The 423,702-nt window shown below is 43.5% G+C and overlaps 13 protein-coding genes across 33 annotated transcripts; 8 read left to right on the top strand and 5 right to left on the bottom strand.

Annotated features, from left to right (window-relative positions):
* Nucleotides 1-1,946: 1,946 nt before the first annotated feature.
* LOC128853769 (uncharacterized) lies at nucleotides 1,947-3,700 on the top strand. The gene is made up of 2 exons (XM_054081074.1): nucleotides 1,947-2,334; nucleotides 2,971-3,700. Exons 1-2 carry the CDS (start codon nucleotides 2,176-2,178, stop codon nucleotides 3,481-3,483), a joined length of 672 nt encoding a protein of 223 aa, XP_053937049.1. The 5' UTR covers nucleotides 1,947-2,175; the 3' UTR covers nucleotides 3,484-3,700.
* A 167-nt stretch (nucleotides 3,701-3,867) lies between these two features.
* On the bottom strand, nucleotides 3,868-5,020 carry LOC128853770 (thyroid hormone-inducible hepatic protein-like). The gene is made up of 2 exons (XM_054081085.1): nucleotides 4,493-5,020; nucleotides 3,868-4,216 (listed from the first exon to the last, which is right to left on the bottom strand). Exon 1 carries the CDS (start codon nucleotides 4,910-4,912, stop codon nucleotides 4,511-4,513), a length of 402 nt encoding a protein of 133 aa, XP_053937060.1. The 5' UTR covers nucleotides 4,913-5,020; the 3' UTR covers nucleotides 3,868-4,216; nucleotides 4,493-4,510.
* A 1,535-nt stretch (nucleotides 5,021-6,555) lies between these two features.
* On the top strand, nucleotides 6,556-7,710 carry LOC104064142 (thyroid hormone-inducible hepatic protein). The gene is made up of 2 exons (XM_009566440.2): nucleotides 6,556-7,065; nucleotides 7,342-7,710. The coding sequence occupies exon 1, from the start codon at nucleotides 6,646-6,648 to the stop codon at nucleotides 7,045-7,047; it is 402 nt and encodes a 133-aa protein (XP_009564735.1). The 5' UTR covers nucleotides 6,556-6,645; the 3' UTR covers nucleotides 7,048-7,065; nucleotides 7,342-7,710.
* Nucleotides 7,711-7,857: 147 nt separating this feature from the next.
* LOC128853799 (uncharacterized) lies at nucleotides 7,858-9,611 on the bottom strand. Its single transcript, XM_054081291.1, has 2 exons — nucleotides 9,224-9,611; nucleotides 7,858-8,587 (listed from the first exon to the last, which is right to left on the bottom strand). Exons 1-2 carry the CDS (start codon nucleotides 9,380-9,382, stop codon nucleotides 8,075-8,077), a joined length of 672 nt encoding a protein of 223 aa, XP_053937266.1. The 5' UTR covers nucleotides 9,383-9,611; the 3' UTR covers nucleotides 7,858-8,074.
* Nucleotides 9,612-19,760: 10,149 nt separating this feature from the next.
* On the top strand, nucleotides 19,761-25,187 carry KCTD14 (potassium channel tetramerization domain containing 14). The gene is made up of 2 exons (XM_009566439.2): nucleotides 19,761-20,075; nucleotides 22,728-25,187. The coding sequence occupies exons 1-2, from the start codon at nucleotides 20,016-20,018 to the stop codon at nucleotides 23,397-23,399; spliced, it is 732 nt and encodes a 243-aa protein (XP_009564734.2). The 5' UTR covers nucleotides 19,761-20,015; the 3' UTR covers nucleotides 23,400-25,187.
* Nucleotides 25,188-27,402: 2,215 nt separating this feature from the next.
* Nucleotides 27,403-62,383, top strand: INTS4 (integrator complex subunit 4). Of its 3 annotated transcripts, none has more exons than XM_054082975.1 (23): nucleotides 27,403-27,536; nucleotides 28,991-29,185; nucleotides 29,398-29,515; nucleotides 31,459-31,565; nucleotides 31,770-31,955; nucleotides 33,558-33,608; nucleotides 34,209-34,297; nucleotides 34,563-34,683; nucleotides 35,161-35,232; nucleotides 36,249-36,423; nucleotides 39,042-39,247; nucleotides 41,767-41,909; nucleotides 42,947-43,062; nucleotides 44,866-44,999; nucleotides 45,761-45,918; nucleotides 48,826-48,919; nucleotides 51,039-51,119; nucleotides 53,379-53,509; nucleotides 54,472-54,531; nucleotides 56,781-56,940; nucleotides 57,262-57,405; nucleotides 58,150-58,270; nucleotides 60,540-62,382. In XM_054082975.1, exons 1-23 carry the CDS (start codon nucleotides 27,483-27,485, stop codon nucleotides 60,731-60,733), a joined length of 2,910 nt encoding a protein of 969 aa, XP_053938950.1. In that variant the 5' UTR covers nucleotides 27,403-27,482; the 3' UTR covers nucleotides 60,734-62,382. The 3 variants fall into 3 exon arrangements, with proteins under 3 accessions (XP_053938950.1, XP_053939123.1, XP_009564732.1); XM_009566437.2 differs by having other exon boundaries at nucleotides 27,447-27,536; nucleotides 28,994-29,185; nucleotides 60,540-62,383; XM_054083148.1 differs by lacking the exon at nucleotides 33,558-33,608 and having other exon boundaries at nucleotides 60,540-62,383.
* Nucleotides 62,384-67,674: 5,291 nt separating this feature from the next.
* AAMDC (adipogenesis associated Mth938 domain containing) lies at nucleotides 67,675-78,771 on the bottom strand. Of its 4 annotated transcripts, none has more exons than XM_054083334.1 (4): nucleotides 78,701-78,771; nucleotides 73,289-73,427; nucleotides 70,183-70,278; nucleotides 67,675-69,419 (listed from the first exon to the last, which is right to left on the bottom strand). In XM_054083334.1, the coding sequence occupies exons 2-4, from the start codon at nucleotides 73,418-73,420 to the stop codon at nucleotides 69,279-69,281; spliced, it is 369 nt and encodes a 122-aa protein (XP_053939309.1). In that variant the 5' UTR covers nucleotides 73,421-73,427; nucleotides 78,701-78,771; the 3' UTR covers nucleotides 67,675-69,278. The 4 variants fall into 4 exon arrangements, with proteins under 4 accessions (XP_053939309.1, XP_053939393.1, XP_053939460.1 ...); XM_054083418.1 differs by having other exon boundaries at nucleotides 78,694-78,757; XM_054083485.1 differs by having other exon boundaries at nucleotides 73,289-73,428; nucleotides 78,688-78,752.
* Nucleotides 78,772-78,965: 194 nt separating this feature from the next.
* RSF1 (remodeling and spacing factor 1) lies at nucleotides 78,966-144,084 on the top strand. The gene is given in 23 exon segments (XM_054065130.1): nucleotides 78,966-79,207; nucleotides 104,030-104,121; nucleotides 110,067-110,159; nucleotides 110,836-111,041; nucleotides 112,528-112,685; nucleotides 115,712-117,438; nucleotides 119,623-119,735; nucleotides 119,773-119,854; nucleotides 120,858-120,962; nucleotides 122,065-122,144; nucleotides 124,465-124,519; nucleotides 125,797-125,906; nucleotides 128,828-128,895; nucleotides 130,018-130,225; nucleotides 131,587-131,810; nucleotides 134,057-134,245; nucleotides 136,303-136,373; nucleotides 136,375-136,405; nucleotides 136,408-136,452; nucleotides 136,455-136,700; nucleotides 136,703-136,723; nucleotides 136,726-136,767; nucleotides 136,770-144,084. Coding segments are annotated over 23 exon segments (4,374 nt in total). The 5' UTR covers nucleotides 78,966-79,008; the 3' UTR covers nucleotides 136,979-144,084.
* Nucleotides 144,085-148,386: 4,302 nt separating this feature from the next.
* CLNS1A (chloride nucleotide-sensitive channel 1A) lies at nucleotides 148,387-169,390 on the top strand. Of its 4 annotated transcripts, none has more exons than XM_054056238.1 (7): nucleotides 148,387-148,554; nucleotides 150,747-150,883; nucleotides 153,126-153,233; nucleotides 153,980-154,090; nucleotides 154,528-154,701; nucleotides 156,249-156,333; nucleotides 166,529-169,390. In XM_054056238.1, the coding sequence occupies exons 1-6, from the start codon at nucleotides 148,406-148,408 to the stop codon at nucleotides 156,314-156,316; spliced, it is 747 nt and encodes a 248-aa protein (XP_053912213.1). In that variant the 5' UTR covers nucleotides 148,387-148,405; the 3' UTR covers nucleotides 156,317-156,333; nucleotides 166,529-169,390. The 4 variants fall into 4 exon arrangements, with proteins under 4 accessions (XP_053912213.1, XP_053912214.1, XP_053912211.1 ...); XM_054056239.1 differs by lacking the exon at nucleotides 166,529-169,390 and adding an exon at nucleotides 158,842-159,027 and having other exon boundaries at nucleotides 153,129-153,233; XM_054056236.1 differs by lacking the exon at nucleotides 166,529-169,390 and adding an exon at nucleotides 158,842-159,027.
* On the bottom strand, nucleotides 151,624-176,821 carry AQP11 (aquaporin 11). Of its 3 annotated transcripts, none has more exons than XR_008448161.1 (4): nucleotides 176,006-176,821; nucleotides 169,420-169,536; nucleotides 162,470-163,079; nucleotides 151,624-153,051 (listed from the first exon to the last, which is right to left on the bottom strand). XR_008448161.1 is itself a non-coding variant. In XM_054056235.1 (3 exons), exons 1-3 carry the CDS (start codon nucleotides 176,586-176,588, stop codon nucleotides 163,027-163,029), a joined length of 753 nt encoding a protein of 250 aa, XP_053912210.1. In that variant the 5' UTR covers nucleotides 176,589-176,821; the 3' UTR covers nucleotides 159,170-163,026. The 3 variants fall into 3 exon arrangements, 1 of the variants encoding a protein (XP_053912210.1); XR_008448162.1 differs by lacking the exon at nucleotides 151,624-153,051 and adding an exon at nucleotides 159,170-161,582; XM_054056235.1 differs by lacking the exon at nucleotides 151,624-153,051 and having other exon boundaries at nucleotides 159,170-163,079.
* Nucleotides 176,822-177,626: 805 nt separating this feature from the next.
* PAK1 (p21 (RAC1) activated kinase 1) lies at nucleotides 177,627-274,095 on the top strand. 6 transcript variants are annotated; one of them, XM_054056228.1, is made up of 19 exons: nucleotides 177,627-177,760; nucleotides 177,875-177,999; nucleotides 179,307-179,437; nucleotides 185,312-185,443; nucleotides 186,861-186,975; nucleotides 239,616-239,826; nucleotides 244,847-244,947; nucleotides 246,358-246,505; nucleotides 247,639-247,676; nucleotides 249,628-249,744; nucleotides 250,046-250,220; nucleotides 253,521-253,584; nucleotides 254,501-254,549; nucleotides 257,894-258,006; nucleotides 263,341-263,458; nucleotides 263,930-264,029; nucleotides 265,759-265,955; nucleotides 267,428-267,565; nucleotides 269,014-274,095. In XM_054056228.1, the coding sequence occupies exons 6-19, from the start codon at nucleotides 239,637-239,639 to the stop codon at nucleotides 269,098-269,100; spliced, it is 1,635 nt and encodes a 544-aa protein (XP_053912203.1). In that variant the 5' UTR covers nucleotides 177,627-177,760; nucleotides 177,875-177,999; nucleotides 179,307-179,437; nucleotides 185,312-185,443; nucleotides 186,861-186,975; nucleotides 239,616-239,636; the 3' UTR covers nucleotides 269,101-274,095. The 6 variants fall into 6 exon arrangements, with proteins under 6 accessions (XP_053912203.1, XP_053912205.1, XP_053912207.1 ...); XM_054056230.1 differs by lacking the exons at nucleotides 185,312-185,443; nucleotides 186,861-186,975; XM_054056229.1 differs by lacking the exons at nucleotides 177,627-177,760; nucleotides 177,875-177,999; nucleotides 179,307-179,437; nucleotides 185,312-185,443; nucleotides 186,861-186,975 and adding exons at nucleotides 198,611-198,734; nucleotides 232,023-232,141.
* A 7,927-nt stretch (nucleotides 274,096-282,022) lies between these two features.
* Nucleotides 282,023-318,728, top strand: GDPD4 (glycerophosphodiester phosphodiesterase domain containing 4). Of its 3 annotated transcripts, none has more exons than XR_008450352.1 (16): nucleotides 282,023-282,143; nucleotides 296,665-296,873; nucleotides 297,504-297,607; nucleotides 298,631-298,724; nucleotides 302,879-302,938; nucleotides 305,285-305,383; nucleotides 307,613-307,706; nucleotides 309,298-309,443; nucleotides 309,804-309,886; nucleotides 310,740-310,890; nucleotides 311,447-311,671; nucleotides 312,487-312,644; nucleotides 313,977-314,124; nucleotides 315,048-315,201; nucleotides 316,774-316,856; nucleotides 317,675-317,701. XR_008450352.1 is itself a non-coding variant. In XM_009566517.2 (16 exons), the coding sequence occupies exons 2-16, from the start codon at nucleotides 296,691-296,693 to the stop codon at nucleotides 317,704-317,706; spliced, it is 1,743 nt and encodes a 580-aa protein (XP_009564812.2). In that variant the 5' UTR covers nucleotides 282,023-282,143; nucleotides 296,665-296,690; the 3' UTR covers nucleotides 317,707-318,726. The 3 variants fall into 3 exon arrangements, 2 of the variants coding, with proteins under 2 accessions (XP_009564812.2, XP_053925669.1); XM_009566517.2 differs by having other exon boundaries at nucleotides 315,048-315,130; nucleotides 317,675-318,726; XM_054069694.1 differs by lacking the exon at nucleotides 302,879-302,938 and having other exon boundaries at nucleotides 315,048-315,130; nucleotides 317,675-318,728.
* Nucleotides 318,729-319,886: 1,158 nt separating this feature from the next.
* MYO7A (myosin VIIA) lies at nucleotides 319,887-421,737 on the bottom strand. 4 transcript variants are annotated; one of them, XM_054069644.1, is made up of 51 exons: nucleotides 421,636-421,737; nucleotides 402,903-402,960; nucleotides 384,077-384,190; nucleotides 382,935-383,087; nucleotides 380,010-380,027; nucleotides 376,749-376,933; nucleotides 375,420-375,541; nucleotides 373,441-373,583; nucleotides 373,226-373,339; nucleotides 372,209-372,362; nucleotides 371,492-371,568; nucleotides 370,481-370,600; nucleotides 369,161-369,303; nucleotides 368,556-368,766; nucleotides 367,937-368,072; nucleotides 367,298-367,404; nucleotides 364,081-364,137; nucleotides 358,780-358,917; nucleotides 354,789-354,947; nucleotides 354,337-354,429; nucleotides 352,876-352,970; nucleotides 351,649-351,733; nucleotides 350,554-350,772; nucleotides 350,275-350,382; nucleotides 349,503-349,712; nucleotides 348,760-348,963; nucleotides 347,755-347,931; nucleotides 345,844-346,101; nucleotides 344,620-344,747; nucleotides 343,237-343,363; nucleotides 339,477-339,596; nucleotides 338,595-338,768; nucleotides 336,274-336,501; nucleotides 334,875-335,045; nucleotides 333,770-333,887; nucleotides 333,374-333,500; nucleotides 333,090-333,259; nucleotides 332,793-332,983; nucleotides 332,108-332,232; nucleotides 331,132-331,289; nucleotides 329,853-330,006; nucleotides 329,595-329,750; nucleotides 329,030-329,135; nucleotides 328,382-328,495; nucleotides 327,719-327,806; nucleotides 326,982-327,088; nucleotides 325,904-326,089; nucleotides 325,160-325,276; nucleotides 323,980-324,063; nucleotides 322,978-323,097; nucleotides 319,887-322,245 (listed from the first exon to the last, which is right to left on the bottom strand). In XM_054069644.1, the coding sequence occupies exons 2-51, from the start codon at nucleotides 402,918-402,920 to the stop codon at nucleotides 322,156-322,158; spliced, it is 6,777 nt and encodes a 2,258-aa protein (XP_053925619.1). In that variant the 5' UTR covers nucleotides 402,921-402,960; nucleotides 421,636-421,737; the 3' UTR covers nucleotides 319,887-322,155. The 4 variants fall into 4 exon arrangements, with proteins under 4 accessions (XP_053925619.1, XP_053925630.1, XP_053925641.1 ...); XM_054069655.1 differs by having other exon boundaries at nucleotides 319,888-322,245; nucleotides 346,012-346,101; XM_054069666.1 differs by lacking the exon at nucleotides 364,081-364,137 and having other exon boundaries at nucleotides 319,888-322,245; nucleotides 346,012-346,101.
* Nucleotides 421,738-423,702: the final 1,965 nt, after the last annotated feature.

The following is a 423,702-nucleotide window of genomic DNA, read 5'->3' as shown; positions in this document are numbered from 1 at the left end:
CTCTGGAGCTTGAAGCACTTACAGTTATATTTAAATGTTCATGTCTGGAAAGGGAAAAGAAAACATTGAGACTGCTCCAGTGGTGAATGTTTTTTTTTATCCCACTACCCATCTTCTGTGCTGGTTTTCAGCACCTGCCCTGGCTTTCTCCTGCGCTGTCATATTCCCCAGTACATGACTTTCTGCTCTGTGTAGCATCTGAAAGCACTTTCTTGAGGGCCTCATCCCTGGGGAGGCCTCTTGCTCTGCTCCAGATGCTGTGACCTCCCCCCTGCCTCCAGGTAGGAGTATGCTGAGGTATGGAACACTTGGGTTCCCCTCCCTCACCTCAGCACCATGGCCTGATTCTGCTTCCTGTTGATGTTTCAGCAGAACCTCAGCTGGTGAGAATGGTCATGACAGCAGAGCTCTGTTTGCAGCCAGTGCTGCGGCCGCTGCCTCACCTCACTTTTTGCCTGTTCCTTGTTTGACATCCTTTCTGTAAGAGAGACAGGGATGAGTGTGTGTCCCCACCTCCCAGCATGTCTAGGCTGTGCGTACAGCAGAACCCCACCTTGTGCAGGGAAACTGGGCACCCGCTTTTGCTGCCATTGCTGTCAACGTAAGGAATAATTTTCTTATGGTGATAGATATGAGAAAGTGGAATAGATTGTCCAGAGGTTTGGATGCCCCGTTCCTGGAAGTGGTTATGGCCAGGCTGGAGGAGGCTTTAAAGCAGCTTGCTCTAGTGAAAGATAATTGCTCAAAACAGGTTATGATAACAAGGAAGGTGAATATCTGCTGGATTAAACCATGATGTGGCTCAAGACGGGACAGCAACAGCTGGTTGCCCAGGGCTGTGCCTGGTTGAGTTTTGGGTATCTCCAAGGATGGAGGCTCCACCACCTCCCTGGACAGCCTCTGACAATGTTTGATCATCCTTAGTTTTAGTGAAAAAAGATGTTTTTCTTCCGTTGAGGTCGCATTTCCTGCACTTTAGTCTTTGCCCATTGGCTCTTGTCCTGCCACTGGGCCCCACTGAGAAAAGCCTGGCTCGACTTCTCCACACCCTCCATTAGGTCTTTATGCACACGGGTAAGATTCTGCTGAGCTTCTCTTCTCCAAGCTGAACAGTCCCAGCTCTCTCAGCCCCTCCTCACATGGAAAACGCTCCAGCTCCTTCTTCACCTTCATGGTCTTTCACTGCACTCCCTCCAGTATGTCCATGTCTCTCCTGGACTTGGAAGCCAGACTGGACCCAGCAGCTGGATGTGTCCCATCAGAGATGAGCAGAGGGGAAGGCCCTCCTCCTTCCACCTCCACCCAGAAGGCTGGTGGCCACCTTTGCCCTGAGGATGCCTTGCTGGCTCATGGCCAAGCAGGGACCCAGACCTGGGGCGCACAGGTGTGGATTTGTGGGGTGCTTTTCTCCGGCACCTGCATGCATAGGCAGCAGGCAGCAACGCAAGTACGGCTGAGGCCAGAGGAGCCCTGAACCCAAAGGCAGGGGAGTGCAAGCCAGGGGGTGGTGGGGTTGTGTGGTTAGGACTTCTTTGGGCTGGTTAGAGAAGGGCATTTGGAATTTTATTTAACAATTTGGGTCAAAACTGTGCTTTATCTCTTTTCTTCCTGATACTGAGCCTGCCTGCCCATGTCTCTGATTTCTCTTTAATTCGACGTCATTAAACAGGTAAAAATAAACCTGAAATCCTGATTTGCTTCAACGATATGAACGGACACGTTTATTTCCACGTGGCTGCTGAGAACAGCACCGGTGCCCGGGGAGCCTTTCCAGGGCAGCGTGGAGCCATCCTCCCTCTGCCATGCAGGAGAGAGCCTGATCCGCCCCATCTGCCCTCGTCCTGCCAGGGAGCTGGGCTGGGTTTTTCCAGGACAAAGACCTCTTCTGTGACTCTCTCCTGTCTCTTATCAGACATGTCCAAGTGTGGTGGCCGGCAGCAGGGCACTGCTGAGGCTTGACGCATTCCCAGGGCAGCGTGATGCAATGCGCTGCAATCGGAAAGGGCAGAAGCCTCCTGTGAAACAGCGGGGTCAGGACGGGCTGGCCAGACAGCAGCTCCCAGAGAGGGACCTGAGGATTTTGGGGGATTGCAAGTAGCCCATAACGCACTAGCGTCCTTCCAGTTGTCCAACATCACAGACCTTTTCTGGGAACATCTCGATCCCTTATCAGCCATGTGGAACAGCGGTAGCGAGCACTTGCCTGCGTGTCCCACTACGATACTTCCCTGGGGCATCACCAGCCTCTGCAACTGCCCAGCGCACAGACGGAGCCAGGAGCTGTTGCTGAAGGTGACCACAGGCCTTCCTCGCTGTGACCATCATCTCCTGCAGGTGACATAAGTCCCATTCCTGACCTCCAGCCAGGTAGACCACCAGGAGGACATCACCTCCTCTGTGGTACTCACCTCACAGGGAAACAACTTCCCTCCATGCTTCATGGTTCATTGGAGGCAGAGGATCTCCAAAGGTGGTTTGGAGATCTCATGCCCATCTTCCAGCCTCACTTCTCCCCTAGTCTGGAGTCATCGCACCCCACTGGAGGTGGCATTGCTATGGGGACTGCTTAGGACTCTCCCAGTATCCCCCTCATGTCCTATTTTCTCTGAGTAAGAGAGAAGGCTGCAACCTTGCCAGGGCTGAGGAGTGACACGGGGAGCAGATCTGCTCCTAAGTCCCTACCCTGGCTGGAGAAAATTGTGTTTGCCCACATATCGTGGGACTTGGTCCCTGGCAGCTGCTTGTGTAGAAAACAAGACATTTGGACTCCGGTGCAATAAGGTTCTTGGGTCTCTGCACTCACAGACCTGGTGTTAAGGCAAGCCACCCCCGACCTGCCATCCTTCTACAACCTTGGCTCGGGAAGGGGGGGAAATCTCACCAGATAAGTGTTCCTGAGTATCCCCATGTCATCCTCAGAACCTCCTCAGCACAGCTGTTGTCATCTCGCTGTGTCTCTGCCTCTCCCAGATCTGCCACTACTGTCCTCATCTTTGCTCAGATCTGCGTGGTGCTCTTTCGGGTGTCCAGGTGCTCCAGGTGTGGCCTGCAGCTGCTGAACCCTCCCAGTGGCGTCCCTGCCATCCTTCCTCGAGCTGCAGAGTTGTGAGAGCCACCCACCACAGACCCCACCCCACCACGGGCTACTCAGCCACTGGTGGCAGGAGTCCCTGCACCGCAGGGATCGAGAGTCCAAGCCAAGGCTCTATTGACAAACAGGAGAAAATTCCTGACCAGACGAGAGGAGACAGGAGTCTGCATCATGACCCAGTCCTGGGCACACGGCTGGGGGTGCGGTTACTTCCCGGACGGGCCGAGACCTGCAGCTTTGCTGACCTTCAGCCCACCTTGGTGCAGGTCCAGGACAGAAACGCTGATGGACAAGAGGAAGGCATGCGGGGCTGTGGGGCGCAGGGCAGCACCAGCAGTGGGGGGACAACCCTGGGGAGACTGTTGAAGGGAACTTTTTCCTGTGAGGGCTGATGTCTCTCTCCCTCCCTTCTGCGTGCACAGCAGAGGGGCTCAGGAAGAAATTTTTTTAGGGTGAGGGTGGCAAGGCACAGGAACAGGTTACCCAGAGAAGTTGTGGATGCCCTGTGGTTGGAAAGGGCTTTGAGCTACCTGTTCTAGTGGAAGATGTCCCTGTACATAGCAGGGGATTGGACTGTGTGGTCTCTGAAGGTCCCTTCCAAGCCAAACTATCCGGTCACTCTGTGATTTTTATTCCTTCAAATTCCCCATCACTGAACTGGAAAGTCCCCTCCCAGTGGAGCCGGTGCCCCCCTGCCCCATGCTGGGGCACTCTCTGAGGGCTCCAGCCAGCAGAAAGCACCAGACCAACAATGGCTTCTCAGGGCTTATTTTATTAGCAAAGTGGGGGGAAAACGCCCCTCAGAGTCCAGGTACCAGCTGGAAAAGGGCTCAGCAGTCACAGGGGACCCTCAGAGGTCAGGGCCATCGTGCAAATCTACCGCTTTTGTGCCGCTCTTTGAAAATAAAGAGGAGGGCAAGAGGTGTGCAGCTCTTCTGATGGTCCTCCCAGCACGACCAGATGCTTCTTCCTATGAGGATAAGGGTGGTCGCAACCATTGCTGGTGTTCAGTGCCAGAGCTGGGAGATCAGCTGCTGCGGCGTGAGGTGGGCGAGCAGGGCTGTGGAGGAGCCCACGATGGTCAGCGATGAGGCCGTCCTCTCCTTTGTGCCACCAGCACCCATCCTGCAACGGCAGCTCTCCTTAGACCCAAAGACATCCCCAGGGAGAGACCCGGTCCACCACTCCTGGTCTACAGACCCTGAAGCCCCAGAGCCTCTGCAGGGTGGGATGGGATGAGTCCCTTCCTTCAGCATGGACATCTGCAGCATTGGAGGGGACAGCCCCAGTTTCAAGGCTTTCCCCAGGAGCTTCCCTCCCCTGCAGTGTGGGGGGACGTCCTTGGGACATCAGCCACCCCTTGCCCCACGGCCCCTGGGCTCCTCATCCCCCAGCTCTTACCTGGTGGCTGGGGGACGGTCACCAGCTGGGCTGTCCCTCGCTGGGGCTGATCTGCTCCAGGATCTGGCTGTACCTCCTCGTGAGGGCATTGGTGTCCCTGGTGAGGTGGGTGAGGACCTGCTGCAAGCCAGCCAGGTGGTGGGACAGGCGTTCCTCCAGCTGGGCGTCCATGGTGTCATTGTCCTCCGAGGATGTATCAGTGCCAGCGTTGTCACTGGTCAGGCTCTGGTCGGTGACAGAGGCCAGGCCTTTCTCTACCATGGGCTTGATGGCCTTGAGGAGCTGGTAGCGCTCGTAGAGGTCCGTGTGGCTACCTGCAGCCGGGGCTGCCCCCTCCTGCTGTGGGAAGACCCCCCGGAGCAGGCTGGGGAACATCACCTCCTGCTCCATCTTCTGGGTGGCCGAGAGGTACTGCTCCATGTCCCCACTCCTGCGGCTCTGACAGCGCTGGTCTGGGCCCTTCTCACGATGCTGCCTGCTCCCCGTCCCCTACGAGGGCTTTTTATGCGGGGCTGGGGCACGTCCCTCCTCTGCTCTCCTCTCTGTCCCCTGTGCCAGCCCCGGCTGCGGGGCCAGGCTTGGCTCCATCCCAGCTGGGGCTCAGCCATGCCGCGTCCCTGGCTCCGTGCAATCTGCCTGGGTCCAGCCTCCCCACGGCCTTCACCCGAGCTGGCCGGGGCTCTGGCTGTGTCCCCATGCCGGGAGTGGGGTGGCGAGGAGGTGTCTGGGGCCTCTCCTGTCCCATCCCATGTCCCCCAACACAACGCTTCTGGGGCACCAGGGGAGTGGGGACAGTCCTGTCCTGCTGCGCGCGGGCTGCAGGCAGCGTTGCTGCCGGGGCTCCCACCTCTCCCCTCTTCTTGCTGCCACGTGCTCGGGATGTGGACCCCGCGGGGACATTGAGCAATGTCCTCCTGCAGACGTACAGAAAATCAAACTGGGGATGCTCTGCAACTTGAGGTCACAGGTGAGAGCTGGGGACTCGGAAGCCAGCCGGAGCCCAGCCAGACGGGTCCCCAGAAAGGTCTCCTTCCCTTGGGCTCTTCTCGAGCTGCGCAGGGACAGGGACGGGCGACTGGCACCGTGATGGGACATCGCTGCTGTGGCAAGGAGCCCTTGCTGCCCGCGGGGGAGTGAGACGTTGCCACCCCACTACCCGCCATCCCTGTTCTAGAACAAAGGCCGTGGCTGGGGCAACGGCCGGCACTGCCGTCCCCCTGTGTCCCTGAGCTGTGTGGCAATCAGGGAAGAATGTTCTATTTGAGGAAAGGCCATGGGGTCTCTTGCCCCTTATGCAATCTTTGGTGGTGGCAGCTCTCCTGTCCCCCTGACATATGCCCACACTGCTGCCTGCCTTCTGCACCCTGGCTGTCCCCAACACCCCTCTTGTCCCTTCCTGGTTGTCCCCAGCACTGCTGAGTGCCCTGCTGTGGGGCCCAGCACTGCACAGAGGTGTCTAAGTGCTCCTAACCCCCAACAGGTGGTTGCCGTGTGCTCGGTCACGCCATGCATCTGGACCACCGTGGAGCTGCTGTGAGGGGCATTACAGGGCTCTGGTGGCACAGAGATAAAGGGCACACTCTGACCTCCAGTTTCCTTGTTCCAGCATGGTCATTGTCCTCCTGAGCTGCCACATCACTTAAGGCAGCAGGTCAGGGAGCTGCAGGAGCTCTGCAGCACCAAGTGACTTCCCAGATGTCCCTGGGGCATGGATCATCTCAAAACCCTTAAGGTGTATACAGTCCACCGTGCCCACGCTGGGGGGGATACCATGTACATCCATGTCCACACATTTCCAGGAAGATTTGTACTGGCCCAGATGTCCAAAAGCATGGGTCCAACAGCACTTAGACACCGCTATGCAGTACTGGCCCCACAGCAGGGCACTCAGCAGGGTTTTGGGATGATCCTTCACTGTGGGATTCATGGAGGACACATTGCTCTGCACCCACTAGTAACAGCCATTAACCTCTGCTTGGGGATGTCCTGACCTGCTGCCTTAAGTGATGTGGCAGCTGGCACAGGGGACAGAGAGGAGAGCAGAGGAGGGACGTGCCCCAGCCCCGCATAAAAAGCCCTCGTAGGGGACGGGGAGCAGGCAGCATCGTGAGAAGGGCCCAGACCAGCGCTGTCAGAGCCGCAGGAGTGGGGACATGGAGCAGTACCTCTCGGCCACCCAGAAGATGGAGCAGGAGGTGATGTTCCCCAGCCTGCTCCGGGGGGTCTTCCCACAGCAGGAGGGGGCAGCCCCGGCTGCAGGTAGCCACACGGACCTCTACGAGCGCTACCAGCTCCTCAAGGCCATCAAGCCCATGGTAGAGAAAGGCCTGGCCTCTGTCACCGACCAGAGCCTGACCAGTGACAACGCTGGCACTGATACATCCTCGGAGGACAATGACACCATGGACGCCCAGCTGGAGGAACGCCTGTCCCACCACCTGGCTGGCTTGCAGCAGGTCCTCACCCACCTCACCAGGGACACCAATGCCCTCACGAGGAGGTACAGCCAGATCCTGGAGCAGATCAGCCCCAGCGAGGGACAGCCCAGCTGGTGACCGTGTCCCAGCCACCAGGTAAGAGCTGGGGGATGAGGAGCCCAGGGGCCGTGGGGCAAGGGGTGGCTGATGTCCCAAGGACGTCCCCCCACACTGCAGGGGAGGGAAGCTCCTGGGGAAAGCCTTGAAACTGGGGCTGTCCCCTCCAATGCTGCAGATGTCCATGCTGAAGGAAGGGACTCATCCCATCCCACCCTGCAGAGGCTCTGGGGCTTCAGGGTCTGTAGACCAGGAGTGGTGGACCGGGTCTCTCCCTGGGGATGTCTTTGGGTCTAAGGAGAGCTGCCGTTGCAGGATGGGTGCTGGTGGCACAAAGGAGAGGACGGCCTCATCGCTGACCATCGTGGGCTCCTCCACAGCCCTGCTCGCCCACCTCACGCCGCAGCAGCTGATCTCCCAGCTCTGGCACTGAACACCAGCAATGGTTGCGACCACCCTTATCCTCATAGGAAGAAGCATCTGGTCGTGCTGGGAGGACCATCAGAAGAGCTGCACACCTCTTGCCCTCCTCTTTATTTTCAAAGAGCGGCACAAAAGCGGTAGATTTGCACGATGGCCCTGACCTCTGAGGGTCCCCTGTGACTGCTGAGCCCTTTTCCAGCTGGTACCTGGACTCTGAGGGGCGTTTTCCCCCCACTTTGCTAATAAAATAAGCCCTGAGAAGCCATTGTTGGTCTGGTGCTTTCTGCTGGCTGGAGCCCTCAGAGAGTGCCCCAGCATGGGGCAGGGGGGCACCGGCTCCACTGGGAGGGGACTTTCCAGTTCAGTGATGGGGAATTTGAAGGAATAAAAATCACAGAGTGACCGGATAGTTTGGCTTGGAAGGGACCTTCAGAGACCACACAGTCCAATCCCCTGCTATGTACAGGGACATCTTCCACTAGAACAGGTAGCTCAAAGCCCTTTCCAACCACAGGGCATCCACAACTTCTCTGGGTAACCTGTTCCTGTGCCTTGCCACCCTCACCCTAAAAAAATTTCTTCCTGAGCCCCTCTGCTGTGCACGCAGAAGGGAGGGAGAGAGACATCAGCCCTCACAGGAAAAAGTTCCCTTCAACAGTCTCCCCAGGGTTGTCCCCCCACTGCTGGTGCTGCCCTGCGCCCCACAGCCCCGCATGCCTTCCTCTTGTCCATCAGCGTTTCTGTCCTGGACCTGCACCAAGGTGGGCTGAAGGTCAGCAAAGCTGCAGGTCTCGGCCCGTCCGGGAAGTAACCGCACCCCCAGCCGTGTGCCCAGGACTGGGTCATGATGCAGACTCCTGTCTCCTCTCGTCTGGTCAGGAATTTTCTCCTGTTTGTCAATAGAGCCTTGGCTTGGACTCTCGATCCCTGCGGTGCAGGGACTCCTGCCACCAGTGGCTGAGTAGCCCGTGGTGGGGTGGGGTCTGTGGTGGGTGGCTCTCACAACTCTGCAGCTCGAGGAAGGATGGCAGGGACGCCACTGGGAGGGTTCAGCAGCTGCAGGCCACACCTGGAGCACCTGGACACCCGAAAGAGCACCACGCAGATCTGAGCAAAGATGAGGACAGTAGTGGCAGATCTGGGAGAGGCAGAGACACAGCGAGATGACAACAGCTGTGCTGAGGAGGTTCTGAGGATGACATGGGGATACTCAGGAACACTTATCTGGTGAGATTTCCCCCCCTTCCCGAGCCAAGGTTGTAGAAGGATGGCAGGTCGGGGGTGGCTTGCCTTAACACCAGGTCTGTGAGTGCAGAGACCCAAGAACCTTATTGCACCGGAGTCCAAATGTCTTGTTTTCTACACAAGCAGCTGCCAGGGACCAAGTCCCACGATATGTGGGCAAACACAATTTTCTCCAGCCAGGGTAGGGACTTAGGAGCAGATCTGCTCCCCGTGTCACTCCTCAGCCCTGGCAAGGTTGCAGCCTTCTCTCTTACTCAGAGAAAATAGGACATGAGGGGGATACTGGGAGAGTCCTAAGCAGTCCCCATAGCAATGCCACCTCCAGTGGGGTGCGATGACTCCAGACTAGGGGAGAAGTGAGGCTGGAAGATGGGCATGAGATCTCCAAACCACCTTTGGAGATCCTCTGCCTCCAATGAACCATGAAGCATGGAGGGAAGTTGTTTCCCTGTGAGGTGAGTACCACAGAGGAGGTGATGTCCTCCTGGTGGTCTACCTGGCTGGAGGTCAGGAATGGGACTTATGTCACCTGCAGGAGATGATGGTCACAGCGAGGAAGGCCTGTGGTCACCTTCAGCAACAGCTCCTGGCTCCGTCTGTGCGCTGGGCAGTTGCAGAGGCTGGTGATGCCCCAGGGAAGTATCGTAGTGGGACACGCAGGCAAGTGCTCGCTACCGCTGTTCCACATGGCTGATAAGGGATCGAGATGTTCCCAGAAAAGGTCTGTGATGTTGGACAACTGGAAGGACGCTAGTGCGTTATGGGCTACTTGCAATCCCCCAAAATCCTCAGGTCCCTCTCTGGGAGCTGCTGTCTGGCCAGCCCGTCCTGACCCCGCTGTTTCACAGGAGGCTTCTGCCCTTTCCGATTGCAGCGCATTGCATCACGCTGCCCTGGGAATGCGTCAAGCCTCAGCAGTGCCCTGCTGCCGGCCACCACACTTGGACATGTCTGATAAGAGACAGGAGAGAGTCACAGAAGAGGTCTTTGTCCTGGAAAAACCCAGCCCAGCTCCCTGGCAGGACGAGGGCAGATGGGGCGGATCAGGCTCTCTCCTGCATGGCAGAGGGAGGATGGCTCCACGCTGCCCTGGAAAGGCTCCCCGGGCACCGGTGCTGTTCTCAGCAGCCACGTGGAAATAAACGTGTCCGTTCATATCGTTGAGGCAAATCAGGATTTCAGGTTTATTTTTACCTGTTTAATGACGTCGAATTAAAGAGAAATCAGAGACATGGGCAGGCAGGCTCAGTATCAGGAAGAAAAGAGATAAAGCACAGTTTTGACCCAAATTGTTAAATAAAATTCCAAATGCCCTTCTCTAACCAGCCCAAGAAGTCCTAACCACACAACCCCACCACCCCCTGGCTTGCACTCCCCTGCCTTTGGGTTCAGGGCTCCTCTGGCCTCAGCCGTACTTGCGTTGCTGCCTGCTGCCTATGCATGCAGGTGCCAGAGAAAAGCACCCCACAAATCCACACCTGTGCGCCCCAGGTCTGGGTCCCTGCTTGGCCATGAGCCAGCAAGGCATCCTCAGGGCAAAGGTGGCCACCAGCCTTCTGGGTGGAGGTGGAAGGAGGAGGGCCTTCCCCTCTGCTCAGCTCTGATGGGACACATCCAGCTGCTGGGTCCAGTCTGGCTTCCAAGTCCAGGAGAGACATGGACATACTGGAGGGAGTGCAGTGAAAGGTCATGAAGGTGAAGAAGGAGCTGGAGCGTCTTCCATATGAGGAGGGGCTGAGAGAGCTGGGACTGTTCAGCTTGGAGAAGAGAAGCTCAGCAGGATCTTACCCATGTGCATAAAGACCTAATGGAGGGTGTGGAGAAGTTGAGCCAGGCTTTTCTCAGTGGGGCCCAGTGGCAGGACAAGAGCCAATGGGCAAAGACTAAAGCGCAGGAAATGCCATCTAAATTGAAGAAAAACATTTTTTCCCTAAAACTAAGGGTGGTCAAACACTGTTACAGTCTCCAGACCTGCCTGGAGGTTGGGATGACCACAGGGCTGCTTTTGGCAGTGTCTAACAGGCTATGACCTCTTCCATCTTGCCTCCAAGGTGTCTTTGTCACACTGAGAGCTTTTACACCTCCTTTCAGGTGACACCTTATTTGTTTTAAAAGTCTCTTTTATAATTCCCTGGTCGCTATTTAATCTAGCGGATGATTATCTTCCTCCTTAACACAACCAGCTCTGGGAAAACATTCTTCAGACTGATACCACCTGTTCATTATCACCTACTCCTTCTAGCAGGGGTTGCTATCAAGGCCACTTGCCAAAGGTGGGCTGCATGAGACTCCCAGACCATCCCTGAAGAAGGAGGGTAGCCAGGCATGGCTTATGGGGGAACTCCCGTTCTCCAGGAAAAGGCATCGCTTGCTCTTCTCCCACCCTCTTCAAAACTGCCCAAATCAAGGTTACTTTCCCACGGTGCTGCCTACAGCCTGCCCGCTGCAGGGGAAGGCACTAGAAGATACTGGACCCACTGGTGCCCTGAGAACTGTGGGGATGGTGGAGATGGGACAGGGCAGGAGAGGCCATAGACACCTCCTCATCCGCCCACTCCCAGCATGGGGACACAGCCAGAGCCCCAGCCAGCTCAGGCGAAGGCCATGGGGAGGCTGGGCCAGGACAGATTGCATGGAGCCATGGCCGAGCCCCAGCTGGGCTGGAGGCAAGCCCAGCCCCACGGCCACCCAGCCCAGCCCAGGGCGGGCAGAGAAGACAGCAGAGGAGGGACGTGCCCCAGCCCCACATAAAAAGCCCTCGTAGGGGACGGGGAGCAGGCAGCATCGTGAGAAGAGCCCAGACCAGTGCTGTCAGAGCCGCAGGAGTGGGGACATGGAGCAGTACCTCTCGGCCACCCAGAAGATGGAGCAGGAGGTGATGTTCCCCAGCCTGCTCCGGGGGGTCTTCCCACAGCAGGAGGGGGCAGCCCCGGCTGCAGGTAGCCACACGGACCTCTACGAGCGCTACCAGCTCCTCAAGGCCATCAAGCCCATGGTAGAGAAAGGCCTGGCCTCTGTCACCGACCAGAACCCGAGCAGTGCCAGCACCGATACAGCCTTAGATGAGGGTGCAGATAGCAATCTAGAAGAGTGCCTCTCCCATCACGTCAATGGCTTGCAGCAAGTTCTGACAGAACTCACTAAAAACACAAAAGCCCTCACCCGGAGGTACAGCCAGATCCTGGAGCAGATCAACCTTAGTGAAGATCATTCCAGCTCTTGAGCCTGCACCCCTAGCCTCTGAGGTAAGAGCTTGGGGAGATGCAGTGCCAAGGAGGAGCTGGCTGAGGGGTAACATGCTTTGTCCCTTTGCCCTGTCACCTGATTTGTTTTACAACGTTTGTATGCACTCCCAAATCCCAGGAGTTATGAGTCTGCACTTCATTGCTCAACAGATACCTCCTCCTGGATATTTCTTTCTCAACTGCCTACTGGTGCAGGCTGTGCCATTGAATAAAGGTCATTCTGTGAGCTCCACGTTCATCCCAAGATTCCCCAGCTTGCAGCATACGCAATATCTGGCTGCTGTTGGGCAGACAGAAAAAGATCGCAGGGAGAAAAGGGCCATGTGGTCAAAGGACCCTGAGCTCTGGACTCCAGAAGCTGCCAGACACAAGCACACCAGCTGCTTCTCTTTTCTCTGTGATGGAAACTGCAACAGAGTCATTTTCAGGGAGCAATTTGGCACTTTCAAGTCTCTAAATGTCTAAATTTGACATTTCACCCGCAAACATCTCAGATATCTCAATTCTCCTCTAGCCTGGGTGTGGAAACCTGTTCTCCATGCTGGTGGGACTTTCATCCCTGATAACCCTTGGGGAGACATTCCTGTGCCCCACTAGAGACGGGGTTCATGGCCAAGTTACTTGTAGTGAAATGGAAAGTGTAAAATGGTGACAGCAACAACAGGGAGCATTAACAGGGACTTTGCAATGTTAACTCTTGTTTTGGGGGAAACATGGCCAAGAATGAGGATATTCCAGCCAAACCATGTTGGTTATTCCCACAGGGTGATCCATCATCCACAGACCAGTGGCACTTTTTCTCCTGCACCAAGTCCCACCAAGGAACATCCTTCATGAGCAGTGCAGAGCTTGGCTGTCTGCCCACCAGGCACTGTCTGTATCATATGACTTGTCCTGCAGCTGATCCTGCCAGCAACTTTGCTGCTTCATTTCAACTCTGTGCCAACAGGATTTCTGAAGGGCAGAAATGAGTGTTTCATATTATTGCTTCGTAGAAGGCATCTATAACTTTGAGGTGATGCTTTTTTCTCCATGTGCTTAAACCTCCCGCAAACGATCTCTTTGATAACATAAACAAAATCCAAAGCCTTGTGCAAATGTGTCCTGTATTTCCTACCAGATGTTGCTTCTGTATAGCTGCTGTCCCCCAGCCCATGATGACAGGGGGACATTGGCAGCCGAGGCCATGCTCCTGTGCAGGAGGAGAGCCGAGTTTCTCTAGTGGACAGTGGGAATTGGGTTTGCATTGGGATGGATGTTCCCCAAGCTCTATGGATCTCATGCCTTGCAAAAGCTCAAAGTAATCATCCCACGCTGGGATCCCAACCTGCCCCTGACCCTTCTTCTTCACCTTCCCCAACATCCCCTCCTCTCCTGGACCCCCAGCTTCTCAGCTCAAGACAGAGGGCAGGTGGTAGATGAGGAGGAGAGGATGCTACACTGGAGTGAGAAGGAAGGCAGAGTTTTGCTCGCCTCTGTGGGGACAGCACGGGTAAAGCCCTCACTGGGTAGGCAGGGCCTGCAAGCCCTTTGCAGCGGGGGCTGGGGCCCCGTCAGGACAGGATGGGTCCCAGGTCCAGGTGACTCCTTCCCTCTCAGACACACCTCCTGTGGAAGTCCTAGTGAGATGGGCAGTACAGGGATGTGTCCCCTTGCCTCTTCATGCCAGAGTAAAAGAAATTCAACAGTTCCAGCAGTGCTGCTTTGACTCAACAAACACTGGTTCTCCATCAGCTTTGCACTTTTGATTAAAGAAACTGGATATCTCAGCATCTGTGGTGAGAGGAGGATTGCAACCATGACCCAGGCTGCAGGCTCCCGCTTTCTCAAAATCAGTCATGCTTACACATCTGCACAGTCTCAAAACGACCCCAGAAGCTCTGATGTCCTAAAGTCCATGCACAGAAGGAACCCAGCAGTGGTCTGGGGACACCTGATGCCCTACGTAATTCCTCAGGGGCATGCATTCTCTCTGACATCATGATCATCCCATGCCAAGGCAGAGTTTTGCTACAGATCAAAACAAAACATGAGCTCCTTTATACTGCTTTAATAGGTGAAAAATAATCATGAATGCAATTGTGTTAACACAGATCCTCTTTTCATGTTTAGGAAACAGGCTTGTAGACCCTTGTAACTAAAAGAATTATCTTAAAATATGCTATGCGATCATCTTAAAGCTCAATAATGCAAATAAAAGGGACTCCCATATATACGTGGAGAGGGGACAAAACTATTTGTAAGATACACAAGCACATCTTATACAGAGACATACCCCATGTGCATTGTAATGTGTATATATATATATATATATGCATGCATGTTAATCTTTGTTTCAGACAAAACTTCTCAAAGGAAGGGAGAAGACTCAGAATTTGGAGTGAAAGAATTTAAGACCTAGATATCAGGACCTTTGAACAGTGTATCTTTTGCCCAGCACTCCTTGTGTGATCCTGGTCTACTTTTTTCCACTCTAATACGCAGCTTCCTCTTCTCCTTGCTTAAGAGTTAATGCTCACTCAGAGCTTTGACTTAGGGGGAAGAAACAATGTGCAGAGCAAAGGCAAGTTCTCATCCGTTGCATCCTGTTCCCCCAGGAATTCTTAGAGACGCACCATGAAAGGCCTAGCACTGCCCAAGAACAAATTAAGGTCTCCATATACTCTTGTGCATATTGTGTCCAAGCACCTAATGGGGAAAAAGGGCAAGAGTGGATAGAAACCAGAGCTTATCATTGCACTGAAGGTACCCAAAGGGAGTAAGACATTTCTGCGATGATGTGCATGTTGGGAAATGCCTTTATTCCACTCAGTCTGGGCTGCTGTAATGTGGAAAGTGTGAGCAAAATGTGAATAATGCATGAAATGGTGACTGCATAAACCATCTAATTGCATCAGCAGTCCAAGACAAGGAAGTACGCGCTGGAAAAGATACGCCACAGCCCACGTATCTTTTGGCAGCAGCATCTCACAAAGAGACAGAGATATCCACCACCAATACCCAGAGGAATCCTCAAAAGCATACATCCTTTCTCTAGTTCCCCAGCAGCTTACTTCCACAGCAGATGCCCAAGGATTTCCTCTTGGCCAAAGCTGTGGTCTCACAGGGTCCCAGAGATACACAGTCAAAGTCTGTCTTCTGTTTCATTTCTTAGTTCTGTGCATCTAGGTGGCAGCAAGTGGTCTTATCCCTCAGACTTGCTTTTCCATGACTAGCCCTGCCTGTCCTCTCCTACCATCAGCTTGGGAGAAGTGGGTTGTAACCTCAGCAAAAATACAAGGCATAAACCCACCAGCTGGGTTGCCATCCTTTATAGGCTACATTCAAATAATCCTCTCTGCAGACTGTCCTTTTCCCAGTTAGAGCATCATCATCAGCCTGAACTTGGACTGGAGAAAACCCAGTGTTCCTCAAGATGGAGCAAGCAGATGAATGGACCCATGATGGCACTTCCAATAGGACTGCTGTGTGACAGGGACCTGGGAACAGTGGCACCCAAACACTCAGCACTGCCCCACATCCTCCATGTGGCAGGTCAAGAGTTGGGGGACAGCTTAGGAAGGGAAAGCACATGAGGTGATAGAAAAAGATGGGCAAGAAGACACTGTTGTGTCTAGTCTGGCTTCTTGCTTCAGGAAAGCCTACAACCTAAGCTGAAGATGATATAAACATGGGGAAAAAAGTCAAGTGGCATGAGGATCAGAAGAATAATGTGGTTTCTAAGGAATGTCGGCACTGATGGACATGTTGAATTGTTTAAACCAATGACAATATGAGTGATTAAGTCTGTACCCTGAGGATGCTTCCCATCATTCTTTTACTGAAGATTGCGCATGCATTTGCTTTACCGGGAGGTGGTTTGTTCCCTTGGCTTTTGATGGTGTCCTGGGGCCAGGCCAAAGCCAGCTCAGATCTTGATACAAGCCACCATCCATGCATTCCTTTGGTCCATGGAAGTGGGTGGAGCTGATAAACAGCTGGAAGGCAGCAAATAGAAATGCTAATAGTGTTTGCGTAGTGCATGGCTGTTTGATCTAGGAGTGGCTCCTGGACTGCAGAGCCACCAGCCCAGCTGCAAGGGTGCAGCTCCTGAGCAGCACTAAAGCAAACTGCTGACGGTTTTGCTTTTCAGTTCACCAAAGCAACCTGGCAATTTGCAGGAGTCAGCACATGTGCTTCAAAAGACAACAAAATCTGATTTTTTTTTTCTGTGACTTTTGCAAGAGACGTGGCTTGTCTTAGTGCATACCCTGTGAAATTCCAGAACAGAGATTGGGATGCCCTGCTAAGACTCAAAGCAAAAACTGAAGCAAAAACTGGCAAAATGGGAGCTCAGAAGAGCTGCACCAAGTTTGCTGCCTCTGTTTACTAACCTGTCCACTACTGTTTAAAGCCCTAGCTTTGCACAGGAATCTCCTCCACTGAGACATCTTGTAGTAGATGGGCCCTGGGAATCAGCGTCTTTAGGTGCCCTTTCCATCAGTTTGTCAATACTCTCAGCAGTCATAGAATCACAGAACGATTTGAGTTGGCAGGGACCTTAAAGATCATCTATTTCCAACCCCCCTGCCATGGGCAGAGACACCTCTCACTACATCAGGCTGCTCAAGGCCCCATCCAACCTGGCTTTGAACACTTCCAGGGAGGGGGCAGCCACAGCTTCCCTGGGGAACCTGTGCCAGTGCCTCACCACTCTCATCGCGAAGAAATTTCTCCTTATCTCTAGTTTAAATCTGCCCCTCACCAGTTTATAGCCATTCCCCCTAGTCTTATGACTACAAGCCTTGTCCCTGTCTAGCTTTTTTGTAGCCCCTTCAGGTACTGGAAGGTCGCTATAAGATCTCCTCAGAGCCTTCTCTTCTCCAGGCTGAACAACGTCAACTCTCTCAGCCTGTCCTCACATGGGAGGTGCTCCAGCCCTCTGATCATCCTTGTAGCCCTCATCTGGACCAGTTCCAACAGTTCCATATCCTTCTTATGCTGAGGATTTCAGAGCTAGATAAAATACTCCAGGTGGGGTCATAACACTGAGTGGCTGTAATAAGACCATGAAGAGTGGAGACCAGCTGTGGATTCCCACCTCCACACTACAGGCAAACATACCAGAGCAAAAGGGCTTTATTTCCTCAAGAAACTTAGATAATGGAGAAGAGGGAACAAGAGAAAAAAGGTAAATGGGAGTTGCTCCCAGCTGCTTCTCCACATCCCAACTTCTCATTTCCCTTTCTATTTTAAGCACGTAATTATTTTTTCCTCCTTGGATATATTGCATTTACTTGTACTAGGGCATAAAGCCCAAATCTGAATGTTGTTGACCTAATTCTCTTAAAGAGAAGCTGCCAACCCAATATGTTAAAGAAATAAATCTATTATATATACTTCTATGTATGTGGTGGGTTGATCTCGGCTGGATACCAGGTGACTACCAAGCTGCTTTATCACTCCCCTCCTCAGATGGACAGAGGAGGAGAAAATAAGATTGGAAATAACTCATGAGTCAAGATAAAGGCAGTTTAATAAAGCAAAAGCAAGGCCCACACACACAACCAAAGGAAAACAAAAGATTTGCTCTCTACTTCCCATCAGCAGATGATGTCCAGCCACTTCCCAGAAAGCAGGACTTCAGTCTACAAAAAAATGTTAGGGCCAGTGGCCACCCCAAGCAAAACAAGCAAGAGGCTTGAATCATCACCATGTGCAAGGAGTCAGGCGAGGAATGGAGAACATCAAACTGGTTCTTCTTCCTTGTCTTTGTGGATCTGTGACCCATTTGGGCAGCCAGCCCTTCCAATAGGTCTCAGCAACCTCCTCTTTGAGGACATTACCTTGCTGATCCTGCTTAATCTCCGCAAATTTCCTCAGAGCTCTCTTTCTCTGCTCAACAGCAAGCAGGTGATCAGTCCAATTGGTAACAAACATAAAGCACAACAGTGAACCTGGGTGGAAATTCCAGTTAAATACAAATCAAATCCCAGTTCCCAAAGGCAGAAACCTAGCTAACCTCCCTGAAATCAGATAGTCATGGCCAAGACATCCCTAGGGGGTGAAGCTGCTGGTTGTGGGAGTCCCAGAACCCTGGCCACTTGAAGCTATGGAGATTTCCATGGTCTTGACTTTTTGCTTCCTTCTCATGGGAAGAATGAAACTCAAACTAGCCTCAGCTAGCTGTTACTGGCAGCGTGTACTGCTGAGAATCTTGTCAAAGCCGCCTACCCCACTCTCCCCAAAGCCCAGGATCCCACTTCTGCCTTTCATGGGTTACTCCCCCATCCATTGGTTTACTTGCAAGAGAAACTGTTTCCACTTAGTGCAGGAAGAAGGCTTTGATGCAGAGTTGGATGCTTGCCCAGAAGAGCTGTGACACCAAACAGGTCCTAATAATCCAGGATGCAACCTCTGGTGTGACCACCTTTAAAAAAGGCACCAGATCCCCATGGGCAAGCAGCAATATCAGCTTCTTCCAAAGGCCCCTTTTAAGACCATATTAATTTGATAGTTTACATTAAGCCCTTCTTGAAAAGTGGAATTAAATAAAAGCCCAACTGGGAGTAATTTGTATAGCATCTCTAAGTAAATTATGCATGGGATTAAAAATTCTCAGAAGAAGCACAAATAAGAATGATCAGACTTCTCACATGCATGGTGACTTCCAGTCAAAGTACTTCACAGACTTTCAGGCTAAATCTTTGCCCACAATGTGCTATAAAAAGTGGCCAAGATAAAAGAAAAAAAAGAATAAAAGAGTGAGGGACCCAGACCAGTACGTTCATCAGACTGAAGGGCCAGCTGTGGCTGACCTAGCAGTAGAAAAGAGGAGTGGATGTCAGCTAACCGTTAATCCTCTTGCTCAAGCAGTAAGGATCAGCACTGCAGCACTGAAGGTTTGGCCTCGAACCCCATCAGCCACCCTTCATTCTGGTTTGGGTAAACCTTTCAGCTGAGCTTTTTAACAAAGTAACCTCTTCTACTGCTCTTTGCCCTTCCCTAGTGAGAAGCCTGTGGGAGCAGAGAGGGGACGGTCCAGTTCTGCAGGTGCAGAAGGACAGGTTATCACCTCCAGTATCAAAGTCATGCCAGATAGAAGGAGCATGAACTCCACCTGACAGATCTGTCAGTTACACCCAGGATGTTTTCTGAAGCACTTAAACGAGCCATTCTAAAGAATGGGATCTGCAGGAATCAAAGGCACAGAAGGTACAGATCTGGAGAGGTCATTTAGGCTCACTCTGATTTGAAACCCTGCATTTAAAATACATAATGAACATAGACATCCTTGTGAGTGTCTATGCTATGAGAAAACAGTCCCATTATCAGTAGAACTGTGGCATTCTCTACTTTTGATATTTGGTGGACACAGACTGTTGGAAAACAACATCATATGAAGATACTAATCAAATATTTACGATCAGTTGAAAAGAATAGTTTAGGCTCAAGTAGAGGTTCAGGTTTGGTTTTATTTACCTTGCACAAATAACTCAGTGCCCAGAGATTATATTGACAAGGAAGAAAACGTCACCCCCTTGGACAGATACAGACAACCTCATCTGATACTGATGGGTATGAGAAACAGGAACAATGAGATGGTTTGAGATAAACTGTGCAGATCATGGAGGCCAAGAAATCTTTACTGGTTTTGATATAACCAATTTGAGGTCATGCAGGCACATGTTGTGGGGCTCCTCGGAGGTGCTCTGGGCAGTAGGCCTTCTTTGGAAAGGATTCTTTGGAGCTTAGTCACACACAGATAGTATTACAGGAGGTGTGCACTGGCAGCCAGCCTGAGTCCACCCTGCACCTTGCTGGCTGCCAGAAACTAATGAGCAAACACTTCCGCTTTCCGCTGTTCCCTCCTCTCTCCCTACACCTGCAACCTGTCCCGGGGCTGTGCTAGGAGCCAGCTGGAGGCTCTGGGGAAGTGACTGGGCTGGGAGCTTGGAAAAAAGAAATGATCCAACAAGGAAAAAACAAGTGAAAGAGGAGCAGAAGCCAGTGGGGAGCCATCCTACCTGTGCAGCAGGACCTGAGCACACAGCAGCAGGTTTTCCCATACTGCTCAGCCGTCACCTCCCAGGGAAGATGAGCATTTCGTCAGAGCACAAGCCCCTTGGGAAGCAGGTCACTGGCAGTCTGCATACGGTGAGTAAGGAATGGGCTCAGGGGAACAGTTCCCTCCTGTGGGCTCAGAGAAACCTCTTTGGGCTACATTACAGGGTTTTTTTCCTCCCATCTGTTATTTTGAAGACACCAGGACTTGCCAGATATGTGACCAAGAAGAGGACTCTAGGTAAAAACCTCTGTCTGACTTCAATCTGTTTGCTTGCAGAAGGGCCATGTCCCTTGCAGGCAGGCAAGATCTGGGAACAGCAAATAACTGAAGTGGTTCTGTTTCTTCACAAGAAGAGGAATTAATTTGATGTGTACTTTAATTTGTCAGATCCCTAAATAAATGTCTTTTGTGAGGTCTGGGGGTTTTTCATAGTTCTTGAATCTCTAACAACACAAAAGCTGCCTTGTGTTGTAGACGTGCAGAATCATCAGCTGGAAGCACTAGTTTTTCTAGGTCTAAGGAAAACTATTGGCAATCTCAAGACAAGCAGCATACTACTAGGCAGATATCAGGGACGTGATCAGATGTTTTCCTTTTCCTCTCTGCTCTCTGCTCTCAGTCTATTGCTAATCAGTTTGCTTTCTCTGTTGTAGCCATACAGCCTCTCCCCCCGACATCTCTGTCTTTAACAAATCCACCTTCCTCGCTTTTCAGGTATAGCTTGCAAAATGCTTACCCAAGTAGGTAACTGTTTTGCAGATTAATAAACTGAGGCACAGATAGATGAAATGACTTCCTAAGCATCACCTCACTGACTAGTTGCAGAGTTGGGAATCAGCTGGTGCCAGTACTCCCTGTGCTGGGAACCCGATCAAAACCATTAATCAATATCTGAAAACATATTATTTGGGCTACTATAATAATGAAGAATGTGTTACCCATTTGTATTAGTGACAAATAGCATTAAATATTTGACCTGCCATTGAAAAAGGAGCAAAGGCTCAAAAGCATGAGATCCTCCTGTCAACTAATCACTGCTGGTGAAAGCTGTTGTTAACAATAGGACTAAAGGCAAATTTCCTCACTGAGAGGCTTCACTACAAAAACAGGTTTGGGCTATGTTCTTCAGTGGGTGGAAATCACTGGGCAGTCTTAGACAGAATGATTTTTTATGCCTCCTTGGCCCTACTGTAAATGATTGTCCTCAAGACAAAGCCACCCACACTGGGGCAAAGCAATATTCCAGCTGGGTCTTTGGCCTGACTCTTCTGCTGTCTCCTTGGCTTGCGTAGGCTGTAAGAAAATTTCTGCTAAAGCTGATAGCTTGCTGCTGTTTAAGAGTAAGGTCTGCCCAGCTCCAAGCTGTCTGTTCCTTGTTCCTTCCTTTTGCCAGCTCTGGTGCTCGTTAAATCCTCTGTGAGCCAATTCAGGTCAAGCAGAGCTGGCATGAGCTGAGCTACAGAAGCATGTGGGTAGGTGCAAAGATAGAAAGCGGAGAGGGCAGCAGGAGCTCTCCCTTCTCTTGGTGTGACCTGTACAACTGGCTCACATTACCCCGTGGGCCTGAACCTGTGGGATCCAGTGCAGCACTTAAGTACACGCTTCACTTGAGGCATATGACTAGCAGCACTGAAGTAGTTCCTTGCGTGATCGGATCCAAGAAAAAGCAGGTGAGCTCCTGAAAAAAAAAAGGCTGTTTATTGACTCAGACTTTCCCAATGGCAGGTGTGGTCCTGGCCAGGCATGTGACTTGCATTACAGCAGTGACGGCAGCAGAGAAAATAACTGCCTCCTTTCTTCTTTCTCCTTGTCTTCTACTGAGTACTATAAAAAATGACTGAGGGCAAAGGGAGGCTGTTAAAACACTTCAGCACTGAACTGTAAGGAAGGCGAGGCTAGACACTGGGTCCCAGCTTTGTGGACACTGAGGCCTCCTCCAATGCATTTCAGATGGCAGTAGTGTTAATGCATGATGAGATAAAATAAAACCAAACAAAAATCCAAACTTTAAATTCTTCCTTCTTAAATCCATGTCAGTTGCATAAATGTTTTCCTTTACCTCCTAGCTAAAGCTATCATACATTTATAAAGTACTTTGATAAACAGCTCTCCACTTGTGATGTGCTGGATTTTTGTGTCTTGGTTCAGTATTTACAATTAAGCCCCTAGTTGAGTGAAAACCAATTCTACACATTTCTAAAGTTTCAAAGAGTCTTAGATCCTCCTTTGAAAACACCACTTTGGGTAAGAGAAATGGAGTTGCACAGCTTTGAGCCTGATCCTTGTCCCTTTGCACATGTGAAGGCTAAGAGCCCAGGTTGCTCTCACTGGAAGGACAGGGGCCAGCAGGGACAATGCTTGTGTGGGACTCAGCAGATTGATGTTGAATCCTATAGTTCCTGACAGCTTCCCTAGGCAGAGCACTTCTCGCCCCTCTTTCCCACTGGCAAACCAACACTTTCCTACAACCCAAAGACGTGGTGAAGATGCAGCCATTTAGAAATGTTCCAGACTCTGCTGCTCTGGTTATGAGGGCTGTGTAAACATTCTGCATCTGCTTTTAGCAATAAATGGGGTGGATATTTCCACCTGATCGCCAAGAGATGGCAGCTCACACTCTTCACATCGTCATTCCAATTTCCAGCTGCAGTAGCCTTTTTTCCGGTTTCCTTAACACTTGCTTGTTGACAGCCTCAGATAAGTAACACACATGGCTTTTTGTCCCCTTGTGATACTTGCAGTTGTCACCAATCGTGGAGTTAAATGTTGGCGGGGAGATGTACACAACAACGCTGAGCACCTTAAAGAAACACCCTGGCTCCAAGCTGGCTGAGATGTTCACTGGCCAGCCCAAACTCAGGACTGACTCCGAAGGGAGGTTCTTCATTGACAGGCCAGGCACCTATTTCAAATACATCCTGGAGTACCTGCGCAGTAACCAAGTGCCCACCCAGTGCATCCAAGATGTCTACAAGGAGGCATTGTTCTACAACATTGAGCCCCTAATCAAGCAGCTAGAGGACTCTCCGCAGATCTTTGGGGAGCTCGTGGCGAGAAAGCAGTTTCTGGCCCACGTGCCCAGCTACAGTGAGAACATTGAACTGATGATCCGCATTGCAAGGGCGGAAGCGGTTGCATCCCGACGGTCCAGCGTCATTGTGTGTGTGGTCAGAACTGAGGAGGATGCAGCCAAATGTCAGGATGCCTTGAACAGCTTGGACATGGATAAAAAATCTGTGGTGAAGTTTGGCCCCTGGAAGGCAGCACCAAGTATCTTTGATCTGCTGGACTGCATTCAAATGGATGTTGAAGCCAAAGGGTATAAAATATCCTTTCAGCCCCACGCTGCTGAAAAAGGGTTTCGCTTCAAATCGCATGACTACTTCTACAAGTTCCTGTTCACCTGGTGGTAGCGAAGTGCCACCATCGATGAGGGATGGAAGAAAGCAATTATTAGAACAAATTAACTTGGGCCATGGAGACCAAGCCATGGACTACCAGAGGCATGGGAAGAAAGGATCTCCTTTGGTTGTTTGCCAAATTAAAGAGCACTTAAGAACCACTGTTTACTTAGCCTCAAGGGGATAACTGTGTGATTTAAAAGGTATGGGGTAAAGGAGGAATTTTACTCTTTCAGAGTTGTTGACAATGAGATAAGTTCAGAGCACCAGATCTGAGGATCAAGCCAAACTCACTGAACCTAAGAGAAATGAATAATTCCAAATATGCCTTGTGGATGTGTGGAGCTGGTCTCTCAGTGAAACGGGAACAGGTCACAGGAACACTGTCAGATGCATTAGCACATGCTCAAATTAAATTTGGACCCCCAACAAGAAGGCAAAAACTCTTTTTCTCACTGTTTTCCATAACAGGACTGAGGTAAAAAAGAAAGATTTCAGTGTCACCTTCTCTCCTCTTGTTCCTCCAACAGACAGACCACTCTCTAGCCAATATATTTATTACTGTTATTTATTATTTATTCTGAAGGAAAGACAGAGAACCTCAGCTATGGCCCAGGATCAACAAAAGGTAAAAATACCATCACTGATCTGAGGAGTTTATAATCTAAGCACATGATACCTCAGGCCACGCTAGTTTAATCTTTTTCTCATGACATTTGTTGTAATTATGATACTATTTCTAAATATATAAGCTTTTGGAAAAATAGAGAAAACTTACTGCTATTCGATAGGAAGGAAGCGCTTTCAAACTGGTGGTGTTGGACCTCCATGCAAATTCTCATTTACAGACCACCAGTTGAGTCCTACATTGTATTTTATAAATCTTAGTATTCACAATGGGGTTTTTTTTAATATACTGGGGATGGTCATTAGCTTGGTTTTAAACATGCTGAAAATCATAATGGCTAATTTGATTATGATGATATTTCCTTTATTTCTCAGAACATAGCTTTCTTCCAGTTAAGGACAATAACCTCTGCAATGTTAAATAAATAACTTTAAAAAGCTCTTTGAGTGATACAGAAATGTTTTATTCACTGACGCCTTCACCTCCACTCCGCGACCCAAAATCCCCAAATTCTAAAGACCTAAGATTTATCTATGTGTTACTGGATCTGAATCATTCCTAATTAAGCTTAGTTTCAGATATGCTCATCCTAGCACAGATTTCCCCCCGGTGAAAGTCAGGAGACATACCACCAACCTCAGGACAGCTCTGCTGTAGGTGTGAGGTGACTCTTTGAGACGTCCTGCAGTTCTAACCTTGGTAAGAAGTGATACAATCAGAGTCTGAGAAGGCAAAACCATTTTACAAAATAGGGTCTATGGTCATATCTATGATCATAACCAAGTTGTTGCGGGTGCTTAGCCTGGAAGAAGAGAGATCAAGGTGTCTTCAAATAGACAGAAGGCTTTAAGGACATCAGTTATTCTTTGTATGTACTAAGAGTGGAAGAAGGGGCAACTAGCTTAAGTCACAACAAAGAAAGAAGATTGAAATTAGATATCAGGTAAAAAAAATCTGATTATAGGGTAATTAAAGCCTCCAATCAACCCCCTAAAAATACAGAACTGTTGTCATGAGAAACTTTAATAGTTTTATCAAGGACGGTCTTACAGAATAGCCCAGAATGTAAGGCACCTCAAAGGATCACCTGGTCCAACTTCTGGTGGGAAAGGGAGTCCGGATGAGACTGCCAAGTACCCTGTACCATCACATCCTGAAAACCCACACTGATGTGAACTCCACCACATCCGTGGGGAGGTTGTTCCAACAAATTGTTTGCACTGTAAAAAATTTATTTCTTATATTAAAAAGAAAACTCTCTTGGTGTAACTTGCACCTGCTGGCCCTTGTCTTTTCCACATGGCTTCTTGTGAAAAGAGTGCCACCATCCTCTTCGTGGATGCCCCTGAAGTACAGGAAATGCTGTGCTGAGGTCCTGCCAGGGAAAAGAGACTCAACTCCTTCAATCTCTCCTCACAGGGCAGGTTCCCCAGACCTTTGACAACCTTTGTGGGCCTCCTTTGGACCCTTCAAACTCTTCCCAAATTGCCTTGTCCCCAAGTTCATACAATCACAGAATCATAGAGTGGTTTGGGTAGGAAGGGTCTTTAAAGATCATCCAGTTCCAACTGCACTGCCATGGGCAGGGACACCTTCCGCTAGATCATGTTGCTCAAAGCCTCATCCAGTCAGGGCTTGAACACTTCCAGGGATGGCGCATCCGTGACTTCTCTGGACAACCCATTCCAGTGCCTCACCACCCTCACAGTAAAAAAATTCTTCTTTATGACCAACCTAAACCCACCCTCTTTCCGCTTAAAACCTATCACTGCAGTCCCTGATAAAGAGCCCCTCCCCAGCTTTCCTGTAGGCCCCCTTTCTGTACTGGAAGGCTGCTACAAGGTCTCCCCAGAGCCTTCTCTTCTCCAAGCTAAACAACCCCAACTTTCTCAGCCTGTCCTCGTATGGGAGGTGCTCCAGTCCTCCAATCATCTTCATGAACCTCCTCTAGACTCTCTCTAACAGGTCCATATCTTTCCTGTGCTGAGGACTCCAGAACTGAATGCAATACTCCAGGTGAGGTCTCAGCAGAGCAGAGGGGCAGAATCACCTCCCTCAATGTGCTGGCCATGCTTCTTTTAATGCAGCCCAGGATACATCTATCTTTCTGGGCTGCAAGTGCACATTGGTGGGTCATGCAGTGCTTCTCATCCACCTGCACATCCAAGTCTTTCTCTTCAGAGCTGCTCCAGCAACCAAAGATGCGAACAAACCGTGGCCACTCCTGGCCACTTCCATCCACACAGGACCACAGATGTAAGTGCTGCCTGCGTCTCCTGTCATCTAACTACACATCATTCTGTCATGGGGCTCCTGGGCGCTGGGGCCTCTTTCCTTTCTCCTGGAAGGAGACGTGTTTGATGGCCACACTAAGCTTTCACTAACTTGGGACTAACACAAGCTTGCCTGGAAACATCAAGACAAGTCAGGTATATTTTGGTCTTTATCACAGAATCGTAGAATCACAGAATGGTTTGGGTTAGAATCACACAATGGTTTGGGTTGGAAGGTACCTTAAATACCACTTAGCTCCAACCCCCCCTGCTGATACAAGAAGTAGTTGCTATTACAAGAAGTGGAATATTTTGATTTAAGCTAAAGTAGAGTTAAGTTTCACCTAAGTAATTGTATTTTTTGAAAGTTAGACAGAATGTCCCTCTGTTTTGTTTTTTTTTCCCAAGCACTATTTTTCTTGACACTGTTCATTCTCTGGAGATAATAATGTCTTGTGTGAAGAATGATCTCTGCTGAGCACGTGTCTTCTGTGATCACCTCTGTTTGCAGCCTTTATCTCAAATGCAAGGTCACGCAGAGCTGGCTCCAAAGCTCCAAAGTAGCACAAGATTTGTGACTGTTGTGAAGTTCGTAACAACGTTAAAATTAGTCCTTGGAAAGTAATAGAATAGGCATAAGATTGCTGGGAAAATTTAACCATATGCCTGTAAATGGGAAATATATTGTTCCCAGCTTGCCTCACTGCACAGGATTGATGGAGGTCGCTCCCACTGCTGCCCAGGTCTGATGAAGTGTTCTCGCTCTCTAAAACTCCAGAGCGAGTCCCAGAGGGTTTATCTGTGGTGTTTTCGGTGTCTCCATCACAGGCTGCTGAGAACCACCCAGCCCGGGCACCTCCAGGCGTCCACAACTTCCCTGGGCAACCTGGGCCAGGGCCTCACCACCCCCACGATAAAGCACGTGGTCAAACATCAAATACTGACGAAACTGGGGGGAATTCTGAGGGGAGACCGAAGTGCATTGAAAAACGAGCAGACCAGGCCGCAGCCGCCATGTCAGGCTCACGTTCCCATGGCAACAGGATCGGCCCCCCCCCCCCCCCCGCGCTGTACCATAGAGAGAGTCCTCCGACTTGGAAGAGAGGACGCCTCTTTTGCCACCTCCCTGTAGGCGTCTCTGTGGTTCCTGTTCCGGGTTGCGCGTACGGCGGCCGTGCGGGGTCCGGCAGCGCCATGGCTGCGCACCTGAAGAAGCGAGTGTACGAGGAGTTCACCAAGGTGGTCCAGGTGAGGCAGCGCCGAGCTGTGCGTTGTGGCCCGAGGGAGCCGCCCGCCGCCTTGGGACGGGGTCTTAGGGCCCAGGAGGGGTTGGGGAGGGGCGGCCCCAGGCGTTTCGGGGCTGCCTAGAGAGAAAGGGTCTGCCCCGGAATGTGGCCAGGACAGGGGGAAGACTCCCGTCAGGGCGAGGAGGGAGCCACCCCGGGAGGGCCGGGGCAAGGAAGCGGCTGCCTTCAGCCCAGGATAGGGGAATGGCAGCGAATTCCTGGGGTGAGGGGAGCTGCTGCAGGCTGGGGGCTCTAGGAGAAGCCTGGGCTGGGCGTCTGAGCTTGGAAGGGATGGGGAGAAGCAGTGTTTCCCGGACATCATATACTCATAGAATAGTTTGGGTTGGAACCGACCTTAAAGATCATCTAATTCCAAACTCCCTACCATGGGCAGGGTCATGTCCCACTAGATCAGGCTGCCCAAGGCCCCATCCAACCTGGCCTTGAACACCTGCAGGGATGGGGCATCTACAGCTTCCCTGGGCAACTTGTGCCAGTGCCTCACCACCCTCATTGTGAAGAAGTTTTTCCTCATGTCTAATCTAAATCTGCCCCTCTCCAGTTTATACCCATTCCCCCTCGTCCTATCACCACAAGCCTTTGTGAACAGTCCCTCCCCAGATTTCTTGTAGGCCCCTTTCAGGTACTGGAAGGTTGCTCTAAGATCTCAGAGCCTTCTCTTCTCCAGACTGAACAACCCCAACTCTCTTAGCCTGTCCTCTTATGGGAAGTGCTCCAGTCCTCCAGTCTTCCCATGAACCATCCACCCATCAAATCCATATCTCTCCAATTTAGAGAGAAGGATGTTGTGGGGGATTACATCAAAGGCTTTATGGAAGTCTAGATAGATCACATCTGTTGGTTTACCTGTGTCCACTGCTGCAGTTACCCTATCATAGAAAGCTGCTAAGTTGGTCACGCAGGACTTGCCCCTTGGTGAAGCCATGCTGGCTTCCTCTAATCACCTCCCTGTCCTCCATGTGCTTTAGCATGGCTTCTAGGAGGATCTGTTCCATGGTCTTCCCAGACATAGAGGTGAGGCTGACAGGTCGGTAGTTCCCAGGTTCATCTTTTCTACCCTTTTTAAAAATGGGCACAATGTTACCCTTCTTCAGTCACCAGGGACTTCTCCTCATTAACATGACTTTTCAAATATGGAGGGTGGCTTGACAACCACATTGGCCAACTCCCTCAGGACTCTGGGATGCATCTCATCAGGTCCCATAGACTTATATATATATGTTCAGGTTTCTCAGCTGTTCAGAAACCTGGGGGCTGCCCCAGGGCCCAAGGATGTGTTCTTTCCCAAGACGACTGACTGAGACACCAGTGACTGACATGGGGCCAGTGTTCACTCTGAGAAGGAGTGGGTCAGGATTTGTTAGGTGTTTATGAACTGTGTCTCTCTGCCCACAGCAGCAGCATGAAGACCTGTCCACTAAGAAGCTGCGGCTGACCAAGCCCAGCAAGTCAGCAGCTCTCCATGTCGACCTCTGCAAAGCCACCTCGCCTGCAGATGCCTTGCAGTACCTGCTCCAGTTTACCAGGAAGCCTGTGGAAGTGGAGAGCGTGGAAGGGGTTGTCAGGATCCTGCTGGAGCATTATTACAAGGTGCTGAAGCTGGGAGCCAGCTCTGCTTCCAGAATTGTTTTTTGGGGGTTGGATGTGGAATGGAAAGTCACAGCCTCCTCCTGGTCCTGACTTGGTACTTGACAGTAAAATTCAGACCCATGTGCTGAATTATATATGGATCCTGCCTGTGTTTGGTGTGTTGTGCTCTTCAAACTGGAAAATGAGTGAGCGTTTCTGCCGTTGCCTTCCAGGAGAATGATGCTTCTGTGAGACTGAAGATTGCTTCCTTGCTGGGCTTGTTATCCAAGACTGCAGGATTTTCCCCAGACTGCATTATGGATGATGCCATTAATGCTCTTCAAAATGAGAGTGAGTATCGCTTTTCAGGTGGTCTTTGAGATCATGGCAGAATCATGAGAATCATGTAGTTTTTAAGCGTTTAGGACAGTGGCATGGTCCTTGCATCTGAAGTGTACGTTTGGGAATTGTTGCTCAGAGAACTTATTTTCTGCTTTTGTGAATGGTAACAGGCAATACCATGTTCTGAGGAGGAGCAAAATGTTTCTCAGACATGCCTATTGTATGCTTTTGTTTTAAGGGAGTGAAAAGTTTGCTTTTGCATCTCTGTGTAAGGGTCGTCGCTTCTGAAGCGCTCTGTTTTGTAGGACAGTCTTGCTTTAAGTGGAACTTTCTGTTAAGTATTTTGCTTATACTGTGGGACAGCTCATCAGAGCTAATGCAAGAAGGCATTCGTTCATTAGTGTGGGATCTGTAATGGACAGAAGAATGTAGGTTGCCCTGTTTGTGGCTTTGTTAAAGTCTATACAGTTTGCATGTGCTTTATGTGGTGTGGGTTGATTTTGTTTAAATGTCATTTATAGAGTTAAAGAATGATTTGAGTTGGAAGAGACTTTTAAACATCTAGATCTAGCTCCCCAGCCATGGTCAGGGACACCTTCAGTTAGGGTAGTTGCTCAAAGCCTCATCCAGCCTGGCCTTGAACACTTCCAGGGATGAGACATTCACGACTTCTCTGGGCAACATCTTCCAGTGCCTCACTACCTTCATCATAAAAAAATTTCTTCCTTATGCCCAGTCTAAACCCACCCTCTTTCAGTTTAAAAACCTTGTCCCTTTCCTGACGCTATGGCCCTTTGTAAAAAGTCCCCTCCTTTAAGTACTGGAAGGCCGCAGTGAGGTATCCCTGGAACCTTCTCTTCTCCAGGCTGAACAACCCCAACTCTCTCAGCCTTTCCTTACAGGAGAGGTATTCCAGCCCTCACATAATTTTTGTGGACTCCTCTGGACACACTGCAACAGGTCTATGTCTTTCATGTACTGAAGACTCCAGAGCTGGATGCAGTACTCCAGGTTGGATCTCAGCAGAGAAGAGTAGAGGGGCAGCAACCTGCTGGCCACGCTGCTTTTGATGCAGCCCAGGGTATGGTTGGCTGCCTGGGCTGCAAGTGCACATTGCCTGATCATGTCCAGCTCTTCATCCATGAATACCCCCAGGTCCTTAGAGCTGCTCTCAATCCCTTTATCCTCCAGCCTGTATTGATACCAGAGGTACCCTGCCTCAGGTGCAAAACCTTGTACTTGTTCTTATTGAACTTTGTGAGGTTCATACAGGCCAACTTCTCAAGCCTGTCCAGGTGCCTCCTAGGTCAACCGCACCACTCAGCTTGCTGTCATCTGTGAACTTACTGAGTGTGCACTGAATCCTGCTGTGTCACTGATGAAGGTATTAATGGTGCCAGCGTGGACCCATGTGGGACAGCACTCATTGTTGGTTTCCACTTGGACATTGAGGCATTGACTGTAACTCTTTGGACATGGACGTCCAGCCAATTCCTTATCCAGTGAACAGTGCCTTCATCAAACCCATATCTCTCCAACTTAGAGATGAGAGTGTTATGATGGTGTGGGTGAACAGTGGGCTAAACATGAGTGAGCAGTGAAAATACACTGCATGCTGGGCTGTATCAATGGGAGTGTAGACAGCAGGTCAAGGGAAGAGATTATTCCCCTTTACTCAGCACTGGTTAGACCACATCTGCAATACCACATCTGGTTTTGGGCTCCCCAGTGCCATATAGGTTCTGGTAAGGGTGAGTGAGTTCAGCAGAGAGCTACTGAGCTGGTTGAGGGCTGGAGTATGTAATGTGCAAGGAGAAGCTGGGGGAGCTGGGCTTGTTCTGGCCTTGAAAGGAGAAGGTTTCAGGAGGACTTTCCAATCTGCATGAGTGATTCTGTAGCCAGTGCAGAGCTTGGTAGAGGGGTATGTAACCTTTCACTGTTTTGTTTTGCAGAGTCTCACCAAGTTCTTGCTCAGCTGCTGGACACTCTGTTGGTGATTGGAACAAAACTCACAGAGAATCCGCCTATCAGGATGAGACTGGTAGAGGTAGCCTGCAAGGTAAGGTGGCCTCCCTGGGGCAGAAAACTTTTATTTCTGCCACAGGAAAAGATACGTAGTCAATCTTTAAATTATTTTAATTTTTCTCAACAGACTGTTACCAAACTAACGTTTTTTTAGCTGCTGGGAATCTTAATATGATTTGTTGTTCTGAAGAGAACAATAAGAATCCAGGTACATCTGTTCTTCTCTTCCATTCCACAGCATCTGACGGATTCTTCCCATGGTGTAAGAAATAAGTGTCTTCAGTTAATTGGCTGCCTTGGACCAGTAGAAAAAGGTCTTGCAAAAGAAGGTGAAAGCCAGGCTGCCAAAGATGTCCAGAAGATAATAGGAGATCATTTTAATGACCAGGACCCTCGTGTTAGGACTGCAGCTATAAAAGCCATGGTAAGTGTTGCTGGTACATTGGAATAAGCTATTTGGGGTTACATAAGGAAGCTGGTAGGGGGTTGCAAACTAATCCAAAGAGGTTTAGGCTAGAGATTATTTAATGAACTTAGTAAAGGTCCATTTAGCATATCAAAATTACCTGGTAAAATAAGCTAGGTCTTGAAATGTGAGATCTCAAAGGGCATTTTAGTGATTGATAATAACTTGTGTCAGCTGTGGTTGAAGAGGCTTTTCAATTTGTTGACTTTGTGTAGGCTCTTTCTTCTAGCAACGAATCTGTATTTCTTGGTTTAGCATTCGTTGCCAGAATTACAGTAAGCTACTTATACTCTAGTGTGCAAAAGAGAGCTGCCCATGACAGGAAACCAGTTACCAGTGTGATGAGTCCAGATGGAATTTTGTTTGTTTTAAAACAACATTGATAATTTGCCACATGGTCATGTTAATTAGCATTCTCTAACTGTTTATGAGGTTTACTGGTTTTCATGTGGGCTGGAGTGTGAGGGCATTTTAGGAGCTTTTAGCTTTGTAGAAATGCAAGCAAAGACCATGCACTTGAGAATTCCGCTCAGTGTGAGTTGCCTGTTGAGTATATGGATACACGGAAGTTTTCCTAATGCCCTTAAAGTTTATAACAACATCCCATCTAATGTGATGGTCAACAAGGGTTTTGGAATTACTGATATTAAATTCCAAAGAAAGAATTAGGATGCATTAGGGGAGATCAAATTGCACTTGAATCTGTCTGGGATCTCCCTCTGCTGGAGTTTGCACTCATCCTTCATTTTCATTTCATTCTGTGTTTTGCTGGTACATTTTTATTTTTTTATAAGTCATTTGAGTGACATTTATGGTGGCATTCAACCAAATCCAAAGCAAGATTTATGACCTTGAATTTATAATTGCAGCACAAAGGCAGCTGTCTTCCTGATGTTTGAAGCATGGAAGCATCTTGAACGAATTTGGGGTGACTGACCACTTTTAGGGTTCTTATTAATATTTTTCCTTGCTACTCTGTTTGTGTTTATTTCTGTAATTCTGTCATTGGCTTGTTGTACTTTGAAGGTGCGGGTATAGAACAGCAACTGTTTCTTGCTGACATGTTCAACCAGATGTTATCCCTTTGTTTATAAATTGGATTAATGATACTACCTTATTCCAGATCGAAATGGTGTTTAATAGGACAGGTTTTGCTGTTCCTCTGGTTCAGGCATGAAAATTTATTGGCAGTGCTGGATTTGTGTCCATGTATCAGGAACGGCAGTAAACTATTTATCTTGAAGATTCCTATCTCTGTTTTAATTGTGGTTGAATATGGCTAACACCGAATAACTGTTTGAAGGTCGCAAGAATGGACAGACTGTATTTATATAAATAGTGTTTTCCTTATCTGTGAAGTTTAAAAAGAATATACTGAAGTCACGATTATAATTTAAAATACCTATGGACAAGATAATGAAATATTTTAGCTGTAGCAGCTATCAAGAAATGCAAGCAACTAATTTTTGCTCAAAGCAGAAGAACGGTGGTGAATACTTAGTCTGTGTCACTAAAACCTGTAAGTGCTTTATTGTGGTGTGTTTTTTTTTTTTTTTATAGCTGCAGCTTCATGAAAGAGGATTAAAATTACATCAGGCTATTTACAGTCAGGTAAAACCTTCTGTTAGTTTGTATTTATTACGTACTTGTTCGTAGATGTTGCATTTTAGATTCTGTGAGAATGTCTTTTCAGATGAGGAGGGCGCTGAGTGCAGTATTTTGCACTTGGGCTGCCTATATTCTTTATTGTCCTATGGCAGAGGAAGTAAAAATCTGTTTTGAATCTTGTGCTTAAATGTGTTAAAACTTGTGCTTTGATTGGAATATCAAGATGTTATGTAGTTACTGCTGTCGTCTGGCAGTCTTGAAGTCTTATAGCTTTGTTCACTGACGAGTGCGCATTAAGCCTGTGTTTGTTACGTCAATAAGGTTGCACAGCTGTAGCCTGTATTGAATTAGTTCTAGTATAGATTCACATTTTGTTCTTCCTGCATAGTACAGGTAGTTCTGGAGTTTTGTAGGGTGTGCCAGATTGATTTTATTAGGACTAGTCTACCTAATCAAACTTGGGAGTGCAAGGGAATATAAGGGGAAGGTGAATTTTATAATCTGTCCTAACCGGTTCGTAGTAAGGATACTAATTGCACTATGGGAAGAGAATGCCAGCTCAGGTGAAGATGTTTCAAGTGTATTGCACTGTGAATCTTTCAGGCCTGCAAGCTGTTGGCAGATGATTATGAGCAAGTGCGCAGTGCTGCAGTACAACTGATTTGGGTCCTCAGTCAACTTTACCCTGAAAGGTATGTGCTCTATACAAAGTGAGTCAAAATATTGGCACAGTAATCATCCTGATCCCGAGGATTTTGTGCCAGCAAGTCCCAGCAGTAGCTGTTAGAAAGCTGATGTGTACAAATTGCTCATACCTAATAAGAATGCACTGATCCAGACAAAGCTTTGGTTCCTGACACTTGTACCTCTGTAGGAATTCCCCATAGCTGCTTCCTGCTTAATGCCATCCAGCATGGTATAAGATCAGCATTACTGATTTATGTTTCTCTGTGTTAGCATTGTCCCAATTCCTTCTTCTAATGAAGAAATTCGCTTGGTTGATGATGCATTTGGAAAAATTTGTCATATGGTTAGTGATGGTTCCTGGGTTGTTAGAGTACAAGCTGCTAAATTATTGGTAAGTTATTCTCTATCTGAAAATAATTAATCTTATATTACTTCACTTTTCACGTATATTTTAAAAGGAGTGGGAGGATGTTTAAAAACTGCATGGATAAATTTCTGCCAAAATTCTGAGAAGAAATAAATGAGAGGCTGAGGGAACCCAAAAGTTCCTCAGCTCAACAGTGATTCTTTCCTTGAGAGCAGAGGGTTGGATATCCGAGAAAAAAAACAAGTTCTTGTCATAATTCCCTCCCCGTTTCTCCAGCCCAGGGCATGTAAACCAACTGAACTCAAGAGAAGACTGTGTTAACCTCCTTGGGAAAATAACATGTCCTGACCGTCTTAAGTAAACATCTTTAGACTCTGACATACAATAGCGTCAAGCATTGTGTAAAGCTATTAGAGTGAGTGGATAAGATTGAATGCTGCGTAATATGGTGTAATTTAGGATATTCCTGTTTCCTTCTTCTGATATTTTTTTTTTCCTTAGGGTTCTATGCAACAAGTTAGCTCCCATTTCTTGGAGCAGACCCTTGACAAGAAGCTCATGTCTGATCTGAGGGTATGTAAATGTTTGGATTTATTTTTACTGTGTGTGGAGTACTAAAACCCTACAATGGATATGTTAATGTTGAGTGTGTTTGTTTACCATGTCCTTGCCTCAGGGCTGCTGTGAGTTAATTGATGATGACTGGTTTTCTTTTAGAATAAAGTCAATGAAGCAATTACTAATAGCATGTAATAAACAGCTCTAGGCTATTCAGGTTTTGCAGATCAGAGGGTAAATGTTTGTGGTTTTTCTTAAAACCTTTTTGGCCAAAAGCTTCATTTATTGTGAGTGAAAACATTGCATCCTAGTTCTAAGAGCAAGCTTATGGAAACAACCTGCAAGATCTAACCACTAGACCTATCATTTCTAGAGGTATTGGTAGCTGGAGGTTGAGACTCCTGAGCCCTGTGGGCAAAACTTTTCAGTAAATTCCTTCCTTAAGTAACCTACTCAGGATATTAAGCTCAGTTTTCTCTCTACGAAAGAATAATGAAACTAGATCTGCTAGTTTTTGTTGGCTGCTTTGTACAGTCCATTAAAGAAAGGGATGTACAGATTTCTTTATAGTGTGGGGAGGAAAGGAGATGGACTCATAAGCATGCTGAATGAATATTGCATTTTATGCATTGCTGAATGCTGTGAAGTATCAGTAGTCATTAAAGTATTTGATTGCAGTTTAACAGGTTGAACTGCAAAGTGATAGCATCTGGTTTTGCAGATGAGTTATTAGATACTTAACCAGGTGGGCCTTTGCTTTGACCTTGTTTGGCTCTTCTTATAACAGATGTCTAAGAACGTGTTAATTGAAATATATTAGTTACTCATACTTTTAGGAAAGGATAATTACTGACAATTGGAAATATTTGTAGAAGAGAAGGTATTGTTTGCTTTTCTTAGCATTTGCTTGTGTCTGTCAATGTCTAAGCCTCTAGCTATGTCTGTTTTCAAATTCTATACAGCCAGTTAAAATTTTGTTGGGTCATCTTTAAAGTTTACCATGGTTGTAACTGAAAAACCTGTTTGCACAGAGAAAGCGCACTGCGCATGAACGAGCCAAAGAACTCTACAGTTCTGGGGAATTTTCAAGTGGCAGAAAGTGGGGAGATGATGCTCCCAAAGAAGAAATTGATACAGGTGCTGTAAACCTGATTGAATCAGGAGCCTGTGGGGCTTTTGTTCATGGCCTGGAGGATGAGATGTATGGTAAGTGTTTCCTTGTTATGGAATGTCTAAAGGAAGACGCATGCTAATAAGCTTTGGGGGATTTTTTTTTTTTTGGTCAAAATCAATCACTTGGCTATTGTGCTTGTTTGTTTTTTTTTTAAAGGAATCGTGGATTTCAGAGTGGTGACTTTTTATTCTGTTGTTCTCTGATATGACAATTGTTTCAAAGATACTAGATAGAAACGTTCCACTGAGTAACCAAAACAAGCTTCCTGTAAGTGGTAAAGTGTTAGTAAAATATCTGGTAAGAAGCAGTTGGTTATGTTATGCAGAAACCCACTGGGACTTTTTTTTGTATTGACTTTAAATGTAACAGTTGCGTGTGGCTCTGAATTAGTTGCTGCTGTTTGAAATTGGTGTTTTCCCTACAGGAAGGAAATTCGAAACTTATAGAACTTGTTTAAAACACGACACTGGAAGGAACCTGTGGAGTTCACTAATTATTTTGTAAACATAGCAGCTTCCACCCTAACAAAGGTTAGAACTAGTGGAGACAAACCCATGTATTTGTCAAAATCCTTCAGACTCCGCCAGCTCCAACAAACAGAATTTTTCTTCTAATTTCCAACCCAGTTTTATCCTTAGGCATATTGGTTTTGGCCAGCCATTGGTAGGTTTTGGTTTAAATAGTTGCTGCTTTTCTTGGGGACTGGCTTCCCTAATGAAGTAATATTCAGCTTTCATTTTGCAAGGGGCTAAGCAGACCAGGCTCCTTTTAGTCTCTTGGCCAGCTAGAATGCGTTGTTCCTGGAAACTGTTGACTTGATCTGTATGTTTTCAGGCACTTAAATTTAAGGTGAGATCTTGCTTACATCTGTAGTGATGTTGTTGATAGGTGCTTCCGTTGAATTGTGTTCTAAGATCACTTTTACCTGTTCTGCAGTGCTGTTGTTTGGTCTCTTGAGATCTTGCTGTGGTGGGTTTAGAGGCCATAGGCTCTTTCCAGCAGACTGTTCTGTTCTTCTAAGCAGGGTGAATTATGAATGTCAAACTGGAACACAAACATTCCTGAGCTCCTAGGTTTGGCCATAGTATCAACCATGCTGACAGCCTCAGGAAAGTTTGCGTGCTGCCCTTTCCAGCCAAACTTTTCCGTGAGTAAAGTGAAGGTTTATCTTTCTGAAGGCTATAGAGAGCTGCTGGTATTTGCGTAGAACTGTGAAAATGCCGAGCTATGAATTTGCTTTTAATGTTACTGGAAGGACAAGGCTATATTAGAAAGTACAAAACCAGGATAACAAAAAATATTGCTCTAGATTGTGTTGCAAAATTTGGTTTGTTGTTCCATGACTCCTGGAAATAAAAGTATGTTTTCCTAATGGCTACACTCTCACTGTAGCTTGAAAATGCAACTTTTTTCTTTACCCTAACAGTAAAAAAACTTGTTGGTGGCTCAGTCCATTGGCGTGTGAAACACATGCTCCAGTTTTTTGTGCTGTAGATCTTGTGGTCCTGCCGGGGAACGGTGATGAAGTGGAGAGAGGTGGAATATACACAGATCTTTGAACAATGTAGATCTCTCTCATTTTTTAGTACTGCTGAGTTATCTTCTTCCTTTCTTGCAACACTGCTTCGTTTCTTGAATTCCATGGTGTAACTTAAATCTAAATTGGTGTGTCGGCTTATGAAAGCAATATTGGCAAAATGTTTTTCTCGAATACCTTGGTCTGAATGACTACGGAGACTTTTAGTTGTGACAAAAGCTTCGTTACTGAACAAGCAGGGGTGTGACTGTGTTTGCATTTTTCTACTTAATTACAATCATCAGGACCTGAATATGTTTTTTAAGAACAACAGGCCTAAAAACTACATACGAGTTTAAGTAAATATTTTCAAGATGAGCTAATTTGAAAGAAAAATACGAGTATGTTTGAAACAATAATGTTTGCAGGACATCAGATTAATTCTTAGTTTTATGATCTCAGCACATAAATATTATGGAAGCTAGTGAGGATGGCTATTGGGAAAAGAATCTCCTCTTTAGTTAAGCTTGCTATATTTGGATATTCTTCAAGTTTCTACTCTGTTTTACGGCATGAATGAACTTTGGGCAGATTTTGATTTTTTTTTTCCTTAAATTCTGAGTCATTTTAATAACTAGGTGGCATGTTTTTCCTTTCTTTTGAGGAATCTGAAGTCACAAATCAGAATTTCATTCTGTTTACTCCTGAAGTGCTGATACTCTGAGGCTTTTCAGCAATTCATGAAGCGCTGCATAGCAAGTTAAAAATGCAGGGAAAGCTCTGAGCACTTAAAACGTCAGGAAGAATAAAAGATAGAGCTTAATTATCTAAATCAGTTTTCTCAAGATACCAGGATTATAGCTACACTTGCAAAATGTCATGTGAAATACGTAATATTTATTGCTAGATAGGAGATCTGTTTTTCACCTGCAAGTACTTCTTCAGATGCTTATGACAGCAGCATGTTCTCTATTAGAGGTGGGACTTTTGATTCGAAGACTTGTCTGTGAAAAGGTCCCCAACAGTGTCTCGGTTGTCCTCAGGGTTCCCTTAGCCCATAACTTGAGGAATGTGAAGCTTTGCTGTTGTGTAGTATGTCCATAAACAGTTAATTCCTATCCTCTCTTTTAACAGAGGTTCGAATCGCTGCAGTTGAAGCCCTCTGTATGTTGGCTCAGTCCTCGCCTTCTTTTGCGGAGAAATGCCTGGACTTTTTGGTTGACATGTTTAATGATGAAATTGAGGAGGTGAGATTGCAGTCAATACACACCATGAGAAAAATTTCCAACAACATCACACTGCGGGAAGACCAGCTGGATACTGTTTTAGCTGTCTTGGAGGTAAGGAATTCCTGAGGGAGGGGAAAAATAGCATTCCTGTTTTCTTTGAGGTGTTATAATTTTATAATCCTTATCTGCCCTCTTCCTCTGAGCTGAAATTGTCCACTTTTTTTGGGTTTTTTTTTTTTTTTTCCTCTTCTTTGAACACCCCCAAAGGCTCCGAAGGTCTAGGAGTTTGCAATCTCCAGGACGACAGAGTGCTTTTGAAATAGATGAATTAAAGATAAAAACTCTTCCTTTGACCACTGTGTTGCCTTGTGTGTGTGTTTCCTTCTGCCTTGTTTTGTGGTCCAGTACTCTGCACCACTTCACATTGAATAAAACATAATTTTCTTTGTTTCCTTCATTCACCTGCTTTGGCCACACCTTTGCTTACCAAGCAGAGCCAGGAGATGGGCCTGAGATCTCTCTTCTGACTGTTCAGCGAGTTTGTTAGTATGCTCTGCAATAAAACTTTGGGGTTTTGAAACCAGTATCCTCCCAGTCAGTGCTTAGCCAGGATCCAGAGGACAGTGCAAGTCAGCTGCTTTTCCTAGTTGATAGGTTTGATCTGCGAAGGGGAAGAGATTTTGGCTGGATGAAAAGTGCTGTGCCAAACTGTTTCCCCTCAGACCTGATTTGTTTGCTGAGCTATATAGCCCTTCAGGTGTGGTTCTTTTTTGCTTTTTATTCTGCTGCATGTGGTAGGCAAATCCCCACTTCTTTTGCGTAGTCTCCCAGCACTATGCGGTACTGCAAATCCACTGTTTCTGTCTTTTCGCCTGCTGTTTGCTTTATTCAGGACAACAGTGGCTTCTCCAGGAAGAAGTAAACCAACCAACTTATTTTGGGAATTTTAGATGCCTCAGATTTTTCTGTAGTTGATTTAGATTTGTTCAGGCTGGGGACTTGTGCATCAAGGTATGAAAATGTCCTACTTAGGCTGAGGTCCTGTCTTACGCTTCCATGCTGACTTATCAAGTATGATAAACCATATTATGGTATCATAATTATTATCAGGTATTAAGATACCTAAAGTGTGAGAATGATTGATTGATTGATTGATTGATTAATGTTTTAATGGCTTTGTCTGACTATGAAAGGTGCTTGCTTGCTGTCTGTAAAGTCTGTCTTCCAGTACCAAAACAAAGATTTGGAAAAAGAGCATTAACTTTCGTGCCTAAATTTGTTCTGAAAGTATAAATATGGTGCAGTTGGGGATGAGTTAACTTCTTTTTTTACACTGCCACTTTAACTTTATCTGAATAACTCTTCCAGCCATTCCTTGCTTTTCTGACCAGGCTTTGGATTCAGCTTTCCCTGTTGTCCTTGATCTCAGTTTCTGAGTTGTGTTCCTCTCCATTCCTTTATATTCTTCTGGCTCCCTTGTCTCTGTACTGCTCTTCCAGTGGTCATCTAGCATATTTTATCTTCATGGTTATTTCATTACAGTCCTTAAAATACATCTTCTCTTTTGGTCATAGTCTCCCTTCTGCCACCAAAATAAGGAAAGACAGAGCAGCTCTGCTGTGCTTTTCTCCTTTGAGCATTTCTGTGTTTTGGCTGTCGTTTAAGAGCCTTTACAAGAAGACTGCTCTTTCTTCTTTTGTTTGAGACAGTGATGAATGAGCTGTTGATACTTAGAAAATTGTAATTAAAAAAAAATCCAGCATTGAAACACATCCAGTTCTTTTATCCTGTCAAATTTTCACATTCTGTCCAGCAATGCCACGCAAATGCTGGTAGCAACCATGTATAATACACTGGTATGGAATGGCAAGGTGGTTTTGGCAGAAGGCATGTAATTAATTAAGCTGGAGTTCAGCCACAGCACTTCTAAACGTACTGCTTGGAGATTGCATAAGCTCCTCTTTACAACATTGCCCTGCCCTGAAGAATAAAATGGCACCTTGGAAGTGGCACATTAGGGATTCCATATGGTCATAATGAAGTTCCTGACTGAACTTGTAAGAGTGGTTTGGGTTTTTTTATTGTCCACCTGTGACCTGTAGTTAGGTAAAGTTCTTTCATCTTATGGATGATCACTGTTAATCTGTTCTGTCTGGCCATTGACAAGTCCTCAACACTTACACAGACCCTCTGGAGGCTGCTGAGTGGGTTAAAGTCTTGTGGAATTGAGCAGCAGATTGAAAGGCTTCTCTGAAAGAGGATAAAACAGTCTTTGGTGATTTTTTTTTTTCTAAGTTACACAGCACCATCCTTTTCTGTTATTGCCTACGCTTAAGGGTACAACATCACCCAAATCAAATAGTGATTTTTTTCTCTGTTTAAGAAGGTCAGTGGTGAACCAGTTCACATTTTTTTCCAGTAAATGAAGCATGGGGGCGGATGAGACCAGCGGGTGATCCTGCAACATGTTGCCTGGTCTGTCGCTTCATCTGTGCTTGGCTGTGATAACTAGAAATGTGCGCTGTTTTTCGGATGCCTGTAGTACTAATTCAGCCGAGGAACAAGGAGTGCATACACAGGAACGTCTTCTTTCTTGGCACTCAAAGGTGTCTGCATTTTGGTTTTTTTAGGATTCTTCAAGGGACATTCGGGAAGCGCTTCATGAACTGTTGTGTTGCACCAATGTTTCAACTAAAGAAGGCATCCATCTTGCACTGGTGGAGCTGCTGAAAAACCTAACAAAATATCCCACAGACAGAGAATCCATATGGAAGTGAGTGTGTTCAGTGTCCTTGTGTGTTTACTCATTTTCCTATTCTTTTTATAATAGAGGCACTAGCCAAGTATTGAGCTAGCTAAGAAGGGAGCAGGTATTGCAGGTATGCAGTTCTGTTATTCTGTAAATATTTGAAATAGTTGCTGTGCTAAGCATTTTACTTATTCGTGACTGACGTAGAAACTCTATATTGTTCTTGCTTGTTGATAATTTTTTAATATTTAATTTTTTAATTTTTTTTTTTTATTTTTATCCAGAATTGAGGACCACTCCTGGCAAGAGCCCCTATTACAAGTAGCACTCAAAGTATCCCCAGGAAAGATTAATTCAACCTTCAGTTTAAAATTTAGTTTCTTTTATGCAACTAATTTTTTTTGTGCTTAATTGACACTGCATTAAATAATAATATTTGCCAGCAGCTGATAATATTGATCCTGACAAGTGGATTGGCTGTGTGGAATTGTGCTGTTGGAGGGACTTATGTCTGAATGAAAATAATGAACATCTGTGTGTGGGTTTTTTTGGTTGTTTAATGGAAGCAACAAAGGAAGTGATGCTCTGGCACACACAGTTTGAGATGGAATTCTTGAGTATTATTTGAAATACTTATTTTAGTCATCTTTGTCTTCCGGTGCACTTCTATTTATTTATTTTTGGAGTTCGGTGGAGTTTGGGGTTTTTTGCTTTGATTACTTGGTTGGGTTTTTACCTCCTCATTCCTTTATTTTTGAAGAAAAAAAATACACTTACTTGTTAGAGTTTAGTATAAAGGCTTTTCTTGGGTTATATAGCTGTAGGAGTAAAGTATTTCTTGGACAGTTTAAATAAACAATTTTTAGTACTGCTTGTTTTTTCAAGCTGGCCTCTCAGCATACAGGTATGCAGCCACGAAGAGACAGTAGACTTGGGCAGTAGGATTTTGATGCTGAACAGCACCTCAAAATGCCGCTGCACCATAAAGTAATAATGCTTTAAAATGTTGTATTTTACAGTGTATGTGTTTACTAAGGAAATTTTGATCTGTGTGTTTTCAGGTGCTTGAAGTTCTTGGGAAGCAGGCATCCCACTTTGGTGCTTCCGTTAGTCCCAGAGCTACTGAGCACACATCCATTCTTTGACACTCCAGAACCAGACATGGATGACCCAGCCTGTATCTTTTGAATGAAGCCAGTTGATCATTTTGACTGTAATAGATTTTGTTCATATTTTCCTGATGCTCACATTTGTTAAACCTTTTCAAACCGCAGCAGACAATGCTGTAGCTATTTCCAAATCTCTGCCACTTAGTTTTATTACTCAGCAAGTGGTAGAATACTCGTTATCTGGGACCATCTTCAGAAATACCAACGGGGTGTAATTGGCTTTTTTTTATGCTGTGATGAATAATCTGTTGATCAAACAATTTGTCAAGGTTTAGGCTTTGTAGATGCATCTTTTGATGTGAAAACATTTGTCTAGTTTGCACTAATTTTGAGGATGTTTTAGTTTTTAAATGAGTGATTTTCCTTGCTTTCTAGGTAAAACGCCTACCCTCATTGTTGCACAGTGTGTAGAACAGTCCTGTCTCTTAGTGCAGTAGTGGCTGAATCCCCATAATGCTGTAAATTTATGATCTTTCTGAAATAATTCAAAATCTGAAATCCTTATATTACTGTTAGCACTTCCAGTTCTTTCCAATTTGAACTGTTATTGTTATACCATTACACTTAATGATAGGAAATGTGAAATAATGTTTTTCCACTGTTCATTCTCTTTGCTTCCCTTCTGTGCGATAGCATGCATCAGAAAGAACATTATGTTCTGCAAAGAGATGTTAGACTGGATCAACTTCCTCTGTGAAGTTGCTCCTTATTTCTCTTACCAGTCACAGGCCATCGGGTAGAACTTCTATACAGAGCAAATAGATACCTTGGGAAAATGGAAAAGGGCTGGAATCGGGTTGAGAGAAAGATTAATCCCTAATCATATAGCTGAGTAATAATTTGATAAATTGGAGATAAATTATGTGAAGACAGATCTTAGAGCCAGAAACTACAAAGTAGACCTGAATGGTACATTTCCAGTGTAAACTGCTAATTGAAAACACAGTTTTGTCCTATTTAAAGTACTTAGAAAATTTGAATCGGGTTAGTTGAATAGCCTCAGCTGAAAATTTGGAAGCAGTTTTGGGCGAAGAGGCAAAATCTGTTTGTCAAGTAGGAACCTTTATGCTTGGCAGCCTGTGGATGCAGAGGATTATTCAGGAGGTGAGAGATGTGGGTTCAGACCCTTCTGTGGCTGTATAGGCGAGTGTCCAGACCATCCTAACCTTTGCGCTGGGATCCTTTTATGCTCTCCTGTTAGAGATCTTGTGCTTGGGGTCCACCTTGTTACAGGTGAATGCTCCAGCCTTTGGGCTAACTGATTAAAGCCTTTGACTGCCCTCTGTATATCTCTGGTTTTTGGACTTTTAAGAATGGTATTTCTATTCCAGAATTATCTTCCTGTGTTTGATTCTTTGCTTTGTTTTCAGTCTGTGTAAGAGGACTGTTTTGCAGGAGCTAGCGTCATAGGAAATAAGCAGGTTTTAGAGACTCAGAGGCGTACATTTAATTTTAGATGATGTTTGTGTACCAAACTGGTAAGCTCAGTGTGAGCTTTAATGGAGACTGAAACTCTACCTAATGAGCATGTTCCACATTTCCAGTCCCTGGCTGCTGTCCTATGTGTTGCCTTTGAGCAGTCTCACATTGGCAGTAGCATTCTTCCTCCAACATGGCCCATCATGTATCGCTTATGCTTTGTAGTTTGTTTCCATCTGCTCAGACAGCTTTGCCCAGCCTTCTCGAACTGTACAAAACTTCCTAAAAAATATCCAGCAAAGAAAGGGTTGTTGAGTTGTGGTTTTAACTTGCCATCCCCAAGGAGCTGCTGCTCTTGTTGTTTATTTTTCCTTAACAATCCATTTTGATAGACATTGCTGTCCTCGTTCTGATTTTTAACGCTGCTAAAAGTTGCCCAACAATGCCTGCCTTGTTCTCTGATCATACATTCAGACATTATGCCTATCTTCGGGACAGTCTCTCGCATCTGGTTCCTCCGTTAAAAGTAAGTTGGTTTGCACTTCGCCAGCCTGTTGTGAATATTGCTGGTCTTTTCCACGTCTCTGTGTGTCTCTCACTTTGATTATAAAAGTTGTTTCTCGCAGGCTCCAAGTGAATGAATACTGAAATGTATGTGAAGTAAGGAGAGCCAAATATTCAATTGTTACAATATGGATTTTGTAATATTTGGGGGAGAAAAATGATGTTACTGCGCTCAAGTGAGAATAGCAAATGGTTTGCTGGGAGGACAAGATTCCTGGGAGCTGTCTGTAGCTCTGACTGCATGGCAAAGGGGAGCTTAGCCTTTACAGATCTTCCAACATTTAACTTATCTCCCACCTAAATGATTTATGTGTGGGTGAGATGTGTTCCTTGCTGCTTTGGAGCATGTTTTTTCTGTGTGGAAGTGCAGGAGACACTGCACTTGACTATAAGTCATATTACAGTTCATAAAATGAATTGTGGTTTGTGTGGTCTTAGACATCCTTTGACTTGACAATGTCATAGTTAGTAAATGAGGAGGATGTTTTCCTCAAAGGAATGTTGAAATGTAACCTGAAAATCTCTAGCTGCAAGTGGGCAATAAAATGGAGAGTATTAACTAACAAAGATAAAAGCCTCAGACTTGAAATCCTTTATATAAATTTTGAATTTGAGAAATAAACCAGAGCTCTCAATTAGTAGCCATTAAATAACACAGCAACATCTTGCAGTGTTGTTACTCATGTTAGACTTCTCTGTATGCATGTGTTTCTTCTTGCTTAGTTGCCAGGTAGAAAGCTGGTGTCCTCCCCAGTCTCTCCCACTATTACACCACATGAAGATCCTTCCCAGCAGTTCTTGCATCAGAGCCTGGAGAGAGTTTACAATCTTCAGCACCTCGACCCACAGGGCATACAGGAGCTGCTGGAATTTACCATCCGGTAAGGCTGCAAGCTGACCTGTCCATGGGAAGATTGGTTAGGATTTGCAATTTCTCTGAAGCAGGTGCTTTGCTTCTGGATATCAGTGTTGTACTTTGCCATTGGGTGCTTAATCTGAGCCTTCTCCTAGAGAGCATTTTGATAAGACAGCACTTGTGGACTGTTTGAAACAAGACTGGTGGTTGAGGCTCTGGCTCTGCTCCATTGGTGTCGTTTGGGGGAACATCTTTTCGGAGCATGGGAAGAGCCATAAGGGTGTTTTTCTTGAACTGTTCAGTTACGGTAAAATATACTTTCAGTTTTTATGGATGACAGCCTTGCCTGTCATTCCTATTTCTCTGTCCCTATATGAGTCTCTCATTTTGATAATTTTTAATATACGTGCAGAGGGGTTTTTTTTGTTTGTTTGGGGTTTTTTTTGTGGAAAAAGAAAGGTTGTCCCCTTTGCTCTTCCCATTTCCATGCCTTTCATTCAGCTTGAGAGGACCTGCTTCTGGTGCTTTGTTGGGTTCTTGGCACCAGACCACCAGTCTCACTTATAAAGGACTCTGGCGTTCTTCAGGTGTTTGAAAATCAGAGGGAGATTTTCTTGGAATAGACAATATTACTGAGTGTTGCTCTCTGCTGTTGTATAGGGTAAAGGCTTATGATATGGCTTCAGAATGTGGGTTTTATTCTGCCTCTTCCATTTCATCTCTGGACTGATTTAAACAAATGAAACACTTGAAAATGATCCTTTCAATATGATTCTTCTGCTTGGAAAGAGGAAATGAGCCTTATTTTGAGAGTTAGAAAAACAATCTGAAATGCTTCATTCGGAATATGGAATTCCAAAAAGCTTTATTTTTTTTAACTTCCTCCAAAATAGCTGCCTTTTCTCTATGTGTAGCTGTAAATCGCTTTCACACCCCCCTGCAGTGGGGAATAAATAGTATACTCCTCACTAAAAACCCAATTGTGAAAACAATATGGTTTGTCCTCAGCTGCTCTAAAGCTTTTATACACTGCTTAAAACAGTCTCAAAGCATCTAATTCACTAAATGCTTGATACCAGTAACCTCTTGGCTGAGCATTTGGAATCTTATAGGCACGTGAAGGTCTGGAAACCTTGCAGGCCCTGAATGTTCACTATTTTGAGTGTTAAGAATCGTGTCAGACATGGCAGTAAGCGTAACATATGCAGTAAGGGACAGTTGCTTTGGAGTTGATGGAAATTATTAGCTTGGCTTTTTTGTCCTGCTAGGATCACCACCCAGGAACCATAGTAAATGAGCTGCTGTTTTCCAGCCTTAAGAAAAGGGAGGGTTTAAGACAAAAATAAAAAAGCGATAAAAAAGCAATAAAGGTTATGTAGCAGAGGGCAAGAGTTTCCTGCACCAACAGTTTGGTTACTGAGGGGAGAGGGATAGAAGAAGCTCACAGCAGTAGATTCGGCTGTGAGACATAATTCCTTCCTCCTTTGTCAACATTGTCATTGAGGGAAGTAGAGCAGACCCCATGGAGCTGGTGTCTACTTGGTGCTTGCATATCTAAACTTGTTCAATACTGACACTCTTCCCCCAGGCTCTGCAGCTTAAACTGTGGGTTTTTAGCACATTGGGCTTTGTGGTTTTGTTTCCCCATCTATACAACAGGACTTTTTTTGTCTTGCAGGGATGTTGAAGTCTAAGATTTGTAAGGAAATAGAATTAGTGGAATTGGGATCTGTAGAAGACTGGGGAATGGAATATCTATCTGCTTAGCTGTTAGCTGAGAGACGATGTTCTGTTCTCTGTTAGCATGTTGTGATGCATTAAGTTTGACATGGGAATTAAGCACCCAGCAGTATGTTCTTTTCTCTCTGGGAAAAGATTAAAGGGAGTCATGATGTAGGGCTCGGGCTGGCTTTACTGTTGTTGCACTGAAGGCAGGCACAGCCCCTCTTGTTAGGAGAGGTTTTCTTTGACTGCAAATTATACAGATAACCTCGTGGATTTTTGGAGTGTGTAATTCGGCCACCTTATGGTTTGCCAGAGTCAAAGTTTCAGAATTGCATCAGAAATGCAAAGATAAACCTGAAACAAAAGGAGAGGGTCATCTGAAGAAAAGACATTGTTTTTAATACTGCTGTAGGAAACATGGAAGTAGTGGCAATTGTAGTACACTTCGGATCAAAGCAGAACTTGGAGAACAGAGACGTGTTGAATCCACATCATCCAACCTGTTTTCAATTCTATAACAGAGGATTAGTTTTGTTTCCTTAATACACACTTTTGACTTTAAAACATGTTTAAGAGTAGAGAATCAAAGCCTTTTTGGGTCCTATTAACCATCTCTTTTTTTTTTTCTGTGAAGTTAAAAGCTTCTGTTCTAATGTTGTATGATTTACAACAAACACAACAGCAGCACACAACAGCTATTTGGGCAAATATCAGTACATCGGAATTCAGCTTGTTTTAAAAAGGCAGATTATTTCAAATATGCTTGGTTGCCTGAGCCTGACGTGTTCCAACCAACCTGTTGTAGCCAACATGAATAGTTAGATTTCCCAGCAGTGGAACATAAATGGTTATTAGCTGCTGTAGAAGTCTGGAGTGTCTAAAGTCTGGTTGAATCTGGAACTGCTGTGCCATATGGTTCCCATCGGGCTGGAGGGTAAAGTGGGTTGACAGACACTGCTTCCACTGCTGTGCTCGTGTCAGCCTCCAGGAATAAAGGAGATGCCAAGTCCCAAGGTGCAAACTGGTTTGTAGTGCATGTTTTGCTGCTGTTTCTGGTATTCATTCTAAGGATAAGAAAAAGCAAGATGCAGAAATTTTTGGCTTTGTTGTTGCTGTTGCTGCATTCTGAGTGTATTTAGATTAACTTGCTGTCTCAGTGGGTTTTTTTCCTTCTTTTTTTTTTTCCCCTCCTCCCCACATGCTTCAGTGACCTGCAGAGGCTTGGAGAACTGCAGTCAGAACTGGCAGGGATGGCAGATTTCACTGCAACTTACCTTCGGTGTCAGCTACTCCTCATCAAGGTTTGACTTTATCTGTTTCTTTTAGGCTGTTCTTCAAAAAGGCCCCAAGTCTATCTCAGTGGTGCACTTTCATGCTTTGATGTTCATGCTGAAAACTGGTGTATGATGGAAGAGCAGGTTCCATATATTTCTGATATTCCTGCTTCTCTTATGTGGCAAATAATTTATGCAGTAACTTTGCCAATGAGTATGCCAGAACGGGTCTCTGCTGTTGTACCTGGGGCTTGTGTTGATTCATGTGCATTTTACTAGACCAGAGTTTTTCTGACAGAAATCACAGTAGAGGCAACTACTCCAAAACCTTTCATGTTACAAGAGTAGCTTTTCTTTGCTAGTGGCACCTAGAATGCTTTCTGCTAAACTGCTGCTATAAGTAGAGTTTTTATCGAAAGTGTTTTGTAGTCAGCTTTTTTTGGTACCAATGCTAAAGAAATTCTTTAGACTTGATTGAGCAAATTATCAGTCAGGCTTTCTTTTATGGTGCTGAAATGATCTATTTGGTATTAGCAGGTGAAGAGGTTACTTTGGCACTGTGGCAGCAACCCTTTTCAAAGTCAGCTTCTTGCTGTAAACAGGAGCTAAATTTTCACTTCACTTCTGAAGTTATCAGCTGGAAATAGTTTTTAAGTTAGTCTCCTGGCATTCTTTAGGTGTTTGAATGTAACTTACACACATGTAAAGCAAGAACTAAAGCAAGCAACAAGCAGATTTCCAGAAGGGGGACTCAATAAAATCTGTTATGTAAAATCAAGAAGGAATTTCAGTTTCTTTGTTAAATGTGTTGCATCCAGTTGGCATATCTCATGGCAGCCCTGAAGTCTTTGGAATACATTTATCACTCAGAGAAGTTATTTCAGATGAGTAGTGTTACAGTCCAATAGAGTCCTAGTTGATCCAAAATTTTTGCCAAAGCGTAATTTGTTGTCCAGGCAGAGGACCAGTATTTAGGGGTGGTTCTATTGTCCTTCTCCAGAGTTGGACTGTAGTGAAGCAGGTTTGTGTATCTATCAAAAGTTTGTATATCTGGCAAAGAGGAGTACTCTGTTTGCAAGAAGGGGGTAAATGCTGCACAAGCCATTCTTGGCTCACCTTATAGAACAGTCAGCACATTAGTGATGTGGAGGGGTCAGTAATGTGGCTGAAATGAAAAGTAACTCATGATATCATGCAATTAAAAATTTTGATGTAGCAGAGAGAACCTGAATGTCAGAGCAGCCCTTCCAATTGCTTCTTTCTCTAACAGAACAGAAGCTGTTGGGGACAAAATATCTTCATTTCCCAGCTTCCCAAGGCTCAAAAGGTTCCAGACCTTTAAAGGCTCTGTATACCCTGTGATTTCAGGGAGTGGTTAGCTGGGATGCTGGGACCAGCTTAGGTCAAGGATATAGTCTATATGTTCATGAACTTTGGCTGCAGCCAGTTTTGTGTGTAGCTGTATCTAAGGACAGGCAGCTTCAAAAAAGGCAGTGGTATAAATCACCTAGGCAAGCTTGCTTAGTTTTTTTAACATCCATCAAAAATCAAATAGGGTGTGGTTGGGTGGTGGTTTTGCTTAATACAAGTATTAACAGCTGATTTTTACAGTCAATATTCTTAGCATCTCCAGGATCTTTGATGGAGCAGAGGCTGTGAGCAGGAAAGTTCAGAAATATGACTGCATAGGCAAGTTTCTGGGGGCAGCTGTTTTTGTTTCCACTTTTTGCCTGCAGTCTGAGATTGCTCAGATCTTGCTTTCGGGGAGGTAATAACTCAGTGGGCAATCGTTTTTCTAATAAGCGACTGCATTCTGCATAAAGTTCTCCTTGAGAAGTACAGAGAGCTTGGCTCCGCCAGTCTGTAATCCATGGGTTTGTTAATATTATTCTCCACTTCTGTTTTATTTTTTATAGTTTTATAGGTATCTGTGTGTGTGTATAAAACAAAAATATTTTGGAGGCCTTAATATTCCATGTTGTATCTAAAAGCACAGAACACACCTTTGGCCTGCTTTTTCAACTAACCTGTTGATCTACAGCCAAAGGACAGGGCATCTTCTCTGCTCCGAAGCCTGTCTAGCACAGGTTTATAATGTTCAAACTGAACTAAGTATTTATCATTGTTTCATGGGTTTCTTATGTAGGCCTTGCAGGAGAAGCTGTGGAACATGGCCGCTCCTCTGTACCTGAAACAGAATGCGTTAGCATCTGCTGCAGCAAAACAGGTGAGAGAGAAGCAGTTGGGTCTCTGTGGAGGCAGGGCCTTGGATACAAGCCCTTCTTGGTTATGTAACAATATTATTCTTCTGACCTTCCACTGCCGTAGTCTTAAGTAAATCTTAGTTCCCTGAAATGGAATAATTTCTCTCATCTTCAAAAGATGAATGGTGGGTGGGGGAGGTTCATAACAACCGTAAAAAGGCAAACATAGCACCCATTTTGCAGAAGAGCAAGAAAGATGATTTACAAAAATGTGGGCAGCTTGTCCTCACCTTACTCCTGGGCAAGGTTATGGACTAAATCTTCTTAAAGGTAATTCCTAAACATGTGAAGATCAACAAGGTGATTTGGAACAGCCAAAAAGCATTTCCCAAGGGCTTGACCATTGTCACTGCTCTCTACAATGAGAGAACTGGGGCTGTGAACAAGGGGGAGGGTAGTGGTTGTCATATCTTGACTTTAGCAAAGCCTTTGATACAGTCTCATGTCATTTTGTTTTCACCGAACTAGCAAGATTCTGGCTAAGTAAGTGGATGATAAGGCCCCTCACTGAGGAGCAGGTTAGTACACCTGGGCATGACTACTGTTCAGACTGGTCTGGACAGACTGGGGAATTGGTATGACAAGAACCTTCTGATGTTCCACATAGGGATCCTGGTGCACAAAATACTGAACATAAGTCATTAAAGAAGGCCAGCGTGTCTGGGAAGTGATCGTTCCCTTCTGTTCAGCTCTGGGAAGATCACATCTGGAGGGCTGTGTTGTCTTTTGGGCTCCCAAATAGAAAGAAGATGCTGACGAACTAGGGCAAGTTCAACAGAGGGACAGCAAGGTGGTCAGGGTCTGGAGCACATTTGCTGCAAGGAGAGGCTGAGGGACTTGGGCATGTCCAGTCTGGAGAAGAGACGACTTTGGGGTGTATTTACTGCTGTCTACCACTGCCTCATCATAGGATACAGATGAAAGAGAGCCAGCCTGCTCTGGATAAGAGACAATGGACACAAATTGGAATATGAGAAATTCTGGTTAGATTTAAAAGGGAGAGTGGTTGTGAAATTTATTGTAAGGGTGGTTAAATACTGTAACAGGATGCCCAGAGAGTTGGGAGAGACTCCATCCTTTGAAGCGTTCATAATTTCATGTGGCCCCGAGTAGCTGGATCTAATTAGATGTGCTCTGAGCAGTGGACCAGGCTAGATGACCTCTGAAGGTCCCACCCAACCTGAGTTATCCTGATTCTGTGATGTATAAATGATCTGATCCTGGAAAAATGGAATCTAAGCCCTAAGAAAAGGCAAAGGAGAAGGCAAGCTATTAAATAATCCAGAAACGAATCAAGAGTTAAAAGCAAGTTCACGGATCTGCTGAGAAACTCTGCTGACATTTTGAGTCTTTAATTAATTAAGATGTAATAAGAGGCAGGTATTGCTGTGCATCAAAACCTTCTGTGCTGTTGACCACTGTCCCCAAGGATGAGTAGAAACAAAAGCCTGTCGAGTTTTTGTATCTTCTCTAATTGAACTGTCTGTCTTGGGTTCCCTTCTTAGTAGTATGCAAACCCCCTGGGAAGTGTTATTGGTTGTGATGGTGACTGTAGATCACTTTCTATCAATGCGAGGTGAGGGAATATTTCCTATTAAATAACTAGCGAGTTCTTGGCTTCTATGCAGTCATACTGAACTCCACAGTATTAATTTGAGCACTTCTTTTGTCTACTTAAGCCCATCTCTTTGACAGATAAAGTGCCATGAGTAAAACTGTGCCACGTCCTGTGTAATCTGTAAAAATAAACCAGAATCACACTGTCTTGTGACATTTCCCATCGGCAGCTGTCGTACATGAAGCATTGTTGAATTTATAACTCTTTTCAAGAGAACCTGTCAAATCTAGCTCCAGAAATGTAAACCTGAGCAGGACCACCAGGGTTGCTCTGTTGTGCTGCTCATTTTGTGTTCCATAGTAGCCAGTGGGAGTCAGTGAGTGCTCCACCCCTAGAAATCTAAAATTCTATGTCAAGAGATAGACTGCTGATGGAGGGAGTGCTTGATTTCGGGCCAAGTTTCATGAATTATTTCTTCAATATAGCCAAGATAAACTTTCGGTATTAGGCGCCACTTTACGCCGTAAAGAATTTCACCAAAACAATGAGACTCCTGGATGAATGTATTCCTCAGTATGAAAAATAACAGAATCTGGTGATCATGCTTGTGCAAGAGTTTGCCAGAGTCTGATGGTTTGTTACCCTTGTGGTGTTCACCTAACAGATCTTGGAAGAAACTTATAAAATGGAGTTCATGTACAGCGGAGTGGAAGGTAGACAAGTGGTCATCATTCACCACATGAGACTGCAGGCGAAGGCATTGCAGCTTATAGTGACTGCGCGTACCACTAGAGGGTAAGGATGACCTGGTAACGGGATCTTCTTGGAGTTAACTGTCAGCTTGGTTTCCTCGAGCTTTGTTTAAAAAACTAGCAAGGATAAACTAGGTACATAAAACATCACAGCATGCCAATAACCATTTGCTAAACTAATTCAGAATGAGGAGCCTCTTTTGCCTTTGTTGTAGCTGTGGAGTGACACAACACTAAATTAGATGGCAAAATTATTGGGAAGATATGTTTAGGGCATCGAGTTCTCTCAGCTACAAACATATAAATAGGTTAAAAATGTTGCAGTGTGTCTTAGCATTGATATTTGGGGACTATTTAAAAGGAAAAGTCGATGTATGATAAGTGCACTAATTGTGTTTCATTAAGTATTTCTGAGTTTTTAGCATCAGAAAAGAATTGTCTTTTTGACTAGCGATCTGCTGGTAATCTGTGTGACTTAGGCACAATGCTCATGTGTACACAGGGGTGAGGTAACACGAGAGGCTTTCTGTGGCTCATTTTGGCTGCTGAGATTAATGAAGTTACACAGGGGTTTGGATTGCTGTAGAATTACAAGTTCATTGGTGGACTTAGAAAAAGGTGGTTAGTATCCTAATTTGTTTACTTTTCTTTCAAGTTTGTTGTCATCAATTTACTGTGTTGCTGTGGAGGTCCATAATATATTTGGCTCTTAACCTCTGGTTTTATAGGTGGAAAGCTAGTATTTTGTAACCCTGGCTTTGAGAACTTAATTGATGCTTATGCAAATGACTTTTTTATTTGTGAGCAGGGATAGAGATGTGGGGAGGAATATGGAAATTAATTTTTATTTTTACTCTGGTGAGGCACACCTTTCTGGCCTCAAAATTTTAGGGTCTTGTATTTTTTAGGAGCTTGTTCTGGATTCCAAAGCACCAAAACACTTGTAACCTTAGAGCCAATTTTCTTTATTCAAAACTAAACTGAAAAATGTTATCTTCACTACAGAGTGGAACCCCTTTTTGGGATGTGTGAAAAATTCTTGCAAGAAGTGGATTCCTTTCAGAGGTGAGGAACTCCATTGCTTCTTCACTTTGTTAGAAAATCTCCCTGCTGCTGTCATCAGGGAATATTCCTTTGGTTTTTCATCTCTTTGCATCTCCTTTCCCCTGTTGCTGCCCTACACTGGGGACTGCTATCATGAGATAATGGTAAAGCAAGAAGGAAACTCCGTCCTAAATGTAGAGTCAATGGAAGAGCTTTCCTGGGAGTGGGGACAAAAAAGGAATTTCTTCTTTCCTTATCCCAAATCTCTGAATTGTTAATGAGAGAGCAAGTGAACTTTCTACGTGCTTGAGGTGGGAGTTCTCTCACTCAGGTGTTGACATTTGCTTTGTAAACCACTGCTTATGAAGCAGTTGCCCAGCTCTCCTCTCAATTGAGAGGCGTTTCTTTGATCTTATCCTAATCTAGATGTCTAAAATAGGTCAGATAGGAATGCCCATTTTTTTCCTGTTGACTCGGGAGGGAATTGGACAGCCAGCCCAAAGATGTTAAGTACCCGGAGTCGGCTGAGCAGAATTCCATCTCTAGTTCTAATTAAATTCCTGTTTATTTGTGGTCCATATGCTTGGCAGTTGTGTCTGATGATGAGTGATGAGAAAAAGGAGCCAAATTCACTCATCCCCTAGTGTTTAGCTTATTTGGTACCTAATGACTGGAACTGTTCATTTGCTTTGTTTCTTTTCATAGCACTGAGTCTCAGGATCAGCAAAACTCATCACTTTTTCTCAAGAATGTAACTCCCACAGGCAGTGATGAATTCCACAAACGGGAATCTAGCTGATGCTAGATCTTGTCATTTGGCTATAAGGTCACCTACAAATGCTCAAACACATAAAATCCCCCTGTCTAGTTTTTGCAGCCTCAACATGCCAGATTTTAGCTGCATCCTGTGGCAGAGTAGTTGAAATTTGCTGTCTGTGTAATGGTAGTCGTAGGAACACAAGGATGCGTATCCCTGCTTAGCCCTCTTAGCACGTACAGAGGAGGGCATAATTTTTTCTCCCTTCCCCAAGCTGGTGGTAGAGGTCTCTGTTGATGGATGATGAGCTTCTGTGAGCACCACCAGGATCCTGAAAGAAAATCTCACTTCTAGGGCTTTAGGACCTGAAGCTGTTTTGGGCATGTCTGTTATTCCTGTCCAGGCTTTATAGATTCAGCCATAGGCAGAGGTAGAGTTCAACAGTGGAATTGACAAGCAGGGAGGAGAGCCCGTTGTTCAAGAGGCTGTTCACCTACAGAAAAGGTGCATTTTATTCACCAAGCTGCACAAGTACTTAGTAGGCTTACAAAATTGTCCTGCTAAACACGGCATGAGTGTTGCTGATAATAACAGCAATATGACTGCCTAGCACAGCATCTTCTGCATGGAGGGTAGTTTCCCGATTTTACTTCTGTATAGCAAATAAGAAATAGCAAATGTTCTTCTTTTGAGAGATTGTTCTCCCAAACTATGGAATGAATTCTGTTCTTCACCTCTAGAACAGAGGTTTTTTTTCCCCTACCGATTGTAGTTTACTATTAAAATTTCACTCCTTGGATGTAATAAATAATATTCTGATAAATATTCTTAGAGAAAAAACATTCTGGAAACTTCGCTGCAGCAGAAGGTCAGCCATCTCAGGTATTGGGTGTGTTAGATCCTGTAATGAGTCAGCTATTTAATTAGCTAAATAGAATCATGCAGCATAAAGAATTGGGCACATGCATGTCTTCCCTGAGAAGTGCCAATTTCAAAAGTTTGCAAAAGTAGGAATGGTTCTTTCATGCAGCTGCATCTCTTTGTTGAGACATTGAGATTGAATGCAAAGTACTGGCATTGCCCATAGTCTCATTTAATTAGCGCTCTTACTATCTAAATTGTGTTACAGCTGCATGTGCAGTCTGAGCATAGAAATCCCTACAGTATCTGCTTCTCATTGATGTGATGTTGATGGGCAACTCAGGATCTCTAGCTCCATTTTTATGCGCCTAGATTCCTTTGTCTGCTAGGCTCTGCATTGATGAAGGATCTAAGAAATGAGTCCTCCATAGCCCTTGATGGTTATCAGTTTGAGCACAAGGTACGATCCCTACATAACTAGCCAAAATAATCTTTTTCTTATATACAAGAAATGCATCAGAAGGGGAATCTACATACTTAATTCTGTCATTATAATTAAGTGTAAGGATCAGGTAGCTTGCCTGGAAATAACAATACCTTTTGAAAATGTTTGAAAAAAAAGTATTTGATTCTTAATTTATTCTTTACACAGATGTTTCATCTCTGAGCTCCCCCATATGCAAGGCAGTTTTGTAGATAAATTGCTGGACTTAATGCCCAGACTCGTGACATCCAAGCCGTCAGAAGTGGTCAAGATTCTTCAGACAACGCTGCGACAAAGTACCTTCCTCCACCTGCCTCTTCCAGAGCAGGTCAGTTTAACACAGAGAATTAAAATGCAGTATCTTTGAAGACTGTCTTGGCGTCTAACTAGTTACTAATATACCATGAAGCTTCTAGGATTCGGGTTTTTGGTCAGTCTCAAGTGTTATTTCTTCAAAAGCAGACACCTTCTCACCTAGCATCCTCAGGACTACTACTAGAAATACAGACAACTCAATAATTCCTGGCAATATCTTAGAGATTCCAAAATTGGTGCACAGTTTCTCCATTAAGAACAGTAATGATTGTCTTTTTCTCTTTCCTTCTCCTCCCCCTGCCTTGTTTTTTGCCAACCACTTTGCCCCTAATAGCTCCATAGAGCTACTGCAAATATCATTGAGCCTACTGGCGAATCTGATAACCCTCTGAGGTTTACGTCGGGGTTGGTAGTGGCACTGGATGTTGATGCAACTCTGGAACATGTGCAGGATCCCCAAGGAACCATTAAAGTTCAGGTAAGCAGTTGCTTGACATAAATGCAAACAAGATTGTGTCTTAGGGGGAGTTTGTTTAGGGGTGTCAATACTTCTACATTGAAAATAATTGTATGCTTTCTAAATAACAATGTTGGATTTCTGTGTTTTAGCCACACATTCAGAAAGTGGCCTGTATGCAGTGCACTGAGTGGACTTGCTTACAGTTCCCAAGAGTTTGCTTTGAACACTGTGATGCCGTTCTGTGCTCCCTACAGTGCTTTGACCTGCACTGGGAACGTTACGGACATGAGCACAAATAACTGCTGGTGAACTTGCAGCATCTGTACTGGTAGAAGAAGGAGGAAAAGAAACTCTTCTGAACAGTACAGAGATAGGCAGGCTCTCAGCTCTCTGTGTTTACAATTTAACTTTCTTCCTGCTGCTGAATCACTAATTTCAAGTGCAGCAGAGGAGGGAGGTGTGGTATAATGCCAAATAAAATATGCAAATTCATTCCGTAACAAAGAAATTAAAACCGCTGCTTACAATGCAGAGGAAGAAGCTGATGTCAATGTAGTTTTTCCCCCCTCTTCTCTGTGTCTGAATGGCTAGCCTGTGACCATTAAATCTAGGGCAACTGGACTCCTGGTTCCAAGATAAGGCACACCTTCCTGCCTTCCAAGCTTAAAGAGAAAACACCAAAATAACACAAGCTGTGCAGTTCCCCAGTCTAGTTGTTATTCATTTGTTTCCTTTTTTTTTTTTTTTTTTTTTCTCCTGTAGGTATTGTATCCAGATGGACAAGCACAGCTAATCCACCCTAAACCAGCTGACTTTCGAAATCCTGGTCCAGGAAGGCACAGGCTGATAACTCAGGTTTACCTCTCACACACAGCCTGGACAGGTAATGGTAATGATACAAGTTTGTGGGATTGTGTTCACTTCCCTAAGATAAGAGTGTGTCTTGCTTGATCTCAGTCTCCTGCACGTTAAATGTACGTGCCCACAGTCTTGGGGGCTTTGAGGATCCTGGATCAGCAGCTGCTGATGCTACCCTTAGCGTGGCTCAGATTTCTGTTTGTGCAGTTTTTGAGCAGTTACATCTCCCTGGGTGCCAGGGCACTGCTGCTGCGGAGGGGCCAGAGGGGCTGCTGTCATGGGAGAGAAGACACCACATGCTGGGGGATGCGAAGGCAGTCGGCTGGCACTGGGAACCTTTACACGGGAGTACACATTCAAGGGGAGGTAGCCTGTTTCTCTGTGGAGCAAAATCAATGGCAGGAGTTAGACCTACATCCTGATCTAAAGGCAAGGAGTCACGGTAAACTGACTCACTGTAATTCGTTGTTTTAGAACTGACAGGCATTTGAACAGAGCAAAGAACCTTTGGAACGGTGTGTACTCTACAGTACAATTTCACTCCTAATTAAACTTTTACCCTTTTAATGCCCTGAAAACCACCCTTCAGCTCTGATGAAGTATGCAACTCCAACACTTGCATTCAGTCTTAGTTGGCATTCACACCTCCCCATGAAGGTGCTTTCATAATTTCCCTATGGACTTGAAACAACAAAAGCAGAGTATTTGTTCACAGCTCCCTTTGTCCTGTTTTCTTTTAATCCCTTCACGTTTATTCAGATGTGAGCTTTTTTCTGAGCAGTTATTAATAGGATTTGCTGACATTTTTTTTTTAAACAACAGAGTTTTGTTTAGTGCCATGTTCTTTCAAATGCTCCTGCTTCTATAGCATTTCCAAGGTGTACTTGTTTATCCTGCTATGTTTGTTTTGTTTTGGAGAAGAAATGGTATTATTTCTACAATTGGAACTATTTAGATTTAAAGGTTTGTCCTGTACCAGAGGGAGCTGATTCAGGTCCTTATTTCTGCTTCTGCAGCGTTCCCTGGAAAGGCATTTGAAGCATGGTCTGGAGGGATTCTGTTCCGGTGTCTCCCCTAGCCGTTATTTTAACCATTAACTTTGACTTGGGCAATTAGGACACTGAGCTTAGGAAGGAGGATGCCCAGATACAAAGCATGGATTAACTGATGGGTATATAGCAGGTGTGATAGAGGGGACTGCAAGCCACAAATTAAAGAGTTGACAGTATTGGCAGAAGGTGAGTCTCAGGGAGCTGTTAGATGAACTGTGGGATAACTGTGGAAAAAGGTTATTTCTTGTGTTGTATCTGGCGCTGATGACATCTCAGCTGGAAGTACCACTACTGTTCTGGGCATCGCGTCTTAAAATGGTGTGGGGTTTTGTAGGTTTCATTTAGGTTTCAGTAGTGTGGTCCTGCTGTGGGTTAACCCAGTGTACAGCCAAGCCCCACGACCTGTAGTGCTCACTGGCTGCTCCCCAGTGGGATGCGAAAGAGAACCAGAAGGGTGAAAGTGACAAAACCTGTGGGTCATTGCATTGTTCAGCAGTAGCTAAAGTCTCCCTATATTATCAGCAGTGTTTTAGTCACAAATCTGAAACTAAGCATCATGCAAGCTGCTGTGAAGGAAAGCTAACTTTATCCCAGCCAAACCCAGTACAAGTCCGTATGGAAACCTAAAGGAATCGTGTTTCAGTCTAGAAAAGAAAATTTTGATGGGGATATAGTCCAGCATGCTGCTCAGTCATACTATGTATGTAGACTTGAAAGCCTGTTTTCATTATGACCACTGAGGAAGAACAAAGTGAAATCATGTTCTGGACAGTATTTTGTCTAGCTGCTGAGATGGTGAAAGAGGGGAAAAAGGCTGTCTTAAAGTGTAAAAACCTCCAATAGAAGAGATTTCTTAGAGTAATCTGTGAGTCTTGTCAAACATCATCTACATTTACTTGATCCTGCCATAAAAACAGAGGCAACAAAGCCTGCTAGTTTCGTGGCCTTTGATGATTTTATTCTTATTTAGTTGAAATAACTTTTAGCAGTTACTTTGGGAAGTTGCTGTTGTTACTTTAGCTGCGAGATTGTTTTTTTTTAAGCTATGACAAAGAGGCAGGGGATGTAAAGCGGTGCTGAGTTCTACCACGCCAATTCTAATGACAGTTGTATTTTCAAACACCAGATTGGATTCTGGTCAGCCCAGAAGGGCTCTGTACTTCACCCAGCACACAGTACATAAAATTTCATTCCATGTTGGTTGTTCACTGTGTGATGATAGTCATGTTTTTTTCTCTACAGAGCCATGTCAGATTGAAGTGCGGTTGCTGCTGGCTTTCAATTCCAACAGGAGCAAGGCATCTACTAAAATTCCTAAGTCTGCCTGGAGTGAGAGCTTGGAGGCTCTTCCATCATCTGAAAACGGCATTGAGGGGACCATACCCTTCAGCAAACCTGTCAAAGTTTATATAATGCCCAAACCTGCCAGACGGTGAAGTCTGTTGCTAAAAGAAATATATTTATGGGATTGTTGGGTTACCTGAAAACAACATGTTCTAAGATAGTGAACCAAACCAAAACAGTTCTATAAGAGAAGTTTGCCTTAAAAATAAAGCTGCTGAAGAATGACTGGTCTCCTCTGTTAAGCAGCAGATAGACCAGTACAGGAGTTCTTCAGCTTGTTAACAATAATTTGCAGAAAATGCAAGTTTTTCTATATTCAGTCAACAAAATCAAGACAGTTCTTGGTCAGCATTCCAGAAGTGTCTCATTGGGCCATATCTTCAGCTTTCACTTATCAAAAGTTTGTCTTCAAGGCCTCTAGGTTTCCTGCTACGTATTTACTGAGGTATTTACTATGTAAATGCTTAGGCATATAAGTCAGTGTTATTTTTACAGTACTCTGAAATGAAGCTAAGGAGTTTGGGATTTTTGTTTGGGGTTTTAATGTTTTATTGGTTGGTTGGGTTTTTTTAAGTGTCTAACCTTGTATTTGTGCTCTGGTACCTAAATTGTTAGGAAAAAAATTATTCTGAAGTGTTGTTATTCTTGTGTAGGAACTGCATCTCAAAGTGAAATGCCAGTTGCTGTAGGCCAAATCCTGAGCAATTTTACATCCTGTATTGCAGTACTGAAATCAGTACAGTTTGGAGAAGAGCACAGGTTATTCACGGTGCAGGGTGAGGAGGAACCTGTTGGTGCAAGCAGCAGAACTTTGTTAGCAAGACATGGAATTTAATTGAGTTATAGGAACAAAAAAATAGGTTACTTTTTAAATCCAGCTCTCCTGTTGCACATTTTTATGCCTTTGGGAACAGCGTGATTAAATGCTGTAGGTTGAATAATGATAAACCCCATCCCACTAAGTTTTATGGAATCTGTTTGCGTGGTGAGGCCTGAACCAGTCTTACCAAGATGAGAAAGTCTCTTTAGTTTTTCATTTCAGCGGCAGTTTTGGCAGCCAGAGTCTTTCTGATGGGCTGAAGTAGCTGAACAAGCTCTCGGTTAAGCAGCAGTCAGGCAGCTCGTCAGCGTTCTTGTGAGACCGGAGTGCAGAGGGACAGGAACGTAATAAAATTAACATGATCCTTCTGGCATTCCTGGTGAAAGCGTGTTTGTGCATCGCTCTCATGTGCAAGGCTTGAGCGGACTGAGGAACTGCCTGTGGTCTGTAGCAATCCTTTGGTAGGATTTTCTAGAAGCACTTAATGTGTGAAACTTTGTAGGGCAGCAGCCAAATGCTACCTTGTGTTCATGAATCAATTGTTAAAAAAAAGGGTTTACTTTTAGCACGTAAACAAAGCAGTGAAGAAATACTTTCCAGTTGCACAGAGATGAGTGTAAATAATAACCCCTTTTGTGCTATGTACAATAAACCTGGAAAACTCGTGCTAATACGTTTCCTCTTTATTCATAGAATCCTAGAATGATTTTGGTTGGAAGGGACCTTAAAGATTATCCAGTTCCAAACTCCCTGTGATGGGCAGGGACACCTCCCACTGGATCAGGCTGCCCAAGGCCCCATCCAACCTGGCCTTGAACACCTCCAGGGATGGGGCAGCCACAGCTTCCCTGGGCAACCTGTGCCAGTGCCTCACCACTCTCATGGTGAGGGAATTCTACCTTATGTCTAGCTTAAATCTGCCCCTCTCCAATTGATACCTGTTTCCCCTCATCCTATCACTAGATGAGTGAAGAGTTGTGTCTGCACGGTCCTGGGCTCATAAAGGATTGCTGCAAAGTTTTTGTGATTTTTGTTTTTATTTTTAGCACTGACATATTGTGACCCAAAGACTCATAACCACAAAACTATTCAGCTGCTCGAGATACTCTTGCATTAAATACCCTTTCTTACTGCTACTACAAACGGGGTTTTGGTATTTCACCTTTAGGGCACTGCTTTGAAAACCTGTATGTGTAACAGCTGAGCTGTTACCATCTGACTTCTCTTTGGTGTCCTCACCTCAGTTTCCAGCCGTTAGGGGCTGGTGCACAGGTCTTACAAGGCTGTGACCAGGCAGATACTTGATGAGTTGAGGTAGATCGTTACAGACTTTTTTTCCCCCTTTCAATTTTACCCTTTTTACACTTAATCCTCAATGAAGACTTCTAATTTAAACAGTGTCTGTATGCTTCGGGCCATGACTGATGCTTTGGTAGGCAGAGCAGAGACCAAAAGCTGCTGGTTCAGTCTTGAACGCTGCAGTTCTCATTCAGCACCGAGTAATGTTGATAGGCAGCACAATGAGGCTTTCATGCTTCTCCCAGGCCTGTGTGTAGACCCGCTGGGTTAATCACCTGTCTGGCATAAACTCTGCCTTTCCTCAAGGTAGTTTGGCTGCTCTGTGGTGATTGGTATTTGAGTTATGATTTATCATTTGTTCCCAGACCACAGGTAACCGAACAGCTACTCTGTTCTGGACATACTTTTTTTTCCCATTTTCAGTATCAAAATACTGGCATCTTTCTGTCGTTTTCCAAACACTGGAACAAATTTCTACTATTTTTCTCCCCTTGTGTGCTTGAACTCCTTTTGTGTAACACGCTAGACAAAGGCTGCTTGCCTTCCGTATTGCCACTGAGAGTCGTATACCGAAAGGCTATAGAAAAGTTCATCTGTAATTTCAAGATGCTGAAAACCATTTAAAAATTGAAGACACTTACAAACATTTCCAATCTCCTAATGAAAGTATTCCATAGCTGGTTTCTCTTCTTGATACCATCCTGTTCCTTTTTCTCTGATTCCTAGTTTGAATCAAGGAAGAAAGCACAGGTTCTTCTTTTCTTTTTAGGTTTTATCTAGTCAAGCAGATGACTAACTCATCATCATTTTAGTCAAATTGGAAAAAAGTGTCTGTAACTTTGATTTTAAAATTCAATTTCACGTGCTGTTTCCTTAATGCTGTACTCTTTCCAAGATGCAAATTTACCTTTGATTTCCCTGATGTGTGGGTAAGTAGATGAGTAAACAGAATCACAGAACGATTTGTGTTGGAAAGGACCTTTAGAGGTCATCTGGTCCAACCCCCTGCAGTGAGCAGGGACATCTTCAGCCAGATCAGGTTGCTCAGAGCCCCGTCCGACCTGACCCTGAATGTTTCCAGAGCTGGGGCATCCACCACCTGTCTGGCAACCTGTGCCAGGATTTCACCACCCTCACTATAAAACACTGCTTCACTCTTTCCGTTTAAAACTGTTGCCCTTTGTCCTGTCATTACAGGCCCTGGCAAAACCTCCCCTATTTTTTTTTTTTCCAACAGCCTACCTTGATCTCCTATTTATTTTAGCTTACTTATGCTTTTAAATGTATTTTCCACATTGTGTTCCAACATACAGGAAACCTGAAAGGAAAGTTTTATAGAAGGTATTTCAAGATTTAGTTTGTGTTTAGCTGTTTAGATGTTGACTGTTTCCTTCTGCCCCTGGGTTTGATGTAGAATCATAGAATAGTTAGGGTTGGAAGAGACCTTGAAGACCATCTAGTTCCAACCCCCGTGCCATGGGCAGGGACATCCCACGATCACACTGCCCAAGGCCCCATCCAACCTGGCCTTGAACACCTCCAGGAATGGGGCATCCACACCTTCCCTGGGCAACCTGTGCCAGTGCCTCACCACCCTCAGGGTGAAGAAATTCTTCCTAATGTTTGGTCTAAATCTGCCCCTCTCCAGTTTATACCTGTTCGCCCTCATCCTATCACCACAGGCCTTTATGAGTAGCCCCTCTCCAGCTTTCCTGTAGCCCCTTTCAGGTTCTGGAAGGTCGCTATAAAATCTCCTCTGAACCTTCTCTTCTCCAGGCTGAACAAGCCCAGATCTCTTAGTCTGTCCTCATAGGGAAGGTGCTCCAGCCCTCTGATCATACTTGTAGCCCTCCTCTGAACCCATTCCAACAGCTCTATATCCTTCTTACATTGAGGATTCCAGAACTGGACACAGTATTCCAGATGAGGTCTCACAAGAGAGGAGTAGTGGGGCAGAATCACCTCCCTCGCCCTGCTGGCCATGTTTCTTTTGATGCAGCCCAGGATACGGTTGGCCTTCTGGGCCGGGAGCGCACATTACCGGCTCATGTTGAGGTTCTCATTGACCAGCACCCCCAAGTCCTTCTCTGCAGGGCTGCTCTCAAGCATGTCATCCTCCATCGTGTACGGAAAACGGGGATTGCCCCAACCCAGGTGCAGGACCTTACACTTGGCCTTGTTGAATCTCATGAGCTTCTCACAGCCCCACTTCTCCAGCCCGTAGAGGTCCCTCTGGATGACATCCTGTCCTTCCGGTGTGGCAACTGCACCACTCAGCTTGGTGTCATCTGCAATCTTGCTGAGGGTGCACTCAATCTCACTGTCAACATCATTGATAAAGATATTAAACAGCAATATACTTTCTGCTCTCAAAAATACTAGTGCTGTCTGTGGAGCTCGAGGACTTTGTGTCATCTCAGATGCATCTCTATCCATTCACTGGCTGTCATTTAATTCTGGCTCTGTTGGACTTCTGCGCTGCAATATTGTAAAAGATGATTGAGCTCTGAATGAAAATAAAAACAAAGGACATTTTTCATCTCTGTTGAAGAGGGCACAGAGGCCTTCAGCTCACAGTCACCCAAGGATGAGGAGATTCCATCTCTCAGATGTTTCCAAGTGTAGGAACATGGTGGTATAAAGCTGCAGCCACCGGGACATTGAGCAACTGAGAAGCAAGGGCAAATAATTTGCTAAAAACTAACAATGTTCAAACAGCCCTCCCCTCCGCATTTTACCTCCTAGTTAGATATAAGGGAACAGGGTCAAGAATCTGGCAGAGAGCAGAGAAGGCTGAGCTCACAGGAAAAGGGTGTAGCTTAGGAGTTTGAAAAAGTATTGTCCTGTTTACCATTTATTTCGGGTTTACTTATACATGGCATCTTGCGGGGGAAGTCTGGTTCCGAATGCTTTTAATGGGGAATTTTTAATCAGATCGCTGAAGTCCAATGAAATTTGTTAGACCAACTCTTAGAACTTTGCAAATAAATAATGCAAATATCGAGTCAAGAATTCTGAAACCAATGCATAAATGTATTTGGAACAAAGTTATAGAATCATAGAATGGTTTGGGTTGGAAGGTACTTTAAAGATCATCCAGTTCCAAGCCCCCTGCCGTGGGCAGGGACATTCCACTAGATCAGCCTGCCCAAGGCCCCATCCATCCTGGCCTTGAACACCTCCAGGGATGGGGCATCCTGTTCCACTGTCTCACCACTCTCATCATGAGGAAATTCCTCCTTATGTCTAGTCTAAATCTTCCCCTCTCCACTTTATACCCATTCCCCCTCGTCCTATCACTACAAGGCTTTGTGAACAGTCACTACTCAGCTTTCTTGTAGCCCCTTCAGGTACCAGAAGTCAGGGCTTATGAGACATTACCTCCACCCTGGTGTGGCTCTCATGTATCTTATTTTAAAAGTACAGAACTAAGCAGGTGGGTAAAGTTGCTGCCAAAGTACAAAGCAAGTAAGTCCTTTGGAAGACAAGAGAACAGGGCATGCATTTAAATTGAGACCATATAAAATCATCTTGGGTTCCAGCTCATGGACATGGGTTTCCTCTGGGTTCCTGTCTTGTTTGTCCAACAAGTCAGAAGCACAGTCACTATTTTCACCTTCTCTCACTCGTCTCTCCCAGCAGTAGGTGCTACAACTGCGGGAGCAGCCTGCCTTTGTACTTTACAATTTGCTAATTGCCATGTAACTGAGCCTTCAAATTAAACCTTGAAGGCTCATAGATGGTAGGCTGCGCACAAACGTTGCCTGATGTCCCCTAAAACTGTGTTCAGTGTGTCTGTGAGGCTTTTTACGACCCGGTTCTCCTGGCTGCCAGCTCATGCGAGCTGCTTCACAAAGATAAGAGCTGGGGACCGACCTGCTGGGTGGCAGAGCAGCTGGGGTGGAATCTTCCTGGCACCTGGCCCAGCTGCAGCTCTGCTCTAATGAGAGAGTTCAGTGCCTACTGAGAGATGGTTTTCCTGGTGGAAGGCAGAGAAGGAGTGTATGTGAGGAGAAATCCTGCCCTATGGAAGATCGCTTCTGTGATTTGGGCGATGAGCCTGTGATTTTAACAAATTATTTATGTCTCTAGCTGAAAGCAGCAACTTAATAAAGATACTGTTTTGAGCTCTGGTTGAATTTTTTGATAAATCAGTCCCAGCTGTTCCACCACGCAGCAAAGCCATTTGGGCAACAAGAAGGAAATGGGGCTTTCAGTGACTGGAGCAGCCCAAGCAAAGCAGCTGCATTTGTGGGAAATCCTGGAGCTGCTTCAGGAAGCTGTGATGAGAGCAGCAAGAGAAGACACGGATGGAAAAGACTTGCAGCAGATTGTCTCCCTGTCGACACCATAATTTTGTACTGATGGCAGTGAAAGCCAGCAGTTCACCTTTAAAAAGAGAAATCTGTTCCCTTGCAGCTCCCTGTTTTAGAAGTGGAATCTTCTATATTTCACTGTTTGCCAAATGCAAGGAACAATTAAGAGGCTGCAGCACAAAGGCGGGTAGGGCACACCTCTGACAGTCACCTGGCAATGCCAGATGCGCTGTGCTGCTCTCATGCATTCGGGGAGGACAAAACCCCTCGCACCAGCGTGAGAAGCACACTACATTTTTCTCAAATGCAGGACCTGGGCTGAGCCACTTTGTCGAATGCAGCTTCATCATTATTTTGCACCATTAATATGAAAATATCAAAAAATAAAAAGAAAATAAAACCCACCTGTCTGTAACAGACTGGGTGTTCTCCCAGCTTCTCCTAACAGTGTAACTCTCATCCTGCAGTACTTAAAACACTGGAATTGTCCTCTCAGTAAAAGCCTTACAAAGCCTCTGCAGATTTAAGGGTGCCTTAAGGCCCAAAAGCTCATGAAATAATGCAAATATGTGACCGTGATCGAGAGTCAAACAACCTCTGCTATAAGATAATTACATTTAATGCAAAAAGCATTCACACTCTGCAAATCGGCAGGAGCTGATTCTATTGGCATTCCCTTGGGACGATGACAGTCTTCGAGTCGGGTTCACCACCTACTTCACACCATGCAAGTTATTCCAAAACACGTCCCAGCAGTTCTGATGAGTACCTGGCACCAGCTGCTGAGTCTGAGAACACACGTGTGGCTGGAAAGGCAGTTCGTGCTGGTTTAGGTAAGATGTTGCATCAAACAAAGCTCCACTAACAGAAAATATTGCTGTAATTAAGAGATTGCAAGATAAAGCTTTCAAGTACTCACTTTCCCTTTGCTTTTACATCACAATGTATTTTATCAGATAAAAGGTTTTAAATGACCACTAGAGCAAAAAAAAAGATAAACAGAAAAAGAACATTTTGTGAAGGTTTATTCTTGGGTCTTGGGAAAGTCAGCACATTCTCATACCAGTCTAAGCCTCTCTGCTGCTACTTGGACAGCTCTGAGCGCCTCAGGGCTGCGAGTGCCATCTCTGTGGTTTCATTAATAGACACAAACTCAATATGCACAGATAGAGAATTAAATCCAGCCTGGTAAGGGAAAAAAAAAATCTACAGTAGGTAACTTGTAACTGGTTATACCAGTTATATTGCTAATAGAAACTGGTTCACTGGTAATGGAAGCCCACCAAGAACAGCAGCTAAGACAACTTTTGAAGTTTCCACTGTGACAACGCGCTAGTTGGCACAATGTTTAAATCACCAGATAACAACGACCAGCAAGAATTATCATATCCACTCCCCGCTTGCTAGTAGCAATTTAGACTGATTTCCTAAAGATCAACATTTTATATTGCAAACTCTAGTTTTTGTGACCAATCTGATGATTCTAAGCAAATACGGACTTTTGAATAGATATGTATTGCACAACTCAACCCTCATAATTCACAATTAATAGGGAAACTCTTTGAGGCACAGATTTTATGTTTATTCCTGGTAGACATTTTTTTTCTTTTTCCAGATTCAATGTAAAATTTAAATGTGCTAAATTTTGTGAACCATCACAAATACATCTGTGTTGCCAGCCTTGTGACTGAAGTTGCCAGCAGGAGGCAGAGTTGTATGTTCTGGGTTCACTTTTTCATTTATTTTATTTTTAATTTATTTACACATCGCTGGGGAAGTGCTTCTTTACTTACTGCTTCCTATCTACCGCTTGATTGTACTTGAGATATTTTATGGCTGCATTCCAAAAGCCTATAATGTAGTTTCAGGCCATTTCCTAATACTAGTACTCAAAACCTAGTATCTTAATTTAGGCAACAGGTGAGAAGTTAAGTAACCCGAACATGGACAGTCTTCAGAGGAAGACGAGATAAATCACAAGAACGAATGGAATTGGTTCTGCATTTAAATTATTTCAATAACAGCCCTCTTCTGCGAGCACTAAATTTGTTTAATTCCTGAGCGAATAAATTGTCCTTGCGTTTTAGATTATCAGCACACAAATGCCTTGGCACGGAATCCCACACTCTGTAATTTGATTCAGCAGAGAGGTATGTCTGTGATTTGGCTCTGGCCAAGGAAGGCGGAATGAGCTGTAACACTTCAGCAGGTTGAATGGAAGACCCCCCCTACTTTAACACCCTGAGCAGCCAGGGCATTGTACTCTTCCACAGCCTTTTCAGTTTGCAAGACCAATACATCAATCCCATTTTTCTTCAGGTAGTCCACGGTAGATGGTGGGACCTCAGAAGAGAAAAGGAAATGAAAAGAGCAAGTATTAAATTCTTTCCCTCCCACACTGTAATGCTGGAAAGAAAACAGGTACTGAGGGCATTTGTTAGCAGATGCCCTTAAGTGATTGATAGCAGCCAAACTGATAACATGCTCAGATATTTCTAAGAGCTGTATATTTTTCCTCTTAAATAAAGTAACTTCTATGTGTACACCTCCCATCTCTTCTTAACATGGTTTAAAATACAGTTCTTTCTTACAAAAATAAATATAATTGGAGCTAAAGACAATTAATCTAATAAAGTATTGCCTCACCTCACCAAAAAGCTAAAATACTGTTTCGCATGAAGTGACGCTCAGCACTTCTGAGCTTTCTGTACCTGATTTATCTGCTGAAATGACACCCTGCCAACTCAAGTAGCAAAAATGCCTATTTATCAAAGTATTTAAAGCAGGATAGAGACCTAATTCACCACCTGTTCTAAGAGAGGGGACTAACGACACTGTAAAAAATTCTCCTTGTTTAAATTGTCCTGTAGCAGAACATAAATCTGTTTACAGCTTGACACAGACACTAATACAGAGGAGGACAAATGCTGTATCTTTCAGAAAGCAAGGGCCTCCTGGCAGGAGCTCAGCCATGCTAATGCAGCGTCCTGCATTTTTCCCCCCCTCTTGGTAAAGCATCACAGATCCTTTTTTAGTTTCCCCTAATCAGAGGGAGAGGGAAAACAAACAAGTTCTACTTTATGTTTCTCAGGGAACAAAAACCTACCTGCAAAGCCTCACTCATGCCACGACCAATCACCACAGTTTTAACACCTTTCTTGACAACTTCTTCAAGGTCAGCTGGTTGCACGCCCGGAGAATGCTAAGTGGCAGGGGAAGAAAATAGGAGTCTGTGTACTAATAGCATCAGCGAGGGAAGCTTCCTCTGTACATTCTGACACCGTCCACAGATGAGCAGGGTAAATTAGCAGTACTAAAATGTAATACAACCTGCTTTTCTGTGCACACAGGGCAGATAACACTGGTAATTTTAAAAATTATTTCCTATGCAGATGAAGGATGATAGTTAATTAATTGATGGTAATTAAACAGTTAAAAATAAAAAGAGGCATTACACATTTATAAGATGTTTATGTCTAACAATGAACATTTTATAAATATTAAAAGCTAAAAGTGAAATCTATAAATTGCAACATATTTCTGTTTGTTTACAAATGAACTTTTTGCAATAAATATTGCGGCAAGCCAAAGTTTACTCGCTTTAATTACAAGGAGCTCCTCAAATAATTAAAATTACTAAATTCTTTTCTTCTTCACTTTGCAAATCTCATTGACCAAAGAGGACTGAAAGATACTGGTTAGCTTCATTTCAGTTAACAATTTCAAGTTCTGCACTACTCTTAATTTTGAGAAAGGAATATTTGAAACTAAACTCTTAGAAGAAAACAAAGAGCTTTAACGGCATGTTGATTAAGTTTTTAAACTAAACCATTTACTATCACATGATGAGTACTCCTGATAAACTAAAGCCATGGAACAAAAGGATTTTCTTTGGTTACACAAGACATGCTGATCCAGGTGCTTCCGTGAGTTTTGTGGGAGACTCATGTCATTAAAGGAAACATGTAACATGATGGAATAACTGTATCATTCCTGATTTGATAGCTGGAGGAAAAGAGGAAGGGCAGCAGAATTTGTCTGTTTTGTTCTCTGGTCTATCTTTTCAGGATTCCTGCTTCTTTCTCCCATAAACAGATGGCACTGAAATGCAGCCAGCCAGGGAGGCTGCCTTTCATCCTCACAGGTTAAGGCCTAAAGAACTATTACTGCTTAGTTACAGAACCTTGCAGAGCCAGTTATACCATTTTCCTGATGAAAGAATTTGTACTACACAGCAGTCTGATAGCAGAGAAGGAAAGGAAGAAAGAACGAAGCAACCATGGCAAGGGAGTTGGAATTAGATGATACTTAAGGTCCTTTCCAACTCAAACCATTCTATGATTCCATGAATCTATTTCCAATTAGACTGTGGGATATGGCCAGCACTGCTTCTTTCCCAAGCTTCGGCTCCACCTACCCTAAGGTAAAACACGATCAAAGAAGGCAGACACACTGCAGTCTCTCAGGAGGAAACGTGCAGAAAATGTATCTGGTGAATCCTATGATTTCCAGTGCTGATTAGATTAACTTTTTTACAGTTCTTTCAGCCTAGAAAAGCTTAGTTCTATTCTCACATTTGTCACTTCCTATTCATTTTTAAACCAAATCACCAAACTCCTCATAGATGCAAGGGGGACAGAACTGACCTAAATCAGGAGCTTTACAAATGACCTATATAAGGCAAAACCTAAATAGGAATTTTTTACTTCCTAATGATATAAAAAGGATACCAGAAAACCAAACTCTTCAAATAACCCAACTTTCACTTTTCTCCTCTAATTTTAATTTAACATAGACTGTTTCTTCTTGTTTCAGCCGGAGGACTCCTCTAAGGACTTTTAGGGACTAAAAGCTTTTACCTGTCACCTGAAGATATCCCTTGTTAGAAACTTTAAAAGTAAAGCACAGCTTCCTAAATGCTAGTAGGTGGTTGTAATTTAAAACCAAAGTTTTCAAGCAGCTGGAATGAATATTAAAATGCAATTGAGCAAGGACATAGGTGGGAACTTTTCAGCTACTACATCCCTTCTGCTTCTCTGGTCATATGTGCAGATGAACAAGGAAAACTATTGTCAAACAAACAAAAAGCAACTCTCGCCACACAACCCCCTGGTTTGAATAGCCAGTGAAAACTCTTTTTATAATCAGAATATAAATGAAATACATCTTAAAAGGTTACATACACAGCTACCTTTCTCTCTGGAAGGCATACATACCCTTGCATGACAGCACTACCTTTCTCTTGGCATTATATACTCTCTATAATTACAGATGAAGCTCCAAAACCCAAAGATTCTGCCCTTCCATTGCATCAAAACAAATTCTCAGAGCTGTATCTTCTGTGTGGATACAGCTGTAGGTGCTGGGTCTAAGACCCGATCAGTACATGGTTCTTTGGTGCTTTTAACTTTTGCTTAGAAAGTAAATAATTTTTTTTTCTTGCCAACGCAGCTACCCTAGTGCAAGCCCTAGTATAGGGAGAGTTATCAAGTTCCTAATGCAACAGACATTATGCTGCTTCTAAGTCTGGAACGTCAATACTATTCCACATACTTCTCTACAGTTCTGATAGCATTTACAGATACTATTAAAAAATCATGTGGAGGAACTTAGTATATGACTATCAGGAGAAGCCATTGGGGTTGGCCAGACTGTGAGCTGTTCATGGAGAAACTAGTGCATGTGACACTGTATCTGCATATTTTTCCTCTGAAGTAAAAAAGAGTACAAGAGACCCCAAGAAAAAGGATACAAACTAAACTACATGCATTGTTGCCTTCCAAACACAAGGTCACCTACTGCAGGTTTCTTTTAACTTCCCATAAATCTTTTTCTACCTCAGTCAAGACCACTTTTGCTGACATAGTCTGAAAAAAAAAGGTTGTTACCAGCATCTTATGAGAAGTGCATTCTTAATCAAAGGCAGAGTGCTGATTGAGAGTTCCTAGATTCATGAGAGTGGTGTGCTCAGGCTAGATGTGAGGACTGGTGGCAACAGTTACTTCCAGGACACTGGGTACCCGCAGTCTTCTGACCTCTCCACAGTCACTTCTGAAACACACACTCAGTTCTCCCCAGGAAAAGTCTAACTGTTAGAGGAAAGCAAAAGGCAGACCAGCCTTTTTTTCTGGAACATTCTGCAACAAATGTTCTCTGGACCATTCTGAGTGTCCAGTTTAAAATGCAGAATGGATACTTAACAGCAAACTTACGCCAGTCCCAGTTTCTCGCCAATCCCAGGTTCGGCTTCCTCCCGGCCATACTTTGCAGTCTTTATATGTTGTAGAGCAGCCTTTCACCTTCATCTGACCCCAAGAAAGGGAAGCAATTTCAGGGGAAGACATCCTGAAGCTGAAAGCAAAGTCCAGAGGAAAGGACATTCAACACATAACATCAGGCTAACATATGCAGCACGTTAATAAAAAAAAAGAAAGTTCTGTGCTTGCCCCAAGGAGCTGGGAAGGAAATACTATTACAGACTTTAACCACATGATTTTGCGACAACAGAACTGACCTGGGGAACAGCAGCTTTGTTGAATTTGTTTGCCAGCCCTCTTGAGGATTTTGTGCAGGATTTTGTGCAAATCATTTTAGATGCTAAATCCGTGCAAGTAGTGGGTGCTCAACTCTTAAAACTATCAACAGGGATCAGGTCCCAGAATATCCTCTCATATCTGGGTTTTAATCTTCTCCCTAAAACCTACACTGAAAATGATAACAATTTCCTAAAATATCTGAGACAGACACCGTTTCTTTGGCCCTCTAAACCATATTGGCATCTATGGATTTATTATTTTAAGACAGTAAACAAGGTTAGAAAAAATCCCAAACAAACCAACCCAATAGAAAAGCCACCAACAAAATAATGGCATTGCCATACTGCTCCAGCATTCCAGAATTTCCAAGACCTAGAGGGTCAAGTCTTCTTTCCCAAGGCACTCCTTAGGCCACAGGGAGGCCTCCCTGTGTCTTAGGACCGTTATGCACCCAAGCAATGGCTTCTCTAATGTTGACCTCAATCTTCATTGTTTCAACTTAAATGATTATTTCTAATCCATTCTACTATGGATAAGGAGAACAGCTTAATCTTAGTCTTTTCCACCATTTTTTTATTTTCCCAAGGACTTACCTCTTTTTTTTGTTTGTTTGTTTCCTTTCTTTTAGATTAGACAAACTTTCCTTCAGTCATATTTTCTAAATCCCTGCTTATTTTCCCCTTTTTCCCTGGCAGCCAATGATCGGCATACATCTTTCTCTGACACCTGCTGCCTAAAACTAGACAGAGTGTTCCAGCTAAGGCTTTATCAGCGCTGCTACAGACCAACTGCCTTTTGGTATCGATGGCAGTAATTCTTAGATCTGCTATCACAATCACAGCTGGGCATCAGCAGGGCAGGGACACTGCCTCAGAAAGTACCTCTGCCTCACTCTACCATGAAAGCTTATGTCCTTTTTGCAGTCCTTCACGTTACTGCAATCTGGTTGCTGATGTGATTCTGGCAGCAGGACAAGAGATGAATTGCATGGTGACACCCTGGAAATACATTAGGCTAGCATGGATGTCAACAGATGGGTCTCAAGGGTAGAGTGAACTTTCTGCCTCTCCAGTTCAGAAGGAAAAAGATGGTCTAAAACCCACAGATCAAAGAAAGCTGGTTGTTTCTGCAGTAAAAAGAGCTCTGCTCCTAGCTGATCCAGAAAGCCTCAGTGGCAGATCCTTCCAGATAGGCAGTTTCTCATCCTTTACTTTTTAATTGTTCAAATTCTCCAGCAAAAATTGATCATAGGAATTCCGGTGGCACTGATTAAAGAAAGAGCCCTCACAAAAGAGAAATTTTTGCATTACCAGGCTTCCCATGCTGCTGAAAGCCTCTCTCCCTGACTTGCACATGCTACAGCAAACCACCACAAAGCCAGACAGGACGCACTCCTGGATTGCCAAGAGTGGATGTCAGTATTCTCTTTCAAACATTGCATGAAGTAAAAACTGCATTACTTAGTTTTGGCACAGGACTCCGGCTGCCAGAGCTGCTTCTTCCACAAAGCAATGGGGCAATTATTTCTTCCTTGCTCCATTGTGAAATTAGCAGCACACGTGCCCTGCCAAGTAGGAAGCAGCTATAGGGAGTGAAATTTGCCTGGATTCATATATTATAGATTCTCTCATTGCAAACCCACAATGCAATGGATTCATGGATTCAAATGAAGGTTTATAAGACTTCTTTTCTAAAAATCTGTTTGAAGGGAGATGATAGCAGAAGAAATCACCTGCACTAGTCCCAACAGAATGAAGTCACTCAACTGCCAAAGAGTAAAGGCTGAAAAAGCACCCAGAACCTGGCTCTGAAGAAGGAAAATAATTTCTGCTTGTGCTAGACTTGAGAAACAAAATGGCAGAATGCGATCTGGAGGATAGACAGAGGTAAATGAACAATTAAATCATTAGGAATATCAGATTTCCTAATCCAAATAGTATTATAAGGCTGGGATTGCACAATCAAACAGATACAAACTGCAAAGGGGAGAGCAAGGGCTCCAGACTATTTTTTCCAAACAGCACAAAACTAAGTAAATACCAGAAAAGAAGAACAAAGCCATAAATAAAAAATTGTCATCTAAAACTATTTCCCATAACAATGCCAGAGAGCATCAGTTAGGTCAGGCTATTTGAATTAAATAAGAGTCTCTTAAATGGGAGTTAAGAATGAACTTTTTAATGGGAACTTTGGACATTCTTTACACAGGGCATGGTTGTTAACAGAAATGAGAAAATATGATAAATATATCCATGTAGGACTTATATATTATTGATAGCTGATTGTGATAAATAGAATATTGTATTAAGAATATAATAAGAACAGGTGTTGGAAATTAATCTTTATCACAACTACAAGAATACTGTTCAGTTGTCCCATGTAAAGCCTCAGTCCACCTGAATCAACAGATTGTGTAAGAAATGTCAGGCTTACAATATAGGTATTAGATTTTTATGACCGGAAGAGGAACATGACCCGTTGAAGCATCACTTCTGAAGGAGAACTGAAATGAGGCAGCAGAGATTTATTATCAAACTGAACTTTTGTGGACTTCTGAGTTAATGAAGAATAAAGAACTAGGAGCATATGGAAAAACACAAAGAACTTTTCAAAGAAAATACTCACTGTATAATGCCATATAAATAGCTGATGATTTTGTGGGGGCCTTTGCCATTCACTGAGGTGATGGCCCTACTCTGAGTTGTAGATAAAGCAAGCCCAGAGTTACCCACTATCTGGTGAAAATCCTTTAACAATGGTCCAATCCTCAATCAGCAGAAAAATACTTCCCCAACTACTAAGTTGGTTTTTCGTTTTTTAAATTAATCGACTATGACAAATGTACAATACCAAAATATGCTGCACCGCTTCAGATCAAGAGAGACATGAACTGTGCCTCACAAGTATAATCTAAAATGGCAGTTTCTGGAAATTGTAGTAGCCTAAACAAAATAGACAGGAGGAGAAATGGTTCTGGAATACATAAGCAAAGTTGTGAGAGTTTAAAAACATCAGAAACAAAGGAAGCAGAACAGAATCACAGAATGGTAGCCATTGGAACAGACCTCTGGAGACCATCCAGTCCAGCCCCCCTGCTAAAGCAGGTTCACCTACAGCAGGTTGCACAGGAATGTGTCCAGATGGGTTTTGAATATCTCCAGAGAAGGATTCCACAGCCTCCCTGGGCAGCCTGTTCCACTGCTCCATCATCCCCACAGTAAAGAAGATTTTCCTCATGTTTAGGTGGAACTTCCTGTGCTCCAGATTGTGTGCGTTGCCCCTTGTCCTGTCACTGGGCACCGCTGAGAAGAGCCTGGCCCCTTCTTATTGACACCTGCCCTTTAGATATTTATAACTGCTGATAAGGTTCCCTCTCAGTCTTCTTTTTCCCAGGCTAAACAGCCTGAGCTCACTCAGTCTCTCTTCACAGGAGAGATACTCCAGTCCCGTGATCATCTTCATTGCCCTATGCTGGACTCTCCCCAGTGGTTCCTTGCCTTTCCTGAACTGGGGAGCCCAGAACTAGGCATGGGATGGGTTCTCACTAGGGCAGAGTAGAGGGGTAGGATAACCTTCCTTGATCTGCTTGCTGCACTCTTGTTGATGCATCCCAGGATACCATCAGCCTTCTTGGCCATGAGGGCACATTGCTGGCTCACTGTCAACTTCTTGTCCATCAGGACTCCCTGGTCCTCCTCTGCAGAGCTGCCTTTCAGCTGGTTAACCCTAACCTGTACTTGTGCAGGGGGCTGTTCCTCCCAAGGCGCAGAACTCTGCACTTGCCTTTGCTGAACTTCATTGGGACAGCTTAAGAGGAGGCAAAACACACATTTATACAGAGAGACAATCATACAATGGTTTGGGTTGGAAGGGACCTTAAAGGTCATCTAGTTCCAACCCCTCTACCATGGGGAGGGACACCTCCCACTACACTAGGCTGCCCAAGGCCCCATCCAACCTGGCTTTGAACGCTTCCAAGAATGGGGCATCCACAACTTCCCTGGGCAACCTGTGCCAGTGCCTCACCACTTTCCTTGTGAAGAATTTCTTCCCAATGACTAGCCTAACTCTTTCCCCCTCCAATTTAAAGCCATTCCCCCTCATCCTATCATTCCATGCCCTTGTAAAAAAACCCTCCCTAGCTTTCTTATAGGCCCCCTTCAGGTACTGGAAGGTCGCTATAAAGTCTCCCCGAGCCTTCTCTTTCCAGGCTGAACAAGCCCAACTCTTTCAGCCTGTCCTCATAGCAGAGATGCTCCAGCCCTCAGATCATCTTTGTAGCCTCCTCTGGACTCATTCCAGCAGTTCCATATCATTCTTATGTTGGGCAATACTGACAGACAGTATGAAACTGAGACCAAGAATGGCAGAAGCTAAAACCAGCAGAAAAATAAAAAAAACTCAAGACAGAACCAAAGCTGGACGAGCTACTGGATGGTAGAACTGCCAGGACACCCGCGAAGGGAAACGTTTCAGAGCAGCATCCACCAGCAGCAAACAGGACCAAAGTGGCCAACGCAGCCCTGCGCCAGGGAATGTTTCATGGGGAAGGGCATTTCTTGAAATCCAGGCACAACGCGTGACTGAAGAGGGCAAAGGTGAAGGAGTAAATCGGCCAAGTCCGCCAAGTTCCGAGCTGAGCAGAACCGAACTGAGCCGAGCCTGGCTGAGCTGAAGGGAAATGGTTGAGCCAGGACGAGCCGAGTCGAAGCAGCAGAGCAGAGTCAAAGTGACAGCACCAAACCAAACCAGCCGAACTGATCCGAGCCAAACTGGCACTGAGCCTGGCCGAGCCGACCTAAATTTAACCGAACCGAGCTGAACTGAACCAAGCCAAGCTGAACCCAACTGAGCTGAAGCAAGCCGAGCTGAACCGAACCAAGCCGAGCTGAACTGAATGGAGCTGAAGCGAGCCGAGCTGAAGCGAACCGAGCCGAACCAAGATGAAGTGAGCCGAGCCGGGACGGCGCCAAGCCCCGTCGGGCCGGGCCCGGCCGAGCTGAGCCGGTCCGGTCCGGGCCCAGCCGAGCCGAAGTGGCCCCGGTCCCGGTCCCGGTCCGGTCCCCCGGCCCCGCACTCACCACTCACCGCTGCCCGCGCGCCCCCCGCCCCTCGGGCCACAACGTCCGTCTCGGGGGGCGGGGGCCACACGCCGCCTTCTCATTGGCCAGCGCCCCCTTGGCCCCGCCCCCCACCGCTCCCATTGGCCAGGCCCGCGGCGCCCTGGCCCCGCCCCCGCCTTGTTTTCATTCCCCGCGCCACACGAGGAGGGGCCGCCGCCCCCGCCCCGCCCCTCTCCCCGCGGTGCATTGTGGGACAGCGGCGGAGCGGCCCGGAGGCCCCCCCCCACCCCCCTCCGCCCCCTCCCCAGCTCCTTCTCCATCCTCAGGTCCAAGATGGCGACGGCGGCGGCTCCTCCGGCTCCATCCCCGCCCGCCCCACCGCCGGCGGGGCCCTGCTGCCCGGGCTCCTGGCCCAACTTCGCCGTCGTCTGCTCCTTCCTCGAACGCTACGGGGCCTTGCTGGACCTGCCCGAGCTGCCCTTTCCCGAGCTGGAGCGCGTCCTGCAGCCGCCGCAGGAGCCCGGAGAGCAGGGTGAGCGTCCCGGGCCTCCCCCGAGCCCTCTCTCCCCCCTGGGACCGCCGGGCGGGGGGCGGAGGGCCCGGTGTGTCCCCCCCCCGCCTCCTCCCGGCCCGGGGGTGGAGCGGGCTGAGGGGAGGAGGGGCCTGGGATTCCCGGAGCGGCCTGGGGGGGGGAGCCATTCTCCCCTTGGGCGAGGAGCTGCTTTTTTAGGGGGGAGCAGCTGTTTGAGGGAGGTTGGGGTCTGTCTCCCCCACAGCGGAGCCCGAGAAGGAGAGAGGAACTCCCTCCCTCAGTGCTGGCTGCGACCCCCCCACCTCCCTGGTGTCCCCTCCCTCTTTCTATGGTTTTGCTCCCGAGCCCCGTGCGGGCCGGGCTCCTGCAGAAAGGAGGAGAAGCTGAAATAACTATTTTTGTTTAAGCTGGCGCTGGCAGCGCCTCTTTCCCAGCTCCTCCCTCCCCGCAGCTGGGGGGTCGCTCTGCTGCCCCCCATACCATGTATGTGTCTGGTTTTCCTTCCCTGAAAGAAGGCAGACGCACACACAAAAGACAACGTCCCGATCTGCTTTCATCTCCTTGTGTATGTGGGGTGAGGAATGGCGGGGGCCCAGAGAAGCCCTGAGCCCTCCCCATGGCAGTTGTTGGGGGCCATCCCCCCAGCCATTGTGTGCCATCTCCATCCCTCTCTTCTCCTCCCTTCTTGCAGTTGCGGGGGGGATACTTGCTCCTTCCCCTCAGCCACCTGAGCTGTGTGAGGCGGAGGGATTGCTTATGCACTCCAGTGTTTTCTTTCCAGCTGCTCCTCCTCTCTCCAGTAGCAGATTTGGCTGCCAGACTCTCTTGATTCCTGCTCTGCTCTGTGCAATGGATGTGGGAGGGCCCTGGGCCGAGAGAGCAGCGTCGGGGAGGGAGGGCTGTGTGGAGGCGGCCGTAGGAATATAGAAGAGAAGGTGCTTGTTGCTCTTGGTCTCTTGTCTCTATTATTGGTTTGGTTGTTGCCTCTGCACTCTTGCCACATAGGGAGACTGTGGAACTCATGGCGCATGCTCGGCGAGGCCTCGCAGAAACTTCCTGCTGCTGGAGAAGCCCAGCTCAGGGCTGCTGTTGATCCAACAGCCCCTGCTTCCCCCCTAAAATGTACTCACTCTTGCCTCCTTCCCCGCCAAACCCACCCTGTACGGGGGATGTATGATTAAATCGGTGTGTAGGTGCTTCCTGATATAAAGGAAGTTGCATTTTGCAAAGACCATACGTCCTCTGTGTGAGTTCACAGCAGCCACTGCTGAAATGGAATGAGATAAGATTAAATGTACTATCTCCTCAAATTGTCCCATGCTCGATAGATATGAAAAAGGCATGTGAGATCTGTTAACTTCTAAAGGCAGTGTTAACTGTCTGGAAAATAGGTATTTATATTCAATTCCCTGACGGTCCTGTACTACCTGTGTTATATAAAGGACTCTCTGGAAGAAGCTGTGTTAAACTGTTGCAAAAGTTATTCACAAAAGCTACTAACACAGTTAAAAGTTTAATATTTTAATTAGTCTCTTTACAATGATGTCTGAAAAGGAAAACTAATGATTTTACTGTGTGACACAACGTAAGTGGGTGTGTAAGAGTAATTTTCTTCTGTGAACTGCCGAGTAAATTGAAATATAAGGATGAGATGGTGACCTGTGTTTTAAGTATATGCACTATATGCATTTGATTAAAAAATACTTGCTGATGACTTTAATTGCACAATAGGACCATAACTGTATAACACATTCCTAAAAAAACTTTCAAAGACGTGCATTGTGGAGTTTGTGTTATTGATTGGTTTGATATTTGTCACACTTTTGAACTCTTCTTTGTTTGGCAGGGACAGGTCATTCCTACTGCTTTAGAACAGCCCCCTCAGATGGGAACAGTTTTAGTTTCTGAAAATGTAATTTCTGAATGACTTGGCTTTTTGCTTGTGTCTGCTGTAGAAGATGTATTTGCTTGCTGTTTCTCATCTCTCTAAGCATGAAAGTGTAGAGGTGTGAAAACCAAACTTGAGTGATTCTTGACGCTTTGCTTGATAACTTGTGTGACAGGGGGTTTCTTTTCCTTTGATACAACCGACTCATCAGGCTTGATTTGTGCAGGTAGCTGTTATGTGGTGTGTTTTATGCTTTTGGACAAACAGTTGTAGTGACTAGATTTCTTTACATGATTTTTATTTCAGTTCAGTTGGTCCCCAAAGTGTTGTTTTTAAGGGTACAAGTCGTAAAGTTGCTAAACATTGATTGAAAACTGAAGTAGTCCTTTTTTTTTCTGAACATCTGTTATTTACCAACTGTATGCAGTTTTACTTGGGTTGCAAAAGGGATTTGGATTTCAGTTACATCCAGCTAGGTTCACTTCTTATACCGCGATTGCTTGACAGTTGATTTGCATTGACAGTGAGACATAACAAAATCTAAGCAAATAGCTACAAAGCCTCAAAGTGGTGTTGTTTTGTTTTTGTTTTTTTCTTATTAGAATCTGTACTGAGTTTTAAATCTCAGCTGCCAGGTGACAGCTATTTGGAACTTCTCTCCATATTTGTTTTTCAGTCAAGGCAGGAGATCAATAGTTGGAGGCGGGTGGAGAGTGATTACTTTTAACACTGTTTCGATGCTCAGCAGTTTCAAAAGTGTTTTTGCTGGGTTGGGTTTGTTTTGTTTTTTAAAAAAAAGTGGCCTATATTTTCTTGTCTAAAGAGTTAATTTTAGAAGATGCCAGTCTAAGTTATTTTCTTTGTATCAGGACCCTCAAGGAGAACTTGAAGCTCAAATTTGAACCTAGCCGAGTAGTTGTATAACAGTGGTATTTTCTTTCCTGTTAATAATTAGAACAAAGGACTCTTTCATTATTAAGGAAACAATGTATAACCTTCCCTTACAGGAGGGGATGCTGCAGGGATGCTGCAGATGTCGACAGCTAGGAAGCTATCAAATATTTCTTGGAGGGATTTTAGGTTTTTGTTAATGCACAGGCAGCAGTCGAACTTTGACCTATTACCTCTCCTGTCTGAGAATTTCGAGACAAATAGTAACAGCAGAAGTGCCTGCGCCTGAATAGTTTTCCTTAGCAGCCTAACTAGTTAAGGTATCAAATCAACCTCTATTAGTAGCAGATTAGAAGTTTTAACTGTGTGTACACAGGTGTGGTCTTGTCTTAAAATGTGTAAACCAATTTATAATGTTCTTTAGGATATGGTGGGTAATGTGTAAATCATGCTTGAATAGGATAATAAGAGTGTGCAGTGTTGATTTTGCCTGTCGCTATTGAACAGTGGGATAAACTAGTAGCCCCGGAAATAGTCTGCTGCTTGGGAAGGCTGTACAATAAAATAGCTTAACTTTTCCTGCTGGTGGTTCATTTGGAAGTTGCAACTATTCAGACAAAGTAATGAGACCTGTGGTTATCTGTTGAAGATTTTATTTTATGAAGAATAATCATCTTTCTTTTGGGAATGGTTATTCTTGCTTTATGTGCAGTGTTGTGACTTGAGTTGCAATTATGACAATCTTGCACTTCTTTGGAAAGAATAAAGCTAGGTGTCTGTCAAGATGGTGACAGTAACTCACAAAATTTGCTAGCTGATATGCCTCAAAAAGTAAATAGTTTCTTGTAGGATTTTTTTAAAAGCAACCCAATGTTATTTTAACTGGAACTTCTGAGGGCTGGAAGATGTAATTACTGTACATTATTGTACTTTCAGACACAGAACTAAGGTAACAATACAGATCATCCTACAGTGTGCCGCAGTACCATACCACTTCTGCCTCTGCTTGCTTCCTAAGGCAAAACAGTGCGAACTGGAACAAATCATCACAGGAAAACAGTACTTGTTCTAACAAACACATGCCGTAATGTGTTGCAAAGTTTTATTGCTACGGAAGAGCAGCCGCCAATTTAAAAATTAAATGTATGTGATAAAGGGGAGCAAGAACTATATCTGTATTTAGGGCTGTGTTTAAGGAACCATGATATCAAATCACCACTTCCTTTCTGTTGGTAAATAGCTTGAGAATTGGTATAAATGTTAATTAAGCACTTGGTATCTTGTGAATGAAAATATTAGTAGAACGTTAGCATGCACAACAGAGATCTAATTTTACACATGACTGCGCAAAATGCTTGTTGATTTGCCAGGTTCTCTAGTGTCTGAATGGGAGAACCTCTCCCAGAGGTGCACGGTATCTTCCAGAATGCGTTAGGGTGTGTTAGCTCATCTGTTTTTGTAGGCTTTTCTTAGCAGGATGGGGTTTGACTTGTTCTTGATGTAAATGGGAACAAGTATGCATGCTTTGCCTGTTCTTTCAGCAAAATAGTGAACTTGCATCAAAGTGGTGTTGGTAATGATTGTGCTAAATTGGTCTTGGAAACAGCAAGTGTGTTTTGGTGTGTGGATTTCCAGTCTTGAGGCACTCTTCTGTGTCCTCACCGCAGCTCAGACTTCTTTGTCTCCTTTGACTCTTGACAATCATACTGACAGATTCCTCCAGCCTAGAAGTGTATTGCTTAGTTTCAGTGTGAATGTGTTGCATTTGTCTGGAGTCTGATAATAAAACCACTCTTCCCATGTTTGCTTGGGTTTAAGAGGTATAAAGAAAGACATGGTGAGATGCACATGCCTGGTAGTAGGCCCATTTTTGTAAACATTTTTTCCACTTCTCCCTTTCTGTCTTTATAATCAGAACCTAGGTTAATGACAAGTAGACTGCAGAAAATCTGTAGGTCATTGATAATTCCTTTAATTTCTTTTCAGTAGGGAATACTTGATACTACATTGTAGAACTGAAAATGTATATCGTCTTTGGAGCTACCATGCTTCAAAGAAGTAAGTTATGTTTTATAAACAGCTTTATTTTTCTAAATCTTCTAGTTAACCTAATATCTTTTCTCTTTTCAAATTAATTTGGATACTGAAGTAATTTGTTTCAGTGGGTTATGTTAAATTTTTTGAATTGCTGTCCAGTACCTCTGGAAAGCTTTACAGCATTAAGCTTAAGGGTTCTTACCATTCTCTGAAGAAATTAACAGTTAATATTGACTTGAACTACTGTTGAATATTTGTATGGAAAAACATACCTGAAGGTTTGTTGCTGATTAATACAGTAAGCAAAAGCCAACCATGCCCACTGACAAGGAGTTTGACAGACTTCAAGCTCAGGATTGGATGTTTTCCTCATAAAGAAGGTAGTGAAGCAGTATGTTCTGTTAACGATTGATTGATTTTTCTCCTATTTAATGTTTGATATCAAGCATGTTTCTGTGCTGTTGATCAGAAGTTTAGGGTTTGATGTGACTGTTAGGTAAAATCATGATATGTTGCAGTGACCTATAATAGCTACTATAGACTGTTTAGTATTAAAAGTAAGAGAGATGTGATATGGAAGTACTGTCAGATACTACTTCACTTATATCTCAAAGGCAGTATGAATTATTAGATTTTATTAACTGGTTTCAATGCAGAAAAATTAATTTGTGGTGTCCTCTCATGTAAATGAAAGACTTCTGATATCTAACGTTGGCACTAACTGTAATGCTGGATGAGTAGAGTTTGTTCACACGCTATATAATGCTGAATCTCCTTCATTAAACATACTAAGTGTGTGGATATATTGATATTAGGAGCTCGCTTCTGCTGTAAAGCTGTATCAGCTCATCAGAGGTAACACTTTTCATCTGCTCTGCAGGTCAGTGTTCATATCTTATCACACCCTTTCTTTCATGAGTAAGAAATTTAACTGTTATTCTGGGTATAACTATTGGGTAGTTATCACCTGAATACAGGCTGAACTTGATATGTGCATGTGGAATATAAGTAGATCATCACTGTCCTACTGCTGGAGGCTGAACCAAAATGTTTATGCCAAAGGCATTAATCCACCCCCTGTCAGTATTTATGACTTAGCAACAAACTTCTGGAGAATCAAAGCATATCTGGTAAACATCTTAGACTATGATGGAAGTTCTACACCTTTACTGTTTCTAGCCATCCAGTTAAATCCAGTAGTTGAAATTCTTAAACAGCCTAACAGGGCTAAACTCTGAGAAAGTAGTGGGGGTAGTCATTCTTGTACCGTCTTCGTGGCAAATAAGAGTAAACTCCTCTTGTTTCCTCTTTAGTCACTTGAAATTAATATGACTTTAAGGTGAGCGTTGCTTATCCACATGTGGATTATTCATTTTAGAAGTGTATTATATTTACCTTGGAATTAATTATCTTATAATAGAGTACAGATGCATATCTTTGTTTTAACTCTTCCAATTTTGTTTGTTTTTCCATGACAAGACTTCATATCTTCATGTGTGTCGAGGCGGCACATCAGCTCACCTGCCTGTGCTCAGTTTTAACTAGCCCCTGCATCAGCTTAGAACCCATGTAGAAGAGAGGAAAACGCTATTCTACAGGAGAGACGAGCAGTTTATTTTTCTTACCAGTAACACTGCCCATCTAAAAGAGATGACAAAATGCCACGTGGAATGGAGGGGAAAAAAAAAAAAAGAGGAACTTAGGATTCTGCTCTCCACTCACAGATGAGTGACACCCAAGGCCCCCCTACCAAAGCGTAGCCCTCCTAGGGACTATGCAAAATCTGTTGCACCATGTGCCTCCATTGAGGTGGGGAAGTGTGCTTTTTGTAGGCAGCTTTATTGAATTCCAACACACTTAGGACTGTGTAGAACTGAAGGAAAAACTTGTGGTATTGCCTCCAAGTCACAGTCTTAAGGACAAGTGTCTAGGATCTGGGAATGCTGGTGGGAATTTTTCTGGCCATTGTGAGATGGTGTTTACTTAGAGAAGCCCTACGAGCTGTGTTGTGGTATATTTGTATCGGAGAACTTCATAAACATCTACGTGAGTTGTGTGTGACACCATCATCACATGTAAGCTAGAAAGTATGTTTTGTCAAGCAATCCATCAGTGCTGTACCTCATCTGTGGTGTAATCCGCAGACTTGCTGAGAGTGCACTCGATCTCACTGTCTCTGTCATTGATGAAGATATTAAGCAGCACTGGTGCCAGTACGGACCCCTGAGGGACACCACTTGTCACGGATCTCCATCTGGTCATCAAGCCCTTGACCACTACTCTCTGAATACGACCTTCCAACCAATTTCTTATCCACTGAACCGTCCACCCATCAAATCCATTTCTCTCCAATTTAGAGAGAAGGATGTTGTGGGGGACCGTGTCAACGGCTTTACGAAAGTCCAGATAGATTACATCTGTTGGTTTTCCTGTGTCCAATGCTATGATTACCCCATCATAGAAAACTATTAGGTTGGTCAGACAGGACTTGCCCTTGGTGAAGCCATGCTGGCTGCCTCTAATCACTTCCCCATCCTCCATGTGCTTTAGCATAGCTTCTGGGAGGATCTGTTCCATGATCTTTCCAGGCACAGAGGTGAGGCTGACTGGTCGGTAAGAAGCTGTAAGATTTTCTCAGAATATGCCCTGCGTCCAGTAATTTGTAGCTTTGTGAGTTATCTACGCCTTCCATGAATGCAGATTTTTTTTCTCGTATTTGGAATTACTTCAAGCTAATATTGTCTAGCGTAAGAACAGTTAGCAGATACTTATGTGCAATTGTTAGTACCCACTGCCTGGTACACACACTTCTGAGCCTGTCCCAGAGCTGACATTTGATTTAGCTTGTTTATGGCCTGTACTAAACTCATAAGCTCATGGAAACTGCTAGGAAACTCATGGTGGTGTTGATATAAAGATTAAAGCAGTAACTGTTTCTGGTGTCTGTGTTCTTCAATGTCTAATGAACTGCATCCCTCAAGCAGAAACCTGGTAGATTTGGGGGAGGAAAGAGAACCCACATAGTGACTTGGTAAAATTATCCTCCTAGAGGCAGAAGGCAGTGGCAGAAAAACTTCCTTTGTGTGGGATGAGGAGGAGGACAGGCGCTGCTGACAGACTGAACTGGCAAGAAGGGACAGGTGATAGGAAGATTATGAATTGATCTCCTGCTGAAGAATATTGTGGCTGTGTACTCAGTGTGGCCTCAAAGCCTGTTGTATTGCAGTTCTTTGAAAGAATGCATTTTAACATCAAAATCCTTTCTGGGCTGTGCAACACTTCTTAGCCATGTGGCTAGGTTCCACGAGTTTTGTGGCAGTTGGAGCTGATGGAGGTAAGGTATTCAGCACTCCCGGTGTATCTGCCACAGCTGGGACAAGTGTCCTCTAGGGTATCGCAGCAGTGTTTGTCCTCTGCTGTACTGCTCTGGGGGAATATGCAGGCATACAGCCAGTGAGAGGGCTGAAGTTACATTTCAGGAGCATCTCCTGCTGCAGGCAGCTTGCACTGACAGTGCACAGTGCACTGCAGAGATCACCCATCCCATGGCAGGGGAGGCTGCGTGCCTGGCTGTGGTGGTGCAGAGCACAGTGCCCTTGTGCTGCAGGATCTCTTCATCATTCCCTTCTTGGATACTGGTGCTGGGGCAGAATAATGCAATGGTAGCTTTGGCTGTGGAGTTCAGCAAAATCATCTGGTTGGTTCCAAATGTAAAAATCATTGGGAAGTAATAAAACTCATACAAAAGCGTGTGTATTCTTTTGTTTCCTCCAACCTTGCATAGGGTTTTTTTCCATCTGTGGAATAGCAAGGCTGTTGATAACACTAAGACAATCTTTCCACCCTGTTTCATTACCCTTCCTCCTTTTTGCGCCCAAATCAGTGAACTCTTGTTTGCTGCAGTTGTTCTACAAAGCTCGACAAACATTTTAGCCTTAACAAGTATTTCTTAGTACTCTCTAGCATTTGTTAGTCTCTCATATATGTAGTTTGCCATCAGTTATTTCTCTTCCCTGAGAGCCAAACAGTGCCCTTAAAGCTTAAGTGGCAGAGAATTTCTCAGAACTACAGTAGAATTGTGACCCTGTTGAAGTCTATAATGGTTGAGGAAAACAAACAGTCTCTCAAAGTGAGGGAAGGCCTATTTCTAAAGGTTCGTGTGTTTCAGCAGCTGTGCTTCAGTATTAGATTTGTTTCCATTATGATCATTTAGATCTTGTAGTACCTTGGAGAAAAGCATTGCTTACCCTTGAACTTGATGGCGTGATTGGTATTTGAAGAATGGATAACAAGCAAATTGTACCTTACCAGTCCTAGCCTTGAAAATACCCTTTTCCAAGAAAACAGTGCTCGTCAGAGCAAAGCTCTACAACTTTTATAGTTGTCATATACTGTACTGTTTTTCTGTCCTAATGGTCAGTTCTTGTTGGTGAAGTCCTGAGCCAGTCACATGCTGAATGTAGTTGGTGGTTGTTAACTCGCTCAACTGTTGGGTAACTTTTCCTACTCCACTCAGTATCCCTTTGGTACTGCCCTGGCTATTTTCCAGCTCATCTACAGCTACCTAGCAGCATTAAGTGCCAGGACACATTCATTACTTTTCAGTATTAATGAGTACCACCATTATACTGGTTTCCTCCTGAGAACAAACTGTGGTGGTTCACAAAATCCATATTAATTAGTGGGTGATAGAAGTGTGAAAATCTTAGTTTGATCCCAGAGCTTGTGGTGTGGTGTTCTTGTAGATATGGACAACACATTGCAAGAAAACATCCAAGGTGGAGAGCTGTGTGGCAGGATGCTTCTCTGTTGAGGGTCTACCCAGAAAGTTTCACCTTTATTTGAAGAAAAAAAACCCAGACAAACAAAAACCAAAAATACCAACCAAAACCCAAACAAACTAAACCTAAAAAACCACCCCCTCTGAAAAACAGTGTTTCCTGGAGGTGGTAGTTGAAAGGTAACCAGTCTAACCTGGGCCTGAAGTGACCGTGTGAATGCCTTGCTTTGCAAAAGAATACCTGTAGTAAGTGGCAAAACTATCCCTTGTAATGCATATTTAAGCTTAGACAAATTCTGTAACAGAGAGTATTGGCTGACCTCCTAAATAACACATTAGCATTCTTAACCTTTAGGTTAAGAACAGTCAGCAACAGGGAAGATAAATTGATACAATAGGAAGGGAGCTTTTGGAAACCTAACATTTATAAGGAGGGAGACCAGAAGCACTAGTGGTAAGTCAAGGAATAGAAGCATTGACTGTGTACTAGATGTGGCATGCTTGCAAAGCTAGTAGAGGATTCTGAATGTGTTTGTCTGACAGACGGGAGTAGGGTGGTGAAAATAACTATAAGGGCTAAATGTCCACCTTTTTATGCCGAGTAGAAGTTGTTTGAAAGGTGTACATTTAGCCCTGATGAAGTTCAGGAAGAGGATGTACTCATAAGTCCAAGGTGAATTTGGGGAATGTATGGACAGAGAAGTCTGGTGTAAAAAGCAAAATATCTAGGAAACACAGATGTCTGAAATAATCAGCTACCATACCAGGATTAAAATAAGTAAATTGCTGAGAACTTACCTTCTTTGCATAGGGTGTCATTATTAGGCTCATTTGTGATGTCTTTATTCTAGTTACACTGCCTTTCTGGCAATAAAGATTAAACATGATAAAACTGATGTGTTAGAAAATGATGTGCTGCAACATGCTTGTAATGTGAAAGTGTGCTAAGTTGCCAGGCTTAGACACTCATTCGGCTTTCTGAAAAAGTTAGAAATGCAGCTGGTAAAAATATACAGACCTCAGTGATTAGTGGAGCCAGCATGGCTTAACCAAGGGCAAGTCCTGTCTGACCAACCTAGTGGCTTTCTGTGATGGGGTAACCACAGCTGTGGGTGCAGGAAAACCAATGGGTGTGATCTATCTGGACTTCTGTAAAGCTGTTGACACGGTCCCCCACAACATCCTTCTCTCTAAATTGGAGAGAAATGGATTTGATGGGTGGACAGTTCAGTGGATAAGAAATTGGTTGTAAGGTCGTATTCAGAGAGTAGTGGTCAAGGGCTTGATGTCCAGATGGAGATCCGTGACTAGTGGTGTCCGTCAAGGGTCCATACTGGGACCGAACCAGTGCTGTTTAATATCTTCATCAGTGATACACCCAGCGAAATCGAGTGCACTCTCAGCAAGTTTGCGGATGACACCAAGCTGAGCGGTGCACCTGGCACACTGGAAGGGCGCGATGTCATCCAGAGGGACCTGGACACACTGGAGAAGTGGGCCTGTGTGAACCTCATGAGGTTCAACAAGATCAAGTGCAAGCTCCTGCACCTGGGTCGGGGCAGTCCGCGGTTTCAATACAGGATGGGGGATGATGTGATTGAGAGCAACCCTGCAGAGAAGGACTTGAGGGTGCTGATTGATGAGAAGCTCAACATGAGCCAGCAATGTGTGCTTGCAGCCCAGGAGGCCAACCATATCCTGGGCTGCCTTAAAAGAAGCGTGGCCAGCAGGTTGAGGGAGGTGATTCTGCCCCTCTCTTCCTCTCTTGTGAGACCTCATCTGGAGTACTGTGTCCCATTCTGGAATCCTCAGCATAAGAAGGATATGAAGCTGTTGGAATAGGTCCAGAGGAGGACTACAAAGATGATCAGAGGGCTGGAGCACCTCCCATACAAGGACAGGCTGGGAGAGTTGGGCTTGTTCAGCCCAGAGAAGAGAAGGCTCAGAGGAGACCTTATAGTGACCTTCCAGTACCTGAAGGGCGCCTACAGGAAACCTGGAGGGGGACTGTTTAAAACGGCTTGTAGTGATAGGACTAGGGGCAATGGGTGTAAACTGGCGAGGGGCAGATTTAGACTAGACATAAGGAAGAATTTCTTTACAGTGAGGGTGGTGAGGCACTGGCATAGGTTGCCCGGGGAAGATGTGGATGCCCCATTCCTGGAAGTGTCCGCGGACAGGGTGAATGAGGCTTTGAGCAGGGTGATCTAGTGGGAGGTGTCCCTGCCCTTTGTAGGGAGTTTGGAACTAGATGATCTTTGAGGTCCCTTCCAAGTGAAATCATTCTATGATTCTATTGGAGTACAGGAGTGGCTAACAGCAACTAGTACCTTTTAAAGAGTCTAACAAAGATTTAGGGAATCAAAAGCCAGCAGCTTTACATCTGGTCTTGATAAACTTCATGAGTTGTAATGTCATAGTTCTGATAGTTGTGTTAGTTTTTCTGCAAAACAAAATACTCTGCTGTTTTCTTTTGAAGCACTAATAGATGGATCATGCTTGACACATAACATAGAGTTGCAAAGTCTTTAAAGGAGATCACTAAGTGGTTGATTTGTGTTTCTCAGCAACCTCACCTGATAGGACCAAAATAGTGTCTATCATGCTCAGCCTTTTACTTGACACTATTCTTTCTTGCAGGAGGATTCATTTGAGCCATGAAGTACATTCTACAGCCCAACGTAGTAGCGCAAGCTGATGTCACCAGTGGTCTGAGTTTAGGCTGTCATTTTTAAGTTAGGACTAGCCGAGGAGTGAATTTACTTTATATTCATCCCTGATAACCCAGAGGGTTAGAGGAACAGAGGAACATTGAGGAATACATCACTCAACCATTCCAGCTAAATTAACCCCTCAGTGTGAGTCAGCATTCATAAACTTTAAACTGATTAACCAGTGGAATGCAGGTTAGAAAAAAGATATTATTTTCTTTTAGTCACTGTCGTATAAGTAAAGTGGAATTCTTCAATTATTTTTTTTTAATGGCATGTGTACTTAATGTTATTTGCCAAGAAAACAGGGATGAAATGAGTTGTTTAAAAAAGATCGAGGTCAAAGATGACTAATCTGGGCTAAGAGGAAACACTGCTGTGGATAAAATAATACTGCAAATTGACAACAAAACTGCAAATGAAAGAATTATAAGTATGCGTTAGAACAGAAACTGTTTATGATGAATGCATCCCAGAATATTTAAAATTAGCTATTAGCTCAACAAAATATTCTAGGTCGCATTGTGATAGCTCAGGGGAAAGCACCTCTGTTGAGATGGAGCTGGAGTTTCATGTCCGGAGAAGGGCAACAAAACTGGTGAAGAGGCTGGAGAACAAGTCTTATGAGGAGCGACTGAGGGAAGGGGGGTTGTTTAGCCTTCAGAAGAGGAGGCCGAGGGGAGACCTTATTGCTCTCTACAACTACCTTAAAGGAGGTTGTAGTGGGTGTTGGTCTCTTCTCCCACATAATAAATGATCGGATGAGAGGGCGTGGACTCAAGTTGTGCCAGGGAGGTTCAGATTAGAGATCAGGAGACATTTCTTCACTGAAAGGGTTATCAAGCACTGGCACAGGCTGCCCAGGGAGGCAGTTGAGTCACCATCCCTGGAGGTGTTCAGAAGATGGGTGGATGAAGTGCTCAGGGATATGGTTTAGTAGTGAACATGTACAGTTGGATTCAGTGATCTCAAAGGTCTTTCCCAACCTAGCGATTCTATGGTTTAAAAATAAACCAAATGCTAGATAACATGAAGAATGGGCCAAGAATCATATGTAAAACTTGGAGGATACTTTCTTTTGTGTGTTTTTCTACATCTCATTTAGTCAGTTGCTTGTTTGCCTTCATCTTGATTTTACTGCTCAGTTGTGGCTGTTCCATCCTGAACAATAATGCAGACATATTCGTAGGCTGAGAAGGGCTGAAAGGTTCCGCAAAACCAAAAAGTTTTTAAAAAAGATACTGTTAACTTCAGAGGAGATTTTAAAAAGTATACGGAGCAGGGCTCATAGAGATTTGTGTTCTTTTATATTGTAAAACTAAAAAAATGGTGTATTGAATGAAATGTAAAAGTAATACAAATTTAAATGTCTTTCACATGATCTGTAATTATTCTGTAATTACAGTTGATTGCTGCAAGTTATTACTGAGGCTGGAGCTCAGAAAGATTTGGATGCAAAGCTGTAGTGAAAGTATTTAAAACTAAAACTTAGAACATGAAGTTTCTTGCTCCTGTGTTAAGCCAGGTTGTAGCTAAGAAGACGGTTTAAAGGTAACATGGGAGTAGGTGATATCATGTGTGTGCTGTGAGGTTTTGCTCCCCATGTTCTGAAACAGCACGTGGTGGTCACTGTTAGACCAAGTGCTGGATTATGCCCATTGTCGCTCATCTTTTCCAGACGCTACACATAAGCACATTTTCTGCGGCCGAGGTTGTATCTCCTTTCTGTCCACCTCTTTTGTGCCACACAGGAAGGGAAGGATCTTCTGATGTCACAAGTTTTATATTTTTCAGATACTGTTGTAGTTTTGGGACATCTGTTCAGTGGGAAGACTCAGGTGCCCGGTACATTGTGGCACTTCCACTGGCATCATAGGCTGCCAGGCTCCTTCCCGATCCAGATAGCATCTACACTTGGGTGTGTAGGTTGGAGGGTTTGTATCTCAGTATGATAGCAGTATGCAAGTGGTAGCTAGAAACTCACCATCCCTTCAGGCTACTGCACTCATCTTTCCTTCTAGCTCAGATTAAAACTGAGCCCGTTACGAAGAGGTAACAGCGCTGCCAGCACTTCCAGTCTCACAAAGTAGTCTGGGGCTTTGAGTCTGCCTAGACAGACAGTAGGTAATGTTGACCCCAAAGCGAGCAGCCTTGGCTACCCGGGTGAAGCTGCACAGCCTTCCTCTATATGCATACGGTTATACGGAAGTATAACCATTGCTCGCAATTAAAAGAATTACATTAGCAGGGGTAGGTGTTTTAATAGTGTTAGCAGGTCAAAACATGAGTTTGCTCATAGAAGTCTTTACTTGAATGTTAGGTGTTTCAAGGAATAAAAATTCTGTGAATCCTCCCTTTGTATGAGATTGAAATATCAGTTTCCATAAGGGCATAGGTGGCTTGCTTTTTCTTTAAGTCTTTAATTTAGACCTAAGCTTAAGCAAGTTGGTCAAAAAACACACTGTGGTTTTTCATGTATTACTGGCCCTTTGTCAGGCGATTGTCTTGGACAGTTTTGCTTCTTACATTTCTGTTGTCACTTGCTCCCTGGGTTTCTTGGAAAATAATGGAGAAAAAGTTTCTACTAGCTGTGAAATAATTTAAAAGAAGCCTCAAATTCTGTGCTAATTGGATTAAACTTGTAAAATTTTAGGCTTGTGATCATGATTTCATCTGCAGAATTACTTTAATCCAACTCTGTGACCGATGCCTTTCACAGGACTCTTCAGCAGGTACTAGAAATGTCACTCGCTTTGTGACTGTTTAGCTGAAGTCTCCGAAATGTGGTGCATCATTTTAAGAGTCTGTGGTATTTCTTTAAGATATTTAAATTTTTCATTTGCACTAGTGATAAATTAATTGATCGAACTAGATAAATTAATTGATTGAACTAAATAAATTAATTGAACTGACTACCTTTGTGCAGAACAAGTGTGCAGTAGCTTCTTTCTAATTGATGGGGAAGTGTGTTCTGTATTTCAGAATGACTCGCATTGGCTTCACCTTCAGCATTTGCATATGCTGATCCTTAATGAAAACTCATGCTCACATAACGCTGCTGTTTGCAAAATACTAATTGCTTACTGAGTAATACTCACTTTTTCTATGCCAATTAGTAACTGCTGAATGCTTTGCAAAATGTGAGATGTCTGTTTCTGTAGCATGGTTTCATTCTTGTACTACTTTAGGGCCACTAAACCAAAAATATATTTTTTTTAATTGGGAGGCCCAAGTCTGCAAGACAGGATTTTCAAGAAAAGGTGTTTGTGGTATTTGGCAGTCATAGAGAAACTGCCAAGTAACATTCACCTGTTGATATTATTCAGTAAAATTGTTCTATAAATTAAAGATGAAATTGGAAATCCCAAAGTATAAATAAGACTTATCTGAAATGCAGGTTGGATCACCAGTGACTAGGGAAAAAACATGCTGTTTTTAAAGTTCAACCCAAAAAAGGGCAGAAATACCTCTGTAGTAGACCTCACCTGCTATATGAAAAAGGGTAAGGCTTTCTGTTTTGGTTGGGTTTTTTTTCCACTGAAGACTGAGGAATCTTAATAATGAAACCTCTAATCTTTGTATTGAAACTTGTTTTAGAGAAATTATTCAGCCTGCTCTGATTTTTTTAAAATATTTTTTATTCAAGTAAGAGATGTGAGAGAAGGTGATTTTATAGCATAATCAACATCCTTCTTCTATTAAAGCCAAAGAAAACTCTGAGACAGGACCTAAGAAATATAGCGATACTGGTACCAGAGCGATGTTTCTAGTAATTAAACTAACGAGTTAAAAGCCATTTAGATTTGTCCTTTTTTTATATAATGACCTAACAAAGGACTTGCATTCAACTTATCCTCTAACAGAACACATTAAAAGATTCTTGTCACGTGAATAAAGCTAAATGAAGCCAAAGCCTTCTTAAATACTGTTGTATGCAACTCTATGTTCGTATGTTTAGTCTTGATTTTCACTTATTTCACTGTGCTGATGGTACTATAATTTAGTTTAATGTAACAGAATATATGTTTTTTCTCTTGAAGTTGAATGATGCCATACTTAGAGAATTGGTTTTGTCTGCCAGAAGTGTCTCTGTATGAATAAACCTTTTGAACTAAAGTCAGACCTGAAGTGGTGATTCTGTGTCTAAATGGGAGCTTAAGAGATTAGGTAACTGTTTCAGAATGAGACATACCCCCACACCTGGTAACACACCCGTAGCCCCAAGACTTCTCCCAGGGACTTTATATACATTAGTTTTCAATGGAAATACTTGCCAGACACTCTCCAACAGAATTAATCTCACCAAATGTATTTAGCAGAGCTCAGATGGTTATTGCAGGGTGAGCTGACACTTCCTAGAAGTCTCTTTTTCTCTGTGGGCTATAAATGGGTTATACGGAACTAACTCAGGTGTGAATATCTACATGCGCTTAGATGAATCTTACTGGTTTTCTGCTGCCCTTTCCTAGGTTTCAATGACAAAATACCTAAAATATTACAGGAGCAGGAAATAAATCTTAGCCTTCTTTTTCACAGGCATTAGACTTGCTCTTCCTTTCTTTGTGCTCTTGAATCTTGCATTTCTTTTCTAGCTGCCTGCCTTCAAATTAGGCCTGGGAGTTGTAATTTTGAGCCTTGAGAGAGTGGATGAAGGCACTGAATTTTTACCATATCTTGAACAGCTACACAACTACTTAGTGTTAGATCAAAGGGTAAACATGTCCATCTTAATGTCTTTTGCTTAAATCCTTTTTGGTAGGTGTGAACGGGTCTTCCATTGCTGTTACGGCCAACAGATGCCTCAGTCCAGATGGAAATCTTACTGTAAATCTTCATTTTGCTACTGAAAGGGGTTTCTGGAGAGGAGTTGCATTTTTTGATACTTGCCTTTTCAGCATTTCTTATTGTAGAGTTGAAGAATCCCATCTGATCAACCCACTTTTTTTTTTTTTTTTTAACTAGTGCTTCTAGCTCTTCTTGTGCTTTCTGTAAGACACCTTGGAGCCTAACACAGGCAAAGCAGGGCACCTTAAGTCTTCTTCTGTCTCTGCAGTGTGGGCGTGTTGTGCAGTGTGCTCCAAAGGCTGGCTCCCAGTGCTCAAATGGGGCATGCTGGTGCCATCCACTGCATCTCCTCCCTGCCTGGGTGGTCTTCAAGTGAAAAAAACCAAGCTACTAAAATCTGAGGTGGACTTGTCCCAAGTGTATCGAGAAGCCATGGGGGGTGTACTATGAAAGTGTAATCTTCAAGATTATTTTTCATTTTTGTCATACCTACTCTTTGAGAATTGCAATAACAAAGTTCAGTGCTAAGGAGGGAAATGAGGATGATTTTCTGTTCATCGTCAAAAAGTCTTGGATAATTATTACAGTTACGTTGGAGACTGAGATGCCTCAGCAGGTAAGAGAATGCCAGAGTCGTTTTAGAGGATCTTATTTCCTGGTTTTTACTAGCCAGGATGAAAAACATGTGAGCTGCTGTGTCTTGCTTTTGTAGGCTAGGGGTCTTTCAGAGGTCCTAGCATGCTTGCCTGTACATTAACTAAGGTTCAGCAAGTCAAATGCCCTTGATTTTGAGTAGTTGAAATGCACGGTGTGGTCAAGGCAAGTGATTTAACTATGAACAATGGTGATTTGTTACAATTTCACGTGTTTTCAGTGACTGTTTTTCAGTCCAGTCTGCTTGTTTGCACGTTGCTGCCACAGCCTGATTTTTCTCACTTGCTGTTCGTGTGTCTGAGGTTTGTGGACTTGAGCCCATTTTTATTTAGTACATTTTTGAGGCACTAAACTGGGCTTTTATCTGCTATCTTTCCTTTCCTGGGCTATTTCCAATTTCTAAAATAGACCATGTGCTATTTTTTCCTGCATTGTTTTCAGTGTAATTATCTTTTTTTTCCCTAACTTCTATTTCTTTCTCATTGCGCAGTACAGCATGCTTTTCTTCCTAAATTTTATGCTTTATTCTAACATCAGTCTTGCTTTGGTTAACAACAGAACGGTTACTTTAGATGTTACCTTAAAAAGCTCCCAACATTGCCAGGAACATAATACCCATAATATGAAGCAGAGAGGACTTGTCTTTCAGGTGAAAAATTAAACCATCTTTTAAATGCTGAAGGGCTGCTGACAAATAGCTAAACTTCTGTCTGTGGATATCATTTAGATCAGTGTGTTAAGTTCAGCCTCAAGAGTTATGTTGATGACTATGCATATGATTTTTTTAAATCTCAGTTTAAGGTATAGTGAGGAGGTGACTAATGATAGATAGTGTGAGCATTAGCACAAGCACAGTCAGCTTGATTTGTGGACAGTGGAAGAGAGTAGAATAAAAAAACATGGGAGAGAAGAGTTCTTAATCACAAATAGGTCATAAATTCTAAATATTTGGAAGTAATCTTATAGTCAAAAGTAGGGCTGAATTTTAAGGTCGCATCGCAGTTGCCGCGGGGACTATTGCAGTGAAGTCAGTAAGCAACTCTGATAGCAAAGGCTAGTAGGTTGGTGACACAACTTGCTGAAATAACCGGGATGGAAGAGGGTTTTCAGTCCTGTTTCAAAGACAATCCACTTTGGTCCTTTCATCTGCAGGTGGCAGGCAGTGAGAGACGTGGTGTGTTGCTGTCCTTGCAGTAGGGATGGGTGGGAGGGGGTTTATCAGTGACATAATCTTAGCTTTGTGGGATAATGTTAGAATGGCACGTGCCCTGAACAGTCCAAGCAAACGGAGAGTCTTCGGATAGAAACTTGTACAGGTAAGAGATGGAAAGATACGCAGATATTTGTCTGAAAATGATCTAGCTGCTGAGTATCCAGATTTCGAAGTGCTTTGCTAGGATAACAATGTCATTTAAATGTGAGCGTGGTTTGTTTGTTTTTAATGCCTGCCAAAAGCTTTCTAGGAACAGGATGCTACTTGGTGACTTGTTCTTTCTGTTTTGATCTTCAGTTTAATTACAGCAAATTTGATTGCTCTTTTTATTCACTGGGAGGCAGAATGGTTACATTTTTTGCCCCTTTCTTTCATGTCTTTTTTTTTTTTGCCTTTTCAATAAGCATACAACTTGGTAGGAGGATAATACTGGTCAAGTGACTCAGCTAAGAAATGAGGTCTTCAGATTGTGCTTTGAAACAGGAACTACTGCTTTTTCATGGGAAACACTATAGAGGTCAAATGCCCTAATTTATTTAATTATTTATTGTGCCAATCTTCCTGCTTGAATATGAGGCTCTTTATTATCACAGTTATTTGTCACAGGTTCACTGTAACTTCTTGCTTGGCTCATACTAGAGGTTTTGTCCTATTTATTTATCATGCTAAGTTCGTACCACGGCCATTGCTCTATGGTCTATAAACTTCTTAATAAAAGTTCCCAGCTGTAGGAATCCCTCATTTTCTTTACACTGAGGGTTGGGGTAAGAAACAAGTTAGATAGTTCCTAAAGAAAGAATATTTATGTTATCATAAACCAGTGCTGGTGCTGGAAGAGATATAATTCCCTTTCTTTTCCCAAGTGTTTTGCTAGCTGTTTAATGAAGCAGATGAGGAATTTCTCTTTTGTTGAAAACTAATCAAGAAGACAAGGTGTTGCTGCCTCAGACTGCTCATGGGACTTCAGACTTGCACGTGAAAATAGAGGAAAACATTAAAAGATGTTAGAATGTGGTCAGTTGTCTACTGGGTACTCTTGTGCTCTTCATAAGAGATGCAGCCAAATAGTTTTAAGTAAATTTATGCACAAGGACTTGCCTATGAAGGGAAGTGCGTGGTTAGGGTATGATGGGCTAAGTGGTAAACTGACCACATAAGAGCCCTTCACCAGTGTCAGAGTGGGTCCTTGTGCCTTTGCCTGTGTGGTCTGGTACGGCTCCCTCCAGCACTGACAGTGGAGGGAGCTGAGCATGGGTAAGCTGCCTTGTAATTTGCTTGCCATAAACAATCTGTACAGGTGCAGTGGCCAATTAGCATTATTTTTTCCAGGTTACTGTGAGCTAGCTTGCCTTAGTAGAAAAGAAGTAGTTGGAGGACATTATTGATCCTGTTAATCTCAGCTGTCCACCTGCTTAGTGTGGTGTATTTGATAGTGAAGCTGTAGTATGCCGAGGTAATTTGGTCAAGGCAGAAAGATGAAAAAGAGCAAACTGTTAACGCAAATATTTGTCCTGTGTATCTTCTGAGTCACTTTTTTCTTCCGCTTGCCAAAACAATTTAGCATGGAAAAGGTTTTACTAGCATAACTGAAGACTAGTTTGTGTTCATGAGGCATGAATAACTGCCATTGGCCTTTGCATCCCAAAATATTACTTCTCATTCCCTTCTCCTTAAGTCCCCACAGGACGAGGGGCTCAGTATGCTTCTTCTTATCTCTGGAGGAAGAGACGAGGCACAGGCTTTGTCATCCACATCAATACCAGGGACTCTGCACACATGTGGCTGTGATCTTCCCCTCTGTGTCCAGCACTCCGGATCTGCTCTGATACAGAGGTTTTTATTTGTAGTCATTTCCCAAAGTGACAGGTTCCCCCTATCCTTCCTCCAGATGCAGGGTTTTTCTGTCATCTGCATTTTCTATTTTCTTCCTTTATATCAGTTTTTTCGGGTGACTATTCAGCTGTGCGCATATTCACTTGACGGGGAAGATAAGTAGAGATTAAGTGGGGTGTGGTGATATGGGAAGGTGTTAAGTGGTACCCACAACCAGGTCTTTAAGCCATGGTTGCACAGGTTTTGAAAGTTAGAGCTTCCTAACCAAATGATTGGCGTTTCATGTGTTTGTACTTTTCTTTCTTGCTTCAATTTTCTGTCTTTCTCAAATCTGTTAGAAATGTGTGACTGATGTATCGTGGTTCCCTGAAGTGCTGGCGTAGATAGAGTAGTGTTTAAAGGATATTTGTGAGGCCCTAACAAGAAACCTACCCTCCAAGGGAAGTGCAGGACTTAACACGTTGGCTAAACTCCATCAGAAGCCCTATAATTGTATATGCGGTGACTTATTCTTTCTTATTCGCGGCTTCTTCCTATGAAAATCCTGTATTTTTTAATATCTAGCAGATGGATGCTTGATTCTTTAAAACAGTTTTTTATTTTAAAACAGCACCTTCTCAATTTGTTACCCCTATGCACAGAGTCCTGACGTTTTCCCTGCTCCTTGTATGAATTCGCTCAATGTTTTAGAGAGTTACTCTATTACTTTCCAGAGAAATCGGTTTTACAGAAGTTTGAGAATGTAATTCAGATTGGTGGATTTTTGGTTTTTTGTTTGGGGGTTTGGGTTTTTCTTGTGTCGTTTGGTGGGGTTTTTTTTTATATATTCCATTATCCTATTTTGACCAAAACCTTACAAAGAATGGCTATTATGCAAGAAAGATGCTATGAATTTTTCCTTCCCATATGTGAAACTTTTAAAAAGGCAGAAAATCATTAGGTTATCATAGGAGTTAGTTCCTGAAATTGATGTAGGTCCCCCTGGAGCGGAAATGATATCTCACAAGGGAGATGGTATTTGTTATTTATCTACTGTTGTTATTTAAAAAACTCAAACGCCACCACAGTCCTAAAGTAATGACATCTCGTATTTGTTATCTTTGGCATGTTACAAGTAGCGTTAGCAGAGTGTTTTGCAAATATAACCCTCACTGATGTCCCTCTCAACAAACCTCTTGTCAAGAATTGTCTCTGTATTCTAAGCAAAAGTCAGCTAAAGTTATTCAGGTTCAGTGCACTCTGAGATGAATGAAACATTACTCACCTCTTTGAGTGCAGTTCTACTCCTTGCCAGACAGGCATTCTGGGAAAGGAGGGAATTTCTAACACTCTTTAGCCTTCCTACCAGCCTTCCCTGAGCTGGTATTTCTGGGTAAGTCAGATGTAGACCGCTGCATGTGAACTCTATATTATTTACAGTTAGTTTGGGTTCAATACAAGGTTTGTTTCTCAGGCCCAGTTGCTTTTGTGCCAGCTGTAGCTCAGGCACTCTGGCTACTCAGGGTGCACTTCACACTCCTTAGTTTCTGCCCACAAATTGGACATCAGTTTTCTTCTCAAAACTTCCACCTTGTTCCTTGGAGTGATAGTGTATGATGCCTCTAAGCACTTAGTGGGGAACTAGCCTTTCAATGTGGTCATTGAAATTGTTATGATACTCAACAGAACTAATTTGAAATGTCTTGTGAAGTTTATTTGTAGAAATAACCATATCAATACGTCGTCAAGATCCTAAAAATGCGAAAGCTGAAATGCTGGAACCTCAGAAGAGAAGTGAGGTTTCAATAAGGGCTGACCAAGGGTGGCAAAATTACTTCTCAGTTTTTGAATTTCTAATATTCATAGAATCATAGAACAGTTTGGCTTGGAAGGAACCATGAAGATCATCTAGTTTCAACCCCCCTGCCATGGGCAGAGACATCCCACTAAAGCAGGCTGCCCAAGACCCCATCCAACTTGGCCTTGAACACCTCCAGGGATGGGACATCCACAACTTCCCTGAGCAATCTGTGCCAGTGCTTCACCACTCTCCATTTCTTTTTAAGTCGAACACTCTAGCAAGGACTTTTGAGGTGACTGGAGATTTGATTATTTGAAACCAGTCACCCCTGCTTCTTTATGCTAGGATTCCAGTCAGTATGTACCCACTAGAGAGATCTGATTAAAAACAAACAAACAAACAAAATATATAGAATAGAAGCTTTAATCCAGCAAGATGTTGAATACTCTGGTTAAGTTCCATGTCTCAAACACAAGCTGAGGTTTAATTGTGTGAGTTGACTTTGATAGACTTGTTCATATGTATAAAGCGCTTTGACCTTAACTTTGCTGGTGCTAAGTGCTTAGTGCCTATCAGGATTAAGACCTTTGATCTTGTTCCTTTTAAAAGATATGGTAATTTAAACTTATGAAATTATTGTTATGAAATGCATCGATTTTCAGGAAAACTGAGGAGGAGATGTGTTATTTTTTTTCAGTTTGTAATGATAATGGAAACTATGACTGGAATAAAAAAAAGAAAAGTCAGGGCTAGTTTAGAACTTCTTACGTATTATTTATGTTTAAAGGAGGTCACTCTTGGTCTCTTTATGTGTTTATTGGAGAAGTGAGTTTGTGTATTAAATTTCTGGTTGCGAACCAGCAGAGATGATCTGCTTCTGAAATTACACAAGTATTTCCATCAAATTGATGTTTACCAACTCGCTATGTTCACCTGAAAACAGAGGCATTTGATTGAATAATAGAATCATAGAATGGTTTGGATTGGAAAGGACTTTAAAGATCATCCAGTTCCAACCCCCCTGCTGTGGGCAGGGCTGCCTCCCACTAGATCAGGCTGCCCACAGCCCCATCCAGATTGGCCTTGAAAGACACACATCAGTTAGGTAAATTCAAGTTAAATATTGGAAAGATTCACACAGATACTAAAATGTTGTATAAAGAAATAGCGCCTCAGTCATGTCTAGTTTAGAACAAACATGATTCGTGTCCCAGGTGTTTATCCTCTGTTAAGTAATGCTACTGAACCAGCAGAAAAAAACATAATAATAAATTATGATCATAAGCATTCTTGGGTTGTAAACTTTGACAATGTGTGTGCATAGAGTGATGAAAATGCTTTTGGAAACTAAAATCATATGCAAATATTATAGAAATAAAAATACTTGAAAAGTTGATTTCTTTAAATTTTTTTCTCAACTGATTATAAAAAAGAAAGCTCAGGTCACTGGGCACATAATAGTTGCATGAATAATAATTAGATTTTTTTACAAAGTTTTACTCTAGCTTGTAAAATTGATGTTCTGCAAATTTGCCACTTGGTGGTGCCAGACTGACTTATAAATCACAGTTGTGAGACTAAGGCAAAATGTTGGGAGTTGTTTCTGAGGAGTGTACGGTAAGAAATAAGTGAAATGTGGTGGTTCTCTGACAGCACTGGTGTGGCTGTGGCAGCTCTGGCCCCCATCCTTCAAGCACCAGACCTCGAGTCTCTCTCTGCCCCTCCAGTACCAGAGACAGCAAGTCCATAGCAAAGCTACATCTGTGAGGACAAACTTTCAGGACCATTTCCCCCATACCATGTCCTCAGCCAAAAATAGTTTGCATTCGACAGTGTTCCAGGACGGCTTTGGGGTTTCTGCAGGCAGCTGCAGGTGAGCTGCTTGCAGTAGTATTTTTGTAGGTGTTTGACTGGTGTTGTTCCTGTTGCAGTTGTTCTAATGCTGCCAGGATTTTAACGTTTGGCTCCAAGATCTGTTTCCTCGAATTAAAGAAAGGGCACAGGAAGGACAATGATCATCATAAATGTAAATCTGAACAGAAAGATCCATGTGATTGAATAACCCTCCTCCATCTCTCAGTTGCAGAGCTGCTCTTCAGCAAAGTTTGAGTTACTGTGTTTTATTAAAATTTCTCAATTTCCCACATTGTTTCAGTATTATCGGTGTTTAGCATTGAAGTATATTTGCACCAGACTTCATGACTTGTTTTTTTTTTTTTCCCCCTCTCTCTCTCTCTCTCAATACTGCAGTTCCAAAAGAATTGGTGGAGCTTCACTTGAAACTGATGAGAAAGATTGGGAAATCTGTCACGGCAGACAGATGGGAAAAATATTTGATCAAGGTACGATACGCGTGTTGTATTATTCTGCAATGCTGGAATACGGTTACATGAGCTGTTGTGTCAGCAATCCCTGGAATGAATTATAGTGAGCCTTGGGCTGTGTAGTGGCCAGCAGCAATGCGCGTGCCCAGACTTCAGTTTCGTAAGATCCCAACTTAACTTTCAGTCTGCCTAGGCTTGTGTGAAAAAAATCTCTGAAAAGAGACAGTTGCTTCTGCATGTAAAGGAGCGTACACCTTCATACCTGGGAGTAAAATACTTCTTTGAGCATTAAGACCCTAAATAAAGAAGGTGATTCAGTAGCCTGCAAACAGGCTAAATTGAGCAGAGAAATTTATACAGTGACAACTCATTTGTACATAAATTGTCTGGAGATTATTTAATTATTGTGATTTGGTTGGTATTCATACAGAGACCGACCATGCACAGTTCTAGTAGCCAATGCTAATAACTAATGAAGTATTGCAGTGATTTATATCTGCATGTTCAGAATGGCACAGCTAAGATGAAAGTGTAATTATGCATCAGTAAAAACATAGCATCCTGTTGTCTTACAAAATTCTGTATTGGTATTTTAGTTGTGGCTATGCCATTGTTGGCATCTTACTTGCAAGGAGTTTTTAGTTTAAAAAAATTGCATTGCTTCAGAAAATTAAAATATTCAGATATTCAAAATTGGTAGGTTACCATTGACCCCCTGGGTATGTTGCACGTGTCTTTTAATACAGAAAAATGTCTTTGTATTGTCTATACAGCCATGATCGCATCTTAGAAAGAGAGCATTATGGCAATAGCAGCAAAACAAGTAATGGCATTTGTCAAATCCAATTTGCCCCCTGTGAGTGCTATCTGTAAGCTTTAGAGAGAAAGGAATTGGTCTTAAGGTTTGTGTAGTCTTAAGATGATGATGTTTTTAAGACTGGGAATGTGTAAAAAAATAACCTGCTGAAGGGCCTTAGATGAAATCTAACCTCTTAGCTGATTGTAAAGTATTTATGATGATGTTTTAAAATAAAATGTAATAATTTAAGTAACTTTTGTGTACTTTTTTTATTACCAAGTCCTGTGGTTATTGAATTGTGTTTAATTCCTTAAAACACCAAAAAGTGGTCGCAGCGAGCTGAGAAAAGCCAACTCTGACTAGTGAAATTCTGTACCTTGCTAAAGCCATCTACGCTTGTATAGTGGGTAGAAAGCAGAGGGATAAAACAAGTTTATGAGGGAATAGTTTGGAAAATCTTCCTTCAGCAGGCATTGAAAAGGATAGGCAAGTGGTAAGGACACTTACCGCACACTCCTGTTAAGACCAAGTAAGCAGTAGTAAACCCGACTTCATTTAACAGTCTCCAGAGCTAACTTGAAGCTTTTTTCTAGCCAGTGTTTCAAAGGAACCTTGAGAGCAAAGGAATTTGAATATAATGAATTAGAGAGATATACTAATATTATCCTCATTTCAGAGGGGTATAATTAATTTAGAAAAACAACAAAGAGTATTGGATGCCACAAAAACCAAGAAAAACTGAAAAGGTGTGGAACCATTGAAAGCATTCTTCGGAGATGCCTGCAGTGTCATTTGACATATAGTTGTCGTACACTAAGAGGCAATGTTGACCTGTTTTCCTTTGTTAGAAACTGCTAGTGTGTTGCTTTGATAAAATAGGGTTTTGATACTTTCCAGGTGTGACCTTTTTCTTTCCTTCCTTCTTTCCTTTCTTTCCTTCCTTAGGAGGAAACCTTAAGTGGAGGACATTAAAACTCACATGCTTTTAATATTTATGCACATATATATTATTAATATGTTTTGGTTATAAACTGTTTACAAAATACGGTTTATTTGACAGTCAGGCCTTTAAAGAGTGTCATAATTGTCTTCCAAGCTGCAGCTGGTATTTTAACAGGTGAATATAATTTGGGATAGGAAAGGAATGTGGCAGTAGAGAGTTCTTTCCTTTCCCTTTTCTGATAGTGGTGAAACCACCCAAGTTGGCTCACCGGCATAGACACTAGCCCTGTTTACATGAACATGGCTATAGGGCTCCAGGAAATCTGCCTTTTCTCCTCTATGCAAGAGATGTGTGTGTGACTGAGGTAAAGAATTGCTTATCCTAAAAATTTTAAAACTAGGAGAGTTGAGAAATGCATAGCTGATTTAGTTCAGATTGCACCATCTCGTGACAAAATGCTTTACTTGACCATTGTCAAACATTTTGCATTTTTGTGCAGATAAGATTTCTCTGGACTAGTCCATCTGGAGCTTTCATCCATGAAGTCGGCACGTTCTGGCCCAATTGTTAGGATTCAGGTGCTTGTACTCCCACCCAAGCAGACTTCTCTACTGTGTCTTTCACCTTCCTGTTTTTGTTGTTTAAAATGAACATTTGGAGCATGGTGGTAGTATATGTTGGATGCCATTGTAGTTGTGGAAATATATAAGAGAGATTTGCAGGGTGGGAAGGTGCCGATCACTCTTCACCGTGCAGAAGCCAGCTGCTTGCACAAGCACCAGATATTTGATCGGTGTGAAATGTCCCCCTCTATGAAGGCAGAGGTGGACATTTCAGCAGAGCCTGAATCAGTGAGATCTGTAGTTAAAGGTTGTGACAGTACTTGTCAGGAGAGAGCACGATTATCTGGTTTTTAGATGTCAAAATGTAGTCATTTCAGTTTGAACGGATGCGTCATCAGCTCTGATGTCTCTGAGCTTTTGCTTTGACAATCATGCACTTCTGCAGTACATGAAACTTCTCATTATTGCTTCCATAGTTAATGAGTAAGTAATGAACAGCAACTGGCACATGCCTCTAGAAAGGGGTTTGATATACAGTTTTGCAGCATTCTTCACATTACAAGGTTGAAAATGAGACAGAAAGCAGAGTAACCTTTTTTTGTGAGGCAGCAGTGATTATTTCTCGCTCTGAGTTTTGGCTTTGCATCTGAGGCACCCGTGTAGTGTTTCTTAACCTCTGAGCAGAAAAAACTGCTTTCCCGCAGGATTCATTGTGACCAGAGAGCACTCTTCACCTTTCTCTGTAGGTTGTTGTTTAAAGTCAGAATATGATTTATGGTGTGGCTGAACCAGTCTAATTGCAGGCTTACCCTTGGGTCACTTCAGAGCTGGTGTCAGTACTGGGGATAGCAGACGGTAGGTAGCACAGCTGTGGGGACAGAGGAGGGATCACAGAATCACCAGGTTGGAAAGGACCCACTGGATCATCTAGTCCAACCATTCCTAACACTCCCTAAACCATGTCCCTAAGCACTTCATCTACCCGTTCCTTAAACACTTCCAGGGAAGGCGACTCGACCACCTCCCTGGGCAGCCTGTTCCAGTGCCCAATGACTCTTTCTGTGAAGAATTTTTTTTCTGATATCCAACCTGAACCTCCCCTGGCAGAGCTTCAGGCCATTCCCTCTTGTCCTGTCCCCTGTCACTTGGGAGAAGAGGCCAGCTCCCTCCTCTCCACAACCTCCTTTTAGGTAGTTGTAGAGAGTAATAAGGTCTCCCCTCAGCCTCCTCTTCTCCAGGCTAAACAACCCCAGCTCTCTCAGCCGCTCCTCGTAAGACTTGTTCTCCAGCCCATTCACCAGCTTCGTTGCTCTTCTCTGGACACGCTCCAGAGCCTCAACATCCTTCTTGTGGTGAGGGGCCCAGAACTGAACACAGTATTCGAGATGCGGTCTCACCAGTGCTGAGTACAGAGGGAGAATCACCTCCCTGGACCTGCTGGTGACCCCATTTCTGATACAAGCCAAGATGCCATTGGCCTTCTTGGCCACCTGGGCACACTGCTGGCTCATGTTCAGTCGGCTGTCAACCAACACCCCCAGGTCCTTCTCTTCCGTGCAGCTCTCCAGCCATTCTTCCCCCAGTCTGTAGCACTGCATAGCGTTGTTGTGCCTCAAGTGCAGGACCCAGCATTTGGTCTTGTTAAACCTCATCCCATTGGTCTCGGCCCAGCGGTCCAGCCTGTTCAGATCCCTTTGCAGAGCCTCCCTACCCTCCAGCAGATCCACACTTCCTCCCAGCTTAGTGTCATCTGCAAACTTGCTGAGGGTGCACTCAATGCCTTCATCCAGGTCATTGATAAAGACATTAAACAGAGCTGGACCCAGTACCTTGCCCTGAGGAACTCCACTTGTGACTGGCCTCCAGCTGGAGTTAACTCCATTGACCACCACTCTCTGGGCCCGGCCATCCAACCAGTTTTCAACCCAGGAGAGTGTGCGCCTGTCCAGGCCAGAGGCTGACAGTTTCTGAAGCAGAATGCTGTGAGAAACTGTGTCAAAGGCTTTACTGAAGTCCACACCTCTTTTGGTTATAGCCCATGTGGAGTTTTACGACGCGAATCAGCTGACCTGTACTTCTGGTGGGTGAAATTTAGGGTTATTTTTCATGCCATTTCCAGGGAAAGCTCATTTCAGATGTGATTTACAGCTTTTTAAAAAGCTTTGTGACTGTATCTTGTGTTTAATAATAATGGGGTGATTTGGAGACTACACTGTTGTGATTGAGTCCGTTCAGCAGGGCTTTGCTTCACTGCAGATTGAAGGGCAGCAGTACTTTGTGTGCTTATTTAGGCAGTCATGATTCAACACTGGCACTTGAAAATAGTCTCAACTGGAGATGTAGCTGTGATTAGCTTTTGTGTCCTTCTAACAGGAGTTTCCACTAGAATAGCTTCACTGACTAGAGATCCTGCCGTATGTCCTCAGTTGAATAGCAGTTCTTCTTTGTTCATGAGAGTAGTCTTAAGAATGAATCCTCAGCTTAAGAAGGATATGGAGCTGTTGGAATGGGTGCAGAGAAGGGCTACAAAGATGATCAGAGGGCTGGAGAACCTCCCATACAAGGACAGGCTGCGACAATAGGCTTGTTCAGCCTGGAGAAGTGAAGGCTCCAAGAAGACATCATAGTGACCATCCAGTACCTGAAAAGGCCTACAAGAAAGCTGGGGAGGGGCTTTTTACAAAGGCTTGTAGTGATAGGACTATGAGGAATGGCTATAAATTGGAGAGGGGCAGATTTAGGCTAGACATAAGGAGGAATTTCTTCACAATGAGGGTAGCGAGACTGGAACAGGTTGCCCAGGGAAATTGTGGATGCCCCGTCCTTTGAGGTGTTCAAGTACAGGTTGGATGGGGCCTTGGGCAGCCTGATCAGATGGGAGATGTCCCTGCCTGTTGTAGGGGGATTGGAACTAGATGATCTTTAAGGTCCCTTCCAACCCAAATTATTCTATGATTCTGTATCCAAGTTGTTTAGAAGGTGAGGGAATTCCTTCTCCACTGTTATTATCGGAACTCTCGCTGATCATCTGTTTATGCTTTATTGCCACTTTTTTTGTGTTTGGTTTTTTTCTCCTGTGTTGGTATCATTGAATTCATTTGCTTTAAGTAAATTGAAAAGGCCATACTTGCAATGTTTTAAAATATTTATCAAGCAACTTGAAGCCCCAGTTATTTTCTAAAGAATAATAATTCTAGAGATCAGTGTATCAGTAGCATTTGTTATCTGTAGTGCAGTTGTAGGCCTTGAGGGGGCCCCAGGAGAGCTTGGCAGCTTATGTGCCAAGTGTTGTAAAGACACGTAAGAAGTACTCACGTATACTGGAGAGAAAATATGTTATAAATGAACAAGTCAGAAATAGAAAAATGGGAGAATCCACCCAGCAAAGACAAGAATTTCATCCTAGCTCAGAATTGTGCTGTCTGCTTTCAAAGGTTTAGAGAAGCTGGTGGCGATCAGGGCCTTGATGATACACTTTTCCATGGAGATTTGCCAGTGCTTGCCAACCTACTTCTATTTTTTGGTTTTGTATGAGGTGTTCTGACCTGCGATAATGAAGAGATCATGTATAATTGCTACTGCAGCAAGTCACTATTAGTGTAAAAGGTTAAGTTGCTTTTATCCATTAACCCTAGCAATCTTATTTTGTTTGTGACAGATATGTCAAGAATTCAACAGCACTTGGGCTTGGGAGATGGAAAAAAAAGGATACCTAGAAATGAGTGTTGAATGCAAACTGGGGATTCTGAAGGTACACGCTCATCAACTAAGTTTGTAAATGACTTTTTCTGTATTTGCTTAAGTATCTTGGAGATTTTGCTTTCTCTCACACTTAAGTATGTTGCAAATTTAGCATGACTGAACCATAAGTAGATATATTAAACAGTCGTGATGTTTGTGGTAGTTGCTTGGGCCCGAACGGACTGTAACACTTTGCATATATTCTACACCTTGTATGAAATTCTGCATAAAGATTGTTTTGTCTGTAGCCCTTTGCCTGTTCAGTACGCTTTTGAAAATGTTTGTTAGCTTGCAAATAGATCAGTTTGTCTGAATTCTTAAGGCAAAGATTGGACTTCATCTTTTCAAGTCTTCAGAAAAGTGTGAGGGTTGATTCCAAGTTTATGATTTATTGTGGAGCGAAATCATTTGGACTGAGTAAAAAAAAAAAAAAATCTGGTGAAAAAGAAAAGACAAACCAACAATAACCCCCACAAAACAAAATAAATCACACTAGCAAATAAAAATTGTCTCTCATTCCAAAAAAAACATGGTCTGGAAAAAAGCCTGGTAGCTATAGCTAACTCAACAGATCCAAAAGAGAACTAAAAAGAAATTCCAAATTGCACTGAAAGGAAATGAGATTATTTTCTTGTTTCTGTTTGTATTTTGATATTTGAAGTCTTTCTACTTTCTCACTTTTTCAGTATCTCTGTGAATGTCAGTTTGATGACAATCTAAAGTTCAAGAATATAATTAATGAGGAGGATGCCGATGCCATGCGTCTTCAGCCCATTGGTCGAGACAAGGATGGCCTGATGTATTGGTATCAGCTGGATCAAGAGCATAATGTCAGGATGTACATAGAAGAGCAGGATGACCAGGATGGATCCACATGGAAGTGCATTGTTAGGTATTCCTTTTTTCCTTTTCCCTTTATTTTAGCTATTTGTAACCAGGGTTCAGAAATTTATTATAATAAATCTTTATTTCTCACAGAGTAGAATTCATGGCAGTGGGATTTTCTGACTCCACGTGTATGTTTTGGTGAAAAACAATGTACAGAAATAACTCTGATTTGTTGGTCATAGCCAACCTGTGATTTGTTTCTGCTTAATCAAGCTATAATGGAACGGGTACCGAGAGAAGCCTCTCTTGAGGATGAGGGCTCCATATTGCTCACTGGCCAGCGAGATGCTTTAGGAAATGGAGGACTCTTGCTTCTTTAACTTCTACCCTATTAAGGCAATTACAAGTGGGCAGTTTTGCTCTTGAGGGAATTACATTGTGATTTTAACTTCATGGAACTATGAAGCTGTTGACAGTAGAAATAAACAGGAAAAGTTTTTTGGAATAGAGTTTGTCTCATGAAGATGAGGTGTGTGGTATTGGTGCAGGCTGTCGTGTGTGACTCAGTGCCTCTGGGACTCAGTTGCTGCAGATTAGTCTTATTAATGTTTTAGTGATATTTTAGATTCAGGTTTATGGGGTTTTGTGGTTCTTGTTGCATGTTTCGTTTTTAACTTTCCTACTTTATGCAAAGTATACTTATACTCCACGCCCACAGCAGAAAAACACATTAACGTATTTTAAAATCTGAAATGGTTTTAAACTCATGAAATTGGGTATAAAGAGTTGTTGCACTTCCAGGCTTCCTTTTTTTTCTGTAACCTGGACAAAACAAATTATTGAACATTGACTTTTAAAGAAGTAATGCAAGAGCCTTATTATTCCAGTCTATTACAAAGCAACGATGACTATCTAATCATCGCTCAAATTCATTATACATTAGGGTGTTATTTTTTTTTTAGTTAAATATCCAGGTGAAATAAGGAGTTACAGTGCACGCATGCATAAGAGATGCATAAACATTTTCTCACTATCATGACTTAAGCAGCTGGGAATTTCTAAACTGTTTTGTAGTTTTTGCTGCATCTAGTTAGGATGGGTACTTGCGTAAAGTATCTAAATTACATTATTGCTTTTGAAAATGTCACTTAGATGACATAGTTGCTCCTTTAATGCATGAGCAGAAAACTACAACTTCCTCTCTGCTGAGAGAAAAAAAGAAATTGGAAAGAAAAATCAGTGAGGACTGGTGAGGGGTTAGTAAATAAAAGAGAAATAGTAGCAGCTTGGATCCAGACTCAACAGGACTTGAGTCAAAATAGATAAGGTGCTTCCAAAAAAGTGATTTGTTATTGGTATGGATAAATTGGATGGTTTCTGACTGCGAAGTTGCAGCCACTCTGGTGGGACAGGAATTTGCCTGTGCTTGTATATAGGATTTTCAGGGCAGCGTTCATTTAAAAGCAGATGTTGTTTGTTTATTTTTCATGAATCCCTTTTTGGTGAGTGAGTGGCTTGTCAGACACTATGTTCTTTCTTCTGTAATCTAGAAACCGCAATGAGCTTGCCGAGACCCTTGAGCTCTTGAAAGCACAAATTGATCCTGCCCTGTTGAAACCCAACAATTCTCAGCAGGAGAATTCATCATGTGAAAGCCCAAGCGTAGAAGATGAAGACACCAAAAAGGGTGAAGAAGCATCGACACAAGGTTTTCTGCCTTCTTTTCTCAAATTTTAAATGTTGTGCTGTGGCAATGTTAGAATTTTCAACTTCATGAAAAGTTGCTGTGTTAGATCAGGACTTTTTTTAAAAAAAAAAAAAACACATAAAAATGTTTCTATTCAAAGTAAAGCAAGTAAATTTTGAATACTTTGAAGTTATAAATATTATTGGAAGATTTTTAGTGCATATTTAGGCTGTAAAGTTTACTTCTAAGATGAGAGCTGTGTGTAAATTATTTTCTAAGTTATATTATTTTTGCTGTACGTTTTGTATAATATTGTAAATACTTGTCACTGTATGTTTTTGTGAAGCATTGAACTGTTGCCAAACTTCTCCTGTTCGAGCAGCATTAAAATTTTAAAAAGAAAAAAAATCTGTTTGTGCAATGCCATGATTGAAATCAGTGCAGAATTGGATGTGTTGCTTAATTTTGCTTTTGAGTTTGAATCAAAATATATAGGTTGTTTCCTCAAATGTGTCCTTATCTACGTATTTTTCAAGAAGACTTGGGCTTAAGTTAGAACAATTCAAAATACTAATGTATTTTATAAGGGAAGGGGTTCTTCAGCTGCCTACACTATTCTTATTAACAAAGCACCTTTCTTCCCCCATTACCATTGTGTCATTGCACATATTTAACAACTTACCTCACTTGTTGGTTTGTGCGTTGTTTTACTAACTATCAGTATCGGTTAGCCTATGTAGTTTATGTTATAAGAAACTGATCTTTTTTAGGTCACGAAAAGCTAAAAGCTTGTTATCCCAAGTAATGTTACCACAGAAACAAGATTTAAGGATTCCACTGCATTAGTATCTGTTTCTTCATTGTGATGAATGCCAGTACTGGCTTTCAGTCTAAGGCATTTGCAATACCTAACAGTGCATATAAGTTACCAACACTGCAGAGTTAATTCCCAGTGTTGATCTTACCTTTGTCTCAGTACAAATTGGTCAAGCCAACTTAAATCATCTAATAGAGATCTCCAATTCAAATACAATTGTACTTTACATTGAATTTAAGAGGAGCCATTTGAAAACATTTTAATGAATGTCTCCATTGTAGGTAATTCTGCAAATCTGGGTCAGGACTTGCATTAGGCTGCCTATTGATGCAAAATCACTCCTAGGGACTAGTTCAATATATGTAATGGATAATGAAATTGTTTACATGTGCAGTGATTTAAGTGCAGCCAGTGATTTCAGAGAGTTCTACTTGGATCCCTTTCAGCTGAGAAGCTTTAGTATTCCTTCCTATTAGTCCAAGGACTGCACCCAGAGCTCTTCTAAGGTAGAGTGAAAACATGTCGGACATGATACCTGCTTGCTTTGACCACTTTCCAAATTGCATTAAATTAGTTCGTACAGAAATAAACTGAAGCAGTTTCTATGTTTTTTACTAGTCTGATTGACTCAAATAGTACTAAGACAACCTGTGCGTCTACGGAGTCATTTTGTCTATATGAATGTTTTATGAGCAGTTCAGGGAGTTAAACTATAGAAGAACTGTTGCTTTTCAGTATAGAGAAGTTTGGGGATTCTGATGATCCTTGATGTTGGGAAAAAGCAGTAGGTGATGGGAAGAAATGGATGCGCAAAATTTAAACTGAAAGAAGCAAGGAGAGAGTGGAAGAAAATGAACACAGAAAAAAAATACCTCATTCTCACTGTACAGACAAATGTCTTTGAAGAGACAAATTTTATGTTACAAGAGCTCAGAGAGGGGACCACTTCTATGAAGGGGGAAAACCAGCTTTGAGCCTAAATGTTATTGCTTCTGGTGCCTTAGACATGCACCTTTCACTGCCGTACTCTTTGCTAATGGTTGTTTGGAGACATGCTTTGTATTTGAAATTATTATAAAATTTATGAATCCTTCCTTCCCACCTGCTGCTTTTCTAAAATGCTTTTTTTCTCTACTGTATCTAAGTTAGCTGTCACATACTTTGCTCTATATATTTCTAAGCACTTTGGGAAGCTCTCATTGAGTGGGGAAAAAAAGTACACTAGCCTGGAGGGAGAGGGGTAAGGTAGAAGAAAAACATGCGCTATTTGTTTGGAGTTATGACATGCTTGCAGTAACAACTTCCAGATGGTTAAAGATGCTGTTATAGTATATGTAGTGGTATTATATTTGCTGTATGGCAAAATAAAAAAGCCTGTGGTATTAAGAGACTGCAGTAATGATAAATAATAGGCTTAAGTACATAGTAATAAAATAGATGTATGGTTTCTTCTGAATGCTGGAACTGTATTTTAAGCCCTAATGATCTAAAACTGACTTAGCAAAGTAAGATAACCTAATTCTTTAAGCTCTGCATGTTTTCTGGGACATGCTACTACTGACTGTGCTTGTTTTAGAACTGGCAGATGAAGTGAATGTAGAATATTGTCTGTTATTTGTGGTTTGATAGTGCACAGGAGATGTAGTCATTGCCCAGAGAATCTAGATTAATTTTGCCATAAATGATAGTGTTGAATGTCTTCCCTTTTCTCTGAACTGCTGAAATACAGTATGTACAGTATGTACTTGAAATAAAGTATGTACAAACAGGAGACTGATTTCTATGTGGAATTTCCCTTGAAGACTGTGGAGTCTTACACCATGTTCTGATTTGTGGAGTAATTCAGAAACTCAAGTGAGACTTCAAGTTGATGCTTCGTGTGCTCTCTGCTTAGGTTTTACATATTTTCTGAAAGTGCTGTGGTACTGTTGAAGAAGGGACCAAAATGTCTGTTTAAAGAAGGGTAATTCTAGAGTTCTGCTGCTAGCTTCTGAAACTCAGGTTTATCTTGGTATCTAATTAAATTGAACTATTCTATAGCTAAAAATTATTTTATTAGTTTAATTAAAGCATTACACAAGCTGCATTCCTAATGATTCAATGAGAGAAAATTATTTTGCAGGAGACTTTAGGTTCTTGTGGTTTTCAGATGTGCCTTTCTTTTGATAGATGCTATTTGGAATCCTGTAGGTCTCCTGGTTGTTTCATAGTTGTTTTTCTCTGTCAACAGAAAATCAATTAAAAATCAAAGAAGAAAAAGAGGAGGCGGAGGAACAGTCAGTGGAATTGGAAAGCCTTCTTCCTCCTGTGGTCAGAGAAGACGAAAATGTGGTGAAAACTGAGAACGCGGAAGAAAAAGAAATTATAAAATTGCCAGTAATTGTAAAATTAGAGAAACCTTCAGAATACAATGAAGAAAAGCAAACTATCAAAGAAGAAAGTGACTCCTTTAAGGAAAACGTCAAGCCTGTTAAAGCAGAGGTTAAGGAAAACAAAATAGAATCAAAAGACTTAAAAGAAGTAAAAAGTTGTACAGACAAAATAGTGGGTCATGAACCAGAGAGGTTAGAATTTTGTGTTAATGTCAAAACTCCCCAAGACAGCGTGGAGAAAACTGTGGAAGAAAGCGAGAAACTTAAGAATGACCAGCAGGCAAAAATACCGCTTAAGAAGCGAGAGATCAAGCTGACGGATGACTATGACAGTCCGATAAAGGGTCCCCTGTGTAAATGTGTTACTCCAACAAAGGATGTCTTGAAGGAAGAAGGGAAACCAGAAGAAGAGGCTTTTAAGAGAGTCCCTACAATTACTGCCTTATGTCCTGATGGGAAAGTGCTAGTAAATGGAGAAGTTAGCTGTGAAAAAATAACCCCAAGTGTCATACAAAATAATAAGTCAGAGCATTCTGCTAGCACAAAGGAAGAAAGCAGCTCATTAAAAGAGAGAAATGGGAAAAGTGGAGAAAAGACATCAGACTCCCTGAATTCTGTTAGTAAAATTATAAAAACTTGTGAGGCTGAGAAGAATGCAGTGACTGTGGTGAAAGAGACAGGGGCTGTGATCTCTGAAGTTTCAAGTCAGAAAGTGCCTTTAAAGGAGGAATCTAGTCCTGTGGAAAAAGACTCCCTTGACAGCACAACTACTGAAATGGTAGTAGAAGAGTCTTCAAATTCTGAAGACTGTGATAAAACTGAAGATAAAGTAGCCATGAAAATCAAAAAGGACAGACTACCGCCACCCAAAGAATGCTTAGAGATGCTAGAGAAGTCCACAAATGCATCTGCTCCTGCAGAACTACCCAAGCTTGCACTGTCTGATGAAGACACTTCGAAAAGTAAAGGGGAGCCTGAGGCAAAACCTGACTCTCAAAAAAATGCTGAGGTCCCCCCTGCGTCGCCTTCTCCCACTACTTTGGAGAAGCCAGTTTTGGAAAAGAAGGGCTCTGATACTAAAATGGCTCTACCAGAGGAGAGCAAAGTAGAAGAAAAATCCAGCTGTGAAAAACAAGAGGAAGAGATTGAAGCTGCCAAGACGGAGCCAGATCAATCAGATGATGCCCTTGCTTCTAGTCTAGAGGACTCTTCAGAGAATAAAAAGGAATTGCCACTAGCTAAAAGCAAATTTAAATATAAGCTAGTTTCTGAAGGAGAAAGCTGTGCAACAGATAATAAAGAAATAACTTCTGAAAGACAGAAAGAAGGAATTAAATTAACAATCAGGATCTCCAGTCGGAAGAGAAAGGCAGAAACGCCACCAGAAGAGGTCAGCGTTGGCCGCACATTAAGGCGATCTCCAAGAATATCCAAGCCTACTCCAAAAGTTGTGGAGACTCGGGATCAGAAACCTGACAAAAAGCGACCTGAAGAGGAAGAGGAGAAACCTGCAGCAGCACAAAAAACAGAACGAAAAGAAGATGCAAAAAAACAAGAGAAGGAGGCAAATTCTAAGGTTAACAAGGTAATACAGTTATATTACCCAGGAATAAAGAGTGCCTAAGGTCTTATTTATTAAGGAGACAATACACTTGCTTAGGAATATCAATGATTATGTTCCTTTGGTCAGCTTTTGCAAGGAACTGGCTTTGCAATACAAGTTAGTGGACTCGAAAAATCTGAGCACCCCTCTAAAGAGTGTTGACTTACCAGTTTAGAAAAATCTGTCATTTAACCTAAATTCAGTAGACCAAGCCAACCACAGTGAATTCTTCTAAGAAATGAATTGATCAGACCTGAGTCAGTCTGGCTGAGTGGTTGAATAGAGACTCGTAGCTCCTGTGGATTTATTAGATGGATACTTGTTGGTGTGTGATTGGTCAGTTTGAGGATGATTGTAAGCCACAAAGGAACCAAAAAATGGTGAAGAATAAAAATATTATGGCTTCTGTTTCTAGGTGAAGCTGAAGTTATTGTTTTGATGAGTTCATGATGAAATTTAGCTTTTCTCATACACGGGATGTACATTTTATGTTGGGTGGAAATGTGTTTTTCATGAGAAACTTGCTTCTACAGCACAGGTCTTGAAAGCGTGTCAGGCAGATGTAACACAATGTGCTTCTAAGTCAACATAATTGCAAACAACCTTTATTCATTTATCTTCCATTTTTTATGGATGTGGATTACAAACAAGAAATAAGGAATAAAGGCTCTGTATTTTTAAGTGCACTTTTTTGTATCAACTTGGAATCCTATTAACTTTTCTACTGCTGCACATCTTCATACTGATTTTATACTTTTAGCAAGATGCTAACTTACCAAGTTTCTTTCGCATACCGCTACACTGAATAAACCTTCATAAAATGGACAGCTGATTTTTCAGTGAGTGATAACGTCTATACTGAAAAAAAATCTGTCATGTACATAAAAATAAAAATAAATTTTTCGTTTAAAATTCTTAAACCCTGGCACACATTGCCCAGGGAGGTGGTAGATGCTCTGTCCCTGGAAACACTTAAGGTTGGGTTGGATGGGGCTAAGCAACTTGTTCTGGTTGAAGATGTCCCTGCTCACTGCAGGGGAGTTGGAATAGATGATCTTCATGGTCTCTTCCAATCCAAACCATTCTATGGTTCTGTGATTTAAAAATCTTCATTTAGAAAAGATTTTCATTAAGACAGAAAATAAATTAAGTAGTAGCAATTGTAAGTCCTACAAGTAGTTTTAATTTTGAAGCACTTATGCTTTAGGCACTTTAACTTGATCTCTTTTTTTGAAAGAGAGATCTAAAGATGCTTAGTTTTCTAGAGAGCGTAGTTTTATAAAGAGAAATAAATATGGTAGAGGAAGAAGTTTGAAACTAGTAAGCTTCTGTCATTTCATCAAGGTGAAAAATACCCAAATCTGTAGTAGGATTTATTTTATTTTATTTTAAGGAAGGGTCTTTAAAAAGTGGATTTGAAATTATGATGACATAATTGAAGCCTAAACTTGAATTTAAATTACATTTGCTATTGAAGTTTAATGACCAGTAAAATCAGTAAAAAGCTGGAATGATACAAAGGGGTGGATGCCACTTTGATTAGCGAAAAAGAAGCATTGATTTAATTAGTTCTCACTTAAAAATATAATGGAAAAGTATGAAAGTGAAAGAAGAACCTAGATACAAGTTATGTACTTACAAAGTGTAGTGAAAAGTATGCCTGTTGTAGAGGAGAAGCACCAGAAATGCTTATGTTAAATACTTGTTTAGAGTTCAAACATGTTTTCTAAAGTGAAGTAAAAGATACAACCTGTTCGTGAGGGGAAGATCCTCTTTGAACTGAGGAAAGCTATCATGATAAAGGCAGAAATTTTAAATTCAGAATTTACCATGTTCACAAGCAAGTTTATCTTATCAAAATAGGGAAAAAAAGTGGCTGTGACAAATTTGTCTTTCTACTTTTAACTTTAACTGTCTTTCTACTTTCTACTTTATTTGACAATTTCTTCCTGCAAGTATACAGGAAATTTTATCCCTTTATTATCCTGTTGCATTTTAAGGCTCTTGGAAAGACAGTCTATTCACTTAAATGCTCTGTTGTAAATTTATTGCAGCTGTTCTAACTGAAATGAATCACTTCACTGTAGAGACAAATGGTTTGGGGGGATCTGGGAAGAAACTCTGTGAGCTTCCTCTGTGTTTTCTCTTTGAAATGGTATGTCTCAGAGAAGCAAAGTTCGGTGGACGGGTACGCGAACACGTGGCAGGTGGAAATACTCAAGTAATGAAGAAAGTGAAGACTCAGGGAGTGAAAAAAACTCTGATGAGGAGGAAGAGGAGAGAGGAAGAAAAAAACTCTGATGAGGAGGAAGAGGAAGAAGAGGAAGAAGAAGAAGCTGCACCTGCTGATGACGATGAGCCGTGCAAGAAGTGTGGCCTTCCCAATCACCCTGAACTGGTAGGCTTTTGGGGAAAACTGCTGTTGGCTGTTGTGTCAGATGTGGTGGGTTGACTTTGTGGTTGTGCCTGCAACCTCAACAAATACAGAGGACACAACATTTAAAAAACAGCAGTGCAATATATGCTCTCCAGTATCTTGTGACATGGTCACAGCTACACAGTTGTCTGCATTGAATACAGCTGCACATCACCCTGAGGACTGGGTACAGCAAAATCCCATACAGAAAGAGCAACAGTGAACTTTCTTATTTCTAATTATTTCTTATTTCATAAACATATTTCTTATGTTTATGGTTCTGGTTCATCGGTAGTTGATATCATCAGGAATTCTTTTGTTTATCTGGGAAGTCATAACATCATTGCTGATATGAATCCACAAAATAATGTATTCTCAGGTGTCTGATAGATATTCTTGTGCATTTGAGACAAAGATTGAACTTCAGGCTATTAGAGGTAAATATTCCAGTAATCAGTCACATGGCTTATGTCAGCTTGGTTCCTCAGTTTTAATGGAACAAGTATGAACTCACAGTTGTCTAATTCAATATTCATCTAAGAGTCTGCAAGGCTTTGTCTGTACTGTCCGGCACATAAGATCATCTTGACTGAGAAATGGCCAGGTTTCTTTCATGTGGATGTGAGTGCACAGGCCAAATAGTTCACACCACAACTTGTCCAGATGCAGTTTTCCACTTAGCCCAAGATCTGGAAAGCATTACCAGATTCCACAGGATGGGAATCTACATAGTCTGGTAGTACTAAGCGCCTGAGAACACAGAGGGAATCTGGTGTTAAAGTAGAAAACTGTGACACATAAACCTCTCCATAAAAAACACTCCTGGCCCTGGAAACATCTAGTGATAAGGGATACAGGATTTCAGGGGATTTGGCACAGTCCAAAATATTTATGAAGTGCTTCTGTGTTGGCTGGTGAAATAGTTCTGGAGCTTGTTCTATTTTGTAGATGCAAAAGATACTCATCATTTGTTTTGTTTCTGCAGATTTTGTTGTGTGACTCCTGTGACAGTGGGTACCACACAGCCTGCCTTCGCCCTCCTTTGATGATAATCCCTGATGGAGAGTGGTTCTGCCCACCTTGCCAGCATGTATGGTTCCCATTTTACTTCACCGTTCTCCTTCTTAGCTTTGTTTACAGTTGTGGAGATTTGTTGGGAGTTCAACAAGTTCTTTTATAATTTTTTCTGTTAAAAAATAGACTCTGATGGACTGTAGGGATGCTAGTCTTCCCGCTTGCCCATTATTAAACCTGAGTTCAGAGGCATTTGCTCAGAAGGTGATTAGAGAGAGGTGCTGTTTCTGATGAGTCTCATAGTATAGCTTTCTTCTATTGGGGAAGCTAGAGTTATCCTTGTCAAGTATACACAAGTATGAACACTTTTTGAAAGTTATAATCTGCTTCTCCTGTAAAAAAATAGTGCATGTATCTAGCTTCATTTTGTATACATCTAAAATAGCAAGATTTGCAGGGATGGTTCTTGGGAAGATGAGCTTTCAAATAGAGCATCTTGATCTGTTGATGTTTAGTAATTTTTAATAGGAAAACAAACAGATTGTAAAAACATGATCATCATCCTTGGAAATAGTACAATGAGGGCATGAACATGGAATAAGGTACAATTTGTTCATAAAAAGTCATTTCACATAGAACTCCTTGAGTATTAAGTGGTGTTCTAAGATACCAAACATAGGGTACTGAATCATATCTCTGCTTTTTCTGTGGTGTCCACAGACTCAGATTTTCTGCAAAGACTAAGACAAGGGACAAACAGATATCACGCTGTGTGTGTAGTCAGCTTTGTGTATGTACATTATGTACATCTATGAGATCCTTAGGCTTTCTGAAGCAAAGTTGTAAATACCAACGAAAACGTGGTACTAATTTAGACATATGTTTATTCTAAACATCTTTAATACTTGCTTTAGGCACATTGATTCCTGTAGTAAAGGACTGTTAGTTACTGGGACAGTGCGTCTCTACAGCAGTTCATGGTGAAGCACACATGTTTTAGTAAGATCATCTTTGTTGTGAAGCTCTTCTCATCAAAAAGGAGCCTTCAGTGTAGTGAGACACTCACCCTTCTTCCAGGCATTAATGTGACAAATACAGGAATAGTGAATGAAGTGTCTGAACATAAGGTGAAAATAGTTGGTTATGAAAGAAACTAATATTCTGTTTCATTTCCTTAGAAATTACTCTGTGAGAAATTAGAAGAACAATTACAAGATCTGGATGTTGTCTTAAAAAAGAAGGAACGTGCAGAACGCAGGTACTGTTGTTTGGTTGCATTCACAGTAAGCTGCTATGCAGAGGGATAGCAGAGGGATAGATATGAAAAGGCACTGAAATAACGGGGCTGGGGAGGAAGGTAGCGATGAGACTGGGAATTGGTAAGACCAGTTTTGACTTCTGACTGATTATTACTGGCGCAGTGCTGGGAGAGCTTGACAAAGGGAGAAAAAGTCCAATAATTGTAAAAGACAAGCACATACATTTGTATCAATCTTTGGTCAAGGTGCCTGACCACAAATTTGGCTTTCCTGTACCAGCAGTTAAATGGTTTTCAGCACTGGTTTTGCTGCATGTGTTAGTAATACTGTCAGCCATATGTAGAGGTCCTGCTGTAAGCAAATAAAGTCCAGACTTTGTTACAAATGTCATCCAGGTTAATGTGGGGTCTTTTTGCTTTAGATTCTGTTAAACTTTGCCATATTTACAAGGTTATGCATTTGCTGTGGGTCAGCTAAGTTACAACTTCAAATGAAATTTTGTGTCCGATACTGCCCTTACTGAAGGCTAAATGCAAACCGATTTACTGCATTCAGCAAGAACATCCTTAATGTTTGGAACATCCTGTCTGCAGTTTTCAGATCTGAGAATGAGGGACATGAAACAGTCTGCGTAATTTTTACCTTTTAGGACATGTATTGAGTACTTTGCAAATTTTAATAACAGCTGTATCCATTATTAATCAAAACTTTCCATGAATTGCATTGTAAAAGACAAATTTCACCAGAAGATGAGACCCTTTTAATGAAAGTAATTGAGCATCTTATATTGGTAGCCGATACTGTAATATCAGGTGAGATGAGGTGATTTGTTGCTGGGAAGAGTGGAGCACAATCCGCATCTGTTTTCAGCTTCCTTTAAGTCCCCCGTTTGTTACTGCTGTTGCAGCAGAAACAATGATAGTGACAGATCAGATGCTAGCTGTTCCTGACTTTTCTGCTTCTGCTCAGAGTGCATCTAGACTGTGCTGTGGTAAAATTATTTAGTTGGCTTGCCAATTCTAGTGAATTTGTAGCTTCGGGAGTGAAACTGTTAGCTGTTTTTATGAGTGAGCTCAGCTTGCTTTTAGAGTCTTTGCAGAGCCCAGTAAATGCCACCATCTTTCTTTGATATCTTCATTTGTTTAAATTATCCCTTGTTTTCCTAGGAACCTCTATTGGTTACACAGCCCAGTCTTTCTTAGTACCAGGAGATTGTTCCTAGCAGGCTGTTTAAGATCAGCACCCAGTGCTGTTTGCAAGGGGCTAGGACATCCAAGACATCTAGTTGGGACCGACAGATGTCCTCCAGGAGCTGCAAGTAGAAACCAGGAACCAGAGTTGTGTCCAATACAATTCAGATGATATAGGATGATAATGTTGAGGCAAGCTAAGTCTAAATTGAATTTTACTGACTTGATTTAATCTGTACGTGCTGTGGACAAGGAGGACAGCCTACTTCTCCGTATAAGAACCTTTATTGTATTTGGAGCGCCACTCCCTCTCCCATCTTTGGTCTAGTGTTCTCTTAGACCAATCTGTCCCATTTTTTTCAGCCTTTCTGAACAGGGCACGTCTGCTGCCCTTTTAACTTTTCAGCTGGATCATATATTTCTTGAATTATGTGTGGTGCCCAGATGGAACGAAGTACTCCAGCTAGGCATGGACAGGGCTGACTACCGTGGCAGGCTTTCTTCAGTTGTCCTGTGGGCTATTCTCTTGTACACACCTACATCTATCATATTTTTTTCCACAGTGGTTTCATTCTGTTGATCTTTGTTCAGGCTGTTCTCCTCTGGCAAAGAATTGCTATGTAGGCAATTATTTATCCCTTAGTGGTTCTGGAGTTGATTGTTCCTGCCAGGGTCTAAATCTGGCATTCGTCCATTTTGGATTACATTCAAAACACATATTTTTTCCAGTTCAGTGTGATTTTGTGTTCTCATTTTGCCTCTCAGCACCTCCAAGGTTGGTGGTTGTTATGGATCTGACAGTCTAATCTTGATCGCAACCTTATTATTTTTCAGTTGTTCTTTACTTGCTTTTTACACCCCAATTCAGTCATTTCTGTGATGCCCGCAGTCTTCAAGTACTGTTGTCAAGAACTCTTCGGAAATCTCTTACATTATGCATGCGGGAAAATGTGATCATATGAGATTTAGGACATAATTCCAACTAAAATAACTGTTTTCAGTTGCAACATCCTCTTGGGATGCTTCTGCGTAGTGATAGTAAGACCTTCAAAGGGTGCTGCTTACAGTGTTATTTTAGATATCTGCAGTCTTTCAGTAAGCTTATTTTCATTTTTTTTCTCTCCTAAAGAAAAGAGCGTTTGGTGTATGTGGGTATCAGTATTGAGAACATCATTCCACCTCAGGTAAGCTATTCTGTCTATGTTGTAGTATTGTTTTATTTTCCAAACTTCTCAGGGAAGAAGTTTCTCAGTAATACGTTAGAAGTGCTAGTAGCATCTAGGAAAGAAAAATCAGTCTATATGCAGGTCAGAATAATTCATAGACCTTTCATTTTAGACTGATAATGAATTTAGCAGAGAAACTAAGGGAGATTTATTGTGTTTATAAGAGCCAACTGGTGCTACACTGCATCCTCTGTCAGTGAAGGATTCCTACACATTACAGCTGGGTTTTGAGTTGTGCTCTACCATTCTGTAGCTTATAAATTTGGGAATCAGTTTATTTAACTCTGGTGTCTGCTGTAGTTATCTAGGTCTAAGCTCACTGTCAGAGCTTTCCTTTGGAACTGATGGAAATAAATGTTTCTGGCTTACAGTTCAGAGGGAATCTGTAGTATCTATTAGAAGCATAACACTTGCCTCTGACAAATGTACATTGAAGTTGCCTGTGGTTAAGAACTGCAAACATTTAGTGTTCTACTAACAGATGCTTTTATACGGTTTCCCTTTACAGAAGAGGAAAAACTGTTTTTATTCATGTGGAGAACAGCCTCTTCTCACTTCTTAAATACATTTTAAAGTGATTCTCTTGAAGTTTTAGCCAGATGCCTTTATCAGAACTTATATAATCTGTTCCTTGCATGACAATTTAAAATTAATTTTTTGGTTTTTTTAAGCACAGAGACTTTCCACTCTAATGGACTGTAATAAAGAAAATTTTCTCCCCCTGTCTCTGGATAACAGAGAAATGACAACAAATTTTACAGACTCATAGAAGAGCAAATATTTGAAAAATTCAGTGTAGGGGCTGATTTTTTTTTTTTTAATTAATAACTTGGAAACAATATCATAAAATTAAGCTATGTGGAACTTTATTGAAACTGCACTGTGTGAAATTGTCCCTGTACCCAGTGTGTAGAGCAACAATTTGTTCAGGTGCTGCATTTACTAGTCCTGGGAGTATCACCCGAGGCATGAGCTCAGTGATGTGTTACAGACACAACAATATAATAGGCTGAACCGTTTCACTCTGTGAAATTACACAGCCAGTGAGGGCAACATGTGCAAATGTTCACATGAACTCTGCTGGAACCAACCATTCTGCTGCAAGCCAATATGTGTTGTGTGGGGCAGATGAGCTTTGTAGATCGTATGAATATCTGTCATTTAAATTCAGTCATAATGAATGTGGAGGGAGGAGGGAGATAAAGCTTTTTGACACTTCTATCTTATGTGAACAGGAGCCAGAAATACCTGAAGGTCAGGAAGAAAAGAAGAAAGATTCCAAAAAGCCAAAATCAAAGCTGCTTGAAAGGAGATCTACCAGAACCCGAAAGTGCATAAGCTACAGGTCAGTAGCTTGTTAACTAAAGAAAGTTGTACTGTTGTTTCCTTTCTCAAGCAACCCGCTACTTGTCATGCACACTTTCACATTTAAAAGAGAGGCCCTAATAAATTGTCTTTGTTCTTTCCTCTGAATACTGCTTATGCTTGCCAGTTGTAATAGCGTGTGAGGTGCTACAGTGAAGGGATGGTGCATAAAAAAATAAAATGTATTGGCTACTTTGTTCAGGATGGCTGGAGAAGGTTTTGGTGTTACTGCAGTTTCTGGAGTAAGTTAAAGCAAGTGATTATACCTGTCCGTTCTGTTGAAAGGGAGACTTATGCTTGTGCCTAAAGGGCTTAAATTCCCCTTTCTCCTTTTTAATCCCTTTGTGGCTTCTTTACATGAAAGAGGCATGAAGCTTAAAATGCAATTGTGAGAGAGTATGTCTAAAAATGATCTGTAGTGCTTTAGAGAAGTAGTGATAAAAATGCAGTTAGTAAATTAGAGTTCCAAGATATTTAGACTCTGCATTCTGAAAGTAGAACAGGTCACTGTTGCAAAAGTTTCCAAAATTCACCTTTCCTGTACTTGCTTATGTAGACCTTTATCGCTAGAAGTTAGAACATTAGAACTTTCAAAACCTTATAACAATAACCACGGTTAAACCTGTAGTCAGTCCGCTTTTAGCTGCTGAGGAGAGGCATGGCCTTTGTATACACTGAGTTTCCCAGCCTGTTCAGAAAACTCAGTCTGACCTTGCTTAGCTGTTGATTTAGGGCAACTTTTAAAATTAACTGCAGAAGCCAGAGTAACAAAAATGCTATTGCTGCTTTAGTAAATGGAGTATTTCTGTAAGGAGCATTATGCCACAGGCAAGATAGTATAGATTTGCTATTATGTTTGTGACACGTCAGACGGCATCTGACCAGGAGGAAAAAAAAACCCTTCCCTGTAGGGTGTCTGGCGGGACTTCAGCAGGGCACGTATTTCCAATAAAACTGATTATCTTTGCACAATAATGTTTCATATAATGGCTTTCTGGAAAAATCAGTCTGCTGATACAAAATGATAGAGTCTTTCTGACGGACTCTCCATCATACAGATAACTTTGAGCTGGTGAAAACACCACACATGTCAGTCTCACTTCAGATTTCTGTGTCCGCAGTGAAATCCCACTGGTGTCACTGCGAATTGTGTACGCTTCCGTTCTGCGGGGGAAAATAAATGCTAAACGCCTTATTCCGCTTACAGACAGATCTGTATTGTGTGGCATTCTGGTTCTCTAAAGATATGTAATCCCTTTGTATCACTCCAGTCATCTGTTCAGTCCTCTGTGAGCAGGTTAGCAAAAATCTGCATTATGAATAAAGGAGCAGCAGCAGAAACGATGTTCCATTACATGTAATGGACAAGTAGCTGTCAGCTTGTGTTTGAGCTCAGGTTATTTGTTAGCAGTGATTTGAAAGCTTTAAGTAATTTCTCACATTTTAAAGAGCGGAGGTTTTTAGTGTCCTGGAGGGAGAATAGTGTTTGAGTAATGTGGAACTCATCTTATTGATGGAATAATTTCAGAGTTACTTCCTGTCTAAGTAAATCTGCCTTGAACATGATGTGCATTTGGTTTTGGGGAATATAGTTGCACCAGAAATCCATCACCTTGTTTTTAAAGGAGAAAGTTGTTTATACTTACCAGTGGAATACAGTGAAATATTAGATCTAGTCTTTTTTGGTTCTGCTGGAGATTACTATGGAGGACCAAGATAATTCTTCATGATGAGGGTAATGAAACACTGGCACAGGTTGCCCAGGGAAGTTGTGGATGCCCCATCCCTGGAGGTGTTCAAGGCCAGGTTGGATGGGGCCTTGGGCCACATGATCTAGTGGGATGTCCCTGCCCATGGCAGGGGAGTTGGAACAAGATGATCTTTAAGGTCCCTTCCAACCCAAACTATTCTACGATTCTATGATTCTATGAGTTATAATTGTAATCTTTCTTTCGTGGCTGAGAAACTGAATCCTTAATGAAAGTATTGACCAACTGTTCTTTTTTTGTATCTAAAAAATACCAAAAAAAGTTTGTTTTCTTTAAATGAGAAGAAAAACTTGAATCTAAATAAAATGTCTTTGCTATATAGTCAATAAAATTTGTACTTTCTCATGTTATATCTAATGGCATCTGTTTGGACATAAAGGTAAATTTTTTTTTTTTTAATTCATAACTGAAGAAACAAACAAGTTTCTCCATTTCCTGTTACCTTTAAATGAATTACTGAGCTTGCAGAGATCTATGCAGTTTTATAACAACTGCTGCAGGGCAAACGCCTTTGTCTTATTTACTTATATAACATCACATTAGAGCTTATTTGTCTATAATTACAAAGAGCTGTGTATGGTATGTTTTATCTGTTCAGCTTAGAATGATGCAGATCTATAAAGTATAATTACTATGAGTTTTAAGAGGAAAAAGAAGTGATCTGAAATAAGTTTTCAAGGAAAATTTAGACAGGATGAATAATTTGACTTTAAAAGGTGCTTTTCAGGAAGTCTGTTTTGCAGTTTGGTGTGCATGTTGTCTAATAAATGATGTGGGAAAAATGACCAATACTTTGTGTGGAAGAAGCCACTGATGCCACCTTAGAGAACTTCCAAATTATATATTGTTAAAATCACTGGTATGTCATGTAAAATGAAAGTGCTTTTTTGTTCACATAAATCAATAGTAAAACAGCCAAGCAAAGATAAATCATCTGCTAGCAAGCAGAAATAAGAAACACACCTTTTAAAAAATGGCTGGTTTACCATCACTCTGGCGCATTATCTTTGTTGTTTTATTATATATCTGGCCCATTGCCCATGTAGAGTGATTTCTTAGAGCAGTTATAGATTTTTAATGTAATTTAATTAGGGTTCACTTCAAAGTGGTAAATGAAAACTGTTACTTTTAGGTTTGATGAATTTGATGAAGCAATTGATGAGGCAATTGAAGATGATATCAAGGAGGCTGATGGAGGAGGTATGTTTCCAATGCTACTTGTTTTTCTTTGCAGTGGTGATAAGACCAAATTTATTTGGCTTGCAGAGCAACAAATACAATCCTCTTTAAGCTTTGTAGTTTACAATTTTTACTGCTATATTTTTGGAATCAAACTAAATAATTTCTCTTTGCGATGGCCATCCCAGGCTGCTAAAAGATGCCAAAAAGTATTTTGTCTTCATAGTTAAATTCAGCTTCTACATGTTTTCATACACAAATGCAATGAATAAGCATGATAAGAAAACTTTTAAAATTAATACACTAAATTTAGGATTCGAGATCAAAATGGCAGCTGGTGCTGTTGACATTTAGCGACTGTAAAAATTGGACTCAAACTATTCTGCAGTTGGATGCTCTCAAGACTGAGTCTGCAAAGTCATCTTAAAAATATTAATCCAGGTCTATGAAACTTGTCAGTTGTACGTGAACAAAGTGAAATTACATTCTTAGTTGCCTGTTGAGGCAACATAGGGGACCCAAGGAGAGATCTTCAACAGTACCTGAGAGATGTAGGTGGATTTGTGCATCTGCATCACCTAATCTTTCCTGGAGAAAACTGCCATGAAACATCCCTTGGTTATTTGGCTTGTGGCCTCTCCCTAAAGACACCAGTTTTTCACAAGCTTGGGGGATGTACACAGACAATCTGAAAATTTGTGTGTGTAGCACAAGACATACATGTAAAATAAACATAACTAAGTCTCAACAGTAAAACCAGTTCTTCAGCAACTCCACTCCCTGGCCAAACAGCAACTTAAGCACTTCATCTCCCAAAAAGGATATTCAGTATTATGAAGAAAATTAATTTTCTGGTGTCTACCCTACTAAAAAAGCTCTAGCATTGGTAATGATGTGGGTTGGGGCTATATATCAGAATGCTGATGCTTATCCACTGTTTTTTGTGCAGACCTCAGTACTTCTAAGTGACCACAACTGGGGCTGTGTGTGTCAGGAACAGTACTCCAGGCAGAGTCTTGCATGACAAAAATATTCTGCTTTACAGAAAATAAACTCACGCTAGAGGCATGGTAGAAAGATATATGTAAAGTTAAAAAAAAAATAAACTTTCTCTTTTTTTCCCCTTTCTATCACTGAATTCAGGCATTGGCAGAGGCAAAGACATGTCTAATATCACAGGTCACCGTGGAAAAGACATTTCCACAATCCTAGAGGAAGAAAGAAAAGAAAACAAGCGACCGCAAAGGGCTGCTGCAGCACGACGCAAGAAACGACGGCGACTAAATGACTTGGACAGTGATAGTAACCTGGATGAAGAAGAGAGTGAGGATGAATTCAAGATCAGTGATGGGTAGGTCTGCAGTTTAACTTCCATCACAAGTCACAGACTGCTGCAGGCTTCTGTGACTCTGCAGTGCCCCTGAAACGATCATTAGGAGCATGTGCTCAGTGCTGGAACAGCACTGCACAGTGCCAGCAGAAGTCCTCTTGGCCTAGGGGAGCATCATTGTACTGGAAAAACTGCAGTCTGGATCCGTGCACGGAAATCATTTAATCTGCATTTTAAGCAAAACATGTTCTGGAAATGTTACTGGTATGTATGAGGCCACACAGTGGGGTTCAACACACAGTTATGTTGGTGAAAGGCTCAGTTCTCTGACTGATGACACTATGTAGCAGGAATCCTTAGCTAAGATATAGCTAAAAGGAATCTGGTTGTTTCCTTTTGAAAATATGTCCTATTTGGGGGGATTTTTATTTGGCCTGATTGTCTTTTAGAAATTGGAAGAGTAAAATGTCTTCATTTAGAGCGTACGGAACTTGGCATACGGGTTCCAAAATCAGTTCTTGATTTCTACTCTCTAGGTGATAGAATTTGCTAACAGCCAAAGAAGTGATTTATACTGTAGAAAACAAAAAAATTGTCATACAAATGCTAAATGAGCATTGCTCTGGCTAACTGAAACTCTTTCCATGGGATTTCCCATCATTCAGTCTGAGGAATTCCTAATGTTAAAAAAATTTAATAATAATTTTAGATGCCGTTTATGCCTTTATGAAGAAACATAATAGAGCATGAGGTCTAGGCTCTTTACCATCAACGTTTAAGGGTTTACACCGGTCACTGTGTCAGTTTACTAAGCATATGGATAATCTGTACAACATAGATGCAAATTTTGAGCTTTGTTTTTCACCTCTGACCATGCTGAGAACATTTCAGTGGCACCCTGAACAGCTGAGTTAAACGTACTGGAAATTTCTGATCAGTGAGTGTAGCTTGAAGAAATTTCACAGAATTAATAGTGCACTGATCTGTTAAAATGTGTTGATGCCTTTTCAACTCCATCTTCTGCTGAATGTTTTCTGGATGTTATACTGGAGTATACATTGGCTGGCAGCCACATGGATGTGACTGCGTACCTTCAGCACTCAACAGTTTTTAAAGAAGCATTGGCTCACTTTCAAAAAAATGTGAGTGTCAAATGTAAGTTTGCGAGATATGTGTTTTGCATGAGAGCAATAGTTTTGTGTCAAGAGATGATATTCTAATTCTCTGAAATTGTAGAGGACAGCGCCTGGTTCATAAGATTTGTGGGTTTTTTTTTTTTTTGTAAAACAATTCTTATTTTGCTTATACCGCTTGAATCGAAACAATACTTCTACTTTGTTTCTGATATCTATCTCTGTTGTCTGTGGTCTTTCTTCGAACAGATCTCAGGATGAGTTTGTTATATCAGAGGAAAATCTGGATGAAAGTGAAGATGACCCACCATCAAACGAAGACAGTGATTCAGAGTTCTGTGCCCGCATATCCAGGCGACACTTGTCCAGGCCCATGAGGCAAAGCAGGCGGTTACGAAGGAAAACAGTCAAGAAAAAATACTCAGAAGATGATGAAGATGAAGATTCTGAAGACAATTCAAGCAGAGAATCTGGTGAGTTTAAGAAATCTTAAATATATTAAATACTTTGTACTGGAGAGAAGAAGAGTGAAACTATTTCCAGTCACAACTGACTCTTGTTTGGTTGGTTGCTTTGTTCGATTCAGATGTCATCTTTGTTCCCTGCGTGTGAAGCAATTTACTTCTTATTCTACTGTGAATGTTCTGCAGGAAACCTTGAGTATGAGGTTCTTGGCACGTTAAGTAATTATGTATTTAAATGAATGCTTATGTCATGATTCAAAATGCCACCTTTGTGGATAGTTTCATCTATCGAGTGCCTTCCTGTTTGGCACATGACTGCAGGGAAAAGAAAGGATGAAGGTAAAGGTGTACTACTTTATAGCTGCTTGAAGATCTTCTGAAAGAAACATTTTCCTTCACTTTGTATGGAAGAATTCCTTCAGTTGTATGGCAGCCTGTGTTCACTGGCAGGATTGAAAGCAAATAATAATACCTTGAATCTCTCTCTTCTGTGATTATCCATTTTGATATTCAGTAACTGAAGACTCCGGCATCACAGGAAAACCCAATAATTTACTTTATTTTTACTTGTTCTTTGATGAGTTTATTTTCTGTTTGCACAGTTTGGAGTGTAAGAATAGTACCTATGCAATACTTAAACCTTTTAATGATTAGCATGTTTCTCTGAAGACTGTCCTCCTTGTTTCTGCTTCATTTGAGGCCCAGTCCTGGAAAGTAGGTAGATAAGCAACTTATTGCAGCCTGTGTTACCTTTCTAGTGTTTTATCTGTATCTCTAGAATAGAGTTGATGGACAGGTTGGAGCAAGGTGCTTTGAAGGTCAGGTTTCCAAAAGGAAGGTTCATGTATGGACAGATGAAAATAGTTATATGCACTTAAAATAGTTGCCATCTCCCTGTCCTGAATGCATCATTGCACTGATTGTAAGCTGCTATTGATGAAGATACTGGCAGAAGTCTAAAGAGATTGCACATCTATTCTGTAATGCACAGGAGCAACTATTTGTTTCCTGGTGGACACACATCTGTGATAAAATTGGCAGATGCCAATATCATTCCATATATATCTAAGAGAAGAATACAGAATATAGTCTTAATTATGTGTTTATCTCTTTTACCCCTGTTGTTGTCCCTCAAGATCCTGCTTTAAACCTATTTTGATCTAAGGAAATAAGGTACCCTGCGAGTTACTTTGTTTTCAGTCTCCAGCGGTTCTTTCTAAAGGTGGTTGTTTTTGTTGATTTGCTCTGTCTTTCTCTAATATTTTAGGAAGTAAAGAGGATGCCACTTTGATCTGTAACTCATGTCAATCACTAATCTAGGAACAGTATGTGACATGTATAGAAATGTATGTTGGGATAATTGTTCTGGCACAGCTCAGTGAAAAAGCAGTTCATTCAAGGCTTTTTTCAGGTGATGTAAATAAATTTAATTCTTAAAGGCAATAGCTGAGTACTGGTGCAGGAAGAACTGTGAATGATGGTAAGTTTCTTCTATACAGTTTCTGTTCTAAGCAAATTTATGTTCAAGTGAGACTGATTTTTGTTATTAATTTCAGTTCTGTAACTCAGATCTTACCTGGGGTTTCATCTTGTCAGTGTTTTTTCATCTACCTATTCTTAAAAGTGTTCGAGGAGAGTACAGTTTATTTACATTTTAAAACAAAAAGGACTTTCCAGTATGCATCATCAGCTCCAGTTCAGTAAGGTTGTTTCAGTTGTCAGCAATTGTAGAGGGTGCACCTTTGGCACCAGTAGGGATGAGGGAACGAAAACACTGAAAGGAAACTTTCTTCTGGAGGAGTTTGAGGGAGACAGAAAAGGGGTTTGTGAGAAGATTTTAATATCAAGCCGTTCTACGCTGGTGATGAATGGGGAACTGATGCATGAGCCCAGAATGGTTCACGGTAACAAGGCTTGATGGCTGAGACTCAGCCATCAAGGAAATAAGGAACCTGCGAGTTACTTTGTTTTCAGTCTCCAGCGGTTCTTTCTGAAGGTGATTTGTTGATTTGTTCTGTCTTTCTCTAATATTTTAGGAAGTAAAGAGGATGCCACTTTGATCTGTAACTCATGTCAATCACTAATCTAGGAACAGTATGTGACATGTATAGAAATGTATGTTGGGATAATTGTTCTGGCACATCTCCACTCTGCTGGAAGAGCTAGTGGTTTTGTTGGTACTGGCCTAAAGCTTATATAAATTCTGCTCTTCTGCTTTAATGGAATAACGCACGTCACTGTTTTCTTCTGTACAGAGAGTGGTTACACAGATTACAGTGATGATGATTACCTGGAAACTAGGAGGAGAAGGTCAAGACGGAATCAGAAGAGACAAGTTAATTATAAGGAAGATTCAGAAAGTGATGGCTCACAGAAAAGTGTCCGATATGGGAAGGAGTTAAGAAGAGTTCATAAACGCAGGCTCTCCACTTCAGATAGTGAAGGTAAAATAAACAGCCCACTGTTTGCAGGAGCTGGTGTATGTCAGCATTAGCATGAAGAGAAAACTGTATGTAATTCAGAGATTTTGGAGAGTCTTCTTCTTCCCTGATGTTTTTCAGAAACCATTTCCTTCTGAAAGAGTCCACTGGTACTTTGTGATGCACTGTTGCAGACATTTCTCAAAGTCGTCGTTGTCCCTAATCCCGAGTTCTGGGTCCAGATTTACTGTGTCTGGCAAGGAGTGCTGGATTCCAAAATTGGCACTAATGAAACTGTTTCACCGATTTTCTGTTGAGATCACAAAGTTTTGTCCCATGAGTCTTTAAAAATTCTTTTTTCTAAGAGAAAGGGTATTCCTTCTAGTGCCCTGATTGTATTTGTGGTGGTTAAGATTCATCTCTCCTGTTTGAAAGCACCGTGATAAGCACAGAGGAAGCCTGCTCTCACTCATGCCAGTCACACCATGAGCCACTGGTGTGCATTTTGATATAAAAATAGCATTTACAAAAGCAACCATTGACTTTGGGTGCTTTGCATTCTGGGTGCCCAAGCTCATGAGACCTCAGGTGCAGCTTTCAGAGATGCTGAGCGGTGTGGGTTGCAGTGGATGCCAGGCTTCCTCAGAAAATCAGCCCTGCTTAACAGGCTGAGCGCCTCTGATTTGTAGGTAAGTTTGGAACTGCTGGCCTGAGTTTACAAAGTGTTAGCTGATCCTCTTAGGTGAAGCGAAACAAGTGTGTAGCACAACCGTATAGTATCTCAAAAACGTGATATTAGACTTCAGTACAGTCCGTTCTCAAAAGTATGATGTATAGCTCTGCTATTCAGTGGCTGAGTTTTTGCTGCCTGCACTTGTGATATTAAACAGTGTCCAATCAATAGTGTCTTCTCTCCATGGAATCTCATTTCTTCAGTTATTTTTGTTACTGGCATTTTGCATATTAAAATCAGCACCATTTAGTAGTTTCCATTACTTTCCCCCAGTTCCCACAGTGTGTTATAAAATACGTAATGGCATTACTAGAAATGTAATAATGTTGAAAATACAGGAACTCTGACACGGTCTCTATCAACTTGAACCTACGTTAAATAATACACTTTAAAATGACAATTCACATGCATTTCTAATGCAAATCACAAGCAGGCAGCAGAACTGTTTGCCAGTTGATTTTTTCAGTCTACACAATATTGCCTACACAACGACAGCCTTTATACTGGCTGACCCTTAGGTGTTCTCACCTAAGGGTCAGCCAGTATAAAGGCTGTCGTTGTGTAGGCAATATTCCAGTTTGCCAAAAAACAAGGCCTCCCATTAAAAGACAGCAAACTTCAGGTGACAGGCAGTATTCATATGCTTTGGAAAAAGCTTTATATCATTTGGGGATTGCAGGAGTATAGTGTGGGAGGGGTGTATATATGTATATATATATATAGGGGAATGGCTTTAAACTGGAAAGAGGAACATTTAGACCAGACAATAGGAAGTAATTTTTCATGACGAGGGTGGTGAGGCGCTCTAACAGGTTGCCCAGGGGAAGCTGTGGATGCCTCATCCCTGGAGGTGTTCAAGGCCAGGTTGGATGGGGCCCTTGAGCAGCCTGGTCTAGTGAGAGGTGTCCCTGCCCATGGCAGGGGGATTGGAACTGGATGATCGTTAAGGTCCCTTCCAACCCAAACTGTTCTATTCTCTTTTTGTTATAGCTCAGCCATTATTTGGGTTTTCAGTTTCTGGAAAGGTGTAAAGGAGGTGCTGTGAGGTGAGGGATGCAGTTGTCACTTGTAGAGGAAAACACACCTTCCTCCAAAGCCTCTGATGTTCCTTACATTGGAAATAGAGCATCAACAAATTGTTGGTCTTTGCCACACAAGCAGTTTATTTGAAAAGTAAAATGAATGTTGTGACATGGTGTGGGAATGTGGGGAAGAAGAAGGAAACGTTATGAGGTGAGAGAGAGAGGTGGCTTTTTAATGAGTGTGAAAGATGAAAAATAAATGTGTAATTGTTTTGGTTGCACTCAGATTTGCTAATAGCTTTAAGTCTGCTGCTTATTCCAGAGAGTTTACACATCAAAGAACTCTGAAGATGATGAATCCACAAAGGAGTCAAAGCGATTGATTAGAAAACGTCGTGCGAAGTACAGACGACTACTCTGAAGAAGAAGGAGAGATGAAGAAGATGAGGGGAGGCCTGTCCGCAAACGGCTGAATCGAACGAAACAGATGAAGAAGATAACTGCGAAAATGCTAATGACGATGCAGAAAACCCCACTCCTGCAAATAAGCTGCCAGCACCACAAGCTCCTCAAGACAATGCCAAGAAGCACTGTTACCGGATAGAAAGCGATGATGAAGATGACTTTGATAACGTAGGGAAAGTAGAGAGCCCTTTGGACTACAGCCTGGTGGATTTGCCTTCCACCAATGGACAGAGCCCAGGTAAAACCATTGAGAACTTGATTGCAAGCCAAGTGAGAAGACCCAGGCCCCAAGGACAGCACAGCCAGCGCCAGCCTGGCACCTAATGGACGGGTGGTGGGCAGGAAGCAGTAGGGCCAGAGGAGATTGAAGATGAACTTTTGAGAGTGACTGACCTTGTTGATTACGTCGGTAACGTGAACAGTTATAAGACTTCCATTTTTGTGGCTAATTTATTCCACGGTAGCTCATACCAGCGGGCCAGTATTAAAAGCTGTTTTATTTTTCTAGAAAATTCTCCACTACAGTATCACTTTTAGGAAGCAAGAATTTCACCAGTCCCTGCAGTCTTTCTGTGAAGTGACCAGTTTGAACTTTGAAGATGAATTGCTGTAAATTCCCTCTCTTACCCCTCCTTCTCCTTCCAAGTCCATGGTCCTGGGTAATTTCACTCACAAAAACCTTATAACAACAAGAGATTTGTATATTTTTGACTTTATATTTCCTGAGTGGATACAAATTTGTGGAAATGGGTGGCCTAAGAAAGCATTCCAAATCGGTCAGGGCCCAAACCGGAACTGGTGGGTTTGGCTCAAGGGGTGGGGGTGGGTCGCAGAGCACTTGTGCTTTAGCTTTTTCATATGAGATATATATTATATTTAAATGTTCACAACTTAGATTACAACTTAACAGACAGTTTAAAAAAAAATTAATGTCTGTACTGTCGCATTTTGTGGGTTGTAGGTTAACATACCATAGCTCATTTTAGTATTCACCTTCATGGAAGCAGTTTGGTTTAATACTGGAGGCAAACAGAATTATTAGAGGCCAAGAGGTACCATAAACAAGAACTCTGCTATCCATTATGACTTGCAGACTTTCCTAATAAACATCCTTTAAAGTGTTTGTACAGTAAAGTGTACTGTAATGAAGTTTTTGGCAGTTGAAACACGCTAGCTGTCTCACGCGTAGTTCATCAGACAGTCTTCGATGCACGATGCCTAGTGGGAGGACGGATCAATGTGAAGTTAGTCTGTGAGGTGGATGGCATCTTGACTTGCGGCAAGCTTTTACAGACAAAAGAACCCTACAGTAGCTGCCCAGCCACTCGATTTCCACCATCTGCTGGAGTATTGTGAACGAGATGTGTTTGTACAAACAGCGTTGACCACAGAATGACAGTGCATCAGAGGATTGAGGGATTTTCAAATAAACCGTGACTGGTCCATTCATGTCCTTAATATCTACTTCAAATTGAAGTAAACAAATGAACAGTTTCCTTTTTGTAGGTTTTCTGTTTGCAGTTTGTGTGTATTTTTTGTTTTGATTTTACTTATCTGCCTGGATATATTAGCAGGTTTTGAATGTAGTGTTGGCCTTTGGCCGTTAGAATTTTCTTAAAATACATTTTAATAATTGTCCTGTGACCAACTGATTTCAAGAAGGCAGTATTTCTGAGAGAAACGCTTGACTCCAAGACATCTCATCAACTTTTGTAGTGGGCATGAAGTGATGTGTGCTTTCATTCAAGGAAAGAAAAAAAGACGACAAAAGGAAAAAAAACACAATATGGGGCCATATAAGGATGAGCAGAGCTGAAATTTGTTTGGGGTAGCGTTTCAGTTTTCTCTTTACTCTGAAATAAGATGCAGACTGTAGCGATTTGTCATGTTGTAGCACACTTGACAGCTCAAACAGATCTGCCAAACACTGAAATCCCAAAAGGTCACATCTATTAATCCTTTTGCTCTGAGATTTGGATTATTGACTGGTGTTTATGTCCATTGCCGGCAATGGATGCACCAAAACTGCTGCTGCCACCAAGGAGTGATTTCTCCTTTCCTGCCCCACCTGATTCCCTTCCATTATATTGTATTTACTAGTCAGTCATAAAGCACTTCTGTTTTCTTGTTAATAAAACCCACATTAGGCCTTTACTAAATACCTCTCTAGAAAACCTAGATCAAAAATTTACCTGCCTTCTGGCTTTGAAAGTCTTGGTTTTGTTTCTCCACATCTTTCTGCACAAGTTCTATCAGAATCACTCCATGATTCTTCCTCATTTGGGTTCTAACAGTGCGCGTATCCTGCTATAAAGCAAAAATAATCGGAGCCACAAAAAGATGGAACTCCTTCATTATCTGCTGTTCTAAGCAAGCTTGCGATTTAAAAAAATGAGAAACTGCTCTCTTTTTAAATGAGAATTTAATTCTTTTAAACATTAAGTATTTTTCCACCTTGTTGATGTTAATTATTAACAGTTTTCATGAGCAGATACTAAAACAGGGTAGTGAAAAGCTGCAGAAGTTTAGAATGAGTTCTTGAAAAGTGTATGTAGCATTTTGAGCTACTCCAGTGGTTTTCTTTTGCCTAGTGAGGGGCAATGCTTTGCATTTCTAATATGCTTGTTTTTTAAAACAAGAAGGAACATACTGCTTCTACTTTTTAATGTTTAATGAGCATTTTAAATATTTGCAGTGTAAACTGTCTGCTTCACGTGCAGCAACACTTGCAACCAATAGTTTCTCATTTGCTTTGGCAGTGCCATAATCTTTTATTGCTGCCTGATGGAGCCTTTTAGTATCTGATCAGTGCTGTAGCAAACATTCTTGCTTGGGGACTCAACCCCAAATGTTAAATACTTAATGGGTAATTGTGAATATAGGAAAATAAAAGAGAGTTACAATACTGAATATACCAACCAGGAAGAAAACAAGAGTATTGAGTTAGGGAGTGATATAAAGCAGAAAGGCCAGGCAGCAGAATCGGACCATTGAAGCTTTACACCAGGAGTGTCAAATTTAAAAAATGCAGAATGACAAGCTGTTACCAAGGTTTTCTTTTCTATAGGTCACTTTAAAAAAAAAACAACTTAGATTCTGTCTTTTAAGAAGTCACCTTTTGTACCTGCAACAGCTTCATCCCTAGGATCCAGAGTTCCCCCTTATACCAGTGGAAATGTTGTGCAAGTAAAAACTGCAAAAAATGCCCTAGAAAGCCTTACTTGTTATTTCTCTTGTTTCTAAGGCTTGCTGTTGGCTGGAAAATGTACAGCCTCCTATTTGGAAAGATGCCATTTTCTGATACAAGGCCAGCTGACTGCCACACAGGGTTCGTGCTGTTATAGTCTGTGTATGTGATTCCTGAGTGAAAATGTCCTCCTGTTGTCCTTACAATCTTGTGCTCTTTTGTACTTGTCATGAGCTCAGAAGTTAAATGTCTTTGTGTGGCTTTGGGCTAACAGAAAGCTCAAACCATATGAGAAATGGAGTGAAAGAGAGCTGGCCAGCGATTTCTTTTAATGTAATGGATTTCAAAGTAAAAGAAGAAGCAGCTATTGGCCAAACACATAAAGTCTGTATTCAGCAAACTCTTCTTTGTTCCACACAGGTTGTCACTAAGAGCTTTGTCTTTTTTAACTGCAGGCTTCAAAGTATAACTGATTGGGAAGAAAGTGAATTGAATCTATGTGCAGTTTAGGTAGCACTGAGCCTATAAATCAAGTGGAGGAATGGACATTTTTGTGTCACCCAGATAAAGGATGGCTGTTTGCTTTCTTGCATGCAGCTCATGTGACCCAAAGTGCACAGCAGGTCTACTCTGTAACTAATGAATGTGGTGTGTTAATCTAATCAGAAGGGTGGTAGAATTGAGAACTTGGTTTCACTGCAGTTGTCTTCTAGTTGTTGAGTCTTCTAAACCTGAGCTTTTTCTTGTTTTAAAAATGGATAACGACATCACCAAACTACCAAAAAAAATCACATTGTGTTGAAATCCTGTGGGAGGATCAGTGCTGAACAATCAACTCTGATAGTTTGACTTTGTAAATGTTGAATTACATTATAAAATTACTGTATCTTCCTGATTTTATTTAATGAAAGGATTTCTCTGTCCTAACAGCACTTGAGAAAAACAGATACTTTTTTAAAATTGCTCGTTTATGAAGTATGTCACCTTCAAGATTTTTTTTGATTAAAGTCTCGAAGTTACTCTTCATAAAGCGGGAACTAATGCCTTAGTTGGACGTGTCTTCTGTTCACTTTTCTAATTGCTGTGTCTCTTTGCAGAGACCTTACTCAAAGAACCTCAAGGGAAAGAAATCTGTGTTCACAAAAGAAAAGGTGTATGGCAGTGGTACACTTGTTTCTGATTTGTCTTCATATCTATCATTGGAACTACATTGGTATCCAGATGCCTCAACTGCTTAATAATGTTAATAGTTCACTGTCAGGGTGTCCCATTTTATACCTCTTGCTTTCAAGCGCTTATGACTTGGTTTTCAATGCTCTTCAATAAGAAGGCCTGGTCTAAACTTTCAAATCGTTGTTTCAAATTACATATTTTTCCAAACTTCTGTTGTGAGAAGGAGGAATTTTTATGGCACCTGCTTTTTTTTTAATTCACTTTGTACACAGGAATTTAAATAAATTGTGGCAGTAACACTAGCCCCCAGAATTGGACTGATGAAGAGATTTGTATCATCTCACTCAAAATGGCAACTTATAGGCCTTGAAAATTGGGTACACGTGCAGTGCCTACTCTTCACAGGCTTGCAATATGGATATAATTGCAGCGCACCCTAGATATACAGTTATAGCTGATGAATGCTTCTGATTCACTGGGTACATAAAATCATTAAATGTATGAATATATATAAATGATCAAATATCTTCAACCAAAACAGCCACTTTTCTGAAAAAAAAAGTATTGAATATGTGGGGGAAACTCCAGCAATTTATGTGAAGGAGCATAATTGTGCAATTCATTTAACTCTTTAAAACTTCTATCAAAGCATTTAGGATGTTGTCTGAAATAAGGATTCGCAGGATCATGGCCGCATTCCCTAGTAGTCTTATTCTTCTTCAGAAGAGCTGAGATAGGGATTCTATCGTACTTAAAATGTTGGAAAGCAGAAAATGAAAAGTCCAACAGAAATTCTCCTTTTTTTTTTCCAGTATACACTGATGTAAGAAATATTATGTATGACTAATTTTTGGTGCTTTTGAGTCGGGTACCCAATCTGAGACCTAGAGGAGAGCTCTGTCTTCAGAAATATTTATCAGTTGAAAATGATTTCTGAAGCTGGACACCCAGCAGCTGGGGTATCGAAGGTTACTAGTCACTTCTGAAAACGCTCATCACTTACCAAGCTCTTATTTTAGATGAGGTGTAACTAACTGAGATAGTTCCAAACGGCAAAAACGTTTGCTTGGGAATTGATTGTCCCAGTGCTTCAGAGTAATTTAACTTATTTTGTATATTGCAAAAGATGTATATTGCTTAGTATGACGCTTAAAAAAAGATTGTGTACAGCTTCTGGGGAAAGAATAGAACACTCTAAAGTAGAGAAGTTGTTTTTATAATTGAATATATGGTATAAAGGCTTCAGATTTAACTGCAATTAAAAGGAAGTAAGTCCTACAATTTGGTTTTTTGACTATCATTTTGTAAATGCTGGCACCCCACACCTGCTCTGAGGAGCAGGAGATGGGGCAGGATAGCAGTTGGAGGGGAAGCGTGCTTAATTAGGCATGCGTGTCCACGAATATATCTGCTGTTGCTATGTATAACCCCAAAGGTTACTACCGAGAACTGGACGATAGAGTCACTCTATTCGCTCGGTTGGTTTACTTTGTGCACTTTGCAGCACTTTGTGTATAGTCGGTCTCACTGGGTCCCCAGGTGCAGACAGAGTCACTTTCTCCTGCTGTGTGAATGCTTGTTCAAGTTAACAGCAGGAGATGGGGAGAGGATGGAGGGAAGTGGAACAGAAAAATGTGTATGCAAACCCATGCCATTTGCAAGACAGGTCTGGGACAGGCCTAAAGACTACTTCAGACTTGCCCTTTAAAGACTATTTCCAATTGAAGGTCTCAGTTTAGGAGAGTCATCCTGATACCCTTCTTTTTTCATCCTGACCTTCAAAGCAACAGGAAAATCAGTGTGAGGTCTCCTTCCTTGAGGGAATCGGTTATGCTCCATCAGTGCAATGTGGATGTGGGGAAAATTAGGATCAGTCCATAGAGTATTATGACAATGTTTTCCTCTGGGAATGTTGGTCAGAGTCCACACAGTTTGCTTTGTTGTTTGTTCCTGTGTCCCACACAACTAAATTGATTAGTAATGCTTAGATTAGTCTGTCAGAACTTGACTTAAATCATTCTATGGGTGATAAAGTCCTTCTACTAAAACAGATGATAGGCCTAGTTACCAGTGCACCATTTGTTAGTTAGAGCAGTTAAAAGTCCTTAATAGATACTAATCTGCTACTCAAGTTAGTGGTAGAAAAGGAAATCAAATCATAAAGCTATACGCCTTGGTTAGTTTTCCATCTCATACTTGTTCTAAGGACTCTAAATCTTGTACAGAATCTTATTCCTATACTTTATTCATTAAAATGGTACTCCGCTCCCTAACCCGCACTATAATGGTTTGTTGGAAATGCCAGTGTGGTCACTAGTTCTTGCCTGTGTTTTACAGCTCTCTTACAGCCGCCAGGAGATAGTATGTGACCCATCCAAAAGCATAATGTTACCGTTCTCGGTATGCAGTCGTGGTATGTTTGTTGTCCCAGGTGAAGCAGCAGAACAGTCACTCGCTGGCAGAATGGTTTGTCCTCTATGGTTTTGTGAGAATTAGCTCAAACCTGCCAGATAGGTCTCTTAAAATTTAAGATACACTTACATGAAATACAGTTTTGTCTTACTCCTGCGTGCTGTTTGTATGTTTGCAGAGAAACCTTGAGTTCCTTAAAAATGGTCTCCTTCACAGTTGGCCTCATTTTGTTTTTCTTTCTCTAAACAGTTAGCGAAGTTCCACAAGCTGATCTCTTTAGGTAGCTTTTAACCCTTGCATTTCTTGAGTCCTGATCTTTGGTTTTTCAATCTCTCTTCAATCATGACTTGCCACAATATCAAAGGGAAGGACTGAGGGGGGACACACTGTGTGTGGGGGAGGGGGGGGAGACACATTGAAAAAACTGGAAGTGTTATTCTTGTTGCACATAAATCGCGTGGTGCTTTCACTGTCGTTTCCCCCTCACCAGTAACATCACCTGCATGTAAAACACGATGCATTAAATCTTTAAAATGGAAGTCATGGTGGCCTCAGTGCTCAAAGGGTTAACTGCAGTTTATTAACAGCTAATGTTTTTAGATTTGCAGTACACAACTGTTTAAATACTGTATTCCTTGTAAATGAAGTAAAAAAAAAAATGTTAAGGCTGGTGCCAATATTTTTGTTAATGAATTGTTCAGCGTTGTCTCTCACTACAGTCTGGTCAGAACTCTTTGTGTATAAGCTGGGCCTGAAGCCATTTTATAGCTTATAGGCCTAATTGTGTAACTTTTCTTTCATAATGTTTTTGTTATAATATCTACTGTCATTTCTTTCATATAAATATGACATGTAAATTGTCATAATAAAAAAAATAACTTGATGTACAAAGTATAATGTGTATTGAAGAAGCAAGTGCTTTTTCATGGTCATGGCAGGTGCACATGCAGGAGGGATTTCCTTTTTACTTTTAAAATAAGCAGAGTAATGGCTTCTGTGTGTTGTTCCAACCCATCCCAGCGCCACCACCTGCCGCAGGAATGGAGAACTCATGTTTTCTGTTGAGTTCATTATGGCAGCTCAACTGACAGAAATTTTTCTTTCCTTGACCAGCCCTGGCTGCCAGTGAGGAAGAGCCAATGGATTAATTTTTGCAGTTCTGATGATTTTCTACACATATTCCATCTTCTACGTAATTTTTATATCTAATTTAGTAGTGATGTTGCAGTCATTTGACAAAAAAAAACAAAAACCCAGTACCTTGAATAGGGTTTGGTGCTTCAACATCTGTTTCATTTGCTGTTGGAGCTGCACAATCACTGAACTAGTGATGAATTCCTACAGCTAGGGAGAAAAGCTGCTTGATGTTATGACCAGGATTTGTTTGCAGGAGTCATATTGCAGTCAGCACCACACCCAGCTAGGCTGCTCCAGCAGGTTTCCATGTGCTAATAGGAAGAGGAGCTAGGTTCATTTAATTAGGCTAAGATGTGTAAAGCCACTAAATGGAAGCCTGTGGAGAAGCACTGAAGATGTAGATGGTCTGACAATGGGGGCTGTGACAATGGACACTAATGATGTTCCAGGACTTCAATAGGAAAAAGTCAGGGAGAGGGAAGTGAATTGAAGAAAAGGGTGATTTCTGTCTCTGTGAATCCCTGAATCCTGTCAATCTTTTTCTTAGTTTGAATGTGTCTGTAGTTATAGTTAAGCTACCTCGTGTTCCTGTAGTGACGAGAAATTGCTGTGGATGCATCTTCTTGCTGCAGATGCAATGCCAGAGTTCTACATTTGCATTTTTGAAAGATTCTGGGTGATTTAAGTCTGAAGTCACCACCTTACAGCAGGCAGTGCCCTGTAGTCTCCCTGGGGAGAAACAGTCTCCCTCAGGTGGCGAGTCCTACCTTCTGTCCTAAAATGACTTCATCATCCTGGGAGCATACCTGCTGCTCTCCATTGCCTCTAAATACAGCCCTGGTTGACTAAATCATTCTCGGACATCCAGCATTCAGGCATTGGTGTGGGAGTGGATCCTAACTCACTTTTTAAAGCTCTTACAGCTGAGGAAAAGAGTTCAAATATTGCTGTTCCCTTTCGTTCGTAAACTCACAGGAAACATCTGCCTACCTGCTCTGCACTTCTGTTAGGTACAACACTCAGCAAGGGGGTATCAAATACCTGGATCTTGTAAACAAGGAAGATGTGGATTTGTCCTCCTCCTCAATGCCTCGGCCTGAAAACCAACTTCCCAGCCTGGGCTTAAACCATCCTTTTATCTGTCTTCTTTTGGAAGAGCAGTAAGTGACACAAGAAAGACTTGTGTTTGTATGCAGGAGGAGAAATTAATTCAACTTCAGTCATTCAGAAATTTTAATTCAAAGCAATCCAAAGGAGTTGTGTGATTTTCATGTAATTGCAGGAGTGGTGGGGGCTCTCCGTGGCTGATGATAGCCACGTTAGGTAACAGGAGGGACATGAGCAGGAATATTGATTTATAACCGCTAAGTGCAGTGAGCAGATGTTTCCAGGTACTTCCATCTCTTTCCACCAGCTGCTGCAGCCTGATCTGTGTTCACAGATGAATTGTAGATTTTTGTTTCCTAATGAGCACTTGTCTTAGCATGGCAAACTTGAAGATGGTCAAGAAACTTCCTTCTCCTCATCTCCTGTTGCCTCTGCCAGTTTTCTAAAGCTATTCTGGTGGTATTTAAATAACACTTCATTGTGGAAGTTGTTTTGATTTTGGTCAAAGTGATTATTTGTATGAATAATTACTTGCATAATTAGAATCCAAAATGGGTAGGTGTGTCTGAGGAGCTTTCCAAGCATTTTAGAAAGTCCAGCCTGGAAGAACCACATTATACTCTTGTTCCTCCTTGTTTCTTTACACATTTTCTTTTTGCAGAATGTGCTGCTTTGGCTCTTCACTATTCAAGACTGTAACTAGGAATGTCCAGAGAGGGGAAAGATGGAGACTTAATTCTGTTAATAAATGGTTTGTGTTTGTGAGAGCCTGGGTTTGCACACAGGTAGGTAAATTACTCCTTAAAAGGAAATTCAAACTGATGAAAGAGAAGACTAAAACTTGTGACAAGAGGGTGACAACCTCAGGGACTCATGGTATTGTTGCATGTGCCAACCTGAAAAGTCAAGGAGATGTTTGCAGCACTGCTGCCCCACTGATGGAGTTATCAGGAGCACCCACTGACAGAAAAAGTTATGCTTTATTTACCGATGCTGTACTGGTGCAATCCCTCCTTCTCACTGCTGTAGCACCTGTCATAGAGAACCTTCCTGCAGAAACCATGTAATTCCAGGCGAAGAAGCAGGACTGGTGCTCACAGCGGGACAGCAGCCTTCCTGCAGCTGCCATCTGCTGCTCCAAGATCTCTTCCTCTGATGGCAGCTCAACAGGTATGTGCCGTAGCAGCATTGGGCTTCTGATCCCAAGTTCCTCACCGATGAGGGAAATCAATGGGATCTCCTTTAAGCAACTGACACTTCAAGCAAGTACTTAATAACTTTCTTTTTGTTCTCTATGTGTATCTACTAAGCACTCAGCGGTGTTTGTCCACTGCAAATTCCCTTTCCAGCACTTGATAACCGTCACTAGATTTGGCAATGTGAGGTTTGGGATTGGACTTGATGATCTTAAAGGTCTTTTCCAGCCCAAATGATTCCATGATTCTGTGAAAAACTGCCATGTTTGTTTCTCCCTTTGCTGCCCACCCCGCAGAGATTCACTGGCCACAACACGCCTGCTGCTCATCAGCTGGCACGGGGCAACTCTGTCCATGACCACCTCAGTGCTCCTCTTTGTTCTCTTCTCTAGCTAATGAGCATTTTTCGCCAAACCTCTCAGAGTCAGGTGCTGCCGGGTCTCAGCTGCTCAGGTAAGAGGCTGCCCTTATTACCAAGTACCAGTACATAAAGGGTGGCTACCAGGAGGATGGAGACTCCCTTTTTACACCAGTCACATGGAAAAGACAAAAGGTGATGGGTATAAGTTGCTCCTGGGGGGGATTCTGATTGGATTCCAGAAAAAAATTTTTCACCATTGAGAACAGTTAAACATTGGAATAATCTCCCCAGGGAAGCGGTGGATGCCTCTATGCTGGACGCTTTTAAGGCTCAGATTGACAGGGTGCCGAGCCATCTCATTTAAACCACATTTAAACCTAAAAAGGTTGGACCAGATGATCCTTGAGGTCCCTTCCAACCTGGCATTCTGAGATTCTAGCACAGCATTGCTATCCAGTTGAGGGAGGTAATTGTCCCGCTCTGCTCTGCACTGGTGCACCTCCGCCTTGAGTACTGGGTGCAGTTTTGGGTGCTGCATTATAAAAAAGTTATCAAGCTACTGGAGAGTGTCCAGAGGAGGGCCACAAAGTTGGTGAAGGGTTTGGAGGAGAAGCCATGTGAGGGGCAGCTCGCTCTGTTCAGTCTGGAGGAGACTATGGGGCGTTACCTCATTGCAGTTTACTGTTTTCTCACAATGGAAGACCTGAGATCCGTAACAAAATATTTGGTGACAATGCACAAAAAGTGATGTGTTCAGAGTATTCACATCTTTACAACTGTGTGGTCTCAAGTTCCCTTCCCTCATAAATTAAGAGACATCATTCAACAGACAGCAGTTTACTGCTTCTTCAAGAGGAGGAGGAGGAGCAGGCGGTGATCTCTTCTCTGATGACCAATGTGAGGACTTGAGGGAATGGCAGAAAGATATGCCAGGGGAGGCTTAGGTTGGACCTTAGGGAAAGGTTCTTCACCCAGAGGGTGGTGGAGCACTGGAACACCTCCCCAAGGAAGCAGACACAGCACTGGCAGAGGCTGCCCAGGGAGGTGGTGGAGTCCCCATCCCTGGAGGTGTTTAAACGACGGGCACATGAGGTGCTCAGGGATGTGGTTTGCTACCATAGGTCCGGCTGGACTCATGATCGCAAAGGTCTTTTCCCACCAAACGATTCCCTAATTCTACGAATATTCTAGAAACATCTGGACCCCGCGCTGAGCCCCAGGGTGCGGGGGGTGCCCGGTGCCGGGTCAGAGCAGGCCTCGGTGCCGCTGCAGTACCCCACACTCGGGCCGATCCGCGAAGCACGACACGACCGCCCCGCCCTGCCCCCCCCCCCCCCGCGAGGACCCCGCGCTTCCGCTTCCCGGCGGCGCTTCCGCTTCCGGTGGCGGCCATGGTGGAGGAGGACGGAGGTGGTGGTGCTATGAGCTTCCTCAAGCGGTTCCCGCCGCCGGCCGAGGGTGTCCGGCATCGCCAGCCCGACACGGAAGCGGTGCTGGGGGGACGCAGCCTGGGCGCTGGGACGCTGTACATCGCCGAGAGGTGCGGGCGGGGGCGGCCTCGGGGCGGGGCCGGGGGGAGCGGGCCCGCCGGGGGCTCTGTTCCCCGGGGTGACGGGGGGGGTCCCCTCAGCCTCCAGGGGCTCTGTCCCCCGGGGTGACTAGGGGGGTGCCTTCAGCCTCCAGGGGCTCTGTCCCCCGGGGTGACGGGGGGTCCCTTCAGCTCCGACAGGCTCTGTCCCCCGGGGTGACTGGGGTGGGTGCCTTCAGCCTCGACGGGCTCTGTCCCCCGGGGTGACTGAGGGGGTCCCCTCAGCCTCGACGGGCTCTGTCCCCCGGGGTGACTGAGGGCGTCCCCTCAGCCTCGACGGGCTCTGTCCCCCGGGGTGACTGGGGCAGTTCCTTCAGCCCCATGGGCTCTGTCCCCTGGGGTGACGGGGGGGTCCCCTCAGCCCCGACAGGCTCTGTCCCCCAGCGTGGCTGTCGGGGTCTCCTCAGCTCCGCAGGGCTCTGTCCTCCATGGTGACTGTGGGAGTCTACCCCCCAAGGACCTGCCTGAAGGTGCTGCGGGAGGGTTGTTAATAACAGGAGGCTGTTGTCTGTGGGAGGCCCCCAAAGAGGGCTGTGAGAGCCTCCACTATTTCTTCTACATCATGTGGACACTGGATGTTCTCATAAAGTAGAAATTGGGCTGATGTAAAAGATATTATATGAGCTCTTTATAATTTCCTTTAAGTTGTCCCTAGATTGTGCAGTTAAAGAAGACAGGTTGTTGCTAAAGGCAACATCATTTTCTTTAGCTGTGGAATGGTACCTTGTAAATGTAAAGTATTTTCTGCAGTGGTAGATGGTTGTTAGAACAGAAGCATCATCTAAAACTTGCACTGAGGAAGGAATTGTCTTCTGAAACCTTTAAACTCTGAAGTGCTTATAAAGTAGGTAATATTATTTGAGGGGCGTTTCATAGAATCAGTTAGGTTGGAAAAGACCTCAGAGATCATCAACTCCAACCTGAACTTGTTAGTGATATTCCGTTCCTTTTGGAGAGGAATCTCTGGAATTTCAGTTACTGTTTTGTTTAGTTGTTTGGTTACAGATACCAAGGCTTCTGTTCTGCAACATCTATTCTCCACAGTATAATGTTGGGTTTCCTTGTAGCTCACTTCCAGTAGATTTTTGTGTGAGGCGCATACAAGTCTGCCAGCTTCCTCCCAGCGTGTTTTGAGGGTGTTGCAAGAGTCACTTGGTGGTGGTGAATAGAAAATGCTGGTGTTTGCAGGAGTGCTGTGCTGTGGGAGAACTGGGTGGACAATGTGGCTTTGGATCCAAGTACTGACTCTACAGCTGTCAACAACTGTAAACATTGAGAGTTGGCCCATGGAGGCTAGGAAAGAAATTCCTCGCTCCCACTTCACTAGCTTTGCTCTCAGCCTGATTTCCCAAGGCAAGGAGCGTTCTGTGACCTTTGCATTGGTTTTATTCCCTCCACAAAAGCTTGTGAATGCCGAGTTGAGTTTTACGCATCATGGAGGTCTTGCTTCCCTGCCCCTCAGTCATTCTTTTTTCTGTGTGACCTCATTGACCACAGACAAAGTTGGCTGCTTGAAAGATAAGTGTAAGCCCAGTGACAACAACCTGTGCTGTCTCTGGCTGTGGTTAGGGATGAGAGTGAAAATGTAGGAAGCAGAGATTATAGCACCTAAGTTGTGCTATAGGAAGCAGAGGAGTCCATCACCTGGCATTGTTAACTCCGCTGATCACTGAACTGATCGTTTTTCTACATTCAGCCTATACCCACATCAGAGCTGGAATCCTCCAGAAATTACCATCGTGACTCTATATCTTGAAAATCCCCAGAACGTATGGTAGTCTGAGCTGTAAATCGCACTCTGGAACCTCTGTCGTTATCTTTAGAATGATAAATATCTACAGGAAGGAGAAAGTAAAGAGGTAGGGGGATAATTTCAGGCTTTGGTGCAAATGTGATAAAGGTGAAGCATGTTTAGGGTGCTTAGATTCATATTGCTTCAGGAAGGGCTTCTTTTACCTCCAGTCATCAGTTAATGTTGTTGCAGGGTCCTGTTAGGGCAGAGAGTAGGATAAGCATCTTGTCCAGCCAGAATTGCCCACTTTTGGGGAGTTGATTACTTTTCTGCAGGCATGTTGGGTACTTTAGAGTCTTCTGTTAGTTTCTAACTTGTCTCTTTGTTTCTTTTTTTTTTTCCTACTTGCTAGTCGCCTGTCTTGGCTGGAAAACTCTGGAGTTGGCTTCTCCTTGGATTATCCCACCATAAGTTTACATGCTGTTTCCAGGGACCTCAGCGCCTACCCATGGGAGCACTTGTACGTCATGGTGAATGCCAAATTCGAAGGTATGCCTGGACTGTTGCTTAGCGTTCCCCCACAGGCCTAAGCAGCCCGATTTCTTCTTCACAAAGAGTAAATTTTGCTTTTAAAATATGCTTCATTCAAGTTATTTTGTTTTCATCCCCCTGAAGGATAGTTATTTTAGAAGTATGGCTTTGCCCTTGTTTCGAGTCACTTCTGTACTGTTCTGCTCTCAGTGTGTCAATACATACAGCTTGAGCTCTGAAAACCGGTTCTCTGCTCTTGATCATTTTAAGCAATTTAGTTCCTCTGAAGTCTCACTGTGATTCCAGTTTAGGTACAATTTTTGCTTTATTGAGTTTATGTTAATGTACCATCCCTCCCCCCTCTAGGCTTTATGAATTCCTGCTGTTTCACATCAGCCTGCATGCTTTCATGCATTTGCTCCCACAGCTTGCTTAAAAAATACGACAATAGCTCCCATTATGAGGTGTAATGAATCTTTGTAGACTTCCCACAAAAACCTTTTGACCAGTCTTGCTTTGACCTGCAGAAAGCAAGCCTTCTTTTTCATTGTTTGTATGAAGATTTATTCTATTTTTGATGTATCATGTTTTTTCTTCTGACAGAACTGTTAATATTTTAAGTGTGTCATAAACTGCCACCTCAATTAACAGTAGAGACTGTTAAGCCCTTTGCAAGTTTCCTCTACCCTTCGTGCCTACTGGTCCTCGTAGTTAAAGGTTAAAATCTGGCACTGAATTTTTCTTTAGATAATCTGTATGCTGAAAGTACTGACAAGGCTCTGAGAAGAGAGAGGTGTTCTGAAGGTATTAATGCTCTTCACTATTTCCTTCTCTCTTGTCACTGCTATTCTCTGACAGTCTGTCACTACAAATAGTAAGAGAACGTATAGGTGCACCTCTTCTCTCCTTTTCCCCCATTTTCCTTTGTTTTTATTTAGAAGTAAACTGAGCCTAGTTTGAAGAAAGATACTCTTTCCAGTTTTTAATTCATAGTGATAATGCTGTTTGAAAATATGGACATCGTGTGATATTTTATCTTTAAATCCCTAATAGACAAATTTTTGGGGTTAATTTTTGTGTGTTAATATATGATTTCTGGCTACTGTAAATCTTCTACTGCAGGCAGATTTGTTTTATTTAAGTCTATCCCTGGCCTGGGACTTTAACTGCTGAATAGTGTTAAACCCAAACCTCTTGACTTCTTTGGCCGCAGAAGTCTTCATTCTTAGTTGGGCAGGGTACATGTTGTTCTTCCTCTGCAAATCTTTCTTGTGCTCTGTGTGTGTGTCCTTGCCCCGTTTTCAGAAAGCACAGTCAGAGGTTGACTTCACTGAAAACAAGGAGCTGGGCTTGGCAGTAACAAGCTGTGTCTGCAGCTGTCAGTTGGAAAAGGATTGGGTAGCTTCCTTGGACACTTCCATTTTTGGGGGCAGCTGGCTGGCAACTTCTTGGCTTCTTCACATTCTTGATGGTGCCAATTTTGTATGTGACAAAAGCCACTCTCAGTGAAAGAGCCTTAACTGTATTACTCTTTTTCTGTCAAAAATAATTACACATTTTGAAGCTGTCAGTGCAGTGTCCCCAGACACAAAGCCATGAACTGTAGGCATCTTCTTTGGAGTTTTAGTATTTACAGAAAGCAAAGCGTTGTGTTGTTGCTTACTTATTCATGTGCGAGGTGCACAGCAGTTGGGAAGCACAGTGCTGCCCACAGTTTTCATTGGCTCTGGGTTTACTTTCTGCCTCTGGCATCTTGCAGGTGGCTAGGAATGTCAGAAAGCAAGTAGGGATCTGCTTTAAATGTCACGGTCCTCTGTGAGAAGCCATACTGGAAGCAAAGTTGATTTCATGACAGTAGTGTCAAGGATCCATAAAATTCATGTAATTTAAAAAAACAGATAAATAGCATTGTGCAAGTAAATGAAACTGATTGTGAATTGTGGTTTTTCTGAGCACAGTTTGGTTTTAATAAGAATCGGGCAATTTTACTGAAGTACACGGGTACATCATGAACATTGCACAAATCTAAAGTCCTAAAATTATAAATAGAGAAGGTTCTATGTGCTTTGCAAGTGCTTTGAGGTGCTGTGAGAGGACCTCATATATCCGTAAGGTGGATGGGAACAGGTTGGTTTGTGACTTCCGCAGCCTGTGTCTAGGTTTCTGATTTGATTACCTGTATGTTCCTGAAAGAAAAAAACAAATGTGACTCTTTTTGACAAAACGAACATGCTTCTTTTTATCTTTACATTTCCTAAAGAAGAGGAGACAAAAGAGGCTCCCGTGGCTGAAGGGGAGGAGGAGGACAGCGATGATGACGTAGAACCAATTGCAGAATTCAGATTTGTACCTAGCGACAAATCAGCCTGTAAGTGAAGAACTAAACCATGGTTTAGCTTAAAGTCCTTGCCATATGTGGAAGACTTTTCTGGTATAGAGATGTAAATGATGTGATGCTTTAGTGTCCTTCTCCAATTACTTGGTTTCTAGGTGCTGAGAAGAACAAAGCAAATTGTTTTATCTTGCTTGAAACTGGAGTATTTCAAGCAGCCAGTTCTCAAGGAAAATTCCAGTGTTTTAAAACAGAGACTTTTAAGCATAAACATATGACACATAATTTTATGACTATACCTTTGCAGATAACTTGTATGGGAAACATCTTATTAATTACAAATTCAGTGATATTTGAGTCGGCAATGCTTTCATTGTGAACTTGCTAATGCCCAGGCTGTACCACTGGAAAGCAGTTGTATCCTGTCTGGTGCAGAGCTTACAGTTGAATCCAAGTTCTAAGAATCTTATATATGAGGTGCTGCAAGGAATCGTGTAGTAGGTAACCACAGGCTGAATTGTCCAGCGATAAGACTTTGTCATCAGTGAAATAATGGAAGAGGGCTGTTAGGAGGACTAAGCAGCAGGCTGCGTGTAGGAAACCTGGTTTGTTTCTCGTATGGCTGCTGGCTGCTTGGACGTTTTCAAGTGTGAATTGAGGGGTGGTACTTGAAAAGGAATATTCTCAGTCTCTCTGACTACTTAGTCCAGGATTTCTTGCTTGTTGTTGTGGGCTATTGGTGGAGAAACAAGAGAGGTTTGTGTTCATTTGTGTTCCTGCAGTGGAAGCCATGTTTTCAGCGATGTGTGAATGCCAAGCTCTGCACCCGGACCCAGACGATGAGGATTCAGACAACGATTATGAAGGGGAGGAGTACGATGTTGAGGCCCGTGGTTTGTAACAGTTGTTTCTTTTGAAACTCCCAGCACATGGATACCTGGAACTTCTCCTATGGTATCTGCCGTGAGAATAGTTTTGTCTGTTAAACTTGCCTAAACATTCTTTATGCCATAGGCACAGTATAAAAACTCAGAAATCTGTAATTGAGCTGTCGCAAATACTGGTATTCAGCAAAAACATTGTTCCTATTCTCAAAAGCCCCAAGACGCAAACACCAGCCTTTCTGCTCCCCTTGGATGTGCTAGCACAAGTTCAGTGCCTATGCCGTGGCGTGGTCAATTCCCATCACTTCCATAACTGATATAAGCAGCCTTTTAATCTCAGTCAGTTAATCTGAGCATAACTCACATAGCTGTTGTCCTGTGCCTTCACTCCTGCTTGATGCCAGCCCCTACACTTGGGTCTGATAAACATAAACTTGTTTTTGCAGAGCTAGAACAAGGTGATATCCCGAGCTTTTACACATATGAAGAAGGATTGTTGCATTTAACTGCAGAAGGTCAGGCCACCCTGGAGAGGTTAGAAGGCATGTTAGCCCAGTCTGTCAGCAGTCAGTACAACATGGCTGGAGTGAGAACCGAAGACTCGATAAGGGAGTTTGAAGGTAAGAAATGCTTTTACTAAAGAATATATGAAAGCAGTGGTTCTCCAGTCTGGCTGATCCACAAACTGAATACTGAGGAAGTCTCATGCTGTGGGTGATATCTTACTGCACAGTGTGCATCGACAGCAGTTTTATCTTTGTTTGCAACCACAAGATTTAAAAATGCCTGTGGCCCTATGGGCAGCATGTTGCCTGCTCTGGGTCAAGGGCTGCTGTGTTAAAGAAGCACTCCCTTCAGAATTTTTGATTGTTACAGATATGATTTCCTAGAATAGTGGTAGAGTGAAGTTGATTTGAACTTGTCAGTCTACGTGGGGATTAGGAAGCCATTTCCACGCTAAAGAGGTAGTAGTATATTTCTTGAAAATACCCTAAATTTTACGTTTCAGTGTGAACTCAGAATACTTGAAATAGACTGGAATAGAATTAAAAAAAAATGTGCTTTTCTGAAAGATGCTGTGTTTTAATGCTACTGATTGTTCAAACGTGTATTTAAGGAGTAAGGTTCCTTTTTGTTGGGAAAAAAATGCAATGTCTCATATTTTGCTTTTTCTGCATGCTGTTTTCACTGGAGCAATGTATTACCTGGGAGAAGAACAGGGAAGTAGCTTAGTGGTATTGTTTTAGTTTGGGTTTTGGTTTGGTTTTTTTTGAAGGTATTTTAGTGTTTTAGTATGGCCTGACATTTTTGGAGGATGTAAAATGATGGAGCTGTTGTGGATTTCTAGCTTTCAGCTTGCCTGGAATAGTCAGCACAATAATAACTGATCTGTTCTGATCCACATGGGTGATTTTTTTAATCTATTTATTTTGTCAGTGGTTTACAGGTTCTCTTTGTCCCACAATTTCAATTAAATTTAGATAATGTAAAGATAACTGTAGGGGGCTTGTATCTTAGCAGTGCCTTTCATTTGAAAATTTTGTCAGGTTTCTGAACCCAGAAATTTTGAAAACTAAAATAAATTTATCAGCAGTCATGTCACGTGCTTAAAGCCATCTCTATCAGTTTTATTTGTCGCCTTGATCTTATTTGCTGCAGTACTGCTTCTTGGTTTGCTACAATTAATAATATCCCCAGGGCTGCTCAGTTTCAGGATTCTGTTATTTTTGGACATTGCAACATAGGGCAGTTGTTCCTTTTATCAGCTTCATGATGGCTGAGAGTGGTTTCAGAACAGGATCCAACCTCTTTCTGTTAAAGCATAACTAAAGCTATTAAAAGGAACCATGCCATTCTTTACACCAAAACTTCATTTAGAAAACTGAAATTGTTTAAATCTGTCGTTTAAGTCCTTTAATAAGATAGGATGAGGCGAGGTGATAGGAAGCGGTGACATCTCTAATTGACACACTGATAGAGCTGGAACATAACCACGAACTTGTGAGCACACCATTTTTTTCTTAGGGCGCTTTCTGAAGTCCAGCAAAGGAGTTTTCTGTTTTGGCCATCTCTTGTCAACAGATGGCACTCCCTTTCTTTCCTGGAACAGCATCCTCTGCTGGCGAGCCTGCCACATTACCTAGCGTTGGCTGCTGTTGTTTTTCAGATGGGATGGAGGTGGACATAGCACCGGTAGTTGCTGGGCAGTTTGAAGATGCAGAAGTTGATCACTGAGGAGGAAGTACGCTGCTGTAAGTCTGCTGTTCTGTCTTCCGATGCTAATGCTTTTCAGTCCTGCAGAGCCCTCCGTCTCTGTAATTTGTGTAGTGCAAATGATCCCAGATATCCCACAGGAAGTATCTTGTGATGTCAGGATGATGATGATTTAGAGAAAGAAGGGTAGCTGTAGTTCTCACAAGCACAGGAAGATGTTCAGTGATCTGTCCTGAATCGCCTGTTGGTGTAAACCATCACCCTGTGTAGGTAACTTACAGGGATGGGCCTGTCTGCAACCAGACAGATCAGCCATCTGATAAGTTGTGAATTGTCGAATTTCAAAGGCTCTTAGATGCTGATATATGAATGCTGGAGCCACTGCTGGAAAGTTACTGTCCTTAGTATCCATTACTTTGCCCGTAGTGTGCAGGATTTCCCAGGCCTTTCAAGAGAGCTGAACACTTCACAGCGCCACAAGTCCATCTCTTCCTTCACTGTAAATGGAGCAGGAACAGTTCCTGGTAAAGTTTCCAAGCAGTGTGGACGGGATTGTTGTAAGAAGTGCACAACTTCGAGTCAACACCCTGCTTAGGTGGCTGTGTCAGTGTGCCCTCTTGTCTACCATCACCCATACTGCTTTTCTCCTGCCTGAGGTATTACAAGATGTGCCAGCATTTCCTCGCTGGCCTTGGGTGGGAGAGGAGAGCGGCTGATTCTGGGACTGTGTTTGCAGTGATATGCAGCGGGGCTGGGATTCCACTTCTGCTTCAGCAGTGCCTGCGAGTGTACAGTCTGCACATGCTGCTCAAGCAGGGTGTCCCCGTTGTGCCTCTGCTGGAAGGGAGACTGCCAGCTCTCGCCTTGAAGTGAGCGCACAACTATCCCACTTGAAATGCTGGGGCAGACAGACAGAAGGTGGCAGGGGAGGAAAGGGCCACAAATGGGAAGAAGAAATGCTGAAAAAAATGGTGGAAATGGCTTACTAGTGTTATAGTCCATTAGGGATAACAGAGGAGGCTGCAGTCCCTGAGAAAGGCTGTTGTGGAGGAGTGATGTGCACCTGCTTTCCTCCTCTGTTGTTTATTTTATGTTGTTGCTGTTAATTCTCCTGCAGGTCTGACAGTCTCTGAGTAGCCCTGGGTTCATTTACTGATCTCAGCCACTGGTCCTGAATTTGTTTGGTGTAGGAGCTCAGACTTTTCTTTAGTTGCTCTTCTTAGCCAGGGAAAGACTTTGCAGTACAGAGAGGAGATCTCCCAAAACAATACAAAACAGCGGTTGCCCCACCACTGGACGATTATCTGATTTGATGAACAACACATTTTAAAATTAAGGAAGACTCTTCAGCTATAGCTGAAGTGCCTCTTAGTGAATGGAAAGCTTGGCTGTGATGACTGCCTCCAAGACTATTTTGGTCTATGGTTTATAAAACAAAATAATAAAGTTGTACTGTTGAAAATTTAAATTTGAATGTTTATGGTTCTGGCTTTAACTTAAGCAGTATTAAGGAGACTTAGTGGCTAGCAGCACATCCTCAAAGAGCCTGTGAGTGCTGGTGAAAGTGGTGTTTGTTGATCTTCTAGCAAAGCGCCAAATAAACCCTGTACAGAGTGGTTTTGGTCAGTAGAATTTTTCAGCTGTGGGAGCTGACTGGACAGGGAGTCGTTCTGCTTGTGCTGCTCAGAGCTGAGCTGATCCTTGTCAGGGCACATCAAGTGATCTGCGTGGGCAGTTTCAAGTATTGCAGTGATGTCACTCCAGGTAGCGGTTTGGGAGCTGTGGTGTGAGGGCACTTTTTAGAGTAACCACCAGCCTGACTGCAGTGTTGTAATTTAAGTAAGTTCAAACACCTAGGATATACGGCAGCAGTAAACCGCTGAAGGTGACGTGACAAGAACAGCTCTTGCAGGTCTGTGCTAAATCCCTCTGCTAACAAGCTTGAGCACAAGGGTGGCTTGGTCCTACCCTCTGCGAATAGGGGCAGAGAGGGGAGCACGCTGTAATCTTCTTGGTACTTTGTGGGAGCTCAGCCCTTTTAACCTTCTGAACTGCAAAAAACCATCTACAAGAACATCTTGTTTGTGATCCTTTAGAGAGCACTGTGCTGCCCTGCCTCTAAAGTGATGTCCTCATGGGATGCTCATGTTGCATGTCACTGCTTGTTACCCAAATGAGATGTGACAGTTGGCTGCTGAAGTTCTTGGAAGACTTGCTGACAGTTGTTGTGGGACATTTCCACCGATCTTGTAATAAGCAGTGTTTTGTCTGTCGCATCACGAGGTTGCGGTAATTGTTCCGAAGCAACTGGTGTATCTGCCTGTAGCAGTACAACAGGGTGCGGACTGTGAGCGCATACTGTCCTTAGCTGACCTGTAATTCAGAGCTGCTGTCAAAAGCAAGATGCTCAGCCCTTCCAAAAATGAGAGGGTTTGCTTACTGCTGTCCTCTGTGGCTGCAAAGAACGGACAACTTCTACTTCGTAAAGATTAATAAGCTTCTAATTTAATCCCAATTATGTAAACTGGGTGTCTTGTATCTTTCAGATTCCTCTTGTGGCACTTCCAGAATAAGCTGTAAAACTGAAGGCATTTGCAACGACTGTTGGGAGTTAATCTTTCTTTTAATGTCCTAAGCTTAGACATCTGAGTCTATAAATGCTTTTATAGATGTTTAAAACAGGGTTTGACATTTGTGACCACTATGGGGTTACTTAAAAAAGAAAAACAAAACAAGAAAATCTCTTTCGTCTAACACTTGAATGGGGCTAATCAGGGGCCATTGCAAAGAAGCCTTGGTAGGAATTCTAGGACTTCAGAAATAAAACTGTAAGTAGAACAGAATTTTAGATAGTCCTAGAATTTTGCATATTTTTGTACCTCTTCATTGCATCAGTGGAGTAGAGTGGAAATAGAAACAAGTTTGACTAAAAGGAAATAGGGTCGGACAAGGATTAAAAGCAAAGCTAAATTTAATGCCCCTCAAGTAACTGGCTTTATTGGCTCAGTGCTTTCCCTTTTTATTTCTCTAAGCACAGAGTTTGGGTGATAGGGGAGATGGAATACAGGCTGTAAAGTACTGAACAGGAGAACTGATTTGTCTTTGTATTAAATGTTAACAACATTGTTAAATAAACTAAGATTTTTGTATCTCACAGCCAACTGTGTTGAAGTTCTCTATCCTTTACCTCAGCAAGGAGCTGGCAACTGAGCTGACATCGTTTGAGTTTCAGTATTTTTGTCTCTTAACAAAAAAGTCCAGTGAAGACATTTTCATTATTTACTTTGATGCGAGACTAAAAAAGCAGAATATTTGCCACGAGTTTAGTCCTGCTGGAGCTTTTACTGTTTCATCCTCTGCATGGTGGTATTTTTGCCCCGAGGCAACGGCAGCAAATTTTATGGGTTTTTTCCCCTCAATATTCACATGAAGATCTGATAGTAAACTTCTCCCACTTTGATTTGAAGTTAACTTGATTATTTATTTTCAATATTAATATGTTGGCATATGAACAGTTTTCTTTACCAGTCCTACACTCCTGAAATTGTATGGAGTGGTCCTGCCCTGCTTAGCATGTTGGGATGTTGTTTGGTTTGAAGCTACATGAAAATTATAACCACTCTTTGTTGAACATTCATTACTAACATCAGTCAAATTGATTTAATAGTGTTGTGATCTATTGACATTGCTGAATAAATGAAGTATTTAGCATGTTATGCAACAAGACATTCTACAAGTATGCCTTTCCTAGTGCCTTTTGTGCATATGTGTATATATTTATGTAAATGTCTGCATGTTTTTGTTAGGGATACAAGTAATAGAGGAAGGTACAAGTGATGCTCTCATTTTTGCACTAAGATGCGTGGCGAGATTTTTGGGACAGATTAGGAGAACTGCAACCACCAACACCATAGTTCACGAAATAGCTCATACAATTCTAAATCAGTATTCATGGTTAAAACAGCCTTTGGATTTTTAAATATCATTTTGTGGTGGATCTCTTAATTTTTGGAAGTGCGGTTTTCTGTTCTTTTTAGTATTAAACTGTGGACAGCCCGTCACATTTCCTGGTAGATGGGCAGCTGGACAACCTACAGGGCAGGTGGAGTATACTCAGTACTCTCATGCTACATCCGAGCAGTAGGAAGCTTCAGAAGGGAGAATTTATTTTGTATTGATGCAGAGCTCCAGGAGCAGATGTTTTGTAATGCTTCCAGTCAAATCAGTGGAGCAAGATTCATTTTGGTCAGGTGGAAACAAGCTTGGATGAGTCCTGAAGGTAGTGTTGAGAAATGTCTTGTGTGGATTTACAGGTTTTATTTTTAATAAAACTTTGTATTTAAGCTGTGTGTTAGGAACACTTACAGAATCATAGAACAGTTTGGGTTGTAAGCGACCATTAAAGGCCAACCCTCAGTTACTGGTTTTTTTAATTACTAGTGGCTATAAACAGAGCAACTACTTGTTCAATCACCCAGATTTGCACCAGTTTTTTTTAGAAACTATGTGTGCCAAAATAAACAATGTAGATGTCCAGAGGTCATATCTGACCTCTTTGCTTTTTGGACTTCGCTTATGCAGGCTGTGGAAAATGACATAGAAGCAGGGCCTCGAGTCCAACAAATCTCGGCTTCCTGTAGCTTTGTAGCTACTTTTCTATGGCAGTCTGGTTTTATGCTCTTTGAAGTTTGAGACCTTTATCCCGTGGGCCTCACGGGTTCAAAGGAGATCATTATGTAAGGCTCATTTCCATAAGAAATGAAGCTAAAAACTGGGCTTAAGTACAGCAGTTAAGGGCAGGTCCCAGGAAGGGGAAAAAAACCCCAAGCTGTGGAAAAATAGGTAAAAGTGATAAAAAACAGTAAAGCAAGGAAGTAACAGGTAGAAGCCTCCTAAAACATCTGTTTCAGAAGCAGTAGATGGTATAAACATGTTTTTCAGAGGTCTCATGCATTGGGTTTTGGTTCCAGCAGCCTTCTGTGGCTTATAAATAAGCAGATGAATTTAACACGAGCTGAAGGACAGCATCTTGTCAGGCTTACAATGCGGTGGTGTGTAGTCCTTCCTGTGAAGCGCTTATCAGCGATAAGGCTCTTTTAGCCGGCCTGGTCACACTAGTGTTGAAGTGCTGCTGAACAACATCCCAGCAGTTCTCTTCAGTGTGTTCACAAGCTGTTTTTCTTATTTAATTTTAATGACTGAATACAGGGTCTTGGATTAACACTTTCTTGCATGAAAAGTATGTCCAAACACTAGATTTCATTTTTCAGTATAATCTTAAATGTACCTTGGAAAATTAAAACCAGAAAATATTTTATTGCAACAAGTAAGAAATTACATGAAAAGATTTACTTCCTGAACCCCTGCAAGAAGACAGCTGACAACAGCAGCTGTTTAAGATTTAATTCATAATTTTACTATGAAAAAACCCTGTCTGATTACCTCCCGCTCTCTTTAGAATATGGTCTGCAAGGTAACTTGGGCAATGAGGAGAGGGGCCTACTTCTGAGATCTTTGTAGGACTTGTTAACCATCTCTCCTTACAAACCCAGCAACTGTAAAGTGAAAAAATGAATTTAGTCTTAAATTTGAAGAATGTATTTTTGGTGTATATAAAACTTAAAAAGCATCCGGAAGAAACCTCATTCTTGAAACAGTTTTAGAGGTTGGTGCCCACTGGTGCTCTTCCCCTCAGTCAATGCTACCTGTAAAGGGTGTGTTTGTACCACTTTTGAGTACGTAGCATTCCTGTGGTTTTAGCTCTTTAGTTTAGTCTTTTATATTGCAAATTCATTTATTTCAAGGAAGGTATCTGATATGAGTTACATAAAATCAAGGACAAATCGAATTCTGCAATTAATCTCTATATACTGTGTCTATTTTACTATGTGAAGAGGCAGCAGTAATCTCTGATAGAGGTGGGTTTTTTTTCCTTTTTATTTTTGTGTCTACAGAATTTATGGTACTTTATTATCACTCTTTCCAACCAAGATAAATGTTCAACAGACTGTCATAGTATCATAGTATAGTTAGAGTTGGAAAGGACCTTAAAGATCACGTAGTTACAAGCCCCTGCCATGGGCAGGGACATCCCACTAAAGCAGGCTGCCCAAGGCCCTGTCCTAGGACTACATGGGGCAGAGCCTTCCCAAAAGGAAGCAAGGGGTTACTTACCTGCACATGGGTGTTACTAAACCAATGCTGGTCCTACAGACTTAATTTTGGTGTAGGGTACCTCTAGAATAGAGCTGTGGAGCCTCTTCTAGGGAGTAGTGTAGCCTTTCTTCCTCTCAGAAGTATGTGATGTTGCAAGTAGGAACATGGAGTTCACTAAGAATGAAATCTTCAGCTCATTTTTGCAGGTGCTGTGTATGGGAAGAAATCCAATAAAATCAAACCTTGAAAGGACTGGTTATTTCTCTAAAATTAGTTTTGCGTGCTGTTGCAATAAAGGTCAGCAAATGGCACTTCTGGCTAAAGTGACAAAGTTTCAGTGTTTTAAGTCCTTCACATTCATATGGCTTAACTGAAAACGTTGGCAGATAGTCTTAAAATCCCAATGTGCTATTACAAAATAAGTATTTGAATACAAAGTTTCAAGTCAAATATTTCAAACATGAAATTTGGAAATACGACTGAAAGGTGGTCAACAGTTTTCTGAAAGCTGCTTGTCTGCAGTTGTTGAAAGTACTTTTTTGATGCAGTGCTGCTAGGCTTCCGAATTTCATGTCTCAGGATATCCGAGGAAGGATTTCATCGCATAAAAAAGCCACAAGTATTGTACCTGGAAAGAAAATATTGCAGAAAGGACCTTTATTTAAATGTACTTGAGAATGGCACAGTATTGAAGATACACGTGATGCTAAAGTATTTGGGTGTCTAACATGCACTACAGCAGTGATTGCAGAAAAATGGTATTTTCTCTCAGAAGGGCTGGAGGCAGGCAATACTTCTGGCAAACACCATCTTTTTCATAAAGAAAGCAAGTGATCTTTATGAATCAATTATCTCATTTTTCTTTATATATTTAATGTTTCAATTCTGATTTGTATTAGCCAAGCCAAAGGCAGAGCATTTTGACCAGGTGAATCCAACATGTGCACCTTCCTGTTCCTGTTTCGGCTCTCCTTTCTCTGTACCTGAACGTATAAATAACTAAACAGCAACTCAACCTCCATTCCTCAGGTGATGGGATAAGGCTGAGTCTGCTAGCAGGGTCTAAACCAGACACCCATAGTTCCCAGAACAGGTAACCACAGAAGTTTTAGGTGCTGCAAATGGTTATAGGGTAGTGAGGTTTTTTTTTTTTTAAGATCATTCTAGTTTAGGGTTTATTCTGAAGCTGAAAACTGGTAATGTTAGAGACTGTAGGTTCTTCATGAGAAGGGCACCCAACTATAGCATCTTAAGATTTTATTTTTTTTTTCCTTCTGGAAAGAAATCGGTATATTCTGTTTCAGAAAGGGATTCTGGCTGAGAGCGTTTCTTGCCCACTGCCTGTATTTTATGAAGCTTCCTAGATCACAAAAAAGCTTCTTGGAAGGGGTCTCTAGTCCAAGCTCCCCCTCAGTGATGGACTTGCCCATGCTAGATAGGTCAGTGTCCCGAGAAACCTCCACGGATGGAGACTGTAGTGCTTCTCCAGATAACTTGTTCCACTGTTGCTGCACCATTCTCCTGAAGCTTTTCCTGTACTCTGGACCTCCTATGCCACAACTTGTGGCCTTGCTGCTGTTTTTTGCCAGTACGTAGAGCACTTAATCTCCCCTTGAAAATACTCTTCAAATAATCATTGACTGGTCTTAAATCACCCTTTCACCTCATCTTTGTCAGCTTAAACAAGTCCAGTTCCCTCAACCTCTCTTCACAGATTGAATACCACAGGCCCTTCACCATCTTAGTAGTCCTCTGCTGGACCCTACATGTTCTCGATGTTGCTCTTGAACTGGGGGACTCCAGACCAAGCACATTCCAGATGCTGCCTAACAAGCACTGAGTAGAGGGAGACAATTGTGTCCCTTAGTCTGCTCGCCTCAACTCTCTGAATCACATGGTTTGTCTTACTTGCAGATAGAACAAACCATCGCAATAAACTCTTACTCAGGCCACTGTTGAATGTACTGAGGAATATCAACTCCAGTACTGACAGCAGGACACTCTGCATGTTCCTGGTCATCAATCAACCAGGTGTTGACCCATCAATTATTACATTTTGAGGTCACTGGTTTGGCCAATTTTTAATCCATCTAACAGTAAATTGTTTTTGTGACCCCTACTTCTTTGACTTTGAACCAAGAATGCTATGGGAGATGGTGTCAAAAGCCTTACTAAAGTGAAGGCATACTGCATCCACTGCTCTGTGCTCATTCCCACAGACATTCATTTCATCATGGAAGGCAGTCAATCATGTCTGTGCTGACTGTTTCTGATTACCTTTGTGGTTTTTACATGTTTGGAAATGGATTCCAAGATGAGATACTCCACCATCTTCCCAGTAACTGAGGTGAGACCAACTAGCTTACAGTTCCCTGGCTTCTCTTTCTCCTCCTCTTCCTTAACAGCACACACAATACTAGCACATTCCCAACTGTCAGGAAGCTCCTCCAATTGCTGTAATTTCCTGTGAATGATGGACAACAATAACATTGGCCAACTCTACCTGCATCTTTAGGTGAATTCCAGTAAAGCCAGTGGATTTGCATTCATCGAACTTCTCTGTTGTTCCTACCCTGTTGCGCCCTCGCTATTTATTGCTTCCTTTCTAAAACCTTATTGTTTTTTACAGAGGATTGGGAGCAAGCTTTGCTTGGGAACACTGAAGGGGGTGGGGGAGAAGAGTTCTCCAGTCTTTCCCATGTCACCCATCACTAGGTTGTCTCCCCATCCACCAATGGTCCCACATTTTCTCTAAGACTTTTTTTGTGATTAGTGTATTTGCAATCTTGTATGTCCCTAACCTTGGTTCCAGCTGAGTTTGGACATTCCTGATTTTGTTCCTAAGTACTATGCAAAACTTTTGTACTTCTCCTTTACTGTCTGTCCCTGTTTTTACCTCTTTACACATTCTCCTTTGTTCATATGGAAGCTTCTTGTCTAGCCAGCAGGGAAAGGCTTTGTGTCAAAATTCCCACTCTAACTACATGAGAGGTTCTTCCTGCACGTCAAAATGTGTTACTGAGCTCTCAGTAAGCTTTTCTGAAAAAAAATCACTTTTCCATGGAATACTTATCCCATTTGTGGCAGCTTCCACGGTAATTACTATTGACCTAGCAATTCCCTAAATAAGCACAATTTTGTTCTCCTGAAGTCCAGACAGCTCTGATGTTCACCTTTCCAGTCTTCCTCTGGAGCCTGAACTCTTGTGAGGACTACAACTCAAGTGGCCACATTCACCACCAGATCTTCCCTGTTTGTGAGCAGGTCAAATACAAGATTACCATTTGCTGGCCCTTTAGTATTTGAATTAGACTTCGATTACTGAAAGTTCTTTAGGAAGTTCCTGCATTGCATTCACTCACTGCATGAGAGTTTTGCTCTGTCAGATGATGTCTGCTGAGCTTATAACCCTTAGGAGGACCAGGGTCTGGAAGTAGGAGACTTCTGCTAGTTGTTTGTTGAAATCCTTCTTTGCTGCCAAATCCCCGAGATGCTGATTACTTCACTGCACACAGACTTGCAATTCTCTCCTAAGCTCCATGCTTAAGTTTACTGAACTTGATGGAGACCTCTGGATACCTTCTCTTCTGAGCAGAAAGGTGAAAGCTTCACTTGTAGCCTTCTCCCTTGCTAACATCCTCCATTTATGTCTACTGCTAAGCAACTTTTGGGGCATTTATTTTCTATCCTGATAGTGAAAAAACATTTTCTTCTAAGAAACAGTATTAGCTGGTAAAACTGATCTAAAGAAATGGGCATTGATTCTGCTTTTATAGTGGTAGAAACCTAGCAGGATACTAAGCTAGCACTTGTACAGGAAAGAGCATCCTCTTTTAATGCCCTGATGTTCAGTATCTTGTCACCAACTCTTCCATTCATAGCTGCAATTTCCCTGGTACTGAAAGAGAAATGTTAACTCAGTCATCATAGCCTGGACAACTAACATGAATGCCTTCAGCCGTAAAACAGAAGCAATCTTTGTTCCACTGAAACATACTGCTTCTGTGTTCGTAGTGCAGAATTTAGGCCTGCCTATGCTAAGTCACAGACACTTGCTGACATCTGTATTTATTACAGGATTAGCTGTTTTAATGCTACCAGAGAATCTCCGTCACCAAAACATCAGCGAAGAAATTTTGAAAGATGAGTTCTTAATTCAAGTTCCAAGATTATCTTCATGAAAGCCCATAAACCACCAGTAGATTTGATTATCCTTAAAGAAAACTTCCACTTCCTCCTCCTCTTCTGAAGGTGATAATCAATTTTCCTCTTGTTCTATGTGTCCTTTCTAAGAAGATTGTTTTAAAGCTGATGACTAAGAACTGCTTATGGCTAGATCAGGGTATCCATTATATACTGAATGGTCTCAGTTTCCTTGTCCTCGTGGGTATCTGCTATGCCCATAAATGAGGTCACGTTGCACTTTGCACAGGCAGTTTGAGGGTTCATGGTATGCTAGTCCATGATTCTGCATGTTATTACAGCAAATCACAAAGAAACCTATTAGTAGATTCCTAAAAGAATCCCCCCAAATAAAACAAAGTAATTTAACTAAGATGCTGATGCTAGGAAAAGCAAGGTAGTAAATTAGCATATCACTAGGACTCTGCCAGTTTCTAGGAAGCCTGAAACAGCATTTCTGCTGATACATGGATTCTGAAAATAATTTTTACAACTAAATTTAAATTATCAATTCCCTCGTTATCAGCTTCTATGATTCTGCTTAGAGGTTCTTTCCAGAAGAATTTTATTATCATCACAGCAGGTCATTTTCCTAAATGCCTCATCATTTGGTCCAATTTTGGAAGAAAAACTTCTATTCCTATTATCTTCTTACTTTAAAGAAGTGTCAGAAAAATTTCACATCACGTTAGATTTGTAGAGCTGCGCTCCTGTATCCATCAATTCAGTTTTCAAATAACTATCCCCTCTATACTTCCACCTCAGACACCATATGTGTGTTTACAACTCTTGGATAAGGTCTCTATGTATCCATGGAGCATCCCTGTTTTGTAATGAGGTGTTTATTGCTAATAGACTGCTCAGCCCTTCAGTTGATCTACAGACCTGAAATCTGTAACAAAATACTTGGCTACAGCAGTGAAAATGCACAAAATGTGATGTGTCCTGAGTATTCACATCTTTACAACTGCTTGGTCTGGAGTTCCTTTCCCTCGTAAATTGGGAGACAGCATTCAATATATTCTGTATGTATTTTCTGTATGTTAACTAACAAAAAACCTGCTGTTCATGCATTTTCACAGAAATCTAACATTACTCCCTAATCACATTCTACATTCCTCATGTCAAAGTTCCATCTGCTGATTTTCTTACTCAAGCTGAAATCACTTGAAGGCTTTCTGCAAAGCAGTTCTGCAGGATGCTTCTTGCTAAATAAGTAGAATGTGGTGTTTCAAAATGCCTCCTGTTTCTCTAGATCACTTGCCAAAATATTAAATCCCAAATACTTGCAACCTGGAAAATCTCAAAATGGCTATCAGGGAGAAATCAGTTAATATAACAGAAAGCTAAACCTGAATTCTGAGAAATAGGTGTTTTGTTAGAAGGCCAGTGATGCTCATCAGCTTTGCCTCAGGCTTTTCATTACCTACTGACTGGAACAGTGCATGGGCTTTTATCAAACTTACTTTGTGGTTCAGTCATCCTGTTTGGATGTTTAATTTAACAAACTTATATTAAAGTAAATTTTAGTTAGACTAAAAATTCTGTCTCCATTTTTGACTGACTGAGAGTCAATGCAAGTAGAATGCCCCCAGGAATGAACTCAAACAAGAAAAAGAAGTTATTTGTTGTAACTGGAGCCCTTTGAGATGTTTGCTGTGTATGTTTCACACGCTGTTGTTGTACCTCCTAATAGGATTAACAGTCATGAAAGAACTCCGGATTAGCAGACTGCTTCTTTACATACCATGTAAGCAGAAAGCTCAAGATTTGTAGAGACTAACTGTAAACAATCAACAGCATGGAAGTCCTACCTGGAGCATTTTCATCTGCACACAATTAGAAGTAAAAATCTGTATCTTCCAAATTAAAACCATAATTTAAATTGAAAAAAATCTAGTAACTAATATGCCTTATTCTTAAACTAAGAACAGATTGTTTCCAACAGTGACTGGGGGGAAAAACATAGATAGGAACTGCAAAGGTTAGTTCCTATGGAGATAAAAAAGATTTTATACTTTAATATTAATAACTGAAAAAGTATTTTTAAGTACTTATCCTAATACCTGTGGGGTTCTTATTTTAATTAATCATCCCTGCATGTTAACCAGTATTTTTTTCTTTTTGAACTTAATCAGCTCATATTTACTTCCAGGGAGCCCCTTCTCCTTTTTATTATTCTGCTAGAATCTACAAGTGGACCTTTGGTCAGTGTGAGAAAACACAGCATACCTCAAACAGGCTGGATTTTAATACCAAGGCATAAAGTCCCAATCAACAGGCAGCTTCGAAAGGATCAGGCTCCAGAGTAAACAGCTGTTGGCTTATAGCTAACTAGTTAACCTTAACCTAACACAAACCTTTTTTCACTTTAGAATTGTCCTGTTGTGGTTTTTGGGTAGGCACATTACCCTGCTCAAAGTATCCTAAAAGTACGTAGACCTTTAACATGACACCTAACCTAAACAATTATACTACTTAACATGGTTGTTTCTTAAAATAAACTGATCAAAATAGTAGATGTTATTTTGTGAATAAAACTGGCATTTAAAACTCAGTATTAGATGTGTGATTCACAACACAGAGTGTACCGGTTGCTCTACATAGAGCAGTAAACAAGTTCAAAATACATAACTTACATATGTGACACAAAATAGTGATTCTGAGTGACTTTAACACAAATTATCATCGACTATTCTCTGAATACAGAAAACAAGCAGGCTATCAAATAAAGAACTATGTACTAAATAACACTTTCTCAACTACAAGAAGTGTTAAGAACTTACCTAAGGATGGTGCTATCCAATATACTAGTGAATAACTCAAAAATTTGTCATAGAAACAATTTGGATGCAATGAAAAAGCCAGTGCTGGGTTAAATACTGCTCCTGTGAGATTTCCACCTGCAATAAAATGTAAACAATATGAAATCAAACCATCTTTCTTAATGTTTATTTTAAATGACTACTGAAACGCACCTACACAACACTACAAGGAATGCAAACTCTGCAATAAAATGCATTAGCAGAAACGATTTCAACAGATTAACTCTTCTGAAGTTATTTACCAGATGATATATATTTAACTGTTTTCTAAAATGTGTTAAAATATTCAAAGCGTAGGCTGTAACTTCCTTTATCTCTTTCTAGCAAATACTGTTTGAAGAGATGGGTTTGGCTAATGTTGAATGTTCTTGTTGATAAAACTATAAGCTGCTTTGCTAATAGTCTGTATCGTGCTTTAAGAAGAGGCAAAAATTACACAAATATTAGTGAACACACACTGAGCTTTCATTACATCCCTGTGTTGAACATAACACATGCAAGAGTGTGGAAAAAAGCCTGTCAAGGACTGTTCTTGCTAAACTGACCTTTATACTTTCTTAATGAAACACTAATATTATCATATCAATTTCTAGAACCCTAAGATTATTGTACGGTAATAACTTGGGGCAAAGCCTTCACAATCATGCTATATGTTACCTAAAGACAATAAAAGCAAACCCCACTCCACCCTCTTGAACGGGGAAGTTATTTAAAGAAGCCAAGCATCTTTCCTTGCCTCTGACTTCAGATGCAAATTTAGTTGCCTAAACATTCTCAAAATGACTAGATCTAAACAAATTATATTGTGGAGTCTAAACTGTAATTACACTGCAGATGAACCTGGAGTTTTTAATTCTGACATATGTTCTTCCTCTCCTTGCAAGAAAACATTACTCATCGCAACATTTCCTGTATTTCTGTACTATTAGTTTAGTAACTACCCCATATTTGTTTTATCTATTAATCTGTTCCCCTAACATATTAAATAATTGTGTCTATTTAGTTTCTTAAAGCTTCTTCTTGATTTTCCCCAAATAAGCCAGCGTGAGCTTTGAACTTGCCCTTTGTACAAACACCACACTGCTGTAACACTGCTGTAATCCTCATTTGTTATGCATGTAATCATTTACCAAACGTTTTAGGGAGGTCTTTGTCGCTTTCTTCTTCTTCATTTCTCCTTCTATGGACTTCTTAGTTCCTTTACTGTTATTACCATTTGGCAAGGTTTTAATCTTTGTTGACCTACTCAGTTCACTCTCCTTTTACACTTGTTCTCGACTGCAACTCAGATACAACATGCAGGCTGTTACTCTGCACACTGACACATTAACAGCTTCCACTGTTGCCAGGAAGGCCATCTACAATAATTTACTTTGCTTTAATCTATTTATAAATTCACTGCTTTTGCTTTTATGCCTGCAAATGCACATTCAAAATTTCACTCTCAGGAGGCAGTTGATGTTTCTGAACATTAAATGTTAGACAGAGTTTTGACTGCAGTATTTCTTCAATTTTCATTTCTAATAACTACAGGAATATCAACCATAGGCCAGAGCGCCTAGTATAACCCTATTTAAAAGTATTTATTAAACAACTCAGTCTATGTACCAGAAAAGAGAAATGATTTTATGGCAAAAAAGTGTAATATCTTTGCTGCTTACACATAAAAACTTAAAAAGGTGAAGTAATGTGTGCTCCACACAATGTGTGAGAAAGTAATTTTAGCTTCTGAAATTACTAAAGGCAATACCAAATTAGGAAAAAACTTCAAATTAAAATCATGTTTGTAATTTCTACCTTGATATGTTAGGCTTAGAAACACCTGACCAACTTCATACAATTCTGACTTTATGGCAATACTGCCTGTAAATGAAAAAGCCCTCAAAAGGTGTATTTTTTCTTCTCATAATTTCCTGAAAGGAAATATCAAGAAATATTCTTTACCAACACGTACATGGTCAGCATCCTTAGCTTCTGAATAATTCCCTTTATATGCAAGGACATACTGTTCTGTTTTTCCTTCTATTTAGCAGAAGCAGCACAGAGAATGCAGTATTGGAGCTTTTGTGTAAAGCATGCACTATTATAAAAATTTGGTTTGTGCGAGACTGAATGTAAAATAAAATCAAAATATTTTTAACTATGAAAAAGTAGAAGAAAAACTAAAGGAACAGCTTGTAATTTTGAAAATAGTGTGTAACCTGATGTTATTTGTTGGAATAAGTTGCATGACACATCCAAGTTCCTTTTATGAGGTACTCACAACAGTGATACATCATTTATTTTTTCCAACAACTTAGTCAACCATGTAAATACAACTTAATGTTTTTGAGCCCTGTATGTGTAGCAATAGAGTCAGTGTAAGCCACAGGGATATGGATATCCTTCAAAATTTTACCCAAAACCAAATTTGATATAAGGTAAGAGATACTGCTTCCTTCAGTTCCCTTTTACACTGCAATCATTCCTCTTATACAACTTTCAAACATAAAGTAGAACATCATCATGCAGTGTAATATAATACAGACAAGACATCATTTCCAACATTTCTGGTTCATTCATGACTGTAACAAACACGAGTCTTGAAGGCATAATTGATTTGTTTTTTAAAATCAGAGTGTAAAAAATCTTTAGTGGAAATTTTATATTTCAAATGTAATGCATTTTTCTGAGTTCCTAGCCAGAACACTCTATCCATCAAATTAAATCATTACTTGCACAATCATCTAAGCTATTTGATGTTTTTGTAGGAAGAAGGAAGGCTACCAGCTGCCTAAATTAGCATTGCTTTGCCTAAATCTGTGCTGGATGGGCAATCATAGAATCATAGGATCTTAAAATAGTTTGGGTTGGAAGACACCTTTATGACCATCTAGTTCCAATTCCCCTGCCATGGGCAGGGACGTCCCACTGGATCAGGCTGCCCAAGGCCCCATCCAACTTGGCCTTGAACACCTCCAGGGATGGGGCATCCACAACTTCCCTAGGCAACCTGTGCCAGTATCTCACCATTCTCATGATGAAGAAATTCTTCTTAGTGTCTAGCCTAAATCTGCCCTTTTCCAGTTCATACCCGTTCCCCCTCGTCCTATCACTACAAGCCTTTGTGAACAGTCCCTCCCCAGCTTTCTTGTAGCCCTTTCAGGTTCTGTAAAGTCGCTGTAAGATCTTCTCAGAGCCTTCTCTTCTCCAGGCTGAAGAAGTCCAACTCTCTCAACCTGTCCTTGTATGGGAGATGCTCCAGACCTCTGACCACCTTTGTAGCCTCCTCTGGACCCATTCCAACAGAAAAATCCATTCCTCTTAAAGAAAGTGCTGAAGTTTATTACAAATAGAGGTGCGTTTCCTCAGAAGGATCCTGCCCAGCTAAGTTAAGCATCTGCCTGTCTTCAAAGCCTGTAAGAGAACTTGGCCCACTGGAGGCCGCCAGCCCTAACACCTACTTTGGAAGTCACTCTTCCTACTATACTTACGAAGCACGGTTTCTCAAACTGGAGGTGGAACAGACATTGCTAGGGCCACAGGATATACTGGGGTTGTACCTGTGCACCAGACAGACGTCGTGGCCACCTACCAAGCCCTTCACTATTGCCTCAGCTCCTTGGCGTGCTGTCAGGAGGCTGTGCTGAGGGACTGTGAGAAGGGGGTCCCAATCAGCATCCCTCAAAAAGGAGGGGGCAGGAGAACAGAGGACAGATATCCAAGGGAATGTTTGTGAGTAGATGTGGGCAAAGGGAAAGAGACAGCGAGAAAGGTTTGAGAACTCTAGGTGTCCTACACGTACCTTCCACTAGAAAAAAGATCTGTCAGAGTTCAAGTCTGTGACCCTTCATCGCAGAAAGACATCAAAAGCAGGAGCCTGCTCCCACACTTGCTGTATAATAGCTCAGTGATGGGAATCTGGGGTTTTATGCCTTCCCCTTCCTCTGCTTCAAGAGGCTTCAATCCATATCTGAGGAGTGCACAGTAAACACCAGGCTCAGGAATACTGCAGGGGCAGGATGACACAATTCACCTCTCCTTTTGAAACAGAGCATATAGCAGAGGATGGAAACCTTAGGAAGCTTGGAGCAGAGTAAACAAGAAAGAATTAGATTTTCCACTAAGTAGGAGACAAAACTAGGTTCAGGATCTGCTCTCTGGAATGCAAATATATTTTTATAGTAGACTTGATTCTAGATTAAAAAAAAAAGGAAAGAAAAATGTCCAAATAGCACAAAGTGTTCTGCAAACTGTACAGACAAACTGCACGCAAAAGGTTCCTGGGCACAGTAGATCTGATTTTTCCTAGAAGTACAAACTGATCGATTGCATGGGATAGTCATGATGCATCCAAGGAAGGCGACTTGGTATGCAGCCTTCTCCTGCGAGAAAAAGATGAGGTCAGCAGTTTGGCCAGTGACTCTGGGCAGGAAACCTTTGCATGAACTAGTGAAGAGACAGGCAATGTGACACATATTATTTTATATGACTATTTGCTAAGCAGGAAAAGAATGCTAAGAATCAGGAATCCAGTTTCCGTAAGAGGAGGATAATCTTTGGCTGCACCTTCACTGAGCAATTCAGAAATACATTACATGTGCTAAACTGCAGTGACCTCTGCCTTCAAAAAATAGTTTTAGAAAGTAGTTCAAATTGCTAAATTAGTTCTCAAAATTCTCCATAGAGTTTTTCCCATCTTTCAGGTAGTAGCTCATGTCAGCTAAACATAATGAGTAAAGGTTTCTTTATTAATAAATCTGAAAATCTGACTGTATTCTGCTATATGCTATTATGTTAGATACCATAATACCATTAACTCTTTTGGACAATATGCCAATGACATCCCAGATGTTTGCAGATAAAGGAGTGATTTCCATCTCATAAACAGATTTTATCATTTCCTAGATTACTTCCTCTGTGGTGGAGGCTGAGGCACAAGCAAAGAGCTCAGTAATCATGTCTCACTCATCTTCCTGCATCCCAAACTATAAAGTTCCCTTCCCAGTACAGCCCAGTCCTTGCAGGGCAGTCCTCAAGTGACATGTGACATAACTCTGGCACTCCCTGGGGAGAACAGGCAGCACCAACAGTCAGCAGAAAGAAGTTCAGACTGACTCCCCTCATCTCATCCTCCCTACTTGTTCAGAGAAGCTGCACAGGGGACTGTGTCCCAGCTCTGAGAAGCAGGAGGTGACAGTCGGGCAGGGTCAAGGACACCAGCACACAGGGCATCGCAGAGTCAGGAGACTGGTAAATGCCATAATACATCAGGCACCTAATGGTTTTCTTTTTTTTTACATTTAGTTTTATGAGGTATTTATCATTTCTGCATGAATTCTACAAATGACCATTCCTGCTTCTGATTTAAGGATGCAATGTAGTTAAATGAACTGTGCTGATGTGAATGAATATGAATTATTATGATATGAAATAATGAATATGATAGGAATTATTTAAATGCTGATCTTCCACACGAGGGCTCTGAACCCTCCTGTTGCACAACCAGCATCTTTGTCGTGGTGCAGACAGCGGTGCTCTCTCACAAAGCCACTTCGAAATCAGAGCACATCATGTGAAATCTCCCACACTCTATAGGATTATGAAATGACGCTTCACCGAGATATTTTAACAATGTCGCAGGAGAGTCCTAGCCGTACTTACTCATAGATATGACCTTATTTTATATTCATTACTCATTTCATTCTTAACCCCACACATACATGGAATCTAACCAGATAAACTTTACATAAACTCCAAATGAACTCTGCATGTGTAGGACCAAAGACTTTCCCTGATGGATTTTTTGTAATCTAAGAAAATAATGTTGCATCCTGTTTTAAGGCCAGGTTGGACGGGGCCTTGGACAGCCTGGTCTAGTTGGAGGCGTCCCTGCCCAATGCAGGGAGGTTGGAACTAGATGATCTCTAAGGTCCCTTCAAACCCAAACTAGCCAGCAGGTCCAGAGAGGTTATCCTGCTACTGTACTCGGCACTGGTGACACTGCCCCTCAAATTCTGGGTTCAGTTCTGGGCCCCTCGCTACAAGAAGGATGTTGAGGCTCTGGAGCGTGTCCAGAGAAGAGCAACGAAGCTGGTGAAGAGGCTGGAGAACGAGTCTTATGAGGAGCGGCTGAGAGAGCTGGGGTTGTTTAGCCTGGAGAAGAGGAGGCTGAGGGGAGACCTTATTGCTCTCTACAACTACCTGAAAGGAGGTTGCAGAGAGGAGGGAGCTGGGCTCTTCTCCCAAGTGACAGGGGACAGGACAAGGGGGAATGGCCTCAAACTGCGCCGGGGGAGGGTCAGGCTCGACATTAGGAGAAAGTTTTTCGCAGAAAGGGTCATCGGGCACTGGCAGAGGCTGCCCAGGGAGGTGGTGGAGTCACCATCCCTGGAGGTATTTCAAAAGACGGGTAGATGAAGTGCTCAGGGACATAGTTTAGTGGCAGATAGGAATGGTTGGACTCGATGATCCAAGAGGTCTTTTCCAACCCGGTGATTCTATAATTCTATTGTATGATTCTATGAACTTTATAGCCGTAACAGAGATTAAAAAATAAAAGACTAACCTGCATAGACGAGCATGGTGATGAGAAGAGCAATCAAATGCACTTTGTATTTGGGATTAACTCTCTCCGCTCGCAAGACGGTCAGCTGAAAAACGACAGAGAAGAGCAGTTCTATGCAGAACGCCTGCGCCTCCGTGGTCTGCATGGGGTTGCCGCAGCCCTGCGGGAGCGCCCCGAGGTGCGGTTCCATCATCCCCAGGCTCCAGACGAAGCGCATGAAGAGCCTGGCGAGCGCCGCGGCCGCGAACTGAGCGGCGATGCTGAGCGCTGCCAGCCCGGGCGGCGCGGCCCCGGCCCAGAGGAGCTGCAGGCAGCCGCAGGGGTTGCAGCTGCAGCCGCTCAGCGTCGCGCCGTGCAGGACGGAGAAGCCGTAGGTGAGCGAGAGGGCGGCGCGCGGCTCGGCGGCGGCCAGCAGGCACAGCTCGTTGGTGCAGGCGCACACCTGGAAGGTGCCCAGCAGCTCCAGCGCCAAGCCGCGGAGCCGCCCGCGGAGCCGGCGCACGGTCCAGCTCCTGCACAGCCCCACGGCCGCCACGATGCCGCCCAGCAGCACCAGCGACGGCCCGACCGCGCCGAGCCCCATGGCGAGGGACACGGAGGGACACCGACCACCCTCTCCCCGCCCGAGCGTGCGAGAAGGAAAGCGGGGAAGCGGCACGAGAAGCTCAGCCCCGCGGCGCTCGGAGCTCCCGCAGCCCCGATCGGCGAGGGTGGGGAGGGACCCGCTAACCCAAGGGCTCGGCAGGTAAAGCGGCACCTGCCGGCTACGGGAGCTCCGAGCCGGGCAGGCGGGGCGGAGGAGGCACCGCCCCCTCGGGAGGGCGCTGCGAGCGGCGCCGCGGGACGGAGCGTGCGCGGGAGGGGAGCGGAGAGGGGAGCGCGGGCGGAGGGACGAGAGGCGCGGGCAGGGGAGGGCAGTGAGGAGAAGTGGGAGAGGGGGGGAGAGGGGAGGAGAAGTAGAGTGGGGAGAGGAGACAAGAGAGGAAGGGAGAGGGGAGGGAAAAGGGGAGGGGCAGTGAGAGGGGAAGGGAAAGGGAAGGAGGGCGTGAGGAGGAGAAGAGTGAGGAAAGGGGGAGTAGGGGGAGGAGAGGGGGATGAGGGGGCAGTGAGATGAGGAAAGAGGGAGATGAGGGGTAAAGAGAGGCGGTGAGAGGAAGGGGGAGGGCAAGGAGGGTGAAGAGAGGGCAGTGAGGGGAGAGGTGCTGAGAGGAGAGGGTGAGGAGAGGGACTGAGGGAATGAGTGGTGGGGAGAGAGGTAAGAAGAGGGTAAAGGAGAAGGGGAATGGGACGGGGAGGAGAGGAGGATGAGGAGAAGAGGGAAAAGGGCTGAGAGAGGAAGAGAGAGTGGAAGGGGAGGGGAAGGGGGTTGAGAGGAGGAGAGGAGAATGAGAGGAGGATGAGGAGAGAGAGGCAGGGAAGAGAAAGAGGTGAAGGGATGGAGAAGAGGACCATCCCCTGCCGGGAAGCGAACCCAAGGTGGCTGCTGCTGACCTCAAGGCTTTTGGAATGGTTTGCCTTGGTCTTGGGAAGCTCGCTGCGTGATAGGCAGGTGTGTGGGTTGGTTCTGTTTCTTCCTCCCACTAGTTTGCTGGGAGAAAGGCGTTTGGCAGAGCAGCAGGAGGAGGCACGTGGGGATTCTTGGCCTTCTTCAGTGGAAGTAACGCTAAAAATAGGCATCAATCTCATGCTGCAGAAGGTGCTATCAGTGGCTTTCCTAGCAGGCCCCAAATGGCCTTGAACAGCCCTGAAAAAGAGGTATGTCCACCTTTAGGATCATTTTTTGTGCCTGAGAAGGGTGAGTCCAGAATGAGGCAATTCCCTAAATGCTTCTGTCCCATTAGGCTGGGGCTGAGTTTTCCTTTTTTGCAGCGCTGCTCAGCACTTGCATGTCTGGAGGAGGTCACACCTCTCACCGTGAAGGTTCTGCAGAGGGGAAGGGAGAACTGAACCTGTGGGCTCTGCACACATGAGTGGTTGTGCTATGTGTCCTTAAGGTAATGTTTTAGTTTTTACCCAGTGGAAAGAATAAATGCATTGTGCAGTGCTTTGTTTCCCCCCACCCTCCGTTACAGACTGGTGCCACGTTTTTAAGAATGCCAAAATCCTGGTTTGCTGAACTGAAGCGCTGTTGGCAGTGGTGACCGCTGCGCTGTGGTGAAACGTGCAAGGAGGGACAAATACTGGGTATTTCTAGGAGCCAGTAATTTGCCACAAGGTGGCATCAAAGGTGACAGTTTTATCAGACCAGGCGGTAATGACTTTTGCCCGATCAAGGTCTCCACGGTGTATTTTCTGCAAGGAGGCAATACACAAATACATTGCTTCAAAGCAACAAAAGCAAACCCTTACTTTTAGTTGAAGGTCATTCTACCATAAAGATCAAAGTTGCAAAATACGGAATCATTTCTTTGTGAGGGAGTGATGTGACAAGCTCTTCCTTATTTCCAGAAATAAGGAAGGACCATCGAGACATCTTTTCTAAAGAAGTTTGGAGACAAAATAATACTTGGAATGCTTCCAAGAGAATGATTTGGCTATGAGAAATAGAGGTGTTTTTAACAGGAGGGTAAAAAAAATCCCAGTAGTTGAACAGTGTTAATGCAAAAAGAGAAAGGGTGGAAATGGCAGAGTGGTTAATATTTGGCTTTTTATTATTTATACAAGATTATATGTCAAGAAATGTTAGTGAGGTAAGGCTGGAGACATCATGACTGTCATTACTTAAGTCCCAGATCATCTCCAGGAGAACCCTGGACTGAAGCAGCTGCTTTTCTCAGCAATTATGCTCTGTAACTGTAATATGGAAGAAAAAAAACCCCACATTTATATTCTTTATGCATTTAAGATTGAAATTAAGCAATGTCCTCTTAGAAGTAAGGAACAGAATAAGAAAGCTGGCTTTTAATATGTATATATAGGCTCCTCTGTTTTTTTTTAATCTCTGACCAGAGCTTTATGCATTCTGTTTTGAATTTACTGGTGAAGATGTACACGATTATGGATGTGGTCAGCTCTGACTTGGAAAAATTATCTTCCATTTTTCTTTCCTACAAACAGTATTATATTTTTTATTAAATGTATTAAAGGGACATCTAGAGACTGGAGTCTGTTGGTCTAGGAGCTCTCTTGCACATGCTAAAAGTGAACGTCAGTTCTGAAGAGCTTGTTTTCTGAAGAGATAAAGCAGAAAATTGATGGTAATGCCTGTTTTATTTGGGAATTATTTTGGAATTTAGAGTTTTGTTACTTCCTTTACTTACATTGCTAAGCACAGCCTTGTGTGTTGTTCCTGTTCTTGCAGGTTGCCAGAGAACATAAAAATATCGCCAGTCTGTTTCTGAGCCTCAGACGGTTATGGGTGCTTATGACCAGTCGCGAGTATGTCATTTTAAAAGACATATATCCACCTTGTCTTAACAGCATGATCTCAAGGTGGGTTACTGAAGCGTGGATTGGAATTGTGCATTTTTTTCAGGTATAATTTGTGCCAATGACATGAATAAGGGGTAAAACAAGTCATAGTTACCTGTACGACCAAGTCCAAATGTTTTACCTCCCTGGTGCATGTATAACTGTATTTTTTGACCACCAGAGGGTAGTGTCATTCCAAACAATTGCTTTTGGTGTGGTCCTACTGCAGCTTTGTGTTTTGCTGCTGATGGGTGAGGATAGCGATCTAGCTACAAGTAGGATGCCTGAATTTTATGATTTGTGAAAAACAAATGTTCGTGCCCAGGGTGTCTTTAAAAATTCATTTTACAGCATATAGTTTCTTGAGACTGAATGAGTTGAGCTCATCAGTTTCTTCTTCCTTGTGGCACTGTTGGCTCCATGTCTCATTCCAAGTTGTCCTTGTGTCTGCTCTCTCCTATTCTCCGTGTACCAGATTCCCTCTTGTTCCTCCATGCTCTGTACTAGGACATGCGTTTCTTCCCTTTTCTCTGACACTCCCTCCCCAATTTCTTCTCTTCCCATTTCAGAGTCACCTCATGTCCTTTTCTCCCATTTTCCATGCATTTAAGTGCTTGTAAATTCTTTCTTATTTGTGTGTATTCCTACTTTCCTTCTCTGTCCAAACTCACATATTTCCTGCTCTTTCTGTAACTTTTAGGCAGTTAACTCTTCTTAGCTCTGTGAATGGTTTCAGAGCCTTTCCTTCCTAAAATTCCCCAATCTGCTCCCTTTTCCTACGGAAGGCTGAGTCATTGGAAGGTATTGACATGCCAAGAATTCTTGGAAGGGTTTTGCAGGAGTGAAATTGAGCTTTATCATGCTGGAAGATGCTGGCAAATGCTTCCAACCACTTTAATGCTGGTGAACAATTGCAGAAGAGTTGAAATCTGTAGTTCAGTTTGCTATATATCAGGAAATTCACGTGTCCCTGTTTTCTCTGTTGTGGTTTAGTTGGTTTTACCCCAAATCAGTAGCTTTCCATTGACATTTAAAACCTTGCTGCAAATCAATTAGATGCAGAAACCAGAAGTAGTCATAGTGCCTCCAAACAGAAAAACTTTGTTGAGCACAGGCCCTGGCAAGCTCAGGCACAGCTCCAGCACAGCTTTTCTTAGCAAATAGCTCTGGAGGTTTAGGACATTACACGTTTCTGCCTGCTTTTGACAGTGGTGGAAGGATGGTGCCAGGCTTTGCACCAGAAGGCACTCGAGCTCTGCTGTACTTACACTGCTATGCAGACAGTAATCCTGGTGCACGGATGATAGGAAGATGCCAGGGACGATGACGTTAAAGGAACTGCTCAGTAGACGTGAGTGTGAACTTTAAAGCAATATATCCAAGGGTGCTTGACATTAGGGCAAGAAATGCTGCTGCATGAGCTGGCTGTTGCTGTGAGGACCTGGTATTAGCACAGATCAAAGTGCGAAAAAAATCCAGGCTCTTTAAAGCTCTGCCAACAGCAACAAATTAAACAGTATTTGGGGTACTCCTGAGCACTGGAGCTCTGTTGTTTCTCCTGATTGTCATCAATCCTTCCATGGATTTATCCTGGGCCAATGAGCAATTTCTCAAAATACTCCAGGCGCAGTATAGGGGGTATATCCTGCCATCGCCAGCGGGCAGATTGTGTGCTTTCAACGGCTTTTTGAGGCTTTAATAGGATGGACGTTGAACATCCTGTGCCACTTGGCCTCGGGGCAGAGACTGGTCCCAGACTTGTTTAATTTACTAATGCGGATGTAATCACAGGGTCTGGGCCCAACCACTAGACTGAAAATTTGGATTTGCAAAGCCTGTTGGGTTTAGGCAGCAGCAACTGAAGGGGGTTACCCCTGTCTGTTCCCCAGCTCTGCTACCAAAGGTTACTGCCTTGTACAAAAGGGCTGGGAGGTTTATTTGCTCTTCTGTCATGACTGGCCACCCTGCACAGCAAATGAGTGCCAACAATGAATTTTCTTTTCTGATCATGCCATTAACTTTGATGGAAAGCACTTTTTTTCCTAAAAATATAACAAGCAATGTTATTTGATGAGGTGAATCATGGAGAAAGGAAGTCACCTGGTGTTCCTAATCCCTGGTGCAACAAGACTTATACAAGCTAACATAAATAAAATCACTATTCTCTAATAACAGCCGCATCTCTAATTTAATTATGCAAAACCAGATATTTTGTTGTAGGAACTTACCTGTTATTACTGCAGTAGTGCATGCAGACTTAGGATTTGAAAGAAAATTTTGAATTTTCAAAGGAAAAATGGTGCAGCTATGGAAAAAGAACATGACTCTGATTTATTCCTGGCTTTATACTTACATGTTCCCTTTGAGCTATATCATGCTTGTGTCTTTTGTGGTTTCCTTCAGAGAAAGAATTTTGTAAGCTCATCCTTGCTGGAGTCCCTGTTGATGAGGTGCTTTTGTTCACTGTCTCCTTCTAAGGCCATGAAGCTGAAGCAAGCAGAAACTTCACTGTTAGATAGACAGATCGATTTCAGTGAGTGGCTCCCTGTGGCAGAAGTTTATGTTAGTGAAGTTGTTGCTTCTAGCACTAGGAGACATCTCATGCCTGTTTATCATTGCATTCACATAATTGCTTTGAAAGTTTAATAAGATTAAAGCTTTATTAACACAGTCATGTTTCTTTCATTTCACTCAGGCAGATAGAGTACTCTCCCTAGGAGGGATTACCATGTCTATTGTTTGCTTATATCTTACACTTCAATATATGTATTTTTTCCAGTGTAAGAAGAGCTCTTGAGTGGACTACTTCTATGTAGTAGACATAATTTAGTGGTGAGAGGTGTAATCTGGTAGCAAAGCATGTGTGTTAGTCAAGGGAGGAGCAGTCTAATCCTTTTTGCATAATTGCCTGTCTTCTGATCTTGATGTGATTCCTGCTCTGCTTATCTGCATCCTTTTACTTGTCAATTTTCAGTGTAAACACTTTGGTGTATGGATCATCTTTGCAGTGTGACATATAACCAGGTCTCCTAAGGGATTTCTAACCATAATGCAATACAAAGAATTAGTAATAACAACGATGTTTGAATATTACATGAACATTTGAGGTACGTTTCGCAGCACTGTTAAAAGATCCAGTAAAATACTACTAATTTTAGTCGGTAGTAAATCAATAGATAGTTAAATGCCTTGCCTGCAATGACAGTAAGGCTGTGGATTGTATGGAGTACCATCTAGGCCTCTTGACTCCCAAGTTTGTGCCATGATCACAAGATCAAAGAAAAGTATGGACACCCTTCTCCCCAGGATGTTCCTTCTAGCCATTTCAGGTTATTGGTAGACTTGAGAGCTGTGATATGAGAAAGCATAACCCAGCTCATGTATGGAGAGCACGCAGTCTGTGCTCAGGTGACTGGGTATGATTTTGTTGGTTGTTCTTCACCTTGAGCTGCTGCTGCTTGGCTATTCTTCGCCTGAAGGGGAGCAACAGCTTTGATATTTCCTGTGGGCATGCTGGGCCCAAGCTGAATTAGCTGGAGCTTTGAAAGCTTTTGTGAGGGTGAGATCAGAGCACTTATTATCAAGAGACTTTCTTTCCTCAATAAGATGTTAGTCGTCATCCCTCAAGACAGATAATAATAGATAACTTGAAGGACAACATTGAGACACCAGAACTTTGAAATTACTTCTGTGTCAAGCCTGCCACTTCTCAATTATTCTGTTTCTACCTTTTTATCAGTTTTGGCCTGTGATAAAAAACTAGCACAGTTTTGTGCTAGTGTACTGTGGCCCAGCACTAAGATGTGCCCAGAAGAAGGCAAATGAAATCTTAAAATGTCTCTGGTTGCTGTCTCAGGATACATGGAGCAAGCTAATGCTCAATAGAGCGACAACTTGTTTAATCATAGAAACATAGAATTACTAAGTTGGAAAGGACCCACTGGATCATTCAGTCTAACCATTCCTAACAATCTCTAAACCATGCCCCTCGGCATCTCATCCACCCATCCCTTAAACACCTCCAGGGAAGGTGACTCAACCATCTCCCTGGGCAGCCTGAGTAAAAGACAATGTTGACACAAGAACAAATGGAAAGATGTAATCATAAAATGCAAAGTAGGAGAAGATTATGAAGCAAAATACCAAACACATTTATTTTAAGCTTTGTTTCCCATGCTTTTAGTAGCAGAGAATGCAAATTCATGATTCCAGTCTCCCTTTCCAGTCATGTTACCCATTATGTTCCTAGAATCATGGCTTAAGAGCGTGCGGGCTCATTTACTGTCAGTAGTACCTTTCCCTGCTAAAATGTAATGACCTCCAAGAAACCTGGGAAGCAGTCTTAAAAGAAGTTACCAATTGTATTAGGGTTCACTAGTGTCAGAGCAAAAGTGACCCTGCATAATTTGTCTAAACAATACATAGAAATGGGAATAGTGGATTTTAATTAAGCTGCAGATCAAACAGAGGGTCTCAGAAATGCAATGTCTTTCTCTGTTCTGGCAGGATCTTCAGCCCAACCCGCCAAAAGTAAAATCAGGCCCTGATAGGATACAGAAAACTAACTTGCATGTTAGAGCAAAACTGAACTGAAGGTCAGCAGAGGGAGATAAGTGTATGTGTTCTTTCAGAAGTAAATACACCTTAAAGAGACAGAGCTGCAACTTAAAGGAGATCTTGCTTGTGTAGGATTCTGCCTCAGTGTTTTTGAAAATGTTAGCTTCAGTCCAGTTCCACAATCTCAAACTGGTAAAACTACCAATAACAAGGGTAATATGTACTAAAGTTTCCAAGACACAGACTTAAAATTAACCAAAGAACTGTACTTGGTAAAACTGCATGGAAAATGAATCCTGCTGGTTCTGATGAAAAGAGAGTGTGGAGAAAAAAAGAAAATAAAGTTAGCCTTTGTATGCTAAAGGATGCAGTGTGTTCAAATAACATTTAAGTATATTTGAAACATAATAATTAGCTGCATGGGTCCCCTTGGGTGAGGTATTCAGCAAGTGCACGTGAAAACCTAATTCCCTCTCTTGGTGTTGACAATCTGAGATGATACTAATGAACTGATGTCAAGAGTCAGCAGACCATTACTTTCCAAATTTCTTCAGAAATGCGACTGATATCTTATGGTAATTGCAGGTCATAAGGAGACTGTGAAAAAGCATTATTTGCAATAAAAAATATTATTTTCCATTAACCAGTTGAAATGAAGACTCTCTTTGAAGCTACTTATTTAGTTTTAATTAACCCTTATATTTTTAATCTAAAAATCTATCTTGGGCCGATTCTTCCCTGCTTCCCCCTGAAATTTGAGCCAGAGCTGTTCAGTTGTTTCCCAGTATGAAAAGAGAAGAATAGATTGCTTTTCAGCATTAAAACAAGATGGACCATGTGTGAGGACTGTGCCTCTTGTGCCTGTGAAAATTGACTTAAATTGGGCCAAGTCAGAAGCCTTTGAGAAAGAATCTTACTTCCCATGTTCTGGGGAGATGTGCTGAACTTCAACAGTAGAATAAAACAGTGGGTGGGAGAATGACAGAGACTGGATGAAGAGGTGGTGGGGGATGGGGGACATGAACAGGAAACCAGGACTGGCCTTATGAAGGTGTTGGATTGGCTGTCGAGGATTAGGGACTGATTTACCTAAGCAGTCTGGTGTGTGTGGGGGACCAATATATCAGACAAACAAAACAAATGACAGGATGTATGGGAAGTGAGAAACTGAGACTGAGCAAGGGCTGTTCCTTATAGAACTGAAGAGATTACTTCTCCCCCTCCTAAGGTATTATAAAAATAAGAAAGAAATGCTGAGGTCTAATATGATGAAAATAGAAAAAATGCAGAATAAATCAATCTTAAAATATATTAATATTTTTAAATATTTTTGACCAGCTTACAGTGAATAATGCATTGGAACATGCACGAACTGAGGAGGAAAAAGGAATTGAGCTGCTGTTGCTTTAACGAGTGGATTACTGCCACATCCCTGAGATATCTAAATGATGGTTTTGTACACTCGTCATGGTAAGATCTGTATTTCAAAAGGAGATTCAGTTCACTTAAGACTCAGACTACCTGAATTTGGTGCATAAAGAAAAATTACATCAATCTCCCCTTGGGTGAGTGGTGTTCTTTTTGTGAACCAAATGAGTATGCAAGGATCTGAGGAAAAAGTGCAGCAACTCAGATAATTAAAATCCATCATAAAGTATGTATGCAAAGGACATTAATTAAGGTGATGCAGCTGACATTCACTTTGGCATTTCCTAGCTTTTGAATGCTTAGATTTGCTAATTTCATCAGTGCTCTAATTTCATTAGTGTTCTTTTAGCATCCTTTATGTGTGTTTAATTAATGTTGTGTATTGTTCAAATAGAGGTGAAGGCTGGCAGCCTTAGGCAAGTATTGTAAGGCTTTGCAGTCACAGCACGGAATAGCTGTCAGAAGCCCGGATTTTTCAGTTGCTACTGAGTTGGACTAAGTTTGAAAAAAAACTCTGAGATATGCAAACTTTGTTTTAGGAACACAAATAGCAGAGCGTAACCTTTGGAGTGCCTATTTAGACTCCGTGCTTTTCAGAACAGGAGACGTTTTCTCTCTGCACAATTTTTACTATCCTGTGTTACCACCTTAGGACTCCAAATTTCAAGGTGATAAAGATGGTTAGTAATAATTTGTAATATAAAACCTTTAAAAATCCTTAAGCCTCACTGGTGCATGTCAGATCTCCCCAGCTGGATGTTCCAGTATAAGTGCTGTTTAACAGACAATAGAGATTGTAATTTTGTTTCATTGCAAATGCTTGTGGTTTTGAAGACATCCATTCTTCTCCTTTGCACAGAGTTCAGAGTGACCTGGGCATGCAGTAGTGGCCCTGAAAGTTTCTGACTTCTGTGCATTTCTTATAGTATTAGATAAAGCGCTTGGTTTTGTAACACGTGAAACAGCTAGAATCATCTTCCCTGAAAATGCCTGAGTGACCATGGCTCATCTCCCCAGGCTTGGAGGCGGTCGAGGACAGTCTGGCTCTCTTGTGCCTACAGTCCCTTCTGACTGAGCTGGGAGAATAGGGCTTTCTCAGGTCAGGAAACTTGTCTGAGGAGCCAGCTCTCTATGGACACCAGCCTTCGCTCTGCTGCAGCAGTTTTCGGGTCTCCAGGTGCAGAGCTTCAAAGTCAGTACATTTTTTGGCAGCTGTCTCCTGCTTCTTTAAACTTGTTTGTTATGGTTCATACAGGAAGGTTGTTACTTCCACTTCAGTGTCTACGATATCCCTAGAACCCTGGACAAAAGATTTAGTTAAAAGAAAACAAAAATAACAGGGGGCTAAATTTGTTGTGGTCTAATTGCGCGAAAGCCTGTGGAGTTACACCTGGAAGGATTCTGGTGTAATGCACATGGCAAACTTGTGACTGACAGGAGAATTTGGCTCTGTTTGCAGACATGTGGATGAACTGCAGGATCAAAACTTTCCATTCTAATTGAAATAACAAGAAAAGTCATCTCACGCGCTCAGACAAACTGTGGTTTCATCAGCTGCCTTCTTTTGATCTGCAGTAAGTACCAGGGATCACACCTTAAATGATTAATTTGTTATGTAAGGGAGAGGTGCTAGTGTAGATGTTCCTAATGACGTCCCACACCACCACAGACAGTGACACCAGAGCAAACAAAAATAGGGGGCATAGCTAACAAAACCATTCTCTTGCAATCAAAGTGTAAATAACACTGACGTGGTGATTTCACTGCTATATAACTCTTTCTTTGAGATGGCATTGCAAGCGAAAAGGCAAATTACTTTAGAGAAAACCCAAATCACTGCAGAGTAGAGGTCTCAAGTGTGCTAGTTCTTCATTGGCCATTCTGCAGAGCAACCAGCAAACTACAGCTTAGCTAGTAAGCCTCTCAGAGCCACTAATCTGGCCTTGGTGGAAGTGGGGACTTTACAATAAACCTGGAGAATTTAGAGGCAAGTGTAGATGAGGTGAAAAGTAAAAGGAGCTAACCAAAACAGGTAGTATGAGAACAAGGGTATGTATTTATTTTGTAAAATAATTATTTTACAAGAAAAAATATGATCTCTCAGGACTTCACCGAAGTAGTTGATGTGCTGCCACAAAGAAAACTGAGTCAGACAGGCGAAAGTGAGGATTATGGTGAGAATAGTGACGTGAACAGGCAAGTTCCCATGATTGTGTCCTGTGAGTTCATTAAATAGGCTGTTTTGTGCCACGTTATCTACGCCAAACTAACAGGTTGTGAAGGAAAGCACTCATGGAAAACATTCAGATAAACAGCAAAGGGGGTGAACCGTATCCTGGGTTTACCAAGCTCCATCTGGGCTGATAACTAGCAGCTGTTAGGATGCCATCACTGCATGTGTGTAGGTTGTGCATGTTTTTGAGGCCTCTGTGATTTAGATATGGTAAATTGTCTATGACTGGATGAACTGAGTACTTGACATGGTATCCTACTAAGTCCTAGGCAAGTGCAAATTCCCCTCTCTGCATGGTATCTGCAAGTCTGCAAAAGGTAGTTTTCTAGTATTAAATGAAGTAGACCAAGATTTAATTAGCTTGTTTGGAAAGTGGTTTGTAGAATAGACCTAAAAGGGAAATCTCTCTGTCCACCTTGGTTTTACTTATCTAATTTGTGTACTGGTGTCTAGATGTGCCAGCCTGCTGAACAGCAGGTGAACCTGGCAGACTGGCTTCCCCTATTGCTCTAGATACACCATTATGCCCCACTGAAGGGCGTTCACTGAAGGTGGAGATGCTGCAGCTGCTAGACAGACATTTCTCTGATTTACTTCAACAAGGAAATGTGAGCACCAGCCCACAGACATTCTCATTTTGTGACTGTAACTTACATGATTTGGAGTTTAGCTGTGTAGGTTCATAGGCTTGAACCTCCAAAATTACCAGTCAAGTGATTTCTTTCTGGCTAGCAAAGTTTCTTGCACTCAGAATTTTCCTTCTGCACATTGGGCTGGATGCTGTCTTGGCAAGCAGTTCAGTTCCTGTATTGCTTTTAACCCTGCCCAGGATCCTCAACACAGGCATTCCTTTGTCTGCATCGTCTGAGGGTTTGTTCTGGCAGCTGTGCTCCAAGCACACCTGCCTCACAGGGGATAGTGCTGAACTAAACACACATCACAGCAAACACCGCCACTTCATCAGGAAACAAATAAAGAACCGGGTGCAGCAGAATTGCAATTAAGTGGTCAAGAGAGCTTGGGCCAAGACTTGAGCTCCCTTTCCCCTGGGGTGTGATCTGACCCTTAGGCTCCGTCTTTCAGGTCTAGTAATTCCTAAATTGATTGTTGCACTGTGACAAAAATATGGTAGAAATTTTCTTGTACTTATTTCTTCGGGCACTTTCATGCTTATTCACAATTCTACTTTCATCTTAACTTCAGGCATTGATGGATACACTCTGGTGAGTATTGCTATAGCAGTTTAAGACGTGACTGCTGGTTCTGCCTGTCTGGTGTGGGTTACTCCTTCACATTAGACTTGTCAGAAAGAATGTGTGCTGAGGCTTCTAATTGCCAACAAAACCAAACTTGTAAATAGATAATAAAAGTGCACAGGCTGGGGAAGTTGGGGTTGTTCAGGCTGGAGAAGAGAAGGCCGAGAGGAGATCTTATAACAACCTTCCAGTACCTGAAAGGGACCTACAAAACACCTGGGGAGGGACTGTTTACAAAGGCTTGTAGTGATAGGACTAGGGGCAATGGATATAAACTGGAGAGGGGCAGATTTAGACTAGACATAAGGAAGAATTTCTTCACCCTGAGGGTGGTGAGGCACTGGCACAGGTTGCCCAGGGAAGTTGTGGATGCCCCATCCCTGGAGGCGTTCAAGGCCAGGCTGGGTGGGGCCTTGAACAGCCTGATCTAGTGGGATGTCCCTGCCCATGGCAGGGGGTTGGAACTAGATGATCTTTAAGGTGCCTTCCAATACAAACTATTCTATAATTTACGGTCTGAGTTAAGACAATGGATTTTGGAAAGGAGCAGGCAAAATGTAGACACACGTTCCCTTCTGCTGACTTTGCTAGAGGAGTGGGGGCTTCAGCTCGAGGTGACAGCTAACAGCTGCAGAATGGAAACATCTTAAACTGATGCAGCTGTTCCTAAGTGACTAAGCCAAATTTAGCATTTCAATTTAACAAATTTAACAAATTAATTTTGCATACAGGTGTTAATTTATTAAGTTAACTATATTTATGTGCATTTTTTACTCTTTGCACTTGAAACTGCCTGGCAATAATAGGAAAAAATAATTTGAATCTCTAGTATTGTCTGGCTTCACCATTCTTTCCTAGCTGATCCTACAGTATGATTTATATCTTGCCATCTGATTCTTTAATTGCAGTTTGTGATGAAGAAAACCATATAATACTTCAATTGCAAGCTAGTTTCTGTTAGAAGCAAATGAAATAATTATTTGGAAAACCAATCGGGAAGCATTCAGATCTTCCTTGGTGACATGCCTACTTTAGTTGTATAGTTCCTCCTAGATCGTAGACTTCAGCATTAATCTTAACCTTGCATTGTGAAAGTGCTTCCTCAGCGTTCGTCATCAGAATGAGTACTTCTGGATTTTGTGATACTGCTCCTCTGCCAATGTCAAATGGATTTAGGCATAGCAGCCCTCACTTGCTCATGCTGAAATCTGGTCGGTCCTGAAACAGCATGTTAAAACAAGAGCTTACAGTTGGATGCACTTTGCTTTGGGGATCGCCTGAGAAGTCAGAGACTGATACGGATACCTTGCAACTGGATACCCATGAGAATAGAAGAGCTGAACTGAAAGAGATTAAGCAGCTCTTTGTACATTCTCCCCTGTGAAGTGTAAAGAACTGAGAGCTTCATTGTTTTGGAGCCACATAAAAGTTAAAAGGGGAAAAACAATTACTTTAGCACAGTCCTCTTGAATGTGGTTTTATTAAATGTGTTCTTTCCAGAAATCTAAGCATACATGTGAAAAATAAGAAATCCTCCATACATAGATTTCACAATAGAGCGTTGTCATCATGTAACTTAAATGTTTCCAACCCCAGTTCCCCTGAGCAAGTAGCTTTCCATACTGTTCCAAGCACAGTCCGCAGTTTCAAGCATACATCAGCAGCTGGCTCACTTCATGCACTGCTCTTTGAAAATTATTTACCTTATGCTTCTAGGCACTTTTTCTCTATAGAGCCATTTACATCGTCCTGTCTGGGTGGGATAAAGTCCACCGTCAACAGAGAATAAGTTTCAGTATCATGTTTTTCTGCAAAGCTGCTTTCTGCTAATACAAAACCTTTGGGCAGAGGCTGCCAATCTGATGCAAATGGCAATATTAAATCTTTCTTCCCCGCAGTGCACCTGCCTGCTGAAGATTAGTTCTCTGTATGCCTGCATTGAGTCAGGTCTGTTTCACTAGGTTTATATCTGTTGTAATCAGAAGCATTAAGAAGCAGTTTAAAGGATTCATCTAGTCTGAGACCAGAACTAGGAGACAGGAACACCTGAATTCAAGAAGCATAATTGGAGAAGTTTTCCTGCATGGCCTGAGACTACTGGTTGAGCTTTTAGCTCGTTGTACCCATCTGCCACATTGCTCATAGGATGAGTTTCTTGAAAAACTTATTTGGATAAGAATCTCTACATATCCTGGAAAATGTCGCAAGAAGAAAATAACCAGCCCTAAAACTGTTAATTAATAAACCCAGACAAGGTAGTGAGATTCAGGTCAGAAACCTCATCAGAGAAATTATTGCCTGTTACAGCAATGCTCTTTGTTTAAACTGAAGAGGCTAGATGAAGTTCTTCTTTCACGACCAGTGCAACTTGACGTTCCTCTGATTCCAGAGGCAGCTTGACAGGAATGTAAAGTTAGAGGATGGCATGTTCCCAAAACCTCAGTTTTATCCTGGCAGTTGTGGAAGATCTATGTAGTGCACTAAAGCAGCCAGTGAAAAAGCTCAGGGTGTTGTATTGTTATTTTGCAGTTCCTGCAGGTACACACTAGGAATCAATTGGAAAGGATTACAATAAAATGAATTTATTAAGATTTCCTGTGTCCTGCAGAACAATCCATGACTCATCAGCAATTTGGAAAGCACTGAGATGTACATCATATCAAAGGAATTCTGCAGGGCCAGCTCTCTTGGCAGGCCTGAAGTGATCTGTATCTCCAGTGTAACTTTGGTTTTAGTGTGACCAACCAGTATAATTAAATTACCAGTGTCACTGTCTGCAGCCAAATTGCCCATGAGCTTTTATAGCTCCCTGTGTTGGATTAACTATCAAATTGCCAGCTTTTTACCTGGCAAAATGAGTGTTCTCTCTCTCCAACTTTTTGAAGAGTTAATGTTGCTCCACAAATTTGAATGATTTTGCTGGCTTTATGATAATTTGTGTTCTCTGGGTCAGTACAGATGGTATTCCTGAAGTTGATGACTTCACATTTTAGAAGAATTTAACTGCAATGATGTTCAAAGCCACCACGAAATATCTCAAATTCAGTGTAGTTTTTCAAAGACATTTAAAGTCAGCTGCTCTGTAATCTTTGTGTTATGATCCACTTAGTGCATGTTGCACGCAATGCAGATAGGTAGAAATGAAGGATGGTGGTTTTGTATTTTCACAGCTTGCCTGTAAAGCATTTGAAATGCCCAGAGACTGCCTGTCTGTCAGTGCTCTGCAGTTTTTGGTTGCTGTTCATATAACCCAGTGAGGCAGAATAGCAGAGATAAGGAAAGAACAGGGGAAGATTTCTCTCTGCAGTTTATTCTCCAGGGTTTTTTTCAGTCCAGTTTTAAATGGCTTGAGCTACTGAAGTGATTCAAGCTATGACATTTTGGCAGGGTGTGAAACAAAATCTGGCAGAGGTGCTATGACTGAAGGGCTGGTTTTGTTCTCTCTGAAATGTGTGGCAAATCTTTCACTGGCTTCAGTCAGAACAGGATTGGGTCCTCAGAGTCATTCAGTTTGAATAAGCTCAGCAAAACCAGCCACAGAATCTAATTTTCTTATGCTGTTACACTGTTACAATCTCTTTGGGTCTCATCCTCTTCAGTTTACAGTGTCTTCCAGTGAAGCCAAGACTTTCTGTGTAGAAAAACGAGCTGCTTTTGTTAGATTTTGAGTAATAAAGTAGCCCCAGATTAGTAGTCCTTGTCTGATGTCTCATTCCGAACCTCTCTTGCATTACCTAGTTTTTTGGTTTTTTTTTTTAAACCCTGATACTGGAAGTGGAAGCTCTCCAGAGACATATTTTAAAAAAATCAGTAGAGAGTAAAAGCTAATTGATTTTAAAATTATTTTTATTATTATTTCCTTTATAAGATAGTCCATTAAACGTGGTCAGTCCCTAATGAAAGGTAAGTCTACTGCAGTCTGCTTTACCACACTTCGTTTCCCTTGTTGTCTTGATGTTATAGCTTTGTTTTTTATTTCTCCCCACTTATAGGTTAAAGGACATTTGAAACAACATACTTCAGGGTAATTTGGATTAATTTCACTTTCAGGAGTGTTATTATGGATTTCTTACTGGTTCAGCAAGAGTTGTTGAGCTCAAGTTATCTGTAAATCCATCTCTATTGTATTATTCCACAAGCTCACAGGAAAGGATTTGTCTCTTCTTATGCCTGTAGTAAAATAGATAGAATAAAATGAATAGAAAATTATAGCACAGAAAAGTGATGCTGAGTGTGTATTATAAAATCATCGCAACTCTGTAAGCTGTATCCTGAAGGAAAATCTGTCACAGACTTGTCTGCTGCAAATACTGTTTCTGGCAGCAAATTTACTTTTTGGGCAACATTGTGTTATTTTTTTCTGAAATCTTTGTATTGAAGAGGGAAGATTAGAGTAATTGTTCTGGGACAGTGAGAGAACCTGTTCACGCCTTAGGCCAGGACAGTTACCCAAAGAGGGCTGAGAAGGCTCTGCCACACAATGTCAGGGCCAGGATCACTTGCTTGTACTGTCAGCTGGGCAAGAGCCAGCAGCCACAACTCATTCTGTGATTTCTGCAAGTATTTTGCCAGTCTGGAGACACACTCATGTGCTTGGGGTGTTTGTCTGCGTTCACCATGCTACTTTTCATTCTTCCTGCCTTGTCAGCAAGTTCCTTCATGCTCCAAAGGACCAAGTGAATAAGCAGTATTTACGACCTCCCCATTTCCCTCTGCACCTCTCAGTGGTGCCCCTGTCACTCTCCCTGGGTGCCTCTTTCTTCATTTGTATTGCTGCTGTAAAATACTGCCTGCATTTTACAAAGCAAATTTGCTGTCATGATTTCCAGTCAAGATGGAACACTGATCACTAAGAGAGCATCTAGACTGGGAAGGCACCTTTGAAAATGAGGTGAATGATTAAGTAAGACTAGGGAAATGGAGGGAATGGAAGTGAAAGGACGTAGGACTAACTGGGTGAGAGTAGAGTCAGGGATAGACAGGAGCTTTTTGGACTGCAGGCAGAGGGAATTTCCGATGCAGGGAAATACAGCTATGGCTGTAGTTGGGAGGTTAAAAGAGGAAATTCTGACTCTAGTTTCATGCCTACTTTTGGAGCATGTCAGTGCTCCAATGGTTTTAATATCTGAAAGCAAGCTTTTCTGTTACGGCACTCATCTCTACAGGTTCTTGCACAATGTAGGATTAAAATGCAAATGGTCAGATCCTGGTGTGAATTCACATAGCTCCAGTGGCTGACTTATTGTGCTAGAAGCTCACGCCCCCCTCCCCCCGAGCTTATGATATTTGAATATATTTTTTACCTTAGATTACCTGTGGCTACTCATATTTTTTCAAGAAATAAAACTCTTCAGATCATTGAGAAAACCTACAACATCTAAGTCAAAACCAGGCTCTGTCTTCACAGAAGCTTACAGTGCAGGGTAAAACTCCCCCATCTTTTTAAGCTTGAATTAGCAGCATGCCTCAAAACTGGGATATATGTGCTTACATTCAGCCGTTAGCTAATGAATCAAAGACTGACCTCATTGTTAAGCCGTTACCCATCTGTATTTTATGGCTTGCAGAGATACATAAGGCTTCCAGAATCAAACAAGTCACTTGTAGCTTCCCTAATATTCACCCTGACTTGCTGACTGCTTGCTAAAGCGCTGAGTCTTTTAGCTGTCTCTGTGCAATTTCCTGGGTAAAGGAGATCTGGAATGTGAAAGCGTATTCATCACCAGAGGTTTTGCCAGATTCCAGGACTTCAGTGAAGCAGTAAGAGATGATTTAAAATTGGAATGGCATGCAGATCCCTCTGAGTTTTCAATCAGCTGAAGGGTAGCGACCGACAAGAAAGTAACCCTTAAGGAGAACCTAAATTATTTAGGATTTAAGCAGCAAAGAAAAGTATTAGGTTGAAATTACTATTATACCTGTACCAGACAGATCCTGACTCTTTACTATGAGTCTCTTGATAAGGAAATGAAGGACCAAGAGGCAAGTGGGAACGTGTTCAGTATGATGCTCTAACAATTTATGCAGAATGAAAGAACTGGATATAGCCAAATTCTGAGAAATGATAGTGAGTTTTTTATTTCAGTTGATAAAACTGCAGACAGTGCTAAGATCAGAGAAGTGTAACTGGAACCAGCTTTGCTAAAGTAGCACTCTGGTTCTTACCCCTGTATTTGAACTCATTCTAGGCAGAGAGATCTTAGCAAGCCTTTCTCCAGGATGGTAGGAAATGCATACCCATGTTAAATACGCACCAGGTATAATGTGCTACTTGCATACATTTTGGAACCAAGTCTAGCTTCCTTTGTGATGAGTGTTACACACCATTTAACATCCGGATATGTAAGATCCAGGTGCTGCTCTCAACCAGTCAGGTGTTCTGGCCCTTTTGTTATTTTGCTACTTTGCTTTTCTGGCACGAGAACACCCTCAAACTTACTGAGGAAATGAAAGATTGTTGCTGACATGCTTTTGTGTGTTTGTTTAGAGAAAACATTTACTTTTGTGCATCATGGATTTGTGTGGAGAAACACATTCCCCACTGCTTTAGTCTATTGTGTTACCTGGACAAAGTAGAATGAAAAAGAGTTCTGTTTTGGAAGCATTTTATATACACTTTGCAGAGCTGTACAAGCTTAAATGATACGTAGGGCGGTGATGAATCATAGTCTGTCTTCTTCACTTCATGCCACTATGACAACAATATTTTGCTGGATTGACTTCTGATTTACTGGGTAAGAACCCCCCAGGCAGTAGTATGCTGACCTACCATTGCCTTCAGTTTTGCTTGCCACTGCTTGCTGTTTCTACATCTTTGCAGTGAGAACTTGGGCTGAGGAACTTTGTGTATTGTATGACTATAGGACTCCTTTTGCCTTTTTTTCTTTTTCTAATGCTTGCCTGACTGTTAAGACTTGGAGACATAATTAGTTTTCAAGTCATTAATGAACTCTGGTTTCTTCCTTGTAGGTTGAGGCCAGTTTGTCTCTTATTGCTAGAGGAGGTTACAGGAGTGGATGGATGATTGCAGGTGATTAAGTTAGTACATCGTAACAAGTTACTGTCCCTCAACTGAGGTGTAGCTTCAGTGATTTCATATGCTTTTGTGTTACCTGGTATTATGTCAGCCAAGATACTTGGATTTGATCTGGCTGAAAAAAAAACCCAGGAAAAATCTTAGATGGACCAGTTCCTTGATCCCTTCCATTACATAGCTGCACAAATAGCAGTGCTGGCACAGCGTGGGGAGTTGCTCAGGAGCAGAGATGCTCAGCAGGGTAAGAACTATTGATACTGGTACTGCTGAGACAGAAGAAAATTTGTCAGGCCATGCCCTGCAGCAGCCGGACTGCTTGTTCTGCTCTACGTATGACAGGGAGGAGAATGCAGTTCTTGCATGATCCCTGTAAAATCAATTGTTCCACAGAGTTGGTCTTTGTGGGTCCTGGTGCCAGGCTTTTTCCCACAGAACACAAGAGACCCTTTTGAGGTGTAAGAAATCTCCTTTTCCTGCCCATACTGGAAAGGGGCCATCTGACTATCCTGAGTACAAGGCAAGATGGAACCTTTCCCTGAAAACTCCCTGACTGCTTTTTCTGCTCTGAGTGCTTAGAACACAAACAAAATAATCTACGTTTCAGTCATTCCTTTCTCAAGTACCAAATTCTCGTTTGCAGCAGTAATTCTATAACACATTCTGATGTTGTTCATGGACATCCTAAATGCCTTTCCCTCCTTTTGTTTGGGAACTCTCTCTAAAATATCCAGCAATAGTTTCAGAAAAAAAGGAGTCTTGAAATCAGGGTAAATCCAGAAAACAGCGAGTATCATAATGCCAGGATATCCCTTCAGGATATCTATTCAGTATTCCATATTACTACAGAGTAGGATAATAACAAAACAAAAGAATACAGTTCTGAATGTTTTGGTAAGTTCTCTTGGCAATGAAGATACAAAGATTTAGTTGAAGCAACTAGAGTTAACCTGTGTATAGAGAGAGTCTTTTTTGTAATCTTGAAGTGGCTTTAAAAGCACCTATAATTAAAGTCCTGATTATTTCCTGCTGCTTTAAGTTCCTTTGTACAGTTACAAATACAGCTATAGCAGGGGCTGGTAGAGCAATACACCAGCTGTATATGGGCCCAGCCTTAGGTCACCTATTGCTATTACCTTACGCAGCCATTCTCCAAGTGGTATTTGGTACAATATCTTGTCAAACAATGTGTGTTTCTGAGCATTTTGGAGGGGTCTCTTTCCTAGCTTCAAGATTTATTTTTCAGATTATCAAGGTACATCCATGTTTTTTAAAAGGCTTTTTTGACTTTGTGGTACAAAAGAAAGCTACTCCTCAGTTGTCAGTTCAGGGTTGAAGGATAACTGTTTGGTTTTAACTCCAGCTTTGATGGTGCTCCTTTTGTGGATCCGGCATTGCATTTTCTTCTCAGTCCCTCCTCCCCAGCAATAACAGAAGCACATCCCTTGTTTAACTGTGGGATTCTTGGGACAGGCTGATGATGGGTGCCTTTGAAGTGAAGCAGCCGATACCTGCCCTGTACTAACATAAACACCTTTATGTTGCAACCAGACACAGACTATGGACAGACCACGCTCGGGGCAAGTTCGCGCAGTCAGTCTGTGTATGTGGTTTTGAATCTGATTTTAAATGTAGCCAACAGAGGGAAGTAATTCTAAGTGTGCAATTCCACAACAGGTTAAGCTGACTGAAATCAGCCCTGTTGCACCCTCCCTCCCAGCCCCAAACTTACATTCTCACTTCCTCCATTTGTTTATTTTTGCAGGGCTAGTTTTCTGCTGGTTTAGCTCTCGAACAAACTTATCACAGGAACTGATAAGTGTTGGTACAAAGGGGAAGGGTGAGACTGTGGCAGCGCCGTCTTAACCTGTCGTATAATGCTGTCTCGGTATAAAAGGCAGGTCTGGGGCCGGGACCTGTGTTATTTGCCTCCCTTCTGTCCGTACATACCTGCTTCACTTCGCATTTTACTTTCGTCTAGACAGCTCGTTGCAAGCGCACAGCCTCACCGTGCCCCGGCTCTGTTCTTGAGAGCGGCACAGCTCTCTCCGTGGCCAAATCCCTCCTCTTTTTCTCGCTCAGCAGAGCACAGGCGCTGCGCTGGAAACTCCTGTGAACTAGGGTGACAAGTTCCAGCGAGCTTTGGATCGCAAGGAGAGCAAACACCCGTATCCCTGTAATATAAGGTACGGGCGTCTCGGCTTGTGCAACACAGAAGCAGGGCAGAGCCCGTTTTATTCTTGCCTTTTTTGGATCTGCACGCACACAACTCTTAGCACAAAGAAGCCGGCTCCGCGATAGCACAGAGCGATACCAAGAACAGAAATAAAGTCATTCCAGCGCTGCCTGCCAAGGCTGGAATCGCCGGCAACGCGACTCGGACGAGTTTTACACCCCCGACCAGCGCCGCTCCCTCTCTCCCTCTGCCCCGCGAAGGGGCGGGGCCCCGGGCAGCAGCCTCGCAGCTCACGGATCCCCCGAGCGTGCTCCGACTCTCCTGCATCCTGAAGGTACCACCCCCCAAAACTCGCCACCCGGGCCGCTCGGCTGCGCTGCGCCGCCCCAACGCGGGGGATGCAGAGGGGATGCTGGGGGATGCTGAGGGGATGCTGCGGGAGTGCTGGTGGGATGCAGCGGAGATGCTGCCCCGCTCCCGGCCGCTTCGAACAGGGGGCGGCGGGGCGGGCCCCCCTGGAGCCAATGGCAGCGGCAAAGGCGGGCAGGGAGACGGGAGGCGGTGCCGGGCCGACAATAGGGGCGGTGGGAGCGGGGCGGGCAGGGCGAGAGCTCGGCAGCACCTTGCGGCGGGAGGTGAGTCCTGGGCGGCTTGGTTTGGGGACGAGAAGTTTGCAAAGGGGTTGAGCGGCCGGGTTTTGATTTCTTCTTCTTTTTCCTTTTGGGAGCGGGGTGCGTAGCCCTCTTCCCACCTCCTGCTGCCCGGGCTCATTCATTTAACAAAGGGAATCGTCTTCAGTCCCCGGGGTTTGCGAGACGGGAGCCGCTCGGGGCCGCGCTCCTGGGGTTCCGGCGCAGAGCTTGGGTGGGAATCGGGGCTCAGCCTGGAGTTTCTGCTGAGCGCCCTGTCCTGGCTTCGTCTGGAGAGGCCGGTGCTTTGGGCAAACACAAAGCAACGAGGAGCTGGACCCTTGCTGGGCGATGGGGTGATGCAGCCCTGGGCTTTGTGTGGCTGATGCACAGGGATGGAGAGGTGGGAGTGTGTCTTTTAACCCCCCCGTCACCTTATCCCCCGCCCGCATGTGTTTGTGTGAAACCGTGGCGGTTTTGCTACTAAAGTACTTGAAGAGCTGAACTTAGGATCGAGGGATAATTCCGAATAGAAGGGAGCTCAGGAGGTTTCTAGTGCCGCCTCCTGCTCAAAGCAGGGGCTTCTACCTGGGGAGTGAGTAGCAGTGAAGCCACATCGTGAGATGGGTGGCACCTCTGGGTGCTCTCGAGTGCTTCTAGGAGCCCGAAGGAGAAGCAGCAACAGCAGGACGAGCCCTCGGGGGCAGTAGCCTTCTCTCTTCCACTGTGCGTGGAAATACCCAATCCACAGCTCTTCCATGCCTGCAGTCTCAGTTCTTGCTGCTTTTGTTATCTGGTGGGTTTAAAATTCATGACTGTTGGGAGTAGCTGGCTCCATCTGTGTGTGTGCCATGGTGCATCTGCTCCTGCTGAGCATTACTTGATCCTTATTACGACATCACCTCCAGGAGTTTTACTTCAGAAACAAGGTTTATAAATAGATGTCAAGCCCTGGCTCTTTACTGGGACCTGTTACTGGTTATAAAGCATGTACTTTATGCATTGATTAAGTATGAAATACATGCATACATAGATATGTAAAAGCAACTACATATATATGTCAAAGCAACTGTAAAAGCTGTTTAGTTAGCCAAGCTTTTCAAAGTGAAAGTGTTGTAGATGGGTGAAATGGCTGTGTCTGGCACAGGCGGAAGAATGCTTGTTCTCTTTACTTGCAATTACTCTTTGTGCAGTGACTCATGGATGCCTTTCACTGAACTACCTCCCCCTTCTCCATACCTGGATTTTCCTGGTGCCGCACACATTACCTGGCAAAGCAGGGAGCATCTTCCTTTCTGCTGCTTTAACATCTCTTGTGTGGGTTTGTTAATCTCCTTGTGGAACAGTTTGTGTGTGTGTCCCCGCTGTATGTTTAGAAATTGCTTTTCTCTGTGCGTTTTCTGTGGATAAGTTAGAGAAGTAAAGTTCATCTGTGCAGCAAGAACAGAAGGTACAGTGGAAATTTAAATGTGTTTAAATACTGAAACAGTTTAACTATGGGTTGCCCCTGGCTTGTGCCATGGGAAGGAATTTGTGTTCAGCTGTACTGTATAACAAAGCTGGAGTTTAAGACTGGAGTCTGATAAGCTGTGTGAGTATTTAGCCTTTCTGAGTCCTGTGGGGAGGGACCAGCTTATTTCAATGGGTTGATATAACTACAGTTCTTTAAATTGCAAATGAAAGCTGAAAATAAAATTGAAGAGGAAAACGCTCTTGTAGCATGTCAACAGGACTGGTTTTAGGGAATATTGTGTGCTTTGGATGTTCCTCAGAGAAAAAGAGTAGGGAAATATAAGGCTTTTAGTTCATACTTTTCCATGCATCGCAGAGATACTAGAAGAAATGTCCACAAATGAAAACACAAGGAGAGGCTGAGTGAGCTCGGTCTTTTTAGCCCAGAGAAGACTGAGAGAGAACCTTATCAATGCTTATAAATACCTAAGGGGCAGGAGTCAAGAGGATGGACTAGACTCTTCTCAGCAATGTTCAGCAACAGGGCAAGGGGCAACAGGTACAAGCTGGAACATAGGAAGTTCCACCTGAACATGAAGAAAAACTTCTTTACTGTGGAGGTGACGGAGCACAGGAAAAATCTGCCTAGAGAGGTTGTGGAGCCTCCTTCTCTGGAGATATTCAAAACCCGCTTGGACATGTTCCTGTGCAACCTGCTGTAGGCAAACCTGCTTTAGCAGCGGGTTGTACTGGATGGTCTCCAGGGGTCCCTTCCAATCCCTACCATTCTGTGAAATATATTGCTTGTTTGTTGTGTTTCTGATACTAGCTCTTTTTAGCGTAAGATTTTTAATTACTGCTAATTCTTGCGTATCCTTTTCCAGATCTTTGTAGACATTTTAGCTTTGACTACAAGCGCATGAATTTCACCTAGTTTGCTGACTAGTGATTTGTTTGTTTTTAAATGTGAATGAGCTGCAGTGTGGCTTCTTTCCTTCTTTTTCCCTCTTGTGCACCTGTCTCACTTCCTCAATATGCGAAGTTTTGTAATTTCAGAAGCTAGTTGTTATGGTTCAGTTCCCTTATATTCTTAAGAGTGTACAGAATCACCTATCTGAAATAGACTTTTCTCAGTAGCAAAATATAGAAATGATCCAGAGCTCCACCCTTAAAGTGATCTGGGTTTACAGTTCATCCTGTCAACAGCAGATAGAGGAAGCAAACAGACTTTGTGAGGGATCTGAAAAACAACTAGTCTGTGAGGAGTTACAAGAAACAGAGTGAAACCGGGCAACTAAAAGCAAAAGTCACATTTCTTTAAACCCTAGTCAATTGTTAGTACTTTGACAGGTACAAGAATATCTTCTGTTGGCTTTTTACCTCTGTGGAAAGGCAAAAGAATATTGTGCACCAGAACTGTATTGTGTGAAAGAGCCTTTTTCTGTGCCTGGCAAGGAATTCAACTCTTTTTCTCAGCCTGATGCCTTGGCCTTTATAGGAGTATGCAGAGAATGTAGACAAGTTCTGCTTGATACTGAGGGCTTGCTCTTCTGGAGAAAATAAATTGTCTAGTGTGTGGCTTCTATTATGCGCTTGCATGGCTTTCACCTGGGAGGAACTGCTATGCTCCCCGGTTCTTAGAGATGGGAATAGCTGGGTCCATTCCCTTTGGTGGCAGCAGAACTGGAACTATCAGGACATGCTCACTCACATGGCACATAGGACACTGTGATCAGTTCTTCCTTTCTGAGCATAGCACGTGATGCTCTTTAGGAATGGATAGCTTAAAAATGTTTGATGTTGCTTATGCTAACCAAGTTTTCACTAAAACTTAACTCTTAGCTTGGAATTCCTGAACTTAGGTGCATGGGCTCGGGCATGTGGGTGCACGGCACGTGTGAATGATGGACATTATGGCCGTGTGCTGCCACTGGTGATAACTGCTCCTGGCTTTGTGCAGGGGAGGAAGCTTGCTTTTGTCCTATCCCTCCTGAGGAACATCCTCAGAGCTGTAGACAGGAGTCTGCAAGAGATGCAGAGAGACAAGAGCTCTGTCTCCTTTTCAGCATGTGGCAGTGGGGTGCTTGTCACAGCTGCAAGGCCTTTTGTGGGGTTCACCTGATGAAAACAGGGATGCTTGGAGCTGAACAAGTCTCCCCAGGCTCCCAGTACAATGAATAAAGAGGAAAAGGCCCTTTCAGGGTGTGGTGTGTATTGTGCTCAAGTAGATGTTTTAAAATAGGTCAGAGATGCGCTTTGAAAATGCCGATTCCTCTTTGTAGTCACCCTGGTGTCCTCCAGCTCCCATGCATTGTGTTGTACATGCCAGCTGAGAAGAGTTCACTTACTCCTGTCACTGTGGGGTTGCAGACAGGCAGTATTACTAGCAAATCCGCTCCCAAAAGCACTGGGAGCTTTTATGAGTTCCCTTCATTTTAGTGCCTGTTTGTTGGGGTGGGGTAAGGGAAAACAAAAAAGCCGTTGGATTAAGTGAAATTCCAGGGGAATTTAAAGAAAACGTGGCAGTGTTCAGTTCTGGCTTATGTACTAATATACTTCTGCTGAATTATCTGGACTCTAGAATGGTTGTTGAGACTGGCAATCCAAGTGTTCTGGCTTCCAGTTGTATAGCTAGCTATCTCTATCTCTCACATCTAGTCTGAGATGCAGGTTAAACAGTAACTTCTTTTCCATTATTTCTTTCCTTCTTGCAATCTGTGCTCTTTGGACCTGCTATATAGCTGGTTTATTTCACTGATGTAATATATCACTAAGCTGATACAACTACCCTAAACTCATTCTGTTTCCTACTTCCTGTCTAGAACCAGTGAAGTAAAGTGGTGGAAAATCAGGCATCCTTTGTCGTCTTAGGTTTAAAGAAAAAAAGAGGAGAAAAAAAATGTTAATGGGATAGAAGTCCTAATTTGGGAAAATCAGGCCAAACCAGAAGACTGAAGAAGTAGTAACCAAATGTACTTTCTGAAAAGAAATAATTTCTCCTACAGTAGTGCTTTGTGCTCCCAGTTACCACGTGAGAGGTAATGTGCGTAATACACTGTGACTGCCTTGAAGTATGTGACATCTAGCTGCAAACATCTTCATCTAGGTGGGCCTGTAGCTAGGGGACAAGAAAGTCAAGTGGCAAGTATATGCTGCATGCAAGTGGGGCACAAAGCCTTGCTTCATGTAATCTAAATGGAGAATGGGGGAAGAAAATAATTACCATTCATATTGTGTGTGGTTTTGTGATGGGGGGAGTCATCCAAGTTTACCCTGAGGCGTTATTTCCTCCTCTTATGGGCTTGATGCATGTAGTTAAGAGTGCGTCTGTCCATGGTCTACTTGCTGATGGCATTTGATGACTTCGCAGATGGCATTGGAGAGAAGGAAAATCAAATACAAAAGGTTAGGACATGATTTGACAGACTGGCTTGCTAAGATGTCATGGCACCACTTTGGGACTTTGAGTTACTATCTCTAAGTGTGAGCAGGGCTTCGAACTATCAATTCTCATAATGCCTGTAAGTGGTACACAAGCATTTTAGACAATGCCTCTTACAAAACGAAGCCCATTGCTCAGAGCTTACGTTCTAGTCATGAAATAAGAGCTGGAGTGAGAAATATTTTTATTTGAACTGGTGGCTTGCTTCATGTGTTTTTTCTCCTCATTAACATATAGAAAGCTTACGGTGATGTGAAATACCTTATCGCTGCTTTAGCATAAAGAATTTCCAAAACAGATTATTTTCTGCACCTCCATATTCCCAAACGCACATTCTCTGCTGATCTTAAAATATGAGTGGCTTGGCTGCTTACCCCTAACTCTGCTGTAGGAAGAAGTGATTTCTTTTGTAAAACTTGAATTTAATTTCCCTAGCTGTCTGTAAGTGAACATTATGCAGTTTCACCAACAAGTTCAACTGAAAGGTTTTGTGCCAAGATGAATCTATCATTTGCCTTTAGTAGGTATTTCAACAATGTCTTACTTCAGTCATACTTTGGAGAGGCTGGAAGTCACAGCTGAATGTAGAATTCATGTGCTGCCACAGTTCAGACTTATTTGGGATGAGGGAAAAGCTGGTTTCCTTCAGGAGCAGCAGGAAGGAATATTTCAACCTCTCTTTCCCCAATCCTGTATATGCTACTGAAGCTGTAGGATTTGTTTTAGCTCAAGGCCCTGTGCCAATCTCTTACCTAGCTCTGCAACCCCCATGTATGAAGGGGTAGAGGGGGGGAAAAGAAAATGAGGTCAGGCACATAATGTATCCTTTACTTTTCTAGTTCATTAAACTGCTCATCCAAGTCTGAACTCTGGTGTCCCTTCAATATAGGTAGATACAGCATAGTCAGGTAACAGCTGCAAAGACCAGGACCAGCTTTTATCGTGCAAAAAGGAATAAGCCAGGAAACCGACACATCGGGATTTGAGATGCAATATTGATTAGTCCATTAAAATTAATAAGACTCTCAATTATAAAACTCCTATTACATTTTGCAGTTCTTCTAGAAATAGAACAGTTTGTATATCCTTATCCTTTCAGGAATGCCTTACTTGAGACAAATTTTAATGTAATTTCCTTTGCAAACTGCAAAATGTGTTAATTCTTAGTGGAGCCAAAGTTTATGGTTTTTTTTTTTTCAGTAAAACATTGGTTTTAATAGACATTGTTTTTAGTAGACTGGAAGACTTAGTCATAGTGTTATGTACTAGAAGTTGCTTTAATTGAGCATGATCTAAATCAGTGTATAATTGGATTAACATCACTGTAGTTACGGTCAAAAATTAGAAGGGAGATATTCACATAGAATCATAGAATAGTTTGGGTTGGAAGGGACCTCAAAGATCATCTAGTTCCATCCCCTGCCATGGCCAGTGACACCTCCCATTAGGTCAGGCTGCCCAAGGCCCCATCCAGCCTGGCCTTGAACACCTCCAGGGATGGGGCACCACAGCTTCCCTGGGCAACCTGTGCCAGTGCCTCACCACCCTCATGATGAAGAAATTCTTCCATATGTCTAGTCTAAACATACTGTCTAATTTTTAGCAAACCAGACAGATCTGTTTCAAAACAGAGCATACAGAGGGAAAAACTTGTGATTCAACTTTAGAAACTCAAGGAAGAAGTTTGTGAAAGCAGATATTGGTTCATAAAAAGCATGTCAGATTAATTCTTCAGAAATGTGCGCATGGCCTCCTTAGTATAGAAATGTGATTTTCAGGTTACAGATCTAATGCCCTGTGGAACCTAAAGTGATTTACATCTGGATTTCCAACATGAATCTCTATGCTCTACTAACTATTGCACTTTGTTAAATAATATCTTTAATGACAAATTTGCTAGAGGGGGTTTGAGCCACTTGACTCATGGCACTTTTTGCTAAAATGAGAAATTGCTCTAGGAATACTCAGTTTCCATACAAGAGGGAGGCTAGAGGAAAATAAAGAGGTAAAATGAAGATCCTGGAATGATTGTTAAGTAGATGACACTTCTCATGGATGTGGTGACTGCTAATTCTTTTTTGCACAGAAGTTTGATTGAATTTTCTTGCCACACTGCCCAGAGAGCTAACCCTCCTGTTTAACCACAAGCTCATAGTTCACATCTTTGTTTTGCACTGCCACTGTGCTTATCTTCAGTCCCACTTTGGAATAAGATGAGAGCTCAATTCCAGTGTTACTTTTCTGGCATCACAATTGCAGCAGATTGTAGGTGATAAGGGAAAAGCTATGGGAGTGGAACTCAAAAGAGTGGCCTAGAAATGATAATGCCACATAGCCCTTCATCAAAACATTCACTTTCTGATAACCGAAGTAATTGGCAAGGTTCTTTGGTAAAATATATGTGTTGTGGGTGTGTGTTAAGGTGTTTGATGCTTTCTGTTAAGCTCCAAGATTCTGAAGATGTGAAAGTTATGCAAAAATTTCTGTCATATAAAAGAGACTTATCCCACTCCAATCTGTTGAGAGAAATGTCAGAATTTGATTCCAATGCACCTGGAAGACTTTAATAACGAAATTTAAGCACACAGAGGCTTTGGTTTGAGCCTCCAGTTCCTAATTTTGAGGGGAAGTGAGGGTATCTACTGAATCTTAGCAGTACGTTTTTAACATTATAACTTAATTCTCCAAAATGACTGAAATCTTCCCTGAGTGGATTGCCAGAAAGCTGGAGAAGTTGTTGGAGGAGTGACAAGTATTGTATCACAGCTATGTTGATCTGATAAAAAAATCTGTCTTTTAATTTCTGGCTCATCAAATTTCTTGTTGTTGCATCAGCCTATATGCCTTGGTAATAAGGTGTCTGATAAAAATTGCAGTCTTATAAATTGTATGTCTTATGAATTCTTTCCATCATAATTTTGACTCCCTTGGTAGCAGAGAGAATGATTAAAAAGGCTTTACAAATTCACAGAAAGCAGGAGTCATCTCATCCACTACTGGGCCACTGCCAAAAGAGTCTGAAAGAATGGGACTAAAACTAGTTTTCCAGGTTCCTAAACCAAATTTTGAAGAATATGAACGATATTAAACTGACAATTTATCTTGATGAAGCTGTAACCTCTAATGTCAGCCTGCTGTCTCTCTGTCGATGTCTGGGAGCACTGACAGTCATACTGAACTTGACTTGCAGTGTGTGTGTGAACTAGCTTTTGTGTTCTTCCTATTTGGTTTCTTTTCTCTGTCTCCATGCCTTACTTATATATCTTAAAACCTTTTTTGCTTGTTTGTTTCTCTTTTGTCTTTCTACGGAAACATTGTACATCTCCCGCCTCTCTTTTACTTTCCCCACTGTCCCTAAGATTAATAAGAAAGAGTCCTCATTCATCTGTGATCCAGAAGATACAGAACAAAGACAGATGAGCAGCAGGGAGGTAAAATATTTTGCCCTCCGCACCATTAAGAAGCTGCATTTTCAGAGGAGCATGAAGACTGAGTAAGGGAGGAAACCTTAGACTCATTGCCTTCCTCTGTGAAGCAGACACTTTTACTGATGAGTTATCTAGAAGTATTTAAATGTGTAGATTTTATTTAGAAAGGCTGAGAAGGTGAAGGTAAGGCTGGGAGTGGTGAAAGCAGGACTTGCTTCAGGAAGACAAAAAAACCTCAATTCCTTCAGGGCTCTCCTGAAAGCCAGAAAGTAGCACACAACCAGTGTATCTTTCTGTGTAGGCTGTCTTTAAACGGAGGGAGACGGTCATAGGCGGTGTTTGAATTCCAGGTTCAATAAAGGCACATCCTTCAGTTAGACAAGGCAAAACAGTGCCATTTGTTACAGTTCAAAACTAGTATCTAAATGCCTCAGTGACTTGTCATCAAGTGACTCACTGCACTGTCATAGTAGGGCTTCTGGCTTTCACATGAAAGATATACTTGCTGAAACAGCATCCTGCCAGCTCATATTAGCAGTCCCCTCTCCCAAGCTTGTCTCCAATTTACTCATGGTGATGAGGGGGCTTGGAGAGGCAGTGCAGAAGGCGGTGACAAGGCTGGGTTAAATGATCAGAAATCTCATTACCTCTTCCTTGTAGACTTCTGAGTGCCAGCTTTTTCATTTTGTTCCATGTCTCTCTCAACTATGTCCTTGAGTTGCAAAAACCAAACCAAAACCAAAACAAAACATTCGGAAGTGATGAGCTGGCTGTATTTGTAAGAATTTAGTCATTTACTTGATCCAGCCAAAAATGTCTTTTGTGTGTAGTGTATTCTTTAAATTTATTGGCTACTTTAAAAAATAGTGTTGTTGAAATAGTGTTGTTGATTTCCTTCACCTCCTACAGCTGATGAAGGGTTCATCAGGATAATCATTTTTTTTTTTTTGTTTAAATCACATCATCAATTTTATTTTAGATGCTCTTTGCTTTCTTAAGAGCCTGTCCTTTCTGATACTAGGTACATCCTGCAGGAGCCATTCCTGTCTTCCAGCCCAATGCTTATTCATCCTGGGACCTAGTCCCTATGCCACCAACAGGGCTTGTGTGTGCTTTTTTTGTTTGTTTCAAAAGTGTTTGATCACATGCTGACATGCAAGCTGCATTCAATGCACAAGTGTGCAGTTGAGATGGTAAATGGAGATTCAAAGAACCTTACCTGAGCAGCAGGTGGCTTTCTGCTCTTAACATCATACCTGTTTAGTATTATAGCAGATGTCTATTGTATCTGATCATGTTCAGTTGCTCTTTGAATCTCGCTCTGTTATTTTGTCTTAGTATTGAGAAGCAGTGACTACAACAAGATGATCTCATCCAATATATGGTGTAGTTGTGTCTGGATTTGAAGACTTGAGATCGTGTTCCATCTGCGCTTCCTGCAGATATAGGTAAATAATCTGAAATCCATTAGGATGTACATGTACTATCTCTGTTGTCTGTTTTCATCCTTTCTCATGAATTCAAGTGCTTCACTTCTGTGATAGGGCTCTTGTTACCATTGTTTTTCTTTTCACTGGGATGCGGATGGGGTGAGCAGTGAAAGGCTTCTGTATAAAGCATAACCTGTGCTAGTTTTAGCATAAAGACTGCTTAACCTCTCTGTGAGGGCTCTGATCCTAAATTTCTAATGAACTAACTACAAATTCGGAAGGAGAGAGTCTGTGGTTGACTTTGCATTCTTCTTGACTAACGTATGAGAAGCTTGTGTTTGCTTTTTTCCCAAAAACTAGTCACCCCCCCATTGCAAAACTATAAAGCAAGGATGTGGGTGTTGGCAGCTGTTTTCCTTTTGATGTGGTCAATTCAGAATTAATACTACACATATAACTCTGAACTTGCATATTCTTGGAGACTGAATGTAGGATGAAAGGATCGGAAAGTGCGCTCTCCACCTGCTGGGAGCATGCTCTTTGCTTGAGTATTTCTGGGGGGCTGTGATCAGTTGGTGAAGCCTGACATAGCTAAGCTCATCATGGCATGCAGCCATCCAAAGGCAAGGGTGCTTTTCCCTTTCAGCGCTTGGCTGTGAGCTGACCTGGCAGAAAACTTAACAGAGCAATAAGAGTGAATGTAGCTGTGTTTTAGTATTAAAGATCCTGGAGCTCTCTATTTCATCTATTTGAAACCTGGATGTGAGGACTGTAAGACATATGGCTAGATCTGGTGGTTGCTCAGGATTAGCACACAAGTAAGTGCCTTCTTACTCCTTAAAGATCTGTCTGTCATTGTGGTACCTGCTGTGTCCAGCTTTTTATTTTAGTTATGTTTTTCTTACTTTTCTCTGTCCCTGAGCTCTCTGAACCTCTAGTACTTCTTCCCAGTCAGCTCTTGCTGGACCTGCTATTTCTTTGTATCTGCAATGTATTTTGACCCCTCTCTAACTAGTTCTTTGTTTCTAACAATTCTGTTTGGGAGAAAAAGCCTGACAGAAAATCACAACTGGACCTATTTCTCCCCACTCATGTTGTTGTGCTGTTCTGGATCCTGCTTCGATTCAATGTGAAAGTGTGATGCTTGCAGTCCCTGCCGTGCTGCAGGATCTTCATGTAATCTTGAAAAGATGATTCAGAATTGGAAGGATGTTTTCCCCAGCAGGGTCCTAAGCTGTCCTCTGGGCTCAAATGTCTTGCTGGTGTCAAGCTAGAACTATAGTTTTAATCCAAGGTAGAATTAAGTTGCTAATGCTGCTGTCAGTCACACTAAAATTATTAAATAATCCTCCTGTTTTGCTGTGTCCTTCCCACCTTGCAGTTCTTTGGTTCATAGTCAAAGTGCTATAGTGCAGGAGTTATCTCGCTTGGTGGCTTGTTTGGGGAGGTGCTCAGAGCCTGTCACCTTCCACTTGAACACTGCCCATAAACGCTCATAGTTAGCATAAAGCACAGCTGCGCTGGGGAGGTAACACTCTTTCTTCTGTCACACAGGTGTAAAGGGCAAACACAGAAGCAGCAGGCACAGAGAGGAGTGGGGAAGTGTGTTTCTGGTGTAGCACGATGTTGCTTTATCTCTGAATACCTTGAAATCTGTACAGAAAGACTTTGGCAACATTTGTGCCTCAGAATTCATAGCCAAAATGAAAAGATGATGAGAAACTTTGATGTTGTAAGGAACTGTGCAGCAGGTCAGTAAGTTCTGCTGGGCATGAAGGAACAACAGAAATAAAAAGTTGTGTAGGTTTTTTTTTTTTCCTTTCTTTCTCCCCTCCCCCGTGTTTTTTGGTTGTTTTATTTTTTGTAACCTTGGGACACAACTCTCTCAATAGCCTGTGGGTTTCATGGGAACGTTCAGAGACTGCCTTAGCAGCGCTTGGAGAGCCTAACCTTGAGAACAGAAGTAATGTTTCATGTGGTTACGTCCTAAAAGATACGGGTAGGCATCTAGTGGGAAACCAGAAAGCGCGTGGGCGCTTGATTCCCTCGGAAACTGTTGGGATTTGGCACCTAAGCTGGTAAAGTATTTTTAAAAACTCTTAAATATCTTTCTGAAGATTTGGTCTGATGTTGCTAATCAGTGTGAGAGGTGAGGGGATTTTTTTCTGACATAATTGCTGCCTTTGATCCTTGATACTTTCTAGCAGATAAACAGGAGGAAATTGAAGGAAAGCCACTTTGGAGCTGGAGGGATTGACGCAAAAGGAAGAGAAAAGAGATATATACTTGTGTAGTTTTATAAACTAGGGAGGAGGGCAGGACTGTTTGTGGGATTCTGAAGGGTATAAATGCCAAGAAATGGAGGGTGTGGAAGAAGGAAACTGTTTCGGTTTCCTCTCTGCAAGTGCTTGTGGAGGCAGGTAGTTTCACACACAACTTCATCTGAAAGGAGCAATTTCGTTGGATTTGCGAGTGTTAAGGGACATGCAGGTGAAACATTTTGTGTGGCCACAAGGAAAGTGCCTGCTTTCAGTCACAGTAAAACACAAGTTCGCACCTTGGGACTGCCTGGCACCTATAAATGTCGTCACATTGCATGAGAGTTACCTTCCATTTGTGGCAGCCTTCCCAATGAGGAGAAGCCCAGACAGAAACCCCACTTTAGGCACCAGTAGCTCCCGTCCCAGACTTGCATTGTCAGTACTTGGATCCCCACTGTGTGTTAAAGCAGAGCTGGCTACCATGGCTACTGATGGCTTTGTGGTGTCTGAAACCTTCACCAGGAAGGAAAGGCAAGGTGATGGCAGTGCCAGGGCACAGATTGCTGTGGAAGAGTGGGGACAGCAGGTAGGTGGAACAGTCTGTTATGAGACTATTCTTCTGAAGCTTTAGGACTTTGGGTTTTATATCCCTTAGGACATAAATATTTTATCCATCAGGATATAATCCATTAGAATTGGGGTATCTTAGGGAGTGCTTAATGACAAAGGTATGAAAAAGTCACTTAGAGTTGATAAAGCCATAGCAGAGGATATCAATCTTAACTGCTGAAGGTATTGAGAACATTCCCACAACAAATGCAGTTTTTTAGCTGCTAGATCAGAGAAGCTAACTTGAGATAAATATGAAAGGAAAAAATAGATTAAATAGGTAGGTTAGATGTTAAATCAGTCACCAGGGATGGGTGGTGTTCAACCAAGAGTCCTGAGGAACTTGAATGTGAAGCTGCAGAGCTGCTGGCCAAGCTGTATAATTTATCACTACAAACAGCCGCTGTCCCAGAGGACTGGGGAGTTGCCAATGTAATTCCCAACTATAAAAAGGGCTCTAGAGGGGATCCTGGGAACAGCACACCAGAGAGTCACGCTACCAGGAATGGAAAGGCCTGTGAGAAGGCTCTCTGAATATATAAATGAATGTTAACTCTTGGGTAAGAGTAAGCATAGCAAGTGAAAATGAAAATCCTGCTGCCCTCCACCATGAAGTTCTGTGGGGTGTCAGTAAGAAAGAGTTAAAGTGGGTGAGGTATATTTGGATTTTCAGAAAACTTCTGTCAAGATCTTAAGCTCCTACAAGTTTTGAGGGAAGGTTATTTTAGAGTTTGAAAGCTATGTGAATAATAGGAAGTAAAAAATTGAGGATGATTTCACTTTTCAGGATGGAGAGGGAAATATCACTGCAGTTGCAACCAAAAAAGCCACCATCCTCATTAGAGAAGGGTTGGAAGGTATCCTTTTGCTTCAGTATAAATGCTTGATGCACCTGCATCTTGCATGTGAAGTGCGGATCTGGTCTCCATGGCTCCAGAAGGACACAGTGGCGTTGCAGAAAGGCAGCTACAAGGATCAAAGAAATGGGCTGCCTTCCAAGGAGAAGCTAAAATGGCTGGGACTCTTCCGTTTGGGTAGGAGAGCAGGAACATGGGTGAGGTTACAATGATAAAGTCAGCAGTAAAGCTGCATATGAAATATCCATTAGCTCCCATGCTATTACAACTAGGGAACTTTTGATAAAACAAGATGGACTTTGATTTTAAAACAGATGAAAGAATACTGCAGTGGAAAAGGATTGGTGGCCTCAGAATAGGTATAATTTGGGAACAGGCTTTGCAGCTCTCACCTGTGCAGGGCAAATCCCACCCACAGTGCCTCTGCAAGACAGCCTGCATGACCCTTCACTTTACCCAGGGCTCTCTTCTGCAGCTTTTCGTAGGAAGTGATTATCCAGGTGGCTGGCAAGTGTTCGACACTCCCTTATGTGCGCAGTGAGGTTTGTTTTTTTTAATTATAAGTGACTTATGCCTCATACAAATGACTTTTTTCTTTAAATGCTGCCTTCAGCAGGCTGTGCATGTGAACTTTATTTTAATTAAGGATGAGGAATTTATTTTACATAACTATATCCCAGATTCTCATGAGAGAGTGAAAACAGCCCTGAGGGACTGATGAAGAGGCCAGCAAAATTGGTTGCCTCACCGATGGGAGGGGCGATTCCAATCTCTTTTAGGTTCTCTGTACCTGTGGGACTTGCTCCAGGCTGGCTGACAGCCAGAGGGATTGAAAGGACTTCTTTCTCGTAGCTTTATTTTGGGCCACTAATTTGTGGTTCTGAACAGATACAGGGATGGCGGGTGCATCTTGGGAGATGCAAGAGATGAGGCTGTTGTCCGTGTAGTGGGAATAGCCAAATGGGATGTGAATCTGCCTCCAAGCCCTTTTAGTGGTGGCTTGATGCTAGCTCAGATGACTTCTACCACTATGCCTGGTGCCAGGGTGTTACATTACAACACTTGGTTCCCATCTCCTTGGAACAGGAGTGCCTGTTAGGATCAAAGTGTGGTCCCCACCAGCCACTAGGGTTGATTTGGATTTAAAAGTGATGCTAGCAGGTGAGTCAAGGTGAGTCTCTGAGTCTTTGAAAACAAAACCAAATTACAGTGGAAGTCACAAATAAATATTTTAGAGGTGGTTGAGTATTTCTTGGTTTTGTTCTTTTTTAAATGCTGTCAACTAAAATGTGATTTCAGTTGTAAATCCTGAAAGGGTTGATGAGTGAAATGTTTCTGTACCATTAAAGAGGGAAAATCCAGGGTGTGTGCGTAGTGGTTTGCCTGTTTGGTTTTTTTTTTTTTTTTTCTTTTAAGAAGAAAGAAGTGATAAAGGTGTTAAAACTTAATTGCTGCAGTACTGGAAGCAGGGTATGTAAATAAAATAAGCTCTTTTTCACTGTACACAAAGAGAAAAATGAAAAACAAACCACAAACTCTGTAAAGATGCTAATGAATTGTATGAGTCAAATCTTGCATGTTAGCATCTGCTGCTTGTTTACAGTGGCTGAAGTGAGTGTCCCTTTCAGAAAGGCTTGTGTACTGGAGGTAGTTTTACTACCGCATTATCAGAATCTCAGTGTGGTATTGAAGATAAACCATTGATAAACTGCACAGTTCTGACCTCAGTGTCCTGCTGAACCTGGTGGTGTCCAGCAATTATTTTTTCTGAAGCCAAAACCCTGGAGAGATTTGGCATGTTTGTTTATTGCATCCAGTGGTATAAAGGGCAGATACCTTTTGGTTTTACTGTGTTAAGCCAGGCTCAAATATTGATGCCACGTAGTGAGGTCTCTCTTGGTTTTGTTATATCTCTGTTTTCTGCCCCAGGAGCTGACTCGAGCGAGTGTCTAGAGATTTGGGTTCTCTTGTCAAAATGAGTAGTAATTTTACATGAATCAAAGGAGGGGATTGATGCTCAACTGTTCTCGTTTTATTGAAGTGGCAGTTCACGCTATCGATCCTGAAACTGTTTAGGACTTAAGATTGATGGGAAGTAACTGATGATGCTGGGGCTTTACAGACACACAGCTGGTGAGCCTCTGCAGTCAGTCTCCTGTGAAAGGACGAAACACTTCGGAGAAGCGGATCAGCAAGGATGTGGGGCAAAGATAAGTCAGTTGAAATAGATGGTTGTTTTTCATCTGTTCATCTGAGCAAAGTACAGGAGCACAGTTTAGTCAGAAAGGAATCTGATGGTCAGGTCACAGCTTGGATGAGCTTTGCTGTGGGGTGAATTCATAAGTTGGAGCATGTGCTTCAAGTGGAGGGCAACAGAGGTGCAGCCTGGTGTCAGATCAGGAAAAATGGGGAATAATGTCAGTGTCAATTGTGTAAATCTGAGAGGATGCACTGAAGGCTTTAAGCACCGCAGAGTGCAGAAATTGTAGAGAAATTCCTGATGGTGAAATGGTTTTCCAGAAAGGCCTGAAATGAAAATCCCATCCCTGACACAGGTGGTCGGAACAAGAACACAATTAGCTTTGCTAGGTGATGCAAATCTCCGCTTCTTGCCCCTTGTGCCCTTTAGGGAGTAGGGCAGAGTGTCATAATCTCTTGATAATTTGAACCAGGAACAAACCTGTAATGTTCACTCAGTAGGAAAGGAAAAAGATAGTGAGCAATGCCGATGTCCCTGATTGGGGAGGTTGCACAGGAGACGGGTAAGGATGAGCATTACCAGCTCCTGCCCTGCTCTCTGTGTTGTTTTCATTCTGAGTGTGGTACCAGACCCAGCAGCTTCTGCCTGGCAGCCTACCCCAGCTGGCAGATCCCTTATCTGTGCTTTGCTCTGGAGTTGCTTGCAAAATTAGCAGGAGCTTGGAGGGTAGAAGCAGAAAAACCAGAGCAGGCCAGGAATTTAGAAACCCACATGGTGTTTCTCCTCTGCTGTAAACTTGTATGACTTTTCCCAACTCGCTTAAACTATGTCCTCATGTTATACATGGGTAGCAAAGCTATTGTGCATTTTCAGGTATTCTGCATTACCTGCAGAAGTTGTTCTTTCACTCACTTTAGTAACATTTTGTCACTGCATAGTGTTTTACGGAGGGATGGTTTTCTGTGAAAAAGAAGATCCTGAAACTCTGTGAGCCTCTAGTATAGGCAGAAAGAGTTGGCCAAGGTGGCAGGAGACACTGGGGAGGAGCATTGTCCTCTTCTGCAGAAACTCTTGCTCATTTTCTCTTCCAGAACTATTTCAAGGTATTTCTTTATTCCGAGCATTTGCTAATTCATTGTGAAACAGCAGAGAGTTGGGTTGTTTTTTTTCTTTTTTTTTTGAAAGATGCACAGATTAAATGCTTGAATACATAAGCCATAAGCAAAGAAATAAAAACATGCATATGAAGTGTGATGCTTCCTGGACTGCTGCGCAGCTGTTATGTGATGGGTGAAGTGAGATTCTACCTGCTGCACAGATCTCCTAAACCTTAGTACTTCAAGTTTTACTGTTTTCTTTGGCTTCAGGGACAGCAAGTGTCTGCAGTTCAGGCACTCTGATACTTTGCTTAATGTCCCTAGAAGACCTGCAAACTTAGCCAAGCTTTTGTGCTTGAAAGAGATGAACTTGAATTGCGACTGGGTGCTTCTAGTTCTGGGAGGCTGTAACGGTTGTGACCTTTTGAAACTTTGTTCAAACTGGTTTTGTTGCACTCGGTCAGGAATGTTACGTTTTTTTATTCTGCCTCCTAAAAGCCAAATCTTTTTTGTATAGGCTGCTTGCACTTTTATGGCTTGATAATATATAGCTTGGGTCAGGGAGGAATCAGGCATAGTCCATTAAATGTTTTCAAGCTACTGAAAAGCCCTTCAGAATGAATGAAAGAGGATTTAAGATCCTAGCTGAATTTTTGCAAATAACCTTTGTTTTGATTAGGAACAGAAATAAGCCCCCAAATTTTAATTGTTTGCAACTTCTGTACACATAAGCAAGTGGACTAACTCTTCTCTAAGACAGCTCTATGTGGTAAAGGGTTCCATGTTTAATTCTGAACTCTTCCTTCCCCTGGAAGGGAGCATCCAACGTCTCAGTTACCATTACTGAAATGTCAGTGTTTTTCAAGCAGAAAATGTACATTTTGTAGTTACAATTACAGTAAAGATTTGCACTGCCTTTTGAAACTCTTCTTGATACCTGTACGTGTGAAGGTACACATTTCACGGAATCAAGCTAGTTAAGGTTGGAAAGGACCTCCAGAGGTTTTCTGGTCCAAGCCCCTGTACTAAAGCAGGGCCACCCTGAGCCCAGGACTGTGTCCAGATGGCTTTTGAGTATCTCCAAGGGTGGAGATTCCACAACCTGCCTAGGCAATCTGTGCCAGTGGTCTCACAGTAAAAAAATGTTTCTTGATGTTCTGAAGGACCTCTTTGTGTTTCCATCTGTGCCCATTGCCTCTGGTCCTGTCACTGGATGCCACTAACAAAAGCTTGATTCCGTCTGCTTTGCACCCTCCCTTCAGATATTTATATACATTAATGAGATCCGTCTCTGAGCCTTCTATAGGCAGAACAGTTTCAGCTCTGTCAACATTTCGTCATCAGAGAGATGCTGCAGCTTCTTCAGCATCTTCATGGCCCTTTGCCAGGCTTTCTTCAATGTGTCCATGTCTCTCTTGTACTGGGGAGCCCAGCACTGCACCCAGCACTCCAGGTGCCAAGTAGTGGGGCAGGATCACCTCCCTCAACCTGCTGGTGAAACTTCGTCTAATGCAGCCCACAATACCATTAGCCTTCTTTGTAGTTAAGGACCCATTGCTGGCTTATGTTCAACTTGGTGTCCATCAGGACCTCCAGGTCCTTTTCTACCAGCCTACTTTCAAGCTGGGTGGCCACCAGCTCTTGTTCCTGCCTAGATTTAGGACTTTGCATTTCTCCTTGTTGAACTTCATGGATTCCTTCTGGCCCATGTCTCCAGCCTTTTAAAGTCCCTCTGTTGTATCAGCAAGACTCTCTGGCCTATCAGCCACTCCTTTCAGTTTGATATCATCTGAAAATTGGTGGACCCCCCCTGAGGTACACCATTAGTGACTAGGCTACAACTAGAGTTCATGCTACTCATCACCATCTTCTGGGCCAGGCAATTCAGCCAGTTTTCAATTCATATCACTATCTATTTATCCAGTTTGTCTGTGAGGATCTTATGGGAGACGGTGTCCAAGGCTTTTCTGAAGTACAGGTAGACAATATCCACTGCTCTCCCCAAGTCTACCAGTTCATTGTAGAAATTTATCAAGTTGGTCAGATGTGACTGCTACTGATAATTTTCTTCTCATTAATGTGCCTGGAAATGGTTTCCAGAGTTAGTTTGTCCATTACCTTCCCAGCAGTTGAGGTGAGACTGACTAACCTGGGTTCTCCTTCTTGAAGATTAGGAGCAACATTTGCTTTCTCCCAGTCTTCTCCCAAAAATTATTGAAATGGGTCTCACAGTGACATCTGTCAGCTCCCTCAGCACTCCTGAGTGCCTCCCATCAGGGCCCGTGGACTTACTTTGATTCCCCATATGTAGGTGCAAACAGAAACTTCTGGAGAAGGATTAAGGCCTTGAATTGAGTCTGTTCCTCAGTCCTTCCATCCCTTCTCTTCCTCCTTTGCCTACTGACCTTGGTGGTCAGTTACTGCAAGACACACTACACTTGCATGACAAAGCTACTGCGGGTTTGGCTTTAGATTTAAAGCCTACAGGTGATGTGGCTTTAAAGCCAGGAGACTTCTCTTGCAAAGGTTCTTCTGCTGTGTGGAGCTTCTCCCAAGGTGGTGGTGTCATGCGCATACACTGCTGAGCGTGTGCAACCTGTGCAATGTGTTTTCTGTTATGCCTGGCTGAGGATGCGAGTCTGCTGGAAGGACCAACTGTGCCACTTCAGCTCAGACTGCCTTGACTCGTGCTATTTGCTTTGGAAATTATAGTTTGAATTGCTGCTGATAACCCAGCTGATTGTTATATTATGCATTTAGCAGTCTCTTTTTTTAGTTCTTTCCTTAATTACTTACATAAATAATTTTAGAAGATTTAGCATTAATTTTTGAGAAGCTGGCATATTGAAGGCTGTAAGGCTGGCAGCAGGTGCTGTAAGTAATCGCTCTTCTAAATTAAGCAACTCTTTCCAAGGCAGTAGGTTAATTTCTGGGTAAGCAGCCAGCATACAGATTCTTAGAATCAGCTGGATCGTCACTGAACAAGTGACTTAAGGTTGTGTGTAGATTTAATGTCATGAATTGTCTCACTGAAGCCTTTCATTTTTAGAGGAAGCGAGGGCTGCACTCAAGCTTCTGTTGAAACAGTGCTATCATGTTGAACTCTCTGTCACCTGGCTCTGTGCTTGTCTTTGTAGCTTGGTCTGCAGTGCAGTCGGAGGTGTGTTTGGAGCATGGGCAGGCACGTCTAGCTGCCTAGTGCCCAGGGTATGTACATGAGTGGCTAATATTTATGCCGAAGTTTGTTCTGCTGTGGACTTCCTTTAACTAGTGTGAGGACAAGTGAAGTAGTTTTGGGGACCTTTGTGCCATTTCCTTCTCTGCCTTTGTATGTGAGAGTGGATTTCTGCAAAAATATTTCCTCTTATCTCCAGTAGAGCTCTCTTAGGATCCATAAGCAATAACTGTTGTGGGACAGAGTCTGCTCAGGGGACGCTGTTGTTAACCTGTTGCCTTTGTGTTGGCACAGCAGTGTTCTTGCTCAATGCTAGGTCACCTGCAGAAACCTCTCTGAGCCCATGAGTGTCAGGTCAGTGGTGTTTGTGACCTGATCACTGCGTGACTTTCATAGACTCTGCAGGGCTCTGAGGAAATTGGTAAAATCTTTATTACTATCACTGCACAAAGTGTGACTTTGGAGCACTTCATCTCACTTGTGGGGCAGGAAGGTACGGTTCTTAGAAACTCAAGCTCTCTTTAAAGTATATCTTCCTGCATGAAAATTGTGCCAAAAAGTAAGGGGTAAGAGGGAATTTCTAGTTACAGGGAATCTCATGCAAAGTGGAATAGAGCAGAAATAATGCCCTTCTAGAGATTTAAGAAAGGAGAGGACTTCAGAGAGTTGGGGGAAAAAAATGGATCTTTGATCCTTCCATGTGACTCTAAGCTGGGGCTTATCCCTCCTCTGCCTTACGGTTGGTGCCTCCTGTGTCTGCTCAGCCTAGTTATCAAGCTGGTGTTTGGAACCATACAAAAGAGATCGGAAGCCACTTTTCACACTCCTTAGCTTGATTTTTGCTATCATCTTCAGACAAAAAGTGCTCTTAGGCTTGAAGCTCAGTATCAGGATACAGCCCTTGGATGTTTTAGAAAAATAATAATCCAGATAGCAGGCTTCTGAAGGTTGAGCTCAGTTCTTGGGAACAGTGTGACAGAATGGCATGGCTCTTGTAATTGGTTTAGGGGTCTGCAATCTCTTCAAATAAATCTCTTCTCACTTTCTAGATTAAAACTTTACTGATTTGTTTGCTCTGAAATCTTGAAGAGGCACAGTTCCCATGCTAGTGCAGAGTCTAACAAAAAACAATATTCTACTAAATCAGATTCTTACACTATAAGCAAAAATATTCTTTCAGTCTTTGATCTTAGAGGTGGTGGCTTTGATTAAATAAACACCTTGAATAAATGAAGAATAGGAGGTGGTTCCCCAGTCATGCCTGTCAAGTAGTGGCAGATTTGAACCCTGTGTTCAGGAAGCCTTGTCAGGTGGAGAAGGCGCTGTCCTCCAGCTTGAAGAGTCTCATTGATTTCCCTGCTCCATAATGGAAACAAGATGGATAAATGACTCGATTTTTCGATAGCTCAGCTTTACTCTGAAACTTGAAATCTCATGTGGCACTGTGAGCAAAAATTTCTCTTTAAGTGACATTCCTATTCAGTGGGAATTGGGACCAAAATATCTTTTAAAAGAAACGTTAAAGAGGAAATTATACTTAACACTGACTCCCCACTCCACAGATCTTCTGAAAGTAGATGCCTTGTGGGTTTAACAGATGGTCTGAATGCATATTGATGCACTCAGATAATCTGAGTGTATTCTCTGTGATGCTGTGAGATGCCCGCAAGGCTTGGAAGTGGAGAATTACACTGTGCAAGAGCTGGATGGACAGTGGTGACAGAAACATGCTAATTTTGCACATGTTTTCTGGGGAACCTTTTCAAAAGGGGTTAGAATTTGGCCTCTGAGCACTTGAACACAATCTTGAACACTAAAGGGTCAGAGGTGGGGAAATCTCGTTTCTCAGATGATTTTGGCTCTGCGTGGACTGCAGGATTGAAAACGTTGGGTAATACAGTGACCAGATACTCAGCAAATGTCTTGCAGGCCAGTTTTCTGAATGGATTCCTGGAAGAGAAAGCAGAGGTCCAAACTTCCTCTGCTGTGGATTTGTGGATTTTGGGAAGGAGTAGGTCGTTTCAGAATAGTGTGTTGCATTTTTCTCACTGACTGTCTTCAACTCAGTCTATCAAAATCTTTTTTTCCAGGCTGCATGAAGAATTTTTAATGCTTTCTGTTATTAAAAGCAGAACTTGAAGGAGAAGGAATCTTATCTCTTACCAATGATACGAACACTGCATTAGAGGACTTGGACACACTAGTAACAACAAAATATTACTCCACTAGTCTGTCCTCTGAAATAAAGTGTGTCAAGCACATTGCTGTAACATTAGACTGAAACTTGGCAATTATGTATTTGTGGCAATTTGATTCTGTTCTCCTAGAATACCCCTGGAGAACATCCAACTGTAGCTCTGCTCTGATCCCACAACTACCCTGCGGATGTCTTGAACACTTGCACATAAGCAGCAAGCTCTAATGGTGTGGTTTGCGTAGTTGTTACAAAGCTTTGAGATCTGGTTTGCTCTCAGAAGGCTTTCCATTTGGGAAACTGCTACTGTCCCAATTTTAACTCTTCCAGAGGAAGGGAAAATTAAAAGCTTCAGAGAACCAAGCTTTTGTCAAGGCTGTGGAGCCAGCTCTGGGTGTCTTTCTCAGATTTGCCAGCCTGCCTTCTCAGCTGTGGCTCTTTCTGAGTGGTCAACAACTGTGTTTCCTCTGTGAAAATAAAACCACTTTCAGTGTGGCTGATGAACCTTGGTCTGCCATGCCCATCCTCCGCCACAATTGTGATGATGAGTGTCTTACTGACCAATACAAGTGCACAATCTCCTCTCTTGATTCTTTCACAGTCCTTGTTTGAAAAGTTATTTGAAAAACTTTCCACTGCTTTTGCCTTAAAAGTGACTTTTGGAGTTAAGGATGCCTTTAGTTTTATGGCCTAAAGCATGCATGATAATTACGTGTCAGTTACTGTGTTAGGTGAAATACTACAGTCTTTGAGGAATACAAAACCCAGCTCCAAGCTGGACCCATTCAACTTCTCTCACTCAAACTCCGGGGGCCAGGGATGGAATCTCCTAGGTTTTCTGCTCCGTGGTGACAGTGGTGTGTATCTATGTGGCTGCTGTTTATTACTCTGTAAGTAATAGTTTAATGGACTTGTGTGCAATAAATTGCTGTTTCTTGTTGGTGTGTGGTTTCCAATAGTATGTTAGAGAATTACTTATGTCCTTTAAATTGCATCATTCAAGAAGGTGGTATTTTAAAAATGTGATTATGATATCAAGGGTTTCTGAAGTGGAGGGCAGACCAGCTTTTGCTTCCTCCAAAGATGTCCTGTCTAGACAGAATGTAAGTCATAAACATGACAACTATGAGGGGTTTCTTTTCCTGCTTGTTTTTCTTCTCCTTTTTCTTTTTTTTCCCCCCCTTTTGAGCCAGGCTTCTTTCCTTCTACATTTGGATCATCTTAAAAAAGAGACTAGTTTTAAGGTAAAATGCAAGCATACCAACTAATTTGTGGAATTCTTCTTGTCATTTGATAACTAAGTGCACTTTAAATTGGAATCTGTCTTCTATCCAGCAGTGCACGTACTTAATTTGACTCTTGCTCCAAAATGAGTCGTGTTTCAATCCTTGAAAGACCAACTGTCCCTTAGCTATCTTTTACACCATTTTTTATTTTATTTGGGTTTTTTTTTCTGTTTGTTGGTGTCAGGATGCTGCTGTGATGGTTAAAGAGGTTGTACCAAATCCTTACATACTGTGTCCCGTTTACTGCATTGATTATTTTATAGGGATCTGACTTGAAGTCCTGTATTGTGCAAACCCCTGCTGCCTCCAGGGATCCAAATAAAAGATCTGTTTAAGAATTAGGTGCTGCAGACCCTATGGTGTTGTCAATGAAGTGAATTGCTTCAGTTTGGGCAGGATCCAGACCCCCTGTTCAGAGCAGAGATACTGTACAAAGCCCTTGGCTCATGGAATACATGAATTGGCTGTTGCTCGGCTCCCTACAGCGTAAAGGTCAGGTTGGGTTGAACAGGGCTGATAGCCATGTTTCCCTCAGGGGAAACGTTCAACTTGGCATATCATTAACTAAGCACATATTGGCCAGATAAGAGTGTGGAGCAGGAATGGGAAAGACCATCAACCAATAGCAGACTGGTTCCCGGAGCATCCATGCCATTAGATCTGGGCACCCAGGCACGATGTGGACAGCAACTAGCTCTTGGACTTTGATGCTTCCTGGCTATAAATCCATCCACCTTGTTCCAGGTTGTCCTAGGGATGGCAGTAGTTATTCTAGGGCTGTTCTGATGGCATCTGTGGGAAAACATGGCAATTTGGGAGGTGGTGCTGGAAAGAAGTTCTAAAAAGGCATCTGTCTGTTGTTGGTGTTACTTATCTAATCACTAATAACAGCAGGGAACCAAACGTGAGGGATCATGGCACAGGTTAAGCCTGGATGCGACTGCTTTGTGGGTTTTTTGCTTTTAAAATTCTGGTTTGTTTGGCATTGAGTAGCCTTTGGAGATGTGCTTTTAGCCACTGTACTTTTAAAATTAGCATGCTAAAAACCCTCTTACGGTGGAATTGTGAGAGTATGTCCATATGCAGACACGTATTGGCTGAATTCAGTTGTTACAAAATACCCCTTTTGGAAACCTTAGCTCAAATGTCATTTCACATTTTACCATTTTTCAGAAGCTGTCAGGTAGTGCTGTGTGGGAAGTGTTACAGGGCATTACGGAATAAATCCTGAAATCCTAATTTGGGCCAACCTCCCACTGTTTTCAGTGGGTGGCTTGCTGGCATTAAGGCCAAGTACCCCTTAGCTATCACAGATGACCTTTTTGTCTTTTTAAAGTCAAGGAAACTGAGAGTTGGTGTTTGTATTCCAGATCAAAGTACAGGATTGCAGCCCTTAAAGTTCATACTTGCACTTGGATTTGTGAACAAGAACTTGTTTAAATAAAAACATGTCTAGTAACTGTTCTTTATATTCTCAGTAATAGTGAAATGCCAGAGATCTGGAAAGAGAAATTAGCTGGTGATTTAGAGCAGGGTATAAAGAAAACTTCTTCAGGGGAAATGCTGATGTTCTGAAAAATTTAATTTTCATGAGAAAATATGACCATTTTTATTTTTAATTGGAAACTTTAAATTCTTTCAAAATACCAGCACAGATTTATTGAAACATTGTTTGTTTAGATAATTTATTATTTTTTTTTTTAGGAAAGTGTTTCTGTGAACTGCCTGCAACTTTTGTCAGAATATTGCTTTCCAGTACGAGATACTGAATTGCATATATTTTAGAAGGTAGTTGTTTGGAAATAGGTGCCTGTAGTTCCTGACTGTCAGATAGTTGAGACTATATGTTGTTCTGGCCTCTTCTGTCTGTCCAAGAAAGAGGAAAATATTGTGTTTGTGTTGGCAACACTCAAAAATCCAAACCAATATTCTAATAGTAAAAAAAAAAAAAAAATAAGAAAAAGGCTCTTTTTTTTTTATAACTGAGAATAAGTTTCTTGTGGTAACTGAAGTTGCTGAGTTATAAAAGATCCTGGAAGGAATTTTTTCATGTTCTGTAACTACCTGAGTTGCCTTTCCGTTAAAGAGGGGATTGACTGACTGGAGGAGGGCAGAGTAAACAAGTACTCAGTGCTTTTTTACCTCCTCTTGTACCTCCAAGATCACAAATAAGGTTTGTGTGAGGGCAGGGAGGAGAGCTCCTTGTTACCACGTAGCAGGACTGTATTCCACAAGTTAAAAAGCAAGATGCAGCGTATTGTAGTACTGATCCCAACTCTTTCACTGGTTTTCTTTAGATAAGTAAGTTGAATGATGTTGCATCTCTCTCTCCTTTGGAGCCTCCCTGCCACTTTTTGTGACTTGTAATTGCAGAATTGGTGAGGTTAGCGGGAACCTCTGCGGATAGTCTAGTTCGCCCCACTCACTTAAAGTGGTGGCAGCTGGAACAGTTTGCTCAGGGGTGTGTCCAGTGGGCTTTGAGCACCCCCGAAGATGGAAACTGTGTTTTTTCTGGGCAGCCTGTTCTGTGGTTTGATTCCTCCTAAAAAAAAATTGTTTTTTTGTTTTGTTTTGGGTCTTTTCCCTTCCTTATTACATTTAAATGGAAGTTTCTGTTTTTCACTTTGTGTCTATTGACTCTTGTCCTTTTGCTGGATACCACCAGGAAGAGCCTGGTTCCCTCTTTGCACCCCCATGAAGTATTTCTGCACATTGATAAGAGCCTCATGAACTTTTCCTTCTGCACATTGAACAGTCCCAGCTCTCACGGCCTCGTGTGTCAGATGCTCCAGTCCCTTAATCATCTTTGTGGCCCACTACTGGACTGTCTTCAGTATGTCCATGTCTCTTGTGCTGGGGAGGCAAGTGCTTGACTCGGTGTCCAGAAGTGTCTCACCAGCCCTGAACGAGGAGGAAGGATCACCTCCTTTGACCTGCTGGCAGCGTCCTTCCTAATGCAGCCCAGATGCTGTTGGCTTTCCTTACAGCAAAGGCCCTTTGGAGGCTTATGGTGAACTTGATGACCAGGATTCCAATGTCTTTCTCTGCACAACTGGCTTTCTGCTGGCCGGCTCCCAGTCTGTGCTGGTCGCTGAGGTTATTCCTCTCGAGCGGCAGGGCTTCACATTTTCCTTTGCTGAATTTCACAAGGTTGGTGTTGACCCAGCTCTTATCCCTCTGAGTGCTAGCACACCCATCTTGCCTGTCAGCTGCCCCTTCTACTCTATGCCATCACCCATAATCTTTCCTTCATAAAGTATTCAGCGTCCTGTGTGAAGTGTTTAATGAATCAAATCTCTCAACAGTTCTTGAAAGTACATTGTCTGATCTTTTTCCCCTGTGAACAGCAGAGGTGACTTCCCTATCACTGAAAGAACTTTAAGTACTGTGCCTTGTAGTGAAGGACTTCATCGCTCTTATTTAAGACTTTAATTCCTTGGATCTCTGATAATTTCTGCAATACCATCTAATGCCCTATGCTAACACCATGGCAACCTGCTATAGCTGTCTCTGTATAATCTTGCTTGCTGGAGAAGGAAGGCTTTCTAGGGTAGGAAATCTGTGGGGTCAGTGGAAAAAGTACAGTAGAATGAGCGAAGAATCCTGTTGTAATTTAAAAGTATTGCAAAATGACTTTTTTTTCCTCCCCTAAACTGTGCCCCAGAGGAAACAGGGGTGTCAATTGAAATTTTCTCAATGCTTTATCCCCTCCCCCCAAACCTACACCCTAGGCCAGTCTAAACCTCTGGGCTAACAGATGGTGTTGAGAGGGAGAGGGAGGGGGAACAATTTACATCTAAATAGCTGAAATAAAAAAGGGTCGTGTCCTGCAGACCAGCCTCACTCACCTGCTGTTTAAATCCCCCTGAGAAACAGGCAAACACATTTCGTTTTATAACGTCTGCTGTCAGCTGTACTTACTCTCTGAAACATTCTGCCCTAGAAAAGCTGCAAGCCTCTGTATCTTGCTGGATGGATTGTGTTCTGCCCCCAAGATGATGAACTCTTGAGGATTTGGTTCTTTGAACACAGTTGGCAGCTGTGGCACTTTTGTTCAGCTTTCCCATCAGTGACGGCTGTTGGCTACCGTAATTAGTGCATGCACTGATGGCATAGAAAAGGTTCAAACGAAATACTACCTTTTCCTTCAGCTTCATACTCATGAGGCTGTGTGATTCAGACATAGTCCTTTGGCCTCCGACTGCAGTATTCTGCACTGGGTTTGTGTGTAGGTGAGGTGGGGTTTGGCCCTAGTGACAACCAAGCTGCAGTGCAGCGGTGATCCTGATCCTGCGGGATTGTGGCATGGTTTGCTGTTGGATGGCCCTGCTTAATCCTGCATGCACACGAAGCCAAGTTACTCTGGCTTCCTGACTGTCTATTGTAAAAAAAAATTGTCAGGTTAAACTAAGACCTTGCTGCTTTTTGATGATTTTCATCTTGAGTGTAAAGGTCTAAAAGTTGTTTTAACAGGGGTGGGGAAGGGAAAAGAAGCACTCGCCCACTGCTTCTCCATATTCATATACTCTGGGTCTACCTCATGTCCTAGCAGCAGGAAGCCAGCTTTTGGGTCTTCAGGCAGGCTTTCTCAAAGTTTAAAGCCGTGGAAAGCCTGTGATGAGGAAAATATTCCCACTTCATCATAATCACATGTACTGTCAACATGCTGAAACCATCCTACCTGATTTCTCGATGGTATTTGAGGGATGCAGGCAGTGGAGGAGGCAACAGGGCTTCACAGCTGAAGTTTAGTCTTACTGCTAAATACCAGAATAAGTGAAACCTGTTTCTACCTGCCAGTTCCTTGGACTTCTGTGCTCAAATGCTAAAAATAAATAGCATGAAGATATTCCAAGTAGTTCAGGAACTTCATTAGTTATGTCTGTTGGCATCTTCTCCACTTCCCAGTAAGTCAGAGGCATTTGGAGTTTGAGTCTGGCAGACCTGAGGGCTGGTGAAAGAGATGTCTGAGGACCCACCACCGTCTTCTGTGTGGTGACCTAGTAGAATAAAACTTCTGCAGAGGAGGATTTCTATTTCTGGAATTGGAAGACCTTGAGACTTCTTTCTTCAGCAGAAGCCTGAGGGAAAATTGTCAGGTTAACCTTTTCAGAGCCGCTCAGGTCTCCCTCCCTTGAGTGTCCTGGAAGAGGAAACGTGCTCAAGAAGTGTCCTGGTTTTCTTGTTTATTTCATAAGTGTATTTCTGTGTAATGAGTGGTAGTGGCCGAATGACCTGTGTTTAGTTTTGAACTTAATATGGATTCCAGTTATAAGAAACAGGATCTGATATATGCATACTTATGGAAGTAACTAGACAATGTGTAATACCAAATTAGATGAATTCGGAGCTTTCTATTGTGCTTTATAGCTTTTTACAGTTTTTTTTTTTTAGTACTTTATATCACTTGAGGATAATTATGTTTTATAAATGGTCATATGCATGCCCACTCTCCTGGAGTAAATGAAATGGGTGAATTACTGGAGTGGAGCAGGTTACATACAAACATGCACACATACATGTGCGTGTGTGTATATGTATGTTTATAAATGCATACTCCGTACTGTGCTACACGTGCTCCTTCTGCCCTGCTGTTTCTGGCTTCTTCCTTTGGACCCCAGTACAGTGACAGATGCAGGTAACTGGCTCTGGCAGCTGTGCTGGCTCGTGCTGCTACCGTCTCCTCTGGATAAAATGCTTGTTAGGCAGCAGGGCCCCACAGAGCATGTGAGAGCAAATCCAGAAATGAAAGGTGATTGTTGTAATATTTCTTTCCTCTTCTTTTTTTTTTTTTTTTTGTTTGGTTCGTTGGGGTTTGTTTGTTTGCTTGTTTTAAAAAAACCCACAAACTTTGCAGCTGTCGAAGAAGTACTCCTTTAGAAAGGAGGCCATGAGTAGAAATATGTGGAAATAAGAGTTGCTCTTTGAGGCGATGTGTGCAGGTAGTGGGGTAAAGAACAGGAAAATGTTTTGCCCAAGTTGTATGCTTCCTTTATTTTATTGTTTTTATTTCTCTTTTAAGGCAGTTTACTTAGAAAGTGAATGAATGACATTGGAGCACTTATTTTCTCTATCTTCCTGAGCATTCTGGTTAGAAGAGGAACTTGTACATAAAGGACCATTCGGCTTGTTCACAGTGATTTTTTTTTTAATGATTTTCTGTGTGCAGTACTAGAAGATTTAAAAAAGATGTTCTGGATTGGAACCATGCCTAATGCAATACTTGGGATAATAGGATTATTTGACTGATTTTTAATTAGAATAAAATTCTAACTAGATTGTTTTGAGCATACATTCAGCTCTGGTTTGTTGTTATCGGTCTAATTGTCTCCTAAATTAGAGATACCAATATTCTAATTCACCCTCTCCCTCTGAAGTCATTGACACTGAGAGACAGTATGAAATATTATGTAAATGATACTCGGGCATGCAAGGTAGAAAATGATCTTTAAAGACATTAGCCAAAACTTAGGTCTTCTCTTTACCTGCAATGTCTTGACTGAGGGAATGATGAATTGATATTTTTCTGTATTTATTTCTCTGTCCTGACAGGTATTTTAAATGCTTCAAAATGTAGTCTGAGAAAAATGCCAATAATCTCAGCCTTTGAGGAAGGAGCAGCTAATGAATCTCCAAGGACATATCCAGCATACAGAATCTTGGTGGGGGAGAGAAGGTTAGGAGCCATCAGAGCAGGGGCTGGAGACAATACATCATCGTGGATCTAAGAGAGAAGCTGTCTGCTGCTAAAATAAGATATGAAAATGACAGACTTACGTCCTGAATTGCTCAGGGCTGCTTTTTGAGAGCTCATTTGAAAGAGTTGCATTTTGGGATTTGACCACTTCTACTTGAGATGTCGAGGTTCAGCTTTGTCAGGAACATAGCATTAGGTTTTTACAGATTTTTAATTTTAGTAAGGATTGAAACCCTCAGGGAAAGTTTTACCTGTGTGCACGTAATTTCAAATCGTTTGAGAAGTTTAAAGAATGTACATTAAACTCAAATCCAACTTGTATTTTTAAAGCTTAGAGACCTAGCTCGATGGCAGGCCACAAATGTGGGTTGCTGTTTTATAATATTTTCATAGAGCAACAGAGACTGATAAAACTGCAGTAGAATATTTAAGCTCCTCAGTGAATACTAGATGTATATTGAAGTGCATCCACAGAAAAACAATGGTTATTTCCAGCGTGAAATGACATTTCTTAAAAATAAAAGCAGTCAAATGTGTATTTTGGGGGTCAAACTTGTATTTTGGGGGGCTGTGAATCAGCACCTGCAAATACTAGCAGTATAAGAATAACCAGGAATGGAGGAAAATTCAGATAAGAGGAAATCACTGAAAAGAAAGAGTGGAAGAAGCAACCTCATACTTGTAAAGAAGACTGTTCTCTTAAGATATCAGGTCATGCTCGGCTCTGGGTGTATCGGCAGCCTTTCCTTTCCCATAGCAAGTGTATTTCACTTCACTGTATCCCTCTACGAGGAGTGTAAGAACAAGAAAGGGGTAGTTAGTGCGGGTTGTGCTACAGAGGGGGTATGAGTGTGAGCTGCAGTAAGAGAGAGGCATCACTTATATGGGGCACAGTCCAATTGCCATAAAGTGGGTGAGGCAAAATTGGTTTGGGAGAGCAGCCCCATGCATTCCTCCTAGGTATGCTCAGGGACGAAGGCTGAGATTTCTTGGGCTGTGAAATAGCTGTTTCCAAAACCGATTTGCCTGTTCATGTCAGAGTTGTATAGCAAACAGAACTGTTACCGTGCAGGTGAGAGTTGAAATCTTGGTGTGCTAGCTGTGGAATTTAAAATATCTCATTTTATGCTTTCTTGCCATGGACTTACAGTAGGAGAGAGAGGGAGTGTGGGCAGGTAACCTGGTGTGGATGCTGAAAAGAGAATTGGCTCGAGTGCCTGAACACTGAGGAAATTTTGGGGTTATGAGTAGGTAGCAGAACCACGAAACTGTGGTAGTAGTGAACGTCCTTGAATCTTGATTATTGGAGTTGAGGAAGGATGATCAGAATACTCTTCTGCATCTTGATCTGCTGCATGCTGTGCTCTCATAGGAAGGCTAATTCACATGCTGATGACCTTAGCAGGAAAGTAGTCATGGGACTTCGGCAAGTCAATTTACAGCAATGGGTGAAAATACTATACTGAACAAAACGCCTTGATTCACACAGCTTCCTAGAACATCAGGCTTTGGTTGTTGTCTTCATTTTAGAAATCCAGTGCGTTTTGTCAGGCACTTAGAAAAGTTACAACACTGCCTGTACAGCCTCTTGGCTGCTCTGTAGTGATGATAAAAGTGCAGAGGGGAGATGTAACCAACCTGCCAAGGCAGTCTTGAGATGAATAAAACATGCATACTGGCAGTTCATCCATCAGTGAAATCCAAATTCTGCTGAATTTGCAGTTCATATTGTTCCTAATTTTATGATGTAGTTGCTTGTCCACTGGGAATTGGATTGAAAGGAGCAAATAGCTTGCTGCAGATGCTGACAGGGCTGTGTATAGGAGCTCGACTGGTCTCCACTGGAATGGGTTTCCTGTGAAGCAGCCGATATTGCTACTTCACGAGAAAGAACGACGTTTAAATAGCTAGCAGTGGAGGTCCATGCATCCTACTTGAAGCTGCTTAGGTAATCATATCAAAAACACAGGATAAGAAGATCTGTGCCCCAGAAAGTCTTGCCCAAAGATGTTGAGGAAAACCTTGTCTGCTATTTCTGGTCCTGTTATTAACTCCTACTCCTAATTACATAGTGCCTTAAAATGGGCCTGTTACTGTAATAAGTGATGCTCCTATATTTCCTTTTGTTCAAAGGTATAAAAATAGTTTACTTGGCTCATGGACTTTATTAAACTGAACTAATGCAGAGTTGGGTCATAATCTGTTGCAGAAGCAGCAAATCTTTTGTATCAGTCCTATAGAGTTTTCTTTTCTCTACTGACATACAGTAAAGTATGATGGGGATCCAAGTAAATGATGTGATAAAAGGCCTGATGGTATCTCATAAAAACAAACTGCTGCTCATTAAATCAGATTATTATGGTTCTTAATGGACTGATGGATTCTCGGCAGTCCGTTTGGTACAAGCAAGGAAGTCTAGGAACAGGAGACATTTCTACAATATACTTGCTACGCTCACTTCTGGCATATAATTATAAACACAGAACTGATGCTCTGCCAGCAAAGAAGGCTCTACTGGGAAAGCTCAGTTAGGTGGAAACCCTGAGATACCTTAGGTTTTTTCATTTTGACTTTTACATGAACTCCTTTTAGAGCATTAAAGGTATCGTAATTGAAGGAATAATCATTGCAAACTTTAAGCAGATTTATGTGCAGTTCTCAAATTGCTGGTCTTTACTGGTGCTAAATCCGCTATTTCAGTTCTGTGTATTTGACCATGGTTTCCTTGTCTCTTAATTCAATTTGTCTACAAAATCCTCATGTCTGATGCAGAGCTTATTCTATCTTGGGAGAGTTATTCATTCTTCCCATTTCCCCAGCTTTGAAGAACAACAAAAACTTTAATGGAGCAATGTGAAACTGAAGCAATCTTTGCAATTTCCTTTAATTGAAAACTACTGCCAGTATGAAGATCCTGGCCACCAATTAAGGGAATGTGACAGCTTTGCTAGTTGTTACATAAATGCTACAGAACACAGAGCTTCCTGCTGTCATTAGCGGCAGTGAACACAATGGAGCTATACACAGGAGCTAATGCTACTCTGATGATAAATGTTTGCATTTCCAATTAGCACTGAACTATTGCTGCTTTTCCCCCTCAGTCTAATTGAGGCTCTTGGATGGCTTCAGCAGTTAACGATGCCTATGTTGTCTTCTTGCTCTTCAGTTTCCCAGCGAGAAATGAGGAAAGGACCTGGATGAGTTTCTCTCTTAAGAACATTGGTTTCCTCTTTGCAAGTCTCCGTTGTGGTGTCTCTTCTCTTCAGAAAACCTCACTTCTTACAGGTTAATGCAGGCTTTCTGCTGTTTACATACTGTGACTTTTTGCTTGCCATAGCATTATGGTCTCTTCTGTGCATGTGGGATGTTGTTGACCTGACATGACAATGTTCTAGTTTTGTGGCATCTTTCTTACCCCCATCCCCGTTGCTAAGTGGCAGATATCAAATCTGTGTATTTAACATGGTACATGCATACATGCTGTCTTTTTGCGAATACCTATGTGTATTTAAAACGTGAATATGTTATACTAGGAGTCATTCCACATTCGAGGATAGCAGGGCTTAATTTTGAGTCGTGTATTCTGTGTTCATCTTTTGGATTTGAAACTTTTTAATGGAAGAGTGATTAATGATTCAGCTGCTTTCAGTTGCTGTTGCAGTCTGGACTCAGAGCCAAGTAACTCATGTGGAGAGTAGTGAGATTGTGTTTAACTGTGTGTGTTAACATATTTTCTTTATGCTGCTTCTAGTCATTTCCTCTGGAACATAGATTTCCTTCAGGAAACCTGCTTATATGAGCTTTGGGTATGCTTTAACATAAGAGGCCTTTATTTCCCCCCCTCCCCTGCTTAGCAAGCTCTGATTCCAGTCACTGCTTTGACTTGTGTGTTTGAAGCCCTGCCTTCCTGTGAGCAAAAATGGAACCAGAGCCAAGACCGCTCTCTACTGCACTGGAAAAAGGAGCCTGTACTCACATCTGCAACAGCGAAGTTGCTTGTTCAGGCATGTAGCTGGGGGAGGGGAAGACAGCACTTCTGGAGATGAGGAAATAAGGAGAATGATTTATGGGCTGAGAACTTTTAAAAATTATACTTTTCGTTCCTTCTGTCTCAGCTTGGATTTTCTCTCTCTCTTGGGCTGTTTAAAAGTGCTGTTAAAATGGGATAAGTGCTAGGTCAAAACAAGCGGGCTGTTGCCTGGGGTTGGGAACAGCTGGAGTTGGGTCTCTGCAGCTCCCAAAGCTTGAGCTACCCAACTGGAGCACAGGTAAAGTGAGTTCATCGTGTTCTCTTGGTACTCGGGCATAGCTGGCACTGACTGCGAAACAGTTATCGTTTGACATCGCCAGTTATTTGTGAAACAAACGAAACTAAGTTGAAGCGTGGAAATTTAAGCTGGCATTGCCTCTGCAGTTTGGATTCATGCCTAATTTGGTGGAAAGGACTTGACCCTTTGATGCTACTTCAAATCCTCTGTGTGTCTGGGTTACTGTCGCAGCAGTCATGCATGGGCCTGTGGAGGGTGGCGAAAGCTGGGCCTTGATTATTTAAAACAAAACAGAAAGAAGCTTCCTTAACTTGAGTGAAAGGAGAACTCTGCTCTGTTGCTAGGAATCAAGTGGTTATAATTAGTCTGTTCTTCTTTAGAAGTATATCTGTGTGGTACAATGGGTTAGCACATATACCTGCCCAGAAGTAATGCCTGCTGCAGTGATATCCATGTCTTCCTGCAAAATACAGGCTGAGGACTCCCACCTGGCGCTTCTTTCACTTAGTGCAGACAGCTGGGGTTAAATTAAAGGCTTTTTTTTTAAAAAGGACTCTCCAGTCTTTTGGCTTTTAAAATCCCGTGCTTTAAAATTCTTGTTGAGCTGTAACTGGTCAATCATCCTTTATGTCTAGCACTATAGAAATAACAGTGGCAATGGAGCAAGGCTGCCACCAGTAGCTGGCCATCTGCCACGAGAGAGTGTCTCCCTTCCCCCTCTTCACACCCACCCTCTCTGGCTGTAGCAGTGGATACATTATTTTCTAAATGTGTACTTATTTTTACCGATTTAATTATTGTTTCATTTAATTTAGTGATTTCATCTGGATTTCTAGGTGTTTGTAGTACCTACGAGATTTTAACAGGTAAATTCTAAAGATAGATGAGCAAACACTGCTGTTTTGTAAATTTTTATTTATTAGAACTTTATGAAAACCTGGAGGGTTTTTTAATTCCCATGTAAATGTTGGGTCTGGGCTGATGCATTGATGGCCCGTGACTTTTGTCTAATTGGCACACTTGCATAGCACTCAGAGGCGCAGTAACTGGCTGGGGAGACAGCTAGATGCTACAGCTTCTGGGTTTTTTAATCACCTCTAACTGTCGCAATCAGTCCATCCTCCCTCAGGGTGCGTGTACTGCTGCTGCCCTTTTCTGTGACAGCATGTGTCCCAGATCCTGTCCGCTGTTGAGTGGAGGAAAAGGACACTTCTTTGTCTCTTTTTCAAATGAAACGTGTGGGATGCCTTTCCTTCAACGTAAGACTGTGTTTCAGACTTTGTCCCACATAAAATAGTAAAGATAAAACAAACGAGTGTCTTTTCATTCTGTGTCAAAACCCAGCTTGTAAACTCTGCTGCTAATTTTCTGCTGGGATTTGGATGAAGGCGTGGAGGGAATCTGCTGCTTGTGATGTGTTTGAACAGAGCAGGGGACATACAGAGCAGGAGACAACTCCTGCTTTTTCCCACCAGGGCAATACAAGGAGGAAGAAAGAGATTTTATCTGTGCGTGTGCATGAGTAATCTCTAGCCGTGGGGTGGGAGGGTGCAGGGATACTGGTGCAGAGGTAAAACACTTGTACTGATCAGGATCAACTCAATGAAAGGTCAAGACTCCTGCCTTTTTGTGTGAGCAAGACGCCCTTTCCTCAGCCTGGCAACAACACGAAAATAGCATTTTGGAAAAATGTGAGATTTCCTCCTGGTAGTAAGCACGAGCGGGAAAAGCAGTTGCTGAATGTCTTCCTCCCCCCTCTCTTGTTTAATAAAGTTTATTAATCTGTAAGTTGTAATGGGTAGCTTACAGCTACTGTCTTGCCAGACTGCATGAATTATAGATGGCTCCTTTATGAGTTTTCGTTTTGACTCCAGCAATTAGTGTGCATTGGACATGGTTATCTTTATGGTGTCTACTATAACATAAGTTTCAGCTACTCTGACTTTTTAATTGCTTTCTGTTTTTGCAATCAGTCATCTGCTTGTCTTGCTAAAGAATGCAAAGAAAACATGACCAGCTTGATAGAGACTTACAGTTAAGTGTGGACCATCAGGTTTTGAAACTATGTGGTTTACCAGAAGGAAAAATGACATAAACGGAGGATCTTTGTTATCTTTTTTTTTTTTCTCCTTTTGTGTGTGTCTGTTACACACAATAGTACTGGAAGGCTCCACGAACACTGAAGTCCCGATCTGCTAGATGAATGGCTCAGGAGCCTGTGCCTGTATTGAAGGCAAACTACAGGCATAAAGGTCACGATTTTGAGTCATATCTACTTAACGCAGATCAACAGACCTATGTGGATTCTTGCATGTCTGTGTACTCTGAACTATTGGAAGTCACTTTTGGTACCTTTGGGTGCTGTCTTCAGCACTTATACTTGTTCTATCTTAAGCTGCCAAGTGGTTTCTTGAGTCTCTTATCCCCTTGTGCGTAGTTGTCTGTCACTCTTTCCTGCTTGCAGAAGTGTTCTGTAGGTGTGAAAGGAGTTTGTTAGGTCTGCTGTTCCACTCTGTTAAGGCTGGGGTAATCTAATTTAACTAATGGGCTTCAAAAGTTGATGGGGAAGGGCAGAGAGCATTTGAAAGCTGCTGTAACTTGACTTAGGCCAGTCACAGGCTGCTGTATGTAATAAAACTTTTATTTTCATAAGTACTATGTGCTGAAACAACTCAAACTGTCAGTACTCCCAAATGGCTGCAGAAACAATAGCTCTACATCATGACTGTGCCTTCCTCGTGGCGTCTGGGGGGTTTGGATTGAGTATTGGTATTTTCATATCGGTAGTTGAGAATAATTGTGTCTGCAGCTAAAATGTATTCCCTCAACTGGCTCCAGCTGAAAAGTTCACATTCTGTTTCATTGCTTCCACTGTTAACCATACTGTGAAAACGTAAGATGGATTTCTGGAAGCAGAGATGTACCGATGTGAAGAAGGAAGTAGATCGGACTGGTGGTGCTCTGCATTCCTGTTAGGATGGATCGCTCTGAGCAGAGTGACTCATTTCAGTGGCGTAGCACTGATGCTATGCTGGCTGGTGAAGCAATTGCCTGGTGCTCTGAATTTGAGTAGGGCCTACACAAGGGGGGTTGTTTAAAGCTCTCTTATATGTGGATTGACAGGGAGTTATTTTGGGAAGAGAATTTGCACAGTCAGCTAGGCTGTGGTGAGGGAGTTGGGCACCTCTGTAACTGCTCGGTATGGCTCTGTGCTCCACTGTGCTGGAAAGCCCTGGAGAGGTTGTTGTAATTCTGTCAGGGCAAGATTTCATCCACATACTTTGAAGCCACCACAAGGTTGAAGGATAAGGATGTTGAGTTTGGGGATACACTGTGCCTCTGTATCACAATGAGAGGACTCATGTAAGCAGGTTTTTTGGTTTTCCCTTTAAACATGTGATGGAAAAAGGCTTTTGGGACCCCTCTAGGATAGTGCTGCAATATATTACAGGGGATAACTTCTGTAGAGCTGGTTTCTTAATTTTGTGGTTTGAAGAAATTCTCTCACTCCCATCTCCAAACTGATTAACTAGCTCTTGTAACTCCATACCTAAGATTTTGCTGAGGAGAAAGGTCTGGTAGCTTGAGCTGTGGAGAAGAAAGGAGAGGGTGTCCTGTAAGCTTTGCCCACATGGAAGTTGCAGTTATCAAGTAGGTATTGATTGTTAAACTATTAAGGTAATAATATAAACTAAATAAGAACTCATACTACCAGTGTTGCTAGCCCTGTGGTGAAACGGTAATTTATTTGTGCTCTATGCTTTCCGGCTGAGGGATTTTGAAAAACCCTCTTATACCGAAGAAACTGTGCAGATATCTTGGGGTTTTGCTCTGGTGGAACTGAGAGTGAGGATGCCTGATATCCAGAAGTTTTTCTTATGTTTTTTATGGTCTTTATTGGTTTTGCTTATGTTCTTTTTCTTTCCCCCAGCACTAGGCCAGCCTCTGCCTGTAATCTGGGGCAGGGCTGTGTGTGTGGTTCTTCCTTTCTCACTTCTTTTTCTCCAGCCTGGAACCTCATGCTCTTCTATTCTTTTCCTTGTACTGTCAAGTACAAGCCTGTCAGCCTGTCAGTCTGATACTGCATCCGTTCCCCAATACAGTAAACTTTACTGTGTCCCCGCTTAGTCCTGTGCCTCTGACACAAGGTAGCAAGCACTGGTTCTCACCGGCTCACATCTCTACTTGTTGAGAGAGGGACCCAGCAATAAGGCAGTGTCCTCTGCCATCTCAGCCATGCCTGCAGCTCTAGGAATTCTGGATGGCAGGGGAATCTTTGGACACACCTTTATTCAAACCCCTGTGGGGGTAAACTAGGGTGTTACAGCAACAGATGTGATGCCTGCTCCTGGGAAGGGCCGTTTGGCAGGCACAGAGCTGCCAACATTCATTTTCCTTCTGCTTCCCTATTTGCAGCATATTCTTAGCACCTTCCCAGCAATTTGCTTTCTCACGGTTAAATAAGCTTCAGTGCGTAGAATGCAGCTTGTATGTGGCACTTCTGCTTATGTATTTCAAAAGCTTTAGTTGTGCCAGTTCAGTACCAACACCGCTGACGCTGCAATGTGCAAAGCCCATCAGCGAGGCCTCAATATTTTCATGTCTCACAAGGTATGTGCACAGCAGTGGCTGCCAAATTTACCTGTTGAGTTTTAGTTTAAACTTTTTTTCTCCACTGCTTAAACAGGAGAGTAGTCATTTGTACCACTTCATGGCTGGCACTCCAGCTGTCACTTAGTTCTGCTCTATTTTTTGCTGTAGAATGGCATGAGGCTGAAGCATGAGTGATGGGCGATGCACAAAGCACATGCAACAACACGCCCAGACAAATGCACAGCTAATTTCCCCCCCACCTCTCCCAAATGCCAAAACTGTCTCATTCTTCAAATCAATACCCCAAATGCTAGTCTGTCACTTAAAATTCCATTGCATTGGGAGGAAGCAGGGTTGGGGGCAAGCCTTTTACAAAGCACCCTGTGTGTGAAGGTTTGTCCAAAACCTTACAGGCTCTGCAAAACTGCCAGCCCTCCCATTTAAGAGCAGGCATGAAAAAACCAGGAACGAAATAAAGAGAGGAGAAGGTGGAGCTGCAGACCAGCCACAGCCTGGTAGGTGACAGCTGGGGAACCATTGGTAGGGACAGCTCGGAATGCTGCTTTCAGCGAAGTCTAACACGTTGCAGCTGAGTGCCTTCAGCATCTGCCTTTCTTAACTCCCTGCAGCTGTGAGAACACTGTGTCCTGGGTCCAGGTCTTCCCAGTTAACGTTGACCATCAGTACCTGTGCCAAAGAAGTCTTTGAAGATTGTCAGGGCAGTGTTGTGCAGTCATAGGACTGTCATGTGGTTGTGGGATCTGTTTGGAGTGTAACCCAGTGTGGTTCCTCTGAGTCAAGTCTATGGAAAAGCAGATTCCTGGAAGCCATCAGCAATCTCTGCTTTGAAACCAGACTTCTTACTTGCAGAGAGCAAATCACTTTTGACTTTTAGCCGTCCAGTCATTCTCCATGAGTGAAACATCTTCTCTTACTGCCTTTGAAATTAGTAAAGCTGTTGAACTGCTTTTTCCACCCAAAGAGAAGTTGTTCCTGCTTTGGTCTTTGTTCTGCAGTTAACCCCCCAGCTTTCTTTTGAGAATGTAATGCTGGCGAATTCCAGTTTCGAGAAGGATCTCACTGCAGCCAGGCTGTGTCTGGTGTAATTCTGATCTCATTTGGGTGGAACAAGCTAGTTGTTGCAAAATAATCTATTACCCTGTTCCAAAGCTTCCGTCTTTAAATCTACACAGCAGGGATTATTTACTTAAGGATTTATGTGTGTTTGGGGATCTAGTTTTGTTTGACCCTTCCACAGAACAAAGTGCAGTCACCTTTCCAGCAGTTTGAATTGTGCCTGAAGTGTGCCACTACCACAGAAAGGCCAGGGTTGGCCTGGAACTAGAGGTGATGTGGGTACAGCTGTGTGCTTTCCCGGCCATCTCTGCCTCTGAACCAGTTCAGCAGCTTTGTAGCAAAGGACCCTGAGTGGCTACATCAAAACTCTTTGAGTCCTAGCCTTAGTTCTCTGTGTTGTGCTGTGCTGGAGACTGATGCAAACCTCTTGATGTAGTTCTTAGCGGAACTAACATGTCTCTGAGAGCTCTTATGAGCTCAGCAACTTGGTGGCTCTTCTCGGGTATCACTGCTTTTTGCTAACTCGTATTTATCGCTCTACCTCCCCATCTTATGCTTTGCTCCGTGGTTTTCTTGGGTATTGGCTGTATCCTGAAGCAGGCTTTTCTAATTATAAATGACTCAAAAGCTTGAAGATAGTCTTGTTAACAGAAAAAAGTTGGAGGTTGAGTAAACTTTGTTGCGCTGACACTGGATCTGGATTGGTATGAGGTTACAGGGTGGCCTGCAAATACCTGGTTGTGGTTTATATGACAATATGTGAATCTAGTTTACGAAAAATAAATAGGGCTTCTTATGTCTTTTCTTTTTCCCGTTCCTAGTAACAGCCTCCCCAGGTGAAGATGTCTAACAATGGAGTTGAAACAGAAGACAAACCACCCGCTCCTCCGATGAGAAATACCAGCACTATGATTGGATCGGGAAGCAAAGATGCTGGGACTTTAAACCATGGTTCAAAACCTTTGCCTCCCAACCCAGAAGAAAAGAAAAGGAAGGATCGATTTTACCGAGCTATTTTACCAGGAGATAAAAGTACAGTATTTTGTCTCTTCTTGTCAACATCCTGTCTGAATGTAGCTCTGATGGCTAGTGATGGTTTAGGTTTTAGAAAATGTTGTGTGTTTGCTTCCTGCACAGCTCTCTTGGTCATTTTGGGGTACATAAGGTGCTGGCTGCAGATCTGTTTTTTATAAAGATGAATCCTGCCACATGTAAACCATCCTGCTTTCTCCATTTTGTGCTCCATCCCCCCTTAAATTATGAGAACAATGTCTCTGAAAACTGGGGCTAGCTCTGCCCCTTCCCAGCCTGCCTTGTCCTTGATGGTCTTGAGAAACATAGTTTTTTGTACCAGTTAAAAGCTGGCATTGGCAATTCCTTTGGTGGGAAGTACAGGGAGGTCTTTTGGTTGTTTGTTGTTTTTAACAGCAAATGGTTTTGAGTGAAGCATGACTAACAGGCCATCTTCTGCCAGGCCTGTTATGTTACTGTGTGGTCATTTACTCTGTTCTGGGTTTGGGTCAGACATTGTCTACTTACTGTTAAGAATAATCCATTACTGCAAATTCTTGCACATTTCTTATGAACTTGTAGGAATTTTCTCCTGTTTCAGGGACTGTGACAGATGGAAATGGAGATAGGAACTGTGAACCCTACATGAAATTCTAATTTTTAAGATCGGGATATTTTTAAAACCTCTCTCTCATGAATCTTTTGAAGTGATGTAAGAAAAAAATCTCCATCCCCTAATACATGCTGGTTTCTTTTTATAGCTGACCTATTTTTTGGAGTTCCTCTTTCCAATACAATGTTTTGTAGAGTCTGCATTGCAATGCTATCTGGACACTGGATAACTAAAGTCAAGCCTAGGTATCTATAGGTTCCTGGGCTTCAGGAGATAGACTACTTCCTTAATTTTTCTTAGCAAAATTAGTAATTCCACTAGTTTAAATAAGATGCAGGTTCGTTTTCTACCAAATATTGCAGCACTCATTGTTATTATACCTTTGGCAACTTTGGGTTGGTTTACAAACATGGATTTTTGATTCTGCAATCCAGAAAACCAGAACCTCCATGTTAAAAGTTTGCTGGATCTTGGTTATAACTTGTCATTATGAACATTAATTCTAAAGAGCTGCAGGATTTTTGTGTTGGCTCACTTAAGGGAGTGAGTTTTTAAAATCTCTAGGCTCAACAGTTGCAGAGAACAAAGAAATCACCTGAAATTTATGAGAGAGTGAAAGAAATACAACCTGAGATGCTAGTTTGAAGTAGGTTTTGAAGGAGAGCTGCAAAAGTGAACAGTTTGTGTAAAATCAGCAGACAGGCTGCTTCTGATTTAAAGATGCCTGTGTTTACTGAAGATTGGCCAATGTGGCAGATGCTTCAAGACATGAGAGATTTTTGTTTAGCCAAGCCCAGCAGAGCCTTCTGTTGCAATATACGTACCTGAAGGAGAATGGTTGCTTCTGTCCTCTGATTCCTGTTGAGCAAAAAATACCTTTAGCAGTGTCACCTTCACTCCAGATTGCTTGATTTTCATATTATGAAAACTATTCCTGATCTCACTATGATAACTAAATTCTCAGTGCCTCCTGCTGCTTAAACATTAATGAAACTCTCAGGTCTTCAGACAGTCTCTCTGTGCCTGAAATAATTTGGGTGTTATTTGTTATTTTGGCTGGTCTAAATGGGAAGTTGGTTTCCATTCAGTTAGAAGAATGTAATTTGGGGCAAATCCATGACCTTTGGATCCTTACCCAGGGAAGCCAGTGATTTGTGCTTAGCCTCTGCAGGGGTTGTAAAGGCCCTGCAAAGATTTGAAATACTCTGCAGTTAATTTTGCTAGCAAATACAGACATGGGCTTTATGCTGTAGCCTGAGAGCTGCTGAAGTTGATGCTGTCAATCCCTTTGTGGAGTTAGTAAATTTTTACTCGTGGCAGGGAAAAGTATTAGAGGAAAAGATGGTGAAGAGGTCATGCTTTACACAAAGGTGCAGCTCAAACACATGGAGTCCTGCTGTGGAGCAGCTCACAGACCTGTGGAGAGCTTGTGGTTCTGGATCAGAGGGGAAACCAACAAGGGGGGGATCCTGAGGGCATCTTTTACATGTCACTGGGTCAAGAAGGGGAGTTCTAACTGAAGGTGCTTTGAAAGGTGTTTTTTCCATTGCACCACACCCGGGTATAAACAGAGCTGTGGTGTAAAGGACACATGATGCTTAAATCCTGGGCCTCATTCACGTTTGCACACTTTCATTGAGCTATGTCCCCTTGCAAAGCTGCTCTGGAGGTGTCATGCTGTGTCTGCACAACTTAGAGTGTATCTTTATTTAAGATTCTTCAAGGGTTTTGACTTATTTCAAGGATAATATGATCACTGTAGAGGGGAGATTAAGTGTTTAGCAAGATGGAGAGTGCATGTCTCTAATTCTTTTTGTCTTCTATCTCCTGTTATGACATAAATATCTACTGAAAGAATCAATTGTGCTATTAATGGTTTAATATGTTTAAGCTGTCAGATTTTGGATCAAAAGCTTCTGAAGTTCGTTGTCCTTTGAGACTACTGGAGGAAAATCTCTGAATTCATGTCAGCTTCATCTGTGTTATCATGATGGTGAATTCAGTCTGGGCACTATGAAACCTTGAATGGGGCAGGCAGGAAGATTTAAAAAATGTAGAGAGCAATTGTGGTTTTACCTGCTGTAACATTACAGCTAAGGCGAAGTCATTGTCGCATGAGTTTGTCGTAGCTGCCCCAAAGAGTTGTTGAGAGTCAGGGAAAACGCAAAGGGTTGAGATGCTGTAGGAAGCGATTGTTTAGGAAATTAAGATAATTGAGAGAACATTAACTACTTTAAGGGTATGAAAACAATATAAGTCATAAATGCTGAAAAATTTCTTCCTGTTACTGTATTGCAGTGTAGCTATACTGAAATTCTCTACCTTTGTGTTGAACATGAACAGCGAGCTGCAACATTGATGTGGCAGAGGCCATTTCATTATTTAAGGAATCCTGCTAAAAATGACGTTACTGCTCTGTGTAGGTGAGGCTCATTCAGGCCATTGTCTGCTGTGTTGGATAAGTCAGCAGTCATCTCAGTTTGCTGGTTGAACGGATACTGAAATGGTTGGTTGCAGAGAACTTCATTGGGATTTGAGTGTGCAGCAAGGAGCTCTAGCTATCTGAATGTAGAAATAAAATAAAAGCACTTGTAAAAAGTGTATTGACTTCTGGATAGCAGCTTCATGTCCTTAAGTTTTTTAAGGGTATGTTCAAATCCACTGTGGCAATCGTCCTGGACCATGTCTGGGTGTGCGTCAGGTGTGCAGTGCTCCTGCGTAGTGGTGCTGGTGCAGGTGTGCTCTTTTTCCTCACCTGAGAGATGGGCTTCTAGGCTGAGCTGATACCTTACTTTTTGGCTTGGAAGAACAGACTGATCTTGCAGACAGGCCTATAGAATATGGTGCCTCTGACGGCTCTGTCTGCCTTTTTTTTCCTCTTGCTTTCCACCCACCACTAATGCATGCAGTTTTTTCTGTGTACCTGCTGGATGCAGCTGCTTGTTCCTTTGGCAGGCCTCTGTGCTGCAGATGCTCACCATCTGCTAACAAGCAGTTGCTTCAGTCTCCTTCTAGCTCCCTCCTCTGTGATGGGTCCTCCAGCACTTCAGCTTCTCTCCTCCTTCCCTTTGGCAACTCTGTCGCTCTTCTGCAATTGAACTTCCAACATTCCCTTTGTTTGAAAGAGGGATTGAAAACAATCTGTTCCATCTTCATTTCCCAAAAGGAGCATCTAATCCTTTTCTTTCTCCAAAATTACTCTGTGCAACAGTAACTCTGTAATGATGCAGAGAACAGTGCCAGAGCTGGCACCGAAGGAGACAGGATTTGGTCCTTTGGGGCAAGCTCTGGCCATCTCTACACAACTAGCAACCACCAGTGTCTTAAATAATCACAATATTGAGTATCGACCTCACAGATTTCTGAAATACCTGGAGGTTGGCATTCACCTTGCCAAAAATGCACTGGGGAATGTCAGCCATGAAACAAATTCCATTTGGCTTTAAATACAAAAGGTAGCAGCTGGGAAACATTGGTTTAGTCGCCTTCTCTTGGCTCTGCTTATTTTATAACTGCAAGCAGCAGCAAATCCAAGTGGAACATTGTTTCTCCTTGAAATGATCTCAGTTTCTGGAGTACAGTAAGCATTAAAAGAAAGGTGGAGTCCTTAGTAAGTCACGAATACAGATGAACTTGTCCAAGGCATAATGATAATCGTCTATGAAGACCTGACTTGAAAATTTGCAGGGTGCATCTGCTTTGATTTATTTCCTTTCCTGTTTCTTTGTGACTACTACTCCTCACCTGGCAGATTCTGCCCTCTTGCTCTGTCTTCAAAGCTTGTTATTAAAACCACATTTAGTTGATTTTGTTACCATGCAAATATAGATGTTTTTTCTCATATAAGATTTTGCAGCAGAAACGTGTGCATTGCATTTGATTTCCTTCATAAATTCTGTTTTGAGGATGTAGGATGAAAAAAGCAATTTATACGCAGCATTTGTAATTAATTTTGTCCCTGTCTAAATATGAGAAATAAGTGTATATTTAACAGCACATAATTTCTTTTTAAATTTGCTTAAAACAACAACAAAAAATATGTTCAAAGGTGCATGGCTACAACTTATTGTCACTGTAGTGCTTTTGGTTCTGACCTGTATAAATCTGAGTGAATATTTTAGGTAAATAGCTCTTGTGCTATTGAGTTTAGCCCTACCTGTTGATACTTGACATACGCAAAATGTCAGTTTCCTTGTCTGATGCATGTCCTGTATGTGGACTTAGATTAATTTTTTTTTGTCTGCTCACTGTGGCTGCTCTTAAATGAGATAAGAAGGTTTTTAAAGTTGCTGTTTGTCTGTCCAGATCAAAATCCTACAACTAGCAAAAGGGGGGTGGAGGGGTGGTTGGGTAGGTAAATTGGAAGCTACTGGGGGCATGTTAGTTCTTGATGAATTTTTAGATCTTTTTTGTTGTTGTCTCTTCCAGCCAATAAAAAGAAAGAGAAAGAACGGCCAGAGATCTCCCTCCCTTCAGACTTTGAACACACAATTCATGTGGGGTTTGATGCAGTCACTGGAGAATTCACAGTAAGTGAATCTAGAGGAAAAGGGAATTATGTGGTTTGGCTTATTGCTGGGAGGAGCCAGGTCCCATTAATCTTTTATATAGTGATGCCGGAAAGGCTATTACCACCATCGAGTTTGATCTCAATTGAAACACATCTGCAGAGGTTACCCACTAAATCCTGTCGAGAGACTGTTTGTCAAACTTGACACATCCCAAGAGCCCAGGCTGCCAGCAAACTTTTTCTTTCCTGCTTTTTTTTGGCTGACATGAACAGCAAAACGTGGTATATCTCTCCTCCTGTTCTCTCCTCTTTTAGGGCTGGATTAAGCCTACAGCATAGTCCATATCCACCAAGTGGGGCTCCGGTTTCCCCATTCGGAGACATGCAACTACACATAACTATTTATGACAGAATGTGTGTGCGCTGTCCTGAGGCTAAATTTTGGATGCTTTTATGCTTTTTTTTTTAATTAACATGCAAAACACTATGAAGACAGGGTTGTATTTCATTGTATTATTCTTCTTAATTTTCATTACTGAAGTAGTATTTAATAGCAACAGAAACTGTTTGGGAGCAAGCTGGTTTTAACTGTCTTTAGTATGCTTCTTTTTCAGTGACTTTGCTCTTCTAAGCCAAATCATGTGTACGGTTGTGTTTTCCATGCTGGCCTCTAGACTTCCTCAAGTTAATGTTGAGGTACTAGTGGGGCATTACCCGAGTGGTATATTCAGCCATCCTGTGAAACAGGGAGGGTAACTTTATTGATAAAGGATTCCACTCACTTGCTGCTTCATCTATGCAATCTGTTACTCTTACTGGTGGTGAAAGGTACAAGTCAGGTGGTAATCTGGATGTATTTATTTTCTATAATCAAGTTCTAAGCTTCATATGAGAGGTAAACATCTCTGCTTTCCCAGCTCTGGTTACATCAGGCACCAAACCAGTATTATCAAGGAACTGTAGGGCCACAAGGGGACCCCAATGAATGTTGCATGTTCATTGTGCTAGATACTATATAATGTGTGTTAGTTTGATATAGTCTTTCTTGGCTATGTGTAAATATGTGTATTCCTGTACATAAAGAGGGTTTTTTTGGGTTTGTGGTTTGGTTTTTTTTTTCACTTGAGGCTCTTTCTGAGCTGCAGCATCTTTTTCTTTCTGTCTTTTGAATTTTGCTCTTCCAAGGCCATGGGGATTGCCAGAGCATAGTGGCATATGCATGGCCATGTAAGGAACGTGTGATATGTAACACAGACAGTGGCTATGAAGGTCTTGATCCACCACCTCTTTTCCTTTCCTCTCTTCCTTACTCCTGTTTCTCTCACAGCACTAAGTAACCCCAGAAGCTGTGGCAGAACTGTGGTGGTCGTTGGTGTGCTGTGAACCACGTTAGGCTGACTGGGCTCTAATGAAGTGCATCTCCCCACAGGGAATGCCAGAGCAATGGGCACGTTTACTGCAGACTTCCAACATCACAAAGTCAGAGCAGAAGAAGAACCCCCAGGCAGTGCTGGATGTATTGGAGTTTTACAACTCCAAGAAGATCTCTAACAGCCAGAAGTACATGAGTTTCACAGGTACATGGTGATTGTCTCATACAGCTGCTTTGTCCAATTTTCCATTGGTCACTACATGTTTGTCTTCTTTCATTTAATCAACAAACAGATCTGTCTTTTCAAGTAAAATGTGAATGAGATTCTCTGGCTGCTCAAGCATCCCTCTTCCTTTAAAATGCTGTTCTGTTAATCCTTGTGTCTCGCGTAGCTGCAAAAGAGAGGAGATTAGTTAGCCAAAGGTCAGCCAAAACCCAAAACACGTAGAACTTTCTGAAGCTCACAGCCAGCATCTGGAGGGCAGATCCCAGAGTATTGGTATTGGGTTCCCAGTGATGAAAAGCCCTGGATGAAAAGGCAGCTAAATTTGTACCGCTTTCAGTTTCCAATGTGGGCGTGGATGCAGATGCTGCTTTATGCATGCTTGGATTGAAGGTATCTCTGTTCCCATGTGCCGTGATTGAGGAATATGCCTCAGCTGCTAGGTGCTTGGTAACTGCTGGCTGAATTCCTCTAAAAAGTCAAAACTGCCAAAGTTTTGTGCCTTCTTTGTATGGATTGTCTGCCCACTGGAGAACTCCTGCCATCACCATTTGTTTTCCCTTTCAACTCTAACTCCCTCCCTTTCTAAAAATTAACTGCTGCTTTGGTTCTTTTAAGGACATAGAGCTGTGTCACCAGACTGGTATTAATTAAGAAGGCTCCAAGGAGGGATAAAAAAGCAAAAGTCTTCCCCGTATGTGCACACATAGTCAAACAAGAAGCCCACCAGTTGACTGGTGGGACCCTTTGTTGCTGTTCCAGGAAGTTTAGGTGGCTGAGATTGAACATCTTGCACTGCCTCTGCTGGTGATTTAATGCATTGAATTTTTTTGTGTGTATAGATGGAGGACAGTATTAATTTGAGTGTTGGTCTGGGAAATTTCACCCTCTTGTAGCAGGTATCTGGGGCCCCTGCATTTGTCTGCAGGTTTTTTTACCTTATGTTCCCACGTCTGCCAGGTGTTGGCTCGTTCTGGGGAGCTGAAGGTAGTGCCTGGGGTTGGGAGCAGCCTTTTTCCGTACCCCTTCAAAAGGAAATGTGTCCCTTTCTCCTCTCCCCACTGCTGCTTCATTTACAACTCATTTACAACAGCATTACTATCTGTCTCTTTCAGATAAATCAACAGAGGATTACAATTCATCAAATACTTTGGTAAGCCTTATATTCATGTTCTGTCTTGAGTTTGGAGATTTTAAAACTTGCATAAAGTAGTTAACTACATGTAAACTTTTGGTTTGCTTAGTGTTTTAAGATCTAAACTTACATATATTTGTATAGTCAATACATGTTTATGAAAACAGGCATGCTCCTTTCACTTTTTTTTTCAACATGGAGAGAATCAAGTAAGCAGAAGCAGCTTTTTATTAGTGAATAGTGAAGTAGTGAATAGAAATTAGTGAATTACTGAGTAGAAGTACTTCCGTTTTCACAGAAGTTGTTCTGTTCCTGTACCTAGAATTTGATAACTGCTCTGCTTTCAAGTTTTGTGTGTCTCTATAAACATCTGTGGTGAAATGAAGTTTATAATTACTAGCTTGCAATGTCCGATTGACCAAAACTAATGTAGATTAGTGTTAATTAACTTAACTAATCTGCAGCAGGAAAGGAAATAAAAGGTTCTGCTTCTCTGCTTGACCTTTAGTTTGTACTTACCAGGGCAGGAACTACTCCTGTTTGCTTTGTTAGAAGACGCAAGCTGAAAAACTTTGTTGTGTTTTTTTATGTGCGTGTGAGACGGAAGAAACAGAACTTTCAATTTAAGATGATTCATAAAAAGTCACAATTCCCTCATCTCTTGTTTTCTCACTGCCATACAATTATCTAGAGTTGTCTTGTTCTGCTTTCTTTCGGAGGCAGCATATTCAGATCTGACCATTTAGAGCTCTCTGCAAATAGAAAATGAGAATGTTTCTGCCATTGTTCATTATTACATGTCATTGTACATCAATCCTCAGGAGTTTAGAATATCTGATGCTTTGGATTTTAAAGTAAATCAGAAAATACCAGTAGTTACCAGTCTACAGAGATAGCCTGATGGATTTGGAAGATACCGGGTAACCTTTAATTTTGTGGATATTCAGGAAAGTGCAAGTGTGTACAAGGTATTCAATTGTACAAGTGTTGTTCTTGTTGTTTTTAACAGGCTAAGTTAAGTGCACTTCAGCATCATATTTCAGGATGATGGTGACTTCTTCAAGTATTTTAGGTTCAGTGAAATATTACGCTCTTTCCTCCTGCCTTTCAGAGAGAACTTTTAGTGCTTTTTCCTCTATCACTCTTCGGGAACTGATGATGCACAAGCAGAACTAGTCTAGTGGGTTAAGAACATCACCAAGTTTATTTTTAAATGTTTGTAGTGTAAAAGATGCCATGAACTTCAAATCCAGTTTCACATTTAAAAGGCTAAAAGTGGCTTTGATTTCTAATCACAGTATTGCAAAAAAGCCAGATATTTTTAAACCATTCATAAAACATTTTTAAAAAACAATAGTAGTTTTTATTTTTCATAAATTTTTCATTTAGAAGGCAGTTTTGAAAGGGATTTTACCAGATTCTGCTTCCAAAATATCTCATTACTTAGTTTTCAGTCACAATACTAAAACTGATGTTAACTGTACCTCCCAACTTTTAGAGAAAACATTAAGATTTTGATGCAACTTAAAACATATAAAGATTGAAATCTCTTATGCATGATCAAGGTTTGAAGTAAGCAGCAAAAAAAAGAAGCAACAGAAGTAGGGACAGATATTTCCCAACCTAGATGATGTCCCCAGAATTGCTGGATCTGCTGTGTGGGTGTTGAGAAAGCAGTGAAAGAGCCCAGATGGGTCTCAGATCTTTGGGAAAGGGACTGCCATCACACAGCCAGATGACAAGCTCTGTCTGAACGTTTGTGTCAGGCAGTGCTGGACTGCCTCTCCCTTTCCTGTGAAGGTTTAGTATCTTTGCAGTTTGAATTTTTCAGGTATTGTAACTTGCTAGCCTGTTCTGATTATTATTTTTTCTGCCTTTGCTTCAACACAGTCTCTATAAGTGTTTTAATCCAATGTTTGTGATTTTGTTTATAAAAAATGATTATGTTTTTATTTTTTCTTGCATGCAGAATGTAAAGGCTGTCTCTGAGACTCCTGCAGTGCCCTCAGTGTCTGAAGATGAAGATGATGAAGATGATGCAGCTCCACCCCCTGTGATAGCTCCACGACCTGAACACACAAAATCTGTGAGCAGAAATACTTCCTTCAGCCCCTGCTGCTGCAGTCACGGTTGAGTCTTGACTGTGGCTCCTCATCCACACTGCATGGCATGGTGGGAGCTATGCCTTCTGGAAGAGCGCCTTTGTGTTGTCACCTGCCTAGTTTAGGGGAGGACAAGAGAGTCCTTGCTTAGTGGTGTAGCTGTTAACAAGGTAGCTATAGAAATGCATCCCTGACAACAACAAGAACAATAATAAGATGAATAGGCGTGTTTAAGTCTTCATCTGATTTGTATTAATACGTGTGTTTTTTTCTCAACAAAATTAGATATACACTCGCTCTGTGATAGAACCTCTTCCTCCTCCTACCAGAGATGTGGCAACCTCTCCTATTTCTTCTCCCACGGAAAACAGCACCACAGCACCTGACATGCTGATCAGGAACACGGAGAAACAAAAGAAAAAGCCAAAAATGTCAGATGAAGAGATCTTGGAGAAATTAAGTATGTCCTATTTTTTAAAAAAAAACCTAAATTTCAGGTCCTGCTGTATTGATTTCTCAAAATCTTAATGAGCTGAAATGTTTTGACGTTTCCCTTTTGAGATCCCTTACCAAAGACACTGTGTTGTGACTGTGTGCCAAAAGTAGGGGCAGATGTAAGGAGAAAGCATGGATATAAGCTGAGCACCTGTTACGCTAACTGAAGTCCTTGAGGAATTAGATCCTCAGGCTCTGCAAAACAAGCCCCGAATAAGTAAAATCTACTTAACTAGGAAGTCTGAGATTGTGCCCAGAGTGTAGATGATTATATTGAAATGTTGGACATAAGGTGTCCAAAAGATGGAGAGAAAATTAATACATTCCCAAGTTCACCTTCGATAATACTGTGGTGTAAAGTGACTTGGTTATTTTGAATACCTTAATGTTGTGTGGGTACCCAAATTAGTGATTGTTTCTAAGAAAAAAATCATCATGTTTCTCTGTTGTGTCCTAGGGTCTATAACAGTCCCTGGTTCAGTTCAAGTGCTCCCCTGCTGCCTGGCATTTTTGGGTTATGCTGCGGCACATCCAACAGCTGAAACAGCTCTTCTGTGCAATTGATCTCTATCCTCAGCTTGGGCCAGTTTTTGTTGGGATAGAGCATTTCTTGTTCTTTGAACTACTAATCCTGTATTAATTACATACATGCCTTGCTTGTCACTTGATGTCAGTTGTGTTAGCACCCTTATGGTCAGGCTGGTCTCCTCCATTGAGGGGATACCCCTGAAGGTCAGTATTTTATGAAGCAAAGACAAGTAGCTAGAGGAAGGAAGATACAGTCTGAGAGCATAACTTTAAAAACCGAAATTGAAATGGCATCTGAGTACCACATTCCTCTAAATAAAGTATAAATTGAATTGATGGCATGTTAACTGGAACTGCTTGCTATTGGAAAACTCGTACCCATTGTTTCAAAACAGCAACTTCACTCACTTAAATAGCAGGACCTTTGTACCATTGAGGATTCAAGCCATTTTTGTGACCAGTTAGAGCAAGCAGGGACCGTGGCAGGAAAAAAAATGCTATTCTAATACAAATACTCTTGCTTCTGTGATGAAGAGAAGTACAAATGCTACTCTTAGTGGTGTTGGGAGGCAGCTGTACCTTCTGACACCTTGCTTGCTCCAGCAAGTGGTATTCAGTGCTGAACTGATTCTTTAGCATTATAAATGCACAGATGTGTGTGAAGTTCAGTGGCTTTTGATAAGTATCAGCTTCTAGATGTGAGCAAGTCAGAAATACGCAATGAAGTTTAAATCCTGTTGTAAACTGATGTTTTTTCACCAAGGGCAGTGGAGTTCTTGTGCTAAGACTTGCAACTTTTTCATGCCTTGGTTTGACATGTGAATAAAATGACTAAAATCTTAAGACTTATTTATATTTACACATACTGAAGGTTAAAAGGAAGCTCATGAATCTCCACCTCTTAGCATCAACACAGCATTGGTGCAAACATTAATGAATCTTCACCTGACTTTTTGGAAAGTAGGAAATGTTACCCCATTTTATAGATGAGCGCGTTAAACATCCTCTTGTCATGGCAGCATTCTGTCCTGACTCTGCCTTGGGGAAGCGTTCGCCTGTCTAGTAGTCTGAACTTGTAGCCTGTGTTAGGCTTTGAGGGAAAGCTTGTGACCAGGTGTCCAGAAATACTTGTCCTCAGGACAAACGCTTTGCTTCTGTAATTGTACAGTGGGTTTTGTATATGTGAACTTGTCTCTTGCCCTGCTTTCCATACATGGACCATGTTCTCTTCCTTTACCTCCGTCTGCCCTGAACCCTGTGGGTTTGGCTGGTCTCCAGTGCAATCTAAAAATAGCGTGCTCTTACTCTGCTTATTACTGGATTTCTTGGCCTAATGACCATGAACAGGTTTTTTTTTGCCACTATACATCTGTTTAGGCTCAGCCCTAGATCCCTGTGAAAGCAGCACCATATGTTGGCAGCCTGAGTGACTTGCAAACACCAACTCTGCATTCCTTGATCCTGTTAGGCACCCTGGAGCTGTTAGAGAGGAGACTTGCTCCCAGCTGAGCTCTAGGAATTGTGGGCTCTTGTTTCTTCAGCCTAGAAGGGGTGTGATACCTGCCTGCTGTAGAGGTGTTATGAATATTAGTTAATATTTTTAGGGAGCATTGAGTGATGCTCCTTTTGTCAGCTACTCCAGTTTACCCCTTTGCAACCTGCCATGCAACTTGCAGGATTCCAGCAAATCTATCCTGATATAGTGGGATGTCTCTGCCTCCTCCCATGGCAGGGGGATTGGAGCTGGATGATCTCTAAGGTCCTTTCCAACCCAAACTATTCTGTGATTCTGTGATGCTATCCAGCCTGCCCTTGCGCTGAGAGCTCCTTCTCCTTGTACAGAAAACATTGTCTTCCTTGTGGATACCCAATCCACCTTGAGCCTTGACACCCCATGTTGCAGAACACCAGTCAAAGTGCTTTTCTGCCTGAGGGCTACAGTAACTCGCTTTCTTCTGGCTGAATAGCCACCTTAAGAGAGCATGATCTGAGATTGCCTTGGGTTGCTCTCCAAAACCAGAGGAATACTGCAGTTGAGTAGTAACTGCTGCTAAAACCCGTACTGACTGTTGCGTTCCTAACAGCAGCCGAGCAATGCCCAGGCCAGGCCAGGGGAGATTTGGCTCTGAAAGTTCTCTCCGGCTTCCCCTCTGAGTCTTGCTACCCAGTCATTGGGTCAGTAATAGCTACAGTTGTGCAGGTACAGAAATATCATACTTTCGTTCTGCCAGAAATTGTTGTGGTGTAGGGAGATCTTGGCTACGTTTTCAACAGACTGTTGGCTCTAAGATGAGCAAAGCCCTGGCCTCCAAATTCAAAGGGCATTGCAGTGCAGGCGCATCTTAGATCATCCAATGTATTGAAGCTGAGGATCACTTTAATTTGCAGGTTTCCATGTATTGACATGTGTGAGGGCCATGTATCCCCATCCTGTGCCTGGCAATGTGCAGTCACTGGCTTCTAGTGAAGGTTAAATGTGCTTAGTGTCTTGTTTTCCACCATTCCTGAAGAGAAATACCTGTGAGGGAGGAATGCCATAGCTGGTATGTTTGTTCATAACTGAGGACTTCCTTGGTGTTCATGTGCCTCTGCATTTCTGACAAGTAGTTCACGAGGCTTGGCAGAGCCTGTTATGGCTGTGGGGCTGCTCTTAAAGAACAGTTGTACAAAAAAGCACTTATAAAATCTTTTTTGTTGTTGTTGTTGTTGTTGTTGTTGTTTTTTTTTTTTTTTGTAGGAAGTATCGTGAGTGTGGGTGATCCAAAAAAGAAGTACACGTGTTTTGAGAAGATTGGACAAGGGTTAGTATATATTCCTCTCTGTCCTAAACTTTTCCTTGTGCTAAGAAGGAAGTACTGAAACCGGACTTCGTTCGCTGGAAAAGCTGTTGGTGATACTTTGGAGAGGTTTTTCTTCAGTTGAGTTTTTAAATTTTCTCTTTTTGTTTGTTTGTTTGTTTGTGGGGTTTTTTTTGTTGTTTTTGTTTGGTTTGGTGGGTTCCACACGTACACCTTGCCCCCAACCCTAGCTCTTCTCCCTTTCCTGGCAAAGTCTTGAGTCGCAGGGACTGGTTTTTTCATGTGACTCTGTTTTAATGTAAGAAAATATGTCATTAGATGATCAGGTTGCTAAATATAGCTGCAAGCAGGGAAGGAACTGCTTATTTTCAGAATGCAAGATAATCTTCAAATTACAGATTTGCTTTCTGATAACTCTCCTCCATGCGGGTGTTGTGTCCCTCTTAACAGGGTAGGGGTAAGATAGTGGTTGGAGGAGATGCTATGGTGGGGCGGATCAGTGCAAATCACTGAGAGATCTGTCAGCTCCATGTGCTGAGGCTCAAACTCCTGTTTCCCTCATTACAAATGCCACGTTTGTTTACTTTAGCTGATCCTATCTGCTCTGTAATCCTGTTGGGCAGTCTGTAAGCCAGGGCAATGCAGTCATGCCAGTTTAAATGGGATCAACTCATAGTCCTACAAGCTGTGCAAGTTGCTGGTTTAGCAGCAAGGGTTTGCATGACCATATTGTCCCTTATTAGGAGTTTTGTTTCACATAAATTCTCTGGCCTCTGCTCCATTAGCAGTCATGGCTCAGAAATAGCTCAGATGATATTTACCACTGGAATTATTACATAAAAAGGAACAAGACTGAGAGCACTTTCAAGAGACAAGGCAGTAATATGTGGGTTATTTTTCTTTTCTCTCTTTTGTTTAGAGCTTCAGGTACAGTTTACACGGCAATGGATGTAGCTACAGGACAGGAGGTGAGTGCTGCCAGAATACCACAGCAGTGGATTTTGGATTGTGTCCTAAAAGTTAAAGCTGATGCTACGAATAAAGGTGGTCTTTCAGGGGTTCATGACATCTCATTTTTAATGAGGTATTTATTTCCTTACTAATGAAGTATGGTCAAGTGGTTTGAGCAGAGAACTGGAAAAAACTGTTTCCCAAGTTGTTATTTCTGAATCATTTCATATTTGTAAAGAATCTTTCAGTGACCACGAAGGCTAGAAGCAAATGTTCGGACTGGATAGTACCTCAGTGGAAGTTTAACTCTTCACCCCTAAGATTCCTGCCTGTCCTCATTTAAACTCTTACATACCCTTTGCTTCCTTGCATACTTATACTAGTTGACTTGAATCATGGAATCATAGAATCATAGAATGTCCTGAGTTGGAAGCGACTCACAGGGATCACTGAGTCCAACTCCTAACCTTGCATAGGACAAGCAAACATTCACACAATGTGTCTGAGTGTGTTGTCCAAGTGCTTTTTGAATATTGTCAGACTTGGCACCACTACTTTTCCACCACCCCCTGGGTGAAGAATCTTTTCTTAATATCCAACCTAACTCTCCCTTGGCACATCTTCCTGTCATTCCCTCGGGTCCCATCATTGGTCAATAGAGAGAAGAGAGCAGCTCCTGCTCCTCTTTTCCCTTGTGAGGAAGCAGTAAACTGCGATGAGGTCTCCTGCAGTCTCTTCTTCTCCAGGCTGAACAGACCTGGGAACTTTAGCCACTCCTCGTACGGGTCCCTTTCTAAACCCTTCACCAATTTTGTGGCCCTCCTCTGGACACCCTCCGGTAGTTTGATATCCTTTTTATACTGTGGTGCCTCAAACCTTACACAGTACTTGAGGTGGGGTGCATCAGTGTGGAGCAGAGTGGGGCAATCGCCTTCCTCGGTCAGCTAGCAATGCTGTGCTTGATCCACCCTGGGATGTGGTTGGCCCTCTTGACTCCCAGGGCACACTGTTGGCTCATGTTCAAGTGGTTCAGCCAGAACCACTAGATCCCTTTCTGCCAGGCTGTTCTCCAGCCTCTCACTCTCCAGTCTGAACATATATCCAGGGTTGCTGTGTCCCAGGTGCAAAATCTGGCACTTGCTGTTGTTAAACTTCTTGTGGTTGACAATTGCCCCGTTCTTGCATCAAAATAGTTCCTCTCCCACCCTTTGCCTGCTACTTTCTGCCCTTGAACTGAGAGACAAGGAAGGTTTATCTTTTTTTTCCCTCTCCCAAATACTGAAAAATACCCTGCGTATTGCATGCATGCATAATAAAACTAGCAGTGATGGATATGCAGAATTTTGGAAACCATTATTGCTGGCTGGAGGATTTTTAAAGAGAAAAGTGTATGCATTATTCCATGTATATTTATGGAAGTCTGCTGTGATGTGTGTCTACTTTGCATTTGTATAATGTCACGGTTATCTACCAGTAGATTTCATAGCTGTGCTTTTTGATGAAAATCCTTCACCACTTTTTCGAGCTCCTGAAGAATTAATACAGTTTAATTGCAGCCTCTGAGGAAGGGCTACTGCGTTATTTTAAAGCAATGAGAACTCTTACAGGAGGAAGAACTCCTTTGACATTTTTGTGTTTTCTGTCTAGATCCCTTCAGTGGTTCCCATGTGAATGTTTAAACCCTTGTGTTTACAACAGACTTCTAAATCATTTCCATTACACTAGTGTGATCGTGCCCTGGACTTCTAAATTTGTGTTTGAGATTGCTGTAATCTTGGCATGCTGTTGATCTGTTCCTTTCTGTGAAGCATGCTGCTACCAATCCTTCGAGCTCAGGAGCTCAGGTGAATGGCAACACATTTTGGAAACACTGGAAGGAAACTGCTTTGTTTTGCTCTATACAGGAGCCTGAGGCAGTTCCTAGGATTAAGATTGTTGAACATTTTCACTAATGATAGCTATTTAGTCTAACTACAGCTGTTTGTTTTGTATCCTAATACATGGGGCAGTCTTAAATAAAGAACATGGCCCTATATGCGCTTGGACCATGGGTCTGCCTCTGAAGAGGAGTGAGGAAGTATAGGAGCCTCTCTGAATTTCCTCAGTATTGTTCTGGGATTTCTTCATGTGCATCAAATGCCTTCCCTCTCTTCTTCATCTTTCTTTCTCCTTTCTGGTCTTGTGCAAAGAGCACCATGGGGTTTTTGGTTTTGTCTTCTTTAGGTACTGCTTGGCAGCCCTTGTGAATACTGTGGGAAACCAGTATGGTGTCTGCCTGTTCTTACCTTCTCAGGTGTTGCGATTTGTCTATAGTATACCCTGCTATACTATCAAAATGCTAATTGTATCCACCTATGTTAGCACTCTGTGGCTTGTTTCTTTTAATCCCTGCTTTTGTGAGCTGGAGTTACTGGCTCACATCCATTCACCTGGGCCTCTTTCTCTGCAAGTAGCAGTTTTGTAAGGCATAATTCCATCTCATTCCCTTTGCCTAAATATTGCACTGAATACAGTTGGGTTGTAATGTCTATGCAAGTGTTTCTGCCTCCTCCTGTGCTGAGTAGTCTTACTGATTTGAAGTCTTGTCTGAGGGCCAGATGCTCTCACAAAGTGCTAGTAGTGTGGAGAGCTGAACATAAGAGTTAAAAACATGTTGTACCCTCCTGCGTAGATACATGCAGAGTAGGTATCCTGAACCAGACAGTAAGCTACTAAGCCAAAGGGCTCCAGCTGGCAAATCCATTTCTATTGCCCTTCAGTTATGACTGGGGATAAAGTTGAATCCAATTCACTTATTTTCAGCCTTTTATCTTAGCACTGGTGCTTCTTTTTCCCAAGTCTTGCTATTACAGAAAGAGGTAGTACTACCACCTTGAATTACTAAGCTTATACTACATTATCTACTCCCTTCATGAATGGCTGCCCCGTTGTAGATTTCTACAAGCAGAAATTTTCATGGGAGCAGAAAAAGACACCAAAAACTTCAAGAAATATCCACTCAAAAATAAATCTGTAAGAATCCTATAATAAATAGTTTGACATCTCGGTCCATACTAGTATAAGGAGATTTCTTCCTTGTTACCAAGAAGGTGTAGGTGGAGATAGCTGTCCAACTGTGACATGATGATCTACTATGAAAATAGTAGTTCCCCTTGTCTTTTTTAGCATGAAGTATCCTCCAGCATATGTGGAAATGGACTGGCTGCAGAAACTCAGAGTTACTAAGTGGCTGAGCAACCCATGATGAAAGAAGTGTTTTGCCATCTCACATGAACATGAGACTAAAATAATCAACACTGGAACTGGCAGATTTCTAGGAGACTCCTGTACTAATGGTTTACTCGGTCTTTCTTCACTGCAGGTTGCAATCAAGCAGATGAATTTGCAGCAGCAGCCCAAAAAAGAACTGATTATTAATGAAATCCTTGTGATGAGGGAAAACAAGAACCCTAACATTGTCAACTACCTGGACAGGTATGTCATAATTTGAAGAGAACACAAAGGCACTCTGGAAAACACTTCCTTGTAACCATCTTAGGTGATCCTGTCTCAGTTAATGCAGGTATTGGACAACTTGTGTTGTTTAATGCATGTGGAAATGTTGGGATGTGGATGGCTCGGTGATCTTTCTCCATATCCTAGGAGAAACGGGTGTCTGAAACAGTATGAGTGGGGTATCTATGTTCTCTTTAGAGATGTTGGCAGCAAAGGCATTAGCAGTATGCTGTCAAAACTCCTTCAGCTCTTTGCTTTGCCAGATTTGACACAAGCCATTCCCTTGCTGCTAGTAGAGAAGAAATAATTTGAACTGTGTTATTTATATTTGCTTTTTTCTTCTTTCCTCTTCCACTGAGCAATGCTGATATTCTGCTTGCAGAGGAGTAAACTCCTTACAGAGTTACATGGTAATCTTGTCCCTGTGGCTGTCCATTGAGGTTTTCTGCACAGTAGCATCAGAGTGAATGACACATGACATGTAACCAAGTGGGTGTGAATAAGGGAAAAAAGGAAACTTGGCAGAAATGGAAGAACCCTTTGGAAGACAAGGGAGATCGGGATTATTCCCTGCTCAAAGCTGGGCTTTGTGGGCTCATGCTGTGGCATTCCTACTCAATCTTGGGTATATTGCATCCATATGGGAGAGCTCCACCTTGAACCTGTTTCTCCTTACTGCAGGAACTGCATCTAATAGCTGATCTGTGTGTATGCACCTGCTCATCTAGTTCTGACCTGATGTCTCGTGGACTAGCACAGTAACAGAGCAGAAATAAGCAGCATAGTGGATGCTGTGCCGTGCATAAACTGTTTCTAAAATAAATGTAGCTGTGAAAATTCTGGTCACTATAGCTCAAGGCAGTAAAATTCCCAGGCCTGCAAACAGACATCCTCACAGGATGCTATTGCTCTATGTAAAGGGTACAGTAGCAGTGCCACCGCCATCAGCTGTTTGGAGGTTGACTGCTTCAGAAAGAACAACTAGTAAATGTGCTTCTTTGGGATAGGGGGCTGCCTTTGAAAGTAGAAGAAATTCTTGCATCTCCTGTGTTTGAATTCCAGGAAAGGGTCTCAAACTGTCAGCACTGAAATCTGGGGTGTACTGAAAGCCCAACAGGCAGAAGTGTTGCATGGTGACTTGAATTAACCATCAATGTAATGTTGGTGCATTGTGTCAAGCCTGTGTCGTTCATGTTGTGTGAAAGATACAACTAGTTCCAGTTGAGCTGCAGCAGGATTTTCGCTCTGCTGCACTCACATCAGAATCCAGAGGTCCTGATGAACTACAGACTTGGCTTATTGTAGGATAAAGAGTACCTCGGTAGGGTAAGCTGCAGGTTTTTATCTTGGCCACTTATTTTTTTGGAAGATACAGTGGAGGGATGTGACCTAGAATCTCTTCTGAAAATGAGAGAGTATTTGCATGCTTGTTTGCTCTGCATGCATATAAAAATCTCATCAGCTGTTTCTTTAACAGGTTCATTTAACAGTCTATTAATGTCTTAGCCAAAAAAAGTACTTCTTGTATGTGGCAGCATCAGTTGTGTTGCTGAGTTTATATGGTGCTATGTCCAATGCAGAGATGTAAAGAGCTACTTTTTTGAAGAGACAGGAAGTCTGCATCTGAAATTTTGTGGCAGGGGTGTGTGCAGAGAAGGATCCTGGGCAGATGCCCATTTCTTATAAAGAGCAGAAGAATATTACCTGTGTAAAGCGAAACAAGTGGTAAAGAAGTAGCTTTGCAACTGCAGGTTCCTGTTGCTGGGGAGCAGCTTCCCTCCTGCCTGGCCTAATACGCCTGTTTGCTTCCTGAGCACTGAACGAAGCTGATATTTGAATGCTGCGTGCTGGCTTCTGTCTACTACTGTCACAGAAGGAAGTATGAGGAAGGATGTACTTGCCACTGTGGGACCTGATTTGTTTTTTGTGGTCCAGTTTTTGACAGCGTCTCCCTCTCTGAGTCCTTAATGGGAGCTGCAAGGTAGTCATCAGTATAAACCATCTGTGTTGCTTCTCTTAGCTTCAGCTCCCATGCTTTATTCTTCTTTACCTGCACGACCTGCCTTCCCATGGTTAACAGGTCTGACTGGTTTACTGTCCCCCCGAACATCACTGTGCAAATAGTGCATTTATGCTTCAGTCAGCTTTTCTGCTGCACTATAAGTGGTCAGCGTTTCACGAAGGTGTGCTGTGACATTTAAGGTCATGATATGGTGTAGTTCAGCTGTACTTAGGAGCTGAATTTAGAAGCATTCAGTTCTGAAGACAGTGGCACTAGTTTTCCTGTGCAGACAATCAGCCACTTGTGCTGAGCTACCTTCTGAAGGTGCCAGTTTATTTCTACTACATGAAAGATGCCCTCAGGGCCCCGGTTGTAAACTCAGGCATCTAAACACAGGCATCAGATGCCCAGTGTTAGGCAAAGCAGACTCCTGCCCTTTGGTTTCCTTCTTTCTGAAGAACTCTCCTTAATCTAATAAAGCCCACAAATCCTGTTACACTGACCCCAGTCTCAACCTCAACAAGGGCTCGAAGTTCAATGACTAAATCTGGAGTTGTATGACAACTATGCTACAAGAAAACACTGATTACCTTCCTGCCTAACTTCATGCTTGCATGTTGGAGGCACATTACTGATGCAGAAGTCTGTAATGAATGATCTTGCTTTTTTAAGCAAAGGCAATTTTTATGAAGTTTATCAATAAAAAGGACCATGACTGACTAGTGTGCAGTTGTGGTAGGAAGGGCTTGGTGGACACCTTTCTCTCACTGGTATCTCACTGGAAGCTGAGGAACACCGTACAGGTGCAGGCGTTACCTGCTTTTGCAGAGAAAGCTGTAGACCACCTACTTCTTCCTCGAAGACTTTTATCGGTTTGTTTTTATTGCCATCATCGTTTTGGAAGGTGACTGTGGGTGACAAGGTGCGACACCGTGCTATGCTTGACATCACATGGAGAGCAGCACGTAGGTGTATAGACTTCCTGGTGGTGTCTCAGGAACTGCTGAGGGGATGATTGTGAGTCACGCCTACAGTAGGTAGCTCAGTAACTTGCCGCAGCAGAAGCCAGTTTTAAAGACTGAGAAAATCCCCAAGACAGTACCATTCAGTCTTCTGAAATGTCGTTCACTTGATGGGAGGTGTCTGGGAGCCACCATTAGTTCCAGCTCTCTGCATGTTGTGTCAAATCTATCAACTATTGAGGAGCCTAGGTCTTGGCACGTGCCTTTGGCTGGTTACGGCCCAGCTTTGGTTCACAGTGTGGTTCTTGGCTCACTCCATCCCTTTTGGCTGCTAGGAGATACCAGCTTGCTCCCAGCATGTGCAACCTCAGATTGTCACACAGGGACAGTGGAATCCGTTCTGCTCCCATCATTACAATCAAGTGGATTTGGACTGCAGAGAATGCTATGGCAGGGAGGCGTTGGCATGTCCAAGGTGACACTGATTTGTTGAGAGGGGGCTGATAAAGTCTGGAGAAAGCTATGTTTTACAGAAATTAAGAATGAGCAACAGAAGAGGGCCAAGAAGAAAAGTGTGGATGGGAAGTCTTTCAGAGCCCATTAGAAAGTAGATGATCCACAGAGCTGGCAGGACCACTTCTGACAGGAGTTCTGTTGCTTGTCTCTGACTATGAGGGGCTGCTGTGCAGGTGTTACTTTTTTTGCTGGAGTCTGTGCTGCTGGGGAAAAACTGGCCAGTGCATCACCTTCTGTTCTGTAGTGGAGCTGGAAATAGGAGCATAGACCTGTGTCCTTGGGCTCTGTAACCTGAAAGAAACTCTAGCTCTACCTTCCTGTGTAGTCTTCAGCATCACCAAACCAAGATACCATCTTTGTCTCTAAAAATCTCTCCATAACCTTAGCACTTCTTTAGCACAGCTCAGACCACAGATCTTATTTTGTGAGAGTTTCTTCTTCAGCTCAGGTGTTTGCAGTGTGTCCTTTTGGGGTCAAAGCCTACCTACTGCCCACTTCTGTGATGTCTTACTCATCTCTGTCTGCTTTCCGTGCCAAGTTGGGCTTATCTTCTATTTCCTTTGCTGTTACTTTCTAGCTAATTGTTCCCTAGAACCTGTTCTGCTTTTTGCCTTTGGCTCCTAGTAAATTCGCTATTCATTCTTTGGTAGGATCAATGATTCGGCACAAAGCAAACGCCTGCTTGCTGAACTCCAATGCCAGCAGAAGCTTTTAATTCAGTTCTTTGCCCTCTCTCTTGACTCATCTGTCTACTCACTTAAAAAATGTGAGGATAGGCTGAGAAGGTCGGTTTTCAAGCTGATGATTCCTGTCTTCAGGAATGTCATCCTGATGTATCTGTCATGGAAGATTGTGTTGATGTTTTCCAGATGGTCTCAAAAAGGCAGAAGAGGTCGATGGTTTGGGTTTGTTGTTGTTTTTGGTTTTGTTGGGGTTTTTTTCTGAATTATTTTTTTCGAATGAGTTAATGCTGAAGTCTTCATCCCAGGTCTTCTGCCTTTAGACAGGAGCACACACGCCCTGCAGAGAAGAATATCCCAAATGGCTGAGAAAACTCTCCCTCATCTCAGCTGTCTCTTCTCTATCTTCTTACAGACTGATTTGGGCAAGACCTGCCCTTTGGGGCTTTCCTTTGTTATTTTAAATCTTTGGAATTGCTATTGCATCCAGCAAGATCTTCTTGTTTGCCTGTATGAGCGGTTCTGATTTTTTCATACAAAATCCTGAACTGGTTTGGTAGCATAAAAACATGGAGGTATTCTTTCTCTGTTGCTCACAGGCAGCCACTCATTGTGTCGCTCAGGACAGTCCCTGGCCCTAGGCAAAGTAGGCCCTTGCTTAGGACAGCAGGATGCCAGTGGTAATGAAACAGCCCCCAGTCACCTCTTCTGATGCAAGAGTCCTTAAAAGTCATGGTGTATGCCAAATGCTGGCTGCACACCTGGACCCTTCATTGGCTAGTAGCTCTTCCCCTTCCCTTCCAGCAGTAGCAGGAATTGTAAGGTTGGGTCTCCATCTTAGTCTGGGCCCTTTTCGTGGCAGAAAAATTCAGCTTTGTGTTTATGGACAGGAAACTCATATCCTGCTCTGCCATTATCTCTCTCCTCGACTTTCTGCACTCACCCTTTGTCTGCTTGTTCAGGTTGTGGTCAGATCCTCCTGTGTATGGAAAGTGCCACAAGTACCTGGTACCCCAGCACTGTTCAATATGCCGCTCACACCTCGTGGTTTCTCTGCACTTTGAAGACAGCTTTAAAACCCAGTGCATTCTTGCTAGGTGAATGGTGGCATGCTTAAACTTGCTGATTTTAAAATCCAGTTTTGGCTGTTCAGTTACCTTGTAGGAGAAGAGCTCTGGGTGGTCATGGAGTACTTGGCAGGAGGCTCCCTAACAGATGTTGTGACAGAAACCTGCATGGATGAAGGACAAATTGCAGCTGTGTGCCGAGAGGTAAAGCAACATTTGCCTTGAGAGGGAGCTAGGACTGGGAAGGTGACATGAGTTTTTCAGCACCTGTCACTGGCTCCACAGGAATAGAGGTGTCCAGCTTCTGTAACACAACAGTCGCTCTTTCAGAGGATGGATTCCATCTGGGAGGCTGCAGCGTATGATCCTAATGCAAGTCTAATAGATTTCACCCTAGAGGAGGGACTGGAGTGCAAAATGGGGTTGGAATCTCCTTGGTTGTGCCCATTTTCCAGGTCTTTTAGAACTAACCTGTCCTCTTAGGATCTACTGATCCCAGTGGGATATCGCTTTGTAGTAGCCTTGCACATATGGGATGTAGGAAAGACTTTAAGACACTAAGCGCTTGCTACTCAAAATGCACTTTATTAGAGTTCATTAGTTGGCTAATTATGACTGGCGAATAATTTCATGCCCAGTAAGACTATCTCAATATATATATATTTTTTTTTTCAGTGTCTTCAAGCTCTGGAATTCCTCCATTCGAACCAAGTTATTCACAGAGACATCAAGAGTGACAACATCCTGCTGGGAATGGATGGCTCTGTCAAACTGAGTATGTGGGGAACAGTACTGGTGATGACTTGAGTTATCAACCTAGGCCTGTTGGGGACGTGGGTACTTGAGATGCTTGATGCTATAGTGATGGAAGGGGCTGTAGAAATGCTCTTTTAGGTATTTTTGTGACATTGGTTTTAATGGAGGTTGGCAAGCATAAATCCTTGTGAGCTGATACTAGACTCAAAGTGAGGTTTGTTTATCTTTGGGCTATCTGTTTTTGTGGACTAAAGTATCAGCATTTTAATGCTACTCCAGTCTAGGAAGTTGGGTTTGAAGGTGTAGGGCCAGATTTCTTTTTGTGAGCGATCTCTGGAAAATACTGGAGGTACTTCAGGCTGGGGGAGTGGATAAAGAACTGAAAACATTGTAACTAGAAAACATTTAATCTTAAAACACCAACCCAAGCTGTAAACATTGTTTCTGTCTTGCGTTATTGCCGGTAATGAAGAACTTGAGACTCTTCTGCCCCCTGGGTGCTAAGGTAGCTGTTGTGCTTGTCATTGCCTATGCAGAGAGAAGGCTGGAAAACAGTGAATAATTACCTTCCACCTATAGCTTTAACAGAATTGTGCTCCCTTTCTCTTCCTCTCAGTTCTGTTGGCTAGCACCCAACAGGCATAAATAAACCTATTTTTGTCAACAGTAACAGCAGATATGACTCAAAATTCACACAGTACAGAAATGCTGAGTAAGAAGGTAGGGGTTTTTTTTTCACAAAATTGCTTTTTTAGACTAAGGCTGGATCTCTGGAATGTTAGTGATGAATAGTTGATCAGTGCTAAAGTGCTCTGTTCTCATGGAATAACTTTGAGCACAATATGTGGACACTGGGCTATAGTTTAAAGTTAGGAAAGTCCCTGTGGATATGATGCAGTAACCTGGATGTGAGCACTTTAAAGGCTGTGCTGGACATTTGCTCTGGTTTTGAACCATATGTACCTTTCTTGGTTGTTAACCTTGATGAAAACTCAGCTGGGGATTGGCTTAATTTTCATCTTTCCGTCTAAAATTAGACCTGCAGTGCCAGGGGGATCAGGATGGGCAGTGCATCTTGCTGTGTTGATTCTGCTGGGCTTACGAGAGCAGAATTAATTTTCTTTTCGTAAGTCAAATACAAATAAGACATAGGACCCAGCAATCTTTGTGTGGAGCCTCTCTATCTTTCTGTGTATTTGAATAAAATAATCACTACAAATGTAGATACTTTAAATTTATTCTGAACACTGATTTCTCTATAAAGTGAATCCTGTTTGATGGATGATGTATTGGCTGTGTAAGTTATATCTCTGGCCTGAAAATATTGCCAGACGATACAGTATGGGGGTGGCTTCTAGATCAGACTGTGCATTAATTTCTGTTTTCAAATATCCGGGAACAGTCTTTAGACTATGTACTACATAGTGCATTACAGCTGCATAACACTGCTCACATTCAAGTGTCTCAATATCCATATATGGTTATTTACTGATCCCCATCATTCACGTAAAAAAGTCAACAGCTGTATAATCCTCATGGTCTCAGTGAGTAGACTTAGAAACTTCCCTCTTGACGCCGTCTTCTGTGTTTGCCAGAAAACCACCCTTCCTTTCACATTTGCAGCAGCAATGCACTGGGTGGTGCAGCAGGGTTACTTGTACTAAAGCTCTGGCATCAGTAAGCATTTGTTTTGGAGAAACTTGCTGATTTCTAAGTCTGTTCCCCTCTGCCCCTCTTTAATTTTCTAGCTGACTTCGGTTTCTGTGCTCAGATCACTCCTGAGCAGAGCAAACGCAGCACCATGGTGGGGACCCCATACTGGATGGCACCTGAAGTGGTGACGCGGAAGGCATATGGACCCAAAGTGGATATCTGGTCGTTGGGAATAATGGCCATTGAGATGATCGAAGGAGAACCTCCCTACCTCAATGAGAACCCCCTGAGAGTAAGCGAGTGTCTTTTGCCCTCAGGTCTTCACTAAGTCTGCTGGTGAAACTAGGCTCTAAAGGAGGCAAGTGAATCCTCTAGTGTGGTTTCACCACCTGCAGCCCTGTATCTCCTTAGATGTCGTAATGAGAAGATTGAGATACTTTTAGTTAAAAGCCACAGTTGGCTCTGGATAGCAGAGTTGTGGGTTCTTCCTGACCAGATCCTCTGGTCAGCTCTGAAGGGTTAGATCATGCACATCCATGATTTCTCACTTTCTGAGGATGCTGATAGAGGCAGAAACAGGACCTCATGCCGACTTCTTGAATCTTTGTGCCTTGTGTTCTGCAGTCTTTGTGGGGAAGAGTTCTCTTTAAGTTCAAAAACATGACATGTTGCTATTCTATAAAAGGAGAGTTTTTTTCCTACTTGGTGGATAATTTCTCCTTGCATGCTCTAAATAAAACTGCAAGCTTAATAAGTCTTTAGACAGGGCTTAAGCCTCTTGATGTCTGTCCATTGTTCAGTTTTAAATGAAAGGGGAGATGCTGTCAGCTTGTAGGGATGAAGCTGCTCTTCTCTAAGCCAGGTTTATGACTTCTCTCTCAGCTACACAGGATGAGGGGTTCTAGAAAAAATCTGTTTAACTTTTGGGAGAGAAGAACAGCAGCAAAGAAGAGTGAAGGGAAAGAAATTGATTGTTGAAATAAACAAGGGTGGTTAAATAATTGCAGTATGGCCTCATTTAACTTAATTAGTACCAACTCCCAGGCTATCAAGAATGCACCCATGGGATGTACTGAGTGGTGTGCTCACAGGGCCTGCATATTAACAAGTCTCTGACAGATTTCTCTTTCCTTTGAAAATCCATCCAGGAAGTTTCTTGCATGAAATCCTGAAACAGTTGAATTCTGAGTTCCTTGGTTCTTAGAGTGGGATGTGCAACCACTTCATCCCCAGGCCATAGCAAAACTGCTTGTTTCTGTAGGATGCTAAAAGCTGCTTGCGGCTCTGCTAGACATCTTTTATGGGGAGCCAACTGCATCCTTATCATATTGACTTTTTAGGCCTTGTACACTCAGCCAAAGTACTGACAGAAAAAAAGGGGTATTTATTCTGGGGTACCTTCCCATGAAGATATAGTTGTTGCAGGAGTCTAGCACTTGGTAAAGTCATGCCAGTTACTTCCCTATGTAAACACAGTCTGGAATGCTGGTTTTGTCCTTCTAATCCCTTGAGAGGTCTGCAGGATCCAAACCCAGATTATGAGAATAGAACAATAAAGGATTGGAACCCATCCACATAGAAACAGGGCTGGCAGCTATTCTGCTTGCTGAAGCTTAAGCGTTGATTAGTCACCCTGATAAGGTGGGCTTTTTTCTTCCTCATTGAACTCGGGTGAGGGAGAGGACAAATGGGTGTCTCTGTAATCCAGAGATGGAATCTAATCTTCATAACCTCCTGTTTCTTTGGTGCTTGTTTTTGCTTTAGGCCTTGTATCTCATTGCTACTAACGGGACTCCAGAACTGCAGAATCCAGAAAAGCTTTCACCCATATTCCGAGACTTCTTAAATCGCTGTCTTGAAATGGATGTGGAAAAGAGAGGTTCTGCAAAGGAGCTGCTACAGGTAGGTGATGGGGAGAAGAGCTAAAGCAGTAATAATTATGCAATCCCAAGTGAAGGCAAGGCCTATGGCGAGGTCTTGTTTGGGGTCTAAATTACTGCATCAGCTGAAGGCACAAGCACAGCTAAGGTAGCCTGCCAGAAACACCCCTCCCCAACCTCAAAACCTAAATCTGTAATGATGTGTTAACAGACTATTCCCTTTTTATGCCATACTTTCTGCTACCAAAAGCTGTGCAGCGTGTTCTGTAACCAACTTCAAATAATAGCTGTACCTGAGGCCAGTCAAATGCCGATCCACTTAATGGCTTCTTCACACAGCCGGCCATGACATCTGTATGTGTTGTCATGGTCTTGCCGTGCTTGTTCTGATTTAGACAGCCAGAGGGCTTCTAGCTATCCGATGTCCTGGTTGTCTCCTTTCTGGTGGAGGGATCACAAAGCTCTTTGGAATATGCATGACTTGCATTAACCAGAGCAGTTTGGTGTTACCACATTTTGCCATATACTACGCCTTACAAAGGTGATGGAACAAAGCTTGTGAGTTATCATAATCATAGAAGGGTTTGGGTTGAAAGCGACCTCTAAAGATCCTCTAATCCCACCACTCTGCCATGGGCAGGGACATCTTTCACTAGACCAGGTTGCTCAAAGCCCTGTCCAACCTGACCTTGAATACTTCCAATCATGGGGCATCCACACGTTGTCTGGGCCACCTGTACCAGTGTCTCATCACTTTGTCATCAGTTATTTCACTGAAAACCTGGTGTCTTAGTCTGAACTCCTGGTGAAAAGCAAGGACCAAACTGTCAGGCTTTTTACTGATGAGGAATGGTTTGTGTGTTTCTTCTGTCAAATTTTCCATGGAGGTGGAAAATGTACTTCCTTGTAAAATAAATCTGTGATCGGGGCACTCAGACTACTCACTACTGTGAGACAACTCCCTTTTAATTTTTCTTTCTTTCCATTAGTTTGCCTAGTGGATTCAGTTTTTGATGTGTTGCTGCCTTCTGAGACTGTAACAACGCATTAATCACTGGTAGAATGACAGTAGTTGAAATAGCAGTTTTTTCCCAGTCCCAAATTATCAGAAAGTAGTCATTTTCTGTTTCTTGGAGAAGGAGGACATTTTGACTGTAACATTTCTGCCTGTTTTTAACTACCTTTTAGCCTCTGATGGTTTTTTTTGTTTGTTTATTGCCTCATGTTTGAAGTGTGTTTGATCCCTTCTGATGCTCAGAAGTCCTGTGGGATATAGTTGCTTTTTATTTTCAGAAGAGCTTTTGGACTTGCGCTATGTACCTTCTCTCTCACCTTCTGGTTTCACCTGTTCAGAGATTTGATTGGGTTATCAGACTTTATATGGGTCTAGGTACCAATATTTTGAGTAGGTACCAGACTTTTTGGGGCATGTTCTGAAAAGTTTAATCCTTTTTTCTTTTTTCTTCCTAGCACCAGTTCCTGAAAATTGCAAAGCCTCTATCCAGCCTGACTCCTCTGATTATTGCAGCTAAAGAGGCAGCCAAGAACAACCATTAACATGGTGGGCTCAAACCAGTCGTCGTGTCAAGATTTTTAGATGTTCATTTCAGAGAATGAATTGCCTGCATCTCTCCCCTTCTGCTCCTTCTTCACAGGGGTGTTCTTAAAACTTTGATCTGCCCTGGAGTGTGGCAGAGGTATTGTTCACTGGATGTGAAAGGGCGTGCAACAGGGATATTGCTGGTCTTAAATAGCAAACAGTCTTTCCATCCTCGTGGTGGGGGTGAGAGAGGAAGAGTATTTTGTATGGTTGAGAAGATCTTTCTGAGAATGTCTGAACCTGACCTACACATAGCGAAGCCAGTTTGTTTCCGTATTTCTTACTGTGTTTATTTTTAAAAATAATGTGGAGCCTTAGACCATGTTTATCTTAATAAATTAAATCTTTTGCTGGCTGGATTTTCCCTGCTTCTGCCAAGCTGCTGCTACACCACTGAGGCTGCTCTGTGCTTTGAATGACTTGAGGGAAGCAAGCAGGCAGCAGAAATGTGAACAGCTGTATCAACTGAAAGGGGAACGAGGGTGTAAATACACGTCCCTCCTACAACACTGCTGGGTGCTTTGAGGGAGCACGGAGAAAGCCTCTGTGCTTCCTGAAGCCACTGGAGAACTTAATGAATAATATTTTTGCCAAATTCTGTGAATTGGAGCCCTCTCTTTAGTTTCAACTCAACTAGTTAAACCAGTTTCAAATATTGCTGATGTTCTGGAAGGTAAATCACAGGAAAAAATGACAGCAAGCTCTTTTAGGGTTGTGAAGCTTCTTAGTGACCCTTGCCCTGTATGATAAAGCAAACAGAGCAATTACTGTTATAAAGATAAGACTCACCCGCAAAATGATGTTGAAAACTTCTTTCTTGGAGCAAGTCTAATGGAAAACAAACTGATTGTGGATGCTGCTTTCTTGGAGACGTGGGGACGTTAATTTTTTTAAATGATAGTAGTTTCTTTATGCTACTGATGCCTTTGTTTGCTAATAGTCTGTAAAATAACAGAAAACGTGGAACCTCTAGAGGAATTGGTTGTAAACACTGGGCTTTTGTTCAACTGTATACTGATTTTTAATAAAAGGACTGACGAGTTTCTTAACTTGAGGCTGATGGAAGATTGGAGAGTTCACTGTCATCAGACAAGTCTGTCAGATGAGATTATTGTTCGTATTGTCACCAGTTGCTGGAATGTGTTGTATGAAGTAATATATAACTTTGTATCTTACCCTTTCTTCTGCAGTGCTTTGCAATAGCAAGTGGCTCTAAAGGGAGTAACTTTAAGCATAGAGAAAATTGATAAAAGATCTGTATTATAATTGCTGCTTTGGTCATTTATGGGATGAGTTTAAACCTGTTCTGGAGTAACCTCATCTCTTTCCAAAGCACTTGTGTTGCACAGAAACTCATTCCTGCTTCTTGTATAGACCTGCTGCTGGCTCAGCCCTTTCTTCCCTGCACCTGGATTTTAATTCAAATGTTTTTCTCCTATTAGCTCCATAATACCTGACAGCTCTTACACTGGTTTAATTGAGTGTAGATAGAGTCTGTGAGGTCTTCTGCCTTCTCCTGTCCTTTGTGCTTCAAGGTGGTCACTGTTTGACACAAGTCTGAAGTCCATTGCTGAAATCTGCAGCCCCTCTCACTTTGTGTATATGCAGCTTATCTTCTTGTAGTATTAAGAGTTTCCCCTCACAAAACTTGTATCCAAAGGCAAAATAGTAAAGCTGCCAGCCAGGAGAGGGATATGGTCTGTTGGTGAGCTTTGGTGAAGCTTGGTCTGCTTGGAGCTTTGGTAAAGAAGGTTGTGATATGGAAGGCCAATACCCTTGAATAATTCCCTTTGATACAGAATTTATATTTCCTCTGGAAGAGTCAAGATGGCATATGTGGGAAGAAAAGAAAGAATTAGGGGTTAGATCCCACTTGATCTAAAATCTCATATGGCTCAGGACAGATTTGGCAATTGACTTTTTTTTGACAGCACAGTATTAGATCTGATTTACAAATGTGTTTAATGTTTCTGATTTTTTTTTAACTCCTTTCCCTATTCCATCTTCTGCATCCCATTGGCATGAGAACCTCAATGCAGATACGCCCTGAGAGCACACATGTGAGAAGTCCTGCAGCAGGACTTCTGCTAGATTTCCCCAAAGACGGTAGAGAGTTATTTGTATGTCTTCAAGATGCTCTTCTGCATTCTCTGTAGCATAGTGGAAAGGACATGGCAGGAACGGCTGTTTATCCCTCTTATGGTTTCTCTTAGCTGCTGGAGAGAGGGTTTGCCAAAAGTCTTTCGTTCTCCACCGGGGAGCTGCAAGACTGCGACCACAGAAGTGTCCCAGGCTACAATGCACTTGGACCTAGTTTCAAGTTAACAGGCACATCATGTTTTTATGCTCTTAGAAAATCTTTATAAAAATTCCTGACTACTGTAAGTTTAGGAGAATGGGATTGTGTTGTTTTTGTTACTCTGAGATACCCCCTTTCCTCCACACTCTCTCCATGCATCGCTCAACATCAGTACCTGTGATAGATTTGGTGTAGCCATTTATGGCACCGTCCTGTCTATGAGGGGCTCTTAAATAGCGACTCTGATTTAAAAATTAAACCTCTGGGGCTTATTTTTTTGAAAACGTCTTGACTCTGCTGTGATTTGGAAGCAACTCCAACTAGAGAACTTCTTTGGTGGCTTTGGGTTTGTTTTTTTTTTTTTTTACATACTTGATGAACTGATTTGCCTGAATTGAAAACATTTTTAATCAAACCCCTTAATAATTTATGTGTCTGATAATAATGAAGTCTCTCTTCTGTGTTAGGCCATGAAATATTAAATTGAGTATCCTTTCAGAAAATTGGCTTCCTTTTTGAGGGATCTCAAGCAATCCTATACTAAAAATGATATAACATGCTACAACTTACAAAGCGCTTGGTGGAGGGAGGGGCTGGAACTCTTATGAAACACAGAAGATTGTCTTATTCAAGAAGTAACTAGTAACGTTGACAAGATGCTTCCTGTATTTCAAGAATTGATGTTGATTTACCTCTAGGTTTTCTTTAGACAAATAATTGATTCGGGTTTCACCAGGGCCAAGAGTTTGTGTTAGAGGTGTGCACAGAGTCCTGTGTGCCTTGAAGAAGGCAAGTTGTGATGCTGAGATTGAGGAGCTGAGGTGGGGATGGAGGGGATGGCAGTACTTGCTAATTTAGTTGCAGCAGCGGTAGCACACCTTTAGCCATCCCTAAAATGTCTTAATTGAATGGATGTGTTTTTAAAGGACAGATCTGGCTGATGATTTATTACAGGTTCTTCTCTAGACAGGCATTATGCTCCTACCAAACTGCTTCCCCCTTTTAAACAAAAGGGGTGCACGGTTTTCTGCAGCAAGGAGGCTCCTTGAGAAAGGAGGTTTCCATGGAGACACTTACTTGACTTAAACGATCTGGTTAGGGCTTGAGAAGAGGCTTGGGGGGGCAAACACTGCATTGACACAAACCCCACTGTTTTGCAAAGCAACTGGGATTGCTGCAGCGTTTTGTTTCCAACTTGATGCCCCTTTCCAGGGGCCTGGTTTTGAGAAAGTGCCAAATATGTTGTTTGGTCAGCAATGTGAGGCGTGTAAAAGGCTGCTGTGTCTTAGCTGAGTTGTCTGTTACTATCCCAATTCATCCGTCTCTCAAAATGCTGCAGGTTGGTATAAGTAGGGCACGTTTGCAGCGATGTACTGTTCAAGAATGGATTGCAATGGCCTGTAAATAGCTACTGGCTTCCTTAAAGCCTGCCACCATTGGCTGACGGTAAAATTGATCCAGACCAAAGTCCAAGAATATTATTTGCTTGAACCTGATTCCTAATTAAGAGCTTGTATAATTCATTTATTCAGTGGATAACTATGTATTCAATGTAAAAATTGTTAAAGGTAAAATCTGATTCTCCATTTTTCCACTGTAAAATAATGGGACTTTTTAATGGCTTCTTATTTCAACAGTAATAGACAATCTGTAGATATATTTTGGGTCTGTAAGCCCAACTGGATCAAGCGTATGGATAATCAATGCTCTAGGATCTCATTGTTTGTTGTTAATGACATCTCACAATGTCAAAGATGGGATCTTGGAGAAGCAGCTGCCAACTTGGACAGCGAATAGCCAACAGTAACGAAACTGCAATACAGATGGGAGCTGGACAGAAGCTCACCACCAAAAGGGATGCCTGCAGAGAATTGGCGGGAAGAGCTATAGAAGATGATGGAGTTGATCCAAGGGGTGCTGGAGCAGGATGAAGTAAAGGTTAAAACCTCAATTACAGAATTACTGAGGAGATTGAGGGAGTGCCACAGCAGCCTGCTGCCTCTCAGAACAGCATCGGCTGAGCTAGAGGAGCAGAAAGAAGCCTGGATAAGAAAATGTGCCACAAGTTGAGACTGGAGCAGCAATATGGCTTTGACTCACAGCCCATGCTAAGAGAGGTGGATCTAATCCAGAAGGTTAACAAAAATGACAAAATTCAGCCAAAACAGGAATGTGGGAGCTACAGCGGAGGAGATGGCCTTGATGTGCCAAAGAACTGAAGAGGCAGGCCAGATTTCACGGGTACATGAAACAGCAGAAGCAAATTTAACTCGAGCTTCTGTGGACAACAAGCAGCTTGTTCCTGTTGCCTTGCAGCAGTGGTACAGTGTCTTTTTTGTGATCTGCACTGTTTTGGGATTGTGTCAGCAGCCATCGGGCTTTGGTCTTGTGTTTGTAAAAAGACTTTTTGCTCTGCATCTACTGATTTCTGACTTCAATTTTCGTCTGTTGGATGATGTCTTTATGTCATGTCCCACCTGGTAGTACAGGGACTGTTGCCATTTCAAAATCAGCTAGATAATGTGTTTCTCTTTGTACTGCTTTGGCTTGACTCTCCCGTAGTGCCAGGTTAACTCTCCTGTAGTGCCAGGTTTGTTTTAATATGTGAGGTCAGCTCAGCCATTTTAAAAATAAAAATGAAACCTTAAATAAAACCAGAATTAATTATTTGGGTCTCCTTCACTTGCTGTTTCAATGACTCTTGCAGTGACAGTAGAACTGAGTGGGGGTGCTTAAAGAAGGGGTTGTGTTTCTCTGATCTTTCTCAGATTTATCATCTCTTATTTGGTTAAGCAATGTGACTATGCTAAAGGCTGTTGCAGCAAGGGTGGCTTTTACCACTTGGATATAGTTAATGCTCTGACAAACATCAGTCTAGAGGCAGGATCTAGACTATGGTTTGTAGAGGAAGTGGCTAGCGAGCAGCAATTTTTGCCACCTGGATGCTTGTGGTAGAACTTGGTGTCTGAACCTCCTCGTACAGAGGAGGAAATCAGGGAGGGTTGGGGAATAGGTACATTGCTTTCCAGCATTGCTTTTTCTTGTGAGATGGGTAGGATGAGACTGATGACAGAAGCAGGAGTTTATCATCCTATGCACTTGTTTGCTCAAGTGCCTCATTGCAGAAGGGAACAAAAACATCATGATTTGGGAAGGATGCCTGCGCCAAGACATCGGCCCTTCTGCTGTTTATCTCCTGCCTGTAAAACATCTGACCTGCATATTTTACTCTGAAATGCAAGAGGACTTTCTGAGGTCAGCCTCTGGGAATGTGGGAGTGAGGCACAGGGTGAAGGTCTCCCAAATTCTTGTTAGTCAGCTGGGTGCTAAGTCAGGCTTTTAGAGAGGGTGCTGGAAGAAAAACACCTTGAACAACCAACTAGAACAAGGCAATCGATGTTACTTTGTAAAATTCCCTCTGCCCAGAACAGATGTAGTAGTTAGAAACTGCTTTCCAACAGCTCTTTTTCAGCAAAGCCAGAGAAGAGAACCATTTTTCATTTTTTGTGGAGATGAGAAGCCTCACTTGAGCAAGGGGGTCAGTGCAGCCCAGCTGGCTGGGATTGTGGGTGATTCTCTTTGCTGTGATGTGGTAGTGTCCTATCTTGGATGTCCTTGTCCCATTAGAGAAAGGAAATCTAACTGGGGTCCCACTACCTCCTCCTCTGAAGCTTCACGAAGCAGGGCACCAGGCAAACTTATCTTGGTAACATCCACCAGGAAGTGCCCCTAAAAATGCTACTTGGGTTGGTGTTTTATGGCTCTGCGTTCTGCTCTATGGAGGATACACAGTCTATTTCTAACAAGCTACCGTTTTCCATGATTTCTAGGGGGGACTTTCTGTCATGGAGGCTTCCACCCTTGAGATGAACTTGGCTGAATTGCCCTGCAGTTGCTGTGAGTGGGAGGTGTTGGACAGTGAATGATTTCAAGGCTTTAAGAAATGGTTGATGTTGATTTCAGTGAAGTATTACTCATTTGAATGCTCTTCAAAGCCCTAGTGATCTTTCCTAAGATGAATTCCTAACCAAACTTACATAATTAGTGGGTTGGGAGTTTTTTGATAGCTGAATCAGCTTGGGAGAGTCAGAGAAATAATTCTGAAGATTTCAGCCTTTAATCAAGCATATCTGTGAAACTGAGGTCTCAACACATCTCCACTTTGGAACCACTGATGAAGTTGTCCCCGGGCATGGGTCACCCTTTCAGACCTTGGTGCCTGTCCATTGTGGGTCCAGACCAGGAGAATATGCTGTTCAGCAGTGCCATCAACTGCTCATGTGTGTATCTAGTAGTTTGTAGTTGCATCTTTTAAACAGAGAAAAGGAGGGACCCACTCAGCTGTGTGTGGGAAGGCAGGCAAAGGAGATGACCTCCTGCAGCAGTCTTAGTCAAGATCCTGGCTGTAAAATACATTCCAGTCCTGACTCTCTGTTCCCAATGCCTCATTTTCTTCCATCTGCACAGGAATGGAACTCCTGTGTGATGATCTCAGAGGGGTGTCCAGAGGCTACGGGTGCAATTATTGCTATTTCTGTGGCACCTCCTCCAGGTATTTGAAGTCTTACTTCTTCATTCCTAAATTCGGTAGCTTATCGTTATAGCCCCTGGGTGACTTACGGTAAGGTTTACAGGGAGGAGTGATACCTTGTGTCGGACTAGTTGATCTACCAAGAGGGAGCAGGGGGTGAAACATCAGAAGAAGCTTTGGAGAACACACAGCTTCAGGTCTGAGCCAGACACGGTGAGCTGGCAGCTAAATCCTAGCGGGAACAACTATTCTGTGAGCAACTGCAGGATATTTGTTTATTTGGGAACAAAATGGGGGAATTGGTGGTAGGATAAGCGATAAGCTGGGAGGTGCAACACAGAAGAGATGCTTCTTTCAGGGAAAACTGCAGCACACCATGCAAATGATGCTTTTACTGGGTTCATTTTTAGCAGCATCCAGAAGACTTCCAAATGCCAGTTTCCAAGCTCATCTTTCAGACAGTTCTGAAGCTTGAACAAGGTGAGCAGGGAATTTGTCCATTCCTGGGGCTGCAATGCCCTCTCCTGGTAGCTGCACTTGGGATTCGGTTCCTTCTATACTGTTCAGTTTTCAATGAGCAACATGAGAAGATTTAATGTTTCTTTTGGAGGATGCAGGCTGAAGACAGGCAGCACACACCAGCAGGGATAAGGAGATGGTCGTGAGACAGAATTTGATACCCCGGTAGTGCATTCCCCTGCAATCACCCCATCTCCATCTTTGCTCCTGTCTCATTTCTGAGTTATTTACACTGGGCGTGTTGAGGCAGCCTCCTAAAGCAAACGTACTCTCCCAGGCCGATTATGAGCCATGGAGGACATGCCCTCTGCTCCCATCCCAGCACAGGTCTCTGATGTTGGGTTGGTTGTCTGCATCAGCAGCGTGGGCTTTTGCAGACAGCCCTGTACTTCTCCTGGGTCTGGTGGGGTTTTCTGGTGGGCCATGTCCATGCTGATGTACTGGTTAAGCCTGATAAGGGAGAAGGAATATCTCAAGACCGTGCAATGACAGCTGGCAGGGTTGAAAGAGGCTGTGAGGCGCTGCTGCGCAGAGGCTCAGCTCCTCTGAACACAGCCACGGGTGAAGTGAACCAGGAACAATCCCTTATTCCACACCTTGTGCCCCCAAACCTGTATAGATTTGGGGCTAGCAGTTATGCTGGCAAGCAAGGTCAGGGTCCCACTGCCGCATATGCAGCTCTAAGGGGTTTTATGGCTCAAGTGTGCCTGGATCATGCCCTAAAGGGCAGTGGGTAAGTAACACCCTGCTGATTTCTCATAGGTGGTGAGCTGAAATGCCCAAAGGCTGCTCCTGAGGGCTGGGCTGGCACAGGAGGGCAGTGAGCTGGGGGGCAAACCACTCCTCCCTAGGCTCATGCCTCCTTTTTATTCCCCCAGCTCATGACAGCATGAATGGTGGTCGCCTAGGCGGGAAGCATCCACTGCTTTATCCTATTCCCCATGTTTGCCAAACACAGCAGGCCCTAACCCCACCTCTCACCCAAGGTCTTTGTGTTTTGTAGGCAGCCCAGGGCAGCCCAGGTTTTGGGAAAGACCGAGCCCAGGGACACTGTAAGTTGTCCCATCTCCTTTACCACCAAGGAAGACCAGTGCAAGGTCAGTGGCAATGCTGGGGCAGAGAGAGACAGTGGTGTGCCCATACTGGGGACCATCCATCTCTGCTTCCCCCTTGCTAGGGAAGCAACATTTCATTGATGGTGGTACCCTCTGGCCAGGCTGGCTCTACTTGCCTAGGACATCCACCTGGGTGAGAAGAACCTGGTGAGGTCTCTGGGCTCATTCTGGAGATGACAAGTGTAACCCAGCAGGCTAAACGGTGATAAAGCTGCAACACAACCATCATGGCCCAGGCTGGGACTCGTGGGCCACAGTGTGGATTTAAGAGCCTGAGCAGTGGGAAAAACCTTTGCTGACCCAAAATGAAGCATCATGTCTAAGCCCCCACAAAATTCATCAGAGCTCAGGAGTATCACATGCTGCAGGTTCCTGGAAGGGCAACCCATGTGGATTACAGCCCAGTGGTAGAGGGGAATCTCGTTTTGACATCCTTGCTGAGAAACAGCAGGGTGTCCCCACCACCTGAGGGGAGATCATGAGGGGAAAGGCTAATGCGGTCCTCCAAATTCATGCACCAAAGATGAGCACAAACCAAAATCCTGACATGCTCCACTCCTCACATCCATCACGGTCTTCTTGCACCCTTTGCCACATTATTTTGCTTAGGTAAAGAAACATTTGGCTAAGGGGAGCTGTATCAGACCCTCTTCTTCCTCACCAGTCCTTGCATCTGCTTTTCCCCTCTGAGACTATCTTGGCCCCTCAGGGTAACTCAAGTTGCATTGTCCCAAGTGCATTGCAACCTCCAGATTTCTGCCAGGAAATAGCAGAATGATGCTGTTTCATAACAGGGTGCTATAAAATATGGAAGAAGAAGGGTAAGGACCTCCTCTTCCCCACTTTTCACAACTCTCTATCAGCCAGTCTGTGATACCAGCATTGGCCAGCCCTGCTGTGGGAGAGGGGGTGGCGGAGTTGCTGCAGCAACGGCTGTGAGAGGCAAAGTAGTTTTTCACTGCTGGACACTTTGAAGAGTTGATGTGAAGCTCTCACACTGCCCCCATCCCCCTTCATCAATCCACACAGTGCAGCTTCTATCAGCGCTGAAGGCCCATTCCCCAAAGTCAGGCTGCACAGTGAATCTGTCTGGTCTCCCCCTCACCACCCATCCAAGGGATGGGAACAATGCTCAAAGACCCTCTCTGAGCCCCAGGACTCAACAGTAGCTACTCAGTAGTTTTGGCTGCTTGAAGTTGATTTTCTCAGTTTAAGTTCTGATTCTTGGGGTAAGTTTTGCACCTGTGGTTGCACACTCCAGAAGAAACCACTGGGTCTTTGGTACATCTGCTTTTCACCATTATTCACAGCCGCTGCTGTCACCTGGGCAGGGACAACAGCATTTCTTGGAAGCAAGCAGGCTTAAAAATAACTCTAATCAAACCAAAGAGCCTGAGAAATGATGGTGAAAGAGATATCCCTGGATGCAGGAGTGGGGTCGGGCCCTTGTTTCCCTGGAGGCTTGCAGAGTCTTGCAAAAGCTGCTGCTCCTCATTTACAGGATGTCTTTGCTTTGTCCAGAGTTTTCTTGCACTGATATTTCAGGAGGCTGATGCTCTTCCCGATTTTTGATGTTCAGAGCTGTATGTCAAAGGCTTCAGTGGGAGACTGAGCAAGAGCCCCCCTTGCAGCCTCGTCCCCTGGAGCTCAGAGTGAAACTGATTGTCAGCATTTTTATACTTGGGCATGCCACATGTTACAGGTCTGGTGGCATCTCTGCTCTTTTACATGGGGCTTGGAGCCACTCAAGGTCTCTTTGTGCTCCCATCCCATCCTCTGTGCCTCCACCAACTGATAACTCTGATTTTTGGTGGGTTACTGCTTGATGCAAAAGATAGACGCTGCTTGCCCATGGCTGCGGGGTCTGTGCCGGCGCACATCCACTGCAAGAGTGAGGGCTGAACTTTGGATCAGTTCGGGTCACCTCCTCTTTCTGCCCCCATCTCCTTTATCTTTCCTGGAAACACCAGCACCATAAATGATGCTGTTTCTGTAACTAATCTTGCAGGTATGTTGTTACCTGCATGAGTCACCTGCTCTCAAGGCTCTGCAGCAGCTTGTTGTGTTATTATGTGGTGGTGAGGGGACACCTGAGCATGGCCAGGGAGGGGGAGAACATCAGCCCCTTTGTGCTGCCAAGGCAGGGCATTGCAAAAGGGCAAAAGTCCTAAACAGGGTAGGACATATGATGGAAGGACGTGAACACATCTATTTCTCAGCTAAACACTTCATGTTGTGGCTGGCAGCTGGGCAGAGAGACTATCCGCAGTCCCTGTTTGTGCCATCTTCCGCCTGGTTTTATCTTTTCATGACACAATCAGAGACAAAAACTCGCTGGGGTTCAAGGCTGACCTGCCCTGCTGATGTCCTCAAAGTGGGTTTGTACCGCACCAGTCCTGTGCAGGAATTCTCTTTTATGGGCTCATAAACTCTGAGGCTGGGCTCCGGTGGCAGGGCTCCAGCTGATTCTCACCTTCATGGCCAGTTGCCAGCAGGGTTAGGACACTGACTGGGATGCTGGGTGAGGATTCTGTGGTTGAGATAAGCTGGTGAACTCTGAACTGAAGATACTGAAGACAGAGCAGCCTGTGCCTGGCCAGCGAGTCCTTTGCCAGGTGTTCGCAGAGCAAACGGTGGCACTGAAGTCTTTGCCTCTCTTTACCCAGAAGAAAGCAAAAACATGGCTTTATTTTAGGGCAGAGAACCGTATATTTGAGGTTTTCTTTGCTTCTTAAGGATGTGGCTATGGCTTTACTTTAAATTAACTTTTACATTTTTTCAGGGCTCTCCCCTCCACTGCAGGGAGCTTTTTCACACTGACGACGTTGCTCAACCCTGTTCCTTATCCCTCATGTATACCTTGGAGTCCATCCCTGCCACAAGGATGCATCAGCTGGAAGAAAGGCAGTCTGGGCAAGGATGGTGGTGAAACGCCTTCAGAAGGTATTTTGTGGAGCACTGACTTTGCTGCTGGCTTCAAGGGCAGAGAAAAACTATTGGGCTCTTCACCACTCCTCAGACCTGCTGGGCCACCCCTTCAAGACCTAGTGCAGCCTCATGATGAAGCTAGACTCAACACAGCCACAAATATACACGGAGAAATTCCAGTGGGTTAACTTGGGAGATTAAAACTGCAAGGTATCTTGGAAAAGCTGCTGTTGCTGCTCCCTACATCTTGTCAGTGCCATCAGCCTTCTTAATCTCACCATTTTCTGCCATATTTGTCAGATTTCCAGGAGTCAGACCATGAAGCAAGTAATATTCCTCGAGGTTCATAGACGATCCCATTCCTCCTTACTCCAGCCAGCTGAGTGTTAGCTGGAAGGTGATCAGCAATAAAACCAGCTGCTTCTAACTTCATACCTTGTGGCTCCCTTATTTATTTAATATTCCAATTCCAGAGGGAGATCATGGTATTTTAGGACCTAGTGCTAAGCGAGAGTTAGCAACACTGAAACTCTCACGTGCCTTGTTTGTCATGAAGTTTCAGAATGAACCAGGCTGTCACCTTTGTAGCTCATCTTCTAATTAAAAGTTTCTCTTTGTAATGTGAGCTGCCCCAAAACTGCCGGGCCATCCTTTCTGCCATGTTTGTGCCCTCTCTATTTGCAAGGGCAGTTTTCTGATTTTGCTTTTGAGGGACCCTCTGATCCATCTTTTCATCCAACAATTAAAATTCCAATATGAGAGACCACAGGAATGAAAAAAACCACACCAGTGGTGTTTCAGAGAGCCCTCTGGAGCTGTTAGGTATGTTTCTTTAGCCTCTCATGCAGTGAAGAGCTTTTTAGCTGCGGGAAGAGCTGCGGGAATCTGTGCAGCTTCCTAGCCCGAGAAACTTTACGGTGGGATTTTGCCTTTCTAAAAGTCCAGGGCATCTTGGAAGTTACAAAATACAACCTCACAAACTGCTTTTGTTGTACTGACCTTCCTGCTCCCCCCCTCCAAAGGAAGTTAGGTCTTTAATAAGATTTAGATATTAGAGCCCAAAACTGTTGCACGAAATAAGCAGTTTTTGCATCTGGGGTAGCTCAGAAATCTGGCGCAACAAATTCCTGCCTGGGCTTATGGCCATGGATAACATTTTCACAGAGGAGGTTCGGGAGCTTTAATTCTGAGGGTCAGCGATGACACAACTTGCCCAAATCTCCTTTGGGATATTTCCTCAGACTCTGTCCTTTGGACACCTAATTCTGCCAAGGCAGGATTTGTACAACAGCCTCTCCTGCTCTGGATGGGTGAGCCATGAATCAAACCCAGGTTCACCTGCAAGTCCCTGGCATCTCCCAGAGCCGTGCAGGGAACAGCTGCCCATGTCCCATGAAGAGACTTTAGTTTTTCCAGCCTTGAGGACTGAATTTATTAAGCCCTGTGTGGCCCCTCCTACCGTGGGAGGGACAGCGTCAGCAGCCTCTCTAATACTGGGTGTTACACAGCGATGCCACCATTCGGGTCTCAGAGTGTCACAAGCAAAGGACACAGCAACCCAAGTGCAGCAGAGAGCAAAAATAACCTTTCCACGTGCATGCCGGCGACGTAAGTTTTCTCCTCTCTCCTAACTCTTAAAGATGCTCCTACCTGGTGGAATACATCCCTGCTTGCTTTTTCCTGCCTTCCCTAAAAGTTAGCACCATGGGGGAGGGGGGCAGATTTCTTTGACTTTTCTTTTTTTTCCTTTGGACTTCTGAGTATGTTGGTTGGGATGTGACAGGGGATGATTGACACGGCTTCTGCCTGGATTGCAGTGGGAAACAAAGCCCGAAGAGCCGGAGAATAGGGAGAAGTGGTAACAAAAGGGGGGCGAAGGGGGTGATTTGTGAACAGGGGGGCTTTCTGATGACTGGCTGAGGAGGAGAAGGTGCTCAACAGTCTAACTTCACTCTCAGGGTCCCTGCTGGATGAATTGGCTGCGACCTGTTGAGGAGAGAAATGGGATCTGGGATGAGACGTGAGAGCTGGATGGCTAGTGGGGTTGCTGGAGCTGGGGCAGTGGTGAGAGGGAAACGGCAGCCGACCATTTACAATGCTTGGGATAATGGACTGTTTCCATAGTAAAAGAGAGAAAGGAGCCTCTCTCTTTCTTCCCTTGAGCTCGCTTAGCGTGTGAACGGGGAGGTTGACTCAGGAACAAATAACCCGTGAAAGGGTAACATCTGGGAACAGCTGTAAATAATCAGGACCTGGTTGGAAAGGCTGGAAACAACCGTCTGGTCCAACGTTTGCCCCACCGCTGCACGTCGCTCTGGGAGTTTTGATGGGCACCTGTTTGGAGAGCAGCTTGGTTTGCAGATGAAAGTGGCATTTGGCCCTGGACTTAATCTGCTGCTGCTGTCTGAATACTTCCACGTAATTTTTAGGCGTAACTATAACTAGCAGTGAAATGGGGGAAATTTTACGTCTAGGAAAGAATGAATTTTAATTCAGACTTGAGTGCTCAGCTGACATAAACCTGGGGATTGGCACCAGGCCAGTGGGGGTAGGATAACGGAGATTTTGATGAGCTGCAAGTCAGGTCTGTGGTGTACATCACCTCTTTTTCACTGCTATACTTTCTTTGGGAATCCTGATCTCAAAGCATAGCATCTCTCAGGACTTATCCTCCAACACGTGATACCAGGTGGAAGGCAAGAGAGAACAGAAATAATTTCCTACAGCTGCTCAAAGCTTTTAAGCTGCATTTAACAACAACAAAAAAACATAGTGTACCATGGGACCAGCTGGATTTTAATTAAAAAAATGTTCTGAATGTGAAGGGAGCCAAAGCCGTCACTTCCTTTCCAACTTTGCTGTTGAAACGTTTAAAAGGTGTGCAAGATTTCCAGGGCAATTTGAAAACTTTGCAGAGAAATGCAAAGATGGTTTTCGCAACAGATCCTGTGACATTCCTGTACCATAACATTGGACCAAGAAGATGACCAAATGGTGTCTTTTGAGGCTTATGTGTCATTTCTGGCGATGAAAATGCAGTTCTTTTAACTTGGTGGTTGTGGTTTGTTGCGAGATCACCTGCAGCTTACAAAGTGCCTCTGTGCAAATTCTTAACACACATTTGTGCCTAGTGTGATAAAGTTATCAGCCAAAATATAAGAAAAAACATTTTAAAAGAAGTTTGTGATCCTTCGACAATGTGCACTTAATTCCCTTTCTATGCAAGAGATCAGAAATGTTCCTTCAAGCAAACATTTCTTGTTGCGTGCAAATGGCTTCAGAAGTTATTACCTATCAGCTGAGATGTGTGCTTCTGCCTCCTCACAGTGTGGAGCAGATCCTGTCCAGCTGCAAAACCCCTGCTCCATGGCTTTGCGTGGGGGACAGGCTGGAAGGAGCTCTGCGATGGTTGCTCCCTGAAGACTGCAATGCTGTGCGTGCGGCAATAGCCTGGCTTATTTTGAAGGAGGAGGTCTGTGCGTCATCTTGGGGTGACAATTTATGATCTGGCTTGTAGGACTGCCCAGAGACATCTGTGGTGTGTGAAAATGAGGATGTTGGGCTATTTTTAAAAAGAGTAGATAGGATAAAAATTTGGGAAGATCCTCTGGACTCCAGATCTTACTTAAAGGGAAGCGGTGTGGATTGAGCAGAGCGGATGCACAACCTGTGATGCACCCTGGACCATGACTCCATGGCAGGCTGAGCCTTGAGGGCGGCATGGGCTTGGCTCCACTTTGCAACCTTTGCTGCAACTCCAGACACCACGAGCAAGAGAGCTGAGCAGGCTGCCTGCAGGTGCTCCTCCCTTCAGCCTCTTGTCCTCATCCTGTTCTTCATCTGCTGAAGCCGGATCTCTCAGCAGCGTTCAAGGAGGAGCCATGACTGGCTGCTCTTTGGTGGCTGAGGGGTTGGCTTTTGATACAATCCCAGTACACGGAGGGTGGCCTTGGCTTATGTTGCTGTGACTGTCCCCACCAGCACAACACTGGCATCTCTTGTGTTTCTTGTCCTCTCCAGGAAAAGGAGGGAAGAAGAGAGTGATACTTTAGAGGGCTGAACAGATTGAAGACGCCCATGTCCTGGTCTGATATTGGTCCTATTCTCCTGTCATTGTTTGCCTTCCAAGCCTCTGCTGACTTCCCAGGGAAGATGCTGTGTTAAGCATGATGAGGACCAGCTGTCAGGGTTAGAATGCACTCTTCATCCTCCTGTTCCTTTACCCTTCTGGCCCAAGTTCTTCCTGGTGTTTGAGCAGTTGTAGTCTATGGGAATGCAAGATACACTGTAGCAAGAGAGATAGGTGAGAAACCCTGTCCTGTGACCTGTCCTCTGCAGGTCTGGTGCCAAAAGGCTCTTGGGGCCATCACAGCGCACCAGTTATTTTCTTTAGTCGATGCTTACATAGGAAGGTGACGGGTAAGAAGTTAACCATGACGGTGGTGCACTATAAGAGTAGCAGGCAGAGAGGGCAGAGTTGGGTGGGAAGGATGTGTGCATGTGTGAATGAGGAGAGGGTTGTGGCTGCTGCTCATGAGGGCAGTTTCCATGTCAACTCCACTGTTGTGTGCAAGAAAGATGAACGTATGTGGAAGCAGGGTACAGCATGGGAGCAGCTCAAAGGATCACTGCATGCCTGCACACTCAGCCTGCACACTCAGGCTGCAGTCTCATTGCTTGCATAGAAATGCTTCGGAGTCAATCCCTTCCTTACTCTCCCACTTCATTTCCTCTGTTTTCCAATGCAACTGTGAGCAATTACTTGTTTCTCCAGCCTCCATCTGCTCTAATTAGGCTGGAAGCTCCTGGAAGGCTTTCAACCCCCAGACGTTTGTACAGCGCTGAGCCTCTGTGACAATAACGGGTCCAGTCCTCTCTGCTTCTGTGGCCCCAGCTGCCATCACCAATTCGGTCTGGTCCTTTCGGCAGCTGCTCTTAATCTTTGAACTTATTTCGGAAGTTCTCCAGAGCTGGAGAAATAAAAGACACCTTAGAAAAGGGGAGACGGGAAATTGGCAAGAGCAATTGCTTTTTAAAAGACTACTTATTTCTTAAGATGTACTTGCTACTGATTAACCTTTGCTCCACGATTGCTTTAATTGATTCATGCCTTAAAGTGGTCAGAAAGGTTCTGTGGGGTCATGGTGGCCCTCTCCTGTGTTTGCTTGCAAATCTTTTAAGAATTTTTGGTTGTGCAAAACCCAGTTCTTAGAAGAAATCCAGGTGAGTGACACCAATCCCTTTACCTTCTCCATCCCCTAGGTTTTCCAGCCCCCATCTTAGTTCTTTACCTCTGAGACCTCATCCTTCTGTCACTGCTGTCACCAGGCAACAGCTGAGCCTGTCCCATATTCCTCTGCAATTCATGGTAAATGATGTTTTGAGGGATGATTTTCTGGCCCTTGACCCAGGCACAGATATCCAGGGCTGGCTCTCTGTACTGAAGGAGATAAACTGAGAGGGAAAAACAACAGGGCAAGGTCTACTGTGTGCTTGGTGGTGCCTCCCAGATCCTAATGAGCACTTTCCTCATCCCAGTGGCTGACAGCTGCTTCATCTGAGCTTTCCTACGTGAGTACCTTCCAGGTAGCCATGGACTGTGGTGCCCATACCAAGGCGGCTTGTCAAACCCGGGATGCAGAAGTTCCTTGAATGTGATCTGAAAGATTCACAGGGTTGAACTGGGCTTGTTGGCTTTGAGTGACAAATGCCTCTTCATCTTGGGTTGGGTTCATGCCCAGCACTCTGGACATGCGTGGGACACTTCACCTGGCCTATTTAGACATTTGCCCTTGGATGAGTTGAGTGATGCCCATTTGTCTTCACTGACTGAACCAGGGTCTCAGGGAGACCATCCAAACACAGAGGAGATGAGTCCAACCACTCTTCCAGAAAGACCAAGAGAGGAATGATAGTTCCCACCCCAAGCCCTGCAACTAAATAAATTGTTCCTTCCTCCAGACTGCTGAGATGTGAGTGCTACTGGGTGCTGATCCAGCAGAGTTGACTGTGCTGGGTGTTCTGGGTCTTAAGGAGGTCCATCAAGGTCATGCCTATTGGTTGTCTGCACAGGGCGATGCCCACACAATGAAACTCACTGATCTTCCTTCCTCGCTAAGCAGTCTTACACCAGCAGATGGATGAAAATCAAATGAGCTGTACAGTCCTCAGCTGCTGCTCTTGCTGCTTTGTTGATGCAACTCTAAGTTTGGAAACTAATGCTCTGGGTGATACCTCCACTGCATCACTCATTGGTGTTAGATCAGGGAATTTGTGTCAGAATATCCTTTTGCTCAAAAGTGAGTTTGAAAGGTTTCTGAGAAGGTTCATGCACAAACATCATTGTGTTTAATTAGCTAGAAATGATTTTCCTCTGGGAGCTGCAGAACCACATTCTTAGGGTGCAAAAACGGGCCAGCCCTGGTGCATTTGGAGAAACCTCTTGCTGGTGGTATGGGAAGTGTCTTTTTCTGCATTTTCCTCCCCTCCTTACAGGGATGTTTTACTCCAAGATCTGAACTTTAGCAGCCGCAGCTTGGGGGAGGGCCAGCAGTGGGGGCTTCACTGTGGGGGCTGTCCAGTGCTCCCGTCCTTTGTCTGGGCTGAATAGCGCTCTGCAGAGCTGCTGTGCAGAGATACGCAATCTGCAAACCTCTTTTCTTTCCCCTTCTTGGCTGGCAGACAAAGTCTTCCCTTGGAGACAATGTTCATGGTGGCAGGCTGCCCTTGGTGGGGTAGTGGGGTTGGAGAGGGTCCCCCACGCTGCATCCCAATTTCCATGTCTACCCTTAACAGCAGGGAACAAAGAACCACTTAGGTATTCACAGGAGCATAGAGGGGCTCAAGCCAGGGCATGCTGAACTGCATAAAGTAGGATTTATCTTCAAAGGAATATTTCCTCCCTTTTTGAGCTCCTTTATTTTTTTTTTTTCAAGGGATTTATTCCTCCTCCCTCCCAGGCAGGCTTTGAGCTGTGGAAGCACTTTTTGCCTCCCCGTGGTGGCTTTTCAAAGGTGGGAGAGTGGCTTCTTAGAAAGCCACAGGTGACCCAGGGTCAAAGCCCCAAACTGTAACCCATGTGCTGCACAAGGATGATCTGAGTACACCTGCACACATTGTTGCTAGTGATGTTGTATGGCCACAAGCACAGCAAGGACAAACCACCTCTCTTCTGCTGATGATGCTGAAGTGTGGGGAGCAGCATTTCACCCCAGACTGATCATGCTATGTCTACATTTTCAGGCTTGACCTGGAGGTATGAGGTCACTGATGTTCCCGATTCCCTCTTTGGGTGAGCAAAATGACACCTAGATAAGGACATCTCTCTGCCGCCAGCCAGGACCAATATCTGGCTGGATGGTGGAAGGTCTCGCTGTCATGACTGCTGGAAGGTCACGTCTGCTAACAATTCCTGGGACTAATTTTTGCCTCTTTGCACCTGTACTTCCCAGAGAAGGGATGCCAGGTTCCACAAAGGGCTGACCATCCTTATACTAGGGATGCCCAAGACTGAGCTAAGGGGGGGCTAGAACAAGTTTATGGATTTTTTTCATACGTGTGAAGAAACTCAGAGTCGAAGAGGGAAGGCACTTCTGATCCACTGGCATCAACAAGGAAAAAGCTACTTTTAAATTTTGCCCATTTTGGGATGTTGGGAAAGTGCCCATAGACCCTATTTTTGATTCAGAGCTTTCTTACACCAGGAGCCATGTGAATAAACCCTGAGAAAACAATTCTTGAAAAACACATAATTTGAGCTGTCACATAGGTAGATGAATATCCACTTTTTAAAAATAAAACTTCTGATGTACTAGAGGTTTTCAGGCCCTTTCATGGCTAAATTGGGCCCAATCCATATTTTATTACAAAGGAAAATAGATGGGAAAGTACAAAATTCTGCTGTGTTTGACTCAGCATTTGTTGCTGGATTTTGGGGCTGCTTTGTTACGCTCAGCCAGAATCTCCTCTTCCCCATTACAATCAATAAAGCTGACAGCAGTTGCTGCCCCTTGAGGCCAGGAGGGCACCTGGCTCACCCTTTCCTTCCTTGGGACTGAAGTATCCCTACCGTGGAGCAGTGAGCCTCCTGCCCATTCATCTCCTGGACCCACCACAATAGAGCAGCTGCAGCTTTAGTTTTTGGGACCTTTTTAGAAGGACTGTTGGGGCTTTTGAGACTTTCTAGAAGGAAGAAGGGGAGATGCAACACTCTGCAAGGAAGGTTGGGGTGGTGCTTTTCAGAAGAAAAGTAGGATGGGGTGGAGGGACCTCTCTAAAATGTAGATGGGTGCACCTCTTAGAAAGAAGCAATCAGTCAGAGATAATTTAAACCCAGATCCCACTCAACAGCTGTTCTGGGATTAATCTCCTGTCCCCCCTCAAAGGAAAGTTTCCCTAGCTGATACGGTTCTCATCTATGCCAGAGCCATGCTTTTGCTCCTTGGAATGGAGGGATGCTGGTGGTGCGCAAACCTCTGCATAACCAAAACCACTCAGCCCTTTTGTTAGGCTTCTGAGTAATAATAAAGGATGCAATATGTTTGAGTCCAGCCAAAGAGGTGCATTTGTGAAAAGTCTTTCTCCATGCCTTCTTTTTCTTCCTTTTTTTTAAGCTACTATTAATCAGCTTTATTCAAAACACTCATTTTGCTGCTAGCAGACTAGAGGGCAAATCTATTGTAGTACTGCGAGAGCCTTTCACAAACATGATGATTTCCCCCTGCTTATTTCCACATGAAGCTGACAGCAGTTGTATAAAACCCTTTGTAAATGCACTGAGACTTGGCCAATAATTTCCTGGGCACACATTTCTTAATGTAGCCCGCAAAGTGCTTTAAAGATGAAGAAAAACAGCTGTAATTTCTAATGACGATGATTATGATTAAAAAAGGTTTCTGCAAGTGATTGTGGATAATGAGTCACCCCCAGTGACTGGACACTGGGGACAAACATGCTCCTAACATGAAAGACTGTTGAAAGAGGTATCTTGACAGAGTTGAGAGACACTGAACAATTTTGGGGGAGGATTGAGGCATAGGAAAAAGTGGTCTATGAAAAAAAGTAGTTCAGCTGTGGAGCTTTATTTGCTATGATGTTCACTCTGCAATAAAGGTGGGATTAAGGTGCCTTTTCTAAATTCTCATGGCCAATGTCAAACCAAAACTATGTTTTGTTTTAAGGTGATTAAATCCCACTTTGAAGTGAGGCTTGCTTCACCATGCAGGGGTATGTGTAGAAGTTTGGGGCCAACACCAGTGCTACCAAACCCATATCGCTGATCCCTAGCAATGGAGGTTCCTCAAGGGCTTGACAAATTGACCCCACAAAATTTATGGTTTGTCTCAGAATATCTTACCTTAAAACATTTGCATGTGACCACAGATGAATCATGGTCTCAGAAGACATTGGGACTGAAAATTGAACAGGCCATGCCAACCACTTCCAGGACAGCTCCTACTGGATGTCTGACCTTTAGACTGTAGTGCAAAGAGTCCTCTGTGATGGGGATAACTCCCTGTGCAATCCTAATAGATAAAGGACTTCAACTTAATTGGTTAATTTGGTAGAAATGCATTTGATTACTTGTGTCTGTTCAAATGTGGTAGCATATTAGAAAACACAGGGCATTAACCTTGGTGGAAACCTCTTCATAGCTTTGAAAACCATAGCTGATGCATGTTGGAGATGTACAACAACAAATGAAATGGAGAAATATTGTCACTGCAGTCACAGGAGCAGTTAGTCCTTGTTAACCCCTTCTACTTTCACACTAATTTGTTAGTTCTCGTGTTAAGCCCTATTGTTTCTTTGAGCTAATGGCTGTGATCTTCCACTTCAAAGACAACAGCTAATCAATTCATGAGACATACTTAGTACATGTTTGCCCCAGGCTGCACATACCCCCTGGGATCCCCCACAGAACTAAGGTATAATTAGGGCTTATAAAGAAATTTTGAAAGTCTTACTGATAAATTATAATTACCAACTGCCAGGGAAAGGAATGGATCTAGAGTATGTACCCTATCATAGGGAGATTGTGACTGGCTTCATTTTATTTGATCCTTTTCCCTTCCCTGTGTTATTAATTCTCTGAAAAGAGACTGAAAGCAGATGATGGCGAGATATAAGGGATCCTAGCCCGTGATCCAAAGCCTTGGGCAGAAATGTATCTTTAAGAGATGTTCTTTGCTGAGATTTTCTGACTGGTGGCAAGGTCTGTGTGCGGCTCATGGTGAGGGTGATCAACCAGCAGCTTGCCAGGAGGTTGATTTTATTCCTTTGTGTCTGTTGGTGTGATGATGTGGAAGTTTCCCAGGTGGAAGGTCAGCCAAAAATACCTTTGAAAGTGGTGGTATGGCACCAAAAGTCTCCATGCAAGGGAGCTGTACATGCTGAAGAGGCCCAGCTTAGGCTCAAGACACCTCTTTTCCCCAGCATGGAGTCCAATTTTTCTCCAGATCCTTTGGAAAATGTGGCATAGGCAAAGTGGGCACCACTCCTATCTGCTGTTTTCATATGTCATCGAGACGCTCAGGGCAAGCTGGCCACGTTCAGGTGTTGAGAAATGACCATCTCCACGTCCTTGGCATGGCTGCTGGTACACATATAGTTTGTTTTTTTTTTTTTTTCCCCAGTTGTCTTCTTGCAGATGACGGGGAATTGTGTTTGCAGTATCTGAAAAGAGCCCCGCACCCGCCTGCCCAAATGTTCTAGGATATTGTGTTGGAGAAAGCTGAGTAGATGCAGAAGGGAAAAAGAGAAAGACCTAAAAGGCCCAAAGAAAAAACTGTAGGGCAACACCAAATTTGGCTGATGCACCCTTTTCCCCCTCAAATAATGGATGACCCAGTTCTACAGCACCAAAAAAAAAAGACAAGGAGTGTCTCTCTTTGCTTGTGCACTGGCTTCTCAAGAAAGCTCCTCTTGCAGTACCTTCTTAATTCAGACTGTGCAGCTGTATATGTTTCGTGCTTTTTCACCGCTGCTCCTTCCTTTATCATCCCCCCAGGGGCTATTTCTCATGCCTTTCCTCCCTGTCTGTCAAGCAGTGGGAAATGAGCAGCCCTGTTCAACTGCCTGTGATTACAGGGGCTCTTATCTGTGAGCAAACAAAGTCTCAGCTTGCAAGGGAAAGACCTGAGATCTCTTTGGTTTATGGAGCTGATAAACACATGTTACCAATTTCACAGCTCATTTACTGAGGTGTCCTAAACTTTGCTCTCCTATAGATGCAGGTTTTGCTGCTTGCTCTTCGTTCTCTGGACTTTTCCCAATGAACGGATTCAGATTTGCTCTTTCCCTCTTCAATCCATTTACCTTTGCCTGGAAGAGATGGGCAGGGATTGCAGATGGCCTCTACATTTTAGGAGTGCTCTGCTTCAGATCTAGATGCAAGCACTGTAAGGCCTTTTACTGTGTCCTGACAGTGACTGAACTGCTTCAAATTCTAACACATATTCCCTGTCTTTTGGCCTCTGTACCTACTGTATGCTGTGGTATTGGTTGATACCTAGGTGTTTGCTGGTTCCAAATGCAAGGGTATTATCTTTGTTAGCGTCAAATCATAGAATCATAGAATCACAGAATCACAGAATAGTTAGGATTGGAAGGAACCGTAAAGATCATCTAGTTCCAACCCCCCTGCCATGGGCAGGGACATCCCACTGGATCAGGATGCTCAAGGCCCCAGCTAACCTGGTCTTGAACACCTCCAGGGATGGGGCATCCGCAGCTTCCCTGGGCAACCTGTGCCAGTGCCTCACCACCCTGATGGTGAAGAAATTCTTCCTGACGCCTAGCCTAAATCTGCCCCTCTCCAGTTTATACCTATTGCTCCTAGTCCTATCACTACAAGCTTTCATGAACTGTCCCTCCCCAGCTTTCTTGTAGCCTCTTTGGGTACTGGAAGGTCTCTATAAGATCTCCTCTGAGCCTTCTCTTCTCCAGCCTAAACAGGCCCAACTCTCTCAGCCTGTCCTTGTATGGGAGGTGCTCCAGCCCTCTGATCACCTTTGTAGCCCTCCTCTGGACCTGTTCCAAAAGTTCCATATCCTTCTTAGGTTGAGGATTCCAGAACTGGACACAATGTTCCAGATGAGGTCTCACAAGAGAGGAATAGAGGGGCAGAATCACCTCCCTTGACCTGCTGGCCACACTTCTTTTGATGCAGCCCAGGATATGGTTGGCCTTCTGGGCTGTGAGCGCACATTGCCGGCTCACATTGAGCTTCTCATTGACCAGCACCCCCAAGTCCTTCTCTGCAAGGCTGCTCTCAATTGCATCATATCCCAACCTGTACTGAAATCTCAGATATTAAACAGCACTGGTCCCAGTACAGATCCCTGAGGGACACCACTTGTCATGAATCTACATCTGGACTTCAAGCCAATTACAACTACTATCTGAATATGACCGTCCAACCAGTTTCTTATCCACCGCACCATCCACCCATCACAGAATCACAGAGTCACTAGGTTGGAAAAGACCTTCAGGATCATTGAGTCCAATCATTCCTATCAACCATTAAACCATGTCCCCGAGCATCTCATCCACCCGTCTTTTAAATACTCCCACGGATGGTGACTCGACCACTTCCCTGGGCAGCCTCTGCCAGTGCCCCATGGCCCTTTCTGTGAAAATTTTTTTTCTGATGTCCAGCCTGAACCTCCCCTGGGGGAGCTTGAGGCCATTCCCCCTTGTCCTGTCCCCTGACACGTGGGAGAAGAGGCCACCTCCCTCCTCTCTACAACCTCCTTTCAGGTAGCTGTAGAGAGCAATAAGGTCTTCCCTCAGCCCCCTCTTCTCAAGGCTAAACAACCCCAGTTCCCTCAGCCGCTCCTCACAAGACTTGTTCTCCAGCCTCTTCACCAGCTTCGTTGCTCTTCTCTGGACACGCTCCAGAGCCTCAACATCCTTCTTGTAGCGAGGGGACCAGAACTGAACACAGTAGTTGAGTTGCATTCTCACCAGTGCTGAGTTCAGGGAGAAAAGAACCTCCTTGGACCTGTTGGTCACGCAGTTTCTGATACAAGCCAAGATGCCATTGGCCTGGGTACACTGCTGGCTCATGTTCAGTCAGCTGTCAACCAACACCTCCAGGTCCTTCTCCTCCAGGCAGCTTTCTAGCCACTCTTCCCCCAGTCTGTAGCACTGCACAGGGTTGTTGTGCCCCAAGTGCAGGACCCGGCATTTGGCTTTGTTAGACTTGTTAAGTGTCTAACCACCTCCTCTTGGAACATGGGAGCTTTGTTCTGCTCCTCTGACTCCTGGGTATGTACACATAGGGAACAACTTTCCTTACTACTAGAGGCTGAGGCAAAGAAGCCATTAAGTACCTCAGCCTTGTCCTCATCCTTTCCCACAGGTGTTCCCTTTTCATCTCGTAAAGACTGGATATTCTCCCTGGTCCTCCTTTTACTGTTGATGTATTTGTAGAGATATTTTTTATTATCTTTCACAGAATTGGCCAGTCTGATCTCTAGTTGGGCGTCAGCCCTTCTGATTTTCTCTCTGCATGATCTCACTTCCTCCCTGTAGTCCTCTAAAGGTACCTGCCCTTTCTTCCAAAGCTCATAGACTTTCCTCTTCTTTTTGATGTCCACCCAGATCTCCCTGTTCAGCCATGCTGCTTTTTTTCCCCTACGGCTCATTTTCTCTCACACGGGGATAGCTTGCTTTTGTGCTGCCAAGATTTCCTTCTTGAAGACACCCAGCCCTCTTGGGCTTCCTTGCCCTTAAAGACTGTCTCCCATGGGATTTTATCAACCAGCCTTCTGAACAGTCCAAAGTCTGCCCTCTGGAAGTTTAAGGTGTCTGTTCTGCTGATCCCTCTCCTCACCTCACCTAGAACTGAGAATTCTACCATCTCATGATCACTTTGCCCCAGGCGTCCTCTAACCGCCACATCTCCCACAAGGCCTTCTCTGTTCACAAACAGCAGGTCCAGGAGGGCACCTTCCCTTGTTGGCTCACTCACCAGTTGTGTGAGGAAGTTTTCTTCCACACACTCCAAGAACTTCCTAGACTGCCTCCTCTCTGCTGTATTGTACTTCCAGCAGACATCTGGTAGATTAAAGTCTCCCACAAGGACAAGAGCTAGAGATCTTGAGACTTCTCCCAGTTGTTCGTAAAAAGGCTCGTCAGCTTCTTCCTGGCTAGGTGGTCTATAAGAGACTCCCATCACAATATCTGCCTTTTTGTGGACTCCTCTGATTTTTACCCATAGACATTCAATCTGGAGGGAAGGAAAAATCACCTGCGCCCAGATTCCCTTACTAGCTGTCCCAAAGCCCTAAAATCTCTTTTAATCCCCCTTGGGCTCTGTACTGTGGATTCATCCCTTCCCACACTGAGCAGCAGTAATGGGTAATAGTCTGAAGGCCTCACCAGGTTGGGGGTTCCCTGGAAACATCTCTCACCTGGGCACCTGTGCGGCAGCAGATGTCCCCTGTGAGTGGGGTCTTCTCAAAATATCGGACCCTCTGTCCCCTTCAGTAGAGAATGCTTGTGAATTGGAATGCTTCAATGTTTGGTGTGGTCTGAGGCATTTCAGATTCAGCCCGGTCTTGGGAGAGATGTTATGGCTTTAGGCCAGCTAATGAAGACAGCAGGGTCAGCTGTCATCTGCACGACTTACTGGTGGCAGAATGTCCCCACGCCCCCATCTGTGCTCTGGGTAATTCAACAGCAGGATCATCATTTTGCCACATGAGATCGGCATCAAATTCTTTACTATGGGTAAAAAATTCTGCTGGTTCCCAGATCTGCTGAGCTTCTAGGGATGGCTTGAATCCACCATATCCAACAGCGTGTGATTCCCTGTGACTGCTCTGGATGGACAGACAAGTCTGTCTCAGGAAGGCATTCAGGGCACAGCACACTTGGTGACTGCTTGATTCCTAGTGATCGCAACTGAACACTCTTTTATTTCATTTTCATCCTCTCTCCTTGCACTCCAGCCACAAATAGGTTTGGACATTTGGAAAGGGTGCCAGGGATGCATCATTTCAGTTTTATCTTGCATCTTGTCTTTGTTTTATTTGTCTCTGTTTTATTCTGCAAGCTAATCACTTTTTAGAAGTGTTAATTTGCAAGGGTTTATCCAGTAATTACTGCAAAGACACACAAGGGTCTAATTTATTTGCAAACAATTTAAGTGTTCATGTGTATAGTGTAGCAAATTGTTTATTCTTCTTAAATGACTGTTATTGCGTTAGATAAATCAGTGTAATTGGAGTTCTAGGCTGGGAATCTGCAGCACACATGCCTGGATTTAGACAAGGCACTTTTTAATGCAACAAAAGAACATCTCTGTCTATCTCTGTACTCTAAAGAAGTGCTGGATAGCGGTGATCCTTTGTATGCCACTACAAGACTTTTTTTTTTTTTTTTTTAAATTATTCCTTGTGGTCTTTACAGTGCCCTGCTGGGTGAAATGTTCTTTGCTGGCACAGCACCTGCACTATTTGCTTTGCTGTTAACTACATTGCTTGCAATTTACCATGAAGTTCTTTGTTTAAAATCTTTATTATGATAGAACTTCCATGTGTGCATCTTTACAGCTGCTCTTTCTATCCTTGAAAAACTGTGCCAAGTCATGCTATTTCAGTCAGGAAATACTTTTTTTTCTTAAGGGATCAGTCTCCGCAGTGCTGCTGTTTTGCCAGAATAAGAGAGCTGCGTACCTAGGGAGTTTTAGTCTCTTTCTTACACCAGGCAGTTAAACCAATATAAAGTTGTAGACAGGTTACAGTGATGTTAAATCTATTCCCATGGCTAAGCCTATGCTCAGGTTCATCTGACATAGCACGAGAATCTGCATGGAGTGTTTAAGTTAGTGATTTTGTTTTTTGTGTGTAGTCACACAGAGGCAGAGGTTCCTTCAGAGGTGACGCAGAGCACCTAAGTTACAACCAGGAGCAGCAGCCACTGCTGAGGGGATTTGCAATGATCATGCTTATCTTTAAAACATATCACTTAGGTATATAAAATCAGATAGAGCGTTCTCAGCAGCCTTTCCTTCTGGCCGCAGCATCATCTTGAGAAAAATTCCTCTCTTTTTTCTGATATGAAATTCTTACCAAAAAGGAAGAATGGTTTCATCTTCCCATAAAACATGGTCTTCTTTCAGGAGGAAGATGAGATAAAGCCACTCAGATGGAGGCCAGTTCCACCAGCCTCAAGAGGCTCAAGTTTGGGAAGCTGAAGGTGGTACGTCGACGCTTGCTACAGAGGTACGAGCATCAGCCCTTCATCTCCTGCTTGGCTGGTTTCTACAGCTGCCGGTGGAAGAGGTATCAGCGCAGAAGGATTGAGCCTGGGAAATGCTGCTGCAAGACGGTAAATTAGCTGAAAATCAGCACAGACATTGATTTCTGTGTAGGGACAGGTCAGTCCAAGCTGATTAGTGCTTGATGTCATGGGCCAAAGGCATCCCTTCCCAGCATTATTTGAACGTCACTGAGATCTGTTGGGTTGTTAGATTTTACTCTAAGTGCTTAATGTATTGCTATGTTTCTATTGTGAGCTTAGTTTGTCATGGCCACCATGAAGCTAATAAATATGTGATCACAGGGAAGGACCTTGCACCAAACTCACCGAACCAGTGAAACTTCTCAAAGCCACAGGATGAAAATAAAGAAGGAAATTTTGGGATGGGCATGCAGTAAGAAATGCAAAAAGGGCTGTTACCTAGAGCAGCTCCCTGCCATGTGAGGTGTTTAAAATCCTGCTTGTTTGCAAAGTCATGAGATCTATTTGTCCCAAAGATAAATACTACAGAGTATTTTTTTGAAGACATTTCACTCACTGCTCATAGAGGGCATGGATGGAAATCTTCTCCGTCTCTGCTTCTGAAGGTCCAGCACTAAGCCATGTGTTAAAGGGACAGCCTAAAAGTATCTGCCGTTTGCTGTGATAACTTTGAGGCACAGAAAGCTCTGACCAGTTGTCCTTCCTCTCCCTCTCCAGGGGGAATGTGTGTTTTTCCCATTACTTGTTGGAGCTTTCTGCTTTTCTCTGGTCTTTCTGTACATGTGGGGTGAAGCGAAAAATGACTACAATAACTTTGACTGGTAAGTACTATATTTTCCTCCTCCTCTCCTGCTCCTCAGGCAGGTCCCTGGGGTGGCTGGGAAGAGATGAGCACAATCTCTAGCAGCTGTGCTGCATCAGGGTACTTTAGCCATCAGCTATGATCCAAAGATTTGTCTCCTTAGCATCCAAATTTAATGTCCAGTGACTTTGGAGATACTGAGGCTCTGCCCTTGGCTACAGTTTTTAGGAGTAAGTGTGAATTTGGGACAAAGAGAGAAATCATCATCACAAAAATTGTGTGTAAAGGGGACTAAATAACTCTTTTCTTCCCTTCTCCAAGTCTTTTTTTCACTCCCTGTTCCCTGTGAAGAGGTATTGTCACTGACATCAGAGGTGTTTCACCAGCTATCTCACTGCAAAGAGAACAGTATGTTCTCAGGCTTAAAAGTAAGAAAGAACTGGCAGGGTTTTATGTAAATTCTTTTCTTCTGCAGTTCATAGGCAAAAGTTATGCAAATCTCCTCCTAAAATGAAACTAAACCAGATCAAACACTATGGGAGGAAAGGTGAAATAATGTGATTCATCCTTTTTGAGTCTTTGAGCAAAAAGTAAAGCTTCCCTCTCTCCCCTCGAGCAACCTCCACCAGATTTCTAGTGTTTTCGCCTTCCAAATCTGATTCAAATCTCCTTTCTGCTGCAGTGTCCTACTCAGCTGCAAGCAGACAAGACAGGCTGTTGGCCTGTTTCCCCAGGCTGCCTTGTCTGCAGCAAGGGGCTGGATCTTACAGTCAGTCTGGGAGATCTCTTGAGCAAGGCCATCAATTTCGTCCTGTATTTTATGACCCCGGCACATTGGTGTATTTGTCTGGTGGCTAGTGCAGTCAGTCATGGGCTTGGGGAAGGAGCCTTTTAACTGCTTTTGCATGTTACAGGGTAGATTATTCCTCCCTCTTTGTTTTATTGCTTTGAAAATTTCAAAATTTCAAGAAACAGGACTGGTTTTCCCTTCCAGTCCATGCACTAAACAAAAATATTTTTATAATATTTTATTGCTTTTCAGGTATAACTATGGGAACCTGGGCTTCTGGTTTCTCTGGTCTCTTGTTCTCCTGATTGTGGCTGCTATCTTGTTCATGTACATCACACTGTTATTGGTAAGTAATGTTCCTTTGGAGGCTGACCAAGATTTATAGTTCTAAAAAAATAAGCATAGCAATGGCTTTCAAGTGTTAGACTAAAGCTCAGCCTAGCCCTGTTGATAATCCCTAGAGAGTGGATATCCGGGGAGGATTTGGAACACAAAGGTTCACGGTACTTTGTCCCCATTTTTGCCTGTAGATGACCAGATTCATCTTGGAGGTGTCTGAGCCACATGTAATTTCTGTGATTTTTATCAATGATTTCCCTTCAATTAATTTGTCCAGAGTCTCCCTGAACCCAAGTGAAGATGTGCCATGAGGGCTGGATCCAGATTTAGGGGAAGATAAAGACTGCTGTTCTGACAACAGCTGAGGGTTCATTTGCAACACCATGTCATTTTGTCTCATTTGGCAAGATTGTTGTGTACACCTATGGTAAGCAGTGCGCATTGGGAGGCATGAAACCTCATATCACCAGAGTTGTGACCTAAATAGGATTAAGTTTTGAAGGAAAGGAAAAAAGAGGAAAGTAATCACCACCACCATTCACACTCCTGCTATCTCAAGGCATGCAGGGTCATTCCATGGTCACACACCTGCATGCAGTATCTTCTGATTCCGTGGCTCATCTCATCCTTTCAGAGAAGGACTCTGCCAGGAATCACCCTTCCATCACTGTTGGTAGAGCTCCTCCATCACAGAAAAGCCTTTCACTGTAGCCTTTGATGAACTACCCAGCAAAACACTAGCACCTCACAGGCTGGTAAGTACAAACCAGCCCTTCCACATCTAAATAAATTTATCATTGTGGGTACTATACAATAGCTGCATTGCTCTAATACATTTCAGACAACTGATGGCTGGATAGGTTGCCCCCGTGATGGATTACATCTCCTGTTCTGGTAGAACAGTGTTGGATAGAGACTATCCCCACACATGTGGTAGGAAGTACTGGGGACCTTCACTCAGGCGATGTTTCCTTCTGATGTTTGGCATCAGCAGCCCATTGCATCAGAAAACCAAGCACACTGATGCCCTTGTTGGAGCAGAGAGATTTTCTAGTAACCAGTGGCTGATCTGGTTTTGTTTGTGAGCACCCTACCAACTTTCTTAATGATGGTCCCCAGCTGGAGCTTGCAAACCTCCTTCCATGACCTTATTGTGAACCACTGAAGCACTCTTCTGCTCACCGGCCACCAGAGGCTGAACAAAATGCTGAAAGACAAAGAACTTGCTCTCTGTACGAAGATGCTCTCCATCCACAGGCATCATTGTAATTATTTTTGGAAAATCACTTTCAATTAATTCAATTGTTATGACTCCACAAGGCAATTTTCTCATCTCTATTAGAGCTAAAAGGTTAAGCTGAGGGGGTCTAATTGCAGAACAATTCATGCCCAGTGGAGAAGAAAAGACTTTTCTTGTTCAGCCTTTAAACACCAACGTAGTATTTTAATCTCTGCGGTTCAATCACGGTTGTTTTAAGGGTTTTGGACAGGTGTCTTTTTACTGTATAATATAAACAGGTTCAGGTGTGTTGCATCCTCTGCTTTCGTAGGCTAAGAAAGAACTCAAAATACTAAATTGGCACTGAAGTTCAAAAAGTGATGTCAGCCCTTTGTCCCTAAGGGACTAGGGTACCAGAGGAGTTCTGAGGGCTGCTCAATGTCCACATGGAGACTGGTAACGAGTGGCATACCTCAAGGGTTGGTACTGGGACCGGTGTTGTTTAATATCTTTGTTGCAGACATAGACAGTGGGATTGAGTGCACCCTCGGCAAGTTTGCTGATGAGACCAAACTGTGTGATGTGGTTGACGTACTAGAGGGAAGGGATGCCATCCAGACAGACCCTGACAGGCTTGTGAGATGGGTCTGTGCAAACCTCAAGAAGTTCAACAAGACTAAGTGCAAGGTCCTGCACCTGGGTTGGGGCAATCCCAAGTATAATTATAGGCTGGGCAGAGACTGGTTTGAGAACAGCCCTGCAGAGAAGAACTTGGGGGTGCTGGTGGATGAGAAGGTCAACACGAGTCAGCAATGTACACTTGCAGCCCAGAAAGCCAAATGTATCTTAGGCTATATTAGAAGTGTAAGTAGTAGGTCGAGGGAGGTCATTCTGCTCCTCTACTCTGCTCTCATGAGACCTCACCTGGAGTACCACGTTCAGTTCTGGAGTCCTCAGCACAGGAAAGTCATAGATCTGTTGGAGTGAGTCCAGAGGATGGCTACAAAGATGATCAGAGGGCTGGAGCATCCGCAGTACAAGGAAAGGCTGAGAGAATTTGAATTGTTCAGCCTAGAGAAGAGAAGACTCTGAGGAAACCTTATAGCAGCCTTCCAGTACTTGAAGGAAGACTACAGGAAATCTGAAGAGGGGCTCTTTATCAGGGAGTGTAGTGATGGGAGGAGACGTAATGGTTTTAAGCTGAAAGAGGATAGATTTAGATTAGATATTAGGAAGAAGTTTTTTACCGTGAGGGTAGTGAAGCACTGGAACTTGTTATCCAGAGAAGTAGTTGATGTCCCATCCCTGGAGGTGCTCAAAGCCAGATTGGATGAGGCTTTGAGCAACCTAGTCTAGTAGAAAGTGTCCCTGTCCATGGGAGGGGAACCCTTCCAACCCGACCCATTCTATGATTCTATGATTCTATGATTCTATGATTCTATGATTCTATGATTCTATGATCACATCAGCTCAGTGGTCCATCAAGATGTGTTCTCCCACAGTGACCATTGGTGGAACTGCAGGAATTCCTTCCTCACCCTCTGAGGATGAAATCTGGTGATTATTCTTCTTCTAAGCTTATAAGTAGGTGTTATTTCCATTCATAAAAACTAACTTCGCTTACCTTCTGATAGTATTCCCAGATAAGATGTATCACTCATACAGAAGTTTTACTCTAGTAGCAAGGGAGAGTCCATATTACTTGTGAAATCCTTGGCTGTATCTTAGGCAAGGAACAGATTTTTCTAACATTGCTTGCAGAAAAGGGGCAAAGTGTCTTTTTTCTTCCTTTATTTCTGAAATAGCTTATTTAAATGGGGCTGGCCTAAGATCTTCAGTAGTAATTCAGTTCTCTCTGAACTGCTCCCATGGTTACTCATCATGTACTGGGTGTAGGATTCAATTAAAGGAGTTTAACATGTCAAGAAGCACTTAAACTCTGATCTGTATTCTTTGCTGAGCTTATATCTTGCTTGAAATCATCATGATCCTGGAAAGAGAGTGTGTTTGTAGCTGGATTGGAAATTACTTAACATTCCTTTGTAGTTGTGTTTCGGGAAAGCAGATCCTCTTCCCCTGGTTCTGTATGTCCTGCCTTCACACAATCCCACTGTTACAGTCTGGAGGAACTTGTATCATAAATGATCCTTCTCAGGGAAGCACTGATGACTACTAACAGATACTTTTCTTTAAAGCTTCATGTTTGGTCTATTGGTCCCCAGACTGTCCCTTACATTAGTTAGGAAGTTTGCTCCAGGCACTTAGATTCCTGAACATAGACCTGCATATTTTCATGGTGTGAAATTAATCACCAGATTCACCGGTTGCTTAAGTCTGGGATACCTCATAGAAACTCTTCATCAAAGCCATGGACTGGCTTTCCTCATCCTTTTCTTCTTGATGTTCAAGGCTTCTTGGGTTGTCGTTTGCCCTTTTCAGGGTTTGGTCTGTGCTTCACAAGAACCCCTCCCTCTTCCTCCCACCCTCACTCCACCCCACCTCCCTCTGCCCCCCTGCCAAGAGCTCCTCCTTGCCATTGGGAGGAAGGAAAGAGCCAGCCACTGAACACTAGAGTTTTTTTAATCTTCAAGGCAGATTTCCCTGTTCTGAAATGTGCTTCTCTCTTGCATTTCCAGTGATTACTGTTGAAACATTTTCTCAAAGAAAAGTTACTAAAAGTGTGCACCTCAAAGTGCCCAACTGTCTTTTACCTATGAAAGGGCTTTGGTCCTGTGAGGCAGTCTTGATATGTGTTTGGGTGTTTCAGAAGTATTTTTGATGTAGCTTATGTCCATAAACCTGTCTTCCTAAGAGACTTGACGTTGTGCAAGAAGACCTAGTGCAAAGGGACTTCCCAAAGCAAAAATGTTCCGGAAGTACCTCACTGAACATGTGTTACCATCTTCTACCAGGATGCAAACAATCTCTTCTTGATTTCCCAGGTCCTAGCGATGTGTTTGCTTGCAGAAGGTCAGCAGCTGTACCTACATTGGAGTCACAAGGTGGGGAAAGGGGGGTTTCTGGTAACTCTAATTTGTGCTTTAAACTGATTGAGTCTGTGCTGCTTCTCTGAGTGAAAAAACATCTTTGATTATGGGACAGAAGGAGGAGAGAGAAGAGGTTAAACTTTAGATACCCATGGGGATGATGGGTGTACCTGAGTTGATCACCCAAACTCCCTTTGCAGTTGGTAGAATGAAATGAACCCTCTGAGGATCCAATTCATCCATCAGGTCATTTGCAATCTAAATTAAGATGAGATGAATCATACTTTAAGTACCTTTTCTCCACCCCACTGACTCTAAAAGGAGCCTGCAGTGACTCATTCAGGTGAAGATGTCTGTATCTGACATGTCTGCCTGTGGTAACATGAAGACAAAGGCAAGGTTTTCATGAGAAGCACAACATAATTTTCTGTAGCAGACTCCAGCAGCAGTGAAAAAAGTGGCTGCTGTCTCTGCGGAGGAGAAAACTGCCTTTTCGAAGGCATCCCACTGCCTTATGCCTTTTGGTCTTTGGGTGGTTTGTGAATGTCACCTGGACTTTTGAAGGTGCAGAAACAAATCCTCAGAGAGTTGTTGCTGCAAAGCAATGCATTAGGATCACCTTCCTTAAGAAACTCTTGAGGCTATGTGAGGCATTTAAAAAAATGAGCTTCTAGCCATGCAGTTTAGAGGAAAATGTAATGTGATGGCAAATTGCAGAATCGCTAGGTTGAAAAAGAGATGTCCCAGTGGAAGGGAATAGCTGAATACGTAGATAGTTGATTCTGCATTTCTTCATTTGAGTGAGGTTTCTGGGAGTGCTGATGTATGAGAAGCTCAACAACAAGCTAGCAATGTACACTTGCAGCCCAGAAAGCCAAATGTATCTTGGACTATATCAGAAAAAGTGTGTCAGGTTGAGGGAGGTGGTTCTGCTCCTCTACCGTGTTTTCGTGAGATCTCATCTGGAGTACTGCTTTCAATTCTGGAATCCTCAGCACAGGAAAGTCATAGATCTGTGATGCAAATCCAGAGGAGGGCCACAAAGATGATCAGATGGCTGGAGCAACCCCATATGAAGACAGGCTGAGAGAATTGGGATTGTTCAACCTAGAGAAGAGCAGACTCTGAGGAGACCTTATAGCAGGCTTCCGGTACTTAAAGGGAGACTAGAGGAAAGCTGGAGAGGGGCTCTTTATTGGGGAGTGTAGTGATAGGAGGAAGGGTAATGTTTTCAAGCTGAGAAAGGGTAGATTTAGATTAGTTATTAGGAAGAAATTTTTTACTGTGACGGTGGTGAAGCACTGGAACAGGTTACCCAGAGAAGTAGTTGATGCCCCATCCCTGGAGATGTTCAAAGCCAGGTTAGATGAGGCTTTGAGCAACCTAGTCTAGTAGAAAGTATCCCTGTCCATGGCAGGGGGATTTGAACTAGGTCATTTTTAAGGTCCCTTCCAATCGAATCCATTCTATGATTCTATGATTCTATGATTCTATGATTCTATGATTCTATGAGTCTATGTGTCTATGATTCTATGAGTAAAAGAAACATAGTCACCTTTACTATTAAAAATTGGCTTCCAGAAGAACCAGAAAGATATAGAACAATTCGTAACAAGAAAATAAATTGTGACTGCATCCTTAGGTGGAAGAGATTAGGAACGGATTATTAAGGTGTTGATTCTCCTGAATATGGTAAGGGCCTTGATTCAATTTCTACTTACATTTACTTCTGAGCAGATAGATGTCGTACCAAGAAGAACCTGTCATCATAACTGTGCTGGTACCAAACAGAGCAAGAAACCAAAGAATTAACTGAGCTACCTCCTTAGCATTTTGGTTAAAAAGTGAACTCTTATCTCTTACCTATGGTAGCATTTGTTGTTGCTAAAGCCTGTTGTAAAACACCTCATAGCATAAGGAAGCTGTATTTCTGTCTCTTTGAGTAGGATTATTTACTTCTGCATTTAGCCATCTGCAGGTCAGGGATTTAATGTAAGCTGATCAGCTAGGCTTCACCTACATCAACAGAGAGAGAGAGAGAGGTGTCTCCTATCATAAAGCAAGAGGGAATGAGTCACCACTGGAAATTCCTCTCTTTCTCCAATGATACAGAGGGAGACTTTAGAGCTGACTTAATTGAGTACCAAACTCTTAAGGTCAGTCTTGTCGCACAGAAAATCCAGTTGATAGCACTGTTGGCCTGATTCTAGTCCCATTGGATCTCTCTGTCTCTGAACTGGCATAGTCAAGCTCATGTATCCAATATTTATCCATTTCCATCTGCTTAAATGATCACGAGGCAGGTAGATAGCACACCCTGTGCAGAAATGCTAAAGCTGATTCATGTCTTTGTCTCCCCAGATTGGGACATTTCTTGTCCTGTGCTTCTCTGTCACAGCCCTCTTCATATTATCGGTGCTTTGGGGAGATCAATGGAAAACTGTCCGCCTGTCATTTCAGGTAAGGGGGTCTGGAAGGTCTGCTTGAAACAACAACTTTTTAACAGAAGTATTTTGTGGTAGGCGGTGGAAAATACTCCATGAGCTTGAGTTTGAAGGTATTTGTTTGACATAACATGTCTCAATTTGAGAATTCACACCCTGCCTTTTTTTTTTTTTTTTTTTTTGGCAAAAATGTTGTAGGTTCACTGTTAATTTTTGGGTGCCCAGGACAGGTAAATCAAACACCTTTTGCTGGCAGAGTTATTGGAGCAAGAACTTGTTCCCTACTTGGCGTCTATCAGTTTAGCAGCTTTAGCATTAGCACAATTTGAGTCTCCGGTTAACCAGAGGACCTCATCTCCTGAGGGCAGGAGAACATGGGTTTTTGGGGAGGAGCAGGGAAAGCTGGTGTCAGGTGGCACAACTTGTGGCATGCAGGAGGTCAGAGTGCACAATCTGCTGCCTTCCTCAACTGTCAGCAGATCTGAAGACGGAGGGAAGAACTGCCCAGTGCTGTTTAGAGTTTGAGCATCCATGTCCCCACACGTATGGGAAAGGAAGAAGCATGTAGCCGTTCACTACACAGCTGCCTTGCAGATTTTATTTGGGGGTATCACATCTCCTCTATGTGGATTACTGCTTGTGAATATTGGAGGAGCAATGCATATGGACTGGCAGAGGAATCAGTGGTGTGGTGTTTGTAGGGTGTGATTAACTGCAGAGTTTTGTAACCCTTAGGCTATGGGCTGGCAAAGGTAACGAGAAACCCCTAGCTTCCCCTCCCCCTTGCAGACTTCAGCAAAGAAGGATGAGGAGACACAAGAGCCTTTAGGTTCCCCACTGGTGCTGTTCGTTTTGGGTGTTCATACTCTTTGAGATGCTTCACATGGCCTCCTGCTGCTGTTCCCAAGATAAATGAGTCTCTTGTAGATCCTGTGTCATGTCTGTCAGCCCTACAAAGCTATCTCAAATATCCTGGACATCTCGGATGGCGCCCCTGCTAATGCAACTGAATCCTGATTCTGATCGAAAGATGTTGGTATCAAGTATCTGGGACAGGCAGTATCACAGGCAATAACATACCTCAGTGACTGCTGCTTTCTTCAACTTCCAGCTTAGAGAATCAAAGGTGGACTAAGCAATAGGAAAGGCTTTCATCTGAATATCCATCTTTTCTGTCAAATATCTTAATAAATCACAGTTCTAGCTGGAACAGAAACCATGGAACACTGAAGAGCATGAGAAAATGATGGATTGGTTTCTTTGACAGATTTTCTTAGTTTTATGAAAGATGTTCTATACCAACATTACTTGTGTGAAGAGCATCCATTCAGTGTTTTTACAAGTGCTAAGCTATTTCTGTTTGGTTTCCAGCTCTGCTCATGCATTCATTATAAGTACAGAAGTGATTCTTAGCTTCTGATCTCCTGGTGTAATCTTTAGGACGAAAGAAAACAAGTCCAAAACTATATCTGTCCAGCAAGAGGCATTATCTAATATGTCATGAGCATTAAATGAACATATTGTTTTGCATTAGTAAATAAAGAAAAATGTCTACACGTTCAGTTAAAAGTGAAAAAAAAGAGAAAAAATACAATTATGCCTACTGAAAATAAATTAAATTCTTTGAAATAGATGAAAACTAGTTATTTTTTCTCGAATATATTGATAATATGTGAAACTAGGTGCTGCAGGATGTATCTGAGTCTAAGAGAGTTCATGTTCAGACAGGTACCAGATTAACTACTTCTCTTATACCTTCTCCTATATGATAGTTATTTCCATACAGGTGTAAGTAAGTACCACATATTATGACTCAGGTTTGTTGACATGAGTTCAATGATTTAGCTGAGGTGTGGTGGGGAGGTGACTGTTACCTGGATGAGATTGGATTGTGTTAGGTTGTATTGAACTGTCTGCTCTCTGAAAGATGCTCATGAATTATGCGATAGCAGTAATGGTGATATCGCATCCTTATGGATATGGACAATCTTGTCCCCTTCAGCTGATTTAGGAGAAAGGAGAGCTGCATATTACATTGAGGACCACTCCTCAGCCTAGGTGGCTGGCCTGACCGGGAGGCATATACCTCTCCCTCAACTCCAGAGGCGTTTGAGTAAGAGAAGTTGAACTGCTGTTTCCTACAACAGGAGCCCATCCAGGTGGAAGGCTGTAGCTGTGTTGAGGTTTGCCTCCATCTGTCTCCACACCTGAACCTTTGACTAATATTCTTTTCTCTCTTTGCCAGATCACAGCTCCCTATCTCCACATAGGGGCAATAACCCTCATGGTCCTCCTGTCCTGGCCTGTGGCTCTTCATGCCATTAGAGCAGACAAAAAAGGTACAGTAGCTTTGCTTCCTGCCCCTATATGACAAAAGGCATGCACAGGTGTGGGGAAACAGGCATACAAGAGCCTTTTCCTCCCACATCTGCACTCTGTCTGGAGGAGAATTTTAGTTTCTGTGTATCCCAGGGAAATTAGAGGGGCTAGGGCTTGGGACACTGTCCTGTGGCTGTCTGGATGTGTTACTATTTTGCATGGTCCCTTGCACGGTTTTGACCTATACCAAGACAATGACCTGCCTTACCATGGAGGAGATTAACATAAGTACTGATGTGTAGAGTCACACATGGAAATTTGATCATCTGTGGGAGAAAACAGGCAGTGGCAGCTCTCTTGACTGATGTTTGCTTGCTATACTCAGCTTCACAGTCTCAGAAGGGATGTCTGGTCCAGTCAATCCACTTCAGACTAGTGCATTTCAGGAGAAACCAGTAAGATAGGGGAAAAACCTTTTCAGTCAGTTCCTAGTGTTTATCTTATGGCAAGTTCTGTCTACTTCCAAGAAGTGTGACAAAGTAGTGTAGAGGCCAGATGCCAGAAACAGCTGCAGAAGAGCCTGGCTCTGGGACTAGCTATTTTTCTCTGACCTAGTCTCTCCATATAGCCAATATTATCTATGTGACACCCCTCTGCAGGTGTTGATCTGTAATAAGAATCAAAGGCAAAATGGGTTTGTGAAAGCATTTTTCTTCCTGCCCAGGATTTTTCTTATTGAACTACATCTGGGGAGTTAAGGGGGAATATGCTGAGATCCTAGACCTTACAGTCCACCATGCCTAATGCACTCTCTGCTCAACATACCAACTTGATATAAGATTAAGTTGCTTCAGAGCCACTGGCACAAAGTGCAGAGGGATGGTGGCACCCTTTCAAGAAAGAGATGGTGCATAGATGCTCATTTCTCAGAGGAAGTATTTTGTTCCCCAAGATGAAGGCTCACTGAGGCTCTTTGGCAATGCCCAAACAGAATCCAGAAAGGACCTTAGGTAATGAGTTGACAAGTTTCTGAGGTGCAGTACCTGTGCAGTTAGAGTCTGTAGGGTTCTGTAGGCCACTCAGAGACAGTCACAGACAGCAACCTGAGCAAATAGGGAAGTATTCACCTTAAGGGGATGTAACAGAGTTGAAAGAGAAAGGATCCTCCTCTTCTTCATTGTGAATAAAACTTCAAAATGTTCCTTGTTCTTATCTGGAACAGATAAGAAAAAAATCAGCGCACCTCTGTTGGGGATTTTTTTTTTTTTTTTTTTTTTTTTTCCTGTAGATGGGGGATATTTCATTGCATCACCTTTAAAGAAAAAGAAATTATGGCCATGTCCTCTTGCAAGGCATAGTGAGATGTAATTAAAGCACAAAACCTGCAGACCTGACTTAGGCAGCCCATGCCCTTGCTTCAACCAGTTTGTTTTCCTGGGTTGCATTGTTTGGACAGGAAGCGAAAATCAGGGGGAGATGGGGTGGAAAAAGGGTTGGGACAAAGCCCAACAGCTACTTAGCTGGAGGGTTTTGTTAAAAGTCAAGCTGCAAGGCAAACACATACATGACCACATGGATTAACTCTAGCCTTCCTCCTTCAAATTCTTTCAGTTGTTCAGATCATAATTGTTGGTCCATACCTGGCTATCCTTCTCTTTCTTTTCTTGATACCTCTGGGGATGTACTCTCCTTGCATCAGAGAGGTGGGGACACTTGGACCGAAGCCAGCCCTCATTGGACACCGTGGAGCACCAATGGTAGGTCCAATAAGTTATTTTACATAATTTCTTTCATCCCGTGTCTTGCTACTTTCAACATCATAATCTTTTTTTTTTTTTTTTTTCATGTAATCTGTGGAGGGTGGAAGGGATGATGTTTCCGTTTGAACTGCATGCCAAAAGCATCACTGCATGGGTTTGCTACCAAGGATAACATCGCTCCTGGTGGGAAAGATGGGTTTGGTGGCTAAACTGGAAGAAAACAAAGAGTAGACTTTAACAAGATGACCTCTTATTAAAAAACAGAGATTTTACAAAGAGACAGAAAGTACTTACAGAGTCCTCCAGAGTGTGTTGAAAATTATCTCCTCATGGGCTTTAATTTTTCTTTCTTTTCAGCTGGCACCAGAAAACACTGAGATGTCATTTCAGAAGACAATTGAACATGGTGGGGATGGTCTTGAAACAGATGTTACCATTAGGTAAGGGGAAAACCTCACACTTCACAGGAATATACACTGCTTCTTCTAAGAGTTGCCTTCTCTCTTCTAAGAGGCATGCAACTCCAGGCAATTAGGTTTTACTGATGGTTGAGACAGGGTCCCTCAGTTGACATGTAATGATAGGAGCTGCAGGGCATGGTTGTTCCCTAGCAAGTCAATAAGCTGTAGCTATTGATGTAACAATCAATAGTTCTACAGTAAATTTTAAATGCTTTGCAGAGTACAAAGATAAATTGGTACCCTATTCTAACTTCCAGGCTACAGCAAGAGCTGTATCAAGCCTACAAACCAATGGAAGATTCTGTTCAAACTTGTGAAAGCATTGCCTTTGTTTGAGGGACCCATTGCCATGCATTGCTAACATGTGCAGGATGAGCTCTTTCCAGGCACTGAATGAGAAAAATGCTAATGCTTAGCTGTTCAACTAATGTAGACCTTTCTATAAGAGAAAATTTTGCCTTTTCATCCCTGCCCATTTAGACTTCAGTCTTCTGAAACCGAGTAGAAACACGTTGGTGTTAGGAAAAGAGATTTCAACCATACGTTACTATCCATTTTTGGAAGTGCTGGCAGGCATAAATGCCACCATCTCCACTTTGCCCCTGGGGAAACAGAGGCACAGACAGCCATGACTTCTCCAAGGTCACTCAGCAGTGTTTAAGCTGGAAATAACCTGGTGCCTCAGCCTTCCTCCCTATCTCATCTTCTGCACTGAGGGAGGCCATGCTGCTACACTCATGGTGGCCCACATATTCTTCTGATCTGGTGTAAGGCTGCTCATATCATGAAGGAACCTGTACACCAGGTGACCTGAACTCTTGCTCTCCCACAGTTATGATGGGGTTCCTTTCCTCATGCATGACAGCACCTTGAGGAGGACAACTAACATCAAGGAGGTCTATCCCAATGACACTGCTCAAAATGCCGCATTATTCTCCTGGGATACCCTGAAGGAGTTGAATGCTGGAACATGGTTCCTTAAGGTAAGCGCCTTAAGGGACTGTCATCAAACAGATGTAGAAGAGACACCACCTGGCTATTATGTAATAGCATGTATGTTAGGAGAAGAACTACTGGTTGAACTAAAACTCGAGGAAGTCAATACAAATCCTTCAGCTGGGGTCTCCTATCTTTGTCCAGTTGGCCTTTAGGCTTAGGAAGCTTCTATAACAATTGGCTGGTGGGTATTCTTGTGGTTCCTTGTCATGGCAGCAGCAGAAAGCACAGACTGGAGGAAGAAGGCAAGAGCTACTTGTACAAAATGCTGTGTATAAGAGTCACAGCTATCATGGTGGGACAGAGAAGTGCAGCAGAGCTAGCTGTGAAGTGTGCAATTTCAGTCCCAGAAGCAATGTCATCACAGCCTGGGTTTATTTCCCATGTTTGTCTGGTAGAAGAGCCAAGCAAAATAAAATATCCTCACCTACTGAAGGTTGATGTCCAACTTTTTCCTCTCTTACAGAAATGTTTGTCTGCACGCAGATGACTCTCAGAGGTAACTGACTGATTGATTTCCTTTTTATATCTGTTTATTTCTAGGACAAACCATTTTCATGCATGAGTTCACTGTCAAGGGCAGATCAAACCCAGGCAATGAATCAGTCCATTTACAAGCTAAGTAATTTCTTGCGGCTCGCCGATAGTCAGAATCAACTTGTGATATTTGATCTCTACCGCCCTCCAGAGAAACATCCTTACAGGAACTCATGGATCAACAGAACTCTGGACGTCATCCTCAACGAATCGGGGATCAGACCTCATCTGGTAGGGTGGCCTCAGTCCTCCATATCCCTTTATCTTGCTCTCTGAATTGGGACTTTGGAGTTGTACCCTGCATGATTTCACCTGCATAAAGTCCGGCCCCAACAGGCATAATTTGGAGTATATTCCTACTATTGATTCCTCAGCGGGTACAAAATAGTATAACTCTACTATTAGAGAGACAGAGAAATAAGCCAGTATATATACCAGGTGATACCGCAAATGGCATCCTTTCATCGTTGTAATAATCAGCAGCCTGCTCCCCGCTAACCACACTTGTTTTATATATTGTATAGAAATTCTTGGCTTAAACCGAAGCCCATGAAACTGGGAGCCTTTTTTGTCTTCTTCCTTACCCAGACGATTCCCTGCTTGGGATGGATGCTAAATCCATGTGATCAATCCATGTAATCAAGTTATAAAACCCTTGATGTCTGGGGAGTTACAGTGATTTGTATCTGCCCCAGTTCTCTTGTCCCATGCTGGGAGAATGGAAGAGCGGAACACTTTGTTTCCTTTCCCATAAATGAAGGCTGTCTTTTCATCCATTTCAAACACTATGTCTTCTGTTGGGCTGCGTGAAATGTGCTCACTGATTTCAAGTTGATAAGCAGGGAGCAGTGACTACATATTTCTTGATGAAAGTGACTTGCAAGTTTTAACTCTGCATAGAAATGTTCTTTGAACATTGTAAGAAATATGTCACTTGACAGGCAGGGCTAAGCTCCTCAGGACCTTATCTTTCCTGAGGTTGTGTGAAGAGCAGGGCGTATTAGTAAGTCTGCTGTGAATTCACTGGGTCCTCTTGTTGCCTGCAGGTCCTGTGGCTGGAGAACGACATGAGGTCCTTTGTTCAGTCTGTTGCCCCTGGGTTTCAGCAGACAATGGGCAGTAAGGCCCCAGTTGAAGACCTATTAATGGACAATATTGTCAAACTCAATCTGCCCTACACTGAAATGTCCAGTGAAGATATCCGGTAGGTTGCAGCTTCAGCCCCAAGTACAGTCTGTGGACTGAATGTGGACTGTGTTTGTTTCATACGTGTGGCAATGTCTCCCTCCTGTGACCAGTTCCAGGATCCATAGCATTTTGAGAAGAGGTCCTTTAGATCAAAGGGCCATCCTGTTACCTTTTGGGTGTGAAGGATTGTAGTTCACTCTCAATGTGGACTCTCTGTGTGGCCAAGAGGTGGCATGTGTAATTACATCTCCTGGCCACCAAGTACCTATTTAGATGACCAGGATCTGAGAACCTTCTGGGTAAAATAACACAGCTGTCTCCTGGTTTTTTGTCTTTCTGTTGATGCCATGCCCAGCCCCATGAACACTGAATCAAGCAGACTGAGCAACTATTTAACCTATCATGAACCACTATTTAACCTATCACGAACGGACTCTTCCACTAACATCACTGTGAGTGCACAATGCTGTAGCGAGAGACCATCACCCCCTTGTAGTTGGTGTTTTGGAAACTTCACTTCTTGTCTTTGTGGTTACCAGTACTCTGTTGCTTGTGACACACTGGTGAGATCATCTCTCCGATAGAAGACTCCAGATTCATTGCAGGAGTTTCCAAAATAGTTCTCTTACACGAGAAAAAACCAAACCAAACCAAACCAAACCAAACCAAAAAAATCAATCTTACTAGTCCAGCTCTTCTTTTGCAAATAGGATTTTTTTTCTCTTTCCTGTGCACAACATCATTGAAACCAAATTAAAAAAAAAAAAGAAAAAGAAGAAGAAGAAAAAATTTTAATCCTTTGGATGAGAGTAATGTTCATGTTTGCTCAATGATAATTTTCACAGGATGTGAAATCCTAGGTAGATCGCTTTGGGTAAACCCTAGGTAGATCCTAGGTAAATTTACAAATGCTGGTATTGATGATACATCCCTTTACCATTATACAGAGTATGGTCTTAGTTCATATTAAATTTCAGTAGCCTACACAAACTTGAAAATGATGAGTTGGTGCAGCAAATATAACAAGCATGAGTACCCACTTTTGAGGTGGTTTTGAATACTATTGGGGGATTACAATCATACCATTACATTGCTTCATATGGAAGAAGGGCAAGCAAAGTTTTGACCTTTTGGACATGTTAACTGCATTTTCTTCCAGCAGATCAGCTCTTCTATTTTGACCAATTGTGAACAATTACATATTGGTTATTGGCTTTACTTTCAGTTCCTTATTTAGGTTGCAAAGCAAATCTTCCCTACAGAAAATTTCTATCTGTCCTTGATTCAGCCCAAAGGAAGTACTAATCTCTTTGCTTAGTGAAGGCTATTGCCTTTTGGTCTTTTAAAGGAAATACAGTGAGGCAAACATCACCACCAACCTCTACGTCATCAATGAGCCATGGCTTTTCTCCCTGGCGTGGTGTTCTGGGGCACACTCTGTGACCACCAATACTGTCCACATACTGAAGAATCTTAGGCAGCCACTCTTCCTCATGGTAAGCAAAAATCCTTCTCCCTCCCAGCGGTAGGAAGTAGGGTTGGGATATTCAGGGTTACCTTTGGAAGCCATGGGCCAGTTCACGTTGGCTAAAGGATCTTTCATTTGAAAAGGACGTGAGTTGAAACCTGACTTCCCACTGCCCTTCTCAAACTTGGTCTTGTTCCACAAACCTGCTTCCTTGCTAGAAGCAAATTTTTTTCACATATTTTGTCTATTATCTATTCTGCCTTATACAACCTACAGGACTAAACAGCACTTGGGACACTGGTCCTGCCAGAGTCTCTGTAGCCTAAAAGGCTACTACTTTAAAGAACTGGCTTCACACTCTTGAAGTAGATTTTATGATGCTCCCATACAGAAAACTGCGGTGTTTCAGTCCTTTCTGAGAGTGGATGGAGGTCCAGTCTAAGGATGAATTTTCAGATGCCCTTAGACTTAAAGCAGGGGCCATCTCAGACCCTCTCTGGTGTTCACCGAAGGACAATTTTTCCAGAGAAAATGAGATGACACCAGTTGTTGTTAATGTTGGAGGGAAGCATAGAGAACTACAGGGACTGCCTGTACAAACAAGAGGTCCCTGTTATACTTACTGTGATGTGCTACAATCTTCTTGGTCACATAATAGATCTGGTTTTTCTGAAGGATAATCATAGAATAGAATCATAGAATGGTTTGAGTTGGAAGGGTCCTTAAAGATCATCTAATTCCTACCCCCTTGCCATGATTTGCCCCCAACACCCACTGGTGAATGGCCACTTTGAAATGCCACCAAATGTTTAAACACATGAGGGATGCTACTGCACATGCAAATCAGGCAGTTGAATGGCCATAATTGAGTAGCAAGAAAGAGTTTGAGCAACTTCTGTGCATATCTTGGGGTCCTTGGTGGTGGACATATTCTCTGTTGTTCTCTTCCAGACCCCACAACAGTACAACATCATGTGGATTCTGACAGATCTGACCTCTGTGCTGTTCATCTCACTCATCTTTGCTCTGCACTGGTAACTACCAAGTTGCTAACAGCAAATAACAAACTTTTGTGCCAAGTGGAGGAAAGGAGGGATGCTTTCAGGTGATCTGAAGGGCTAAAACTACTCTTGAGAACATTACCTTTCCCCTTAAGAAATAGAAGAAAGCACTGAAAATCTCCAAAAATCTCTTTGCTTCTCCTGCTTGCACTCATCCTCCCTTTTTGTTTTGGCAGCTCAGGCATTGTCTATGCTCAGTATTCAGTGGAGACCTGGTGGATTTTCAGTAGCAACATAAATCAGTTATCAAAGCTGATGGGCTGAGAAAGGAAATAATTTTTTTGTTATTACTATTTAGACACTGTTGCAATTGGACTGACCCAGGAGGAAAGCTCTCAATGTTAATATTTGAGCAACCTATGTACCTCTGTTTGCATATGGCAGAGTCCCTGAGGAAATCCATCCTCACAAACAAAAATGTCTGAGTGTGTCACAGACACTGCAATTTGTTTCCTCCTGTGGTGTCAGAGGCATTGATTCTGGTTAATAATTGGGAAATCTAGGATTCGTGGGACAGGCTCACTTCAGAAAGTTGGGTTGGGCTGCTGGATGCTCTGCTCCACCATGGCTGGATGAGGGACTTGCTTGTACTCTTATCCAATGGTGACCAAGGAAAGCAGGAGGTACTGGGCTCAGCTTTTCAGCTAGCTGGCTGTGAATGAGTGGGAAGACCAGCCCAGACAGCCCAGGGGTATTTCCTGCAGGGGTGCTGGAAGCACAGCTGTGCTGCAGGTGACAGCGAGGGGAAACTTCAGCAAGCTCCTGGATGAGCAGTCTAGATTGCTTGTAACTGTGACTTGCTTTGGCATAGGAAAGGGTGGAAGATGTAATTTTCCTCTGGGATGGCAAGGAAGTGAATTAATAGCAGTTTGGCCAGCTGATGAACTAGCAGCTGTACACTCATGTTTGCGGGGCATCCAGGCTTTCCCCTTCCCAACGCAAAGTGGCTCCTTCCCTGTCTTCTCCTCTTACTCTGCCCTGCTCTCGGCAATCCTTTCTCAGGTCTTGCTTTAGTGACTTTCACCTTGCTTTCAAGCCTGCAGGTTGCAGAGTAGTTTGCAATCACTCCTGCAATATATTACCACCACTGTCAGGCTTTCCCACGCCTGTCTCCTCCAGGCTCCTGTTCATGTCGTGTGTGTATTTCCCAGCGCCCTTCAGATGCTTCTGATCCAGTCAAATAACAACCTCTCCTGGGCTGGCATTGTAGCAAGGGCATTCCCAGCCCTGCCATCAGTGGTGCCTGTGGGTGCTCTGTGGTCTTGTTTGTCAGATTTATGAAAGCACTAAAAATCATGATTTTTCAATATCCCTTGTTGCTTTGGAACCAGGGTCTGCAAAATTTCTAGGCCTTTTGAGCTCTTAAATATTTCTTAGAAAGCAGGGCTTAGTCAGAAAGTAGCCTTAAAAATACTGTTGCACATATGAATTGTGGGTACTTAGACTCCATAGTCATACTCTAGAGTCCCTTCTTGGCAAGGACCTGAGTAAATATGAAAATATCAGGGCAGTTCTTGCCCTGACAAAGGAGAAAAAAAAGGTGTCCAGGTCATCAGTGAGCAGCAAGGGGAACGACAGCAAGTGGTGGCCTGACCCAGGTGCTTTTCCTCATACAGGTGGCGAGAGCGGAGTTTCTCCTGCTGTGCTCATGATGGTGGCCTGACACTGGAGAGCGGCACCTACAACAAGTTCAGGACAGGTGAGGAGGTCAAGGAGAGCCAGGAGCCACACACTGCTTAGTCACTAGGGTCCTGATGGATGGGTTGATGATGGGTATCCACGCTGTGGCAAAGCATGTAGACATCCACTGTTGTTTCTGTAAGCGTGCAGGTGGCAGTGAGTCCTTCCCTCTGTTCAGCACTGGTGAGGCCATGTCTAGGCACCGGGTCCAGTTCAGGCTCCCCAGTACTAAACAGATGGCAAGGAGCTCACTGCGGCCACTAAGCTGGAGGATGGGACATTTGAGATTGGGATTTGCTCAGTGAGAGCAAAGGTCAGGGAGCATCTTATCACTGTCTACAACCATCTAATGGGGGACTGTAGAGAAGGTGGAGCCATATGATTCTTGAATGGGCAATGCCAACAGCACAAGTGGAAATTTTGACTAGATATAAGGAGAAAAATAATAGAAATCTTCTTTGTGAGGCTGGTCAGATACTGGAACAGGGACCCAAATGGGTGGGGAATATCAAAGCCCTGAGCAGCTTGATCTAATTGGCCCTGCTTCAAGTACAAGTTGGGGCAGAGGACTCCAGGTGTCTCCTTCAACATGCATTACCCCATGATGCTGTGAAAAGAGAGACGAGAGGCACTGAACACTCTTGGGTCTCCGAGGCAGGATGGGATCGGCTGGAGACCCTGTCATGCACCGGGTTTCTGCACCCATGGAATGATATCATCTAGACAAAATGACGCAGCCTGGGCTGCATGCATTTTCAGCCAGATTCTGTTTGCTCACGATGGTTGGGAAGACAACTGCAGGTGTTTTGGTAGCTCACTGTGTGTCCTCTTTTCCAGAGCTCAGCGACATTCCTGCTGTCATGACCTGACAGGCAAGGACAGGACACAGACCTCCCATCTCGATTAGCAAACCCTCCCCTGCTGACACTTCCTGCAATGCGAACACCAGTCTGCCAAGAGGTCTGGCTGGGCTCAGTATTGCCTGGTGAGGAGCAGCCATTTGCCTCTGTGACACCTTGCTTCCTCTCCTACGGTTTTCCTCGCAATCCCATGCCTGGCAGAGATGCCTGGGATTTAGGGGAGCACAGGTGGATTTGAAGCCATGAAGAAGCTGTGGATTGTGATGACATGCAACAACCACATGGGAGCCACCATTTCCTTCTGAAACCACTGGCATCTCACAGGGCAATCATCCTGTGATTCCTCCTGCCATGTCTAAGATCTCTCTCCACAGCTGTATTTTACACGACATGTATATGTGTGGTTTGATTTGTCACTCAAACCACAACAATACATCTCAGCATCCTCCAGTATCCCTCATTCTCAGCTGCCCACATTTCTCCCATGAGACCAGCCTCTTTTCCACACACTTCTTCCCTTCCCGCCTCCCTCCCTCTTTTGCAGGTCTACTCCATCCCCGAGAACACACCAGTCCCATCACAATGGTCAAGTGCTGCTGCCTGGGTCTGTAACTTTCTATAACGCAAGTCAGGGCAGCTTAAGTTTTCATTTTCTCTACTTTTGCGCTGCCACAGACTGTAACAAGACAATCTCTTCCCCTTGGCTGTGGGCAAAGGTGTATCTTCCGACAGGTGCTGAGGAGATTTCTGGTGCCTTGGCCATGTAGCCACTGGGACTATGACCAGGACACAACAGTTTTCTTCAGAAGGAGTAAGTTGCATGTGAATCGGTCCCACCAAGTGTCCTGTTTGCTTTTCCCGTGGGAAGGTCTGTTTACTTGTTCCACACCCTGGAATTTATTCAGATTTTCATTTCTCACAGTGGCCACTGGCACATAAGGTGAAGGGTGTCTATGCCCTGCTCTGCAAAGAAGATGTAAGCATCTCTCAGGTTTAAGCCATACGTTTCTACTTGAACAGATAATAAGAACACAATTTTTGTAACTTTCAAGTTATGTTTTAAATATATTTTAGCTCTCCTATTTTGTTTTGTTCTCATTTTGGCAAACGGAGAAAAGGGAAGAAAATAGAAGTCTTTACCTAAATCAGGTTATATACATTTTCTCATATATGAGCCTCATATAGTTCAGTGTTTTTGCTAAATAAAGTTATCACAAGTGAATTGTGACAGGGAAATATTAGATTTCAGAGTTAGCTGTGCTGAAAGGAATTCAAACCTTTCCGATTTGCAGTTTTGGAGGCTAGAATTGCAAAAAGGCATCATCCTCCTTTGGAAAAGGGCTAAAGGGCCAGTGGATTGGTATAGAACAGCTCCAGATTTCTGAAACATGGGGAGATGATGCTACTAATGGCGTTAAAGCCCCTCTCCCTACTCTCGAAGAAAACTGGTTCATAATTGTTGTGGGTACCACTTATGTGGAGATATGTAAGCAGCAAAAATAGGAGGTGGAGAGTGTGTGGGTTGAGTGGTGGTGTGGACCATGGGGACCTCAGCCTGTTCCCTGGTGACCAGGTGAGGGGCTGTGGTCCCTTGATTACAGCTTTTAATATGTGTTAGGAAAAGCCACCTCAATGTGCCTTCATCCATGTATCTAGCTGCTACTTGGTCACTACACAGTGATGTCTGCTGTACTCCAACTTCTCCGTCCTCAGCAGCCTTGTCCAGGCAGACCCTGGCCATTCAGGCCTGTGGTCTCCAGCAATGCCTTACGTCGTGTCATGTCTCAGCCATGATTTTTGTTGCTTTAAAGCTAGCAGAGTCTGGCAACACTGTTAGGCATGAGGCTTGTACTCTAACTCCTACACAAAGTTTCACACAGTGCTTCCCACATCCAATGATTCAGCTCAAACTTGGCCTTTTTGTAGGAACCAGCCCTTGTCTTAGAGGACAAGCAATGGAGACTCCCCATGCTCCAGTGTGTTTTACCCAAACAGAAAAGATTTTACTCGATTTCCAGTCTGGGTACACTGATGATTTGCTGTATACTCTCACCAGGAGTCCTGATCCGCAGGAAGTATTGCCCCCAACGAGGACCTGGAAGCCCTGAGCCCACTCTTTCCCACGGAGACACCACCACAATCGCTCAGTGCAGAACAGCCTCCCACAAACCACTTGATGCTTTTTTAATTAGAGTACTTTGCTTGGACATAGGCTTTTCATGTTACATCACTCAGTGTGAATACAAAGAGGCCAGCAGACGTTAATACATATGACACACAGGCACACACGCACAGAGTCCCGGCACTCCCAAAACAGTGGGATGCATGGGAGGCTGACAGAGCCATGAGTGGAGGGATGAGGGTGGTGGCAGGACAAAGATGGCTCAGGACAGCACTGGAAAATGTTGCTGTGCTGCATAGTCCACTGAGCATGCTGTAGGCAGCAAGGGTTGGCTGGAGACTCACAAAAAGCAGTGGTGGGGATAATGGGCACGTGTTTTAGGACAGGTGGGATCCCTGGAACAACTAGATGATGGCAGCTCTGGAGGGGAGAGAAGCATCAGAGATGGATGGTGAGAAGGCAGCTTGGCTTCCAATGTAGCCTTGGCTAGTGTAACAATGCTTCCAACATCAGAGTGCCTTGGGTGGGGGGATGTTGGAGAAAGGGGATCTCCTAGCAGCCCTGCCTGGCCAGTGGGTATCTCCATGCAGCATCTCATTTGCTTTGGTAGAGCAACCAAAGTCCAAAGTCATTGCTGCATCCCAGTCAGACGTCACAATCCTTGAAGTCTGGTAGGCAGTGCTGCCAACTCTGCCTGCCATGCCATGGTGTTGGGGGACTGAGCCCAGCTGAGCTCAACAGAACAATGCATGCCACCTTAAATATAGACTTTTATGAAAGCAGCCAAACTCAGCCCAATGCATGGGACCAAGAGAGGTCTCTCACATCTACTGAGATCCACTTAGTGTTTGTGACACCAGCACCAGGTCTTGGTGGACAATTCTCACCTCTCCTGTTGCCAACACAATGCAAGCACGCGTTCCTTTGAAGCCTGGATTCTTGAAAGGCAGCCCAGGCTCCTTCCCTTGTACGCCCCAGACACAACATGCTTTCAGCCTCCCCTCTGCTGGCAGATCCTGTCTCTGCTTCAAAGCAACCTGGTCCACACAGTGTGGCATTGAGTGGAAGACAGTACAACCAGCCAGCAGATTAGTACAGCCAAGCAAAGATGGAGAAAAGCCTGCCAAAATCAAGGGCTTACCCTCACCGCGAGTGGTTCAGGTCTGGCTAGGACTCATAAAGAGCCATTTCATACAGCAACACACACAAAAGCACAAGAAAATCCTTAGTTGTTTCCAACTCAGATGGTGAAGTCCCTGTTTGAATTACAGCTCAACATAAGGCTTGGCCTCAGTCTTCCAAGCATGGGGACTTCAATACCCCTACACATCCATATTGAAGCTTGCAGTAAAGGTCCTCCCAAGGTTTATTTGTCTGGACACACAGGGCAAAAAGAGATAATACATCTTCCAAGCTCTGCTTCCAGCTAAGCCCATCAGTTGGAAAAAATGTGCCTTACTCAGCCTCTGGCAATCATGACTTTGGGGGAATCCCTAGGTGGGGGATTGTCCGGCAGGTCACCCTCAGTCCCAAGTCAGCATCCAGATACTGGTATGAAATGCAGGAATTTTTTTTTTCCTTTTTAATATTTTAAAAAATAAATAGAAGAAGAAACAAAACTTAAAATTTGTTCTTTAAATATTTTCAGCATTGCACAGACAGCTCTTCAGTACTCTAGTCTGTTCGATCAGTAGTTTTACTCTGATTCCTAGTTAAAATGTGTTCCTCCCAGCTTGCTTTTTCTTTCTGTCCTTCTTAAGCACACAACTTATCCTTTTGTAATGTCAAAAACCAAGCCCTGCACTGTTCACTGGATATCTTTCCAGCATGGGTCAGGGCTGTGCTATTCCTTGTCAAACCTGAAATGCTCATAACCTCACAAAAAAATCAATTAGCATCCCAATAGCTCCCTCTTTCTTAAGAATAAAAGCCCAAACCAAACAAAAACAAATCACACACACATGCACACACACACACACAAATCCTCTTCCAAGAGCCTTTGCGATGCCATCCATAGGGTTCAGGCAAACCTCCTGCTGGAATGTCTTTGCTCAGTCACTGCCTGAGAGTGGTGGTGTCCCCTGGAAATCTTTGAGGTGTAAGACGGAGTTGGAATGCAATTGGGGAAGGAGAATGGGAGGTCAGAGATAGTCATCTTCGCTGGAAGGGGAAGTGGGATTTGAGCCCTCAAGGTCAGAGTCCAGCGAACTCCCTGATGGTGTTCGGCTCATCTTCCACATCTGGGAGGCAAAGGTTCTCCCCCAGCTGCACGGGTATCCCACAAACATCAGCTGGCGAATTAGACCCATGGCCATCTGCCAGTGGCTTCTTGCAGTTCACTTGCTACCCTTTGCACTCCTCTGTTTGCTCATGGCTGTTAGCATCTGACTGATATATGATGTCAAAAGATCATCCATCTTGTACCCCTAAGGAGGGAAGAGAAGATATTACCTGCCTTTAGAACACAGTTTCCAGTCTCTGGCTTGTGCCTCCTGAACATACAGGCTGCCAGTTGTTTACTTTCAAGTTTTCAGGTACATGTTGATCTGTTCCACTATTCTCCTTGGGCAAAAAGACACCACCACAAGGAACACAGTCTAAACACAATAATAAAGTGTTAAGAAGCAGGAGCTCACTACCATAGGATGCTGTTGAGGCTAAGGGCGCTGAGAGCTTTGGATAGGACCTGGATTTTCAAACGGCCAACAAAATCACAAATCAATAAAACATTAATCAAATTAATAACAAGTAATACAGCAGGAATTTTTATCCTTCATGCTTTGGGTTTAAGTTAGTCTGGCAGGAGACATGTTGCTATGACCATTACCAGGGTCAGTCTGGGCAAAGGATTTTGGTAGATGGCCCAAGAGTACTTCCTGGGACTACATATATGCTTTTTAGTCCAGGGAACAGTGCCCAATACTACTGAGGTGGCAACGTCCCAAGCACCTCAGGCTTCCTCCTAAGTTGGATGATGAGAGCCCTGATCCATTGAGCAGAGCCAAGGTAAATCCAGAAGAAAAAACACATCAGATACTCTTCTAAGAGACCACTTTGAGCCTAGAGAATCCCGGAGACACAATTTGCTGGAAGCATTTAATTTTGCCTGCCAAAGTCAGGATTTAGTCTAACTATGCCCGATCTTCAACGTTCCTTACCAGGGAGGTCTCGCAGAGCAGCTTGCTTCCTCTCACCAGATTGCCGATGGTTATATGGAAGTATGTGTTGCCACTGCTCCAGTTGGAGATCTTGGTGAAGGGGTGAGTGATGAGAATATCCTGGCGGGAACACAAGACTGCCACTCAACATACGAGAGTCTCACCTTCCACAAAGGGCTGTGAAGAACTCTCATATCCCTGTTCACTTTCCATTAAAGCAGACCAAGAACGACTACTGAGATGAGACTGTACCATGGCCTTGTGGAATCACAGAATCACAGAATCATAGAATAGTTTGGGTTGGAAGGGACCTTAAAGATCATCTAGTTCCAAACCCCCTGCCATGGGCAGGGACACGTCCCATTACATCACGCTGCCCAAGGCCCCATCCAACCTGGCCTTGAACACCGCCAGGGATGGGGCATCCACAGCTTCCCTGGGCAACCTGTGCCAGTGCCTCACCACCCTCATAGTGAAGAAATTCTTCCTTATGTCTAGTCTAAATCTGCCCCTCTCCAGTTTATACCCATTCCCCCATGTCCTGTCACTACAAGCCTTTGTGAACAGCCCCTCCCCAGCTTTCTTGTAGGCCCCTTTCAGGTACTGGAAGGTTAATGGAAATGGCAGTGAGATGCAAGACTCTGGATCCTCTGGACTGATGTACTAGAATGACCATGTGGCTGGTGGAAGTAATTGGTAGGAGCTCATTTACTCCAGCTCCTGTCCTGATATCTGTGAAAGGATTAAGAAAAGAGAGCGTGTATCTTCCAGTTACATATAGGGCCCTAACAGTCGATGCTCCCAATCCATCTCATGTTGAGAAAGGCTGGATTGGCTCTGTGTCACAGTGAATTTCTGCCTCCAGAAACCTTTCTGGCTATCCAGCCTTTCTAACTAATGAGAATTCCTGAAGTTCTGAACAGCATGGCCTTTGAGATGACATCTGTGAGGCGTTGGAGAGTGGGTGCAGTAGCATCTGGTGAAGACCTCAGCTTTGCTTACCTTGGTTTTCGGATCAATGAGGCTGACTCCATGCTTATTGATGGCAATTAGAAGGATTTCTGGATAATTTGGCTCTGTAGTTTGCTGTTGGAAGTGAGATTAATTGATTAGTGGATGTGTCATGCAGAATCAGACTTCTTCCTATTTCCTCTTCCTGTTTTCTCCTGCCAGCACTTGGTGCTATTAAGTTTATCTTTTAAAGATAAACATAGAGCTCAATAAGGTATCAGCAATACTCAGGGCTGTTTACTTAACCACAGGTCTCCTAAATGCCTGATAACCAGTGGGTGAGTTGCTGACAGCATTAAATTACTTGTCATTGGCAAGGAAGAGCTGGCAAACCCCTGACACCTCCTTTTCCCTCCAGAACCTCTGCTGCTCCTCAAGCTGCTGCTGTGGACCTCCAGGCCAAGACTACATTGCTCTGTGCCCCTCTGATCTCTACATTCAGTTTTCTTCCTGCTGGTAAATCCTTCTCCCAGCCCTGTGCCGTGAGGACCTTCAATTTTTTCAACTGATAATATAGAGTACAGGAGCAGGGGCTTAGCTCCTGGCCCCGCCATAGATTTCTTGGCTACCAAGTAACTTTTGGTGGAAAAATCACAGGATATATTCAGATCCCTTATGCCATCTAAGATAGACATAACAGAAAATGGGGTGTCCAAGTACAAGGAACTGATGAGTAATTTCAGCAACTTGTTTCTAGACTAGGCTCACCGTGTGGTCATTGAAAAGAGTGAGTTGCAATAAGGTGTCCAGAGTACCTGGACAGTACTTGGCCTCTATTATCCTTGATGGAAGTCTGGTGCCATAACTGGTGGTCTGGATTTGGTTCGTAGTGGATACAGACATGTCCCTTAGAAAACCACATATTCCCTTTGCCTTGGGAATACAGAAAACTGCTCTTGGCTCTTCAGCAACACAGCTATGAGTGCAGAATCAACAACTGAGACATGCCAAAGCTCTACAATGGCTGCCTGTGTAAAGAGGCAGGGCAGCAATAACTGAGTGTATTGGTGTTTTACCGATAGAGAGTCTCATACTCTTTCCTTGCTTGGTCAGGGTTGTACCAGTCTGGTCCAGACACTGGGACAACCCTACATATCTGGAACCCCTCTGTCACACAAGGCTCCTGACCTTGGCTAAAAGCTGCCAGAGAACCCACAAGCAGGGCAGGTACCTTTACTTCAAAGAATGCTGATCCAAACGTAGGCCACTTGAAGATAATCTTTAGGAAGGCAAGCTTGGCTTCTTCTCTTGTTTTGCCCGCATGCTTATTGTAGTATGCCACAATGGACTGCAACAGAGACCACAACAGAGCTGGAGGGTTTGCAGTACCTAGCACCAGGATCATTTGCAGGGTAGGTGCATCAGTCCCACAAAGATGGCCAGTTCTGACATCTGCTTCAATGAACACTTCACAAAAGTGCTGGCTGGTCACTGGAGCAGTGCCTGGAACCAAAGCAAGTCTTTCTTTCTTAGATAAGCTAAGCTGATTATAAGTTTTGATCCTCCAATTTATGCAGCAGAGGACACTGATAGACCTTCAGCCCAGAGAGGCTGATAGCTTGCGGGTTAGGCACATGGCCTGAGTTCAAGTCCCTGTGTAACACAGGGAGAATTATCTCTCTACTCAGTAGTCTGTTTTAAACAACAAACCTTCATGTGAGATTGTCTCCCAGACACATGTCTGGATAGTGCTGCATCTACCATTACACCAAACATGACCCACTGCAACACATGTATGAATGAACACATGTGTACATGTGATGTTGGGGAGACTGCAGCTCTGATAAGGCTCAAGAGGGACCACGGGTCACTCATTATGGCACTCCCATTTCCATGCTGAAGGTCAGACAAGTCCCTTGAGAGGTTGGGTTTCCCCCAGCTAGGCCTGGCATATGAATCAAGCTCCTGTTTTTACCCTTTTCCAGTCATCTGGAGACAGCTGTCGGACAAGGTCCTGAGGCACCAGTTCCTTCAGAAGCTTGGGAATGCTGGGGAAATAGGACTTGTCATCCTCAAACTTCACCCGGTAGATGAGAGCTGCGAGCTGTAGGACTTCTTCGCGTGTGCACTTGTGGTAGCCGCGCAGGTACTTTGGTAGCTCCTGTATGGGGGAAAGAACAATTCAGAGATAGAAGAGGTGACCACAGACCTTCATCCTCAAATGTTAAATGAGTTTGTGGAGGTGCCCCGTCCCTGGCAAAGACGTTCTGCCCTAGGAACACTCATAGCAATTGTGCTAAGTGTGGTGGAGTGGTAGCTGCTCAGCTGAGACTACACTAGATATTTAAATATCCTCTCTGATCTAAAACAGTGTTGTGTTACATGGAACACAGGGGTTCCTGTGTTAGCTATGAAGTATGTGAACCTACAGTCTTATTCACCATTTCCCACCCCAGGAAATCCACCCATAGTAACAGCCACTTGGAATTGAATAGGTTTTCTGTTAATTTTTTTTTTTTTCAATTTAAAAACCTATTCCCTCATTATGAAAAATATCTGAAAATGTGTCAAGTGACTAACCCAAGCATTAAGCAGTATAGTCATATTGGGATAATGGTTTTATCCAGACAAGAACTCAGGGAGTATATTCGTATGTGAGAATGCACTTTGGGACATGAAGGTGTCTCTTCCACCGTAGAAGAAACAAGAGCAGAAGAACTGTAACTTCTTACTTGACTGCTGGGACCATCACAGCTCACCTCCATGAAAAGAGGTGGCTGAAAGCCCTCAGGATCCTTCTGAATTTAGCCTCTCCCATTTCTTGCTGTTCATCCAAGAACAGATGGCCCAAATCCCAGCTGAACTGGTTACCCTAAAGTGTGTGAGGGCTGCTCTTACCATGCAACCCACAGCACTCTTTATAGTACTCTAGTTAAGGCAGGACATATTTTTATTTAGTGCAAAACTTTGTCCATATGCAGATGGAAATAGTCTTTCTAACTCATTCCTAATTCCTCCCAAGTCTTCACTGCTATTGCAAGCTCCCAGAGCACCTGGTAATAGTGGAAGATTGAGTCTGCCATTGAGTCCTTTCCAGGTGTTGTGTTGGTCCACAGCTTCTTCATGAAGAACACTTGGTAGGTGAGGGAAGGCACTATACCTGTACAAAGGAAGCAGGGATTGGATATGTAAAGGCATATGTAAAGGTATGTAAAACATGACCTGACAATCAACCACTTTCTCTGCAAGCCAGTGGAGCCTATGTGCCGTCACAACCTGCAGAGACAGGGGCACTGGCAAGACCCTGACCTTGCAGAGAAAACCATATCTTTCCCTTGTGAAGCTTTAGTAACATGGAAAGAGTGTCTGCATTCGTTTGCATGGCTGTACTTCAATGATAATGCTTACATCCAATGCAGGACAGTGGAATTGCATCCTGAAGGCACCTGTATCAGGCAGCCACTGATATATTCAGCAGAGCTGCTGCCAGCTCTGCTGTAAATGTGGGCAGCGAGGTGAGACACATCCCAACACTGAAACCTTCCCATGGACTGGCCCTGGAGAGCTGCCCACCAGCAGGTGTTCCTTATAGGGACCAGATCTAGCCCTGGAGCAGAGGTCTTGCTTCTCCTGGACAGATCATCTCCCAGGTGATGTCCCCAGGGGTGGTGCAGAGAGCATACCCATAGTAGTAGGGCCTAATAGATGTGGCAGTCTGTATGGTCAGTCCCATTTGAAAGGGCTCTGGAAGGACTCTGTGTGACCCACCATGGAGAAAAGTCACTGTTACCATCTTTTGCTGGTCTTGCTTTCTTTATCCAATCTGTCAGGTGTCTCACGAAGTCAAAGAAGAAATCTCCCTCAGGCACACTGATGACCTGGGGGACACAGCACATGGTCACAAAGGCTGAGCAAGCTGCAAGAGGCCACAGGTAGGGCTGACCATTGCCACATCTCCTATAGTTGTAGCTCACTACTTTGTCTTGGTTGCACTGATGTGCTATAAACCGTTGATGTGAGAAAGCCACTGCCAGCATCTTGCTGTAGGCTCTGTCTCTAATTTCACCCATTACTCCTTATTGCAGCTTCCTGTTTCACTGGAGCAATTAATTTCCTTTCATTATGTCTATCTTCGTAGATTTCTCTCAGCAGCATGAGGCAGCTCTGAGCTGCACATTTTTCTTACTTAGTCCTTTCTCATAGATCTGACTCAGCAACAGGCTAAGAGAGCTTAGGGACTCTTAAGCTGAGGGTGAGAGTCCTCAAGGCTGTGGGACTGCAAATCTCACCTGTAGCATGTTGGATCTGACTTAGACACGGCACTGTGCTTGCAGAGAAATGCATCTCACCCATGAGGGCGCAGATAGCTCTGGCTTCATCAATGTGTATCCACTGGCAGGTGGGTCACCCTGACTGCCTTGGGTCTACTCCAGTCCCTGGGTGGGTCACTCACCTTGTCAGAGATCTTGACGAAGAGGCTGAAGCCCTCGGAGGACTTTAGAAGCAGCCTGTTGGAGATGTTCTGGCAGAAGTCCTTGGCTTTCGTGCTGGACTCCACTTCAAATGCCTGCGAAGAAACAAAGATCTTCAGCACTGCCACCTCAAGGTTAATTTCCACTTCATGCTCTGAACTCTGGGCTCAGATGCACAAAGGGATTCAGGTGCCCATGAACTCAGTTATATTGTGGATTGTGGCTCTGGGCACAGGAAGGGATGAGAAGCTCAGCCATGCTACTGCTGTACTACCGTGCTTTCTAATGGTCTATCTATACCCTATGCTGACTTATCCAGGGATCCCCAGGCAAGGCAAGAGATTCTTCTGATCTGACAGGTAGGTATCAGCACTATTTGTCTAGGGGGCATAGAGAGACATTGAGACACCTCCAGACTAATTTATCCCAACCGTCTCTGCACTGATGACGAGGTCAGATGCTTGGCATAGACCAAATGCTGAAGAGAGAGAATACAACACCTGCTTTACGTGCGGATGGGATATCTAAAGGACTGTCCCACCTGCTTGCAGGTCTCAGTCCTGGTTTTGCCTTTTGAGTGGTGCTCAGCTTTCTTCTGCTCACTTAAAGAGACATTTGTCCATGTTTACCTCATCGGTGTCATCAGGGAAGTAAACCTTGTGGAAAATTTGGGTGGTTTTGTGTTGAATGGCTTCCACTTCTACCAGATGGGGTGGGTACTTCCTTGATCCATTCCTGCAAAAGAGGAGGCAGCAAATGCCTTAGCATCAAAGCAAGAATCCTTTATTTAAGTCCTCCATTTTAATACATTCTCTTTTTAAAGTAACTTTCTTAACTTTTTTCTTAACTTTTAAAGTAACTTTCTTAACTCTTTCCAGCTACTTTCTTAACATTAGTTTTTTTCCCCTCCTAAAAAGAAGAAAGAAAAATTGCAGTGGGGAATGAGTATTCGCTCAGATTGCAGGAGACTTAACTGGACCTGAACAAAGCCAACTTTGCTCTATTAACCTCTGTTTTCCCATACACAGTATATTAGCACCATCCTCCACCCAATGTCCCTTTCATTCAGCTTGGTTGAGTGCAGTGAGAAGCTGCGAGCTTTCATTGTCCCCCCAACCACCCAATATCTCCCACTTATACCTTCTCATGAATATTTGGATGCTGCAGCACAGTCAGGATTAGGAGGTGCCATACCTCAGGGCTTTCTGGAGCCTCTGGATGCAGTCTGCTGCCAAGGGGTGATGTTTCCGGGACTGCAGGAACCTCTGGACATGGGGCAGGAGGATGTTACTTGGAGGGAAAAGGCCTGTACACAACCACAACAGCTCCCAGCCTTTCTCTTCACTGTACCTACACAACAAGAGACCCATCATTCATGGCATAGATACTTTGGATCTGCTTTGCCCAATGCAGGTTAGCGCATTTGGGCCACAGAGAATGAACAACCCGTACTTGATGTGGTTGTCTGTGAGCTGCTTGAGGGTCTGGCAGTAGATTTCATCCTTCAGGGGTTCAGCTTTCAAGGCACCTTCAAATATTTGGTCTGTCAGCTCATTAACTGAGCGGGTCCTTTTGGATGGGTAGTCACCCATATACTTCAGCACCGGTGGGAGGCAGAAGTCAAGGATCATCTCAACAGGATGTTTAGGGAAGCCCTTCTGTTTACAGCGTGATTAAAGACATCCTACACATGACTACAGAAGTGACTTCAAGTTGGTGGAAGGGGGTGCAGTGTATGGTAAAGGCTTTAAATTACATTAGAAGTTGTCCAGCAAACTCTTCCCCTCCATCACACATCGTCTCAGCTTGAAAGGATTGCTTTGGGGTCAGGATATATATATCTAAGAAAGGTGCATGCGATCATGTGTTACCTGAGTAGTACCTGATCACACAACAAAAGTAACACTGTAAAAGACCAGATTTTCAGCTGGTGTCAGACACTGGTGAAGCTGCAGTAACATAAACCAAATGACAACCTTCACTTTCATGCCATACTGTAACTATTCTGCATGAGAACAGGCCATGTTTTTTTGAATTAACATCTGCAATACAGAAAAAGGAAAAGGATAAAACTGCAGATGTCTTCTTCTTTTTTTGCCAGTTCTTTGAATTCCTGTTATTATTTGCTAGTAAGAGGAAACCCACAGTAGCAGCACTAGTGTAATATTAATCAGTAACAGGCTTACACCAACAGAACTGTTCAAACTGTGAAGTCTGGATCCTAGAGCAAAGTGTCACCAAAAATAAAGGCTACTTCAACAGGCTGGTCCTGTGTCTGCACTCAGCTCTCTCTCGTGCTGTGTACATTCTGTCAAGTGAGGCATATTCAGTCATCAAACCCTGTCCCCGAGGCCATGTGGACCGGTTTGCATCTGATTTGCACACTGATTAGGGCTATAGCCTTCCATAGCACATGCATTTTGGAGACACACAGCTGAAACAAGACAGAACAGAGCCACTGAACTAACCACTAAGCAGTGTGGAGCAGTAGGTCTCAGTAACTCGTTCCCTGGCCCTCATTTGTAACAAGTAGACACCTCTGAGATCTCAGGAATGCTTGAGTACAGATTTCAGGGTCAGACTCATCTCCAACTCTTTGACATTGTTGTACAGCCCTTAAGAGGGACCACACACCTTTCCATAGGCTTTGCCTGGGTCCCTAAAGAGCCTGCTCAGCCCTTTGCCTGCCAGACCTCTTGCCCAAGGGCTCCCTCAGACAGTAGAAGGATATCAATGAAGGCCATGCAGGCTTCTTGGGACAGCTCCTCACTGCCCAGGATCTTCTTCAGCAATGGCTGTTTGATGGGCTCACGGGTGTAACACCACAGTTTGTCCTTCCCACGGCTCTTGGTGATCATGACCCGGCTGAGGGTGTGCTTGGGAGGTGGCCTGGTGGCAAAGGCAAAGCAAGAGAAAAGGTGAAGAGGTTACAGGGACAAAGGAGACATCTTGTTTCACCTTAGAAGATTGCTCACAGCACCTGGCTAATGTACTCTTACACTAAATGGGACTTCACAGTTTAGCAAGTATCCAGCTCCAGTTCTGCTCAAAGATAACTACTTGTACTTTCCTAGGGCTCATAAAAGTCTCCTAAGGACCCTACCCAAGTATTGACACCAAACCAACTTTCCCTAACCCAAAAAGCTGCTAACCACAAGAGGAAGGATGATGGCAACAGATGGTCAGGACAACAGCACTGAAAGGATATTGCCCAGCAGAACAAACCTCCCAGGGTGAAGACATTTCAGAGGATCTCGTTGGTCTGTTTGGACAGCCAGACCATCTGAACAGGAGTGGGAGTTTTAGGATCAGTCTGGTCAGCTGCATTCAGTAGCACTCCACATTTAAATCACTGGAGCTGAGATGAAAATGCCTGCATCTAATTCAGGTGCTGCCTGTATGGTCTGGGGCTCTGTATAGGATCATACGAAGGCAATATCAGACCACTACGTACAGCCTCCCACATAATACTAAATTCCACACTGTTATACCTCTGCTGAGCCAAACTGAAGAAATCCTTCATAAAACTTTGTCTGTGGAAAAGCTACAGCTCAAATGCCATCACCTAAACTGGAAGCTGCAGTTTTACAAAGCCATATAAAGGGATATTCAGAATCTTTTCCAGTAGCCAAAAAATTCCTGATTCCCAAGCTATCTGGAGATTGATTCCTATTCCTATATTTTTTGAGGATGGTTTAAAAAGTCACCTAAAATAATCATAGGAAAATTCCTCCAAGGTGTATGGCTTTACTCTCTCTTCACTGTCTGAAATTGCCAGCTGAGAGGTTCTGATAACATCTTGTCGTTGGTCTGGGGTCATCGTGACCAGTGCCTGTGGGATGAAAAGGTCTCTGTCACCTGGTATATTTGATATAATATATATTTGATGCATTCAGACAGAGGAAGTAGATACAAAATGAGAAGAGGAACAGCAAGTGAATAAGACTAATCCTTTAATTCCAGTTAATAGTCAGCAAGAGCTGTGCAATTGTCATTTCTCTGTGCCATTCTCATTCATTAATGCAAGGAATAAGAAATGTTTCCACAGTGTGGATCATTTCCTAATAAAGATAATGTGCTTGGGATCCTGCAACTGCATGCCTGAATGTAGTGGTTCCATCCAACCCCAAATACACCTTCAAGTAATCAGACAAGATGGAGGGATTTAGTATGATTCATGGATATTCCAAGTCACAAGCTTGTGGTATTCAAAAAGACAAGAACAGAAGAAAGGCGGAGATCACTTCTGCCTCAGACAACCGGTCACCTCTCTCAGGTGCTTTGGTTTCCACCTTATTATCAGAGAGATTCTGGTCAGTTCTAAGCTCTCCAGGAGGATTTTGACCTCCTTGGGGTTTGTATCAAGCTGTGTCATTTTGTAAGACAGCTTACCACTATCTCCAGTGGAGGCATGGTGACTGTAGGCAAGACGTAGACGGAATCAGTTGGAAAATCCCCTCTCTGTTTGGTACGTTCATTGAACCCATTAGCCCACCCTGAGTTCATAACTTGTTCTCCTGTGTCCTGGTCCAGAACTATGAGATCTCCTTTGAGGAAGCTGAGGAATCCAGATTCTTCTCCCACTGCAAGAAGAACAACTGTTAGTTTGTGGGGCTTTTTTTTCCCCAAGTCCCTTTGGAGTAATTAATCTATCAATACATTTGCCACTGGTCTCAGCCATTTACGTACCAGGGTTTGGGTTATCTTGGAGAGTGACCACATACTTGGATCTTTTCCTTAGTCCTTCAAGGAAGGTCACCACCAGGTCCCGGATATCCTCTGCATTGTTGGAGGTGAAAGTATATTCATCGCCTTTAATGGTAGCCAAGGTGAAACTCTGCCCTTGCAGCTTTCCGCCTCTGGGATATATTTTTATAAGAGACATAAACAGGAAAGATAACGGCATCAAGAGCCAAAGTCTGGAAAAAGACTGTTCTAGGGTGAGATCACCAGCTAAGTCTATTCCTCCTTACCTGCTGCTTGACACAGCTGTGATCTCTGGGAAAGAGAGCTCTAGGAGAACCTGCTCCTGTTCATCCACAAAGTATACCCCTGTCCAGTTGACAGCTACAATCACATCATTTTTAGGCAGGCTTGGACCTGGGTTAGAGACAAGACATACAATCTTTTCTATATCTTAGGATATAGAAAAGTTCAGAGGAAGATGCAACTGTCAAAAAAATCAGTGTCATTTAGTAAGAGACATAGAGGCAGACTCTGCGCCATTGCTAATCAGGATGCACCAAAAAATAACATATCTAAAAATGACCAGCTAGATGGCCCATTAAGTCTTGTCTGTGAAACCCCTATCTCTCCTTCTTTATGCTTTGGAGCATCCTGTACTTCGGGGATGTACCCTACTGACTCACCTGAGAATTTGAAGGCTTCGTAAAACCGAGAAAACAGCAAAGGCCACTTGAAACGTGCAAAATCAACTACCTCTTCCTTGACTTTTTTGGGGTCTGTCCTCTTTTGAGTATAAATTCCCTACAGACAAAACAAATTACAACCAACGTAAAGCACAAACCCAATCACACCCAGCAAGAGAGCAAACAAAACCAGTTCATGTCACCTGAAGATCATGGAATTAATACCAGTTTAGGTCTCAATAAGGCTAAGGGCCAAAGTCCTACAGGAACACGTGACAGGTAGGACAAAGTCCTAGCAAAATTCTGATTCCCACTTCAGGGAATAATACAACTCTGAGAAAGCTGTGCAAGCATCTAGAGTGACCCGTCTGGGTGGGATTCACCTCGCTTAACTCTGTGTTTCCCTAGGGTGGGTAGGTGTCTACCTTTCAGCTTGACAGTCCTTTAGCTGGAAACAGGCACTCAATAGCCCTTAAGAACAGACAACTAAGACTTCTCTATGCAGCTGACAGTCTGATGGAGGACCTGCAAGATCCAACTGAATTGCATCCTTGCTGTGTCCACTGACAGTAGTGGGAGGTGAGATTTCTAACACATATGAATATGCTTATATTTTAGGGGTCTTAATCTAAAGCTGAATCCTGCTGTTAAATGAATGCCAATTCTCATGCCTGGATGACCAATCCTCATGGTGGGTCACAAGTCATAGGTAATGTGTTATGGAAGGTGTGGCTGTGGGAAGTTGTCACAAACGTTGTTATGGAAGTCAGGGAGGTTTTGTACAACACCTGGCTTCATAAGGTACTGACATTGTTCTGAGACATGAACAGTCACTGTAATACAACCAATAACACTATAAATTTCTGGACCATGAATGACACCACACAGATGGCATTTTGTTTCTCACAGTGACTCTCTGCAGGTTGCTTTCTTCTGTCACACCTTGCCTCAAAACCAGTGGTAAAGGTGAATACAAGTAGTACAAAACCTGCCCTTTCTCTAGGGCAGGCTAAGAGCTGAGCTACGGTGTCTGACATATATTTAAAAGGCACACAAAGCTACAGAGGCATGCCTCGGTCCTGGCAAGATCACCTATTGTTCCCACCTTTTTGTGTGCAGCTATAATGAGCTGAGCCCATTTTTCCACTGTTTTCGAAGCTGTGATCTCTCTGTCCGGGATGTAGGATGGAATTAGATTTAGCAGCCTTTCCAGTACCATTTCTGACCCATAGTCCACATAGTACTGCTGGGAAGCCAGTTCTGCCAGATCTTCTTCCTGTGGGAGCCAAAAAAAGCCAACTTAAAGCTGTTACCAGGCCACCACCTCAACATCCATCTTTCATCGTTCACAGAGCTCTTTGTGGAGGCTGGATGTACTGCTGCTTCAGATTGGTGTGGGGATGCTTTCTTTCAGCAGAACCTCTCCAGTGCTTTTTGCACATCCAAAGTTCAGGAGATTGGTCACTAAAAGCTATGATTAAGCCTTAACATATTCAATGACCAGCACCATGCAACCCTCTGATTCTGTTTGCCCCAGTTTTTCCTTGCAGTTCAGTCTGCTTCTGATGCCAGCAGCCAGAAGTGGGCAATTTTGCTACAGAAGGCAGAATTTAATGGTTGCAAACTGCATAAATCCATCATTTCTTATACTTGAGGAGACAAGCAAGTGAAGCACTTGTGCATAATGCAGAACTGTAAAAAGTCCTTTGGTGCAGCTACATTCCAAGCACTTTGGGGTGAAATAATACAACTACTGAGATGACAATAGCACAAGGAGACCAGGAGCAAGAGCAAGGCTGGAAGAAAGCAGGACTTCTGATAGCATAAAAGAATTTCAGTTAGTGCAATATAGATGGGAAAAGGTGATTTAATTCCCAAAGTGACTGGACTTCACCGGACCATAGGAGAATGATTAGGTGTTGGGGAAGAGAGATAACAATTTGACATCTAGATGATTTTAAACACAAGCGAAAAAGCCAAAACCAAACTAAAAACGTGATGGACATTGTCAGAAATTTTTATGTTTCTTGAGATGACACTGGAATAATCCTGTAAATTCCCAGAGACTCCGGAGGCATAAATTTCTGCTGCGAATATCCTTTCAATATATGGCAGCTTTATTTGGTTTGCATTGCATGACAGAGATCTGGGTATCCTGAAAAGCATCTCTCATGGCTAAGGCTTACCAGGATTCACAAAAATGGATCCTGCTGTGTACAGACTACCTGTGACCCTCCAGACTGATGCTGATGGATGAAGTGGCCATTTACTGTCCCATCCATAATTCACCAGGAAAAAGTGCTCATGCAGCACATGGGAGCATCCAGTCTGTCCACAGACAAGAGGATCTGATTCATGTAGCTGTTGTTTCCCAAGTGAATGCCATAACCCTCAAGCTAGCAGGTGCGCAGGGAGGAAGATCTTTCATTTCCCTTCATGAACCTACTTCACCATGTCAGGGATATATATGTCAGACCAGACCAGTAGCTGCTGAAATCACATACCTTGTCACACCGATACTCCCCGAACTTCACCCCTCGCACAATCTGTTGGTAAATGAGATTGGTGGCCACATTGTCCTCACTTGGATTGTGCCAAGGAGTAAAGATCTCCTTCCTGAAGAAGAGTCGCCAAGGTGCGTTGCGCTCCTGCGCTCCCTGCTCTTTGGCATACTGCTCACACTGAGACACAGCATCCATCACATGGTCATTGCCGCTCCCCAGCGAAGAGACCTAGTTAGAGCAGAGGAAAATGTGGCATTCACCCAACTAAATGCTGACTTCTCTAGACAGAGATATCTCTGAGTCATTCATAAACACTTCCTTTATAATCTAAAGAAATAAAATCTATCTTTACTAGTCAGCCAAGACTGAAGAGGTCTACAGCATAGCTATTTTGTTTTGGGTCCCAATTTCCCATCCAGAATGAAAGGAGCGCATCATCGTGAGTTAGCAAAACCAATGGTCCCACTATAAAAGTATTTTTTATTTGTACTGTTCTTTGAAACACTCTGTTTCAAAGTCATGGACTCAGATCCAATCATGCTAAGCATCACACAAACTCAGAGTAAAAGCCTGTCCTATTACATGAGACTTATCGCTTCTCCGTGGTCTGGCACAAGACTATGAATCACTATGTCTCCTCAGAATGAACATCCCTGAATGAAAGCCTCCTCAAAAAAGACCAAGAAGACGGAGTATAAACTATTTCCTTCTCCACCCACAGGCAGAGATGGCCACATCTTGAGGTGAAAATATACTTCATCCCTTTACATAGCAGCTGTAGGAATAATTTTATTTCACTGGCTTGTAGCTGTTGTCTCCCCTGATCAGGTTTTACCGTAGGTCTGTTTCCCCTTCTCATTACACTCACCTTGATCTTTATGGAATTTCTGTGAAAAAAAAAATGTTTTTAGGCTAAGTAAATGGGGCTAAACACTAATGCAAGCATAGCAGTTCAGATCTTAGCTCATTTTGGAAGCTTAATTTCAAGCATTATCTTTCCAATTAAATGTAGTTCCTCCCTTACATAAAAATATAGGCTGTTAGTTTTACTGGAAATTCAACTCAAAGTAGCTTGACCAAGAGTAAGAGTACAGCACCACAGAATAATGTAGGTGGAAAGGCATTTGTGGAGGTTTCTTGTCTGGCCCACAGGCCATCTTTGATGATGTCAAGGCTATCTTTGTATTTGGTTTGTGTGGCAAAGTTTTGGTAGCAGAGAGGGCTACAGGAGTGGCTTCTGTGAGAAGCTGATAGAAGCTCTCCTTGTGTGTGATAAAGCCAATGACAGATGGCTCCAAGATGGATCTGCCACTGGCCAAGGCCAAACCCATCAGTGATGGTGGCAGCACCTCTGAGATAGCATATTTAAGAAGGTGTGGTGGTTGAAACCCAGCAACTTCAGCTGGAGCAGGATTATGGCAGGGCTCATGGAATCCTGGAAAGAGGAGCCCATGCTGGAGCAGGTTTGATGGCAGGACTTGTGACCCTGGGGGGGACTCATGCTGGAGCAGTCTGTTCTTGAAGGACTGCATTCCATGGAGGGAACCCATACTGGAGCAGTTCATGAAGAACGACTACCTGTAGGAAGGATTCATGCTGGAGAAGTTAATGGAAGGACTGCCTCCTGTGGGGAGAACCCCATGCTCGAGCAGGGGATGACTGTGAGGAGTCCTCACTCTGAGGAGGAAGGAGTGGAGAGACAAAGTGTGATGAACTGACCGTAACTCCCATTCCCCCTACCCCTGCACCATTCGGGGGGAGGAAGTAGACGTCCAAAACATTCAGTTTGGGAGTAAAGTTAAGCCCAGGAAGAAGGGAGGAGTGGGAGGAAGGTGTTTTAAGCTTCAGTTTTATTTCACATGATCCTACTCTGATTTGATTGGTAATGAATTAAATTCACTTTTCCCCAAGTCAAGTCTGTTTTGTCCATGATGGAAATGAATGAGTCCTTATCTTGTCCCACGAGCCTTTTATTTCATTTTCTCTCTCCTGTCCAAATGAGGAGACGAATGATAGAGCAGCCTGCTAGGCACCTGGCATCCAGCCAGGTTTAAGCTCAAGTTGCTCCGTGCCTTCTGTTAAATTCTGAATATCTCCAAAGAGGGAGATATCTGTGTTTCTATTGCCCTGCTCCAGCGTTTGACTACTCATATTGTGAAAATCATGCTGGCCCTTGTACTGTAGAAACGTTCCTTCTTGACCTCAATGCTGGCCATTTTCTCAGAGCACAGTGCCCTTCTGCCCTCTAGAAGATATGTGACAGCATGGAGAACTTCCCTCTTCTTTCACAGAGCTAGTCAGGAATACAGCATAAAACATACCTTATCAAAAAGTGCAATATAAAGCGAAAAGCCAAATCGGTCCTTCAGGCTGATTTTGTCAGCCAAAGAGTTACAGAGCTCTTTAGCAGTTGTTGCGGAGTCAGTTAATAGCGTTTTTGTTGTCCCATCCATAAATGTAACAGGTAGCATGATCGGTTTCTTGGACTTGGTTGCCTAATGGATTAAAGTCAAACTTTATAAAGGCTTCTGTATTTCAATCCCACCAAGACTATTCACTCACATACTCTTCCACCCAACTGTGATAAGCATTTTCTAATTTCTGAGATATTACCATAATATGCTTCTCAAAAGGATAACATATGGTCAACCACCGGATGCACTTGGAAGTCTCACGTATTTTTATTTAACACATTCAGTCATCAAAGTGTCTAATCCAGTAAATACAAGCAGGCCTGGGAATGTTCCTGAGCACTGGAGCACAGCTGTCTCTGCTAGTAAATAGCAAAGAAGCTGAGTAATTACTTCACAAACTGTGCCTGTCTCAGCGATGGCTATCCCTGAACAAGTACCAGGGACCATTTTTGGTTGGCAGCTTGCCTGTATCCACCTTCATCTGGAAGGCAGTTTCCTAGCATAAATAGGGCATGCTTCGTGCCAGCTGGCCTTAGTGTCTGAGAACACTCTTGAGCATATTTAATTTACAAGTATTGAAGTAGTCAAATGGATTGATCTTCAGCACACTCTAGAGCAAAGCCAGGATGCATATGGAATGCAGTATCTTGGAAATAACTGAAAATTCTTGAGAAAAATAGGCATTTTGTCACGCTACTTTCTATCCTGACAGAGATGTGGTTCCCCTGATAGTGAAAGGCTCAAATCCTGAGCCCCAGCTGCCTGAGAAAGAGATGGAGGGGTTCATACCTGCAGCTCCAGCCAGCTGGGTGGCTGAGTCCTTGTCCCATTGGCAAATGTCCGCCTTAGCCTCTCTTCACAATAGGGTGCATAACCTGGAGGACCTCCATTGATAAAGTTCCGTAAATACTGTTGGCAGCCAGGAACACATTGGTTAGCTCTAGAGGCCAAGTATTTGCAAAGGTTAAAAAGCAATGAGTTATTGGAGAAAGCCCCTTGGGACTGCCAGTGGCAGTGATACCGCCCAGTCTCAGGATGTTCCTATACTACATTGCTGGAAGCTAAGAGTAGGACAGCCCACACCTTTGCCTTGTTCTCATACTGTGCATTTCTGGCCTCAGTGAAGATAAGATACCAGCCTAGACAAACCTTTGATTGAAGTCAGTGCAGAAGCTTTTCCATCCCTGCTATTGCTGCCACTGATTTCTATCTCTGTATTTTAAAGACGTATTACAAAATGCTATTGAGCGTTGGCCAAAAAGATCATAGATGGGAGAGAATGAAAAAGACCTGTCAGTAACGATTCAGGGGAACTGTAAGCAAATGCCACTCAGAACACTTAGCTGTCAGTACAAAAGATTCTTCACAATTACATTAAACAGATGTTATTTAGTCAGTTTTAAATTGCATTTCAGAGGATCCTAGACCAGGATTTGAAGCACTTCACCTTGTGTTAAACATATAACCACATAATTGTAGAGAAAATGAAATCCAGGACTTCCACAATATGAAAGATAATATCCTTAAAAATATAACATCTTGGCCAAGAAGGAAGATAAGACTAATAGGTCTATAAATTGTATTTTTCAGAGACCTTATAGATTGGTAGAGAGCTCTCTGAATGATAACAGCTGTTTCTTCAGTAACACAGACTCTGCTCCGTAACACTGTCATTCCATAAGTAACATGGGTAGAGAGACAGACATCTCTGTCAATCGTTATCTTCCAGAGGTACTCTGAAATAACTAGGTAATACAGTCAGGTCATACAGATGGGAGCTGTTGCAAATGATTACAAGCAGCTAATACTGTGTAAAAGTGTGGTTTTAATTATGTTGTTAATGATGGACTAGGTAATTACAGATTTTTAGTATTTCTCCTTCCCTTTGACTAAACCTTCCCATTGAAGTCCATTACAAGCTGAAAGAAAGATACAAAGAACAGGAGTGCTGGTACGTCCTGACACACGCTAAGCATATGATGCGAAAAAGGTGTCTAATGGATTCTAAAGCATAACCTTCATATTTGGGAGCAGTAAAACATCGAAAACTGCCTCTCAATCAGCTAAATCCTTCTCAAAATGTTCAGTTCTAACTGTTGCTTTTGACGGTTGCAGAAGAAGTTTTAGGCACAAGAGTTTCCTGAAATTCCTCATCTTTTTTTCCATAATATTGTTGCTACTAAATTTTGAGCCTAGTGGTTTCGGGAGAGAACCAGGAGTCTGATACAACATTCATTGCATGGAAGAGTACAGGAAAGAAATGCTAAGAGATATTTACCCATACATGTTTTTCCTTCTATTAAAATGGTGGATAACTACTGCTAAATAAGAAGCTAGGGCAGCAACTGAAAAAAACATGAGGTTAACAGAATATCACCTAGCTAAGTGGCTAAAAGCCAACTGCATGGCTATCATACATTCAATGGTAACTATTGCATGGTTAAAGTCAATAAATAATAGTAAACCAGATTCCAAGTGACTACTAACTCCTGAAAACATGGTACTAATAGATTAAAAGTCTGAGAGTAAGGTCTGGCACTGACGTGGAGTTTGTCTCCCAACCCAGAACACATTGGCCTGGGTGGCCTGGGTTAATGTAGCTTCTAAACAGAAGCATTCCCTGAACTTCAACTGAACTTCAACAAACTTTGAATATTCCTCTGCTTTTCACAAAACAAAAAAGTGAGTCTGGACGGATACATAGGTGGTCTTGGGGCAGAATTAACACTTCATCATGAGACTACTTTATCTTATGACATAACATTTTAAGCTGGAAGGTGTCCATGATGTCCCCATGGATAACTACGGTGGCTTCAGAGGAGCTCTGAGACATTACTCAAGTCACTGCCTGTTTGTTGATGGTTGTGAGACTGAGTCCTTGAAAGGTAACCACAGTATGAGCTGCTGCAAGTGTTATTTACACTCATACTCAAGGAGGTTCATTCACCATAGGCTGCTCTTCATCTCCAACAGCCCAAGGTGCAAAATGGTCATGAATAAGGGCAGAATTAGTATAAAGTCTCTCCAAAGCTATTTGGAATACTGCCACGTATTTCAACACGGACCATAACTTTGGGCAGAGATACATGTGAAGTAATAGCGCAGGTTGCCCAGAGAGGTGGTAGATGTCCCATCCCTGGAAATATTCAAGGTCAGGTTGGACAGGGCTCTGAGTAACCTGATGTGGTTGAAGATTTCCCTGCTCACTGCAGTGGGAGCTGGATTAGGTGAACTTTAAAGGTCCCTTCCAACACAAATTGTTCCATGATTTTTTGTCTGAATCTCCAGAGCTACCCATAAATTATTTCTGAGAAGTGCTTCACTCACCTAAAATAATCTTCTGCTATTAAAGACTTAAACCCACATGACCTCCTGTGGTAATACTTTCTCAGATCTTATTTCCAGACATAATTTATTTTTTTTGCCACTTCGCCAGTGATTTATCTGCTTTATTAAAGTACATTCTAGGATGAAGGAAGGATTTCTATTCTTGGCTTCAGCTCTTTCAGTGCTGAGGACCAAATACCTGATTTGGTATCTGTATGAATTAATAGAACCTCTTTATCTCCAGCAGACCTGGGAGCAGGTCCAGGCTCCAACACTGAAAGATCTGAGAGGAACAAAGGAGGTCTTGTCACGTAGTAGCAAAGACGTAGTACTGAGCCATTTGCGCTGCGCCATCTAAACTCTTAGGCATGGAACTAACACGAGCAGTCCAGTGGTGTTTGTCAGACTCTAGGTATGTAACTCATTTGGAAGGCAGGATTTTCAAATCTAGGCAACAAAAAATAGACTTTGTCCAGGAAAAAACAGAAAATCCTTAAGAAAAGCTGATTTTCAAGAACATCAGCCACTTAGCATCTCCCACTGATTTCAGTCATGCTGTTCCACAGTGCTTCTGAAGATACATTATGTATCATCTCTCATGAGGCTATGTACAGTTGGATGTTTTCAGTATGACACATGGTAGGGTAAGTTGTAGCATGTAGAGAGCAACTATACAACACACCTTCAGGTAAAGTAAACCTCTCCCTTTCTGTGTAGATTTTTTTATATTAACTTTATTTATTATTAGCTGTGTAATACTATTCCTTCTCAAATTTGCTAAGACTACATGTCTGAGGTCATACTGTCAAAGCCAACAGATGTTTGAATGAATGCACAGACCCTTGCATGTGAGAAATACAGAAGTGTGGGCCATTCTGGGTGTCTGAATTCCCCTTACAGTCTCCTACAATCAAGTTTCCTTCCAGAAGTTACTTAATCACATCTTCACGCTCGGGGGAGGCATCATCTAAATTGGTTGTATACATTCCCTTTAGAGTCACAGGAAAGAGAGACACTTATCAGGAGCGATTCATCTGATTCACTTTAGACATTGAGCTTGGGATCACGTACACTTTTCTTACCGATTAGGAACTTGATATCACTGTCAGAGATAGAGACCAGCATTCCTTCTACTGTGAAACGCAAGAGAAAAGCTGGTCCCATGGATGGAAAAGAAAATACATTGGCAGAGAATTCTAGACAAATATAATCTACAATTTACCTTCACAAACTTCTCAGAAGGAGCAAAACATCCCACGCAGAGGGACATCAGGATCCAACCTCTTGCATGGCTGCTTTTGGATGGATTCTGGGTGAGTTGCTTGCAGATCTGACAGTAGATTTCATCCCTGCAATAGAAATTAAAAATAAACATTAGAGCTAATGAGGTTGTGTTTTTCAATGAGAATAGAGACAGAGACAGACTCTGTCTGCGTGTGGTTGAAAGAAGTTCATTTTAGAATCACAGGGATACTAATTTAACTGCTGCTGAGTCTTTCCTATGCTTCAGCTGAGATTTCCCTTAGCTGACGGACACTGCTTAGAGAAAGAGGGAAATAAAGGGGAGTCTCAAGGCTCAGGGAGCTGAATGTTACCTCTAGATGATGGGAGTCTACCCTGATTTCTCAAAATCGTTTCCAGTGATACCAAGGGAGTCTCCTAAACTAATTTTCATAGAGGGCAACCCGTTGGGAGTCTTCATTTACCGGCTGTTCCTCTTGAGACACCTGAACTTGTTTTCTGGAAGCTCCAACGGGGGTCAGTGTTTGTTCAGCTCTTACATACAAACAGGTATGTACATTGATGGGTATCTCAATTTGGGAATTCATGTCCAGTTTTGCCTCTAACCTTAGCTCTCAACATGCAAAATGGGGGATAACAGTACTTCCTCATCTACGTGGGAGGCAGCCAAAACATTAGCCAACATGTCACACTAACAAATCCCACAGGAAAGCCCACTGGGCACTAGTAGGTCGGCTTTCAGAAGTGACTTTTGCAGAAAAGTAAAGCCAAAGGATTCATTGTGAACTGGGAGAATAAAATGACAATTAGAGAAGCTAGTCACCAGATGAGGATACCCACCCTGTTCCTGGAGTAAGCAGACAGGTGTGAGTGAAAAGAGCATGAGACTACATAAACAAAGACTGTATTATAACGCAAAAACATAAACTGGCTAAACCAAAGAGGTACAGTTGTCCTTAATTTGGCTGTCTAATTTTTGTATGCTTAATACAGCAACTGAAATGAGTTTGAGTTTTCCATTAGTATACCATTAAAAATACTCACACAAACAAAAGGGATCTAAATGGTCAAACAGAAAACAAAGGGTAGTGAACAGCAAGAGTAAGCATTAAAAAAACAATCCAGTACCCACTGGCACTTTCAGAAGTATTTTGGTCCGTCTGCCCGGTATTTCCACCAGGCCTTACGTGAACAGTAAGGAATATGATCCAGCCCGGCCCATATTATACAATACAACCAGAAAAATGATACAATGAGAGCTCTGTAAAGCTGCACACAGTAGAAAAATCATTAAGACAGGAATAGCTCAAGGAAGAAGGAATGAAAAGAATGGCATGTTTATGCCTTTGTCTTGATTTCTAACCTTAAGGCTGGCCTGAGGATGCCATTACCAATAATGAAATGGAGCTTCTCCAGGTTGGAGGTGGGTCGGTCTTCAAGCATGCTATTACCCTGGAGCGTGGACTCACCATCGTGAAGTCTCTTTGTCACCTGCCAACCAGACACATTGCTCTCTTTCACTACAGCCAGTTACTGTGCCCCCCCCCACCTCCATCCCAAATGTGTGGTGCTCCCCCAGGAGGACTCCTCCGCCAGCCAGGAGGGCTCTCAGAAGTTCTTCAACCTAGCACTTCATCAGTGATGGGAGGGTGTGACTTTGTTGGCTTTAATCACATAGGGGTGAAGCTGAAAATGGTCCTATCTAGCCATACTCCCACCTTCATCTTTGCCCAGTGTTTCTACAATGGCACCCTTGCATCACAGCTCTGATCTTGTTCTGCAGTCAGGAAAGGGCAATCAAGGATCTTTGGAGTAACTCCAGCTTATTGACAAGGAAGGCATGTCCCTTTAACTCAGTTATATAAAAAATACTAAAACACTGATAAAACGGACCCACTCCTCATGCTAATGATGCAGCCAAAAGCGCATAAGCATGGTACTGTTTGTAAAAACAGGGATGGCATTCATCTGCCTATCAGCTCTCTGTCTCAGCTCGTCAATCCAGTCTCCATTTAGAGCCACTGAAGAGAGACAGACGTTCCTAAAGTGCATTCAAACCCTCCTCAGGGTAAACTGGATTGGGTCTTATTTCTCCCCACTGACCCCAAAGGGAAGGTGGGTGACTATCTCAGAGAGCAATCTTCATGATCTCAAGCAGCTACAGCAAGGCGAGATGGTGCCTGTTCTGGAAGTGGATATGGCAGTGTGCAAAAGAAGACTGAATCCAGGTCCTTGCATTGCTTTCACCCTCCTCCAAACATTTATCTCTCCTCACTCTTTAGAGATGAGATCTTTAAAAACTCTCAGCTTGAGCTAGCTGCTCCCATGGGGAGTTTTACCCCTAGCACTGGAGAGGAGCACAGGAAGTGCATTTAGAGACTCCACCTCTGCTACCTCTGCCATGGTAGAGGGCAGGAAGCTAAAAGCAGGGATAACATTCAGACCATCACAAAGTGGTGGGAGATATCGGCAGCTGGATGGAGGGCTGTGAAAGAGGGAAGGGAAGGTGCTGGATGGATGGAGAACAGTAGCCGAGGGGAAGCCGGTGCGAGGTGCAGAATGACTCAAGGAGACACGGGAAGCCAACCTTTCCCCTTAAACACTCCTTAAATCTTTCAGGCAGAGAGACAGGTAGCGCCAAACCCAGAGGAGGGCTGGTTCTATGTTGTCTAGGGAAAAGCAGAAGAGAGTCAGAGAGGGCTGCAGACAATCCAACGGCACTTGTGCTGCCAGGCGGCCAAGCGTCTCCTCTCACCTCCTCCGTCAGTTTGGATTTCTTCTTGAGTGTTAAGGAGACCAGTTTGTGCCGCACACTGTTCTTCTTGTGCCCATCAATGTGAGTACTCTGCAAAGCAAGAGGCGTAGATGCAATGCGGTGAGACATAGAGCCCTCTCAAGTACATGCTCTCTCTGCCTCCTCTGGGCTTCAGCAAAAGACCATTAATCCTGGGCAGAGTGAGATATTTCAGAGGCTGGTAGGAACCACAAGTCTGGATCCATGTTCCCGTGTGCCCCAAAACCATGGCTGACTCATATTCGACCTCGGTCTGCCCAGTTCTGCTGTAAGCCACTCAGGCTTGTTCCTGTGTCACAAATGAGATGAGCAAGACCACTCTCTGAGACAAGCCATTTGCACAGCAGGTTTGTGAGATGGAAGTCATCTAGTCAGGGATTCACGGACAGGTAGATACTCACTATGGTTTCATCACTGTTAACTAGCTCTGTAGTCTATCAGATTTCCCAGAAGAATGAATTTGATGTGAGACAGAAACAGGCATTGATCACTCATCATCAAGTTACTGTTGGTTTTCTACTTTTATACCAGATTTATACCAGCTGTGGGATTAAAATGGCATGGATAATAACTTCACTTTTGGATTCAGTTAACCTCTTCCCATTTAAGCAACTTTGAAAAGACTGATTTTACATCAGTTCAACACTTTGAGTCTTGCAGCTGTGACATTTTATTTTGACTATAAAGCAAAGTTGGTACTGTAAATCTGGATTTGTATATCATCATGCTCCAGGGCAGCTCAGACATCTCTCTGCGCTGTAGTGCACACTGCAGAAAAGATGTAATCACAGAGAAAAATGGCAGCTTAAATTTTCCTTCTCTTCTGAACCACCTCATGTTTCAATTGGCCAAAATATGCCCCATTGTAATAAACAAGCAAAAAGTTATAAAAGGAATGAAAGGTGATTCTTGGTGTATACTTTTACAGTTACAACCCAGATGAGGCTGTTGTCCTTCTCAGGTGATTCACTGAAAGTTCCGAATGATATCACTGTCTCCAAAATATAAGAGATTTGTCAATTTACATCTGCAAATGTCCCAGCAGCTTGCTTAGATGATACTATAGAAGGCTTCTTGCAAATGCAACAGTGACATCTAGAAAATACCAGTATCAGGTAATATCTTGTTCTATTGAATAAAATGATTGCCAAAGATGAAAGCAGACCAGTGCTATGGACACTGATTTAACCAGAAAAATGTCTTATCTGGGAGAGGTCTTAAGACAAAGTCATCCAGTGACATCTCAGAATGCACTAATGATGCAATAGGGATTTTTTAATTTTAATTCCACAGCTTAATCTCCTGATAACTGTTCACTTCCTGCTCCAAGATTAAGGACACATTTTTAATTTAGTTTCTTCTGACCCAGGGCAGATCAAGAAGAAATCCCCAAATGAGAGATCGATGATACAGGACATCATGGTCCCCCACTTATTCCTGTCCTACAAAGAGGAGGAGAGAGACCAAAGCACCACGAGAGACACCAGGGCACTTTCCTTATTGTATTGCTGTGGGACATTCAGCTGTCACAGTGAAGAAGGAGGGATGGGATCAACATGTGACACACAGGCAATTCTCCCTTTGTGGCACAATAGCAAATAAAAGCGACAGATTGCCTGCCTGCAGCAAACCCCACAGGTTGTTTCTAACACATTTCAATATCTAACACCTAATAACAGCATCTTTTACAGCCACAGCAGTTACCTCTCCTTCTCCCTGCAGAGCCTGCAATTCTTTTTTATAGGTCTTCTTCCCAAGGGTCTCATAGATTTTTGTCATGACTGGTATCTTCTCGCCACCATCACTCATGGCTGTATGATATTTCGGCTCAGGGAGGTCTCCCATGAAACGGAGGATAGTGATCCATACAGCAAGTGCTGCCTATTTGAAAGGAAAGTAAAGTATATTAGCTTCCACCAGGGCAGTGGAGGGTGTGGTCAAGCCATGCTGAATCCATGAGGATTACCAATGTGTTCTCTCTGTTTATCTGCAGAAGGTAAAATGCTTTCCTGCATCACATTAACAGTATTGCCTGCATCATACATCCCATCTGAGCAAGCTGGGCAGGCTGGCGACTGGAACCACAAGTTCAGGCTTTGTGTTCACGCCACCATGAGTGTGTTCGTGCACCCTACAAGGAATCTGCATCTTGGCTAGGAGATGCCAGCCTTATACAGAGGCAGTGACTGGCAGTTCCTAACCTACCGTGGAAGGGAAGGAGGACTACAGTGAAGACAAGTTCATGGCCTATGTAATGTTCATCATAGCCACAGAAGTTCAATACAGTTCTGCTCTTGTGCTGCTGGCTATAGGACAAACATTTCCTCTTCTCTAGCTCTGCACTGGTACATATGAGAAGGTAAGAAGCAACTTTTCCAGTTGCTGAGTAGCAGCTTGACAAGCAGTGCTTGCTCAACATTTTTGTTGTCCATGCCCTGAGCCCAGAGCACTGCATTAATTGTCTTAACACAAATATTAAGGTATAAAGATGAACTCACCACTACATTTATTGCCTTATTAGTGCTCAAAGCATGCTGGTGGGACAGTGTCTACTGACGAATGTGCAGCAGATGATGGCTGTGCTCTTCACTGAACCATGAGCACACCAGTGTATCCCAAAGGGAAGTTTCTGGTGCCCTTTGGCTGAAGGATTCCCTAGGCTTGCTCCAACCCACCCTGCCCTGCTTGAAGGGTTTCATCCCATCTTACCAACTGGTCTCCTTCATCTTCATGGTACAAGAGAGGCTGCTTGAGAGGCCGGCGGATGTAGGTGTGTGTTGTTGTGCCCTGGAAATATGTGGCAGCAAACTTGGCAAATTTGTACTCTGAGAGGTCTTCTTCCTCTTCCTCAGGGAGAGGCAATGCTGCATCAAGATCCTCTTCCTCCAGCTCCTTCTGAACTCGCTCAAGATCCTAGTGAGAAAGGACATGTCAGGCATTCAGCATGGCTTTGGATACTGAACTACCCTTTGCCTTTGGGCCTGGCTTTTCTGTCCACCTGAAAAGCCAGCTGGAGGGAATACCTTGAAATATAACTCTGGAGCCCACGCAAAGCCTAAATCTTGAAGGACCTGCCTGTGCTCAGAAGTGTCCCAAGAGTAACTGGAGAAGCATCAATCATGGTCCCACTTCTAGCATGGGGAAAGGATGTTCAAAAGCTAAAAGCTATGAACCATGATGAACCACAAGGGAGAGGATCTCAGAGGCCACAGGTCCTCAATGAGCTTACAGGGGTACTGCTCCCTTCCATGCGGTAGACCCAGAGAAAGACTGCAGATTGCCTGACTGTCCCCATCCACAGCATGGAAACCCTGTGGCCATGCAAAAGAGTCTAGTCTTGAAAGAAGCCTCCAGACAAGCCTCCATTTTGGATTGTCACACTCTCTCCTGATCCATTAACGTGTTGCTAAAGCTTTTCATGTGATAGCCAGGTTCATGTGTTTCTCTAGTACCTCAAAGCCATTGGGTGCCTGTCCTTCCTGGCCAGGCAGGGAGGACGTCGTCCCCAGGAATCCAAACATTTTGTCCACCATTTCTGAGTCATTCACTGGCTCATTGCGAGCTTTCTCCATTTTTTCCAAGAGTTCTTTCTTCCGACGTGCTTCCTCCTTCTCCTTTACTTCTCTCTCTGCGTCTTCCCGTGCCAGCTGGGCCAAGCGTACCTGGAAGAGGACAAGTACAATGACTAAACTGCTCCCTCCAAAGACTTGGCACTAAGCTATGCAGGACCTTGCTTTTCAAAGGCAGACTACCCAATTCTTGGGACACTAACCCAGGGACACGACTTGAAAGAAATCAGCAACATGCCTGCATCTCAGTTTTCTAACTGCAGAAGGGCAAAGCAATAGCATTTTCTCCCTCCTTAGTGCATGCTTAAAGGGTCTGGTCAATAAACAGAGACTCTCACTGACCTCATATTTTTCCTTCATACAGTAACCATGCATTTGCATACACACACACTGTCCCAGTTCACCCTTCCGCCTTTATACAATAGAAAAAGCAAGTGAATAATAACTGTAATCTCTGGAATTCCTGTGCAGCAGATCAGAAATTCTGGAGCAGCTTCAAATTAGTTACAGCACAGAGTACTTTATTGAATTAAATACAAACTGCTCAAGCAGGGCAGAAATCCCTTTGATATTTTTGGCATTCCCTCTCAAAGGAGCAAAACCAGTCTCTGGAAAACAGAGACAGAACCCCAGAAAGAGATCAGTCCCTGCATACTTGGTGCTTCTTTTCTGCTTCCTCTTTGGCTTTCTTGGCACTCATCTCCTTTCGGAGTCGTTCCTCTTCAGCCAGCCGAAGTTTCTCTGCTTCCAAGCGTCGGTGATACTGAGGGAATAAACACAAGATCCCTTCTGAAAAGGCATTTGCTTATTTTTGGGATTCTTTTTTGTTTATTAAAAACCAAACACGTGAGCATGCACGTGATGCAAAAGCATGTTTATTTCCTATCTCCCCACCTCTGTTTCCGATGACCAACCTTTCCTCCATGGTACTTACTTCCCCTCTGAGGCGCTTATACAGCCTTCGGGCAATCATGCCCCGGGCGTAAGCCTGGACAGTGAGGACAGCCCAAAGGCGGTGGCGGAAAGCCCTACGGACCAGGTAGCCCCGGCATCGTGCCTGAAACTCAATGATCCGCCGGCGAGCCATGTGGTACTGCTTGTGGAGCTTGCGGGATCGGTAGAGGGCCTGCAGTCTCAGGAAGCCGATCCGCATCTGCAAGAGGGAGCGGAATGAAACCACGCCACTGCCCAGGACTTTGCCCACTCTAAGCAGATTTCCATTGCTAATCTCCTTCTGTCAGGGCTATAAAGAGTTGTGGAAATCAGCCTCCACCACGACAAGCCTTTAGGAAGGAGGTTCTCCAAGAGCGTGGAGAAATTAAGCCCTTTGGCAGCTGCACCGATTCAAAGACCAGGACAAAGGCAGTTTCTTTCCCAATGACTCCTATAGAGTTTTTGCCCTTCAGAGGCATCAGGAGGTCTGGTTGCTGATGTCAAGCTAACCACAAGCTATGAGGGGTGCCCCCATGGAGGTTCAGTACCCACAGACCTCCTGCCTGACAGCCAAGATGCTATTCCAAGGCAGGAGGCATCATCCTGACTAGCCTGGAAGTGGCTATTCTTATCAAATTTCAGGCTTGGAGGATGATATTGAGACACTCTAACCCCAGCAAACTTTCCAAATGACCCAGTATTAGCTCAGAGCTAGCTGGGAGCGGGAGAAAACAGGGCCATGGACTGGGTTGAGAAGAAGCCAGGAGAAACCTGGTAGATATGGTAACACCTGGAGATGAAGTCCGTTTTCCAGGAGAGCCTGCTCTTGAGAAAAGACTTTTATAAGCCCCAAGCGATCAGGTAGTGCAATGGACATCTAACTCACAAGGGAAAAGGAGAGGTGGAAGGTGGTCAGGTGACTTTCGTCAATGAGAACGCAAAGCAACAAGAGCAAACATCCATTCATTGCTCCAGCTGATAAAAGCCAAGCCCCTCCCCTCCTACACTCAGTGATGCATACTGAGCCAGGAAACTCTTACATCCCAGCTGAAAGAGTTAGGAAGGCAGAGGTGTGAGGAAGCACCGCTGTACTTACAGCACCGTAGTTCTTCCTGCAGTTATGTCCACGCCAGTATCTCTGAATCATCAAGACTGAATTTCTCATTTTCAGGAAATTGGACCTGCAAAGGCATTTCAATCACTTGTCTCCGCGGTTTGGCTGCAAGTTATCATCTCCTGGGCCTCACTCTTTGGAGATTTGAAATTGAGGAGCCAGGTGGATTAAACGCTGAAATTTTTGCCTGAAAATGCCTCCTCCCTAAGTTCTCCCGGCTTGTGTAAACATGTCTGTAGGGGTTCTTTCTGATAAGTCTCCACAAGATGATCCTGCCAGGTTCTGGGAATGGGTAGAGCAGGAGATGCCAGAAATGGTCCCCTCCTTCCTCCCCTTGCACCCTCATCCCTTAACTGAAATATCTTCCTTGCCTTCCTTCTTGGCTTCAAGACCAGTCATCTGAGAACAGATTCAGTCTTACCCAAACGATCAAGAGCAAACTTCTGCAACACCACCCCGTTACCCCCATCTGCTTTTCCCATCCTGCTTATCCTGGCCTGATCATGCATTTAGACATCTTAAGGACAATTGGGAGCACTTGGGGATCTTGGTAGGATTACTGTGGGAAGGATTACAGAGTTACTTGCATGTGCCCTTTCTGCAAAGCCTAAGGCACAACCTGAGCCACTGCCACAGCTCAGTCAAAGAGCACGAAGCCCCAGGAACCGTCCCTCCTCCATGGCTGAAGTTTGACCTCAGCTGTGGCTTTCTCTTCTCCGCTACAACTGTGCTATGAGCTCCCCCATGGACCGCCTTCCTCCCATATCAGTGGCAACTGGGTTACAAAAAAGTCTTGTAGCCCTTGGGCTTTGGGGAGAGTAATGTTAGCTACAGTGAACAACCCAACGGCCCCACTGCAGTCTTATGGGGATCCCCAATAGACTGGAGGCTTAGCATTGCCTTCAGCAGGCTGTGTCCCACTGCTCTGCTGCCATAAGAAACATTAGCTTCCCTGAAGACACCAGTGTCAGAAGGTCCTGTTCTGTCAATGTTTGAGGCAGATAATACAGTTTTCTTCTCATTTCCTCTACTGTTTTACTCCAATACTTGCTGCATCTGAGTCCCAACACATCAGGGCTGTCCTCTCCCTAGCTGCAGGCTTGGCAGGTCAGATGAGCACCAAAGAGTGATGCATCCCCCAGGAGTTGCTTGCTGGGTGAAGCATCCCACAAAGCCTATCTCCCATCAGGCATTTGGGTTCATACCTACCTGTCTTTAAACCCGCGGACCACCTTCTGGATGAGAATGACTTTGTCTGTGATAGCCTTGTCTCTCTCGATCTCCAGTAGCATGTCATGATGGTCCTATAGGGGGAAATGACATAGCACTTGTCTGAAGCTCCCCATCTGCCTGACATGTAGCAGGAAGGGTGGTGAGAATCCTCTCCCTAGTGGAGATACCCAAAATAAACTCTTCAGACATTTTAAATCCCAAGTATCACCCCAACTACTCACTGAGGAAATCCTAACATTAACCCTAGTGATCTGCTACCTTTATTCCCATACGAAGCAGACCATCCAGAAGCTGCATATGCAATACTTTATAGTCTGAGAATGACCAAATTATGCTTTCTTTTCTTGCAGAGCCCACTGCCAGTGCTGGCAGCCATGGGAACAGTTCTTGGGAGCACTAGAGAACCTTGTGACCAAACACCAAGCTGCCTTGGTCCTATCACTCCCTCCAGCCAAGACTGCAATGATGCCACACTCTAAGGAGAAAACCACAGAAACACTAAATTTCCTTGGCCTGAGGCTTTCAAATGCATCAGTCTAAGCTTCCTATTGATTCCTTCTACACTGTTTGTAATTCAACTTTCTTTCCTGATGGCAGCATGCTGAATGCTGTCATGCTGGGTGCAGCAGAGGCAACTCCACACATTTCCTGCTTTGCTCGACCTCACATGGCCTTGGGGCCTCCCGATTTCTCTGTTTCCTGCCCTGACAGCTGCGAGATCTTGATAACGGACTCTGGAAAGAGTGACTAGTGGAAACAGCTTCTAGGGAAAAGATGGGATTGTTTGCACTGGCAGTGAGATTGGGGGTGAATTTAGATATAAGCAGTCAGGGTTTACCACTGAGATTTTTGCTTCAGAGAAACATTTGCTTCCAGCCTGGTTTCTGTCCAGCTCAGCCTCATCTTCCTGGAGCAACATGTGAATGGGTTTGTAAGGAGAGAGAGTGTGAACAGGGCTGCAGGCGTCCTGCATCATTGGGCTGCCCTGTGTCAGCTGGACCAGTGCAGAGAGTAAGGCTGTAGGCACATCTCAGGTCAGCAAAGACACGCTGAAACCACAGTGAGCCTGTTATGCTTTCGGTCTCTCTCTCTGTAGGGCTCTGCATGGACATCCCTCCTGCTGCTATGTTTTTTGGGTATAGGCAGGAGATGAGTTTGAGCAGTTCAGCCCAGTAGGGAAAAGGTCATGTGCTGTAAGTGACCATTTCTGCATTCGTATAGGTATGTGCAGGCAGCAGTGCTGGCAGACTGTCAGGTCTTCCTCCTGCCTGACACCTTCTAAAATGGCCCCAAAGCACCCTGCCTCGGCCCAGGTTCTACCCACTGTAATGCCAACCTAGAGACCACGGGAAAGGCTCTTGTCTGGCAATGTAAAAGGGATGGTAGGAGACCTGGGCAAGGGTCCCAGATGGTAGGGGAGCATGGAGAGCCAACTACCTTCAGGAATATCTTTGTCTTGCCGATCTGCCAGTCATCGTCCTTCCCAAGCACAGCTTCGGCAATGCGCTGGCATGTTCCACGCAGGTCGCCCTGGTAGGAGAGGAGGTGGGATTTACCAGGATAAGCTTCACCAATTGTTCCTCCCAAGCCCAACAAGGATCATTTCTGGTCCTAATTCCAGCAGGTTTTTTGCCGAGGTTCCCAGGGTTTTTGTGTCACCACATTTAAGGCAAGTGAGAGAGGCAGACTAAAAATTGCCCCTTCGTGCTCAGCTCCCTGTCTTTGACAGCTCTATGACAATTTTTCCTTCACTTTGAAAGCCCAGAGCACCACTGTAACATCAGGGAATCAAGTGTTGCATACGTGGTTTTGGAGAGAATGCACACCCCATAAATATTTCTGGAGAGCCCAGCAGAGAGCAATCATGACCTGTAGAAGAAGATGCTCACCTGCTTGTATGCTGGCTTCACACCAGGCATGAGCACTCGGTACCGGTCCACGAATTCCACAAATGTGTAGCGGATGGGGTAGCCAGCCCGGCGGATCCGGATGGTCTCCATCATCCCCGAGTACCTCAGCTGACGGACGCACAGCTCACGGTCAAACAGCTGGGGAAGTTCATAGAATCATAGAATCGTAAAGTAGTTTCGGTTGGAAGGGACCTTAAAGATCATCTGGTTCCAATCCCCCTGCCATGGGCAGGGACATGCCACTAAAGCAGGCTGCCCAAAGTCCCATCCAACCTGACCTTGAACAGCTCCAGGGATGGGGCAAGTTATAAGACACGGTGCTTTGATTGCACATATTGGCCTGGATTGGCTATAACAGACTGGTAACACTGAAGATGTATGGGGCAACCAAGTCAGGCACGCACTCAAATCCTTCACTTGGTGGACCCAAGGCTGTAGGATTGTTGGCTCTCATGAGCCTGATCCTGTGAAGTGCTGAGTGTGTCTGACTCACTCTTTTTCTTCAATTCCTGCTTGCAAGACTTGAATGTGTCTTATGCATTAAACAAAGGACTGACAGCAGAACTGGAAAGCATGATGCGATGAACTTCACCGTGTGAAAATGGGCAGTGATGCTGCATCTACAAGGGTCAAATTGTACAATCCCCCTAACAACGAACACTCATGGTCTTAACTTCTGACTGTCACTCTGAGCTGTTCTGGCAGGACCACAGCACTCTTGTAAGTGCAGTGCAGTACCGTTTCACAGGCAGAGGAAGCAGAGGACCATATCAGTGAAGGCTCAGACACTAAAAGGTCTTAGGGTGCCTATACCAGTTGATCTTAGGGTAGGTGACACCCCGAAGTCACACAAAGGAAGAGTGCAGCCTTGGAGACAGCAAAGCCCTGAGCCATGTCTGTTATCATCAAACAACTCTGCACCCTGGAGTACATGCAAGGAGATGAAAAGAATAGGTCAGAACCAAGACCAGATGAGAGTTTTCAGCAAAGGACAAATCTCAGACCACCATCTGTGGCTGCTCCTGCCAAGCAACAGACAGTTTCAAGGCCAGACAGCAGACTTAGGTAATCCATTTCTTGCAGATGTTTGCTAATAATGTTTTCTTCTCCTCCTTGCTTTGCGCAGCTCTGGGTAGACAGTGACCAGTACTGCTACATGGGCAGATCTGCTGAAGCAAAAAAGGTTCAGGAACATCCCTGTCATTGGATTGGTATTTCACTGCATTGAGGAGGATCCTGGAGCCCCTGAGAACACACTTCTGCAGCCTGCTGGGAGCACTAAAAAAGTGTTCAGCCCTGGTGTCAAATAAAGGCAGATGTGGTGTGGGGCTGGCATACCACAGAAAGTCGGGATTGGTAAACCCCAGCCTGGGCCAAAGAGTTACAGCCACCATGCTATCCACCTGCCCTCTCTTCAGCTGTCTAAATTGTGAGCATCTGTGCATATACCGATATGTGCACTTAAAATGAAAGTCATCTGAGCTTCCCCTGAATTAAGGGAGGACAGATTGGGTACATATCTTTATCTCAGATAGACTTGTTATCTCAGAGGCATCTCCTGGGACCAGTGGAACTGCTCTGTGCATGCACCTATCTCTCCATCCCTGGAAGAAGATTTTTAACTAGCTTGTAGCAGCCATTTAACCATGAAACAGCTGGAGTGAAGTGAGACAGAAGAAGACAATGAATGAGCATGGAAAAGGCAGAAAAGCATCATCATCCAAATTTGGTCTCAAGCTGTCCTCTACAGTGGGTACCAGGGAGTGGGACAAGAAAGGTGCAGAGTAAAAAGGCATGTGTTCCTCTATATCCCCTCACCATGAAGCAGATGGTATATGAGCAAATAATCCTCTAGAGTTTGTAGGGCTTGGTCACTGCACATACAGGCAACTATGTGCTTCCTGGCATCAGGGCCGGATCAGGCATCTACGTTACATAGACTGCTAGAGATGGTTTTGACTTTGTTAGCATGGTTGGTTACCTAATTCACCCCATGCATTTCTCTTGGACTAACCAGAAAAACACAGCAATGCTCAGAAACAGTGTGTGGGATGATGTATAGACCCAGAGAACTCCAGTCAACATCCTGATGCAAACAATTTCCACATCCCCCCTCAAAGCACATTTTAGAAGGAAGCAAAGTTTTAAATAACATAAAGTAACAAACAGCCAGGACTTTCCACTGACCTTTCACTTCCCACTATCCCATTTCCTATCACTATCAGTACACTTTCCTTCAAAGCAAAGAACAGAAAATGAATTCCCAGAAAATGTTCTCTTTTGCAGTTACCCTGCACAGCTCTGTGTACTATTATCCAGGATTTTTTTCCCTCTTTGTGTTATTAAACCAAGGCCAAATATAATTTTAGCAAGAAATCATATTTTACATCTCATAGCACTACAGTCCCTGATTTCAGCGTTAGCTCATCCACTCACTACTTTAATGGGGAGATTAATTTCTCTTTGTCTGATTCTTTCAAACTTACAGCTTTTTCTATGTCTGACTGAAAGTTTTGTAAATAAATGGTTTGGACAGAGACTGCTGGCTTAGAGCTTACAAGACTTGATGAAATACAGACTTGTCACAGGGAACAAAATGCCAGATTGAATCCTAGACTTCCAGGCATAAAAGTAACTCAAAGTCAGGGCACTTGGAATAATCTGTTAAAACAGGTCAGGATGTGCATCTATCATCACCACCCATATTCCTAAAGAAGCTCTTTTTTAATCTAAGTTCAGAAGATAATCTCAGATCAGACATATTGTTAAATATGTTAAATACCCCAAATATTCCATTAACATGTTATTAGACCGCTTTGATGCTCACCAAAACCAGGATAAGTGTACAGTAAACTGCTCTTAGAGTGCCACCAAGTCTTTCACCTCACATTGTATTAGGTTAATTGAACAGCAAAAAGCAGTTTCAAATATGCTACTTGTATGTAAAAGCTCTGAAGTTCCATATTTTATGCTTTTTTGTACTCGGCTGAGCTTTGCTAACAGACACTGACTTTAGACAAAGCAGCTTTGGCTAAATCAACTGCTACCGAAGGCAAGGACAAAACCACTCAGAGAAACAAACAGCTGAAATTATTATTAAAAAAAGCTCTTCCTCCCCAAGTAACACTACTAAGAGCGATGAGCAGCTAACAGCAATTGCTAACAGCACCAGGGTCCAGTTCTGCAAGGTGCTGACAGTGGGATTGGGGCATTCCATACCTGCCTTATCATCTACCTTTCACTGTAAAAGCTGGAGTCCTTTCTGTGAGCAATTTGTGATCGGAGGGATTTACAGCCACCTCCTTCTCTTTCATTTGCTCCATTAAGTTTGTTCTCAGAATATTTACAGCTTTTGAAGAAACTTTCTGGGAATCAGAGAAGTATAATTATTCTCCCCTTTCCTCTGAGGCATTTTGCCTCTTTTTTCTCTGCATTTAGAATTGTGCTTTCACAATCGGTGCTAAAAAATACAGTTGAGAGGATCTAATGGGAACAAAACAGAATGAGATTCCTTGGAAGCAAAGATTTTGTAGAAAACACCCATGGGAAGGGGATCACATTTAGGAACTATTGAGCATTGAGACAACAGGACTGAACCCAGGGTCCTTCAGGTCAGCCTAAGTCTCTAGCAGGGAGCTGCCTACCCTCTGTGGAAATTCAGAGGCATTTCCTATAAGAGAAAGGGCTGCAGGGTGAATTCCTCGAGGTTGTCCTTGGGAAGAAAGGCAGGGGCGGGAGCTCCACTCCGCAAAAGGTCTTCAGGTGCAGTTGGAATGCAAAGGAAGTGCCCGGTTTTGCTGACCCTTGGGTGACTCCCTTGCTTGCAGAAAGGGCTGCAGTTTGGTTTTCTAAGTGACCAGGGTCAATCCTAGCTCCACTGACCCCTGAGTTTTGCCACTGGCTCCAGGGCAGAGTGATCCTGCAGGCATTCCTGTACAAAAAGCATCAAGGAGAGAAAAGCAAGACTTACCATGGGCTTCTTGTACTCATTGGGCTTGATGCAGCGGACAAAAAAGGGCTGACATACACTGAGAGTCCTCATCAACAGCTCCAGGGACCGCTTGAACTGGCTGCTGAGCGTTGGCGAGCGCTTCCTTGTCTCTGCTCCCTGCAAAACCACAGCGGAGCAGGCTCAGGAAATGAAAGGATAACAGTGCCTTTCCCCTCCGGCTGCAACCCTGGGAACCTCCTGTGACTTCTGGGGCCAGAGGAGGGAGCAAGGACAGAGGTGGTTGAGTGTTTCAGCAGGAGAGAGGCAGGGCAGAGCTGGTGAACTTGCAATGGCTGGACTCTGGCAACCTGCTCCATATGCCTCTAACTCAGGAGGAAAAGTGCCATAATTTAGTATCTCCTACTTGAGCCTCCCTGTGTTACTGGCAATCTCAACTGCCCTATGCAGAGCTGTGCGGAAGATCTGCCTGTGACAAAAACCAGCCCCTTCTTTGCCATAAAAAATCTCTGTTTTGTAACTTGTGGCAATGTATTTACCCAGGTCTGCTCCTCAGAAACAGCTTGGGCTTCCCTGTCACCAACCCTAGTGATGTGGTTCCTTATATCAGGCTGAGTATCTTCTGTTCCACAGAGTATAGGAACAAATGTAGGGTGAAAAACAAGCCAAGGGCACTTCCAGTCTACAACAGCTCCATAAACTGCTAGTCTGTATTCCTCAGCCTGTACTACAGGGAAGAATGGAGTTGTGTTTGGAAAACACTATTAACTAGACCCAATGAGGTGGGTGCACAGGGTGAATCAGGATAATTTTGAGTATTTTTCTTGTTTTAGCTCCCTTGGTTAAGTTAATAATCCAATATGCAGTTTGGGGCAAGCATTTCTAAAGCAGAATGAAGAGGTTTCCCTTAACAGCCTCTTCTCCCTGCCCTGGGAGAACCTTGTTAAACCAGTTTCAGACTAAATGAAGCTCCTAGCTCATTTTATGCATCGAGCACTTCTACCGAAGTTCAATACACACCAGTCACAGTGGTGCTGTGTGTCTTATAGGGTCTGGTGTTCAGGGAGCCTTTGTGGGGCAGTGAGTGCTACTGTGGGTTGGACGAAGAATTGGGCACCAGGATGTAACTCCCTCTGAACTGAAAATGGGGCAAACTGTGACATGACCCATGACATGATCTGATGACCAGCAATTTCCCAAATGGACAATTCCAACAGGATTTTAACACACCTTTCCTCCAAATATCCTCTTCTTAGCAGATGGTCGAGCCATGCATGGAGTCACAAAGTCCCCATTTGCACTGGCCTTCCTCCTATATTTTGCAAGGTAGTGAGTTTTAATTCTACTTCTGCTAAGATCTTTACACGTGCTTCACTGTATAGCACTAACACTCTGTCAGATAACATCCCTAGCACCCAAAACTAAGAAATTTAATAGAATCATAGAACGTTTTGGGTTGGAAGGGACTTAGTCCAAGCCCCTGGCCATGAGCAGGGAATTTGCACAGCTCAAGTTAGAAGTGATAAGATAAACCAAATTAACACAAACACAAAGTCATTATGGAATTCCAACAAGAGAAAACCCAGCTCATGCACACACCAGAAAAACCTGGTCTGCTTGCCCAGGAAAGCTTGGCAAGCAGCTATCAGTGACCTCTCCCAGAAAAATCTTTCTTAAAAGGACAAACTGTCAACAAATCTAGAGTAATTAATGGATGCAGTTGCTACCTGAAGAGCACCATAGAGTCTGGTGCTTACATTCTGTCACAGATCTGATGAGAAATAGGCTGTTTCAGCAAGAACCCTGATTGGGATAGTTTTGATTAATGTTTCCTTATCACTTTGCTAATTATGTGCAAGGGTTTACCCCTGTGCAATGTGAAAGGACAGCCATAGTGGGTAGAAACAGCAAACAGATGTATGAGCAGGTCTGGAAGTTGGAAGCAACCGCATGTTAGCCAGGTTTATAACTTTGGCTTGGCTGGGAGAGGTCATTTTTTAGTTGTGGTGGAAAAACGGATACAAGACTTTGTATAAGGCTCTTACAAGGGAATGCATGAGTGTTTTGTTATCAGACAGCAAGACCTGCCTCTCTAGGTAGCTCATGCCTTGCATTTCTTCCTTGCACGCATCCAGCTCTGGTAAAAAGCAGCGGTGCCATCTCCATCCTTACACCTGAGAGGTTTTTGCAGGAAGGGTTTGCAGGGAAGGGAAAGCAGCCAGAAAGCAGCTTGTCTTGCTATCCAAATTGTCAGAGCAGTTTGAACTCCTGCCAAGACTGCACGAATCCACCCACTCACACACTCCCTGGGCTTGACATTTGTGCACAGATCCTTCTTGACAGTGAGCACCATTCCTATGGGCACTAACTGGGCTCCCCAGATACACAAAAAAACCCTCAGGTGAGGGCTTTGTATCAACCTCCTCATGCAGAGCCAGGGTGACACCACTGAAGTCATTGTGGTTCTTTCTGCCCCACCTAAACACTAGCATGGGGAGTATCACACCTCTTCCCTTATTACAACAAAATGGACCAAAAAATGACCAAAGCAGCCTGCAAACACAGCCTAGTGAGGCACTGAAAAGACAGCTTTTACTGCAGAGGAGGAACATTTTTTAGCTTAAAACATACCCAGTCCCCATAGTCTGAAGGAGAAAGAGCTGAATACATTCTGCTTTTCTCCTGACATGTCTTAGCTTTCAGTCTCTGACACTGTAGCATCTTTGGGACACAGACTATCTCTTCAGTAGTGTCCATACAGAGGGTAGCACACAGTAGGATGTGATCTGTGTGTCCTGGGGAAGAATGAGCAGGATTCACAGATGCTGTAGTCCAGACTGGGGCACTGAATAATTACTCAGCCTGTGCTTAGCATCAAAGGCAAAAAAGCAAAAAAGCAGAAGACATAAATACAAAAAAGAAGAGAATTACATGACTCACAGAGAAGCACACTCTCAAAAGAGAAGTTCAAAAGGTGTGAAGACCAGCATGACATTCAGACATGCTTCAGGGCCACCTCCTTCAGCCACATCAAGCCAGTCTGGCTATAGAGGTGCAGAGATGTGTGTGGCAAAAGTCATCATCATCAGGACACAAGGGGATGTTCTGCCAGCATGGGGTATCTGAGATCCCCAGTGGCATAGCTGGAGCAGCAGGATATTTTCCAGCATCTCTGTGAAGCTGTGAAATCTCTAAGGTCCTATTCAAACTCCTTCCTTTGGTAGCATCTCTGCGAAGCTGTGAAATCTCTAAGGTCCTAGTCAAACTCCTTCCTTTGGTGTCTTGGACATATTTAGGTACTTATCATATGTCCAGGGCTGAGAAAGCAATAACCAGTTCAGCCTTTATCCACCCCATGGGTTCAGTGGTGGACACAAAACTATAAATAGAATGGTCTTAATAGTGACCTAGACTTCCAGTTAGGGCAATCACCAGTATTTTATTTTGTAATGGTTAAACCAAGTAAACAGAAGCAAGGAGAAAAGCAAGTACAAAGGGAAATGGCACTGAGCCAGAAATTGTAGGGGTTACTCCTGCTATCCCTCTGCAACTTGTTCTTTAAGGAGAAAGCTGCAAGGTGCACCAGGACCACTGTGGTCTGCACTAAGTCTGCCAGGGAGATGATGACCTCCTTCAGTGGAAAAGCAGAAAGATGAATTACGTAAGGTGAGTTAGGGAAGAAGAGAGAAGCATGTAGCACTAGCAACACTTTGTGGAAAGATTCTTGACAAGAGGACCATCCTCAAATCTCTTTAGGATTATAATGTCACTAAACTGGGCCAAGCCACCATGACATACCATTTCTCAGCCTTTTTTCTGAAGTCTGAAGCAAATTATGCTTGTTGCTTATTTTTATGTTATATGAAATGTCACTGAGGTGGCCTCAGGTGGCCACTGAAAGTTGAGGTCCCCTCGTAACAGATTCTGTGGTGGCATGTAGTGAAGAGACAGTCTCTCCTAAAGGCTGTGCAGTCTGCAAAGTGCCTTGAGATGAGAAGTTGGCATAGTCTACATAACAATGCTGACTACTAACATTTTGAACTAAACCCCATTTTATAAAACTGATGTTGATGTATTTTGAAAATCTTTTTTGGCTTGGCTGTTCTACACCTGCCTCAGTGCCTAACAAATACAATCAATTAATATTCGTCAGAAAATGTACAAAACATGAGGCTATATTAGGAGAGTAACTGTGGAAAGAACAAAATTTCAAGAAACCATCAGGGTTATTACTCCCATTTCCCTGTATTTCCTGTGCTTAATCTCACCATATCCTAACTCCCGAAGGATTATTTTTGTGGCATGTGTTATTGCTCTAACTCTAGAGTAGGGCCTAATGGGATGTTGCTATCCAAAAAGTTTGCAATCATATTTGCAGTCATGGTACTAAGGGGAAGGAGCCCAGCTCTGGAATGAATGGATTCGGGTCATTTTAGGTCAGGTGCCTCTCACTTGAATTCCAAGTCCAAACATCCCAAGACACTACAGAGGTTAAGAAGTTTGAAATTGAGCCTCATGCAAGGATCTGAATTCTGAAAGTCAGGTCTCTAACATAATCCTCTGGCTATTGAAATATTGTCATGGAAACGTGAGCACAGTTGCAAAGCTAATGTCACAAAACATTTAGCACACATTATGCTACCTTTTGGCCAGATCAAGAAAGGTTTGGGAATCCATCAGAACCAGTCAGGAGATGAAACAGAAAAGACCTAAAAAGGTGCCAAGAGCCTGTTTTGATGATCACGGTAAAGTTCAATATTAGCTGTGTCTTTGAAGGCTTGGATTTCAGCTCTTCTCTGAACAAGACCTAACCGCCTTCTAGAATGATGGCATTTCCAAGTGATCCAGAAATGCAATCCAGGAGCCTCTCTCTCTACACGTGAAATGTAATTTTCCTGCTCCAAAAAGGACAAAACAGGGCCAGATTTGCAGTTTCATGAAGGAATAATGTCCCATTGAAGCCAACGGTGGCACCATGATAAACAAAAGCCAAATCCCACAGATGATACATCTGAAGTTAATTACTACAATTCAATTACAAGAACAGATACCCAAAACTTTGGCTTGGGCTGGTTCTGATTTTATCCAAACCAAATTCCCACCATTACAAAGCTCTTCTGAGTTGATTCCTAGAAATAAATGACACAGTCATACACCCATACACTATTTATCAAGCCATAAAAATGCTCTCCATCACATTGGTCACTTGAAAAGAATTCTCTATAGATAGTGAAGGAAGAGGAACAAACTGACAAGAGTAAAGCACAATCCTTTCCAAGGAGAGGTGAATATACAACAGAGGAACTCATGTATTCAGTTTACCTTTGGTGTGGGTGTGGGCGACTGGCCAAATGTGCTGGATGCATAGCCACAGAGAAACTACATGAAGCACAGGTGAAAAAAAAACAAAACAAAACAGAGACAGAGAAGAGCAAATAGTGAAAAGAAGGAATAATCGAAGTGGGAGCCTGACATTGTTAGTCTTGGAGGTCCAGCTGTTAAAATATCTCATGAACAAAATGCATTAATTATTAAGGTTTTTTTCTATCCCTCTCTGGCTTTTCCTCTTTCTCTCCATGTTCGCATCCCTAAAGCTGAGGGAACCCTCCTCGTCCAGCTCTTGCCTCCTGGAAGCAACTTGTCTGCATCTTTTAATCTCACTCATTATGCATCCAGTTTAACCCTCCCCTACTCCTCTACCTCACACGTTCTGGCCCTCCTGTGACAAGTGCTCTCAACACACAGCTGTTGGGAAGGTGCCAGGGAAAAACAAATTTTCACAAAAAAAATCTAAATAAATATCTCCCTTCTTCCTTGATTTTAATTGAACAAACCAGACGTTTTCTATAGAATTGAAATTTTTACGAAGAGGAAAGCCCACAGGTTTCCTATTTGTTTTTCCCGTCACTGGTTTCCATCCTTGACTGCTCCTTCTACCTGTTCTTTGAGCAAGCAGCACTGTCAGACTATACTGGCTCATTCCTAAGAGAAACTGTGTACAATTCCCACTGAATCCACCATTTCACCTGGCACTGCTCAAAGCAATGTTCTGATTCAGCAAACACATGCAGATAGACCTCCTCCATGGTGGGCATGCATAAATCAGTCTCCACAGCCCCGCGTGCTCCAGCAACACCCAGGTCACCACACAGGTTTTGTTGTACACAAATAGTAGTTGTTTCAGGGATGAAACAGATACTACAATATTCAAATGTACACTTGACTAATTTTCAAACTTCTCTGATCTGTGGCTTTCTCAAATTTCTGGCATATAAGGATCCCATTTGAAAGACTGAACGCAAAGCAGATATGGACTTGCTTTTCATTGACTCACAAAATCCTACAAACTCAACAATAAGCTCCTGAAGACTGAAGACTGGAAGCTGTTGGGCAAAATACTTCATTATTTGATTAAGCCTTAGCAGAGCAGACACTTGTCTGTTTTTAAGGGAAGATGCTAGACGTAATTGACCTGGTCTGAGTGTCTCTGGAAGGTTTCTCCTCAGATCGTCTCACTGATGCTCAGGGAAAGTGTGCAACGCTTCCAAGAAGGGCCTTTGATCCATCTCTTTGCTACATGCAGTCAATTCCCATGACCCATGCTCACCTGCTCCTTATTTTGGAGTATGTGTTTTAAGAAAGGGGCTGCGAAGATTATGGAAATTTGGTGGAAAGCATTGGCAGAATAATCTCAGCCCTATGTTAAATCCTGCTTGTCTGAGCAGTTTTGTTTGCATGGTGTTTAGGGGATTTGTGCTCTCCCAATCCATATTACCATTGTGTATGAGTACAGGAGCTAGTAGACTATGTTTGCTCCTCTTGCAGTTCCATGCCAGTCAGGTCACAAATCTCTCATTCAAAAAGAAAAGCAGAGATCATTAAAGTATCAAAGCACAGGGATCACCACTCAGGACAGATTCTGAATATGTTTAATGAAAGTATAAAATAAAAGGTTTATTTCAAGAAAAGTGCTCTAATGCTTTAAAAGGTCTCCGTTCTCAGGTCCTAGGTAATGCCAAGATGAAATCCTCAATTTTGCTGTCATATACTTCCAGCATCTTTTAAGGATACTTGCTAGGCATGCCTGTGAAAAAGTCTGCATCACTGTGTAAACCCAAGAGCTCCCTCTCATCACTTCCCCAGAATGTACCTCTGCTCTGCTCAAGGAAGCAAGAAATCTTTTCCAAGCTGAACTGTAAATCTGACACTGAAAATAAAAAGCAGTGAGGAACAAGCAACAAAAAGCAAAGTAAATGGCAGCACTGATGCTAAGGGAGTTAGCATCTACTTCAGCAGGAGTATGCACATCTGAGGACAGCTCTGAACCCACCAGGAGCATCATCCCAACTGGGCATTAATTGAGCTTAATTGAGGCTGATAAATGTTATCTTGTTCCTAATGAAGTAAAAAAGATATTGATCACAAGTCAGTAGGAGCAAAACTGAGCACCTAAGGGTTATGAAAAAGGCTTGTGAAAGTGTCTGTAGCCTATTTAAATAAATTTCTCAGTAATGTAAACATTTCTTTCCCCTAGCAAGCAAAGGAATTAATAACTCAGATCTATTTGGTGCTCCTGAAAGTCCCTAAGTCCCTTGGCTAAGTGGCATTGGCTGGCATTTGGAAACAAAACAACTTCTAAAAAAATTGCTTTGGAAAACTCTATCCCCAAACCCTCTGCAGTCCTGTGGCTTTGCCTAGGGAAAGGCTGGAGGATTTGGGCATAGTATGTAGATTTTCAGGTTCTGAAGGCTGATTTTAAAACTGTTTCTCCTTTGATTTTGGAAGCAGGTCTGATGATGTCTTAGTAGAGATGTAGGTGTTCAACTCAGTCAAGAAAATATCATATATTTGTGTTATTAATAGTGAAATAGTCACTAATCTCAGCATTTAAGCAGGTATCCCAGTGACAAATGCTCACGTGTGGTGGGAAGAGTTGAGGCTGCAACTGCACCTTTCCCCAAAGCTTCAGCATGCGTGGTCTTATACCACGCAGAGCATGGATCAAGCATATACCCTTCTGGAGGACTGGGATCTGGAAAGTGGAGCTTTAAGGTTCAGCTTTCATACCTGGTGTCCCCTCTCTCTGTTGTCCTAACAGTAAAATCTGATTGTTGGCTGGTTCCTCGCAGACTGCTTCGGTGCTTAAAGGCCAGGCAGATTGTCCCTTTGCTCTCCTCTGGTCTACAAGTATTTGTAATCACTTCTCACTCTACTACACACAGACAGGACTACTCAGCTGGAGGAGCTAGTGCTTCCTCTCAGACTTCTACAACCACAAACCTTACTGTTGCCATCTCTACACAATTAGGAATCACAGCACAAAATAATATTAGACGAACTGAATGCAGTGAATAGGGGCTATAAAGTGGATGTATTCGTAACACCACATGAATGCTTTCTGAAGGTTGGCTCACACTAACAGGTTTGAAACACCCCAAACAGCGTCAGAGTAAGCAACAGGACTCTTTGCTCATATTCTGCCTCTTCCAGGAACACTCCCCCACCCCCACGAATAAAGATCTTCTCTTGCTTGCATTACCATTGCCACATCTGCTTGGAAGATCTGTTTGATGAATTTGTTTTTTGAGGAATGCACCAGCTGAATGATGTCTCCATGCAGCGTGTCCCTGTTTTTCTCCAAGAAGCCTAGAGGAATAATGGGATAACACATAGACAGATAGATCACACAATGCAACATGACCAGGACGGGCCCTGCAAGCAGCCTCTGGGTGGCTGGACTACTGGCTGTTCTTTGGGAGGTAATGGGGTAATGAGTGGGCAGAGAAAGTAGGACAAAAAGAAGGAAGACAGAAGCGCACCTTAAGACTGGACCAAAGATACATGTGGTGCAAAGCACTGAAATTCTGTCATGGACACACACAAGCAAAGGAGCACCAAACTGCAGTTCACGGGCATTGTTTAAGGGCCAAGTCATTACATGCAGAAAAGGAGTACAGTGAATCACAGAATCATAGAATCATTTGGGTTGGAAAAGACCTTTAAGATCATCAAGTCCAACCGTAAACCTTACACTGCCAAACAAACAAACAAACGAACAAACAAACTCACTCAATCACACTATTGTGGGCTACCATCCTGCTCTGCTCCAATTCGGCAGCAGCTCACCTTCCCCCAAAGCATCCCTCAGACCTGCAGTGCCCCAAGAGCTGCCCTATACCTTTTGTTTCGTAGTAAACTATTCCAGCAAAGTGGTTAATGCCAAACTGGGTTTCATAGTTATTCTTCGGAGGAATATAGTTGGTGTTCAGCTTGTGCTGGGAGTTCAGCTTGTTTAACATGGTGGCATCTGTACCCTGTGCACACAGGAAAAGATCTGACATTTAAACAGTGTTTATCCCATTAAAATAATTTTCCAATAAATAGTGCATTTCTTTTTTCTTTGGTGACAATGTGTATTTATTTTGAGTTGCACTGGAGGGGATATCTCAGTGCAGAAATTAAAGAAATTAATTACATATCACTGGTATGTTGTGCTATATTCCATGTAGTGCTCCAAAGGGAGTGTATTTAACATTATTTTCCTGTGAAGTTTACCAGTGGCTATTCTTGAATCTCTTGCAGGTATATCCTTCCACCAGACATACTAACTTGTTTTTTACCATGGCTGTGGTACTGATGGAAGAAAATGTGAGAGAGCAATAAAAACTATGAATAGGCAATCCACTGGTGAATGTGTATTTGGGGCTAACCAGACTTCTCATAGGGTGTCAACATGCAAGTGCAAAGGGGGTAAAAACAGGAGAGCCACTGGCAGCAGGGCTGAGCCCAAAACACACCTTGGGGAACTTGCTCTCCTCGTCAATGAGGGAGATGATGTTCATGGGCTTGATGGCAATCATGTCCAAGGCATCCTGGTTATCAGTGAACTCGATGTGCTGCCAGTTGATATTCTCCAGGTTGTACTCCTCCTGCTCTAGTTTGAATACATGGCGCACGAAAAACTGCTGCAGGTTTTCGTTTGCAAAGTTAATGCAAAGCTGCTCAAAACTGTGGAGGAAAGGTCAAGGAAAGGCCACTTTAGATCCATTATGGTCTATCTTTCTCCCTCTCTCTCCATGCTTGAAGCAATACTCTCACATCACATCAACCATTCAGTAAAGTTACTGTTGGCTGAGAATTTCCTTATCAGTTCAGACAACCAGTTTTTCTCCCCCAAAACAATGCCATAGCCATTATTCCTGTGTAGCCTAAACCAAACAGTTTAGGAAATACATTGTCATCTGCAATGTAAAAGTGATTAGTTCTGATAATCTCGATATAGAAAAAGACTTGGCCCAGCCCAGTCCTGTTCATCTCAGTACAGGTGAAAGGACTGCACGACCTTGAGCTTGTGGCAGTGAAAGAGGGTTAACACCTGGTTCTCCTTCTGGAGGCTCCATACCTGTTAACTGTGAAGTTCTCAAAGCCAAAGATGTCAAGGAGGCCAATGGATCTCCTGACACTTTTGAGTTCCTGGGAAGGAGGTCTGTAAATTGCAGCATTGATCTTCTCCACAATCCACACAAAAAGCCGCCCATAAATTCCCTGCAATATTTGAAAGATGGAAATCACTGAGACAGGATATCAGTTCGCCCTGCTACACTGCAGCACCATTTACACGGCACAGGGTCCTCTAAAGCACGGCCAGCAACTGAACAGTTTCTGAGGATACACTTATCAGACTCTTGGTATGTTTTAAATCTTCAAGAGCCATTTGGTAGATCACGGAAAATAGACCTGAAAGCCTAGGTAAGAGACTACTGAAAGAAAAATTCCTACCTTTGGATCTATGGGTTTGCTCTTAAGCCAGACAGTTTTTTCCTTGTTTTTTTAAACATCTCTCTCTTACAGATCAGCAGAGCCACGTTATACTGCTAGACAAGCCAAGGACATCTGACCAGGACTTACTTAATCTGACTGACTTAAATGTTGCAGCAGTGGCTGAACAGTTTTCTGGCTGTTGCTGCATCAGTAATTCCAGAGCCGCATGTTTTACAGTGTTATTAATTTCCTTTACATAAGGTAAAGCAGTGCTACAACAAGGGGAACCTGATTCAAAGGCCCTTCACCAGTGGAGAAGTCACTGCCTGGATGCGCAGACTAGTTAGGTGTGAGATGAGCTAGCTTGATATATCAGATCTCAACAGACAGAGTGGGGGATCCAAGCTGGTCAAAGTATGCCTTACATGGGGCTGCAAACAGCACAGCAGTGATACACACCCACTCCATCAACCTCCATCACCCCAAAGTCTTGGGTGGTACTCTCTCTAAGTGCTCTGGCAGCTGCTCAACTACTTTACACCTATTCTTGTGACATTTGGCTTTATTTACTGCTGCAGATATACCCAAATCCTGGAATTCAGGTGTGGGTATTACAGGTGTTGATAGAGCTGCTCTGATTTGTATCAGCTGAGGATCTAGCCCTGAGGGTCAGGTTGAGTTGTTTGCCTGAAGTTGAGGTGAAGTAATTTCAGAATTCTGCCTCCTCCCATAGGTCACCTTTGAGTATAAACAGCTTCAAGTTCAGACTTAAATCTAGACTCCTTCCATCTGAACTCTTTGTGCACCACAATAAGAACATAGTTTCAAGGATAACTGCTGGTCTGAGCTTACATGGGCAACAAGTGAGACACTTTTTCTGTGCAGTGGATGCTCTGATCTCAGAACTGGCAGATTTCTTCAGCTTACCAAGAGAAGAAGAAGGGAATCCCCTAAGACTTACCTTTACAAAAGCGTCCCTCACATCCAGCGCTTGTTCCATGCTGAGAGGGGTGGAGACAGTCTCTCCCCTGGTGATTATAGTCCGGCTGGTAAGGCAGTTCATCACGTCCTGAGAATCAACCTGGCAAGGACACCACCAAACACAGCTGCTGACTTTAGAGTGTAAGGTGTCCTTACAATGGCCTGGGCTACTGGCCTGAACATGCAAGGCAAGAGAGGGACAGTGCTGCCCCCCATGGCTGGAGGTAAGTGACTTTTCTCAGCTGTATAGGGCAAATATCCCAGATGATGTCACAGGCATTGTCAGGGAGACTAACTAACAACTTTATACAGTATTTTACCATGGGGTGTTCTTGAGACTCTGTGTGAGATGTTAATGAGGCATGGGGAGAGAAGATGAAAAAGCAAAGCCTGCAAATCTGTATCCTACCAGCTTGAACATAGCTTTACATCACGCTGACCCCTTTTCATACTTCAGAGATCAAGCCAGGGAAATGACCACCACCTACAGTACATGAAAGCAGCCTGCAGACAGCTGCAGATAACACTCCAGGACCAGTGGTGCCTAAGGAGGTGAGATGGTGACCCTGAGAGAGGCCCATTACCTGCTGGGAAGGCCACTGGAGAATGCTCCAGCCATGCTATGAATGATTTGGGTAAGGGTCGTCTCACCTCACTTTGGATACACACAGTATAAGTTGCATCACTGCCTCAGCAATTGTAATGAACTCTCTTTATATCAATGTGAGAAACACTCTATTGTAGGGAATGAACTGTTTTTTGTGTTGTTTTTAAGGTGATGTGCCACCAAAGCGTCTGTTTTTCTCCACTGGCATGAAAGCGAGCTCAGATACCTATCCCTAGTGCAGGGCAAAGTATGGCTTATCTGGCCCTCTCCAGCCTCCTACAGCTGGTGGTGCAAGGAGAGCCCAGCTCAGATGAAGTTTTGCCAAAATACTAGGAATATGGGAATAAACCAGAAAGGGGACAGCAGCACTGCAGAGTCACTGACCTCCAGCAACGATGCCGCAGTGATCAGCGATGCTGACTGAACAACCTCACAGGCATCCAGATTGTCATAGGTCCGAGCTAGGGGAAGAAAGGCAGAGGGAAAGTCATGAGCAAGGGATGAGGGAAAAGGTCTTTTTCCACTGGATCCACATGATGGTCAGGCAACATCTGGCCATGAGAAGGGAGAGAAAAGTTCATGCAGGCTGGAGGCCTGCATCTGGCTGCAAAGAACTTATACATTACTCTGACAGCCACCCTAAATGATTGAAGGGTAAATAAGTTTCTAGCATGTAAGTGCTTTAGGCTTCTGTCTTCCAAAGAAGTTTTTTAAATCACCATGTCACTTCTGACAGCAGGATGGTTTGGTACCTTTACAAAGGCATATCCAGTCACACAGGCACTTATCAAATGCTCCAGTAGTCTCTCCTTGCAAAACCTGAGTCTACTGAGTGGCCTGTGGCCACATTCAACCTCTCTAAATTCAGGAAAGGTGGATGTCAGTGAGCATACTGGAGCCTGCCAGCTCTACAGAGTAGGCAGATAGATTTATTCTGCCTTTATTATCCTTACACACCACTATAAGCGTGTAAGCACTCGGCATGGCATCATGGCAGGTGGTCTGGATACAGCCCTCCACCCCTAAGTTTGACTCCCTCTAACCATGCAGAATAAGGAGTAAAAGTATGCTGGACCACATTCCTGCATTTTCCCCTCTTACCTTCGTACTGCAGGTTCCCCATGTGCAGAATGGCAGCCAGCAGCTTGGAGATTTCCCAGTTCTCTGTGTCGGTGAACATAAGGACCTTCATTGCAGAGCGGATATTGGCATACTCCTTGCTATCATCTCTGCCATCGCAAGTTGTGCAGTTACCCTGGGGAGGCAAAGAGGTCATACAATGTGTGGGGTAAAGCAGAGGGCATCTGACAGAAATGGGTGTAACCTTAAGCTACCCAAGACTTACCCTAAATCAGCAAACATTTTGTTTCAGGGATGAATAAGCAACAGATGGTGTTGAACTTGTGGATCTGTCTCTGCCCTTCAGTGTATACTATGATTCAGTGCTTAGCTTTGTGACCTGCACTCACCCTCCTTCCCCAGCTACACTGTCTCTGCCTGCAATCAGCAGAGGAGAAGAAGTTCTCTGAGGTGGAGATGCAGAGCAAGAAGGAAACATGCTGGAGGGTCCCACCGATTCAGCTAGAAATCTAGTCCTAGCCTCACTGATGACGGGCCAGACTTAATCACATCTGCTTCTACCCCTTCCTCTAGATTGCAACAATGGTTTACAGGGTGTGGGGTTGGAGATTGCTGGCTGTCAGACATGTGGAGCAGAGACAGCTCAGCATCACGTGTTGCTGAGAATGCATCATCCAGCCACACATCTCCTTGTCCATCACTGCTGCAACACTGTCAGGTCGTATCCAGCACCCTGGTTATCTCCAGACAAGTAACCTGGACACCAAGCACCAAAACATTTCAAGCGTATATCCTACTCCACGGGAAGAGTGGAAATAATCTTATCTATACACAGGGGTTGAAGATTTGCACTAAGACTGTAAGTCTTGTGGTGGTGGGACAAAGAAGCTCCACAAATCTTGTAGCTAAGAGTCAGGAAGGTCATAAGCAGCAAAGCAGTTCTTGGGCTGTGGAGAAAGCACCTCTGACTTCTCTCCCCCTTGCTAAGAAGCTTTCACCACATCGCCTCACCAAACCTCTTATTCACTGCACTCTCACCATCGCAAGGTAGTTGTAGTCAGTGGCTTTCCCAAGACCCAGCTTCTTCTTCTGCTCCATCGTCATTCCTTTCAGCATGCAGTAAAACACATGGTAATTCCTCTCATCCTGGGCCTGCAGTCGAAGAGCAAGTGTCAGCTCTGGGAGGCGAAAAGCACCACAAAGATCAACTGACGAAGTGCCCGCTCCCACACCTTGCAGATAAGCTGTCTCACCTGCCTGCAGACCCGGGACTTCTCCAGCAGGTACTGCTCAATCTTTGCCCCCTCGATGGCTCCTCTTTTGTTGAAGTGGATGTCGATATACTTTCCGAATCGGCTGGAGTTGTCATTACGGATGGTCTTTGCGTTCCCAAAAGCTGTGGGGAAGAATTGCAGAGAGGACCTGGCACAGGGAGGATCATGGATCTAGTCTCATGAGCAAAAAAAATTATCAAAAGAGAGTAGCTGAGAGGGTAAAATCAACTCCAAAGTCTTTCCCATAAGTTTGGTGGGATGAATTTCATCAGCATGGAGAAACAGGATATACCACAGATGACTGTCCTTAAAAACAGAAAAGAGGACAGAGAAAGAGGTATGGGAGTGGGGTGACCTTATCCAGGAAGAAGGGCTAGGACAGCAGGATTTTGGCAGCAGCTGATGAAATACGAGGGGGCTGAGGAAGGCTGGCAGGAGGATGCTGCAGTATGTGCGGGAAATGACAGAGCTGCTGGTGAGCAATGTGGTGACTGAGAGGGAAAGCAAAGAGCTTGTCATTTAGGGAAATACAGAGGTACTAAGCTAACCTCTAGAGGGAGACTTCGCCCTGAAAAAGACTGTGTGCAGAGAGAGGTAACCATGTCCACCCTTTGCATGAGTGTGGACTGCTGGCATGAGCACCCTGGCCAGCATGTCCTGGAATTTATGCTCCAGGATTGCTGGTAGGTGACGGAGATGCATTTGAAATACAAAGCCTCTCTTTTCCTCAATCCTAGCAGTGATGAAGTACGTGTTCAAAAACACCCCGTATGGATGGCATGCACCATGATGCTTTACAACACCAGTAGTAAGGCAGCCCTGTGGTGCCCTGAGAACCTCAGTGCATCTTCATGCCACGGCTGAAGGAAGCTCCAACAGAGCACAGAGAAGGAAAGCTCAGCTAGTGACTTCCTTATCTGCTCTGCCAACATTATGCATGGAAAACAGTTTGGATATTCACATTTCTGTAGATATAGCAAGCAAAACACTGCTCTCAGAGAGTAGCAGGGGAAGTAAAAATAATGTTGTTCTTTAAGGAAAATGTTATGTTTCTACATAAGTGTAAAAGGTCCATTTGGCACCATGTTGGGGCCAGAGGGTCAGATCACCTATTTAATTTACAGATATCCAATCAAAAGAGCAGGGCTGATCACAGTAACAGCTAGTCAATGAAGCTATTAGGGCCAGGAGCTGATTCTCGTTATCTGATTCTTTCTTGAACTGCCTTTATTTCTTTTTCTGTATTCTGTTGTCATTCACTGATCTTGGAAGGAAAAAGTAGCGTTTGCTATTCTGTATTGACAACACAAGGTATTTAGGCTGTGAAGCTCTGGTCAAATTCATCTCATGTTCTGCTGAACCAGCAAAGAACAGGAGTAGGATTTTTTCAGTATGGTCAAATGAAACAAAAAATAGTTAGCTGAACGCAGCATTCACAGTATATCAGTGCTCTACATAGAGTTATAATTCCAGCAATAGAAGACGTGGTGATATTTTTCAAAGGAGCTTTATAATTTATAAATTCCAGACTACCTGGAGACTTGGGTAAAATTCAGGGTTCTATTGAAATTTTTGGGGGACAAAAGTACTGATTTAAGCAGAAAATAAGTTTTTTTTAAATTTTACATGAAAAAAACAACTGAAAAAAATTTCAGCTGAAGGTCAGCTGAAATACATTGCTTTCAACAACAGTTGTCAAAAATATTAATGGAAAATTTCAGAGCCCAAATCAGAGAATATTTGTCTTGTGTAAAATAAACTCAGATGAAAAGAAACAGGATATGCTGTTTAGCAAATGTTTACCTCATCGCTTTTGATATTTTGAAAAATTTTTTCACTTTTTGAAACTCAAAATATAACAGTTTATAATAAAATAAAATATTTGACCATACTTGACGTTTACTGAATCTGAATTCTTTTGCCAGCAAAAAAGCTGCCTCTGTCAACTGAGACCTCACCTTCCAAGATGGGATTTGCCTCCAGGACCTGCTGCTCAATCCAGGAGTGCTGACCGCTGATGGCTGCCAGGAACTGTAAAATCAGTTTTGTGCTTTCTGTCTTCCCTGCTCCGGATTCACCGCTGCAAAGACAACAGCAATTGAAGTCAGTGAAAGCCCTGCTGCCCCCCTGCCAATGTCCTTCTCTCTGTCATCCAGGGACTGCTCTCACTGCTTCTCTTCTGTTAAGGCAAGTAGAATGAAGCCACTAAGGATGCGTTTCCAGCATCCCATGGGCTGGTTGAAATGGTAGGACACAGTAACAGACAGCTTCCAGCCAAGATCCAGATTTGCTTCACAGTCCATTTGGCCCAAGCTGTTGCTTGGGTTTGGATCTCTCCCGCAAATAACAGCACTCAATCTGCACTAGGAAGGTCATGAAGCACTTTCAGACAATGCTTTTCCAGATATGAGGACCAGACCATGAGCCTGTGGTCAGGAGGCTGGCTGGTCCTACGGAGCAGCTACACGGCCAGTGCTAAAATGCACTAGAAGGCAGACAGTGAAACACAAGGAAGGGCAGGGCAGAAATCCCTTGCTGTGAATCTGTGGCCTGTCCAGTATATGGGGTAGCCAGTATAAGTCATTGAAATGGACCTTTCTGATGTTTAATTAAAGAAAAGCAGGGACTGAGCCCTGACCCCATTGCCAAGTTGCCCCACCTTTCAGGGTGGGCTGCCACAGGCACACCATGTCATGCCTGACCTTGACTCTCCTCTAACCCCATATGATGCTTTTTTAGCCCTGCAAGATCATTACTACATGGCCTTTTCAGTCCCACATATCTGAAGATATGTAGAGAGAAGTGGTATCTTGAAAGCATAAAGGCTGTTTGAGGGTTCAGAACTTGACAGGATAGTGTTGGACGGCTGAGGGAACAAAATCTGGTTCATACCACCATTTGGGACAGACACTGGAGTGGACTATACCCATAACTGTGACCAGGCACTTCTTGATTCCCAAGGCTGACCAGTCCAGAGCAGAGACTTGTGTAGAACGTACAGGTCTCTGCATCCTTGATGTCTGTTGATGTACTGAATTTAAATTTAAAAGGGGAGGTATGAGATCTACTGTGTTGTAAGGTAAATACCAAAGGATCAATAAAGCATTTTTACCTGGAACAGTGACTGCAGACAGAGACCACTTCTGCACTGGGAATATGTTGATGGCAGATCTAATAGGTCATTCAAATTTCTGATTCTATTTTATAAGATGTTCCCCATCAACCACATTGCAGGTGATGAGCACCCATTTTCAGCATATGGCCCATCTGCAAATTCATCAACTCACCTTATGATACAGCACTGGTCCTTGTTGTTGCGCTGCATGTTGAAGTAGCAGTTGTCAGCAATTGCAAAGATGTGCGGTGGCATCTCACCGATCTTTTTGTTGGTGTACAGGCGTATCTGCTCAGGTGAGTAGATGGGTAGGAGCTGGTAGGGGTTTACTGCTACCAGTATTGATCCAGTATATGTCTGGGGGAGAAGCACATGAAGGTTTAAGGGAACAGTGAGACGTAGCTGAATGGCTTTATCAGCTTGAATGGTGCATGGAGGCCAGAAAAAAACAAGGCCTTTCAAAAGCTAGATGAAAAATGATGGCCAAGTCAAAGATGCTTGCAGAGTGGAGCCTGGAGCAAAAAGGGGAACCAAAGTCTCAAAACTATCTAAATCAGAACATACTCATCCCTGTTCATGCACAGCATGGATTCAAGCCTTAACCATATTTTGGATGCTCCTCAGTTAAGATTCAGAGTTTCAAGTTAAGCTCATATTTGCAAATATATCACCTGAGCCAGCACATATTCATACATATTTATTGCATTACACAAATTATGACAAGCTAGAGATGAAAGGAACCTGAAGACCATGTTTCAAAGCAGGATCAACTGGATTCAAACCGTTCCTGACAGATGTCCCTCAACCTGGTTTTACAAATCATGACAGAGCTGCTAAGCCTCCCTCTGCCATACGTTCTTCTCTACCACCTCTGCCTAACCAAACTTCTCCATGCTGCACTTTAAACCTGCGCACGTGGATATGGCCCACAAAGTCCTGCCACACCCCACAACAGCAATTTCTGAAATTTTGGAAATGGCCTTTGGTCCATACTCTGCTCTCTGTGGCACTCAAATGAACAAGGCTGTCCTGGACCTTGGGCAGCGAACTCCTTTGTGGTATCTTGCTCTTTTCTTTGGGCCCTTCCAGGAGACAACTCTCTTAAGCCCCTCGCCAGAGGACTATGATCTTTGTCATCTTACTAAGATGCAGCTCTGAGGTTAGGAGGTTTGGCCACATCCCACGCTCAAGGCAGAGAACGAAAATCTCGAAACGAAGATCTCGAATCCAGCTATCTAAAAGTTAGTGTTTAGAGCAAGTGAGTCAACGGGGCTCCACCTTGGGCTAACCAAGGGGCATGAGATGAAGGCTACTTTCACTCCATGAGTTCAAAGGAGCCAAGTTGCCTTCTCTAGGCTAACTTTTGGCAACTGAAGTTCTAAGATTAATCTCACCTTTCTTTCCTGGTGGGACAATTGAGTAAAAGCGCTCCCATTGCTGAATTCATTGTTTTCAGGAAAAAAAAACCAAACACCATTTCAACATAAGAACGTGTAAGTTCTCTTTTTATCTGCATAGCCTAAAACCTACAGTAGGCCTTTGGCACAAAGCAACAAAGTGGCAGAGGCAAGGATGCTTGTGAATTGAAAGAAAATCTCTCCATGCTCTACTGGCTGCTCCTCTTTTGGGGCATATTGGAAACTAGCTGATGAATAAAACAAGCCTGAGCTGTTCCTTATTTCTGAAGGCAGCAAAATAACTAGCACTGTTGGTGAGATGAGTGCAAAAGGAGACTTGGACACAAAAGCCCCAGGTCGAGTTTCTCCCATCAAGTCCTGTATCCCTCAATCATGATGGAAAGGGCTTGAGCGGAGTCAGATGATAATTTGTCTGCCACCACCTATGCAACACTTCCCCCCAGCTCAGGCTTCCTGAAAGGCAGCCAGTAGATGGCAATTGTGCCTTAGAGTAGCGATGCTGAAAGCCCTTAGGGACTCCTCACTTTCCAGCTTCATGGCCAACACCAAAGAAAACCTTTCTGTTCAGTCCCAGCTGAGGTTTAACTTTACAAAGGTAACTGAGAAAGGAGGTGACAGTCTTCTCTCTATTAGGGGCTTATGTGCCAGTGAAGGAAAAAAGCTCTTTAAGCTCAAGAACAAAGTTATCAGAAATCCAGAGGGTAGAAATTGGCTATAAAATCACACAGCCTGGCTGCTAGAGGTGGCAGCATTGACATAAGGGAGCACAGAAGTCCCACAGCAGCCTTCAGAACAGGTAAACTTAGTGCTCAGAGAAGGAGTGAGCTCGATTTCTGAATGGGATTATGTCACTAAGATCTCAAATGAACCCCAAGACTCCTATCAGTCCTGGGCGGGATACTTGGAAGACTGTTTTCTCTTCATAGGTTATCACCAAGTTAATTTTAGGGACAACTCTAATCTTCCTTGACCCTTTTCTCAAAAAGAATGACTCTTTGCAGATGTCTCTGAAACCCCTGCGTTCCAGCCGTGCCGGTCTACCCAGCCCCAAATGCAGAAGGCATTTTAAAGCAGGAGTTAACCATTAGTTGTAGGAATGCTTTCTGGATGTTTTCACTAACACTTCTCTTGTGATCCACAAAATACTTTGTCAGCATGAACTCTTGTACATTGCTTGTTTTTGTAGGTCATTTCTAGTTGATAAATACAATTTGCCCAATTCTCACAGCTGATGACATGCAAAACTTTGTCCACTTTGCTGATGAAGGGCCAAAGGGTACCTCCAAGGAAATATTATCTCTTAGGTTTCTATTGCTGGGTGAAGGCAAAGCACTCCTCACTTGGGAAAATAAAGATTTGCTGATAAGCAGGAGCTTTGCCATAGCTGATCACAGAAACCAAATCTTGGTGCAAATTCTGCCCGCATGACCTACATTTTAATTAGCCCCCAAACAAATCCTTTCTGAGCCTGCTTCCCTCACTACCCAGAGCACCATGGCTGACTTCATCTGGATTTTTACGGGGCTAAAGCTCTACAAAACATTAGCGTAGTTTGGCAACCCTTGGAGAACAGCAGCAGGAATTGCTTTTGTCTTCAGATAAAGAGATTTAACATTACTCAGGAGTCCAAACTCTCCACCAGACACTGTTGCTACCCAGCACAGTTTCTCTTTTGGGCAGTTTTTCTGCCAAACCGTGGGCAACAAGCCCTTGTTGATTTTTTTCTCATTTTGCTGCAGAATCTTTTGTCCTTCTGGCTGAGGTCATTATTGAGAAGCACCTATAGCTTTAACTGCACTCACAGGGTGGACACTTTCCAGCTCTGGGAAGGTGACACAACTTCACCATGAGGGCCAAGCTCTGTAGCAAATGGATGATGCTCTCAGTGCATTTGTGAAGCAGTAGCAATGGTGATGCAAAAGTAAATGAGGATGCCACAATGGTGAACAGAAACAAATGATCCAGTGGAAAGCATGACAGCAATTGCAAATGATAGCACTGAGAGTCATACTTACCCTCCCACCGCAGTTTGTCTTATAGTGAGAGAGAAGAAAAAGGAAAATTATATTTTATTGCAGAATTACATCCTCCACAAAGCTAAGGAGATGTGGAAACAAGAGGAACTGAAGTCCAATTGGAAAAGTCACCTCTTACTCAGCAGGTTTAGAAATGCTTTCAAACAGTGAAGGTAAAATCAATTCACAGTCTTTAAGACAGATGGAATTATACCCCAGAAAAAAAATGTCTCGGGAGACTGTGAGTCCCCTGCCCACATGGCATCCATATAGTACCCTGGCTTTGCAAAACTGCCATCGATATTTACCACAAATGATACAAATCTACTCCTTCTAATGCCACCTTTCTTAAAAGAAGAGATCTAAAGTTGAGTTCCCAAGCCTTCAACAACACATGCATAGACAGAGGTGGTTTATGTGCCCCTCTATCAAGCTATGCACTCTATATAATTTTGACAGTGTTGTTCTGATTCTGAGACAACACTAATTGCTGTGTTGTGCCCAGGATCATGAGCTGGCACTCTAAAGCCACTAGTGATGTGGAACAATAAAAGCACAGTAACGTGGAACCTCTGTGATGCAAATCTCTTCATGGGATGTAGCAATCCCTTACGCAGTAGCTCTGTAGGACACATGACTCTGTCATCATCAGATACAAAGAATTCACAGGGAAATTACGTGCTTACTGAGTCTCTTCAGACCAAATCACCATCCACACTCATGCCCAGGTTAGAAGCTGCATTAGCCTTTATTAGTATGATGTAGCCAAATAACTCTCTGTCTAGTGCTCATTTGTGTTCATAATTCCCCTGGATGCCTGTGAATAGCTTGCTGAGGGAACTCAGAGGCAGAGCTGTACTGAAGGAGCTTCTTTTATTCAGGGACAGTCTGATATTGCACACATGAAATCTTATCTGAGAACCTTTGTTCCCTTAATGAGGCAATGGGTGCTTGCCTGATGACGTAGGGACCCTGGGAAAGGTGCATGGGCACCCCTTCAAAAATATCCAGCTTGATCCCAACTTTCTCAGAGAGCAAGACACAGCTGCAGGGATCTACTTGGCACTGCAGAGTGCCCACAAACAGGAGAAAAAGGGGCAATGCTCAGTGGACAAATGTTCCCTGAGTGACCTCGTCAGCTAAAAATTATTTGCTATCTGTACTTCTTGGGTGGCATTCAGGCTGCCTGAATGCAGTTATCCACATGAATACTACATACTACATCTGACTTTGATGTTTGACTATAGGATGTTGGACTATAAACCTCCAATGTGAACTTCCCTTCCAACATAAACTCTTCTATGACAGTCAAGCTCCAGACAGCTCTAAAGCAATCACCTCATCTGACAGGCACCTATTTTTGCACAGCTGAAAGGCAGTCTTGGCTCTTTTGGCACTATGGTGACTGCCATGAGTGCTTAGTGCACAAGGAGACAACACCTCAAGTCTGAATTTGGCCCAGCTAACTTTTGCTAGTTTAGCATTAGAAATGGCTGAGGCTCCCTAAAGGGTGCTCCAGGGAGTAACTATGTTTGTTTAACATCTGAATCATTTTCTGGTCATGACTTCTTCCCTAATCGGACAATACAGGGGACCTAGGCATTATGCACAACAAATAAGGTGCCTTGGTGAGAGATGATTTTGGGGGTTTCAATTCTCCTCCAAGCTTTGAAAAAATTAGAGGGGCCTTTTCAGCTGCCATATCCTCTTCTTCTAGGATTAAAACCCATCTCTGAAAGAAGAGATTAATATCTGCCAGAGCTGGGGCAACTGTATGAACACCCTACGTGACATAGTAGTGTGCTCTCCATCATTGCCCAGCTTTAATCCCAAACCATCCTTTCAAAAGGCAGTGGACATCAAGCAGAACAAGCAGTCTTGACAGATAAAATCCTGAATATAGTCTGCTAGCTTATGGTATCTAGGAGGTCAGACTGTCCTGTAATACGTTCTGGCCCGAAAATCTAGTAGTCTCTAGAGCCTTTAAAAATTAGATACGCAAGGGGCTTTGAAAAGGCCTTCAAAGGCACAAGAGACACTTATCTGAGTAACTGAAAACTACAGGATTTGAGAGCAATACCATATTTTCCGTATTTGCATAGGCTGTTAGAGCACACTAGCTAGCAGCAAACACACATACACTCCACACTTCATCCTCAAGAATGTGCACCAGAGATACAGCACACTGATAAAACTGGTACAGAGACTTGAATGCTGACTCTTGTCCTGCTGGGACGGTGGCCTTTGCGATGTTATTGTAGGAAAGAATGCTGTTCTGGCTGATTTTCTTTAAAACCCTCAATTTCTGAGTATCTGGTTAGGTTGGCAAGGCTGCACTGGGTCCACTGGGCATGACATGACCGAGCTGACCTAAGGAAGCACACTGCTGTCCCCAGAGATCAGCTGTCAGGATCCCAGTCAACCCAGAGCTAAGAAATTATAAAAACAGATGTGGGTGATACTTTAGAGCTGTTTTAGGAGTTGCACACTTATTTTTTCCCATTTTTTCATGGAGGCATGTCCTCATCCTTTCTCCATCCCTTGTACCTTCAGTAATTGTTGCCTTCACCCACTTGTGTTGAATGTGTTAATGGTTCAGACAGAGAAGGCAGAAGAGCTAAATACAACACGCAGTTCCTGGAAGCTTTTGCTTTGGGATTACTACAGCATGCACATGGCCTTGGTTTAACTGCTTATTGTGTGTGCAGGAAGTTAATGCACGTCCTCAAAGCTTCTACAGGGGCTACGCGGTGAAGTGGCACGGACTTTAGTCATTGCATATGGGGTCTTTCACTTGGCCATCCATAAACTCTGCAACGTGTCCTCTACAGTTCAATCAGGCTTTCCTCCATGTGCATTCCCCAAAGCTAAGGAGAGCAGGGGACATAGTTCAGAGCAGGAGGAGAAGGTGGGGAGGACACTCACATAGATGAGGTGCTCCCGATAGCGGATCAGCAGGTTCCTGAGGATTCCAGCCTCGTTCAGGTCCCCCAGGCGGATCATGTCCTCCACTCCATGGATGGAGGTGGGATGCATGGGTTTGATGTGGCTGGCATTCTGTGGTGAAATCCAGTGCTCCTGGACGTGAGTGAGGACAAAGAAAGATAAGTCAAATGAGAGACCATCGGGATGAGGAACAGCCCACCCCAGACAGAAGGACCAGACAGAAGAAAATACTGTGAAAGCATTAGCACACAGGCTACAACTTCTATCCCTGGGACATGCCAGTGATTAATTTGAAAGATTCCTAGAAGAAGAAGGAAAACATCTTTTCGTTTACTGGAGCGGCAAGTGACATGAGACATGAGCCATCCCGGCAGAAGCGTCATCCAGGGCTGCATGTTTCTAGCAAACATCAGATTTGTTATTCCTTTCACACAACTACATTTTCACATCACTGGTTAACCCTCTGCCACTGAATACTGGTGAGCAGACAAAAGATGATTTAGAAGAGGAGAGAAGGATGCAAGGGGTGGAAAAATCACACTTTCATTGGCAGAGTCTCATTTAAACTAAAGGGTTTCAAAAGCTACTACAAATTTGACAAGGACCCTGTTGAAACAAATCTCTTTATGCCATCCTTGAAGGAAATGAGAGCACTCACAACTATGTCAGGCTGGAAGAAACATTACAAAGGACAGAGCACCTCCTCTGGTGATGCTCGGCTTGTGATATAGTTGTTCCTCTAAAATAGCCACTACTGCAAGAAGTAGAGGCGAGAGGTTGAAGAAGAACCAGGGTTTGGTCACATCCTGTATTAGCAGAAGTTCAGGAAGGAATGGACAGCAGCAAAGGAACAGCAGGTCAAGGATGATTTGCTCAAGGCACTATTTAAAGACACTTTGGAGGCCTCTGTTATCACTGAAGCTACTCAACCTTTCAGTCCTAGTACCACCACAAAAGTAGGGACACAACGTTATCTTGCCCTTACAAATAGAAAACTCCAGCACAGTTGATTCCCAAGGACACACAAGAAACCCGTGATGAAGTCAGCCATCATGATCCTATGACCCCTGACCTAACCAGACCCAGAGAGAAGAAGGGTCATTACAACCTTTTGTACGTACATTGCCTTCATCATCCACAACCTGGATCTGTCCAGAGTCACACAGTTTGACCACTGCTCCAATGGGGACATCGAATTCTCGTCCAGTTTTGAGGTCCATCCACACATAATCCCCCTGGAACCAAAGAAAGGACAGTTACACTCAGGGCTGCAGGACGTTCAGCATCCCTTGGGATACAACTTGCTGATATCTTGTACCCATATCATTGTTATGAGTCAAATGACTTCCTTTGCAAACCACAAATCATCCCTTTCCCACAGATGCTCAGGAAACCCCCTGCAAGGTAATAGCAACGGGGTATGCTCCACACAGCATACACCCACTGCACTTATCTCTCTGTTTCGTGAGCTTGTGAGTGTGTGTTGGTCACAGGCTGCATCCTGCAAGCAGGTTACAGAGCAGCGATACAGGTAGAAAAACACGACTGAGGTAGAGGTTTCCCTCTATGTAATGTACAAGTCTAGAAAGTCATGTTAGGAGATAGTTTTGAGCTCTGAAAAAGCCTTGTCTGGAGGCTTGTGGCACAATTTTTCCTTGCAGGTAATCACTATCAAATATCCATTCTCTTTTCTTGGCGATTAGTATAAAGGGGATGAGCAAGTCCAGTTCCTTCCTGAAGTTGTGCAAAGCTTTGGCATCCATAACCTCAAAAGAGTAGCTTAGCTACAAATACTTTGAAAAACTGTGTCCTTTTGTATTTTTCAAATGTGTCACCTCTTTCATTTGTGACCTCTTTGTTTTCGTTTTGGAACACATGGTGAGCAGTTGACCCCTTTCCACCCACTCCATGTCACTGGTGATCCTCTAGACCTCTTGTTGATCCTGCTGGGCAGGGACTATCTGCTCATCAGCTTTGTGGATATTAAATTACTGGAATATAAACAGGCTTTTAAAGAAGCTATTTTCCTCAATACAAAAACAACCCCTAAAATAACCAAAAACTAACCTTCCAAGCAGGATGCGCACTCTACAAAACAAGGCAGAATTATTTCTCACCCCTATTTTCAATGTGAAGAGATGCTAAAACTGGGAGCCGCCTAGTTAAATTATTGTCAGGCGTGTTTGCATCAAGCATGCAAATGTACTTTTTCATGCACCTGAATTTAATGTTGTGAACCTGTAGCCCCACCTAATGCCACATACCTGGAGGGCAGCTCTACTTGTACCTATTAAGCATGATGCAAATGCAATATCTACCTTTTGAAGCCTGAAAAATTGCTGGGAGAAGGATAAGTGAAGGACGAGAGGGATCCCTTTTCATGTGCTCTGCTGTAAACCTTTTCCTAAGCAACCACAATTGACCATTTTTGTGGACAGAGTATTTCCAGATTTGAATTGACTCAATGGGCTGATGAACAACCTTCAGCTCCATTCTGGGCAGTGGTAACTGGAGACATCCAGCAACACGGTGAAACATTCATCATCCAAGTCATTGCTTACCAGGACCTCTGAGAGGCACTAACCTGTGAGTGACACAGGGATGCAAGACCATACCCAGAGACCCACACATGGACACCACACATGAGGAGTCCCCAGTCACTTTGTAGTAGACTCCACCCTTGGCAGCTGCATGCTAGTTTCACCTAGGATATCAACAAAGACATCCTGCTTATGTGAAGCTGAGGATCCAGCCCTTAGTCTGGGTTTTCTTTTCCTCAGAGAGTTGTGCCACAGCAGTGTTGTAAGTATCTTTATCCAGCTCAAGTAATATAATATTTAGATCTTTTTCTCATTAACTGCCTTACCCTCACATCTCATAACTCAGTTAAAAAAATCAACAACTAATGAATGCAATAAATCATGCGCAGATACATTATAAATCCACTTACATTAATATTTATTTCTTAGCTCTTTTGATCCAAGACTTTCAAAGCTTTTCAGAGTATTCAACACCGTTATCCTTGCTGCATAGCGCGGTGAATTTATGCACAGGATGGGTAACTTGATCAAGGTGTCAGCAAAAGAAGAGCCATGTTGCTCAGTCCCCACTCAGTAGAAAGCCTTTCTGATACCTTAGCAGCTATGAAAAAATTGCTCGCAATCAAGAAAATAAGAATTGTAATGCTGGGGTGTTTTTAATCTCTAATTCTGAACAGCTGTAAAAGCAGCCTACTTCATACATTCTGTTACCCCACAGCTGAGATAAAAAGGCAGTCTGCTCTCTCTAACGTAAATTGATACTGTACTACCACTGAGACAACTCCTGTGCTTTGCCTGCCTAATGCACAGAGTGCTTGTCCCTTCAAAATGCTCTTTCTAAATACATTAAAGTGCAGTTCTTAATAATGGTGAAAAAAGCAAGTCTTATGGGATGGGCTAAGCTGGTAAGCTCAGAAAGGTCTAGGGGGCTAAAAAATCACATAACTTATTAAGAATGCTGACTTATTTCCTCCCCTGACTTTAATCAATTTGAATTAAAACACATGGAAGTCACTTACACTCCTTCTGCTGATGCAATCATCTTTGGATCAGCCTAAAATGCAGCAGATATATTGGGGATTTCAGGGCAAATCGGGGCAATTCATGCATCTACCAGCTTGGGAGGACTGGCTTATATGTTGCATAACCTGCCTCATGCCTAGACTGATGCAGTTTATTTTCCAGCACACATGACAGAGTACTGGAGAAGTGAGAATACCACCAGTCACTTCACAGTATCAATATGGTCCAAATCTTCCTCCACAATGCAGCCACTGGGTGCTAGTAGTGTCCTTCCAAATGCTCTGGGGCAGGCCCTCAGGACTTCACAAGCTATGGGCAGTGACAACCAAAGAGCAGTGCAAGAGGAAGAAATACCATGATGAGTGCACACAAATCAGTACAATTCATGAAAAGGAGCTTCCAAATGCAAAGAGCAAGAAGTTTGCACCACAGGGGAGCTGCAGGGCTTGTGGGGGAATAAAAACTCAGGAAGAAGGTGAAAGCAGCTGGCATAAGCAGTATGAGCATCCCACGAAACAGTGAGACCAATTTCAGAGTATCTTGAAAGATTCCAGCCATTCTCAGAGCTTGGGACCCCATACCTTACCGCTAAAATGGTCGTGGGCTTCAGGGCCTGGTTGACGTTGCGGAGTAGTGTCCATTTGCCCTGGTCTCTCTCCTGATCTTCCACCACCTCAGAGCATGGCTGCATAAAAACGACTTTCTTCCTCTTCAACATCTCTGAAATCTTGAAGTGGTATTTGTCCCTCTCTCTGCTTTCTACATATATTCCACCACGAATGCCAAAGAGCTGTGGCCGATTTGCTTTAGATCTCCAGTGTGACCATGCCTGCTGCTTGCAGGACACCCTCTGACCCAATTCACTGTATGGCTCTTGGTAAAGATATTCTCCTAGCAGAAAAATTTCCATACACCAGGCATGGTCCTCCACTGGCCAGCTAGCATGCTCCAGACTACTAGCTGTGCAAAAGTTTCAAAGCAAATTGAATAACTTTGCTTCTCTTCACTTAAATTCTTCCAGGCTTTCCAGGAAGGGGTGATACTTCATCAGAGACCTAAAGGATACTGCAACCACCCGTTCTGCAAAAGTGACTGCAGGTTTAACAGGAAACTTCTTCATTTCCCCGTGACTTCTCTCTGTTACCTTCCTTTCTTAGTGAAATAATCATCTGCCAGCTTGAGGACTTTCAGCACAGAAGACACTCAGGTACTTATTAATCCACAAATGCAGCCAGTCCCCATGCAACACATGGTATTTAATTAACCTAATACCTTTACATACCAAATTAACCAAAGCGCAGTGGGAACTCAAAACCAGAGACCATCTGCATTTTCTTTAAACTGATCACCTTGAGTAGATCCATAGCAACCAAATTTTAAATAATTGAGTAGATGGTGTTCAGAGGAGCACAGCTTCTGTGCCTATACATGAGAGGACTGTCAAGGCTGCGGATGAAAATGTGCTGAACATAAGGACCATGGAGATGATGAAGTCACACTCACTGTACACACCTGCTTTTGCAGTCTCTCCTTGTATATAGGGACAACTGTTCTAGAAAGGACTAACCAGGACTGCTGACCTAGCCAGAAGAGCACAAGACATTTTACAGTCACCCCAGATTTTCTTTTTCCTGTCCTATCTTAGATACACTGGAGATTTCTCACTTTAAACTAGCTCTTTTTAAACTTCAAACTAGCTCATTCTGCTCATTTAGAGAATTTAAGGGGCCACTATAGCTGGGCCCCAGGAAGGACTGAATAAATACATATAAAGAGACTCACAGGATGGGCTCTTTGGATTTGAGCTGGGTCCTACAGATGCTCTTTGCTCACCAGCACACCTTTCCTCATTGCCACACCATGGTAACTGGAGCAGCATGGGAGCAGCAGATCTGAGAAAGAGCAGCCAATTTATTTATCTCACTTTGCACTGAGCAGACATTACGATCACTGCTCAGCTACACCCTGTACCACATTTCTGAGGCTGTGTATCTCTGTGGGCTAACGAAGAATAAACTAAGGAGCAGAGGAATGCAATACCCCAGCTTAACCTTGGAGCAAAGTACAGATGGAAGCCCAGAGGGCTGAATTCAGTCTCTGCAGCCCTATTACAGCAGTGGTTTATTTTTCCCCTGACACTGAGGCTGCTGAAGGTCTGCCATCCCACACATTTCCTCCCATTGAGTATCTTTTGCATTGCTCCTCTGATAGTAGGAGGTTTACTGGGGACTTGTTAGACTGTCACGTGTGTTAGCCAGAGCCACTTGGCATTTGCAGTGCTGTCTGAATGGCTTGAGCATGCTGGCTGCTGGAAACAAGAAGTCCCATCTCTCTGAAGGGATGACCCAGCTTGGAAACCAGCCTCTCTTCTGTATGCATCAAGAGGCAGAGCAGCAGCATTAAGCCTCCTATCAACATGTTTTTTCTAAGGGAATGTGCTATGCCTAATGTGTGAAACAAATAAACGCGCTTAGGACAATAAGGGGAGGGGCATCATGGAGGAAACCAAACCTTTAGCTGGCTGGCAGCCTGTCAGCAATGCCATCCAATTTAGATTGCAGCTCCCCAGTGTAACATTAGACTCTTCATTGCAGAGATAGAAGCATGAGTCTGAAGAGCCATGCTGGACCCTGATCTGATGATTCACTATACCTTGGCTACAGCAGGTACAGCTGAGAACAAGGTCCTGCTATGACACACTTGGTGCACACACATAGTAAGGGGCAAATACTTGTTCTAAAGGACTGATGTGACCCAGGCAATAGGTTTATGCTGCTGCTGAGACATAAGCTCCTGTTAAGTGGTACCGCGGTTGTGTGGACCTCAATACTGGAGACAAAAGGGAAATACCACCTGCAGAAACCACCCTCACAGCTGATGAGCAACCTAATATGATGTAAGCTTGGGTTTCTTTGTCCACGCCTGGTTTTCAGACACGAAGTGAATGTACCAGACTCTTCCAGGGCTGAGGAAGAGTTCTTGAGCTGGTTGTATTGCAGCCATCACTGAAAAGGTGAATTGTTCAGTGAAACAGGTGAGGTGGGACTCAGCTAACCCAGTGCATGTGTCCATGTCTGAGCAAAACATTCAGATCTTTGCTAGATGATCATTGTAGGTCTCTTCCAACTGAAATATTCTAGTCTAGTCTAGCCTGCATTCAAGGGAAAGAAAGAGGCACTTCTACGGTCACCTCTGCATAAAGCAGGTAATTAAAATAGGTTAGATGATACTGACCTAAAGGAGCGTGTGAAGAAGACAGTTTCCACATAGAAATCTACAGTACGGGTGCCCAAAGCTGGCTAAGATGGATCCTACCCCCTACGTGGGGAACCCTAAGGGCTGATATTCAGGTAAATGCTGAAGGATATGGAAAATCACTGGTTGTCAGAGGCTGTCAGTGAACTCGGGTCAGTAGTGCTCTAGTGCTCCACCGATTACTCCCTGCAGCTCTAAACTTACTTCTCTAAAATGAGAAAGATGATACCTGGCAGTATGGCTATTAATATACCGTGTGGGCCAAATGTGATCTGTGTGGCATATCTCTGACAATTGATAGAAAACAACCTGTTTGTGCAGCTTTTTTTGGTTTGGAAATAGGCACAATCGCAAGCTCAGATCTCCAGAGAGATCTAAGCTAAATCCAAGCTGAGTCCTTTACTTCTTTAGTGTTTGAAGCAGAAAATCCTTAGTGCACACAGACACAAGTGCTAACACAGGCACTCCCTCAGCTCCAAATTTCAACGTGATTTGGAGAGCAGACTGAAATCTAAATGTATTGACGCGTTGCAGCATGTTATTGCAGTGCAGACTTCCAACTGCTGCTGGAATCCTTTGGACAATATAACATCTGTGTTCTACTAAAAACACGTATCACCTCTAGATATCACCTGTCTCATTTAATTCAGCTCTCGATCACATGGGTGTTCCCTGCTCGGTTTAATGAAGCTCCCCCTGGATCCAGCAACTCAGGAGAGAATTACGAGTGCTCATCTCTATTCTTTGCATTCATTCTTTGCACTGCATCTTTAGTTATGCAGTTGCCACTGGCATAAAAAAAAAAGCTGGGAAAGGAACAACAGGCTTGAATTTCTACTTAACAACAAACCGTAGTGCAAGGAATACATATGCTAGTAGTTGGTAACTGTAATAATTTTCCCGTTTCATAAATAAATAAAATTCTCTTCCCAATTTCTCGTAGTATGTCAGGCACCAGCTGTCAGACAACGTAACATGCTACAGACAAAGGCTTTGTGAAGCAAAGGCAGAGATGCAAGAGGAATTGTTAAATAATTCAATAATCAATGCACTGGTTGCTCATCCTGTAACTTTGATACTGACAGGAAGGAAAAAACCAATCCACAAACGTGGCACCTGTCCCAACAATTTCCCATTTGGTGCTGAGGGATAGTCAAAGACTCATGAGCAAAAATGATGGATTTAATGAGGTTTGCAGGGGCATAATCCAGTGTGGTGCAACAAGGTCCAGCTCCCAGTGATGCCTGACCTCACCCCTGGCTTTTGGCAAAGAGCTTGTTGTTGACTGTTTGGGATCTCTCGGCTCAGGATTGAGTTTTAAGTGTGCAGACAAACACAGAGATAGAATATTTAATCCGTGACTCCCACAGCATTACTATCAGAGGCAAAGCAGAGAATCCGGCAATCCATTGACGTTACAAGCAGATTAGGCTGGCCCTGGGCGTCACCCACCCAAACACCGTGCCAGAGCACTGCGTATCAGATCTCCCACCGCTTGGGATGCGATTGAAAAAATCTGCTAAGACGCAGAAGTGGAACAGGAAATGAAGACTGAGCCTTTTAGCCCCGTGGCTGGGTCCTGTCCTAACTGCAAACAGAAGAAGTTCAAAGGAAGACATCAGAGCAATTGTAAGACATACAAATCTGGAAAAGTGGAGAGAGGAAAAATAACCCCAGAAGGAATCAGAAGGGGAGCACTTTATGATGGGAGCATGTAATTTAGTGCTGTCAGACAGAGACATTTATTCGGGTCCTAGGAACAGAGAGCACTAGTACCATGCTGGGAACCCTCAGATCCACTCTAAATCCATCGAGAATAGTCCCCCCAGTCTCCCCAGATACCTGACAGTGCAGGTAGGGGCTCCCTAGTTTGCAATGGGAAGCACAATGGAAAGCCCTTACCTTTAGTCACCCAGAAACAAAGATTTTGGATATTATCCTTTAGATGCATCTTGTTCTTTGTGACTAGCTTTAGGAAGATGGGACCAGTCCAGCAGTTCCCTATGGCTGAACAATACAGTTAAGCTGTATGCTCCTATCTCTTTCCTTGATTTGATCCCACAGAGAACCGGCTCGGGGAATTAACCTATCAGCAACATTTTCACGTCTTTTTGCCAAGTGTTTTGCTGGTTTAGCCCGTGAACGGGCTCATCAGGCAATCAGCAAAGCCCCAGTGAAGTAGCAGCAGAGCAGCAGGAGTGTGCAGCTGGCAGCATGGCTGAGGGAGCAGAGCTGCTGTCTACGCGGGTGACTGCCCCGGCATCGCAGAGCAGCGCTGTTGGAGGCTCTGCCTCATTCACCGATGAACTTCCCTGGGTGAAGGCAGATAGCTGTTTGATTTGATTCATGAAAGAAGAGTCCCACCTGATGAACATGAAGACTGCAGAACTATGCAACAGATGGAGGCATCAGGCACTTCCATCTAACATTTTTCTGCCTCTGAAGTATACAGCCTTTTCAAGATCACAATGATTCAGAAAAAGGATTCAATTTGAATTCCAATTGATGGCATGGATGAAGAGGGGGGAAAAAATAATTATACACAGTAATGTAAATTGGAAGGGACATTTTTCATCCTGGCTCGGAAAGGCTGTACAAAGAAGCCAAAAAGCAACGACTTGAATTCAATTATTTTACCTGATTTTATTCCTGGGAAAACAAAACAGGATTTTCCCACCATCTGTGATCAAAATCTCTTTCATTTTTCATATACAATCTATCAAATTCTCTTTCTGAGTTTCAGATGGTACAGGCAGCTTCATCTTTCATGCTCTGGGAAGATCCTTTCTCCCTCATTTCTTTACTTCAGGCTCCTTTTACCCTTTTCTGTGTCTTTTCGTAACCTCACTGAGATCTAGCCTGCAATTAGTTTCTGTGTACCAAATAGATGTGGGACTACTGTAATCTGCACAGCTATTCCTGCATAAACAGAAATGTAGATACAGTGCAAAGAAGTGCTTAATCCTAATAAAAATGTATTCTTTTCCCATTTAGGAGTAGTCCATACTTGTGTAAATGCAGTTTTCCCAGCAGAAACATGTCTATGCTAAGTGTCTGCCTTAGCTGAAGTGGCACTGGTATGTCTAGACAAGCCCTATCATTTAAAGTATCATGTCTCATCTTCAGGAATATTGAATGAAAAGGAAGTGAAGCTGCTTTCCCTTCACTGCCACGCCAGATCTGAGCATCGCTGCCCTTTTACACACTGCCTTTGCTTACCCACTGAGAGTTGTCTTGGTTACTGAGGAGGGGTTCTAGAGGAAGGTTAGTTTGCAGTTCAGTCAATAGCATCTCGAGGGAGGTTGTGATATAACTGTTAAAGAGAGAAGAGGACTGCTCCAGGGGTGTGTTTGAAAATCCAGTTCCTCAGAGGAATAAATGACAGGAAAAAGCATAATGGAAAACATAAAAATCATACTGGGAATACTTGTGTTGCCATCAAAACCATCTTGATACTGGTTTTTGTTTCTTAGGTGCCAGCCACAAGGATGCAGAGTTTCTGTGATATAAATAGAGCCCTTCCAAAAGGAGAAAGGATACTGTCAAAAAAATCTTGAGAATGTGAAGCCCCTGGACTTTTCTGTCATCAGGAAACAGGTAACAAAAAAGAATCCTACTACACAGAGCTGTGCCATGGGCTCTCAGCAACACAATACCAGCCCCATCTGCTGTAACTCTCTGGAATTACCAAGTGCAGGTTTGTTTCTGATGATTTCTCCATGGGTTTTAATTCAACTTTCACACTAATAGTACTCCAAGTGGAATGAGGAATGACACAGTGTGTGTTTTAATCCCAAAATTTCACACCACCACAGCTGGCCTGTGGTGAAAGGTGTGAAAATCCAGATGGCTCTAGAAGAAGGTAGGGACCCAAGAGGCCAATCATGTTAATCAACGGTCTAAAGGAAGTAGTCAGCAAGTCCAGCTAGACAAACATTAACCTAGAGGTTACAAACAGAGAAAGAGTGGAGTTTCTTGGTTGACACAAGATGATAGAGATAGGAACAATTATCACTATTCAAATCATAGTTGTAGGTTGGTAGACCCAAGACAGTTGCCTTGTTGGATCAGGACATGTACAGACGTGCACTGTGGATGCCTTCAAACTGTGAGCTTGGGACAGTTTTACAGCTAATGGTTAACAGCCTGTTGAGCACATATTGCTTGTTGAGCACATATTGAAGAGACTTGTCTTTCTGAGGGCAATCTGAAGCCCTCTACGAACACACAAACACAGAAACCTGTTTCAAAATCCAAGTCTCATCAAATAACCACCAGTCTACCAGTCTTTAAAAACAAAGCCACAGAGGTAGCCACAGCCTGAAAAACCAAGCTGGTCCTGTTTCTTACATGAAATTACCAAGGAAATATGAAAAAGTTTACATCACAAATGGGGTTTGTTATATGTTTCTCCCAGAATGAAACTTTGGGTATTGTTGTGGGTTTGCAAGGTGCCTAGCATGGCAGAGATCCTGGTCTAGCAACAGGCAGCTGGTTGATGCTCATGTGAAAACCTAAATCATGTAAGGGAAATTAATTCATGTGAAGAATATGCATCAATTTTGTATTTGTTGTGAGAAACTTAATAATTGCCACATAGCCTTGATTTTGAGACTGCAAGAGTATTATCACATAGATACATTAACGATGCCTATACTTCTGTAAGGAATGGGCCAACAGAGTATCATCATGGAAATATGGTTAATGCCTCTGTTTTACTGGATGCAAACGCTCTTTAACTTCAAGCATCTACTTAATGGGATAAGGCTCCCTGTCTGCCTTGCACCGAATCTAGCAATTTTATGGAGTTAAGGGGCAGTAACATGCCTTCACGAAGTGATTTGCAGGTCATAAAAATGCAGTGTGTGACCTTAAGAGTAATTTGCCAGCAATGGTTCTGGCAATAAAATGTCTTGCTGGGTGGTAGGGGATGCTCATAAATTTCTCACATTTCATTCACACTTGCTGCACAAAAGGCTTCTGAGCCATTGGCAAGGCTCTGTCCCAGACGAGTGTTTTGCCCTGTCTTAAAAACCAGCAACGCTTCGTTCTTTCTTCTTCAACACACAAAATAAGCCAACCTCTTTTTCCTCTGGGTTCTGCTAGAGTGATTCTAGGGAAAGGACGGAGGGCATCTGCTTCTTGGTAAAGAATGGGGAGGGAGTAATACTTCCAGCATGTAAGTAGAATCGCCTTAGGCAGGACATGAAAATGGGTGTGCAAGGTTAAGGTGCACCAAAGGACCACCTATGGTAACAGCCTATCTTCACCAGAGGCCCATGTGGATACCTAGGGCTGAGTTGACAAGTCTGTAGAGATACTTCCTCAGAATACTACTCCAGTCCAAAAATAAGGGGACACCAACCAAAGTTGGTAGGGACTAGGTTTATCAAAAGGCAATGGATATGGATACTCGGAGAAGTAAAAAACCTGGACAAGTGCTGGAAGGGAGATGTACTCAGGACCAAATAAATCACATCAAGCTTGAGAAATGACTGAGCTGAAAGTTCATAAGTGGAGACCAGGACACTAGCTGAAGGACAGGAAAATATTGGGAGAAAATTACAGTACACTGTTACTCCTCCCTTGGTGTTCACCAACAGTCAGTTTGGGATGAGACAGACCTGGGTCTGAACAAACACAGCTATTTCATATATGTTCCAAACTGCAGCACACTATAACTCTGTTCAGAATTTTATAATAACTTCTGTTCAGAAACAGAAGCCCTCATAATTTATAGCTAGCAAAGTTTTCTCCTTTAGCAAAATCGCCTAATGGAGGGTGAAATCCTTGTAAACTTTGAAGACTGACCTTTCCCCTATGCAAAAAAGCAGCTGCATTCCTCTGTTAATGCCACCTCCCTTGTACAGATAGCAGCAAGGAGGATTTGGGAAAGAGAGGAGGACTGATCCTCCATATCACCTTTTCCTGTTTGCAATACTCACATGCACATAGACTGGTTAACAGCTACAAGCAATTCCCTCACATTGCAACAGTCTAATGCACAACCTCTGCATGAGCTGGCCAGTACTGCTGACCACTAGCACAGTACCTGTGAATATACCCAGAAGTGGCAAAATGCAAAAGCAAAAGCATCAGCATACTAATTCCCAAGTCTCAATCCACACTTATCCATCTCATTTCCTCACCGCTGAAAGCACCAGTAGAGGTATCTGAAGTGTCAGCTGGCTTACCAGCATGTCTTGGGCTATTTCATTCACAGTATTGAATATTTTCTGCTCTTAAACAGATTTTTTTTTCAGAATAGTCACCTTGTTCTAGCAAGCATCCAAATTCTCCTTCTGTTTTGGCTACAACTATAAACCAATTAAAACTATATTTAGACCTCCAAAATCCTTACTGGAAATCTTCCTTAGAGAACGCCATTTCACTGAAACCTAAAATGCATCAGGAAAAATATATAAACAAAACTTTTCATGGAGACACTTGAGTTTGGCTAAAAACTGACATGGAGTTTATAATTTTGAAGTTCTCATTTGAATTCTATCTTCCAAGTCAGCTTTTAATTTCAATAATTTTTTTTTTTTTTTTTTTATTTATTGACCAGGCAATGACATCTCAGCAGATATTCTTTGTACTCCCAGATGAACTTTCTCCTGAGAAAGAAACATCATTTTTCAATTTGTGCTATTGAAAAGGTCTGTTATTGCTTTCCCTCCTCTGGGCCTCAGGAGCTGCATATAGCTTCTTGAACCTGATTGCAGAAAGCCAGTGCTAAGAGTGGTTTGGGATTTTTTTTTAGAAAAACAGCTGTAAAATATACACTGTGCTGGCAAATTGTGCTACGGCTTGCAAAGGAATGAATTTCATGCCATAAAGGCCAAATCTTTCACTAGTGTACATGAACATCATTCCACAGACATGTCTGTGACCCCAAATCCACAAAATATCAAGGGCTTCCTTTTAATGCTTTGCTGTTGAATGTTTTCCACTTTTGCAAGAATAATTTGATGAAAAGCAAGGTCACCTTGAACAGAGTGAGCTGCCTGCCTGCTGCACAGCTATGTCAACTTAAAGGTTTATCTTTTCTCCAAAATCTCTCCAATTGTCACTCCCTATAACCTATCAGAGAACTGATCTGAGTAATAATAGCATCAATAAGTAAGAAATAAATGATGCTGCAGTTTTTTTTAAAATACTTGGAAGTCATATGATTTTGGTGAAATTATGGACGTGGTCTAGCCAATAGTTGTATCACACATATGGCAGATATTAGAGGGAAGACAGAGGAAGGTGAGTGTTCAGGGATGGGGATGGGACCGGATGAGCTTCACTCTGCTCTGTCTGCACAGCTGGAATAAAGATGCTTCCTCCTATTATGAACACTAATCAGAAACTCAATGGCTGGAGTGACGACAAACGGAGATCAACCATTTTGTTGATCCTTCGAAGTCAGATAAGGTGTGTGAGGGGGTGGGGAGGGGGAGGGAATTAAGGTTTTCTGACCTCCCTTCCTGAACCTCACTCTTGCAAAGGGGTTGCTAGATCGGCCAGCAGCTCCTGGGTTCCACCACCTGGTGCAGAATGGCAGTGTGAGGTTCAAGACTCATTACAGGCTTTTTCTTTACAGAAAGCATATATAAACAGCTAGACTTCTTCAGAGTCAGGTTATAGAATCATAGAATCATTTAGGTTTGCAAAGGACCCTTAAAATCATCGAATCCAATTGTTAATCTAACACTGCAAGCCACCGCTAAACCATGTCCCTAAGCACCACATCTATGTACCTTTTAAATACTCCAGGGATGGTGACTCAACCACTTCACTAGGCAGCCTATTCAAATGCCTCACCTTTTGGTGAAGAATTTTCCCCTAATATTCATTCTAGATCTCCCCCAGTGCAACCTGAGGTTATGATGAGCTGTAGGGCTTAAGAAAGAAAAGGTAATTTGAGGGGCTGAATTTCTCTCTTCTTGCTCCACACTCCAGGTCTCAGCATGTTGAATCCTGTCTTTAAGGGCTCTGATGGACACAGAGAAGTTATCGTCAAGCAAGACAAGATGATATGTGAGCTGTTCTGCAAGAACTGTCCCTGGGGATGCAGTTTTTTTCCTGGAGAAGCCTAAGGTCCCAAGATTAATTCAATGAATTTTGTTATTGAGTGCTTTGAAGTCTTATATACCTTCAAAAGAATGTCCTGTTGGCTGGACATTTTGCTACTACCTCTTAAAAAAGCAAAGCTGAACTCATTCACACATGTAACAACTCTCATTTCAAGCCTTTTCTATCTTGAGATCAAATAGACTAAGACTCAGTGCATATACTTTGGGAAACATAGATCCTGAGAGCTTGTCTAAGATATCAAAAAGCAGGAATGAGCATATTTCAGACACACTCTCTAAGAGGCAGGGTATCTCCACACCATGGCTGAGATTGTTCGTTCTACCTTTATTTGACATCATGTAATTTATATTCCACAGCCATAGCACTGCAAGAACATCTCCCTAGCCTGCAGCTTCATTTTCTGCACACAGCTAACCCAGCACTCTAATTGTCCCATAAATTTGATGGAAAGGATCTGATGCAGAGAGCTGTTAAAATGCCAAATGTCTTGAGCACTGCAACTAACGAATGGGTCCCAACGATTCATGTTTCAATCTGTATGCAAATGTGCCCTTTGGTTGGCTTGTGCTGGACTTTTCATTGCTGCATTACAGCTATCCAGGGATGCCTCAGACTCATCGATCAGGCAGATACAAGGCATAAATGGGAGAAGACTTAAATTATTCAGTGTTTATGAGAAAGAGAATCCAAACAGTGGGCTTATGCTTTGCTTTTTATAACAACATGATTACAGATCAGCCCTGAGAAGACCTACAATAACGCTGGTTTTCTCCCCCGCCCCTTTTGTCCTATAAAATATACAGCACAATGAATCACAAAGCAAAGCTGAATGTGTATTATCTAATAACAACCCAAGTAATATATGTCAGCTGCAAGTAAAACTGCTGCTCACAGAGCCCATCTGAAAAATATCTGTGAAGGGTCTGAAAGATTTCAAAATCTGGTCTCTGCTATTCTTATTTCCACCAAAGGAAAACATCTCGTGGAACATCAAACCAAGTCTGTAAACTCTGGCAGTCACAAAATCTATTCCTGCTCATTAATGAACTGCACGAATCTCTTTCACCTGCAGTGCAATATACAATTCTAGTCTTAGCAAGAAGAAACTGAGCTGGAGCAGGTGCACAAAGGACTGTCACCATCCCAAAATGCAGAGCTTGTTTTGCAAGGCAAAAAAAGTGTTTCATAGGATTTTGATCAATTCCAAGTCTAGGAAGTAGACTCTCTATGTAAACACCTAAGAAATGACAAGAAGAGGCAAGGACAATTTTAGCTAAAAGCCAATCTTAGCACAAGAACAGTAAGCCGCAAATACCCCCAGAAAACACAGCCATGAACATATCAAGGACAGTCTCATTCATGTAAGACTCATCTTGTGGGGTCTAAAGCTGAAGATGCATTGAGGGTTTTATACTCAAGAAAATGCCAGAGCTGGCACAGACATTGCAGAATAGATGGCTGCACAGAAACTGCAAGGTTTTGACATTGCCCCCAGAGTCACCCCACCAGGAGCACTGTAGAGTCAGGAGAGCAGAAGTGAGCTCTCTGACCAAGCCTTGGCTCCTGCAAAGCTTCAGAGTAGCTGGAGAAACCATCCTTGCTTTGGTGTTGAATTAAAAAGAGCTTTATAGCATAAGGCGTCCACAGTGCTTGATCCCTCAGGACCTTAATTTCTGGCTGACCTTTGTTTTCCTTTATCTGCTTAGCTTAGTTCTCCACTGTTTCTTTTCACTCCTATTTCTACTTCTCTTCCTATAACCCCACAAGCAGGTTAGGGAACCACAAAGAATGGGAGAAATCGGTAACAGCAGCAACACTTCTCATGTGGTCTGGATGTGGTCAGGACACCAGAGCAACACAGATACGATCTCCTGCCAAGCGAAGTTTAGTGGATGAGCTCTATGAGATGCTGAACTTGGTCCTACATGAGACACTTTACATAATAATTTTTTGAGCATGCTTCATACCCTAGCAGACAAGTCATACTGTTTTCTGTTGGTCTGGGCCAGCAGCAGAAAACTTGCAGCACTTTAAGATCAGGTTATATGAGGATTGCCTACATGAGTGAGTAGATGCAATTGGCAAAAACAGCCAGCAAAAGCAGCAAACAAAAAGGAATGAGCTGCTGCTGTGCTGTGGAGCCAAACGAACTTGTCAGGCTGCCAACACAAGAATTTAGGAAGTCCTCCTTTTTCTTCTCCCTTTCTTTGTGCATGGAAATGGACTTGCCATAAGTAATTTGCTAACAACTAAAGCTGATAAGTTTGGCTCCCTGGAGGCCCCTGCTGGGGAACAATATTGGCTTTTCTTCTGAATTACTGGGTTGAAGACACAGGACAGGAGCTCTGTGAATTTTCTACTGCTTGCTCAGAGCCGTGCAGTGCCCTCCATGCTCAGCTGCCCAGTGCTAACCTCTAAGGGAGATTCTAGTGGCAACCGTTTAGATGAGAGAGTGGAAAGGGTGTAATTCCATGGGCTCATCTTCAAAATTCCTGAATTTATAGCTGGGAAAAGAGAGGAAAAAACAAGCTGCAGGGGCCAAAAGCTCTGCACTGATCTATCTCAAGTGATGATTTGGATTCTGTTTGATCTTGCTGGAGAAAGTTTTCGGAGGGAAAGGAATGGGAGGGGCGGACTGTAAGCATGTTGTACACATTCAAGAATGGGGGGAAAAAAAGAAAAGACAGAGGGAAAGCTCCCTGGAAAGTAATACCAACCAGGAATAGCATAGATCACACAGCAAAAAATCTTACAGCAAAAATGAAGGAGGCAAAATACATATATTACTGCTACTTGAGATTAAGCACCACCATAAATGACAGCTCTTTGTACCACAGAGAGCAACATGGTTCAAGTGTGACTCAGACTGGACCTGTAGATGGGATAAACTGGTATAAAGTGACTTTTGAAAGAGCTTGTATCTACTAACAACTGGGTAACCTTATTTCACTATGGAGGGGTCCTTCCTCACCTTATCCGTGCTGCAGAGAGATGTTTGCAGTAAGCAACAACTTCTACACAAACCTATTTCCCTGATATTTGTCAGCACCTGCTCAGTATCTGAACCTTCAGGGAGAGTTTCAAAACTATTATGAACAGCAAGAAATAGAAGAAATTTTTGAAAACTGAAGGTTGTTTTAGAGGCTAGGGTTTCTCTTGGATAATAACAAGAAGCTTTAATCCCAAAGTAATACATCAAATATTGTTGATAACTTCCGGTAGTTCACTTAAGGAGATTCCTTATACACTTTTGACATCCAGTCCTTATGAACCTAAATATGTTTCTATGAGAAAATAACTGAGTAACTTCTCTAAAAAAATGCCTATAGAAGACTGAATATACACACTGAATGTTAAAGCCTCTCTGTTAAGGGTTCCTGTAGTACCTACCTGCAGATGATGGGCTTTGAACACTTGGGCAATACAAACACATCAATCATAAATGGCTCTGGCTTTATATCCAGCTTTAACTACAGAAATACTACTACATTTTTCCTTCCATTGTAACATCCTAGAAATAACCCCTTGTCTGCTAATATAAGGGCAGCATCACTCCTGCTCTGCTCCAGCTTTACTGTTGTATCACTACAGACACAAGAGGTAAACATCCAAGAATTCAGCCCATTTTCGCAGCAGACTAACCACATCCTGAGGTCGTAATAAGGACTCAAATCGCTAAACTGGAACTGGCTGTGGAATTGGTGTCTACAGGGATGGCATAAATGGCCTTGATGCTGGTTTTGGAGCCACCTACTTTTTCCTTTCGCTGTAAGTTTCTTTCATGATAGTAGAGGTGATAGAAGTAAAGAAAGGTGTCCCTACACCACAGCTCTCCATTCACAGCTGGCTTAATCTAAACGTCAAGTGTCTTTAAAAGAGTCTTGTTTGGAGCTTAGGTAGACAAGGGAGAAAGACACCTCCATTAAGGAGATCCATCCTGCCCTAAGACACGTGGGAAGGAAATTACTTCAGAAGCACCCTGCTTCCCTGCCTAGACAAGACACCTTGCTCTTAGATAACCAGGAGTATGGTCTATTTGATTACAGCTCTGCAAAGGGTGAATTCAGATGAATACAGAAGACTACGAACTAGTAGATGAACCACAGAAGGGTAAGAGACATTACAGGCACCTAGAGTGATATCATCCTAGACAAGAATTGCTATAGGATATTTCTTAGAGCTACAACTGCTATTCTGAGCTTTCACATTAGCATGTGAACTTAGTTTGTTTTGATTTCCACATTAATTTTCCATGGCATCACAAACCATACCAGAGTTTGTGACGTGGGGGGAAATGTCTCTGAGCATTTTGGAAGGAGGATCAAGCTCATAAACACCCCTAGCAAAGTGTGTCCTGAATCAAAACTGTTGCTAGGTTTACTCCTCTGCCTCAATGCTTGACTATGTTGACATATTTGAGGCTCAGTCTGCAGCCCCCACCCAGGACATGTGGCAGCAGTCAGTCCTCTCTAGGTGAGACATGGTGTTAAGACAGCCCAGAGCTGAGAGTAAGAGAGACAGGTTATGCATAGACATGGGGGAAACACTACAATCTAAACCCCCAAATTATCAAAGAATCTACAAGAGACTTGCCATACAACTTAATTCTTCAACTCAATTTCCTTTTAATTGTGCAGAAAGACTCCATTTTCACACAGCCAAAGCAGCACTGTTCCTGGAAATGGAAAATCAGTTCTTGCCTAGATCATTCTTCGGGCAGTCAGTAAGCTTTTTATTCTTCTGCATATCCAGGACTCATGTGCAGCTTCTGGGCCATCACAGATGAGAAAATAGAAGTGGAACACTGCATGAGGTTAATCTGGACTACACACACAAAGCAATGATTTCCTCTAAGCCAATCAAGGATTAAGACTAATGAGTATCTCTGCATCTTGTAACAGTCCTTTTAGGGAAACAGAATAGGATAAAAATAGCCTGATTTGACACCTCCCCCTCTCCCCCGCCAGAAAAAAAAAAGACTTTATTAGTCCTTGAGGTTATGGAGTAAAATTAGAAATGCTGAAGAGAGGAATGCTTCACTTACCTGTCGTAGAATGACCATGGTTCCTGTATAAACACATCAGCAATCACCAAGAAGGGACCTAAAGCAAAACAAATCATCAGGGAATGAACTGACACTCTGACTCATAAACCCGAAGTCAGGGAACATCCCGACCCTAAAGGGTGGGGATGAGGTGTGGATGAGGGCTAGGAGCACTTAAACTCCCAAAGCTTTCATAATATTAACTCCAGACAGTGAGACACAATCCCTTAATACATCCAGATTAATGCCTGCACTGTGGTGAGTGAGACTGGGACTGGAGGTTGTTACGCAAGTAATATTTTGTAAACTGAGTCCTAGAAAGTTATCCAAGGATTAACCTAGCAAACAGACTGATGCTAGTTTATTACATGTGTCATCAGATCCCGTGGTATGAATTAAAGCACATAGAGGAGGGGAGCCCTGTCCCTACAGCCCACAAGACTGGATAGATTATCTTCTTTCTGTCAAAACTGCTTTCAGGAGAGAAAAGAAAGTACCAAGCCCTCCACCATAGCCTGCAACTAATACCTGGATTGGACTGTGAATCTCCATGCTCCACTCCTGTCTGTTGTGCAAATTGTGCCTTTGTTGAATTTACACGGGAAAGTCCCGTCCTGCTCGTGGATTTGTGCTTGCTGTGGTGCCACTTCATAGCGCTGTCAACATTAGATCAGTTCGGTGTGTGAGTGAAAAACACTCTCGGAGAATTGAATTTCTGCAGCTTTTTAATCTCCAAGTCATCTTTGCTACATGGCAGTAAGTAATTGTTATATTTATGATGTGGAACATTTTCCAGTATGCCAAACATGCTCATGCCTTAAAAAGCAGGCAGAAAGGTACTGTGTTTGAGAGACATAACTCCCATAAGACACTGTAGATGTGTAGGCTGATGGAGGATGATCTTGCAGTCCTCAAAACATTTCCCTTCTCAGTGACAAAGCAGTTCAGACTCGTCATACAAGCATAAATATTTTGTTTCAGTTGGTAGCCATAATTTTTATTTTTGTGCTTTCCCCACTAGAAGGAGAATATTTCTTGGAGGGGACAGGAGGAAACAGTGAAGTATTTCCACCCTCCCTCAACCATCTCCAGATGAGATGTCACAGAACACAATATGGGACACTCAGTCTTTCAAAAAAAGGGAGTGACAGTGCCCTGCGCCAGTGTCTCAACATACTTTCCCACATGGCAACGAGAGCGATCTCTCTTCCCACAGGCAGTGACTGCATTTGTCCCATTCAGTAACATAAGATGTAGTCTTTGGTGCTGACCCTGCTGGCTGAAATTTCTGTAGCTTCTCATCAGCATTGGGAAACATGGATGTTCCCATCCCAGCTACAAGGGTAGAACTTATCTCTATTAGCTCCTGCAAGGACTGCAAAGGCTCAATAGCATTTCCAATTATCCCCTTTTTCTCACCACACTTCCCGCACCACCTCTAAATTTTTATCGACCACATATTTGAAGGCTGACGATTACCCCACTCAGAGTTGTAGGAGTTTGCCACTTAAGTGCCTTCAACACTTTAATGAAAATATCCAGCTGTTGAAACCATCTACATGATCCCTGTGCATTGCCCAGAGAAGCAACTGGTGTCCTAAGAGCAGTCAAGGCATCACTGTTTATAAGAAAATACTCATTAAACAAGTTTTGGCCACAGACCATATCAAATGAATTAATTTTGTTTTTTTTAGAAGACAGATGACTGATGGAAAATCAAGCACCTACTTTAATATCTGAAAGGCCGTGTGGCAATTTTCCTGATTCTCAGTTTGCATCTTCTCTGCAGCACATTAAATGATTCCTCTTCTCCTTAATTTGTATGGCTTGAAAATAACTTTCTAACCCTGCCAAGTAGTGAGCCCTGAGACAGACTGCCTAGGGATGCTGACGAGTCTCCTCCACGGAGAACAGTCAGTGAAATCTTGGCTTGGCTCTGAGCAGGCACTGGATGAGGTTCTCCAGAGGTCCTTCCTAGGTCTGTAACAAGATGATCATAGGGTCAGGGATGAATACTGTGTTGGGTAGCAGCCTGAGTTCTTTGGTGGAAGGACATCTGCAATGGACAAGTCATCTTATAATTCCTTGTCTCAGTTTCCCTCTCTGTAAAAAAAGAGATCTTGCCCAACAAGGGAGCTTTTAAGTATTTCAGTCATTATTTATTTGCATGCTAACCAGCCAAATGGCCTCAGTGAGTTTGTCTCTTTGGGTGTTAGTGTTCCAAAAGCCATGCATGGGTGACTTCTTCCCACAGACTGGGCTGAAGCACCAGATTTAGATCTCAGAATTGCTCCTTTAGCCATTCATCCTTCTGCGGCTGAAGCAAATCACTGCCACATGGTCGGCCTGGCTTCCAACATAAAAACTGCTCTGCAAATGGGCATCCTGCTCAGCATGGCCTGTGGTGATGCTGATGAGGTACTGTGCCAGGCTTGAAAAAGTATTACATACCCAGCATGACCTGCTTCTAAACAAGACTTTGGTACTCAGACCCCATTGTTGTTTCTGTTTGTTTGTTCATTTTTAATTTTCTGAAAGTCCATCCTTTACCTCGAGCCACCAGACTTGCTCTGTCCAATGCTTTTCAAGTCCCCTTGAGATGCTGTTGCAAGGGGAGTTGTACACAATTGGGCAGCCAGCTTTCTTCAATGTTTGCTCACCAAGGAAAACTCCAAAATGGATCAGTAATAAGAATTGGGCTTGTCTGAGCACCAGGGAGATCAGCTGTCTGCTAATAGACAGGAGCCTTGGTGGAACGAACTGGCCATCTGGACCCTCCAGTCCTTGCTGTCAGGTGAGCACAGGGGACTTCATGCCCATCTTCATCTCCTATGTGAAGCTCTACAGCTGCCTGTAGCAAACTACCTGGGATAAACCAATAGTACCCAGCACCTCTCCCAAATCACTCACACATAACACCAGAGCACAAAGACACCCCTCTGGAAAGTGTGATTTTGTAGATTTTATTAATTTTGCGGTTTTCTGAGCATCACTAGCCTAGCATCATCTGAACAGAACATCTCAGGGATGTGGTGGGTAAGGCTGAAGTGGCTAAAAGATCATTTAAACTGCTTGTGGATGCAAAGAGTTGTGTGACATGAAACTATACATCCCATTTGCTTGCAAGCAGTGGTCAACGGAAGTCAAGGAGTGCTTCAGTACAAGGTGAGTGGCGACCTCCTTCATGGCTTTCTTGCTGGTTCTGAAAAGACCCCAAATGCAAGAGGAACCCAACAGACCTCTACTCTGGAGCGAGAAAGCCTGAAGAGACTGGATAAAGACATTATCTTGCAATTGCAAAAAAAGGGGGTTGCGAGTCTAATCTGTTTATCTGGCACTTTTGTGCTCCTTGTTGGCACTTCAGGACCAGAGTCCAGACACGTGACTGGCCATGCTGCCTCTGGGATTGCTCTGCAGTGCTAATCCTCCACAGCACATGCTCATTAAACACTGGTTACGGGAGATTCAGGTATCTCATTCTAAATGTAAATTCTGTTCCTTTCTCCTGAATTTCCACATCCCACATGATTTTTCTGTCTGCAAATGTAGTGAAGAAAATGAATAATTAATTTATGGAGCGTGTGCATTCACATCCAATGACAGCCTGTCCCCCTCTGCACCCAGCTTGGTGTAGAGCACGTCTTTTGGAGAACACCCTGGGCACTTAATAGTGTGAATAAACAAGAGAGACAACTCTTCATTCACTGCCTTATAACTACTTCAACTGGCTGGCAGACACAATGTATTACGTTAGCTGAGCAAAGAGATTTAATACACTGATGCTCCCTGCACATTCCTATTTTTACCTCCTGCCCTCCAGCAAGGGATATGAGAAGAACTAAAGTTTTTGCAATGTATTTTACTGTTCACCTGAGAAATCGTGAATAAAAAGGTCAGACCTACATCCTTGGAGATAAGCACCTCTGTCCTTATCAAAAGCAGGATTTATATCAGGAAGGAAAGCAATGGCTTTTGAATGAGGTTAAACTAACAAACCCATCTTTGCAACCTCTAAACATTGAATGTGTGTGGAGGGGAGGAAGGGAAGCAAACAGGGAGGAAGAAAGCAATGTCACTACATACCAGTCCTTCTACTCTTTGTCCTGCTGGACGCTGGCATACTTGGGAAGTTATGACAGTTTATATTTTTGCACTCTTCCTAAAGCCCTGAATCCGAATCAGGGCTTTGAAGTCAGAAAATATTAGTCTGAATATGGCAGCCATTCATCTTCTTCTCAGCTGACACATCTTCCCTGCTATCTTGATCAACAAGCAAGCTCTCAACAGAGACAACCCATTACTTATCCAGGTAATTAGCGCCAAGGGTCAAATCATCCTTAGCATTTAAAATGAAGTAAATATCTTCTCCTCATTTGAATTTGCCTGCAGCTTCCCAGCTGAGGTCAGACACATCTTACCAACCACAACTGACCCCACAGATGGGCCCACGTGGCAGGGTTTTTCCCCACTGCTGCACTCCCCTCATGCCAGTCTCATGTACCTTTTGGCTTAGATGGTGACCAGGGCACGGAGCAGAAGGAGGCTGGGACAAAACACCATGTCTAGGAAACTCTTTGCAGGAGGCATGTGCCCTTGCTTTGATATCAGGCTGTGCCCTCTTTAAGGTATGACCTGTGTCTACTGGTTTGTCAGAGCTCAGTGTCAGGTATCTGCTCCCAGTGAAGGCATTTACAGCCTACTCCCATCTGCTTTTCAATGCACTGAGCATTCAGGCTCTTGGAGTAAAAACTTCAGGCTACCTGCCATGGTTTCTGAGCCAGCTTGGATAAATCTTAGATATGTCTGATCTCCTGCCATTCAGTGCTGCCTAGGACATCCCTGTCTCCTTGGGCTGTAGCCTTCTATTTTGCTTCCCTTTTCAGCACTAAAGGTGAGTTCTCCCACCTGCCTAGGTTTGCTCTCAAAGCTTATGCGAAGGCTGCCTGTCCAGGACTTGCTGAGAGGCAGGTGACTCAAGTTAAATCCCCACCTTGGTGGAAGAGAGCCTAGACTTTCAGTCTCACTACATGAGTGCTTCAGCTACTGGATTGTTGTTTAACACATCAGCATCTCCCCTGTCTGAACTTTAGACTGAAACATAATGGCTATTAACTTACACCTCCCCCTGGCACAAATATCTTCATTCTTGCAAGAAGAAATAATAATTTTTAACTCCTCCAGTGCAGATTATATTGAAAGTAAAACACAATCCTCTGATTTTGTTGCCCATCATCTCTTTTAATGTGGGGAAAAGATGCATTCCCATTAAAATCAATAATATTGCCCTGAATGCAATGTCAAAAGGAATTCACCCAATTTGCTGATTTTTCCACACACAGGGCAGCACTCCCTGAGTTTTTACAATTATGAGACTCTTGTGATGGAGATGTGGAGACACGGCAAGCACCACCTAGCTGGCAAGCTGCCTGCCACCATGCTGAGAAAGTTTCCTTGTTTATGCCTTAATTGCCGCCTCCGCACAGACGGATCAGCTCGAGGTCATGCTGGCAGGTGATGTGAGGAATGCAAGGAAGCTGTCACCTGAGCAAGGCAGGTCACAACAGCAAGAAGGTGCAGAAAACATACGAATTACCATTTCTCACGTGACCAATGCATCCATGACACATCCTGCCTGCAGGCTCTGCATGCCCTGGGAAGCAATTAGCGCAGAGAGTGTTTTCCTAGCAAAACTCTGGTTCAAATTCACTGAGAATCAAGAAAAGGCTTTCCTACAGCCTTTGGATCAGACTTTGAGTGGCCACCATGTTTCGGGCAAATGTTGATATCAGGAGACAGAAGAATAGCTACTTTGAACAAGAGGTGCATTTTGGTGTAAAGAATTACCTCGCTGTCAGCTGCAGGTCCAGCTGCCTGGACAACTGAGGGAAAAAGAGAGATTCAAGTGGAACTGCAAGCTGACACATAAAGGTGTAGATGCTAGTGGGAGGTAAGGATCTATTGTGAAGCCCCAGATCCTGAGAAAGGCTCCTCAGTCTCTAGCCATGGATGCAACACTGCGCAACTAAACAACAGCCTTCACGGGTTGATCTAGGGAACATGTTGATTCTTCTCTAGCTATTTCTGCAGTGTTCAGCCTTCTAGTGATGAAAGCCACGGGATTAGGTACTAATTAGATTTGAGGGTACTCCCATCAGGCTTCTCCTTCTGGTGGGCGGATGCTGTTCCCAGGGAATACCTGGCAGTTTGTTGTTGTTTTGTGTTGGGGTTTTTTTTTTTCCTTCAAAAAGGGATGTTCCAGGGATGTCCAAATCCACAAAATTCCAGCTACTTGAAGTAAAAGCCACCTTTCCTACACAGAACATCAATGTCAATCTGCTAATCAATTAATCAAATAACTATAGGGAGAGAAGACTGCAGGCACCAAGGTGGCTTGCTGAAGTGAAACAGCTCAGGGTAGGAGCAGTCTTGATGCATTAGATACAAAGCTACTTTGCATTTGTTTCTGAATATTAGTTTTTTTCCATGCAAGCAGCTCAGGCAAGAAAGTGCAGCGCTAATGCACACTGCAATCTGTCATTCTGCAAGTGCAACTGAAACCCAGGGAAATGATGCTCGTAACCGAAACCACCAATAAATAGGGTGTAATCTACTCAACATAAGCGACAGAGAGGTGCCAGGGGTTGCAGAGTAGATAGAGTTTCCAGCCAAAGCTTTCAGTACCCAAAATCAGAGCCTAATTTTCAACAAACCTCAGGTAGAACTTAAAGCTTCTGAAAAATCCAGCTTGTCCCTGAAAACTGAGCACTTAAACCACTTCCTAGGCTCTCCTCATTGCTCAGGTTGACTACTAATCAGATAAAAAATGTAAACACTGTTGTTTCTTTTGACACAGCTAAAAAGACCTCACTGGCCAGAGCCCCAGCAGTATGAAATGATCGAGATACAACTGATTTCAGTGTAAATTGCTGATTTTCATACGCTGAGAATCTGGGCGCCACGAAATGCTGAGGTGGTGATCTCTCAGGAGGCTGGCTCTGAAGGGTTTTAAAAGACAGCAAGTGAAAGGAATGTGATCCTTTGTGTCTTCCTCTGCCAGAAGCTGCAGGCATTAATCACAGCCTGTGATGACAGCTCCAGGCTGTGCTATCCTGTCTGCCTTTGCAAAGCACCATACAGGTGAGTGAAAGGACCATGAAGACCTAACTCCAGCTGCAGGAATTCAGGGCTTGTTTGGTGCTCTGCATGTTACACAAATTCTTTCATATTAGGATAAGATAGACAATTCCCCAGTGAGTGTGACACCATATGTGTGTTCAACTACACCGAGGGTGCAAGAGTGTAACACTGAGCTGACCCATAGCTTCACAGGAACCTAAAAACAATGCAGGCATCAGGGTGTGATTTTTAAACAGAGCTCAAGACAAAAGCTAAAGCTTGCAAAAAAGCAATGAGCCCGTGGTATGATGCACTTACCACCCAGGCATATTGCAAGGCAATGCCCGAGCATTTCCTGGCCTCCCCCTGGACACCTGCACAGATCAAAGGAGAGCTGGAACCATGAGGTGAGAGAGAAGCATGAAAATCCTAGAATGGGAGTTCACTATTACACATCTCTTTGTGGCTGTCTGCACCAAATTAACACACGTTGCCCTCCCATGAGTGACAGTGTTGTCATTTAGGTGACTTTGCGGTTCTCAACCTTTTTTTTTTGTGCTAAGGCCCATCTGACACCCAAACTGGAACTGAGCTGTTCAGGTGCAGACATAGCATTTGATCAAATCAACCGAGATCACCTCCGTGCCTATGGGAACAAACAGGTGCTTCCAAGAGCTGATTCACTCAAGTCTGTTGGAGGGCAGCATACTTTCTCCTCATTGACTACCAAGGAAGCCTGAGAGGACTGGTTTCATTCAGATGTCCCCTTCATTCTCCCATCCTTGTACTCCCTCACCAGCTGGCAATATGTTTAAAGACCCCTTAGCTGGCTCTGTGGGACTGGTTTGGTCTTCACATCACCATTTGAAGGGTCTTGGTAGCAATACTGCTGGGAGAGACACCTCATCTGAATGAGTCCCCATTGAAAAGGCTACATTTGAGTACGAAACCACAGAAAAATTCCTTCTCTGGAAAGTCAGAAAATCAATATGTAGCCTCTGTTCATCTGAGAGTAGTCAGGAAATGGGCATCAATTTTTTAAGCCTTCAGCAGGAAGTTCAATAGATTTGCCAGGCATTCAATCCCCCCAAAAGGCCTGGCAGGTAGAGAAGTTGAACAAAAGACCTGACCTTTTATCCCTCCCTGTGTTTTCATATAGCCAGAGCAGAACAATGGACCACTGTGGCATCCGATCCCAGCTTGCTGCAGAGGGCTCAGCACAGCCTCCCGAGGAGGCAAGTTCCTTTTGTGCATCAGCCTCTGTTGGCGACTCAGTATCTTTCAACAGCCACAAATATTAATCAAATAAAGTATCCTTTTGCAAAGCGGTCAGCTGTAATTTCAGCATAATCCAGACCTAGCAGGCTGAGCTGATCTCAGCAAAATACTACACTTGCATGCTGGCCAAACTGTGTTTGCAATTTGTTTCCATCTCTTCTCTATCCATTTGTGATTGACCCCTGTCTTGCTAGGGTCTACACATGGGGCCCAGCAGACAACAACAACAAATTAGAAATGAAGTCTATATTTGAAACTGAGAGCGACTCTTCTCATGAACATGCTCTCAAGACTCTCCTCCTTGGAGTAGGGCTGTCCTGCACGGTACTGGGCTGTACGGAAAGTCCCCTTGCTGGTCCTGAGCATACCAAGAGATCCACACAGCACTCAGAGCTCAGATTCTGCCCACTCACGTTCATGAAACCCCAAATAGCGTTGGCTGATCAGACCAGTGGAGCCACCGCAGGCCTGTTCCTTCATGGCTGAACACCTGCCATTGACAGAGCAACGTACACACATGTGGTGGTTTGTTTCAGGCTGATGTGTTTTACCATGAATGCATGCATTTGGGAGGAGATTAATTTGTGGCATGTTCTGTTTTGAGCTAGGTTCAGGAGACAGCAACGTTCTCAACCATCTGGGCCCTGCTAGACCTGCAGCTGAACTACAGCCATTAGCCCTTAGAATCATAGAATCGTTTGGGTTCATCTAGTTCTAACCCCCCTGCCATGGGCCGGGACATCATTAGCTCGCATGCAGGTTTAATCCTTTGGTTGTATTGCTCAGGCAGCTACAAAGACTGCATCTATAATCTGACAATAACATCATGAAGACCCAAGGGAAGGTGTACACATATGTATACATACCAAATACAGAATTTTATGTATATATATATAAACCCCTATATATACACCCTGGCCAATCCTATATTACTTGCTCCAGATAAGAAGGCGATGTTATGAGGGAGATTGGGCTGGATCATCCCCTTGGCCTTCCAACCCTTCTGTCTTATGGATCTACAACACCATAGGCCTTGCTCCAAGTCAGAGGGAGCATTGCACCTGTTACAGGCTGGGACCAGCACATCAAAATGAAATTTATGGGGTGTCAGGTAATTTGTCCTATGGCGCACTTGAGCTTGCTCCTGAAGCAGTTTCAGAGGGATTTAGGTACCTGGGCTCTTTTTAAGTCCCATGAAGTACTCCCTTTTAAAACAGTTTCTAGATGATCTGCCATCACCCCAACAATATATGGCAGAAGTAAGATCTGAATGTCCGACTAATCTCAGTCCAGTAACGTAATTACTAACCCACTGTGTCTATTTTTTTTTGCTACAAGAAAAGTTCATTAAGGATAGTCTTTGCAGGCACTGTTTTAGTAATCACTCCAGCAAGTTATTATGCTGTGTTAGTCCCTCCTGAATCCCAGCTTGTTTATGGAGGAGGGGACACTAATACTATCCTCATTTCACACTGAGGGAAACTCAGGTATGGAGGAAGGAAGTGACTTTCCCCAGGGTCATGCAGGAGAACCAGGAAGGTGCAATGTGCCTCTTGCAGACAACCACGTCTGTGCCTATGACTCCAGATTAAAATCCCTTTAATAAAGGCAGCTACCTTGCTCTTCTCTGTCCTTAAATTGTCCTAATAAGCGACTGTCTCACCCTCTATTCTTGCTGGTCCCTAATGGTGTGGTCTCTCTTCTTTTAGAGCTATCAGAGCTGGAAGGAGCAGGGCTCCTGCAAAGTCTTATAATGCTATGAGGTTTTTTTTTTTTCTCAGTGGGAACACCTTTGCTGGAATTTTTGATGAAATCTTCCCTCCACCTGCTCTGACACTATCATCTTATCTCTCACGGTCCTGGAGAAATTTAGAACAGCCTCTCAGAGAAGCTAGGGTCAGCCTCCAAATGCAGGGACTAGTAGGATTAAGTGGATTCAAATCAGAAGATACCAACTCTGCTATATCCTGCTAAGATTCCTGATGAGGGTGTTTTGCTTTAAAAGGGACTCTACAAATCAAGTATAGACTCTGGTTTGCCCTTTCAGATGGTGCAATCACCATCACACCCCTCAGGGCAATATGAGGCAGTTCTGAGAGACATCAGCTCTGTAATAACCTGGACAAAAGGGGGATAGATGCTCCCTGACTCATTGGCTGCACGTGCAAAATCTTATCCTACTTTTGCAGCTGGTGAAACTGAGTCATGAGGACTGTTTGCTGCTTCATCTACTGCTCTTCACATTTCGGTTGTATCTTGAGTTGTTAGGTGTGCTGCAGCAGTTGGGATGCACTGCACTCGCAAGGGCATCATCTGGCTGAGCTGAAGGTCTTTTCCAAAGCAGAGTTAAACTAAAGCACGTACAAAAGGGTAGATTTAGATTACATATTAGGAAAAAATTCTTGACAGTGAGGGTGGTGAGACACAGGAAACAGTTGCTCAGAGAAATTGTGGATGTTCCATCCTTGGAAGTATGGCCAGGCTGGATGGAGCACTGAACAACCTGAGCAGGTGGTTTGGAACAAGATGATCTTTAAGGTCTCTTCCAAACCAAATCATTCTATGACCTATGATACGTTAGGTATTGCACAGGCATAAAGTAAAAGTCAGTGCATCCCCAAGCAACCTGGATGAGTGAAAGAACTCCAGGAGGTGAAGTGACTTTGCTCCATGCCAAGTTCCCATCTGGTGAAAAGCAGAGCCAGAAATAATGGTATAAGTCCCTCTGCAAGCAGCGGAGCTAACAAAAGCCTCATTTACAAGTATGAAACTTGAAATAATAAGATTTCTTGACAGTCAGTAGGGCATAGTCCCCCCAAGAAGCCTTTCCTGCAGGTAGGACATTCAGGACAGCTTTCTCACCCTACCTGGGCTCTCTTGTGTCCAACAGTAGTTGGCATCATGATGCAGGATGCTAGTTTTCTCCTACTGGCCTGTGTATTTTATGAAGTACCTAGGAACTCTATTTCCTTGTCAAAGCTCTATCAAAACTGGAATGAGCTTGGTTGACAAACTACAGTGATTAGGTGACACATCTAGAGAGACAGGCAGTGTGACCAGAGAAGCGTTTTTTCCTATGGAAATCAGATTAGATGAGCAAGTCAGCTCTAATTGGGTACTCGATTTATTCCAGTTTTAACAACCTGCTCTATTCCCGCCGTTGTTTGCAGTATTGTGAGATATTCCTCCAAGGAAAGGGGTGGCTGTTGGCATTTGTGATTTGCTCTTAACTACAAGTAAGAAATGGATGTTTGCTGGAGACAAGTCTCACTCCCTGGGCTGAGTTCAGTGTCACAGCTGCACCTGAAAAGCTTGGCTTTTGTTCCAGCCCTTTTTATTTAATATCTTCCCTGACTGCTGACCTCAGCACTGGAAGGACAGGACCTGGTTTGCTACTCCACACAGGAGTGTGCTGTGCAAAACACAGATAGAACAGGGCACTTTGGGAGATCCAGAGGGTTAATTCCAGAAGCAATACGGTTGCACAAAGAGCTTTCACGCTCTGTTATCCACCACCTTAATCTGTACCGGTACAACTAATCTGAATGAACAGCAGTCCTGATATGGCCCATTACTACATCCCAAACTGACATAGCTCTCACAGCAATTTAGTCAAGATCACCAGGTGCTCTCTTGTCCATTTCCTGATGCTTTGCGTGCAGGCATGACATTTAACAGCAAAGAAAGCAACATCTAAGTGCCTTTCTGGGGTAACACAGATGCACTTTCAGAAACTCCCCTCACCATGGGACAAGCACCTGCCTAATCACCCACAAGAACTGGTAGCACCACCAGGGAAAGCTTCCCTGGTGTCATGCTGAAGAGGAGTAGTTTCTCATACGAGACGGATAGTGTCCTTGCAGTATACTTGGTCTGAGAGACCTCCTCAGCATGACAACAGATTGGGCTGACCGACTCATTAATTGTTTACAAGTCTCGGTGTACCACTTTACTGAATTACATAAAAGATCTGATAGTATAGTTCCTGCTGTGGATCCTGATCCCTGGGTGGGCTGTACCTCAGCACCTCAGTGCTCCGAGATAGCTGGTAGCTTTGAAAGCCTGCAGAAGTGAAAGGAAATCGTAAAGGGCTGTTGGAGATTTTTATCTATACTTTTCTTGGCTCAAGGATGCTGCAGCACCACAAGCCTGGCAAGGGGCATGTTTGAGAGCTCTATCATTAACACTCCTGACAGCATATTTGGACTTTCAGTAATTCCAGAAGTACAATATTCTCTCATGTCTTTTCCAGTGATCACTCTGGGCTCTTGCAGCTCCCCAGCACAAAAAACCATGCATAAAGCCAACTACGCCTGACCTTTTCCTGGGCTTTACTTCCAAAGACAGACTACAGAAGTCTGGGTTATCCTGGCTTTGTTGTTCCACTGGGATTAAAGGCAGCCAAGAAGCTGAACAGAGGAACTAAACAGCAAACAGGGACAGTCTTGTTTACTCTGACAGTCCTCTGTGTGCAACTTCTCAATGGGCTTGAGGAAGGCTCTTGCACAGAGGTTACAGATGAAATAGCCACTCCCTTTATTTCTCCAGATAGAAACTTTCTGGAGGCTGTAGGAGAGACAAACCCAGTGCGTGTGGTTTCTGGAGTTCATCTCAGCCCAGGTTAAGTCTGCTGGCCCTGATGGCACTCATCCAGCAAAGCAGAGGGGTGAGAGGAAGCCTGACAGAAATAGCCAGGGCAACAATATAGCCAATAGCAACCAATGCTGATGCCGGAAAACACCTAAAGGCTTGCACAGAAGAGGCAAGAGGTTTGATGCTTTCCACCGAGGCTTGCAGGACTCCTTCCAACTCACTACAACATGCATTTACTGTACCCCTCTGTCCTCGTGGAGGAGTCCTGCATGTCCCCCTGACACTCAGTCAGGTGACGGGACCCCAGCTCTGATGACAGGAGATGTCACAGTTTGTGCGTGTTCTCTCCGTTCCCTTTCAGGTCCACTATTATGGCGAAGCTCTTTGGTACCATATGAGCTCAGTGGGACCTTTGCCCAAACTCAGTGTCACTAGGAGGCAACGAATTTTCTTGTCCCAGCCTCTCTGAGCCTAAATTAAAAACTCCCCCCCCACACCGGTACTCACTGGGCAAATGGAAAATCATGTTATTGGCTTTCAAAGGAAACCTCAGCCTAACAACAGCATGGGTCAGCCCTGGCATTCACAGGAAACCGCCTGCAAACCCTGGCCTTTCTAGCCATGATCTAGCTGATCACCAGCTTTGTGGCAATCTTAGCGTGAGATCTGATACAAAACCTGGAAAAAAATCCCATTAAGCTATGAAGCTCTTCTCTACATTTACCAATATGAAAGTATTTTCAATAAAAAAGGAAAACAACAGGATTTATTTTCCTTGGCCCACCCAATACATGGCACTGCTACTAAAACGATGACGTTGATACCTTATCTTCTTCAAGATACCTAAATGGTACAGCGAGGCAAATATCTTAGAAAAACTGTTTCAAGGAGGATCTCAGTAGAAGCATGAGTTCATGAGCTCTGCATAAAAAAGATCATACTAGATCCAGCTTGTAGGCTGCCCATCTATTGTATTTCTCTGACAGTGGACAAGAGAATGCCTAAGGCGCAGTATAAAAGCAGGGTGAAGATTCAGTGGCACCACTCTGTAATACTTTCCCAGATACTAATAATTTTCACCTCAAGAACTTCTAAAGCCAAAGAAGTATAGCTTTTGTCTTTAAGATATATATTTTACAGCATCTGAGAGACTTTTCATCAAGGAATTTGTTCAAGTGATTTTTTTTAACCCTTCCATAATTTTAGGATCTACAAGGTCCTGCAGTAAGGAGTAACACAGATGCTGAGTTTTGTGAACTTTTTTGCTTTTAACTTGTTCTCTGTTAGTTTTATTTGATGCTCCCTAATTTTTATATTGCAAAGGAAAACTAAGGAAAACCATCCTTTTGCCTTCACCATGCAAGCGTGATTTTCCAGGATCCATAACATATCTTGCTCCCATCTCTTTTCAGCTTGGAGCCTTAATCCAAACAAACCTTCCCAGAATGGAAGCTGTTCCAGACCTCTGGTGATCCTTCCTCTCCCTGAATCCTCACAGCTGACCTACATAATTTCGGAGATGGAGGGACCAAAGCAGCACACAGTATCTAGTACAGGCATGCCAGGCACTCACAGAGGTGCAATGCTCTTTCAGTCTTCATTCCCCTCCTGTCATCTCCTCTGTGGTTTTTGTTTTGGATTACTTGAAATGAAAGAAGTCACCAGAGGAGTGAAATGTGCACCCTGGGCAATGACAGGCACCCTAGGGAACACACAAGGGCTCAGTTCCAAGTGATGGGCCCTGATCTCAAGCCTAGTGCAGCCCAGGTAGTGCTCAGAGCACCTTCTTCTTATGCCTTGGTGTCTTGGGCACGTGAGTTCTGCTCAGCATTTGCAAATCTCTCTCAGGTGGAAAGCATTTCACAGCTGCAACCTGCAAGCGCTATGAGACTAAGCCATAATATTCCTAAAAGTCTTTCCATTTACAAGCTGCTGTTGACAGCTGCCTTCACCTAGGCACTGTAGATACTTGTAATTTTCTATTTATCCCCCTTTGCTAACCTTCATGTTGTGCCCATCTTCTTTCCAGATCTGTCACAAGCCCAGATTTATCTTGCCACTTCCAAAATAAGGAACCCCTGCAGTGAGTGGCTTTGTTTCCTGGGGTGAAGCCCCTCCCAGCACAGCTTCCGCTGTACAACCTGATGTCAGATGGAAAGAGAGAACAACTCGTGCACAGGGCAAGACTGGCATTGACAGAGGCTCAGTTCTGCCAATGCTCAATGCATGTCTTCTTGCAAGTTTTCCTTCCTCCACATATTTTAAAGTTGGTGGCCTGGCTGCTTGTGCAGCAACAACAGCAGTGGTAACCCCCAGCCAAGGCAGCCTGTAACTCTATAATCAAGCTAAAGTGTAAGTTCTAACTCCTTTCGTGCATGTTGAAGCTGTATTCAGGTCACCTGCACCCCAAGCAAACACTGGCTTATTACACCAGGTTAAATGCAGGAAAGTGGATGGCAGCAGTTGAACCAACATGCTGTGAAAAGAACTTTCTAGGACTGAGGTCAAGAAAAGCTCAATGCTTTTCTCAGGTTGCTCTGAGACTGCCAATAGGATCAACCACTCAGTTTGAAAATTCCAGCTGGGCTAAGGTGGAAGTTGTTACCTAGATGATCAGGCTGGGTAGGTCTGGGTAGCACTCAGTCAATGGTGCCAAGAAATTAAGGGGTTCCCAGAGATTTTGGGCGGATTTTCAACTTTTGCATATTTATTTGGCAGTTCAAACGCCTGCTTTTGATTGGATTTCCTCACATGCCACTCCCCTTGCAAAAGAGGAACAACTGCAGTTTGCTCTCTCCCAGTATCCTGACTGCAAAAGCTTTTCATTAACAGGGGTGCTGTGCACAGCTCCAGGCACAGTGAGGTTTGAGGGTGCTACCTTGAGACGGAGGGACAGCCTAAGCATAGACACTGCTGGGGTGGTCCTGTGCTGGAAAGCTGTCTGGCTCAACACATCAGTTTGGCTGGAGGACCAGACCATCACAAACACACGGGCTCATCCCATATCAGTTGCCCCTTGCACGTTGCCTACCAGAGAGGAACGTTTCACGGTGCAAAGCTCTCTCACGCACTGTCTCCACATCCTGCCAGCCCCTTGGTACAGTGACACTCATTCCACTCTGCTTCAGGAGCAAGAAAACTCTGTCTCTGCCTCAAGCAAACAATAAAAGTGCCCGTTTTTCTTCTCACTTTTCTTCTCACCCACAAATGGGACCAGCAGAGCTGATCTGGCAGCAAGTGGAGGTAAGCAACAGCACCGTGTCAGTAAGGACAAACTAAACCATGCCTGGGACAGAGAGTGCCTGAAGCTGCCTCTCCCATCAGCCCCTTTCTGCTGTGCTTGGAGGCTGTTCTCTGTGGCTCCAGGAAGGGCTTTGAAAAAAAAAACCTACGAGCTGACAATGCCTTCATTAATCACAGTATAATCCTTTCCATGGCAACCCAAGGATTGCGAAGTCACAAGTTAGCAAGCGTAAGACAGAAACACTGTACAGCAGCACCCTGTCCATGGAAACTTAATAGTGAGTGAGATAAACTGACTACTCTGAAGAGAGGAAATGAGTTAGAAATAATACTGCCTTGGAAAAGAGGTTCATCCCTGTGCTGGATTCAGATCTCATACACATTGGTGTCAGTGGGGAGATGCTGCAACTTCAGAGAGTACCTCCAGTCTCACTTCAAAAAGCCCAAGAAGATTTTGCCTCTATATCCTCCATTTTACAGAAGCGCAAACCTTTCAACAAGGTCAGGCACAAAAGACAGTTTGTCACTAACACATCACCATGATTCAAACGCTGAACACGGTTTATACAAATGTATTTGGAAAACGGGGGAGCTCAGAGATTGTAAAGCCATGGGTGAAGACAATTAGAGCATCAATCGACAGTAGGGAAGCACTGCTTAGTTTTGCCTTTGTTTATCCCTCTTCAGTTGTCCCTTGGATAGTTTAGATACAGAGTAGGGGAGGAGACTTGACAGGGTCTCACAGGGGTGCAGGTTTTGTCTGAAGCTTTGGCAAAGAACAGGCCAAACCTACAAAACCATTCCAACCTTCGCACCACCACTGTTGGGACCTTGCACCTCACTTCATGGGAACAGAGATAAGACCCACAGCAGCATACAGTGGAAAAGGAGGGGAGAGGAGTCAGCTTGCAACACGAACCATGTCCTCAACATCTTGATGCAAAGCACAGGTTAACACCAAGGGGTTGGTTCTTGGACGTCCTTTTGCTCAGACTAGAGAAAAGCACTCTCACACCAACACAAAAGTCTGGGGCTGTGAGAAGACCACTTCCAACTCCTGTCACCTTCTTCTGCACGGGCAATTTAGCAGCCAGAGGCAACCAGGCAATCTTAGACCCAATGGCTTTTTGCCTTTCAAACTCTCCCTTCATATTGCCTAAAAGACAGGTTCTCCACCACACATCCCATTCTCCCTGAAAACGCCAAGAGATGCCAGTTACACCTTCATTAGGATATCATGACTGTATCTAGTAAAGCCTTGGAATATTCTTTGGTATTGAGCTCAGCTGGTCCAACATAGCCCATGCACATTAACACTGTACTCCCAAACCAGGCAGCAAAATGTAAACTGCTTTGTGGAATTTGCCCATTCCAATGCTGGCTCTCAGTCCCTGCCCAGTCTTGGCTCTAATAGTTTAAAATGCCCAGGAAGGTTTTGGACTTTGCTTATCAGCACCAGTGTGACCCAGGAAAGACACCACCAAAACACAGTCTGGACCCAGACTGTGCTATGCTGCAACCAAAGGAAATTCCTGCTGCTCTCTGAAGAGCAGCACCAGCTGACTGAGAGCAGGTTATGCTTTAACTGCCCAAGTGGTGGATTTGGAGCTGGATGAGAGCAGAGAGAAGACGAGATGATCCCAGGACTGATTGGGTTTGAGGAGCATTGGGGGTCTTGTGCCAGCAGGTCCGTGCAGCAAGGCACTTCCCCAACAGCCCCTCCCCATCACTTCAAGACGTATCCCTGAATATGAAAGGGCTCTTCTCCCCATCACTTCAAAATGTATCCCTGAACTACAAGAAAGCTGGGGAGGGGCTGTTCACAAAGGCTTGTAGTAATAGGATGAGGGGGAACGGGTATATACTGGAGAGGGGCAGATTTAGGCTAGACATAAGGAAGAATTTCTTCACCATGAGGGCAGTGAGGCGCTGGCACAGGTTGTCCAGGGAGGCTGTGGCTGCCCCATCCCTGAAGGCATTCAAGGCCAGGTTGGATGGGGCCTTGGGCAGCCTGATCCAGTGGGAGGTGTCCCTGCCCATGGCAGGGGGTTTGGAACTAGGTGATCTTTAAGGTCCCTTCCAACCCAAACTATTTTATGATTCTATGATTCTAATATGGAAGGGCTCTTCTCCCCATCACTGATTCAACACGTATCCCTGAATACAAACGGGCTGCAGAGAAAAGGAGCGGGGGGCTGCCCACCACAGCACAGCTCACTGCTAGCTGACCCAAGCTAAATTAAGCAGCCGACAGAAATTACCCAGGCACTAATCCCTACCGCAGGAGACGAGATGGGCATTTCTGTCAGGTCTGCGTCGTCTGCCCCGCTCCCACCGAACGCAGCCCCTTCCTCAGATTCGATGCGGGCGCGGAGGCAGCTCGGTGCCCTGCAGACCCGCCGGAGATCCCCCGCTCCATCCCCGACCTCGCCGCATCCCCCCGAGAGCGACTCCCCGCTGTCATCCCCCGCTCCGGCTGCACCCCGAGCCGCCCCAGCCTTACCTCAGCGGGGCATGGCCGCGACGGGGCTGGGGAAGGGCTGGAGCCGCGCTGCCTTCGGCACCGAGCGAGGGCAGCGCCTGCCCTGCCCGCCGCTGAGCTTCTTAGCGGGGGAGGAGCCGCGCTCCAGCCAGCCCCTGGCGGGGGTGGGCGAGAGTGGGGGAGAGCGTGTCTGGTACCTCTCACCCGAGGGCACCGCTAGCGCCGCGGTCTCCAAGCATCCCTGCACCGCAAAGATGCGCACTCCTGCATCCTTAGAATCATAGAATCACCAGGTTGGAAAAGACCTCTTGGATCATCGAGTCCAACCATTCCTATCTGCCACTAAACCGTGTCGTTGAGCACCTTGTCTGTCTTTTAAATACCTCCAGGGATGGTGGCTCCACCACCTCCCTGGACAGCCTCTGCCAGTGCCCGATAACCCTTTCTGTGAAACATTTTTTCCTGCTATCCAGTCTGACCCTCCACTGGTGCAGCTTGAGGCCATTCCCCCTTGTCCTGTCCCCTGTCACTTGGGAGAAGAGGCCAGCACTCTACTCTCCACAACCTCCTTTCAAGCAGTTGTAGAGAGCAATAAGGTCTCCCCTCAGCCTTCTCTTCTCCAGGCTGAACAACCCCAGTTCCCTCAGGTGCTCCTCATAAGACTTGTTCTCTAGTGCCTTTGCCAGTTGTTCTTCTCTGACACACTCCAGAGCCTCAACATCCTTCTTAGGATCATTCCTTAGGATCTGTCCCAGACCACAATACCCATGCTATGAGTTAAGCTGCATTTTCATGTCCTCATTGTGCAAAGCCCTGGTGGCTTCTTGGACAAAAGGATGGCTGGGAAGATGCCTCTGCTCTGAGCAAAGAGGTCTCGGAGGTGTGCAAGGGACCATGTTGAGGTCCTGTGGGACAGGTGCAGGAGCTGGCAGACATTCTGGTTTGAATGCACCAACCCGTGCCTGTAAATGTGGAAAGTGGGAGAAAAAAATACTTGAGGACCAAGAAACGCAGAGCTGATGTTTTGCCTAGAAGCTTAACTCTGACCTGGTGACTCCTTGACCAAATCTGGGCTAATGTCTTCTCTTTCCTGCTGAGAAAGGTGAGGTTAGCTTTTATAAGAACTGTGCTATGAAGCTTCACTGAGGTTTCTCTGGTATGAAGGGTGGTGTTTCAGCTAGTGAATGGTGTAAAACACACCTTTTTTTTTTCAGTGTTAACACAGAAGGTGTTCCTATGCTCCACTTTGGAACAAGAGGGCCTGGAGCCCTCCTGGAGACCAGGACAGATGAATTTTTTTGAGGGATATTACAGATGTACAGAGCAATAGGAGGGGACCTCCTTCCTCCAAAGCCATGCTAAGAACTCTGCTCAAAATGTGGGACGAGTCATGGCACAGCCATCCTGTCTCTTCCCCAACCCTTAGAAACTCCTCACTGCTGCCCAGCCCTGTTGTGGCAACCAGCTATGAATAGACTTAGTTCACTTCAAGCTCAAGAGGGATGATTTATGACCACCTGGGGCCATGCCCAGTTTCACACAAGGCCTACTCAGTGTGCCAGTATGGTTTGGGTGGATACGAGGGCAGATATTGACTATGCCCAGGAGCTGCTTTGCAATGGACCACATCCGATGCCCTGCGAATACTTCTGCTAAGAGTCCAGCCTCCAGCAGCCTTTTCTGCCCAAAATGTCCCATGAGTATGTGGGAAGGCGGTGAGGGAAGCTCTGCCAGGGACATGGGGTTAGACATGCTCCTCTGCCTGCATCACTGGGTTTGGAGGTGGGATTTGAAGAGCATGAGGAGCCTTTGGATGACTTCTGCTCAGCCAGCTGTCACGGCTGTGGGTCACGGCCTGATCTCTTGGTATTTAATACTTGTGACATTGGCCAGATATGTGGTAACACCTGAGCAGCCCTGAGGAACAGGCAATTAACCCATCCCCTTAATGAAAACCCTGCTACTTCTGTAGCCCTTCTTGCTAGTAAAGCCTGGTCCTTCTGAGTGACAGGAGGCTCATATTCATAGGGAGGGACTGTATACAGGCATTAGGATGGGGAGCTGCAGGCTGTCAGGGACTCCATGCCA

The sequence above is a fragment of the Cuculus canorus genome, chromosome 1 (assembly GCF_017976375.1).
Source record: "Cuculus canorus isolate bCucCan1 chromosome 1, bCucCan1.pri, whole genome shotgun sequence".
Taxonomy (NCBI): Eukaryota; Metazoa; Chordata; class Aves; order Cuculiformes; family Cuculidae; genus Cuculus; species Cuculus canorus.
This window is presented reverse-complemented; position numbering and strand designations above follow the sequence as displayed.

Coding starts and splice junctions, on each gene's coding strand:
- CLNS1A (XM_054056238.1), top strand. CDS start 148,406: ATGGTGGAGGAGGACGGAGGTGGTGGTGCTATGAGCTTCCTCAAGCGG. Junction 150,884..153,125: donor GGTGAATGCCAAATTCGAAG/GTATGCCTGGAC, acceptor CATTTCCTAAAG/AAGAGGAGACAAAAGAGGCT. Junction 154,091..154,527: donor GTACGATGTTGAGGCCCGTG/GTTTGTAACAGT, acceptor TTGTTTTTGCAG/AGCTAGAACAAGGTGATATC.
- INTS4 (XM_054082975.1), top strand. CDS start 27,483: ATGGCTGCGCACCTGAAGAAGCGAGTGTACGAGGAGTTCACCAAGGTG. Junction 27,537..28,990: donor AGTTCACCAAGGTGGTCCAG/GTGAGGCAGCGC, acceptor CTCTGCCCACAG/CAGCAGCATGAAGACCTGTC. Junction 53,510..54,471: donor ACTGCGCGTACCACTAGAGG/GTAAGGATGACC, acceptor TCTTCACTACAG/AGTGGAACCCCTTTTTGGGA.
- LOC128853770 (XM_054081085.1), bottom strand. CDS start 4,912: ATGGAGCAGTACCTCTCGGCCACCCAGAAGATGGAGCAGGAGGTGATG.
- MYO7A (XM_054069644.1), bottom strand. Junction 344,748..345,843: donor AGGAGTGTTTAAGGGGAAAG/GTTGGCTTCCCG, acceptor TCTGGTTGGCAG/GTGACAAAGAGACTTCACGA. Junction 331,290..332,107: donor TTTTCCTATGATTATTTTAG/GTGACTTTTTAA, acceptor CTTTGCCACCAG/GCCACCTCCCAAGCACACCC.
- PAK1 (XM_054056230.1), top strand. CDS start 239,637: ATGTCTAACAATGGAGTTGAAACAGAAGACAAACCACCCGCTCCTCCG. Junction 253,585..254,500: donor TTTGAGAAGATTGGACAAGG/GTTAGTATATAT, acceptor TCTTTTGTTTAG/AGCTTCAGGTACAGTTTACA. Junction 264,030..265,758: donor GGATGGCTCTGTCAAACTGA/GTATGTGGGGAA, acceptor TTAATTTTCTAG/CTGACTTCGGTTTCTGTGCT.
- LOC128853799 (XM_054081291.1), bottom strand. CDS start 9,382: ATGTGGAACAGCGGTAGCGAGCACTTGCCTGCGTGTCCCACTACGATA. Junction 8,588..9,223: donor GTGACCATCATCTCCTGCAG/GTGACATAAGTC, acceptor TGCCTCTCCCAG/ATCTGCCACTACTGTCCTCA.
- GDPD4 (XM_009566517.2), top strand. CDS start 296,691: ATGGAGGCCAGTTCCACCAGCCTCAAGAGGCTCAAGTTTGGGAAGCTG. Junction 297,608..298,630: donor GACTACAATAACTTTGACTG/GTAAGTACTATA, acceptor ATTGCTTTTCAG/GTATAACTATGGGAACCTGG. Junction 298,725..302,878: donor TGTACATCACACTGTTATTG/GTAAGTAATGTT, acceptor TTGATTTCCCAG/GTCCTAGCGATGTGTTTGCT.
- KCTD14 (XM_009566439.2), top strand. CDS start 20,016: ATGAGCATTTCGTCAGAGCACAAGCCCCTTGGGAAGCAGGTCACTGGC. Junction 20,076..22,727: donor TCACTGGCAGTCTGCATACG/GTGAGTAAGGAA, acceptor TGATACTTGCAG/TTGTCACCAATCGTGGAGTT.
- LOC128853769 (XM_054081074.1), top strand. CDS start 2,176: ATGTGGAACAGCGGTAGCGAGCACTTGCCTGCGTGTCCCACTACGATA. Junction 2,335..2,970: donor GTGACCATCATCTCCTGCAG/GTGACATAAGTC, acceptor TGCCTCTCCCAG/ATCTGCCACTACTGTCCTCA.
- AQP11 (XM_054056235.1), bottom strand. CDS start 176,588: ATGGGGCTCGGCGCGGTCGGGCCGTCGCTGGTGCTGCTGGGCGGCATC. Junction 169,537..176,005: donor CACCATGCTCGTCTATGCAG/GTTAGTCTTTTA, acceptor ATTTTATTGCAG/GTGGAAATCTCACAGGAGCA. Junction 163,080..169,419: donor TTGGATAGCACCATCCTTAG/GTAAGTTCTTAA, acceptor TTTTCTTTCCAG/GTACAATACTTGTGGCTTTT.
- LOC104064142 (XM_009566440.2), top strand. CDS start 6,646: ATGGAGCAGTACCTCTCGGCCACCCAGAAGATGGAGCAGGAGGTGATG.
- AAMDC (XM_054083334.1), bottom strand. CDS start 73,420: ATGTCTTCCCCTGAAATTGCTTCCCTTTCTTGGGGTCAGATGAAGGTG. Junction 70,279..73,288: donor GGCGAGAAACTGGGACTGGC/GTAAGTTTGCTG, acceptor CCTGCCACTTAG/CATTCTCCGGGCGTGCAACC. Junction 69,420..70,182: donor GCATGAGTGAGGCTTTGCAG/GTAGGTTTTTGT, acceptor TTCTCTTCTGAG/GTCCCACCATCTACCGTGGA.